This window comes from Eublepharis macularius, chromosome 4 (genome assembly GCF_028583425.1).
Source record: "Eublepharis macularius isolate TG4126 chromosome 4, MPM_Emac_v1.0, whole genome shotgun sequence".
In the NCBI taxonomy this organism is placed as follows: domain Eukaryota; kingdom Metazoa; phylum Chordata; class Lepidosauria; order Squamata; family Eublepharidae; genus Eublepharis; species Eublepharis macularius.
The window spans coordinates 101,532,951-102,109,666 of NC_072793.1; the positions used below are offsets into that span (position 1 = coordinate 101,532,951).

The 576,716-nt window shown below is 43.4% G+C and overlaps 3 protein-coding genes across 3 annotated transcripts; 2 read left to right on the plus strand and 1 right to left on the minus strand.

Moving 5' to 3' along the window:
• Positions 1 to 27,988: 27,988 nt before the first annotated feature.
• Positions 27,989 to 53,254, plus strand: BAP1 (BRCA1 associated protein 1). The gene is made up of 17 exons (XM_054978050.1): positions 27,989 to 28,143; positions 32,338 to 32,367; positions 32,437 to 32,491; positions 34,130 to 34,262; positions 35,574 to 35,693; positions 36,392 to 36,453; positions 36,542 to 36,684; positions 37,937 to 38,015; positions 38,240 to 38,363; positions 38,869 to 39,016; positions 39,351 to 39,535; positions 40,770 to 40,906; positions 43,413 to 43,885; positions 45,538 to 45,698; positions 48,470 to 48,562; positions 49,168 to 49,240; positions 51,103 to 53,254. The coding sequence occupies exons 1-17, from the start codon at positions 28,107 to 28,109 to the stop codon at positions 51,234 to 51,236; spliced, it is 2,187 nt and encodes a 728-aa protein (XP_054834025.1). The 5' UTR covers positions 27,989 to 28,106; the 3' UTR covers positions 51,237 to 53,254.
• A 516-nt stretch (positions 53,255 to 53,770) lies between these two features.
• On the minus strand, positions 53,771 to 349,163 carry DNAH1 (dynein axonemal heavy chain 1). Its single transcript, XM_054976957.1, has 80 exons — positions 349,110 to 349,163; positions 316,104 to 316,316; positions 315,222 to 315,294; positions 307,727 to 307,901; positions 306,657 to 306,813; positions 305,427 to 305,559; positions 304,497 to 304,658; positions 303,678 to 303,930; positions 301,218 to 301,375; positions 299,578 to 299,789; positions 297,001 to 297,299; positions 285,503 to 285,653; positions 283,843 to 284,036; positions 280,910 to 281,135; positions 279,773 to 279,892; positions 275,354 to 275,436; positions 255,258 to 255,399; positions 253,485 to 253,640; positions 248,793 to 248,991; positions 247,148 to 247,401; positions 244,892 to 245,104; positions 212,475 to 212,639; positions 211,459 to 211,580; positions 198,910 to 199,015; positions 197,927 to 198,106; positions 191,708 to 191,848; positions 191,000 to 191,163; positions 190,311 to 190,424; positions 187,778 to 187,966; positions 185,923 to 186,028; positions 183,936 to 184,049; positions 181,196 to 181,345; positions 179,602 to 179,688; positions 178,952 to 179,138; positions 178,058 to 178,149; positions 177,360 to 177,514; positions 174,011 to 174,188; positions 172,828 to 173,022; positions 171,500 to 171,619; positions 170,692 to 170,850; positions 169,884 to 169,980; positions 168,197 to 168,204; positions 161,232 to 161,372; positions 159,973 to 160,133; positions 156,657 to 156,814; positions 156,385 to 156,558; positions 151,984 to 152,022; positions 150,168 to 150,346; positions 132,917 to 133,147; positions 131,685 to 131,881; positions 130,565 to 130,700; positions 128,888 to 129,096; positions 127,234 to 127,405; positions 125,980 to 126,171; positions 119,457 to 119,567; positions 117,717 to 117,902; positions 106,293 to 106,484; positions 98,435 to 98,602; positions 98,092 to 98,283; positions 96,631 to 96,762; positions 95,375 to 95,500; positions 92,036 to 92,155; positions 90,208 to 90,357; positions 89,050 to 89,210; positions 88,430 to 88,655; positions 87,686 to 87,881; positions 85,975 to 86,126; positions 71,101 to 71,297; positions 70,178 to 70,322; positions 69,769 to 69,927; positions 68,392 to 68,523; positions 66,678 to 66,848; positions 66,108 to 66,287; positions 62,189 to 62,365; positions 60,721 to 60,891; positions 58,584 to 58,714; positions 56,698 to 56,842; positions 56,122 to 56,328; positions 55,621 to 55,855; positions 53,771 to 54,733 (listed from the first exon to the last, which is right to left on the minus strand). The coding sequence occupies exons 2-80, from the start codon at positions 316,308 to 316,310 to the stop codon at positions 54,612 to 54,614; spliced, it is 12,669 nt and encodes a 4,222-aa protein (XP_054832932.1). The 5' UTR covers positions 316,311 to 316,316; positions 349,110 to 349,163; the 3' UTR covers positions 53,771 to 54,611.
• A 23,397-nt stretch (positions 349,164 to 372,560) lies between these two features.
• On the plus strand, positions 372,561 to 381,605 carry LOC129327625 (kelch-like protein 6). The gene is made up of 4 exons (XM_054976378.1): positions 372,561 to 372,642; positions 373,215 to 373,293; positions 378,673 to 378,900; positions 380,165 to 381,605. The coding sequence occupies exons 1-4, from the start codon at positions 372,561 to 372,563 to the stop codon at positions 381,603 to 381,605; spliced, it is 1,830 nt and encodes a 609-aa protein (XP_054832353.1).
• Positions 381,606 to 576,716: the final 195,111 nt, after the last annotated feature.

Consider the following 576,716-nt stretch of genomic DNA (forward strand, 5'->3'; position numbering starts at 1 on the left):
ACTACATAGATCATTAAAGGAGAGCAATTACATGAGTCCAAGAAAGTATCTTACTCAGACATAAGCAGATCACAAGCAAGGAGCCCCTTCCAAGAAGAAGGTCCCAATCAATTCAGCTTTTCATGTTTATAGGGTATCAGAACCATTTCCTAACAATAACTCACTGTCTCTCTTGAGATGGGCTCACATTCTTGGTTAAATAATTACCTTATAACTTCAAACCACAAATAAGGTTATCTGTATTTGAAACATTCCTTAAAGCATTTAAAATTTTTAGTTCGTTCTTGCTCATTTTTATCTTAACAAACTATATAAAATTAATGATTACAAGTTTTTCATACATATGAATATGAATACACACGAATATCTTCTGGCCCTCAAATAATACACCCATCCTTGAGTTATATCTTCAATTTCTGTGGACATTCCTGTCATTCTCAGACACTCGTCTCAATATAGGTTGGACAATTATCCTAATCTACACAATTGTGTTAATCCTCTGTTTCATGCCTCTCCCCAGGGTTGTTCTATTCTAGGCCTCCAGACTCCCTTCTTGGCATATCTAGCTGAGGGGCCAGGCTAGCCCTGTTTCTGGGTGATCTTCTATGATCTTGGTCAAATCAGGCAACAGTTCCTCTATATTTATAGCTATATCTTCAACTCTCTGAAGAGGAAATCATATTCCAAATTTTTGTAGGGAAAATCAGAGAAGCTAGGGTTCGTTTCTTCTTTCATTTCCTCTTCAATGAGAAGAAGGTAACAGAAATCATCGTAGCTGATAGCTAGATACATTAAGTATTATATATTGTTTAAAGGATAGTTTTTATAACTTTCACATATTGTATTATTCAGTTTACTACCTAAGCTCTCCCAAACCTCTTAGGGGTTTAATTCATCCTAATTCCTATTTCTTTTATCCCTCAGGTCCTGTTTTGTTTCTCACTCCTGTATGATGAGTATTCTGAGAGAAGTGACTCAGGGAATGTAGGGTTTGCCTCGCCTGTGGCTGTTCAGGTCTGCTGCATGGCACAACCTGGAGAGAGAGAGAGAGAGAGAGAGAGAGAGAGAGAGAGAGAGAGAGAGAGAGAGAGCTTTGTAAAGCAAGGGTCTTTCTTGTACATAACTGAGGAGGGAGAAAAGCTCAGGTGTTCCCCCTTCATAAGTCAAAACCTTGGTTATGGCATCTAGGTTTATTATGTTTGGAGTAGGAAGGGGTGGCAAAGGGAGCGTATTAAAGGGTGCCAAGAAGGGCTCTTCCCCTCAACATTGGCAGCTGCTATGAGAGGCAGTGCTGTGGAGAATTCCGTAAGAAGGACTATTGGAGGCTAAAAGAGATACTGAACAGTGTTATACTAAACAGAATTACACCCTTTTAAATCCATTGGATTTAAAAAGATGTAATACTGCTCTGGATCGCAGTGGAAGATTCCTTTTCCAGCCTGGGTTCTCAGATGATGGACTCCTTTCGTCATTCTGTGTCATTCTTCATTTCACGCTTTAATTCACCTTATGTGTCAGAGAATCCCATCTATGGGCACTTCCAGATGGAGGATTTTTCAAGTGGCTGGCAACAGTGGAAGCCATATACTCATTGAGGTTATTCCAAAGAGAAGCTTAAATAAGTTTAGGTATTAAGAAGATAATTGGGAGAGAAAGGATGGCAGAATGGTGGGTCAATGGCTAATTTTTGATAATGACTTAGTACCTACTAGTTCTTGCTGGGTTGTTAGAAAAAAACACCGGACTAGATGGATCTTAAAACGAAGAAGCAAGGTACTTCTTCCATCCAGCCGTTGTGATCCCGAATATGTTCATCAGTTATTCCGTATTTTATTTTAGAAAATATATATCCTGTATTTCTGTTTTATTGAACACCCAAGGTTGCCTATGTGTTGAGTGAAGCTAAGTACACACAACTGCTTTATAAATTTCAAATATATTTGTGGACTATGGGGTTGCAGTGACAACTTGAGGGGTGAGGGAGGAGATCAGACAACTAGGAGACCAAGTTTGGAGATAAAAGGCCACAACTTTTATTCTTTACAGCTTACCAAAGCCTTGGCACTGCATAAGGAAAGGATCCCAGATCAGCTGACCTGCCTGCCAGCCAATGACTCCCTCACTCCCTCAGACCACCAGCTAAGGAGGGGCACCATGGGATGACAGTAAGCAGGTGCCCACCTGAGCGTACACCTTTGCATGGTTCCCCTTTCACCTGGGAGCAAGCATGTCCTGACAGCCCCTGAGCTGGGCTTGTCACTGCCCTGCATCGCACCCAAGATCCCATAAGGGGATCCCCTGCTATGGGGAAACAGCATACAGATCATGTTTCTCCCAAATGGATCCTTGCCCAATGCCAAACTGCCCAAAATTGTGAGAAGTAGTTGATGGACCGCGAAATAACCTGACAAAAGCCATGTGCAATAAAGTAAACAAAAGCACCCCAACCAAAGTAAAACAGGGCAGGCCGGATGAAATTGCTGACTGCAGTGAATCATGTGAGGGCCTGGACAGCTGTGACTTAAGAGTGTGCAGGGTGGACCTGAAGAGGAACCAGGCCGCCCAGTCTGCCTGTCCAGGCACGACCCCTCATCCAGCTGGCTAGGACTTTCCAAGCTATTGGCTCCCATGTGGTCACATAGGGCCAGAGAGAGCTGCCTAGGCACAGCCACCACAGCAGGAGCTTTCACTGCTCGCCCGCACCCTGTGGCCCCACAAACAGGCCTCTCAGTAAGTCGGGGGCTGTAGCTTTCCCATACAAGGGAAAGTAGGCAACGTAAGACAGAAGTCAGCCATGAGCTCATCTTTGTGGTAGAGGTTTTTAAAGTATTCTTTAACCATCATGTTCAAAGCAACTTTGAAAAATAGTATAGGTGGCTGGTTTCAGAAAATCAACATGTCATATCTGAAGATTTTAGCACATATGAAATATGTTCTGTAATCTCCAACAGCACAGATGCCATGCAGCAGAGTGGACCTGTTGGTAGGGTTGCCAGGCCCCCTCAACCTCCGGGCGGGGAATAGGGGCCTGGCAGGCGCAATTCGCAACAAAACTGGCCCATTTGGGGGCTCTGCGGTGCGCAGGAGCTCTCCTGCGCTCTACAGCGACCGAAAATGAGACCATTTTGCTGCGGATTGGGCCCGTTTTGAGGTGCTGCGGAGAGCAGGAGCACTCCTGTGCTCCACAGCAGCCCCGATCTGGGCCAAAACGGGCCCAATCCCGGTGGCTGCTGCGCACAGGAGCACGCAGTGCCACAGGGGAGCCCACAGAGAAGGTGCATGCCCCCCGTCGGTTAGGTAAGTGGGGGCAGGGGGGGCATTCCCCGCCCCCCACTGGGGGTCTGGGATCCCTACCTGTTGGACATCAAGGGCATGACCATGAATCAATTCAACTGTTGCTGATTCACAGTCTTTGAAGATGTATATGCATCCAGAAAAAGCTGTTACTCAGTGAAATTATTTACTATTTTGTGGTATTTTGGCTTTTCTAACAGGCAAGTTTGCCAACTAAAAGGGAGACCCTCCCTTGGAATAATTATAGCAATCAATAACAACTCGTGATATATGACAACAATCAAAGTGTGTTTAAAGTGCAAGTGCAATAAGTACACATACAATAATAAGTAGATCCATCCAAAATATCAAGAATCACAAATAGTCACAGATTGTGATTCTTGATATTTTGGATGGATCTATTTATTATTGTATGTATACTTATTGCACTTGCACTTTAAACGCACTTTGATTGTTGTCATATATAACAACAATAACATTCAATTTATATACCACCCTTCAGGGCAACTTAACACCCACTCAGAGTGGTTTACCAAGTATGTTATTACCCCCACAACAAACTGTTGGAAGAAGAGGATTCAGTGCTGTGCCTTTTCTCAGGTTTCAGAGGGGGACAAACCAAGGAGTTAGAAAGAGAGAGAGGTCAGGGCACTCTGTTTACTGCTCTGACTGTCCTTTGATATATAGATTGCTATTCTCAGGATTTCCTCCTAACTTCCTCCCTCTCAATTCTCTTTCAGGCATTGTTCCAGGCAACATCTCTCTCCTCTCCTCCCTCCATCTTGGCAGCATGGATGCAGGCCTTGTCCTACCATCCATGTCCATCCTTAGACTAGATAGGTAGTTAGAATCTATTTCTCCTCCTTTCCTATCAGAGTATGAAGTTCCTGCAATAAAGAACTCTTCTTTTCTAAATATAAAGCAAGTGTATGATTTATTATTTTCTCTCCTGCACACACACCAGCCAGCAGAGCAAGCTCACAACCACCTATAATCACACTTCCTATGCCAAACAATAGACTCTGCTAATGGCCCAAACATGGAATCCTTTAGGTTTCTGAGGCCTACATAACGATTTATTTATTGCAAACACCCTGTGAGGTGGGTGGGACTGAGAGAGCTCCTAGAAGCTGTGACTGACCCAAGGTCACCCAGCTGGCTTCAAGTGAAGGAGTGGGGAATCAAACCTGGCTCTCCAGATTAGAGTCCCACCGCTCTTAACCACTACACTGAACTGACTCTCATAGTAATTCCATGGGAAGGTTTCCCTTTTCCTTAGTGTCTAGTTCCCATGATAGCCTGCTTTTCTTCGGTTCAAGTTTGCCAACTATTCAGGATCTTTCTGAAGTTGCTGTGAACATTATAAAAAAGTAATTATAATAATGTATCAGAATGTTTATGTATTTTGATTTATAGCCTGCTCTACCCCAATATATAATTTTATCGATTCTTCCTTTTCCTAAGCATATGAAGTTATCATCTGCCTCTGCTTTGAATGGGGAACTGGCTATATTATTTTTTCAGTTATTTTCCTGATGACTTCATAGTGCAGTGACTGTACAAGTAATTCAGCGTTCTCCCTTGCAAGCAAACTTCCAGTTTCCTAGTAGGCACATCTGAATACTCCTCTCCATTTAAGCCTTTTCATTGAGATGCATTTGCAAATGTATTTGTTTGCAGCCATTGTTTTCAGATCGGCTGTTTCAGTGGAGGGGAGGGGACACAATATTGGTGCCCAGGAAACTATCCACCATTCCCTACTTTACTATGAGCTGCACTAGCGGTCTCCTTGCCTTCCGGCATTGTGTGGCAATACTTTCACCCATATCTCATTAAAAGCAGTTTATTATGGATCGAAGACATCCACTTTGAATAGCATATTCCCTGCTATGTTACTGTCAATGGGACATGTATTTGGATGTGCATCTACTTGGACATCCATATCTTAACTGCCCTAACTAGTTAACCTAACTGTATTTGGGCAAGGGAGTTTAAGCCTGCTTCCTTTGTTGATGTGGAATGTGAGAATCACCTTCATGATTTCTCTAGCCGGCCATACCACTGAAGACCGTCCACCACCCATGCAGGAGCTCATAAGTGTGATGCAGGGCATGATGTAAGAGCCAAGCCCTGCACCTAAAATGCTGTATTTTAATATTTATATCCACCAATCGGAGACATTTTTATTATATATGGAATAGTGTTTTAATGTTTATTTATAATGTTTTTATTGTTTTTAAATTGTATGTTGCAAATTGTATGTTGTTACACCGCCATGAGCCCATCTGACAGGGAGGGCAGTCTAGAAATGCAATAAATAACTAAATAATTTTGAGGAGGTTCACAGTCTTTCACAAGGAAGTGTAGAAACCATCGCAAAGAGGAGCACTTTGTTTCACAGGGGGGTAATTATATGCATAAAATTCATAAACCATTTTGGCTTTGACCTAGTTATGTCCGCCCTAAATTGGCAACAGTACTTGATAACATGGGATTTTTCAAAGGCAAGGATATACTGGATTATGTATACATTGGACAGGTACACAGAACTAAGGACAGCTATGAAGTCAATGCGGACTGGCTGAATAGAAGCCTGTTTGGAGAAGCAAGGGTGAAATAGGAGCAGCTGTCTGAAATTACTTTCTACAGCAAGACAGAGAAAGGGAAGCGAGTTCTATTATAGCCAGCAACAGCTCTGGTTAGGAATGCCAAATCTGTTTTTTTGGGGGAACAGCATGATCATTCTTGTTTAGTGAATTCCCTGGGGCTGATAAGGATCTTGCTTCTTCCTGTAGCCTATTCAACTATCACACAATAGTGTGAACCACAAGCCTTGTTGGGAAGAACATTGTTCCTGAGGGCAAAACATCCCCCCATACTCATGCCACAGCCCTAAATGGACTAAATTAACCAGCGAGTATTGTGCTTCCAACTGGACATGCAAACCATGCGAGTATTGTGCTTCCAACTGGACAGACAAAGTATGGCACAATGTGGAATTGTTTCATGTTTACTGGTGTCTTATGCCTTTCAGGATGTGGGACTTTATTGATTATATCAAACAATTCCACATTTTAAGATGATCTGAAGTGTGAGGGGACAGGGTGATATGCTGCTAGGCTATTGGTCATCCCCTCATGTGTGCAATGCAAGAAATGAGAGCTACTCAGAGACAACTTGGAAGTGCCCCAAATTAAATTTGATTTCAGGGACAAAGCCAAGGGGAAAATGTAATCAAGTAAATGGCTTAATGGCAATCTAGTTCGTATTGGTTTAAAAACTTAGATTGGTTTAAAAACAGGTAAGTTACATTTACATTCTTATAATGGAGATGTATAGTGAATGGCCTTTATGCCCTCCTTGCTGGATTCCCAGAGGCATATGACTGGCCACTGTGAGCAGGGCCGGATCTTCATATTTTTTGAGTGAAGGCAAAGTAAAAAATAGCGCCCCCTTATATTTTTCTTTATATATACGTATATGATCAATGTTTTTAATATAGATATATAATTCTTTTAAACAACAGAATAAATTGTGTTAACTCCCTTTGCAGAAAGTCACTGGGGCAAGGCTGCCATGGGTAGGCACACTCCCGAATGCAAGCAGAACTCATCCCAGAGAAAGCCCACACTGACAAAACTGAAGGACAGGAATACAATCCCCCCACAACCAAAGTGAAGGAAGGGGACAAACATCTAATCAGAGAATCACATCTATTCCTACCAAACCAAACGGAGGGAAGAGACACGGCTGGAACTTAGGCCAACAGAACCAGAGTCATTCACGGCAGCCAGGCACTGGCTTCAGCCAGTGGGGAAACACCACAGAACAGAACCAAACAGTATCCAACCAGAAGCACAAGGCATTCCCTAGCTTCAGTCTGCTTCTGTTGGGTTACGTTGCAGCTGTCTGCCTTGCTGCAGTTTGGTTTGGGAGGAAAGAATGTGCTTCTTTTATGTGGTGTTGGTCTCCTTCCTTCAGCTTGGTTGGTGGGGGGTGGGATTCCATTCCTGTGCTTCAGTTAGGTTCTGTTGGGCTTTCTCTGATAAGAGCTCAGCTTGCGTTTGGGAATTTTCCCTGGCCATGTCAGCCTTGTCCCAATGTGTTTCTGCAATGGGAGTCAGCTTTGACGGTTTACCCTTAGCTTTAGGAGAGCCCACATTCTCATTCACACATGCAGATCCTTGTTGTCCCTTCAAGAGAGGAACAGGCCTATGCAAAGCATCTTCTGGACTCACAGTATGCCCTTGGGCATATCAGCATATCTCAATATGGTGAGAGGAAGTAGAGACCTACCCTGCAGGGTTATTGTGCAAACAAGAACTATTTTAAAAATAAATCAGCCAGAATGCTCCAGCTGGACTCTCTATACCTGGCATTATTCCTCCTCCCAAAAGCTGCTTCGTGATAGGATGTATGTAGGATGGCTGCCCTACAACCCTGGTATTCCTTTCCACTGGAAGTCTGCCAAAACTCAAGAGCCTTCTAGCTGGGCGGATTGCCAATGATGAGGCAGAATACCAACCAGACTGAGAAACTTTTTAATCACAATTCAGAAAGGTGTGGGGGGCTTGAGGTCTAGAAACTTTCATAGACTTGCTTTCAAGGCTGTTTCAAAACATTTTTCCAGGCTGGCAATGTGGCAACTAAGCGAGTACCATTATTCTGATTTCTCCAACCCCACCTTTGACCCACTGAACATGTATTTCCTCCTCTGAACCTTTGGGACAGCAAAAGATGGAGATTTACACAAAAATCCAAAAAAGAGACCCTTTAAAGAGAGGCTTGCGAATCCTATCTTTTGAGATTGCCAAAGAAACAATCAGGAACCCCTTTCCCAAATGGGGGCTTTGAAGATGCAGCTAAGCTGGGGTCTACAAGGAGCTTAGCAATATGACAAAGAAAGCACTCTGCACATGCACAGAGGCATTCATGTGTTAGGATGTTCCAAAGCCAGTACTGAATACTGTTCTGAAAAACAGCCCTGGAGGTTAAAAAAAGTGCAAAGCCAGTTAAAGTGCCCTATAGCAGAAAATGGAGCTGCTCCTGACCTAGGCAGTGGGCTCTTATTTGTCTCCAGTACTCAAAAGAGAGGTGCTAGGAAATGTGCCAAGCTCCATCCTTGAATTTCCCAATTCCAGATTTAACCAGGCTGGTTGTGATTACTGTAGGACTAAATGCACTTTAAGGGCAAACTAAGGTGGGTGTTTGTTGTTTTGAAGGGAAATTACTTCGGGAGAGGAAGCTAAGAAGAAGAAGAGAAGGGAGAACCCGTGGAAAAGCTTAACTCTTTCCTTGCCTGCCATTCCTTCACTCCAGACAGCCTCTCCACCAAACCCGGCTAGCGAACAGAGCCTTCCAAAGTCAGAGCTGCTGTCCTCCAGAGAGCAAGGGGGAGCGCCGCTGCTGGCCTCTTTCCCTCCCTCCCTAAGAGCCTGACAACTTCTGCCAAGGCAGCTGACCCCCGAGAGAAGCCTGGCCCAGTACTTACATTGCCCGTCCTGCTCCCACAGCAAGTGCTCTGCGTGCATGCGCGCCCCAGCAGCCACCTCACTGCTGCTTGCTCTCGGCGCCTCCCCAAGATCCAGCTCAGGCTGTGAGAGAGAGGATGCTGGGCTAGATAGACCTTTGGCCTGATTCAGCTGGGCTCTTATGTTCTTAAGGTGCTCAGGATGAAAGACCCCTGCCAATGTGATTTTTGCATTTCTTCAGCTGGCAAGATTTCAGCTCATTTAAGAAGAATGCCTGCTGTTCCCTGCTGAGGGCTTATTTTCCTTTTCTCAGAAATCTGGTCTCAGTTGTCCAGTAACTGGGCTTCTAACAGGCCAAAGCAAAGCTGTACCTATTACACTTTCTCTGATTTTATTATAGCATCAGTTTGCTGGAAGAGAATATATAAATGAGTCTTATGAAGGAAATTGTGCATATCTGTATGTTGGGTTTGGATCATATGTTTTAAAAGTTATTAAGAGAGCAAAATTTTTATCTACCACTGTAAGAAACACCAAAGGAACGCTATTAAGATGGCAGTCAGTAGTGGTGAGAATATACCAGCTGAGACCTGTGATGCTCCTTGGCTGTGAATAAGCCTGCTGTAGCTCCTTTTTGCAAATAAGGAAAGACCCATACTCTATTTATACAATCATTAGGTAGAGACATAATATACCAGAATCTTGCCAAAGGCTTTGCTCCAGAAAAGGAGCAGGCCTGTCCTCAGACACATTTGGGCAAGTGTATATTATCAATGTTCATGAACATGCATGATCTCACATGCAAAAAATGAACCCAAGATACCCAGTGGGAGGTTGTGAAAAAGCAAGGTTATCATAGAAATCTATACAACTAACAAATTTATTCTATATATAAGTGCAGACTGAAAACATCATACAATACTTCTTTTAATAGTAGATGTGCCTTTAGATTAGATAGCACTTGTGATTCATGATCTGCATTCTTATTATAGCCACAAAGGGAGGGTGGCAATGGAAAATAGCTACTATCTCCTCACTACTTGACTGAGTGCACAGTCAAGTTCTGGGCTGCAGACCTTACTTCTGCCAGAGCTTTTTTTCTGGGGAAAGAGGTGGGGGAACTCTCACCTGGTGCAACTCCCGGGAGGAGGTGGCATGCTTCTCATTATATGTGCTCCTGGGACTGCATGATGACGACACTTCCGGGAAGCGACATCTTCACGCAGGCCGTGGCCACCCCAGGAGCACTCCCATGCTCCATGATGAGGCCTGATTCAGCACGGATAAGGCTAAAATCGGCCTGGAATGGGCCGCTCCACTGGGGGGGATAGGGTTGCCAGGCCCCCTCAACCTCACGGAGGGGGATAGGGGCCTGGCACTTACCTTGGGGGAGAGGGGGTGCATGCGTGCAAAGTGCACGTGCCCCCCCCCACAACCATGATGACATCACTTCAGGAGTTGATGACATCACTTCAGGCTGGAACCTGAAATGATAATATCACTTCAGGCTGGAACCTAGTCATTTAGGGCCCAATACGGGCCATTTGGGGCCAAAATAGGCCCCAAATGGCCCGAATTGGCCTGGAACAGGCTGCTGCCACACAGGAGATCACTCCCCCACTCAGCAGCAGCCCTAACCTGACCACTGAGGGCCCGATTCTGGCCATTTAGGGCCCAAATTGGGCCCAAAATGGCCAAAAGAGGCCCAAAATTGCCAAGATCGAGCCTGAAACGGCCAGGATCGAGCCGCTGCTGGGCAGGGGAAGTGTTCCCCCCGCCTGGCAGAGGTCCTATCCTGGCCATTTTGGCCTAATCCTGGCAGTTTTGGGCCTGATCCTGGACATTTTGGGCCCAAATGGCCAGGATTGGGCCGCTGCCGTGCGGGAGAGTGTTCCTTCATCCAGCAGAGGCCTGATCCCAGCTGTTTCGGGTTGGATTCTGTTCCCCCACCTGGCAGCGGCCCAATCCTGGCGGTTTCACCCCCGATCTAGGCCGTTTCGGGCCATAAATGGACCGCAAATGGCCAAAATGGCCCCGCAACAACCTGGATCGGGGCCAAAACAGCCTAGAATGGACTGCTGCCAGGCAGGGGAACCCTCCTCCTCTTGGCAGTAGCCCCTTCCTGGCTGTTTTGGCCCTGATCCAGGCCGTTTTGGGCCCTGCAACGGCCTGGATCAAGGCTCGAATGGCCTGGAACGGGCCACTGCCGGGCGGGGGAACCCTCCTTTGCCTGGCAGTGGCCAATTTGGGCCATTTGGGGGCTGATCTGGGCCCAAAATGGCCAAAATAAGCCATTTTAAAAATACCCATGTGACACCAGTCAGGTGGGTATTTTATAGAGGTGCCAAAACGCTGTTCCAGGGTGTTCTGGCTCAAAAAAGCCCTGACACAATGTTCAGTGATGTGGCCTCTTTACAGTGAGCAGAGTTACACAATTATTTAAATCTTCTTTAAACAATATCTTAACTAAAAGTTAAATATATGTGTACATCCCCACAACACTTTTATCTTTGTAGCCACCAATGTGAGCACCCCTTTCTTTTGCAGTGCACAATTCCTGTCTAAATTTTCCGGTCTGAATAATCTGAGGCTCAGCACACATCTGCAAACAGGCTGTGCACGTCCTCCCTTCTACAGATAGCTGGGATGAAGGATGTTGCCTAACAGATGACATGACCAATAGTGCACTGCCTCATCAGAACCATCCCCGTGAACTACAACTTAAGTTGGATGCCATCTGTTTGGAGATGACAGCCAGCTCTGCATCTTGCTATCCAAATCACCGCAGGATGCAGTAGGGATCTTGGGTTCCTCCCTGCTGGCTGTGGCCAAATGGCTGAAAGCAAACAAATTGAAACTGAGCAGAAGTGATGCTGGTTGGGAAGGCAGAGATCTTGAAGGACTCCACACTCCTCACTTTCAGTGGAGTTCATCTGACCCTTGCAGACTCAGTTAAGAGCCTAGGGGTTATACTGGATCCAGTGCTACTACTAGTAAAGCAAGTTAAGGAAGCTGCAAAAACCACTTTCTCCAAATTCAGACTAGCCTAGAAGATGGCCCCCCTCCTTGACATGGCCGATCTGGCCACCTGGATCCATGCCATGATAATATTGAAACTTGAGTACTGTAATTAACTGAACATAGGTCTCCCCTCTAAGTTAACTTGGAGATTTCAGTTAGTGGAGAAAGCTGCACTTTGGCTATTAACTGGAACTAGGAAGAGCATGAATATTACAGGTAAGGAACAGGGACTATAGACTAGGCTATTTGGTACCATCTGCTGATGTAGATATACTCCTGCTGGGTACTTCTACGTTGTTAATGTTAATTAACTATAATTCAGAAAGGTTTCATCTCTGCGTTCAGCTTTATGTTACCATACTCTATTGTATCTGTTTTCACTGAATGTCCTGTGGGCCATATTGTCTTTTTGCTCTGTGAATATCCTAGCTATTGATTATATTGTATGCACTTGCAGCATGTAATCTGCCTTGGATCTCAGTGAGAAAGGCGGACTATAAATAAACCACAATAACAATAATATAATAAAGCAACAGCACCATGAGCTACAGAAGGATGGATTAAATAAAATGAAGCTTTTCCTGATGGATGAAATGTAAAAACTTTTCACAGCTGTTAGAAATAGGATTCCAGCCAGAGAAACAAGTAAGCAACCTCATGAATGAGTATTCACAAGGCTTTCCAAGTCCAAATTTGAGAAGATGTAAGCATCTCTCAAAGATGCATCTAGTATCTAGTAGATAATCCTACTTGGTATGGCTACCTCATTCAGAACAACACGTGTGAAATTCTTCTGTCCTGATTAGAGGGGGAACCTTCCCAACTCCATTAGATCGGGCAGTTGTAGTACACATGCCTGTTTCCTGTGGCCTAATAACTTATGTGTGAAGCTGGAGAAATGAACAGTCCAGTCTTGTGCAGCCCAAGTTTCCATATTAGTTGCTCAATGGAACGTCCCAAAACTGGGAGCTTCCTGTCAAAATGGAAACTGTAAACAATGCTCAAGCTCTGTTGGCTTGGTACAAAGGAGACTACATGCTTTACAAGATAAGGATAAATAGCATAGGAAGTCAGTTCATGGCTAATTAACAGCTGTAATTACCTCAAAGAGACTGTAGTGTTCTTACTATCAAGGGCCTTGATCCATCTTCCCCATGACGTTAATGCCAGCTATGATCCCTCCACACCCAGCCCAGCTGTAATGGGAGCTAAACTGTGCCTTTCATCAGCACAATAAAATGCTTTGCCAGGAATTATCTCCACGGAGAAAACAAATGTAGCCAAGCAACTCCATGGAATCTTACAGCTTATTAGAGTGGGCAAACACAGTGAAAATGCTACCAGGAGGCCTGTTTATATACTATTTAATTAAATGGAGTTAAGCTAATGTTTGCTGCAGGAAGGACACCAGGGGAAAATACTATTTATAAATGTATTTGTTGCCTTCCATTATCTAAAAAAAATGCCAAGAGCGGGCACATAAAAGCAAAACAATCCCCTTTACAAAGTAAACAAAAAGAACAAACCAAAGTCCAATAAAAAACTTATCAGGCTTGCCATGATATCTTTACAAAAAGTAAAAAACAAAGATAAAGATACTAACTTGGCTGCAAAACAAAGAAATAAGTAAAATGGACCAATGGATTTATCATATGACTTTGGGGGAAAACTGCACTGAGTCAATGAGCCAGCTGTGAAAGTCTTGCTGTATGCCTTCATGGGTCTAACTCTGGTGAATAAGGGAGCACAGAGTATGTCCTCCCATACTGATCTATAGAAACAAAGAGTATGTAACACGTGTATCAGCCAGATTCAGAACTGGTCCACCCTAGAGATACCAACACTTGGAAGTCACAGATCTGGCAAGCGGCAGGGCTACCCACCATGTCCTCAATGCAAAGCTGAGGAAGAAGGAAGGGAAAAGAGCAGGAAGGCTGAGCTGGGACAAAGACTTTTAAAAAGTCAGCTCATGTCCTCACTCTGTTTGTCTCTGTCTTAATTGCAACATCTTGGATCAGAAGATCGCCAATCTCACCTGAAGTCGCCTGAGCCATTCTAGTCACGAGGCAAACGATAACAAACATTCAATTAATTAAACATCCTTTCTCCTACTTCCTCCACTATAAGAAAAAAAAATCTGGCACCTGAACATAAAGGGAACAACTAATCATCTCCATGGAAACCTTGTACCTCCCTCTGGTCAGTTCACAAATTTCATCCATGTTGCTTTCCAAGGGTCTCTTCTATAATGCTGAAACATTCTAAACCATAGGAGTGAAGCTGAGAGGAATGGAGTAGCAGATTGCCTGGCGCAACCCAAACCCTGCTAAAAACTCTGCTGAAACAGCCTATGAAATCCAAAGCACAAAACACAGAGCATACTTCAGGTAGAAAGCAAGCGCAATACAAAATATACTTTACAGAACAACAGGGTCTAAGTCCCAACACCATGAACCAAAAGTCTCTTTTATATATAACGGTTACTGACCCGTGTCATCTTTTGTATCTAGTCGCCCATAATTTGGTCACTCTCATGTTCTGTGGCTCTAGTTCAACAGGGATAGTCCTTTGTAAAAATGCCATTAATCAGTTGTTTGGCAGAAAGAAGGGAAGGAGTGAGAATTCAGACCTCTGCTTCCCCTTCTGAACAGTCAATCAGCAGGATTTCAACTTTGTTTTGAGAGCATTGCACAACCATTCCCCGCTGATGGATCAGGAAAGGGTAATACAATTACTGCTTATGTGTATTTTCCTACATTGTGTGGGGGTAATATAGTTACTCCTGCCCCATTTCTCTGAGCCATGGTAGGTTCTAAGGGCTAGTGCTTACAGGAGTTGGTTCCCTTTGAAGGAAAGAGCACTGGGGCCTTATGGTATCTTTGTATTGTTTGTGTTATTTACACCTGTGATTTACACAGGTAAATCACAGGTGAAGACGAAGAACCAACAATTCTGCAGAGGTTCCAATTTTAGAAACCTTGATGTTTTGTTTTTAGCTTCATCAATGGTGTGTTATATGGAAAGTTTTTCTTGGAAGAAGGAAATAAAGTGGTGAAGATGAAGAATAGGCTTTCTTTCAGAATTGCCTCCAGATCTTAAGACCGAGCAGTGGTAGTATTGAATAATGTGGCTCTGAAAAATGTCTCACCTTTTATTCATTGTAGGAAAAATGCTCTGAACTCTTGAGAAGAATGAGGGAATAAAAATACGACTGATTAAAATGCAGTGTGACTACAAAGCAGAAGTTGGTTCCTAGTTCTCGGTTGGTTCCTAGTTCTCGGTTCCTTATTCGCGGTTCCCAGTTCTTTATTCACAAATCCAAACACAAATATTGGGGAAAATTGAAATAAAGTTTGGAGGAGCATGTATCATATACTTCCATGTTCAGGGGACTTTGCCCTCTAAGTGGACCTATTCTGGGTCCCTCCCAAAAGCCCAGTTCTTGAGTTGACTGCTTCGAAATAGGGTGCTCATTGTACAAATACACAGTCAGAAGGGGGAGAGCTGCACCCCCAAACAATCTTTGGATTGCCCCAAATCACACAGCCCTGCACATAGCCTGTCCCCTACAAGAAGATATGTGTTGGTGCCGATCCAAACACTGGTTCTGATGCAAAGAGCTTCTATGTGAGCTGCCTCCAAAAGACTTGTATTGGAACAAGATGTGAATAAGGAACTGGAATAGCCATATGCTCTCTGCACCCCAGAATAAGGGGTATTGCACCACATGTAATACAACCCACACTCTGAGGACTCTGCCTTTCAAGTGGATCTATGTTGGATCCTGCTACATATATGTATACGTATATTCATAAAAACATATAGACAAATAAACAAACACAAAAAAACAAGGAGGAGGCCAATAAGAATTTACTGGAAGTATGCTGAAAGAAACAACAACAAATTAAGCCACAGGCAAAGGCAATAACACAAGGAGACAGGGGAATCATTCTGGGGAGGGAGTTCCAAAGTTTTAGTGCCACGTTCAAGTAGGCCTTTCTTGGTCTGCCACCAATTTAGTCTCAGATGGCAAAGGCACCTGAAGCAAGACCTCTGAAGATGACTGGAGTGGACGGGTAGGTTCATATGGGAGAAGGTAGTCCTCAAGGTATGCTGGTCCCAAGCTGTATGTAGCCTCTTAAACTGGAGTCAAACTCTAGCTTGCAGAGGACTATCTTATTTTCTTCTTTCCCACTATTTACTCTTTCTCTTCCCTGAAAATCCCCACAGCCTCTACCCTTTTCCTGCTTCCTTCTCTCCTTCCTATCCACCAACCTACCTTTATTGACCGCCCTGTCTCCAGCTTTTCCTCCTTCCCTGCCCCAGCAGTCTCTCTATGGGAAAACTATGGTCCAGTTCTTCTTCTTCTCCTTCCTTCCACCCCCTCCCTTTTATTTGCCGCTCTCCTTCAGCTATATTATTTATTTACTTCATTTATACCCCACCGTTCTCCATAATAGGGACCCAAAGTGACCCCCCACACACACACACAGAGGCCACTGCAGAGGGTATTAATTTCTTGAAGCTGCAGGTGCGGTTCTATCATGGGGACGGGGGGGATTACCACTTTTATAAAAACAATTTTAAGACTTTTTTTCCACACTGAAGGCTTAAACTAGGATAATACCGCTACGTTTTGATACCATGGTTACATGGACACAATATTTATATGCAAAATGTATGTCACTTAAACATATAGTGCTTCTCAAACAGTGGGTTGATCTTTACCATAGAGATTGGGGAAATTACTAGACTTTCATTTCTGGATACCTGGAAGTGACATCATGGCACCAGTGACTAGAGATGGGCACGATCCACATTACGATCGGAAAAAACTCATGGTAATGGCGATCACTCGATCATGACCTGGCGGATCGTGATCATCCACGGCCAATGATCCAGCGATCGGGAGAGGCCTGGATCATTGCGTTCGGGCTCGGATCGGGGATCCAGACACTCAGGTGCCAGCAATCTATTCCCCTGGCAATGGAGCCAGGGGAAAGCCTGAGCTCTGTTTGCCCTCCTTCTGTCGCCCTGGAAACCCGAATGGAAGCCCAGCTTTCCTTGATCAGCAGGGCTTCCTTCCAACCATGAAGCAGCAAAGCAGTCACAAGTTGGGAGAAGACACCCAGGGGAGGAAGGGGGAAGGGGGTGTTCTGTAGCCATGGGCACTCCAATCTCATCCCTGCAAACCCTGATAGGCAGCTCTGGCGGCCAAACACAGACCTCCTGTGTTGCTAAATGGGACCTGAGGGGAGGCGGATCGTCGCCACCTCCCCGTGCCCACCAGGTCTGGCGGCCGCCGCCACCACCCACCTTCCCACATAGCTGGGAATAGCAGCGCGGCCCGCTTTGGCCTCCATGATCCACGGCTCGGGAACGGGAGATGATCGGTGTGGATCGTTAATTCGGGATCGTCGCCGGCACCAATCCATGATCAGCTGGATCGTTAATTTTTTGGGGATCGTGCCCATCTCTACCAGTGACATTCCTCTTCCTTAGGCTCTGCCCCCAAGTGCTTCTGAGAGGTAACCAGTGTAAGCCTGGCAACCCTCATCTCAGGCTCAAATTTCTAAGCTGGGAAGACTCTCTGCCTCCATCCCAGAGATGAGAAAAGCAGGGCAACTGTAGTGCACTCTTTCCTTCCCCCTCCTTTGCCCTGCACCTATATTCATCCCCAGTCATCACTGGTGGCTGTCTTGCTCCCAGCCAGAGCCACCTGCTGCGTGTGAGGTGACAGGCATAGTCTGTGCCTATTGTCCACAGGACCTGCACTTATGAATCTGAACTGAGATGAGGTAATAGGTCCCAAAAGGTAGTGTAAATTTAAAAATGGGTCCCACTCCATAACATTTGAGAACCACTGTAATAATATAGGTAGAACATAGAATGCTGATGTATTGATGCAGCAATAATGTTGAAGCACTAATTTCATGAAGATAAAATACACTTTATTAGAACATTCCATACAAAGAAACAGAATTCACAAATCAGAGAAGTAAAATTGAGATTTGGATTTGGTGGCTGAACTGCAGGGATGACAAATTTGAAATCCTGCAGAAGCCTTTCAAGTAAGGTAGCACAATTCCTGGAGATCTGAGGGTAGAGCCTGGGAAGGGCAGAATTTGGAAAAGGAAGGAAGGTCAGTAGGGATATGATGCCATTTAGTCCATCCTCTGAAACTGCCATTTTCTCTAGTAAGACCGGTCTCTGTAGTCTGAAGATCAGGTGTAATTCATGGGCCTGGAGGTTGACAACCCTACCTTGGGGATAGATCGGATAGCAAAAACTATTGAGTTGCCATTTTTTCATCCAGCCATAACAAGCAACCTAGGTCTATTTTTTACATGGTCAGTTGGCAGCCCTCTGTAATAACAGAGTATTCAGAGGCTATGAAAACACAGGGTTATGTTCTATGTTGATGATTATGGCGTCCATGCTGAGGTAGGTAGACTTTGGGGAGAGGAGGGAAGGGAGATTAACTGGGATGTGATGCCATAACGTCCAGCCTCTGAATCTGTCCTTTCCTCTGGAAGAACTGATCTCCATAGGCTGAAGATCAGTTGAAATTCTGGGAGAACTCCAGGTCCCACCTGGAGGTTGGCAACCATGTTGCTATGAGCGAGTCCATCAAGCAAAATTTGAATGGATAGTACATAGACAGATCCTTTCTTCTAAACCACAACAGGACCGTGAAGCACTGGCAACCCTCCCCATGTGCCTATAAAATAAAATTAATCACTGTGACAGCTCTTGCCCTAATACTCTGCCCTGCTCCTTCTGAGATAAAAGACAGTCAGGAGTGAAGGGGAAATAGGATGGAGGAAATTATTCAAACAGTATAGAAAAAACGTTTGAAATTTTTTTCCGTGTGTCTCACTGGATTGGTCTAATAGTCCATCTAGCGGCCTGCTGTGGATATTGCAGGAACAAACATTCCGAAGGAATTAAAAGTGAGAACTTTTACTGATCAGTCTTCATTCTGCTTCTTCAAGTTCTTCCATTTGGATGTTAGATCCCAGCTAGTCTAGGGATCTAGTACTCTCTAGACCCCTGGGTAGGAGTTCCCACCAGGATGGACCCACCTTAAGGGTCAGATATAGTCTCTTCTATATGGACCTCAGTTCACATAGCACTTGCAGATCACTAGACATTAACTCTCAGTATGCTGTCTTGAAAAACACCTAGTAGCCTGTCTTAAAGCAGGTGCAGGAGAGCACAGAGTACTTTAATCTCTGTTGATCCATTCCGGCTACAAAAAGCCCGAGTGTATTCTGAAAGCTGACTGCTGGCTTTTCAAGGAAGCTAGAAACTTTGGAGCCCCTGAAACTTCATTCCATTTTCTCCTCCCACACTGAAAGTTTCGATAAGCATACTCAAGATAAATGTATATGAATGTGGTTACTCATTAAAACTCTTCTCCCTCAATTAACAGGGAATACAAGGTTATGATCTTGTGAAATTGATTTAGCTATCATATACTTATTTTCCTTTAATTTTTCTAGCCCTTTTTCTCTTTAAAGGCAATGTCATTTGGGAGGAGGTTGTATTTGTGGTGAAGAATTTACTCTTCCTGATTCCAAACAGTATGTTTCATGTACTAAGTCAACAGCAGTTTGAACAAATAATAAAAATGCAAATTAGACATATAAAATTAGTGTATTGTATCTTGTCTATATAATATTTTTACAATCTTGTGTGAACTAAAGATTTTTAACAAGATAGCTGAAAGAAATAGAAGGGAAATGGACAGTACTTCTCAGGAGAAATGGGAGAAGGGAAAGAAATCTAGCAGTTAATGAAACTGTAGATTTGTAATTGTAGTACAATTCAGATCTGGATTCTGCTTTAGGATCTGCTATTAAGAAGCATGGGATGCCCTTATCACCCTCCATTCTCTAATTTGGTTCTTGGTGAACTATTTCTAGAGCTCATGACTATTCGGAACTCAGATCTTTTGATCTATGAATCCTATGCTTAATCCCAGGGGACTGAGGGAACGCACACAAGAACAGGCACTCCAGCAGATGTAAACTCTCCTGACACGAGTCACGACAGGTTTCTGGTGCTAAAATTTCCCATCTATGCAACTCTTAAATATACAAGGACCACATAACCAGTAAACCTACCTATCAATCTTGAACTTACTTCATTAGGTGGACAAAAAGGTGATCTGTGCGAGCAAAAAGGTTTAAGAGTAACAAATCCACAATCTGTTGTGTACATGCTCCGTCTGGTAAGATTACACTACAAGAATGTTGTATAGTAGCTTCTGTTCTGGTCCGCCACACATCCTTGAGTATGTTGCTTATAAGGACCTCATAACATCTGGCTTTTCAGGCTCTTCAGATAATTCCTCTGGGACATCCTTTAGCAGCTGTTTCATTGAAAAGATTTGGTTCAGAACAGTCCTGGCAGCTGTTAGCCCCATGTGAGGTTTCCGCTCACTTGGATAGAAAGATCACTGCACATTACTAGTGCCAAGATGTGGAGACTAAGACTGGTCCCCCCTCCCAGCTAAGCAACTGCTTATTTGTGTCACAATAGAAATGTGTGTAATTCTTGGCACATTGTCCAAAACATCATGATTGCACAAATAATATATTTACTTATGTGGAAACATTCCAGTTGTGGTATTAGGGAGATTTAACGGATATCTGTAAAGAACACTGAGGAAAAACAGAACCTAAGTCAGATATTGAATTGCTCTTGCCAAGTCTTGTTGCAATGCTACATGACTCAATTGTGGTGCTATTCAGATAGATGGATTCTCCATGCTTAATGGTTAGCAAGGTTTTCTTCTTTGTTAAAGAGATAACCTGTATTTTGACTTGCAGTGGGAACTGGGAACAAATCACTTAAATAAAACATATTTCATAGCAGGTCCTGTTTGTGGTGAATGAAATGTTTACGGGGTGGAGCTGTGACTCAGTGGCAGAGCCCCTGCTTCACATGCACAAGGTCCCACATTCAGTCTCTGGTTGAAAGGATCAGAGAGTAGGTGTTGTGAAAGACCCAGAAAACTTGACTTTAAACTGGTATTTTTCAATAAGCATCTGCCTTATAACCAATTTTTGCCACAGATTTTTTCTTTACACCTCTTTTACCTCTAAGAATAGTAAATGAAGAGCTAGCTGACATTCTTTGCAGACCTGGTTTCTTTGCAGGCTTCGTTTCTGACCCATGTATTCTTGGCATCTTTGCTTTGAAGTGTACATATATATCAGAAACTGATGAAATAAATGGAACATTATTCTTTGGAAGAAAAAACCCAAACTCTAACAATAACAATTAAAAAAATACAAACCCTGATGATTTTAAGTCAATTAGGAACAGCGGTTGAACTAGGACCGAGGAGCTCTGATTACCCATCTCTGCTCAGCCATGTAGCTCATAGGAAGACTTTGGGCCAGTCATTCTCTCCTACCTTATGGGGATAGCGTGAGGATAAAATGGAGGGGAGATTCCCCCCATTAGACAACCTGAGCTCCATTAAGGATGGGTGGGATAAAAATGTGTGAGATAATTTTTTTTGAGTTCCCTGTATGTTTCTTCCAGTGGGGCAAATATTAGTATTGGAGATCCACTGAGAAAATAGCAGGGGGGAAAAGTAAAACCCTTTCTTCTATGTCACAGCTGAACTGAGGCCTTCAACAGCTGCTGTTTTATAATGCAAAAATAATGCTGGAAATCTGATCATGGATTTATTGTCTTTTTTTTTAATAAAATTTTTATTGGAATTAGAATAATATAATTTCACATTACAATCAATTCCCGTTTCCCAATTTCTAACCCCCTCCCTTTCCCCCCTTTTCTTTTGACTTCCAACAGTTTTCCAACCCTTTGTCCCTTTTCTCTTACTCATTTTAAATTCATCTATCTAACAAACATATACTTTCCCTTTAATCTAAGCAATAATTCTTTAACTATTTTTTATTACTCTAAACCTTATCTTGGAGTCCTTTCTTCCATATTAGACAAACAATTTGTCACTTTTTAACATAATTTCATAATTTCCTGGTTTCAAATATTTCTATAAGCCATATACCATATATACCCTATAACCCATGCATTTATATAAGTCAACCAATTTAACTTATATTCCGTATATTACTTTGTATAACTATCCTCAAAGGTTATCAATCAATTTGATCCATATATTTCTTCAGGTAGGCTCATTCAATTTAACATATTACACGCTTATACCAGAAACAATATTAATTAGTCGGTCCTTATAATTATTTTCTCTCCATTTTCTATATATGTATATTTTTCTGTATATAACACTCTAACAAAATAGCTGCTTAGACATTTTCATTTCTCTCTCTACCTTCCGGTAAAGTCACCCCCCTCTACATTTTGTCATATTTCAGTAGTTCTCAAACTGCCACAGTTCTCTTCCCACCTCCCATTTCTTCAACACATATTGCTTCAGCTTCTCCCAATCTGTGTTGAACTGTCCTGGGTCCAGATTTCTCAGTTTTCTTGTCATTTTGTCCATTTCGGCCATATACAGCAATTTGTAAGTCCAGTCCTCAATAGTTGGCACTTCTTGTACTTTCCATTTTTGCGCATACAAAAGTCTGGCCGCTGCTGTCATGTAAAATAGCAATGTTCTATGTTGGGCTGGAATGTTCTCCATTCCCAAGTTCAGTAGCAGGAGTTCTGGGTTCTTATTGATTTGAAATTGTAAAATCTCACTTATTACTTTTATTATTTCTCCCCAGTACTGCCTAGCTACCTCACACGTCCACCACATATGATACAGAGAGCCCTCATGTTTTTTACATTTCCAGCATTTATTAGAAGTGTTCAGATTCCCTAGCGCAATCTTCTTTGGTGTCATGTACCAACGATAGATCATTTTGTAAATGTTCTCTTTAATATTAGTACACGTTGTAATCTTCATTGTGTTTTTCCACAAGTGTTCCCATGCCTCCATTGTTATTTCTTTATTAAAGTTTATGGCCCACTTCACCATTTGTACTTTAACTATTTCATCTTCAGTATACCATTTCAACAGTACTTGGTATACCTTGGAAATTTCCTTCTTATCCTCTTTTAAAAGCGTCTGCTCTAGTTCCGAATTCTCTGTTCTTATGCCTCCCTTTGCACAGTCCGAGTTGTAAAGATCTCTGATCTGCCTATACTGGAACCAATCATAGTTGGGTGATAACTCGTCCTGTGTCTTTATTTTAAGTTTGAAAGATTCTATTTGGGTTATCTCCTTGTATGTTAAACACTGTTGCTCAGTATAGACAGCTCTCGGATCTATTACTTCATACGGAACTACCCACATGGGGGTTCCTTCTTGTAGGAAGTCTCTATACTTCTTCCAGGTTGCATATAGGCTTTTCCGTATGTAATGATGTAGGAACATAGAGTTCATGATCATGGATTTATTGTCGAAGGCTTTCACGGCCGGAGAACGATGGTTGTTGGGGGTTTTCCGGGCTGTATTGCCGTGGTCTTGGCATTGTAGTTCCTGACGTTTCGCCAGCAGCTGTGGCTGGCATCTTCAGAGGTGTAGCACCAAAAGACAGAGATCTCTCAGTGTCACAGTGTGGAAAAGATGTAGGTCATTTGTATCTACTCAGGAGGGGTGGGGTTGAGCTGAGTCATTCTGTAAGGGTTTCCCAGGGTGTGGAATGCTAATGGTGGGAGGCTTCACTGTATCCTGAGGAGGTTCTTTTGCATATGGATTGGTGCTTGATGTGCTAATCTTCTCTGCAGGGCTATTGTCGGGTGTGGAGTGTTTTGTTGGCCTGGTGTTTTTCAGAACTGGAGCCCATGCTCTGTTCATTCTTAAGGTTTCTTCTTTCCTGTTGAAGTTTTGCTTATGCTTGTGAATTTCAATGGCTTCCCTGTGCAGTCTGACAAAGTAGTTGGAAGTGTTGTCCAGTATTTTGGTGTCCTGGAATAAGATACTGTGCCCTGTTTGAGTTAGGCTATGTTCAGCCACTGCTGATTTTTCAGGCTGTCCAAGTCTGCAGTGTCTTTCATGTTCTTTTATTCTTGTCTGGATGCTACGCTTTGTGGTCCCGATGTAAACTTGTCCACAGCTGCAGGGTATACGGTATACTCCTGCAGAGGTGAGGGGGTCTCTGCTGTCTTTTGCTGATCGTAGCATCTGTTGTATTTTTCGGGTGGGTCTGAATACTGCTTGAAGGTTATGCTTTTCCATAAGCTTTCCCATCTGATCAGTAATTCCTTTGATATATGGCAAAAACACTTTTCCTGTAGGTGACTGTTTTTCCTTGGTTGTTTGATTCATCCTGGGTTTGATTGCTCTTCGGATTTCATTTCTGGAGTAGCCATTTGCCTGAAGTGCGTGGTTTAGATGATTAATTTCCTCATTGAGAAAGCGCGGCTCACATATCCGTCTTGCACGATCCACTAATGTTTTCATTATGCCTCTTTTCTGTCGGGGGTGGTGATTGGAGTTTTTGTGTAAGTACCGATCAGTGTGAGTTGGTTTCCTGTAGACCTTGTGACCTAACTGAAAGTTAGCTTTGCGGATGACCAAGGTATCCAGGAATGAGAGTTTTCCCTCACTTTCTTTCTCCATTGTGAATTGTATGTTCAGGTGGATGTTGTTGAGATGATTCAAAAACTCCCTCAATTCTTCCTCCCCATGGCTCCAAATGATGAATGTATCATCCACAAACCGGAACCATACACTGGGTTTGTGGGGTGCTGATTCTAGAGCTGTTTTTTCAAAATGTTCCATGTAGAAGTTTGCTATAACTGGGCTGAGTGGGCTCCCCATGGCCACCCCATCCATCTGTTCATAGAATTCGTTGTCCCATTGGAAGTAACTGGTTGTCAGACAATGATGGAATAAGGCTGTTACATCCTCTGGGAAAATCTGATTAATCAGTGCAATAGTGTCTTTTACTGGAACCTTGGTAAACAGGGATACAACATCAAAACTGACAAGTATGTCTTGTGGATTGAGTTTCAGAGAACCGATTTTGTTGATGAAATCTGCTGAATCTTTGATGTAAGACGAGGTTTTCCCGATGTGGTCCTGCAGGAGATCTGCCAGATGTCTAGCTAATTCATATGTCGGTGAACCAATGGCACTCACAATGGGTCGGAGTGGGACTGAATCTTTATGTATTTTGGGGAGTCCATATAGTCTAGGTGGCTGTGCTTCAGTCTTGCATAGTTTTCTGTGCGTGTTGGGATGTAGTGAGGAATTCTTGATCATCGCATTTGTTAGCCTGGTGATTTTGCAAGTGGGATCTCGTTTTAGTTTTTTGTAGGTGGAGGGGTCCAGGAGTTCCTTAATCTTCTTTTTGTATTCCTCCGTTTTCATGATCACTGTAGCATTGCCTTTATCAGCTGGTAGAATGATGATGTCTGGATCTGCATTGAGGGTCTTGATGGCATTTCTCTCCTTGCGTGTTATATTGCTGGTGGGAAGCTTTGCCTTTCGTAGAATCCTGGCTGTCTCTCCTCTTATTTCCTCAGCTTCCTCTTCAGGTAGATGATGGATGGCAGCTTCTACATTTGCAATGATGTCTTAAGAATGAACAGAGCATGGGCTCCAGTTCTGAAAAACACCAGGCCAACAAAACACTCCACACCCGACAATAGCCCTGCAGAGAAGATTAGCACATCAAGCACCAATCCATATGCAAAAGAACCTCCTCAGGATACAGTGAAGCCTCCCGCCATTAGCATTCCACACCCTGGGAAACCCTTACAGAATGACTCAGCTCAACCCCACCCCTCCTGAGTAGATACAAATGACCTACATCTTTTCCACACTGTGACACTGAGAGATCTCTGTCTTTTGGTGCTACACCTCTGAAGATGCCAGCCACAGCTGCTGGCGAAACGTCAGGAACTACAATGCCAAGACCACGGCAATACAGCCCGGAAAACCCCCAACAACCATTGATCATGGATTGCCCAGTGTCTTTTCTGGTTTGGTCCTGAATTTGGAACTTGTTTCATACTTTTGGACTCTGAAACTCACATGTATTTTACTTTTCTCTTACACGGTGAGTGAACCAAAATACACTATATTGTTTTCCGTAGAAACCAAGCAGATGATCCAAGAATATCTCACAACCTTTAACTCCCTTGGGAAGTCATAGGAGATGGCTTTTCCTCATGATTAGGTATAGTCAACAGGCCATGGAATACTAAACCCTGTATATGTTATTTACTTGCTTGAGCCATTTATACTATTGTAGTAGATTTGTTGAGTTTCGATTTTGGAGTTCTATGAAATATGATTTGACGCATAGCATTTCATATGATTAACAGGCAGGGGGATCACACTAGCCACTAGGTGGATTTTTTTATGCTTCCTGCTCTGATGCTATGATTTTTCCCTTTCCCTTTCCACAAGAAGCAGGTGCTATATTGCAAGGTATATGGATGGGTAATCTTGGAGTATAAGCAGGGTAAAATGCAGCAGTATTTAAAGCCTATGGAAGCCTATGAAACGTCAGGAACTACAATGCCAAGACCACGGCAATGCAGCCCGGAAAACCCACAACAACCTATGGAAGTCCTTGGATAAACTGGCTTAATTTCTCTATTTGGTGATGCTGCCATTACATTCTCAACCTGATATTCTGTTTCTTACAATATTTTCTTCCACTGCCTGTGTATCTTCCAGTCCTTTCTAGGAAAAATCCTCCTGATTACCCTGTTCTCAGATGGAGCAGAAAAGTATTTCGTTCACACAATTTTTTTCAAGATCCAGGACAGGGCAGAAGTTTAGGGCTGAGCCAGACGTTCAGGGCTAAATAATTATTTCAGTTTTTTAAAAACTTCTAATTTCAATGTAGGCACAGGAGTTTTCAGCTTCAACTTAAAGACACCAATGTGGATGAAATAACTGAACTATGGACTGGAAGAAGTGGAGAAATAGTTTATATCCACATGGTATGTTCTTTGACTTTGGGGATATGCTTATTAAATACTTCTGATTCTTAAAAAATTAAATGGCCGCAATGCATGCTCTGTGTGTGGATAGTACAATCCACAGAACGGAAGGAAGCTCCATATTGTGTTGTATTTTCCTGTCAGAAATCCTGGTTTTCACACATCGTTTGTTGTTGTTATTGTTAGAAGTACTGAATTTGGGGCCCTGGAAAGCATAAGCTTGTATAGACATACCCTTAAGAGAATCATTATGTGGTTTCTTTCTGATATTAAAAATAGACAGGAGGAGGATGGAATTATCACCATTTGTCTTATTATTATCCTTGTCTTGTACTGTCACCCATTAAGCACTATTGGGCAGGGCAGTCGGCTCAGTCCACTGGTTTCAGCAGAGACAGGTGCTTTTAATTAACACTCCCCTTCAGGTCCTCAATTGTACCTTTGTGTTTCCTTTTTACCATAATACCCTAATTGAATACTCTTCCTGGTAAAAAGGCACCTGACCTGACATCTCAATTGAAGCTTTTCAGAAAAATGGTAATTGCTCATTTAAATTGATTTTTATAAACCCAAAGGAGCAGACTCAGCTCTAATTTTAGTATAGTTTATATTCAAAATTGGAGTTTTAATTTTTTTTGTTCAATCCTTAACATTAGTTTATATACAGTGCATCACTGTTTTACAACACATTTTTAAAAGATTAAGTTAAACATAACATTAAACTCAATCTCCATTAATCAAAATAAAATGTATTACTTAGAAGGAATACAAAATATATCATCACTATTATTCCTTGCTAGCTTTTACCACCTCCAAAGAGAAGGAAAGCTGTAGCATTTTTCTTTCCCTGCCTTAAAGTGGGGCCCAAGCCAATTCATATTTACTCAGAAATAAAGCCCTCTTGTTTTAATGGGACTTACTCCCAAGTAAGTGTGGACAAGTTGCAAATTTACAGAGCAATGCTAAAGACACTTTTCCAGGATTACGACTTCAAGGGGACCTGTTTGAGAGTACACTGTTAATTCTTGAGATCGTAGATATTAATTAGGAACGCTAGAATGCCTTGGGGTTGGAGGCCGGAACACCCTTAAGACCAACCTGCAAGACAACGAATGAAAACTAGTCTCATACCATAGACTAGTGGCTAGACAAGCTATGCGCGAAGGACACGTTCCATCCGCCCTGTCACAGACCCGTCACCGCACTCTGCTTTCTGCGCAAGCGTCAGGTCTAATGGCTAATTCTAAGGGCCGTCGCGCTGATGTGACGTGATACAGTGGGCGGTGTTACGAAGCCCGAAGGGTTCTGTTGTTCAAATGGGATGGGGGGCCTGCTGGTGTTTTTAACGGAGGGCAGGTGGCGAAGGAGGTAAACCGAGGCCGGTCATGGCGCTGAGGCCTGACCCGGGGGAAGATGAATAAGGGCTGGCTGGAGTTGGAGAGCGACCCTGGTGAGTGAATGAGGGAGTCAGGCAGTCCCTTGCCCGGGAGCTGGGGGTGAAGGGGGCAAGGTTACAGGGGGGACGAAGTCTCAGATCTGATGGCAGAACAGTCGTTGCCGCCTATGTGATTGTGGGGCTGGTGGTGGCTTTTACAGCTCTGAGAGAATCCTTAGACAAATTGGTTAGGAGCTAGGTATGCCAGTCAATGACAGAAGTTGGTCAAGGGACTTGATAAGTCTCTTCTCCGTTCACTCTCACAGTGGGCAGCTAGGCGTGGAAGTTAGGCCTGTAATGCTGTGTGACAAATGATGTCGTATGTGGGAATGTTGCAATCAATTTGAAGCTGATCTGTGTACCTGTCTGTCACTTATCAGATCAAAGCCCTTTTTTAACACTGTGAAGGGTGCACTCTTGTGTGTTCTTCCTGCTACAGACTCCCTCATCTGCTTTTCAAAACCTGTCTGAGAGAGGCGCTCAGATATTTTATATCAAACAGAGAAAGTAGAGGTTCAGAAGTGTGCGTGAAAACAAATGATTTGGGAAAACACCACATAAGAGTGCAACGTTTAGAAATGTGAAAGGCTGTGATACGATAGGTCAGTGTTATAGTGGCATTGAAAAATGTTGAAACCCAATGCTCTTATAAATGCACAGCATCACCAAGGGGGGAGGAGTTTAAATATCAATATAAATAAAACAAGTCAACTTAAAAGTATTCTGATTGTGTAAATTTTTTGAGAGTTTTGGCTCTTATATCTGTCTTTTTAAGGCTGAATTAAAGTTATAGAAGCAGATAAACTGTATAAATGTTCTTGGAGGAAAGGCAAGAATCATTACAATAAAAATCCTTTTGTACCAACTGATGCTGTGAGTATCAGGATAGTTCTTGTTTGGGTTGGTTCAAGATATTTTATTATGTAGATCATGCTGCTACTTTTTGTGTGTTTGCTGTTGAAATGGCCATAGTCTTGTGGGGATACCATGTTCTTGGATTAATTTTTAAATCAATTAGCATTACAAGAACACTAATTTTACTGTAACAAAACAATACTTTTTAGCAGCATTGACATGATGTGAGTGCTTTGTTTCAAACTTACAATTTGAATACTGTTTTCAAAGATTCTAGTTCTTGTATGGCAATTATACACAAATATTTTAGTACATGAATATTTTAGAAAAAAATTAAGCATATGTTTTTAAGTGGTAAAGTGAGCGAGATGAGATTGTCTGAACAAGAAACTAGAAAAGTTCAAACATTTAATTTATTCATTAAATCATTTATACCTTGCTCAAGCTGGCTTACAATACATCATTAAAAACAATCATAATTTATTCAGTCCACTTTTGGTTCTTTGAAACATTTAAAATTCATAAAAGTAGTTGGCCCAGCTTGAAAAACCAAATGGTTTAGATTTGAAAAAAATATATTATTTTTGCTATGGGCAATGTTCTTCAGCCATCTACCTAAACACAGAGATTTGTACTATGACAGTTTAACAAAGTTATAGTGATTGACTAGAAGTATATCAAAATTAAACACTGTTTAGCAGAGCACAGTTTAAAAGCCCACATAACATGTACTGTTTCCAAATTAATACCAAAAAATCATTCTCTTAGTTATAATTAATTAAACCAGGCAAAGTATCCCTCACTTTCACAATCTTATTCTTTTAATCTATGTTAAATTAGGGGTAATAACTACTGTTACTTGATTTTCTACTTCAAACTAGTTATGTCAGTTTTCTTGGAAAATTTGAATTGGAAAACATTCTGATGATCTAAATCATCTGATTTAGCATGTTTTACTCATGTTTTATTCCCTGGTATCCATTCTTCCTCAACAGACACACAAAAGATCTCCTATTTAGTATACAGAACTAAAAATATAACCTGCGTCAATTTTATTTGCAGTGTAAATATATCAAAAAATTTACCAACAGCCACAAAGCATTTAACTGAAATATTTGATCTTGTGGAAATTAAGCACATATAGCTTATCTGAATACTTGTAAAAATGTGACGTAAATAGCATATACTTCCCTTGATGCTTGTTTACATTTCAGAAACAAATTAAAATGCTGAAAACTACAACTGAACACACTATTTATAGGATACCCAAAGAGCTGTGCTTCTGTTAATCTTATATTTCTATATAACTTTCTTTTGCTGAGATAATTGTGGCACCTCCACAATTCACTATCACTGTCTGTACCCCTTATCAGTTTCATTTTAATTTGAGTAAAATCTGATTCAGAAACTAGTTCAAACTGACCAAAAGCTCTAGAAAGCTAACAGATCTTATACAAACACTTTAGCCTTCCCCAGCCTGAGAGAAAAAAGGCACTGCTATGTGAATGAAACAATGAACACTCACAGTTTCAGTTTTGCTTCAGCTTGTTATTGAATGTTAGCAAAAGAAGGCAAATACTCTAGGCCTGGGTAAATGTGTGTTCCAGGACCTAGATCCAGGGGCCAGCTGCATTGAGCGCAGGGAGGGGTTGTCATTTTTCAGTTCCTTCCTGGGCAAATGAACTGAACACTGGGCAGGGAAGGGTTGTTGATCTTCATGTTCTCCATTTACCCTACCTTATCATGATTGATTTGCAGCACAACAGCCCTGACAACTGTAGGAAACCAGAGACTATATTTATGTATGTGGAGTGGAAATATTCCACGGAAAAATAGTAACATTGGAAAAATGTCTGTCTTGCAACACTGCTTACAACTGCTAAAGCATATCAGAATTACCACTTCATCTATAACAGGCATGCACTGAAGTGTATGAAAAAATTCCTTCTTTAAAATCCTGTGTGCGGTTATAAAAATGAATTTAGTAGAACTTACTAGTTAGTAAACTTGCATATGATCAGGCTAAACAGATGCTATGTTGTCCATAACTTGCTCATTCCAAAATCATATTTATGAAGAAAGTCTCCAACCCAACTCTGCATCTTTCAGTTCCCATAGGGAAAAAAGGTTGTATGGGAAAGCAATCTTGCCCTAATTATCTACTGAGATAGAATTCCCTCTCATGTTTATTTGAAAGGAAAATTTAGTGAAATCAGTGGGGCTTCTGAGCAAGTGTAGTTAGGAGTGGCTGTGAGGTAAAAGGAGAAAGGAGGATGGTGGATAAAGAAGCTCATTCTCCCTCCTGTTCCTTTAGGTAGGGAAGGTCTCTCTGCACGAGACATCTGACAAAAGAACACTCAAGTGTAGGGAGATGCAATGTTAGCCGGGAAGCGTAGTTTAAAAAGTTTCACCTTTTTACAAAAAGCCAGTGGAGATTGCTCCTCAGAGGGTTTGTTAACTTCATCTTTGCCTCCCTGAAGGCTCTGTCAATTTCACCTCCCCTTCTGGGGGGCAAAGATAAAATTAACAAACCCTCTGAGGAGCAGTCAGCGGGCTTTTTGTAGAGAGGTAAAATTGACAGCTATGCTTCGCAGCTAATATTGCATCTCCCTACATTTGCATTCTCATGTAAGATGTCTCCTGTAGAGAGACAGTTAGCACTTCAACATGCTCATCCTCTTTTGTGACATATGAGTTCCTTGGTCCTCTGGGAAATAGAACGCTGCTCTAGCTTTCATGGTTGAAAGTTGTTAAGTGAGATGTCTTACAGGGCCTTTCTGTCAGGGCCTCATTCTAAATTGCTATGTTGCTCTGCATGTAGTCCCAAACACAAATATATATTTTAATGCCTGAAGTGTGGGCCACGTGTTTGTCTTTGGTCCCAGCAGCTTCTTCTAGCTCACTGATATAAATCCATCCTTTCCCCTGTTTACCCTGTGATCAAAATTCAACCAGGATGATTGTCAGCTGAGCCATTGGGTGGCTCTGGTTGGTGCTGCAGAGTATCTAGTTATCTACTCCTGTAGCACTTCCTGCCCCTAAAGTATTGCTGCTATTGCTGTTCTTGATGGCTAAAAGTGGCAACAGCACAGTAGCAGTACACAGCTGTAAGAGCGAGGGGGGAAAAAAGATAATAGCAGCTAGCATAGGGCTATGAATAAAATAAAGGCAAGTTTGGTGATTCTTGAACCAATTCCTCCACCTATTATGCAATTGGAGTTGAAGGAGCATACGTGCTGATTTTGCACAGAGACCGAGATGAAAGGCAAAATTTCCGATGGCAACATTTCTGATTTTGATTGCATTCTGCAGAATCTGCATGTTGCTCAGTATTACTCTCTTGTTCCTTTGCAGGGCTCTTCACTCTTCTAGTAGAGGATTTTGGTGAGTAATCTGTAATCTGTCTGGCTTTTCGTACAGGACTTTCCATACACTCACTATACTTTTTCGCAGGTGTTAAAGGGGTGCAAGTTGAAGAAATCTATGATCTACAGAGCAAATGCCAAGGGTAAGTTGCTAACACTGATGTTGGTTAGAGAAAATAAAAGAAGTTTTGCAATTTATGACTGCTCCTATTATTTGTAAAGAATCATGTTGAATTCACATTTGTTTCAATTAAATATTGTTAAAATTTTATGTGGAAGTTGTTCCCAGGTCTGCCATGTATCTTCTTCCTAGGATGGATCTGAATTAAATGTACAAAGCCACCCATAATGCCACAGTGTGGCCACGGTGTGCAAGTGAACAGAGAAGCAGGGGGGGGGACCACGTGTAAATACGTTCACATGCAAATTGCATGTAATTCGTCTCGTGTAATTTGGCTTTAATAATGGCAGCACCAATAACAGCAAAAAAGGTTCAGATAATGATGTCGTTATCTTATTAGACCAGTATTTCCCAACCTTTTCCATGGAGGAACCCCTAAATTAATTTTTTAATCCTGAGGTACTCCAACCTATGAAAACTTTATAGGTCAGAAAAAGTTGATGACCAGGAGCACATGACTGCTAAATTATTGTCAAGAAAATGTATTTGTAAGGAGTGTGCTTGTACACACACAGAAAAAAACATTTTCCTGGTTTTTTTTGTATTACCTAATCTTTTTTCAAACATCAAAATATCAAATCTAAATAAAATTTATTTAAACATTAAAATAAAATTCACGAAGTCGATATGAAACTTACCTTCAGTGTGATGTTTGGGCTTTCATATTTGGAATTTTTTATGGTATTTCAATTTATTCCATGATTTCTCTCAGAACCCCTGATGATGTCTTATGGAACCCTGGTTGGGAAATGCTGTATTGGACATTCATAGTAAAGGGGGAGTGGGGCAGACCCTGATTTTGGCCATGGGTGCCTGGTGGGGGAGGGGGATTATGCCTATTTGGGCAGCTTCTGCCACAAGTGTCTCCTTTAAGAAGCTACGGTCAGACCTACAGCTACTTAACAGTGACTCAACTCAGGTCAAAAGGCAGGGCCCACCTGTGCCAGTAGGCATGTCAGCTCCCCACCTCTCTTGGGGAGTCTGATCTTCCATTCAAGAATCATGAATCCCACAACACGGCATGCAGGGTTTACAATATGATCTTTAAAAGGGAAAGGGTCCAGGAAAGGTTTGTCAGTGTCCTGCTCCAGGCTGCGCAGGAAGGGAGCTGGGTAGAGGAGGGCATGGGTGAGCCAGAGCCCTCTTCCCTCTGTCTGAGGCAACAGGGGCAGCGCACAGGTTGAGGCAATCTTGTGAATGGAGCAGTAGCGACGTCCATGAATAAAGGTGCAATAATATCAGTCCTGTTATTACCTATTGTATTCAGATCACAGTAATCTTTATACCAAGGAGTGCTGTAGGCCTAATGACTGACCGTGCCCCAACCTTCCATGCTGCAGTATATAGTAGTACAAAAATAATAATAGATGAGAGACATAATAAAATAAGAGGATTGATACAATGAAGAGAGTAATGTCTCCATATTAAATTGTAGAAAAAATATTTTGCAGTCACTGTCAGCATTGGGAATATTGCAGCGGCAATTTGGAAAGTAAACTGCTTGGTTTTGTCCATTTCTTGCCTTGTGGCTTAAATTAGCGTAATAATAACTTGAGAAATGTTGAAAGAATGTGATTGCTCTCTCCATTCTGTTCTCCAGGCCTGTCTATGGATTCATATTTCTCTTCAAATGGATTGAGGAGCGCAGGTCCCGACGGAAGGTCTCTACACTGGTAGATGAGACATCTGTGATTGATGATGACATTGTTAATAATATGTTCTTTGCTCATCAGGTAAGCCAATATGAGTGAAAAAAGAAATATCTTCCAAGTAAGAAGGAGCCCAAGCTTATTGTGAGCCAATTTAATTTCTCGCACTGAGGACACATTCCTAGAACCATTTCTCCAATATGTGTACTGATGATAAATTTTTGCTTTTGAATATACACAGAAGGCCTCCGTCCTTGCTGAATAGCTGTTCTCAGCACATCTGATATAAGCAGTAGGGCCTTCCAGACAGGGGATATGCTTTCAGACAGTTATGCACCAGTGCTTATTAGAAAATAGGGCCAGAGTAGACCTTCCTCATAATTGGAGTCAGGGCAGTTCTTCCCCCATCCCATGATTACTCACTGCCGTTTGCAACTGACTATGGATTACACATCCATTTTCATTTCTTGCCATAGCTTGTCTTTACCATTTCTTGCTTTAACTTCAGCTCCCCGAATTAAGCTGTCTGAAGTGGGTGGCTGTTTTTACCTCTGCTTTATTTCCTGCTTTTTTATGGGTTAATATTGATGACCTTATATGCCAGATTAGGTTCTAAAAACGGGGTTTTTTTAAGTAATGCCCTGCACTTTTCAGGAGTCATACCTCTGGGCAAGTTCTTTTAACCCCTTGTTATGGAACAAACTGCCACAGAAAGCTCAGAGGGCTCACTCATCAGCAATTTTCTTCAAGACAGTCCATTTTTGTTAGGAATGTTCAGTTTGTATTTTATTATCTTACTGCTGGGCAGTGGACATCTTAAATTCCGACTATGTAAGGTACCTTGAGCACAGGATAAGGTGGAAAGAAACTTTTAAGTCATTAGACTCCTTTGTGCACGAGGATATGTTCTATTTTTACCTTCCTGTCTGTCCTTCCCTCCTCATGTAGTGTTCAGAGGTGATTTGGGGTGTAAAGAGAGACAGCCGAGTAGGTGTCAAGTTGTCCTCCATTAACTCCTTGGCACTTAAGCTTTCTGTTGGAGAACAGGGCTGCTATAGTAAATAGCATAATGGAACAATCTTGGGGACTTTGTAGTTGAAAGTGTGGGTTACAGATATCTTCTGTAAATAAATTACTGTAGTCTGTAGGACTCCTGGGAGAATAGGTGGGGGGGAGCGCTTGTGGAACGTCATAGCATTTTGATTCCTTCAGTTCCTGTGATTGCTGTTTTTTAACTATTATTTTGTAATGGGAGGAGAAACTTAGCTTGTGGCATTGATTGCTTCAATTATAGATCTAAAATCATAGCTGTAGAGCAGCTTTGCCCATCCTGGCCTGCTCTTGGCTTGTGTTTCCACATTGAACATCAGTGTTCTCTGTCTCATTTTTGTATAGCTGATTCCCAATTCTTGTGCCACGCATGCCTTGTTGAGCGTCCTCCTGAACTGCAGCAATGTGGATCTGGGACCAACCCTGAGCCGAATGAAGGAGTTCACGAAAGGGTTTAGTCCAGAGGTATGGTGTGGCATTGTGCAGACTAGGGCGCACTGAGGTCACTGTGGGCTGTTGATCTCCCAGTGGTTTTGTAAAATCACCTTTCTTGGTGGCATTCCTTTTCTTCACAACTTGGTCCATTGCTTTGTTTCTTTGGTGAGGTAAGGAGGTGCTTTCCTCTGGCAGTTTAAAGAACCTTCTCTGAACTATGCATACCCATGTGTCAGTATCACCATAGAAAACAGGCATTAGATAAACAGGAGCTGGAATGCTGTGCTGAGCCAATTTAAGTGTTTTGACCCTCTGCTGTGTGTGTGTGGGGGGGGAGGGGGGTGGTTCCAGAGATTTGCTCCACTAGACTCCTTGCATGCACCCTTTTGGCAAATGCAATGGTCTATTATTGTTTTGGTTATTTGGCAAAAATGAACTACATCAGAGAAGATTTTTAGTGTGCCTGGTGGAACTATTGCCATAGATTCTGAACATAATCTTAAGCATGTTATTTTCCAGTAAGCTTACTGCTGCCTGACAGAGCAGTAGTGCCCCCGGTGTTCTGTTAAGCTTTCTTTTGGCCTCCTGTACAGCAAAGGGAAGTTATTTTTGTGCAACTAGATAGAGAATTTACCTTGGGGTGATTAAGGAGGGTGTATCTAGAAAAAATAAAATAAAACGATGATCCTGAAGGAATCTGGTGTAAATGTTTGGTCTTTGTTTCCCAGAGCAAAGGTTATGCCATTGGAAATGCCCCAGAACTGGCCAAGGCCCATAACAGCCATGCTAGGTAAGTGGGATAGTAACACATCATTGCCTACCAAAAGAAGGATAGCCTTTCATTATTCTTTAATTATGTGGATGTTTGCTCTTGACAGGCCAGAACCCCGGCATCTACCAGAAAAACAGAATGGAATCAGTGCTGTGCGGACCATGGAGGCATTTCACTTTGTCAGCTATGTTCCCATCAAGGGACGGCTCTTTGAATTGGATGGCCTGAAGGTTTATCCCATTGATCATGGTAAGGGACCCCTTCACCTGTGTGTTTGCTTAGCTGAAGCATGGAAAATGTTGACTTGCATCCATTTCTAATGGTCTGTCACTCAGAAGCTCTTAGAAAGATACAGCATGCTTTACAAATACAGTGTTTCGTATCAGGATTTACCAGAAAATGCTGTTTTGCATTTTCTATTAGTACTCTAATTTTGCTCAGATAATTGTAATTTGTCCATCCCTTAAAAATGCAATTCTAGCCATATGTCATTTTTATTCCAGCTTCCTTCCAAGTATATTTGGGAGGTATATATTTGGTTCCTTTTTGACATTTTATTTCACAGCAGTCCTATGGATAGATCTGGCTGAGAGAGAGTGACTTGGCCCAGTAACTTTCAAGTTTGAGAAGGGATTTGAACTTGGGCTTTCTGGTTATATTCCAGTATTTTAACCGCTACATCATATTGATTTCTTGAAATTATACACAGTTCATTTATGGATTAACATGGTTACTTCTTTCTTCTGATTGCCATATGGCTGATATCTATTTAGTAATAGGAAAACGTGTCTTACAGTGCTATCCTAAGCACACCCTTTGGGAATCCACCCTTTAATTCAACTGCATGTTCTGTCCTTTGTTTAGGTTTAGGATGGTGTTAATTGCGTATCAGGTGGAGTTAACTATCCTGTCATCCTTTTTATCTGCCTCTCTTGATAACAGAAGTCAGCCATCTCCCTGAAGGTTGATAAAGTATGAAGCAGTAGTTGAAGGGTTCCGGTTGTATTATATGTTATGACTTTGTGAATATGAATGAGGAGGAGTACTTCATGCTTTTCACTTCTGTTAGAAAGGACTGGGGTACCATGGTGGCGAGGTGTTTATGTATTTATGTCATTTACATTCAGATGGATAACCACCTGTTTGTGAGGCCAGGGGAAGGTGCCCTGAGTTAGCGATTGATTTACAATAGACCTCAGTGGCTCATGTATGTGTTTCTACTTGATTTTAACAGCCAAGATGGGCAAGGATCCAGTGCACAAGTTACCTTTGCAGATAGCATACATGCTTTACAATCCTCTTTTCATCCACATGAACTGCTCAGATTATTTTCTTCTTGGGATGATCCTTGTATTTTTTTCCTGCTTTTTACACTCCCTATTATATTTGCACAGAAGGAAACCCCTAAATTCAAGCCCTGGGTAGTAATAAAATCTAGGAACATTTCTCCATATGTATAGAAATGTAAGTATAAAAATATTTGCCTTTTCTTGCTGTTCAGGGCCATGGGCAGAAGATGAGGAATGGACAGACAAAGCCAGGAGAGTTATCATGGAGAGGATTGGACTCGCTACAGCAGGGTAAATGCCTAAATCAGTCTGAAGTAAGCATTGGCTAGGTTTGGGTGACAACTTCAGAGGTGTATGTAAGAAGAGACACAACTTTCCCCATGAGATCTCATGTTCTGTAACCCTTGCTTTTGGTACAATAGCGGCAATGAGGCTAAAATCTGATCCTAAGACTTGCTGCTCCTGTAAAATTATTTGCATGTACCTATTTAACTTCAGGTGTGGTCTTTATGCAGGGAACCATATCATGACATCCGTTTCAACTTGATGGCAGTGGTTCCTGACAGAAGGGTAAAATATGAATCCAAGCTGCAGATCTTGAAGATGAACAGACAAACTGTATTAGAGGCTTTGCAGCAGGTAAAGGGCAGGGTGGCAATTGGAGCCTAAAGGTGTAGGCCACTTCTTAAGAAAGAATAGTGAAAACTAGGAGATAAAGTGTGCACAAATATTTTGAGGAATGGGCGTCTATGAAATTGAGTTCACAAGAAAAAATACCAGCAGGCTTATGAACTTATTTCCCAGAGATGAATGATTAGATTTGGGGAGGCTCTCAAAAGCAAAATAACCAATTGCTAAATGTCAAAAGTGGACAAATACATCTTGGCTGTTTCAGAATCAGATCACATCTGAAGTAACTGCTTGTGCAAAAAGTCAATGTGTGATAACAATAGGACGAAATATGGCTCACGTACGACATGAGGTTAGAAGGTAACCTACAAGCCTTCTGTGAAGTCTTTTTCCACTTGTAGAGAAGTTTGTTAATAGAAGCTTCCTTTAAACTGTGAGGAATCTCATTGCTTTATCCCTGTTGCTTTTTCATTTTGTGAATGGGTTGGCTCCTTCTTTGTGTTTTTCATATCAGCTGATCCGAGTGACTCAACCAGAGCTGGTTCATACCCAGAAGTCCCAGGAATCCCAAGTTTCTGAGGAGTCCAAGTCAGCTATCAACAAGCCCCCTACTGCGCTGGAACTAGGGAGAGTGCAACTGGCCCCTGAGAGCTCTCAGGCAGGTATGGAACTCATTCTAGGGATGTATCAGTCAATGCAGGAGGTGTTGCTCTTAGAATGCAGTGGCAGACTGTGAAGTGAATAAAGAGCTCTACTCAAAACTTTGTATGAAAAGCATGGCCAGAGGAAGCTGTTAAAGCCACCTTTACTGTGCTAAACCTTACTGGTGAAATGGTTTAGTTTTTGATTTAATGCAAGCAGGGCTGCAAATTGTAAGCACCTATATCTTACCTTTAAATGGAGACTGTGGAAGCACACCCTTCTGGAGAAGTAAAGACCAGAGGAGTAGGAGATGTTTCCTCTTGAACATAAAAGGATTTTGTGTGTACTTTGCAGAGAGTGCTGAGGAATCTACAGGCCAAGATCAGCCCACCTCAACCCAGAACCCACCAAGCAAATCTAAGCTGGGCAATAAACCACCTGTGAGCAGTATAAATGGAGCACTGGCAAGCCCCAGTCCCATTGTGCAGAGGCTGCCAGCTTTCCTGGATAACCACAACTATGCCAAGTCACCCATGCAGGTAAGTCAGGTGTCATGTACGGTTGCTCTATTCCACCTGGCATAGCATACTTTTCTTAGACTGTTGTTTCCTGAGTCTTACTTATTGCCTCTACATTTCCAGAGGAAGTTGTGGCTTCTTTATGAGCCAGGCATACTTGAATAACTACTCTTAGGGTACTGCTTCATATGAAGTTTGAAATTCTGGAGTGGAAAGTTCCATTTTCTAGGAATAGAATACATTTTGGAAATTGGCATTTGTGTAACTAATACTAATATTTATCTGAAATGTTTCTAGGCTGCTTTGGTAGCATTTCAAAGTGGCGTTCAGGAAAAGAAAGTATTTAGTTTGAAGTCAAAAGCTTGAGTAGAAAGCAAAGAATTTTGACAAGATTGAGTTGAGGGGCACATCTGTTATAGAGAGCCACACTAAATTTGACATCTCATTGAAGCATTTTTTAGTTCTTGAAACTGCAGTTGGCATTACCTGCATGTTTTCTTACTTTCCTTGAGATGAGAGGTAACCTTTAGCAAATGAGATGATCATTGTTACTCTCTTTTAAGGATTGTCTTTAGAGTTTCACTCAACCTTTCATTAGTGTCTGGGTGGGTCCAGAGTACAGTATTCTTGTCTGTATTCTACCGTTTTAATGTTTCATCAATGCAATGTGAAGTTTGCCTCTTGGTCTGATAAAGCTTCTTGGGAGATCGCATAGAAACGGAGAAACTTGAAAATGTATCTACCACTGCAGAAGGAGAAAGGCCGTCAGGTAACAGTATGCTTATTGGAGGCTAATGTGTGCTTTTTTTCTTCTGAAATTTTAGCAAAAAGACTTGTAATGCCCATGGCCACTTATTGAAAAAGAAATTTGATAACTAGCAAAGTTTATGCATTTTATTTTTGTTTGGAAGTCTTTCCATCTAAAATATGAACAATTTCTCTTCTGGCTGTCAGGATGGGCCTGGAAAAGCCCAGTGCATGTCTTGGCAGTACAACTCCAAAAAGCATATTTCATGGGAATAAAGAAAGGAGGACCATCTCCACACACACCCCTTCTAGCTTGCATTTGTGTTTTGGTGAGTCATAGATTTGATCAGGGAAACTGAAATCCTGATACCTTAACAGGTTCATTCCACCCCAGGTTTAGATTATATTACAGTGACAAAGTTCTTTGTGCAGCACTTGAAAGACTGGTTCCTCCAGGATATAATTTCTAGGACATATTCTTCAGGTACTTCTTTGACTTGTGTTGCAGGAGGAGGAGGACCTTGCAGCAGGAGTGGGCCGTAACCGGGTTCCTGTACGTCAGCACCAGCAATATTCTGATGATGAGGATGACTATGATGATGATGATGATGAAGAGGAAGTTTGCAATGCCAATCCTGCCATGAGGTAACTGGCTGAGGACAATGGTGGCTCCATCCATCATTGTTTCTGTGAAGTTGAAGAATAGGCCAGAGTGTAGTTCTTATGATGTCCTGAGTAGAGAGAACAGGGATTTTGGGTTACCTTTCAGTGCCGTCTCTGACCTTTCAGGATGCAAGGCTAGAAACAAATAGGAGTAGTCAAGTCCAAAGAGTTTATTGTCTGTAGCCATAGGCCATCACAATTCACCAGACATTGACTAATAAACAATTAAATCCCTTATCACAGTTTGTATAGGTTACTAAAATTAACCTTAGATCTTATCTTTTTGGCTGCGAGTGCAAACTGAGAGACTCTATAGGACACATGATTATCAGTGTCAGATAACAAAGACACAATCTTCTCGATTTCAGAGTATGTGTTTGTCACTGATAGGATTCTAGCCAAAATTTTAGCTCTGGGTGCACTATATAATGGACAATAAAGTAGGTAGTGGGAAAGGTTCTCTCCTGTAGGTAATCCACAAATGCAGGTGCGATGTTCCATAGGGGTGTGAGAATAACGCCCTGCCAAAAGAGCTGTCTGCATCATCTGAAAGCGCAGAGCAGTGAAAGACACTCTGAGGTTGTAATGAGAAATACTGGCTAGGTAGGGAGATCTTAAATGGTCAAATTTGATTAGTTTATACCAAGGAGCTGCCTTAGATTTTAATATTGATAGCCGATCCATCACTGCATTTGACTTGTAGATCCACTCCTTAAGTGGGAGGTTGTTGGCTGAGACCCCTAACAGGTCATCCGGGATGGTATACCTTTGGCAAATAGTGGCTAGAAAGCCAGGGCATGTGGGGTCTTTGGATAGTAAGTAATTTACTGATTGGCAGCTTAAGAAGTCAGAACTGGAAAATCTGATCCTTTTCTAGTATTTTAAAGCTGCAAGGTGTACCCACGCCCTAAGGGAGGGGAGTCCTGTTTTGGCCCTTATCAGGGCGGCAGGAGCACCTTTGGGTAAAGCCAAAATCCGTCAAATAGGAGTACCTGTTAGCGTAAGCAGCTTTAAATGTATACAATAATATATATTACAAGTTGGGGGAACCATTGAGGACTTGTGGGGGGAGAATCTCATTTACCCATTCCCCCTCCCCCGCTTTTCCTATTTGCTTCTCTCAGGTAGTATCTGCAGCCTCTCCACTTTCTCTCACAACCATCTGCCTGTCTTTTTTTGTATTTCTCCCACTTTTATTTATTTATTTATTTAATTAAATGTATAGTTCGCCCTCCCCAACCAGGTGGGCTCAGGGTGGATCACAACAGTTTAAACACACTACACAATTCATCAGCAGTAGCCATTAAAAATATAAGTAATACATATCATTCATTTAAAACATATATTACCACCATATAGATACAGCTATAACAATAAAAAACATAGCAGCACGTTATACATTCACCTATTACTGTCCATAGAGCAGTTTACAGCAACCATATAAAGATGTGAGGTGTCATTGGGCGGGAGGGCACAAAATCTCACCCCCCACTAGGGGGGAGGGGCACCATCCAGCATCACCCATATGCCTGGCGGAACAGCTCCGTCTTGCAGGCCCGGCGAAATGCTAACAAGTCCTGCTGGGCCCTGGTCTCGCAAGACAGAGCATTCCACCAGGTTGGGGCCAGGGCTGAAAACACCCTGGCCCTGGTCGATGCTAGGCAGGCCTCCCTAGGGCCAGGGATCTTTAACAGATGTTTAACTTGCAGCCTCTATCCCTCAACTTATCCACCTCCCTTTTCCCTCCTCCCAAATCTTCAGATTTCCCTTAACTTTTTTACTCACCCCCTCTAGATTTATCTTCTCTTCCTCCTACCTTTTCTTTTTCAAAGCCTAACTGAGGTTTGAAATTCTTGACAGTATTGGTCACAAGTTACTTAGAAAAGCCCCCTCCCCCCCATGGCCACTGAGATTGACACCATGATCTCAGTGGCACATTTTCTTTTTTAAAAAGAGACACATTTTTCTTCTTTTTCTGATCCCCATTTTTGACGTTTCATACCTCTCTGAAAACCTGAAGGTTCCCCCAGCCTTCTAGCACCCCCTCCTCTGTCTGTCCTTGATTCCACTATGTGGAGTTTTTGATGCATACTCCATGGTCTATTTCAGAATTAGATATAATATTGTGATCCTACAAATAGAATAGTATTACATAAAGCTCTTCTTTATGAAATCAAGATCTCTGTCGTTAGTGGAATAGGTGCATAGGATCTAGTCCTGTGCAATACAGTTGTTTTAAAGTTATAGAATATAGAACATACATGCTGTTTTTGTTTGTGTTGCCACAGTATTTAATGCTTCTGCCCCACTTTTCCAACATAAAACAAAACACACAAGAATGCAGAAGCAATCAATATCTGTCATATAAAGGAGCCTTCCAGGTACTTGTGCATTTTTTAGTGTATCCTTGGAGTTCTGAGAGCTGTGACATGTTGAACCTGTTTTTCTGTCCTCTCAAGCTGATCTTTCTCTTTTCTGTTTTGGACAGATTCAAGAGGAAGGGACAGGTGAAGCAGGACAATCTGGTGGGGGGTGCAGAAAGCCAGCTGTCCATGCTCCAGCCCAACACTATCAACGTCCTGGCTGAGAAGCTCAAGGAAACACAAAAGGACCTCTCCATTCCTTTGTCTATCAAGACCAGCAGTGGAGGCACTGCAGTTGCTGTAGTAGCCCATTCTCAGCCATCTCCTACGCCTAGTAATGAGAGCACAGACACTGCCTCTGAGATTGGGAGTGCCTTCAATTCCCCACTCCGTTCCCCCATCCGGTCAGCCAATCCCACTCGTCCCTCCAGTCCTGTCACTTCTCACATTTCCAAGGTGCTATTTGGGGAGGAGGATAGCTTGCTGCGTGTGGACTGCATGCGCTACAACCGGGCTGTGAGGGATTTGGGTCCTATGATCAGCACAGGCTTGCTACATCTCACAGAGGATGGGGTATTCTGCCCACTTACAATCACAGGTAAAGTTCATGAATAAGGCCATGGCCACTGTACCCTCATAGTGAGATTTCTAGCCCTGTTCAGGCAGACCTATGTAAAGGCTTGTAGTCTAGGCTGCACAAGAGAGAAAGCCAGTTTGGTGCAGTGGTTAAGAGTGGTAGGACTCTAAACTGGAGAACCGGGTTTGATTCCCCACTCCACCACTTGAAGCCAGCCGGGTGACCTTGGGTCACAGTTTCTTGGAGCTTTCTCAGCCCCACCCACCTCACAGGGTGATTGTTGTTGTGGGGATAATAATGACCTACTTTGTAAACCACTCTGAGCAGGCATTAAGTTGTCCTGAAGGGTGGTATATAAATCAAATGATGTTATTATTACATGAAATTTAGAGGATGGCTAACAGTTCCCGCTTAGGTGCTGAAAATATGTGAGCTGAACTAACTTCTTACATAGAGCCTGTGTTAATAAGTACTAATATGCAACTGTAGCTAGCAATATTCAGACAAATTACTTGTTTAATATGTATTAAGTCCCTGTGTCCTTTAATAAGAGTTCGGGGTTGAAGAAATGTTATGGGTAAACAAACCTCTGCATAGTGCACATGTTACCAGCATAGAACATGCTCTTTCCCATCATAAGGTACTGAGGCTATGTGTGCATACACACAGCTTATCTTCGGTCCTATAGTCAAGATCCTTACATCTACACAGTCAATCAGATCTCCATTGATCAATCAGAAGCCCTGCTGAGCAAAAGCCCTTTGTGGCCCTGCCCACTTTCTAAAACACTTGGTGGGTGCCAGGAGACATATGCACTATGGTGCCCACAGGCACCACATTGGGCAACTCTGCATATGTAAACTCTGTGTGTTCCTATTCCTTGAAATATCTGTAGCGGAGCTTTGTCTCTCCATTTCATTGTTGTGTGAAAAGCCGCTAGGAGCTCAGGCTACCATACTTTCCCTTGATTGGAGGCTTTTGGCCCTTACTGTGACTCATAGAGTATGATCTATGTTATTTTTTTGGCATTATCCCTCCTTCTGCCATCCTATTTCAATCAGTCAACTGTGCCTAATTATTGGAGAGCTTTTCTCTTGGATAGATTAAATGTTTTTCCTTCTACTGCTCTGCTGGGTAGATTCCAAGGAGTAGCTTACTCAAGATTGTGTCCATGTGGATCCAGCACAATTGAAACTGTCTTACACCCTTTTTAACTCTGTGTGGGTGGCTCATTTGAGAGATCTTTAGATTTGGCTGGTGATAGCTCCTGATGCTTTTTTTTGCCTCTCCAGCTTTCCTGCTAGCTAATTCTGATTTTTTTTTTTTGGTATTACATTGGCTGTAGCATAAATTTTGACTGCATTGGCTACTATGCAAGGGTGAAATTAGAGTGGTTTGTGTTGTCCAAGACTGCTAGGTAATTAGATTGTAAACATAAAGAAAAGTTGCTAGAATTCGTGGCTACACAATGGGGGGCAGGTCTGGTGTTCGATTTATCATTTATACAACCAGTTCTGGGAATGTGAATGTGATCTTTGGGGGGTTAGAAATGACATTATGTTCACAAAAATGTGTGCGCAATACTGAAGAACTCAGTGCTGTTGGTGTCTGTTAATATGGATGCCTTTTCTGTGGTTAATATTTCTTCTTTTTTATGTCTTCGCTGATAACAGATGGTGGGAAAAACTCCCCTTCTTTGAGTAAATCATGTGAAGAGGTCCAAGCCATTGTCAAGTTAGAAGAGAGAGACTCCAGTGAACCAAATGACACCAAGGAGAAAGCAGGACATAGCCGGTCAAGCGATCCACCATGTGGGGAAAAGTATTCTCCAAAAGTGAGTATTTACCCCTCTTCCCCCTCCCTGCTCCCCAGCAGTCATGCTTTGGTAGAGAATGACAACTGATCTTTGTGGTAAGCAGTTTGCTCTGGTGCAGTAGTGTGGAAACTTCTGTTTTCTTGCAAAGTTATCCCTTTCCTGTAGCCCTGAAGTTTGGGTATGTGTACTTCACTGCAATATGTGAATTTTAGTGGCGAAAGGAGGAACACTGTATTAACACAAAATCTATTATTATAAAGAACTACATACTGTATATATCAAAGAGAGAAAATGCAAAATGCACAAGATATATTTAAACAGAACATATACATGTTGTAAAATGTGATGTGTATACATTCATTACAAAACTATAGCACAACAGAGCACATAAAAGAGATCGTATAGACTGTAAAACATGTGAACAACATGTAGCAGGAATCTGGTATTCTATTTCGAAATGCCTTCATCAGATGAGTACACAATTGAAGATGAAATATCTGTTGCTAGGTCACCAGTCTGATTATCATCAGCATAGCTACTCAGTATTCTGGCTCACTCTCTCAAAATGTAAACCCGAAACATTTGAAAACACTGCATCATACTTGGTGCAACAGAATGTTATTTGCTGCAATGCTCTGTTATGCTATTGTTTTGTAATGAATGTATGTGTATCGCATGATTTTACACGTGTATGTTCTAATGTTTAAATATATATCTCTAACAGCGTGCGTTTTCTCTTTGATATGTATGTAGTTCTTTATAATAGTGTATACAATGTGGTGCTCATTAGCATTTTGTAATTTATGATATAGCTGCTAGACATTTTCAAATGAAGTTTGGTGTGCTGAACCAGAAGTTACTGAATTTGGTGTCTGTAACTGGAGGTTCATTTTTCCAGCTGTAAGCGCTGCCTAATCCATGCAGGTCTTATGGTTTTGGTGGCGGGAGGAGGGGGGGCAGGGGTCAGCACAAATTGGAAACACCAGTGTCTACAGGCTGTGGATTCCTCCAATGTGCATTTAATGGAATCTGAATAGACTCCGATCTTGGGTGATGGTTCAACTTCTGTGAAATGGGAAAGTAGGCAATTGAGACTGCCTGACTTTAAAGAGTTGCAAAATCCATAAATTTAAAGCCTAAAAATATACAATTTTTTAAATTAAAGCTGATGCCCCAAAGAAGCTTCTGGCATAATTCTGGTTGGCACAGCTCTCTGTTTTTCTCTTGGACCTTCACACACCTCTTGACCTGGCATTTGTGGAGCATTAGGAAACATGTTGTCCAGTCACCATGAACTTTTGAACCAGTTAATAAACATAAAACGGTTAAACATTCTGTACCCATTTTAGTATTCGAATTAAGTAATTTTAATTGGCAAAAACTATTTCACATTTCCTACTTTTGGTTTTTGTTGGAGGTTTGTTCCTATGCAGAGTATTCTAGAACTCCTGCTAAACAACTCACTTTTGAAGTAGCTCATCAATTTGGAGAAGGGATTGTACTGTGGATTGTTGTTGGATACTAGGGGAAAGGAAATACAGTAAAAGCTTTGTTATCTAGCATTCATGTGGAATGGGGCTGCTGGGTTATTGAAATATGATGGATACTCAGGCCTATTGCTCTGCTCTACCTCTTGCCCAGGGGAATCCTCAACAACCTAACCCCACTCTGAGTGGTACCGCCCCCCCTCCCCCAGCCACAGATCTATCCAGTGCTGCAGGCAGGCAAATGGACCAGCTGCCCCGGAGCCATGCTAAAGGGGAAAGAGGTATCTAGATGTTGGTTGGCAGCATCGGGTATCAGAAGCCTAGGAGGGATCAAGCTGATTGGGCAGAAACATGGGAGTGGGGTGTACATGGGCCTGAAGACACAGAAGTATGGTGACTGAGGGTGCAAAGTTTCCCTCTGGGTGATACCAGTTAACGTAAGTATTCTGGATAATCAAGAACTAGATAACCAAGCTTTTAGTATAGGGTTGCCAGTTCCAGGTTGGGAAATTCCTGGGTATTGAGGAGTAGAACCTGGGGAGGGGAGGGTTTGGGGGACAACAGCAACAATATCATTCGATTTATATATCGCCCTTCCGGACAACTTAACACCCACTCAGAGCAGTTTACAAAGTATGTTGTTGTTATCCCCCCAACAATCATCTTGGGACATGGGTGGGGCTGAGAGAGCTCTGGAAGAACTGTGACTGACCCAGGGTCACTCAGCTGGCTACAGGTGAAGGAGCAGGGAGTCAGACATGGTTCTCCAGATTAGAGTCCCGCTGCTCTTAGCCACTACACCAAACTGGCAGGGTATAATGCCATATAGGTCACCCTCCCAAGCAGCCATTTTCTCCAAGGGAACTGATTTCTGTAGTCTGGGTTATCTTCAAGGCCCACCTGGAGGTCACTAGACTAGTAATTTTTGAAGATATTTAGGAGTGTTTCATTTCAAATAGAGTTTTATAAGTCAGATTTTATATGCTGTTTCATACTTAAGTAGTCCTGTATGTGTAAGCTTGGTGAAATACAACTTCTCCATCCTTCCCATTCTTGGTAATGTCACGTTCATCACCTTTGCTCCAATTTTGATAGAACTGCTTTGTTCCCTTGCAGCCTCTCCTAGTACTGTAATGTGAGGCTGTATTTTTGGTTTATTAAAATATGATCTGGGATGTTGCTGAAACTAGAATGGTTAATGAGATTCTGCCTTGTGGCTCATACTGTTTTTCTGTCTCTATTTGGAACTTTTGCTACTAGGGATTGGGAGGGCTCATACTGTGCCTGTTTTTACTCTGGCAGGAGCTGCTGGCATTGCTGAAATGTGTGGAGGCTGAAATTGCGAACTATGAAGCCTTTTTAAAAGAAGAGATAGAGAAAAGAAAGAAATTCAAGGTACACTGGTGGCCTGCATGCATGCCTTGGGGAATCCTTGCTGTCCCCCCACCCCAAAAAAAACCCTGGGGTGATTGTTATTCACAATCACCATAATTTCTGGTTTGAGCAGAATAGGAATTTCGCATTTTGCCACTATTGTCTATCTTCAGACTAGCAAAATAGAAGTAATGTATTTAGTAGACATCCTACTTCAAAGTCTCCCAAAGTCATACAGTAAAGTTGGTTAGTCTTAAAGGTGCTACTGGACTCTTTACTATTTTACTACTACAGACTAACACAGCTAACTCCTCTGGACCAAAGTCATACTAGGTTTCTGTCCTTAATTAACAGCTCTTGAGCAGTGACTTTTGCCTGAAACTGGAAATCTCACTGTCTTGTTGAACATATTATCAAAATGAACACTGGGAATTTATCATCTTGCTTGCTGAGCTGATCTTGGTGTACTATTGATTGCCTGAGCTTCCTTTGGCCTTATTATAGGGCATTGCAGATTTAGCTTTTGTCATACCAGCCAATCAAAGATTAATTAATAGTGGCCAAATTTTTCTTTAACCCGCTTGAACACAATTGCTGAACAGTTCTTTTCTGCTATATCTCTGTAGATCGATGACCAGAGAAGAACTCACAATTATGATGAATTCATTTGCACCTTTATCTCCATGCTGGCCCAAGAAGGTGAGGCTGGGCAAAGAAAGGGCAAAGGGGAGTTCCATCTATTCAATCTTCCCAAATGACGACATCTCTATATCACATTAAGATGTCAATGCTAAACATACTTTAATAAGTTACACTGATTTCAGTGAGCTTTACATTCAAGTTGAATTCTAACTAAAGGTTTTATTCTAAAGTGCTGCTAAAATAGCTTTTTCCTAGACAGAGAATAACAGGAACTCTTGCTGATCTAGTATGTAAAAATAGGTTTTGTGCATTTTTATCATGCAGCTGTTAAAAGCAAACATTCCACGTTCAATAGTAGAAGCTGTTCTGAGCATGAAGCTAGAATGTTCAGGATCTATGGCAAGAAGAAGATGACAATCATGCAAACAAAATTGTATCAAAAGTGCCTTGAAAATGGGGCACTAAAAATCTAGATCAGTGATCTTCAACCTTACTGGATTTGGGAACCATGTTTAACACCCAGGTGGCATTGAGCTGCAGCTGTGTGATGGCAAATCACATGACATTAGAATCATGTGACAGGAAAGGGGGAACCAAAGGTATGACCTCACCAGTGGGGAACTGGAAAACCCACCTCCAGGCCTTGAGCAATAGGTTAAGATTGTTGACTTAGATGACTCATGTAAGAGAGCCAGTTCAAGCAGCTCAGTAAATATCTACACACACTTCCATGTAAGAAAAACCAGTTCAGAAATGGAAAAGGTAGAAAAGGAGGATTAAAAAGGTGAGGGAGAATTCATCCATGTGCACCATTATGTCCTTTTAACTTTGCATTCAGTTTGGAATAACTATATTTTTAGAGAAGCATTTATCTTTGAAGAGCCTGAATTTCTTTAAAGAGAAAAGGCACTTTAGAACATCCCAACCTGGAATGTGCTTGAAGTATTACTACCATAACAGCTTAGACCTTCTCCACGTCCCTTCCCTGTTCTCTCAAGCTCATCCAGGATTTCTTTCTGTTTCTTGAATTAGAATGTACTAAGCACTATGAGGAAGTGGCTGATAAACCCGTTTGTACTTCTGCCTGAATCTTGGCATTGTCAAGAAGCCGTCTTGATTGGCTGGAATTGAGGCAGAATATATCAAGCAGTTTTGTCAGCAAACGGGGTGAGCAAATTGCTCATAATTTATTTCATACACGCTTCCTAGTTCCTCAGTTCCATCCAGTAACCAAGCATTGGTTGTGAATCACACAATTATGAGCATTGTAGTTGTGAATTACACATGCTCAGGGCTGGCAAGAGTGGATGTATTTGAACATGCATACTTAAAAGATAGGCAATGTGTTACTGTCTTAGGGGACACTCACTAACCCATGCTACCTATGTGATTAAGGGCAAGTAGAAAGAGTCTCTTTGGGCAGTTGGGGGTGCTAGGTTGGTAGTACCCGGTTTAAAGGATCCAATGTGGATCCTTTAAAGCCAGAAGTTTGCTAGAATAAAAGATTTTTTCCTTCTCTTTGTTGCAAACTTTGGATTGAGAATGGTGCTTTCCAAATGCTAATTAGTTATTGGTGGGACCATATCAAAGATTTTTGCTATCTCAGTGTGGGAGGGCCTGGGGCTATTGGGAACCCCACTAGGAGTTCTCTCATGGCCATACTTCTGAGTTTGGAAATAGCCCTAGTTCCGTAGTCCCCAGCGGATGGTGGGGTGTGTATCCCTGAAGGGGGAATATTTTTATGTCTTTGTGATCATGGATTTGAATTGTACACTGACACTTGATTTTAGACTACCAGTGCTCAAAACCTGAAGTCCCTGAGTTTATAGGGGTCAGTGTTTTCAAATGTCTGGATAGGGAGGAAAGGGTATCCTTAGCACTTGCTTCTCATTAGTCAACTTTGAACTCTCTTCATATAGGAATGCTGGCTAGCCTTGTAGAGCAAAACATCTCTGTCCGTAGACGTCAAGGAGTCAGCATTGGGCGTCTCCACAAGCAGCGGAAGCCAGATCGTCGGAAACGTTCCCGGCCGTATAAAGCCAAGCGTCAGTAGCATCAGTCTTTGGACAGTACTCTTATGTGTACTGCTTGCTGCTGTTGATCGTGTGGTGAAAATTCCAGGCCAGGCAGTTGGGCTGTGCTGAGGAGTGGGGGCTCTGCACTGGACTCCTCTGCTCAAACCATCAGTGTTAGTGTAATGTTACACATGAATCCATTGCATACAGTGGGGCTTTAGATGTCTCTCTCCCCCATGGTGGCTGCCACGTGGGAATCCCGCCTTTTCCCCAAAGAAGATGACTGCAGTGTAAGGACTGGCCTGTTTGAAGGATCTACTGACATAGCCCTTGAATTTGCTACTCAGTGTCCTCAACCCATCTGCAGTATATTTTGCCACAGCTAGTGGCACTCTTCAGCGGCTCTGTACCAGTTAAAGGGATAAGCCAATTTCTCTGGTTTCCTGGAAGGGCATTGTTGTTGGTGTTGATGCACTGGTAAGTTCAATCCCAGAAAGTTGGAATTAGCAAGGTACTGTTCACAGCCAGTGTTTTTTCTCTGTGCTCCATTGGGAAGCCGATACCTGTGTTCTGCATTAAATCGCATATTTTTGTTCTGAACTGTATGCTCACATCACTATTGCGGAATACAGGTAGTTGCTGATTTTTTTTGTGGCCCTGCCCCATTCCAGGATTCTCCTGTTTACTATTCATTTTAGTCATTCTGTTCTTGCATTTCTTCTCCAAGTGGCTTCTTCTGTTTGAGGTGAGCGTACGCTCTGTAATGAGTAAGTATGAAGTCTGTATGATAGGAGGTGGGGAGCCTTAGCAGCATAAGTGTTGCTAGATTCTGGACTTTTGTACATGTGGGATGTTCAGAGTGCTAAAAGGTCTTTAGGCTGGTAAATTTGAGCCTTTGCTTCCAATAATGCTGCATATAATCATATGTTTAACCCAACCACACTCCCTGCAATGCCCTAACTATGCTAGAAATATGAGAGAATAAGGAGCCATTTCTGTTTCCATCCTGTAATAAGAACGATCAGTCTGGAGGCATGTTAAATGGGTAGGAAACACGGTTCTGTGCATGCAATTTCTCAACTATACATTTCAGGTGTGTTGTGGCAAAAGCCATGTGAAAACAGCTTCTTCACTGCTGCTGTTAATAAGCCCCTACTTTTTGGTTTCTAAGGCCAAAGCACATTTTTGAGACTTTATTATGTTGTGAGTATTGAGGTCACCACTCAAGGGTGATCAGTTAATGCCCCAACCTTAGCTTGTTGGAAGCTGGCAGGTGGATTAATACAGTGTGGTATCCAGCTTGGAGTACTGACATCACCAGCTGTTGGCCAAGCAGCAGCTATACACTAGCCTCATGCTAACTTCACAGCTGTACTATCTTCTCCTACCTCACTGTCTGTTGTCTCTTGTTGCAACAAAGGACTTAAAGGTGAAATCAGTTCTTGCATCTGATACCCTTACTATCATTACAGCCCTCATGTTTTCCTTGTTACTCAGTTGCCTTATGCAGATTAGTTTTCTTTTTGTCTTGGGAAAAGGTACCTTGTGTTGAAAACAAATATATGCAGTGTGTGTCCATTACAGCAACATTTGTACCAGTGTGTTAAGACTAAAGAGAAATAGTGGGCTGTAATAAGAAGTCTGATTTTACCTTACCCAAATTGGTATTCAAAAAACAATGGTTTACTCCCCCCACCCCCCTTTGTAACTTTTATTCCTTGACTGAGAATAGTTGAATATTTTTTTATTCCTTGAACTGAGGAATATTTTTTTTATTCCTTGAACTGAGAATAGTCCTCTTGCACACCAAGGTAAAAAGAGGCATTACTCTAGCTGGAAAATACTAAGCAGTGGAATTCAAATGAGCACAAGATGCAGAGGCCAGTTTTTGAGAAGATGGTAATGCAGCCACAAGCAGAACTGCATTTGCTTTCCCTCGTGTACAGGTGCTGACAATAGAAGTTCTTTTTAATATGTTGACAGAATGATCTGTCCTTTGCTTTGCTGGTTTCAAGTGCTGTAAATACAAGTTCAAAAAATAAAATGTATACCTGTTGCACCTGTAGATGGATCTAACTGGAACTACCGAAGTGGTACCAAATAGCTACATTTTAGACTGGATCTTTGGAAAGTGCTTATCTCTAGACCTCAGCAAGGCCCAAATCAAGGTGTGATGCTTGAATTACAGAAAGAAAAAGGGTATCGAACACCACCTTGAGATTTATAACATGGTTAACATCAGGGCTTTTTTTCTGGGAAAAGAGGTGGTGGACCTCAGTGGGTTGCCAGCACAGGGGGCAACTCCTGGCAGGAGGTGGTGCCCCTGGTACCACATGCGCACACGCAAAGTGTGTGGATGCTTCTGGGACCACGCAATAATGTCACTTTGGGTCAGCTGGAACAAGGGTGGTCACATGGCCGATGGCCCTGCCCCCTGATCTCCAGACAGAGGGGAGTTTAGATTGCCTTCCGTGCCGCTCCAGCAGTGTGTAGGGCGATCTAAACTCCCCTCTGTCTGGAGATCAGGAGGCGGAGCCACTGGCCATGTGATCATTTACAAGAGGTGTTGGAACTCTGTTCCACCGCGTTCCAGCTGAAAAAAAGCCCTGGTTAACATATAGTAAATGCTTTTGGTTTCTCTAGAGAAATGCTTACACAGTTATTTATTGTTTTAAGCCTTGATATTCACTTTACACTCCCGCAGTAGACCTGGTACCCTTGAAGGCTCACCAGCATAGCATCTTAACAGCTGACATGGTTCAGACAATAGAAGCATAGTGAGGTAATACTAATTTTAATATTCATGTTACCTTAAATAAATTTGATTCACCCAGTCAGTCCACCATTATTCCCTGTGAAGGACTGGGAGTGGGGTGGCTGGAGTATTTTTTTTCAACCTAAGGTCACTAAAATTACAGTGGAGCTTATTTTGCAAGTCCAACCAAGAACCCATTGGGATTGGCTGGGAGTACTCTGTACTCCTTCCTTATAAGGATATGATTGGAAAGGAGATATACTATTGTCCAGGAAATCAGAAGAGTCAGAGGGAAGGCGGTTGTGATTCCCAAGCACCCAGACTAGCATTACCATTTCTGAGTATCACACAGTAACCTCAAAACATTTAATTTTGTGTTTTCTTTCCAGTTTAGGAATTTCATAATGCACACCTCTATTATATAGAGCTGAGAAACTGGATGTCACCTTGTAGCACAGTCCATAGGATCAGTCAAGAACACTCATTAACAGCACTTCACAGTCATCTGTGCAATTAAAATTGTTAGTGTAGTAAAAAGTCTGTTTCATAAAACAAAATAGTGTTATTCTAATCAACTGAGCTTCTTTTTGGGTAAAAATTCATCGGAGGTTTGCAGAGGTTCATAGCTGCAGGAACAAGTTCATGTCTGTTTTAGTACCTAGAAGTCCAAGGCACAGATCAAGGCAACACCTCGTTTGATCCAGTGCCTCTGAGGTTTGGAAGTAGGAATTTCAACAGCAATCACATAATTGGTAGAATGACCGGTTGTTGACAGCGTCCCTATGATGGAAACAAAACCACAGTAGAGGGTGCCACATTACAGGAAAAATAAATCTACCAGTCTTTCTCTTGCATCTCAAAACAAGCATTTTTATACTGCTTTTTTTTTTTTTTTGCAAATGTTAGTTACAGTGAAAACAAAACCTCTCGTAAGAAAGTCAGGCAGTGGCTCCTGGGGTGTAGAAAGTAACAGTAGTTGCAGCAGATTGGAGCTAAATAATGGCAAGCAGGAAGAGGCTGGTTTTGGAAGCATCTAAAGAATAACCAGAAAGTGGACATGGCCCAGTATGAGGCTTAATCATGTCATATCACAGCTGCTCAAGTAACAAAATAAAGGGGCTGCAAACAGGAGGTAGCTGGGTTTTTATCAAACGTACAATGTCTGAGATGCCATTCTTAGTCCTAAGTACACTACTGTTAAATGTGGCTCAGTCAAAGTGAGTATTCTATGCAAAGAAAATAGAGTGGGAGCGTAATAGTTTTCAATCCAGTGACATCAAGGCCAGAAAAGGCTTCTGCTGAATAGGGGTCCAGCTACAGTATCCTGTAATGCTCACTTTCCTTCGTCATATACAGTAAAGTAGTTAAGCAAAATGAAGAGAAATGTCACAGACTTGTGGCTTTTAGGAGTGCAGAATATGGGATGACGCTGAACCACAGCATACAAAATACTTGTATCATCTCCCTTGCAAGAAAGAGGTAGCCCCTAGTGGTTCTGGAACAAGGTTTGCTTTTTATCTTGTGCTTCATGCTAAAATTAGGTCAAAGATGCAAAGAAAAAATTCTAATAACCAAACCCACCTATGGAACAATGGGGAAAAGTTCTATGAGTGCCCTGGTCAAGTTTTGGGAGGTATAGTGAAGGTTTCAATTAAATAAATGTTTACCTGCACGAGTGAGTGTCTTATAGATGGGACACAGATAGATGCCCTTGCTTGGAGGCTTGCGGTTGGGTACAGGAACCAACCAAATGACTGCCATTTCTGTGTATAGCTCCTTAGGACGTGACTCTGTGAGCTGAAAGTACAAAGGGTCCCACCGAGCCCCCTCCAGAAATAAGCCATAGATGTAACATCCCTCAGCAGGGCGTGCGGTTATTTCATGCACAGACTCATTCATTACCTAAATTGAGAGGGGGAAAGAGTTGGCTTTCATGAAAAACAAACCATGGTTTGGAGCAATATTAAAAACTACAGGATTGTACTGTATTCATTAAGTTACACCTGTGTGAAATGCATGCTAGTGGTGGTGGGTAGCAACAGTTCAGGTTAACACAGGACCGGCATCCGGTAACCTCAAGACATGGTATATACATTCTTCTTTACAACGGTTAGAGCTTATAGAGAACATTAGTTGCTTTAGCTGTCAATATAAGCTGTCTCACTAACCTTAAAATCAAAAGAGATGGTATCTATGGATATGACAGACTTCCTGGCAAAATTCTGTAAGGTCCCTGTTAAAAAGGCCTGGGGGAAGAAAAAGCCACTGATCCAAAACACGGGAGGAATCCCTTTATCAATCCACTTCTTCAGGAAATCGATGCGTAGCAACAGGTCACTTACCCAAGAAGCCAAGGGCTTTAGGGAGGGGTATGCCTATGAGAGAGGACAAACACGACGGCACTCTTGAGAGACTGGCCTTAAAAAAGGTAAAAGTAATACAAAGGATGATTCTAATGCAAACTGAAACTAACTTTAGCTGCTAAGTGAGTGCATAGCTCAGAATTCACAACCACAGATTTCTAAAACACAGCCAAGAGCCAGTCATTCTAGGTTGACTGTACTGCCATTGTACCACTGAGGAGTTTCAGTATGACTTGATGCTATTCCAGAAAGGACTGATCAGCCACAATAGCCAGCTTAAGTATCTCTGTATGTAAAAACAGACCAAGCCTATATTATCCTTGCAATATAGCTTGATAAACACCTCAACTTTGAAATGAATTGCTCCTGAAACAGTAGTACCTTGCTATTCCACATCTCTGGGACAATGTTGTTGTACAAGCTATTGGCCATCAACTCCAGCTGTGATGACATCACCACTAGTCCTTTCAGCGCCTTCAGAAGATCTTTCAAGGACTCGGCAATTACTTCTAGCAAACGATTGTACCTATGCAAAAAGAATGCCAAAGTAGACTGACATTAATTTTGACAGCTTCCCATAAATTCCTTTTAAGTCTTCGTACACCGGAACAGCTGTTAAAACCTAGAGATATTTTACTCACTTTTGCTGAAGGCTGCTTGATAACAGCTCAAGTAATGTATGTGGTCTTAATATGGAAGTCACACTACGTCTGAATCTTTGGACTGCTATTCACCTGTAACTAAGTATGTATGTTGATAACTAAATATTAGATACCTTTGAAACAAAACTCCATACTGCAGATATGCATTATGGTTTTCAGAAAAGTTTTAAGTAATTCCATTGGATCACTTCATTTTTTTTTAGTACTGTCCAAACCAATTCAACCCTCTGCAGAGTTAATCGATGCGTTTAGACTGGAGTAACTGCAGACGATTGCACGGTTAGTGGAGCACTCCAAAAACAGGAGTTATAGGCAAGCCGAACTATCCACACTGTCTCATACATTCTGAAGTATATCTATCACTATACGGTTGTGAGAGCAAGATTCAGGTCCAGTGGCACCTTAAAGACCAACTAGATTACCAGGGTATGAGCTTTCATGAGTCAGCGTTCACTTTGTATGCTGTTAACCTTCAGACTGGATTGAAAGATTAAAATCTTCGTCATGTGTTGTTTTAGTACATGAGAGTGGTGGTGGAGAGTGCCCTCAAGTCAAAGCTGACTAATAGTGACCTTTGGTGGGGTTTTAATGGAAAGAGACTAACAGAAGTGGTTTGCCAGTGCCTCTCTCTGCAACCGTGGTCTTTGTTGGAGGTCTCCCATCCAATCACTAACCAAGGCTGACCCTGCTTAGCTTCTGAGATCTGATGAGATCAGGGTCACCTAACCTAATGTTAATACCAGGCCTTAACAAAGAATGTTGTCCTTTTTGCATCTTTGCATCTTCTTGAATTGCAGCCAAAGCTGTAAGTGTTGTGTGTGTGTCTGTGGGAGGGGGGGGTCCATTGCTGTAGGACAAATTTCTTCAGTTAAGAAAGGGTTTGATCTTCCAGAAAACTTGTGTTACCATAAAGGAGGGTGACTTGATTATTTCCTCTTCAGGCTGTTGGGAGGGGGGGTTTGACCCTCCCCAAGGGGGCAACATATATGTGTATGGAAATTTGGGGCTGCAGTAGAAGTGGGGGGAGTGAGGAATTTGCACTCTGTTAATGGGAATCCCTTCTGCCAGTGGAGATTTTCCATGGGACCCAAGCCCCTGGATTCTTATAAATAGCATACTCCTTTATGAAGGACTTGTTTCTAATATCTCATACAAACTGTATATTTGATAGAAACTAGGTGACTAACAAAATCAGAAGCTCCTAAGAGTATCCATGCACTGCAAGAGGCTCAGGGCCTTCTTGAATGGCAAAAGAGATGTGGATCAGCAGTGCCCTTCTTAGTCAACAAAAATACTGGCTTAACGGTTCATTGTGCCCAGTTCCTTTCCCTGGCAGTTGATGCTTTATTGGTATTAATGTACTAGTTTGGAGAATGTGACAGGCAGAGATATAACCGGTATTAAGAGCTGGGGCAAAGTAAAATAAAACGAGTCCAGTGGCACCTGATAGTCTTTAGCAAAATTTATTCCAGCAAAAATGATGTATGTCAGAGCTCACTTCATCAGATATGATGAAGTCATGTTAATCCATGTTTTATTTTGCTGCTGTGGATTAACATGGCTACCCATCTGGAATTATCATCCAAGTTAAAGTAACCACTATACCTGATCACCTCCTGTATTAAAACTGTATTCATGGACTCCTCATACAGCACAGGGTATTTCAGCATCACTTCCTGTAAGTTGATGGGTTGAGGTACCTTCTCCAATATGTCTTTTGAGGATTCCTCCACAAGCTACAAAATGGATGGAAAGGAGAAAAAAAAAGCTGTTTGGAGGTAGAGAGGTTCAGAGATGGCTTATTATTTAATTGGATGACAGAAGAGAGACCTTTGTCCAAGTGGAAGTTAATTACTTTCTAGTATAAGCTCCCTACTTACTTTTAGAATTTAATTACAATTGTGCTTTGGGGCTTACTTGAAGGCTATTTTGCCTTCCCCTCACTCTCCAGCAATAACACTTCAAGACATTTGGTATTTGAACTTGTTATAAGAAGCCTCATACAGTGGGAAAAATCTAGAGCCAGGGATATAAATACTCCACATTAAAAAAATAACACCATAAATTCTGCTCCAAAAAAGGATGGATTCTGTCCTATGTATAAATTACGCTATGGTCAAATTTGCACAATTATCTGCAATTTAGTCATGACAAAGAGCTGCGCAGAAAGCATTGGAAACGTTTTCCCGCTGGTATCTGAAATTTTTTAGCAGGCATTGACTATGTGTTTTTGAGCATATTTTTATAGCCATAAGGGCTAGAAACATGTTTGCTTTAAATGACAACTGAATTCTGTATCCTATATCATATTATGTGCTCCCCTCTCCCCCATGTCTACATTCTTGAGGAACTGTGGCATATACTAGGGGTGTGTGCCAAGAGAGATTTGGTTATTATTTCAGATCCATGACACAAGGGGAGAAACTTTATGGTGATTGCTGATTTTCAGGGAGGACAGTACCAGTTCAGGAATCAAATCCACGTTTTAGGGGGAGGGGTCTGGTATTTTGGGACCATTATTTCCAATGGGGAACTAATTCAAGGATTTGGAACAGGTTTTTAAAGATAATGGCACAAAATTTGCATAGAACACAGCTCTCAGTGTAATCTAAAGACCTCTAGATTTCAAACAGAATGGACAAAGAATATTCTCTACACTGCTTCCTATAGGAGAAAAACAGCACTGGCCACCACCACATTTAAAAAATTCTGTCGGCATCCATTTTTAGAAAGCAATCTTACAATAATAATTTAAACAAAAATAGAGCACATGTTTTGTGATTGCCTGTGATGAATCAATCATAGGATTGCTATGAGATACATGTCTTCATACTGGGCATTCACTGTAAGGGTAGTAATTAGTACTGCTCCTATTTAAGGAATCCCTGGAGAAGGAGGAGGACAAGGCAGTGAAGGGCTGGAGCATGAGAGTCTGAGGGCTAAGCCACATATCTTTATGAGTTGTCTCCAGATTTACTGCTTTGATCAGGGTCACATATCAGCTCCAAGAACTTTGTTTAAAAGCCTATCATAGAAGTTGATTTTGCTGACAGGTGGCATAGATGGAGGAGGGGGTTCTTCTTCCTGATCCTAGCCTTTTCCCTGATCTTAAAGAACTACCAGAAGAAAACGATTTGCATAAATTTGGAGCTGTACATGCAGTAGTCTCAGCACTCACAGCTTGGCACAGACTCTTTCACAGAAATTCCTTCTCTGAGGCTTGTGTCCAAAGGTGATTGATTGCCTGGGAGTACTCACTTCCCGATCCCTTGCAAGGATCTGATTGAAAGGGAGAAATGCCACTGCCTGGAAACTTCGGGAATCCAAGAAAAACAAGATGTTGATGGATTTTACGGGGTGTTTTACATAATTTCTAAGAATTCCAGATTTGTTTGGTGTTCTTGAAAATCATGGTAGCAAAACTGCAATTTTTGTATGTATTTTCAGCTTGGGAATTTCAGGCTGAACGTACATTGTTCCTGAATGTTTGACACTGAGAGATCTCTGTCTTTCGGTGCTACACCTCTGAAGATGCCCGTCACAGCTGCTGGCGAAACGTCAGGAACTACAATGCCAAGACCATGGCCATACAGCCCGGAAAATCCACAACAACCATTGAACGTACAGCCTTTTCAGCTTGGGAATTTCGAACCTAATATACACACAACCCTGTCTAAAATGGAATATCTAGATAAAGAGAGAACTGATGTGGAAAAGCCATTCAAGCAATGGGTTTACAAACCTCTTCCCTGCTTCGCCCTCCTGCAGTTGATGTTTTGGGCTGAAGTTGAATAATGGCCCCAAGCAACGCAAAGGTCTCATTCTGAGCAAAGGTGATGTTAGCATTGTCATGCAAACCAAATATCTCAGGCATGTCATTGAGGGGGAGGCTCTTGATGTATTGAATGTATCCCTGCAGAAAAATCAACATGCAGCACAATGAGGAGGAGTATCTTTTATAAAGACCCCAACTGTAGAGAAACGAGAAAGAAAAGGGAGAAAATCCAGTGACAGCACAGTACTCTTTCTAATTGGCTTCTTGACCTAACCTATCTCAGTAGTATTACCTGAGTTATATATTCACAAGCGGGGGACTTGTGGTGGGGAGCTCTCATCCTTTCTCCCCAGCATGGCAATATTGGCTCCCACTGTCCCAGTCCCTTGCCTGGCTGCTTACAGCACAGCTGCCTCTGCCTGCCCAGCACATGCAGTGGCTCCTGTGCCTCCTCTCCCACCCATCTTTTTCAAAATTGTGGCAGAGATCTCATGACTTGAGGTTACAAGGTCAGTCTTTCCTCCCAAACATTAAAAAAAAATTCTTTTGTTTTTTTCCTGCAAACCTAGGCTTTTCATTCCCTCCCCTCCCCCCAGGTCTATAGGAAAATACCTCTTTCAGAATTTTCTCCGAAATGGGGATGAAAAGTGTCTTACAACCAGGGCTTTTTTCTGGGAAAAGAGGTGGTGGAACTCAGTGGGTTGCCCTCGGAAAAAATGGTCACATGGCCAGTGGCCCCGCCCCCTCACCTCCAGACAGAGGGGAGTTTAGATTGGCGGTGCGGAGGGCAATCAAAACTCCCCTCTGTCTGGAGATCAGGGGGCAGGGCCACCGGCCATGTGATCATTTTCAAGAGGTTCTGGAACTCTGTTCCACCGCGTTCCTACTGAAAAAAAGCCCTGCTTACAACATTGTTCTCCCTTCCTTCCTTTTTTCCTTACAGCAACAACTTTGTAAGGTGAGTTAGGCTGAGAGTGATTTGCCCAGGATCACCCAGTGAACTTCCATGAAAGAGTGGGGATTTGAACCCTGATCTCCTACGTAGTTTGACATGCTAATTTTAAACCAAAATTAGTATTTTATAGTAGTTTATTGTCACAATCTGTCATAACTTTTTTTCAAGAAGAGCTTCACTTGAGAGAGAAATTAATAATTCAGACAGACTTCCAGAAACACAATTCACTTTTTGACCAGTTTGCTGAATGAGGCAGAGAAAAGGACATACAGGGGGCTTACTAAATGTTACGTTCTGTCAATCAGACATGGACAGTAAGTTCTTTGCTCACAACTCAGTTCCCAGGAGCACAGGGGCAGTGCATGTCTGATTGACATAACTTAGGGAGGTCACAAGAAAAATGTAGTATGGAGTAAAGTCCTAGGAGCCAAGGTTTTTCCTATGGGGCAGTATATTTGTCTTCTATTTTGTTCAACTTACATTAAGGTCATAAGTGGTATTAATCTGTTTATAGATACCAGATTCTGAATAACAAAACTCTGGAATTAGAACATTTGGATTGTAGAAATCTTCTAAAATATTCATAATGCAGCGTCTATCCCAATCGTCTGTAACTCGACCTCCATAGTTAATCTCACCAGCTGTGTATTTCAGAACCTGCAATAGACCAGAAAGTAGAAATGACAGCAAAGATTTTGATTTGGATCCAAATATTTCTGTACATCCACAGAAGATTTTCTAGTTCCCAATTTTTGTTTGCAGCCCTCTGCACTCCCCATCCCAAAAAATTATGCACAATATGGTGGTGTGTGTGTGTGAGTAAAATCCACCATCCTCATGCATGCAGAAGAACAAGGGTTTTGGGGTCCAAGCCCTTATCTCTATGTTGATCTCTACTTTCCACAACTCTTCCCTTTTTTTGGTCCAGATATGACAGAAAGGTGACAAACATAAACCCACATTGGTCCAACTCAGCTACTCCAAGATGCATTTCAAATGTTAGATCCTTTGACAGAGAATCAAGGGCAGATCTCATTGAACTCAAGAAAACAACCACTGCATTTAAACAATTACAACAACAGGAACTCTTCTGAGGACAAAACTGTAATCACAAACTCTCCAATTCAACCGTCACATATATTTAAAGTGCAAGTGCTCAAAGCAAAAATAGTACTCTAAATATCATTTCATCATAAATATCAGTATCACTTGCAATTTAAATATATGACTGTTGGATTGGAGAGTTTGTGATTAGTTTTGTCCTCCGAAGACTTCCTGCTGTTGTAATTTCCATTTTGGAATCCAGGACAGCCTTGTTTGTATACAGGATTTAAACAATTACAAGCAGGAAATCTACAAGGACTTGTCGGGGCATCTCATTTCCCCCTCCTCCACCATTTCTTCTTTCCCTTCCCTGAAAACCCTATTGCCTCTCCTTTTTTGCTTCTTTCTCTCCTTTCTGCCTACCAATCAATCTACTTTTTATTCTACTCTCACATCTGGGCTCCATCTTGATGGCAGCCATTACCACATGGAGCTAACAAAGGGCTGGAAGCCCAGACAAAGGCTCAGGTAATGGGTGACTGGAAGAATGCTACAATTTTATAACAGTAAAGAGCCTACCCTAGAATAACAATAGGGCATGTTTAGCCAAGGAACAGAGAATTGCGAGTAGGTACCTTTATTTTGTAACCTTGCTCGATCCATTGCTGTGATTATGTATGTGAACATTTTATTTAAATACAGTTCTTATTATTTTAAATGCTGGAAGTTTGTTCTACCTAATCACAAAAAGCCCCATATGAACATGTTACTGAAAGGGCACCATGGGAATAGAGGCAGTTGATCTCTAGATCCCTAGTAGTGCACAGGTGCAGTAAGCAATCCCTGGAAAGGCTAGTTGGAGGGAAAGCAGGAGATGGGGCTAGGTGGAGCAAGTTAATGGCAATGCAAATGCAGCGCTGGCCCCCTTAATGGAAAATGGTCTGATCAACCCCCTAAGGGCAATGAAAATACTCAGAAAAAAAGGACCCCTCCCCCAGGAGTTGGGTGGGATTGGGAATGCAGTGCGCTGCCAGACAGAGACCTAGGACAACCAGTGAGGATCTTGATCTCTCAGCAGATCCATTCAGTGGCATATACTGTAACAGTGTTTTAACCCCCAGAATATGTGTGCATTTAGATTTCCATTTTTTCCTGCAAACTGGAAAGGTTTGTCAAAAGATCTGTCTTCTCTGTACATGGCCCCTATCTCAGGATTTAAGTATCCACTAAAACGGTTATGTTGAGAATTAGAGCTCAAAAAATTCTCCCAAAAGTTTATGGCTAGATGAAGGCCCTTTATTTAGACCAGTCCTAATTAATCTGGTTCAAACATTTAACTAGTTTAAACTGAAGACACCTATAGTTCTTGTGGCCAGATGATCCTGAATCACAGAAGGAGAAAAGTGCAGTTGGTATGTATGTGTGTGTGTTATGTGCCATCAAGTCGTCTCCGACCTATGGCGACCCTATGAATGAAAGACCTCCAAAACATCCTATCATCAACAGACTTGCTCAGCTCTTGCAAACTGGAGGACGTGGCTTCTTTTATTGTCAAGCCATCTCATTTTAGGTCTTCCTCTCTTCTACTGCCTTCCACATTTCCTAGCTTTGTTGACTTTTCCAGAGAATCTCGTCTTATGATGTAACCAAAGTACAATATGTATTGTCGAAGGCTTTCACGGCCGGAGAACGATGGTTGTTGGGGGTTTTCCGGGCTGTATTGCCGTGGTCTTGGCATTGTAGTTCCTGACGTTTCGCCAGCAGCTGTGGCTGGCATCTTCAGAGGTGTAGCACCAAAAGACAGAGATCTCTCAGTGTCACAGTGTGGAAAAGATGTAGGTCATTTGTATCTACTCAGGAGGGGTGGGGTTGAGCTGAGTCATTCTGTAAGAGTTTCCCAGGGTGTGGAATGCTAATGGCGGGAGGCTTCACTGAGTCATTCTGTAAGAGTTTCCCAGGGTGTGGAATGCTAATGGTGGGAGGCTTCACTGTATCCTGAGGAGGTTCTTTTGCATATGGATTGGTGCTTGATGTGCTAATCTTCTCTGCAGGGCTATTGTCGGGTGTGGAGTGTTTTGTTGGCCTGGTGTTTTTCAGAACTGGAGCCCATGCTCTGTTCATTCTTAAGGTTTCTTCTTTCCTGTTGAAGTTTTGCTTATGCTTGTGAATTTCAATGGCTTCCCTGTGCAGTCTGACAAAGTAGTTGGAAGTGTTGTCCAGTATTTTGGTGTCCTGGAATAAGATACTGTGCCCTGTTTGAGTTAGGCTATGTTCAGCCACTGCTGATTTTTCAGGCTGTCCAAGTCTGCAGTGTCTTTCATGTTCTTTTATTCTTGTCTGGATGCTACGCTTTGTGGTCCCGATGTAAACTTGTCCACAGCTGCAGGGTATACGGTATACTCCTGCAGAGAACCTCCTCAGGATACAGTGAAGCCTCCCACCATTAGCATTCCACACCCTGGGAAACTCTTACAGAATGACTCAGTGAAGCCTCCCGCCATTAGCATTCCACACCCTGGGAAACTCTTACAGAATGACTCAGCTCAACCCCACCCCTCCTGAGTAGATACAAATGACCTACATCTTTTCCACACTGTGACACTGAGAGATCTCTGTCTTTTGGTGCTACACCTCTGAAGATGCCAGCCACAGCTGCTGGCGAAACGTCAGGAACTACAATGCCAAGACCACGGCAATACAGCCCGGAAAACCCCCAACAACCAAAGTACAATAGCCTCAGTTTTGTCATTTTAGCTTCTAGGGAAAATTTAGGCTTGATTTAATCTAGAACCCACTTATTTGTCTTCTTATTTGTCTTTACAGTAAATGATAATTGGTTAAGGCAGCATAATGTAAAGGTTGTATGTCTCGGTAGAAAGCCCAGCAGGAATTCAGTCAAGCTTTCATGAAACCTACTATACAAAATAATTTTTCAATAACTGAAGTAGAGAAATTCTCTGGTTTAGGGGACTTTTATTAGCAGGAGAATATGGATAGCAAAATAAAACAGATAAGATCCATGAACTGGGCAAATAGGTAGTTTCCCACAACATAAAGGAGACTTTTAAAATGGTTGTGTAAAATGTCATAATGTCCTATCCAAGCATATCAAGTATGGCCTGGTTATATTTTGTTGCATTACCTGGGTTACAAGCTTCCACTGCTTCTCTACAGAATACAGAAGAAATTAAGGCAAACGTTTTCATCCAAAGAGACTCAATTCCAAGCCATTTAAGAATGTACCAACTAAGATTGCAAGCATATTCTCACCACACCCCCAATATTAGGCCATTCCTTAGAGGCTCTATCTCTTTACACATATCTCCACAGTTCTCATTCCAACTATTCATCTTACTTTGTAGGGGATATCTTTATATTCATCCAGGAACATCTTCAGCTGGCTTATGCAAATGCGCAAATCTCCATCAGTGAACTCATAAGGAATATTGAAGCCCAATGGCCCAAACTTCCTCCTTTCCAGGGCATTCCCATGGAAAAGGCAAAGGGAGAAGAGCAATGACTTGAACTCAGAAATCTGTAAGGTACAGAATGTATTAATACATACAGCATGTCTACTCAGGTGTACCTGATCCCAAATATGTTCACGTTGGTTCTAAATATCACAAGCTAAAGTGTTAAAATAATGAGTTTAGGTTTAAATTTCATGCTTTCAGGACTGAAATGGTAAGTGAATCTTGCCTGCCTTCATCCCATGACTGAAAGCTGTTCATCAGGAAAAAGGAATATTTCTACTAACAATTACTTCTAAAAAGACTAAGGCACCCTCCCTACTTCTTGCATAAGTTAAAACCAGCAGATTTTCAATGATAATTGTGGTGATCCTGGTGAAGAAACACAGCTGGAGTCAAAGTCAAAGCAGGTGCAAGTTCGAGAAATCTGCTAAAGAGTTGGCTGACGCTCTTACCTTAGAGCAGGAGTTCAAGAAGTCATTGCTCAGACTAAGGTAAGACTTTAGCAGATTGGCCTTTACTCCGCGTGGGGGCTCAATAGTCATCTTGGATCCATTTTGGAGGATTGACACAGGAAACTTGTTACTAGGCAAACTGGTGAGCCAAAGGCGGAAGTCCCGGTGTACCTAGATAATTGACAGATAAAAACAAAATAATGCACCACTACAGGAAAAGAATTTCATTTATCCTTTGATGAATTCAATTTTCCATTGAAGAGTTCTTTTTGCCACCAGAAGAGAAGTGCTTTTCCATTAAAAGTAGACCAAATTAGTTTTTCCTAAAACAAATGTCTCTCAGAGGGAAAAATCTGGGAAAGGTTTTCTGCTTATCACTGTAGTCTTTCAAGAACCTCAAAACAGGGCTGGATTGAGGGGGGGCAGGGGGGGTAGCCTGCCCCCGGCACTGCCAAAGAGGGGGCGCCAGGCGCGGCTGCCAGCTGCCCAGGAGGCTGAACGCAGGGTTGGGAGACCCTCACCAGCCCCACCGATGGGGCGGCTGGCTGGCTTGCCGCGCGCACAGGACCTCGCAGCCCTGCACTCAGCCACCAGTGTGGCAAGCCAGCTGCCCCAGCACACGCCTTCGCCGCCGCCAGCTCTGCGGCTCACCATGGACTGGGGCAGCCAGCTTGCCGCGCGGGCGGCACAGGGCAGTGGGGCACACTAACTGCGCGGAGGGCCTCCTAGCCCTGCGCTCAGCTGGCCATGCGGCAAGCCGGCCACCCCAGCACCTGGTGAGCCGCAGAGCTGTCGGCAGCGAGAGCGTGTGCTGGGGCAGCTAGCTTGCCGTGCGGGTGGCTGAGCACAGGGTTGGGAGGTCCTGTGCACGCGGCAAGCCAGCCAGCCGCCCCAGTGCACACCCGCGCCGCCGCCAGTTCCATGGCTCACTGGGCGCTGGAGCGGCCGGCTTGCCGCACATGGCTCCTGCCCTGCGTGATGACGTCACAAAAGTGACATCATCACGCAGCGCCGGAAGCGAGCGCGCGCTGTGTGTGTGCAGAGCACCTGGGCAAGGTTTGCCCCGGGCGCCTGCACACCTGGATCCGGCACTGCCTCAAAAATGCTTTACTCAAGGGATCTTCAAACACAGGTTGTCCTAATTCAAGGACCACTACTATTGCTTTACTTTTGGAGTTTTTTAAAGGACCACTGTGACTACCTACAACTCCAGATAGCAATGAAACATTAACAATACACTATAAACTCCTAGAGATAGAACAGTCAAAGGAGTGTCTGTTTCATCTTGCAATCATACTTCATTGTGGAACCGTTGCATTCTACAGCCTACCCAGCTTTTTACAACCACTCCTAGGTTTCATTAAGGATCATATAAAACTTTGAAAAGGAAGTTGAGAACTCCAGAGACCGATTATGCCTATTACTCTCCAATCACACTGACTTTGTATACCCAAACATTTCCAAAGAGGGGGTTTGGTGATTCTTTAGAATTTCTGCTGAAGACTTAAACTATTCAGATTTCTAACGAGTAAAGGAATCATTGCTAGCTGTTGAAAAGCTCTTTCCCTTGAAAGTGGATAGCTTTGTGACTGAGTAGGCAAAACATGATTGGAGTTACTGTGACTAGGTAGAGGGCCTTTCCATTCAACATGTAAGACAGTCTTCAGATTTAAAAAGAAAATACCTACAGAAAGAAAGCACATGTGTAAGTCACCTTGTCTGGGTTAATACTTTCAATGAGTCTTTCCAAAGATGGCATCCAGCTTGGAGCCAAGTGGCAATTCTGGAAGAAGACCCACTTTCCACGTTCCATAGCACTGCGCATCATGGCTTCTGCACGGGGACCCTGAGAAGCAACATAGAATTGCTCAAAGCTGTGCCCATTCCTCAGCTGTATGATCACATTATGTAAGCATGCTATTAGTGGTGGAAGTAAAAATAAGTTCAGAATTTGTTTTCCTTTAAAACAAGCAACAGGACCTGAAAATGTGTGTGCAATATCTAATGAAAACCAAGGAGGTTAGACTGTTTAGGATGTAGAGCTCAGGCACCTGCTTAGCTCTCTAACCTTTTCAGTTTGCAGAAGTAGAATATGCAGATAAGCAAATAAATTTAATTTTCACTGATCTTCATGATTTATACAGGACATAGACTTTCTCCTGGGAATCTGAATGATCTTAGCATAGAATTTTTATTTTTGTATCTCAGGGTACATAGAAAAATGCTGGCTTGCATTAGAGACCCTGATTTCTGTCCCCATCTTAAAACACATTAGCTGCATCTATGCCTAAGAATTAAATGCCTACCCGATTATCCACAGGCACTGACTAGCTTATTCTATAAGCTACGCTGCACTTTTCCCTTCATCAGTATGAGTATTTGTGCTTTGCATTTTAGATCTTCATGAATTCATACTGAGTATTTATTCTAGTGATACTTGCAGGCCAAATTATTGGTTTTGTACCATCCCATTAGTGTGGAGCAGGTATAAACTGAATATGCAAAACCCCTGTATCTTATGAACATCGCTCTTGTTTGTACCTCCCCCACGTTATGACATATATCTTTCTTATGCCACCAATCGGACCAGACGCTCACCTTTAAAATAATATGAGCCCCCTCACAAATCTGCTCCTGATTGCACATTAAGGTGCATCATTATTCCCCCCCTTTCCACCCCGCATGCTTTCACTAGCACAAACAGACCGTAGGGGCAGGCTGTTTGTCTTACTGCTGGTTCCACATGTCTCCTGGGTTTTCCCCAACCCAACTTGCATTTAATTTATCATCTGATCATACTTTTGGATTACAGCCAGAAGGACCCAAGTTCAAATCACCAATCTGTCATGTAAGCTTGCTGGATGACCTAGGGCCAGTCATGCCCTGGGGTTTTTGTTGTGAGGATAAAATGGAGGAGGGGAGAATGATGTTTTAAGCCACCTTCAGTCCCCACTGGAGAGAAAAGCAATGTACAAATATCTAAGTAAATAAACTCTTGGCAAATCAGAAACAGTAGAAAGGGCTTTATAAAAATAAGATTTGATTTAAGAGCATTGGGATAATGGGAAAAGGAATAATGAATAATATTTACTTGTCCCTGGCCAAGAGAAATAGCAGAGAGCTTCTTGGAGAACTTCATTTCTTCAGCAAATTTGTAGAGATCAGCAGCAGGATCAGTGCCTGGGGAGAGGACGAATATCAAGGGGGTGGTAGAAGCAGACTCCTTAAATACCAGTGTGAGATTTGCTGTCTGAAATGCAAAAAAAAAAATCTTCTAATTAATAACTGATAGCCAGTACTGGAAGGATGTGTTTGCTTAGTCAATGGACTTCTACTGCTGCTTGATTTTGTGTGTACTACAGGAAATAAATCTGTGGGAGTAGATGTCCTGTGGCATTACTCAAATTGGGCAGGAATCAGAAAAGACCACGGTAAGACTATGATGGCTTTACCCTATCACACCTACATCCTCCTTCCCTTCTTCAACTGTAACTGGATACCTGTGGTTCAATAAAGTTCTGCCCCAAGTGTGCAGCCACAAAGTCCTGCATTGCATTCGTGACTTTGTCCCCCCGTAAACAGCGAAGGACCAGCAACTTCTGAAAGGTATCCAGTTTGCTGTTCCAAATGCCAGGAAGCGGCTCTCTGCAAGAGAGGAACAGGCCATATCAGGGTTGCACATTATATAAAGAAAAATATACACATGTAACATGACAGGATAGATAATGGTAGTTTCCAGAAGAGGATGGGCTCATACAGTTTTCCCTGTAGCTGGTGTGGCTGCCAATAAAGTGGAGCAGTAACAGGATTTTCACCTGGCAGATTTCCATGCCCCACTCCCTAGCAGTGACCAGTCCCTTGGGCCACTGGGCTTCTACAATTTATAACAACAACAACAACATTTGATTTATATACTGCTCTTCAGGACATCTTAATATCCACTCAGAGTGGTTTACAATGTATGTTATTATTATCTCCACAACAAACACCCTGTGAGGTAGGTGGGGCTGAGAGAGCTCCAGAGAGCTGTGACTAGCCCAAGGTCACCCAGCTGGCTTCAAGCGGAGGAGTGGGGAATCAAACCCTGCTCTCCAGATTAGAGTCCCACGCTCTTAACCACTACACCAAACTGGCTCCCTACAACTAGAATATCATTATATCAATATATCAATTATATCAATATCATTATATCAAAATCTGGTTCCCAACAGTGTAAAAACTGAAACAGATAATCCCTGAGGAAGTGGCCATTGTTGACCCTGAAAACATCTCTTGTAGCTTTTTTACAGAACTATTACTTACAAATAAATGTTACAGATAATATAATTTGAATACGTTGTAATGTACTATAATGGAGGGTACCATCAGTTAAGCAAAAGCAAACATCAATATTGGTATCCATCCATATGGTAAGAAGAATCACCTGTGAGGTTCAACACTGTCAAAAATTGCTCGGAAAGCATTCAGATTTGCCAAGAAGTCATCTGCAAATCTAGAAAAATGTTCCAGGTTATTTAAGGCCAAGATATCATTCCATGCCCTCTCATTTAACCATTCTGGAGCTGGATTCTCTCGCGAGGTCTTAACAGCACCACCAGACAGAAGGTATCGCCATTCCTCCTGCATATAGAATTCAGAGAGAGCATAGATTCAGCTACAAAACAGAAAGATTAGGTCTTACCCCTTAATTTTCCTTCTGTGAATCTGCTGTGCCAACTGTGACCATGTAGAGATGCTCATCTTTCTGGCCCATAGATGGCAGGCTTACACATTTTTTTCTAACTGCCGTTTTTTTAATAACATAAAATCCAACCTGAATAAGAGTTCTAGTGAACTCTAAAAGCTCACACACTGTTATGTGTCATTGGGTTGCTCCTAATAAAAGATATTACATGGTTTGCGTTCTTGTCAAGATTCTGACAAGTTCATAGTAGAACCAGCCAGTGGAGCAGCCCTGTTATCTGTTGCAGCAAAATACACAGGAATCCAGTGGCACTTTAAAAACTAGTCTAAGCTTTTCTGGAGTAGAACCCACTTTATCCGATGTATGTAAAAGGTACTCACATGAATTTAAATAAGTGGGCTCTAGTCCACAAAATCTTTGACTAGAGCAAAACCCTTTTAGCTTACTTTTATACTGGTAGCAGAGGGATTTTAAGGATATTTTTCTCTTACAGGAGGCTAACATTTAGAGCTCTTCTTAGTTCTGCAGTGCAAAAAACAGTACTGGGAATCTTGGAAGATGGAACAAACTTTACTCCAAAAGTTCATACAAGCAAACAGTACATAATTAGGGATTCATATTACCTTTTAAAGAGTTCATATTGCTGTTTATTCCTCTATTTTATAAAGTATTAAATAAGTAACTGTTCTTTCATATGTTCTTTACAATGATGGACACTAGTGTAAACTAAAAAAAAATGGAACTTTTTGGATTCAGGTATCATAAATCCGATAAATATCAGTATTCCTGATATTCTAGTCCAAGAATACTGGTTTAGTATTCAAATTTGGCTTTTGGGGGGAATCTGAATATGCTCAACTCCGTTATTTCCTGTGGGGGAATCTTTTCAGGGGCCTGGAGGGACTATTTTTCATGCGGGCTACATAAAAAATTGCAGCATACTGAAGGCTACTTGTCCTATAAAGACCCCCCTTAAGTTTCAAGTGAATCAGGCCAAGAGGTCTCTAGGATAAAGAAGGCTCACTCAAGCACTGAAGAGCAAACACTGACTCACAGCCTTGCCAAAAGAACTAACAAAGCCCAACAGAAAAAGAGAATCCTAGCAGAACCTACCTGGCAAAACTCCTTGCTCTGAAAGTGCAGCTTGGGTTCCCCCCCCCCCGCCTTTTCTTTCCTTTCCAACAAAGGAGAAGGGGAAAGGGAGGGGGAGGGGGAGGGGCCTGGAGGGAGAGGGAGAGGTTCTCCCTCCTCCTGGCTGGGAAAGCAATGAAAAGGAAAGAAAAAGGAAGAAAAACCCAAGCTGCACTTTCAGGGTGAGGAGTTCTGCCAGGTGGATTCTGCTGGAATTCTCCAGTTCTGTTGGGAATTGTAAGTTCTTTTGGGGAGGCTTTGGATCAGTGGTTGCTCTTCTGTGTTTGAGTAAGCCTTCTTTATCCTGGAGAAAGCATGTGATCATCTCCATTGACTACAATGGAGACTGGCTAGGGGAGGGAGGGACCTTGTTCAGGGGCCTGCAGAGCTGGACTCCTTGGTCCAATTCATCTGAAACTTGGGGGTGGGTGGAAATTAAAAGAATAGGAAGCCCTCACTATGCTGCAATTTTGGGGTAGCTTACATGAAAAATAGACCCTCCAGCACCCCACAGAAATATTCCTCCATAAGGAATAATGAAGCTGGTTAATGTGGAATATATTCAGAATATATTTGAAATTAACTGGGAAGCCTAAATTCTTTGCTTCCAGAAAGAAAACTTCCACTGATCTTATATCTTTTTAATTGTGTTTATTCAATATTTAAGTTGTTTACACAGGGTTTCCTGCTCTTGCTATTATATATCCTGATTTTTATATGTATTTGATATCTTTAGTAGATAAGACCAGTCTATAAGAAGATTTTAAGTGATGATTTAATCAAAGATTGAAGGGTTCAGCATCTCACTTTTCAACTGGTGGATTGGTGGTTGGTGGGATTGTAGACATATACTGTTATTGCTGTATGGAAAGATTGTTAGTAGCTGTCAGAACATGAAGGAGGTTGGCAAAAGAGAATGGCTAAAGGTATGAGGAAAGGTAAACTTGAACTCTGTTCTGAAGATGAAATAGAACTAATAGAAGAAAAGGTGTTATCCTCTGTTTCACAGTAACTTAAGGCCCTAGTGACGGAGCTGGTACAAAAGACCAAGCAGTAGGAGAGGTCCAGAAAGAGATTCAGTGTATGTCAGCACAGCTACAGAAAACAGATGAAAAAACACAAGAAATATTTTCAGAAATTAAAAAGGAAATACAAAAGTTTAAGAACTGAGGTCTCAACTGGATTGCAAGAAATAACAAAAAAATCAAGGAAAACAAGCAAAGTATTCAAGAAATTAAAGAACATCAGAAAGAACTGAAGGAGACACAAGATCAAATTGAAGCATCACAACTACAACAGTCATTGTCCCTGATAGATGCTGATCAAAAACTAGAGACTTTTGAAATCCAATTTAGGAGTACAAGTTTGAGATTTTGTAGTATTTCAGAAACAATTGGGGACTAGGATTTAAAGAACGGATTTCAAAAGTTGATTCAGAATTATCTGAAAGTTCAAAGAGATTTTCCAGAAATTGAACAAATTTTCAGGATTAATTCTAAATATGCAACTTGACATAAGCTCCGAGAGATATATTAGTTACCTTCTCACATCAGAAAACAAAGGATACCATTTTCCAACAACACAGAAAAAAACTGCAGAAAGTAGAAGGAAAAGAAATATAAATATTCCAAGACCTACCAGCAAAAACAATTAAAAAACAAAAAGAATTTGAGACCCTGATGAAAGTTTTGCAACAGAAAGAAATAAGATGTTGTTGGAAAATCCCCTGAGGACTGAAAATAATCCTGGGTCAAGGCAAGAAAACAGTAACATCAGCTACAGAAGCAGAGGCTTTTTTTACAAGACTTAGAATTGGACTCTAGTGACCAAACACTGAGCTCGGATGACGTCAATTCTTCAACTAGAGAGCAAGAAAGAACAATAAGTAAATGAAAGCAGAAAAAGACAAAAAAGGAAGAAAAATTAATGCATTTAGGATAATTTCAGTAAATGTGAATGGATTAAATTCCCCTTCTAAAGATCAAGAAGCTTTAATCAATTGAAGAAACTAAAAGCAGACATTATATGCATTCAGGAAACTCACATTAAAAAAAAGAACAAGAACACTTACTAAACTGTAAGGTTTATATATTGTCTTCACAACTGAAAAAAAAGGTTTTGGTTATATATGTCAATAAGCAAAGCCTGGAAATCCTCCAAGAACTAAAAGATGACGAGGGAAGATATTTGATCTTAAAAATTAGACTTTCTGATGGACAAATATGGACGCTGGTGTCATTATATGCACCAAACAATGGCCAAAAGAAATTTTATGAGATACTTCCAGAAATTATCAGATTTCCAAGAAGAAGATACCTTAATTTTCGGAGATATGAATGGTGTCCTTGATTAAAAAATCAATAGATCTACAAGGTTGGGACAGAACCTTCCAAAGTGTGTATTTTAACTGTATGTCAACCTGGGAATTGGAGGATGCTTAGAGATGGTTACACAAAAAAAGAAAGAGATTATATATTTTTCTGAGACAGGCATCAAACATATTCCAGAATAGACATCTCTTGGAAATCCAAGAGCCTTCTGACAAAGGTGGATAAAGTAGAAATTCATCCAAGGACCATAGCAGATCATAATCTGATAGAGGTATCCTGTCAAACTGGAGATAAAAAAGAAAGAAGATGGAAATTGAATGATACTCTATTGCTACAAGATGATGTATTGCAAAATGTAGAGAAGAACTGACTGACTATTTCAGAATAAATATACTACAAGGGATGTTAATCCAATAACAATCTGGGATGCCAGTAAAGCCTATGTAAGAGGAACATTGTTACCAACAGTGTCCAAAAAGAAAAAACTAAGTTGGAAGTAAAGGACAACCTAACCTAAATATTAAAAAATTGGAACAAGAACGTTAACAAGGGATAAAGGAAAATGGAAAGAAAATGGAAAGAAATGGAAAGAACCAATTAGATTTATTGGAGGCAGAAAAAACTCAGAAAAAATTGAAATAGCTAAAACAAAGACATTTTGAAGCTGCAAATAAACCTGGAAGATATTTGGCATATTGTCTGAGAAAAGAGAGGCTGAATCCACATTACCTCCGCGCGTTACAGTGTTGCACTAAATGTTCAGTAAACACCTGGAAGTATAGCGTCTTTCTAGCACGATTCAGAAATCGCGCTTGAAAGATGCTATACTTCTGGGTGTTTAGCGAACATTTAGTGCAACACTGGGACGTGCGGAGGTAATGTGGATTCAGCCAGAGAGAGAAAATAAAAATACCGGGAATTAGGGAAGGCAGTCAAGTTATCTATAAAGAACAAGAAATGAAAGATCAAATCAGAGTTTTCTTTTCCAATTTTTATAAAGAAGAAGCAATAAAAGAAGAGATGGAGAATTATTTGCAAGAGACACTAATTAAAGAAATCAAAAAGAGTCCAGTAGCACCTTTAAGACTAACCAACTTTATTGTAGCATAAGCTTTTGAGAATCACAGTTCTCTTCGTCAGATGCATGGAGGGCAAGAAGAAACTGGTCAGATATAGAGGAGGGGAGGGAAGAGTAGATGCAAACAGCTCCTTCTGATATGGAGATCAGTTTGCTTCTGTAAAGGAAATCAGTTACTTTTGATAATGAGATAACCATTCATAGTCCCTATTCAGTCCCAGCTTGACAGAGTCAAATTTACATATGAATTCCAATTCAGCAGCTTCCCGTTGGATTTTGTTTTTGAAAAGTTTCTGTTGAACTACAATGACCTTTAAGTCTTTGATGGTATGTCCTGGTAGATTGAAGTGTTCTCCCACAAGTTTCTGGATGTTGCCATTTCTAATGTCAGATTTGTGTCCATTTATTCTTTTGCATAGAGGTTGGCTGGTTTGTCCAATGTACAGAGCAGGTGGACATTGTTGGCACATGAGGGCATATATCACATTGGAGGATGAGCAGCTGTAAGAGCCAGAGACAGTGTAGTTGATGCCATTGGGTCCTGTAATTGTATTCCCTGGGTAGATATAAGGGCAGAGCTGGCATCTGGGTCTGTTGCAGGGCCTGGTACCTGTGCTGGTGACTCTGCTAGCCGATTCATGATTGTAAGTGAGAAGTCGTTTAAAAAAGAGTTTGTGACCGAGCACGAACCGATCCTAAATCAAGCAATAACAATACAAGAGATAAATTTTGCAATAAAAAAACTGAAGGCCACAAAGGCTTCAGGCCTGGATGGATTCACAGCTGCTTATTACAAATGTTTTGAGGATATATTAGCTATACCTTTGCAAAAAGTGATGAAGGAGATATAAGACACGAAGATCCTACCATGGGCGTGGCAAGAGGGAAATGATCCATTTATACCACAATCATATAGACTCATCTCTTTATTGAATGCAGACTACACAATATTTACAACAATGTCTGAAAGATTAAGAAGATGCATCTGTAAAGAAAAATGCTTTTCTACCTAACTTTTGCAAAGGCCATGTCTTCTGAAACTTGGGTCAAGAAGCCTTACTGTTTTGCTAAGAAATTCCTTAAGCCCAACTCCCCCCCTTTTCTTTTGTCAGCAGTTTCCATGGTTTTGGCTCGCACTGACCTTGGAGATAAGATAATGTGTTCCGCTGTGAGCAACGGAGCTTCCATGGACAGTCAGATGAACCAATTAACATTCTTGATTTTGAGAACCAATTTGCACCTGCAACATAGAGGGTTGGTGCCAGGGACTGCAGCCTTTGCACCCATCCCCTTTTGCACATACTCTCCTGTTGCCCATGACATCAGCATTTTGCTGCCTCATTGGATGAGGGCCCGCTCTGCTGAGGTACCAAAATGGCATATAAACCAACTACCCAACATGGAGATTCAGACATTAGGTGGGTTTCAGTGAGCTTCCATTGTAACTTGCCCATCGTCTCAAATCCGGTTCCGATTGGATACAAACTCAGATGACCACCCGTTTTGCTTTGCTGTGAAGCCTAGCCATTCTTTGCTTCTTGACCAGAGACTTTGCCTCCTGCACCTTTGACAACCCTGTGCTTTACCTTCTGTGCATACCTTCTGGTATGTAAAGTTAGAGCTTATAAAGCTATAGGCTGTTTTTGTTTTATCCTTACATTGTCTTGTGCATTTATTATGATCTTGCGCACCTTAAATAAAATAATTATATTATATTTCTGTGTGGGTTTGTTGACTTTAAAGTCTCAAAGCTTTAAATCATTCTGCTGAACACATTTTTGCAAACACTCGTGAACCACCTACCATAAAATCATTTTGCTGTGGACTCTACCTGCAGAACCATCCCTGCAAGATAGACTCTGTTTTGCTTAGTTCCCTTACAGGCTTGGAGTGGTGTCCCTACACTCCTAGGCTTTTGGGAGACGCTGAGGGACTGGTGACAGATTTGCAGGGCATTTGAGAGACTTTCCCTTGTTTGCCAGTTTTGTAACTTGTGAGAACTGGCTTATAGGGCCTTGTTGGCTCCTCCCCTTAGCTGGGTTGAGGCGCCAGGGCCCCATAGCTGTGACAGCATCTCAGAAGTAATTCATTAAGATCAAACAGGCTTCATCCTGAAGAGGTATATGAAAGATAATATTAGATATTTCTTCAATGCAATCGAATATTCAAGAAGAAAAAGCGGAAAAACTGTATTTATGTTTCTGGATGCTGAAAAAACATTTGATAATGTGTCTTGGAAGTTTCTTATGATAGCATTGCAAAGAATGAATTGTGGGACTGAGTTTTTGAATTGGATCCAAAGTATCTACACCAATCAGCAAACGGCAATCTTAGTAAATGGTTCATTCAAAGAAAATTGAGATAACAAAAGGAACACGTCAGGGATGTCCAATATCACCATTATTGTTTATTATTGCATTGGAAATCTTGGTAGTGAGAATCAGACAAGACAGAACAATTGCCAGAATAAAGGAGGGGAAAGAGACATATAAAATGAAAAGTGATGCAGATGATGTGGTCATATCAGTGACAAATCCATTCATTTCCCTGACTTATGTAATGGAACAAATATCAAGATTTGGACAGTACTCTGGATACAAGCTGAATAAAAAGAAAACAGATAATGCTACTTTGGACAATGACAGAGGAACAAGAAGATAATGGAAAAATAATGGATTGTGCCATTACTACAAAGCCAATAAAATATTTAGGGACAAATGTATCAGCACGAAATGAGAATCTTTATAAAGATAATCAAAAGGTTTGGACAAAAATTACCAAAGATTTGCAGAGATGGGAAAAAATGAATATTTAATGGCCAAGAAGAATCTCTGCTTTCAAAATGAGCATATTACCAACTCATTGTCGCGGTATATTATGCTACACAGGCGTCAGTGGCAAGGTTCAAGAGAAGACTTGACACACCAAGATTCAGTACAAATGGTGTATTATACAATTTACAGGTGGATACATTACAGATATGTTACGTTGGCTGACAAAGTGCTTCGCCAGCAACCCACAGAGCTGGAGCTCTCTACAATACAAGACTCTGCATCCTTATATATTACTCAGTAGCCTATCCCTACACAGTGCTGACTCACTGTGCCAGCCCAGGTGTCCTTGACATTTACAGAGAAGTACATCACCTGGCTGGTATCACATGATAGCTACCTGTCATCACTCTGTTACTACTGATGACACAGATCAGTCACTGCTAGCTGCCTCATCTGTTAGTTTATTTTATTATCGTGACACTGGAAAACTGGGCCAGGAGGTCAAATTTACGGTTGAAAAATATTCCAGAAACAGAGGTCATGGAGAAGGTGGTTGAATGGATGGCTAAAATGCTCCCGGAGTTAGGAATTTCAAAGGATGTTTTTGATCGTATTCATCATGTGGGGAAGCAGACAGCTGAGTGGAGGAGGCCTAGAGATGTGGTAATGTGCTTTGGACAATATGCATTAAAGGAGCAAGTGCTTAAAGATATGAAAGCCTTGGATAGGCTTGATAAATTGTTGTATGAGGACAAGAAAGTGATGGTGTTTGAGGATTTATCACAGGAAACAATTATAAGGAAGAAGAACTTAAGAATGTTTACCAGGGTGCTGCAGGAGAAGGAATTGAAATACAGTTGGAGAATAGCACCTTTTGCCTTAAGGTTGCTATATAAAGGAGAAACTTTGGTTGCAGAAGATCAGAAGCAAATGGTGGCTCTATTCAAGCAGGTGGGTCTGCAGCTGCCTAAGGATTATAAGCAAACTCCTGATGGGGAGTCTGAAGAAGAAGAAAGTGATTTGGAAGAGGAGATGGAGAGCACACAGAAGCACCAGAAGAAGAAAAAAAAGAGGAAAAAAAGACTTGAGACTTTAGAGAAAGGGCCAAGATTAAGAAATGAATAAGGAATGAAGGATTAATGAAGAAGGAAGGAAGATTAAAGAACCGGAATAGCTCAGCATAGACAGCTTTCTGTCTATATCTAGTGAGGCTGGTGCCTTGGTTCCCCCCCCCCATATGGATGCAAGGGGTTGTTGGATGGTTGGTGTGAGAAGGGGATGTATGGGAAGGGGAGGGGTGAATGGATTGTGGTTGTGACGATATTGGTATGGTTGGAGTGTGTGACTGTGGAATGGCTGGTAGTCTGGGGTATATGGGGTGGATGGGTGGTGTATGGCTGGAGCAAGGAAGGGTATGAATGCATATTGGGAAGAATTACATATACAAGAGATATGCCAAGGAATTTGGCATATACACTTTCTCTTGGTTGGGTAGAGTGGGATTGGGTGTTTAGGTGCGGGGTAGATAGGCACTGTCAGGGGGGGTTGGATTGGGTTGTTGGGGGCATTTATTCCAGGCTGGTAGAGAACAGAAGAGGAATGGGGAAGTGCAATGGCCAGTAGTAAGATGGTAAAGGATGTAAATATTATATGTACAACTCATAACGTGAGAGGGCTGGGGAATTTGGTGAAACGTGCAAGAATTGGAAGATATATCTTGGACTTAAAATCTGATGTGGTGTTTCTGCAAGAGTTACATAAAGGCGGGGAGAGAGAGGTGAACTTTCCTGGTTTTGGGAATGGAAAGAAATTTATTGCTCCAGGTTCCTCAAAAAGTAGAGGGGTGGGAATAGTAATAAATTCCAAGGTTGATTTTGTTGAGGATAAAGTATTGAGAGATAAGAATGGAAGGTTTATTTTTGTTCAAGGTTACCTGGAAGGAGAGCCAGTGGTCTTAGCCTCTATTTACCTCCCTAATGTGCACCAGCTGAATGTATTGTATAAGTACTTGCAGAAGCTTGACAATTTCTCGCCTCATATTAAGATAGTAGGGGGTGACTTTAATATTAATTTGCAAGGGAAAAGTAGTTTTAAAAAAGGAAAGGTAGCGAAATTCAAAAGAATGTGTGGGAAATTTGGATTATTGGAACTCTGGATGGAAATGTATCCTAATGATGATTCATACTCATTCTATTCTGGGGCACATGGAACTTATTCCAGATTGGATGGTATTCTAATTTCTCAGAATGTAAGAAATTGGGTAAAAGATATGGATATTGGAATGATTAAGATTACAGACCATGCCCCGGTCTCAGCGTTTTTGCAAGTAGGTCATTTTAATAGGCCCTATCTTTGGAAGTTTAACCCATGGTTAGTGGCAGATGAAGTAAGCAAGAGTAATATTAAAAAAAGCAATAGAATGCTATTTTGTGGAGAATAAAAAATCAGATATATCCCTGACAATAAGATGGGAAGCAATGAAAGCTACTATTAGAGGAGTATGTATGCAGAATTTGGTGAGATTGAAGAAAGGTAAAGATAGGAGATTAAAGAAGCAGAAGAAGTCAGAGTATTGGAGGAGAAATTTAGGAAATCTAAGAAGAAGAAGGATAGGGAACAAGTAAATAGGAAAAGAGAAGAGTTGAATGTATTAGATATTAATAGAACTACCTTAAAACTATGGTATAGTAAACAGAAGTATTATGAGTTTGAAGGGAAAGGAGGGAAAATATTAGCAAATAAAGTTAGGAATCTCCAGGTAAGAAAAAACATAAGGGCGATTAGGTATGATAATGGCGTGTTGGAAACGGAACCTAAAAAGATTTTGGAGAATTTTTTAGATTTTTATAATAAATTGTATGCAAACAAAGGAATTAAAAGTTGTGATATAGAACAATTCTGCGAGGGAGTGGAATTCCCAGAATTGAGTGAGGAAAGTAGAGGGGAGCTAGATAAGAATATAATGGAAGAAGAAGTTAAGTTGGCTATAGTGCAATCTGAATGTGCAATCTGCACCTGGATTAGATGGGTTTAATGCAGTGTTCTATAAGCATTTTAAGGACATATTAGTGCCACATGTGACTGAATTGTTTCAGGGAATTTTGGACGGATCTGCTACCCCATCTTCATGGTTAGAGTCGAGGTTGGTGTTAATCCCTAAATCGGGGAAGGATCAGACTCTAAGGGATTCATATAGGCCAATCTCTATCACCAATATGGATTATCGAATATTTGCAAAGGGTATGGCAATGAGACTGAAAAAGTGTATAACACAATTGGTAGGGAAAGATCAATTTGGGTTCATGCCTCAGAAGTATTTGGTAGAAGCGGTTAGGAAGGTGATGGGTATGGTCTATTTAGCTAAAAATAAGGAATTGCCTCTTACGCTTTTGGCGTTGGATATTTATAAAGCGTTTGATTCGGTGGATTGGACGTATATGAAAAATATATTTCAAAAGTATAAATTTGGGGAGAAATTTCAAAATATGATTAAGGCTATATATACCAAGTCTAAGGCGATGGTAGGAATTAGTGGAACAGTAGAGGGGTATGTTCAAGTTTTGGGTGGTACGAAACAGGGATGCCCTCTATCTCCTATGTTATTTATTTTAGCACTGGAGCCGTTGGTGCTTAAATTAAAAAGGAATAAAGGAATAGTTGGTTTTGAAGTCCCAGGAAAAGGGAAAGTAGATGGGAATTTGTTAACATTGTATGCAGATGATATGATGGTGACAATTAAGGATTTGGAGTCTGCAATGGCCCCGTTAAAAAAGGTATTACAAGAATTTGAAGAGGTGTCAGGGTTGAAAGTGAATTTTTCAAAATCTTCAATGATGTGTTTTAACGTTAAACTGAAAATACAATTAGCAGCTTCTAAAACTTTGGGGATTCCCATAGCAAATAAAATGGTGAAGTATTTAGGGGTTAATATTCCTAGGAATGATAAAAAAGTATTTGAGTATAATTTTAAAAGAATTTGGAGTGCAATTCAAGATAAAATGAGAACTTGGGGAAGGAGGAAAGAATCAATTAGTACAAGGAATGCGATGGTTAAAACGTTTTTAGTTCCTAGGTTGACTTACCTCTTCTATGTACTACCTTGGCATATACCAGGATATATATTGAAGAAGTGGCAAGGAGCTATAGATAGATTTGTGTTTGCATCCAAGAAACCAAGGACGGCTGGTAGGTATAGATATCATGGAATAAAAGATGGGGGATGGGGGATTCCCAATATTAGTCTTTATTACGATGCATATCAATTAAGGCATTTAATTATTTGGTTGGAGGGAGAGTTGGGAGAAGATCTTGGTTAGATAGAACGGGAAAATTTTGAGGTAGTAGGGGGAAAGGAAAGTCTGTTTGATAGGAGGAAAAGGAGGAAGAAGTTAGGTGATAAATTATCAACCTTTCATGGACCTTGTTGGGTATGGGAGAAGTGGAAAAAAGAGCTTGCCCCGGGGATATCACCTATTACCAAAATATGGTATTATGATAAATTTGCCCCATTGAGGGGATCAATGTCAAAGGAGGTAGGAGATAAATTAAAGAAGATGACGATTATAGAGCTGAAAAAGGTGTGGGGAACAGAAGGGAGGGTGGACGAGGAGAAGAATATTTTGAACAGGATTAATTGGCTGCAAAAAAATCAAATTTCCTCATTGTTGAAGGAGGAAGAAATTAACAATATTGGTAAAAGATTAGCCACTCCCTTTGAAAAATTGGTGAAAGAGTATGGAGAAGTTAAGGCAAAAATAGTTTCAAAACTGTATAAGGTCTTATTAGGTATAGGGGAATCACCGAGAGAGTTTTTGAAGGAGTATTGGGAAACAGATATTCCAAGTAATATTAGGGATGAAGAGTGGGAAAAGATCTTTAGGCTACCTCCGTTTGTTACTACTTCTAGGTTAATGCAGGAGCAAGGTTTGAAGATGATACAGAAATGGTACTATACACTGGTCAAGTTATATTATATTTCAAAATCGGGGAGTAAAAATTGTTGGAGGAAGTGTGGAGAATTGGGAACGTTCAGTCACATGTGGTGGGATTGTCCCTTAGTAAAGAAATTCTGGGATCAGATTGGGTTGGAAATGTCGAGGATAGTGGGAGGAAGGGTAATAATATCTAAAGCAATGGCACTTATTAATTTGGATGGAATAGGGTTAAGGTCAAGAGAGGAATCTAAGTGGATAAATTTGATGTTAGTAGCAGCAAGACAGGTGATAGCAAGGAATTGGAAAGAAGCTGAGGAATTGACGATTAATCACTGGAGGGATAAAATGAATAATATAATAGTTTTAGAGTACCTTACGAGGAAGATACATAGAATGAATGGGTTAAAGGTTAGTGAACAAGAGGAGAATTGGTTTAGAAGGATAGTGAGGTATTTAGAATCGTTTCAACAATTTGGGGTGATTAGTCAGTTAATAGGAAATTGAGAAGTATATTTGATTGTAAGGTTATGTGGAATGATGTATAGGGCAATAGAGTTGTATTGGGAGTAATTGTGAATATGATACAATATGGTATGGAATAATATTTATGTAGCTACCGCCTGGCTGTCCCTACACGGGTGTTGTGGTGACAGGTTTTTTTTCTTGGAATATAACAATAAAGATTTTACAAAAAATAAAAAAATAAAAAAAAGAAAGAGGTGATTTGCAAATGCCAAATTTGAGATTATATCATGAAGTGATTTGTTTGACATGGCTAAGAGATTGGGTAAACCTAACTAATCATAAGTTGTTAACTTTGGAAGGGCATAACAACATTTTTGGTTGGCATGCTTATTTATGGTATGATAAATAAAAAATGGATGGTATGTTCTTACATCATTGTATAAGAAAAAGTATTTTCTCTGTATGGCTGAAGTACAAAAAATTTTTGGAAGAAAGAAGACCTTTATGGATTGTTCCTGCAGAAGTTATAAAACCGCATTCAGAACATCAAAATGTTTTTGGATGGTACACTACTCCCAAAGACATTGCGAGACGTTAGGGTTATAGTGGACAGTGTTGTGAACGTCAATGCATGGATGCAACATTTTACCATATGTGGTGCACTTGTAAGAACGCGCGAAAATATTCAATAAAGATTCATGAAGAGATGCAGAAGATTTTCAAACTCAGATTTGAGCTAAATCCAGAAAACATGCTGTTAAACATCCTACCAATTAATGTTAGAAAAGAACAGGGAAACCATTTCTGTTACATGGTGACAGCAGCAAGAGTGCTATACACAGCAAAATGGAAAACAGATATATGCCCTGATGTGTCAGAGTGGATAGATAAGATTTATGAATACGCATCAAAGACCAAATTAACTACTTATGTACATAATAGACCAACCACTGAATTTTGGGGGAAATGGAAGGATTTCTTTGACTACTTAGGCAAAATTAACATTAACTAAGGTAACTTAGTATAAAAATTAGAAGTTAAAAGACAGGGAAATGATTAACTAAAAATTGATATTATAGTTTGTATAAGTAACCAAGGAGAAGGAAGAACAGCCACTGCACAATTAAGTTTAGTAATGACAAACTCTGAATGTATTTTTCTAATAGTTCAACTTAATTTTAAATGCAGTGCTTGTATAAGTTTTAAACTAATTTCAAATGCAGTGTTTATAAAAATTTGTATAATTCTCAATTTAATCTCAAATGTAGTGAGTAATAAGTTTACTTTTACACACTTTCTATTGTCATATCTTTTCTTTGTAAATAAAATTTCTGTACTTAAAAAAAAGAAGAAGAAATTAACTGGGAAGCCAATATTGGTATATCTGAGAATCCTGAATTTGATTGCGATGCCCAGATATATGTGAAAAATACTGATAAGGATTTATTTGGGTATATTTTCAGACCAGATATACTGAATTGCACACCCTTAATGGACACCTATTGTGCTTCCTTCTCATATTGGCAATTCATACCTTTCATTAATTGTAGACGTGAAGGGGACATGGATGTTCCTCATAATGAGGATATCTGCATGCCTGGAAGCACAGTGAGAGAGCAACTCCACACATTAAAACTGTTGCAGGAGACACCAGTGTTACAATGTGTGGGTGACCATACAACTGGAAACTCTGACCCAATCAGGTTTCCCTGATGAGAGTGGGATATCCATGCATTAAGCATTTGCTACAGAAAACAGCTGTGCAATATTGACCATTTTAATGTGTGGAGCTGTCTGAAACCATCCAGATCTTCTATAGACATCTTTGTAAAACAGAAAGCTGCAAACTTTGAAAAACAACCTTACTGCCGTTTACTATTGCACAGCTCCAGTTTACTCACCATGTTGATCTTTCCTTCATTCATCAAAATCCGAATCCCAACTAGAAATGCAAACATAAGTTTGTGCTTTTCAAAGAGGCTGCGGCATACATTGCTATAGAGGCTGAAGGTAAGGTACTTATTGATATTTGCTATCCGCTTCTTCAGTGTGTCTGAAAATAACCAATAATAAATTGAAAAGAAATTACTTACAATTACTACACAATTCCTACACAGTTCAGGCTCACTGCTCCTTCCCCTCTCATATGCTCCAGTCCCTATTTATCTCAAATTATACTGGCCATTGCATCTGAACAGGCAAACTACGGGTTATGCTTGCCCTCCAAACCCAGACTCTAAACTACAATTTAGAGCGGGTTTGTGATTCTGGTCTGGACAATGAGCACAAACTAGTCTTCCAGTTAGAAGGCAATGACAAACTATGACTTGCAATAAGCAAGAAACAATTAATTGATGGTGCAGAAAGGAACACGCAAATGCATGGCTTGGTGAACTGACTCTCCATTGCTGGTCCAGAGAAAGTTCTTTCTTCAAAAGGGAACTAGGCCACTTGGACTGTTCTCTGAAAGCCTGCCTCACCTCTCATGGCTTCCCTTTGATGGGTGCACTTTGAATACTGCCTGAAGACATGGGGAGTGCCAGAACGCCCGTGGAACATAACTACATTCCTTTTAATGGAAAAAGAATGTTCATTGGTAAGGAATGGTTCTTTTCATATCAACTGCGGCCAGTGCTTTAAAAAGGCATCTCCTACCCAATTTGTGCCTTGGTCTGGATAGCCCAAGTGAGCCTGAGCTTGTCAGATCTCAGAAGCTAAGCAGGGTTGTCCTTGGTTAGTAATTGGATGGGATACCTCCAACAAAGACCATGGTTGCAGAGACAGGCACTGGCAAACCACTTCTGTTAGTCTCTTTCCATTAAAACCCCACCAGGGGTTGCCATAAGTCAGCTATGACTTGAGGGCACTCTCTACCACCACACCCAATTTGTATGGATTAAAGGGGGCAAACTGCATGTGATCATGCTTCATTAATGCCTCTCTGGCCTACATATTAGTTCTTAGGAATGGTGTCACCACTGTCTCCACAGAAACAGTACCCCCACTTTATTAGAAAGAGCAAATGATATCTGATTTTAAGACAATAACACACTGAGACCACAAAGATTTTGTATCTCTGGCAAGTCATTAACGCCTAATTAAAGTCTGGAATGGGTAGGTACAGCTGCAGTTTTTTAAAAAAATCAAACCTGTTTTGTTTCAGTCAAGGAAGTTACCACTGGATCTTTGAAATTCAGGGCTTTATAAACAAGATCCTCTATAGTCAAATTAAAAGCCTGCGCATCTTTCAGAAAAACCTCAAGACCATTTTATTTTAGTGGCTAGTGGTTAGGCTGCCACAGGAGACAGTATGGACTTTAATCTATTTTGTAGTGAATTGATTTTGTGTATATTTATTTTAATATTTTACTTTCATATTTTGTTTAAATAGGTTTGAATCTAGCCAGATAAATAGTTCTGTAAAGACTTGCATTCAACTACTATTGGCTTTACTATACATATCTAATCTCCATGAATATTTAATTTCCCATGAACTATGAACATTAGATTACGGCTGAATTTGTCCTTCTGATGTTGAAGAAAGTTTGTGAGGTACTAAGAGATTCTGGTGGTGAATGGATTCTCACCCACACTCTAAGCTACTAGAGATACCTGCTCGCTCAGAATTTGAAATTCCTGTCAGAAATATGTTGAGGAACCATTCCAATGAATACTGGTACATGGGATCAACGTTAGACAGGTCTGAGACACAGAAGAAAAGAATCTGGGTGCGGACAGCCACAGGCACATACTCCAGCCGGGTAATATCAATGTCCTTTTCTGTCTGCTCAGCTACTTTCACTTTGGCCTGAAGGATATTCAAGAGCATAGCAAAATTACAATTTTCATATTAAGTTAAAAGGAACAGTGAACTGAGACATAAATCAGTCAAGATGCTAACAGATCAATGAACAAATCTCTAGCATAGGTTCTATTGTTTAGTAGCTTCCCTTACCTGGAACCTGGGACTGTAATATGGGGTGGGGGGGAAGGGAGGTATTAATACCCTGTGCCATTTTCCCAACTCAAACTATCCCACTGAGATAAAACTCAAGGCAACTTGTAGATTTCAAGTGAAAAAAGGAGCAGTGGTTACACCAATGGAGGAGTCAAAGCTGAGAAGAAAAAACAGTGGTGCTGTGGGATAAGTTTTTTTATATCATATTCTAAACAAAGATACGTGTCACATGCTGCTTCATCAGGGGATGAACCACCCCATCCTGTGCTATGGCCTTGAGCCAAATCAATGACTCCCACAGCCACTATTTTACAAATACATGCTAGCGATCCACTCATGGATGTTCCAGCATCTTGTCTGATCTAATCCCAAAGTGGGAGTACAGAGCATTTACCAACCTGAATTTCCCCTGCTTTCAGTTTGGATGCCTCCAACACTTTGATGAGCTCTAAATCATCAACAGGATTTCCCTCAGAGGAGCTCAGACGATACAGGATCTGATCCTCTATCTCCTTCAGCTCCTGCCGCATTTTAGCATTACTGACAATTAGCTGATTCTTCGCCTCTTCTAAGTCAGGGCGCTCTTCTGCCACCACTTGGCCCAATAACTGGTCCTCTAAGCCACTATTACAAAACCCAAAAAATTCACATATTATAGCTCAGGCTTCAGATTTTCTCATTTTCAGACTGCAAGTTCAGTATAAAGATCCTGCCTATAGGGCTCGTGCAAAGTCATACTTCAACCTAAATTCAACAAGATGTAACTGTGGTGCCAACTTAGAATGATAGGCAAAAGATAACATCAGTGCTAATAAGAGAAAAAGAGAAGAATTTACTTGAAACCTTCAGAGATTATCAGAACACTAACAAAAGAGAAGAGGAAGAACAACAATCTTTAATTATTGGTCAATGTTGTTGAATTAATATCTTTATTATTTTGAACAATTCCACAGTTTGATAATAGAGCAGTGGATGTCAATGTATACAATGGGACAAGTGATAAAAGATGACTGCTTACCTGGGGGAAAGAGTAAAGTTAATCAGTGTAAGCTTGGTGGATAGCTCTGGTGTGTAATGGGGATTGGGTAGGTTGGTGGTGATGTACATCTTGAAATCTTCATGATACGGAATCACCGTATCTCCCAGTTTCAGGACTGTGCTGCCTTGTTGTTTGTAAGTCTTTATATCAATCAAACAAGTAAACAAAAAAAAACCCTTAAAGTCTTTCCAACAAGAAAAGATAAAATTCTGTATTGGACAGACATAAGCTATCTGCATTAATTAGTAAAGATATTTAGACTATGATTTTCTTAGCCAACTCTGCCCAAGATATTATTTTATTACTTTTTGGCAACTGTTACATACTTTTCTCCATGATGGGGAACTGTGATGTGGCTTGCAAACATTCCCAAGTATAATTTAAAAAAGCAATCAAATAAAATACAGCTGTGATAAACAAAAAATAAAAATGTACAAAGCTGCACCATGGGCAGGTCCTGGTCATGGACTAGTTCATTCAGGGGCCATGGGATGTGTGTCAAGGGGCAAGATATGCCAAAATGCTTGTGCCTCTAGCCATGCCAGGCTTTATACCATATGCATTTGCTACTCCAAGAATCCACTTCAACAATCCCATGCTGGTTTCCTATGATCTCTTTTGACTCTGGCAACATGAATGTAGCAAATCTGGTGAGCCAATTCAAAATTCATATTGAATGGAGTATATATCTGATGAGATGGGTAGCAAGGAATTCCATCGCTAGATTTCTGAAGAATTTCTGGTTCCCTTGGCTAAGCCCACCCTTAACTGGATGACTTGGATCATATGCCTCAGTGTCACTCTCAACTCCTAATCCCACTCAAGAGTAGCCAGTTCATAGACAACTTGGCTCAGCAGCAAAATCAATGCAAACCAATTAATGGGCATCATCCCCTTCTCATAGGCTAGGAGAAAAGCAATTTCTGGAAGGAGAGGTGTAGCTGGGCAAGAGCTAAGAATCATCTTCCCATCCAAAGCTTTCTGCAGACTGTACTCTCTGAGCCCTGTTTAGATAAGCTTGAAAGGCAGCACAGAGGCAGAAGGTATATTTTCACCCTAATTTCAACATTAAAAGAACTGCTTTCATTCCAATGCTTGCTTGATAAAATACATACATACACACAGCCAACAATGTACCTGTTTCAGCAAGACTGGCTCAAGAGCTGGATCTAGTTCTTCCCCTACATTCTCCAAAAGGAAAGGCTTTCCAAAACGAATGGCATTCTCCAAGCTGCGCAGAAAATCCCGATCACTGAGCTTGGATGTATCTAGTCCATTATCTTTCTCCTGAAATATAGGGTAAGAAGAAAATTGGCATGTGACAGAAGAGACCCCTGCTTTGAGTGAATGAAGAAAGGAAGCAAAGAAAGCAAGCAGATTCACATGTACATGGAAAGAAAAAATAATTATGCATAAACATATACATTGCTCGTAACTGAACACAGCAGATACCAAATGGTGAAGTTCACCCAAAATGGGGTCAGCACGAATTTCCGAGCAGCCAGTTCAGCAAAACAACAAAGACAACGATGACATTCTTGCATGGCAAGCAAAGTGATCACAAATCTCTAGCATGATTATTAACATTCCGTTATGCCTCCTCCCTCATATATTTACTGCTTTTCACATCACAAAACCAATAGTTTTGTGACTAAGAATATATGGACCTTTCAATGGAAGAAGGGGAGCAGCAGGGTCCCAAAAGGATCACTATTAGGATCAGTGTTATTTAATGTGTTCATAAATTATTTGGAATTGGGGGTGAGCAGTGCAGTGGTAAAGTTTGCAGATTATACCAAATTATTAAGGATGATGAAGACCAAAGTAGAATGTAAAGACTTGCAAAAGGTCTCTCTAAATTGGGTAAGTGGCAACAAAGTGGCAAATGAAGTTCAGTGTTGGTAAAGTGTAAGGTGATGCACACTAGGGGGGGAAATCCTAACTGTAAATATATGCTGATGGGTTCTTAAGTGGCTGAGACCAACTGAAAGAAATCTTGGGGCTATAGCTTGATGAAAATGTCAACTCAGTGGGAGGCAGGAATGAAAAAGGCAAATTCCATGCTGGGGATTATTAGGAAAGAGACTGAAAATAAAACATCCAACATTGTAATGCCCATGTACAGAACAATAGTGTGCCTACATTTGAAATACTGTGTACAGTTCTGGTTGCTGCATCTCAAAAAGAGCTGGGAAATGGTACAGAAGAGGGCAACCAAGATGATTAAGGAGGTAGAACACCTTTCCTATGAGGAAAGGCTGAAGAGTCTGGGACTTTTCAGTTTAGAAAAGAGATGACATGATAGAGGTTTACAAAATTATGCATGGAGTAGAGAGAGTAGGCAGAGGGAGCTTTTTCTCTCCCCCCCCCCCTGTAATATCAGAATTTGGAGGCACCCAATGAAATTGATGTGCAATAGATTCAGGGCAGACTTCTTTACTCTGATTAAACTGTGGAATTCACCGTCAGTGGATGTAATGATTGCCACAAGCATAGATGGCTTTAAAAGGAGTTAGACAGTTTCATGGAGGATAGGTTAATCAATGGCTACTAGCCATTGTGAGAAGAAGGAACTTTCAAGTTCAAAGGCAGTAAGCCTCTGAAAACCAGTTCTACGAAACCACATCAGGGAAGATCTTGACCTCTGTGCCCTGTTTGTCAGTTCTCCAGGGCACCTAGCTGGCTGCTGTGTGAAACAGGATGCTGGCTGGCCTAGATGGACCACTGGTTTGATCCAGCCAGGCTCTTCTTTTATTCTTAATACTCAGGACAAGAGAACTACCTAAGGGAGATGGACTCCTAAAGAATACTGTCTACTTTTCTGCTTTACAACTTTAAAACAAAAACATTTTGCACAGGAGATGTAGATAATAGGTCTATGTAGGGACTCTCATATCATAGACAGAAACATTTTCTGGGTACCAGTGAATTTGATTAATGATCTGTCAAAAGCAGAAATCCTTACTAAGTTTTTTATCCACTTGTTGGCTTGTCCCTGGGGGTCTATGAACAGAGTCCAGCGCTGGGAGAACTGTGTTATCATTCCATTCTCTATTGACAAGGTATCATTGGGTAGACCAGCAATCTGTAGAAGTGGAGGGAAAGGTTGTAACAGTAAATGCAGAGTTCAGTGAACCAAGATAATCCATATTCTTTTGTCAAGAACAGCAAAATTCTGTACCCCACATACATTATGAAATTCAAGAAACCTTTGGACGTTTTTAAAGCAGAGACTAGATGGCTGTAAGCAATGCTGATTCTATAATTCCATATGAAGTTAGGCAGATCATAAGAGGAAGGGCAGGGATCCTGGAGGCTTTTTGCCGTCCTCTGGTCATTGAACAGGGGTCAGGTAGCTGTGAATTTCTGGCATTGTGTAGTGGGTTGTGTCAGGGCTTGCTGCGGCTGCCACTGGGCAGGGCACAGAGCGGTCTGCTCCTGACATCAGAGGGGTGCCAGGGATGCTGCAGGACCCTGTTCTGTGAAAGGAGGGGCGATATACATCACCCAGAGTCCCTCTCAATCCACTCGCTGGTCTGCTCAACCTGTGCCACTCACCCCCTCTAGCCTCTCCTCCTCCATCCACTCTCTTCCTGGTCTTTGCTCTCACTCTGCTCCAGTCCATCACTCCTACTCAAACCCAGCCATCCTTTATAGGGCTTCCTTTCTCTGCTCCGCCCTCCTTCCAGCCTGGTCTTGGGCTGCCCCAAGTAGTTGCAGCTGGGGTAGCTGATCTGGCTCCACTGACCAGCACCAGCTGTGCCTTGTTCTCTGGCTGCCAAGCCTCCCTGCCTCTGCTGATTGCCAAAGGCAAGTCCAGCTGCAGCCCCCTGGCTGGCTGCCAGGCCTCCCTGGCTGAGCTGATTGCTGAAGGCAGGCCCAGCTGTGGCCCCGTGGCTGGCTGCCCAGCTCCTCCAGCAGAGTGCCTCCAGCAGCTCCACCTGGAGGGGCTTGGCTCTTGGCATCTCCTGGGCCAGGCTACTATCCTCTAGCTGGGGCGTGGCTCTGGGCTGTTGGGGCTGCTGCTCCTTCTCTTCAGGTAAGGGCTCTGTGTGGGCGACTCCTGGGTCCCCAAACCCGCTGTCCTGACCCCCTTCCTCTGTTCTGCTTAGCCCCCTTTCCTCCCCCAGGGGGGTGGGACTAGCTGGGCTCCCTTTGTCTCTTCTTGCCTTCTGAGGCCTTGGGGCCTTGCCCCTTCCCCCTGGCACAGGCAGGTTCTGGCTCTGTTTGCCATTCAGAGTGGTTGAACTGCTGCCTCCCGGCAAGTCCGGGGGCTGGGCTGCTGACCCCAGACAGGTTGGACTAGATGAGTTTTGAAGTCCCTTACAGCTCTATGTATCTATTTCCTTACTTTGTATACTTTATACTGCTTCAGAAAGTCATTGGAAAGACAAGTTGCTAGAGAGGGTGTCAAAATACTATCCCTTGACCTACTGACAGAAATCATATTAAGCTCCACTTGCATCTTCTCCAGGAATTGCCTAAAAGCCAACATTAAGACTGAAGGGAAAGAAATTTAATTTTAAAATAAACAGATTCTAGGGATGTCGAGTCCTGTGCTTCAGTCAGTCCAAAATGCAGCAGGAAGTCTATTAGATACAAAAATCTGCCCTGGTTGCCAATTTGTTTCCATTAGAGATGGGCACGAAACGAAGCACGGAACAAAATTTCGTACAGAATGTTTGTTTGCAGAACAAATGAACTTTTCCAGCTGTTCCGTGGCCGGTTTGGAGTTTCACAGATCCTGTGCCAATTCCAGCCCATCGGATGAACCCAGTATGGGGTCTGTGAAACTGACAGTCTCTTTTCCTGCTGCCCGGGCTGTCAGTTTCGCAGACCCTGTGCTGGAACTGGCGAGGGATCTGTAAAACTGACAGCTTCTTTTCCTGCTGCCCAGGCTGTCAGTTTCATAGACCCGGGATTCCAGCACAGGGTCTATGAAATGACAGCCTCACAAACCACGAACCATGAACTGGGGAAAGGTCGGAAGTTCGTGGTTCGTGGGATGCTACGAACCACGAATCACGTGTTTCGGGGTTTTTTTGGTTCGTGCCCATGTCTAGTTTCCAGGCACAATTCAAAGTGCTGGCTCCTTACCTTTAAAGCATTAAAAATGGTTTGCGACCAGGCCAGACACCTCAAGGACCACCTTCTCCCATTCTGTCCATTCTGTCCAGCTAGCTAATATACTGGTGATTTTTATAATTGTGGTTTTTAAGTATTTTGTTGTATTTTTTATATTAGCTGCCTCAAGCAAGTCTCTGGAAAAGTAGCAATATATTTTCTAGATAAAGAAACAGGGCTTTTTTTCAGCCGGAACGTGGTGGAACAGAGTTCTGGCTCCTCTTAAAAATGGTCACATGGCCAGTGGCCCTGCTCCCTGATCTCCAGACAGAGGGGAGTTTAGATTGCCCTCCGTGCTTCCGCAGAGGGCAATCTAAACTCCCCTCTGTCTGGAGATCTGGCCCCACTGGCCATGTGACCATTTTTGCCGAGGGCAATTTGAACGTTAAAAAACTCCCTCCTTGTTCCAGCTGACCCAAAGTGATGTCATTGCGCGGTCTTGAGTTCCACCACTGAGTTCCACCACCTCTTTTCCCAGAAAAAAAAGCCCTGTAAAGAAATATTGCATGCATAAGTGACTACCTGAATTTCAACACACAGATAGGATGAGGTGCACTCTTTTTCCAGAAATATTTTGTAAACAGCTAGTTACTTGGGAACATTGACACCTCACCAGTTCTCTGAGCTGTTTAAAATTAAACCAAGGATTTGAGTTCAAAGTTTTAATTCTAAAACATGATAAAATCTGTAGAGGCAGCATTGTTAGTTACTTTAGGGATGTTCCAAGTGACCTTTATAAGGGATTTTTCTCTACAACATAAATTTCCTTTGACTATTTCTGTTGAAACAAAATTTGGGAAGTCCCCAAAGTTTTTTTATAAGTTCTACTGTATCTCTCACAAAGATACAGTGGAGCTTTGCATATTCTTTTTAGAATCAGTTTTTTAGAACACATAATATCCTCATGCCCTGATGTGGATAGCTTAGGCAAGCCCGATATCATCAGATTTTGGAGGCTAAGCAGGGTCGGCCTTGCTTAGTAATTGCTTAGGAGACCTCCAAGGAAGACCAGGGTCACTATGCAGAGGCAGGCAATGGCAACCCACCTCTGCTAATCACATGCCTTGAAAACTCAGCAAGGGCCGTCGTAAGTCAGCTATGACTTGATAGCACTCTCCACCCCTAATAGCATCATAAAAAATCATTTATACACCATTCACAACCCCTCCTCTCAACATACCTGCCATGATCGGATTTTCACTGGATCTCCAAGTGTGGCTATCAGGTTTGGTTCCTTGGTGTGTGGAACATGATGCAACTTTAACTTACTTATCCATTCCTCAAAAAGTGATATTCGATATTGACCCTACCAAGGGAAACAATGCATTATTAATATGAAATTGGTATTTCCAAAATGTTGGCTCAGTTAAACTCAAATCAACCACTGTCATGTCTTGACAAGATTTCTTCAAAAAACCTTGAGACCCCTATGTTTAGCAGTTCCTAATGAACTATGTAACAACATTGGTTTGATTCAAACTTTGTATTTTCCGATCTCCATATCATGACTTTGAGATGGCTTGTATGTTCCCTCCTCCCTTATCCCTTCTATTGTTTTCTATAACCATTATATGCAAATCAGAGTGAACTATGGTTGATGCTGTTCTGGAATCCCTACAAATAATGATTTGAAACCATGGTTAAAGTGGATTTGCCAACCACAATTGGATTCAATCCTGAAAAGCGTTAATCATGTTTAGCTCCAATATAACATAACAGAAGGCCACCTGGGGGTAGGGGATTTACATGAATAGGGCTAGAGTAAGCACATGGTAAAAACCTGTGGTAATTATTGCAAAAAACAACTCATGCTGGGACAAGAGGCTGTCAAAAGGACACAACAGATACTCCTTTGAAGGCTTTGTTCAATTACTAACAGTTACATAAATAACTATACTATGGCTGCAATCCTAAGCACAAATACTAGGGAGTAAGACACATTGAAATCAATGGGACTTCTCCTTATACATGCCTAGAATTACTCTGTGCCTAAGATAATTCTTATTTATTCAGTGTAAAGCCTATTATGTTCAAAAAGGCTCAGGGTAAATGGCTGCCACCTAAAATGAAATTGCAGCAGAAAATAATTACAAAACATTTCAATTTTTTAAAACTAGCAGTGCCATTCTAAGCAGAGTTAGGTCTTTCTCTGTGTCTTTGGATGTGAGCCTTAAGAAGGAGAAAACTCGTTCTTAAGGAGTGGCATTTCTCTGCAGCTCCCACTCATTTTCACTTGTTAAGGAGAATGGGATACTAAGCAGGCTCTCTCAGAGTCACACTATATATTAGATGAAAGATCCACTATGGACGCTGAAGGATTTGATTCAGTTATGACTCCCCCCACCCCCGCCCGCCCAGACAAATTGATTCTGAAACAGACCCAAGTCAAGGGGAAAATTCAGATATTTCAGCGGGGGGGGGGGGATTCTTCCTCACCGTGAAAGGTCCCAGGTATGCAATAAAGCCAGCCGAAACCAGCACATCTCCTGAAATGTTGTTGATCATATAATCCAGATTCTGGACTGTTTCCTGCCAGCGCACCCTTTCGTCAGCCAGGCCATTAATTAGCTGGAGAAAAGACATGCCTAAATTGCCATTTAGTTTCTTCCTTAGGCAGCCTCACCCCATCCCCTCAAACATCTGCACAAAACATCACAGAGCAAGAGTGACTGGGACCTCAGTCCTTAAAACGATGGAAATCTGCAACAGCAGGTCTCCTTTCCAGCTGAGGTTAATATTATAAGACTGTTTTAAGGCAAGTGTTTGCTGGAAGGAGATATATTTGCATGAAACTCGTAGTTTTTTTCAGGCAAGGTTGCCACAAATTGTACCTATTCCTTTTATAACTGTGCAGCTGAGACAGGAGCATGTGGCCATGGTTTTTCCTACCTGGCCTACTGCTGTTTTTTCAACCACCCTCTGCTCCTATTTGCTAAGGTAAAAACTCTTATTTTGCTCCACAACTTGTACAAGGAGAGAGTGAATGAAGGGACTGGAGAAGGGCAAGAAAAGGCATGGCTGCATTCCAGTCCCTTACAGCTTTTAGATCTGTTATATAGACTCTAGGTTATTGAATTCCATTTTCAACTGGACACTGAATTCTAATTAAATAAAAACTTACTCACCAGAAGGGGAAAAGGGGGATGTTTATTTTTGTCCATGAATTATAAAATTTGTTATTCACAGGCAGAACCACACTTGTACCAGTGAGGTTAGGGATTTGGGTGGGGGAAGGGTTGTCTTGCCTAGCTGCCTGGAGACATGTGTCTTCTTCACTAACTTTGTATTCTGCTGCAGTACTTCAATGTGGTATACTTGTTTGTGACACACAGCATAGATATATACTCCTGCCTCAAGGGGTTGGACTCATCAAAATGTGAAATGCGTAGCTTGCAAGTGCTGCAAATGCCCTGATGGAACAGACATACTAGAAGAGTGCAGAAGTATAGCTTGTCAGTATCCCATATTTGATGACAATGGCTGATACAAAAGTTATTCATAACTAGCTTTAACATTATACAGAACATGTAAGAAGTCAGACCCTGCCCAAATAGGCTTAGAATTTATCATGGCACCTGGTAATGAAAGATGAAAGCAACCAAATGCCATTATTACTTTCGTATTCATAAGTATTTACACACATACTTGTTTCACTCAGGGATGAGCTCCTGTCCCTGGAGGCTCCCATTGCAAGCAATAGTACTTACTTTCAAGCAAACAAGTTTAGGATCAGGCCATGAATTAGCTTTCTATCTTTTGATTAAAAGGATGGACTTAGCTCATTGTCTTTACAGTGTGGAAAGCTTATTCTTAGTCCTCATGAGTCCAGAAGCTGCCTCAGTTTTACAAGGTCAAGGAATGCCTATTGCAATGGGGAAACGTGGCTCTATCCCTTACCTTGTCAGCCCGGCCTAACCTCTGCTCACACTGTTCACACTTCATCTCTAGCTCCTCCTTTGTGGCTAAGGTGCCCCTGTATTTGGCTTGCAGATGGGCAATGCCCTCCTCTACTTCTCTTAAACGTTCCTTGGCCTCATCCAGGGCCCTCTGTGTAGCCTGCAGGTCTTCTTCTGCCTCTCGAAGGGCTTGCTATGAAAAAAAGCAACATTTGTGATCCTTAAATGGTGCATACTGATACTGCTGCTTTTTCTTAGGAGACCCCTTCAGAGGCAAGGGGGGGCTCCTTTTATTACAAGGGGTACACAGGATAACTTATAAGAAGCTCTGCTGCAGTTCTTACTCGCTTTGGCTCTACAGCTTTGGCCACGAAGTGGTACTTATGCATGGCTCGAACCCACTGGCAGATAGATGTGCAGGCTTTGGACACTTTGGCTATGGCTGCTGGCAGAAATTCTTCACTGTCGATATAAGGCTGAATTGCTTTAATTACTGTATCTGCAATATTATCCTGAAAAGAATAAAATAAGAGATGATGAATTACCGTGAGCCTGAACACTTGAAAGTTCAGGGGAGTCAGTCCTGAGGTATCTAAGGCCCATGGCAAAAAGTATGCAGAAAGTGGACCTCTACAGCTCCATAGTCCTGTGCTTGAAGTTAAGCTCAAATATTATTGAGACAGGGCCAGGGCCAGACCTAGGGTTACCAGCTCCTTGTTGTGAAATTCCTGGAGATTTGGGGGATGCCGCCTGAAGAGGGCAGGGTTTGGGGAGGGGAGGGACCTTAGCAGGTTATAATACCATAGAGATCACACCCCAAATCAGCCATTTTCTCCAGGGGAACTGATTTCTGTTGCCTGGACATCAGTTGTAATTCCAGGAAGTCTCCAGCCACCACCTCGAGGCTAGCAACCTTAGCCAGGCCTCACGTCAAAGAAAGCATTCTGAACTTTCAAAAAGCTGGATTTTAATTTGCTGGAAACATTGGGGTATGTGTACAGGGAGAAAAGCTGCAGATAAGCTGGGAAAATGATTCAGTTTCTCTGTGCAGAACGCAAAAAAATATGGGAAGCAGTTTGGAGACTGAATTGTGGTATTTTGGCCATGTGTGGAGAACTCTGGAGAGAATTTGATGCAGTAATGGGTCAGAAACAATGAAAAAGCCCCATGCAGAAAAGACCCAAGTCTAATCACAGTATCACGGGAAATAAGAAGGTACCTCACGCCCATTGCAACAGGTTGTAGCACCACTTACTTTTTTTTGTGTCACAGCCCATTTGGGGCTTAAAACAGAGGGAAACAGTGGTAGAACTGCCCCTCCCCTGCAAAAATAATGTATTTTATTACAACAAATGTTGCAGTATACAATTGCTGATTATATCTTTGTGTAGATTGGATTTTTACACTTGATAATGGGAACATTGCCTCAAAATACATAAGTGAATTTCTATAATAAAATGTTTTTCCACACTCCTTTGAATATTCTCCTTCTATTTCTTTTTTCATGTGTATTGATGCAGCCCCCTTGCTTCTTATTCTCTAGAGAGCTCCAGCCAAGGAGCAGCATATTGGGTGTATTATTTCTCTGCAATACAAAAACATGAGCAAACAAAGAATGAAACCACTTAACTATGGGACTTATGATTGACATCTGGTGAAATATACCCATCACTCTGGTCTTTAGGAAAAGGGCAAAATTGTCCCCTAGGAACATCTGTGGTAACCTTATCAATCAATGCAATTCTTTTAAATATCTTGGTGTTACTTTTAGAGAGACCTTAAACTGAAACACGCATTTGGAAACAGTAAAATCTTCAGTGTTAAGAATGGTAGGATCTGTCCTGTATTTCTATTACTCAAAGGGCAGATGTCTTATTGATCCAGTTTTGAAACTATTTCAGAGCAAGGTCATTCCTCATCTCCTTTATGGAGCTGAAGTTTGGGAATGGAAAGAGGGAAACTTATCTAGTATAGAACTAATTCAGAACCACTTTTTATCCTAGCTTTCACTATGGGGTTTCCAACTGCTCACAGGGCTTTTTTCAGGAGGAACGCTCCGGCCAGTTTCCCTTTCCTCTAGGGATGCCAGACCCCTGCCCCCACCCTCACCCCCACTTACCTGGCCATGTGCATTCCCCTGAGGCACTGCATACTCCTGTGTGCTGCAGCCGCCTGGATTGGGCCCGTTTTGTCTCAGATCAGGCCCGGATTAAGGCTGCTGCAGAGCACAGGAGTGCTCCTGCCCTCCACAGTGGCCCAAAACGTGCCCATTTCAGCCCAGATCAGGCTTGTTTTGGACCCATTTTGGCACATATTTGGCCCGTTTTGAGCCGCTGCAGAGCGCGGGAGCACTCCAGCGCTCTGTAGCGGCCCTAAACGAGCCCATTTTTGCCCAGATCAGGCCCATTTCAGGCTGCTGCGGAGCATGGAAGCACTCCCGTGCTCTGCAGCAGCGCAAAACGGGCCCGATCTGTGCCGAAACGGGCCCAAAACGAGCCCGATCTGGGACGAAATGGGCATGTTTTGGGCTGCTGTGGAGGGCAGGAGCACTTCTGTGCTCTGCAGTGTCCCCAATCTGGGCCTCTGTGGAGCATGAGCGCGCTCCCAGGGGGCACGTGATGATGTCACTTCCCAGAACACTCCATTGTTCTGTGAGTTTGAGAGAGAGAGAGAGAGAGCTGGGGCCCAGCACACGCTCTGCAGAGAAGGTTTAGCTACTTTGAGTTCATTCTGCTTTTTTTTCATTCCTCAGTGAGTGAGAGAAAAAGCACGCAATCAGAGCTGCTGGGGCTGGCTCTTCAGAGGAGGCTAAGCTGCTTTGAGTTCATTCTGTTTTATTTTCATTGGGGGAGTGGGTAGGTGGGGCTGTGTGTGTATGTGTGCTGCTTTGAGTTCATTTTGCTTTCATTTCATTCAGGGGTTTCTGTGTATGTGTGTGCTGCTTTGAGTTTATTCTGTTTTCATTTGGGGGGGTTGGGGGGCTGTGTGTATGTGTGCTGCTTTGAGTTCATTCTGCTTTTCATGGGGCTCTGGGGGCTGTGTGGGGCTGTGTGTGTGTGTGCTGCTTTGAATTCATTCTGCTTTCTTTTCATGGGGGTGGGTGGGGCTGTGTGTGTGTGTGTGTTGCTTTTATTCTTTTGTTGACTGAAGTTGACATTGTTATGGTTCCCATAGCTTCTGAATGCAGATTGGTTCTGTGTTAGTTAAATATATCAGTTATGGTTATTTGTATTAGTTAAAATATCAGTTATGGTTATTCCAGTTTTATGGTAGGAATGGATAGCTGTGTCCAAGTCACAGAAGGCTTTCATCAATATATTCATCAGCATATAGGTGTTCTTATATCTTAATAGCTGTAACTCAAATGGTTCCCCCCACCCTCAGCTGATTAACATCACTGAAACTGCAGTGGACATATGGGTGTTAAGGAATTTTGAATTGTTCCAGTAAAGCAAACCCTCCCTGAAAATCTGAAAATTCAATATTCATTAGATTAGGAATTTCAGACTGTGGAATTCTAAGAATGAATTTTGGAATTTTCTTTTCTATGCTGGCAGAGGGAGTCTATTAGAATTTAGATTTGTGAGATGGGTTTGGGATTTTTAGAGGCCCCCTCCTTCTTGCATATTTTAAAATATGATTCCAAAGAAATGAAATGTTTGGGAAAGGGAATGGAAGATTTCACTTTTTGTAGAGGATACAGAAAGGAAAGAAACTCTTTCTCATAATAGTGTAATTTCCCAAGCTTACTAACATTTATCTCACTATAATGCATTGTGCTGCATTCTGGGAAGTGGCATCACTTCCAGGAAGCGGTGATGTCATCATGCATTTCTGGGAGCACATGTGATAATAGAGAGTTCCACCACATCTTTTCCCAGAAAAAAAGCCCTGCTGCTCAGGTATTCTAGAACCAAGGTGTTTTTCTGGTTGCTTATAAATTGTGGTTTGAGATGTATTGAAGGGTCAACAGTTGCTTGGTTTTTTTATCTTTATAAAAAACAAACAAATCTGTGGCTAAAAAATTGTCCTGCTTTAAAAGAGTTGCTCTGTTGCCTCTTGTTAGAGACTGACATGCACAATCATTTTTGTATGCCTTATGGGAAACTTGTGAGACAGAACCTATGGGTGGGTGGATAGGGCTGTTCTCTGGTAATGTCTTCAGTCTTTGTAGGTGATGGCTTCTATAAGTGACACTGTGCATAATCCTTTCTGAAATGAGATTGGAGTCGGTAGGTGCATGAATGCATGGATTTGTGACAGGTGTGCTGTTTTTGACGCTTAACTACACCAAAATCAGTGCTCATAAAACAATGTTTCAAGTAGCGCCTTTAAAAAAATTTTTTTACCCACCCAAACATTCTGTCGGGCTGCTTATACAAATTATACTCTTGCTTTAATTCTCAAGCCTCTCTGCAAGAGGCATCCTTATAAATCGTTATAAGGTTGCCCCTTGCAGAGGCATCCTTATAAGGGATGCTTATCCTTAGATCCTTATTTGATATCCTTATTTGATATTGTTGGAGGGATTATTTATAAGGCATCCTTATAAATAATCCCTCCAACAATATCAAATAAGAGTATTAGTAAACTCCTAATTAGGCTGGGAGCTAGGTGAATAAATAGAAGAAAAATAGGCTGTGGAGGGATGGCAGGCAGGCTGGGCATTCCTGCCCTGGCACCAGCCCCATTGGAGGGGCTCGAGAGGGCTTGCAGGTGGGGGGATGGGGAGGGCGGCTTGTCTTTCCTGCCCCTTCCTCAGCTCAGTTGGGGGTGCAGTGGGCTGCTTGCGGCGGAAGAACGGTCAAGCTCGGTTGGCCATCCCACCACAGTGGCGAACTCTGCAGGCCATATTGACCACCATGCACTTTTTATCCTGTTGCTCCTGTGCAGGTGCACCAGGATAAAATGTGCGTCATCTCCAACATGCTTAGACTTTTATGTAGTAAGATGTGGGGAAACTAAATCTGGTTGTAGCCTGCATCCTGTCAGCATTGTAAAACACTCCAAGTACGCACCTGCGTGGAGGGAGGGGTTATTGATCTGTTGCCTTGTTCTTCAACTTGTGGGTGGTGACTTCAAGTGGGTTTTTGAGTCTGTATACACCTGTACTTTTTGTTCCTCCTGCTGCTGCTTTTTGCAAGGCCCAGGCAATAGTGCGATTTAAACTTTAACCCCCCCCCCCTTCAGCTGGCCTGCAGGGACTTAAAGTTTAAATCACCCTCCAGCGCCATTCGCAAGCAGCACAGAGGGCAATTTAACCTTTAACCTCCCCCTTTCAGCTGGCCTGAGTTATGCCACTCTTATGTTTGGGGTCATGGTGAGAGATTTAAAGCATTTTAAAGCCATTGGTGTTTCTTAGCACTGAAGGGCATTCAGTGCTACATTCATAAAAGGGCAGTTATCCACACTTTCAAAATGCAAACTAAGACTTATCCAAAGAAACCCAACAGGTGGCATGTTTCAAGTGGATCACAATCTGCAGTTGAACTTTGGAACTCATTGCTGCATAATAATAATTTTTTTTTACTACAGACAGTATATTTATTGATAGTTGCTGCTAAAATAAACCCTTCCTTCTAAGAGATGTTCTAACAGCTGGATGCTGGAGTTGGATGTGGGCATGGACAGAGGCATTGATCTCAAAACCACCTGTGCCAGTCAACAGAACACTAAGCTAGGTGGTCCATTGATCTAAGCCAAGTGCTTATTATGAGACATGACTCTTTCATGAGCCAGACTCTTTCCTGTTCCAGTGTCTGAATAAGAGCAATTGCAAAGTGGTACAATCAGGCTGACATTCAGATCTCTTCGGTCACTTCCATCTTCATGGTGGAACCTGGGTCTGCACTTTATTGGCAAGTAAATATTATGAAATGGGACAGGATACTGCTAAATTCATTGATTTTACTGCCACTTTATATATAAATGGACCAAAGATGCTTACCTTCATGCCATGTTCCCCCTCCTTTGTTCCTGTGTCAGTTCAAGCAGGGCCACATGTACTGGTTCTTATTTGGAGGGGGGTGGTTTAAAGTTAAAATCCCCCCCCCCAAATAATTTATGCAAAACCTTCCCTGTGGTGAAAACAACTAGAATCCAGGTAATAGTCTCTGTTCTGTATTGGTAGAATATTTTGAGTGGACTGTGAGTTTGGGGAATACTTAAAAATGAATCAAACAATTCTCTCTAGTCCCACTGCCCCTAACATTTAATTTAATATGCACCAGCAGGACACAGTACAGAATTTTAGTCATTGTAATTTTTAGTAATTGGTTGTGAATAAAATATGATTGGAAGTATTTAATTGTATATGTGATCATGTCTGGAGAGGGAGAGAGCAAAAGTCATCTAAAAGAAACGCAATACGCACAGAGGAAATGAAATACAAAGACATTGCTTAGACCTAAAACCCCTTTCTTTTCCACTTCTTTGTTTTTATAAATTGGTTTTCATTTTATTGTATATTGATACACAGTCAGATTTCTCTGTACACCTTCAAAATAGATTTCTGCTCACAACGTAGATTTCTGGCTCACAACATTGCACAGTTTAAAGGGAACACTGCTGCCAGGTAAGGGGCAGGGAGATGAGCAGGCCTGAATCGTGGGAGCTCTCCTGGGGGATGGCCATGCCCTGCGCGTTGATGTCACTTCCAGGAAGTGACATCACTTCCGGAAGTGCTGTCACTTCCGGGAAGTGAGACCATCACGCATTTTTGGGAGCGCGCATGCGCATACGGTGCCCCTGAGTTCCACCACCTCTTTTCACAGAAAAAAAGCCCTGGAGAGTGGAATCAGGTATTCCCGCCCTTATAGCTTGAGCACATCGGGCCATTATAACATACTGGGTAAAGAATAAAAATCTGAGACACGATTCACTTAGTCAACAATCTTTTCATTTTTTGGATGGCCAATAATTTGCAGCTCTCTGTTTACCTTAATGAGATATTCTTATTGTACTCTATCCCCGTCAATCTTATAGGTTCTGTGGCAACCTGTCTCCAACTTAGAGATTGCATTTTCAACTCTAACACTCTATCGATCACTCCCAGATTCTAAATTCAAAAGCAGTACCGTGTTTCAAATTTATTAAATTTATTTGACCATGTTGGCACTCCTTACCTTGTTAACATCTCTAATCATTCATAACCTTGGTGCACCTTTTACCCTATTCTGATTTCAATCCATGCTCTGGGCAATATTGTCTGGACATTATTCTCAAACTCCTATAGCACAAAGGCTCTGTATTTGTGGATTTCATTCGCTAGAGGATTTACTTCATTTTATCCTTTTTTGCTCTTTATATTTTGACCCCAGATCTAAGTTTCTGGCAGAAATTTTATTTGGTCTAAGTTTACACAGACATGGAGAAAATCTCATTTTTGTTTCTGATGTTGATGCATACATTTCATATAGAGATTCACTTTTTGCCTTTGCTGCTATGAAGATAAGGTCCAATGCATCAGAGAAAGAGGGTGTTACCTGAACTTGCTGTTAACCTATTGATTTCTGGTTTTAATTGATGTCTGGTTTAGTGGAATTCTCCCCATGTTTCAGTAAATCTGTATTGTATATATAATTGTATTTTATCTAAATTTTATCTTATTTAATGGGGTCTCTGTAATCTTGTGACAGTCTATAGCTATACACAATAAACTCTGAACTGAACTACCCATTACTCTGGTGCTTAAGACTGTCAACTTTCCCCTCAGCTCCTGCTGTTGCATCTTTAACAGCAGTTTGGTTTACATATATTAGCAGGAGATAATATTTATCTTCATGTGGTCAGAAGCTTTCCCTCAGAGTTCTGCATATCTGTTGACTGAAACACAGGAGCAGGTGAGACTAGGTTTTTTAATCAGTTGGCAACTCTACTGATCCTGCTTGTCTTCTTGAAAACAGTTGTGTGCATGAGAGAGTAAGCATGAACACAACCACCATATTGTCGAAGGCTTTCACGGCCGGAGAACGATGGTTGTTGGGGGTTTTCCGGGCTGTATTGCCGTGGTCTTGGCATTGTAGTTCCTGACGTTTCGCCAGCAGCTGTGGCTGGCATCTTCAGAGGTGTAGCACCAAAAGTGCTACACCTCTGAAGATGCCAGCCACAGCTGCTGGCGAAACGTCAGGAACTACAATGCCAAGACCACGGCAATACAGCCCGGAAAACCCCCAACAACCAACAACCACCATAATTACATACCTTGTCATATTTAAACAGACTTTCAAGAAATTTCCCTGGATCCTGAAGAAGACCTTTGCCAGGCTCCCAGAAGTCATCTATCTTAGAGCCTGGCTTCTCTCCTGCCACTTTCTTGGGCTTGACTCCCTTCATAATGCAGACAGCTTCAATCACCAGTTTCACTCCCAGTGGAGGACGTTGCATTGCTCGCACCTAGTTGAGAAAATAAGGAAGAAATGGATCAGTAGTACAGAATACTGTACTATCTGCTGCAGAGCATTCCCAACCATGGTTTGGGAATTAAATAAAACCAGAGTTTATCTGATCTTTAATACAATACCATACTGTAGGCATGCATGTCCTTGCTCTATCCCTCTCTCTGGTTATTTGTTCTGATGTGCTACAGATATTTTTCACATGAAAGATGAAATACTTACAAGATCCCCCCATAAAACACAAATTTCAGAACAAGTTCATAACAAATATGTAATCCTTGCAATACAACTACAATGGCTGCAATCTTAAACCTGCAGTTACATCTTTCTAAATCCAGTAAAGTCAGTGGGCTTAGAGTGTAACTAAACTTAGAATGGCACTGATGGCCCCCCAGAAATAAGTCCAATGAAACTGCAATACATTATAATTGTATATCATATGCTACTTTCAACAAAAGTTTGTTATAAAATATTTAACAATGAAAGATATTCTCTCTCTGAAACAACACTGCATACCCTGATGCTGAATGTGGCTGATACATCAAGTTTGAAATAATGTCCGCTTGGGACTGATTTAAACTTACACATGAAGAATGTGGCCAGGAGCAAAAGAGGATGAAGTGTCTGTACCTTTAACAGTTATACAGGAAAGGGAATTTTACCACTTTTCTTCACTGCCAAAATTCCCCTTTCTACATAACAATGAAAGGAGCAGAAACTCTGTCATCCTTTGTCTTTCACTCACTGCTTGAAAACTCCATGGCGATGGGCCCAACTAGACTCCAATGACAGCACAGGCCGTTATTAGTCTATAAAGGCACATTACTATCCCAGGTGACCATGATATAGACTGGGGCTGTGCAGGGAATGGAGATGAGATTTAACCATTCCATCTCCTCAAGAGTTCACTAATCTTATACCTGCAATTAGAGTTTTAAAGGAAAAAATATGGGTACTTGTCTTTTATTTATTTCAGGGGTTATAACTGTTTAGGTGCCACAGTTTTGAGTAGTGAGATTGCTGGGATGAAAGGGTTAAACTCTCTCTCTTCTCCATGCATGGAACGAATCCAAATTAGGAACCTATGCATTTGTAATGAGTTTAAAAGATACTGACAAGATTTAATCCTATATCTTGCAGGATCTCGTCTGTTGTAAGCAAAGCCTGCATGTATGAATGAGGCAGTGGCTGCTACTAGCCCTGTCTTTACTGTTTGAGCTTTGAAAGTTGTTTTCAGTTTGCAAGTTATCACTCCAAGTCAGTCACTGACTGAGCAACATTCTTATGGGATTTTTCCAGTAACTATTGTACTTTTTTTTTTGTACAGGCCTATTCTGTACATATTTATTTGGAAGCCCCACTGTGTTCAGTGAAGTTTAATTACAGGTAAGTGTACACAGAAGTATAGCCTTAAATCAGTAAAATCATCCAATGGTAAGAAAAGTTGATGTGCTCCTGTATTTACCATGAATAGGTGACTATGCAGGGGAAGAATATGGGGAGGGATACTGACTCTTTACTTCTTCTTCAGAGATCCATTACACAATAATCAGACTTAGTGAAATCCTAAGCAGAGTTACTCCAGTCTAAGCCCGATGAAATCAATGGGCTTAAACGGGAGTGACTCTGTATAGGATTTTACTGTAAGAGTCCTAAAAGACTAGTAGTATGTACTGTATTCTTGCTTTATATTTATTCTCTGTGAACATCTAGCTAGATCAGAAGTAGGTTTATTGATAAAAAGTGGATATAAAGTGGAACTAGTCAGGGCAGATGGAAGATTTGTAGTAATAGAGAACAGGTGTTTGTATATATGTATTTAATGTACCTTCTACCTTCTCTCTCCATGTGAATATAAGAGACAGCTGAATAGCACTTTTATATCAACATCTGATGTCATAGAAAATAAGAGATGAGTCTTAGTTTTAGGACAGTAAAATTCGACAGACCAAACACACATCTGTGATATTATCATCTTGTAACTGAAGCATTGGGTCTTTGCCTAAGACATATCACCTCCTAACACAGCAACTGGGTTGTATATAGTGTATGTATGAAAAATTTATCGCTCAGTCATAAAAAATGTTTGTCAGGTGTTCAATAGGATTTATTTTTCTAAGTTAGTTTTGGATTGCATTATTGGGGAAACACTGAGCATTCTACAGCTGACACCAATACCTTCATTTTGTCACTGCCTGTCCTCTCTAGATAATTTCAGCCCATCATAAAATACAAGTCAGTTCCTGTAGTGCATTGTAGTAGTTGGAAGCAATGGGATAGAGAGTAGTTTGCTCCTGACCTGATATAAATAGATAGTGTTGGATAGCAACAGAGGTTGCCAATTTTTCATATGGCTTTTGTAACTGTGGCTTTAACAGCAAGTTGAAGTAAGAAATTAGTAGGTGATAACCTTAATCATATTATAAGGTTAACTTTTGCTTTTTGCAGATCAAACTGTTGTTAAAGGGACAAGATTTGCTACAGGCCAGTATCTTTTCTCATTAATTAGCAAACCTGTTAGAAACCTAAGCATACAGGCAGGAAACACATGGTTCACTTGCTTTCCACCTGTCTGAAACAAGCTGGGTGTGTGTTTCTACAAATCCATATAAAGTTCTGAGAATATCAGCATCTTCTAAAGCAATAATCTGAATCTCACAGTTGCAGAGGTAAGTTTCAAAGCAGGGTGGCCAATGAATGTAACAACTACTGTTTCTTGTGACTCAGCACTATATTCAAGATATATGGCTCGCTAATAACATTCAGTTAAAATGCAAATAGAGTCCTGTGGCTGATATCATTGTTCTAGAGTGTCTAGTGGTGGCAAAGACGCTTCCTGCTACTGAGGATACATTTAAAAACACTGGAGGAAATTGAATTATTTTATTTTAGAAGATTATGCCCTGCCTTTCTGCCTTCATAAAGGCCACCAAAGCAGCTAACAAATTAAAACATATATAATATAGACATATAATATAGACAATAGACATTGTTTTCAATATTTCCCAATTATATGTGCAAAGTATTCCAAATACTGATTACAAGAAACCACGGGAAGTTTTCAAACATACATGTTTTGAACAACATATTCTGATTCTACAGTCTAGATTCTGTAATAACTATGAAACATAAGACAAGTGTTGGGGGGAATGGAAGGGGAGAGAAAATCGGGATGTGACATAGAGACAAGAATAGTGACAATCGGTTGGAATAAGGAGCTGCATAGGGCCCTGAAATCCTGCCCAGTCCTTCTTACTAGGGATGCCAGCCCCGCCTCCAGTGGAGGCAAGGGATCCCCCACCTTCACCTTTTGCCTCCCTGGCCATGCTCACCCAGCTGGCAATGGGGAGAGGAGGAAGGGGGAGGCAGGCCAGGAGCCACTGAAACATAAGGCGAAATGGCCCACATGCATTTTGGGGCTAATTTTGGCCCTGCTGAAATCCCATAGCTTCTAGTTTTCAACAGGAAGTGACATCATTGGAACTTCCAAAGTATGTGTGAGGAGCTTGGATCAGTGCCCCATGCCTGCCGTACATTACCATCCCCCACTTCTGATGTAAGCGAGGTTGGCAATCCTGTTTCTTACTCACGTGCCTTTAAGACCTACAAACTGTTTCCAAAGCTTAGAAAATTAAGTTTTTAAAAAGTGAAAGCTTGGATTTCCTAGAGACTGAATCCTTAGACAAGAAATCCATGGCTTGCATATGAGTGCCATAGATGATCAGAAAGCACACATCTCTGAATTTAATAAACAAAACTTGTCTGTTTTTCCTCAGTGTAAGAATAACCAAAATATGTACACCCGAAGACGCTCGAGGGCTTTCTTACTGGATACAGTTAACAGAGGAGCAGAGTTTGTGGAGACCCTGAAAATGATCTCCCCCATGGCAGAGGATCTCCACGAGAAGGACTTTGATTGGCTATTTGATTGTTCTCAGGCAGAGCAGTTTCTAGAGTGGTTCTGCAACACTGTGGGGGAGGAGAATGTTTTGAACCCTGCAGAAGTGGAGGCTTATGAACAACTGTTAATTTCTGAGAAGTCTGTTCTGGAGGACGAAGCATTGGCTCAAGTATTGAAAACTTGCCACCAGCCCTCTCAGCTAAAGGATTTTACACAGGGGAATGAAGTTCTACCCCTTGAGACAATGGAAGATGAGATGAGGATGTTAAAGAGCCAACACTCCTGTCAGACAAAGCGACATGGCAAGCTCCAGATTCGCACAGCAAGTTTGAAGCAAGAGCTGTGCCATCTGGCAGAGAAGAAAGAGAAAGTAAACAGGGAGCTGAAGAAGGTACACCTACAGCTGCAGCTTGCAAACTTTCAAAGCAATGATATTCTCACCCAGACTGGAAAGGCAGCAAAAGAGCTGGTGCAATGGTATAGAGAACCTGGACATGAGCCCCTGAAAGCATCACTGGCAAAGGCAGATCTAGGACATTTCTTGGAGGTAGAAGAAAAGGTCACAAAGACTTCCTTGGGATTTGTCCCAAAGTTCCTGCCAGACATTATCAGTGAGATGGAGGGTGATAAAACCATGCTGCTGAAGGAGGAGCAGAAGGGCTACCATGAACAGTTGAGAAAAGAAACTATAGCCAGAGTTGTTCAGAAAGTGCTGTCAGAAAACCAAGGTGTGCCTCACAGCAAAGATTCTGAAAACCATGAAATGACCACTGGGGTACTGAAGGGCCAAGCTATCTACCAGGGGAAGCTGATCAGTAAGGATAAGTCAGTAGTTGATCTGAAAGCTCTGCTAGAAGAAATGGACTATCTGAAAATGGAGAACTTCAGAAATGAGGCACCTGCTATTAAGTACAGTTGTCAGAGAGAGTTATCAGAAACAGTAACTGACCAAATGGAGAGTCTGAATGACAACCACCTGGGCAGCTACCGGGAAGAACTGGAGCGCATGGAGTTAGCTTATATGTGTAGCCAGAGAGCATTAGTCATTGCCTCTGCAGAAATTAAGGGAATTTGGACTTGCTTGCAATGGGCAAATAAGACCTTGAAGGCCAATAAAGAAAAAAAGGTAAGTAATTTGCTTTCAGGTGCTGGTATACAGCAGTGGCATGGAATAAGAGTAGGGTTTCCAACAAGGCTGGAGAAGAATATCCTGTCCCTTTAACAGAGGCTTGATTTTGCAAGTAATGTTAGTTACCTCCATGCCATGAAAAGCTTCAATTGCTCATTTCCTCACATTAAGCCTCTATTAAAGGGACAGAACATTTCTCTTCTGGCCTGTTGACAATTCTAAATATGAGTCTCCCACAGACAAAGCTATCTTCTGTGATTTTCAATACAACAATGAGCTTGAGCAAGATCTAAGTGGATGTAAAACAGAGTGCCATTTAGTTGCTCTCCTATGGTGACTTAGCAATTGCTGCTAAGTTAGGAGGAGATCTGACATACTTTTCCCACCTGCACTGAACAATAGGATTCAGCAACAGATATTCTTCTTGCCATAGAAACACCTGCTTGGCTCTGCTTCTAGTAGATCTATGTAAGATAAAGCAGCAATAAAAAGGCATGGTTTTGGAAATGAGTGAATGCATGGTGATCATGAAAGAAGGACCTATAATTGGTTTGGCTGCTTCCATGTTAGCCATTTGATTTGGAATAAACATATTTTACTCTGTTTTTATGGAGAATTAGAAGATGCCATAGACAACCTGTTGCATTCCAGCATTGTTTTGTTCTCTTAAAATAGTTTCAAAGCCAGCTGTCCATATATGAGTGGTTGATAAAGCTCTACAGAGGTTTTCCAGGTCTGCTGCCTCTTTAAATCTCCTCCTTCCCTCTGCTGTTTTCCATCTCAGTTTAATTACTTAATGGATTCATAATCAGTTGTTCAATTCTCTTCTCATTGAAGCCAAATTGTTTGTTACTTTTATTCTTATCACTACAATAATATATGCAATACAAATATAATGAGCAGTAGTTTGGGCTGCAAAGGAGGAAAATGATGGGTTTGATCTAGTGATTTGTCTATAGACAGCGCTGGAAGGTGAAGATCTTTGCCATGTTTCCTTTATCCCAGCAGTTGATTCCTGGAGATATAGGACCCACATGAGCTAATGGCCACATGGCTCTAAGAACTGCAGAGAGGATGGGGTATGAGGCAAAACTGCTCTCTCTTCTACAAGCTGACAGACGAGTGAGGAAGCCTTTGCCCCCTCTTCACTTGTCAGTGTAGCCTCCTAAGCCATATGGCTACTATTTATATTTATTTAGGAATGTGTATGCTGCCTCTCTGGAGTACTTGTTTAAGGTGGCTATTAATGCACCCTGAGAATCAAATTTGCTGGGGTTGGGTGGAACTACTAGTGAGAGGGTGATGTTGAAAAGATCTCTGTTCTATGTGATGGATCTTTGGATCCTACTCAGTAATTAAAACCTATATTCCCCCCTGAACTGATGTAGGATCCATTGAGGAATGTTGCAGCCATCATGAGTTAATAGGAAATAATCAAGCATGGGGAAACAAAAGTACAATCACACTGTGAAGCAAAAGAGAAGTAACAACATTTATTGCAGAAAGAAGTGGAGTCTTTACTAAATAGAGCTCACTTTGAAGTAAATAACAGTAGGACTTTGCCTATAGGGATAGGTACTGGGTTTTTAAAGGAAATCTGCTGTGCAGGACTCACTGCTTCCATTCTACCTGCAACTAAATGTGGAAAAGGGAATCCATGACTTTAACTATGGTTTTATTTGTAAAACCATAATGTTTCTTGTAGAGTATCACAAACCCTGTTTATCTTGAAAAATGCTGGTTTTATCACCTTTTCTTTGGCAAGGTGTCCCACTAATATGAGGACAGAACTGGTGAAAAAGACAGAATTATGCCAGGATGTCAGTATTCACCTTGTTCATATGGTTTATGGTTTCAGATCCTGGTCTGACAGACCCTAACTAAGCATACTTAGTGGAGTGCCCCACACTGGGACCGCCCCACTAAAAATAGTTTAATTAAACAATGGTTTCACGTTACGTCTGAACTGAGCAAATGTATGCCTTTTCTTGCAAAGTTCAGACAGACTTTCAACGATTGAAGTGGTTTATGGAATTTTATGTCCCGTCCCCTACAGACAGAAGAAAAGCAGCATGAACTTCACCTTCACATAGCTGCCTGCCAGGAACAGCTGTGCATCCTCCAAAGTGAGGTAGGCCGGATGCAGACCCAACACCTTGTGTCTTTGCTCCAGGGCAGTGTCCACCTCCTTCGCTTGCCTGTTTTATGTGGGGAACTTGACCTGGAAACTATCAGACTTCAACATATTGAATCAATTCAGGAGGAAGCTGCAGGACAGATCATGGAGCAATTAACACATTTGGAGCTGCTGAGGCTCTTGCTGATGGTGGAAAAGAAGAATCTACACCTGATGGGGACAAAGCTAGAGGAGATGGTGACTATCCTAAATGAATCCCAGGCTAAATTACAGGAAAGGATATCCTGCTTTGAGGATTCACAGTTCTCCATTAAGCAGTGTCCACGAACTCTGATAGACCCCAGTGACCTTACCACCTTAAGGTAAACATTGGAGGGCTGGGGAGAGGAAAAAGGAGCTGAAGTGTGGCAATCATTGGAAACAACAAAAATTTTCCTCAGGAGAAAATACAAGGAAAATAAAATGGCTAACCATTCAAATAAACCTGATCCTAAAGGAAGGCCAATGCTTTTCCTCCCATGTTCCTTGTGCAGCTTAATAGAACCTGTCAGGGCAAAAGAGTCATTATGTATATGATACATTTAAATTTTTAGACGTAGCCAATTTGATAGCTTTAACTATTTTTAAATAATGTGAACATTGAGCCATACTTGGATTTTAGCTAGAAAATCTTTTAATGGGCCTCAAGTTCTCTCTCCATGATAAGGCCACAAGAAGTAACAAGTTCCTGCTTCAGCCATTCCAGCTATAATTAATAGATATTTTAAAGTATATCTATGAAACAGCTTAGTTGCCCTCTTTCATAAATATGACAGAAACATACACAGATTTGTCTCTCAGATCTTCTGATCGCTGGATGCATCTCACTATTTTCCTTTCCCTCTCAGGCTATGGGAGATGCTGGACAAGCATGGTCAAGAGAAGCAACTCTTTCATGCTTATGAAACCTTGGCAGGCCGGAGCTCACGACTGTGCCAGGAACTGAGGATGCTCCAAGTACAGCTGGCTACACCACTCTCTTATCTTTCCAAATTAGAATCTGATAATGAAGTACTACACTGCATGATGTATGGTGATTCCAACCAGCTAATGCTTCATGCTCAGGTATGTAATGGCTCTGGCCTATCCTATGCTTAAACTCCATTCTTCCACTAGGCTATTTGTGTATGCGTGCATGCAGCGTAAGGGCAGGCCAGCAGTCATACTGCACAAGAATCCTGAATCTGACAGTATAACAGTAACAACATTCAATTTATATACCGCCCTTCAGGACAACTTAATGCCCACTCAGAGCGGTTTACAAAGTATGCCATTATTATATCCACAACAAAACACCCTGTGAGGTGGGTGGGGCTGCGAGAGCTCCAAAGAACTGTGACTAGCCCAAGGTCACCCAGCTGGCTTCAAGTGGAGGAGTGGGGAATCAAACCCGGCTCTCTAGATTAGAGTCCCACGCTCTTAACCACTACACCAAACTGGCTACCTAGAACTAGAATATCATTATATCAATATACTGCTGTAACAACAAGTGTAACAGGTTTTATGATTTCTAAGTTTTAATTTTTTTAAAGAAGTAAGTCTCTAGCCACTGTTATGATGAAAATATGCCTTTTTATTTATATTTCTGCAAGGGAGAGGCTATGAAGGATTTAATCCTTGGGTCTTTTGACTAGCCGCTCATACCTCCCAGCCCCCCCCCCCGCCCGCCCCCACCGTCAGGGGAAATGTAGTTCAATACCCTGTCCTATTTTAAGCACCTTTAGCTCTGATTTCTGTTTTTATAGGAAATAGTTGAACCTCTGGAGAAGCTTAGCAGCACACAAGCCAAACTCTATCAAATGCTAATGGAGACTTTGAGTGACTTGAAAGCCAAACGCAAATCCTTGGAGACCCACTTTCAGCAGACTGAGCGTAGACTCTATGTGCTCTTCTTCAACAACCCTGACCAGCTGAAGGAGCTGGTAGAGCATCTTGAGAAGCAGGCCCTGGCCTTCTCAGAAGCACAGATATGATCATCCCTGGATAAGCATATAAGAAGTAAAGTCAGAATGTGCATGCTTGTGCCAGACTGCTGTCTTCATTGGACTGACAGCCTTCTTGAGGAAAACCCATTTGATAGATGGTAGGCCCACATCTATGGAAGAATCACTTATGATGCAGAAAAAATCCTGAAAGCACTTAGGGTTTTTGTCAGATAGGCCAGGTCATTAAAAAGAAGAACTTCAGCAATTCTGTGATGTGCAGTAAGAAATGTGCAAAAGGATTCCACAAATGGTCTTATTTCTTCTCTGGGGTTGGAAACTCTGATACAGTGCTGGGTAGTAGATGGGTTGGTCTGAGAAAACCTGGGCAGTTTAAACACCATAGTCATATTTCTGTTGACTATTTGTCTGTCTAAATTCTTTCTTTTCACTTATTTTCAATTTCAACTACTTGTGCATCTCAAATCTGTAATGAAAAAGGTATATAGATACAAAGCTGAGCTTATTTTGTTGGAGGTCAATGAGGTACTATTCCTTTGAAAAAAACTTTTGTCCATATCTTCCTGAAAGTAACTTGAATGTTAATGTTTTAAAACTGCTGGCTTAAGTTAAAAAACAAAACAAAATCTATTAATAAAGATAATATATTCACTTTTAGCTATTGCTTAGACCATCGGGTTAAGACTATGGGGAAAAGCTTACAAACATGCTGGAAAAAATACCATTATTGCAGTAGTATCTTATCCCTCATCTATCAATTGATTTATATAACAGCTGGAGTTACAGAATCCTTTTGAATAGGGGCACAGTACATTTTTGTAGTAACAGTATTTTAAAAATTATTTTAAAAGTAGTCTTATACATATAAACAGACATGAAAATTTTACAGGAGATTTGGCTAGACTCAGTTTGTATGTAATTTTAGATCTCTGAAATGTGTTACTGCCAAAGGACCAAGTTGAGCTAAACTGACTCACTGTTTAGTGCATGTGAAGAACAGACATTTTTTTGTCACAGTGTAGCTGCACTATAAGTGTGGACTTCATGTAAATCCACACATCTGAACCCCGCCCCCATCAGTACATGCCTTCTGGTGTTTTTGCCACCTGACACCACTGATGAGGCTACTGTCCAGTGACATGTTACTGGAACCTGACAGCAGATTCTGAGGCATGTGGATAGGTGCTTCAATGTGCGGCATGTCTTCACGTGCCTAGCAAAAATATAACGATGTTTTCTAGGTACTATAAAATCATCCCAAAGTAGCTGTACCTTGTTAAATACAGACCTATGCCTTGTTCCCCAGTAAACATGGACTACTGCTCAATCAGCACTTGCTAAATGCCATATGTTAGAAGTAGCAGCTCAGTATCATTCTTAAGGTGCAGGGCACAGGAATACAACACTCCCTCTGGTCTCCTAATATTATTTGGTCGGGTTTAGTAACTATCAAAATATTTTTACTTGGATGCAAGAGTTTTTGAAGACCAGTCTAGGAGTGACTGGTTCCAATCCATGTGCACTTAAACAGGGAGCAAGCCTATGTCCCACTGCACAATGCAAATCCTGCTTTGAAACTCCCTTCTAAGTGAAATGGTGTAACATGTAAGGGTGGCTATAATGCCATTTGCTGAGCCATATAATAATAAATAACATTCGATTTATATACCGCCCTTCAGGACAACTTAATGCCCACTCAGAGCAATTTACAAAGCGTTATTATTACCCCACAACAATCACCCTGTGAGGTGGGTGGGGCTGAGAGAGCTCCAGAGAACTGTGACTCGCCCAAGGTCACCCAGCTGGTTTCGTGGAGGAGTGGGGAATCAAACCCGGCTCTCCAGATTAGAATCCCGTGCTCTTAACCACTACACCAAACTGGCTCAGTATAACAGTGTGATGCATCAGAAGAATCTGTCAAAAGGAATAAGGCTGTTAGATTCCAGAAACTTCTTCTAAAAGAAATGGAACACTTGTGCTGTCTTACTGATGTCTTGCATAGTGGGTCTCACAGCTGACACTGATGCCTCTGTTGCAAAGTGCAGAGTTAGCCAAAAGGGATCTGCTCTCCCTTTCATTACCTCAGTAACATCATTTTTGTTGAGATTCCTTAAGCTTGCCAGGGCAGCATCCAGAGCTGGGAGGGCTTCTGCCAGGTCCTTTTGGGCATCATCTGCAATCGCTTGAGCTGTCTGAGCTTTCACTTTAGCTTTCATTTCCTCTGCCTGCACAGCATTCCGTGTCTCCTCTGCCACAGCTGTATCTACCTGTAGTCCCACAAGCAATGGTCATAATCATGAGAGAGTCTGGATAGAAGCTTGTTATCTATATCACAGCCTGCCTTTGATTCAATGAGAGAATCTGTACCTACTGATTCCTAATTGAATATTGATGAATAGTCTTCCAGCTTTGTACATAGCTTTCCCCCTTAAACTTTTGTAGTGGGAAACTTTCTACACAGGCATGCATAAGTCTGTTCATATAATACACAGCTGGGAGGAAGGGACACCAGGCAGCAGATTTTTAAGCTTACATCAACTAAATTGGGCAGAACAGCTAAACAGATACAGGTTTTTCCTCAGTAAATTCCACTCCTCTTTATAGCAGTATACAGGGGAAGGCAGAAAAAAATTGTATGCTTTGGATTCAATTCAGTGTGAGAAGTAGACTATACAGCATTCTTTCCCGCATCATTCACTGAACAGGTTAGTTCATTAGTGCCCATCAGCAGTAGTGCCTAGGGGGTGTGAGCAAGTACTGAATTAAATTCTGACTCAACAAGGTTCAAGCAGATAGTTTTAAAAAACCTATAAACATCCATCTCCTTGACTCTTGATACTTATTCCTTGACAGGAGGAAGAGAGATGTTGTTAATAAAAGTTGGGGAAGTTGGTAGAGTTCATCTAACCTGAGTTCAAACTTCTCTTCCTCACAGCTGGGAAAATTATAGACTTACATTGACTCCACATGGAGGTTTTGCTCCATTCCCCCTCTGACTGCAGCAGGTTTTCCCTCCTGAAAATTTACTCAAAGCAGGTCCCCATGTAGATGGGAAGGTTTAGATTTTCAGACCTCCTTCCCCCCTTCTTCCCCTCCCCCCTCCCCCCTCCATCCCTGTTTCATCCCTGGTATTTCCCCTCTGCCACCACTGATTGCCTTTTTGCCAGCTTAAAAAAATGGTAGTAGCAGGTATATTGATAGTCTCATAGCAGTGTTACAACACTATATCAGTATACTACTGATATATAACCAGGAGCAAGTCCAATGAGAACAGGACTGTATGTCCTCTTTTGTCCAGGACTGTATATATTCACAGTTTCTCTATCTATTGCATTTTTCCCCACTCTTACCCTGGTGCTGTATGAAATTCTTACCTCCATTACCCCCTTGTACTACCATGTGAAGTAACTTAAGCTGAGAGACAGTGTGACTGTCCCAAGGTATCCAGTAAGCTTTAGGCCAGAGTCAAGATTTTAAATTGAGCCTCCTCATTCCTAGCCCATTACCCTTTGTTGACTCTCAGTATGTTGGCAGAGGTGAATGTGTGGCTGTGGAAGCAAGATCACCTTGACACCTGAGTGAGAAAATCCAAATGACATCCTCTTCCCTTGCAATAAAAATATAGTAACAAATGATGAACTCTTATCTGTTTTACACAATTCAGAATTGGCTGTTCCAGTCTCTTCTCTTCATGGGTGAAAAAAATGTGCCACGTACATATAACGTAAGGTTAACCAAATGAAACAGCAGCATTGACACTAATTAACTGGTTCTGCACCTTCACTTCTTTTTGCAGCAATTTCTGAAGACGGGCTGCATACCTGTATTTGCTCCATGGTCACCAGGGTGTCCTTGGCAGCCTCTGCCAGCAAGGGGCGTGCTAATTCTAGCTCTTCCTGCATTTTTGCAACATCTTCTGCTGTTCTCAAAAGCTAGAGGTGTGGGGGGAGTAAAATTCATTCCATTATGACCATCTTTAGGAAAGAGCAAAATGAATAGTTGCCATAACATTTGCAACAGTTGTTCATGGACAAAATTTTGCTAAAACTGGCTGTATGTTTCTAGAAAACAAGTGCCTGTTTGCTTGTCAAAAGCCTTGTATTGGGACCCGGAATTAGAAAAAAATCAAAGGACAACTCAGGTGGAGCTAAGAATTTTTAAGAATGAGACTATTAAGCTGGTATTTCATGCTTTTATTGAAATTACTGGTATGTATGTGCATAGCATGGGTAGTTGTACCCCTCCCCTTTCAAAATTATTTCACAATTTAGAGTGAACTATTTTTCTGTACTCAGATATTTGTTTTTTTCTTTAGCATCCCTATGTGTTTCATCCAGTGTGAACACTGTGCAAGGTATTTATTTCCTGCAGCACTCCTACAGAACAACACTTGCCTGAACTTTTAAGTTTTTTAAAAAAATATGCAGGATAACAATGCACCTCTCAGTTTCATATCTGTACTGTGAAATATTATTTTCATTCAATAAATAGGGAAAGACCAGGAGCCACAGCATTTTGTAGCTGGAAAGACAATACCAATATTTAGCTTTGTCTTATACACAGACCTGGGTGTATAATGGAAACCATTGTAGGTGGTTGCTGGCGAGGCTTGCTTGGGTGGAATACTCAGGATAATGATACAATGACATCACATTTACACTAAGGGATGTAGCTGATTAAGCAGGAGTTGACTAAGCAGTAGCTGACCAACTCCAGACCTTCTTGGATAACTCTATCGCTCTGGACGCTTTCCAGTCAGGTTTCAGACCAGGGCATGGGACAGAGGCAGCGCTAGTAGCATTAGTGGATGATCTCTGTCTGAATATAGACAAAGGCCATGCCTCCTTATTGCTTCTATTGGATCTATCTGCAGCCTTTGACTCAGTAGACCATGCCATCCTGTTGAGACGTTTAGAAACAGAAGTGGGCATCAAAGGATGTGCCCTGGACTGGTTTAAATTGTTTCTCTTGGAGCAGACTCAAAAAGTGGCCATTGGAGATCAACTATCTCCAGAATGGGAACTATCTTGCGGAGTTCCGCAGGGCGCAATCTTATCTCCCATGTTATTCAACCTCTACGTAAAACCTTTAGGAGAACTCATTCGCAGCTATGGAGTTGGATGTCATCAATACGGCGATGTCACCCAACTCTGTATCTCACTATCCAGGTCCCTGCAGGATGCAGTAGAAATCTTAGATCGCTACCTGACAGCCGTGGTGAAATGGCTAAAAAACAACAAACTGAAATTAAACCCAGACAAGACCGAAGTGATGCTTGTTGGGAAAGCAGAGATCTTGAAGAATATTGTACTCCCCACTTTCGATGGAGTTTGTCTGATCCTTGCAGACTCAGTTAAGAGCCTAGGGGTTATACTGGATACAGCATTATTATTAGAAAAACAAGTTAAGGCATCTGTAAAAAATGCTTACTACAACCTCACTCTAGCCAGGAAGATGGCTTCTTATCTTGACACGGCTGACCTGGCCACTTGGATCCATGCTATGATAACATCAAGGCTTGACTGTGGTAATGCTCAATACATAGATCTCCCATCTAAGTTAACTAGGAGGCTCCAATCAGTGCAAAATGCTGCAGCTCAACTGTTATCAGGAGCGAGCAGGAGCATGAACATCACTCCCATCCTACAGTCACTCCATTGGCTACCCATCAGTTACCATGCTCAGTTCAAGGTATTGGTTATTACATACAAAGTTCTTCATGGCTTTGGTCCGGCATACCTATGGGACCACCTCCCTCCCTATGTTTCTTCATGGCAGCTTCGCTCATCTGAATAGGGTCTCCTGCAGGTGCCAGGCTGCACACAGTTGAAATCAGCAGCAGCCCGATTCGGTTTCGCTTTCTCAGCCATGCCGGACGCTCCTCTCGGCAGGTCCGGGAGGAAACGACCGGGCACCCTGACCGGGCGGCTGATCTGCAAGGATTAGCCCCCAGGACTCCCAGTTAGGGAGGCAGGGTCCGGGACGCTGCGGGAAGAACCTCCCGGAATCAATGCGGGGGGGGGGGAATTGCCCGTTTGTCCCTATGGAGGCCGGCAGACGTGCGCGGCGCCTTGAGTGCCGCCGGGCAACGAGAAACGGCAAATAAAAGAAACAGGCGGAAGCCTGTAAACAAGCGAATCCCTTCTGTTCTACAAGCGTTTGTGAAGGAGAGGTTGATCTGTAGAAGACTCGCTCTTCCCCTTCGGTGAGTTCCAGGATCTGGCTGGCGCCCCCCCCCCAAAATGGCAGCAAAGAAGCAAAGTCCCGCTCTCAGTAAGTCAATCTCGGCTACCTTACAGAAGGGAGAGTCGCTCGAAGAGTTGGTGCGCAGGGCGGTGGTGGAAGCCATAAAACCCTTTGTTGACAAGCTGAACGAAACTGATCAAAGGGTGGGCTCAATTGAAAGCGAAGTGAAAACCATTAAGGAAGTAGCGGGGGGGGGCAGAGAAGTCTGCTCTGGAAAGTGCGTCACTTGTGAAGGCTACGAAAAAAGAGCTGAAGTTGGTGGAGAACCAGCTGATCGGGCTACAGGTGGAACGAATGCAGACAACTTTGCGTCTCCAAAATGTGAAAGAGGAGGAAAATGAGGATCTGTGGGATTTGGTCTCGGAACTACTGGCGATACCCGCGAGGACAACTAAAGAAGAGGTTAAAAGCGCCATTTTGGAGGTCCGTCGGGCTTCTTCAAAATATGCAACAAAGCGACAGTTGCCTCGCGAGATCATTATTGACTTTTCATTTAAAAAGATTCGGGACACTATCCTATATAACTCATACAATGCGGATTTGGACTTTATGGGTCTTAAAGTCAAGATTTTAAAGGACGTTCCATTTCTAGTCCGGAAAAGACGTTTTAAGTATAAAAAGTTCGCAGCTCTTCTGAGGGACCATGGAATAAAGTATAAATGGTTACTTCCGGAAGGAATATGGTTTAGACATAAAGATCAAGCCTATAAGATACTATCAGAAGATCAACTAAAGGATTTTGAGGATAAAAACCCGGAATTCCAGTGTACCAAGAACGAAGAAAAGGAGAAGCCTGAGGGGGGGGGGGAGGAGGAGAGCACCGCAGCTGCGGTTGCACAGAGAGAATTGCGTCCGGGACCCAGAAGGGGGAGGAAAGTTTAATTAGAATTTAAAATGTGTAATCTGTATGATTAACCACCCCATCATTATTTTATTGAGCTATTTTTTTCTATTATGGCAGTATGAAGGGAAAACATTGAAGTGTAGTGTTGAATGTAGTTTATCCTTCCCTTTATGTCCCCTTTTCCCCGCCCCTTCCCTTTCTCTTCATCCTTTTCCTTTCCTTGTGATAGTCTTGTGTAGTGTTATTGTAGTGTTGTGTAGTATACTGAAAAATAAAAAATTTATAAAAAAAAAAAGAAATCAGCAGCAGCCCATACACGGGCTTTCTCTGTGGTGGCCCCTATCCTGTGGAATGACCTGCCTGAGGAAGTCAGAAAAGCCCCCACTCTCCTGGCTTTTCATAAATGATGCAAAACTGTACTATTCAAAAAGTCTTTTTACTCAAATGGGAGGGCTGTATTGTAGGGAAGGGGTCTCAGATGCTTCACTAATGAGTTAGAGACCATAAACTTCATCACTATATTGCCTTACATATTATCTGCTGCCTTAAATATGTACTCCTATGTACCACCTGTGCTCCATGTTGTCTAATGTTAGTCCTAGAACTGATTATGTTCTGCTTCAGTATTTTTTCTACTTTGTATTGGATTCTTGCTAATACTATGTCTTTTAAACTTGTATCTATTTACCCTATGGTTTTGTTTATGAAATGTCCTTGATTGAAATGTACTTGATACTGATTTTACTAATCTCATACTGTGTAATCCGCCTTGAGTCTCAGTGAGAAAGGTGGGCTATAAATGGCATAAATAAATAAATAAAATAAAATAAGGAAATAACCCAGTTAACTTTACTCCATCTATGGACAGAGTAGAATTTTCATATTTAAAAAGATTTGCCCATTTCATTTAGCTGCCACAAATGGTTATAGTTCTGAAATATCCACAAAACAGCATATTTGTTGAGATACTGCCATGTTGATTTTAAACTGGTACTTTAAAAATGAGAGAGTTAAGTGACTAGAACAACTTTAATGGGTTTAAAGGTCAAATGCTAGCCTTAGGGTAGGAGTCTCCAACATTTTTGAGCCTATGAGCACCTCTGGAATTCAGATACAGGAGAGGTGGGTGCAGCCACAAAATGGCCGTCACAGCAGGAGGAGTCAACAGGGACTGAGAGCATACATAACTCTAATAAGAACTCTTCAACATTTTGGGTACAAGCTCTCTTTAATAGAATGTATTTTTAATTATCATATTGTTTAAAAAGATTTTATTGCATACACACAGCTTCCCTTCAGTCAAATTGTTACCTAGATGGGTTTCCTTGCAAGTTGGGGGAATGAGCAAACAAGGAGAAGCTGAGAGAGGTTGATAAGCGAGATTCTCCACCAATTTTTAGCAGGTTCCTTCCCCGAGGACACTGACTACATGGGTGTTTTCCAAAGCAAAGAATCTTTATTTAAAGGGGAAATTCAGACCCCAGCAAAAGGCAATGTAAATCACCAGCATACAAGAGTCCTAGGAAAAGCAGTGAGGAGGCTAGGATTTGGGTGATAAGTCATGGTCAGAGGATTAGAGAGGTCCATGGAGGAAGAGGGCTTGAATGACCAGCATCCATTGTCAGGAGGCTCAGAGGGATCTGAGGGTACAGTGCTTGGATCTGAGTAAGGGTATACAATTTGGCTGGGGCAAGACCTGACCAATTATAGGGCAGAATGGGCCCTGGGGCAAGAAGGTGACTTTAGCCTGAAAAACAATGACTATAATGGTTGTCTCCAGGGATAAACAAAGGGGTTGAGAAACTTTGATTGCCATTCCAGAGTGTGACAACAGGAACTAGAGAGGCTTAGATTAATTGTTCCCGGTACTTAATTAAGCATCTCCAGGGTTGGACAATGAACTTAAAGTTTAGATTAAGTTTTCTCAGGAAGAGTCTAAACTCATCAGAGATTATTGATGGCCCTTGATTGCTGGATAGGATTTTTAGTTGGGGTTTCTTGAATAGGGAAGGGAAGAGGGAGTGTCCAAGGGATTTGTTAAGGAAAATCCCCCAAGCACGTTTTTTGTCAGCAGTGCTGCATGGCCCGAGGCCAGGAGGGCAGGAACCAATCACATGTAATCACTCTACATTCAATCAACATTCCATTCACATTCCAGATTCCCATTTGGGAGCTGGCAACATTTTGCCCAGCTGGGCGGCTTGCTACTGCGACTTGAAGTGCATTAGTGAGAAGGCTTATGATTTTGCTAATCATAAGTACATATAATATCACAGAGAGCTATGCAGACTGCTCAAACAATAGCCAGTCAGATGCTTTGCTGGACAAAAGCCCCACCTGGCCCTGCTTATTTTCTAAAAACACTTGGTGGGTACCAGAAAAGGTGCGGGCAGGAGCTGTGGCATCCACAAAAACCACGTTGGGGACCCCTGCCTTAGGGATTACTATAAATGTGAGAAATCAGCCATTTATATTATGGGGAAACAAAATCTGAGAAACTTCCCAAATTGGAACAAGAACCTGATGACTACATTAACAAGATTTACATACAACACTCTCTCTTTTGCAATACTATGGTGGTCATGAGTTTAGGAAGCTTTCATACAGTAGCTCTCACCAGCAATTTCAGTGATTTTGCAGCTGACCAACTGGATGCTGCCAGTCCAGTTGTATTGGGGGGTGGGAGGAAGGGAAACAATAACTGTAATGTACAACCAGCATCAGTAGCTCCAAGCCTCATGATAAAAGATATCTTTCACATGGGGTACCACCTAAGTCATGTCTCAGTTTACAGCTACCTTCTGTGGCTGAAGGTCCCTTAGAACACTGTTTCCCAACCTTTTTTCCTATGAAGGAACTCCTAAATTAATTTTTCAAATAATTTAGAGGCCATAAAAATTAATGGCGGGGAGAGCAACTGAATTATTGCTAAATTATTGTCAAGAATATTTCTTTGTAAAGAGCTGCTCTGTGTGTGTGTGTGTGAGAGAGAGAGAGAGAGAGAGAGCTTGCATAACCTTAATAACAGCAATATTTTGAGGGATTTGGGGAATTTTTCATGGTATTTCAAAATTTTTATTTATTTATTACACAATTTCTCATAGAACCCTGATGATGTCCAAAGGAACCCCAGGGTTCCATGTAACCCTGGTTAGGAAACATTGCCTTGGTAAAGAGGATCAACATATCTATGGCTCTGAAGAATATATTGTTCAACATAAGTTAGAGAAACACTTTGCTTTGAAGAAACTTACTTTGTCTAAGCCACTCTTCATTCTGGTCTTAGCAACTTTGAGCTCTTGTTTCTTTTTCCCTATCAAGGTGGTTAAGATGCCGAGCAGCTCCAAGTAGCTCTTTGGAGTGACATAATTATGTCGTGCTAGTTCTGCCAGATATGCTTTGCACTTCTGTGCTACACTCTGATGGATTTCTACACACATCTGAATCTGTTAGGAGCAGGAAGCAGAAATTGTTAGTTTCTTAACACTAAGGAAGGTGGTGGGGCACGATGACAAAATGCACTCAACACGAGATGGACTGCAGAAGTTAAAATATGACCAGAAGTGATTCAGAAGTGATATGACCAGAAGTGATTGGAAACTGAGCAGTTTCCAGCAGGATAAGAATTAAACAGAGAACAAACAACTATTTCAATTGCTAGCAGAATGAATCAATTTCTAATTGTAATAATTTGAATTCTAAATTCAAATTCTAGTAATCTAAATGCTGAATTATAATAATGAGCTATATTTGGCAGCCTCCTATCTTGTTGTTGCACTGTGCAACATGATTGTATGTGAAAACATTGTAGGAGTCCCAGCCCCAGCTGTCATGAAATCAGGCCTAAATTGGTTGAAGTGCATTCCTTTGGCCTCAGACAGAGTGGGATGGGGAGTTAGTATTATTTTCATTTATTCAGCTTTTAGCCCGCTCTCCCCATAAACAGGCTCAGAACAGATAACCATATATTAAAAGGTACATTAAAATTTATATTAAAATAATAAATAACATACAGTTAAATCATAAAAACCACCTTGAACCATCTTCTTTCCCCTAGCTCTGCTTCTGAGCTGGGGGCCAGAGCTGATCTGTCCCCCTTGGCCTCCTCTCTCAAGACTTCTGAAGGCCTTATTCAGACCTGGGTATGCCCAATGGTCTCCCTTGACCTAGAAGCCTTATGGTGGTGTGGCATATCTTGTGAGGGATTACTAGTGCGCCTTTTGAGCAATTCCTGCCTCATTACTCCCCTTCCCCTTCTACAGGGTGGAGCTTCCCAACAGTTGATTGTCAAAGAGCTGGTTGTCAAAGGGCCAGCTATCAGGGGGTGCCTGACTCTTAAATCAGCCATTGATCAGCTGGCTGGTGTATGACTCTTTATAAGGTGCTTCAGTCACCCCACTGGGCTTGCTCAAGGCCAGGCTTGACCCTGTGGAAGACTGAGAAGAAGGGGGCATGGTGTTGTCTCCACCACTCCTGACACTCATGTTTATTGTAAGAGAGTCACCTACCATTCCTTCTATAACTTCAGGGGTGGCTTCAGGGTCTGGAATATCTTGAAAGAATGAATAGGCCACAGACTCCAGGGCTTCTGCAGGCCACTGGTCAAACCAGTCAATAGTACAGCAGTTCACTAGAGATGGGAATTGTCTGAGTCGAGCTCGGAATACTTCTCCAATAGGGCTAGGGAAATTGGAAGCAGAGAATACTATTACAGCAACAGAGGGTAATTCATTAGCTGCAAAGGTCTCAACAAAATCATATAGAAGGCACACTTAAAATCTGCTTCAGTATTGTGTGTCATGCTACTGGGGATGGGGACAATTGCCTCTAATGTAGTTAAGGCCCCTCATAATGACCTCTCAATAAGTTTGCTGATCATAGTCTTGAAACAGTATAGTAAATATCTCCTACACAAGTTGGAGCATTGGGAGGTTTCCAACCATACTATCCACCCTGAGCAAGCGGGCTTTAGAAAAGGAGAAAGCACAACCAATCATTGCCTAACTCTTTATCACCTTGCCCTACGAAGCACCAAGGGTCCCACCAAGGGTCCCACCAAATCTCTGTACCTGACTTTTGTAGACCTTTTTGTGGGGTGGGCAGTTCAGGCTCATTAATTGAGGAGATCCCAGTCACCAGAGGAGTAAAATGGGTGTGTTTTGGCCCTACTGCTTTTCAATTTATACTTATACTGAATTTGTTCCATCATCTTTATGCCCCTATAAAATATCAATTCTTTTATATGCTGAAGATGTGATTCTAGTGTCTCTAACATACATTGGCCTTAAAAGGTTGCTACAATAGCCAGGGGTCTTCTGTAGAGGAGAGGCCTTAAATATTAACGATGTTAAGACCAAAGTGATGGCCTTTAGGAAAAGACTTCATACATTTAAGTGGACTATAGATGGCATCCCAACAGAACAATGCAGCAACTTTAGATATCTTGAGGTTACCTTTAGCAAAACTCTATTTTGGCTGTTTCACTTGGTAGTCACAAGATCCACAGTTTTAAAAACCATAGGTGCTATTCTGAAATATTATAGTACTAAAGGTGGCTACTGGATTGATCTAACTCTGGAAATATACCAGAGTAAGTCTTCCTACAACTTTTATATGGTGCAGAGGTTTGGGGCTGGAATGATTACCTGAGCACAAAATTAGAATCCATTTAAAATCTCTTTAAAAGAGAATTTTAGTCTTACCCAGAGGCCCCCCCCCAGTGACCCTGATGTGGCAGAACTTGGCTTGCCTTCAATCAGAGCATGTGTACATGTCACCATGCTCAGATTCTGGAAAAAAAATCAAGAAATAACACTGCCAGTCTACCGTGCAGGCAATGTCTCATGACAATGTAGAAAGATGCTGCCTAGGTAGCTTGTTATAACAGTATTTTCCATCAGCACCCCATCTTGGGTGATTCCCATAGTCTTCCTATGGCCAGCACCTCGTGACTGGGTTTTCAAGCATGATGGCCCCTCAGATAGACAATCTCCAGCTCAAAATTTTCACCCTGGTATAAGCTATTTAAAAGGGACCATGTTGGAGCCTTCTATCTGATCAGCATCACTCTTCTTAATCTCAGAATAGCATTTACATCTGTTTGGCATTAGACCAAACAGCTTCCCTTCCCAATCAGGCATCTCTTGGTATGGCAACTCATACCTCATGCATAGGACTGTATGGATATTACTGCGCACTCTTCCTGTATATGCAGCCATCAGGTTGGCTTTAGTAGGCTGAAGCCCTTGGTCCTGGACAATGGGCTTCATAGTTGTCATAATCTGGTCCTGTTCATCTGGGGCATACAGATTGGGAATGTCCCCTGAATTCAACAGGTTGTTGATATCTTCAAGAAAGGACTCACTTTTAATCTAAAGAGGAAAGTAAAAAAAACAGTTCAATTGGCAATAAGATTGCTGTGGCTATTTCATCATTTCTTTTAACTGCCAACTTGCTGGTTGAAAGCTGACCACTAGACAGCCAAACACAGCTCCCTACAGCCAAGGTATGAGTTTCTGTGGACTGTGGGAAACCTTGCCAAGTATGCAAAATATTACTTTGTATATTAAAATAAGAAGGATTCCACCACCACAACCCCCATATGAAATACCAAAGGTGATAGAATGGTGAAGAAGAAAAAAGGAAACACAGGTGAATAGGGATATCAACCTGCTCAAGCCCCTCAGTGTAGCATAGGTCTGCAAGTGGAGGTCTGGTTTATTCCCTCCCTTGTAGGTCCCCAGTGTGTTAACCTCATAACATATACACTACTGGTCTCATCTTTTTTGGGTAGGTATTCAACAGAAAAATCACACAAAGGAAGCACTGGTATGTAAACAGTGACCAAGTCTATTGTAGTTTATGGGATGAGGTTTGCCTAGGACAGTTAACAGTGTGAAATCTCTAATTTGCTACTGTAAAGACTGGACAAATTCTAATTGCCCTAAATTCTAATTGTCTTCCAAACTGTTCCATTTTTTAGGCATAAGTGTGTAGTTGTCCCTTATACCATATTTTCCCAACCCAAATACATTATATATTTTGAACTTGGGCAAATACTGTTCTTCCCTGGCTAGCATAGCTATTGCTATTGGGAAACGTATGCTCATTAGAGAGTTTTTGCAATATGAATGCTGAAGAATGATACAAATTCTTCCTTGTCCCTCCCTCTAACATTTGTACCATTCTGTGGCTTCTGAAGTATTATTTTTACTTATGATCAGCAGCATTTCTAATGCTTTAGATGTTAAACAGTCTCCTGCTGCAATGCCTGCCCACCACAACAGCCCCCCCTCCTTTTCATTTATTCAATACCAGTATCTAGGATATCCAGAATTATATCAATATTGGGAAGCATAACTTCAGATCCCCATTCAATTGTGAAATTTACTATGTGGCCATGAATAAGTCACAAGGTCTCAACTAACACAAGGTTGTTGGGAGGCTGCTAAAACATTGCTCTGAGTGTCTTTTAAAAAGTGTATGATGCACCTTCATGAATAATAATAAATTTAGTTCCTTGCAGTCTGTACACACAGCTACCCAGCATTATTATTATCTTTCTACAACAAGGCTATCAGCCTTCACTGTAAACTATTATGTATGGGATGAATACTGAGCTATATGAATGTGGCTTTTGAAACCAACACATAAAACCTAAAACTAAGCAGAGGGCATCCCTTTCTGGCTCATAGGGATAAGCTCTATATGCAAAGGTGCCATGCCATCTTGCTTTTCAGTATGTGCATAAATACATACATTTACAAAGCTCCTAGAATTCAGGATTGCGAAATCTGGCCAATGTGTAACAGAATAGATCTCTTTAATAGCTGTGATTACCTGTGTGTCTGTGAACAGAAATGTAATGGACAGACTCTGCAGACCAGCCTTCAGCATGATCTTTTTGATATCTTCTCGCCACTCAGACATGCCATAGTTTTTAGAAAGTTCAATCTGGAAACATTCATAATCAGCTCTAGAAAGGAAAGGGTCAGAATCAGGGCACATTCTGCAATCTACAGATGTACTGTGTACACAGAAAGAAATTTATGCACAGTAGTGGTTTTCTTTCTGTGTCTTTGTCAAGGCAGTTCTGGCTGCTAACATCACCATTTAAACTAAACAATGGCTTGTTTCCCTGGCAGCAAAAACTGTGGTGGTGAGACCACCAATAGAACATGTTGGAAAATGTTCCAGGTGTACATGTATTTCTCCATTGTGTACACTTCTTTGGATCATGGCCAAGGTTTTGTCTCTTTCATTAGATCTTTAATAAACAAAACAAATATCATTAGTAAAACTGGAAAGTCAGTCCCCTGTTCTTCCATCAAGAAAAAAAATGTACAACACACTGATGCCTTTCAAAGAGAGAAGCACAAACCATGTTGCAAACAGAGTAGAAAAGACAAGTATGAATTAAACATGATAATATCATTTATATTTCAGCAGAATGAAGGAATGAGCTAGTACACAAATGGCATGCAGTACTTTGTATGTGGTGGGAGAATGTGCCTGCATTTTTCTGCCCTGTCTTGCCCACTGGTTCTCTCTCTGAGGCTGTCTTATGTTCATGTGTCACACATAATGTTGAAATAAGATTTGTGTACAGAGTGTAATGCAGATGTTTAATATGCATGATCTCCCTCGCCCCGCTTTGGAGGGATAATAATTGGGCTGTTGCACATTAGACTTTATGAACATGGGCCCTGTGATCCAACATGATATCTAGTATATGGATATCAGCTGACCTGAGAGATGTGGAATCCCACACTCCTTATTACATGTAGATTCTGCATAACTGGAGCCTGATACAAACAGGCTCAATGATTCCTCATGATAAGCAAACTAAACACAGACACTGGAATGAGCAACAAAGAATAAAGTTGCTTATATGCCCTGGTTTTCCAAACAACCCTATCACAGCTTGCTGGTTCAAAAATGTGTGGTACCCATATCTTACATGTGAGATGCCAACTTGGTGAGAGACTGCCTTCCGCTGCCACCGACACCCAAGAGAAGAGCATTGCCCAGAGCCTGGCGTAGAATACGAGTGATACGGCAAATATGCTCCATAGCATCCATGAAGAGCACAAGCTTCATCTTGGTGGTATTGATTTGATTGTACTCCTCCATATACTCCTCAATGACATGCAAGAGCTACAGCCAGAAAGAAAGGAAAGCAGAAGAATAAGAGCAGTAGCTAAGAATCTGATTCCCAGGAAGCTATCCATAGAAAAGCCCCTCCATCCATTCCCAATAGATTGCAAATGCAAGGAAAGCTAATGTAAAAAGAATGTTCATGTTTGGTTATGGATCTGCTCCATTTAGAAAAAAGTAAGGGACAAACAGTCTGGTTAAAATCATCACTGTGTAGATTTTAGCCAAGCCTTATAGAGCAACATCAACAAATTACTTCAGGAAATTTGGTTGGTCATAGTGTCACATTATGGACTTCGTTAAATCATTTAATTTTCCAACCAAAATTTATCCATCAGAACAATGGGTATGACAAACATCTGCCTTCCCAAAGGATGGGTTAATTAATGGCTGTAATTCACTTAGTGATCATGAAAGAGAGAGCCTGCTGTTATCATTATTATCCTTGACTATGTGGTAGCAAATGCAAAGTGCAGTGTTTCTTATTAAAATCTTTATATTTTGACCCTTTCTTAATTAACATTTCCTCAGAACGCACAATATCCTAGCAGTTGGGAGTTATGCACGAAGGGTAATTACTTGCAAAGGTCAGCTGTAAAGATTTTAATGGCATCCACTGCAGCACTATAAACTAGTTTCCTTTCCTAGTTTATTGCATTTTCCATGCTAAGTGTTAGGCTCGAGACAGAAACTTGCATAGCAGATTCCCAACTGTTCTTTATTACTTGCCTAGACACCAAAGGAAGCAGGGGACCTTCAGAGAAAATAGCATCATCTGAGTCTGCCCTGTCTTCTGCTATCCAGGTTCATCTCTCATTCTCAGCATGCTTCTAGAGTTCAGTCTATCCTTCACCTTTTTGCACTGGAAATCTTAACTGCATCTCATGTTGACCTGGAATATTAACCCCATGTAGCAAAGATACCCTAGAAACTCACTGAAGGAAATGTTGTCCTTATAATAATGGTACCCACATTAAGATGAACAACAGGGATGATTAGAGACAACAGGGTCACAAACATGAAGAAATGTCATACCTTTTCTTTGTCTTCAATCAGTTCATATAACTTCATATCAGCACCTGGCATCATGAAATCCCCATAGAGAAGAGGTTGGAAAGGAACAACTTCATCAAAGGTGGTTTCCCATTCCAACATCATGGTCTTCATCAAGTCATCAAACCAAGTTCGGTCCTCCTCATTAACCAGCCGGTCACGGAACACACGGCAAGACTCATGGTACCACAGTCTCAGCAGGGGCAATTTATCCTGGCAAAGAGTTCCAAGGATAGCCTTAAACAGTGTCGATAGCCAAATGGCCCCAAACAATTTTGAAATCTGTCATTTCTGGAGGTAGTAAGAAGGAAAAATGGGATTCTACAGCTTGTTTCCTATATACTCAGCATTTAAAACTAAAGTCTCTATAGAGGAGTTTAATATCACAGTAGAAATACAGACAACAAGGGTTGCCCTGCGCCACTAAAAAGAGATCTGAAAACAACTTTGTAATTTTAATGTTACCTCTTATTATATAATGGTGTAGAGCCTATGGAAGATTTCCATGTGTGCTGTAGCCCATGCACAAGAAGAAGTGCTAACATTAGTCCTCTCTGCTTGCACTAAGTGAAAACAGTTGAATCCACATGTGCAGAAGATACAACACAAAATATTTCTTCTGATACAATTTAAATCACAAATTAAAGAAAATCATGTGATCCATTTTTTGTATATTCCATTGCTCCATGTGCACATGATTATTCCTATGTTTTACACTAACTCTTGCTCTATTTCTGTCACAAGTAGAACTATATAAAGTATATTTTCCCTTCTACTCATACATCACTGAATCCAACCCACTGTTTCTTCCTCCATGGTACTCACCTAATCCTGATACTCTAGAAAAACATGGTTGCACTAACCTGTAACTGATGTTCAGCAAGTGGTCAGCAGTATGAACTGATGTTCAGCAAGTGGTCAGCAGTATGTTCCCACAAGGGTACTGTATTGAGAAAGCCTACCATGGGAGAAGGTTCCAGAGCTCTGAAGAATACTTTTGGGTGTTCTCCCCTCCCATCTGCATGCCAGTCTTCCTACCTTTTCTGGCATGTTGAGGGAAGCAGGGAGCACCTTCCCTCAGTTCTTTTTCTGCCACCGTGGAGAGCATTTTTTTCTCCAAAGAGAGAGCTCACAGTGGGGCAGAAGGGAGGGCTGTATGACGGCACTGGTGATCACCTGATGAACATCAGTTACAGATAAGTGCAACCATGTTTTCATTGTTGCAGTCACAGTGCAGTCCCACGAGGGCGATTAGCGAGTTGATTTACTGTAAGGATGGTGACTGTGAGGCTCTCAATGAAAAGCCTTTGGAATACTGCTTTGCCCACTGCTGTGTCTTTTGCGTATCAACATTGACAACATAATGGGAAATGAAGATGGAGGCTGACAACTAGGTCACAGCTTGACAGATAGATTTGATGGAAAGCCCTGGTTGCAAGAGAGCTAACATAGCTTGAGATCTTGTAGAGTGTGCTCAGATCTGAATTGCACAGTCCACATGTGATAACTTGTAGCAGAGTTTGATGGTGGAGACTATCCATCTGGATATGTACTTTTAAGAAACTCTAAGGCCCCTTTTGGGACCAGAATAGGCTATAAATAGATAGACATCTTTTCTAAGTTTCTTAGTCATGTCTAAATAAAATAAAATAGCTCTATGAACATCTAAGGAGTGCAAAGCTCCTCCTCACTTATCTATTGGTAATGGAAGTCTGGTGTACAAGAAGGAAGGAAGAAGGGAAGAAGAGCCTTCCATACAAGGGGCAGCAAGGATCACTTAGTTAGGACAGTGAAGGCAGAATCTCTTGTGTATCCTGGGGGTCATTACCTTGTCTAGTCTCCTATTGGGCTAAACAGGGCAATATCCTGCTTTTTCTCTCTCCTGCCTCTCTCTTCTAAGATGTAGTCAGATAGTAAGGACCTATTTCTATCTCTCCCCTTTACTCTCAAGTATGTAGTTCCTAAATAAACTTTTAAACCTCTTTAACCAACACAGTGTGACTCCACTGCACCTTATTTACCTACTCTGCCTAACAGAGTTATGGGCCCAGGCACACACTTGCTGCAATTAAAGAGGCAACTAGGCACCGGAGAGCTCAGATAGCCGCAGGCAAGTGAAGCAGAGAACAAAGGAAAGATGGCGGACACCTGTAGAGCACAGCAGGGGTTCTGCAGTGAAAGACTGAATCATGAAAACTACCAGATCTGGTTTGAAAGGATCAAGGCACAACTTGTGGAACTGGAGGTCTGGGACTTAGTGGAAAATCCCAAGCCGATGGACGATGCACAGAAGGAAGCAGCCTGGGTGAAGTCAAATAACAAGGCCAGATCTATTCTTATTAATGCTTTAAGTGACAAACAGCTGTTAAGAATAATTAACATGCAAACAGCTGGCAAGCTATTGGTGGAACTGGCAAAAATGCATGTGAAGGGATCACTCAAAACAAAAATGCTCTTAATGAAGCAACTTTTCAGAATAAAAATGTTACCCGGTCTGGATCTGAGACAGCATATTCATGCCATCACGGAGTTGGCACAGAAACTGAGAGGTCTAGGTAAGGAGCTGGCTGAGGAGGACCTAGCTGTACTGTTGTTAACTAGCCTGCCAGAAAGCTATGCAAATGTAGTACATGCGATTGAGATGCAGGAGAATCTAAGCTTGGCTCATATCCGCTCTAAACTGGAAGAGGAAAGAATAAATAAGCAATTTCATAAAGATGAATTTAATGAACATGTCCTAAAAGTTAGCTCAAGAAATGACTTTTCCTGTAATTTCTGTGGGAAGAAGGGGCACATTAAGTGAAATTGCAGACTGTTTGAATCACAAAGGGCCAGCAGCTCAGAGCCACGAGGCAGGCAGACAAAGGAATTCAAAAATGCAGACAGAGCCAAGAGCTCACTTAATGCAAATGGCCGAGCTAATGACGGCAGATCAAACAAGAGGTGTTTAACCGTTGCCTCAAGAGATGGGAGTGAACTAGAATCGCTCTTGGATTCAGCTGCATCCTGCCATCTATGCAAAGATAAAGAACTGTTTGATGAACTGAATCCACATCATGAAACGTTTCCAGTTGCTAATGGAGAAGGCCTTACAGCACAAGCTAAAGGAAATGTAACTGTATACTGTGCGCTACCCAGTGGCCAAGTCAAATAAGTGCAGATTACTGACTGCCTTTATGTTCCCAGTCTGAAAAGCAACCCCATATCTGTCCCAGCCATGGCGCAGAAGGGGACAGAGACTGTGTTCAAAGGAGATAAATGTTTTATTAAAGATGAAAGTGAAATGAAATGATTGCTCACGCTGCATTAAAGGATGGCTTGTATGTACTTGATTGCTTTGAAAGGGAAGTGAGACTAGTTAAAGGATGCAACCATAAGAACTGTTCTAGGCTTCTGCATAGACGCTTGGGGCATGCAAATGTGGATTACATATGCCAACTTGAAAAGCAGAATCTGACTGATTTGCAAATGAGAAAATACACTGATACAGAGAGATGTGCTTGTTGTATTCAAGACAAAGGTAGCAGACCCTCTTTCAACAAGCAGAGTGAGAAGCAAACCACAAGACCACTGGAGCTGATCCACAGTGATGTCTGTGGACCAATGAGAACAGTGACACCTGGTGGAAGTAAGTACATACTGACCTTTACTGACGATTTTTCAAGATTTACTGTGACTTATCTGCTCAGAGAGAAAAGTCAAGTGCTGGAGAAGTTCAAGCTGTACCTAGCAATGGTACAGAACAGATTCCAGAGAAAACCAATGGCTATCCTCACGGATAATGGAGGTGAATAAATGGGAAAGGAGATGACAAGCTTCGTAGCAGCGGAAAGAATAGAGCATCATCTCACTGTACCCTATACACCCGAGCTCAATGGAATAGCGGAAAGAAAGAATTGCTATCTTACAGAAATGTGCAGAAGTATGCTCCATGAAGCAGAGATACCTGAGAAATACTGGGAAGAAGCTATCAACACCACTACCTACCTGCAGAACATACTGCCTACAAAGAGTGCAAGCAGCACACTATTTGAACTGTGGTACAACCGCAAGCCCAATGTACAGCATCTAAGAGTATTTTGATCAAAAGTTTACACCTAAATTCCAAAAGAGAAAAGGTCCAAAATGGATCTCAGAACAGAAGAAGGCATATTTGTTGGATATGCACTGGGATGCAAAGGATACCAGATCTTCAACCCAGAGACAGACATGGTGAAGATTCACAACATGGTATACATTGACAAGATAGAGAAAGCAAGCAAGCAAGAGAAAGTAAACACCATGGAATCTACACCAAGAGAAGCTGATGAAGCACAGCAGCCAGAAATGGTGCAACTGTGTGATCTGACTGAGACACAAGAAACACCTGCAGAACTCACAGAAAGAGAAGGGGAAGCAGAACCGAGTGTCAGACGCTCAGCCACACCAAACAAAGGAATCCTACCAAGGAAATTTTCCTACCTGGCAAAAACAGAAGCTGTATCAGAACCTTCTAGCTGGGAAGACATAGAAGGAATGCCAGCAAGAGAAGCAGAGAAATGGAGAAAAGCTGCAAAAGAAGAAATTGACTCCCTGATCCAGAACAAGACATGGATTCTCACAAAACTACCATCTGGAAAGAGGATGGTAGGATGCAAATGGATCTTCAAAACCAAACTTGATGCAGATGGAGAAGTGCAGAAGTACAAAGCAAGACTAGTTGCAAAGGGATACTCTCAAAAGTATGGAGAAGACTATGATGAAACCTTTGCACCAGTGGTGAAAGACACTTCAGTAAGAAAACAACTGAGTATAGCAGCTGCAAGGAAGATGCATGTGGAGCATCTGGATGTGAAGACTGCTTTTCTACAAGGAGAGCTGAAAGAAGATGTGTACACGACACAGCCTCCTGGATTTGAACAGTCCAAAGACAGAGGACTTGTATGTAAACTGCAGAAGAGCATTTATGGACTGAAACAGGCTGCAAGGGCCTGGAACCAGAAACTAAACCAAATGCTCGTCAAGGAAGGATTCAAGCAAGATGGGGCAGAACGTTGCCTGTACTCAAGAAAGAAAGACAACAAATGGACTTATATTCTGATTTATGTTGATGATCTTCTTCTTTGTTATGAAGATCAACAAGATTGTGATGAAATAATACAGCATCTTGGAAATGTCAGCTTTTACCTCGGCATCCAGATAGAGTGAGAGGAAGATGGAAGCTATTAGAGATGTGCACTTCGGGTTTCAGAAACCCGAAACAGCCCCGAACCTGTGATTCCCGAATCGGCCCCAGCAGAGCTGACCTGATTTGGGAAACCTGCAGAGCAACCTGAAGCAATTTGAGTTGCTTCAGGAAGCTCTGTGAAGCCTTTTTTACCTTTCCTCGGCAAAAGAAAAAAGGCTTCAAAGAGCTCTTCCCTCTTCCCTCTCCTGTGTCAGAAGAGGGAGGGAGGAGAGGGTGGTGACATCAGGGAAGGGTGTGATTGGCTGAGATAAAGAGCCAGTCGCTGCAGCAGCACACAGCTCTTCCCTTCCCAATTGGGTGATTCTCTGGGAGGACATTATTTTTTGAATTTTTGTTTAAATGCTGCTGCAGTGACTGGCTGGTTTGAATTTGGGGCTTGTCCAACTTAAGCCATAAATTCGCAAGCTTGCCCTGCTTAAGCCATGTGCTTGCCTCTCTCTGGGCTAGCTGTGCTGCTGTTGAGTGACCTGCTGCTGCTTGACCAACTGGACCTTACTGGGCTACCCTGATGGATCTGGACTGGACTGTCTGCAACAGTTTTGAGAGTCACTAGACTCAAACTGGTTTTTTTCAATTTGGGGGGAGAGGGTGGTAGTTGACTCTCTAGTCTTGGTGGCTTGAGGAAACAGGAAATTGTGGGTAGTTTTTAAATCTTCTGTTTGATTATTGCTTCTTATTGCTTCTTAATTATTGCTTCTGCTTAATCATTGCTGTGTGTGGGCTGGAGAAGGGAGGTGTCTGAATTTTGGCCTTGTTCTGTGGAACTCTGCTCCAGGGTGTGTGTGTGCTTTGATTCTCTGTTGCTGCATTTAAATCCAGCTTTGCTGAGCAACTGGGAGGGAAGCACACTTTTTTCTGCTGCTGTGCTGATTTTGGTGCTGCCTTTGCTGTGTGTGGGCTGAATTTTGGCCTTGTTCTCTGCCTTGATTCTCTGTTGCTGCATTTAAATCCAGCTTTGCTGAGCAACTGGGAGGGAAGCACACTTTTTTTCTGCTGCTGTGCTGATTTTGGTGCTGCCTTTGCTGTGTGTGGGCTTCTTTGGTGCAGTTTTGCTTCTGGGTTTCCACTGATTCATTTGCTTCCTGTTTACTGAATTGCTTTGCTGGTTGACTGGAGAGAGGGGGTTGCATATTTGGGAGGTTTCTGAAAGTGTTCTTAAAAAGAGGCTTTTAAAAGGTTTTTTTTTTTAGTTGTAGGTCTCTTTATACTTTTCCCCTCTGAATTAAATTGTTAGCTAGGGACCCAAGGCCTCTTCTTCCTGATTAATAGGCTTGTGTAGGGATTATCAAGTTGTGTTGACAAATAGGATGTCCATTTGTGCATTTAACTAGGGTATTTCTGCCCATCTTTGGCTCCCTTGGAACCAGAGATGGCACATTTAGAAGAAGGCTTCCCATTATAGGCTTCCCTATAGATCTTTGGGGGTCAGGGCCAGCTTGATTCCTGAAGAGGAATTCAGCTATTTGCTAGTGTAGTGCCACAAAACTAAATAGGGCCTTGAAAAGACATTTCTGTGTCCATCTCCAGGAACAGGGCCACAAAAAAGCAAGTTTTCAGAGTAGGCAGGCAGTTAGTTCTTAAGACTAAACTCCGTTTGTGGATAGGTGCTTCAGTCAGTGGACCTGCTTAATAAGGTTAGTAGATAGTGGGAAGAAACATGAGTGATGGGTTGTGGGGGGGAAAGGTGAGGGAGAAGAGAACATAGGCAGAGGGGAGGGGGGGAGGGGAGATGCGGCTCTCCCTCCACCTGAGCGGAGGAGGAGGACATCCACATTGCCGTTCACCAGCCTGGCTTCTGGTGGTGACAGCAAGAGGGTTCAGAAGGCTCTCTTTGCTGAGGCGGGTGCTGGAGACCCACCCCAAACTCAGGTGCTTGAGGCAGAAGCTGGCACTGGGCAGGGGCCTGCTGCTGAGGCTCCCACTCCTCCAGCTGTTGAGACCCAGCAGTGGGAGGAGAGGCAGCATGGAGAGTCCCTTGAGGTGGACGTGGGGAACATGACTTTTCTGTATATGTTCACCCCAGGGACTCAGAGAATGTTGGAGGGCCTGGGGGAGAGGCCCACCATCGGTGAGACTTCCCCGGTGTTCTGAGGCCAGCAACAGACTTCTCATGGCTATGCAGGAGGAGAGGATGTTGGAGGAAGAGGAAGAGAATGTGGAGGTCACATCTCTTCCCCTTCAGCCTCAGCCATCTTCGTCTGCAAAGCCAGGGCACAGTGTGTCCTCCCTGAGCACCAAACACGCAGCCTCAGTGTGGCATGGGCCCTTCATTTCCTCCAACATTTGGGAACATTTCCAGAGGTTGGAGGACCCCTAGTTTGCTCAGTGCAAGCATTGCAGAGCACAGATCAGTCAAGGGAGGGATGTGAATAATCTTTCCACGTCTGGTATGAGGAACCACGTGAAGAGGCAACACCAGGCAGTGCTTCTTCAGGGTGAGAGTTCAAGTGGTACCACATGGCTGCTAGCTAGACAGAAGGAGGCAGGCTCCTCTTGTGCTCCTCCCCATGGTTTCCTGCAGGGCAGGGACGCCAAGTCTCTCTGACGGAGATGTTTGGTGTGCAGGGTACTAGTGTGCCTAAAAGGGGGGGGGGAGGATCCAGAAGGTGTGCAGGTGCGTCACATGCCAAATTGTCAACAAGATAGCACTAGATGGTCAGCCGTTCTCCATAGCTGATGACTTCGGCTTCCAGGGGCTGCTCCAGGATGCCTATCCCTGGTACACGATCCCTGCTTGTACGATGTTGAGCAGGACCGTGGTGCCCTCATTTTACAGGGCTGCCAGGGACCACATGAAGGCACAGTTGTCCCACGCTGCCGGAAGGACTGTGCACATCCAACATCTGGACCTGCTCTAGTGTGCAGCATGCATACCTCTTGCTCACTGCTGGCAATCCAAGGACCTTCAGGGTGGAGATGGGGTGCCCAGTGTTAGGCAGGGGCAGATGGGAGACCACCGGGCTGGCTACTGCAAGGCTCTGCTCCACACCAAGGTTTTTGATGTGGTACATATGGCAGAGAACATCGCAGCCACCTTGAGGAGGGAGTTGGACAACTGGATAGGACAGAGCAGCATTACCATGGGATGTATGGTGATGGACGGTGGTGCAAGTATGAGGGCAGTGATGGCGCTGGTGGGCCAGGAGTGCATTTACTGTGTGGCCCACAAACTTCACCTTGTGGTGAAAGATGCGCTTGGTTTGGGCTCCCCTAGGGAACCCCAGGACCCTGCAACCTGTGAGCTTCAGTGTCTCCTGCAGACATGTCAGAGACTCATGGATCACTTCTTGCACAGCATGAGGTCCACTCACGAACTGTGCCAGAAGCAGGCCAGGACAGGCATGCCAGAACATCACATGATCACCAATGAGGCAACTCGCTGGAACTCCATCTGCGCCATGCTTGAGCGATTGGTGGAGCAGCAGGCCGCCCTCCAGGTTTGGCTCTTGGAGAGTGACACTTGGAGGCAGGTGAGTGAGTTCAGCCGAGGACTGGCTCACCATAGGTGGAGGTTCTGAAGCCCTTCAAGGACTTCACTGTGGCGGTCTCATCTGACATGGTGACCCTGGGTCTGGTCATTCCTCTGGTGCACACGCTCCAGAGTTCAAAAGCCTCCTTTGTGGACCCAGACACACCACATGCAGACTTGGTTCCAGGAGTGCATGCACTCATGAGAAGGCTGCAGCAGGGCATAGATGCCAGGCTAAAGCCTGTCACAGAGAAGGAGTCATACATGTTGGCAACCATGTGCGATCCGCACATCAAGGGCACTTTTGCCAAGCGGGATGGGAACCTCACGCACACCAGAGATGCCCTCTGTGTGTGGTTGAGGTGTAGGCAGGCCAAGAGGGGCTCCTGCCTGTCCCCGTCAGTGGGGATGGGTGGGGGGCCCAGCTCTGCGGGTCCCCCTCGCACCTCTTCTGAGTAGGCTTCCCCCACGGCCACTGCCAGGATGTCCATGGAGATGGAGATGCTCCGGCGACTCATGATCCCCTCTGGGATTGTGAGTTGCATGAGACTGGATTTGGCAGAGACAACGGCACCAGTAGGAGGAGGGTGGAACTTAGTGGCAGAAGGGATGCACCCTGCAATTTGGCCAGCCCCCCAACCACGCACATGCACAGAAGAATCCAACAGCACTGGCCCAGTCCCTGCTGGTGCAAATTTGTTCTGTTAAATGTGAATAGAGGCCCCAGAAATGTTGATTGGCATTGCCACTGGAATGGGAAAGCAGAGAGAGAGACAGGCTAGGTTGGGTAAACTCTAAACCAACTGGAAACCCAGAGAAGCAGACAAACTAAGCTATGCATTGTTGTTGTTGTTTACTGTTGTTAAATGTTTCAAAATGCGGTTAGATGCTGTTAACTGTCATTTGATTCTCTTAAATGCTGTTAAATTTTGTTAAATGCTGTTAAATGTTGCTGCTGTTAGATGTTCTCGTTGAAGGGGTGTGAGGACTGGGGAGGAATGGTGAGGGCGGGTGCCAGCTGATGATGAAGGTTAGATCCCAACACTGCTTCATAGGCAGTTTTCAGCCTGAAGCTAACAGTGGGGGATCCTCTGCAACTGTGCTCCACAAATGCCACTGTGTTGTGCTTGCTTGTGTCTTGGTATTTTCTCGTTCTGCTCTGTGGTGTTTCCCCACTGGCTGAACTCAGGGCCTGGCTGCAGGAAATGACAATGGTTCTGCTGGACTAAGTTGCAAGAGTGTCCCCTGGTTCAGTTTGGTTTGGGTGGAATGGATGTGATACTATTGTGCAGTTCCTGTTGAGCCACTTTAGTTCTCTTGGGTGAGGGTGTAATAAATGTTGTACTGATGTTGTTGTTGTATGCTGTTACCCACCCTCAGCCTGCTTGTGGGGAGGATGGGCCAGAAATCCAAGAAATAAAAAAAATTAAAATTATTTTTGGTGTGTGATTCTCTGGTGTGATGTTAGATTTTGTTTCAGTGTGGGACTGTAGTGTGGTTTGAATGTGCTATTAATGCTGTAACCCTCCCTCAGCCTGCTTGTGGGGAGGGCAGGCCAGAAATCCAAGAAATAATTTTTTAAAAAATTGCCCCCCTAGTCCAATCTCCCTGAAACGTGGGTGGCCATGAGAGGAGGATTGGGAGAGGGTCCCCTGCAAATTTGGTTAATTAGGAAAGAAAATGCCCCCCAGGCCCCCAGACAGCTGACAGCAGTGTTTCCGATTGGAAACAATGGCTGAATCTTCCCTAATAAACCTAAATTGGCTTAAATACCCGAACCTAAAGCGGCTTGCTGCTTCAGATTTCGGATTTACCTGATTTTTTTTTCCTGCTCTGGGTAAACCAGAAGACTACATTAAAGATGGAAGACCAACACACATTCCAATAGAAACAGATTTCCTGAAACAAGAAGGAAACAATGAACCTCTGAGAAACATCAAAATGTACAGAGAAGCAATTGGAAAACTGCTCTACATAAGTACAGTGACCAGACCTGACATAGCAGCAGCAGCTGGAATACTATGCAGGAAAAGTGCATCACCAAGTGTGAATGACTGGAATGCAGTCAAAAGACTAGCAAGATACCTAAGAGGCACTGCACAACTGAAGCTTAAGCTACCAGCAAGCGACAATCCCAGACTAGTGGGATTCATGGATGTTGACTGGGCAGAAGACACCACAGACAGAAAGTCTACTAGTGGACGAGTATTCTTCTATGGTGGAGGAGCAATCAGTTGGACAAGCAGAAAACAAGAACTTGTAGCAGCATCGACTACAGAAGCTGATAATATATCAGTAGCGGAAGCATGCCAAGAACTCAAGTGGATTCTACAACTGTTAGAAGACTTTGGGATAGATGAACCCAAACCCATACAACTCGTTGAAGATAATCAATCATGCATAAAACTTGCAAAGACAGAAAGAATTGGATCATGAACAAAGCATATCGACATAAAGAGTCACATCATAAGAAACATGCAAGAAGGGCTTGTTGAACTACAGTACTGTCCTACAGAAGAAATTATTGCAGAAGTTCTTACCAAGCCACTTACCAAAGACAAGTTTCAAAGTCTATGAGAAAGGTTGAGGTTTGTGGACTTTGTACACTAGACATTGAGAAGGGGTGTTGGAAATGGCAATGTCTGGTATACAAGAAGGAAGGAAGAAGGGAAGAAGAGCCTTTCATACAGGGGGCAGCAAGGATCACTTAGTTAGGACAGTGAGGGCAGCATCTCTCATTTCCTGGGGGTCATTTCCTTGTCTTGTCTCCTATTGGGCTAAACAGCAATATCCTGCTTATTCTCTCTCCTGCCTCTCTCTTCTCTAAAATGTAGTCAGATAGTGAGGACCTATTTCACAGAATCAGAGTTGGAAGGGGCCATACAGACCTTCTAGTCCAACCCCCTGCCCAATGCAGGATGAGCCTAAAGCATCCCTGACAAATATTCATCCAGTGTCTTCTTGACGCTTCTTGCAGTGAAGGGGAGCTCACCACTTCCCTAGGCAGCTGATTCCACCTTGGAACTACTCTGACTGTGGAAAAGTTGTTCCTAATATCCAGCTGGTACCTTTCTGCATGTAATTTAAGCTCATTGCTTCAAGTCCTATCCTCTGCTGCCAACTGGAACAGCTCCTTGCCCTCCTCCAAATCACAGCCTTTCAAATATTTAGAGAGTAATCATGTCCCCCCCCCCTCAATCTCCTCTTCTCCAAACCAAACATTCCCAAGGCCCTCAGCCTTTCCTCATAGGGCTCAGTCTCCAGACCCCTGATCATTCTTGTCGCTCTCTTCTGCACCCTTTCAATTTTGTCCACATCCTTTTTGTAGCGAGGCCTCCAGAACTGCACACAGTACTCCAGGTGCGGCCTGACCAAGGCAGTATAGAGAGGGACTATGACCTCCTACGATTTCGATGCAATGGCCCTTTTGATACAACCCAAGACTAAGTTTGCATTTTTTGCCACCACATCACACTGACTGCTCATATTTAGTTTACAGTCCACTCTTACTCCAAGATCTTTTCACCTACACTACTACTCAGAAGTGTATCCCCCATTATGTATTTGTGCTTCACATTTTTGTGACTCAGATGCAATATTGTGCACTTATCTATGTTGAATTGCATCCTGTTCACAATCCACCCACTTCTCCAGAAAATTCAGGTCTTGTTGAATTTTAACTCTATCTTCTTGGGTGTTTGCCACTCCTCCCAATTTGGTATCATCAGCAAATTTAATGAGTGGCCTGTTTACCCCTTCATCCAGATCATTGATAAAAATATTGAAAAGTACCGGGCCCCGAACTGAGCCCTGTGGCACCCCACTGGACACCTCCCTCCAATCTGATGAGACGCCATTGACCACCACTTTTTGGGTGCAGTCCTCTAACCAGTTCCCTGTCCACCGAACTGTCCTATAGTCCAGTCTGCAGTCTTCCAGTTTACCCGTTAGAATGTCATGGGGAACCTTATCAAGAGCTTTACTGAAATCCAGGTAAATCACATTGACAGAGTTCCCATGATCCAGTAAGCTCGTCACTCGATCAAAGAAAGAAACCAGGTTGATCTGACAAGATCTGTTGGGGACAAAACCATGTTGACTTCCCCAGATCACTAAGTGGTCCTTCAGATGCTTACAGATCGATCCCTTTAAAATCTGCTCTAACATCTTCCCAGCAACAGAAGTCAGACTGACCGGCCTGTAGTTTCTCAGGTCATCCAGGAAAACTCTCTCTCCCCTTTACTCTCAAGTATGTAGTTCCTAAATAAACTTGTTAACCTCTTTAACCAGCACAGTGTGACTCCACGGCACTTTATTTACCTACTCTGTCTAAGATTATCTTGTGGCAAGGAGTGTGTGTGTTTGTAAGGTAATATTTTGAACCAAATGAAATTTTGAAACAACTTGAGAGGCATAAACGTTAGGCAAGAGTGAAGAAAAATCTTAAAGAGTCGTACTCCTTAAGAAAAGGAGGATCACATCTACAGGCACCTAGCTCCTGGCTGAAGTGATAGCAAGGATCTCAAGTATAATTTTGCTAACAGGACTACCAATGTGATGGAGGCCATGAGACCCTACAACCTCTAAACATGTATGAACTTCTGAAAATGGCTGACAGAGAAAAGAATGCACTAAATGCTGAATGTGTGACACACTGTCTCTGGTGGAAACATTTTTACCTGGATAGAGTCCAGAACCGTTTTTGTAAAATTGTGTTTATTTACCCTATAGCATTGTTTATGGAAATGTCCTTGAAATTGACTGTACTAATCTCATACTGTGTAATCTGCCTTGAGTCTCAGTGAAAAAGATGGTCTATAAATGACATGAATGAATGAATGAATGAATGAATGAATGAATGAATGAATGAATGAATGAATGAATGAATGAATGAATGAATGAATGAATGAATGAATGAATGGATATAAAGAAAGTTTTCTGGGCTGGCTGTAAAATGAACTTTTCCCAGTTGATGTACAGGTGAAGGTTAAGTAGAACAGATTTGATGGTCTGGGAAAAAGTAACACGTCTCTTGGGTCTGCTACTATCAGCCAATTGCCCATATTTGGATAAATCTCACAGCCACACCTCCTGAGTTACTCAGTACTGCCATCTGTACTGCCATAACCTTTGTAAATATGTGAAGGGCTGGAGTCAAATGAAAAGGCAGGGCTAGGTATTAAGTTCTCCACACTGGAAATGGAAATATTGCCTGTGGCTGACATGTATGGCAACATGGAAATATACATCCATTAGGTCTATAGTGGCAAACAAGCTGTCTTTTCTTAGTAGAGGTGCAATATCTGCAATGGAAATCATGCAAAAAATTTTAACATTTAAGTATTTATTTAACTCTCCGAGGTCTAAGATAGACCTCCCCCCATTCTTTTTGGTCACCAAAAATAATGAGAATAAAACCCTCCAAACTTATCATGAACAGGAGCTTCTTCCACAGAACCTGCCATAAGAACCCAGTTTTCTTTCCTCCCTGTCCACTGTGCAGTGTGCTGGGAGCCTGTTTGCCCTGCAGAGCCTCCACAACGATGGAGTTACAGGTGAGGTAAGTGAAGAGAAACAGACAAGAGTGTGACAGAAATTCTCTATTTTCTTTAGAGAAGCAGGGACGGAAACAAGATTGTTCCATGGTTTCGCAGTAACATCCAGAAGGACCTTCATAATGGAGAAAGCAGTAGGTCCCATACAAGTAGAACTCAAGGCCCTACATATCAGATCCTTAGATTATGGCGCTGCAGTAGTGATTTCTGTATCTGAAGATCTAGCCATTCTGAATAATTGTTCACTGTAAAGATACAGGTCTTTACTGGGAGATTGTCAGGCGGGTCATTGAATGGATCCTTTAGGTGATGGTTCTGAAGCAACATCAGAATCAGAATTATACTTTATTACATTATACAGTATAATATATTTTAACATAAATAAGTGGGGAGATGGAGAGGAGAAACATTATGTAGTTTTAATATTCTGTTATATGTCTAGTGTCCAATGTTACTTTTGGTAATGTTATTATGAAGTTTTAATATTTTTACATATTGTTATTGATATTATGTTTATTGTCTAATGTCACTTTCTGTTATATATTCTGCTTTTGATATTCTCTCTACAGTTTAATATTATTTTCTGTTTTAATAAAATAATCTTTAAAAAATCAGAATCAGAATGACTGGATGGAACTGAAGACTCAACCTGAGGTGGAACTAGCTGGCCTGGAGTGGATCAAGCATCTGTGTCACCCTTAAAATGCAGAGTGAGGTCTGGTAAGTCTCTAGAGTAGCTTTGACCTCTGTAAATGTCCATATCACATCTGTAAAGACATGGAAGGGATAAGGTCCTTCCATCCATAGTATGTATAGCCAAGGGCCTCTATATGACAGGGAACCATATTTAGAACTGCAGGATCTTGGAATCCATCTACAGGTAGATGGAGAACAACTGTGGTGCTGCCTAGGAGAAGGCAGAAGCAGAGAGTCAGCCCTCTGAGACCTTTGCAATGGACTCAGAGAGTGCACAATCTCCTCTTCCAATATGGATGCTGGGAAATGATGAGAGAGCTTGGAATGCCAATGTGGAGATGATGTTTTAGGAACCCGAGAGGCCACCTACAGCTTCTTCTTGCATGGGGACTTAGAAGCATGCTTCAGTTTCAAAGTGATAGCTGAACTGTTTCATTCCAAATGCCTGATTTATGTTTAGCTTCTTTCATAGCTGGTTTATTTATTTATTTTTATTTATTTATGCCATTTATAGCCCGCCTTTCTCACTGAGACTACACAGTGTGAGATTAATACAGTCAATTTCAAGGACATTTCCATAAACAATGTCATAGGGTAAACAAACACAATTTTACAAAGACATAGCATTAATAAGAATCCAATACAGAGTTGAAGAAATGTTGAAACAGAGCATAAGCAATTCTAGGGCTGACATTAGACCACATGAAACACAAGTAGCTCACAGGAGCACATATTTAAGACAACATATAGTACGTAAGGCAACCGTGGTGAAGTCTATGGTCCCTAACTCATTAGTGAAGCATCTGAGAGCCCCTTCCTACAATAAAAAAGCCTTTTTGAATAATTTGGTTTTGCATTGTTTGCAGAAAGTGGAGGCTATCCTGATCTCCTCAGGCAGACTGTTCCACAGGGTAGGGGCCACCACAGAGAAAGCCCGTGTATGAGCTACTGTTGATTTCACGCATGTGCAGGGTGGTACCTGCAGGAGACCCTGTTCAGATGAGTGAAGTTGCTATGGAGGAACATAGGGAGGGAGGCAGTCCCGTAGGTATGCCAAGCCAAGGCCATGGATGTGAAGAGCATTGTATATGATACTTGAACTAAGCATGGTTTAGAACTGCTGCAGTAGACAGGATCATGCTCAACCTTTACTGATGGAACCAATGGAGCTGATGGAACCAATAGAGCCCTTGGAACTGATGGCAGAGTTAGATCTGAGGTGGTGCCAAGTGGAACTGACAATGTCCAAGGTCTGTCAGACACAACTTGTGCCAAAGAGCAGATTTCTCCTTTGAAGCGTTCTCCAGGGCCTTTTTCCATCTGGCAGCCTTGAGTCTAGAGGCTCTATTGTGTTTGGTACATCTAGCCACATCATGTTTCTCCCCAAGACACATCAGGCAAAAGGCATGATCATAAAATTGTGGCATCCTCACCCCACACTGAGAACACTTTTTAAGAAGTGCTCTATGAGCCATTTCATCTTGAGCAAAACTCAAGAGGCCTGATGGTGCAAAGAATGAAATGCAGGAGTTAAGACATGGCCTTGAAGTGTTAAGAAGAAAGACTTATAGGCTTGTCCTACTCAGTTGGCTTTGTTTGTTTGTCTCCTTTTAAAAAAAATTCTTGCATCTTTTGTGTCTTTTCAGGAAAATATGAAGGAAGAGAGTCCTTTCAACAAATGATGTGATGATGTAAATTTTGTTGAAGAGATCTCTAAAGGACTTACTTTCCATGGCAGCAGAGAAAGAACAGAGGGAAGGTGCTCCCTGCTGTCCTCAGCATGAGGAAAAGGTAGGAAAACCAGTACATGGAGGGGACCACCGAAAAGTGCTCCTTTCCTTTTTCAAATCCACTCTTTATCTTTTGAAAATAATGTTTATAAAACAAAAACAAGGTACCAAAAGGGGAGACAAGAGGTGGAATTCTTGTAGATAAATCTGTTGAGTAAAATGCAGTTGGATTGTGTCTGGATTATGATCATGCTGTGAACTGTAATAATGCAAGAGAAAGGATATAACTGTATTTATAGAGAAGTATTACCACTGCTGGTGCCATCAAAGGCAGAAAAAACAATTCACATATACCTGAGAACTATGGAGAGAATTCACTGGCAATCTGTAGGTAAAAATGAAAGGCTTGTATGGCAGGCATCAAATGCAAAAAAAAGAGAGAGGACAACTTCCTGGAAAATTCTACACAATTCCTATTCATTTTGAACCTAAACTAGCAAAGCAATATCATCTGCAATTTGCACTGTATAGCAGATATTGTGAGGGGTGCACTCACCACAATTTTGGCAGGTTCTGCCATAAGCATTCCCTGGAAAACTTTGGAGAGATCCCTCAAATTAAATGTATAATGAGACTTTGCTGGCGTGGGTAACAGTTGAGACGTAATGGTTGAATATACTCGTATGGTAGCATCAACAAGTAATTCATTCAGGTCCTCTACAGCAGGGCACCCAGCTTAAGAAAAAACGAAACGAGGCTGATCAGCATTGTAGTAATGACTTTTCAAGGAAGACAGATTGCATCATAATGGGCAGGTTGGTTCAAGGCATAATACAACAATTGTGGCCAATATGGATTTATCAATAACTTAATCTTACTTAAGACATTACTGACTGCTAGACTTGCTGAATCTGCGGCTGATATGTGATTCTGCCTACTCCATATTTTGTTTTTACTTTATCATAGCTCTGTATCCTAAATAAAGAATTTAAACAACTGACACATGCTGTACAGCAAAGTTGCCAGGTGAGGTGAAAAATAACGAAGCAGAATAGGAGACGAGTACATACAAAGGCCTAGTCTTTATGACTATATCATTCAAATAATTTAATTACCTTGTAACACACTTTAATTCCATATTCCAGAGGAATATGCAGAATTTTGTGGAACTTTAAATACTAAAGAATTTGTTGTGGCTTAAGCTTTTGAAAGCCCAAGCCCACTTCATACATATGACAAAGAAGATTTTGCCTCTTAAAACATAATGCCACAATAAATTTGTTAATCTTTAAAATGGCAGAAGAGTTTTTGTTATCTGATCATATATTAGCCCACCCAATTATAGCTGCTAAAGAATGAGAAAAGAGTGTGATTTTTTCAACCCTTCCAAAGTGCCACTGAAGGATGGCAATCCTAGCATTATATTTATTGTGAGAAAATGACAAAGGCATGATGTTAATTTTACACAAATTACAGTAAATCCTAAAAAGGCATTCCAATCTAAGCCCATTTAGTAACTGGAGTAACACTGCTTAGGATTCCACTGTTTGTCTAGTAAACTAGTTAGGAAAAGTAAATTAGCTGACAAAATGTGAAACCTTAAATGAATTTTAATTGGTGAGGTAAACAAGTTATCAAGTACAGGATAGTATCACTGACTGGCTTCAATAAGAAATACATTTTAGCCTACTGTGCACATAATCGAGTCTAAAAAGAAGGTGCCAGAAGAAGTAATCTAAATAATTAGCTTCAGGCAGCTAAGAATAATGTTCCTTACAACGAGGAGGAGGGAACCCTTTGACTTGATCCTACTTAAACTGCTTTTAAGCCAACATGTTTTATAGTTTTTGTAATTACAGGCCCATTGACACAATTTTTTCAGGGCAGTTTCATACTTTATATGAGGCAAATGTGTGTGTTTTTGGTGTATATAGATATCACACTTTTCCCCCACAACACACTTCAAGCGGGGATGACATATATCCATGTATATATATCTGGGGACAATAGCCCAGTTAGGGTTTCTCAGATGTGGGGACATGGATGTTTAAACATATATGTACACACATGTATATTGTCCGTATGGTACGTATTTCCTCCATGAAATATAAATGTAACATTTGCGCAAACACAGCAAATATAAAGTGTGGAGTTGAGATAAGTAAGCCAGATGTAGCACTCTTAACTTTATCCTTTACTATATCATGATTTGGAAAATGGACATGTTAATAATAGTGGCCCATGATGCTGAAGTAAAGACCACTTTTCTGTAGTATTTTGTCCAAATGTTATAGCACCTTCAAAAAACCCCCAAATCTTTACTTCCATCTTTGCTTTACATAGACAATTAACTTCAAGGTTTTTTTACTTACGAACTGGATCTCTGTAACATATTTCTCCTAGTTTTCCAGCTTGAGAAACAAAAAAGAAATACAATGAATGCTGGCAAAACATTAGTTCATTTATCATTTAAATATACACACAGGAATTGAAGATTTTTTTCTCCAAAAGGCTATTTATTTATTTTATTTTATTAAACTTATATTCTGCCCTTCCCACAAGCAGGCTCAGGGTGGATCACATCATTTAGACACACAATATCCATAAAATTTCATTAAAAACATTTTAAAATTCACATTGAATTTACAACTGTGATAAATACGTTTCCAAGATGACAGCAAGCATTGTTTAGCTATATTTATGAGCAATTGAACAATAAAACAGGGTGGTAGACAGGCCTGATTGGGAAATTAAAACAATAATTCACCTCCCCCTCCCTACAAGGCCAGTGGAGGCCTAGCCCAGCCTCAGCCATATGCCTGGCAGAACATCTCTGTCTTACAAGCCTGGTAGAAGGATAGCAAATCCTGTTGGGCTTTGGTTTCAATAGACAGAGTGTTCCATCAGACCGGGGCCAGGACCAAAAAGGCCCAGGCTCTAGTTGAGGCCAGGCGGACCTCCCTGGGGCCAGGGACCACCAATAGTTGTTTTTCTGCTGATCGCAGAGACCTCCAAGGGGTATATGGGGAGAGGTGGTCCCGCAGGTATGTTGGTCCCAGTCTGCTTAGGGCTTTATAGGTTAACACCAAAACCTTGAATCTGATCCGGTACTCCACTAGTAACCAATACAGCTGACGCAGTATAGGTGTTATGTGCGCCCCACTTGGCACTCCTGCAATAACACACGGAGCTGCATTTTGAACCAGCTGTAATCTCCGGACCTGACCCAAGGGAAGCCTTGCATAGAGCGAGTTACAATAATCTAATCTAGAGGTATCCATTGCCTGGATCACTGTAGTTAAGTTGTAGGTCGAGAGGTAAGGGACAAGCTGCCTGGCCTGTCATAGGTGAAAAAAAGAGAACCTGGCAACCACTGCGACCTGCACCCCCATTGCCAGGGAGGTGTCCAGGATCATTCTCAGGCTCCTAACCCTCGGAACAGGCACAAGTAGTGCTTCATTGAGAGTCGGGAGCTGGAGACCTGAGCCTAATCGCCTACAACTCAAGTGCAAGACCTCCATCTTCGTAAGGATTAATTTCAGTCGACTCTGTTTCAACCATCCAGTCACGGTCTCAAAAGCTTGCTCCAGGACATCCAGGGCCAAGTCAGGTTGGCCATCCGTTAATAGATACAACTGGGTGTCATCTGCATATTGATGGTACCCAAGTCCAAACCTTCACACCAACTGGGCAATGGGGCACATATAGATATTAAACAGTAGCAGGGAGAGTATTGCCCCCTGTGGGACTCTGCAAACCAAAGGGCAGTGGGATGACAATTTCTCCCCTAATGCCACCCTCTGTCTCTGGCTATAGAGAAAGGAGACTAGCCACTGCAGGGTGGTCCCTTGTATCCCCACATTGGTGAAGCAGTGGGTCAAAAGATCATAATCAACCGTATTGAATGCTGCTGAAAGATCCAGTAATATCAGCAGCACCAATCCACCTCACTCCAGATGTCTGCTAAGATCATCTGTAAGGATGACCAGCAATGTTTGTGTCCCATGTCCTGGGTGGAAATCGGACTGGAAAGGGTCTAGGGCTGAGGAATCCCCCAGGAAACCCTGCAGCTGTTCTGCCACTGCTCGCTCAATCACCTTACCCAGAAATGGGAGGTTCGAGACTGGGCGGTAATTGGCTGGGTTGGTGGGGTCCAAAGCTGGCTTCTTCAAAATAGGACTCACCACAGCTTCTTTTAATGCTCCCGGAAAAACTCCCAGTGACAAGTTGAGAATGGCCTCCAGGGAAGTCCATAACCCATCAGCACTGACTTTTACCAGCTATGATGGGCATGGATCCAAAGGACATGTGGTGAGCCTCACTGCTCACAGGGTCCTGTTAACCTTATCCCCAAGGAGTGGACTGAAATGATCTAACATTAGCCCTGGAGACGGCCAAGGGGTCTCTAGTTCATGTACAGTATCAACCATGCCTGGCAAGTCACTGTGGAGAGACAAGATTTTATCAGCAAAAAAGCTCCCTAAAGCCTCACAGCTAATGTTTGAATTCAAAATTTGGTGGTCTCCCTGTGATAGGGAGACCAAGGACCAGACCACATTAAACAATTTTGCTGGGCAGGAGCTTGCTGACGCAATGGAGGCTACATAAAATTCCTTCTTTGCAGCCTTCACCGCAATCTCATAGGCTTTCATAAGTGTCCTATAAAATGTTCTGGCCACTTCTTCTTGAGATCATCGCCACACTTGCTCAAGCCGTCTTAGCTCCTGCTTCTTCTGTCGTAGCTCCTCTGTATACCAGGGAGCCAGCCTGGTGCGAGGGTGAAAAGGGCAATGGGGTGTGTGTGTTCCTCAACAGCTTCAGAGAGTAGGGCACGCCAGTCCTCTACCAGCTCATCTAACAAACCGCCGGGGAGCATTAGATCCCACAGAGCATTCTGGAATCCAATTGGATCCATAAATCTGTGTGGGCAAGCATAAATCAGCTCGCCACCCATGTGGGGAGGGGGATACATCCAACTGAGCCTTCAGGACCGAATGGTCTGACCATGGCACCAACTCAGCTACGTCCAGATCCATATAAATCCTCATCCTGAAGATCACATTTAGTGTGTGGCCCGCTTGATGTGTAGGGGTCAACACAAATTAAGAGAGTTCCAGTGTTGCCATGGATATCACCAGGTCCATAGCCCGTGCCGTGAGAAGGCATCATCATCAACATGGACACTGAAGTCCCCCAGCACTAACAGTCTGGGGTACTCCAAGGCCCACCCCACCACCACCTCCAACAGGCGCGACAGGGTATCTGTTGGTGCGCTAGACGGCCAGTATACCAGAGAGATGGTCAAATGCTCCTCGACACCCCACACTAGGCCTACACAAACAGTTCATTTATCATTTAAATATACACACAGGAACTGGAGATTATTTTTTCTCCAAAAGGCTAATTAAGGGTAGATCTCTTTTTTCACTTTAAGGATCAAATGATTGACTGGTAGAGATTGAGCAAGATTCAAATCCAGTTGCACCTTAGAGATGAACTGGATTGCCATGCTATGAGCTTTCAAGAGTTAAAGCTCCCTTCATCAGATAAAAAGAGTGGAATATGGTAGGAATCTTTATAATCTAGGAAGAGGGTGGGGGGGGTATTGCAAATTAGAGTGTCAGGAAGCTAGCTATAATACATGTTGTAATGAGCTTCATATAGCAGGGGATTGAAGTGCAGAAAATCAGCGTCTCTAAGGTGCAACTGGACTTGAATCTTGCTCTTCTGTTGCAGACCAGCATGTCTACCCACCTGAAACTATCTTCATGGTAGAAACTGCTGTGCCTCAGGTCAATCCCAGTGAAATTATAGTATAATATTCAGCAGAGAAACTGGAATAGTATTATGATGACCTAAATATATTTGGATCCAAAATATATTTGGATCTCAGTCTCCTAAACTAAACCGCAAATTTCATGTTTTAAGTATGACTCAAGATAGCTTCTTGTTTCAATATAATTCTTTTGGATTTACTCTGATAACTGAGCAGAACCAAAGCAATAATTTACATGTTGTTTGTGAACTGGGGTCCTTTTCATTGTATTTATTTATTAGATTTATGTCCTCCTTTTAACCAAAAGGTCCCCACAGAGACATACAACATTTCTAAAATTCAAAATGAATCCCCCCACTTCCTATTTCACTATATTAGCTCCCTGTTAGACGGTTCAGAATGGCAGGTGCTTGGATGCCATGGACTAGATCCTTCCTTGTAGTACCTGATAACTTGTAATATCCCAAGAGCCAAGTAGGAAAGATCCAGGTTTTGCTCTTGCTCTGACATAACTCTATAGATGGGTAACCTGTTATTCTGCAATATACATCTAAAAGTGTAAGAATATATTCTGTCCCTAAAATGTGCTTTTTATTTGTGATGGACAGTGTCAGCCTAACTAGAGTTACACCCTTCTACATCCATTGCAAGCACTGGGCTTAAAAGAGGGCACCTCTGCTTAAGATGGCACAGAGACTGTCCTTTCACTTATACTGATATGACTTTGCTAGCATCACTTTCATTAGAAATAATAAGTGAATGGTGCAAAATATCGAGGGAGATACTTGAAAGCTTCATGCATTTCAACTGAAAAAAGAAAAATAAATGATGCTGTTGCTTTGGAAAAGGCCATACAGTACATTCCATCCAGCAATAAACATCTCTGTCACACTGCAGTAGCATTCTCTGACATTTACACTTCCATATCAAACATTTCTTAATGACATAGTGCATTTAGTTCACACAACAAAAAGAGTCCTGTAATCTTATAACTCACCCATCCAGCTGCCTAAAATGGTGGAGAAGATTTTCTTCTTGCTGCTGTCCTCCATCTCAGTGAATGAGAGATAGTTGAAATGACGGGTTAGACGTGGGGTGATGGCATTTCGTCCTCCACCAGGTGGTCCCATGGCACAGACAAAGTTAATATCCACCAATTTTTTAAAAGTACCTGAAAAAACATTTCAGAGAACAATGATACAACGTATGAATGCCATGTCTGGAAAGAAAATTGTTAATAATAAATTAGGCAAAGAACTTATATCATACCAATTTGTTTTCTGTCATACCAGCCTTTGTGATCCATCCATTGCCGAAGAAGCTCAATGGGAGGCTGGGCACCATAGGTTTCTAGAGCTGGCATGTTCAAGTCATCTATGAAAAATATGAAGTACCTGCCAAGTGGAGGGCCAAAGACTCCTTTGCGCCTGTAAACAGCAAGACAAGAATAAAAATGGTTGGGTAGGACACCAGTGGTAATAGTGCTTTTACTCAAGATACAAAAGTGTAATTTAAAATGAATAAATGTGCATGGAGCAACAAGCCTTAGTAAAGTTCTGTATCTTTCCTATCCACTTCTTTATAAAGCAGAGAGACATGCTGAGGAAGCCCTTGGGTACATTCAGTGTTCCAAGGAGCAAACTCTGTCTCCTCAAATACCGATGTCCTGTGGCTGTGATAATTATGATAATGTTTTGTGTGATATGCACAAAATACATTTTACCTGGGCTTCCCATGAGGGCTAGTAGATAAAACAATCAACACAGAATGATAAGAGAAAAATAACAGCACTAAAACAGATTAGGGAGAAAGAAAGCAGCCAAACGCTTGAGATAATTTAACAACAAAGGTGCATAAAGGTTCAATTTCTAGGTTATGTGAATGTTTATGACTAGGTCCAAATATGCAAGGATTTAGGAACCAGGCATTCACAAGAGTGCATCTTTCACAGATCATTTGTAGTGGAGTAAAAGTGTTTATTGGTCAGGTGCTTCTATTTCTGCCAACCCAGTCAAGACAAGCCAAGACTTTTCTTTGGTTCTATATAGCTTTGCCAGCCCCAGAAAACCACAGCAACAATTTGTCACAGCACTAGAGTTATAGTGTTTAGAGCAGTGACACTCACTCACTAAATGGTTCAGAAGCCACATGTGGCTCTTTGAGATGCCACCTGTGGTTCTTTTGACCACTGTTCCTTACCGTGGCAACTGCTGCATGTTCCAGGAAAATAAGCAAAGCTATTGCCGTTTATGGCTTATTGTAAGCAGTCAGCCCTGGCCTCCACCATGTTTAATAGCTGTTTGATAGCTGCCTGTGATATGAAAATCACAGGACCCCTGGATTAATGCAGCTTGATCTGCAGCAGGGGGAATTCCAGCCAGAGTTGCTGAGTCCCACCCGGGAAATTAAGGCATGAAAGGAATGTTTATGCTAATGCAGAGGACTGAGGTGATTTGATTTACTGCCTCTCCAGCTGCAGGCATGAGCTGTGATAAGAAAGGGTCTTAGCACATCCCAATATCCTCCTTCTGTGATGAAATCCCCACCCCAAGATCAAGGAGCAATAAATTAGCACTGATAAGTTTAATTTATCTCTGTGAATATGCATTTTCATATCTAAATTCATTAACCCAGCTCCGGGGAGATTCATTAGCAAACTGCTCCTTTGTGAGGCAGCAGGAGAGACTTTACATTTTCTTTCACACACCCCAGAAACAAGTAATTAAGGTAATAAAACCTTTGTAATTCCTAGAGACTGACCTTTTACGGTCTTTGTTCCAATGGCTGAGGGGGCTCCCCAGCCTCAGGACATGTTTTGCCCTATAAGACCCAGAGCTCTTGCCCCATTCAAACTGTTCACGCTTACTGGATCCAAGCGCTGCTCCCTTGGGGCCACTGCCCTAAGTCTCTCTCTGGCCAAGAACGCTGGGCGTTTGAAGCTTTCTTCCTCCATGGACTGCTCTACTCTCCAAGACTGGTAAATATACTTCCTCACTCACTCTATTCCAATTTCTGGCTAGCTTCCTAGGACTCTGTGTGTGTGTGCACCAACCATTTTTAATAGCCTCTTGTGTGTATGTTGGTTCTTCCTCTTTAAATAAAAATACTCTTTGATCTTAAATGCACCAAGCCCTGTCTGCTACCTTGGGGAAGGGACCCCATAAATACTGGTGGAGTTATCCCATAGTTATCCCTCTTGCATAGCCTTGGTTCTTGCTGCTAATTCCCCCACTTACTTGCAAGGAGCCCTATTCTAGGTAACATGGTTTGCAGGTACTTCCCACCTTGAAATAATCACTGAAGGATGAGTAACCTACAAGCCTCCTTGAGTTGCAGGCTTGTGCCAGAGATGGAAGAGCCCAACATCTTCAATACACACACATACCCTTCTCTGTAGCCTCTGCACTCTCATCCCAGCACCTGAGCAGCAGCCAGTACTGGTTGCAGAGAAAAGAGAGTACTACCACCATCACTGCTGCTGCCACCACTCAGCAAAAGAGCAAACTGGCTGGCAAGCTGGCTACTTCCCTGTCTCCCATCACCAGCTTGCTCTCCTCCAGGTGCCTTGTCAATCTTACTCTCTTGCTTGAGGCACTGTGCCTCATGTTGAGGAGAGAGCAGGAAGGCAGAGGGAGCCCTTTCCTTCACTCCAGGCACACTAGCATTCGCTAAAGTTCAACAGTGGTAATGCTCAAAAGTAATCTGGTGATTTAAAAGGTTATAGTTAGACATTTAATATTAATATCTTACTATATGTGTATTTGATGGGGTAGTACACAGGTCATATAATAGTAATGCAGCTCTTTTGCTTGATGGTAATTACAAATGTGGCTCTCTGCAAGTTGTGGAGTGAATACCGCTGGGTTAGAATATTGGACTAGGGCTGAGAAGACCCAGGTACAAATCTTGACCCAACCATGAAACTGGGTGACCTATCACACTCCCACACAGCACTGTTGTGAGGATAAATTGTTGGGGTGGGGAGGGAGATCACGTATGCCATTCTGAGCACTTGGATGCAAGTATAGGACAAAATATAAATCCTGTCACTATCTGTAGGATTTTCCAAAATGCCTTTTATGTTTCCCACTCTTGCACTGAAATATGGGTGCAAGAGCATGGAGACAGGCATTCCTGATGGGTGTCCCTCAACCACAGAATTTCCTTCTTTTGGGGTCTCCCCAAGGCCCTGCATCCAAAAATCTTCCAGAAGACTTTTTAATTTGGGCTTGATTTTGTCAGCCCTAAACAAGTAATAAGGTATGATGGTAAATGTGAATGTTAAGTAGGTTTTCAAATGTTATTTCAACTGGTTACTTTACACACGTTTTTACATATTTTTACCAACCCTGAGCCTTGAGAGGGGACAGGCTACAAATCCAATCTTAACAACCAATAAAATTTAAGGGACAGGTTAAAAAAAACCTTAGCTGTTCCTTAATCATTTGAGTCTTATTTTGAATTGTTAACATTGTTATGCTTAACTTACTTGGAAAATTTGGCAGATGACTAATCAATGCTAAAAATAATGAATATGAACCAGGTCAACATTATCAAAAGTAGAAATATTACAACAGAATTTTGCCTTTTATCCAACTTGCTGTCAATGAGGTCTTGGGTTTGGTTGGCTGAGGTTCGAGCAGAAAACACTAGAAAGTGGCTGATAAATTCTAGTGGCAGGTTCTTCAGTAGCTTGTCTGCAATAGTGAGTGTCTTCCCAGTACCAGTGGGACCAACGCAAAGAACCTACATGTGGAAAAGAAAGTTGTCACCACAGGGAGGATTTACTGTATAATCTCATTTTTTCTCATTCCCATTTGCCAACCACTATGCTTTTTGACAGTTCACTAGGACTGTGCCAACTTGACTCTACCAACTAAGTTGTTGAGATCTCCTTGTTAATGTGACGGACCTGACCAAGAAATTCTTTCAAGTAGAAAAAGTTAACCAAGAAGAATTCCAGATCAGTAGCCAGCTTTGTTTGATGTAAGAAAAATAAACAGCAGTCTTATGACACTAATTACTTTTTCTAGCATAATCTTCCAGGGACTAAAGCCCACTTCATCAGATTACTGGGATCACATGAAGTTGCCTTAGCCCACTGCTATATATCAAAGTCAGCAGTGTCTGCTCTGACGACAACAGCTCTCCAGGGTCTCAGGTCACAGTAACCTACTACCTGACCCTTCTAGCAGGTGACACTTAGGATTGAAGCTATATATATATATATATTTAAAAATGTTGTAAACTGCAGGGTTCCCATTACTGCTGAGGCAATACTATTACATCAGCTACACTGTCCCAGTTTGTTTTAACTGTTTGGATGTCTTAATATTAGCTGCCTTGAACACCCTGAGTTGGGTGGGAAGGAAGCATAGAAATGTTTTAAATAAATAAATACTATTATTTATTATCAATTGCTGCTATTGTGAACAGCCAATGTAGTTTTCTTTGTTAACATGTAAAATCCAAATGTGACATCTCACCCTGTAGTACCTGCATTTTATGACCTGCTGACCTTGCTCTTTTTTATAACAATTTTTTTTCTGTGTGTGTGTGTGTGTGTGTGTGTGTGTGTGTGTGTGAGAGAGAGAGAGAGAGAGAGAGAGAGAGAGAGAGAGAGGGGGGGGGGACATCTGACAGTGGGCTCTGGTCCACAAAAACTTATGCTAAAAAACAAAAATTAGTCTTCAAGGTGTCATTGACTTCTATTTATTTTTAACAAGAAAAGACATAAATTCCTACTCCGGATATTTGAGCAAAGTACTGAAGGCTAGCTTGATGGAGCAGCAAACAATCTGAATTGCTATCAGATTTACCCTACAAGAGATTCAGTTCACATACTGGTTTATGGTTAGAGAGTAACATTTCCAACAGGTACGCCATCTGGATAGTGTTCATTGTAGGAACAATTATGTCACAAAAGCTGCTATCAGGCACCATGGTAAATTCTGTACAGAAGTCCATCCAGCTCACCCATCCCACCTAAGAGACAGAGAGATACTTATGAAAGTAGCAAATAAAAACTCTTTTAGAGCAATAAGCATAGAATTTTACACAACTTATAATTCATATCCTAAAAGTACACAACGCATACAAGGTTTACAAAAAAAAAAAGGTCTCTAGCCCATTTCACTGCAGAGATACATCTTTTTCCTTTTATCTCTGCAAGGGAAGGTACTAAAGACTTACTTTTTTAAGAAAGTGAAAGCTGGGAATTCAGAGAATCTGCTGCAGGTATTGATACAATGGCAGACTGACACAATGCTATGAAAATGATAATTTAAAAAACTGCAAAAGTCCTGGGGGCCCAGGGGAGAACGAGTGGCCACTTCTGGCACCAGAAAAAGCAGCATGGTTTGAAAAGCACACAGCTGTTGCTGCTGCTCCAGGCTCCATCCCAAACCACCGGTACTAGGCTCTGCCTCCTAGTTACAGGTTTTAGCAGGGCTTTCTGGTTTGAACTGCAGCATTTGTGGGGGGTTCTTAGGTATGGATGGCAGAGAGGCTCCCTTTTTACGCTTCCCCATGCAAAGATTTCCCCATATAGTCTTTCATCTTTTTAAAATCAACCCTTATATTAATATAATGTTATTATAAGCACACACACTCTTTCCTATACTATATCTTCACGTGTGAGATGTTCCCCGCCCCCCCCCCCGCTCTAAGGCCTGCAATGAACTGTAGCAGTTTCCTGCATTGCTGTTTTATAACTACACCAGAGACTGCCTTGCACGTGTGCACTTTAATACACGTGTCTGTTTCCTGCCTGTTTATTACCTACCATGGACTGTGCCTGTCTCCTATCTCTGCTATGGACTATGTTGTACCTGCTGTTCCCTGCCTCCATGGGAGCCTGCCTCACCTGGGCCCAAGCCGCGCTGTTAGCAGCCAGGTGGCAGCCAGGGAGACCTCCAGCAAGCCTGACCAGGCACCCCCTGGTCAGTCCCCACCTGGAGTCTCCCGCGGGCCGGTCACCCAGCTTGCCCTCGCTACCGGGCAGCCTGCTAGCAAGCCCCAGCCATGCCCAGCCGGCAACCATGTTCCCAGGCAGCCAGAAGACCAGCCTGAGCAGCCTGCTGAGAGAAGCCATTTCGGAGAAGCGAGCAGACCACGTATGCAGCGGCGAGCCTCGCCTTGCTCTGCATATCTTAATAGCCGCCCCGGAGAAGAAGCTAAGTGCCGACCATCCCAAGCACTTAGGGAATACATCTTAAAGCAGCCTCCGCATTCCAGAGATGATGACGACAGGACAAGCCCTGTCCGCTGGAACATCCGTTCAACACGCCCGGATCTCCCCCTCCCTCCTTTGTCCCCTCTTCCCAAGGTGTCACAATAATACAATCAGATTCTAAGATGGCCCATCCAGGGTAGTTGTAAAGCCATTAGAACCTTTGTTTCACCCATGAGAACCACTGGGAACAGCACCAGCACCAGGGTACGTTTTGGGGTATTTAAGCTGGCCTCCCAGGCCACATGGTGCACGTGCCATTCCTATCCAGACTCCTTGCTGTCACTCTATACTGGATCTAGTGCAGGCATTAGACCATCTCATCTCACTGCTATGTCTGTGCTCCATGTCGGGATTGTGAGTATACCCAACTTCATCGCTCTCAAGTGGGCTATCCCGCTAATGCAACCGTCTCTATTTTCATACTCTGTTTTCCTAGCTCTTGTGTGTAATCTTGTATGCGTGTGCTAGTTCAGGCATACGCCACATTTAGTAAAACACGTTTTATTGTTATTTAGTCTTCCTCTTTATTGCATGAGCGTCTGGAGAGGGACCCTGGTATATTTTTTTTTTTTGAAAAAATTTTTATTGGGTTAGAATCCGTTATTTTTACATTTACATTCAATTTTCCCCAAATTTTTCATTTCTAACCCCCTCCCTTTCCCCCCCTTTTGTTGACTTCCAACAGTTTTCCAACCCTTTGTCCCTTTTCCCTTACTTCTATTAAATTTCTCTATCTAAAACAAATACATATTCTCCATTATACTAAGCAGTACATCCTTAACTACTTTTCTTATTGTATACCCAAACTGTAAGTCTTTGTTTCCATCTTGGATAAACAATTTATCCCATTTTCCAGTTTTGAATATTTCTATATATCATAAACATATATATCATAAACCATAAAAATCTTACACATTTAAATCAAACAATTTGACTTATTCTCTATGTATTACTCATTCTATCTTTTTATGGTAATTCTATATAACTCTCGTCACATAGTCAATCAATTTGACTTGTCTATACATTCAGTTTGGTGCATTATACAAATCTTATCAAAGAAAGAAAATATTGTTGATTACTCAATCCGTATATTTAATCCTTATCCTTAATTATTTTCTATCAATATTCTATTTATTAACCAATATATATCTATATATATATCAATCTGTTAATCTAACTGCTTATAAATTCACATTTATCTCTCCCCCCCCCCGGTAAAGTCACCCCCCTCTACATTTTATTATACTTCAGTAGTTCTCAAACTGCCACAGTTTTCCTCCCACCTCCCATTTCTTCTCCAGATATTGTTTCAGCTTCTCCCAATCTGTGTTAAACTGCCCTGAGTCCAGATTTCTCAGTTTTCTTGTCATCTTGTCCATTTCTGCCATGTACAGCAATTTGTAGGTCCAATCTTCAATAGTTGGCACTTCTTGTACTTTCCATTTTTGCGCATACAAAAGTCTAGCTGCTGCTGTCATATAAAATATCAACGTCCTATGATGGGCTGGAATTCCCTCCATTCCCAAGTTTAGTAGCAGGAGTTCTGGGTTCTTATTTATTCGAAATTGTAAAATTTCACTCATTTCTCTTATTATTTCCCCCCAGTACTGCCTAGCTACCTCACACGACCACCACATATGATAGAGGGAGCCCTCATGCTTCTTACATTTCCAGCATTTATTAGAAGTGTTCAAATTCCCTAGCGCAATCTTTGGTGTCATGTACCAACGATAAATCATTTTATAGATATTCTCTTTAATATTTGTACATGTCGTTGTCTTCATTGTAGTCTTCCACAAGTATTCCCATGCCTCCATTGTTATCTCTTTGTTAAAATTTATAGCCCATTTCACCATTTGTGTTTTAACTGTCTCATCCTCAGTATACCATTTCAACAGTACTTGGTATACCTTGGATATTCTTTTCTTGTCCTCTTTAAGAAGGGTCTGCTCTAGTTCCGAATTCTCTATTCGTATACCTCCCTTTACAGAGTCCGAGTTATACAAATCTCTGATCTGTCTATACTGGAACCAGTCGTAATTCGGTGATAGTTCCTCTTGCGTCTTTATTCTAAGTTTAGATGCTTCTGTTTTAGTTATTTCTTTATAAGTCAAACATTGTCTTTCGTTATCAACAGCTCTCGGGTCTATCACCTCATATGGAACCACCCACCAAGGAGTTCCTTCTTGTAGATAAATTCTGTACTTCTTCCAGATTGTGTATAGACTTCTCCGTACAAAATGGTGCAGGAACATCGAGTTGACCTTTACTTTGTCATGCCATAGGTATGCATGCCATCCAAATATTTTTTTATATCCCTCTAGGGCTAATAGTTTCTTGTTCTTTAATGTCATCCACTCTTTCAACCAAACTAGGCAGATTGCATCGTGGTAAAGTCTCAGGTTGGGCAGTTGCATTCCGCCTCTTTCCTTTGCCTCTTGTAAAACTTTCATTTTCACTCGAGGCTTCTTGCCTGCCCATACAAAATCTGATATTTTCCTCTGCCATTTTTCAAATTGTTTAGAGTCTCTGATGATTGGTATTGTCTGTAGCAAAAACATCACTCTTGGTAACACATTCATTTTAACCGCTGCAATCCTACCCAACCATGACAGATTGAGCCTATTCCATTTAATCAAGTCTCTCTCAATCTGAATCCACAATTTTTCATAATTATTCTTGAACAAATCTATATTCTTTGCAGTCAGTTCAATTCCCAAATATTTCACCTTACTTGTTACTTCACAATCCGTTGTTTCCATTAACAATTGTTGTTTCTGCTTAGTCATGTTTTTGCATAGTATCTTTGACTTCTTTTTGTTAATGAAGAAACCTGCCAAGTCTCCAAACTCCTTGATCTTATCTATCACTTTTGGCATGTTCTCCAGTGGGTCCTCTACAATTAACATTATGTCATCCGCAAATGCTCTGACCTTGTATGAATAGTCCTTTATTTTTATTCCTCGAATTTCCTCGTCTTGTCGTATTTGTATCATCAGAATCTCCAATACTAAAATGAACAACAGTGGAGACAACGGGCAACCTTGTCTTGTTCCTTTGCTTATAGTCAATTTCTTGGTCAATTCATCATTCACCACAATTGCTGCAGTCTGGTCTCTGTAAATTTCCTTAATTGCTCTGATGAATCTTTCTCCTAATTGTAGCTTTTCCATAGTGGCAAACATAAAGTCCCAGTTTAAGTTGTCAAATGCCTTTTCAGCGTCAACAAAGAAGAAACCAACCTCTTTATCACAACGCTTATCATAATATTCAATAGCATCAATCACTGTCCTTAAATTATCTCTTATTTGTCTGTCTGGCAGAAAGCCTGCTTGCTCCTCCTCTATAACTTCCGAAAGCCACCCCTTCAGTCTCTCCGCCAGTATCTTCGCAAAGATTTTATAATCATTGTTGAGTAACGATATAGGTCTGTAATTTTTCACACTAGTCAAGTCTTGGCCCTCTTTTGGGATCAATGATATGTTCGCTTCAGACCAAGTGTCTGGAATCCTTTGATCCCTTAAAACTCCATTGATCACCTCCTTTAGGAATGGTGCCAGCTCATTGGCCATAGTCTTATAAAATTTAGCTGTAAGTCCGTCTGGCCCTGGCGCCTTTCCTAAATTTGCAGATTGTATTGCCTTACTTATTTCCTCATCCGTTACTTCACTGTTCAGTTTATTTCTCCAAGCGTCCGAGATTTCTGGAAGTGTCATTTTCTCCAGATATGACGCTATTGAATCTTTATTTACTTCTTTCTTATTATACAGTTTAGCGTAGAATTTATAAAAGGCTCTACTAATGGTATTCTGTTCCAAATACGTTTTATCATCTTCACAAATTTTATTTATTGTTTTCTTTTCCCTTCTCTTCTTCAGTTGCCATGCCAGGTACTTCCCAGGTTTATTTGCACCCTCAAATGCTTTCTGATTCAGCCTTTTGAGATTCCACTCCAATTCTTTATTACTCATTGCTGTTAGCTGTTCTTGCAATATTTTAATTTCCTGGTATAATTTCTTTTTCCCTGGTCTCTTTTTTAACTGTATTTCCTTAGCTTTTATTTTCTCCTCAATCTCTTGTCTCTTCTCCTCTTTCTTCTTTCTTGCTCTACCATTTAAGTCCATTAGTATACCCCTTATAACCGCCTTATAAGCATCCCAAACTTTATCAGTTGGTACTTCTTTATTCACGTTATATTGTATGAAAAACTTTGTCTCTCTTCATATTTCCATATTCTCTTTTTCCTGTAACAAATCCTCATTTATTCTCCATGCTTTCCTTTTCCTCCTTTTCCCCAGCTTCCACATAATTGGGTTGTGATCTGAGCCTACCATCGGCATTATTTCTACATCTTTAGTCCATAACGCCAAATCTTTTGAGGCCCAGATCATGTCAATTCTTGATAATGTGGAGTGCCTTGCAGAATAAAAAGTAAACTGTCTGCTTTTAGGATACTCTCTCCTCCATACATCTTCAAGAGTCTCTTGTTGAATCAGCTCAAAAAAAAGCTTTGGTAATAGTCCTCTTTTCTTTTGTGCCATTGTAGTCTTTTTATCCAGTTCCAAATCTGTCACTCCATTGAAGTCTCCAGCAAGAATTATCTGGTCATATGAAAGATCATCTAAATGCTTCCTCAAATCCTCAAAGAAGCTCTCTTTTGCACCGTTGGGTGCATAGATTCCGACTACCAACACTCTCTTTAAATTCCAAGTACATTCCACTGCTACAAATCTGGCTTCCACATCTTTCATTATGAATTTTGGTTGCAGCTCCTCTTTTACATACAACACCACTCCTCTTTTTTTCTTACTTGAGGCCGCTACAAAGTCTTTGCCCAATTTTCCCAGTTTTAGATATTTTACATCCTGTTTTCGAATATGAGTCTCTTGCAAACAAACAATATCACATTTTTGTTTTAGTAGCCAGTGAAAAATATTTTTTCTCTTATTCGGTGAATTTAGTCCATTTACATTCCAAGATAACACTTTACACTCCATATTCATAATCTTGTTGGTAAGTCTTTTTCATTGTCCCTTATAAATCGCTCCATCTCCCGCTCAGATCTGATACGCTTTTTGGCGCCTCCAAATTCGAAGGACAAACCCTCTGGGAGCTCCCATCTGTACCTGATTTTCATGTCCTTCAGCATCTGGATTAGCGCTTTATATTTTTTCCGATCTAGTAACACTGATCTGGGTAGTTCCTTCATTATAATGATTGTCTTGCCATCGATCTCCAATGGATCTTGAAACTGTTTAGTCACAATCTTCTCTTTCATATTTCTTGTTGTAAATTGTACAATCACGTCTCTTGGTACTTTTCTCTGGGTTGCAATTCTCGAGTTCACACGATATGCCACATCTAGGATAGCCACAACATCCTCCTCCTCCTTCCCCAGGTATTCAGCTAACACCTCCGTCATCTGCTCTTGCGCTGTCTTTCCTTCCATTTCCGGCAGGCCGCGAAATCTGAGCTGCTTCTCCATATGTCTACTTTCCGCAACCGCCATCCTTCCCCTCATCAACCTCATCTCTGTTTGTTGCGTATCTGCTAAGTTCTCCATCGCTCCTTCTACTGTTTTAACTCTCTGCTGCGTCCCTTGTAATTCACTTTGTATTGTTTCCATACCTTTCTTCACTTCTGACATCTCCGATTTTACTTCTGACAGCTCCGATTTTACTGTCTGTTTAACCTCTTTGATCAGCTCCAATTTCATGTCTTTAAATTCTTTAATCACCTCCAAAAGTTTTTTATCCAGGTTTTCTATTGCCGATTGCCACTCTTTCTTCGACATCGTGGGGCTTGCTTTAGCTCGCTCCCACGAATCCGCTCTCTTCCTTAGCTCCGTGGCGTTAAATTTAGTACCTTTTTTTATTTCAAATGTCCCGGTCTTCTTGCATAAATTAATTTTAAAGGGTCCAAAATGTCGGGCGTCTTTTCTCTATGGTCTCTCTATGATTTTATAATCCAATATGGCCTACTTCCTTTTCCGCTGAAGCCGCGACCCTTCCCCTCTCAAAGATGGCGATTCCCTTCTTCCTGCCCTCCAGCAAGGACCGCTTCTCTCCAGCCGCTCTATTGTTGTTACGCACTTCCTGCCTCCCGTCTTCCCACAGCAGGTCTCGCGATGGTGTCTTTTTCTCACAGCTCCAAAGCCACAGGTATTCAAAACAATAATCCGATTTCTTTAATAACTTCTTTAAACTTAGTCTCTTTTCTAATACAACTCCTGCCGGAGCTTCCCCTCCTTTTCGCTAGTCTGTTGCAGTTTAAAAGTCTACTTTTTTTCCTCTCTGTTTTTATCAATCTGTCCCGTATCGGAAGATAGTGATCTTTACCTTCCCTTCACTTTCCTCGGGTTGTAATCGCTGTTTCGATTTCAAGTTCTCCTTTCCACTTCTTCCCCCAATCGAAGCTTGGGTATGTAGGTCTTATGCCAGCCGAATTGGCCCCAAAACTGCCGCAGAGATTGTAGCCGACCCGTCGCAAGGTGGGACCTCAAGGATCGGGAGGGGACCCGTTATGTAGAGCCCCCCCTCGTCCGAGATCTAACTCACCCTAGGGTCTTGAGCGTTCTTTGCCTGCTCTCCGCCTGAGAGCAGTCGGCCGCGGGCTATTTTTCACCCCGCCGGCCGCTTAAAACGGCAGTCCGGTCAGCTCCACAAATGGAGCTGCGTTAGACCTCCATGAATCCCCAAGCCGGAAGTTGAGAGGGACCCTGGTATATATTGGTTAAGAGACCCGCACTAAAACCCAGACTGCGCGCTAATTTCCCCATTAAAATAGAGCAGTTCTGGTAACACAGGTATGCCTGATCTTGAAGCTAAGCAGGGTCAGCCTTGGTTAGTAATTGGATGGGAGACCTCCAGTGAAGACCAGGGTTGCAGACGCAGGCAATGGCAAACCACCTCTTTTAGTCTCTTGCCATGAAAACCCCACCAGGGGTTGCCATAAGTCAGCTATGACTTGAGAGCACTCTCCACTCCACTCTAACTATAAAAGCTTTCAAACTACAGCTCTGTGAAGGTGTGATGCATAGAGATCACAAAGAATACTTTCCCATATCAAAAGGGTATTATTCATTCGCACAGAGATGAGAACTATTACAAAAATAAATAGAAATACTTAAGTCAGGTATATAAGAGCATATACACTCCTTTGATGGGTAGAAATATGAAGCACTAAGCAGTGCTGATCTTGCTTCAGAAAGGAATCCAGTCAAAGTCCAGAGTTAAAAGACTGAAAAATCTCCTTTACCTCACCAACATCTTCATCCTCTTCTTCCTCAATGCTGCTAATTCCAGCATCATCCAGTTGGTAGTCATAGACTAACCCCTCATCTGGGAACAGTAAACCAATCTGTGGGAGGGAAAAACAAGCTGCGAGCACCACAGTTTTCCTGAGGCTAACACAAAGAATATAATGTAGTGTAAGGATCGGTCAAGTAACCTTGAAAAGACTCCACTGTTAGTAAGAACTTTATTGAAAAGTTGCTAGTATGATCTTATTGGGTTGTTTGCCAGCAATGAGGGTACAAGCAAATATCAGGCATATATATCACTCAAAAGCTAACACTCCCCTTTGGCTAATCCCCCCCCTTTTCCTAAAGGCTGGCTAATTCCACTGGGAAACATCTGTGCAGGGGATGAGACACAGGGAGAGCTGATACACAGTGTTTCAAGGTTATGTAGGTTTCCTTTCCCATAGCCCAGATGCGAGAGCACAGTCTAGCAGAGATAACTTCAGGAACAAACAGTCTTATACCCTGTAAGAGTGGAAGAGACAGTTTACATTTCAGACACAGCATAACTTTCGCAGATAATCCTAACATCCAGCCCCAGCCCTCAGGCATGAGCATGGCAGATGCTGCAAGCCTTTGACATGCAAAGATGAAGCATGAGTGATGGAATTCCATCTGGATTCTGTTCCCCAAATCTCCCAGAATCAAGAAGTGTAGTAATTGCTTTGCCAAATAATACCCTTAAGAACAATGCAGTCACACACATTCTAGAAATGCAGGAGCCATATTGTTTCTATTGGGAAGAGATCAGTCTCATTTCCATAGCTTACCTGTTTGACTGACATTGTTGTCTTTAACCAAACACTGAAAGACACTCGGCTTTGGGCATCTCCGGTTGCACCAATACTCCAGATCAAAGCAAATATGAACCAAGGTTCAATAAGTTCACCAATACGAGCTATCTTCTCTGGGGGTATTCTTTTTATTCCCTGAAAATTCATTTTAAGCTTAAAGTTTTTCTAAAACCAATCATATCTTTGTTAATGATAACACAGAGAACATAAAATCAAAGCTTGTCGGCCACCTAAACCTCTCTCTTTGTTATTTCAGTATCTTCTTCTGCTAACAAAAACTGCTAAATTTAATTATCCCAATGTTTTGGAATTGCCATTGCACTCAGGGGTATGAACTATCCTGAGTGAAATAGCAACTGCTAAGTATAATCCTTTTGTACTGGTTAGGGTGTCAGACTAGGATCTGGAAGGCTCAGATTCAAATCCCTACTCTGTTATAAAGGTTGCTGGGTGACAATCATTCTCTCTCAGACTATTTTAACTCACAGGGATGTTTTGAAGATAAAATGTAGGAGGGGAGAATGGTGCACACTGCCCTGAGCTCTTTAGAGGAAAATCAGGATTAAAATGTACAAAATCAGTAAATAAATACATTGTACACACAGAATCATAGTAAACTGTAGTAACTGATTAAGGATGATGAATCCCAGTGTAATTGCCCACAACTTCTCTTAAATTGCAAAAGGTACTGAATTTTCTATCATGCATCTGTTCTACTGGGATCTCTGCCCAATTCAGTCAACCTCTCCAGGATGTTGGACAGCAGTACCTACAAAAATCCTACCTCAATTGGAATGAAGGGTTGAAAGAAACAGTCCAATAACTTGAGAAGACTCATTGTTAAGTTAAAGTCTGTGGAGGCAATTGTCTCCTTTACTGATTTCCGAACAAACATGATGGATTCCTGCATGGATTGATAAGATCCAGAGTTAACTTTTCAGATTTACTTGCAGCTTATACTTAGCTACTGGAATCCCTATGATGTCGAGTGTGCTCTAAACACTGTTCACCGCAAACAGAGAATGTACACTGTGATACAGAGAGAAACATAGCCATTGGCAGAGTTGCTACATGAACCTATTCCTGTCTTTTATATTAATGGTGATCTTCAACCTTTCCAGACCAAAGGTCTACCTTTGACACCCAGGGAGAAGTATAGGCCCCTCGGGAGATACAAGCCATGGTGAAAGGTCCCTGCAGCAATACAGGCTCATACTATAGGGGCTACCCATCTCAGACCTGCCCATCCACTTCTATTTCCTCCTCCTGCACTTCTGCAATGGACAAATCATTACCCATCTTTGGCACCATTGGCCAGGTCTGAACTGAATAGTCCCTGCAGCACTGGTAGAATTGCTGGGGCTTAGATCTGGCTATTCTACAGTGGCCTACAAGATAGTTCTCTCCCTGTTAATGTAATAACCAGTGATGTGGGTGGTTGTTTTCAGAGAATATCTGCTGATTTCACTATATTCAAGCATTAAAATGACCGATGAAGGGTATTCTTGATATAAACAAGGCTCAACATCATGTTTTGGAGCCATAGGCACCCCTGAGAACACATCACAGAGAAAAAACAACTTGCTGAGGACTAAGTCTAGTCTGATAATAAGGTAAAGACTAACTATTTTCATGAGAACTTGAAATCATTATTGAGGCTCTTTCCTATTACTTATATTAAAGGCTGATTTTTGTTAATGCAATAGAGATATACATAATTTGGAAGAGAAAGTCAATGACAGGTATTTATAATGCCATTTATCATTCTGGCCAAGAGTAGGATTTACAGTTTTATCTGTGAAAATACCTAAGTCTGAGTTGACCTCCATGGATATACAATTGTCAGAGTTTCATAACGTTCTGTATGGAACACAAAATACACAGAGCTCAAGAACTTTCCCATTGGAATCCCAATGAAAATGAATCAGAATTGTGCAAAAGTTTATCCTTTGCACAGGAAAAGTTCCTGATGAGTTGTATCTACTGGCCACTCAAAAACAACTGAAAGCAAATTTTATCGGTTTGCATTTGTTGGTAGGCTAAACCAAGGGCTGACTGACTGATTTCTTTACTGAATCAAAACACAGTACTAAAACTGCTATAGTAGCTCACCTCTAAGAATCTATCAAAAAGAGACTCCAGTTCCTCTGAGAATGGCTTTATAACATCTGGAATCTTCTTTAGCCAGCATTCTACAAACGGCTTCAGTCCCAAAATACTTGGCTCCAGGTATACCATGCCACACCGGGAGACAGTGGCAGGAGAGGCAACAGCTAAATCCTGTACTTCAAACATCATGGTCATTGCCTGGAAATCACAGGAAAGAAGCCAGTTTTCACCACAGCACAAAAAGTGCAAATTTGAATTGTGCAGCTTGTATTGTGAATGTGTGAAACCTAATCCCCAGGCCACACAGGTAATGTATTGATGAAAAATACAGTGAGTTAGATCTAGACTAAATTTGTCAATGACAGAGTTGAACTCTCCTTCCTCCCCCTTCCACAGCAGCCCACTGATCTCCACGAAATGCTGCTCTTTGGAGATGACATCCTGAGGAATGACATGAGGAGGTCATGCAGAAGTAAGAGGGAATCAGTAGAAATTACCAATTTAGGATCCAACCCAGTGTCAGCCAGCTGCATCTGGCATACATACCACATTTATGATGTTAAACATGCTACCTTGGGCACAAACTCCACTAAAATAAAATTATTTTCATTTTAATAAAATATTCTGTGTATGTCAGAAAAAAGGAAACTCCTCATTTATTTTTTTAAAAAGAAGAATCTTCAGGCTTGTTTTATATCTTTCTAAAAATTCATTTTGATTCAGCACTCTTTTCAGCTGTGAGACAAAAATGTTTCAAGAAAGGTTTAATAATAGTAACAGATGGGGCCAGATTATGCTTAACAGACAGTAATTTCTTTTGGGAAAAGGTTTGTTAACAAACATCAGGGTGACATGAAAGTCAGGGCAATTTGTGTGTCTGTGTATTTTATGACATTAGTGGTACAGTTAGGTAGTTTTAGACTTTGTCCATAATGGACTTATCTCTTACTTCTCTTTAGAGGCAATGTGAAAATGCAAAGCTACATCCTATGTTTTGGCCCCCCGCTGAGCCAGAAACTCTGCCCCGAAGTCTGGCCCTGATGATAATCACTGTGTGACATCCTAGGAACCCTGTCTACACTGCCTTGTGTTCTCTAATAGAAGAAAGTTAGGATATAAAAATAATAAATAAAATATGCATGTTAATACAAGTTAACAAAGAGAAATGTAAAAAAGATAAAGATACCTCAGTAAGCTTAATAATTTCACCAGAGCTAAGACACAACTTCTTGTTGTCATCCAGCACAGTGTTCATATTTTCTATCCAAACTGCATCAACTGGACCATCAAACATGTACCATTTCTTGTTGGTATCCCTGGCAATAGCTCCTACTCGGATGAGTGAGGAAAGAATACCATCTGTCCTGTGATGTAGGAAGGAGATAGGTAGGAGTCAAACTGACGGTTTTACAGTCTAACAATACTTTGTATAACATCTGAGACTCCACCTCCTCCACACCTTTTGATGCTATTCTAAATATATCTGTGGCCAGATTATAAAGTAGAATCTACTATCCCTAGGAGTAAAAATTCCCATTTAATAACTTGGTAGGAAAAAAAGTGAAGAATGAATACATACAGTCATTCATTTCCAGAAATGCAAAGACCAGTGGGAAAAGGGGTCCTGCATGCAGTCCAATAGTTTATCACCATCAATAAACTATCATTGCCATCCATTTAAATTGCTATAATTACTATTCATTTTTGTTTATCTGATATTGAGAAGGATATGTATTTTTATAAGATCAAAAGAAAATAGCATCCTTTGAAGCCCAGCTGGAGAGAACAGATGGTTTTATGCCTGTGAATGAGTTTTTTTAGATATTGTATTTTTTTGTCACTCTTCTATATTGGTATGCTGCCCTTTGGGCAAAAATTGCACTATAAATAAGCTGTCACATTTAAGCAGAATATGCTATAGAAAAATCTTCCATAAATATGCACTCTGGCCCAAGATTAGCAAGCTTCAGGGTAAATCGCAGGAAGTGTTTACATGGCATAGTTTCTTCTGAGTTCCTTTTGTAGGTTTAATATCTTTGTGCACTTCAGCTTTTTAACTAGCAAATGATGTCACTAGACAAGATGCTGAATACACATAATTGGATCTCCCATTATATATACTAATAGCCAAGTGGCCCTGATCTTTGGATACTTAAATCTTGGGACTGGAGTCATAAACAGACAAGATAGATCTTCCTACACACCTGAAAAATGCCCCAGGTTTGCAGAAAAATCTGAATTCTATAAAAAATGCACTGGGGGAGGGGTTAAAACCCAAAAATGATAAAAGGAGCACTTATAGCTTTAACCAGATGCCATCAGAGGCTGTTGTTAAACAACCATAACAGTTCAGCCAGTATTCCAGGTTTGGTTTCTGTCAGGAGAAGGCAGGGGAAGGGCCCTATCCTGGGTTTTTTTGGCCTTCGAGGGAGAACTCATTGGGACCAAGTCCATAATCAACCACCAGGCAACTTGATACCACATGACATTCATGACTCACCCAGACATGGCTGCTTGCTACTGTTCAACAGCAGCCCACCCCCACCCCCCACCCCACCACCAGGGTAGTGGTTAGCGTTTCCAGTCAAACACTCTCAGCCTAACCTTCCTATCAGGGTTGTTCTAATGATAATATGGAAGCAAGGAGAATGATGTAAGCTGCTTTAGGTCCCCATTGTGGAGAAAGGCAATATATAAATGAAGTAAATTAATAAATATAGATGAAGATGAGGGCAGATATAAGGTAAGTCATTTAGTGGGGTTGAAGAAGAGATGGAAGCAGGAAAAGGTGAGCAGATGGAGGCTGCCAGAAGGAAGGAAAGAGGAAATATTGTGGGGAAGGGATGCAGGGGAAAGTGAAGTACCCCCAGCAAGTCCTTGCAGGTTCCCCACCATGCAACTGGAGATGGCTCAGCCAGCACCATACAACTGGGCAGTAGGGAAGAGGCTGAAAAGGAGGAGGGGAAAAGTGAAGATGGGTAGATAAAGGTGGGTGGGAAGGAAGCAGCAAAAGGGGGAGAGGCTATGGGGGCCAGGGATGGGAAAGAGGACATGGTGGGGGACGGGAACTTAAGAAGTCCCCAGCAAGTTCTTGTGGGGCTCCTAATTGTTTCTATAAATGGCTAAATAGCAGCCTTAATAGTAGCCTATCAGGACCATGGTGCTGGGGGAAGGTCATTTTTAATACTTTCCCCATTCTATTTTCACAATATAAATGCCAACCCCCATTTGGAAGCTTCTTTTTGTCCTGATAAGAAAACTGTATGAATACACATATAATTTCTATCTTGGAGAAATATCAACAGGGTTTGGGGGCTATATGGTGGAAAAGTCCCCCTTCCTACCATGAACCTAGGATTGCCAACTGCAGGCTGAGAAATTCCTAGAGATTTAGGGCAATGTCTGGGGGCGGGGTAGAATTTGGGGAAGGATTTCATCTACTATCTATGGTATGCACAGAGCTTACCCTCTGTTGGGACTGAGCCTGACAATTCCTCATCAGAGGATGAGGACATCATGGTGGTAGATCTCATGGAGTACAAAACCATGACAGTCCCTGAGGTGCCTGGGCCCTTGGAACTGCCAGGGAAATTGTGGCCAGCTGTGGCTACTGGACCAGATGTCTTAGGAGCAGGAGCCACCACTAGACTCTGAGATGGCTGAGGGACCAAGTGGCCGACTGCTAAGGACCCTGCAGTCACCCCCAGAACCCCGAAAGAAGACAGAAAGCTTAGGAAGAGGCACAGCTCAGATGGCAGTGCATGCCTAGCTACCTGAGGCCTCTTTGCTGAACATAAGGCATCTGAAGACTTAGAGCCACCATAAGGCTTTGCAGGATGCTGGACAAGGTTTAGCTATAAGTACTTAAAGACTCCAGGTCACTGCTATGGATGCAGGTACTCACTCCTATAAATAGCCTCACTTCAGCTCTGGCTGTTGTGCAATCAATAGCTGTGATAGCACTATCTCTGTCCTCACACCTAGTCTGCCCTTGATGCCTGCTCACCCTGAGTCCCTGGCTGTGAACAGGACACTTTCTGAAGTTGCCATTTTCTCCAGGGGAACTGATCTCTATAGTCTGGAAAAACCCTGTAATTCCTAGAGAACTCCAGGACTCACCTGGAGGTTGGCAGTCCTACATGAACTCCAACCTTTCCTGGTTCCCATTTTAAGCTGGGATGATGATCCAACTCCATTTTGTGTAGAGGCTCAATAAAATAATGTGGAAATATTTGCAAATGCAAATAGATGTTAGGTACCCAGTTATTAGATTGTAGTGACCAGAACATCGATTTCACTTTTTGAGCAAAGCACAAAGAAGGACCAGTTAATAAGCATTCCAAGTCCCTGTGACTTCAATTGGTGAAAACTAAGTACATTGCTTAATGTTGGTAAGATTCTGCCCATCTGTTTCATCTTGCTATTGAGAAAGGCTTCCCAAAATTTCAATTTATATTGACATTTGTATTCCTAGAAAGGGGACAAGAACAGACGCACAAGCCTTCTAGAAAGGGAGACAGATGTTTGCCTTTTACCATTCATGAGTTAACAAATCAAACTCTCCATACAGCTGGCCCATTGTAATAGATTTGGGATTCAGTATATAATAATTGACGGCTTCATAGTTTCCACCACTGACGGATGGCCGGCCTTTCAAAGATGTCATTGCAGCTGCCAAAACTTTATAACACTGAAGGGGGAAAAAAACAGTGCAACAATATGAAATGCTGTGGTATCTATTACAAGACTGAACACAAAGGCAATGCAAACTCACCATGCATCTATAATAATAAAGAATGCAAAGTGGCAATAATTCAAAGGAGTTTGCCCAGGTATTTGACAAGGTTGAGGAAACATGGTTGATTGATCACAAAGGTGGAAACTGGCTACTTTCTTCTTGAAACATCATACTATAGAAATCTCACTAAACAAGAGAAGGCTAAAAGTCACCTGTACCTGCCTTAATGAGGCTCTTCCATGGTAGAGGTAAGTTCAGCATATCAGTTTTAATATCCAATGCTTGTATTTTAAAGGTCTCCAATGTATGCTGCTACTGAACTTAGCAAGAAACTTTGTCTTTTGGTCACCATAATCTCTCTTACCCCATTAGCTTAAGCATAAAAGGAGACAGGAAATTCTTATGCCACACGGATGTTAGTGCTGGGGGGAAATGTCGAAGACTATCTTCCTATCCTTTGCTGGGACATTACACTGAATGTCCTGCAGACCTTACCTTTGTTTTCCCAGAGCCTGCAGGTCCCACGAGCATGAGACCATGCCGCACCACAGTTGTTTCATACAGCTGGATGCACTTTGTCACAAAACCTGGAGCAAGCAAGATTCAGAACAAGAATAACCATAACAGTTTCATTAAGTGACCTGCAGGTGTGTGAATAACAGCACCAATTGACTAAAATAGCCATGGATCCTACCTCAGCCAGTTCTGTATATGGCACCAAAGCACCAATGAAGAAGCATATTAGTTTTTTTCATTAGATACAGAGGAAATTTTTGACATGGCATACAGTGGAACTACTCACTTTACAACATATATTTCATAATCCAAGTGGTATATATGAAATGTGTGTATGTGTATATTTATGCATAGTCACATAATGAATGACATCATTCCATGTGTATTCTCTAACTTTCATTGCCTACAACTTTAGTCGTGTGTCACAGGTACTTGTATCTGAACAAGGGAGCTTTGACTCTTGAAAGCTTATACCCTGAAAATCCTGTTGGTCTCTAAAGTGCCAGTGGACTCAAATCTTGCTGTTTTACTTAAACTTTATGATACATAAAGGTTTCCTGACTGCTGTGGCTCTTATTTTGCTCAGTAAGCTATCTGATAATATACCTATTTTCTAATGGAAGCATTTTGAAAATCTAGTTTATTTATTTAAAATATTTATGTTCATTTTTCTCCCAGGCAACTGGACTGAAGGCAGATAAAAACAAAGTCCTGGGGCACATGGTCAGAGCCGAAGATTAAAAGGAGAGTCCACGGATAGAAGGGCTGGTATTACTCCTTCAGCATGATTTGATGTCTTCCCCTCCAATCTTTTAAAATGCTAGAGCTGCAGAACATAGTACAACAAAAAGAGTTAATTTTGTTTCCACTCACCATCAACATCCTTCAAGTTGTCTTTACGACATGCTCTGTGAATTGCTTCCTCCAGGATGCCATAGTCAATAGTCTCTTCTTTGATCATGGGAAACAAGTCAGAAATTATACCATTGAAAAGTTTGAGGTCATCCTGTAGGAACTTAGGGACATTGACATCCTTGATGGCCCTTAGACAAATAAGTTCCTGCAAACAGTTAAGAACTGTACATTAAAATAAACACAGCAAAACAAAATGTTTCCTTTACTACTCAAACTACACATTATGATTTTTAACATGCTGGATGCAGGTTCCTCAGACCCAACTAGCTTTCCCACAGGCATAAAGCACCTGCAGGGAACTACTTTTCAAAGAACTGCAGAGGCTGCAACATGGGGGTGGGAATGGGCTCCTGGTCTCCCCACGGTGTTGTTTTCCTGAGACAAAAGTTATTTGCCCCGTTTTGGAGCTGCATGTGCAGTATTCTGTTCTGCAGAATGTAGTGGTAACAACTGTACATGTAAATCTTGATTATCTGGAAAGGCTCTGCAAGTAAAAAGGGTATATGGCATTTCAAAATTGTTTCCTTGGTCATTGCCATACAGTGCACAAACACATGTTATTGACAATGCATGTGGAGTCATTTCTAGTGAGACAATCATGCACTTGCCTCATCCATTGTTGGATTTTCTCTTTTAAGGTTGCCAGCAGCTGAAATCACAGTCTTTACAGCTCTCATTCCAAAGTCATAGTGATCCTGTAGCAGATATATGATAAATGGCAATAATGGAAATTAGAATGTCAATAGAACAGCAAGAATTCAATCAGTCATGCAAAAGGAAGGAAAATCTGTCCATTTCCTCCACTATCTGTAGCCCAGTTCTTTTCTTAGATAAGGAGTGAAATATTTTAAATAGTTATAAAATATAAAATAGTTATACTTTAAAATTTTAAATTCAACTAAGGACTTCTATATGAGATAGTATTGTAGTCTGTCTCGCAATGCCTCCCTTTTTTACTGCAATGCCCTCTACCTTTGTAACCCCCCCCCCCTTTTCATTACGGTATGCCATGTCTTAGGTCTTCATTTGCATTGTTTTCCAGTTCTGTAATCCTAGTCCTATTGCATTGTTTATTGGAGGTCTTTGCTGTGTGAATTAATTTTCATATTTAGTGACCTGCAGTCTCAGTGAGAAAGGCAGTCGATAAATGAAGTTGACATTAATAAAAACAATAATTGGTAATAAGATCATTAGAAGTTCCTGCAATTGTTCTTGAGCCCATCTGTCCCTGCAGAGTAATTCTTGGCACCAACAAAGGCTACGTTCAGATATTGTGGTGGTGGAATGTGTCCTCAAGTCAGAGTTGACTTATGGCAACTCCTGCTGAGGTTTTCATGGCAAGAGACTATTGTCTGCCTCTGCAACCCTGGTCTTTGTTGGAGGTCTCCCAGTAAAATTACTAACCAAGGCTGACCCTGCTTAGCTTCTGAGATCTGATGAGATCAGGCTCACCTGGGCTATCCCAGATATTTAGATATTACTTTTAAACCATATTAAGAGAATACATGCATGAATCCAGATTGTTCTGGGGCTCACACATATACTTCATTCGTCTATCCTTTTCTTCTCTCTTCTTACATGGAGAACTTTGGTTAGAAACAAAGTTTGGTTGCCCATGATTTATGAATGCAGGTATATAGGCTAACCTGAAGTGCCAGCTACCCACTGCAAAAAACCAGGATTGTAAACTTGGATTCAATACTGTCTTAGAATCTCAGTTTGTAGGGGGGAAGCTGGGACTGAATAGGGACTATGAATGGTTATCACATTACCACAGGTAACAGATTTCCTTTACAGAGGTGGGGTCTGGGGGAGCTCAGTGGTACCTGGCGTGGGCTTTCGGGAACCACAGATCTCTTTGTCAGATGCATCTGGCAGGGAGAGCTGTGATTATCGAAGGCCCATACTGCATTGGAATTGGATGGTCTAGCTGTTTGGCTTCTACAAACTAACAGGGCAAACTCCTTTGAAGCCAACTGATACACACACCAAAAGGAGATGTTTACATATACTAGCAAAGGAATGTTTTGATTGCTCCCTCCCCTCCCCCCCTAATTGCCTCTTCCCTCTGCTCTTCTGTGTTTGACCAGTCTCTGTATCAGGCATCTGACGAAGAGAACTTGATTCTCGAAAGCTTATGCTAAAATAAAATTGGTTAGTCTTAAAGGTGCTACTGGACTCTAAATGGCTAAAGATACTGACCTGAGAACTAAGCTGTTCTGAAGACAGTTTGAATGTGGTAGTGATCTTTTTTGCCAGGACTTTGGCTTCATTGAACCCAAAAGAATACAGAGAAATCTCAGCTATCATAGAGTAATCTGGAACCATCATAGCCACAGGACGAAAAAGAGCCTGAAACACAAGATGCCATGTACATCTATGTTTAGCAAGTCTTAGGTATAGATATGAGGAAATTTAAAAACAATTTGGATGAAAGAAGTAATCAACATTATTAGCAGCCCTAAATCTGCATCTTGTAGACAGGGGCTTGGATCCGTCTGAGTCTTTCTGCAGACTTTCCACCCACAGAGCATGACTTTCTCATCTTCCACTCCCACCAAAGCCCAAAATGTAGCCCAAAATGCTGTACTTGGCAGAGCACCATTTGGGGGAGCATGTGGTACTGCAGCAGCAGAAGAGAGGCGAGAAAGTCATGCATTGCAGGCAGAAATAATTCAATCCACAACAATGCTCCAGTGGATCCAAACCAGAATCTGTGTAAATAGCAGTATCTAGAAAGATATCTCTTATTTAACTGTGGTGAAATAGGAAGGCCAGCAATATGTGGGCATCCTCCCTCACTGAGGCCTTCTGCCATTGTTTCATCTGTTGCTGGGGGCTCCCCTTGGCCTCAGATATAGGAAATACAAATGGGTTGCCTCACCCAGAACTTTCTCTTGCCTTGGTGGAGGGTGATTCTTAGCAGCAGAGCCTCCTTTCTTCTCCTCCCTGGCTGGGTGCTGGAAACCTCTTTGATATCCCTCCCTCATTAGGTGCTTCCCAGCCCTGTCCCTTAGCACTCGTATAAGTTGATTATACCTGACCAGGGGAAGCTAACATGATTGTTAGAATTTGGGTATCTCTTCTAGCAGTGTGTGATCCAGGTCCAGGATTTGGAAAAAAAGCTCAATTTTAGCCAATGCAGCTAAATCTGGCTTTCCTAGATCAAATGAGAGAATTTTAGACCTAATCTGGGATAAATCTGGAACTCGCAGCTTAAGCCTCTTGGCTGACTGTTTCCCCTGGCATCTCCCACATTTTTTCCAAGAGGGTGGAGGAGGAAGGGGGAGTGAGGCAGAGGCAGAGGCAGGACAAATGAGGGGCCAATTCATGCAGGAGCTCTGCTTGTCTGTCTGACTTCTAGGAGTACTTTGGTTTGATGTTGGTCCCCTTGCTTCACTTTGGTTCTGCAGGAATTCCATTCCCTTACTTCAGTCGGTTGTGGTAGAACTGATGATTCTCTGATGTGATGTGATGTGCTGGTCCTCTTGCTTCACTTTGGTTTTTGAGGGATTCACTTCCCATGCTTCAATTTGGCTCTGTTGGGCTTTCTCAGGGTTGACCTTGCATTTGGGAGTGTGTCTCTGGCCCATGGCAGCACTGCCCCTGTTGGTTTGGCCTGAGACCATGCTTGGAAATGTTTCCTCCATAGGAAACGATGGAGAGTGGATGGATCACCTTATTCAGGGGCCAGAGAATTGAAGCCTGGGGTCCAATTTTCCTGAAAGTTGGGTGGTCTTTAGAGGGCAGTGTTGGCCCCAGCTGTGGCTGCCCTCCTGGGTTGCTGCTTCATTGTGTTGTTCCCACCCCCTTTGGGGATAAGCCTTCTTCCTCGGCCTCAGAGTTAGGGGAGGGGAGGGGGTTGCTTCACCTTATTCCTCCTCATACCCAGTTGCATGTGCCTCTCCTCCTCCCTGGTCACATCAACACTGCTCATCCTCGGCTTCCCGGGAGACTTGCCTTTATTACCCCCAGGTGCCCCTGCCCTTCCATTCCCTCCACCCACCAGACCCCGTAGGCGTGTGCTCTTTCCCTCCACCAATTACCCTCCTCTGTGGGTGTGCGCTTCCCTTCCCGCCACCAGTCGTCAGTAGGCTCTGTTGAGCGGTGGACCGGCCCTTCAATGGAGGCTGGCTCCTCCCCTTCCCACCTCCGGCCTCAGCATCTCCCTGCTATGCCTTGTGCCCTCTGGCTCTGTAGCTGCCCTCTGCCACCCTGGTAGAGCCCACCTTTCCCTGGCTACCCTAGAACCCATGCCCTGTGGGAGTCCCAGGCATGGGGCTCCTGCTGCCCAGTTGGCATCTCCAGTGTTGTCCTAGCTTCATCTGGCAGGAGGCAGGCCTCCTCCATTGGCTCCGGTCTCTTCGTCCACGCTAGTGCGTTCCTGCTTCATCCCAGCTGATCAGTGGCCAGGCTGCTCTTGGCGACCAGGCCGCTCTCGGTGGCCAGAGGCTCCGCTGTCACCTCCTGCAGCATCTCCTGCACTCCACCGGTTGCTATCTCCCTCATAGACCAAGGTAAGGCAGGCACTGGAGCCATTGGAGCCAAGGGGTGCGGCAGCAACCCCTGCTAATCTGGCATGGGCTTCCCGACTGGACAAGCAGTTAGAAGTAGGTTCCCGGCAAATCTGATGGGATAGGCCTCCCCGATAAGTTTACCCATAGAGAATAAGGCCAGATAAATCCAGAATTCTCTAATCTGTCCAAACTGGATCAGAAATTTTTCCCCCTGGATTTCAGGAATCCTGGATGTTTTTTGGATCCCTGAAACCCAGATCCAGATTTCTTGGAATTTTTTTTGGTTCACACCCCTAATCCTTTCTTATACTATTGTCCATTGTTAAATTTCCCAATTTTTCTCCCAAGTGGACTGATCATGGATTGTACATGAAATATGCAGCTTGTTCCTGACTGCAATATCTCACCATGTTCAGCATCATTACCTTTAAGTTATCGGGTAATTCAGTACGTCCTGCATAGCCAGGGTTCATTGTGATGAAGACTGCACAAGATGGGACCAGTGGAATCTCAGCTCCTTCAAAAATGAAGCGATCCACCTAGTAAGTAAAAACATGATTGCTACTTCTCACTAAGTAAGTTGAAAGCATCTTTGGTTCCAGTGAAAAAAGCTATCCCAATGAATCCCCAGATAGTTGGTCTGACTGCACGGATTCAAATGAGCAGTTCGCATCTGTGAATAGAATCCCTTGCAACCCAGTTTAGATGCAGCAATGTTTCTTCTCTCATCCTAACCATATCATCATAATCATAAATATATTTATTCCTTCACTTGAGCAAATCTGTGGATATTTATTATTGTTGTTGTTTATTTATAGTCCACCTTTCTCACTGAGATCCAAGGTGGATTATATACTGCAAGTGAATACACTATAATCAATAGGCAGGACAAACACAACCTGACCAGCAGTTAGGACATTCAATGAAAACAGAAACAACAGGATATGGCAGCCACACATTTGAAAACTATCATAAAGCCATAGATGAAACTTTTCTGAAGTAAAGTATAAGTGATTTACATGTCCTCTTTAGCAAATTCAATCTACCCAATAGGAGCGTATCTACATCAGCAAACAGTACCCAATAGCCATGAACAAACCAGTCAGATTTTTGTGCAATTCCAAGAAATCCCCAGGTTTGCCAAAAAATCTGAAACACACACACACATACTCATACACACATTGGGGGATTAACCCCTCCCCCCCAAAAAAACGACAGATGCAGTGCCTATAGTTTTTTTAAAAAAGAATGCCCTCAGCAGCCATTTGTAGGCAACCAAACAGTACTGCCAGCCTTCAAATCTTGATTTCTGTCAGCAACGGCAGATGGCAGGACTCTTTCCAGGTCTGTTTTGGACTTGTCACATAACTTGCACGACTCATCCAGGACTGGCTGCTTGCTACTCTTCAACAACAGCCACCCCACAAAAGTCAGGATGGTGTAGTGGTTCAAGTTTCGGACTAGGATCTGAGAGAGTCCCAGTTTCAAATCTCCACTATGCCATGGAAGCTCACAGGGTGACCTTGGGCTAGTCACCCACTCTCAGCCTAAGCTACCTCACAGGGTTGTTGTGAGGATAAAATGGAGAAAGGAAAATGATGTAAGCTGAAGACAGGGGAGCCAATAAAGGTAGGTTGGCTGGAGGGAGGGAAGGAGAGAAGGAAGTAGGAAAAGGGGGCTATCAGGGTAGAGAAAGAGGAAATAGTGGGGGAAGGGAAAATGATATTCCCCCCAAAGAAATCCTTGGTGGCTATTTTATTATTATGAGGAGACTATTTCTTCAGCTACAAACATCTTCCCAGTATTTCCATGTTTTTAGCAAATTGGCAACAAAAAGACCATGTGATATAGGTCAAGTATTTTTAAAAGTTTGATTTTTATAAATAAGTACCAGTTTCAGATAATGAAGAAATACAGAGGAAATCTGATGATAAAACAAACTTAAACAATCAAAAGTTGTTACCAGTTCTTGAGAAAAATTGAACAGGGGACTCTGCCAAATGTTACTGGACTTCTCATAAGGGTTTATAAAAACCTGGCCCTTCTTGCATATATTATGGTTTTGGTCATACCTACCACTGATGCCAACACAGAAACATTTCTTGCCCTGGAATGCAACCTCTTTAGCAATAATTAAGCAGTGACAATATCCATTTGTTAGTTTTATTTACTTCAGCCTTGTTTATTTTGAATTTTGTACAATCATGGAAACAGAACTACAAAATTGCATTGTTTTCAGCATTTGGACAGCTGTTTGTGGTTTGCTATTGAAACTAGATTTCCAAATAAAGGTACTGTAAAAAGGCCATAGTCTCACATGAATCGGTGAGCATCCATTTGATGATGAGTCAAAGGAGCAAGAAGCCCCTTCCTTCCAACTGTTACCACCACACCCTGAAAACAGAAACTTACCCTCTGCTGCTGTGCCTTCTGAATGGTTGTGATCTGTTGTGCTACTACGGACAACACTTCAATGTCAATGCGGTTGAACTCATCAAAGCAAGCCCAGGCTCCTGAGCTGAGCATATAAAATAAAGGCAATGTCAAGAATGTACATAGGTAGAATTTTCTATTTATAAAGCAATTACATCAGTCTTAAAAGTTATAGGGTATGAGAGAAGAAAGAGAGAAAATGAGTATTGCAATAATATCTTCTGGTCTGATGGGTATGTGAGTGTATAGGAGCCATATGTAAGAAAGCATCTGTATCACCGGGGTCATATTAAACACAGTAGGCTGCATACTTTTTAAAAAATTGTTTGTCCATAGTTCCGTAGGTGTGAGTTGTGAAACTGAGAGTGTTGTCCCCAAATCTGATGCATGAAGATAAATACTTGAAATGAGATCTTCTTATAACTAAACAAGTGGTGGTGGAAGGTGCTATCAAGTCACAGCTTACTTATGGCGGCCACTGCTATGGTTTTCAAGGCAAGAGAGTAACGGAAGTGGTTTGCCATTGCCTGCCTCTGCAAATCTGGTCTTTATTGGAGGTTCTCTCATCCAATTACTGATCAAGGTAGACCATGCATAGCTTCTGGCTTGCCTGGGCTATCCAGGTCAAGGCAGCTACATAAGAACACTACTGTAAAACATCTAAGCCTTACTCCAGCATACAAGCAAATTATCCTACTAATTATACCACCTATGTGATGCCAATTGATAAGTGAACATCCAATGAACAATGCATTAGGACTAGGATAACAAAACTAGAAAACATGGAAAACAAACAACAACCCTCCTGCCAAAGGCATGACAAATCATAACACAGAAAGTCGGTTATAAAGATAGAAGAAAACACAGTAAACAGACTGCAATCTTATCTGTTAGAGCAGCAACTTGGTTGGGGTTCTGCAAACTGCAAAGCAGAATTATTTAGGAGCACCTTTGACACTGCCAACTAATTTTTAGTTACATATGTTTGTTAGTTATTTACAGAATTTTAATGCTACTTTCTGCAATCTTGAGTTTAGTTTCCGAGAAAGATGAGTTCAAAATATTATAATTTAATGAATAATAAAAATTTATCTTGAGCAGGCCTGTCATATCTCTCTAAGATTGGGGTGCAGAGCTCCAACATGCCTCTATATAGTAGTTGACAATATCACAGCCTACATCTGTGATATCTGAATACATATATCTCAGAGAAGAAAGACATTCCTCAGGATATCTAGTAAATGTACCATTAAAACAAACTGGCATGTACCATTAAAACAAACTGGCAACCAATGAAGAACATGACAAATGTTGCAACTGAAGTTTGGCTACTGTCTCCAAATAGTGGCTGAGTTATCACATTATGGACCAACTGAAGTCCAAAACTTCAAGAACAGGCACATACAAAACACCTTAGAATAGTGTAATCAAGACGCTTTCAGTGCATACAGGACAGCAACCTGATCTTTTGCACTAAGTAATTTAATGAGCTGAAAAAACATACTCCCTGGATGTGTACCAGCAGTGTTGGATCCAGGATAGAGTACTCCTAATCCTAAACCATAAATTTGATCCCTAAAGAGAAGGAAAGATTATCAAGAATAGTTATATATCTGAATCGGCAGATGCACCCAGCATAAGATACTCCATTTTGCTTGGACTGGGATTCAGTTTATTCACTCTCAACCTGTCTGTAATTGACATTCATGGAGAAATGTGTTCCTCCTGATGAAGGAAAGAAGAAACGAAACTGGGTATCATCAACACCCTGATGATCCCACATGCCAAACCGTCACACTCTACCATGTTAATAAGTAGCATGATATTTTTATACCTGGCTAGTCCTTTGAAAAATTTTCCCATCGCCATAAAGTCAAGTTGATCAGAGCAATTGAAGACTACAGTCTGGATAGCTAAAGCTTTGCCCAGGTCCTTAGTTGTTTCTGTTTTGCCTGTTCCAGCTGGTCCTGCAGGGGCACCTCCAAATTTCAAGTGCAAAGCTCCAGTAAGCGTCAGGTAGCATCTGTTACAAAGAATACAAGAATCAACACATTTTTAAGGCTGGAAGGGATCCTAAAGCCATCTTAATAACATCTTAATAACATAATAACATTTGATTTATATACTGCCCTTCAGTATAACTTAACGCCCATTCAGAGTGGTTTACAAAGTGTGTTATTATTATCTTGTCAAATCACCCACACTATGAAATTTATGATTTATATATAAGCATGACAAAGTGTGCCACAAAATAAGAAGCTTGCAATGATTCCATTTAAAGAGCACCATGGATCATACCAGCAGAAAAGAACAGCATTTATTAAGACAAATTCAGCTCAAACACATGAAAATTATATCTAAACATTCTTTCGAATCCCCAGCTGGTGATCAGTTAGATTTAAAACATGCAAGCAAGGTCCATCTGATAAACCCCCTGAGAACAATTATTTTAGCATTTCAGAAACCCATTTTAAATCCCTTTTGCTCTCTTATGCAAAAGCACCAATAATCAATACTGATACTCATCACCAGGTGTAAGCATTTTATATACAAAAGTAAACCCTATGGAATTGTTCCAGGTGATGAAGATCCATCATTCAATATTAGTCACAGAGGATCACTTGCTTAAATTGCTCCTGCAGAATACTGCAAATTGTAAGGCCATATCTTTATTCAATTTGCAGAAGATTCATTCCATATTCAATATATATAATTGACTAATGCATTGTCTTAATAAAGACAAATATACAAGCATTGGCTTACATATCTTTACTAAAGAGAAATACTTTTCAAAAGGAAGCTGATGTTTCTTCAAGACGCGTGATATTGGATCCCAAAACAGTGAGCAGAGCAGAGCCTGCAAAATGGAACTTTCCTGTCTCTTCCTTGCTGCTGAAGCCCCCTGTACTCCTACCAAGTCACTTGAGAGTTAGAGTGGAAATACAAATTACTAAGTACCTGGGAACACTACAGTGCAAGATTTTATGTGTGGTCCTCAATTCATGTGCAGGCTATGTCTTGCTTGGCGCACATGCATGCTGCTTTCATGGGAGCTCCCTTTGTGTGATTGCATCTGCAAGTGATTCTGAAGGACAAAGCGCCAATTCAGCTCTGTATTTGCTGCAAGAACCAGTATTGTAGGCTCCTTTGACTTTCAAATTTGCATTTATTTAAGGTGTGGGAAAGTGTCAAGATCTGCACTTCAATTAATGGACTTGGGAGGTGGGGGAAACTGGGATTTTGGCAGTTGTAAACAAGAGAATTTCCTTGTCAAAGGTTACCTACAGGGGTAGCAAAGAAAGGTATAGCCAGAGCTATTTCTTTATAGAAATGCAATGCAACAGTTTGCATCAATTTCAAATCATATTGTTATCAGAAGGGGAAAATGGAAAACACTGGTGCCTCACAATAAATGGAATACTTTTAGCAGTCAAGGAAGATCTGATATCAAACCCGTGAATGTACTCACGCAGACCAAATGGAAGTGTGACTGTGTAAGTGAGTGTATGGGAAGTGGGAGGGAGAAAACATGAAATGAGGCTCAATTGAGCGTCACTAGGTACTTGCAATGGCAAACCAGCTCTGATAGTCTCTTGCCATAAAAACTGCACTGGGGTTGCCATAAGTCAGCTATGACTTGAGGGCAATCTCCACACCAGGTACTTAGTATTGTGTATTTCCACTCTTAGAGGGCCCTCAGAAATGATGACACATGCTACGAACACCATACTGCTATGGATCAAGCAGAGTCCAGCTGAATAATTCTCACTCCACAAACAGTTTCAGAATTGCACATGTATGGTTGTGCTGTCCTATCCAGACTCGGTACTTGACTCCATCCCTCTCTTCCTATGGGTTTATTACAAACCAGCCTGGTCTATCAGAGCTTCCAGGTCTGCTCTTACACCTTGCCTCATAGCAAGGTCTCATGGTCTTGCTATCTGACTGCCTATGTTCCTGCTTCCCAGTAAAATATTCTCTCCAGCTGCACCTCCCTTTCAGCCCCCTGCTCTGTCTCCTTTCTTCCTAAACTTTGATCTCCATCTAGAGTGGACAAAGTATCATTGACCTGGTTTATCTACTTACATGGTTGAACTAAACTTACAATACAACCAAATGATCTGACAACTTCCTCAAGAAGACACAGAATATTCAAGATACTGCTACTAGTATACTCCAAAATCACTTTCTTGGATTGTGTCAAAACTTTCCACATCCTGCAACCTGTTCAGGAGAAGCTTAACCATGGCGTAGCTGCTTATAGATGTAGCAAATATGGTAGAGTTTGTCCTTTAGTTCAGTTTTCAAAGAAAAATCCATTTACCCAGGACTACACAGATACATGTAATACCTCTGTATTATTATACCTATCAGTGAGAGGTGTGATCACCAGGCGCCCAGTGTTGCCTAAGTATTCATAGCCATAGATAAATTCTGCATTCACTGCCCGGATGTACAAATCGTCTCTTGTCCAATAGTATCTATCAATAAATAAAAAGTCAAACACAAAACGTACACAGGAGAAACAGCTAACAAAAACATCAACGTCTATAATATTTTACAGTGCTACAGTCCAACTCATCTGGGTTAAGCAATGCTTATTCTACTTTAAAGTTGCATATATCATTGGTACATGCGAACATGTCACGATTAGATACACATTTTATTTATGAAGAGCATAACAGTGGTACAAAATGGACTTTACAGATCTCTGCCATAGCCAGGGGAAAAAATGACATCTGAGCAACTGACATATAACTCTGAGGAAGGAAGAACATGAATTTCTCTAGTGAAGATAGTAGAGTTAGCCTGGAAAAATGACTTTTCTAAATAAAATTATATAATCAGAAGCAGTTAAAAGTGCATAACAGCAATGATGATGTCTGAACATCCTTTGTGGACCCTAGTAATTATTATGTCTGAGGCTGTGCTTCATGTGGTCCCATTTGACCTATATAACTGATGCTTGAAAATAGCTAAAAACACTCAGCTTCTCTCCACGTTACTAGTATTGTCTAATAAAAATATTAGTAACAGATAAAAGGAAATCTCTCACCTGAGCTGGGAAATCCATTCAAAATCATTTTCACTCATGACGTTCTCTTCAATTAGTTTAGCTGCCACATCCTTGGCATGGACTTCAATCACAATGAGAGCAGATAAAACTCCCCGCTGCATCCGAGACAGCTTCCCTCGCACAAGTGCTACTAGATCACTCAGCTGTACCAGGAAAGCAAAACAAGTCAGACCTGGAGAAAAGATTGTGAGTCTCTTTGCAATGCTTCAGCTAGCAATGTATTGAAGTATGGAAGGAAACTGGTGCTCCTTAGGAGAGAAAAACCGACCATACACTTTGTTTAAGTTTATTGCCGCAGGAAACCACAAGAAGCATCACTGAACATTATGAATACCATTATGAATATTTCTAACTTTCATTTCCTTCACTGGGTGAACAGAACACATGGAACCATAGTTCTGGGTAAGTTTTCCTGTACAGATAACACCCAGACCATGTTAACTCCATTAAGCACTACAGATAATAGCAAACCAAAATCTATTGTATACTAGATGGGACAAAGGTTTGGTAGGATGGCAAAAGAACAAACATTAGATTGGTTATACCTATATTTTCCACTTTTGATACAAGTTGGCCAAATTTGAAACTTTCAGAACTAATTTTTTTACCTCTTGTGGGCAATACTGAAAACAGGTTTTCCATATATAAATAATTTAATCTTAGCATGCAGTTAAACAATATTTTTACCTGTAGACTTAGCTGTGCAAACAGCCTGGAGGACAAGTCTCCAGCTTCCAGGGCCTCTGACACTTCTTTTGTCCAGAATGTTTGACATCCAGCAATGGTTACCTGGCCTGGCCAGTCTAAGACCCATGTAGTCCGTGGTGTCTTTATTAAAAAGAAATTAATTTTAATAGTAAATACAGTGGTGGGGTTTTCATGGCAAGAGACTAACAGAGGTGGTTTGCCATTGTCTGTCTCTGCAACCCTGGCCATTAGAGGCCTCCCACCCAATTACTAACCAAAGCAGACCCTGCTTAGCTTCTGAGATCTGATGAGATCAGGCTCACCTGGGCTATCCATGTCAGGGTCCTAAGCTGAGTTACACCCTCCTAAATTAGTGGGTTTATGATGGTAAAGCTATGCTTAGGACTTCACATTGTAACTCTATCAGTTCACTATAATATATATTGAATCGATGCATCTTTCAAAGGGTTTGCTGCTTGGCTGGATAAAAGCAACAGCCTTCACTATGCACAGTGCTTTTTATTATTTGTCTTCTTTTTTAAACAGTAATTCTGCTTCATATCAAAGATATCTGAAAGATTTCCTAGTAATCCAGGCACACCTCCATTACCACTGATATTGTCTCATGGTTAAAAAAAAAAATGTTGGTCTGAAGGAAGATAGTTGTGAGCTGTCCTTATAAGGCAGTTTTATTATGGAAAGGAAAACCCACTCTATAGAGATCCACCCCTGAATTAATTGATAGCCTAGTCCATCCACTTCTACAGAACTGTCCACAGGTTGACATCATGACTTTATTAGCCTAACTATCCTCTCCATTGAAAGCAGCAGTAAACACATAGGCTGATTCCAGTGTGGGAGAAGAGGGTTTAAGCCAGTTTAGATTTTTACCTTCCTCTTGCAGAGCCTCTGACTCTGAGGCTGAAGCACCTCCGCCTTAAGCATACATATAATTCAGTTTTGTGATTAAACAGGAAAAAATAAGGAGATAAGGGGGGAGAACTCAAATAATAAATATACAATAAAAAGCTAACCAGCATTTTTTAAAGGTAAGAGTGCTCTTACATACTGGAACACAGTAAAGAGATAGGATGTGAGTAGGTTGAAGTTTTAGAAGTGGTGTTTGAGCCCTAAGATTCAGGAGTGTTGGAAAGAGGGAGGGAAAGAAAGAGTAGCCTTAGACAGAGGACAGGAATCCTAGCTGGCGAACTCCCAAGATCCAGAAAGAGCAAAAATGAGGGGAAATGGTCTCTCTCTTCCCTACCTCCTGCCTTGCCTCGCCCTCAGTTTAGCTATGCTCAGTCCTGCTTTAAAAAAAGAAATAAAAAAGACTCTGGCTAGTAGAAACTATTACACAGTGATTGTGATTACTTCAGCAATAGCAAAACTGTGCCACCCACCTCACCCTCAGCTTGGCATTATAGAACCTGTTGCTGCACAGTCACCAGCTACCCACTTGCTAACCTACCCAGACAATGACTCTTTCCATCTCCAAGGTTGAGCCATGAGGAGTGAAGCGCATACATTGCTGCATGAGCTCAGCTTCTGTCTGCACTCACATGCTTACTGTGCAGCAGGAAGCAGAGCAGCAGACTGGCTGCTGAGCTTGGGTGAAAGCACAGGGGAGAGGGGGAAGAGGCAGGGAGACAGAGACAGAGCTCCACACTCTTCAACAAGGGCCTGATAGCACTGCTGCAGCCCCCCTGAAGTTCTTTCATGCTCAGGAAAAGCAGGATCTGGCCAGCACCACTCTTGAACATTTAAGATTGCTTGACTCCACTGAACACTCCTCCCTACGGGCAAAAATACCAGACTTTTATATATATGGTATTTTCTCTGAGTTTTTCCTGGACAGTCCAAGAAAATACTGGACTGTCCAGGTGAAAACCAAACACCTGGCAACCCTAGGGGCAGTTGGTGACTACATGCCTCAAATGCTGGGGAGTTGCATCATGGTGGTAAATATGCCTGGTTTCTTTAAACAGCTGCAGACTGTGGCCTAGACAGCCAGAACCAATCAAGACAAGTAGAAAGATGGCAGAGGAGATAATTCAGCTGGAGCTATTATCCAATTCCCTCTTGAGTTCCCATGAGGTCTCCCTCCCATGAACTTAGGGGGGCTCATTGGGGAGGCATACTCATGGGACAACCCTTTAAAAGGATCCCTCAGTCAAGCCAAGGAGTCATACCAAAAGGCTCTCCCACATGCAATGGAGAGGACTGGGAAGGAAGGCAACAACAAACAGGTGATTAGCAACCCCCTCCCCTTCCTGATATGAGGCTATGGGGACTTGTAGGCCAGGATACAGGAAGGCATGTCAGCTCAGGATCCTGATCCTTTGGTCTTGAAGTTTAGAGCCTAGGAAGTTTAGAGCCTAGGGAGCAAAAGGTTACAGAGAATGGGCAGTTAGTAATGTTACTCCTATATTACCAACTGCAAGAGCCTTGCCCCCTCAATCAGTCTGGCCTGCAGCATATGAGAGAAGTTGGCTTCCCATCTCCCTATACCCTCCTAGCAGAAGACAGTGGTTGGTACTTATCTGGACTGTATTCTTCTGGAATGGGCAGTTAGTGAGATTGCTCCTGTATTATCAATTGCAAGAGCCTTGCCCCCTCAGTCAGTCTGGCCTACAGCAGACAGAGAAGTCAGGATCCCAGATCCCTATACCCCCTCCCAGCGGGGGGTGGGGGGGCAGTACTTACCAGGAATGTGTTCTTCCAGAAGTGACATCATCATGCTGCCCACAGGAGCAGCCAATTATTTGAGAATCAGCTTGTTTGAGGCCAAAATTGGTCCCAAATGAAGCAGGCACTATTCCCACAGCCAGCGCAATGATGTCACTTCCAGAAGAAACGTCGTCACACCCGCTAGGGACGCACATGTCTCACATGTTCCCGGGATGCCTGCCAGTGGCAGGTGATTTCAGGGCTGCCCAAACCCTCCCACTGGTCAAGGAGATAAACTGCTGGGAGATTGCCCAACAGGCACCTGGGATCCATGGAGAGAAGGCCTATGATTGATTAAGGGAACTGCTGATTTCTTTGTAGATAAGTGATGGGCCTGGCCCTGGAGAAAGTAAATTTTAAAATTTACCTTTCAGGAGATATTATAAAGGAAGGGTTTGTCAAAGTGTTAGGTATTGTTTAAAACTCTTTCACCTAACTCCGTCTGGTCTGCAGCCAGAAAAGGCCCAGAGCTTGACTGAGTGAACTGCTGGTTTCTTTGCAGGCCCGGAGATAGAGAGCTTCAAGAGCAGCAGGAGCCGTGGAAGAGCTCACAGAGAAAGAAGCAGCCCACACTTCTTCTTTAAGTGAACATGTTTGATTTGTTGGTCTCTGTGTATCACTGGAAACCATATGCTAGAGCTTGCCTTTGTTCAGAGTGCCCTTTCTGAAGGGCACTGAAGCTTCTGTCTCTGCAAATGTTGCTATGTTCATAGCAATTATGATTCAGTTATACCTGTAGCTGTAAAGTTGTTGGGTTTATGACAAAAGTTTGTTACCACGAAAACTACCATATTTTGAGAGTTTTCTTTGAGAAGCAATTTTATATTACTTACTAAGCCACAAAGGTGCTGTTATTTATTGAGTTGAATCCCCAACCTCCAGCAACTCTCCAACTGGAAAAAATAATTTAGGAGAGGGATCTATGTAGCCAGGGTTCTGCTGAGTTATGCATGTATAGCTGAACATGTGGTTGAAAAACCATATATATCCATCTACTGGTTCCCAGTTTCATTCGTAAAGTGAACACACTTTAGCTTTTTCTTACAAACAGATGTACAGACAGAATGATGGTTGTTGTGGGTTTTCCGGGCTGTATAGCCGTGGTCTTGGCATTGTAGTTCCTGACGTTTCGCCTGCAGCTGTGGCTGGCATCTTCAGAGGTGTAGCACCAAAAGACAGAGATCTCTCAGTGTCACAGTGTGGAAAAGGTGTTGGCAGGCCATTTATATCTACTCAGGAGGGGTGGGGTTGAGCTGAGTCATCCTGTAAGAGTTTCCCAGGGTGTGGAATGCTAATGGCGGGAGGCTTCACTGTGTCCTGAGGAGGTTCTTTTGCATATGGATTGGTATTTGATGTGCTAATCTTCTCTGCAGGGCTATTGTCGGGTGTTGATTCATCCTGGGTTTGATTGCTCTTTGGATTTCATTTCTGGAGTAGCCATTTGCCTGAAGTGCGTGGTTTAGATGATTAATTTCCTCATTGAGATAGTGCGGCTCACATATCCGTCTTGCGCGATCCACTAATGTTTTCATTATGCCTCTTTTCTGTCGGGGGTGGTGATTGGAGTTTTTGTGTAAGTACCGATCAGTGTGAGTTGGTTTCCTGTAGACCTTGTGACCTAACTGAAAGTTTGCTTTGCGGATGACCAAGGTATCCAGAAATGGGAGTTTTCCCTCGATTTCTTTCTCCATTGTGAATTGTATGTTCAGGTGGATGTTGTTGAGATGATTCAAAAACCCCATCAATTCTTCCTCCCCATGGCTCCAAATGATAAATGTATCATCCACAAACTGGAACCATACACTGGGTTTGTGGGGTGCTGATCCTAGAGCTGTTTTTTCAAAATGTTCCATGTAGAAGTTTGCTATAACTGGGCTGAGTGGGCTCTCCATGGCCACCCCATCCATCTGTTCATAGAATTCGTTATCCCATTGGAAGTAATTGGTTGTCAGACAATGATGGAATAAGGCTGTTACATCCTCTGGGAAAATCTGATTAATAAGTGCAATAGTGTCTTTTACTGGAACCTTGGTAAACAGGGATACAACATCAAAACTGACAAGTATGTCTTGTGGATTGAGTTTCAGAGAACTGATTTTGTTGATGAAATCCGCTGAATCTTTGATGTATGATGAGGTTTTCCCGATGTGGTCCTGCAGGAGATCTGCCAGATGTCTAGCTAATTCATATGTCGGTGAACCAATGGCACTCACAATGGGTCGGAGTGGGACTGAATCCTTATGTATTTTAGGGAGTCCATATAGTCTAGGTGGCTGTGCTTCTGTCTTGCATAGTTTTCTGTGCGTGTTGGGATGTAGTGAGGAATTCTTGATCAGCGCATTTGTTAGCCTGGTGATTTTGCAGGTGGGATCTCGTTTTAGTTTTTTGTAGGTGGAGGGGTCCAGGAGTTCCTTAATCTTCTTTTTGTATTCCTCTGTTTTCATGATCACTGTAGCATTGCCTTTATCAGCTGGTAGAATGATGATGTCTGGATCTGCATTGAGGGTCTTGATGGCATTTCTCTCCTTGCGTGTTATATTGCTGGTGGGAACCCAGGATGAATCAAACAACCAAGGAAAAACAGTCTCCTACAGGAAAAGTGTTTTTGCCATATATCAAAGGAATTACTGATCAGATGGGAAAGTTTATGAAAAAGCATAACCTTCAAGCAGTATTCAGACCCACCTGAAAAATACAACAGATGCTACGATCAGCAAAAGACAGTAGAAACCCCCTCACCTCTGCAGGAGTATACCGTATACCCTGCAGCTGTGGACAAGTTTACATCGGGACCACAAAGCGTAGCATCTAGACAAGAATAAAAGAACATGAAAGACACTGCAGACTTGGACAACCTGAAAAATCAGCAGTGGCTGAACATAGCCTAACTCAAACAGGGCACAGTATCTAATTCCAGGACACCAAAATACTGGACAACACTTCCAACTACTTTGTCAGACTGCACAGGGAAGCCATTGAAATTCACAAGCATAAGCAAAACTTCAACAGGAAAGAAGAAACCTTAAAAATGAACAGAGCATGGTTTCCAGTTCTGAAAAACACCAGGCTAACAAAACACTCTACACCCGACAATAGCCCTGCAGAGAAGATTAGCACATCAAGTACCAATCCATATGCAAAAGAACCTCCTCAGGATACAGTGAAGCCTCCCGCCATTAGCATTCCACACCCTGGAAAACTCTTACAGGATGACTCAGCTCAACCCCACCCCTCCTGAGTAGATATAAATGACCTGCCAACATCTTTTCCACACTGTGACACTGAGAGATCTCTGTCTTTTGGTGCTACGCCTCTGAAGATGCCAGCCACAGCTGCAGGCGAAACGTCAGGAACTACAATGCCAAGACCACGGCAATACAGCCCGGAAAACCCACAACAACCATCGTTCTCCAGCCGTGAAAGCCTTCGACAATACATCGTACAGACAGAATGTACATGCATTCACTGTAATGTGTGAACAGGGCTACTTACATCTGGATAAACCTTGAGTGCTCTTTCAATGTTGTCCCGAACGCTGGCCTTCATGATCTTCTCAACTTCCAGCAGCCAGTCCTCTACATTGCCCGTGGGATAAATGGGAGAGAAAAGCTTCACTTCTTCCCCCTCTGCAGAATACATATGTGTAATCTCGAGATCTTCTTGAAAGAGTAGCTAATGAGAAGAGTGGAGAGTTATCGCTCCTTTTCTGAATTGGACAAGGCAGTCATTTTTCTTTATTAGTGATCAAAAATTATATAGCTTCCGTAAACAGATGATCAATATTTTAATCCTTTACAATTACAATCATATGATACAAACTGATTACAAATAGACTATGTTGACTTGTATCATTGTAGAGTCTTACCAAGCCTACTTACTAGAAATAAAAAGTGCAAAATTAACAATTCTATACACTGAAATATTACATGATAATGTAGAACTAAATGATCGCTACGTGCAACTTGATGAAAATTATTCAAAACATAGGCTCTAATGTCTGTCTACGTAGGCAGAGGTATAGTCAATCTACTATTCAATTCATTTTATGAAATCAACTTACTGTCCACCTTACTGGTGCAGGTTTAAGATGACACAGAAGAAAAAAATGCTACATCAATTCAAATCAGCTGATGTTGACTCGCATATGTCTGCTAATATATTCTCTAGATGGTTATGCATATATGAAGGCCATGAAATGTAACCCTGTGCCAATGAAAGGTGCTAGAATAATAGTCCTAAAGATTAAATGTACTAGGAAGAGGTGAAGCAGAATTGTAATTACCTTTAGATTAATCTGCCAGTAACTTACAACCTGATAAAATATGCACTGGCCTAAAGCCACAGTTTAGCTTGCTATTATAATCATACTACCACAGCCAAACTTAAATGCTCTCACTATCTGCAGCTATACCTCAAGACAAGCATTTCAACAAGAGGATCTGCCTCCTACCCCAGAGCAAAGAAGCTTTATTTACCCGCGCAATATTCTCAAAACACTTGCGGAGATGAGGCTGCACGGCTGTGGGGTCCTTGGTCTGAGAGAGTATCTCTAACAATTCATCATCAGAAAGGAAGTAAAATCTGGAAGGAAAGAAGGCTTATGCTTTTTTCTCTGGTCTAGTAAGAGCACTACCAATGAAATGCTAAAAAGTTAATTTGGGGGGTTTCAATACTAAAAGCACTTACTCCAGTGCAGAATCCATTTAGATGTGGATACTAATGGGAGGCTGAGGTGATTTTCTTCTTTTAAACGTCTGAGCACACAGTATCCCTACCTACCTTGCTGCAGGATCCCCTGACTAGGGGAACATAGCCTCTTTCCCCCGCTTTAGTATCTTGGGTATTTTTAAACATGCACCTTAGGTATCAAAATTAAAGAATCAAACTCCTCCCTCCCTCCAATCTGCATCCAACCAGTTGGGTTGTGAGAGGGGAAGAGGAGAAATGGTATTGAAAAAGACCACAAGTTTGAAAGAGCTACAAGCATCCTTCTTACTCATGGAGTCAAGACAAAAACTGAGAAGCATCTTCTTCTACTAGGTGTTCTAGACACGTTGGGAAGTCCAGCCTCCAGTTGATGAGAGGACTCTCCCATCAGGCCATCACGGGAAGTTTTCTTCCTTTGCACAAGAAAGCACTCACTCCAGAGGAGAATCCATTTATGAAGTGGTTTCATCAATTTTTTCATATGTTGTAAACAAACAATCTCAATGCTGTCATTTTGGTTTTCATGATGCATTTATAACTACTGCTCAGAGCAGAATAATGAGTGGAAGCCCCACCCCACAATCCCACATACAAAATGTTCCATTTCCATAAATACCTTTTATTTGCATTCTACCCATTGGGACTAGAGGTGGGCGTGAATCACAATATGAACAACAACAACAACAACAACAAACGCATGAATCTGGCTGATTTGTGGTTCGTTAACACGTGGTTCATGCGACTGTGTGTTAACAAACCCCACGACTTTTTAGGCCTGATTTGTGTGTTTCGTGAGCAGTTCATGAGCCCAGACAGGCTGGCACCGCTCCATTGATTTCCTAGGCAACGGAGGCCTGGAATGCCGGCAGACCTTTAGTTGCTGTGGAAACCCCAATCTTAGCCCACCTAACTTTTTTTTAAAATAATTTTTATTGGATTTTATAGTGGGGAAAGGGGTTACAACGAGACAAAAAGATTTCAATAGCAGATTTGTGTACAAGACAAATATCCCTCCATCCATAATTACAGCAAGATATTACATACCCAGTTAACGCCCCTTCTACCTTCAAGCTTCCCTTTTAATCTCTGCAATCATTATTTATATTCTATGCTTTCTTATCCACTTTACTCTATTTCTTAATTCATTTCTAATAATTCTTTCCTTTATATATGTTATGCATAAATCACATTTCCAATCCCTTACATTTTAACCAAAATTGTTAATCTCTTAATTATTCCAGGAGTAGAAGATAAAAATACAAAAGTAGAGAATATAAGCAGAAAGATAAATGATTCTTACTATATTTCAAGATAGGAAAAAGGAACATTTTTATACCAGTTTTCCCCCATTCTCTCCTCTATTTTAACCCAGCCCTCTTCACTTATAAATTGGAATTTTCATAATTGTGAGGTTGGGAAGACCAAATAAGTATTTGGCTTAAACACTAATTTATATTCTAGAGAGGGTAGGTCTTTCATCTATTTTATTCAAGCCATCTACATTTATCTATTTGAATTTTCATAGTAGTAAAACTGGGAAGAACAGGTAAATATTTGGCTTAAACACTAGATTATATTCTAAAGAAATAGCTAAAGTCTAGGAAGGATTAAAGAATTCCAAAGACCCAATTATCACATTATCACTAATCCATTAGCTATGAATATACATAATCTAACATGTTACAGAACATCTAAGCTTTCAATAAGTCTGCATTACATATCATTAAGCACAGAGAGGGAGCCTAAATCATAATCTATATTTCTCCCTTTCAAACAAGAAATAAAAAAAGAAAACAAAAAGCTCCTCGGCCCCCCTCTCTTATCCATTAACAGTATAACAGGTTAGAGCGACAGATAGATATAAAAGGTTAAGCCTAAATTATTGGATCACAATCTGGATTTCATTCTCGTTTTTTCTTCTTCCTCCCTGTAAAATGGTACATCAAGTCTTTTTCCCATCTGCACCCCCAAAGACGACTTCTTATCTTCTAACCAGTTCTGGAAGGGGTTGGTAAAAATAGTGTTAAGTCTCTGTTTATTCTTCTTGTTTAAAATACGTTGCATTCTTTTCTCCTCATTCAGAAACAATACACTGGGCTTCTTCTTCATAGGTTTGCTTCGCTGCCCCTCCTCTTCCTTGTTTATGTCTTGTCTTTTTGCAGAGACGTATTGATATGTTCCTCCATTTTGCAGGCTAAACTTTTCCTCCTTCCGTTCTAGTTTTCTTTCAGCTAGGTCTGCCCCTTTAGAGATTTCTTCTGCCTTATCATCTTTTATAGTGTTTTTATCCATTTCCACTCCAGATATCATATCTGCTTTAATTATTAATTCATTCTTCAATTTAGCAATTTTTTGCAAGTTGGAAAATACTCCTTCTAGGAAAGCAATTTCAAAGTTACTTATAAGTCCAAACTCTCATTGAAGTGGTAGAAAGCTTCGCTTTTATTTATATTTTCAAAGGATTTATTGCTTCCAACTCCAGCCTGCTGCTGAGAGAGTTTTCTTTGCAATCAATCTTCCGTGCCTTCCTCTCTCCTCCCAGCCTTCACCCAGCAAATAACTGCCTTGCAATCAAGCTAATTAGCCCTCGTGTAGTCATAAATCAGTCTTCTTTCTTAATGGGAACTCTTGTAGGGTCGCAATGCTCTGTCTTCCAGTTGCCTTTATTTGTCTTATCAGGAATCCACTTTGTTTTTGCTTCAATTCATTTTTGCTTGACGGACCTTGGGCTTTTGTAGCTTCGTAGCCATATTGGCTACTCCCATGGTCCTTGCTTTTGGAACTGGCGTGGGGGCTTCCCGAGGGTTGCCAGTCCCCTTGAGCTCCTCCACCTTGTTCCAGCCTGTCCCCCTCTCCGTGGGGGGGACTTGGAGGCCTGAATTCTTGAGTCCCAAGGAACCAGGAAGCTCATGGCAGAGAGCTCATAACTCAGCTGCTGTGCTTTTCACTACTCCATCCCGGAAGTCAGCCCACCTAACCTTGATAGGCAGGTCTCCCTTCCAACCGTGGAGCTCCCAGTCTGTTACATGGGAGCCAAGAGCAGGGGGGGAGATGGGCCTTCTGTAGCCATGGGAACTCCAATTTTATCCCCTCAAACCCTGTTAGGCAGCTCTGACTGCCAACCAGAGAGCTCCTGTTATGCTCTATGGGACCTTTTCGCTATATAAGGCACAGCTTTTAGCCTCCTGCTTTCAGTTTCAGCAGACAATGGGAGAGAGAGGAGTGAACTGTTGCTGGCATTGGAGGGAGGGAGGGTGGAAATGAGCTTGGTTGCTGCTGGCTGGAGAGGCTGAAAAGCCTCTTCTGCCTCAGTCTTGGCTTTGCTGGGAAGGATGCCTTCTTTCCTCCACCCCACCCATCCCACCCAGGGCCTGGGCCATTTGGCTCTGGCCTGGGACCTAGCTTGACTGAGGCCTACCTTTTTTCTGGGATTTTCTTTCTTTCTCTTTATTCCTTCTGGGTTTTGTATTTTGAGCACCAGTTCTGCCTGCTCAGGTCCGGTGTCTGTGTGGGGTGGTAGGGCTCTACCCCATCCCACCCCGGTCTCAGGGCCACTGCCAGGCTCTGGAGTCAAGCTAAGTGGGCACCTCGGCTGGGGATTCACCTTGTTCCTTTCTTTTTGAGTATTATTCTGCTCTTTTTTATTTTGTGCACCTGTACTGCCTGCTCTGGTCAGGTCTCTCTCTGTGTGGGGAGGTAGGGCTCTAACCCACCTGGCCTTGGGGCCAAGCAAAGCGGGCACATCTTGAAGAGGGCTGACACTCACTCTTCTTTTGTTTCCCTGTTATTCATGCTTAGCAGCACTATGAGGCTTAGAGCAGCAGCCAAGGGTGGTTAGGGGGGACTGCAAAAGTTGTCCTGGTTGCCCATCAACCAGCACTACAGAAGGAGAAGACTCGATGGCACCAGAGACTCCTACTAAAGAAGATCTGCCTGTGGGGGCTGTGGAGGAGACAGAAGCGGTCTTACAGTTGGGAGGAAGAGGATCTCCGAAAACTGTTGGAGGAGGAGGAGAAGAAGGAAGAGGGATCTCAGGAGGAATGTCGGGGCTTTACCTCCACCTCCCACATCCCAAACTCTTGGGGCTGTCCCTGACTGCAGTACACCCATCACTCCGTCTTCCTGGCCTAGGTCCACACCACGGTTAGTAATCCTCAGTTATCCTCGTGACCCACCTCCTGGTCCTTGTTTCAATCTCTCTATCTGGAAACACTTTCAGACTGTTCCCAATGATCCCTGTGTGGTACAGTGCCACTCCTGCGATGGCCTGGTGCATGCGGGCTGCAACTCTAAGCACCTATTGTCCATGACCCTGTGCAAGCACATGCAGAGGCACCACCCGAGCCTGTTCCCTCCGGCCTCGCCCTGCAAAACATCTGTTGGGGGGAGAAAGAGGGCGGCTTCAAGTTCAGCTCAGGGAGAAGTGGGAGAGGAATGGGAGTCCACCCCGATCAAGAAGCCTTGCCCCAAGGGTGCGGCAGGTGGGAGTGGGACGCCCTGGCAGGCCATGCTTGCGGAGGTTGTTCCCTTGGGGTCGGGGACAGCGCCCTTGAAAAGGGTGAGGTTGAAGGCTCAGGAGGTGGGCGTTCACATAGTGGTGGATACAATTGCCCTGGAAGGACTCCCTTTGTCCATCGTGGAGGGAGTGGGCTTTTGCAGGCTGCTTCGTTATTTTGCCTCGTGGTTCCAGATGCCTTCGCAGCTCACCATTGGCCAGTGAGTTGTGCCCGCTCTCTACTAGTGTGTGCAGAACATGGTGTCTAAGGAGCTGTTGGGTGCTAAAGGCCGGCAGATATGTGGAGCAGCTGCCATCATGGCTACCTCGGCCTCACAGCCTACCGGTGGCAACTGGAGGACCTCTGCTGCCCCAGGCAAGGATCAGGGCCACCGAACAAGGTGCCACCCTTGGGGCCGGGCTACAGGGTGGTTCTGCTTCAGGCACGGGAGATGGATGATGTTCACATGGGGAAAAACATTGCCTCCTCAATCAGGTCAGGTCTGAGGGAGTGGGCGCCCGGGGTGGTGGTGGTTTGTGCGTAGCTTCATCTTCACCGACATGGGAAGCAACATGCTGGCGGCCCTGAAAGAGGCCTCCCGGGCCTCGTTTGCTTAGCGCATAAGCTGCCCGGGTCATGAGGGATGCTCTTGGGCTAGGTAGCAAGCCCAGGCAAGCCTGGGATGAGGGAACATTGTCCATGTGCCAATTGTTGGACAGCTGCCGGTGTGCGGCTGCCCAATTCTCCTGCAGTGTGAACTCTTCAGGTGAGCTGCTCCAGAGGCAGGGGGAGGGGGTGATCCTGAGCAGTACCTCTTCCAGGACATGCTCACCCGCTGGAAATCCACCTATGACATGATCACTCATCTGTTGGAGCAAAAAAGCCCGGTGTCAGACATAATGTCATGGTGGCCATTCTGCAGAAGAGAGAGGAGCTCAGTCTCAGCTCGGTGGACTGGCTTGTCCTGTGTCAGATGCTGCGTATCCTGAAACCATTTAAGGACACCACCGAGGTGCTCTGCTCTTACCAGGCCACCCTGGGTCAGGTCATCCCCCTGATCCACAGGCTGGACCAGGTGCTGAACAAAGAGCTGGAGCATGAGGAAAGCTCTTCTCCCCAGGGTCAGGGACCTGATCAGGAGGTTGCAGGAGGGCATAGCCGCCCACTTGCATCCTCTCTGTCAGGAGGCACCATATAGACTGTCCTGCCTCTGTGACCCCCATATCAAGGGCAGCATTGCCATGTGGCAGGGCAAGCTGCATCAGTGGAAGAAGGAGCTCCGCAGAGAGGTGCACAGGTTCCAGGCCAAAAAGGCAGGATGGAGGAAATAGGGCAGGGGAAAGGAGGAGGCAAACGAGCCAGGCCATGGGAGCACCTCCCAAATGGATCCACTCGAAATCTGGTCATTGGTCAGCTGGGCGGTTGGCAGCAGCAGAGCAGGTGCATCTGTCACGGTGGAGAGCTCTGCGGGGGCCATGGTGCATGAGTACCTTGCCGAGCCCACCAAGCCCCCCCCACTCAACCCCCCTGGAGTATTGGGCCTGAAAATCTGCCGTCTGGCCAGACCTCTCCGTCGTGGCCACTAACATCCTTTCCTGCCCTCCCACCAGTGTCCAGAGCGAGCGGGTGCTTTCCCACCTGGGAGACCACCTCTGACCCCACTGCGCATGCCTGCACCCGGACCTGGTGGACATGTTTTCCTTCATCAAGGTTGTGGAGAAACACCATTCTGTTGGTGGAGTTAATTTCTATGGGCTGCAGAGGGGAGGGGCCAGTTCTGGAGTAGAATTTGATTGGAGGGAGAGCAAGTCAGTTGGTGGAGGAGAGTTGGAAGTTGACAGTTGGTGGCTGGAGTTGAGGGAGAGATGGCTCTGAGGGGAGATGTAGATCTAACGTAACCCCAGGGACCAAAGTATCGGGCCTGCCCTACACAACATTGAATTAGGGCATGAGGGAGACAGAGTAGGGGTTTCTTTTCAGGTTGTATCCTTTTCAGGTTATTCCTTCCATTCACTGTGTATTTGCCTGTGTATAATTAGAAGTTAAATAAATGATTTTTTGGAATTTATGAAAAAAGAAAGATCTTCTGTTCCACATAGTCCCCCAACCGCTTGGGCCCACTAGCAGAGGAGGGAGGTTAGGAGGCTGTCCCGCCTAACCAGGACCCCATACAGGCGTGGTGGTGGCAGCAACTACCCGGAGACAGGAAAGTGAGATGGCTCCTCCAGGTGCTAAGTTAGGCAAGGGAGGAGTAGGCAGAACGGTTCTACCAGTTAAGACAAAAAAGAGGAGAGAGGCCCCGTTTCACCACAAAGGTCAACCTCCACCTGCTTGGCTATCCCTCCCTGGACCTGGACTGCTCTGGGCTCTGAGCCACCCCAGTCTATCGGGGTCTTAATTTTGAGGTCCAAGCTCCTCTGCTGTGGGCTCAAAGTCTCAGGGCCACTGCCTGGCTTTGGGGCCAAGCCAAGTGGGCACCTCGACTGAGGGCTCACCTGGTTCCTTTTTTTTTTGAGTTTATTATTCTTCTCATTTTATTTTGTGCACCTGTCCTGCTTACTCAGGACAGACCCTGACATCACCCACCTGCCCCTCTTATGATACCTGGTGTATCCCTCCCCCCGACCTATGGGGAAGGGGTTCCATCATTGCCGCCACAGCCAGCAGGTGGGTGATGTCCATGACCACCGCTTCTCCTCAACACGAGGGACGGCTTTGCACATAAAACTGTAGAACACGGTGAGAGGGACACTGATCCATGGGACCTGCAGTCTCCTCTGTGTCAGGGGGGAAGGGGTTCCATATTTGCCGCAACGGCCAGTAGGTGGGTGATGTATGTGGCTGCATCCTTCTACAGTCCCTACTAGGACCTACCGTCTCCTCTGCACCAGGGGGGAAGGGGTTCCATCCATCACCGGCAGGTGGGTGATGTCTCTGGCCGCATCCTTCTATGGTCCCAAATGGGACCTACTGTCTCCTCTGTGGGGGGGTGGGGCGGGGGAGAAAGGGATTCCATCCTTGCCGCTATGGCCACCCTATGGGTTATGGGGGAGGCATCCATCGATCTGTCCATCTGTCCTTCCCTTCTCTGGATGGTGGGTTTTGTCTGTCCCTGTCGGTCTCTTGCGGTGTGGGGGGAGGGCCTGGTTCAGCTGCGTTGCTCCTTGTTCTCCCTGCGGAGGCCTTATTTTGTTGATCTGTCCTGACCGCCACACCCGGAAGGTGGGTTCTGTAGGTCCCTGTTGGTCTCGGGGGGGGGGCTTTTTTGTGCACCTGCCCTGCCTGGCTCCAGGTCTGTCACTCACTCCCCCTAATGGGGGGGAAGAGTTTGCATTGGTGCCAGCTGCCCACCGCAGCAGTGGGTTTTGTTGGTGGTTGCATCCTTCACAGCCCCCATTCGTAAGTGAGCCATGATCTCCCGGCATGGGACATTGTCCTCCACTCACTCAAGTGGCCTGCCATGGCAGGACCATGGGTTTTGTCGGCAGCTGCATCCTTCACGGACCCCATGCGTGGGACTAAGTTCATTATTTAGTCCCTGATGGGGGGTTTTAGCAGCTGCTCTTCCTCTGGCAAGAGAAAAGGCTCCTAACCTACAACCTACACACCTTCCCGAGGGGAACAGGTGCTCAGAGAAAGAAGAATTAGGAAACAAAATAAAAAGGACTGCTGTGAGCCTTCAGTCGAGGAACACATTAAGCTTGGCCAAAGAGTCTAGCAGTAGGCACGGGGCCCATGGGTTATGTTGGTGGCAACCGGCTCCTCAGCATGAGGGGCGGTTTGCACATGAAGCTGTCCAGGATGGTGGGAGGGCCCCCTATCCATGGGACTTAGAATGGCCCTCCCCTACTGCCATGGCAAGCCCATAGGTTCTGCTGCTGCATGCAACATTTAGGATTCCCCCTGTCCTGTTGCTGAATCCTGTTCCTCCTGGTTGTTTGGGGAGGACATCCATCACTGCTGCCATGGCAGGACCATGGGTTTTGTTGGAGGCCAGGTCTTCTAGGGTGGTGGGGGGCCTGACGCTGTTTTGATCATGTTCAGTGATGTGCTGGTTGCTCCTGCCGCCCGCCATGGCTGGACCATGAGTTTTGTCGGCGGTCACTCCTCTGGGGTGTTTCAGCAGCTTCTCTTGCTCAGGCCACAGAAGAGTCTGCCACAGCCAGACCATGAATTATGGGGGAAGTGTCCATCAATCCATTCTTCCTTCCGTCCCTTCCATGCACATCCCAGGGTGAGGGAGATGCCCCCCCCCGGCATTTAGAATATCCTTCCCCAAATGGGGAGGCATCCATCGATCCATCCATCCATTCTCTTCCCTGGAAGGCGGGTTCAGTAGGTCCCTGTTCCTGCTGCCATGTCTGGAGGTGGGTTCTGGTCCCTTTTGATCCCTCTCTGGCAGGGGCCGTAAACATAGTTCAGCTTTGCTGCCCTGCAGTCTCCATGTGGAGGAAACGGGAACCGTCTTTCGCCTCCCCAACCTAAGGCAGGGGCTCCATCGATGCCGCCACGTCCGGAAGGTGGGTTTTGGTGGTCCCTGTTGGTCTCTGTATGGGGCCCTTATTTTGTGAACCTGTCCCGCTGGCCCCAGGTCCGTTACTCACTCTCCGCAACAGCAGGGGTGGGGGTGGGGAAGGGTTTGCGTTGGTGCCAGCTGCCCGCCATGGCCGGATCATGGGTTTTGTTGGCGGCCGCATCCTTCACGGGGTGTTTTGACAGCTGCTCTTTCTCTGCCCACAGAGAAGTCCACCATGGCCGGATCATGGGTTTTGTCAGTGGCTGCATCCTTCACGGCCCCCATGCATGAGATAAGAGGGCCATGATCTCCTAGTCTTCATGAGGGGCCCTTATTTTGTGAACCTGTCCTGCCTGGCCCCGGGTCCATCACTCACTGTCCACAATGGTGGCGGGGGGGGGGGAAGAGTTTGCATCAGTGCCAGCTGCCCGCCACAGCTGGACCATGGGTTTTGTCGGCAGCCGCATCCTTCATGGGGTGTTTTGACAGGCAGCTTCTCTTTTCTGCCCACAGAGAAGTCCACCACAGCCAGACCATGGGTTATGGGGGAGGCATCCATCTATCTGCCAGTAAAGGTGTGGAGGGCTTCCATCGGTTCTGCAACTGGCGGACATGATTCTGTTGCGTTACTCCACTGTCCTGGGGCAGGGGAGGTGCCCCCGCCCTGTGAGCGGGACTAACACTTCCCTCTGTCCAAACAGGGAAAGGCTTCTATCGATGCCCCCACATCCGGGAGATGGGTACTGTTCTTCCCTGGCATGGGGACAGGTATAGTTCTGTGCTGGCAGAATTGCAGTGGGGTCTAAAAGCATCTTACATCATTCTCTCCTTCATTTCCTCACAGGAAACCCATGGAAGATTGCCCTCCATAGGCCCACAGGGAGGGGGCGGCCACTGACAAAACCTATTTTCCTGACGCGGTGGCTGCCCGTAGGGGCATGCAGGTGGGCATATGGGGGGGTTCCGCCAGCTGGCAGCCAAACCCCCTGCCCCTGAGAAGGGAGGTAGCCGGCTGACCGCCTCCCCGAGCCTGCATGGAGAGGGCGGCCACCAACATCACTCACATTCCGTACGCGGTGACCACTGACATTACCCACATCTGGGGGTTCCTCACTTGAAATGGAGCCATATGTCAATTGGCATTGATGGCTCCAATTGTATTGAATGGGACTTTCCTGGGGGCACCGGCTTTGGGGGTCTATAACTTGGAGATAAGTATTGTAATCTTGTCTAAACTTGGAGGGTGGCTGGAGGAGAGCCTGCTGAAAACACGCTGTGAATTTGGGCTCTCTGAGCATGAGGGGGGCCATTCTGGGCTCCCACAAACCACGGACCGGTTCATGAACTGGCTGAAGTTCGTCAAAGTTCATGGTTCATGGTTTGTGAAACTGAATGAACCTCCAACCCTGTGGTTCTTTTTTTTTTTGGTTCATGCCCACGTCTAATTGGGACTCATTATAAAATGTCTTTGGGCCTCTACCCCTACCCAGGCTCTTGCCTCAGCAAGGTTTTGTTCATGCTGTTTGAATAAGATTGCCACAATGAGTCTCTCTACATGAGACATCTTACACGAGAATGCTCAAGTGAAGGGAGATGCAATGGTAGCCAGGAAGTGTAGTTTAAAAAGAGCCAAAGGCTCCGTTAATTTCACCTCTCTACAGGAGGGTAGTTTAAAAAGACAGAGCCAGCAGAGATGGTTCCTCAGAGGGTTTGTTAATTTCATCTTTGCCTCCCCCAAAGGCTCTGTCGATTTCAGCTCCCCTAGGAGTGGCGAAAATGAAATTAACAAACCCTCTGAGGAGCCATCTCTACTGTCTCTGTCTTTTAAAACTATGCTTCCCAACTAACATTGCATCTCCCTTCACTTGAGCATCCTCGTGTAAGATGAATCATGTAGATAGACTCTCAGATTCTGTTTTGACCTGTTTCCTGTGTGCACTGCCGGTCTGATCTCAGACACTGGTGTGCAAAGCATGCATCTATGTTTTATTTAAAATAACCTTGTGTTGTAAAAAAAGGGGAGGGAATACAATGGTTTGTGTTGTCCTGATAGCACAGGTGCAATCATATCACATCCATTTCAAAACTGCCTCCGTAGTTACCTGTACAGTAAAACCTTGCAGTGGGGGATCCATTCCTAGGATCATTATGAATGACAAAATTTGCAAATACTGGGAGACAGGGTTCTGCTGTTCAATAGTAAAAAATAAATTTCCCCACATAATTTAATGATGATGGCACATTGGGTGTCAAAATAGACTGGAGGCCATGCCATGGTCACATAAAGGACCCAAACTAAGCAAAACTCCAACTTAGGAATCCACAAATGGGTCTACTATATGTATGTAGGTTTAATTCAAGTTGTTGATTCTTATCATTAAAGTACTTCATAACCAACACTGACATAATTAATCTGATCATCTTTCAACCTTTCTAGTAATCTCTCCTGGTTGGTTCCCCCTGCCCAACCGATTATTTATCAGCTGCTGCCCATTAACAGGCTTTCACAGTGGAAGCACCCTCCTTGTGGAATAGTATCCTGAAGGATATTAGGAGGGTTTTTAAAAAATACTGCAAAGCAGAATCGGTCAGTAGAATTGAAGAAAACTGATGTTGCTGCCATATGTTAAAAGGTTGAGAAAAAACAAAATAGCTATATAAAAACACACAGATGACTTTAATGAATCAAAAGAACACCTCCACACAAATCCAAAACAGTCTGATGTGTCTGATACCTAATGCAGTGCCTGTAGAGTACATATTAGACTTCTTTGGATGCTGTGTGTTCTTTTGATTCATTTAAGATATATCTGCTCTTTTCATATAGATTCTTTTCTCTTTTTCTCAACCTTTTGGATTACCTAATCAGCCTGTCTTTTCTGGTTGGGTTTTTAATTCCCTTTTTCCTTTTTTTTGTTGCTGAAGTATGTGTCATTAGGGGGTTCAGAACACAGGCTGGGGGAGGGGGGGTTGCATTATTATCTGAGTTTATTGATTTTTGCCTATTGATTTAGATTCATGGTAGCTATGAGCTGCTTTGAGCCTTCTAGATGGAGGGACAGGGCAGGATATAAAATATTTTACCAAATAGTTTGTGTTGCCATGATTTTAACTTTTGCATAGTTTTCCTACTCCAAAACAATGAGACTGAATGGAACAGCTTCAGAGCTGTAAATATTCTCAAGTAAGAATTTTCTATGCAGAGGAAAAGAAAAAAAAACTTTTCAAGGGGTCTACTCAAAGAGACTGTCCACTTCTTCACTATTGCCCCAGGAAGTGCTTTTAAACTTGAATCTTGACGTTACCTTGGGAAGGCTCCTCTCTTGGTCTCCAAGTATTCACTTAGGCCTTTCTGTACTAGGTCCAGTAGTTTATTACATTCCCGTAATTTTTCCAGTAGCCTGGGATCAGGGCATACATTAATAACCTGGGAATGGCATGAACAACAGTTCTGTGAGTACCTCAAGAGCCACAGGAGCAGATATGAAGCAAAGAATGAGTAACATTTTAAAATGTGGTGAAGTTTTGCTTTTTGGAGTACCGGTGACAGTTAAGAATGCTGGCATTTCTTCAGTGAAAGAAAGGGCTTAGTAGTACTATGGAGTATACTGGTATTTTTAATACAAGGGACTGTGATGCAGAGAGCAGTAGGGGGAGGCATGGGAAGGATGTGATCACACTTCAAGCCACTTCTCTGTTATATACACAAGGATCACAATGAAGGTGGCAGGCCTGCCTCACTGAAGTGAAAAAGAGCAGGGGAAGAAGTAGCTGATGATATGACAATCTCTTGGGGTAAGAAGGCAAAAATGCTGCAGCAGTACCAGAATTTTAGCCAATGGTTCAGTTCAGAGATTCATCCCAGTTTGCAAAATCAATGAACTATGGTTTAGCACTAAACTCCAAACCCACTTAAATTATGGTTTCAAATCATGGGTTGGAACTAAATAAAGTGTCCATTTTGAATTATATGACACAATATAGTTAGAAGAAACAGAGAAATGGAAGGGAAGGAGGAAGTGTGTGACCAAACACATCTCCAGTTTGCCAGATCAGTCAAATGACAGTCCTGAATAACTCTTGTGCAAAAACTATGCATAGAGATTGACCAGAAAACTTACAATGGATTCACAGTGATCTCTGGTATATGGAGATGGAATTATTATCAGGGCTGAATTTGTCCAATTGTCTTAATGAGTTTATGACCTAAATCGATGGGAAATTATTCTAACAGAAAAAAATCTCAATTATAATAATAAAATATAGATGTGCTTTTAAAAAGTAAAATATTAATAGAATCAAGACATGTCTGTAGGCTCACCTCTCTGTTTTCCTCAGCATTCTTCATGATCTTTCTCCACATCCTCTCCATGGTTTGGTAACGTTTGCTTTCCACTGGCAGTTGCCTATTGATATCTTCTGAGCTGAAAATGGGCTCCAAATACAGCCAAGAGCGCTGGCACGTCAGCCACTCCTCCAAAACATCCTAGCAGGAATGAACGCACATCATGAAAAGCACTGGAAGAATTCGCTCAAGTATTTATGTACAAATTACAAAGAAGACAGAAGGGAAAATCTATACACTTTCCACTTGAAATAGTTATATTCATGCATATTCAATGATCATTCAAATGCTTGTCCATTGTTTCATAGTATATATTCTAGTCCTCCATGTCTTCCAGTTTGCAGGATCTGAGCAAGTCTGTTAATGATAGGATGTTTTGGAGGCCTTTCATTCATAGGGTCACCATAGGTCAGAGGCGACTTGACGGCACATAACACATTCTAGTCAGATAAAAGGGCAGTACATTCTGGAAGAAGGCTATCCATGTATTGGGTGGTGGACACTTTCATTTGATACCATGCAATAAGAGTTCTTGGTTACAAATCCCGCTTACAATATAGAATAGAATAGAATAGAATAGAATAGAATAGAATAGAATAGAATAGAATAGAATAGAATAGAATAGAATAGAATAGAATGTGTGTGTGTGTGTGTTAGGTGCCGTCAAGTCATTTCCGACTTTCTCATATCCTGCAAACTGGACGACGTGGCTTCTTTCATTGAGTCAAGCCACCTCGTTTTAGGTCTTCCTTTTTTCCTACTGCCTTCCACTTTTATTTTTTTTTTAATTTTCTTTGGATTTCTATTCCACCCTCCCCACAAAGGGCTAGCATTATTGACTTTTCCAGAGAATCTTGTCTTCTCATGATGTAACCAAAGTATGATAGCCTCAGTTTCGTCATTTTAGCTTCTATTATTGATTGATTGATTTGATTTGATTTATACCCCGCCCTCCCCACAGATGGGCTCAGGGCGGCTAACAACATTAAAAAACACATTAAAAGTCAAAAACCATAAAATCAATAATAATGTTTAAAAAGTCATTAAAATAGTCTAGGAGCAGGCTATTTAAACAAATGTTGGGAGTCCGTATATGGGCATAGCAGATGGCCGAGGGCAGCCCTAGAAAAAGCGGTGGTCTTAGATGGAAGAAGGAGGACACCCACTGGTTCTCAGCCAAAGGCCCGGTGGAACATCTCCATTATACAGGCCCTGCGGAACTGTAACAGGTCCTGCAGGGCCTGGATCTCCAGCAGGAGAGCGTTCCACCAGGCCGGGGCCAGGGCAGAAAAAGCCCTGGCCCTGGTTGAGGCTAGACGGATGTCCTTCGGGCCAGGGACCACCAGAAGTTGCTTGTCTGCAGAGCGCAACACCCTGCAGGGGTCCCAGTCCATGAAGGGCTTTAAACACCAAAGTTAACACCTTGCATCGGATATGGAACTCCACTGGAAGCCAGTGCAGCTGGCACAGCACAGGATGAATGTGTGCTCGGATTGGCGTTCCAGTAAGGATGTGTGCCGCTGCATTCTATGGAGAATTCAGGCTTGATTTGATCTAATACCCACTTAATACAATATAATATACAATAAACAAGATGACAAAAACTACTAGGAAAAGATAAAGTTGAGCTTCATTTAACATAATACTCCCAAAGCCCTTGAACAAATATTGGAACATCCCCTCTTTCAATAAATTCAGAAAATTCAATAATTGACAACACAAATCCAGCTAAAAGTTTCTGGCTGTAATGTTATATTCACATATATGCTTTATTATTTAAAATAAGCACAGTGGTTAAGTTGTTTGGCTGTGAATCAGCACTTTACTGGTTCAAATCTCACTACTGCTATGAGCTTAACAGGTGGCCTTGGGTAAGCCACTCCTCTCAGCCCCAGCTCCTCAGCTGGATTGTGGAGATAACAACACTAACTTGTTCACCGCTCTGGGTGGGGTACTAATCTGTTTAGAAGAGCGGTATATAAATGCTATCATCATCATCATCCTGCATCTGCCCCAAAGGACCTGAGGTGGATTACAATTAAAAACAAAAAAATAGACATCAAATGTAAAACAAATCAGAAAGAAAAAACAAGTAGAAAAATTCAGGTGGCAATCTTAAACTAATTACATTTCAAAAGCTCTTTAAAATAATTCAGCTTTGCAGCAGCACCAGAAATCCATCAAACAGAGGCTTTCCAGACATCCTCAGGAAAACGATGTTTAAATCTCACTGTAATCAAACCTTTGCTAAATTATTCTTCAACACCTTAGTACTAGTGAGAAGTAGCGTACTAGTTAGAAGGGTGTGAAATTTGGGTTCAGTATTTGGTAAAAATACTGAATTTTATCTGATTTGGTAAAATTTGGTATTACCAAATTTAATTCTGTAAAACTTAATTTAAGTTTATTGAATTTATTCGGTAAAATTCAGTAAACTTCAGACATCACAGCTAGGCTGTTCCTTGCTGTTCCTTTGCTCGGCTAAGAGCACCTTCCATTTTGCTCTGGCCTAGAGATTGAGAGAGATGCTGCTAGCTGTTGGTTGGCTCTCTGTGATCTGGGCTGGGAGCGCTCTGGTTGGCCTGCTTTGGACTCAGACTGCGACTGCCTGAATTCTGTGATTCCTGATGCTGAAACTTGCACTTGGTGGAGACTTATTGCACCCAAGGACTGCACTGCACCTTGAGGATTGGTTTGAAAGTCGTTAGACTCATTTCTCTCTCTCTCTCTCTCTCTCTCTCTCTCTCTCTCTCTCTGTGGGGAGGGGGTTGGCCTGGTGTCTGGAAGGGATGGGGGGGAGGGAAAAGTTTCCTTTAGTTTGCATTTTAAAAAGTGCTTTTTTGCTGTGTAGGTGGGAAGGCTTTGGTTGGACTTTTGTGTAGGGGGGGGGGGACTTTGGTTTCTGGCTTTTATATTTACTGTTAATTTTGCTGTTTGTTCTCCTGGGGGAGTCTTTTGTTTTATCCTGTTCTGGGTCCTTTCTTTATTTTCTTGACATGGCTAGTTGGCATTTAGTTGCTGTTAATTTTTGTAGGTTCAGTTGGGGCTCCGTTTGTTGGTGCAGAAGTCTGGTTTGACGTTTAATTTTTGCAGCTTGTTCTTTGGAGGGAGAGGTCTCTTCCATTTTATCCTGTTGTTGGGGCACTTTGTTTGCTATTTTACAGTTGCTTATTAGATTCATTTGTTCTTCTCTCTGTGTGTATGTTTTCCCCTGTTGTGGGTGTTTTGTGCTGTAAATTTTTCCTAGTTCTTGGGGGGGGGGGGGAGCTGTTTTCACATTTCTATTTCTTTATATAGAAATATATTCTATTTCTTTATAGAAGTTTGGTTGGTGTTTTTGTTTTTCTGTTGGCATAGAGGTTTGGCATATTCCCATAGGGAATAATGGAAATTGAAGGTGGCTGGGGTCACCTTCTTCAGAGGGCCATAAAGTGTCCCCCCCGGGGTCCAATCTTCGTGAAACATGAGGAGTCTTTAGAGGACAGTGAGGAGTAGGGCCCCTGTAAATTTGGTGAAAGTTGGTCAAAATGACCCCCCCCCCCCCCGGCCACCAGAAATTTCCAAATTGAGTTTCCCATAGGAAACAATGGCAAAATTTCACTCAATTTGCTCTGTATTACCAAAATGGAGAATGAATTTGGTATTCAGGGGTGCCGATTTTTTTTCCAGTTTAGATTTCTGAAACCAAATTTACCAATTTTTTTTTTCTGGGCACACCCCAGCTAGTTAGTACTCTTATTTTCTTTAGTAGAAGATATAGTTTCTTGGATGGATTTGTATTTGAATAGCAATATCTTTATGGCAGTTTGGGATCTACTTGTATATCATGGAAGATTTGAAAAGCATTGTTTGGCTACTATCAGTGCAGTAGAAGAATTTAAGTGGTGATACATGATTTTCTAAAACATGTTAGGTAATATGCACCCAGTCATTCCTGATAGCAGATGCAGTTGTAGTTTATATTAGAACTTAGAGAGGAAGGTATTGCTTGAGACAAAGATTATAGATATTAAAAACTGGAAGAATAGGTCTCATAGTTCAAGAATGGATGCTTTAATGATTTGTGAGTTATTATGAGGAATAAATTACTGCTTCTGTAGTCATAGCCTTAGGTTGTACATTCAGAACTCTCCTGTGCAGAGCATTGCCACAACTGTATGGGGAAAGTACTGGTCAAGTGAAAGTCCTCCCTATGCAACTTTTCTTCTGCATCTGGGTGACACAAATTTATTTATTTATTTATTTTATTCGATTTATACCCCGCCCTCCCCATAGATGGGCTCAAGGCGGCTAACAACATTAAAAAATACATTAAAATCACAAAAACATAAAATCAATAATAGTTTTTAAAAAATCATTAAAATAGTCCAGGAGCAGGCTATTTAAACAAATATTGGGAGTCCTTATACAAGCATGGCAGATGGCTGAGGGCAGCTCCGGAAGAAATGGTGGTCTTAGATGGAAGGAGGACACTCGCTGGCACTCAGCCAAAGGCCCAGCAGAACATCTCCGTTTTACAAGCCCTGCAAAACTGTAACAGGTCCCACAGGGCCCAGATCTCCAGCGGGAGAGCATTCCACCAGGCCAGGGCCAGGGCAGAAAAAGCCCTCGCCCTGGTTGAGGCCAGATGGATGTCCTTTGGGCCAGGGACCACCAGGAGTTGCTTGTATGCAGAGCACTACACCCTGCAGGGGACGTAATGGAGGAGGCGGTCCCGCAGGTATGGAGGTCCCAGTCCATGAAGGGCTTTAAACACCAAGGTTAACACCTTGAACCGGATCCAGAACTCCACTGGAAGCCAGTGCAGCTGGCACAGCACAGGATGAATGTGTGTTCAGATTGGCGTTCCAGTAGTCTAAACTGGAGGTGACTGTTGCATGGATTACTGTGGCCAAGTCCCGGGGCGAAAGATAGCGTGCCAGTTGCCTGGCCTGTCGAAGATGAAAAAAGGCAGACCTGGCAACGGTCGTGACCTGGGCCTTCATTGAAAGTGTGACATCCAAGGTCACACCCAGGCTCCTCACCGTCAGCGAAGGTTTCAATTGTACCCCATCGAGGGCTGGGAGCCAGGTCCCCAGCTCGATCGCCCCACGACCCAGACACAGAACCTCCGTCTTCAGGGGATTCAATTTCAGGCGACTCTGATGTAACCATACTGTCACAGCCTCAAGACCCTTGACCAAGGAATCCAGAGCGAGATCAGACTGGCCATCCATCAGCAGACAGAGCGGAGTGTCATCCACATACTGGTGACCACCCGGCCCAAAGCTGTGGGCTAACCGGGCGAGGGGACGCATATAGATGTTAAATAGCTTCAGGGAAAGAATCTCCCCCTGAGGGACGCCACATACCAAAGAATGGCAAGTGGACATCTGTTACCCAAGTGCCACCCTCTGTCCCCGATTGTGAAGGAAGGAGTTCAGCCATTGCAGGGCTGTTCCACAAATCCCCACATCGTCAAGGCAGTGGGTCAGAAGGTTATGATCGACCGTGTCGAATGCTGCTGTAAGATCTAAAAGTATCAGCAGTGCCAACCCGCCCCGGTCCAGGTGTTGCCGCAGATCTTCTGTGAGGGCGACTAGAGCTGTCTCTGTACCACAAGCCCGGATCTTGGGGAGGCAGGGGGGGTTGCCTGCCCCCGGCGCCGTCAAAGAGGGGGTGGCAAAGAGGGGGATCCGAGTTCGCCTCTCCAGCAAATAGCTGCTCATGCCCAGTTCTCCCACTTGTTTTTTTTTCTGCCTCAGCTCTCAAGAGCAAAGCACGCCAAATGGTGGAACAGCCAGCAGAAGGCATATGTGCGTGGAGGGGGAGAGGGAGGGCTCCTCTGCCGCTCCCCCAGGCCCCGGCAGCCGGCAGGCACCTCTATTTGCTCCATCAAAGAGAGGGCAGTCCCACGTGCTGGAAAGGACAGGGATCCGCGTTTGCCTCTCTTCCCAGCAAATAGGCGCTCGTGCCTGGCTCACTCACTTTTTCCCCCATCTCTGCATCTGCGCGCTGCTGCCTGGGATGAGAAGAGCTTGACGCGCCACCACACCAAAAGGTGGGACAGCACAGAGTGCATGTGCACATGGAGGGGGAGGGCTCTTCCATTGCCCCAACAGCAGGCAGGCGCGGGCTCTATTTGCTCCGAGATCAGCATGGAGGGAGATGATCAAACCAAGGCAGGAAGGTAGGGGCGTGGGATACTAGTATACTTTATACTTTTAAATTTCATTATTCCACATAGCACACTTTTTTTTTTTTTTGTAAAATTTTTATTGGGTTAGAACATTAATATTTTTACATTACATTGCATTCAATTATCCCCTAATTTTTCGTTTCTAACCCCCTCCCTTTCCCCCCCTTTTTTGACTTCCAACAGCTTTCCCACCCTCTGTCCCTTTTCCCTTACTTCTATTAATTTCCTCTATCTAAAACAAATATATATTCTCCATTATATTAAGCAGTACATCTTTAACTCTTTTACTTACTATACATCCAAACTATACTTCTTTAGATAAACAATTTATCCCATTTTCCAGTTTTGAATATTTTTGTATGTCATAAACCATAAAAATTTCCCACATTTAAATCAAACAATTTGATTTGTTCTCTATATATTAATCATTTCTACATTCAGTTTGGTGCATATAAGTCTTATCAAGTAAAAAAAAATATTGTTAATTACTCAATCCTCATGTTTAAACCGTTAATTATTCTCTATCAATATTCTATCAATTAACCTTTACATATCTATATATATCTCAATCAATTAATTAAACTAACTGCTTATAAATTCACATTTCTCTTCCCCCCCCCGGTAAAGTCACCCCTCTCTTTTATACTTTTATTATACTTCAGTAGTTCTCAAACTGCCACAGTTTTCCTCCCACCTCCCACTTCTTCTCCAGATATTGTTTCAGCTTCTCCCAGTCTGTGTTAAACTGCCCTGAGTCCAGATCTCTCAGTTTTCTTGTCATCTTGTCCATTTCAGCCATATACAGCAATTTGTAGATCCAATCTTCAATAGTTGGCATTTCTTGTACTTTCCATTTCTGCGCATACAAAAGTCTAGCTGCTGCAGTCATATAAAATATCAACGTCCTATAGTGGGCTGGGATTCCCTCCATTCCCAAGTTTAGCAGCAGGAGTTCTGGGTTCTTATTTATTTGAAACTGTAAAATTTCACTCATTTCTCTTATTATTTCCCCCCAGAACTGCCTAGCTACCTCACACGACCACCACATATGATAGAGGGAGCCCTCATGTTTTCTACATTTCCAGCATTTATTAGAAGTGTTCAAGTTTCCTAGCGCAATCTTCTTTGGTGTCATGTACCAACGATAGATCATTTTAAAAATGTTCTCTTTAATATTAATACATGTCGTTGTCTTCATTGTAGTTTTCCACAAGTATTCCCACGCCTCCATTGTTATTTCTTTATTAAAATTTATAGCCCATTTCACCATTTGTGTTTTAACTGTCTCATCCTCGGTATACCATTTCAACAGTACTTGGTATACCTTGGATATTCTTTTCTTGTCCTCTTTAAAAAGGGTCTGCTCTAGTTCCGAATTCTCTGTTCGTATACCTCCCTTTACAGAGTCCGAGTTATACAAGTCTCTGATCTGTCTATACTGGAACCAATCGTAGTTCGGTGATAGTTCCTCTTGCGTCTTTATTCTAAGTTTAGACACTTCAGTTTTAGTTATTTCTTTGTACGTTAAACATTGTTGTTCATTATCAACAGCTCTCGGATCTATCACCTCGTATGGAACCACCCACAAAGGGGTTCCTTCTTGTAGGTAAATTCTGTACTTCTTCCAGATTGTATATAAACTTCTCCTTACAAAATGATGCAGGAACATCGAGTTGACCTTTACTTTGTCATGCCATAGATATGCGTGCCATCCAAATATTTTTTTATATCCCTCTAGGGCTAATAGTTTCTTATTCTTTAATGTCATCCACTCTTTTAACCAAACTAGGCAGATTGCATCATGGTAAAGTCTCAGGTTGGGCAGTTGCATTCCGCCTCTTTCCTTTGCATCTTGTAGAACTTTTACTTTCACTCGAGGCTTCTTGCCTGCCCAAACAAAATCTGATATTTTCCTCTGCCATTTTTCAAATTGTTTAGAGTCTCTGATGATTGGTATTGTCTGTAGCAAAAACATTACTCTTGGTAACACATTCATCTTAACTGCTGCAATCCTGCCCAACCATGACAAATTCAGTCTATTCCATTTGATCAAGTCTCTCTCTATCTGAGTCCATAATTTTTCATAATTATTCTTGAACAAATCTATATTTTTTGCAGTCAGCTCAACTCCCAAATATTTCACCTTACTAGTTACTTCACAGTCCGTTGTTTCCATTAACAATTGTTGTTTCTGCTTAGTCATGTTTTTACATAATATCTTTGACTTCTTTTTGTTAATGAAGAAACCTGCCAAGTCACCAAACTCCTTGATCTTATCTATCACTTTTGGCATGTTCTCCAATGGATCTTCTACAATTAACATTATGTCATCTGCAAATGCTCTAACCTTGTATGAATAGTCCTTTATTTTTATTCCTCGTATTTCCTCGTCTTGTCGTATTTGTATCATCAGAATCTCCAATACTAAAATGAACAACAATGGAGATAACGGGCAACCTTGTCTTGTTCCTTTACTAATCGTCAATTTCTTGGTCAGTTCATCATTCACTACAATTGCTGCAGTCTGGTCTCTATAAATTTCTTTAATTGCTCTGATGAATCTTTCTCCCAATTGTAGCTTTTCCATAGTGGCAAACAAAAAATCCCAGTTTAAATTGTCAAACGCTTTTTCAGCGTCTACAAAGAAGAAGCCAACCTCTTTGTCACAACGCTTGTCATAATATTCAATAGCATTGATCACTGTCCTTAAATTGTCTCTTATTTGTCTGTCTGGCAAAAAGCCTGCTTGTTCCTCCTCTATGACTTCCGAGAGCCACCCCTTCAGTCTCTCCGCCAATATCTTCGTAAAAATTTTATAATCATTGTTAAGTAGTGATATAGGTCTGTAATTTTTCACATTAGTCAGATCTTGGCCCTCTTTTGGGATCAATGATATATTCGCTTCGCTCCAAGTCTCTGGAATTCTTTGATCCCTAAAAACTCCGTTCATCACCTCTTTTAGGAATGGTGCCAGTTCGTTGGCCATTGTCTTATAAAATTTAGCCGTAAGTCCATCTGGCCCTGGCGCCTTTCCTAGATTTGCGGATTGTATTGCCTTACTTATTTCCTCATCAGTTACTTCACTATTCAACTTATTTCTCCAAGCTTCCGAGATCTCTGGAAGTTTAGTTTTCTCCAAATATGATGCTATTGATTCTTTGGTTACTTCTTTTTTATTATACAGCTTAGCATAAAATTTATAAAAGGCTCTACTAATGGTAGTCTGCTCCAGGTACGTTTTATTTTCTTCACAGATTTTATTTATTATTTTCTTTTCCCTTTTCTTCTTCCATTGCCATGCCAAATATTTCCCAGGTTTATTAGCACCCTCAAAAGCTTTTTGATTCAGTCTTTTAAGGTTCCACTCCAATTCTTTATTACTCATTGCTGTTAACTGTTCTTGAAGAATTTTAATTTCCTGATGTATTTTCTTTTTCCCTGGTCTCTTTTTTAACTGTATTTCTTTGGCCTTTATTTTCTCCTCAATCTCTTGTCTTTTCTCCTCTTTCTTTTTCCTTGCTCTGCCATTTAAGTCCATTAGTATGCCCCTTACAACCGCCTTATACGCGTCCCAAACTTTACTGGTTGGTACTTCTTTATTCACGTTATATTGTATAAAAAACTTTGTCTCTCTTCTCAATATTTCCATATTTTCACTTTCCTGTAGCAAGTCCTCATTTATTCTCCAGGCTTTCCTTTTTCTCCTTTTTCCAAATTTCCACATAATTGGATTGTGATCTGAGCCTACCATCGGCATTATTTCTACCTCCTTAGTCCATAACGCTAAGTCCTTTGAGGCCCAGATCATATCAATTCTTGATAATGTAAGATGCCTTGCAGAATAAAAAGTAAACTGTTTGGTTTTAGGATATTCTCTCCTCCATACATCTTCGAGAGTCTCTTGTTGAATCAACTCAAAGAAAAGCTTTGGCAATAGTCCTCTTTTCTTTTGTGCTGTTGTAGTCTTTTTGTCTAGTTCCAAATCTGTCACTCCATTAAAATCTCCAGCAAGAATTATCTGGTCATATACAAGATCGTCTAAATGCTTCCTTAAATCCTCAAAGAAGCTTTCCTTTGCACCATTAGGTGCATAAAGTCCGACTACCAACACTCTCTTTAAATTCCAATTACATTCCACCGCTACAAATCTAGCTTCCACATCTCTCATAACAAATTTTGGCTGCAGCTCCTCTTTTATATACAACACCACTCCTCTTTTTTTTTTGTTAGAGGCCGCTACAAATTCTTTGCCCAATTTTCCAGATTTTAAATATTTTGCGTCCTGTTTTCTAATATGGGTCTCCTGCAAACAAACAATATCACATTTTTGTTTTAGTAGCCAATGAAAAATAATTTTCCTCTTATTCGGTGAGTTTAGTCCATTTACATTCCAAGATAATACATTACACTCCATATTCATGGTTTTGTTGGTAAGTCTTTTTCATTGTCCTTGATAAATCTCTCCATCTCCCGCTCAGATCTGATGCGTTTTTTTGCCCCTCCAAACTCAAAGGACACTCCTTCCGGTAACTCCCATCTGTATCTGATATTCATGTCCTTCAAAGTTTGAATTAGCACTCTATATTTTTTCCTGTCCAGTAACACTGATCTGGGCAGTTCCTTCATTATGATAATCGTCTTACCATCAATCTCCAATGGATCTTGAAATTGTTTTGTCACAATCCTCACATAGCACACTTTTATATGCTAAGTTGTTAAATCAATAAAATGAGACGTGGTTTGACAGGAAAGTAAGTTAAGTATTGCATACATATCAATTTCCCCTAAATTTTCCCAGTTTATTTTTCTGTAGCAAAAAAAAGGAAGAGGAATCTTTTTCCTATGGCATCAAAATGTGTGGACATTTTACACCTCCAGTAAGAACAGTCCTTAGCATCCAGCCTTATGGGTATGGTTGCCAGCTTCCAGGCTGGAGATTTCCCAGAATTAGATCTGATCTCCAGCCAAAAGAGATTCCACATAGCACACTTCTATATGCTAATACATTTTAAGTTGTAAAATCAATAAAATAAGTGGTTTGACAGGAAATTAAGTTGTATTGCATACGTATCAATTTCCCCCCAAATTTCCCAGTTTATTTTTCTGTAGTAAAAAAAAGGAAGAGGGACCTTTTTCCTATGGCGTCAAAATGTGCGGACATTTTACACCTCTACTAAGAACAGTCCTTAGCATCCAGCCTTATGGGTATGGTTGCTAGCTTCCAGGCTGGAGATCTCCCAGAATTAGATCTGATCTCCAGCCAGCAGTGGCGCCAGGGTTTTCGGTGCGTGTGGCTGGCCAGCCGGCTGAGCACCCACACACCCGCCCGCGCGCACACACACCATCCTGCGTGATGATGTTACGTGTGATGTCATCACGGGTGTGCGCACGCTGCCAGCCCGATTGATGTGGCGGGTGGCTGGGATGGCGTGCAGGTGGCCTCTGAGCTCTCCCGCTCGGTTTCCCTGCGCCGCCGCAGACGCCTGCCTGCCACTGCTGAGCCCGGCCGGGGGAGTGTTCTGGTGGCGGCGGAGGCTCGGGGCGGGAGGGTAGGAGGCTGCAGGTCCGTGGCACGCGCTCCCACTCCCCGCCCTCCTCCGGCGCCCCCTCCGGCACCCCGCGCCCTGAGGCCACCACCTACCTGGCCTCAATGGGCGCGCCGGCCCTGTCTCCAGCCAAAAGAGATTCCACATAGCACACTTCTATATGTTAATACATTTTAAGTTGTAAAATCAATAAAATAAGTGGTTTGACAGGAAAGTAAGTTAAGTATTGCATACATATCAATTTTCCCCCAAATTTCCCAGCTGCAAGCGATGAGGCCTGTACATTTTCAACAGAAGAATGATTCAAGCATGAGATTAACATGGTTTTTGACAGAATACTAACAGAGTTGCATACAAGACTTGAAAACACCAAAAGAGTAAACACAGATTTTTTTTTTCTTGGTGGTGAAAAATTGATGAAAATGAGTAGCTCAAACTTAATGGTGGCTGCAGAACATTTGGCAAAAAAAAATCAGAGGACTTAAATATTGATTAATTTAAATGTGAACTTGAAACATTCAGAGATCAAACTCATAATTTTTCTAAAAATACAGAACAAATGAGCTGCCTAGTTCTATTATCTGTGATTTGCACAAATGATTTACAGGATTCATTTCCTAATTTGTGTATAGCGTTAAGAACGTATGCCACTCTACCAACAACATCAGCATCCTGTGAGAGAAGTTTTAGCAAAATGAAGCGTATAAAAACCTATCTCAGGTCAGCAATGTACCAGGAGCGTTTATCAAGCCTGGCTATACTGTCTATTGAAAGTGATGTGGCAAATACCATCAATTATGATGATGCAGTGAGAAGTTTTGCAGGAAAAAAAGCCAGAAAAGTTCACTTTTAGTTGAAGTTAAGTAGTTATCTGCATTTTCTCCTAAGGACATGATGCCCTAGCAAGAGAGTTTACTTTTCATATATCTCTACTTTGCATCTGCTGTGGATTCTTTTGAGTGTCAGAAACTTGCCTTGGCTAACCAATAAATGTTATTTTTCTAGAATAAAGAATTTGAATCTATTTTCTTTATTTGGGTAGTGAGCTTCCATTGTTGGAGTTTAAATTTCCCCCGTCATTGTGAATTCCCTACCACGTTTGTCTTACTGGAATATTGACAGCTTGAGCTCGCAATAGCTCTTGTTTTAGGAGAGCCCACCCTTTGCTTGCTCCTCTCCCTTCCAGTATTTTTTGCCATTAAATGACTCTCATCATGCCTCTGAGTTCCTTAAACTCTGTCTTCCTAATATCTAACATGCATGTCTGCCTATGAACTCCCTTAGCTCCCTACAACAAAAGGAATTCTAGGAGGAATGCTTAGCTAATGATGGATAAGATAAAGTTGTTATTATTAACAATTCATAGAAGTCAGCACAATTTATTCTGTTTAAGAGTTGTTTATTATCTATCTATATTAAAAACATTGATCATATATGTATATATAACGAAAAAATATAAGGGGGTGCCATTTTTCACTTTTGCCCCCCCTCAAAAAATATGTAGATCCGGCCCTGCTGTACCATGGCCAGGCCTGAAGCTGGACTGGAATGGATCCAGGATAGAGGCATCATCCAGGTATACCTGCAGCTGTTCCACTACCGCCCTCTCAATTACCTTACCCAGGAACGGAAGATTTGAAACTGGGCAGTAATTGGCTGGATCAACAGGATCCAGTGATGGTTTCTTTAATAAGGGCCACACCACTGCCTCCTTCAGTGAGTCTGGGAAAATCCCAGAACTCAGAGAAAGATTAATGATGTCAACTAATGGTGCCTGAATCCCATCACTGCCAGTTTTCACCAGCCATGATAGGCACGGGTCCAGTGGGCATGTGGTAGGATTCACAGCATGCAAGACCCTGCCTACCTCCTCCTGGGAGAGTGGCTTGAATTGATCTAATATCAACCCTGAGGACGACCAAGGGGCCTCCAGTACACATACTGCATCAACCATGGTGGACAGATCCCGGTGGAGTGACAAAATCTTATCCGCAAAATAGTCTCCAAAAGCCTCACAGCTTATTATTGAATTTACATTTTTATTTGTCCCATGTGTGAGAGACGTTAGAGAACAAATCACTCTGGAAAGTTGTGCTGGGCAAGAACTAGCGGACGCAATGGAAGCTGCATAGTAGTCTCTCTTTGCAGCTTTCACTGCCATCTCATAGGCCTTCATAAATGTCCTAAAAGATGTTATTGTCCCTGCATCACGGAGTTGCCGCCACACTTGCTCTAGCCATCTCAGCTCCCATTTCATTTGTCGTAGTTCATCAGTATACCAAGGAGCTACTCTAATTCGGGGGCGGAGAGGGTGACGGGGAGCGATCTCATCAATAGCTTCAGAGAGACGGGTATTCCAGCCCTCTATCAGCTCATCCAATGAGCCACCAGGGGGCATCAAATCCTGTAGAGCGTTCTGGAATTCAATTGGATCCATTTGACTCCACGGGCAAGCATAAATCAGCTTGTCGCCCTAGCAGGAGGGTGTCATGGTGCCCAGACAAGCTCTCAGGATGAGGTGGTCTGACCATGGCACTGCTATAGGTTCATCCAGATCCACCTGTATCCCCACCCCAAAGATGAAATCCAGCGTATGTCCTGCTCAATGTGTGGGCATCGATACAAACTGGGAGACACCTAATACCGCCATGGAGGCTATCAGGTCCATGGCCTGTGAGGAGGTAGCATCATCGGCATGGACATTGAAGTCCCTCAACACCAGAAGCCTGGGGTACTCCAAGGCCCAGCCATCCACCACCTCCAACAGGCCAGGGACAGTACCTGCTTGTGCGCTGGGTGATTGGTACTCCAGACAGATGGCTATACTCCCCTCAGCATCCCACACCAGGCCCACACAATCAATGCCGGTAATCTTTGGCATGTGGAGCGGCCTGATGGAGAAAGACTCTCAAATGAGCACCACCATCCCACCCACCCTGGCCACTGTCCCATGACTGGTGAAGAACTGAGAAACCTGGGTGTGGGGGACAGCTCTTTCAGGCTGACAGTTTTACCTTCCCGTACCCAGGTCTCGGTCATGCATACCAGGTCTACCTCTTCCATCGCAAAACATTGCTGAAGGGTTGCGGTTATTAATGGACCTGGCATTGCACAGCAGCAATGATGGGAGAGGGCATTGAGTCCTAGCCCCACTACCAGCATCCCTTGGGATGGGGCAAAGGTTGGAAGGAACCCGAGCATAGCCATATCTCTGGCTTCTTCCCTTATAATACCTAGCCCCACCACCATACCTCCCTTGTCCCATAACCACTGGGATCCCTGACCTCATATCGACCACCAATTCAAATGACTGCCACCCTCAGCCACTAATCCCACAACACCTATTGCACAGTAACCCGAGTCTATATAGACAATAGTTTTATCCCTAATAAGATTAATGCTATCAGTAATGTTAAGAATTCAGTTCTAAATTTCCCACCCCCTTTAAATTATTAATTTCCCAGCTTCTCTGCTAACTTTCTATCAGAGTAGGTTTAGTTTAAACAGTCTAGCAAAGGGATATACCTAGTGCAGTCTGCCATTCAGACATGCAGTACAAACGGAATTCCCACTACCCAAGAATGCAAAGCATGCATACTTGATGGAGGATACTCTTCTGGGTAGCAGTGTACATGAACAAGATCTTGGTGGATGGGTGGATGGGAAGCTAAATATGAGCAATCAGAGTGATATAGCAGCAAAAAAGGTGAATGCAATCTTGGGGTATATCAACAAAGGCATAACATTGAGCTTCCGGAATGAGACAGTGAAAGCACGAGAGGGGAGTTTTATGAGCTCCCTGCCGTGACCTTCCTGGTTTCTTGGGAGCCGAGAGATCAGACCCCCAAGCCCTCCCCCTGGAGAGGGGAGGCAGGCTGGAACAAGGTGGAAGAGCTTAGGGGGACTGGCGAACCTCCAGAAGCCCAGATACCGGTTCTGAAGTGAGGACCAAAGAAGGAGCCAACATGGCTACTTAACTGTGAACGCGGGAGTCCAAAAGGCCAAAAAAAACTACAGCAAATCAAGCAGATTCTTAACAAGACAGATTGAAAAAATAATTTGAAGAGAGCTTAACTGACCCCACAGCCTTCCATCAAGTAAGTGGACAGATTTATGGTTTTACGGGGCAATTCAGCTTAACTACGCGTGGCTGCCCAAGCGAGCTAGGAGGGGCAGAGACAGGGGAGGAATGACTCTCTCAGCAATTTCTGGAATGCTATAAATCTTTGAATATAATTAACCAAAACAAAGCTTTTTACCACTTTCTGAAATGGCTTCTTGGCAAGAAGAGGTACTTGTTTGTTTGCAAGAAATGTCTAAAATAATGATGGAGTTACTAATTAAAGCTGATGCGATATTTGGAGTGGAAAAGGATAAAGGGATTACAAGAAATCACAATCCAGAAAAAATGTCTGGAGGGGCAGACTTAACTGAAATGAAAACTGAGCCAAATGAGGGGGAAATCAGTCTGCGACACACTTTCCAAAATGGACTATCTTATCAGGACGTCCCCTTCAAGACACAAAACTTTAGTAAAGAAAAGGTGGGGCCACGAATCAGACCTGCACAGAGAAAAACAGGCATCCCAACACAGAAAGGGGAGAAAAGAATGCAGCGGATCTTAAAACAGGAAAACAAACAGAGGAGTAACTACATCCATACTGATCTCCTTCAGAAATGGCTGGAAGACAAGGGAATCTACCTTTGGTGGCCCAGATCGATTAGGGATTGGATGTACTACGTCTCACAAAGAAAGAAGAAGAAAAAAGCAGATCTGCATGGAAAGAATTAAGCATGCCAATACTGAAAGGGGAAAGAGGGATTAAGGACTGGATGTACCACTTTTCATGAAGAGAGAAGAAAAAACAACAATCAGAATCTTGGGGCATATCAGGACTAGGGATGTGCGTTTCGGCTTTCTGAATGCCGAAAGAAAGCCGAAACAAAAGTGTTTCGGCTTCTTTCGGGTTAGCTGAAACGTTTCGGAGAAAGCCGAAACGTTTCGGCTAGCCGAAAGAAAAAAAGCCGAAACGTTTCGGCTTCTTTAGGCTTTCTTTCGGCTTTTCAATGGGAAAATGCCTCCGTCTTCCCGGATGTCTGGGGGAGGCATTTTCCCACCGAATCAGCCCAAAATTGGTGGGGACCTTCCTCTAACCCCTCTCTAAAATCCCCCCAAGGTTCAGACCGATTGGACTTTGGGGGGCCATGTTATGGCCCCCCAAAGCAGGTCCCCCTATCCTCCCATAAGAAAGCGAAGGAGCAGCATATTGTTAGCATGCTGCTGCTCATCTACTTCATTATTTCCTATGGGGAAAAATGAAGAAGCAGGCTTCCTTTGCCAGGGGTGGCATTTTGCATGCAAAATGCCCCCTTACCCTCAGGGGCCCTTCTCCCACCCTTCCTCCCACCCCCCACCAAGGCTCAGCCTGCTCCCACTTGGGGGGGCATTTCATGGCCTCCCCAAGTAGGTGCTCTGCTCTCATCTCTACCACTGACACCTGGGGGGGGGGCTTGTCTTGCCAGGGGTGGCATTTTGCATGCAAATGCCCCCCAACCCTCTGGGGCCCTTTTCCCACCCCTCCTCCCACCCCCCACCAAGGCTCAGCCTGCTCCCACTTGGGGGGGCCATTTCATGGTCTCCCCAAGTAGGTCCTCTCAGCCCCTAAAGTCCACCCCTTACAGCCCCACACAAACCCAATTCCCCCCCAGCTGCCACACACAGACCCAAATCCCCACATTAGCCCCTCACAGACCCAAATCCACCCCCACCTGCCCCACACCCATAACCCCAGGAACAGGCTGGCAAAGGCCAGCCCTCTCCCTTTGTTCCCTATGCTGGGAACTTCTAAACTCTCTTTCCCTGGGCAATTCTGCACAGCCCAGGGGTGCCACAATGGTGGGCACACTTCTGAGTGCCAGCTGGTCCCTGTGAAAGAGCACCTGAACCACAGACACCCTCCCTCAAATTCCCCCACCACCTACAGAGATGGCTGGCCAGCCAGCCCCATTGTTCCCTATGATGGGAACCAACTGCACAACAAAGAATAAAACATGAACAACACAAAATAAAGTTTTTTAAAAATTATTTTCTCCCTTTCAAAGTACAAGTAGGCAAAGCATTATGACACATTACACCAGCAGTCCCCCACACAGAAAAATTAACACAACTCACTTAACATCAGAGAATCACAAAACACGATTCCTGTCAAAAACACTTTATTTCTTGAACAGCTTTAGGTTACACAGCAGGGGGGCACACCAAAGGGCATGGCAGCAGTATCTTACACAAAAATAACACAACTCACTTAACATCAGAGAATCACCCCAAAATATTGCTGTCAAAAGCACTTTATTTCCTTAACTGCTTTAGGTTACACAGTAGGAAGGCAGAACAGGGCATGAAAGCAGTGTACTACATAAAAATAACACAACTCACTTCACATCAGAGAATCACACAAACACAACTGCTGTCAAAAACGGTGAAGTGGGACTTCCGGTTTGGGATCCATGGAGGTCTAACGCAGCTCTAAGTGCAGAGCTGACCGGGCTGCCGTTTCAGCGGCCGGAGGGGCACAAATAGCCCCCGGCCACCTGCTCTCAGGCGGAGAACAGGCAAAGAACACTCAAAGACCTCAGGGTGCGTTGATCTCGGGCGAGGGGGGGTTCTGCGCTAAGGATTCTCTCTCGACCCTTGAGGTCCCACCCTTTGACAGGTCGGCATAGATCTCTGCGGCAGACCCAGGGCCAGTGCGGCTGGCATAAGACCTTCGTGCCCAAGCTTCAACAGGGGGAAAACAAACGGAAAGAGAACTTAAGATTGAAGCAGTGATTACAACCCAGAAAGATGTTTGAAAAGGTAAAGATCACTATCTCCTGAATTGGGATGGATTGTTAAAAGTAACGAAGTTTTAAAAGGACTTTTTAAACTGCAACAGACTTACTATAAGGAGGGGGAAACCCGGCAAGAAATAGATTCCAAAAAGGACTAAGTAAAAAGAAGTAATTTCAGAAAAGAGACATTTGTTTATCATACCTGTGGTTGAGAATCGATAGCAGGCTGTGGGAAAACTTCTACCATCGCGAGAGCTGCAGCGGAGAGTCAGGAAACAGGAAGTACGTAATAGTGATAGAGTCGCCAGAAGGAGACGGCCCCTACTGGAAGACAGGAAGAAGGGCATCGCCATTTTTGAACAGGGAAGGGCTTTGGCTTCAGCAAGGGCGGAAGTAGGACATCTTGGATTACAAAAGGGTACAGAGAAACCATAGAGAAAAGACGCCCGACATTTTGGATTTTTGAAGCGATTTTTGTTCATTTAAAGGACCGAGACTTTTAAATTAATTAAAAGGACTACCAATTTGGACGCCACGGAGCTAAGAAAACGTGCAGACTCGTGGGAGCAAGGTAAATCAAGCCCCACGATGTCGAAGAAAGAGTGGCAAGCAGCCATAGAGAACTTGGACAAAAAAATTTGTGAAATGTTAAAGGAGCTTAAAGAAACAAAATTGGAATTGGTGAAAGAAGTCAAAGATGTCAAAGAGACAGTTAAAAATGAGCTGGCAGAAGTAAAAAAGGGAATGGAGACGATACAAACCGACCTGCAGGCAGCGCAGCAAAAAGTTAACTGTCAGGGCTTGCCGCGGCTGCTGCTGGGCGTGGCACTGGGCGGTCTGCTCCTGACGTCACAGGGGGGCCAGGGACTCTGCAGGACCCTGCTCTGTGGAAGGAGGGGCGGTATACCTCACCCAGACTCCCTCTCAGTCCACTCGCTGGCCTGCTCAACCTGGCCTGCTTACCCTCTGTGTCCTCCTTCATCTCCTCCTTCCAGAACTCTCCTCCAAGCCTCCACCCTTGCATTCTACTGCTCTCACTCCACATCATCACTCCTCACTCACACCCACCACCCCAGAGCTCTTCCCAGCCACCCTTTATAGGGTTTCCTCTCTCTGCCCCGCCCTCCTTCTAGGCTTGTTCCTTCTCCTGACCGGGCCCAGCTGTGCGTCCCTCCAGGTGTTTCCCTCCAACCACTAATCCCTCCTGGGCTCCTTTGCTTTGCTGGTAGGGTGGGGTTGAGTGCAAGCCATCCCCAGCTGAGGGCTCCTTGGCCTTGCTCACGAGGAGCTGCCCCAGCCAGCCTCTGTGCTATTGAGCTTGCCTGGCCTTGCTCACGAGGAGCTGCCCCAGCCAGCCTCCGTGCTATTGGGCTTGCCTGGCCTTGCTCATGAGGTGCTGCCTTAGCCAGCTTCTGCGCTGCCAGCTCAGCAATGCTGGGCGGGGCTACCCATCTCCTCCCCCAGAATGCCTGTGGCAGCCCCCCCTGGAGAGGCTTGGCTTCTAGCAACTCCTGAGCCAGGCTGCTGTCTTCTAGCCATGGTGTGGCTCTGGGCTGTAGAGGCTGCTTCCTCTCCCTGCCAGGTAAGGGCTCTGCTTGGGTTGCTGCTGCTGCTGCTGCTGCTGCTGCTGGTCCCACATTCCCCCTGCTGTGGCCCTTTCCCTCTGGCCTGCTTAGCCCCCTTTCTTCCCCCTGGAAGGTGGGACTGGCTGGTCTCTCCTTGCCCCCTCCACCCCTCTGAGGTTCTGGCCTTTTACCCCTTCCCCCTGGAGTAGGTAGGTTCTGGCCCTGGTTGCCGGCTTGGGGGGTGGGGTTGCTGCCACCCTTTTGTCCCCTGCTGTTCCCTCTTGTCAAGTCTGGGGGCTGGGGCTCAGACCCCGGACATTAACGATGTGGAGAAGGCGATGGATAACCTTACAGAGACGCAGCGAACGGACATGAGAGTAATGAGGGGAAGAATGGCAGTTGTGGAGAGTAAATATATGGAAAAGCAGCTGAGGTTTCGAGGTTTGTTGGAAGTAGAAGGAAAGACAGCACAAGAACAGGTGACTGAAGTGTTAGCTGAATACCTGGAAAAGGAGGAGGAGGAGGTTGTGGCTTTCCTAGATGTGGTGTACCGAATAAATTCCAGATTTGCGACCCAGAGAAAGGTACCAAGGGATGTGATAGTGCAATTTACGACAAGGAATGTAAGGGAAATGATAGTGACTAAGCAATTTCAAGATCCATTGATAGTTGATGGCAAGACAATTATCATCATGAAGGAGTTACCCAGATCGGTGCTCTTGGACCGGAAAAAATACAAAGTGTTAGTCCAGACTTTGAAAGACATGAAAGTAAGATACAGATGGGAATTACCGGAAGGGATATCTTTTGAATTTGGAGGGGTAAGAAAGCGCATCAGATCTGAATCGGAAATTTGCCACCATGGAACAGCTACAAATGGGGGAAAGGTTCATAAGAGCAGTGAGAGAAATTTATAGAGACCAGAGTGCAGCAATTGTGGTGAATGACGAGCTGACTAAAAAACTGATTATTGGAAAGGGTACAAGACAAGGTTGCCCGCTATCCCCATTGTTGTTTATTTTGGTTCTTGAAATTTTGATGATGCAGATTAGAGAAGATAATGCAATCCGTGGTATAAAGATAAAAGACTTTTCCTATAAGGTCAGAGCGTTTGCAGATGATATAATGTTAATTGTGGAAGATCCAATTGAAAACATGCCTAAGGTAATAGAAAAAATAAAAGAGTTTGGAGACTTGGCAGGTTTCTATGTAAACAAAAAGAAATCAAAGATTTTATGTAAGAATATGATTAAACAAAAGCAACAGTTATTAACGGAAATAACAGACTGTGAGGTAACAAGTAAGGTGAAGTACTTGGGAATTGAATTGACTGCAAAAAATATAGATCTATTTAAGAATAACTATGAGAAATTATGGACTCAAATAGAGCATGATTTGATCAAATGGAATAGGCTGAACTTGTCATGGTTGGGAAGAATTGCAGTAATCAAGATGAACGTGTTACCAAGAGTTATGTTTCTGTTACAGACGATACCAATCATTAGGGACTCCAAGCAATTTGATAAATGGCAGAGGAAAATATCAGAGTTTGTGTGGGCAGGCAGGAAGCCTCGAGTGAAAATGAAAGTGTTACAGGATGCAAAAGAAAGAGGGGGAATGCAACTGCCCAACTTGAGACTTTACTATGATGCAATCTGTCTGGTATGGTTGAAGGATTGGATCACGTTGAAAAATCGCAAACTGCTGGCCTTAGAGGGATACAAAAAATTATTTGGATGGCATGCATACCTATGGTATGATAAAGTAAAAGCAGATTCTATGTTTCTGCATCACTATATTCGGAGAAGCCTCTTCACAATCTGGAAGAAGTACAAAGAATACCTACAAGAAGGAATTCCCTCCTGGGTGGTTCCATACGAAGTAATAGATCCAAGAACGGTCGATAATGAACAACAGTGTTTAACGTATAAGGAGATAACTCAAATAGAATCCTTTAAAATAAGAATAAGAACGCAACAAGAGATGTCTCCAAACTACGACTGGTTTCAATATAGACAAGTTAGAGATCTTTATTACTCAGACTGTGCGAAGGGAGGGATAAGGATGGAAGACTCAGAATTAGAGAAAGTAATTTTACAAGAAGACCAAAAGGAAATTTCTAAGGTCTACAAAGTGTTGTTAAAATGGTATACTGAAGATGAGACAGTCAAAGTGCAAATGGTGAAGTGGGCTATAAACTTTAACAAAGAAATAACAATGGAGGCGTGGGAATACTTGTGGAAACATACATTGAAAATCACGACATGTACCAATATTAAAGAGAATATTTACAAAATGATTTACCGTTGGTATCTGACGCCAAAGAAGATTGCGCTAGGGAACTCGAATATGTCTAATAAATGCTGGAAATGTAAAAAACATGAGGGATCAATGTATCATATGTGGTGGACTTGCGAGGTAGCTAGGCAGTACTGGGGGGAAATAATAAGAGTAATGAGTGAGATTTTACAATTTCAAGTTAACAAGAACCCAGAACTCCTGCTACTGAACTTGGGAATGGAAGACATCCCAGCACAACATAGGACATTGATATTCTATATGACGGCAGCAGCCAGACTTTTGTATGCGCAGAAGTGGAAAGTACAAGAAGTGCCAACTACTGAGGACTGGATTTACAAATTGCTGTACATGGCGGAGATGGACAAAATGACAAGAAAACTGAGAGACCTTGATCCAGGGCAGTTTAACACGGACTGGGGAAAGCTGAAACAATATTTGGTGAAAAAATGGGAGGTGGGAGGAGAACTGTGGCAGTTTGAAAATTATTGAGGTACACAGGAGGAGAGAAGTGACTATACCGAGGGGGTGGAGAGTTAATGGAAAAATTCTAAGCAACTTTATATGATTTTTAAGTATTATATTAAGTAGCAATAGCGTTGATACTATGAGAATTAATGGGATAGAAATTAACTAATCTGTATTTTTTGGAAAGATAACCGTATAACATAGAGTGAATATATACATACATATGTAAATTCAAAGATAGGTCTAATTGTTAGACTTATGGTATATGTATAGATAAAGAACAATATATAGAACAGAAGCCTAAGTAAATGACAATAAGTGTGTATAATAAGTATGTGTATAGAAGTATTGGAATTGATGTATAAAGGGGGGCAAATTGTTTGTCCCATATTGAAGAGAATAGAAGGAGTAAGATAAAACACAGGTTATCAAAATGAATATTATTAGTAGTTTTAATGAAGAAGATAGATTAAGAGGATTTTATTTATATGACAATTTATATGACAATTTATATGTGAAAGGAAGTGGAAATAGTGCTTAGAAGAATCTGAAAGTATATTATAATAAACAAATAAAATAAATATGAAGGAGTAGAGGGAAAGTGGATAGGGGGTTGGAAAACTGTTGGAAGTCAATAAAAAGGGGGGGAAAGGGAGGGGGTTAGAATTAGAAAAAATTAAAGAATGTGATTATAATTGTTATTATATGTTTCTAATCCAATAAAAATTCTTTAAAAAAAAAAACGGTGAAGTGGGTTGTATTATTTTGTGTAGTACACTTCTATCATGCCCTTTGGTGCGCCCCCCCTGCTGTGTATCCTAAAGCTGTTCAAGAAATAAAGTGTTTTTGACAGGAATTGTGCTTTTGTGATTCTCTGATGTTAAGTGAGTTGTGTTATTTTTGTGTAAGATACTGCTGCCATGCCCTTTGGTGTGCCCCCCTGCTGTGTAACCTAAAGCTGTTCAAGAAATAAAGTGTTTTTGACAGGAATCATGTTTTGTGATTCTCTGATGTTAAGTGAGTTGTGTTAATTTTTCTGTGTGGGGGACTGCTGGTGTAATGTGTCATAATGCTTTGCCTACTTGTACTTTGAAAGGGAGAAAATAATTTTTTAAAAACTTTGTGTTGTTCGTGTTTTATTCTTTGTTGTGCAGTTGGTTCCCATCATAGGGAACAATGGGGCTGGCTGGCCAGCCATCTCTGTAGGTGGTGGGGGAATTTGAGGGAGGGTGTCTGTGGTTCAGGTGCTCTTTCACAGGGACCAGCTGGCACTCAGAAGTGTGCCCACCATTGTGGCACCCCTGGGCTGTGCAGAATTGCCCAGGGAAAGAGAGTTTAGAAGTTCCCAGCATAGGGAACAAAGGGAGAGGGCTGGCCTTTGCCAGCCTGTTCCTGGGGTTATGGGTGTGGGGCAGGTGGGGGTGGATTTGGGTCTGTGAGGGGCTAATGTGGGGATTTGGGTCTGTGTGTGGCAGCTGGGGGGGAATTGGGTTTGTGTGGGGCTGTAAGGGGTGGACTTTAGGGGCTGAGAGGACCTACTTGGGGAGGAGCAGGCTGAGCCCAAGTGGGAGCAGGCTGAGCCTTGGTGGGGGGTGGGAGGAGGGGTGGGAGAAGGGCCCCTGAGGGCTGGGGGGCATTTTGCATGCAAAATGCCACCCCTGGCAAGACAAGCCTCCCCCAGCTGTCAGTGGTAGAGATGAGAGCAGAGCACCTACTTGGGGAGGCCATGAAATGGCCCCCCCAAGTGGGAGCAGGCTGAGCCTTGGTGGGGGGGTGGGAGGAAGGGTGGGAGAAGGGCCCCTGAGGGTAAGGGGGCATTTTGCATGCAAAATACCACCCCTGGCAAAGGAAGCCTGCTTCTTCATTTTTCCCCATAGGAAATAATGAAGAAGATGAGCAGCAGCATGCTAACAATATGCTGCTCCTTCGCTTTCTTATGGGAGGATAGGGGGACCTGCTTTGGGGGGGCCATAACATGGCCCCCCAAAGTCCAATCGGTCTGAAACTTGGAGGTGTTTTAGAGAGCGGTTAGAGGAAGGTCCCCACCAATTTTGGGCTGATTCGGTGGGAAAATGCCTCCCCCAGACGTCCGGGAAGACGGAGGCATTTTCCCATTGAAAAAGCCGAAAGCCGAAACAAAGCCGAAACAAAGCCGAAAGCCGAAACGGCTGGCCGTTTCGGCTTTCGGCTTATTCGAAAGAGATTCTTCTTTCGGCTTTCGGCTTTAGCCGAAATTTTTTGGCTTGCACACCCCTAATCAGGACCTATTAATGCAGACTCAACCTCTTACTTAAATAGCTTTTCCCTTCTTTCCTTATTTTCTCTTTTTTATATAACACCATACAGTCTATGTTAATGGGTCTTTGGAGTTTATTAAATGTATTTAGACTGTTCTCCTTCTCAAAATATAAAATACTGGCTAAGCTAAATGACCACCTGCTCTTCTTGACCTTACAAGTATGAAAACCCAAGTAAATAAGTCCAGATGGTCAAAATAAAATAGATGAAGGAGTTACTATCTTTAAAAGGTAAAATTGTGTTTTAACTATATAGTTATGTGACCACCCTAGTCTTATCAATATGAAAACCCAAGTAAATAGTTTTGGCTAGAACAAAATAGATGAAAGATATATATATATATATATATATATATATATATATATATATATATATATACACACACACACACACACACACACACATACTTTTTTAAAAATAGAATATAAAATTGTTTTCAAACTAAATATTGAATTGGCCTCTATACCCTTACTATTATGAAAATACAAGCAGACAAGTTTGGAAGGCATGGCCAGAACAGATATAAGAAAGAGAGGAAATTAATATAAAAATTGCTCTTATCTTTATGTTGATGTATATTACTGTCCTGCTGATATTGTATGGTTTTCTACATCCACTTTCCACTCCTAGAACGATTATGGATCTAAGATCCTTGATTAAAAGGTAAAAGAGGTGAAATGTGATCTATCTGTAATATGCACAAAAGAAAAAAAATTACTAGAAATATAAGCTACAGAGTAAGTGGATTAAAAAATATAGAAATTAATAAAAGGGAATCCTGAAGGTATATGGGGCACTAATTACATATATAATGGCTTTTTATATCTAGATGGATGATTATGTGTCTTGTATGTGAATCGCATAAATGCTTATGGCCTGTTATAACCCCTCTCTATATATTATAAAAACCCAATAATTTTTTTTAAAAATAACAAAACAAAGGCATAACATCTAAATCACAGGATGTCATTGTTCTACTATATACTGCATTGCTCAGGCCCCACCGGGAGTATTAACTAGGATGATCAGGGGCCTGGAGACCCAGCCCTATGAGGCAAAATTGTGGGACTTGAGAATGTTCAGTTTGAAGAAGAGGAGGTTGAGGGGACATTATTGTTCTCTTTAAGTATTTAAAAGACTGTCACTTAGGGGAGGGAATAGGACTTGACATAATGGGTTTCAACTACAGGAGGGAAGGTACTGGCTGAACATTAGGAAAAACGTCTTCACATTAAGAGTAATTCAGGCATGGAATTGGCTGCCTAGGGATATGGTGGGTCCCCCCTCATTGGCAGTCTTCAAGGAGCAGCTGGATGAATACTTGGATGAATGCAGTTCCTGCATTGGGTAGGGGGTTGGACTAGATGGTCTGTAAGGCTCCTTCTAACTCTTATGATTCTATGAAAATGGAGGAAGGGTAACCATAACTGGGCTACAGAGCTCCCAGTTCATCTGCTACTTTCCTTCATAGGGCTACAAATAAGAGGATGCTTTGTGCAGGGGAATTGTGAACATATGAGTGGGGGCACAGTGTTGCTTTGCCCTGATACATACATGTAGCAAAGCCGTCACCAAAAGTGGGGGACAACCAAACCCCCATACTGTTATCCTTTTAGAATTCTTCTTCGCTTAGATCATGGTGGTTGTTCCTTCAACAAAGAGCAATGAAGTTTCCTTTGAATCAACAGTGGTTAATCTAGGGATAATATACCTTTAATTTGGGAGAAAAAAAACCTGTGAACCAATTCCAGTGAAATTAAACTTCCTTATTTATGGAGAGTAACATAGTTCAGTTCAGGCTGTGGAATAACTAGGTTCTACAAATGATTTAGCTCATGTTCAGTCACTTAATAGTCAACTCATATAACCACCTGGAGATTGCAATGAAGAGTTAAAGAAAGTAATTACTTGTAGAATGGCCCTGATATTTGTTTGTTTGTTTGTTTAAATCACTGTTGAAAGTATTGTGGCTTAGCCAGGTTCAAAACACCATTTTCTTGGCACCTGATTAAAGCTGCTCTGAGCTCCTCCATCCTCGTTGGTACTGGCAGGTATACAATATCTCTCAGAGTCAGGCTGGAGGTTAAGAAATTGCTTTGCTCTCTCTGCTCTTCAAACTTTGTGGGCAGACAGGTGTGTAATTAAGTGTCTTCTTAAAAACAGGCAGCACTGAGACTTGTGTGGATGGTCAGAAAACCATACAGAAAAATAAATGTGTGTTAAGACTTTCTGAGACTAAGATGAAGATGAAAAGTACCTCAGTCCTCAACATTCAGACTAAGATTGTGCCTGCAATGCTGCTCTAAGACACAATTGAATCCCTTTGCCTCATTTGTTGCTTGTGACAGTAGATAACAATTCCTTGTAGCAATGTTTCAGCAAATTGTGGATTATTATATAGCCTGCTTCCTAAGGCCTTTGTAAATTTTATCACTGTCTTCCTACTGTTCCTCCCCTTCCCCCACTATACTATAACTACGAAGAGAGAGAAATCATGTTACAATATCTGGTGAGGCATTTCTTCTCTGATAAAAATCACAATGCAGTCACCATGTGGAAATTCAGTGTATTCAATTGAAAAAAAGGGAAGGAAAAGCCAAGCGCAACTGCACATTCAATTCACAGCACAAATTATCACACAACTGCAAATCAGACTCTCATGTCACCTTATTCTTTAGATGATAATGGTAGGAGACTTTAATGCTGTTGTGGTCTTACAGATGGACAGGAAGATCAAAGGAGGCAACAAGAAATCTGGAAAGTTGCCAAAAGTATTTTTTGACATGGTCCAGCAAGAACAACTTGAGGATGTATGGAGAAAAGAAAATCCTAAAGCCAAAGACTTTACTTAGTACTCCGCAAGGCACTTATCATTTTCAAGAATTGATATGATCTGGACATCAAAAGAGCTGGCTTTAAATACAAAAAAAGTGGAAATTCTGCCAAGGGTGAGTTCAGATCATAATCCAATATTATGGAAAGCAACAATGGGTCGGAAAAGGTTAAGATGGAGAATAAATGAGGATCTACTACAAAATCAGGACAATTTGAATTATTTGAAAGTGGAAAAAAGCAATTTTTTCAAATAAACAACAGTGATGAAGTTTCAATCCAGATGGTATGGGATACATATAAGGCAGTAATAAGAGGAAATTTAATTTTTTTAAATAATAAGGACAAGAAAAGAAAGCAACAGAAATGGCAAGAAATTCAAGAGGAATTGTATCAAAAAGAACAGGAGTTAAAGAAAAAACCTGGGAAAAAATCAATAAGACAGGAAATCAAAATACTGCAAGAGCAAGTAAGAGCCATCAGCAACAAGGAATTGGAATGGAAGTTAAAGGTATTAAAACAGAAGTCATTTGAAGGTGCAAATAAACCAGGAAAGTACCTAGCCTGGCAACTGAAGAAGAAAAAAGAGCAGAAAATTATTAGCAAGATAATTGAGGAAGGAAAGGAATTGAAGGATCATTAAGCAATTAAACGGGCCTTCTATAAATATTATGCGAAACTATTCCAAAGTAAGGCAGTGAATTTGGAAGAAATAGATCGATATTTCCAAAAAATAGACCTACCAAAAATATCAGAAGAAATGAAACAGAGACTGAATGCTCCAGTAACAGAGGAAGAAATTTTACAAGCAATAGAAGTAGCAAAGATTGGGAAAGCACCAGGTCCGGACGGGATCACAGCTAAATTTTACAAAGTAATGAAGGAAGACCCTGTACCGATATTAAAAAATATAATGAATGATACACTTCAAGGAAAAGGACTTCCAGATACATGGAATTAAACGAGCATTGCTTTGATCCCGAAAGAATTACTAGACTTGACAGATGTGAAAAATTACAGACCAATTTCGCTTATAAATAATGACTATAAAATAATGGCAAGAATACTAGCAGACAGACTTAAAATATGGCTAATGGACTTTATAGGAGAGGACCAGGCTGGATTCCTACCAAACAGACAACTAAAAGACAACCTGAGAGTGGTTATAAATGCCATTGAATATTTTGACAAGCGACCAGACAAAGAAGTTGGCCTTTTCTTTGCAGATGCAGAGAAGGCCTTTGACAACTTGAACTGGGACTTTATGTTCGCATTAATGGAAAAGATGGACCTAGGTAAAGAATTTATAGAAGCAGTAAAAACAATATATAAGGAACAAAGAGCGACAATCTGTGTCAACGACGACCTGACAGAGAAGTTTGAAATAAGAAAAGGTACAAGACAAGGATGTCCACTATCACCGTTGTTATTTGTGATGGTCCTAGAAATATTACTAAGGCAGATCAGAGAAGATGATAATATAAAAGGAATAAAAATAAAGGGATCTTCTTATAAGTTAAGAGCGTTTGCAGATGATGTGATGTTTATAGCAGAAGATCCACTACAAACTTTGCCAAGATTACTTGATAAAATTAAGGAATTTGGAGATTTGGCAGGCTTTTATATAAACAAAAAGAAGTCAAAAATAATAACCAAGAATATGACCAAGAAGAAGCAACAGGAACTGAGTGAATTAAACTGTGAAGTGGTAAACAAGACTAAATATTTGGGAATAGAGCTGCCAGCTAAAAATATTGATTTATTTAAGAACAATTATGAAAAGCTCTGGACACAAATTGAAAGAGATATGATAAAATGGAATAAATTAAACTTATTGTGGTTCGGTCGGATTGCCACAGTCAAAATGAATGTGTTGCCTAGGATCATGTTCCTAATGCAAACAATACCAATTATAAAAGACAAAAAACAAATTGAAAAATGGCAGAAGAAGATATCGGAATTTGTGTGGGCAGAAAAGAAACCAAGAGTAAAGATGAAAGTACTTTGTGATGCTAAGGAAAGAGGTGGAATGCAGTTACCTGATCTTCGACTTTACCACGAAGCGATATGTCTAGTCTGGTTAAAAGAATGGGTGTCGTTAACCAATCATAAATTACTAACTTTGGAAGGTTATAATAAACTATTTGGATGGCATGCATATATGTGGTACGATAAGTATAAAATGGATGCAATGTTTCAGCACTACTATTTGAGAAGAAATTTACTGTTAACTTGGCTAAAGTACAAAAAATTTATAGATCAGAAGAAACCACTGTGGATTATACCAGCTGAGGTGATCAACCCAAACCTAGAATACAAAGGAAGAGAATGGCTTACCCTCAAGGACCTAACAGAAGTAGCAGATAAGAAGGTGAAACTCAAACCAAATGAGGAGTTGCCATTCAAATATGGTTGGTTACAATATAGACAAATTAAAGACTTATTTGACTCAGTCCAAAGAAAGACAGGTTTTAGAACCAAGAATTCAGAATTTGAAGAACTATTGTTGGGAGATAATAGTAAAGCAATTTCTAAAATGTACAAATTGTTATTGAAGTGGTTTACAGAAGATGAAACAGTCAAGGTACAAATGGTAAAGTGGGCTATAAATTGTAATAATGAAATAACGATGGAAGCATGGAAACAACTATGGAAAAATACCTTAAAAATATCAACATGTACCAGTATTAGAGAGATTGGCTATAAAATGTTATACAAATGGTATTTAACACCGAAAAAATTAGCCATAGCTAATAAACAGCTATCTAATAAGTGTTGGAAATGTAAGGAGCATGCAGGTTCTCTATTTCATATGTGGTAGACTTGTCGTAAGGCTAGAGACTTTTGGACCAAAATATGTGCTGAGATGTCTTTGATACCTTGCTATAATCTTGCTAGAAATCCAGAAATGTTGTTACTATCTTTGCATTTGGAAGATGTTAACAGAAATGATAAGATATTGTTATATTACATGATAACAGCAGCTAGAATAATATATGCTCAGTACTGGAAGAGAGAAGAGATACCTGAAATTGAAGAATGGACAAGGAAATTGTTGTACATGGCTGAAATGGACAAACTAACAAGAAACTTGAAGGATCAAGAACCAAAAACATTTTTGGAAGATTGGAAAAAGTTGAAAAAATATATGGAAAAGAAATGGGATGTTAAGGGACAATTATGGTCTTTTGAGGGGTTTTAATGATACTAAGTAAGATAAGATATAGTTAAGATCTTTACTAATAACAAGATAAGAACAATTTTAGTATAGAAATAATGTGTTACTAATAATGGGGGGTTGGAGTGCTGCTGGAAGTCAACATTGAAAAGGGGGGGAAGGGAAGGGGGGGGGAAATATATTCATGGGAATGGAAACGGATTATATTTGTATCTTAATTTGACTATATATATTTACCCATCCAATAAAAATTTATTATAAGCAGAACCTCAGGTTCCATCTCCTTGTTGTGCTGAGACAATCAGAAAAACTTGGCAGAAACTTGTTCAAACACATAAAGATGGCCAGTTCCCATAAAGTGCACGAATATAAAATGAAAGACTAATTGTTTGCTTTGTCAAAGTACTTTACTAACTGCACAATAAGTAATATCAACTCACTGTAAAATATGTGCTTCTATGGGCTACTAAAATCATTCCTTAAAGTATGGAGTACTGTACTAGCTGGTAACGTGCAAAAAAAGCCTGCCCGCTAAGAACTAAACCTGAGCAACGCAGTGACTGAGATATAAACTGCTACAAAAGAATTTTACTTTTGTAAGGGGACCTGCAAAGACTCAGGGAGAGTGGAAATTCCATTACCTCCCAATTGGCTCCAGTTCCCCCTCCTCACCACCAACTCTCCTTCAGCTTTCTCCCACCAGCTGTGGTTCACTTCTGACTCTTTCCCAGATCCAACCTAGCTCTCCTTTTTGTGTTCTCCTCCTGGTAGCTGCCTCCTGCTGGCTGTCATGTTTTCATGTGCCATTTTAGGATGTTTGCACACACCAACTATTAGCTTATAGGGATGTTTAACCCCCAAATTATTTTTTTCAAAAAACAGATTTTCCTGCAAACCTGGCAGTTACATGGATTTATCTATCAGATAAGGACTGGCTTTTGGGTATTAAAATACATTGATTAAATAGAAAAGGTTTTACAGGATAGAAACCTGTGTTTAAATTGCTAAAGGAAATCAACCCTGACAGTTCTAATTATATAATGTGTACAGAGAACTCCCAATAAGCAAGGGCAGATTACTGTATATGCCAAGAGGAATATATAGGGAGGTGTCACCACCATACTGTCATCCTCACAGGTACTTCTTGGTATTTATCAGGTTCCTACTTGAGAAAACAAAGATAGGTTGGAAGGATGTACCTGTGTCATCTTCAGCTTATTTTCCCATGTGTTAATCCTTTCTTCAAATGGCTTCTTGAATGGTGAGAAGGACATACTTTGGGTCATGACAATGTGATCATCCAAAAGTTGAGAAGCTTCATCGGGGCTCTTCATAATAAATGTTCCTGTTTCTTTGTAGGGAAGAATGTTGAAGAGGATAGATTCCCATTCACGTTCCATCTTATCCAAGGCCTAGGAAATGAGAAGCTATCAGTCTTTAGACCTACAGCGCAAAACACTTGCTACTTCAAGATTTGCAAATAGTGGAAGTAATAACAATGGTAAACTGATAGCAGAGAAACATAAATCTAAGAAATGAGAATTACTTTCTTCCAGCTCTTGGGGTAGGAGACAGTCACTTCAGGGTTTGACAAATCCTAAGCACCGTAGTGCTTAGAAATTTCATTATGGTGTCTAGAAATTTCACCATGGTTTCTGTTGGGGGTGATGATGTCAAACTGTGGTGGAAAACTGCCCGACTCAGCACAGCATAGGCTGCTGCCCAGCAGGCTTACTGACAGTTATTACATATCAGGTTTGCCTGCTTCTTGCACTTACCTCTAGGGACATCTACCATGACCCTCTTGCTTGTTTCTAAATGTTCTAGTTACAGCCTCCTTTGTTACCTTCCTTCATTGCTCTGTCTCTCTCTCATGCCCCACCTGGACCTGATTTATGGCATTGTGTGATGTGGGGTTTTCCCCCTCCATTTTTTTATCACCACTTTCCTGCATTTAGTCATCAGCCATTGAAACTTTTTTGCCAGGGGAGATGGCTATGTGGCAGAGCATTTGAACTGGCAAGAGGGGAAAAATTTCTGCGTTTGGCATCTGTAGGCAGTGCGGTGGTGGGGTGGGGGAAGAAGCACTCGCATGTTATTGATTATGGAGGGAGGTTACCTTTATGAGGGTGCCCAAGGAGAGGAGGACAAAGTGACTGAGCGAATGAATGAATGAATATTTCTCAGATATACAGAGCTGTGTGAGTGCATGTTTGCACAAGGCAACAGTTAATATATAGTCAGGAACACATCAGTCTGTAGGCAGATGAGTGGGACAATTCACTATGAAGCCATGGCCAGGACTATTAAAACTTCCTCTTTCCCACCAAAAAAGTGAGGTGGAAGACCTGGAGTTTCTTTGGGAAATGAAATGGGAGGAATGAACAACTCTAAGAATGTACAGAGGATTCTTCGCAGAATACAGATATAAATAATAGTTGTTCATTGTACTTGTTGGGTAGGTGGGGAATAAAGTTTTAGAAAATTAAAGCTTGTAAAGGTTAGCATCACTTCAGTGATAGCAAAACAATGATATATGATATAACATTCTTCTCTGAATTAGGAGGGCTGGGGGGCGGGGTTGGTCTGATGCAGCAGCGCTCTTTCTGCAGTCCTATTTCTCCACAAGGGCTAGCCTGATGATTCTAGGGAGTCCGCAAGCGGGACAGAAAGACATTAGAGCTCCCCTGCTGTTGTCCTGCAGCAACTTTATGGCCATAGGCCTAATGTCACTGAATATGGAGGTTCCGTATGTCTGTAGACAGCTAATAGCCATTGACACACTAGTGTTGGGCTTGATGGGCAGAAGATGCCGTTTTATTTTTTACCAAAAATAATTTAGGATTGCCAACTAACAGCATCAGCAGATACTGAGAAATAACTACATTTTATACATCTGAAATCAAATATCCTGTGAAGATTGTCCTTGGCCTACCTTTTATTGTATCATGGTGATGTCTGATGACAAATGGAGCTAGGACTGCTTTGCATGTAGTACATTCTATGTGGAGTTATTTCAGTCAGAGCTAACTGAAATGAACAGCAGTAGACTGGAGTAACTCTGCACAGGATTGCACTGTTAGAAAAAGATATTCTCAGCCCAGCAGAGGGGCATCCACCCCACCAATTTAAACCATAAGGATAGGAACCAGAGCCAGCAATGTAGAATACTCTCATACATTTAGTTGTGGTATAAATTCATTAAAATTGTTCAATATGAAAAATAAATTTTAAATCTGTACTTTTGTAGATTAGCATTATTTATTCAGAATATGTCTATCCTGCCTTATTAGTATTACAGTTCTAATAATTTGTCTTCCTCCTATATGTTTGGGGTGGCTCCTAGATAGAAAGAAAATTTGTCAAGGCTGGGGTTAGGTAATCACACACACACACTTATTGAAAAGCTTAAACAATGAAACTGCAAGAACAATCTGATGGAATGTTCTCCTCACATTCTCAATGGAGTATTCTTTCCCTGCAATTTCAGCTATTTTGGCTATGACTTCAATGTGATCCTGAAGCTTCATATCAAGGCAGCGGGCAAATGTCAAATTGGCCTTGGGCTTCACGTTGATTTTGATCTCCTCCGAAAGCATCTCCCAATGACGGTTGCGCATACCAGGATTACGCAGGCCTTGAATAAGGGGTATGTATGGTTTGAATTCTTCAATCTTGCCACGGATTTCCACAGCCACATCTTGGCATGCTTTATAACATATGAAAAGTTCCATTAAGTAGGAGTTCTAAGGATATCACACTGCATAATACACAATACAGTGCAAATCAGGTCTATTGTGCACAAAAATATAGGTCTGAATACTGTAAACAGGAAAAGAACATTGAGGAATGCAATATTACATTATGTAGTGAGAAGTGGTGATCTTTGACCATGGTTAAGTTCTTTATTTGGATGTCTGAATCAAAATTAAGTTCATGCCATCTTCTACACACTGTTGGATCCAGTGATCCTTCAATGTAAGATCTTTGTGAAGTCCTGCTCCCGGCAGTAATCCTTCCCAACCATGGGAAAATGTATTCCTGGGGTTGCAGAATCCATGTGAACCAATAGTCATGTGGCTCAGGAGACAGCAGAGACAGAGAGGAGGGGGAATGGAATGAACTTGACCTTCCTGCTTCTTCTGTCACCAGAAGAGGGGGAGGGGCGATTTTGCCTTTTACCTCCTCTCCACTTTTCTGGGGTCAGAAAAGACTGCTGCGGAAAGGGGAATCAGGGAAAGACCTGCAATCTTTGCCTCTGTGGATCACTGGATCTGACCTATCTATTTTATACTTCAGATTTGCTCCCTTTCAAACTGCATTCAACAGATGGCTATGCTTTTAAATGCTTTAATATACCACACTATAACGTATGCCTATGTAATGTTTGAGTGCTCTTGCAAACAGAGGAATAATACCCTACCGCTGCCTTTGACAAGATCAGAACATTATGATATCAAAATAGCCAGGTTTTTGAAGAACGATTCCATTATATAAGCAAGAATTTTTCTAATCTTCCGTTTTGAATGAATCAACCTTACTCATATGTTCATTCCTTCATTTCATCCTCTGTTAAGGCTGATTCACTGCAGCATTTAGACTAGTTCATTGTTTGGAACAAATCAAAGCTTTAAAAAAAAGAATCAAGAACCCTCACTACTAAATATATTACAATGTAAACATAAATTCAATGCTGAAGACAATTTTAGAAAGAGCTTGCAATTCTGATACACAGGAGTCTTACACTGTGAAGACCAAGTGTTTTTATTTTAGCACAAACATTCATGGACTACAGCTCATTACACAAGGCAGATTTTAGTTCACAAAAGCTTATGTAGCGTAGAAACTTGTTAGTCATTAAGATGCTAGACTCCTGTTTAACTTTGCTGCACCAGACTAACGCAGCTACTTCTCTGCAACACTGATGAAATACTAAGATTTCTACTTTTCTTGAAAAGTAAGAAAACTTCCAATTCCATGAAACTCGTTTCACACTTTGTAGAGCTGTTACATCATCACAGCACACCAATTCATTTTACATGCCAAATGAGAGAATTAAAGCTACAAAAAGAAGTAATCAGTTCAAGTTCCTGCAGTTACCTGGAATATCCTTGAACTGCTTCACACACTTGTGCATTGTCTTAAAAGACTCGTTGACATTCTTCTCCAACTGCTCTGCATCAATTGCAGACAGAGGATCATTCATCCAGCTGTCAGACCAGCGAAGCCAATCTGATGCGGTAGTCCAGAGATCATAGAAGGGCTGAAAGTCTTTAACCATCTTGGACAATTTATCATACTGTGGAAAGCAAAAGAGCATTGTTAATTTATGGGTGTATGTGCCTCAACCAAAACCCCGTTATCATTGTGTACTAAGCTGATAGGCTTACCATCATGCTAGTTTATTACAACCGTTTCTCTTTGCTGAGACCAGTAGATAGGTATAGAGCCCTTGCCCTACTTCAAGACAGTTCTCTTAAGGTACTAAGCAAGGGGAAAACTTTCCTCCTGTTTCTTACCAAGCCCAGATGGATACAGTGATGCAAGCATTTTCATAGCCTGTAATGTGTGTGGTCAGAATTTTGGGATTGGGCCAGAACCAGGCCTATGATTGTAATATGGACCCAGCTTCAGCATGGCATAGAGATCTTCCAAAGGGCTCTCTCTCTCTGTTCAATAAAGAGCCAAGCTACAAGTGACGCCTTACACAGGTTGGACACTTGTCAGCTTCCCTCAAGTTTTGATGGGAAATGTAGGCATCCTGGTCTTGCAGCTGTAATGGAGAGCCAAGCTGTAAAACCAGGATACCTACACTTCCCATCAAAACTTGAGGGAAGCTGGCAAGTGTCCAACCTGTGTAAGGTGTCACTTTTAGTTTGGCTAGGTTTCACTTTGTGTGACTGAAACCAGATAAAGCCACAAAAGTTGCTCATTGTTAAATGCCTTCAGAGGGTCTTTTGGTCTTCACATGTAAATCATTGTGAGCAAGGTGATAAGGACCGAAGCAAACAGCTTATCACCGGAAAGGACAGACCATCCCAAGTTATGGCTAGTTAAAAAGTGAACATTCCTTTGTAATTTACAATGTAACTAATTGCATATCAAAGAAGAAGTCTATCTTAAATGTAGAGGATGTCCTGGTTAATGTTTTTGGAAAATTCTTCATTAGATTTGTGTCATCAGAACAAAGTTTGTGTAATTGATGATGGTGTCAAACTATGCATTCCTTTGATTTTCCATCTATAAAAGGTGAACACACAAGATGCTTGGGACCCTTCTCTTGTTAGAGGACAGAGACCTCACAGGTCTCTGCTCTCTGCAATGGGGGGGGGGGGGTCTCAAGAGCTCTTGATTGGGAGGGGGAAGATATCTTAGTTGTTTTGTATCATTGTTATGTCTAGCTAATGATTTTGTACTCTGTATCTATCTCTGTAGTGTTCTAGTGTTCAGCAGAGATGAGGCCCTGAACTGGTGCCTTGTTTCTCTGCTTGTATTCTCTTTTGTCTTTTTAAATAAAACTTCCAGGCTTGCTTAAGACTTTTTTGCTGCTGGCACATTATTCTTAGCAGAGACATCAGTTTAGTACTAGGGAAAGATCAAGTGAGGTTGCACTCTTTACATGTCTACAGTAAGAGGCAAACTCAAGCAACGAACCGACAGCAACCACAGCAACCGGTGGACTGATCCCCAGTTGCAGAGCAAGGAATTTCTACCACAATGTGGACTAGCAGGAACCAGCTGGGAGGATATGAACTGTAAGGGCAATACATATATATTGACTGCACATCCATTGCCTTTCAAAATCACTGTGTGAATGTACACCTAATATTTAGCTCCAAAATTATTCCAAATGAGACAACCACCACCACAATATAATGTTAGCAATAACAGGCATAATTGCAAGATGGGCACGGGTTCAATATATCTTTATACAGTACTCAGAGTCCCATCTTAAGATCTGCTGCATCTGCAAATAAAAATGAGATGAGCATTCAAGCTGCAGGCAGATACTCCAAAGCAAGTGGCTAGGATCAGGATACCAGTGCAAAACTTCAGCTTTGAGTAGACTGGGATAAATGCATACTGTGCCTACTGCAGTGGAAGATTGGCCATTAAGCCTACAGAAAAAGCCCTAGTGGCAATGGCTTGGGGGCTGCTCCGCAGGGAGGGCCACCACAAACAAGGTTGATGGAAGCCATCACTACCGTAAGTTGGCAGCCCCTGCCTGACATGGGACAGGCAGGAGTTGCTACTGCTGCTGCCGCCACCACCACAAGCCAGCAATTCTGGCCTCATGCATGATGGGCAGAAGCTGCCACCATACAAGTCAGCAGTCCCCCCTTGTATAAGGTAGTTGTGAGCTGCTGCACCAGGTTGGTAGGCAAGAAATGGCAGCCCACACTCCAAATGAGATGGGCAGGAGCTGCTGCAAACCTGCTTCTTCCCAACCCATCTCCATGGGGCAGGGGCAGGACTAGGGACAGTCCTTCTTTGGGGTGGGTCAGGGCCCTTTCCTAGTGCTATTTTGTCCTCCTAGCTCACCCCTGGCATACAGGCTTTCATGTCACTGCATGCAAACTGTCTGAAGGGCAATTACTTGACAAGCATTTACAAATACTAGTACTTAGTATTTAAATATTACACATCTTATGTGTATTTAGTCAGTAATCCTTATAATGGTTTTGTGGAACAAGACAACATCATGGGCCCCATATTGCAGAATGAAGGGCTGACAGAACATTGACCTAAAGTTCACTAGTGAGTTTGTAAGTCAGGAGATCTGAACCTAGTTCACAGCCTTACGCTTGTAGCTAATAGGCTACACCAGCTCTCTATTGCCAGCTCTATCAGTAACATGAATTGCTTGTAGATATAATGGGCTTTATCTATGCCCATTTGACTGATACATATTACACATAAAAGTAGAGTCACTGAAAGGGAAATAAAGACAAACCAAACTAAAGCAGTGACTGCTATTATATACACATGTAGAGAAGAAAAATTATTCTTGGTCTTGGTTGTTGGGGGTTTTCCGGGCTGTATTGCCGTGGTCTTGGCATTGTAGTTCCTGACGTTTCGCCAGCAGCTGTGGCTGGCATCTTCAGAGGTGTAGCACCAAAAGACAGAGATCTCTCAGTGTCACAGTGTGGAAAAGATGTAGGTCATTTGTATCTACTCAGGAGGGGTGGGGTTGAGCTGAGTCGTTCTGTAAGAGTTTCCCAGGGTGTGGAATGCTAATGGCGGGAGGCTTCACTGTATCCTGAGGGGGTTCTTTTGCATATGGATTGGTGCTTGATGTGCTAATCTTCTCTGCAGGGCTATTGTCGGGTGTGGAGTGTTTTGTTGGCCTGGTGTTTTTCAGAACTGGAGCCCATGCTCTGTTCATTCTTAAGGTTTCTTCTTTCCTGTTGAAGTTTTGCTTATGCTTGTGAATTTCAATGGCTTCCCTGTGCAGTCTGACAAAGTAGTTGGAAGTGTTGTCCAGTATTTTGGTGTCCTGGAATAAGATACTGTGCCCTGTTTGAGTTAGGCTATGTTCAGCCACTGCTGATTTTTCAGGCTGTCCAAGTCTGCAGTGTCTTTCATGTTCTTTTATTCTTGTCTGGATGCTACGCTTTGTGGTCCCGATGTAAACTTGTCCACAGCTGCAGGGTATACGGTATACTCCTGCAGAGGTGAGGGGGTCTCTGCTGTCTTTTGCTGATCGTAGCATCTGTTGTATTTTTCGGGTGGGTCTGAATACTGCTTGAAGGTTATGCTTTTTCATAAGCTTTCCCATCTGATCAGTAATTCCTTTGATATATGGCAAAAACACTTTTCCTGTGGGAGACTGTTTTTCTTTGGTTGTTTGATTCATCCTGGGTTTGATTGCTCTTCGGATTTCATTTCTGGAGTAGCCATTTGCCTGAAGTGCGTGGTTTAGATGATTAATTTCCTCATTGAGAAAGCGCGGCTCACATATCCGTCTTGCACGATCCACTAATGTTTTCATTATGCCTCTTTTCTGTCGGGGGTGGTGATTGGAGTTTTTGTGTAAGTACCGATCAGTGTGAGTTGGTTTCCTGTAGACCTTGTGACCTAACTGAAAGTTTGCTTTGCGGATGACCAAGGTATCCAGGAATGAGAGTTTTCCCTCACTTTCTTTCTCCATTGTGAATTGTATGTTCAGGTGGATGTTGTTGAGATGATTCAAAAACTCCATCAATTCTTCCTCCCCATGGCTCCAAATGATGAATGTATCATCCACAAACCGGAACCATACACTGGGTTTGTGGGGTGCTGATTCTAGAGCTGTTTTTTCAAAATGTTCCATGTAGAAGTTTGCTATAACTGGGCTGAGTGGGCTCTCCATGGCCACCCCATCCATCTGTTCATAGAATTCGTTGTCCCATTGGAAGTAACTGGTTGTCAGACAATGATGGAATAAGGCTGTTACATCCTCTGGGAAAATCTGATTAATCAGTGCAATAGTGTCTTTTACTGGAACCTTGGTAAACAGGGATACAACATCAAAACTGACAAGTATGTCTTGTGGATTGAGTTTCAGAGAACTGATTTTGTTGATGAAATCTGCTGAAGATTCAGTCCCACTCCGACCCATTGTGAGTGCCATTGGTTCACCGACATATGAATTAGCTAGACATCTGGCAGATCTCCTGCAGGACCACATCGGGAAAACCTCGTCTTACATCAAAGATTCAGCAGATTTCATCAACAAAATCAGTTCTCTGAAACTCAATTTTTCTTGGATATGCACAGCCCCATGAACGAGCAAAGGAACAGGATACTTACAATAGTCACTGGTGTGCCAAAGATTCGCTCCCTATTATTGTAGAGTAATGCCATTTGTTGGGAATCCTTCAATTGCTTCTTTATTCTTCTTGCTTCATTGGCTATTTCATGGGCCCGGTTAATATCCATATGTGCAGAAAACCCAGCCACAGCAAGCTATGAAACAAAAACAAGTGTGACATGGTACGTACCCTAACTAGGATGTAGACTAAAAGGATCAGGGGCAGATCTGACAAATTCACAATAATACAGTGTAGGTATCTTTTGTTGGAGGACCCAAACTCATACCACCTGAAACTAGCAATGGATCATCACAAAGGCACCATAAGACTCCCATACGGTCTCTTCTGAACAAAATGTCAGAAAGCCATTTAACGCCCTGAACAAATTGTCACCAAGCCATTTAACGCCCTACAGCCCAGGGTGAAAAGTATGCAAATCAGTATAATTTTAATGAAGTTTCATCTTCATGACTGTGGAAATAAATCTGAAAGCAAGTTAATTGAATGTTCTAATTCACAGAACTTAGAAGATGATTCAAAGTCTTAATTGAAGAAGATATTGCATAGCTTACTCTGCTTGGAACTACAGACTAAAAGTTTGCAAACATTTCAAATAGCAAATCGTAAGGACTTTGGCCAGTGTAGATGGCTCTTGTAAACTGGCACTTTTCACTCGACAGTATACTAGGATTAATTTAGTGGAAATGAAATGTAGTGCATGATATCCATATGCCAAAAGGCATATGGCTCATACATGGCAAGTGTGCATGTATTTGAAGTATAACTTTCAAACAAGAGAAAAACTATTTCCTATATTTAATTCATTTTAGAGTCCAAAACCAAGGGCATAGTCCATGTAATACCTTTTATTAGGCCAACCAAACAACACCTAACAGCAAGTGAGCTTTTAAGCTCTGCAGAAGTTTTCATCAGGCTGGATGAAGGACTTTGGAGAACTTGAAACCTCACCTACTGTTAGTTGTCATTTGTTCTTGTCCTAATAAAAGGTTCTATGTGGACTGTGTTCTTAACTTTCCTTTCATACCAGCACCACTGTCAGCAACATATTTCACTTTAGAGTATATGCTTTATGTTTATTTGGTTGGATCCAGAGGTAGATTTCAAGGGGGGATTGCCAATTCCCCCTTTCCACTGCAGATCTTCCATTTGCCTCTTATGCTGCTCTCCAGGGTCTCCTGTTCTCTAGGAGCAGCATTCCAGGGAGCATTTGGGATTGCAGTGGAACAGAGGAGGGGGAAAGTCCCATTCTACTGTCAGAAATTCCTTATATCAATGGAAATTACTGCTGGATTTATCCCATTTTGTTTTTAATTTTTGTAAGTTTCTTTGAATATTGTTTTCCTGTAGAGTGGCAATATAAAAGTTAACAGTAATTGTTGTAGACAAAGAAGAGAAATAATCAGACAGGCCGTGACTTTCATTAAACCGATGCAAAGCTTTTATGCAGCAAGAGCAAGATTAAGTCTGGGCCCTGTGTATGGTAATGTGTAAACACAGCCCTCAGATGAACCATGATCTCCATGAGCATAAGAAAGGGGGAATTCAGTCAGACCATGGAAAGAGGGAAGGAAACAGTGAGAGAAATATTCCATCTCAGTAATAAGTCAGTTAAATATGAAACACTATTGTGACTCTAGTATATCACACAATTCCATGTGTTGACATGGTTTTCTTCTGCCTTAGCTTATCCTTTGGTAGCTGATGACTATTGGTTCTACTAAAGGCTAGTAGAGGGCTAAGCTATCAGTACCTGAAGGCCATCTAGCCGTTCCTGGAAATTGGTTTGATCCATGAATTGAATTTTTCGAAACCTCTCCTCATCTTCCACGTGCTGCTGCCGTATCAGTTCAATTTGTGTGGTGATCTTGGAAGGCCAGCTGCTTGCAGCCCACCTGAGAATACCAAGTCACAATAAATAACTCATGGTGATATGGGCAGAATAATGCTAATAAAGACATTACAAAATGAATGCAGGCAAAACTCCTGGAACTAAAACAGGAACACAGATGGACCAAACTTACACAATCCTATTCAGTCCTTTTTTTTTAAATAATATTTTTATTGGTGGGTATCACCTCTTATACAATTTCACATCATTTTACAATATCATTAATTATCCATTACATACCTATTTTCCCATTATCCCCAATTCTGTCTATTTCTTATACCCCCCCCTAATCTCCCTTTCCATAATTGACTTCCAACAGCTTTGTGTCCCCCCCAATTACTCTTTGTTTACATATATCCCCTACTACCTTTATCTTTATCGTCCCATTTGTCCACCAGTAAAGATATTTTTAACTTCCCATTTTAATAGTTCTCCAACAACCATAACTTTCCCCTTAGGTCCCATTTTTTCTCTAGGTAATTTTTAACTTTCCCCCAAGTCTTCACAAATTCTTCAGTGTCTTCCCCTTTCAATTTGCGTGTCATTTTGTCCATTTCTGCCACATTCATGATCTTCTGAATCCACTCTTCCACTTCTGGGATTTTTTCCTTTTTCCAATACTGCACATATAATATCCTTGCTGCTGTCGTCATATAAAAAATCAGCACTCTGTCATTACAATCATATTTTTCTAGGTTCAAACATAATAATAACACCTCTGGGTTTAAATTAATTTTCTTCTGTAAAATTTCTGACATTAACTCTACTATTTTTGACCAAAAAGCCTTAGCTTTATCGCATGTCCACCACATGTGGTAAAAAGAACCTTCATGCAGCTTACATTTCCAACATTTGTCCGACATTCAACTATTATTAATCGCTAGTTTCTTGGGAGTCAAATACCACCTATACAACATTTTAAACAAATTTTCTCTTATTGTAATACAAGTTGATATTTTCATAGTATGTTTCCACAAATACTCCCATGCCTCAATCCCAATATCTCGATTACAGTTTATTGCCCACTTGACCATCTGAACCTTCACTGTTTCCTCTTCTGTAAACCATTTTAAACAAAGTTTATAAATTCTTGCAATCATTTTCCCCCCTCCTTCTAACAATATTTCTTCAATTTCAGAGTTCTTGTTTCTAAATCCTGTCTTTCTACGGTCCATCTCATATAAACCTTTAATTTGCATATATTGAAACCAACCATATCGAAAGGGCAATTCTTCGTTCAGTTTAATCCAATGTCTTCCAGCCTGGTCTGTTTTTAAAATGTCTTTGTAGGCAACCCACTCCTCCCCTTTATATACCAGCTCTGGATTTACAACTTCTGCTGGTATAATCCACATTGGTGTTTCTTCACTCAAGTATTTCTTATATTTTGTCCATGACTTGAAGAGGCTTTGTCTCACAAAGTGATGTTGAAACATTGCATCGGCTTTAATTTTGTCATACCATAGATAGGCATGCCATCCAAACAAGTTATTATGTCCCTCTAATGTTAACAGTTTATGGTTTTTTAATGTCATCCAATCTATTAACCACGTAAGACACACTGCATCATGATATAATTGTAGATTTGGCAACTGCATACCTCCTCTTTCTTTCGCATCGAACAGCACTTTCATCTTGACCCTGGGCTTCTTGCCCGCCCATACAAACTCCGATATCTTCCGCTGCCATTTCTGAAATTGCTTTTGGTCTTTAACTATTGGAATTGTTTGTAGTAAAAATATCATTCTTGCCAACATGTTCATTTTAATTACTGTAATCCTCCCTAGCCATGACAAATTTAACTTATTCCATTTTATCATGTCTTTCTCTATTTCTGTCCACAATTTTTCATAGTTGTTCTTAAATAGATCAATGTTCTTTGCTGTTATTTCTATTTCCAAATATCTCGTTTTTTGAACTACTTCACATTCTATTATTTCAGACAGCTGCTGTTGTTTCTTCTTTATCATATTTTTATATATTACTTTAGATTTCTTTTTGTTTAAATAGAAACCTGCTAAATCTCCAAATTGTTTAATTTTATACAGTAACTTTGGCATTATTTGAACTGGATCTTCTGCTATAAACATCACATCATCCGCAAATGCTCTTAATTTATATGAAAATCCTTTCACTTTTAGTCCTCTAATATCCTTTTTTTTTAAATATCTAACATAAAAAACTATAAAGAACTACAAAAATATAAAGGGGAAGAGAGGAGGGAAAAAGGGAAGGGGGGACTGGGAAAAGGGAAAGGGCAACACATAAACAACAAACGCTACGCTACATGTCTTGTATTCCCTTCATGCTGTAATTTTTCTTAAAAGTTAACTTTCTAATATGCTATCAGATTGGTAGATTTTATACAATACAAACTATATTCAGGATCAGACTTTCCCCCCCCCCCCCAACGTCTCGGTCTCAGCTCTCTCTGCGCGGCTGGAGCAGCTGCGCCCGCTCTCTCCTCCCCCCCACTTTCCCCTTCAGATTTTGAACTTTTTTCCTGCTGAAACTCCTGATGGTTGAGCAAAAAGTCTGTCAGCTGTGCTTCTGATGTAATCTTGTAAGTTTGATCCTTATATCTAAACCAAACGCCTTCTGGAAACAACCATTTATATTTTACATCACATTTCCTCAAGGAAGCCGCAAGTCCTTTATACTTGAATCTTCTTTTACGAGCCAAAAATGGAACATCTTTCAATATTTTAACCGTGTTGCCCAAATAGTCCAAGTCCATATTATACGAATTATATAAAATGGTGTCCCGAGTCTTCTTAAATGAAAAGTCAATAATAATCTCACGAGGCAGCTGACGCTTCATTACATACTTTGAAGATGTCCGCCGGACTTCCAAAATATCGCTTTTTAACTCTTCTTTAGTTGCCTTTGCGAATGGCGCCAAAAGTCCAGACACCAGATCTTTCAGATTTTCACCTTGCTCCTCTTTTACATTCTGAAGACGCAGTACCGTTTGGGCATGGTCCACTTGCAATCCTATTATTTGATTCTCCAAAAGCTTCACTTCCTTACTTGCTGCTTTCATGAGTACTGCGTTCTCGTGCGCAGACTGCTCTGCTCCGGTCGCTGTTTCTTTAATGGTTTTCACTTCGCTTTCCACTGAATCAACCTTTTGCCCCATTTCATTTAGTTTTGCCACAAAGGGCTGCACAGCATCAAAGACTGCTCTCCTCACCATCTCTTCCAAGGTTTCCCCCTTCCCCTGTAATGTCGCCATCACCGATTTACTTATTGCTGGGCTCTGCTTTCTCGTCGCCATCTTAGGGGGGGCGCCAACTAAGTTCCGAAACTCCGTGAAGGGGAAGAAATCCGCTCCTTCTTAGCTTCAACTCCCACCAATCCTTTGCATACGCTTAGAAGTCAGAAGGGATTCGCTTACTTACAGGTTTTCACCTTAAATCTGCTTATTGCCGTTCTCCATGGCCCGGCAGCACGCGAGGCGCTGCGCAAGTCTGCCGGCCTCCGTTGGAGCAAATGGGCAATTTACCCCCTGCATTGCTTTCAGGGGGTTCTTCCCGCCGCGCTCTGGACCCCGTCTCCCTCACTGGGAGTCCTGGGGGTTAACCCTCGCGGGTCAACCGCCCGGTCAGGCTGCTCGGACGTTTCCTCCCAGACCTGCGGAGAGGAGCGTCCGACATGGCCGGGAAAACGAAACCGAATCTAGTCCTCTAATATCCTGATCATACCTTACTTGCCTTAATAGCACTTCCAGGACCATTACAAACAATAGTGGTGAAAGTGGACATCCTTGTCTTGTGCCTTTCCTTATTTTAAATCTTTCCGTTGTTCCATCGTTGATGCATATCATTGCCCTTTGGTCCTTATATATTGCCTCTACAGCTTGTATAATATCTTGTCCCATGTCCATTTTCTCCATTACCGCAAACATAAATTGCCAGTTCAAGTTGTCAAAGGCCTTCTCCGCATCCGCAAAGAAGAGGGCCACTTCCTTCTCTGGATGTTTGTCATAGTATTCTATTGCGTTCAAGACTGTTCTTAAATTATCTTTCATTTGTCTCCCTGGTAAAAATCCTGCTTGTTCCTCATCTATAAATTCCATCAACCATATTTTAAGTCTCTCTGCCAAGATCTTAGCAAAAATCTTATAGTCGTTGTTCAAAAGAGAGATTGGTCTGTAACTTTTTACATCTGTCAAATCTTTTTTTTAAAAAATATTTTTTATTAAAGGTTATCAAGCACATAGTCCAATTCAAGTCTTACTTTTACATTCACATAACAATAACTTATTTACAATTTACTATTAACATTTAAAGTTTCTTTTTCTTTAAATGATTTTCCTCATATAGATCCATGAAAGTTTTGTTGTTCTTCAATTGCTTATATTTCTATTAATGACTGGTAGATTGTGTTCATAGATTGTATGTTGCTTGTTGTAATGTAGTCAAGAAATGGCTTCCACTTACTGCAAAATTCTGTTGTCTTTTCTTTTTCTGAGGATTGTTGAATTCTTTCTGTAATTTTTTCCATAATCATTTGGTCCCACACCTTACTAAGCCATTTGGTGCTGCCTTAGCATTCCATTTTATTGTGATTATTGTTTTTGCTGCTACAAATAGACTACTTATGAGTTCTTTTCTAATTTGTGGAACTTTATTGTCTTGCCATAAGTCTAGAAATATTATTGTTGGTTGCAGTTGTATTGAATAGGTAGTTATTTTATGTATGATCTCTATTACTTCTTCCCAAAAGGCCATTATTTTTCGGACATGTCCACCAACAATGGCTATAGGTTCCTGTACCCCCACATTCCCTCCAACACAATGGCGAGTACTTTGCTGTTAGCTGTGCTAATTTCTTTGGTGTGTAGTACCAATAGGATATTATTTTAAATGTTTGTAATTTAGTAGATATTATCGACGAATTGAATAATTTCGATGACCAGACTTTCCCCCATTGCTCTGATGAGATTGTTAATTCCCATTCTTGTTCCCACTTTTTTTGATACATATGTCTTTTTACATTTCCTGATTCTAATAAAATGTTATAAATCTTAGATAACAGTCCTTTCTGTTTATAATCTTTTTGTTCTAGTAATATCTCAAAATCAGTTTTTTGTTCTTTAAGGATCTCTACAAGACGTATTTGAGATGCCATATGATTAATTTGAAAATATGTAAACCATGGGATTTGTTGGTTTGTTTTTTCTTCAAGTTCTGCCCTTGTCAAAATTCTCTTATTTGTTGTTATATCTATCAATCTTGTTAGTTTAAGTTGTTTCCAGAATTTGTTTATCTGCTGCTTTTTACCTGGGGGAAACCAATCCTGCATTGTAAATGAAGCATATCGAGAGATATTAGGGAGAAGTCTTCCCTTTTGGGTATCCCATGTTTTGAGGATGTCTACTAAGAATTTATTTTGCTTTATATTTGTCCATTGATTTCTTTTTTTATTCCATATTATTTCCTGAGTCGTGTAGGGATAGTACATTGGGATCAATATTTGTATCCAATCAAGTTCTTTTTTTATCTTGCAGCAACTGTAGAGCATTAACTAATCTAGATGCAACTGCATATATCTTTAAGTCAGGGTAACTAAAACCCCTTTGGTGTACTTTTTGTCTTAAAGTGGCAAACGAGATTCTTGATTTCTTTTTATTCCATAAGAACTTGTTTAATATTGTTTGCCATTGTTTAATAATTGCTTGTGGTGGCATTATAGGAATTGCTCTTAAAAGAAAAAGTAGTTTGGGGAGAATAAAAGATTTTATAATATGGAATCTATCTATCCAAGTGTACTGTTGTCTATTTCTTTGCTCCAGTTCTTGTTTAATTTCTTTGATCTTTTGATAATGATTGTATTGCATTAGCTGATCTAGGTCAGCTGGAATATTTATGCCCAAATATGATAATGACTTGTCTGCCCATCGATAACTAAATTTAGAGGATAAGAAATTCTTCATTTGTGATGAAAAGTTTAAAGGCAGTATAGTGGATTTGGACGTATTTATTTTTAAGCCAGACACTTGTGCAAATTCCTTTAATACCTCATGTAGGTAAGTCAGTGAACTCTCAGGGTTAATAAGGAAAACTAACATATCATCTGCAAACATATTAAGTTTATATGTTTTAGATGCTATTTCTATTCCTTGTATTTTCTCCTGTTGCCGAATTGAAATTGCCAGAGGTTCCAGAGCAAGCGCAAACAGGGTTGGAGATAAAGGACATCCCTGTCTTGTCCCTCTTGAAAGTATGAATGTCTCTGAGGTAATTTCATTTATTTTAATTTGTGCTTTAGCTTGGGTGTAGATTGTTCTGATTGAATTTATAAATTTTGTTCCAAATTCCATAATTTTCAGTAATTCAATTAAATATGTTATTTCTAAGGAATCAAACGCTTTCTCTACATCTAATGATACCAATAATGTTGCTGAATGTTGTTGTTTGCTGGCTGATATAATGTTAAGTGTTTTGTATATGTTTTCTGTTAGGTCCCTTCCCGGGATAAAGCCTGTTTGGTCTTGGTGTTCTGTAATAAATGTGTTTACCCTTTTTGCCATTATTGCTGTATAAATTTTATAGTCTTGATTAAGCAATGATATTGGACGGTAGGAAGCTGGATCCTTTGGGTCTCTTCCTTGCTTATGAATTACTATAATCGATGCTTCTTTCCAAGACGGAGGTTGCTGTCCCAAGTTTAATAGTGCATTGCATGCCTCTGTTAAAGAATTTAGAATGTTATTAAGAAATTTCTTGTAAAATTCCGGAGGGTAACCATCCGGACCTGCTGCCTTGTTGTTTTTTAGTCTTTGTATTGTTTCTCTAACTTCCTGTGTTGTAATTGGGTTTTCTAATATCTGTCTGTGCGTTTCTGCAAGTTTTTTAAAATGTTTATGATTTTGAAAATACTGTTTAATCAGGTCTTCAGTTGGATTCTTTGATGTGTAGAGTTTTTTATAGTATTCTTTAAAGGTATGTGTTATGTCTTTGGGCTTGTATTCTATTTTTCCGTTTGTGTTCTTTATTGCTATTATTTGTTTTGACATTTGTTTTTCTTTTACCTTCCATGATTAAATCTTTAAATTTTGGGGTGTATTATACCAGTATTTTTGCTTTAAATATAAAAGGTTTCTTTTTATTTGATCGGATTCTATGATTTCTAATAATTTATGTTCATGAAGTAGTGCCTGATAAGTTTTTTTACTCCCTGTTTTTTTATGTTGCGCTTCCAATTGTTCTATCCTATCCATAATTGCTGTTTTTTGTTCCTGCCAAAGAGATAATTTAGCCCCTTAAAACTACTTTGAGTGCATCCCATCTCATATGAGCCAATGTATCCTTTTCATTGTTATCTTTTAATTATTGGGCTATAAATTGCTCTATCTTTTTGCTAGTTTGGTCTTTATTGAGTAAGACTTTATTAAGTGTCCAATGTTTTGTAGTTAAAGTGTCACTTCTAATGGAAAACGTGCAGCTCATCCAAGCATGATCTGACCACACAATATTTCCTATTTCTGGATTTACTGCCTTTTTAACTAGTCCATGTAATATTAATATGTAATCTATTCTAGTATGTACTTTATGTCGTGGTGAATAGTAAGTGTAATCTCTTTCTTGGTCATGTAACTGTCTCCAAATGTCTACTAGCTGAAATTTATTTATAAGTTTTTCCATATGAGTTTTATTTTTATTTCTTTTGCAATGTTTATTGTTAAGATGTGATCTATCTAGTGCATGGTTAATTATGTAGTTAAAATCTCCCCCGATTATCAGATCCCCTTCCTGAAATTTATTGAGACTATGAAATGTTGCCTCCAAGAATGCCAAATGATTTGTTTTTGGAGCATATAATGAAACTATTGTGTACATCTTCTCTTCTATAAGCTCTTTAATAAAGAGATATCTCCCTAGTTGGTCTCAATATATTGCTTTTATTGTAAACTTTGTATTTTTTTATATAAGTATCGAGACTCCTCTTGCCTTTGATGTACCATTTGCATGCATTTGCTGTTGTATCCATTTTGCTTTAAATTCTTGTCTGTCATTATATCTAAAGTGTGTCTCTTGAAAAAGAACTATATTTGGTTTTAATTTTGTTAGATTTGCCATGATACGTTTTTTCTTAATTGGATTGTTTAGTCCTCGTGTATTATAAGATATAACTTTAATGTTATGACTCATTTTTGCGTTTAATTAAGTATGTTTTCACCACTACTTTTTCTATTTTGTAACTATTAAGTACCACTTATAGCGCAAAAACAATATTTGTATTAAACCACTTTATAACACCAACTGAGTTTTCCAAACTATACTTATAACTCAAAAACAGTATCTATATTTAAACACTTGTTTATCACCTAGTATATTATCCAAACTTTCCTTTACAGTTATAGACTAGTACTTATAGTTCTGTATATATATTTAGTTTTCTCTTTTTTATTAACAATTTACCCTTCCCTCCTATTCTATCTCCCTCCTCCCTCTCCCCTTTTCTTTGTTCCCCTCCCCTCCCCCCTCTATTCCCTCTTCCCTTCTTCTCCTCCCCCTCCCTCCCCTCTTATTTAACATACACACAATCCTGTTCTCTCTAACCTGTGATTACTCACCTCACAGGTTATTGGTATTTTACCAACCCGAGAACAGAAAATAACTATAAGAGCTGGATGCTATACCTTCCTATTCCTTCCCCTCCCAAATGTTAGAAATTCTTTTTGTTGTTCCATTTTCTCACAACCTGCGTTTCATTTCTTCCATACAAAGTTCCATCAGTTAGTTCCAGCGGACTGGAATTTTACTGTTCTTATCCGGTGATAAATCTATTGGCATTCTTCTTTTTTTGTGAATTCTTCTCTACGTCCATTGAGGTTTCAATTCCCACTTCGTTTAAAAATGCTGTTCCTGATTCTTGGTCTGATATTCTGTAGATTTTGTCTTTATGTTTGACCTGTAGTGTAGTTAAGTTGCTCCAGTTGTAGTTGATTTTAGCATTTCTTAAAGCTTCAGTAATGCCTTTTAAGTCTCTTCTTTTGTTCAATACTTCTGGGGATAAGTCTGTAAGGGCTAATATTTGAGTACCTTTGAAGTCCAGCCCTCCCCTGGCTCTGGCTGTTTCAAAAATCTTTTTTCTGATATTCCCATTCGGGATTGTAGCTATTATGTTCCTAGGAAATTTTCTCTTTGCATTATTTCTTATCCCCACTCTGTATGCATTTTCTATTTTCATATCTTCCTCCTCCTCCATCTGAAGCTGTGTCTGTAGCCATGAAGCTAAAAAATCAGACAGGTCTTCATTGACATTTATATTCTCTTGGAATCCCCTAAATTTGATATTCCTCTTTCTCGCTGCCATTTCCAGCCTTATTCTTTCCTGAAAATTTACATTTGTTTTTTGTATTTCTTTAACTTCACTCTGTACAGTATTGCTGATATCAATAGCAGATTTAGCATCCTGCACTGTTTTACTCAGTTCGGTTTTCATTTCGGCAAATTGGTCTTTGAATTGCTGTGATAGCACTGACATTCTCTCGAGGAGGTTTTGCTCCATCTGCTGGATTAAGCTTGTAACAACATTCTGCTGTTGGGAGAGTTGATTATTTTCTGTGCATTTAGTTGTGGCAGCCATTTTGTCTCCCTCTTCCTGCTTCTTAACCAGCTTTGCTGCTGCCTCCTGACTCGAAAAAAACTCCTGTAAGTTTTTAACAGCTTTTACCTTTTGCTTCTTCTTTTCATTCGACTGTTTTTTCATACTCTGAGTGATTTTCGTTTAGTTGTGATGTTTTAAAGCAGGGATTTGTGCTGGGGAGGAATGGAGCTTGAGCAACAAGCGTCCATTCTCCTCTGCGCTGATGCCACGCCCCCCACATCTGTCAAATCTTGATGTTCTTTAGGTATCAATGAAATACAAGCCTCTTTCCACATATCCGGCATTTCTTCTCCTTTTAATATTCCATTCATCAATTTCTGTAAAGTTTTCACCAGGTCAAACTTAAGCACTTTATAGAACTTGGCCGTTATCCCATCTGGACCTGGACAATCCTATTCAGTCCTGAGATGTAGACAGTACCCTAAATGAGCTCTACCTATGCCACTATTCTTCATGCTTCAGAGAAAACAGAGTTCTGGCAAAATGGAGAAATGAATTACAATGTTAGTTTCAAATCTGTTGCAGCAGTCTGCTTCACTGGTAGAACTTCATCCCCATAGCTACTCCCCTCGTGTTTATATTGGCAGGTTTTAGGTGTCAGTGAAGACAATTCTGTTTTCCCAATTTTTAAAATGTTTTTCTATTATTATGCATTTTAAAATATTTTATAAGCTATATTGAAAGTCTATGGCTGAAAGATGAGAGACAAATTGTTTTTAAATAAACATTTTAAATATTTTTTCACTCACATAAATTAAAATGTATGGGTACTAATTAGGGGTGTGCAATTCGGTTATCAGATAACCGAAAAAATACTGAAACAAACCTGTTTCGGTTTGTTTTGGTATTACCGAAACGGCGATTACCGAAATGTTTTGGTATGTTTCGTAATCATTTCGGTAAACCGAGGATCGCCATTTTGCTAGCCGTTTGCATTTGCAAGCGGCTAGCAAAATCCTGCAGGAAGCTACAGCTTCCTGCAGGCTCTTTGAAGAGGGGAGGGGGGGAGAAGGAGTGAGTGACTCACTATCTCCTCTTCACCCCTCACCCCTCTTGCTAGGAAAGGAGGGAATCCTTGCTTTGCAAGGTGCTTGCTTGCTAGCATTGCACTTTGCAATGCAATGCAAAGCAAGCAGCAAAAGATTCCTGCCAAAATTCCCAGGTAGGGGAGGGGGGGAGCAGGAAGGAGTGATAGAGTAGGACTCCAAGGGGGGATGTGGGGGGGGTAAGGCAAGGGAGGGGGCACTTAGGAGTGTCCAATCCCACTGCTGCATCCTTCTTCCAGCCAATAGATTCAAATCTTTGGCAGAAGCTGCAGCAGGGGATTTAAATTAGAGGCTGGACTGGGACAGCCTCTGTTGCTGCTGCTGAGGAGAGAGTGAGAGAGACTGCTTCTCTGCTGCCTTGGACTTCTGGACTGCACCGGGTGGACTTCTGCCTGTGGAGTGGACTTCTACCTTTGGAGGATCAACTCAGGGCTGGACATTCATCAGGAGAGGACTGGTAGGATATATTCTTTTTTTTTTTGGAGAGAGATGGGAGGAAGGGAAGGCACAGAGTTTGTTTAAACTGATGCTGGGCCAATTTGCTGGCCTCTGCTAAAAATGTTTTTCACTGTGACACTGGCTTTGCATTGCAGGGTGGGCCTTGGTTTTCTTATGGCTTGGATTACTGTTTCAGGTTGAGACAGAGGATTATTTTTACTGGGGCGGGGGGGTCACCACTGCTTGCTTGCATGTTTCCTGTGTTTTAACTCTCTGGCCTGGCTCTGCACTGTGGCTGTGGCCTGTGGGCCTGCACTGCAGGGTGGGCCTTGGTTTTCTTATGGCTTGGATTATTGTTTCAGGTTGAGACAGAGGATTATTTTTACTGGGGGGTGGTGGTGGTTCAACACTGCTTGCTTGCATGTTTCCTGCGTTTTAACTCTCTGGCCTGGCTCTGCACTGTGGCTGTGGCCTGTGGGCCTTCACTGCAGGGTGGGCCTTGGTTTTCTTATGACTTGGATTATTGTTCCATGTTTCATCTTTCTGGGACAGCAGTGGAACCAAACTGGGAGCATGTTTACTGGTGGGGGGGGGGGGGGTTGCACAACTGTTTGCATGTTTCCTGCCTTTTAACTCTCTGGCCTGGCTCTGCACTGTGGCTGTGGCCTGTGGGCCTGGCTAGGCTACTAGAACCAGGCCTGGCTCTGCACTGCGGAGTAGGCCTTGCTTTTCTTATGGCTTGGATTACTGTTCCCTGTTTCATCTTTCTGGGCCAGCAGTGGAACCAAATTGGGAGCGTGTTTACGGGGGGGGGGGGGGGGTTGCACCACTGCTTGCATGTTTCCTGCCTTTTAACTCTCTGGCCTGGCTATGCACTGTGGCTGTGGCCTGTGGACCTGGCTAGGCCGGAACCAGGCCTGGCTCTGCACTGCAGGGTAGGCCTTGCCTTTCTCATGGTTTGGATCATTGTTCCCTGGGTCATCTTTTAGGGCCAGCCATGGAACCAAGCTGGGAGCATGTTTACTGGGGGGAGGGGGTTGCACAACTGCTTGCGTGTCTCCTGCCTTTTAACTCTCTGGCCTGGTTCTCCACTGTGGATGTGGGCCTCGCCAGTCCCAAAACAGACCTGGACCTTGACTTTTGGGGGTTGTGCAGTTTATGAATCTCTGTTAACATCCCACCTTTCAGTTCCCAGCCTCAAGGAGGAGAGGACTTGCTGCACACCTGTCTGCCTGAACATCGCTGGACTGCAGGACTGGTGAGTCTGTGGGTTTACATTTGGGTGGGCATAGGAGTGGGTTTTTGCTTGCCTGGGAGGGGGGAGGTACATTTTCAGAACACCGCAACCACACCTCACATAGACACATCACAGAAAAGTTTTTCCTGTTAAATAGTGTCTTAGGAAGGTAGGCCAGTTTGTAGGAAGGTAGGCCAGTTTGTAGGCGTTCAGTGGCTAATTGCCCTCAACTTAATCGATAGGGAATCAAGCGTAGCTTGTTTAAAACAGTAAATAGGGATCAGTAGGACAAGCAGTAGTTAGAGTTAGGTTATATTTGATTTCTATTCATATATATATATACATATTGGTATAGCTGTTAATAGGCTTCCCGTTAGTGCCCCCATAACTAGGGTTCCACTGCCCATCTCTGGCACCCGTGGTGAAGCCAGGCTGGCCTGGGCATACTAGTCTTGTAAGTGTCTAAGGCTTTCACTTGTTATTGGGGTTTAGGGCCAGCTCAATTCCAGAGGAATTCAGCTGTTTGGCAGGCTCAGGTCCCCCAACATAAATAGGGTTGTTTAAAAAGACATTAAAATGACCATCTCCAAGACAAGTTACAGAGCCACAAGAAGAACAGATTTAGAAGTAGGTAGATAGGTCTTGAAAACAAAGTTCACCTTTGTTTTCCCTTGATTACGGAATAGCCAGAGTAGCTTCCGCGAGGGGAAAGCATGGCAGAAAGGAAAGCAGAGGGGGGCCCTGGGGGAAAGGCCAGAGATAAATCTAGACGGGAGGAGGGGAGGGAGAGGGGGACTGCTGCGGCAGCCCCCCCCCCATCTGAGCGGAGGAGGCCCTCCCCTGCGCTGCTGCCATTCACCAGCCTGGCTTCTGGTGACAGGAAGAGGGTTCGCAAGGCTCTCTTTCCTGAGGCAGATGCTGGAGGGCCAGCCCCAACCCAGGTGTCTCAGGCAGGGGCTGGCACTGGGCAGGGGCCTGCTGCTGAGGCTCCTCCTCCTCCAGTGGTTGTGAGCCAGCTGCTGGAGGAGGGGCAGCATGTGGTGTCTCCTGGGATGGACGTGGGGCATGTGACTTTTCCATCCCTCACGATCACCCCAGGAACCCGGAGGATGTTGGAGGAACTGCCCGTGAGACCCCCTGTGGGGCGGTCCACCCCAGTTTCCTCTGAGGCCAGCAGCAGGCCTCTCGCGGCTGTGCAGGAGGAAGAGGAAGAGACTGTGGTGGAAGAGCCCCTATCTCTACCCCTTCAGCCTCGTCCATCCCCAACTGCCCAGCAGAGAGTGGGACACGGTGTGTCCGGCCAGAGCACCTCACAGGAGGTGTCTCAGGGTGGGCTCGTGAGCACTTCTCCTGTGAAGCGTGGGCAACCCTTCAGCTCCGAACTCTGGAAACACATCCAGAGAACGGGGGACCCCCGAGTTGCCCAGTGCCTGCATTGTAGGCAGCGCGTCAGCCGTGGCAGATATGTGAACCATCTCTCCACGTCTGGGATGAGGACCCACATGAAGAGGCACCACCAGGCGGTGCTTCTTCGGGGGGAGAGTTCGAGTGGCACCACATGGCTGCCAGCTAGCCAGAAGGAGGCAGGCTCCTCTGGTGCTCTCCCCCCAAGGGTTCCTGTAGGGCAGGGACGCCAAGCCTCTCTGCCTGAGACGCTTGATAAGCAGGGCCCTAGTGTGCCCAGAAAGGGGATCCAGACGGCGAGCCGGTGCCTCACGCGCCACATCATCAATATGGTAGCTGTAGATGGAAGACCGTTCTCCATAATTGAAGACTTCAGCTTCTCAGGGCTGCTCCATGATTTCTTTCCCTGGTACGCCATCCCTGCTCACACGATGTTGAGCAGATCGGTGGTGCCCTCGTGTTACAGGGCTGCCAGGGACCATGTGAAGGCACAGCTGTCCCGGGTTGCCGGGAGAACTGTGCACTTCACATCCGACATCTGGACCTGCCCAAGTGTGCAGCAAGTGTACCTGTCGCTTACTGCTCACTGGTGGGAACCCGAGGTGGTTGGGGGGGGAGGTGCCTACAGCTAGCCAGGGAAGGATGGGAGACCGCCGGGCCGGCTACTGCAAGGTCTTGCTTCACGCCGAGGTTCTCGACGTGTCACACACGGTGGAGAACATCGCTGCCACCCTGAGGAGACAGTTGGAGGAGTGGATAGGCCAGGGACCCGCCACCGTGGGATGCATGGTGACGGACGGTGGCAGCAACATGAGGGCAGCAGCGGATCTAGTGAGCCAAGAGCGCATTTACTGTGTGGCCCACAAGCTTCACCTTGTGGTGAGAGATGCGCTTGGGGTGGGCTCCTTGAAGGAACCCCGTGATCCCCGGACTCGTGACGTCCAGTTACTGCTCCAGAAATGTCGGAGGTTCACGAGTCACTTCTCGCGCAGCGTGACAGCCACTCACGAACTGCGCCAGAAGCAGGTCAGGACAGGCGTGCCAGAGCATGCACTGTTCGCTGACATCAGCACTCACTGGAACTCCACCTGTGCCATGCTTGAGTGCTTGGTGGAGCAGCAGGCCGCACTCCACGCATGGCTCTCCGAGAGCCACAGTGCGAGTCAAGTGGGTGAGTTCAGCTGGGAGGATTGGCTCACCATCACCCAGACAGTGGAGGTCTTGAAGCCCTTCAAGGACTTCATGTGGCAGTCTCGTCAGACACGGCGACCCTGGGTCTGGTCATTCCCCTGGTGCGCACGCTCCAGAGGAATCTGGCCACCCTTGTAGACCCAGACGCACCTCGCGCTGACCTCGTTCCAGCAGTGCGTGCACTGGTGAGAAGGCTGCAGCGTGGCATAGTTGCCAGGCTAACTCCTCTCACTCAGAACGAGTCATACATGTTGGCGACCATGTGTGACCTGCGCATTAAGGGCACTTTTGCCGAGCGGTACAGGAACCTCACCCAAGCCAGAGACACCCTCTGTACTTGGGTGAGGTGCAGGCAGGCCGCAAGGGGATGCCTGTCACCAGAGGGGACGAGAGAGGGGCCCTGCCGTGCGGGTCCCTCTCACGCCCCCTCTGAGCGGGCTCCCCCCGCGGCCACCACCGGTGTGCCGATGGAGATGGAGATGCTCCGGTGAGCCCTTGGCCCCTCTGGGATCGTGAGGAACGTGAGAGAGGATTCAGCGGAGGCAGTGGTCAGGGACTACCTTGCGGAACCCTGAGAGTTGCTCTCCACCAATCCGCTCAGCTACTGGGCTAAGAAGGAGTCGGTCTGGCCGGACCTCTCCCTCGAGGCGCAGAGGCTGCTCTCATGCCCTCCGATGAGAGTGGAGAACGAGCGCGTCTTTTCTCATGCGGGCGACATTGTCAGCCCACATTGCTCTGGCCTTCTCCCATGGAGAGTCGAGCAGTTGACCTTCCTGAAGGTCAACTCTCGCCTCTTCAATTTCTCAGAACTGGACTTCCAGAGTGACTGAGGTGAGCCCAACTTGTGGCCTACATCCTCTGCGAGTCCAGTCCTTTGGAATCGCGCTCTCCCCTGCATAAAACTCTGTAGACACAGTTAAAACCAGCCAGCAGAAGGAGGGTGGTTAGGTACCAGTGGCAAAGGGAATCCACCCAGCAATTTGAACACCCCCCACAAAGGGAATTTAAAACATCTCCCAGCACTGAGACAGACCCTGTGGGACCAAATTTATTCTGAAAAATAATGACATGCCCCAGAAATGTTGATTGCTGCTGGAGGAAGAAATAGTTTAAGATAGGGACTGCTTAGGTAGGGATGCTGATGTGCAGTGTTAAAATATTAAATGGTTTTTGAATGTTTTAAATGTTTTTTCAAAGTTGAAATGTTAAAAAATCAAAAAAACAAAAAAAAAAGTTGAAATGTTAATGTTGGGTGTGCTTGGTGGGGTTGGGGGACAGTTGGGGGAGAGTTGGGGATGGGCACCAGCTGATGATGATGTCTCACAGATGTTTCCAGATAGATGCTGAGGCTGGTGGAGGGGGGGGGGAAACCTCTGCAACAGTGCTCCAGAAATGCCACTGTGTAGTGCCCGTGGCAGTGCCCAGTCCAGCTTTGTGTGGCTGAACTGAAAGAATAGCTGCAGGAAATGACAATGGTTCTGCTGGACCTTGTTGTAATGGTTTCCCCCTATTGAGTTTGGTTTGGGAGGGATGGGAGATGGCCTCACGCGCCAAGAAATAAAGAGATTTTGAAAAAACAATGTTTGTGGTTTTTGTTATTCTGTCCTTGTTTTCTGAAATGGAGGATGTGTTATCTAGAGAGGGTAAGCAAATAAGTTATTTTTTTCAGGAATTGTGTTGTGCTTACTTGATGTGAAGTGAGTTGTGTTACTTTTTGGCTAGGATAATGCTGGCATGCCCTTTGGTGTGCCCTACTACTGTGTAACCTAAATCTGCTCAAGAAATAAAGTGCTTTTGACAGGAATTGTGTTTTTGGTGATTCTCTGAAGTGAGTTGTGTTACTTTTGTGTGGTGAACTGCTTTCGTGCCCTATTATGCCCTCCCGCTGTGTAACCCACATCTTTTCCAGAAATAAAGTGTTTATAACGGTTATTGTGTTTTTGGTGATTCTCTGATATGAATCGAGTTGTGTTATTTTTGTGTAATGAGCTGCTATCATGCCCTATTGTGCCCTACTGCTGTGTAAATTAAAGCTGTTCAAGAAATAAAGTGTTTTTGAAAGGTCTTGTGTTTTTGGTGATTCTCTGATTTGAAGTTAGTTGTGTTAATTTTGTCTAGTAGACTGCTTTTTTCATGCCCTCTTGTGCCCTCCTACTGTGTAACCTAAAGCTGTTCAAAAAATTAAGTGTTTACAAAAGGTTTTTTTTTTTTTTTGGAGATTCTTTGATGTGAAGTGAATTGTGTTATTCTTTTGTATTGGGGACTGCTAGTGTGATGTGCCATGATGCTTTGCCCAATTGTACTTTGAAAGTGAGAAAATAATTTTTTTAAAACTTAATTCAGTGTGTGTTTGCAGTTCGTTCTTTGTTGTGAGGTTGGTTCCCATCATAGGGAACAATGGGGCAGGCTGGCCATTCATCTCTGAGGGTGGTGGAGGTATCAAGGGGAGGGTGTCTGTGTATCAGGTGCTCTTTCACAGGGACAAGCTGGCACTCAGGAGTGTGCCCACCATTGTGGCACCCCTGGGCTGTGCAGAATTGCCCTGGGAAAGAGAGTTTAAAAGTTCCCAGCATAGGGAACAATGGGGAACGGCTGGCCAGCCTGCTCCTGGGGTACTGGCTGCTGGAGGTGGATTTGGGTCTGTGAGGGGCTGCTGGGGGGATTTGGGTCTGTGTGTGGCTGCTGGGGGGATTTGGGTCTGTGTGGGGCTGTAGGGGGTGGATTTGGGGGGCTGAGAGCACCTACTTGGAGAGGCCATAAAATGGCACCCCAAAGTGGGAGCAGGCAGAGCCTTGGTGGAGGGTGGGAGGACAGGTGGGAGAAGGGCCCCTGAGGGTTGGGGGCATTTTGCATGCAAAATGCCACCCCTAGCCAGACAAGCCTCTCCCTTCTTTCCCCATAGGATATAATGGAGAAAAGGAGGGGGGTTAAAGGGCACCTACTTGGGAAGGCCATAAAATGCCCCCCCAAAGTGGGAGCAGGCTGAGCCTTGGTGGAGGGTGGGAGGACAGGTGGAAGAAGGGCCCCTGAGGGTTGGAGGCATTTTGCATGCAAAATGCCACCCCAGGCCACCTAGCAAGATGAGGACTTGTTTTTCCCCATAGAGAACAATGGGAAGTGTAGGAGGATGGGAGCACCTTGTTTGGGGGGGCATAACTTGGCCCCCCAAAGTCCAATTGTTCTAAAACTTGGGGGTAGTTAGAGAGGAGTTAGGCGAAGGTCCTCACCAAGTTTGGCATGATTCGGTGGGAAAATGCCTCCCCCAGGCTTCCGGAAACCCGGGAGAGGGTTTCCCCATTGAAATCAATGGCCGAAACAAGCTGAAATACCGAAACGATTACCGAATTGCGAATACCGAAATGGCTTGCTGTTTTGGTATTCGTGATTACCGAAACAGTTTGCTGTTTCGGTTATAACCGAAACAGGAATACCGAATCTCTCTGGCCTTGGGTACTCATGAGCCTCATCACTGTAAAAATAGATTAACTTTGCATGCTGAAGGTGTTACAGAAATGATTCACAAGAAAAATGACATATTTTTGCTACAGATTAAGCTAGATTCAGGATCTAATTCTAACTACATTTAAAATGTGTTGTATATTCTGTGGCAGATGGTTTTCCTGGCTAAAATCAGCATGCAGAGACATTGTACTGCCATTAAAATAGGAAAAAGTGCACGAGTAGTGTTACCTACATGTGCCTTTCACTCTCCTCCCTGTACTGCACATGGATACAGCTCCCTGTTCTCCTTTTCTTTCAGTTTACAAAGGTGCCTCCTTCCTATCCCACAACATGCATAACCCCCACCTCTCTCTCTCATTCACACACACACACACACATTCTATTTCAGAATTCCCCACTTTCCCCTCACAATAACTACATTGAGGAAGGCATATGTACAGTGGCACAGGAGACCATTTTCTCCTTGGCTCCCAGGGCCAGTTCCCTACCCAAGCAACCAAAGCACAGGCAATACTGCTAGGGCCAGTGAGGAAAGAAAAGGCAACAGGTATGGCTTATGCCTGTCATTTAATCTCAGAGCCGCACATCTACCAGCTGAGTTCAACACAAATCTCTAAAACTATGGTAGTGGTGCTGGGGCTTTGCTTGCTTCAAACATGTTTCTAAGTACAACCTTCAGCTTCCACCACTTAATTTTGTTTGCCGGCACAACAACATTTTCACATCTAAAGTTGCATATTTTTTTGGCACTGGGTTCAAAAAGCTTGCCTATCCTGCCCTAAACTAGAACTTTCCCTAAGGGCGCAGAAAACCAGCGTATAACATAACTGTCTGGGGTGCTTAATGGTGAGTGACTACCACTCAGGTTTGGGCTCTGTACCAAATTACCACTTGACCTATAGTCACATCTTGTACAAGTCATTGCCCCTCTCTACAGGCCTTCTTGCTTAGTTTATTCATTGTGCAGCAAGGACTCTGGGCCAAGCTACACATTATGGCAGCCATGGTTTCAACCCAAGGGGGCTCTTGCAGTATTTTTTAAATGATTAATGTTTTGTCTGTAAAGTTTCATCAGCAGTCATGGATTTAACCTGCAGACACTGTAACGTGTAGTTTGGCCCTCAGTCTGAAGGTCCTGCACCTCGACTTCCTATATTTCAAATCAATGATCAAACTATAGGAGCAACCTGGCAGGCTACTGACAGCCCCTGACAGTTCTCAAATCCCTGAGAGTACTTTACATCTACACAGGAATATGCATCTTAACAATCTCAGTGAGCAGCCACTGAATGCACAGCTTTTTTCATAAGAAACTAGGCAAAATAAAGGCTTCCAGTTTGCTATAAAGGTCAGAAACTACAAAATTGCCTCAGTTTCTGGCCTGAAGGCTTGTACCATCACATCTTCTGCATCTGAATCAGGTAGTTCAGTGGTATCTATTCTGGATGCCTGAAGAGATTTGCTGAAGTCTTTTGATGTGTAAATAATGCCCTGAGGCAGGAAAGATGGTAACTGGAGCCAAAGGTCTTGCTCTCACTGCAGGGAAAATGCCTTGTGCTTACTTGTCATTGAAGTCATCTTGAGTCAAGTTGTAGAGGAATTCTTCCATGACTTCGTATTCTTCCATTACCTTACTTATCAACTCCTACACAGTGACAGAGAGAGAGGGACAGGCAGGCAGGCTTTAAGTATAGGATCAAAATTACATTCCGTCTGTGATGCATTATTATTACATAAAAAATACTGCAAATGTATGAAATGGTGGGAGTGGTGTGTGGTAAGATTCTGCTACAGTGAAAGATGGAAACACACTTCTACAATATTATCATCCCAGTTTGGGGGGTACAAAAGCACATGGAACCCACAAGGCCTTGGGAGTTTCAAGAAGCACTGACTCAGGCCTAAGAGTGCACAGGGATCTCAAGAAACACCAGGTCCCATTAACTACTGTATCCTTACAATGGTGCACTAGTGTAGAAATGTACACTTTCAAGAAATTTTAAAGCCCTGGGGGGAAATATTGGGCTGAGAGGGAGGACTGAAATACAGGCAGTACTTATTACTTTGCTATTGTAAGAACATAAAATACATTATGCAATCCTATTGACAAATAAGATCATATTAGGTATATTAGCGAACTGTAAAAAATATTGTTTTTATTCAAACAATAAGTACAAATATACCCAGGATCAGAGATGAAGCAGCAAGCTGCCACCCAAGGTGTACCCTAAGCACATCTTTGCGCCCACTGAGAAAAATAGAGGAAAAGTTGAAGTTGGGGAAAGAAAACATCAACATAACAAAGAAAGAAAATTATCTGGGTTTTTAAAATGTCTCTCCATACAGCCATCCTCATTCAGAAGCAATAGAAATACCAACAACACTTGTTTACCAGAAGCAACAGTAGGGCTCATGTATATACCACAAGCAATAATCCCTCTGCCAAACTATTTCCAGCTCTATAAATAACTTGTGTCTGCCTTCAGCCTAACAGACCATAGTATTAAGAGCTATCAGTTAATCTAGATATTAATTTTAACTTTATAACAACATGGATCTCTTCTAATGGTATAACTTCATCCTACTCTGCTCTAGTTAATACCATACTAGTATGATTAGGGAATTGAGATAAATACCATTCTTGTTAGTAGACAATTTATTAATATGTCAATATGTAAAAAAAATTAAAACGTTGAATAGGAAACTTTGAAGAAGGGATAGGCACTTTAAATACAGGTAGCATTTTCACTGGCTTTTCCTGCTGCTGTTCTCCACCCCAGATAGTTGAACTTGAATCCATGAATGGAAATGATAAAGATATGATGGCATGGTACACATATGCTTAAAAAATTGCGACATTTCAGATCTTGGCTTAAAATTTGTTTTTCAGAGATTTGTTAATGGGCATGAACTGGAAAAAAAAAACTGTGTGGTTTGTGGTTTGTCGCATTTCACGAACCACGAACTTTCACGAACCTGCCCTGGTTCACAAAGCAGTTTTCTTGGTTCGTGAAAACATCACATCCAGGTCAGCAAATCATCACTTCCGGGTCAGCAGAAGGTCTACAGGAAGTCCATCCCCTGTTGCCTAGGAAACTGATTGATCAGCACCAGGCTGTCTGCAGTGACAAACCAAAAAACAAACCAAACAAACCAGCCTAAAGTACGTGGAGGTTTGTCAGAAATGGGCTCTGATGAACTGCCGGTTTGCAAACCATGAACCGGCCTGGTTCGTCACGAATGTTGGTTCATATTTCGGTTTGTGCTCATCTCAACATAAGATGTTTAATTAATGCACACCTGTTAGATTACCTCAACAGTATATTTTTTTTGAATTTTTTTTATTTTTTATTACCTACATTAACTAACAATACAGAGGGAAAGAAGGGGGGCAGGGGAAGGAAAGAAAAAAAACAGCAACATATAACAACACTACACTACAAATAATGCTTTCCCTTCATACTGCCATTATTAAGAAATTAAAACTTTGTAAGATATTGATGGAGTGGTTGACCTTTCAAAATACAGATTACAATCCAAATTAAGTCTTCCTCCCCCCCCCCCGGGCCTCGGACGCAGTTCTCTCTGAGCAGCTACAACCGCAGTGCTCGTTCCCTCCCCCCCCTTCAGACTTCAAATCCTTTTCTTCTTGCTTGGTGTCTTGCTGAAATTCTTGGTTTTTGTCCTCAAAATCCCTTAGTTGATCTTCTGATATTATCTTGTAAGCTTGATCTTTGTAACTAAACCAGATACCTTCCGGAAATAGCCATTTATACTTTATTCCACGTTCCCTCAAAAAAGCTGCGCACCTTTTATACTTAAATCTCCTTTTCCGAACTAAAAATGGAACGTCCTTCAGTATCTTAACTTTATTACCCAGAAAGTCCAGATCTGCATTATATGAGTTGTATAGGATAGTGTCTCGGATCCTCTTAGATGAAAAATCGATGATGATCTCGCGAGGCAGCTGACGCCTCGTTGCATATTTTGAAGAAGCCCGACGGACTTCCAAAATGGCGCTTTTTACCTCTTCTTTAGTTGCCCTCGCGGGTGTCACCAATAGTTCCGAGGCCAGATCCCATAAATCCTCATTTTCCTCCTCTTTCACGTTCTGGAGGCGCAAAATTGTCTGCGTTCGTTCCACTTGTAGCCCGATCAGCTGGTTCTCCACCAGCTTTAACACTTTATTCGTTGCCCTCATGAGTGATGCATTTTCCTGAGCAGACTTCTCTGCCCCCCCCCGCTACTTCCTTAATGGTTTTCACTTCGCTCTCAATTAAGCCCACCCTTTGATCTGTTTCATTCAGCTTGTCAACAAAGGGCTTTATGGCTTCGATAACCGACCTCTTCACCAAGTCCTCGAGTGACTCTCCTTTCCCCTGCAGGGCTGCCGAGATTGACTTGCCCAAAGCGGGACTCTGCTTTTTCGCTGCCATTTTAGGGGGGGGGGACCGCCGACCAAATTCTGAAACTCAGCGAGGGGGAAGAACGAGCCTTCTTAGCTTCAGATCTCACCACTCCTTCGCGTGCGCTTGTAATAACAGAAGGGATTCGCTTACTTACAGGCTTCCGCCTAGTTCTGCTCTTTGCCGTTTTCCATGGCCCGGCAGCACTCGAGGTGCCGCGCATGTCTGCCGGCCTCCATAGGGACAAACGGGCAATTTACCCCCTGCATCGATTTCAGGGGGCTCTTCCCGCCGCGTCCCGGACCCTGCCTCCCTCACTGGGAGTCCTGGGGGATAACCTTCGCAGATCAGCCGCCTGGTCAGGCTGCTCGGGCGCTTCCTCCCGGACCTGCGGAGAGGAGTGTCCGACATGGCCGAGAAAACGAAACTGAATCAATTACCTCAACAGTATAGATGCGCTCACTTAAAAAAATAAAACAGGGTACATCAGTAGAGTTTTTCATTTAAATAATATATTCCTATTTTGCTTAAGAAAATGTTCTGCGCAACATGAAGGCTTGTACACTCTTCCACTGATTCTCTTCCACTTGCGTAAGTATGTGCTGTCAAATCGCAACCAACTTATGGCAAACCCAGCAAGAAGCTTTCAACACAAGTGAGAAGCAGAGGTGGTTTTGCCTTTGCCTTCCTCTGCAGAGTCTTCCTTGGTGGTTTCCTATGCAAGCACTGACCCTGCTTAGCTTCCAAGATTGGGCTATACCATGCTGCCTTCCCTCTCTCTCTTTTGCTCACTGATCTAGATAATGTGCATTATCTGAATGAAATGAAACTCAGACTGCATTCACATAATGATGACTCTGCTTTATGTTTATATTTACTTTTACATTCACTGACACTGCAAATGCAGACAGTAGAGCTTTCACAAGAAAGATGTCTGTGCACTTTCCTCTGTCAGCTGTAATTTTCTCAACATATATTTCACATTGTGTCTCTGGAGGGCTTTTAGGAGGACTTTGCCAAAAAATAGTGATTACTATAGCGTTACAGTGTTATAGCATTATAGCAAATACCACTTTTTTTAGTCTTCCAGTAGTAAAGAGGAAAAAATGGTGGCAGTGAAGGCCTGATGGAAGGAAAATGGTGTAGATGTGTACAGGACCTTGGAAACTCTGACTCTTCCCATCCAGACACTGTGATAACGTGCTTGGACAGCCCAATTTCCAAAACTCTGTAGCAAAGCAGGTTTGGGAAAGTCCATACGAAGGATGGTGAAAGACAACTACAGCCTAACATCATGTGGATGTTCTTCCCAAAGAGTGTTCTAGTTTGGAAGCAAAACTAGAGGAAAAACCCCATGTGAAAGCAACTTCAGATACAATTCTACAATCCACCTATTGTCCACTGCATTCCATTAATTTGTTAACCACCTCCCTGGCCACATCTTACAACCTTACCTACCTTCTTCCCAAAGAGTGTTCTAGTTTGGAAGCTAAACTACAGAAAAAAACCCATGTGAAAGTAACTTCAGATACAATTCTACAATCTACCTATTGTCCACTGCATTCCACATCTTACCTCCTGCACTTTCAGCTTTTCAGGGATCCCTTTCATCCATTCTCGCAGATCAGCTAGCTCCTCAATGCTATTTGGTTTTTCATAAATCTTTCGACTGATTGCTTTGAAGGCTTCGCAGATCTATAGAAAGAAGTGTTGAATCTATAAGGGTCAAGATTTAAACAAACAGGCACAACTGGGTAAAAAATAAATGGGTTGTATTCCTTCCTGAAAGGCCACAGGTTTCCTCCAAAAACTTAAGCAACAGTTTAAAGCCTAATTTTCAGGTGTCAGGAGGACACAAAGGGAATTAAAAGTCCTCCAAATTCCAGAAATTCAAATCCAAATGACATATTATAAGGAATATATGGATGCCACCCAGAATAGCAGCATCTAGTCTTCCCCAGGATTTTTCAAGTAATTCTTAATTAAAGAAAATGCATGCCATTATATCACCATGCTCAACGGTTTCCTGCTCAAGCCCTCAGAGGCTTAGAAAATCCTGGAAAAAGAGATCGGGGGGGGGGGAATGGGGATTTCCAAATTGTTGCCCCTCCCCATGAATTTTTCACAGCCTCCAAGCTTATAAAATGCTATAGAGAATGTTTTTGTACATGAATATGCTTAGGAAACAGCAACAAAAGAACTATTTTTATCTAATGCTTGCTGTGCACAGGACTCTGTTGTAATTGTACTACAGCACTGGAAAGACAAAAATCCACTTCCCATTATTCATTAGATTGAGGATTTTATAAACTTATCAATGTTGCAATGTATTGCATATAGACAACAATTGCATATGGACTTATTCTTAGATATTTGAAGACCTTTTATAGAAGCCTGTATATAGATTTGCCACCATTGCTTTTTGTTGTTTCTGGTTTTTGTTTATTTCTTTTGTTGTTTTGCACAAATACACTTTTTTTACATGTTAAAAAATGCACACGGTCCTATTATGCAGAAACAGAATTTAATGGGCTACAAAGAAAATCCCTGAAAACTTACATGCCCAAAGTATTTTTTTAAAAATGCTGTTATGATTGTAATCAATCAGCAATATCTTTTTGTAACCCCTTGCAGTTGTAAATTTCCAGAAGTGACTACAAAATCTGCCCTTTTGCTACTCCTCCAGTTGACAAGCGCCATGTATAAACTCACATCTTCTACTTGACGATGTAGATCCTTAGCCAGTATGTCCAGCATAGAAGTGGCCAAGGCTTTGCATTTCTTGGAGAGGTTTTGCCTTACACCTTCAACACTAAGATGGAAGGGGCCAATTACTATAGAGCCTGGCAAACTGTTGTCCAGCATCTCCTTTTCTTCCAAATGCATGTTTACTATCTCTCTCATTTCTTGAGCAGGAGGGCACTGGGCTTCATAAGGTCTAAAGACATACAGAAACACAGGTATAGATCTGCACACTGCCCCAGATTATACCCCCATATTCATATTTACAGATGAAAGCAGCGTGAACAATGGTAATGTTTAGTTCTTTTTCAAGAAAAATGCCCCAACATCATTCAACAGATCTACACTTGCAACTCCATACCTGCAAGGTATCATTCAAAAGAGCATGGTGTAAGAAGGTGAACAACCAGACTCTCTGTATGCTTACACAGAGGTAAATCCCAATTAAATCAATGGGACAGTCCCAGGTAATAAATATGCATAGGTCTGTAGTTATGAAATCTGACTGCAGGTTCTCCAACAACTATCTAAAAACTTGCTCAAGGTTATTCAACTCCTCCATGATTTCAGAGCAGCTAAGCAAAAGGGGATATCAGAGAACATCAGTGAATAGCGTTAAGTGCTGTAGGGAAAAAGCAGGCAGAAATAGAAGAGGAAAAATTGAAAGCAAATTAAGACAAATTAGTTACCAGGAAATTGGAGAAGAAATGTTATGAGATATGCAATTATGTTAGATTTTCACAACTGGGCTGTAGAATTTGTAGCATTACAAGACAGGACAATTCTGACTGAAAGAGCAGTGGGTTGAAGAAACATACTAAGTACCCCTAGAAGACGCTGGTAATCAAAGCAAAAGGTTATTAAGGGCAGCTGTTGCTTTAAGCATATTCTGACCAAGTTTTAAATGCATATCTAAAAATGTACAGTGTGAATTCAACAAATAAACTTCTGAAAACGTGTATCACAATTGAGGTTGCCTACTGAAAGCACACTCAATAGCAAACCCTAGTTTCTTGCTGCCTAATGTGTGAAATAGCCCTTTCTGTGCCTAGCTTTAAGGAAATGTCAAAATATTCCTTTGAACATGTCATGTGTGTGTGTTATATGCTGTCAAGTCACTTCTGACTTGGGGAGACCCTGTGAATTGACATCTTCCAAAACATCCAATAATTAACAGTCTTGCTCAGGTCTTGCAAATTGGAAGCTGTGGCTTCCTTTACTGAGTTAAATAAGTTTGTGTGTATTCAGGGCTCATTTCGAGGGACAACACGCAGGATCGCAGTTCCGGCAGTTCCCCAAAGAGGTCATATGTCAGGTGGACCTGCCCACCTGACTCGGCCATTTTGGGCCCGTTTCAGCCTCGACTGGGGCTGAAACAGCCCGAATCGGGCCTCTGATGGGTGGTGGATCACTCTCCCACTCAGCAGCAGCCCGCTCCTGACCATTTTGGGCCCTTTTTTGGCCATTTTCAGCCCCCTTTTGCCATTTTGGGCCCAATTTTGGTCCTGAATGGCCAGGATTGGGTCCAAAACAGCCAGGATAGATGATGTCAGGGGGTGTGGCATGTGCTAATGAGTTATGCTAATGAACTATGCTAATGAGTTCCTCCAGCTCTTTTTCTATGAAATGACCCCTGTGTGTATTTATGTAGGGTTTTTAATATTTGTTACTGTGCGTTTAAATGCAGGCCTCTAAAGAAGGAGGGGGGTGGGTGGGTGAATGGAGTGTGCTGTGATTGGATGGTGGCTAAAACCTAGGTGGGCCAAGTGATCTGCAGTTTTTAGTCAGAGTGCTGAGAGAAAACTGCTCATTCTATGTCTGTGTGGATAAGAGGAAGGTTTATTCTGATAGTGAATAGTCGATAGTGTGGAAAATCAGTCTTTGTGACTGGGTATATATACCTTTAAGTATATATAACTATTAAGTATATATAACTATTTTGAAACCACCAAGCTTAAGAACTATTTTGAATTGATACACTTATCAAAACTCTGTAGCCATCATACTAATCTAATATACTAACAGTCAAGTGGCCCCAATCTAACGATACTTAAATCCAAAGATTGAAGCCATGAATGAACAAGGCAGATCTTCCTACATACCTGAAAAATGCCCCAGGTTTCAAAAAAAAAATCAATCTGAAATCCAACAAAAATACATAGGGGGAATTTTAAAAATCAAAATTATAGGAGTTTCTGCAGTCTTAATCAGATGCCCCCCCATGGCTGTTGCTAGCCAACTATAACAGTTTAGTCAGTATTCCAGGCTGAGGGAGAGGGCAGAGACCATTCCAGTAATGTTTTGGCCTTTGAGGGAGGGACTCCATGGGGTTAGGCCCAGAAGCAACCACCTGGCAACTTGACACCATATGGTTTTCAAGAGTCACCCAGGCCTGGCTGCTTGCTATTGTTCAACACCTCCTCCAAGCCAGTGTTGTATAATAGTTAGAGCTGCAGAGTAAAATTTGGGAGACCTTTGTTTTGAATCATCACTCTGTTGTCAAATCTCACAGGGTGACTTTGATCCAATCACACACACTCAGCCTAACCTACCTCTCTCGGTTGTTGTGAGGATAATATAGAGGCAAAAGGACAGTTACACAAAATTGAGCAAATTACTGAATGTGTTACAGACCCCAGTTAACATTACAGAAAGCCAGGGACTCTAACAACCTTAACAGTCGTTTAAGGAAGTAACCACATTGTTGGAGCGCTCATCTTTTTCTAATTTTTTTTGCTACTGATAGTGAAATCAGCAAAGTATGCTTAGCTTCATTAATGTAAAATACACATCCACTGGGATGTGCCATTCCCCTGTGAGCAGTAAATACATTAATCTTCCCATCCAGTTTTTAGAAGACCCGCTTCTATTATTCCTTGTCTTTCCATTTAAACAATACTTACTTTAGGAGAGAATTGATATCACGATTATTCAGTTCCAAGTACTTTTCATAATTCTTGGCATATGCTTGGAGAGGGATCAGTGCCTTGTGAATGCATGTGCAGATAGTGTTGCGCAGTTCTTCTACAGCTGGCTCATGCAGGCCCACAGACTCCAACAATGGTGTGCCACAGATGAACATGTTTTCAAGCACATACTAAAAGAATGCCAGAATAATGGTCATTAGACACAAGGAAGATTGTAGTCTGTTCCATTTTCTCCACTGAAGTAGTACACAGGATGAAAACCCATTTACTACTATACAGACTAACTATACTTTCCCAAAGTCCCATTTGTGAGATGTTGTTTGAACCATGTGTGGTCTCACTGCTGCTGCAGCTTATCTCTATGAGTCCATGATGGCAAGCTTCCTACCCCCAATCTTAGGCAATCTGGCACTTTGGCTATTCTATCCTATGTCTTCCTGAGCTGCTAACAAAACCAAGTAAAGCTATTTTCATAAGATAATAATGTGGTCTCCACTGCAGTTTCACCAAACAATGCCTGTAGAGGGAACTTCAAGGAGGCAGGAGGTATGTTATAAAAGGTAATTCTTGATGGGAAAAAGAACACCTCTACACACACAGGGTTTTTGAAATGTTATCTGCTGAACTATCTGAACTTGAATATAAAAATAAAGTCTCTCTTTAAAATATATAACAAAGCTCTTTGTGAAGAACTAATAAGATAAATGCACCAAACATATGATTTCATGCCCTTCCCCTAAATCAATGGCAGTACGATCTATTTGGGAATTTAAAAGTATAGCATCATTGTAGCTACTTCTCATTAAAACCTAGCATGTTTTTCTCAGTACAAAAATGTTAGCTAAATCCCCCTTCTGCACCATCTTTCCTCATCTTTCACCTTATTAAAATGGTTGAGCATTTTTTATCTGTGCATAAGCTGCTGTATGAAGTGTGCAGCTTCACCTGACATTTTCCTAACTAGAAAATATCAAGACGTGTAACCAAACCAAATCCCTTCCTGAAGCTCAGGATACATTAATTGGAGAATGGCATGACCTTTCCCCATATGAAGAAAGAAATCAGTTCTCTGCATCACTAGGCTGCTTTCCTATACACTTTCCATTTCCACAAATTTCACATGATAGTAACAGATGAACTTGCAGTCCATTCCTTATTAATTGTGCTGATGAATCTTCCTACAACAGTGCTGTAATATCACAGTAACATAGACATAAAGTTATGATACAGAAATTGCCAAATTACAAGTTATTTACTGGTACAAAAGTACAAATCCATTGTGTTGTAGCAGTTCAAGAGCTGGACTGGGACTTGGAAGACCTAGGTCCAAATCTTCTCTCAGCCAGGAAGCTCACTGGGAAACCTTGGGCCAGTCACCTTCTCTCGGCCTAATATATCACACAGAGTTATTATGAGGCTATAACGGGCGATAGGAGAGCCACAGATGCTATCTGGAGTTTCTGAGAGGAAGGGTGGGATAAAAATATGATAGACAGATAGATTTGGATAAGAAAGGCTACTTTTGTAGTGTCCCTAGTATAAGCATGTATCTTCAGGATGCATGCAATAGTATAACAGTGCCCCTTTTAAAAAACAGATCATATCCAGGTGACAAGGTTTTAAATTCCCCACTCACTTTCTCCAGCTGTGGTATGGTATGGGTGGCCAAAATCCCTTTATTAAACAGAGAAACAACTGCAATCTCAAAATTCTCCAAGGATGTGCTGAAACGAACACCAGTACTGTCCAGAATCAAGTCAACTATAAACACAGGATTTTTTCGTGGCCTGCAAAAGGGAGAATATGGGTATTTCTGTTAGGATTGAATCCCTTCCAGCACACATTTTGCTTTGACAGAAAAGGTGTTTTTTAAAAAAAAAAATGGTTGAACTGCTTCATCTAATAAAAACATAAAGGCCCTCTTTCTATCTGGGCTCCTTATATACAACTAGAGGCCCTTGATGGAAATATGCATCTCCATCTCCAGCAACAGGCCCATCTATCAAGTTCAATGGGACCAGGATGATCATTGTAATGTAAATGCACACCAGCATTAGCCATGCTTCAGGATCTTCCTTCATGGAATGGGCAAAACAGCCTAAAGGGATGCCGAAGGTCATTTCCTTTATCTCTCTGCAATGAGATGGTAGTAGTCACTAAGCCACCTCATATATTTTAATACAGCCTGCCCTTGGAAATATGTTTGGAATGCAGCAGAATAGCTTTCATACTGCACTCTTGGTTTTACTCCAAAATGTACACACACACATATTCTGCTAAACTAAAATTTATGCAGCTGCTTGTAAGTGAAAACCATTCGCTACATTTAGATATATCAAACAAGCCACAATTTATTTGTGATGAGCTAGAAATCCTTGGGCTCACATATCCTCATCTCACCACAGGGCTCATGGAGACTGCTTAGATTAGTGGTTTTGCTGTGATTGTATTTTCATTATAACCATAATATATTGCATAATGGGTATCACCCTGCCAATGCAGATCAAAATATCTTCACAACAGGACCACACAGGGTTTCCTTTGAAAACCTAAGAAAACCCCCAGGTTTCCAGAAAAATATAAAAGATTTCAAAAATAAAATGGGTTGGGCAAGCTAAAAAAATCACAATAGTAACAGCAATGTGGTCTGTAAATGGGGGGTGGGTGGGGTGACTTGGGGTGGCAGTATGAATTGCTGCAGCAAATCAAAATGGTACCTGGCAATAGATAGTGGTGAATATGGGTTGGGAAAGCAGAAGGAAGTCTGTAAGGGAAGCAAGGAGAGGAGAACAGGGGCTGGCAAGGGTGGAGAAAAACTGAAGAAGTTGATGGGGAAAGTGAGGAGGAGACAGCAGGCACAAGGGAACATGGGTGGGACAGACAACAAGACAGAGAGATGGGGGAGCAAAAAGTATAGATAGGGCGGAGCCAATATGAGATGGAGAAAGGGGGAGTGGAATGCCTCTGTCACTTAAGTCCTCACTGATCCCCTTCTTCTACTATGTGTTTTAGGGGCATGTAAAATGAAACAAACAAGTCAAGAATACACTTGGAAATCACTGGTTCAGTTTGTTAAAATGGCTTCCAGAATGATGCAACAAATTCAGGAAATGAAGCTGTAACTACTCCCCCCCCCCCCCCACCAAAAAAAAGTTTGCATGTTTCAGTTCAGTTTTTACTACACAGCAGCAACTCAGACAGGCAGTCAGGCACTGGGTCAGCAGTAGCTGGCAGCAGTCTCTGTTAACTGTTTTCTTTAATGACAACCAACCAATTGGATTCCAAGGGAGAGACTGAGCCCTAGTGTAGCATAACTCTGTTGATGGGAAGAATGTGTATGTTGCACATGAGTGTATTTTTACTTCCTGGAGAAGGGTATTGGCAGCACTGAGCGGCTCTGATTTACAAAAGGCTTGCTTTGCCCTAGGGAGGAGAGCAGCAGACATGGCACCATCAGTGTCACTTTGCCAATCCTTTTGAGTGCTTTTATGCACAATGCAAGGAAAGGCTGGCAAACAAAACAGGCACACATTCCTCCTTTCTTCCTCTCTATGAGCTCTTATTCTTACTTTTCTTCTGCATTGGTAGCTTAGAGAACTGAGGGAGGGAGCTGCTTGCCCTGCCTTTTATAGTTGTGCCTGTATGAAAAGCGTGAAAAAAGTCTAATCTAGTGTCTTGTGCTCTAGGAGCTTTGGAATATCCGTGGCTGGCCTGTGCATGTGCAGATCCCATGTATGCCTGCACAGAAGACCACTCATTGAACAACAGTTACTGGTAAGTGCAACCCTGTTTTCATCATTGTGTCTTCTGTGCAGTCCCACGTGGGAGATTAGTGAGCTGACTTATTCAGGAGGAGGGTGTGAAGCTCTTAAAGGAGCTTTGCCTACAGCTGAGTCCATGTGGAGTCCACATCAATGGTATAATGTTTGATGAATGTAGACAACGTTGACCAAGTGACTGCCATACACGAGTTGACTAGTGGGATGCCCAGTTTGAAGGCTGGCAAAGAGGATTATGCCCTCGAGGAATGTACCCTTATGTGAAGTGGACATGGTTGGTTACACTCTTTGTAACAAGTCTTAATGAGCCACACCAACCATTTGGAAATAGTATGCAGAGACTTTCTGACCCATTTTGTTCCCTTTAAATGATTTTAAAAGGTTAGGGTCCTTTTGAAAGGCAGCTGTCCTACTAAATAAAAGCACAAATCATGTTTAACATCCAGGGTGTACAAAAGTCTTTCTGTGTCATCCTGATATGTTGCAAAGAGTGGAATGCGGAGACAACCTTCAGCAAAAAAGGAAGTCTTGGATAGAGAACCACCTTGTCTGAGAACATCTTAATAAATGGAGAGTCGGCTTTAAGGGCTTGCAGTTCACTCACCCTCCTAGTCAAAGTTATGGCCACCTGAAAGGCTGTTTTAGCTGACAGCATTTTAGCGAACAAGTCGTGAGGGGCTCGAAAGGCTTCTACATAACAGAGGTGAGAACTAAGGAGAGGCTCCACTGAGAGATGGACATGGACACTGGGGGATATAGGTTAGCTAAGGAAAGACTTGCATTCTGACAGGGCAAAGAGAGATTTGCCATTGAAACAGCCACCAGTCAGACCTTAATGGCGGAATAAGCTAAACCTTGGTCTTTTAGCTGAACCAAATAAAATGAAAGGCAAGAACAAAAGATGAAAATCAACCCATTAGCTCTGGGCCAGTTCATGATGGAGAATCACATCATCCTGAAACAGGTCTGAGTTATCCTGTCTGGAGTGGGGAAGGCAAGGCCTTGGGAGGAGTCTAGAACTGCCCCCACAAAAATCACTCTCTTGGTAAACCAGGGATGACTTTTCCAAAAATGACTCTGAGGCCCAGCATGTTCAGATGTAGAGATATGTGTTGAGACAATGATTCCTTTATCTCGCCCACTAGAAGTCAATCATCAAGATTGGGGCTTTTCTCTGAGGTGGCTTATCACGAATGCCATGGCCTTTGTAAAGATATGAGGGGCAGAGGAAAGACCAAAAGGAAGAACCTTGTATTGATATTTTTGGACCCACACCGGAAGGGAAGGAACTTTCAGAACTGAACATTTATTGGAACATGAAAATATGCATCTTCTTCAAGGAGAAATAGTATGAGGGCGGATACATACCCAGTGAGCCTCATATCCATAGGCATAATAATGATGATATGAGCCATACAGTGAGTAACGGAACCAATGGCATCTTTGGTGATAAGCCAGTTCCAGTTGGTTGTTATTATCAGACAGAAGTGAGAAATTTCTACATTTTCCCAACGGATGCACAGAAAATGGTGGCAGCAGGGAAATAGCCGTGGATGGTTCAATGATTTCAGGAATCTCCCCCTCAGAGAGAGACAGAACCAATGCAGAAGGGCATCTCGGAGTTTGGGAAGGAGTTTTTGGAACCCTGGGAGGACTTGAAGGATCCAAGGTAGCCAGGGCCAAAGGTGAAAATTTCTTTCTCTTATGACCCTTTGATAGAGGGCTTTTCAACATGCTTGGACTTGAACTTTGCCTTTCCAGTAGGCAGCTCTGATTGGCACCGTGGAACCGACAAAGACACAGTAGGAACCAATTGATCCTTAGAAGCCAAGTCAGGTGCTGAAGAGCCAGAAATCTGATGCTGAGACTAAGGCCTTTATGGAAACACTTCTCTCTTAATTTTGAAGTGGAATAAATTGAATTTGTCACTGCTGGGGCGTATTTCAGTCATTAAAATGAATGTGTTACCTAGAGTGATGTTCTTGTTATACAAACTATCCCAATTGTAAAAGACAGAAAACATTTTGATAAATGGCAAAGGAAAATATCAGAATTTGTGTGGGCGGAGAAAAAGCCGAGAGTCAAGATGAAGGTGTTGTGTGATGCAAAAGAAAGGGGTGGGTTGCAATTACTAAATTTGAGATTGTACCATGAGGCGATATGTTTAACATGGTTGAGAGACTGGGCAAAATTATCTAACCATAAACTGTTAACTCTGGAGGGTCATAACAATTTGTTTGGCTGGCATGCATATTTATGGTATGATAAGCATAAAATGGACGGTATGTTTCAGCATCATTTTGTGAGAAGAAACGTTTTTATGTTTTGGCAAAAGTACAAGAAGTTTACAGGGGAGAAAAGGCCCATGTGGATTGTTCCGGCTGAAGTTGTAAATCCACATTCTGAGTACAAGGGAGAAGATTGGATAACATACAAAGAACTATTGTGGATGGACAGAGATTCTTTTAAAATAAAGGGCCATGAGGACTTACCGTTTAGGTATGGTTGGCTGCTATAACAACAAATTAAAGACTTATTTGAATTTGATAAAAGAAAAGTAGGTTTTAGAAGTAAAAGGTTTTAGAAGTAGAATTGGAAGAGCTTTTATTTGGAGGGGGAATAAAAATGATTTCTAAGATGTACAAACTCCTATTGAAATGGTATACAGAGGATGAGATGGTTAAAACTCAAATGGTGAAATGGGCAGTTAACTTTAATAAAGAAATTACAATGGAGGCATGGGAATATTTGTGGAAAAATACACTGAAAATATCTACATATGTAAATCTAAGAGAGAATGGGTATAAGATGATGTATAGGTGGTATTTAACACCAAAAAGATTAGCAAATGTAAGTAATGCCATATCAAATGCTGGAAATGTAAAAAACATGAAGGTTCTTTTTACCATATGTGGTGGACGTGTGAAAAAGCCAAACTTTTTTGGTCTAGGATTTATGCAGAAATGTCATTAATTATGAAAAGTAAATTGTTGAAGAGCAATATGGACTGAATATGGGAAAGGTCAATGTAAAGGACAGGAAACTGCTATTTTATATGACGGTGGCAGCAAGATTATTATATGCACAATATTGGAAGCAAGAAGAGATACCAGAAATTGAAGATTGGATTCAAAAACTGTTGTACATGGCGGAGATGGATAAAATGACAAGAAAGTTGAAAGAGCAAAATCCAAGTGAATTTTTAAATGACTGGGGAAAGTTTAAGGACTATTTGGAAAATAACTGGGACGCGAGAGGACAACTGTGGTCTTTGGATAACTACTAAAATTTATAGAGATATGTATGAACTTTACCTTTAATAATAGGTACAAATATTAGAATAGAGATAATGATAAGAAATAAAGAGGTTATAGTGCTGTTGGGGGGTCTAAAAAGAAAAGGGGGAGGGGGAAGGGGTGGGGACATATATATATTTAAAGGGGTAATTACAGTTATATTATGTAGTATGGAATATGTATGTCAACCTATCCAATAAAATTTTTTATTACAAATTGACTCTGAGGCCCAGCATGTTCAGATGTAGAGATATGTGTTGAGAGTAGACAATGATTCCTTTATCTGGCCTACTAGAAGTCAATCATCAAGATTGGGGCTTTTCTCTAAGGTGGCTTATCACGAATGCCATGGCCTTTGTAAAGATATGACGGGCGGAGGAAAGACCAAAAGGAAGAACCTTGTATTGATATTTTTGGATCCACACCGGAAGGGAAGGAACTTTCAGAACTGAACATTTATTGGAACATGAAAATATGCATCTTCTTCAAGGAGAAATAGTATGAGAGCAGATACATACCCAGTAAGCCTCATATCCATAGGCATAATAATGATGATATGAGCCATACAGTGAGTAACGGAACCAATGGTATCTTTGGTGATAAGCCAGTTCCAGTTGGTTGTTATTATCAGACAGAAGTGAGAAATTTCTACATTTTCCCAACGGATGCACAGAAAATGGTGGCAGCAGGGAAATAGCCGTGGATGGTTCAATGATTTCAGGAATCTCCCCCTCAGAGAGAGACAGAACCAATGCAGAAGGGCATCTCGGAGTTTGGGAAGGAGTTTTTGGAACCCTGGGAGGACTTGAAGGATCCAAGGTAGCCAGGGCCAAAGGTGAAAATTTCTTTCTCTTATGACCCTTTGATAGAGGGCTTTTCAACATGCTTGGACTTGAACTTTGCCTTTCCAGTAGGCAGCTCTGATTGGCACCGTGGAACCGACAAAGACACAGTAGGAACCAATTGATCCTTAGAAGCCAAGTCAGGTGCTGAAGAGCCAGAAATCTGATGCTGAGACTAAGGCCTTTATGGAAACACTTCTCTCTTAATTTTGAAGCCTGGACTTTTCAGTTCTGGAGCTAAGATTAAAACTGAGGATGGAGATTGATCAGATCCACTTGCATCGACTCTGGTATGCAGCTCCTCCTGAGCACTGAAAGGAATGATTCACCCCTCATAATGGGAACAAAACTACAAAGTACAGGGAGATATGGCGTTAACAGGCAAAAGCAGGATGGCAAGGTAATTTCTTGGCACTATTGTAAAGAAGGATTAAAATTTTTTTTTGCTGCAGTGCACTGGTTGGCAGTAACATTAATAATAACATTCAGTTTATATACCGCCCTTCAGGACAACTTAATGCCCACTCAGAGTGGTTTACAAGTACGTCATTATTATCCCCACAACAAAAGATGCTGTGAGATGGGTGGGGCTGAGAGAGCTCCAAAGAACTGTGACTAGCCCAAAGTCACCCAGCTGGCTTCAAGTGGAGGAGTGGGGAATCAAATCCGGCTCTCCAGAGCAGAGTCCTGCGCTCTTAACCACTACATCAAACTGGCAACTCTTCTACTTGGGCACTGGCCAGCCACTGCTGCTTTGTCAACCAGTTTCCCTCCACTGTGTATGCCCATCAACACTCACATTCTTCAAAGTCTATTGTTGTGCATGTATGTTTTGTGTCTGAGGAGCAACTCATTGGATCGGTTGGTTTTTCGACTAGGAGGGGGGAATAATGGTTGGTAATGCAGCTTTTGGTTAAGCGCAAATACAGCTTCGGTTTCCCAAAACCTCCCCCTCTTGAAAAGAACAGTGTGTGCACGTGCAGCCACCCATCATTTGCCTTTATGTCTTTCCCCAAGCATTCTTCAGGGTCTGTAAACACTGGACTCCATTGTACTGTGTGTACTAAAGCTCAATGGGTCAATTATTTGGTGGGAGGACTGTGTTCTGTGTGATTTTGGTGCTGTTATGTGCAAAACACCTGCCCCAAAGCCTCATTTCCTCAACCTCCTTTGAAAAGAACAGTGTGCGTGTGCACACACACAGCCAACTCCCACCTTGCATACTTGCAGTGCACTGAAATTCATGATAACAAAACCCCCAAATGGATTAGATCCAAAACAGCCCACCTGGAATAAAGCAATAATAGAATGAAGTTCATTCAGAAACCCCAGATTCAACACTGAAATCAATTTTTTTCAGTGTACACCTCTAATATGTTTTCAATATAAACGGATCAAGTGAGAATGCCCTCACACACAAAAAGATGCATAAATGCTACCATTAAAAAAAAAATGCAACAAGCAGGATAGTGCTATGCTTGTCTAAATTCACATAGTTATATGTGCTGAAAAACACACAAGTAAAAGAACTAAATTCTCCAAAATGCTATCCACATAGATTAATGGGCCTACCAGTCCTGTAGAATCTTATTCATGAGCATATAACGGTTATATATGTCAATAATACTTTTCATTTTTTCCCTCTACTTGAGCATTGACCAGATTATCAATGGCTTAATGTAGATGTGCATCTGCACTTGCACATTCCTACATGAGACATGATAATAAGGGTGGAACTCCATGTTGTTGTTGTTTTATGGAAAAGAAAACATCTTACCATACCCCAAAACTTAATCTTAATTAGCAATGTTAGAGATCATTAGTAACATTGTGGATAAGATTCAAATGCTTTTAGCATTCTTAAAAGCACGTTGTCAATTTATAAAAACTTCTCAGAGATAATCTTTCAGTATAAGGATTTTACACATTAAAAGAGCAAAAACTTAAAACATTAAAACACAAAGAATTAATGTATTGGTAAAGAATTCAATTATTGGTATTAAAGGTTAAGAATAAGACATAGATTAGTACAGCAATAGCAAGATTATTTAAGATAAAATGTTATATAAAAGCGCCATGCAGAACTCCCACCTGTCAACTGTCTCTTACTATAAATTGCTAAGGGATTCCGTTTTACAGCACACAAAAAGGTATAGTAAACAGTAAAAATGAAGATGTAAATAGTAGTTCTGTGAGACTATTTCAGCTGAGAACACAAATGTTCTGACCTGAAACATGCCCTTTTTGCATTCTCACCTTACTTCTGATCTTTTCAGAAGTGAAATCTCATTCATTTGGCCCATCTTTGTTTGGTGCATTATGTACTCGATGTCCGCACAGCCCAACCCTGCCCCCCCCTGGAAAAAGTGTTCTGATTGGAAGAAAGATCCTCTGAAAATGCTTACCTCATTGCACGTCATTTGTTTTGCACAACTGTTAAACTGCTACAGTGACCAATTGCCAATATCCTGCCTGAGAATCTCTCCTCCTCTCTTGCCTCCCACATGCTGGTGTTGCATCATTTTTTTTTAATTTCACGTTATGGTTCTGTACACTCAGGTGCCATGCAACCCTCTCACATGGTTTTGGATATCCAGCCTTGCCAAGAGCCAAAGCACCCTGCCCTTCAGTGCCGTGCCGCCCAGGACTCAGCCCTTGGGAACCCTGCCTGCTTCAATAATCTCTTTGCATTTCTAAGAATTAGAAACCTTTTAAAAAATTGGCTGAACTGTGTAGTGGATATGACTTTGGTTTCTAATCATCCAGAAACCTTTAGATTACATGTGTCTAGGTAGAATGTAGGTGCTAAATGGAGAGACACTTCTCAAGATGGCCAAACAAGGCAAGAGAACTGTGGGGTGTGACAGACAGACTGAGAGCCTCGCTACAAGTGACATCTTTCACGCGAAGGGCACTTGATCATTTTCGCAAGTCTTTCTGGGTACTGAAGTTCCTCTCCCACACCCCTTTTCCTTCTGTTCCTTCCCCTCTCTGTTAGCACGGCTGCCTGAAGAGACGGAGAAAGCCTACGACAGCAGCTTTTGCAAATCGTCTTGCTGGGGGGGTGGGGAATGCTCTAGAGAAAGCTGACATGTCGGTGAAGTCCTCCCCTCTCTGTTAGAACTGTTAGGATCGCTGCCTTAAAAGTCAGAGAAAGCCTGCGTTTGCAAATCGTTTCTCCAGTCGCAAGCCTGCTCTCAATGATCTTTGGGGGCGGGCAGCTGCAACTTTCTTAGCTTTCTCCAGAGCATCCCCCCCTCCCCGAGCAAGACGATTTGCAAAGTTGCAGCTGCTCGCCCCCAAAGATCATTGAGAGCAGGCTTGCGACTGGAGAAATGATTTGCAAACGCAGGCTTTCTCTGACTTTTAAGACAGCGATCCTAACAGTTCTAACAGAGAGGGGAGGACTTCACCGACATGTCAGCTTTCTCTAGAGCATTCCCCACCCCCCAGCAAGACGATTTGCAAAAGCTGCTGTCGTAGGCTTTCTCCGTCTCTTCAGGCAGCCGTGCTAACAGAGAGGGGAAGGAACAGAAGGAAAATGGGTGTGGGAGAGGGACTTCAGTACCCAGAAAGACTTGCGAAAATGATCAAGTGCCCTTCGCGTGAAAGATGTCACTTGTAGCGAGGCTCTGAGTGTACATAGGAGCGATTATTGTTACTTGTTATGAGCCCCTTTCATTCTCTCAGTTAGATTTTGCCTTTAACCTTTTTCTTCTTGCTCCCTCTGGGGAGATTGCTGCCACCAGGAATCATATTCCAAAATAATTTAAATTTCCCCTTTAAATAATGTGCCCAAGGGTCAGGTTCCTTTGTGGTACTATGTGGCCCTGAGGAAAGGAATGGGATATAGAATAACTCTGGGATAAAAAAACAAAATAAACTTTTATTTTTACAAGAAATGTATTGGTTTCATATTATTTCTTAAACTTGATGGTTTCAAAAAGTGTTATCTGTTCTCAAAGTTTCTTTTCATAAACACAATCACTCAAATACATTTAGAATTTCTCTCAGGCTGTACACAGCTTGCCTGCTTTCCCCAGACTCAATATTTCTCTCAGAAATTCTTAGACTTGCTCCGGCTGCACACAGCTTGCCTGCTAAAACCAGACTCAATATTTCTCTCAGAAATGCTTTAGATTACATGTGTCTAGGTAGAATGTAGGTGCTAAATGGGGAGACACTCCTCAGGATGGCCAAAACAAGGCAAGAGAACTGTGGCATGACGGACAGACTGAATATACACAAGAAGCTGGGGCCATTTTTTAAAAAAAAACCCTGGAAGCTGAAAGAAGAGAGGGCAGGAAAGGGGAAGGAAAGGAGAGGAGGAAAGGGGTGGGGGAAGAAGAGTCAAATAGACCAATTATTGTGCAGGGGTGGGTGAATTGAGGAAAGGTGAATGTAAATATCTGCACGGGAGTCAGATCTGGCATGTTATCACATTGAGGAAAAAGTTGTGGGGAAACAGCATAAATTAAAATGGTGCAAACTCTAGGGATACTGTCTGGGTCACCAGTGAAGGTACTGAGTGCATAAATCAGAAAAATATCCATCACAGTATAGGGCCAGGGGGGTGGGGGGAGGGCAAACAGCCTGTGCATAAAAAGTCACAGTCTCAAAGAACTACTATTTACCTCTTTAGGGGAAACATACAGGTTGTCAAGTGTTTTTTGTATGTTTCTCCTAAGGAGACAAATAGCAACCCTATGGAGCCATTTCAGATTGTAATGATTGGATGGTGGCAGTAATCATCCTCTCTCTGTATCATGGTGTGGAGCTGAATTGAACTCATAGCTATTATTTACAATGGAGAAAAAAACACTTGTAAGATCCACTCATGGAACACCCAGCGCCACATATAGGAGGTGCATTAACCTAATGGGGGTTTTAAATGCAGGATAGCTATCATGTAAACAAGACACGTCACATTAACAAACCAACTAAAATTCCCTTTTTTGCATTGCTGAGACATGTATAGAGGGAGAATGGGGGAAATGCCCTATTAGAAAAATAAGTCCAGGTTATTTGCTGACCAGCTCAGTTCAAAGGGGAAGGCTGAAGTATGCAAAAGGAAGAATCAGTTCTGAATACCATCTTGAAGCCTCATAAACCACAGACTGCCAAAATTTTCATTTCAGAACATAAAGAATCCTTGGGTTATACAATTAGAATACAATCATCAACGTGCTCTTTCATTTCCTTCATTTCTCTCCTTACTTGTATGGGCTGTTAACAAGATCATCTCCCCAAATCATATCCTCAGGGCAATTCAGAACACTATAGGAAGCATCCAAAAAGAGCTGGACAAAGTTAACCAGTGAATCCTGGACCAGGTAACGTACAGAATCCTGCAACATGAACTTGATAAGCTCCATGAGCTGGTGAAGCTTGGACATCTCGTACACCTCCCACTTGGTCTCATACAGATTGTACCAGCCTTTGCCTATATCCCTTAGACTGCTTCTCACGGCTATCTTTAGAGTATTGATCCATGTGTCCTTGAGGAACATTGAAATCTAAAGAAAAACAGAACAAAGAATGTCAACCACAGGGCTAAACATGCAAACAAATGTTAAGCAACCTTGACAGCTGCTTCCCCAAGGCAAATCAGCTTTGGGATGATTTCAAGGAAGTGGGAATGTAACCCTTTCCCACCTGCTGCTTTTCTACTGTAAGGCCTTTTCTGTTTGGGTGATTTTCACCAGCTTCCTATACCACTTCAGGTTTTCTTCTGAATTCCACATGCTTATCTCCTCCTTCAGATTTCAAAGAGGTGCTTTCAGGGTTTCCTTTAGAATTTTTGCACTGCACTTATTCCCTGATATTTTTCTCAATGCAGTTTTGAGTCAGCTTTTTCAATTGTGCAGAATTTTCCATTTGATTTCTCCCCCTTCTGTTCTGCCCTCCCCTTGGTCTCTCCAACCTCCTCTCAGCTCTTCCCTCCCCTTCCCCCTCATTCCCTTTGTCCCCCTCCTTTCCCAAGATGCATTTTTTTCTGAAGAAAACTTAATGCTGTTATTGCATTGTGTTGGTTTGCTCTCCTGGTGCCAGCCTCTGTCTCCCAGTTCTCAGCCCATGCAGGGCTCTCTGGTTTGGATAATCGGGGGAGGGGTCATAAACTGTAAACAAAATGTCTACTCGGAGAATGGATGTCACGTATCAGGGATTTTTTTTAAAAAAATAAGCATAACGATATTTACGGCTTATTACTCCCTCCCCCCCAGGCCAAACCAGAGAGTCCTGTCCAGGCTGACCCAGAACTGGGAAACAGAGGCCAGCACTGGGTGTGTGTGTGCAATCTGAAACAATGCAATAGCAATGACATTATGACATTATACTGTCATTAAGTTTTCTTCACACAAAAAGGCGCATCATCATAATATAATGACAGGCATAATTTGTGTTGTGGTTTCATGGATCTCTTTTAGGTTTTCAAAGATTAACTATCTATGCTTTTTGAGTAAAAAGTTCTGTTTGGGGTTACTCTGTGGCAACACTGCATATGTGCTATGTTAGCCTTCCTTTCACTTTTGTTTCTCTTTCATTTTTCCCCACTGCTAATGCCTTAGTACTGGGCGCCTTCTGCCATCGTAAGGTCACAATATAATAACACAATTGGGCACTCAAATTTTTTTAAAAGGGGTGGTGATGATGTAACAGCACCTTTGACACTCACAGTGATACCAATAATGACATCCATACCTCACCACATAACTCTCTTTATTTCATGGCAGTGCTGACAAGAAAAGATGGCACCCACACCGGGATTAAAAGTGGTGTGCAGAACGGTAGGTGGCCAAAATGAATCTGATCTTTTGAGGAGCAAACACTCAAAAAGAGAGGAGTAAATTGTCTGTGCAGAAAAGGCCTAACTCTCTCTCACCCTAGACACTCTCTTCTATGGATATCCAGATCTATATTTGTAAGGGTAAACGTGTGTCCAGAATTCAAGGAGAGGGAGAGCACTGGGAAGGTTGCAGTGGAAACAGGGCAACCTGTTTAAGCACACCACCCTTCTGTTTCTCCACTACAAATCATCTTCTGAAGAAGTTTTGTCTACAAAAAGCAGTCTTCAAAGAATTATTACATGCATTTCTGCTCACAAAATATCATCTAGAAAGCAGGCACAACACTGCTGTCTACTGCAATAAACATTCAAGTAATGGTAACAATGGTCCCCGTAGCAATCTTCTTTGAAAGAAATCTTACTCTGTAAGATTTGTTTCAGTTCAGCATTCTGAATGGGATAACATTAATGCAACATCTTACTCTTAACAAGCTCAGAAAAACCTCTATTTTACTAATACAGGACAGCTGTAATTCTTCCTTCTAATTTTCATCTTCATTTTTGAAATTTTTGCAGGAAATGGCTTTAGGATTAAGAGAAATCAGCATGCACAGTGCCATTGTTTCGCTTTCAATTGCTTTAGTTCCTAACAGCCAAATTGTGTTTTGGCATTTGAGGAAATTAAAGATTGTTGAGGAATATCAGGGGTTACTTTCTGAAAAGGAAATACTGGAAACAGTTGGGCACCATGCAAAATGTGTTCATATGGCCATCTGGATTCTGCCCAAATTGGTTTTGAGAAAGTATAAGCCCTTTGATCACAGTCAAGAGAATAGGACATCATTCTGAAAAACTCCGGTCCTCTTTAATACTACAGATTACAGATTATTCTTAAGGAGCTTCTTACATTTCTCCTTCTACAGCATTCAGTCCAATAACTCTAGTTAAAGGCTCCTTACATTTTGCATAAGCCCTTCTCTGCAAAACATCTCTCCCTTCTGCCTTACCTGAGAAAAAGTCTGTGTCTGGATTTGTTCAAACTCCTCTAGACGGCCATACTTAGTCAGGGTTGAATGGAACAGTGACATTGCAGCAGTTTTATTGCATTCATCTCGCACCTGGCACAAAGCCATGATGACTTCTGGCCGTGTCAGGAGGGAGACAAAGCTAAAAGCTTCTCTTTGCTCATTAAACGGGTACTCTGGGACTTCAATGAGACCTGGTGGCAAAAATGTGATCTTCAGTAAGTGGCAAAAGTAATGTCACAACATTTATGCTAAGCTTGTGTCCTTACTTCCATATTAAGTATAGGGGCACTGCTCCTTAAGCATGTTAAGCAGATAAGTCAACTACAGCAATATTGTTCCCCCTAGAGCACTTTGAAAGAGGCCTACTTTGGTTATTAATCCACCTTCAGATTCTGTTGCCTCCAGCTTGTTTCCTTGAAAGCGAGGCTACTCCATCATTGCTTCTATTCCTTACCATCTCCCCCCTTTGCTCTTTAAAACAGTGGCCCAACTTTTCTTGCCAAAACTGACTTCTAATCAGTTCTTTGGATTTGTAGCCTCCAAGCAGGCATGCAGGCTCCAGTGCTACTACCCAGTCACGCTCTCCCACACCTTACCTTTTCTTAATAGGCCTTATTGAAAAGATTATAGATAGTGAATAGGTACAGGAAGAGGTACCCATGGGCCAGGAACAATAGCAGGAAATGCTGGCTGTGACATGCATGGAAAGGATTAAATAACTATAGGGAACAATCTTAAACAAGTCTCCTGAGAACCCCCATTCTGTTTAATGAGGCTTACTCCCAGGAAAGTGTTCTTAGGATTGCAGCCATAATCAAGCACTAAAGGAACTATGTTCAAGGCTTTTTCCTGACTGGGGAAATCCTGTTATTTTCTGATCTGACCAGCAATCAAACCTTCTACTCAAAACATTCAAATCTAGCTTGCAAACATCAGCACTAGAAGCTTCCTTTTTCATAACACTGAGACTCTCAAGTGCTAAATTTTATAGATAATATCAAATTCTATATTTACACAGATTTGCAAAATAGACACAACCTTGCTTGTTGGGCATTATTATTATTGTTCTAAATGTGGGTGGAGCAAAAGAATGGCAGTTGTCATGCCTGGCACTGCCGTGACCCTTTGCCCATCTAGCTCCATCCCTCAGAACCTTCATAGCAAGGACTTGCGGCATCACTCATATGAGTACAATGTAACTGCCTTCATCCAAAAAGCCTTGTAGAGATTTTAAAAAATGCATTTGTTATCTAGTTTGCTTAAAAGGGAGTACACAGTACAAGTTAAAAACTGACTTGGACCTACATAATTAACAAAGTGAATTCAGGCAGAGTATTCACACTGTAGGTGTTTCAATGGATTCAAGGATATCTTATTGACAAAGGATGCAATCCTAAGAACACATTCCTGGGAGTAAGCCCCATTGAATAACATGGGACTTACTTCCATGTAGGCCTGCTTAGATTTTCTCCCCAAAAGATACAAATCTGTGACATAATAAATCTCTTCTTAATATTATCTCCTGCCTCATATATAGTATAGTTTCAAGTTAATCACGACAAACAAGAGAGATTTTTGCAGCCTGGAAAGAACTTGTTCATCTCTGCTGTGCCACCTACCCTTCTCTGGTACCTTCTCTTCCTCCTTCTCAGGCAGAGTGATATAAAAGAATGTTTGAGGCTTCGAAGTGACAATTCTGTCAAAGTTAATTTTGTTCATGGTACGTTCATAGTCTAGGGATGCTTCCTTCCCCAGGTGATACAGCTGATTTAAAACGCTAAGTATAATTAAAAAACTAATTAACAGAATGAACAATGACCGCTCAGAATTATATGCCTGCATCACTCAAACATCTGAAATCCCATATTCAACTCCCCTATGGTCACTTATGCTTTGTATTGTATTTTCATTAAAAGGGTCTGAAGCACACTAGACCTGGAATGGGAAAGCAGGTTATGGAGAAAGATCAGGAGCCGGTGGGGTACAGTTTTATGGCACCTAGGACTGTATGGGTTAATGACTGAGGGAAGAAAATTAGAAATTATATTTCCATTTTTGTTTTTTGTTTCTCTCCAGGTCTCTATAATTGGGAAGCTGGCTACAACTTTGCTCTGCATGCATTGAGAATTTTCTTTCTCCACTTTTCAGTCTGCACGAAGAGGTTTCTATGGCCCTTGGAAAGGACATGTGACTGTGCTGTGCCCATCAGGGCCATTGCACATTGCAGATAGGGTGTCTGAGCATATTTAAGCCATAGGAATGCTCTATTCCTCCCTTCATCCTTTGCCAGGCACAGTTTACCCAGTCATATTTCCCTTGAAGGGTCAGTGCAGGCATGAGCTGGTTGCTTCAGGGCCAAGTAGGATTTTTTTTACCTCCAAGTGAGATGTTTTGTATCTGCTGTTCCAGACTGGCCAGAAGTGAAGGTTTTTTTCACCCATTCTACACCACCCTCCACCCAGAATCATGGTTTTTCTTGTATGATCAATACATTTTGTAATTGGGAATTGCCGTCACAATTATTAGCTGACAGAATGCAAAGCTAGGAGGAGGCTGATTGGAACACTCAAATCAGGTTAAAGGGCTGCCTTAAGGCATATATTATGAGAACTGGGGTGGGGCAGGGCTTGCTCTGTAAGGCTGACATGGCATAGAGCAGACTGTCCCAGATCTCTAGGATTTAAGGTAAACAATGTGGTAGCTAATGGGGGCAGAGCTACTTGTTTCGTTAGTTACAAACTGCATTTGTGCTCTATTGGCCAGGTAGTTACATACATTCTAACAATTTTAGGACAACCTGAACAAGGCAGCTTTCTGCAATGGGTTAAGTATTGAATTAAGCTATGCTGCAGTTCTTTCAATAAAACTGTGGCCTCGTTAAATACAAATTCATGTGCCACATGTTCCTTCTGGGGTTGAAGGCCAATATAAAGTTTATAAGTGTAGAAAAAATCATTCCTGAATCCTATGCTCCAATCCAACAAAAGACATTGGAGCACATCTGGAATAGCCTCCTTATTCACATCACTGTGTTCATTTGGGCCCAAGTAATGTTATCTGTCTTTGGGTGCACATGGAGATGTGCTTCCCCATCCAGACTCTGAGTTATTCTGTATAACTAGCAGCCTGCAACTTGTGCTGGATTAGTGTTGTTATAATTGCATGCAGAAGCCTAAATTAGATTAGGATAACCCTATATTTGAATGCTAAAATTAAATGGGGAGGTCCTCAAAACCTCCTCCATATATTTTCTGAATGTATAAAATGCCTGAAATATTGATGCAGACCCAGATTTCAGTCCAGCCGTAGAACTGTTCATAGATAGTTTCTAGGTTTGCGCAAAAACTCTATTGCTTTTCACACCTCTGTATCAGAATGTGGGAAAAGCTGTCACAACTCAGTGAAGTGGACTGTATATCAATGACACTACTGGCTGATGACTCATCTAGCTTAGGACAGCTCAAATGTTCCAAACCATGGAGTCTGCAGAATGGCAACTGGAGGGACTCTCCTCACTTCCATATTGAGATTTCCTCTCCTTCTGTACAGTTATACATCATTCCTGATCTAATATTAAAATATGCATTAGCAATTGCTAATAAGTAGAAGAGCAGCCTAACTTTGATTAGGAAACAACTCTGGTTCCTGTAAGAAGAGGCACTAACCACCACAAAGGATTCTTGAAAACCATCTAAATTCTGCTTAAATTATGGATGGATTACAATTCTTTTATCACTTCCCAATAACACAAATTATATAGGTGCTCCTTAAACTTTTCAAATATTTGTGTGTGTCTCGTCTGGGATGGCATCAAAGTTTCATTCAACTAAATGCACTTTCTGTTCCTGTTTGCAGCTACTATTTTTCTCCTTTAATTTTTTTGTTTGCTTCTGTAGGCTGGGTGCCCAACAGAAGGAGCAAATAGAAAAAAAAAGAATAGAAAAGGAGATAGGGATGGGACTATAAAACTGCCCTGTTGAGTGTTCCTTAGATCAAACATGATACAAAATGCATAGCCATGGTTGGAATATTTCAGTGAATTAATTTCACTGCCCATGAAGAATCATCATGATACTTACAAACTTCCCTTCCTCAGATGTGGAGTGTCCACTGCCAACTGCTTCATTCGCAGAAGACTCTTCTCTTCAATGCTTTGCAAACCATCCATAGGCATACAGTCCACATACAGATTGTACAATAACAGTGCCTGTGTTTTCTTCCGCAAGTAATTAGCAGAGATTACTCGCTGGGCAAACACACAAGGATCCTCTGCGAGAAAAAGCAAACGGACCCGGGGCAGCCAGTACTGACATGGCATCAGGGGGGCTCGCCCTGGACAGAAATCAGAAAGGGATTAAGTGGCCATAAGATAAATAACAGAAGCTAGAAACCTTAGGTCCCAAAGATGGCCCATGTGCCTACAAGTCTACTATTATCAAGCGGGCATCCTTGGTACCGTAAAACTAATGAAGAATCGAAACTGAGATTCAGATGAGGGCGAGCAGAAGTGTAAACATGTAACTGGGTTTGATTCCCTGCTCCTCTGCTTGAAGCCAGCTGGAGCTCTCTCAGCCCAACCCACCACACAGGATGATTGTTGTGGGGATAATAACATACTTTGTAAACTGCTCTGAGTGGGTGTTAAGTTGCCCTGAAAGGCGGTATATAAATCGTATGCTATTATTAGTATTATAAATCAGTCCCCAATGACATGTGTGAGAGGGCACAGGATATTACCTCTTCAAGGAAGAGGAGGAAGCAGCCTCCTCTTATAATATATCCAGCCACCTCTTATTAAAGAGCCAGGAGGCTCATCACAATGCAGGGCTTTGAGGAATAGAAGGCAGCTCATTGGGGAGCTGTTGTTCTTGCTCTTAAATAATGGAACCAAAGCTTACCTTTTTCAGTCATTCCTCCATTGAGTACTGGTCTTCCATCCTTGTCACGAACAAGGCCCCTCTGGTTTGTCTTCTGTACCAAGTACAGTTTTGTCTCCTCATCGTAATCCAAAATTCCAACACTTATCCACTTATAGATCAATTTGCAGCTTTTGGGATCCTCTGAGATATTAATCACAGACAAGGTTTTACGTTTTCATAATTGCTCATGTTAAAATGGTCATCCTCACTCTTATATACCCCTGATATTCCCCTCTCTGATCCAGGCTCCAAATTTTCCTTCCTCCTTTAATTTTCAGCTTATTTATTTAGAAAAAAATTATGCCATTTCTCCAGAGAACCTGCCTGAGGAGGCTATGTTGAAGCAATGATATCCCAATATACAAATTTATCTTAGGAAGACACTGTCATGGAGAAATATCTATTAGCAAATGTTTCTAAGTTGTGTGTTCAGCCTCATGGATGGATGTTCAAGATTGCTGAGCACTTGCAATAAGTGTTACATTATGGAAAACTGCAAACAGCTCATAAGTTCGCCAGACTCTCTCATTATAGAATTTGAGGCAGTACAATTAAAAATCAGAAGCTCCTTTTAAAAATATGATTTATGTGGTATTTTATGAAAAGTATACACTTACATGGCATCTTGAGTGGGATTTTCCATGCTGAAGGACTCATTTTGTGATTAATAAAGCAACAACTTCTAAGTGTCATTGGTCAGGACCAAAGAGATACTTCAGGTAACAGTTCCAGGGAGGGGAGAATTAAAAAATAGCTAACACATATCAAACACTAAAAACATTTCCTCCTGAAGGCTTCAAAAGAAAAACCTTTAGAAGGGGGAAAAGCTGTTCTGCTGTATTTAATTATTATTACTATGCAATCCTTGTCACAGTAGGCAGTAAGCTAGTTCCACTATCTATGCTTTACCATGCCCCAGTATATCATCTGTAGGTAGAAGAGCTTTTCCTGGAATTGGCTTCCTGTCTTGGGATCCAGCCTCCACCCCCAACATGAGCCACTCTTGTGGAGTCCGGCAATCATACTCTTCATCATCAAACACCTAAGGAACAAGAAGTGGGCTATTAATCCTCCAGAAATACTGGTAGAGCTAGTAGTCATATACCTGTATTTTCAGCTATCAGTGAAATACTGTATATTTTGTAACATTTGCTTATGTATTATTTATTTATTTAAGCAAAAGATTTTATCCCTTTTCTTGATCCAAAGTTTTCCAAGGTGGCTAAAGCTAGATTTTATTATAATGTAACCCAATTTGGAGCTATTTTGAACCAAAAAGTGAGATAAAATATTTTGTGCGTGCACATCAAGACTCTTTGATTCTTCTCTCCTGAGTCCACTTCAGCCCCACATGCTGCATCAGAAGTATATCAGGGAGGCCCACAACAATGTCTGTGTTAGAGGCAGAGGGATGCATGATGGCCATGGTAAAAGGAGGGCCAGACTTTGCATGTGAAAAATCCATTCTCTGGATCCTTTCCAATATCTTGTAGGAAGTGTTCTGTACATGGTCACATATTTTGATGGATCAAAACTTCTCTCAAACATCAAATTATGCAACCTCTACTAAACACTACAACAATGATCACAATAACTACGCTCTCTTCAGTCCAATGTCTGTATTTTCAATAACTTGGTCATTCTGGGGGGCCACGTGACTTGTTTTCACATGATGTTTCAGTTGTGTCTAGGTAGTATTGGGGGGAGAGATCAGCAGGAATGTTTTCTGGGGGTTGTGGTGACAGCCACGTTCTCCCGAGTGCCAAGACACAATATATAGCAGCAATATGCAAATGGTAATTTGTTCATCAGAGCGACACACAGATCTGGTGGTAGGCTACCAGCTTGTTAACAAAAACAGTTGGTGGCTTGGGAATAGTGGTTGGCTTGGTGTAGAGCCAGTATGGTGTAGAGTATCAGATTAGGATCTGGGAGGCCCAAGTTTGAATCCCCACTCTAGTGTGGTAGCTCACTGGGTGATGTTGGGCCAGTCACTTTCTCTTGGCCTAATCTACCTCACAGGTTTGCTGTGGGATAAAATGGAGGAGAGTGTGTTGTTTTATGTGGGTTATAAATATCTAAAATAAATTAATTATTTAATAAGTCTTCAGAATCTCTGAAGATACCACTCTGACTTACCTCTAATGGAAGAAAGATAGGGAAAAGGGGGTCTTTCTTCTGCTCAATGGTTGGCATATTTGCAGGGTCCTGGTGTCTTGGCATCAACTCATTGGAATCTATGCCTGCATTGGCTAATAGCTCAGTGATATCTAAACTGAGATATAATCGCCTTCTCCTAGTTAAACAGTGAGATTAAATGGTTTGAATTTACAGGAAATCCATTTTGGATTCAACAGCCTTTATCTGTTTCAGTGAGTGATAAATATGCTAAAATGAATGAGACAATGTATCAACAGCAGGACATTATCTAGAACACAGAAACATAAATGGAATTGCAATTAGATTAGACAAAGCACAGAGAGACATTTTGCAATGTTAAGATCTTCATTCACAAGGGTTCCATCAAGTCAGTCTCGTGTTGAAAACAGTACATCTAATCAGATATCACTATTTTAAGTGGCTTCTGGTACTCTCTGCATACCTATTTCTCACTTATTATATTCAAGATATTCCTACATTATTATTTTGATCATCAGAGTTTTGTTCTGTATGCAAATGCCAAAATCATCATAATAGTAGCCTTTATAAAAGCATTCTTTGCATTAAAATCCTTTCCTATACATCAGAATTCCTTTTGTTGATTGCAACAGCAGAGACAGGTCACTATAGCCTTTTGAACAATTCAATAAACAAATTGAATAGTTATGCTAAAAGCTTTACTCTGGGGAACATTCCATGTCAATTGGTCAGTGTGTAATCCTCTCTTTTTGAGAACCCCAGGCTAGAGCACAGTGAGAAACACTAGGTTAAAGGCCAGATATTTTTCAGCTCAATCGTGCACAGTTAGATATGCCCATGCTCAACAATATAATTGGCCTTAAATGTATCTTTCTGCATATGATTCTTGCCTTAAAGCCTAATCCTATACAGAGCTATATGTACTTAAACCTATTCATTTCAGCAGGCTTTGGCATGCCTATTCCTGAATAGGATCTGGCAGTTTAGCAACTACACAGCCAAATGTAAAACACAAATCTTACTTACCTGTATTGTAAACAATTCCTTTGTGTCCCCTTTCCCCAAATTACCTCTCAATCTCTATCTTCCGAGGGCATTGGCCTGGAAGCACTTCAAAGGGAATTTGTACTTTGGGTTTATATGCTTGCAGAGGAAAGTCAGACTCTTTGATAATTTCTGTAGTTGGTCCAATCTGTTGACTGTCCAAGATAAGCCCAATATTCTCTGGCGTAGCAAATGTTGTGACTAACAAGAAATAAAATTAAGAAAAATCAGAATAATTGTTTATCTTATCTATAATTGTTTGTTTTATAATCTATCCTCCCCTGGAACCTCAGAGCAGCAAAACCTTTTGATATGCATAATGCTAAATTTCTGCTGACAAATTATATTACCTCCTAGACACCATGTCAGCATTTTAAAAAGGAGGGTAAAGTTAATAAAATCAACAAGCCACAGCCAATAAATCCCATCCATTTGGCTCCAGCTGAAGTTTTCTAGAAACAGCAGCTAAGGGGCTGTCACAAAAGTTAGACATTTCTCCTGTAACTCAAGTACTGAGGCATGCTACTGCTATTCAATATTTCTTTAACACTAGCAAGAAGCATTGGTAGGCGTAAGCAAATGTGGATTCTCCATGCTGGGTGGGTTCTAGCTAATGTGTTTCCCAAATTCTGATATTTGAAGAAAAAATTTTGTGAACTAAAATTTCAGCCTCACTGCACTCTTTTAACTTAGGAAGAGTTACGTTTATAGTGATTGCAGGAAGGCCAACCCAGAACTCATCTACACCTTCCATTATTTACTTGTTTATTTAAAATACTTCTGTCTCACAGCAAGGACAAACATAGTCAAAAATGAAAATCAATAGCACTAATATTTCATAAAACTATAGTAAGAGCCCTGCTGGATTAGACCAGTTGTCGATTTAGACCAGTATCTTATCTCTCACAGAGGACAACCAGTTGCTATGGAAGGCCAACAACAGGGGATAGTACCTGCGGCCTCCTGGAAGTGGTATTCAGAGGTTTACTGCATCTAAATGTGGAGGTTCCCTTTAGTCACTATGGCTAGTAGCCACTGATAGAACTATCATCCATGAATATGTTCAATCCCCTTTTAAAGCTGTCTATACCTGGCCATCACCACTTCCTCTAGCAGTGAATTCCACATCTTTATCACTTGTGTCAAGAAGTGTTTTCTTTTGTCTGTCCCGAATCTACAGCCCAGCAGTTTCATTTGATGCCCTCTAGCATTTTGGAAAATGAAGAAAAAGTACTCTTTGTCTGTACTCTCTCTACCCCATGCATAATACACCCCATCCCCGCCGCCCCATCTCTTTTAATAACTGAAAAGTCCCAGACTCTTCAGCCTTTCCTCATTGGAAAGGTGCACCAAAACTCCTAATCACCAAACTCTTCTGACTTTTTCCAGCTCTACAATGTCCTTTTTGAGACACTGTGACTAGAACTATACACAGTATTCCAAGTGAGGCTGCACTATAAATATATACAGTGGCATTACAATATTGGCCATTTTATTTTCATTCCCTTTCCTAATAATCCCCAGCACTGAGTTAATGTTTTTCACTGCTGCAGCACACTGAGTCGACATTTTCATTGAGCTGCCTACTATGACCCCAGGGTCTCTGCTCCTCTCAGTCTCAGCAAGTTTAGACCCTTTTGGCATATACTAGATGTTGGGATTTTTAGATGCAATGTGTATCACCTTACACTTGCCTACAGTGAAATTCATTTGCATATTCCTGCCCACTCATTCCATTTGTGGAGATCCTCCTGGAACTCTTCACAGTCACACTTGGGCCGTTTCCAGATGGCTTACCTGCACCTGGGATGTCGCGCCACGTTTCGGATCGTGCCAGGGAAAACGTGAAATATCGCGTTTTCTCGCGCGAGTTTTGCGCGACGTCGTGCAAAACTCGCGTGAGAAAACGCGATATTTCGCGTTTTCCCCGGCACGATCCGAAATGTGGCGCGACGTCCCGGGTGCAGATAAGCCGTCTGGAAACGGCCTTGGTCTTCAATATTTTGAATAGTTTTATGTCATCTGTAAACCGAGCCATTACCCTGCCCAACCCTAGTTACAGATCATTTATGAACAAATTAAATAGCACTGGCTCGAATACCGATTTTTGTAGGACACCACTAGCTTCTTCCATTGCAATAACTGTCCATTTATTCCTACTCTTTGCTTGCTGTCATTTAACCAATTTTAATCCATAAAAGAACCCACCCTCTTATCTCATGAGCATATTCAGAAATCTGGTGAGGAACCTTGTCCAAAGCCTTTTGAAAGCCCAAGTAAATAATACTGGGTCACTTGTTCATTTTCTCAAAGAACTCCAAAAGATTGGTGAGGAAGGATTTCCCTATTCAGAAGCCATGCTGATTTTCCCTAAGCAGGCTTTGTTCTTCTATGTGGCTAATTATTCTACTAATTTGTCAGAGACTGTAATTTCCTGATCTCCCTCTGGAACCCTTTTTAAAAATGTGTAACATTTGCTACTCTCCAACAGTAGCCGATTTTAGTGACAAGTTACATATATGGGTTAGTAGAGCAACAATCTCACATGTTGATATACTAGTCCATATATGTAACAGTTTCAACACTTAATGTAAACCAAAAAGCAAGCAGAAAGCAGAAAATGAGGGCAGCAGCAGAAAATGAGGGCATCAGAAGCAACAAAAATAATCATCCATTACTAAAAGCCTGAGGAGAAAAACTGAGTTCACCCGATGGTTTAAATTCAAATCAGTAGGCACAGGGCAAATGGATACAGGGAGCTAATGCCATAAATGAGGCCTCACAATGATAGCCATTAACAGACAAGCAAGCAGATATTAATCAACAGCCAAACATACACCACATTGTTCAATATAGTTATTATACATAATAGAAATTGGAAAATATCAATAATATTCAAATCATTTGAATTGGACCAATATTCTGGCACCTGGTTCAACATTCAAGACAATCAGAGGAAGCAGAGTCAGGTGACTTAGCAGATATGTACATGACCGCAATGTTCAGTAGTCAACAGTTACAAAGAGATATTATCAAAGACTAGTATGGTGATAGCTCAATCTTTCCAAAGAGTTGTGTCCACCAGTCTCATTGCTATCTGGCATGCTTGGTTGCGGTGGAGGGAGGGTTTGATCTGTTAGACTGTCAGTGCATTAACTCCCATTTGCTTGCAATTATTTTCTCTTTGCAGTTGTGATTTCCAACAAGGACTGCCAACAGGTCTGTATATAGGATTGTCAGAATGTTTCACAAAAAATACTGGACACAGGAGGATCCCAGAATCTACTGCAGTCATGTGCATGTGCTCCCAACACAATGATGTCACTTTTGGAAGTGATATCATCACACCAGGCCATGCAGGCCCCAGCTTCTGAGTATCTCTGTTCTGTGACAGCAAGTGGGTCAGCTTCATGCTTGCCACACTGCTCCCTTCCATTCCTGGCCAACCCAGACCTCCAGGCGGCACCCCTCAACGAGGAGCAAAGAGGCAGGGGTGCTGTGGGCCCAGCTTATGAGCAGGCTGGCTTCCTGTGTGCCACACCACTCCCTCCTCTTCCTCACCTTTCCTTTCCGCCTCTTCTCCTCTCTCCCCTCCAGGTGTCTGGTCTTTTGAGTCTATTTTTGCCAAACAGTCCAACAAAACATCAGACTGTCTGGGTGAAAACCAGACACATGGAAACTCTACCTGTAGAAAGACATCCTGCCCCTCTATTTACATAGAGGTAAGCCACTTCCCAATAAAGGAACCAGACATTTTTCTCCAGGACTGTTGGCAATCCTACTCTTATTCACAGAGGCAAATGTTTTCTTTATATACATTGGCATATAGACAGGCAGGACTGAAGAGGCAATACCACACCCCCACAACCGCTGTGGCAGTAGACAGCACTTGCTACTAGTCAGACAGAGGCAAATGCTTCGTCCTCATATACTGGAACAAAATAGGGTTGCCAAGGTAGGCCTGGAGATCTCCCAGGATTACAGCTGATCTCCAGACTACACAGATCTATTGCCCTTGAGAAAATGACTCCTTTGGAGATGGATTCTATGGCATTATACCTCCTCAAGATTCCTCCCCTCCCCAAACCCCACCCTCCACAGGCTCCGCCCTCAAATCTCCAGGAATGTTTAAACCTAGAGTTGGCAAACTTAGCACAGAGGCAGGAATCAAGATATGAAGCATCAAGTGGGGAGGGGAGAAAAAAATCAGGAGTGTTGCTCGCTGCAGCTCAGAGCAGCAGCAGGATATTTTTTTTTTAATGCCAGCATAGCATGCAGCATGACATCACTCCTGGGGAAAACCTGGGCTTTCCCAGAATGGATGTCATGGTATACATAATGTCATGCACTTCCCATGTCCCCACCCCCCACGTTCCCACCGTTTGCCAGACACACTCCTACAGTTATTTTGGACAGGTGACAGTAAATGAGTAGTTCGTTTAATGTGAATACCAATATGGAGTGCATTAAGTTCAGTGTCAGGGCCGGCGCCAGCGTTTCTGGCATCTGAGGCAGCTTCAGAGGTGTTGGTGCACGCATGCCCTGGCCACCTGCTGCGCCTGGCCTGCAGCTGTGTGCTGGCAGCAGCGGCAACAGCACAGAGCAACTGAGCGGGAGGGCTGGGAGGCTGCTTGCTTAGCTGCCCCACGCTGCCACCACCAGCACGCGCTCCTGGCCAGGTGCAGCTGCGGGCCAGGCACGGCAGGCTGCCAGGGTGGCGCGCGTCCATCCTCCCTCCAGCTCAGTTGCTCCACGCGCCGCCCCAGCCGCCTGCCACGCTTGGCCCACAGCTGTGTGCCGGTGGCAGTGGCAGCAGCAGCAGCACAGAGCTCCTGGCCAGGTGCAGCAGCACAGGGCAATTGAGCTCTATGATGTGCGCCCCCACCCCTGGCACCCCATCTGGCACCTTAGTGCTGGAGGCAGCTGTTGGCACGGCCTCAATGGGTGCGCTGGCCCTGCTCAGTGTGGCCGCTATGGTAATCATGGTGCCTGCTGACACCTTTCCTGGAGCCTGCCAAGTGTTTTTAGAAAGTGACCAGGTGGGGCTTTTGCTCAGCAGGGCTTCGGATTGTCTGCGCAGAGTAAAAAAAAATTGCTTTGGCAGCAGATTCCACCATAGCACAAGGATCTTCACTGTGTTACTCTAAGCAAGTTGTGTGTAAGCAAGAAAATATTTTTTAACCATTATGTTAACCTCCCATTAAGCCGAGTTTCTGCCTAAAATATTGAAGAGTTACCATTAGAGAGTTATACATCACCTCACTCCCTGACATTCTGTGGTTGGCTCGGTCTCTTGAAGCTGGAGGTCTGGAACCTCCGGGTGGTGGCTAAGGTTCTCCCAGAGTTACAAATGGTCTCCGGGCAACAGAGAACACGGGTACTTTGGAATGTGTGCGCTACAGCATTATGCCCTGCTGAGTTCCCCCCTACCCAGGCTCCCTCTCAAAAAAAAGTCTCCAGGAATTTCCCCGTCCTAACCTGGTAACCCTACTTGTGGCAGCCATTCTGTAGTTGCACCCACCACCATTTCACAATTCCAAAAGTGCCCTGAGGCTCAAAAAGGTTGGGGATCCCTGTTCTAGGAGGAGCTACAGCATATTCTCTTTGCTGTTCAGGGTGTGCTGACTGCTTCTCTTTTTCTTCCACTGCCTCTTGGGCTGCTTCCCTGCCTGTAAGTTAGCTGACCTATCCTGAAGGTTTTTCTGCTGCAGACAGGCCTGTAACTAGTTAGTACTTTCTGCAAATTCTGTAGTAAACGACAATAAAAGCACCTCTGCATCTGTGGAACTGGATTATTTCACCAACTATGCTAACTATAGTGAGCCTAAAACTCACTATTTTAAGCTATACTATGAGCCTAAAACTGGTGCTAGTCATACAAGCCTGTGTAATTCCTTTCATCTACATGCAAATCCTGAATCCTGTCCTAAATTCCCAGTCTGCTCTTGACCCAGTGTAAAGATCTCTATTCAGAAATGGTTCTTAACTAAACCATGGCTAACTCCATTTCAGCTTTGCATTCAGCCTTGTGTTCAAATTGTTTAGCGCTGACCTTCACAAAATCAATTGTAACAAAAAAGGGGTACAACTAGCTGAGATTGTGCCATTATTTAGAGAGAGATGGATAAAAAAGAGGGGAAGGAGAAAAATGGAGGATGTGGTGAAGTCTCAGTGTACATAGTAAAAGTAAAAATAATATGTAAGTTTTTTTAACAAAAATAGTCCCTGGTTGAAGGTGTACCATAGATCTGAAAAGACCACTGCTCTGAAGTCAGCCTTAGTCAATGGTCCTGGACCTGGAGCTTTTACAAAGCGTCTAAACGTGGGGTCTTAGTCACAATGTATATTAGTTTACCATTGCCACCAGCTACAGCTGTCCCTCAAAAAGTGTGATCTGGCCACAGTGATCCATACTCCAATCACATCCAAGTTAGATTACTGTAATGTGCTCTACTTGGGGCTGTCTTTGAAAACATTTCAGAAACTTCAATTTGTCCAAAATGCAGTAGCCAGGCTACCAGGGACTGTATATCCACTGGTTACAGGGACTGTATCATCCGTGGGCTGAAAGAGCTGCACAGGTTACCCATCTGTTTCCAGGCACAATTCAAAGTGTTAGTTCTTACCTTTAAGCTCCTGAACAGCTTGGTGTACCTGTAGGAACATCTCCTTCCATATGCTCCAGCCTGCCAGTTAAGATCTGCCTCTCAACCTGTGCTCTCTATGCCCCTGCCTTCAGAAGTGAAGTGGATGGCAAATAGAGACATGGCATTTTCTGTGGTAGCACCTTGTCTTTGGAACACTATCCCCCTTGATGCTTGCCTGGCACCTACTTTTACTTTCTTTTAGACACTAGGCTAAAACACATCTTTTTACTCAGGCTTTTAATTAGGGATATTATCTTGTCAGCTTCTTAATGGTTAGCTTTCATTCTGTTTATGTCTAATCGCTCATTTTTAATGGCTTTTTAATACTGTGGTTTTTAACTGTAAGCTGCCTTAAGCAGGACTCTGAAGAGGCAGCATAGAATCATACTAAATAAATAAATACTACACAAAACTCTTTTGATCGCACACCATTTATGCAAAACACACATAATACAAAGCAAGGTGTTTCAGGCTCATAATTCTTTTAAGTATTGAATTGATATTATCTCTCAAGCCCTCAAGAACAAAAGCAATGCCTCACTTCCCATTCATTTTCAAGCTCCCCGAACAAGCCAACTCTCTTACCATCTCAATTTTCTTTTCTCTCTCTCCAGTTGTGATCGCTTCAGTATGGCTCTCAAGCACTTTACTGAGACTATGCTTACTTAGGTTTGCTACAGTCTCCTTGTCTCTAAACCCAAGGCTGTTTATTCTGCCCTTATTCTACTTGACTGCTCTGGTGCTTTTGATGCTGTCAAGGATCAATCATGCTCTTCAGTATTTTCATTTTTTTGGTTCCAGGACCACAGTTCTCAACTTTCTTTCTATTGCTTAGTGAGAAATGTGATGAGAGTATCTTTCTCTATGTACGTACCTTTTGGTGTGTGCTCTTCTAGCTCTGACTGTTTCAACAAGTCCTTGTACACATTAGGGCCAGCACACACATCCTGCAGTTTGAACAACAAGAATGAAAAACCTCAAAAGCACATAAAGAACTATATGTGCAAAGTAAAATTTATCATACAAGGAGAAGAAACACAATGTTTACTTATGCTATAAACAATTAAGCTATAAACAGGCGATCAAGACACTTGTTTCCCAGTAACCCATTTGTACAGAATGAGGTATGAAATGTAAAGTAACATGTAGTTTGTGCAATTCTCTAAAGAATCTCTCAAATTCCAAAAATCAAAACAAAATTTCCAGCCCCCATAGAAAAGAAAAATGTCTTAAAGCTTTAGAATTATAGAGGATTATGGGATGAAATGGTTTCCCATTTCTTTTCTTTTTTGGATAATATAAACTGGTATCCACCCATTTTCCCATGAGCCTGAACTCTCTCCATTCAGGAACCTATTTTAATAACCCCTTAAAGTCTCATATTCCACACAAACTAATGAACTGAACATTAAAACATATAGAGTGCCATTGCTTGCGCCAAGTGAAGGCACTTATCAAATCATATAAGATGTTACAGAATAGGAACTGCTACTTCATGAACATCATTCAGATTTTTGCCCTCAAAGCTCCAAATTGTATTTAAGGCACTGAGTTCATAGGATGCAGTATCCAACAAAATAACATTTACTTCTTGCCTAGGATATGAAGAACAGACTTTGGTAGCAGGCAGATGGATTAGGCAAAAAGCAAAGTAAGAGAGTTTTTCCAAGTATGTTTCTCCATTTCTAATGCCTGTTTACATGGGGCTTGTTTGTAGCCTAATGGAAGGCAGAAAAATGAGTCTCTATATACTTACCCCCAAGAGATCTGAGGCTCCAGGCGTAAGGACATCAGAGTAAAATCCTCGTTCTTTAATTACTGGGTATTTTTTAGATACTGTTCTTTGGAGACTGTCTGTCGGAGTTGAGCTAGGTCCTGGAGAGTCTGAAATCTGGCTGCTGGGATAAGGAGGATAGGGACTCCTCCCCAATGTGTTTTTCAATTCCTTCTTGGCTTTATCCATTCTGCTCTGTGTATCACAGACAGGAGAAAGGCACTGTGAGACACTCCTTCATATCAAATGAAGAAAATGAACTACCATTAGTATTTCTGTATTGCCAGAACCTCCTGTTTTAGGACAGTTTGTTAGTCAAGTTAAGGGATTAAAATGCATACCTAGAAGACATGTTTAAGCTTACTCTGTGCAATGAGAAATGTTGGGGGTACAAACCTGCTGAAAAATCACTGCTCTGACATCAAATATCTCTGCCTTGAGAAATTCCAGATGGCTAAGGCTACTACTTGCAGTTATTCAGCAAGTGTAAATGGCTACAAGCACAGATGGCTTTAAAAGTGATTAGGCAGATTCATGGAGGATAGAGCCATCAGTGAGTATTAGCCATGGTGACTAAAGGGAACTTCCATATTTAAAGGCAGTAAACTTCTGAGTAGCAGTTCTAGGAGACAACATCAGGGAAAGGACTTGGCTTCTATGCCCTGTTTGTTGGCACTCTAGAGCACTGGGTTGGCCTCTGTGTGAAACAGGATGCTGGACTACAAGGACCAATGGTCTGATCCGGCAGTGCACTTACGTTTCTATGTGTATGTTTTAAAAAAGATTCTCTTCAGAACATGATTCCAACTCCTGAAAATGATTTCTGAAACAAGATACTGAAACCTCAGGTACTGGTAAACTGCAATTACACAAAATATGGATATGACTGGCCACGTTAAACTGGAACACAGGCTTGCTCATAGTGGACTGTTGATACAGTAATGCAGCTCTCTCAAGCCTCAGCCTCCATAGGCTGGGGAGAGATCTAGGTCAGCTGCATTTGCTGGCAAGTGTTGGGGCTCAGGAAGCTATGTTTTGCTCTGGCCATGATCCTACAAGGAAGTATCCCACTCAGTGTTCTGTTCTGAGTTTGCAGGACACTGCACACTGCCAGCCTTGCACTTTGCCTCCTTTGTGCCACCTGTCCTTGGGCCCTTCACTACCATCATTCTTGTGGCATGGGAGGCAATCTGGAGGGGCTTTTGGGCCCTGGTTTGCTTCCTGCCTAGCAGGGGCCCCGTGGTGATCTTTGAGGCAGGTGGCAAAGACTCGCTTGCAGGCTCTGATAAGGTATCTCTGGTGTTGTTGGGGCATGGTCAGCTGGTACCTTGCTCGCAGGCTGGCAGAATGGTCTCTGGTGCTGCTGGTGTTCTGGTCAGCCAGTGCCTCTGCAGCATCAGGCCCATCCTGACCCTGCTGGTCCTCAGGCTCTTCCTGTGAGCCCTCTAGATCTGAGTCATTGGTCCAATGAGACGTTGGGAAATTCATGGTTGGATTTTCCCAGCTTTTAAAAATTCGGTTAGTAGGTGTGCAGGACCCCAACATGGACTGGAAGAAGGAGTTCACCTCTTCCACCCTGTATGGTTTCACTAGCTAAAACAAAAACCAACACATCCAAAGGATACTTTCCTTTCCTGACTTAACAAAAGAGTGGGAGGAGAGGGACAATTCTGAATGATGAAACTGTATGGGGCATGCTTCAGTCCCAGTCTGAATCAAGTCTTCACACAATATCTATTTGCCTTTTAAAAAGTGGAAAGATCTAATGATGGCTTTTCCAGCATGTTTTCTAGTTTGGCCCTCTGTTTGTATGACAGAATAGCCATCTGCCATTTCTGACTGGATATATCAGTGGAAGCATATATATAAAGCAGAGGAAAGGAATACAGTAGTCAATATAAAGGTAGGTAGGATAAATATTATACCTGAAGTAGCAGGTATAATACTAAAATGGAATAAGATTCAAAAATACATACCACTGCAACTTAAACCAAAACTAATAATTTTTCAGATAAGAACTGGTTATCATCATGCGAACCATAAAAGCCACTGCAATGTTTTGCCATATAAATAGTTGTGTTTTAGTTCTTCTGGTTAATGTGGGTGTTTTAAATATTTGTTACTGTGGTTTGAAATGCAGGTCTCTAAAGCAGGGCCGGATCGAGGGGGGGCAGGGGGGTAGCCTGCCCCCGGCACCGCCAAAGAGGGGGCGCCGGGCATGGCTGCCAGCTGCCCGGGAGGCTGAGCGCAGGGTTGGGAGACCCTCGCCAGCCCCGCCGATGGGGCGGCTGGCTGGTTTGCCGCGCAGGACCTCCCAGCCCTGCGCTCAGCCACCAGTGCGACAAGCCAGCTGCCCCAGAGCACGCCCTCGCCACCGCCAGCTCCGCGGCTCACCATGCGCTGGGGTGGCCGGCTTGCAGCACGGGTGGCACAGGGCAGCGGGGCACGCTAACTGCGCAGAGGGCCTCCTAGCCCTGCGCTCAGCTGGCCGTGCGGCAAGCTGACCACCCCAGCACCTGGTGAGCCACAGAGCTGTTGCCAGTGAGAGCGTGTGTTGGGGCAGCTGGCTTGCTACGCGGGGTGGCTGAGCACAGGGCTGGGAGGTCCTGTGCGGCAAGCCAGCCAGCCGCCCCAGCGCACACCCGCGCCGCTGCCAGTTCCATGGCTCACTGGGCGCTGGGGCAGCCGGCTTGCCACGCATGGGTCCCACCCTGCATGACGACGTCACAAAAGTGACGTCATCACGCAGCGCCCGGAGCGCCCAGGCAAGGTTTGCCCCGGGTGTCCGCGCGCCTGGATCCGGCGCTGCTCTAAAGTAAGAAGAAGGGGAGCTGGATGGGTGAGTGAAGCGTGATGTAATTGGATGGCAGCTGTACTCTAGGGAGCAGAGTGAACTGCAGGCTTAGTCAGAGTGCTGAGGGAAAGGGTTCATTCTGTCTAGCTCAATGAGTCTGTGTGGAAATCTACTTTGGATGAATATGGATAAATGCAGCCTAAGTGGCAACAAAGGGACATAAGTCTTTGTGACTGAGAGCCGAAACACACGTTAAGAATTACACGTGGTTGCGCGAGTGTCAGCGCTCCTGTCTGTTTCGGCCCGCCCGTGCCCGTTTCAGGAGTTCAGCGCGTGCCTGCCCCCACCGAACCTGTGATTGTGTGTCTGCGTCTGCACGTGCCCCTCTTCACGACCAGCGAGTTCCCAGCACTGAGCGGCTCTTTATCCATTCCAGGGCTTGTGGACATCTCGCTGACTGCTAGATGGCGCTATTGCCTGCACCTTGCGAGCAACCAGGTGACGCAGGCCGCAGCCTCACAGGGCGCAATGCCCTAGTCCGCGGGCCTGCAACGATTGGCTGAATGTTTTGGTTCGTGTCAGAGGCGGCCCCCCCGGGGGTCCCCCCCACTCCGGGATCTCGCCCAGCTGCGGCCCTACTGAGGTCTGCAAAGTAGGGGGGGTTGCTGTCCCTCGCCGTCTTAGCGGCGTTCTGGCCGCCAGGTCACGGTGTCACTGTGACACTGAGACATCTCTGTCCTTTGGTACTGCACCCGCCACAGCTGCTGGCGAACCGTCAGGCACTGCAATGCAAACACCATGGCAATACAGCCCGGAAAACCCACAACATCCATCTGTTCATGTTCATCACGTGTCTGCGCAACCATGCCCTCATGCCCCCGTGCCTCTGTCGGTTTTTATTTTTGGCTTTCCAGTTTTTGTTGGTCATGGCTTGTACACGGGGAGGCCTAAAACCTGGGTGTGAAAACACAATTGTTGCCCGAAATCCTGGGGCGTGCTGCCCCTGGTGCTTCCGGCTGGTCTCCCGTCACAGTTGCATCTACTTTTGCAGTAATGGGCCCGGGATATTTGGGGAGGCATCCTCGGCTCTCGGCGGTTCGCCTTGACCTGATCGATGTCTCCGATCTCCGCTGTCTCAGAAGCTGCGACCAACCAGCTTTCAGCCTCCGCGTGGCGCCACGCGACTGGCTGTTAAGTTGGTTTGCCCGTGCACAATGCGCGAGGCTTCCCTTGTCGACCGCACGGGCCTGTGGCATCGCTGCAAAGCATGGCGGAGTGGGTGCCGAGCAACTGGTGGGAGGAGTGGGCAGAGCAGGCAGCCACGGCCATGGAGGAAAAGGGGCTGACGGAGCACGAGCGGGACGCGGCAGAGGATACCATGGTGCCGTTCCGCCTGGAGTCGTTCTTCCCTGACCGTGTTGATCTCGCTCACATGGTCCGCAAGAACATGACCGCTGTGGTGGAGGAGATCGAGGTCGACATGTTGGAAAAGGAGTTCCTGGGCGAGAGACCGCGAAGTAAGTGCGCTCGCAACACCTGCCTCGGGATGCCGCCTTGCGGCCCCCGGCGATTGTGCCTCGATGGCTGTTGGCTGGAACGCGCATATGGGGGGGGCGGCCCTCTCTGCCGGTTCCCGCAAAAGCTTCCTCGGCTAATGGCAAATGCTCGTTGCACCGTGATACCTGGGCGCACTAGGCCGTGCATGGTTGTGTGTGTGTGGGGGGGGGTTGCAAGCACACCCTCCCCGCCGAACCCGACGCACAGGTTGGTTTGGAGGACAGGGTTGAAGAGAAGGAGCATGACTTGAGCTTGTTTGGGTCCCCTTGGGGAAAGACACAAGGGTATAGACGGATGACAATTAACCTGCCAGCCAATCCTTGGGCATGCCATTTATTTTCCCACCCGGCAAGGTCAGGGTTCGGGGTGGCGGTGAGCCACGCAATACTTCGCTTTCAAAGCTCCGCGCCACCATGAGGCTTCATGGCCCCTTCGCGGTCCACGGAGACTCCTTGCATGGGAAGTCCACGAAGTGTGGACTGTTAAAGACACCCCCATCTCCGCAGAGCGGAACTTTCCTGCGGTGGGAATTGATCTTTGTCGGCGGGTGTCTGAATCAATAACTTATCTAACGCTTGAAACCGCTTTTATTCCAGCCTCTGACACTGAGCAATGCATCGAGGCTGTGGGGTTGGCCCATGAGAGGATCCAGGCACGCCGGGATCAGTTCTGGAGTAAGTGGCTGCTAGTCGTTTCGCCACGGGCATCACGACTTGTGGGAGCTTGATTGGGGAATGGGGGCGTGTGCAGGGCAGTGGGTGGTGGGGTCGAGGGCTTTCGGGTGGCGAGCGGGGAGCCTTGCCTGATGGCACACCTGCCCGTGCAGTTCTCTCTCACCATGCCACCCCATCCTTAGGGGTGCATCTATGGGCACTGCAAGGCCACAGGTTGAGCTAGAAAGGGTGGCTCAATGTGGAGTGTGGTCGGTGCGTGGGTTTCGAGAACGCTCAGTGACATGGTTCATCTGGGCAAAGAATGCTTATTGCTGTCCAATGGCTTTCCCTCCAGCAGGCCCTGCCGCGGGGAGGGAGGAGGAGGAGGAGGAGGAGATCGAGCTGATGGATGGTGGGATGTCTCCTGCTGCCTTTCTCGAGGCGAGCCAGCGAGGAAGACCGAATGCACCCGAGCCACATCCAGAAGACCCTGGGACATCGAGCCCGCGTCCCCCCTCGCCGAAACGAGTCAGGGCTTTCTCGGGTGTTCCGAGCTTTGCACAGATTCTGGGCCGTGGAAGAGGGGGCACGTCTGACTCCATGGACAGTTGAGCGGAATGCGGTGTGATAGACGAGTGTGCGTGTGCATCTGTCTATCCTTTTCCATCTCCCTAATGTGTCTATCCCGACTTTTTCCCCTGGTGTCCACGTCTGCTGTTGTGTTCCCTGTCTGATGTCAGGTTACGGATAGGCCCCTTAATAAATCTTTGTTAAATCTCGACCGGCTCTGTGTCCGCAAATCAACCTGACCGTAATATGTCTCCACAGCTTCTATCTAAATTTGGTTTGGGAGGGGCACCAGAATGGTCAGAGGCCATTGGGGGGGGGGAAACTTATGTGTCTCCACTGCTGCTATCCATCGTGGTTGCGGGGGGGGGGGGGCAGAATGGATGGGACCCATGGGGGGGGGGCCCTCCAAGAGCATGCCCAAACAAGGCAGCGGCAAAATCAGGGTCCGGGTCTGGTGACAATGTGAAAAGATAACGTTCCAGGGTTCGACTGACGCAGTGAGAGAAGAGAATTCCAAAGAAGTTCCCATTATGCGTGTGCGCGAGGTTGTATATAAAAAGGAGTTAAGCAGAGAGGACGGAAACTCCAGGCTGCAGTGATATGATTTTCGTTGAAACGGGGCCAGAAGTCTGGTCTTGTTCTTAACCAGCACTGGGACACACTGCAAGCATGTTTGCTCTGTTTTGCTCGGAGGCCTATCTTTGCACACCGCTGCCTGGGCCTGTTCTGTTTTTAAATTTAGGTGCTGGGGGTGGTGGGGGCAGCCTGAAGAGAGCTCTTATCTGGGAGATGGAACACACTGCTTCCATGTTTGCTCTTTTTTGCTCTGAGGCCCACCTGAGCACAGCGGTGCAGGGCCCTGCAGGATCACACCGCTTTCCTGGGCCTGTTCTAATTTTAAAATTGAGGTGGTGGGGCAGCCTGGGGAGAGCTCTTATCTGGGAGATGGAACACACTGCTTACATGTTTGCTCTTTTTTGCTCTGAGGCCTACCTGGGCACAGCGGTGCAGGGCCCTGCAGGATCACACCGCTGCCCGGGCGTGTTCTAATTTTAAAATTGAGATGGGACACACTGCCTACATGTTTGCTCTTTTTTGCTCTGAGGCCTACCTGAGCACAGCGGTGCACGGCCCTGCAGGATCACACCGCTTTCCTGGGCCTGTTCTAATTTTAAAATTGAGGTGGTGGGGCAGCCTGGGGAGAGCTCTTATCTGGGAGATGGAACACACTGCTTACATGTTTGCTCTTTTTTGCTCTGAGGCCTACCTGGGCACAGCGGTGCAGGGCCCTGCAGGATCACACCGCTGCCCAGGCCTGTTCTAATTTTAAAATTGAGGTGCTGGGGCAGCCTGGGGAGAGCTCTTATCTGGGAGATGGAACACACTGCTTACATGTTTGCTCTTTTTTGCTCTGAGGCCTACCTGAGCACAGCGGTGCAGGGCCCTTCATCAGGTCTGCCTCTCGCATGCTACTGGAGATGAGTGTGGGGGGGCAGCGGGGCCAGAAAGGGGCCAACGGCGGGTATGCATCATGTCCACCCCAGCACGGGAGCTGCTTGTCGGGGGGGGAGCGGGGGGCCTCCATGAAGAGTCAACCTGGAGGTGCCCTCACAGGGTGGACGGGTGCTATGCAACACGATGTACTGAAACGGATGAGCTGAATGCCCATTGAAAATGTCGAGATCGGCCTGCGTCCACGGGGGGTGGGGATGCCGGCCGGAGTTGATGTGCTGCCGCCAGCAGGCGCGAGCGGGGAGGGGCTCCAGAGTGCCCGGGGAGGATCGAGTGCCGCCGCTGCTGCCCGAGGGCGCTCGTGCTTTTCCGCTGAACCGAGGGCCTTCGGCAGAAGGCTTCTCGCATGCAAATTTTAACAGCGGAGCGGACAGACGTGAACGCTTGGGCGGCAGCCGGGCAAAAGCGGGCGCGCGATGCACATTCTTTCGCCGTCGGCCGCTCGCTAATGTTTTGAGTAGGGGGCTGGATGAGTGGATTGGGGGGGTCGACTTGACGCCCACCATGACTGTGGCGGTAGGCTCGCAAGCAAGGGCATGGGCGGCGATGCCGCAACATCTCCATGGGCGCCTCCGAAATCCCACATAGCCCTGCTGCTAGATATTTGGTGGCGGGGCGGGAGAGGGACCCTGTTCCACGTGGGAACGGGACTCTCACCATTGCACTCCTTTGTGGTTGAATTTTGTGAGGTAATGCCCTGGCCGGGCCGGATCATACTAAAGATCCAACAGCCTGGCGTTCGAACTTGGCTCTGACAACGGTGGGGGAGCACTCACGAACCCCCCCCCCCACCTCTTGGTGAAGGTCAGTCATGGCGCACACCCCGTTCTGAAACCCAAATCCTGAGGCGGCGCCCCTTTGGGGTTCCCCACCCCCCTCAGCCTTTTCTGAGTGGAGAGGAACCCTTTCTGTTTAATGATTGCCGCCCTGTTTAGCACACGGGGTAAACAGAGAGGGGCCGAAAAGGGGCAAAAGGTGTGCCCTTGCCTCCTTGAGGGCCTGCATTTACATGCTTGACTTGACCGCTGAGGCCGGGTCGAGTCACTCGGGCGTCAACTACCCTGGGTGGATGGGCGCTGTGCAATGGGCCCTGCGTTTCCATGGTGACCGCATTGACCATCGCCGGAGTAATCAGAAGGACAAAGGACTGGCACTCAGGGCGCGGCGAGTCAGGTTAGTCCACACCTTTCGCGCTAACATGTGCAAATATGGCTCCCTGAATACCAACTTGGGGCCGAGAGTGGAGCCAAAAGAAAACAGGCCCGGAGGGGTCGCCAAGGATCGAACGAGGATCCCCATGGACACAAAGCCGTTCGTCTAGCACTATGCCCATGGGATCCCCCGCCTGAAACTTGCTCAGGTAGAATAGTTGATGGGAATATCCTCCCCCGCCCCACAAAATGGCACCGACCAGCAGTCCTTCCACCCACCCCACCGCCCACCCTCCCCCGTTCTTGCCCAAAAGCACACAAGGGGTGCTCACCAAGGATCGAACGAGGGTCCCCATGGACAGAAGGCTGTTCTTCGAGCGCTCTGCCCATGGGATCCCCCGCCTGAAACTAGCTCTGTTTGAACTGTTGAGGGCGAGATCCTCCCCCGCCCGCCAAAATGGCGCCGACCAACAGTCCCGCAACCCGTCCCACCATCCAACCCCCCCCATTCCCCCCCCCACACACAGTGTGTCATGATGGTTGCCTCCCCGCTTTTCATAGTTTTTTTTACAAGTGTCTCAAGAAACCTGAGGAGATATCATGCGGGTGGTGATCAGCTCGCTATCCACCCACCTCGACCTAAAAACCAGCCCTGACACCCCATCGCACCTAGGATACAGTCTTGGGCCCGAAGGATGAGTAACAAGAAAGTTATGATCCCCCGCCTGGAAGCCCTTCTGGTCGTATCCATGAGTGTAAAAGGCCCCCACACCGCATGAAATGGCGCCGCAAAACAGTCCCGCCAACCACCCCAACATCTAACCCCAACCCCTCCCCCTGCCCCCCGAAATGGCGCCTACCAAAAGTGCCGTCTACCACGCCACCGTCCGCTCCCCACACCCAACCCCAGAAATACACACAGTGGAGACCGGCTTGCCCGCACAAAGCTTTATTGGATTATGCTGGGCCAAACATGGACGAAACCTAGCGCTGGAAGTGCACACAGTAGGCGGCACGTATTGAGACAGCACGCGCAGTGAGAGCTGCCTCGGACCACGGTATCTGCGGCCTCTCCTCCGCGGGCTCCAGCAGCGGCTCGCGTGGGAACGGCCCGTAAACAATGTCCCCGCGGGCGAGGCAAATGTTGTGCAGGATGCAGCAGGTGGTTATAACCGCGGTCATGAGGCGCTCACTCACAGGTAGGGGGCACTGCAAATAAAGCCAGCGATTTTTTAGAATTCCGAACGACCGTTCCACACTCATGCGTGCCTTACTTAGTCTGTAGTTGAACCGCTCCTGGGCGCGCGTGGACGGCGCAGGATACGGCTTCATTAGCCAGGGCCGAAGAGGATAAGCGGGGTCCCCAATGATGACCAGGTCAAACGTGACCCCCTCAAGAGTGATCGGTCGCTTTTGTCGACTGGCGCCGTCCTCCAGTCTCTTGAACAGGGGCGAGTTGCGCAGCACACGCGCGTCGTGCGCCCTTCCCGGGAAACCCACAAAAATGTCCAGGAAACGTGCCTCGCTATCCACGACCGCCTGCAGAATCATGGAGCAGTATCCCTTGCGATTTATGTACTTGTCCCTGGAGAAAGGCGGAGAACGGATCTCGATGTGTGTTCCGTCCACAGCGCCCCAGGCATTGGGGAAACCCCTTTCCTCGAAGCCGGAAATTATGTCCTCTAGATAGTCGCTGCCGATCCACTTCTCCGTTAGCTTTGCGGTGATGAGCTCGCAGACCTCGTCGAAGATGCCGCAGACGGTCGAGAACCCACGGTCAAAGGCTGGCAAGGTCGCGGAGTTTGTGGTTCCCGTGGCAAGCTTCCAAATGGTGATGGCGATCATCTCTTCGGGTGGGACTGGGTCGCGCATATGGGTCGTCTCGCGGACAAGGAATTCACGAAGCTCCCCCACGATGTACTCGAACGTCGCACGTCGCATCCAGAACTGCTGCAGCCACTGTCCGTCGCTGAACTCGTAGCGCTCCCACCACGGCCACCAGTGTGGGCATGCCCGGGGAAGCACCCAGGCCTTCCGCGGTGGGAAAGCAACAATGAAGCACTGCGCCATCTCTTCCACAGATGCAAGCGTTGCCACCAACCTCCGCAGTCGTCTCCTTTGTCGCGCGCTGCGGCGGTGGCCATTGCCATCATCTCCCAACTGTCTCCCAAGCAGGGCCACGGTGGCAGCGGTGGCAGCCATCGCGCGCATGACCGACCGCACAAACATGGTAAGGACGAGGCCGAACGCGCGGAGTGTCTCTCTCGGCGGCGTTCTGGGCTGGCCTGGACTGCCCCTGTTCCCGGAAGTGGGCGCCATGGCGTCACGTCGTTCGGTCTGGTACCCGTCCCGCAGAAGACCGGTCCTGTCCACGCGCCACCGGCACCGGACGAAGTGCTCCTGCCCCTGGTGGGCGTGGAAACCACCCCCCATTCTGCCCCTTCGTGACGCGGCCAAGCCTGTCCAGTGCCGTGTAAGTCCCACGCCCACACGCTCCCAAGCAGCCCTCTCGTGCGGCGAGTGGACAGGCGTTTGTGCCCCTGCCCACCGTGGTGGCATCAAGCCCCCCCCCACGCACACAAATACCTGACCCAAACTGACCACAGTGAGTACCACTGACGATCTTCGTCTTGCCGCCACAGCATGCCAACGTTTGTGAGAACCCCCCTTCACGCGATGGACCCCCCCGCCGCTCCCGAATCCGCCAGCAGTCTGCCTCTCGTGATCACCCTCACCACCAGCCCGACATCCAGCGGCGGAGCAGGACTCTCGGTTGTGCCCACGGCCCGAGGCAAGAAGGGAAAGGGCGCCCCCTGGTCTGACGAGGAAACGAGAGCCTTCATCCAGATATGGGGGGTTCAGAGCAGGCTCTCCGCAAGCTACAGTAACCTGAGCCAGTTCCAGTGGATCGCGAACGAGATGGCGTCCAGGGGTTTCTCCAGGGACTGGGATCAGTGTTGGGAGAGGGCTAAGTCGCTGCGAAGGGGTTACAAGATGTGTGTGGATGGCAATAGCCGGTCGGGACACGGGCGGAGGGTCTGGCCCTTCTTTGAGGAGCTGAACCGTTTCCTGCGTCTCGAGCAGGACCTTGTGGTCCCACAGGTGATGGGCACTGGTGTCCCCCCAACAATCGTGGACCTCCGTCGGCGTTCAGCAAGAGGCCAGGAGGGGGAGCCGGAGGGGGACACCGGGGGCATGGCCGGCGGTGGAGCGGAAGACACCGAGGAGACCTTTGAGGAGCCCGCCGGCGATTCCCTCCCAGAGAGGTCTGCAGAAGGTGCTGCGGGTGAGCAATCCGTGCCAGAGCCCATCGGTAAGTCGTGCCCCTTGTTCCCTGGGAAGTCGCGCGGTCAGGCATGCGGGGGGTGGGCGGGCGGAAAGCTCTCATCTAACACCTTTTCCCCGCTTCCCCCCCCAACCCAGCCAACACCACGGGCGCAGGAACGTGGCGTTTGTCTCCGGCGGAGCGGATGTCGAACCTCCGACTACGGCGCAGGGAGCGGCCGCGCAACGAGGCGATCGTGTGCGTGGAGGCGACTCGGCGCGCGGTGGAGAAAATATCGGTGGAGCTGACCGACTCCTGCGCAGTGGAGAGGGAGGCGCGGCAGAGTGAAGCTGCCGACAGAGGGGAGCAAAAGGAACTGTTCAGCAGGGCGGTGGAGGCGGCAGAGCGTCAGGCAGCCACAGCCGAAAGCTGCATGCGCAACATGGTGCGCCTCTGTAGAGTTCAGTCTGTAAGAAACTCTAGTTTGGAGAGTTTGTCAGGTTATAATAAATTCAATTTATATACTGCCCTTCAGGACAACTTAACACCCTTGCAGAATGGTTTCTCAGCCCCATCAATCCTGTGAGGTGAGTGGGGCTGAGAAATCTCTGGAAGAGCTGTGACTGACTCAGGGTGATCGAGCTGGCTTCAAGTGGAGGAGTGGGGAATCAAACCCAGTTCTCCAGATTAGAGTCCTGCCATTCTTAACCTCTACATCAAACTGGCTCTAACGATTACACCAAACAGGTTTAGTGAATCTGTATGGAAAAGCCTGAGTGAATCTCTGTCTCTGTGTGTGAAGGGAGTGTTTATTCTGTTAGTGAAGAACTGAGGGAAGTAAATTGTTGTGAGTGAGTCTATTATTTTTAACCTAAGTGGCAGCAGCAAAGAAAATTAGTCCATGAGACTGGGTCTATGAAATTACCTTTAAGAATGTTTAGCTATTTTGAAACCACCAAGCTTATGAACCTATTCTGAAACTAATACACTTATCAATACTCTGCAACCATTAAGCAGATGTACTTATATAAATCCAGAGGAGTTAGCCGTGTTAGTCTGTAGTAGCAAAATAGAAAAGAGTCCAGTAGCACCTTTAAGACTAACCAACTTTACTGTAGCATAGGCTTTCGAAAACCAGTTCTCTTTGTCAGATGCATGACTTATAAAGAAATTCTATTAAGCAAAACATCTGTTTCATCTGGAATACAGAATCCCTTTTTTACCTCATAGCCACCCTCCCCCCATGCACTCACAATTCTGTCATACTACCATTTATATCTAAGCCTTCCAATAATCCAAAACAAATTGAGGACTAAGCCCTTTGCTGGCAGTGAAAACCATTGTAAAATACAAAGCAAGAGGCAGGGAGGCAGCATATTATAGGCCGTTTCAGAGCCTTGTAGCAAGGTGCCATTCAGGAGTTACAATTAGAGGTGGGCATGAACCAAAAAAAATTACGGATCAAGCTGATCGTGGATCCGTGCCGGCGACGACCCCAAATCACCGATCCACACCGATCATCTCCCGTTTCCGATATGTGGATTGGATCGGGGAGTGGGAAGGTGGGTGGTGGTGGCGACCGCCAGGCCCAGCGGGCACGGGGAGGCAGCGATGAGCTGCCTCCCCTCAGGGAGGGGACGTTCACACACACACACACACACACTTAGAGCAGGGGGGGAGTTTTTAACCCGGCGACGAGCCGCCTCCCCTCAGGGAGGGGACGTTCACACACACACACACACACACACACACACACACACACACACACACACTTAGAGCAGGGGGAAGTTTTTAACCCGTCCCTGCCTCTCCAAATAGAGACACCCCATCAATATGTTTCAGCCAGCTTTTAAAATAAAGCAGGGACAGAATCCTCCAATCCTCCCCACCCAATTTTAAAAGCAAGCAGCCAGTCTTCCAAAAGCATATTTTAAACACACACACAGAGCCATGAATGAGGTTTTCCCACAAAATACAGTGTTTTAAAAGCAGGTTAAAACCGGAGTCACAGACAGAAAAACAGCCATTCCTCCTACAAAGCCCCGTTTTTTTAAAAAGCAAAAAACGTTTGGAGTGCCCATGGCTACAGAACACCCCCTTCCCCCTCCCTCCCCTGGGTCTCTTCTCCCAACTGGTGGTGAGTGTCTTGCTGCTCCGTGGTTGGAAGGAAGCCCTGCTGATCAAGGAAAGCTGGGCTTCCATTCGGGTTTCCAGGGCGACAGAAGGAGGGCAAACACAGCTCAGGCATTCCCCTGGCTCCATTGCCCCGGGAATAGATTACTGGCGCCTGATTGTCTGCATCCCCAATCAGATCCCGATGGCCCGAATCAAGCCCCGATGAAGGTCCCCCCACCGAACGCTGGATCGGTCGCCGTGGACAGCACCAATCCGCTGGGTCCCGATCACGCGAACGCTGTTATCGTGGGTATTTTTCTATCGTAATGCTGATCGTGCCCATCTCTAGTTACAATATACAGGTTACATAAAGACAGCAAAACACCACAGATGGCGTTAGTGGTGGGATTCAAATCCCCAAAGGGAAGGTGTTCTCGAAGTTAAAATCCTGGCTAAAGTAGGGAACACCTGTAGCTGTGTGTGTGTGTGTGGAAGGAAAAGGAGTATTGGTTGTAACCAAAGCCCTCCTGATGAGGTAAAAAGTTTAAGGTAGCATAAGGAGAAACTGTAATAAAGATCCTAAAATTTTAAAACAATCCTCACAATACAATAAATGCTAAAGTGTTTGCTTTCAATCTTTTTTAGTATTTAAAATAAACTCGGAAACTGGCTACAGGAGTCTTTGTTTACTTGTCTAGTTTTGCCTTTTTCTTACGGTGAGTGCATCTCACACATTCTATTCAGCTGTCAGGTTAAATGCAAGTACAAGTAATTATTATGAGCTTGGGTATCCAAGCTAGATAAAAATACTTATGTAAATGATGGTGTTAATTATGTGCCGCCCTCAGCATTCTGGCAAGAGGCTAATACAGCTTTTTGTTGTGCAAAATTTAGCCCCCAAAGCTATTCTTTATGTGCCCAACTTAACCTCTCACAGCAAGCTCTTTCCTGATTGGCTTCAGTTACCACTCATGGATGGCTGTTATCATAGTGGGATGGCATTAGCGAATGAGGCTTGGTGATCAGTGACTGAGCAGATGCTATATTGTAATTATGAAGGTGAAATGGCAATAAAAACCAAGACATGAGCAAAATCTACATACCTTAGGGGTCAACCTAATCTGTTTTTGCGCTGGCTCAGCCTTACGAGTTTCTCCAAGTAGCTACCACATGACTATCTATTTTCTCAGGGATTTTCTAGACAATTAAAAAGTTTTTTCCCCCTTAAGTGATATGAAAGTAGTTTTGATCCAGCAGAGAGCTGTGCTTTACCCTGTCCCAATGTTAAGAGTTTCAGTAAGTCTTTTGCACAGAAGGGTAACAGCCTGCCCTTTAGCCATTTCTTTTTAACACAAAAGACAAGGTGTTAGAACAGAGAAGGGCACACTGTCTTCCCAGGGTTAAAAATGAGAAGAAACAGTGAACCTTTTGGATCTTTGTTGCTTTGTTCGTTTGATAAAGGACTGAATGTGCTTCTACAACAATATTGAACTAAATAAATACAGAAATAATATCAGCAAGTTATAAAAATTAAGATTTTTTTTTTTTAAATGTGATCGGGGGCTCTCCTGAACACAAAATAGTATAAAAATGGAAGAAAGAAGTGTGTCACTTGATTATGATCGAAGCACTCCCAAGAAGTTCCTGTGTTTCTCACAATGCCAGACTGCAAGTGAAGTACAATGCTGTGATAACTGCAAGCCCCCAATAATGAAATATAGAGAGTTGAATGCTGGGAAGTTATTATTTATTTGCTTCATTTATACTCTGTCTACACTTTTCCTCAGTTTAATCTTTTGCACTACAAAACCCAGAAAGTGCTTAATTTTTTAATATTGTAAATCAGTTTCTCGAGTCCTTTTTGTTCATTTATTTGTTTATTTACTTATTTTATGTCATTTATAGTCCGCCTTTCTCATTGAGACTCAAGGCGGATTACACAGTGTGAGATTAGTACAGTCCAATTTCAAGGACATTTCCATAAACAATGTCATAGGGTAAATAAACACAAGTTTACAAAGAACTTTAGTAAGAAACCAGTACAGAGTTGAAGAAATGCTAAAACAAACACGAGCAATTCTAGGGCAGACATTAGACAACATGAAGCACAGGTAGCTTATAGGAGCGCATATTTAAAACAATAGATAGTACATAAGGCAACCTAGTGGTGAAGTCTATGGTTCTTAACTCTTTAGCAAAGCATCTGAGACTCCCACCCGCCTCTACAATAAAAAAGCCTTTCTGAATAATTCAGTTTTGCATTGTTTGTGGAAAGTTAGGAGAGTGGGGGCTCTCCTGACCACCTCAGGCATGTCATTCCACAGAGAGGAACATTTTCTGAACATTAGAGCCATACAACACTTTTTCTACTTGCAAAAAAAAATACTGTTAGCATGTTAAAGAGTAAGATTTTCCTACCCTCCAATGATCCAATCTTCCCTGTTTTTACATGTTGCTATTTTTAGCATTTTTAGTGTGTCTACACATTAAGAGGCAAAGCCAGAGCATTGTTTCTTACACAGACAGATGCAGTGGGTAGCCTCCTCTGATAATTCTGATGCGTGTCTGCATCAGGAGTGATTTGTTGACTGACACCCAGAGGAAATTACTATTATAACTGATTCAGCCTAATACAAACCTCACTGCAAGTATAAACTTCAAAATATAAAGAAAATATACATTGATGCAATGATGTCTGACTGAATAGTGCTGCTGACTTCCTGAAGAGGTAGCCCTGCATGAGGTTTGAATTACTGCTTTTGATCTCCATGGGAAGTCCACTCTGTAGCCAAAAAACAGCATTACCAATAGCACTACCATTTGCTACTTCGCTCATGAGCTGATCATACGTGAAAGAAATAGAGCAATCCTACTTCTAGATTTCTGCAGTACCTACTTAAAGCAGAATTTTGAGTTTGGAACTTGCACTATTTACAGGTCAATTTCAACCTTTCCTAGTATTATCTTAATGTGCTGCTCTTATACAAAAGCACATAGACCAAAAATTTCTATGTGATGACTTACCTACATACAGAACTGAAAAAGAAGATAATATTGTTGCATTCTGATGAGAGTACAGAAAAATTTGACTCTGAACCATGAAGGAAGAACTACACACACCCTAATGATCAATAATTCCCAATCCATGTTAGTGTGCAAGAGAATTTGTAACATGCCATACAAAATAAATAATAGGCTTGTGTCCTGTCCCTTGTTTCCGCTTGCACTCTTCTTTGTTCATTGCAAAGATGGTCCTTGGTTGAGGAACATGTTCCGCTTGCACTAGGCATATTTCAGCTCCTTGAAAGGCACTGGTCTTGCATAAGCAGAATTGCTTAGCACCAGAAGAACACATGCTCTGCAGCAGAGAACTATCTTTACAACAGACAATGAGCAGCACAAGCAGAAACAAGATATAGGATCCAAGCCCTAAAGCTTATCAGAACATTGGCCAAATTGTCAAGGTCCTGATTTTCAAACAGAAGAACAAGCTGACACACCAAGCAAATCTGGAAACAAACACTCCTGGTCACAACTACTATGTCAGCATCATGTAGCAAGGCTGCAACAGGAGCACCCAAGGTAAATATGATCCCATCCCACTTACTTCCCTGATCAGGTGACCCACATATCATTGACAGTGCAGTTTTATCCATATTGATCTTCAGTTTATTGGTTTTCATCTAGCCCATTACTAACTCCAAGCCATAGTCTAGCTAGAATTTAAGAAGAGATAGTGTCATTAGCATACTGATGACAATAAACCCCAAATGCTTGCATAACCTCTGTCAGGTTTGTTTTGTTGTAAATATTAAATAGTATGAGAAACAGAATACCAGGGTACCTCACAGGATAGTTCCCATGGGATAAACCAGGAGACTCCTAGCACCACCTTCTGTAACTAACTTAATAGGTAGGACACAAAGCACTGCAAAGAAATGGCTGCAACTCCCAACAGTAACAGGCTGAGGCAATGTAGAACGATATCACAATTAAGTGCTATTAAAAGCCACAGAAAAGTCCAAGAGAATTCAACAGAGACAATGCTGGCTCAACACTGGTTACTGCCTGAGGCCAATGGTCACTGCTACTGCTGCTGCTGCCCCTCCTCGTCTACTGCCCATGCCCAGGAGCCACAGCAGTTAATGCTCTTTGCCTCCTCCCACAACCTCAGCTTTAAGAACAGTTCAGCAAGCTACATTGTTTTGCGTATCCTGGAAACCCTGCCATTTATTTTGGCTGCTTAGACAAGAGCCAAATGATAGCTAAACTCTTGTAAAGAGGGTTGGTGGAAAAAAGGAAAGGAGAGCTAGTCTGGTTCCCAGGTAGATGTGAGAGGGCAAACAAGGCAGCAGAGAGAGCAGTGGAGGAGATCCGCCCCGCCCCCCAAATATGCTGCCTGAGCCAACTGCTGCAATTGCCCTCATTGTAGAGCCACCCCTGATTAGGAACACACATCCCGGTCTGTCTCACAGCCAGGCTTGAAGATAGATTGAAATGATCTAGGTAATTGGTTTCATTGTATTTTTTTTAGAACTGCCTCTGCTATGAAAAGTCTGGAAAACTTATAGCATAGGGAAGATCATAAAATAGCATAAGCAGTGGGAAAAGCACTACAAATTGTTTCAAGGCTCCTTCAATTGTTGCAAACTTTCTAAAAATTCATTTCTAGTCAGGGATTTTCAGTATATCTGAATTCCCTGAAAAAGGCACAGGAGAAATCATCATACATGGGATTTGCATGCTATTTCCCATATGGAAAATGTTTAAAGGTAACCTGTCCATTGACATGTTACCTGGCATAAACAGAAAGTAGCCAACAACAATAAAGAAATATTAAATGCTACAGTATTATGAAAAAGAATTACTAAATGGCAGGCCCATGGAATGGTCCTGGCATGCCTGAGACTACAGGATTTCTAGAGCTGTGAGTGTGGAATTGATCAGTCACTTGAATGAAAGACCATCATTGTCAACTTCATGTAAGACCGTGATATAAATATAAAGCGTGTTTTTTTTAAAAGACAATTACGAATGGAATGAGGACTCCTCCAGATTTTATAGCACACCCTCCCCTCATCTTTACTTGCTCATCTCCCCCAACCTCTGTTTTTCTTAGGTACTGAAATCTCATGCCCTGAAGAATGAATTTTCCACAGAGGATTCTGTTTTATTAACTATTTTATATTTTGGCTATATCTGTTTTAGCAGCACAGCATAAACGATTGCTATCAGCTGTGATCCAAGGCCACATCATGAATCACGGCTGGACCCTTTTATGCCTGCTGAACTGCAACAGTAGAACAACAATAATGCAAAATGATCCTGCTGTGCCATTCTTGATGTATTTGCTCTATGTTCTATAGAGGGGGTGGGTAGGAATGGAAAACAGTAACTGTGCTAACTTTTCACTTTTGAAGAGCTGACCTGATGAAGCCTGCTCTGTAGAAGAAATCCAGAAGAAGCATGCCAGTTCCATTCTATGCCTTCTTTATAAACATAACAAAACATTCTTGAAATTTAGAGTAGGACTGGTAGTAGAACTTTATAAACATTCATAGACTTTTTTTTGGACTGGTTTCTTCTAAATTCAGCCCTCCTTATCTATCCACACCTTTCTCATCAGCATTTGTTATGTTGAAGCATTCTTTCAAATTGAAGGAGAACTTTGTTGCTTTCCCCCCTTGTGACCAGCCCCGAGGAAGTGGTTCAAACACCTCTGTGAAAGCAAAGGGCACATCAGAAAGTCAGCCTTCCTTGCCTTACAGCACACTTTTCTCACTCCAGACCCTTTATACTCACAGATTACTCCTGGGAATGTTTGTGAACCTTCTATAACATCAAATCACTTAAATCAGTGGCTGAGTGCAGAGAGAAGCTTGTTTCAATACACTGATATGAGAGCTCTGGAAGCCATGTCCTCCACCTTCTGTGACATCATAACAAGGGCAATTAGTTTGTTTTACCTCAGATTTTGTCATTTTTTAAAGTTCATGTGATTTTCATGCAATCTGAAAAAAACTTTTTTTGGACCAATCTGTTTTATGCTTTAAATTAACACCTCATTCATATTTTTACATCTACAGTAAGTGCTAAAATGACATCCACAGGGTAAGCGGGCTGAATATGGTATATAGATTACTGGCAAGCTCTGTTTAGAATTGTAACAGCATATGCTGCGGCAGAGCAGGAATGAATTCCACTGACAGCTGTGTGGGGGAAGAGAGCAATATATCTACCCACCGTGGACCTGAATCTTTACAGCTGCACACCTGGTACAGTCACTGGCACTTCCCTGAAGTTCTGAGCAATCACTGAAATCTATTCACCAATTAAAACAAACTCCTGCTTAGTATCTTGATCAAAAGAGTGCCCATCTGTCAGATGCACAGGAGGACGCTCTATGCTTGTTCTTGACTGTTTTGAAATTGGCACAGACTGTCCAAAATATAGGAAAATAAAGCAGGACTTGAAAAGAATTTAGTAAACAACTATTGATTCAACTCTATAGTAATTGACAATGGGCTCACTAGGAATTCTGCACTGCAGTCCTGTATCACTCCCAGGATGCTCTCTATACCTTCATTTCCAACATCTGACATCACCCCCATCCTCTTTCTTAGGGATGTCAACAAGTTAAGTTGAGAACCCCTCAGGCCCAGGTGCTTCTTCACCAAGAACTCTGCTGTCTCTAACCTCTCTGTTGTGGAATACCCTAATTAGGCCATCATTTTATTTGCTCCGATACTGTACACAGTACCCCTTTTCCACACTCCAACTCTTGCTCCTTCCATGACCTGCAGTTCACTGATGTAGCGGTTTTCTCAAAAACTTTATCCCTTCTTTTCTCACTCGGGTGACTCTGCATATTCTGTCTTCATCCCATTCCTTCTTTAACTCATTTAACAAATCTCCCAATAGACTATTATGCCTCTCATCCTCAGCTCTTGTTCAGTCATTCCAATACCATGCAGCATTGTGCAGTTGAACACCTCTGGAGGAGAAAAGATTAGCTGATTTTGTCCATTATGAATTTATCCTCTCCCCCTTGGATCTTGGATCTCCTTGTCTAAACAACACTACTATACTCTCTGATCCTAATGATTGCATCAACTTGAGGAAGCCTCAGTGCCTCTTCTTTTCCTTTGATGACCTACGAAGGTCTGCCTTACCCCCTCTCATTTCCCTAGGAAGCTGGCAAAGTGTTGAGTGAAACATGAGGAAAGAAGAGGGCAGGTCTTAACAGGGTATCAAAGGTCTCAAAACTATCTGTTCTAATCTCCCTGCTTCTCCCATCATTTCCTTCTTTTTCCAGCTCTCCTTTATCCTACTTCCTTTAATTCTTTTCCTTATGAGTACTAGTCTATTGACCACTCCCTTTACATGGCCCTGGGTCATATTCCCTCTTGTTCTTTGTTGCCATCTCCCGTTTCATTCTCCATCCTCTCAACCATATAGTCAACTTATCCTTCTCCTCTGATTCCTTTCCTACTACATTCGAGTATGCTAATGATTTTCCTATTCTCAAAAAGACATCCCTGGACCCATCTTCCTATTCCAACTGCCACCTGTCTTCCCTCCTATGCCTCCAAGCTCCTACAGAATGCTGCTTACTCTCTTTGTCTTAACTCTGTCTTTTCCAACTCTTTCTCAATCCCATGCAGTCCAGTTTACACACACTTCACTACATGGAAACTGCCCTCACTAAAATTGCTGGTAACATCTTTATTCCCAAATCCACAATTCTTGTCATTTTTGACATCTCTGTTATCTCTCCTGCTTGACTACTTAACCTTGTAAATTTCTATGACTTTGTCCCCAGCTGGATCGCCCACTTCCTGTCCAAGCACTCATTCAATGTTTCCACGAGAGAGAGAGCTATTACTCTGCTTTTATTCTGTCTGTTGGAGTCCTGGATCTATCCTTGGTGCTCTTCTGTACATTGGGCCTAGAGGATTTAATTAAATCCCATGATTTTCAATACCACTTATAGATATTTGACCCTCAGACCTCTCTCTGAATTTTCTCTTTTCATCCAATTCCACATCTCCAGCTGCCTGTGGAATATTTCTGCTTGAATGTCTCATTCTTGTATTGAACTCCGTATGCCCTAATCTAAATTTCTCATCTTTCTCCCATGTTTTCCTCTCCCTATATACTCTCCTTATATACTGGCAATGCCACCACTGTAGTACAAAGTTTAGTCTTTTTATTTTTACTATTCTGTCTTTTGCTCCTCATATTCTTCCACTTGTTTCAACACAGCAGAAATACAGATGTCCCTTTCTGGTTCACACTCTAACAATCTCTCACCTGTCTACAGCAACATCTTCCTAGCTGGTTTTTGTCGCACCTTGCCCCCCTTACTGATACCCAGCTGCAAAAATAATTTAACTTTCATGTTATGCTGAGCATGTGAGAACCCTGTTAGAAAACCTACTCTAGGTTCCTTGCATTCCAAGATCCAGCACAAATTCCTCCTTACCCTCAAATTGTCATGCTTCCCTTTATCTCTTCACACTCATATCCTGATACATCCCTCCTTGTGACATTCATTTCTTCAGCACTATCACCTTCAGCCATCTGAAGGTCTCCTGCCCAGTCAAAGACATCTATCCTTTCCCCATTTCTTATGCCTGGAACTCCCTCCCAGAACACCTGTAGGTTGCCATGACTCTTAATTCCTTCTAATCACTGTGCAAAACTGACGTTCTTTCTTTGAAGCCTTGGTACAGCCTTTTACTCCTCATTCCTTACTGAAACTACCATGTGTCACTTAAATGACACATGGTAAGGGCCAGTCTTCTTGTACACTGTAAGTGCACAATGACAGTGTATACAAAAAACTAACTGAATAATAAATAAAATACCTAGAATGTGATATTTAAAAAGACACACAGAAAGGATGTTAGCAGAAGTGTCCTAGTCCCATTCAGATTGTCATTTAGTCATTAAAAATGTATTATTCAGCCAGTGAAGTTATTACAATACTTTAACCACACTGCAGCACCAGCCTCCTATTCAGAATCCTATCACACTGCAAATAGCCTTCTAAAACTCAGGCAGGAAGGGGCCAAACACATCCCAGGAAAGAAACTTCCAGATTCTTGATATCCCAGCTGTGATAGCATTGGCACATCATGAACTCACCAGCTATAACACTGAAGGCAATGGGATGCCATAAAGCACAGCCTCTTCAACAGATCTGAACTCAGTCATTAGCACATTCATACTGGAGAAGGTAGACCTTGAGTTACCCCAATTCCAAAATATTTAGGTATCAACCAGCACTTTAAACTTAGTCTAGAAACAAACGGCAAGCAAGTGACTATGAAACAAATCTGACATGAAATGTTCATAGTGGATGAACGCTGTTAACTAAACGGCAGTTGCATTTTGGACCAACTAACGTCTCTGAGAACTTTTCAAAGTCAGCCCATGTATAAATGTTACAACAGAGCAGTCTGGAGCTCACATGAGCATATGTTAACAGTAATAAGATAAGTTTTTCCCTGGAGGGATCCCAGCAGTCCTGGCTAGACATGGACGCAAACCAAAAAAATTTAACGAACCAGTGGTTCGCGGTTTGGTGCCAACGATGAACCCGAGATTGCGAACCAAAACAAACATTTTCTGTTGCCGAACCGGTTCGCGGTTCGTGGGGCACGGAACAGCCCTTGTGGCACTTACAGAGCCCATATTCCTGGGGAGTCTTTTGCAGGCTCTCCCCTACAGCCATCACCCAAGTTTGGACAAGATAGCAAAAGGGAGCTTGGAGTTATACCCTCTCCAATCCAAGGCCCCCAGGAAACTCCCACTCGACACAATTAGAGCCACTGGTTGACGTTGGCCCAGTGTACAGAAGGTGGGTGTTGACGGCGGCCGCCGGGCATGGCGGGCATGGGGAGGCAGTGACGAGCCACCTCCCTTTTAGGGAGTGGGGGGTCTGGCCAAAGAGGAGCGCACTGGCAGGAGAGGACATGTCATTCGGACGGGGGGCCTGATCCCCCAGCAAGTGAGGGTCCTCACCCGAGGGTCCCACTGAGGAACAGTGCAGCAGCAGCCGACAGCACACACCTTCCTGCCTTGCCGGAAAGGACGGGAGGGAGAGGAGATATCATTTGGAGGGGAAGTGGGAAGATCCAGCAACAGCCATGAGGCCTCCTCCGAAGCTCCCACTGAGCTACTCTGTGGCGGCAGCCGACAGTACCCACCTTCCTACCTTGCCAGAAAGGATGAAAGGGAGAGGAGATGTCATTTGGAGGGGTCGGAGGGCTCCAGAGAGGGACAGGTCGTAAGAGGGTCTGTGAAGTCGGAAGATCCCAACAGCTGCAAGGCCTCCTCCGAGGATCCCACTGAGGAACTCTGCAGCAGCAGCCAGCATCAACCACCTTCTTGCCTTTGCAGAAAGGATGGAATAGGACAGGACCGGAGAGGTCGTTGGGAGGGGACTGAGTGTTCCAGAGAGGGCGAGGTGAGAAGAGGAACCGTATACTTGTGTGGGAGAGGAGGGCTGAGCCCAAGGCTTCCTGGCCGCATTGCGCAGCAGGACCGGAATGGAGGGACCCCACATCCACCCTGAAGGAGTGCACAGACTGCTGTGGCAGAGGCTTGTCCGCTCCCCCTGTGTCACAGTGGAGGCTGTCAGCAGCATCACTCACCTTCCTGCCTTCGCAGAAAGGACGTGACTAGTCGTGGTGGCATTACCCATTCAGCCCTGCCCAGAGGGGACCGCCGTTGCTGTTGGCAGAGGCCACCGTAACGTGCGATTTTATGTGCAACAGTAGTTGATTTGTCCCTCGTGGCCAAAAGCCGAAGCATCATACAGCACCCACCGTCCGGCCTTCATGGAAAGGGTGTGAGGGCGAGGGACCCATTTCCCCCTGCTCAGAGGGGGCAGCAGGTGCCCATGGAAAGGGGGGGTACCATGTGGTGCCACACTAACACCAGCAACAGCTCCTGAGCTGCCCCTCGTGCCCAAAAGCAGCAGCGGCAGACCTCAACCACCTTCCTGCCTTTGCGGAAAGGACACGTGACTGGTCGTGGGTCCCATTCCCCCCATGCACGGAGAGGACAGCAGGTACACATGGATAGGGGTGCACCATGCAGTTCAAACATGTCAAGCTCAGCAAAACCTTCTGAGCTGCCCCTTGGGGTCCAAAGCGGCGGCAGCAGGCAGCACCCAACTTCCTGCCTTCGTGGAAAGGGTGGGAGGGACTCATTCCCCCCTGCTCAGAGGGGACACCAGGTGCCCTGGAAGGGCGGGGGGAACGTATGGTGCCATTCTCACATCGGCAACAGCAGCAGAGCTGTTCCTCGTGCCCAAAAGCAGCATCAGCTGGCAGCACCACACCTTCCTGCCTTCGCGGAAAGGACGGGAAGGGAAAGACAGGAGAGGTTGGGAGGCATCTGAGCAGATTCAGAGAGGGAAAGGTATAAAGAGGGAACAGGAACTTGTCTGGGAGAGGAGGGCAAAGGGTCACCAGCCATGGAAGCAGCCCCAAGAACTGAGGGAGGCTTGAGCCCGCTGTGGACGAGCTGGGCTGGCTACAACCCCAGGGTGGCTCAGAGCCCTGGTAGGTCCAGGTCCATGGAAGGGTGCCCCAGTAGGTTGAGGTTCACCTTGATGAACGTCAACATGTCCACCAGGTCTGGGTGCAGACGTGCACGGCGGGGACGGAGGAGGTCTCCCAGGTGGGAGAACACCCGCTCGCTCTGCACGCTGGAGGGAGGGCAGGACAGGATGTTGGTGACGATGATGGACAGGTCTGGCCATCGGTCAGATTTCCTCACCCAGTACAGCAACGAGTTGGCATGGGGGGGGCTCGGTGGGCTCAGAAAGGTACTTGCGCACCATGGCCCCTGCCGAGTACTCCACTGAGAGGGACACGCCCGCCGTGCAGCGGCCAACCACACAGCCCACCAACGAGGCCCAGAGATCGAATGTGTCCGTTGGGGTGGGTCTTCCCTCACGCGGTTCTCTTCCCATCTCCTGCCCCTTCTCCTCCTCCTCCTCCACTGCCTGCCCCTCGCCGCTGCCCGGTTCCTTGTCTCCTGCCCTCTGTCTCTGGAAATGGAGCACAGCTCTGCGGAGCTCCTTTTTCCAGTGCTGCATCTGACCCGCCTGCGTTGCGATGCTGCCCTTGATAAGGCGGTCACAGAGGGAGGCCTGTTGGTATAGCGCCTCGCAGCATACAGGATGCAGGCATTCAGTGACACAGGCCAGGATCATTCGGAGAAAGTCCCGGACCCTGGGGAGCAGCTCTTGCCCTTGCTGGAGCTCCTGGACCAGAAACTGGTCTAGGCTGTGGATCAGAGGGAGGACCTGACCCAGACTGGCCTGGTAGGAGCACAAGAGCTCAGTGGCATCCTTGAAGTTTTTCAGGATCCAGGACATCTGGGTAAGGACTCTCTAGTCCATGGAGCTGAGGCTCAACTCCTCTCCCCTCCTCAGCACATCCGAAGAGGACAGGATGGAATGCGCCCTTCTGCTCCACCAGACAACATATCATGTCATAGGTGGAGTTCCAGCGGGTGGGCAGGTCCTGGAAGAGTTGGTGCTCAGGGTCCCCTGCCTCCCCCTGCCTCTGGAACAGCTCGCAGGAAGAGTTTATGCTGCGGGAGAAGTGGGAAGCAATGCGACGGCAGCTGTCCTACAGATTGCACGTCCGCAAGGTTCCCTCATCCCAGCTGTCCCTTGGCTTGCTCCCCAGCCCAAGCACATCCCGCATCACAAGGTGCAGCTTGTGCGCCATGCACACCAGGCCTGGGTGGGATGCCTCTTTCAGGGCTGCCAACATGTTGGCTCCCACGTCCGTGACCATGAAGCCACAAACAAACCCTTCCACCTCGGACGTCCACTCCCTCAGAGTCGCCTTGACAGTAGCGGCGATGTTCTTCCCGGTGTGGACCTCATCCATCCCCCGGGCCTGAAGAAGAACCGCCCTGTAGCCCGGTGTCAAGCTGGGCACCTTTTTACGGCTGACAGATCTTGGCCTGGGGAGGCGGAGGTCCTCTAGTTGCCACCAGTGGGTGGTGATGGCAAGGTACCTGTGATGGCAGCCACTCCACAGGTCGACCGTGAAGTGCACTGTTCTGCCTTGAGCAGCTGACAGGTCTCTGTGCACCATGTCTCGCATTGCCTCGTACAGGGTGGGCACGACTCGACGCCCAATGGTGCACTGTGAAGGCATGGAGAACCATGGGGCAAAGTGCTGGAGCAGCAGTTGGAAGCCCACGCCCTCCATGACCGATGGGGGAAGCCTTGCAGGGCAATCATCTGAGCCACCACACGAACACCCGCCTCCTGAGCCCTTGACCTCACCCTTTTCAGCGAAGCCACCCCCGACCCCGATGGAACAACTTCCCCCAGGGTGGCCTGCCTGACCCTTCCGCTCCCACCAGCCGCACCCTCGAGGCAAGGCTTCTTGCTCGGGGTGCATTCTGGAGACCCTCCCATCAATCCCAGATCAGACGAGCTGGTGGCCCTCCATCTCCCCATGATGGATGTTATGCTGGTCGAGGACGGAGACCACAGGCTCGGGTGGTGCCTCTTCAGATGCCGAGTCAGGGCTGTCGATGACAGGTGCTTCGGGTCATTGCCCCTGCACACTAGGCCCTCACACACACAGCACCACACCACGCAGGGGTCAGTAGGAAGGGACCAAAAGTGCCACCAAACATTGAGGTTGAACCGTGGCCCACTAACAGTTCCAGGGAAGGGAGGACCTAGGGTTGCTGCTGGATATGCCACGGAGCTGGCAATGGAAGACGGAGTGATGGGTGGACCTCCACAGCCGCAACTGGTGATTTTGGGGGAGTGAGGGTCTCTGCTGCTCCAGAGTCCTGCACAGCACTGCTTCCCATGCTGCAACCGGGACAATCTCTGCACTTCCCCCCACGACCACTCTTTTCTCCCACCTGAAGCCTCATTGTGCCAGCAAACAACAATTGAGAAGAACGGAGATGATACTGTGAACCCTCAGCCAAGGTGCCCACCAAGCTTGGCCCCAGGGCCTGGCAGCAGCCCTGGCACCAGAGGGAAGGAGGGACTAGAGCCCTAGCCCACCACTCCCACAGATCTGAACAGATCAGGCAGTAATGTGAGCCCTCAGCCATGGTATCCACTGAGCTTGGTCCCAGGGCCTGGCAGCAGCCCTGGCACCAGAGGGAAGGAGGGACTACAGCCCTAGCCCACCACTCCCACAGACCTGAACAGATCAGGCACTGATGAATAATCAGGGTGAGCTCTCAGCCGAGGTGCCCACTGAGCTTGGCCCCAGAGCCAGCCAGCAGCCCTGGAACCAGAGGAGATAGATCCCTGTCCCCCAAATCCAATCTCAATTATACTCTCAGTCTCTCTCCCCAAAGGCTAGCAAGTGGCAAGCAAGAGCTCTGTCCCACTCCACTGCTCGCTGAAAGTGAAACACAGCCTGAAAGCCCATGGCTATTTATAAGCACAGGTCCCATTGAGCAATGCAGGAGGTCTGTGTTTGGCCATCAGAGCTGCCTATCAGGGTTTGTAGGGATGAGATTGGAGTGCTCGTGGCTACAGGACACGCCCTTCCCCCTCCCTCCCCTGGGTGTCTTCTCCCAACTTGTAACCGCTTTGCAGCTCCATGGTTGGAAAGAAGACCTACCGATCAAGGTAAGCTGGGCTTCCATTCGGGTTTCCAGGGCGACAGAAGGAGCGCAGACAGAGTTCAGGCATTCCCCCGGCTCCACTGCCAGGGGAATTGATTGCTGGCGCCTGAGTGTCTGGCTTCCCGAACTGTGGCCGAACGCACCGAACCAGGCTTCTTCCAACCGCTGGTTCATTGGCCGTGGCCGATCACGAACCGCCAGATCGTGATCACGCGATTGCCATTTTCGTGGGTTTTTGAAGTTCGTAATGCAGTTCGTGCCCATCTCTAGTCCTGGCCACAGCAGGAACAAAACCAGGCTATAAAACATACCCAAACTGTGAACCTAGTGTTTCAGAGGGAGTAACACATATCCAACACTGACTGAACTAACCTCCCCTATAAATACAATCTCCAACCTACACTAATTTTGCATGGATTAAGCACCCTCATCCACCCTGTCATTGATTCTAGACAATTAAGCAAGCTCAAGGCTTCCTTGGGAGCCCTTGAAAACAAGAGATAAAGCTAGGTGTCATTTGCATACTACTGCCCCTCCCAAGGCTCCTGTTGGCCTTCCTCAGTAGTTTCATGTTGATGTTAAAATGCATATGGGAGATAAAAAAACCCTGCAGAATCCAATAGGTCAGAGGCCATGGGGAAGTACAGCAGTCTCCTAGTATCACCTTGCCCATAGTTGATCATAAAGATTTCATGTAGCTGGGGTTTGATGCAGATATTCTGACAGCTTCTCTATACTTCCAAGGAGTTGGGAACACAAGCTAAATACGCAAAAGGGCACAGATGTTTATATTCACATGTCATTTCAAAAGATATTTTTCTTCCAGAAAGATAATTTGGGGGAGGGGGGGAGAGAGAAACTGGTTCCAAAGGCACTGACTATGTTGAATTTCAATCATGACTGGCTGCAAAATTATATTTTGTAGCATTGAAAATGTTTTTCCAAAATCTTAAATATTTCTTATCTCTGAGAAATGTCTTACACAAAGAAATAAGTTAATAAAGCCTTCTTCTATATTAAATGAATTGTAATCATAACCAGAATAAACAAGTAAAACCCATTTCACTGATGCTGACACCACATATTTGTTAATATGTACCTCATCCACAGATCACATAACTGAAAGCATTCTTCAGATATACCACAAGTTCTTTAACACCTCAAAAAAAAATTTCAGGGTAAGACTTAAGCATTATTCTTTACAAAGCTGTTTAATATTAAGCAAATGGAGATCATGCCATAATAGAATGCTGATACAACATAAACCACAATGTGTGTAACATGATGGCAAAACTACAATTTCAATTTCTTAGTCAAAGCCAGGATTACATATCCAAGATGTTGAACACCCACACATTTTTCTTACCGTCTGGCATGAGCTTTTGATCTAGCGCTTCAGCTTTATCTCTTTGATCCAACATTTCAACCAAACAGGCTAAAAAACCATTGCTTTTTAATGAAGTTCAAAATGACTCAATGGTTTTAACGGGCAAAGTGAAAATTACTTTTAAAAAATCAATCCTAGTAACAATAAAAGGCGAAAAAGGGCAGCCTCAGATTAGCGGACTGATAAATCTAGGAGAGAAATATATTCATTCACTCTATTAGACTGCTTATGCATTCCTAATGTCACATTCATTCTAGGGACTAAGCACAATGTACTAGATTTTAAAAAGAACTTAAACGTACGCAATCCATATATTAATACAAATACTGAACAGTATAGTACATTGGTTGTTGTGGATTTTCCGGGCTGTATTGCCGTGGTCTTGGCATTGTAGTTCCTGACGTTTCGCCAGCAGCTGTGACTGGCATCTTCAGAGGTGTCACACTGAAAGATAGGGATCTCTCTTTGAGTTTGACACTGAGAGATCCCCGTCTTTCGGTGTGACACCTCTGAAGATGTCAGTCACAGCTGCTGGCGAAACGTCAGGAACTTCAATGCCAAGACCACGGCAATACAGCCCGGAAAATCCACAACAACCATCGTTCTCCGGCCGTGAAAGCCTTCGACAAAGTATAGTACATTGTCTTGAGACTCTTGCAGTCTCTTAAGACAGTGATTCCCCATCCCACAAAATCTGACCTCAGATGTACATATGAAAATGACATTGAGACTTCTCCTGAATACCAAACCAATAGCGTAGTTATCAAAAACACCAACCCTCAATATCTTCCAGTGACTACAAGCAGGGCAATGAATGCCTATTGGGTGCTAACTATATAGTTTTTCCTAAATGAAGTATTCATGGCTTAATTTGAGCCTAATATATGAAGGATAAACTCCAGAAACTGTTTTAATGTCAGGAGGACACAGATCAAGGACATATGAAGCAATCATTAACCAATTATAAGCACAGCCAATTTCAGTCACTTCTGAGTAACCACAACCACCAGCATCCCATCCCCAAATTTAGAATTTGAGAAAAAGATCTTCCAATTAAATTTTAGATATTTCATAGTAAAGGTATGGATTATGAGTTCACATGTTATGATAAAGACAGCACAAATGTTCATAGTGTGCAGGACAGCTTCCCAAACTTCACTGCTGGTGCTTACTGCCATGAGCTCAGTGGGTGACTCTGGGTAAGCCATTCCTCTCAGCCCCAGCCCCCTAGCTATATTGTGGTAATAATAATAATACTGACTTTGTTTACCTCCCTGAGCGGGGCATTAATCTGTCTAGAAGAGTAGTGTATAAGCACAGTTATTAAGTGTTCCAGGAATGAATGCTGTTTCCAGCGCAGATGAGGAGACCAGGATGGGCTCAGGAAAGGCAGCTAAAATACTCAAGTATGAGAAACTATTGTACCAAAAGCCTTTCTGTTCCATAGTGAATCTAGCCTGACTCAAAACAACGCTATAAGCCAGTGTAAAAAATTGCCAAGCTCTGGTCTTGTTTATGATCCATTTTCCTATCATGTTTTTAAATGCTGTTTTTCCTCTATAGAAAGCAATAATAAAAATCAGTTAAATAAGAGTTACCCAATTTTATTGATAACAGACCAAAATAAAGACAAGAGAGAACACTATATATCTTTTTAGTAAGAGCAGTTTTAGATGTTACTTTTAAAAAAGATACATTTATTATTTTAAATTGTATAATAATAACAATGACATAACAATAATAGAGCAACCTATCCACGTTGAAGGGTTATAAAAGATGCAAAAATGCATGTAAAACCCAAGTTGACAAATAATTACTCTGAAGTAAGTCCTGCTGAGTTTAATGGGGTTTACTCCTACATAAGTGGATATATAATTTTCAGCCTTGTAAGAAGCATTAAAAGCACAATTAATGCACTTTGAAATCAGTGAATATATAATTCTGATTTTGGATCCATTTGTGGCTTCAATAAGCCTCAAACTGAAACATCTTAGTCAGATTGCCAAGACTAATAGAAGCTCAAGATGAAGATCTTGAGCTTTTTTAAAGCTTGCCCGCATATTGTTTAACATTTCCACTGACTGTGAAGAGGAATCTTTCCCACATCCTCAGGTCTACAGCTGCAGTGCTTTGACCACCTCTCTGCCCAATAAGATCAGGAGGACTGGTCCAACCAGTCTATCCAAAAAGCTAGCAAAGATCACACTGACTACCTAGCACAAATATCTGCCCTACAATTGGATACATTTTGCCAACTAGATTTCTGGCAGGTGCCACTCTTAAATTGTGTTAGCAAAAAACATGTAAACACTCCCAGCACCTTAGCCTAATGCCCTAATAACTGGTGTTTCTGACCCCTATTATTGCTTGAAATGGGCAACTATGGCATTTAACAGAAAAGGGACAGGATCCTACTACTGAGGCAATTTGACAAAACAACTGATATATGAATGGAAATATTTCACACTGAGTCTAATGTAAACACCAGCCAGCTATGTCCTCAAGAGAGCACAACATATTCTAACTGCAAACAATATGATGGGATTAGCTGATGGCCTCCAAAGCAACTACTGGAAAACATTTTAATGGTCAGTGCCTTTCCTCTTTGGCTTGGTCAAGTTGGATAAATCAGTATCACTAACTTATGAGGTTACTGTCTAAGTACCACATGATAAATATCCTGAGGGCCACTTTATGCATTGTATCGTTATTCCATAGAAATCATTTCCAAATAGGAAAATGCATGAAATCCACATGAAATCATTGTGCAACGTGATGAATCCCACATATGTGTGGCATATGTGTTTTCACACTACTTGTGCACACCAGTTGGCTGTGGATTTCCAGCAGGTGCTGTCACTATCTGTCACCGCCCGCCCCCATTAAAAAGATCAGATAGCAGGTGATGTGAAACACCTTAACCTTTGACCCTGGAGAACTGCTGCCAGTGTTACCTCGGTAGATCAAAGGTATCATTCAGTATATGGCAGTGCCATGTATTTAACTACACTTGTGTAGAGGGCAACTTATACCTAGCCTGCAAGTATAAATAGTACAGAATGTGAGGCGACCTTCAATAGGGGATGAAAACTTACAGAGCACAGGATGGTTTGCTGGGAAGGACGCTTTCAGAAGCCAGAAAAACAAACCTATGCAGTTACTTGACTGATTTCACTGAGCTTAGCATGGAGAAACTTCACAGGATTGCTCGGCAAGGGTCTGTTTCCCGCCCGCCTCCCAACTCCAGGCAGAAGAAATCCGGGACTCGTCGCACTGCTCAGGCTTTACCAGACAGGACATATCGGTTTCCCACCACAGCGCCATTAGGGTTAATTTCCCACCTTCCTGCCGCGACAAGTAGTATCTTTTCTACGCACCCACGGCCAGTCTTGCCTTTTGCGAGGGACAACTGTTTCGTCTCCAAGCCTCAGACGCCGAAGACAGTTGCTAGGCGGTTAAACCACTCCAACGGGAGTGGGGGAGCTTAACTGCGCCCTCCCTAAAAGCAAGCTTTTTCGAAGAAAATTTCTTCTTTGCAACTTTCAGAAGTTTCTTCTATTCCTGCCTGTCTTTAGTGCAGTTTGTCTCTGTTGCTTCATTTTGTTACTTCCCCCCTCCTCTCCGTACGAGAAGTTGGTTGCGTCCAAGTAAAGGGCAAGGAGACTGTTGAAGACGAAGGAGTGGCCAGCTGGAATGACTCAATGGGGAAGTTTGCTTTTCCTGCCACTGAAGTGAGGGGGTTCAGTGGAAATAACGAAGGACCTCGCAAGCTGGGACTTGAGAGAAAGAAAGAAAAGGTTTTACGTTTGGCTTTTAGCTTTGTTAGGAAAGGAGCAAGGGGTTACTCAGAAACAAAGGCCAACATCTTTTATTTGGATCAACCAACCATAAGAACACACGACAATATGCCGGCAAGCTTTTGAGTTCCCCAAAACCCATCAGCCGGAGGAACTCAAAAACTTTAATATTGTTTGCAGTCTTTGCTTGGTCCTAATAAAAGGCTTTTTATTTTGGATTTTGTTTTGGACCAGCACAGTCACTTGCATCCTCCACTGCTTATTAGCTACTGTGCATTCTGCATTTGAATGCCTATTCACCAAATTACATAATTTCAGTGAATCATGAAATGAGACAATGCCCACAGGAGTTCATTGGCCAACGTCTCAGTGTGCAGATGTCTAGACAAAACTGATTTGGAGACTTTTTTTGCTTGAAATTAACGGGTAAACTTGCACAGCAGATTTCCTGCAGTACTGCGGCATTGTCTATCATCATTAATTTGGGGTGTATGGAAAGGCACAGTCAATTTTTGCTTGAGTGCGTTTGTGTTTGTTTTGTCAATACTGAGCAGTCGGTTTCAGCATCCCATCCTAACTGCGTAGGCTTGTGATGACCTTGGGCTGCATAGAATTCTTGTGCTGCAATATAACCAGCTGTAATCCTGGCAGTGGGGTCAGTAGCAGCATCCATTCATTAGGATATCGATTAAACTCTTAATAATGATATAGCATGGAACAGCTTTCAGGTGTTGACTTGAGCCCTGAGGATAGTGTTCTTGGTTTATAAATTACCTATAATTAAATTCACATTTAGAATACGCCTCCAAAATTCTGTATTAAAAGGCTTCCTTTATGTTGCATATTTCAAAGTTTTTATATTGTACCAATACAGCAGTCTCTGCAAAGAATGGTGTAATAAGAAGATCACTTGCATTGGTTCATAAAGGTGACAACAGGGTTGCCAGTTGTTTGCAAATAAGGCTTCAAGAAAAATTGAAATTAAGCCATTCTGTTTTGCACCCTTTAAAGTCTAACATACTATTATGGCACTGTAAGAAACTGCCAACTGCAGCAGCATAAAGTAGAGTGAAAGGGGTAGGGATATCATCTGTGATTTGAGATATGGTGAAAGCAACGTTTATTTTATTTCGTTCATGTTATTTATTTATAGTCTGCCTTTCTCACTGGGACTCAAGGCAGATTACACAGACTAAGTCAATACAGTTAATAGGATGGGACAGCCAATAAGCAATGCTTTAAATAGAACATGAAAGCTATAGAATATGGAAATTAAAAGAACGATTATATAAAAGGTAGTTTATATAGCAAAGTAGCAAGGGTCAGATATGTCACTGATGCAGAATTGAAGACAAATGTGCATTATTTTTATTTGGCTGTTGAATATAGATTGCAGGAAGTGACAGTGCTTTCAGCTTCAGCCTACACCTCCATACATTACAAACATTTTTTAAAAAGATGTAATCTGATACTGTTATGATTTTACCTATGTATCACAATTTTGTGTAATGAGTAATCTTTAAAATCACAAGCCCCATTGTGAAACAATGAACGCTGGAAAGTTCATATTCAAGACACGGTTCTGGTTACCACATTGATATTCAAGCATTAAAGCAAGGGGCCAGCAGAATTACCACAAGAGGGCAGTGAAGATCACCCGATGGATCACAGGCATGTCCACTTTCTCGTTGGGTGAGGATTAGTAAATCACTTATATACAGCGATCAAGAATAAGAGTGAAGTACTTGTCTTAACAAAATTTGTAAAGAAAATGTCTAGGTTTGCTACACTGAAAGAGAAGATGCAGCTCCCTGCACTGGAAATCAAGAGTCTGCAAGCTTCAGTGCAAGAAAACATCCCTCCGACAGCTACTGCTTGATATTTTGATTAGTTTCCCAACATCAGACCAGTCCCAGCGTATGAGATACTCATGTGAACGTTACCTGTGAGTCCTACTTGCATCCTAACGAGAACACAGTGAAAGAGAGAATGCATATTCCTTTATTTTCTCCAGTTTTAACTTTCACAGCAGTATAGGATGTATTCCCTTCTTGAAAAATAGTAATGAATGGTTAGATGAACCCCAACTGAGTATATTCTTTGTGGAAAAGCTAGGTCATTTATCTGAGGCCCTTCAAAGCCTGAATTCACAGCAAGCCTCCTCTGTTGTTTATGTGGTTCATCTCATCTAATTTTTACTGTGTGTTTCAAGGTTTGAGACAAAATGCTTGAGTGAATCAAAAGATTAAAGCACAGAAGTTTAACTAGCAGGGCCTTCAAGAAGCTACTGGGCCATAACAGATCAGACAGCTGTGTGATGGACAGGTAGAGAATGTGTCTGTACCTATGATGATTTGGTCTTCTTGCTCAGTGGCCTTTACAAAGAGCCAAACTTTAATGTCCTACAAGAGATGGACCTCAAGGGGATGCTATGGAGATCTGGCATATTCCCTCGTAACTTGTTTCTGCTGATCACATCTTCAAAAGGGACTGATGTTTTCTTTTATGATGATGACATATTATCCATATGAGAGCAAATATAGTATAGCAGCCAAAGTGTCAAATTAGGACTGGGTTTAGAGCCCCATTCTGCTATTAAGCTCACTGAGTGAGTGACCTTGGACCACCCACTCTCTCTCAGCCCAGTCTGCCTACCTCACAAAGTTTGTGTGAGGTTATTGCAGAGCGAAGAGAGTCATCTATGCTACACTTAGCTTTTTGTCAGAAGGGTAGGATAAAATTATGATGAACAGGTACAAAACTATGGTCTTCAAAATCAGTTCTTCTGAAATACATTGTGCCTCATCAGTAGACTATAAACTTGATTTATAGAGTAAGATGTGAGTCTGCAATCATTCCTTGCCTGTTGCAGTGGCAGCATTATCCACACATCTCAAGGCTGGCTACTCTTGGCTACTCTTGCCCATTGTGGAACAGACTGTTGCTCTTATAGGCAGAGCAGCCTCTTAGGGTCTCGACCTCTCCTCTCATCCACAGTTCCTGAGCAGGGCAGGGCAGCTCAGCCCAGAGACTGCCTCCTACTGCAGATTTGGCTAATTGTAGGAAAAACTGATTGAAGAAGCAGAAAATCTTTTTACAATAAGCCTTACCTTTAATTGACAACCTATGGAATGTGAATCTTAAGGAAATGCTGCTATACCTTCAAATGCTGGTTTTTAAAAATAGTGTGGAGGAGTTGAATGTGTCATTTTAAGACTTTTGATGAGTTTGGTCTTATGTTATTAAGTAATGTAATCCTGGATATTTCCGGACAGTAACTATGCCAGGGGCCTCCAGTGTGGTTCCTCTGGACACCATGGCACCCACCAATGCCTTTCTTAGTATCTGCCAAATGATTTCTAAACTAGGAGGGACCATTATTTGTTTGACTGTTGTGGGTTTTCCAGGCTGTATTGCCGTGGTCTTGGCATTGTAGTTCCTGACGTTTTGCCAGCAGCTGTGGCTGGCATCTTCAGAGGTGTAGCACCAAAAGACAGAGATCTCTGTCTTTTGGTGCTACACCTCTGAAGATGCCAGCCACAGCTGCTGGCGAAACATCAGGAACTACAATGCCAAGACCACGGCAATACAGCCCGGAAAACCCACAACAGCCATCGTTCTCCGGCCGTGAAAGCCTTCGACAATACATTATTTGTTTGTTTGTTTGTTTATAGTCTGCCTTTCTCACTGAGGCTCAAGGTGGATTACGTAGTGTGAGATTAGTACAATCAGTATCAGGAACATTTCCATATAGCAATAAGGACATTTCTATAGTGTTAAGGACATTTCCACAACAATGTCATAGGATTTTACAAGGACGTAGCATTAGCCAGGATCCAGTACAGAGTTGAACTGCTGAAACAGAACATAATTCTAGGACTGACATTAGATAAACATGAAGTATAGGTAGTATAAGAGTCCATATTTGAGCAACAGATAATATGCAAGGCAATGTAGTGGTGAAGTCTGTGGTCCCTAACTCATTAGCGAAGCATTTTAGACCCCCTCCCTATAATGCTTCCCTCTGATCTGAGTAAAAAGCCTTTTAAAATAATTCGGTTTTGCATTGTTTGTGGAAAGCCAGGAGAGTGGGGGCTCTCCTGACCTCCTCAGGCAGGCTGTTCCACAGGGTAGGGGCCACCGCAGAGAAAGCTCATGTGTGGGCTGCTGTTGATTTTGTCCATGTGCAGGCTGGCACCCTGTGAGACGATTTCGTAGGTGTGCTGGGCCAAGGCCATGAAGAGCTTTGTATGTAATAACCAATACCTTGAATTGAGCACGGTAACTGATAGGTAGCCAATGGAGTGACAGTAGGATGGGAGTGATGTTCATGCTCCTGCTTGCTCCTGCTAACAGTCGAGGTGCAGCATTTTGCACCAATTGGAGCCTCCTAGTTAACTTAAGTAAGTTTTGATGTAACCATAGCATGGATCCAGGTGGCCAGGTCAGCTGTGTCGAGGTAAGAAGCCTAAAGTCAGGCTAAAGTCAGATGATCCCTTTTGATCTTGTCATGTCTCAAAAATCACTGTTCAAAAAATGTTTACAATGTGAAACAAAAATGTCTCATATTGATGAGCACAATCTTTGTCTGCTTTCTCTTGGTGAAGCACACAATATATTGGCATTCAGGCACTGTCAGAGGTTCATGCTGAAAGCCAGGAGTAACAGAGGTTCTCAGCTAAAAGTGATGCTATAGGAGAAAGTTCTCTTTGACTCAGAGCGGGACCACAAGTGACGCCTGACACAGGTTGGACACTTGCCAGCTTCCCTCAAGTTTTGATGGGAAATGTAGGCAGCTTGGCAGAATGTTGGACAAGTGACAGTTGAAAAGTCCATTGGACAGCAGCCGGAGAGCCAAGCTGCAAGACCAGGACGCCTACATTTCCCATCAAAACTTGAGGGAAGCTGACTAGTGTCCAACCTGTGTCAGGCGTCACTTGTGGTCCCACTCTCAGATAAAGCAGAAGTAAAGGCATCTGCTGCTATAGGGCCACCAGCCCAATCCGAACTGTCACCATCAGTTCTGAGGGCCAGATCATCAGAAATGAGCAAGCATTGACCATCGGTTCTGACTACTGGATTCCTATTCAATGAGTGATCCCCTTCTTGGTCACTCACTCAGATGCAGGAAACATCACTCCCTGGATCTGACTCATCTGAAACGTGCCCCCTCTGAACCACCTGCTAAAAAGGTGAAAAGTAAGCCTAAATATCAGAAGCAGTTGGCATCCGCTTCTCAGAGTAAGCATAGTCACTCCCTGACTCCATCCAGTGTCACAGAGGAGGAGGTCATTAATCCTCTTTGGACTCCTTCTACACCTCACACTTCATCCCTCCAGTGGGATGATGAGGACTATGCTCCATTTGATGACTTTACTGCTCCAAGCTTACCTACAGAACTGACGTTGGTTCCTGCAACTTCTCAGGGGCCTTCCCAATACTTGAACCACCAACAATTGTCCTCCGCCTTGTGGCCCCCCACAGGCTGTGACCTCCTCACTGTAAGTCAGTCTAAACATCAGAAGTGGTTGGCATCCGCTACTCAGAGTAAGTGTAGCCACTTCCATTACCCTCCACCTTGTAGCCCCCCACAGGCTACAGCCTCCTCACTATCCCCACAATTATTTGATCATTGGTCTGCAATGCCAACAGAGGTGCCTGTAAATAACTGGCAGAACTTTATGAACTTGCTGCAGTCTGCTCCTCCCTTCCCACAGTTGCAGAGTTCCAGTTGATGCTGATTCCAGTGGTTTTGGGCCCTTCATAGGTCCCCGTGCCAACTGTTCCAATGCTACCTCCGGTTCTAACCTTTTTAGTTCCAGCGGCCTCCCTTCCTGGAGCTCCATCTGCTCTGACCCATTGGTTCCGACCTCAATCACCTGTCTTCTCAGATTCTGATTACAATGAGGAGGTTGTTTCTCGCTCCAGTGTTACATCTGAACTAGTGTTGGATCCATCACCAGAGGAGGCTGTATGTGATACCATGTCATCTTTCCCCAATGAGGACTATTGCTTGTTCTTGGAGCAGATTGTGTGCATGGCCAGGGCACTGGAGTTGAACATCTTGACATCCCCTCCAAAATTCAAAAGTAAAGTGTTGCAGCCCTTGCATTCCAGCTCTTCTGCTTCCATATCCTTTCCACCAGTGGAAGACTTGTTGGACATTGCTCACAACATGTACGAAAACCCATCCTCCATCCCTACAACCTCTCAAAAGATTGAGAAGTATTAAAAGCTTAAGCAGCAGGATTGCCCCTTTTTATTTAACCACCCTTGCCCATTTTTCCTGGCAACCCAGGAAGTGCATGCCCACTACCATCAGGGTTCTTTATCACCTCTGGCTCACAGAGGAGGGCTATGCTAGCTTGCCATTACCAGGGGCTTAGTGCTTGTATAGGGTTAGTAGTGATTCTGCTGCTGTGTGGTTGAGTGATGTGTTGGTACTTGGTTCTTTTCTGTAGTGTCATTGGCCCTGAGTTCTGCTTTGCTTCTGTGAGTGACACTGGTTCTGTTGGGCCTGCAACAGTGTTCCATGATTCACTTTGGTTCTGCTGGGATTCTCTGATTTGATATTGGTTCTGTTGGGCTTTCTTGGTTCAGCTTACATTGGGACTGGGCCTTTGGCCAGTGCTGCCTTGCCCCTACGCGATTTTGTCTGAAAGCCAGCTTGGAATCCCCCCCCATAGAAAACAATGGAGAGTGGCTGGGGCGGGGGCATCTTCTTCTATTGCAGATACCCACATCTGAATAATAATGAATTTCTTTTGCTGCATACCCCTACATTAGACATTGCAGATATGATATCAAAACAACTATGGTGATGATATTGCTTATGAAGACATAAAATTGCTGAAAATGCAGGAGAATTTTTAAAGACTTTGTAAAGAAAGTCTTGAAATACATCTGACAAATAACTTAATCATATTTCAAAAGGTGGTATTATAAAAATAACCTTGTATAAAGAGAGAGGAAAAGCCACTTATGAAATTCAGTTTAATCTCGTAATAAAAAGAAAACAGTCATATTTCTCTAACCAAAATCATCCTTGTCTGACACCTTTGCCAGTTGAAAACCATTCTGTTTCCCCATATTCTGTCATAACAGTAGCCTCTTATCCAGAGTACAGGTTGTGCAGCAAAACAATTAGATGTTGTGAAACCCCCATTTCTTTTAACACTATCCATAGATTTTCATAATCCACACAATCAAAAGCTTTGCTGTAATCTATAAAACATATGCTGATTTTCTTCTGAAATTCCCTGGTGTGTTCCATTAGCCACCGTAAATTTGCGATGTGATCTCTAGTGCCTCTTCCTTTCCTGGATCCAGCTTGAACACCTGGCATTTCTTGTTCCATAAATGGTAAGAGTCTTTGCTGTAGAATCTTAAGCATCACTTTGCTTGCATAGGAAATTAATGCAATAGTCCAATAGTTGCTGCACTCTTTGGCATCCCCTTTTTTGGAATTGGAATGTAGACGGAGTGTTTCCAGTCTGTAGGCCATTGTTTTGTTTTCCATATCTGTTGACAGATTCTTGTTAAGATTTTGATGGACTCCTGTAGCTTGAAATAGCTCTATTGGTATTCCATCTACTCCAGGGGCTTTGTTTCTCCTAATTGCTTTGAGTGAAGCTTTTACTTCACTTTCTAAGACTTCTGGTTCTTCATTATTTATTTATTATTTATTTATTTTATTTATTTTATCATATTTATATTCCTCCCTCCCCGCAAGCAGGCTCAGGGCGATTAACAGCATTAAAAACATTTAAAACATTTCATTAAACATTATCAAAAAACATTAAAAGCATTATATAAAGATATTAAAAATAGCAGCACTCTTTTTTTTTTTTAGTGGCGATTACAGAAAGTGCAGCAGTGCAATAGAAACATGGCAGCAGCTTCAGAACAGTGGTGGACAGCTCTCATAGGGAGGGGAGTAGATGTTATATCCTCCAGCCAGTGGAGGCCCAGCCTCAGCCATAAGCCTGGTGGAACAACTCTGTCTTACAGGCCCGGCGGAAAGATAGTAAATCCTGCCGGGCCCTGGTCTTGGTAGACAGAGTGTTCCACCAGGTAGGAGCCAAGACTGAGAAAGCTCTTGCTCTAGTCGAGGCCAGGCGGGCCTCCTTGGAGCCAAGGACTGATAGTAATTTCTTTTCTTCTGATCGGAGGGTCCTCTGGGGAATATACGGGGAGAGACGGTCCCTCAGATACGCTGGCCCCAGTCCGCACAGGGCCTTATAGGTCAATACCAAAACCTTGAACCTGATCCGATACTCCACTGGCAACCAATGCAGCTTGCGCAATATTGGTGTAATATGCACCCTATTCGGTGCTTTCATAATGATGCGCGCCGATGCATTTTGCACCAGCTGTAATCTTCGGGTCAGGCACAAGGGTAGGCCCGCGTAGAGCGCGTTACAGTAATCCAACCTAGAGATGACCGTTGCCTGGATCACTGTAGTTAAGTCACAGGTAGACAGGTAAGGGACAAGTTGTCTGGTCTGCCGCAGATGGAAAAAAGAAGACCTGACAACCGCTGTGACCTGTGCCTTCATCAAAGGACTCTTCTTCAAAAATATCTGTCATCCTTCCATCACTTCTGTATAGTTCCTCAGTGTATTGTTTCCATCTTTCCTTTATTTTGTCCTGATCAGATACTGTATTTCTGTGTTGATCTTTCAGCATCCCAAGCCATGGCTTGAATTTCCCTTTGATTTCTTGGATCTTGTGGAACAGATCTCTTGTTCCTCCTTTTTTGTTGTTCTCTTCAGTTTCATCGCACTGGTTATTATAATAAATTTCTTTGCCTCTGCATGTAGATCGCTGAAAAGCTGCATTTAGAATTCTGATTCTATTTGTCACCTTTTGCTTTTGCTTCCCGTCTGTCTTTAGAAATTTTAAGAGTTTCCTGAGTCATCCATTTAGGCTTCTCCTTTCTCTTGTCTACAGGAATAGTCTTTGCATATTCTTCCTTGATAATATTTCCGTTTTCAACCTATAGTTCTTTTAGTTCACGATCAATTAAACTTAGTATTGCAAATCTATTCCTTACCTGGACTTTAAATTCCTCAGGAATATCCTTTACATTGTATTTTGGCACTATGGTTCTTTTAATGTTTCTCTTCAGCTTTATTCTAATTTTTATTATTAGCAACTCATGATCTGTACCACACTCAGTTCCTGGACTTGATTTAGCAGACAGAACAGAGCTTCTCCATCTTCTGTTTCCAATTATGTAATCTAATTGGTTCCTGTATTGGTTACCCAGTGATTTCCATGTGTACAATTGTCTTTTCGGTTGCCTGAAGCATGTGTTAGCAACGAACAGGTTGTTGGCTTCACAAAATTCTATGAGTCGCTCTCCTGTTTCGTTTTGTGATCCTAGTCCAAATTTTCCCACAATGTTTGATTCCGCTTTTGTCTCCTACTTTTGTATTCCAGTCACCTATGATTATCAGCATATGTTGTTTAGGTGTATGATCAATTTCATTTTGGACACTTGCGTAAAAGTTTTCAATTTCTTCCTCCTCTGCATCTGTAGTTGGGCATAAACTTAAATGATGGGTATGTTAACAGACCTTCCCTGAAATCTGATTGATATTACTCAGTCAGACTTTGCATTGTAGCTCTCGACTGCTTGTGCTATGTCTCACCTCAGTGTTAGGGTAACACCATTTCTTTTGAGTTTGTCATTTCCACAGTAAAACTCTTTGTGGTTTTCTGACTGAAAATGTCCTCCTAAGTCAGTCCACATTAGTTCACTCACACTCAGGATCGCAATGTTTAAACATTTCATTTCTTGTTTTACTATTTCTAGCTTACCTGGCTGCATACTTCTCACATTCCATGTTCCTATTGTGTGTGTCACACAGCTTTGGATGTTCCTTTTCCATCTATTCATGTCAGCAACTGGATGTCCTTTCAGCTTTAATCCAGTCCCATCATTAAGAATAGTGCTATTCATACTTGTCCTTGGCTCTTCCCCAGGAGTCAATTGAGTGCCATCTAACCTGGAGGTCCTGTCTTCCAGCACTGTATCTTTTTCATTCTGGATTGTCTCATCATAGGGTTTTCAAGGTAAGAGATTAGCATAAGTGATTTACCATTGCTGCCTTCTGCTTTGCAGTACTCACCAGGGTTAGTTGAAGTGACACTGCCGTTGTCTGTGAAAGATCCTCCTCCAGTGTCACCTTCCACTACTGCTACTGCCCAGTAGCTAACCTTCAAGAATTCCTCTGCTCCCATCACCCGTGTTGATTCTTGAAGGAGGTGGATACATCTTAGTCTGGTGTCTCAGCTTTGACCATTCCACCTTGAGTGATTCTTCCAGGAGTTTAGACTCTTGACCAAGCCTGTACTCCTGATGGTGTTGCTCTCAAACCCCCTCACCACATTAAGGTATGTATCCAGGAGGGGGATATTATATCTTAGGGCACTAATTACTAAAGCTTGTCCTCCAAAACAACTCTAATGTTGGCTGGTAGAATATGAGTCTTTCTTTCTTGTTTGGATGCAATAACTTTGTTGCTGATTTTGGAAACTGTTATGACAGTTACTGCTCTTGGAAATTATATATTTGTGATGCATTGAAAAATATACAAATCTGCCCTATTGGTATATTGTCGAAGGCTTTCACAGCCAGAGAACGATGGTTGTTGTGGATTTTTCGGGCTGTATAGCTGTGGTCTTGGCATTGTAGTTCCTGACGTTTCGCCAGCAGCTGTGGCTGGCATCTTCAGTGGTGTAGCACCAAAAGACAGAGATCTCTGTGTCACGAGACAACCACTGCCCTATTGGGATGCAGATATACAGTAGAGAAAAATCCCACTCTGAAGAATGTAATCAAGGAAATAATTTTGTTTATCATGCCAGCTATCATGTAATTTATTTGTTCACGCCAATTGCTCTCTCCCCCACTATGAGGAGCTACAGTCCCATATAATGTAAAACAATCATACTTATTTTCACTTGGCAAAAGTTTGTGGGTGTGCTATTAGAACTCTCCCCATCAGCCATGGCTAAGGAGAGCACATGAGAGAACCACAACTGGTAGTAAAGACCATGCTAGGATGGGAAACTAATTGATCAATGCCCACCAAGCCATTGTCTTACATTTACCAAAAGGAAGCAGACCACCTCAAGGCAGACACTTCATATCATGGGCTTCTAATTTTGGAAGATGATGTGTAACAAGTGTGATCCCTTTTACCTACTGGGCACAATAAATCTTACACCCTCAAACCCAAAAACCCAGGTATACCAACCACTTAACATAACAATAGAACTATTGCTAACCCATCCCAGCCAGATGTTGAATCATCCATTAACTGCAGCGGAAACTTCTGAACAAAGCATTAGGAAATCCACAAGAACCAATGAATGAGGATTACATATTAATTCAGACAACTAACTTACTATGTCATCTCTTAAATGTATGTTAAAGTGCTGCAGTACATGGCTGTTTTTTAATATTTAGTAGTTTTGTTTTTTAGGTAGGTAAGGTTTAATTGTATATGGCCAAAGGCCGTCACAATACAGAGTTAAGTACAGTAAAAATAGGAATTTATCATACAAGCATAAAATACAGTTGTTGAAATTACAAAAATAAAAATAAGGCTAGAGCTAAATTTCTTGCTAATTTGTTAGTGGGGCGCAATTTTACCTCTGATATTGACAAACTAGGTTTTTTGTTACTGATACTGATTCATTTGTCACTAGCAGAGTATCCTTGTTTGCCTTAGCTGCAAAAAAGATTAGGGCCAAGACTATTTCCTCAGAAAACTAACTTTCCTCATAATTATCTGGTTTCATTTTAGATGCTTATAATTGTACTGCATTTTAATACTGGTCTGTTCAATATTTAGTAGTTGCTGTTGCTTGTTCTGTTATGCTGAAGGTGTTAATTCTACCTGTCCCTCCACGCACAGCTGCAGTAATTTGTCACTACATCCTGGTTCTTTGTTTACAGAAATAGATGGTTATATGGGAAATTAAAACAAGCCATGTTGTGTATCTTTTTTAAAAAATACCCATGCTCATTCTCCACATGCATTATTTACTGAATGGATTTTACTTTCTCTTTTGCTAATCCATTGTGTGTGTGTGTGTATGCATATACACACCACTTCTGCACAAAAAAATTCCCCCAAAAGTTCACTTCACAAATTAAAAGCAAATTAAACATATACACACATGTCACCCAACACCCTTATTGCATGACATAAAAATATAATTTAACACCAGAGTATGGTTTCTTGTGTATTTGTGAGACAGACAGACCTTAAACACTCAAAGCATAACTGAAAATTAACTAAAACCAAAAATATCTTATGATGTTCAAATATCTTTGAAAGCCAATAATTATTTTGTAGTCTAAGGAAGCCCTGGTATGAAAGAAATTAATTCTTTAAAATAGGACATTTATAAAATAGATGGAGAACAAAATTTGAAATGTACAAATGGCAGACAGGAGCTTCCCCCTTTCTTCTTTTAACTCTTCTCTGTTTGCTTCTCCCCTGGATTTCTCTTCCCCTTGCCCTTTTTTCCTCAGATGTAACAGGATCTACAGCTGGGGGAGGACAGGTGCAGAATTAGGAGGTGGTGGAATGGTTAAGTATTCCTCCTCCTATCCATCCCTTTTGCACTTCATATTGCCTTCCTCTGGTATGTAGTCAACAGAATAAAACATAGTTTGTGCTTTCATCTGATTCACATAAAATAACAGACTATGGTTTGTTGGGAGTGTGGAAGTCTTCCATTCCTGAGCCATGTGTGAGGGGAGAAGGGGGGAGAGCTTGCAAGCCTCTCTGACACATAACATCTTTTATAAGTTTGGGTTAGTGTGCTAGCTGTGGCCATTCCTTGAAAAATGTGATCTGGCCACACACAGGTTAGTGTCATGTAGCACTGCCTTTGAAAACTGTTGGTTTCAAATATGGCATCCATGCTATTGTGGAGAACTGGATACAGGGATCTGCCCTGGCTGCCCATCTGTTTCCAGGCACAATTCAAAGTGCTGGTTCTTACCATTAAAGCCCTAAACAATTTGGGTATGGGGTGCCTGAAGAATCACCTCCTCCTATAATTTACCCTTGCCAGTTAAGATCCTCTTGGCAAGCCCTCCAGTCTGTGCCTCCACCTGCAGAAGTGAGGTGGATGTAGGGTTGCCAGCCCTGAAGCTACAATCCCCAGAAGCTTTGGGGGGCAGAGCCTGGGAGAGTGGAGCATCGCAAATGCTGTGATGTACCTTTTGGATTATTACTTGGGTACTATTTACAAACCTCTGTGTGTGTTCCCTGAAGGGATATATTCAGTTTTGATTAGCAGAGTTTAGCAGAAATGCACATTGGTCATAATGAGAGCACATATGCTCCAGTGTTTAGCTCTATAAAATAGTTTACTACATAAAGGATAAAAAGTTTCATTGAAATAAAAATAAGAAATGCCTTACTAGTTACATCTTGCTAGCTTCTAGACTAGAGACTGGAAAAAGACTGACTGAGACTTAGAGTGAGACTGAACAAAGAGCAATAAAACTTCAGTATATCTTTCTACTTAATTGCCCCTCCCCCATAATAAACTGGTTGTCCAATAGAGAATCCTAATTCTCCTTCATTAAGAATAGAGACTCCCTTTACTTTGGCAGGAATCTTCACTTGAAGCCTAAGTGGTTACATGCAAACAGGTTTACTAACTAAGTAACACAAACAGTTTAACACTTTCATGACTGAACATAAACACTTGCTAATTCCCAACATTCCCCCATCCCCTGCCAGCACTCAATGGAGTAGTGGGCAGAAACAGTATCATGCTGTGCTGCAACATGACTTGTGGCTAGAACCTGGAAATGACATCATTGCAGTACTCTAGGAGTTTTCCTTATCTCAATCATTTTTACCATACAAATGGGGGGAAGTCCTAGAGTGTCATGGTGACATCCCTTTTGAGTTCCTAGCTGGAAGCAATGTCATGGTGTTTCTGCCTTTCAAATGCTACCTGTGCTATGTCGGGCTGGGCTGGCAACCCTATCCAAAAATGACATTACAACAATGCTCTGGGAATTTTCCCTATCTCTGTGGTAAAGACCATAGAGATTTGAGAAATTTCTAGGGTGCATAGATGTCACTTCCAGGTGATAAACCTGAAGTAACATCACAGCATTTGTGATATAGTGCCCCCCTACATTTTCCTCCTACATCTCAATAGATCAAGGGAAGGGTGATTGGGGAAGGATTAGGTGGTTGTCTGTCATGGGCAGACAGCAAGCATGTCCATGTAGATGGCAACCAAAGGTGGGGCTTTTTCAGTAGTGGCACTTCACCTTTGCAAAGTCCTCAGCCTTGGCCCTCATCTAGTATCTACCTTACTGACTGTTAGGTACCAAGCCAAAGCATATCTCTTTAATCAGAGTTTTAACTGATAGGTACAGACTTTTGTTGTTGTTTTATGGTCTGCTTCTAGTTGGGTGATTGTTTATTTATTACCATTTTAGGCTACTAAATGTTTTTATGCTCCTGGCTTATTTTAATGGATTGTTTTATTATTGATAATTCTTATATTGTTGTTTTAATGGTTTCATTGTATGATTTTGACTTTGTGAACTGCCTCAAGTAGGTCTGTGAAGAGATGACATAAATAATACATAAATGGGGACTGCTCTGACCTGTTCTATACCATTTGCTGTTATGTTTGAATTCGACCCTTGTTTCCTTATATAAGTGCAACCACAATGAGGATCCTGGGAGGATTCTTCCCTTTTCAAAATTCTACTGAGAGCTCATTCTAGGCCAATCCTGATGATTGCTTTCAAGGCTCAGTGCTGTCTGACCTAGGACTGAGCATATTAATCCTTTGAAAAAAATGGTATTTGGCTATTGTCACATCCTATAATAGAGCAGCCTCCAGCCCAGGCTTGGTTAGCATTGCTTATTTCAGAGGGAAAATGGAGCCTACCTTCACAGGTCAATTGTCTCCAATCACAGTTATTGTGCAGTATATTGTGCCAAATTATGCCTCGATCTTTCCTCTCCCAGTATAGGGCTGAGGTTCCGCTCCATACTTCTGTACCTGCCAGGTTCTCTTAAAGAGCTGACATTTCCAGTCCTGACATTTTCCATGGCTCCATCTGGGAATTAATGGCCGGATATTAACAGCAATGGGGCTGTTTATCATAATTAGTCTCATGAAGCTATTGAGCATTCAACTCTTCCTCTTTTTTTATCAGCTCTAAGGAAACAACTATAGAATCTACCAGAAGAGATGGCTGGTTTATTGATTGACTAGCTGACTGTTTCTTTTGTCTATCAGGCTTCATCTTCAAAAAAGGACAGCCCTTCCGTTCTCTGTGGCTGTTGGTGAGTTCATCAAATGTAGAAATACTATATGTTTGGTAAGATATCGGCATGCTACCACAGATACTATGTAACATTTGTTCATACAATACCCTATTTCTGCAGTCATGTGAAAGGATTTTGGGAACTGGCCGTATCATGCATATAATCATACTAGATTCACATGGTACATTGGAACATGTAATGGAAGACAAGCATGCAAACATATTAAATGTACAGGATTACTTTATTTGGCAAATGTACAAAACAACTCTAAGAGGCAACTCTTTAAAAGGCAGATGTGGTAGTTCTATTTGAGATACCACTTCTCATGCTTAATATGATTTAGTGTTCGTTCAGTATTATCTCTGCAGAGTGTTGACCAAAATGTTGCAGAACCAAATGTTTGTAGCAAAATATATAACTATCCAATTCAACTGATACTTACTTAACATTAAAATTTCTATCTGATTTAGCATGCTTCACTAGCAGAATAGCAGCAAATATGACTCAATGACTCAGAGTGATACCCTCTTCCTAAATGTTTCTGCCTGCATATCTCCCCACAGTTCCAGAATAACAATGCAACATTACGATAACTCTCAGACACAGCAGTTATTAGATTGTATGTTATGCGTGTTGGGAATTAGCATGTTCCAATCTGGCAATTTTTTTCTGCTATAGAAAATCATATGAAGTGACACCACCTGTGCCGTACTTAGTGATCAGAACTTGACTTCCAGCTTGTCATGTGTAAAAGACTGTACTTCCTATATCTGGTCTAGGTAGAAATCCTATGCTTTCTTTTCTCCTACCCATTGTCACCACCACCCCTCAATTATTAGACTCTTTCTGTGATGAATTTGTGTCAAGATTGTGGTGTAGTCATTCATAATTTCCCTCCATTCATAATTTTAGCAGAAACTAAACCTGCCTACTTTTCTACCCTAGAACCTGGTAGGGTGTACAACCCCACCCTTCAATATTCAGGTCATTTGATGTTTTAAAAAACCTGAGTCAGATTCTTTAATATCAGAATTAATGGTAGTCATATTAGGAAATCAATTTAATAGGGGTTTTTTGCCCATGGGCTTCCATAATCTTCCCACCCAATGAAGATGAAGGGATGTGAAATTTCAGGATTTGTACCCCTTACCCAAAGGATTCCCTCTGCTAAATTTCAAGAAGAGAAGAGAAAGTGTCCTCATTCGCTGCATATTCTTTTTTTTCATGAAATTACTGGTGTTAAGAGATACCTGCTCTAAATCCTATTTCCTCATTGACCTGTTTTATCTTGCATATGGTTATAGTTTGGAGAGGGGGGAGGCCTTTGCCTATCATCTGAGCTTGCCTTGTCTTGTTTGCAGGAGATACAAGCAAAGTCTTTTCTCTACTTGCCTAGCAAGGAAGACAACAGAATAGCTCAGGCAAACCGAATACATAAATCAGCAAGCTCTCTCAAAAACAGGGAGATGATAGAATGATTGGCAAAAAATGGAAATGCTGTGCGGAAAAACAACCAGTAGGACAACCCTGTTTGGCAGGAAGATGGACTTATTGTTCTGGCTGGATGATATCCCTATCACACACATATCTTCTGAGTAATTATATCCCCTTGCTGCCCCTCATGCACTGGCTAGAAAAAAGAAGTTGAATAATGAGGTGTAGCATAATTGCCTGATCAAAAGTTTTCTTCCTGTTCTTAATGTTTTAAAAATATTCTGTACAGATTTGGACCATTTACAATTCAAATTAGATCACACTTAGTAAATTTCTAACTGTACGTCCCTGGAACTGGGCACTTCATGATCTCACCTCAAGCTTCCAATACTTATTTTTCAACATACTGTATCAGATTTGTATTTAGTATTTATAGATGCAAATGCACAGATCTCTCAATTGCTGAGGTAAGAATCATGTGACGAGAAAGATAGTCAGAGCAACACTGATATGCACACATTTAACAGTGCGTTCCTAAACAACACCACATAAGTTCATGAAGTCCATAAACACATGGACTTAGATGGATATAACTTTGTTTAGGATTGCATTGTTAATTTCCCAATTAGACATCAAAAACCACTTCAATTAAATTTCCAAAACCATTTCTGAAAGATGTACAGGCTTGAATTTTGACAAGTCTCTAGGGCAAAATAATGCTAAAGTTGAGTAGCAGCCACCAAAAATGCATCTGTGAGCATCTTTGCAGGCCTGAAGTGTTACTAGGGTTGCCAGCCTCCAGGTAGTGGCTGGAGATCTCCCGGAATTACAACTTGTCTCCAGGCCACAGAGATCAGTTCACCTGGAGAAAATGGCTACTTTTGGGGGTGGACTCTATGGAATTTTGCCATGCCAAGGTCCTTTCCCTCCCCAAACTGCACTTTCTCCAGGTTTCTCCAGGTTTCACTCCCCAGATCTCCAGGAATTTCCCAACTTGGAGCTGGCAACCCTAAGTGTTACATAGATTGTGTCCCGTTAGACATTATTCTTTGTCAGTTTTAAAACACTAGGAGATCCATGAAATGATTCCCTGGCAGTATGAAAAGGGAAATGGCAATTGTGCAGGGTCCTAATCTGGAATGGAGCCATTGAGAGGCAGAGGGTTTGAACCAAGTACATGGTTCATTGCTCGCAATAAAATGCCCTTTCTTAGGCTAATTATTAGTCCTAGAAAGTCTAACACTCTCCAGGGATAATAATATCAGGGGCAGACAGATTTTGATCGGCAAAGCTATGCTGGAGGTGCAGGGACTAACACCCTCCTCTCAAAATGTGGCTCTAAACTGAAATGAGGCCTTAAACGGCTTCTATACCGCTTTTTAAAATGTTGGAAAGATCTGTTCATGGATCTTGCAGCAGCATATCTAGTTTGTCCCCTAGATGTTCTAGCCATTGAAATCACTGGAACTAAAAAAGTAAACTAATAAATTGTAGCGACAACAAAAAGGTACTAATCAGAATGGTAAAGGACTTCAAAGTTGAGATGTGGCACATTCTATGTATATGAACTCTGTCTTATATGAATATTTGTGCATATATTATCCACACATACACATTTAAATATTCTAGTTATATAGCTGTTCAGAGTGATGTCTCTTTATTTATTTTATCAAAACATTCTCTATCCCATCTTTAAAAAAAGGATTACAAGGTGGCTGACTATCAGTAAGGTACACATACAAAATTAAGATTATCTTATTAGAGGAATGTACAGTTCACATTAATGATTTTCAACAATATTCACCACTGTGCTAAAGAACCAGACTTCACAAAACTAAAGCCAACTACCAAATGCTTACTGGAATAAAACTGCTTTCTGTTGGTGAACAAAGAACAAAGAAGGTAGAGTGAGCTTGCTTTAAGAAGGAAGCATCCTAACCTCGGTGCCATTGCTGAGAAGGCACTGTTCCATGTAAGCACCCATGTAAGCATCTCAGATAAAGGAGGGGAGCATACAGCAAGCTTGCTGTTCCCTGGTTATTTTCACTTTTATCCCCTTGGGAAGCTCTGCTGGTGTCCAACTGGTTTAGCTCTCGACTACTCTACCACTGTGTTTTTAGTCCAGATGTTTGCTAGGTAAACAAAAAGATTTTGTGTTTACATTTTACCCATTAACATTCTTCTGCTGATGTGAAGCTAATAATTATACAGCCAGATGGGGTCGTGTGTGCAGTCTTTGACACCAAGCCCACACTCTGCTGCGTGGCATTTTTTTTAAAACGAGAGACCAACTACCAGCAGAAAGATCAGCAAAGCTGACTGCAATTAAAAACTGAATCTCTAAATGACTTATTCCAGGTGAAAACTAAGTGCTTCTGGCTGCAGCGTCTGGCCAAATGAATGCAGTACATGGGATGCTTTTCAGGCTCATGTGTTTGAATCTGAGATTTCTCTTGTTAGGACACAATAACGGTAGTACAATGATTATATGTCATCACCCACAAGAATAATACAAAGATATTGTGCCCATTCTTGAAATCTTAATTTGTGTGATACTGCTCTACATAGGGAATGTAATGTCAGAAATCCAGTATATGGATAGCTTTTGAAGAGTCTCCATGTCAGTTCTGTACTGTATCAGATCAGTATAAAGCAAGTCCTGGAGAATTATTCACAAGAGATTTTAATTCAGACATCACATGGAACCATGTCTTAATTAAAGTTACTATAATTGATGCGATCATGTAAATGCCAGCCATTGAAATAACAATTACTATTTAGGCTACAAGAAACCAAGATCTGAAACGATGGTTTGAAGATGGCTGATTAACCACAGTTATTCTTAGTTGTGGTTTCATATGATGCAAAAACACTATAATTCTGGTTTAATCCTGTCACATTCCCTAATAATGCCCCCCCACATTCCCTGCCAACAGAGATATTTGGCTAGAGTAGCTCAAATCTGAAAACTCTCACCCTTTACCACCTTTTGCTTGCAGTCCCCCTGACCAATGAAACCACCATTTGTCAAGCCAAATGAAGACAGTTTTGTTAATTAATAGTTACTTATTTGATGTGTGTGTTATAAGTATGCCTTAGCTGCCTTGAGAGTTCTTTTGAATAGAAAGGTGGAATATAAACAAACACATACATAAATATGAACATCCACAAGCTGAATCCTGGTTTCACAAACTAACCATACTTAAAATAGACCATGGTTAGTTTAATTAAACCATGGTTTCCCATGATGTCTGAAAGCCAAGCCAATATTAGCCAATTGAATTAAAAGCTTCAAACATCTCAGAGAACTATATAAAATGGCCTCCTTAAGTCCACATTTTTACTCTTCATTTTCGATAGGAATTTTACTTCTCTTTGACTAGGCTTGCATGTGGATAGGGCTGGAAAAACATAAGTGATGAGGATGAGGCAAAGAAATTTGGCTTGAGGAGTCAGAAAAGAACCCTCTGCCCAGTCAATAAGGGCAAAGCAGGAAGGATACAACAAGAGGGGAAAAAAAGAAGTGAAAGAAGCACAATCGTAATAGTACTCGCAATTTACATGTATATTTCACAATATTACAATTACAAACTCCACGATCGCTACACCATAAGCGTCCAGAATCCCAGTCAAGGTCAATCTTTCACTACAATAGGTGAATATAATTCAAGGAGATTCAAGCCGTGGTATAGTACATATTAAGCACTCGAAGCAATTGGCTGTGTGGAGGCACCAGCCAAGATTCCAATTGAAAACCAGTCCTGGTCACAATAAGTAATGGTGTAAATGCGTTTCCAAAAAGACAGTGCTTAAAGCAGATAAGTGGTGAGGTAGGTAGATGGCAACGAGTACGAGCCGGCAGTTTTTCTTCGCTCGTTTCAGACTAAAATGTCTTTCTTCAGGCCACCATATATCAAAGTTAAATAAATTCAATGAATTCAATTCCACCAGTATACCGCATCCATAGCTCCATAAGTTATCCAGTGTCAAAGCAGGAAGGAGGCAAGAGAAGACAAAGTTCAGGAATTAGATATTCAGAATCAAACAAGACCATAGAAAACCTGCAAACTAAAGTGTAAGACCGGCATGGGATAGCGAGGTCATGCTTAAGACTCTCTACTAATGTCATTTACTCAACAGAAGTTTACCCCATTCATTAGCTCCATTTGTCTCAATGTTTCTAACACATCCATAGTCAGGAGCCCAGCAACTCACCTTCAAGGTCCTTCAATAACTCGGTGTTGGGAGACTGACCCAATCATGTGGATATTTCTACCTTAGCTTTGAACACAACAGCTGCAGAAAATACATGATTTCCCTGATTACAGAACAGAGCAGATTCAGATTTGTCTTCTTTTGTAAAACTTTCAGAATGTGCTACTTGAATGAACAGATGATTCTATACCTGCTCCTTGATGGTGAGATCACCAGCCCAGTAAATATCCTTTAAAATGTGTCTTCTCAGTCTCCTAATATGCAAATAAGAAAGGGGGTATTGCAACACTAACAGCTCATTGGCTGCTACCAGTCTGTTTCAAAGCTGATAGTCATAATGCAGGCAGGTGGGTGGGGGCGTGTCCTAGCTTTCCTTAAGGATTTTGAGTTGTTCTTATATTTTGCTTTTCAGACTCTTTCCCAATGGCCTAAATACAGTGGTTTCACCAACTACCAGCAACCAAATAATGGAGAATGTCAGCTGCCTTCCATAAAACCATTTCATACTATGTGTTAATTATTTTCACAGCTTGGATGATCCCTGTGCCTGCTGCCTTTTGTATTTCATTCATTGGTTTTTGAGATTGCTTCTGCACCAAGATTTGTTCCAGGCCCTGTAATGATTCAAGGTGGTTATCAGGCAACAAATCCTTCTTTCAGGTACAGACACCATTTTGAAGTTAGATCCTCATAGCAGAGTAGATTGATGCATCTGGGAATGTTTTGAATTTCAGTTGGAATTGAAAGGATATAGAGAAAGATATTTTTGAAGAGTGTAATAGATACCAGTCTTAGCATCTTTCATGATCTACCACCCGTAAGTCCAAATTTACTTGGTACAGTGACCTATCCAGGGTTGGCCCCAAATTTTCTGGCGCCTTAGGCGAAGTATGACCTTGGCATTCTTCTAGCCCAGTGTTCTTTTTCTACAGTGGCCAACTATATGTTTTTGAGAAACCAACAAACATCGCATCCTATTATGAACCCCAGGCAAGTGGCATTCCCGAGTACACAGCCTTTGCATATGAGGCCTACACTCCAGCCTTTGACCATCCTCCTCCATTACTCCCTCTAATCCCCTTTAAAATTCTAAGAAACTCACTCTAGTAACCATCAGGACACATTTTACTTGATTCTTTATCAATCAACGTGCATATGCAGTGAAGGAAAACCTAATGTATGAGATGAAAGATACTGTTTCCAGGGTCAGTTTCCAATATACAGATCAAAGCCTGCCTCAAATTAAACAATAATGTTGATTCTTATAGGAGCCATTTCACTCATGATGATCTTCCTACAGAAACATTATTCTACATAGGAAAATGTGTATACTGGTAAAGTTACTAGTTGCTGGATCTCTCCCCCCCCCCCCCCCGCCACTCTGTTATTGTTGCAAAGGGTGAGGGAAGTAAGAATGTGAAAAGCTGCTATGGAGGAAAGAAAGAGAGCAATGCAAAAGGCAGGGGCAGCCGTTAGGGAGGGTTGGCCTGCAACCCATTTTCAGAGGCTTCATGATGTCCCGCTTTTGGATCCCAACCCAGAGGTTGGGGAACACTAATCTACAAGGCCCAGGAATGCTGGCTATTGAAAGGAAAGTAAATATTTCCTGCCAATGAATACAGGGGCAGGAAATACTGTTTCTGTACCCACGAGAAGAAGAAACATGATCAAGAGTGTTTTGAAGAAGAGGGGAAGGATTAAGTCAGATATCAGAGTTATCAAAATGAGTTGTCATTATGCATGTTGTTCAGAATTGCAAGACCAGGCTTCAGGCAAAATGCTCTTATATAGCAATGGGCCTCAGGACAGCAGAGCATCTGTGATGTAGACTGCTGCTGGTACGTTGCGAGACTATGCATCAGTGTTTTAGAGCAAATTAAAATGTTAAAACTGAATTGCTATTTCCCATTTTAGGCACTCTCTTCTTCCCTAGAAATGACTGGTTGATGAGTCTCAAAGGAGGAATACTTTTTATGGATATTCCTGGACCCATTTCAGTGGATGGATTATGAATACCAAAAAAGACCAGGATGGTGAAGAGGATGACATAAGTGTGAGGTCTAATTCTTTGGGATTCTACATTACTCAGGGTAAATATATTGGAACATGAAAAAAATAGTTATGCAGTCTTTATTTTGTTTAATATCCTGCTTCTGTGGCACCCAATGTCTCACTGAAGCTACAGGGCCCCTATATCGGCCCATAGAAACTTCATCTTAATTAAACACTCTGAAGGGTGACCTCAGCTCTGAAGTATGAGGTTTCCAACACTGTTTTCTGCAATGATTACAGCTCCTTATTTGTTTCTGTGTCCAGAAAAATGTCTATTCTCTCCATGGAGCTCACTAATTTTTTATAGTTTTAGGTGGATAACTGTGTTGGTCTGCAGTAGAACAGCAGGATTTGTGTCCAGTGGCACCTTATAGACCAACAAGATTTTTAGGGTGTAAGCTTTCGAGAGTTAGAGCTTTCTTCATGCCTGATAGAATGGAGCTCCCAATAGAAATGATGCTGGAAATAGATGGAAATAGATGGTCCAGCTTAAATCTTATACTCTCCATGTTTTCCTTTCATGGTCACTCGGGTAGAGCTATGTCACCACTGTCTGTCTTATTTCTTGTCAGGATTTAACATACTTAGCTTTGTTTCCTCATCCATACAGGTTTAAGAAAGCTTTATAAGAACCAGCAGCTTTGTGATGCCATCTTAGTGGCTGAAGGAAAGAATTTTCCCTGTCACAGGTGGGTTTCTGACCTTTGTTCATCTCCAGATCCATTGATGGATGTTGCCTTGGTGAGTTAGATGTCATGTCATTAAAAAGCAAGAAGCAGATGTTTTACTTGGGGAGAATTAGTTGCCTAACCAAATACAGATTGCACACAGAAGCACTGAAAATCTCCAGCTCTAGGAGTAGCATGACCTTTGACATAGAGTGTCACAATCTTCATCACAATGGATCCGGTCAAGATCATTTCTCTTAACAAACAAATGACACCAATTCTCGTGTTAGTTATATGCCTGCTAAGGCTTTAAAATATAATTCTTGTCTGAAACATTCAAAATACTTTTGTGAGAGTGGAACAAATAGTGGAACTAGTGGTGATGGTAGCAGTAACAGTAATTAATATTGTCAGACTCCTTTACAGTTTTCATATTTTTCCTCCTCTTAATGTTACAAATTAGGATCACAGATTATTTACATTTTATAGATGGGAAGCTAGTAGTGACATATAGTGACTTTTCCAAGGTCCCACAGTGAATCCATAGTAAAGACTGGACTTGAACACATATCTAAGTCAACTCCCTATCCAAGGTCCCACATGCCCTGCCCCCCTGTCTGTGTATGTATATATGGAAGGGGGTTAATTTTTCAAATTATTGTGCAAAAATGGGAATATTTGCTGACAAATAGGAGGTGGTCATGTTAAATGTGGAAAACGTTGTTTTGGCAGCCATAAAATGCTACAATTCTCTAACTATGCAGTAGAGTCCAGGCCATTTTCACATGTCTCAGCATAGTGCTAAATTCACAGAAGGAGGGCATCATCATGGCGTGATTTCTAATGTGATTGTGCCACGAAAATGGAATCGTGGCATGATGATGTCAGAAATCGTGCCATGAAGATGCCCTTGTTCCATGAGTTTAGCACTATGCTGAGACATGTGAAAGCGGCCCAGGTAACTGAGGTTAATTTCTGTCATGAAGTTCTGATAAATTGTTTTATTATTCTGTATTTCTTCTGTGAACTTGTAGTGTTGTACATATTGTAGCAAATGTGTTTTAATGTACTTTATAGTGCTGAGTTATGTTGTGGATTATGGTAAAAACAAGTAACTGAAGCTGATACACACACACAGTCTTTAATCTCATTATTTTACACCACATTTATACTGCATAACAGGTGTTTGAAAAATATAAAAAACACCTCACACTATATGCTAGTACAATAGCTTGTATTTATGAACTACCATTACGGCATAGTACACTAAAGGAGAACCATCTAGGGTGGGGCTTTATCATATATTAGAGAACCGAGGGACCAAGATGGTATTTACAGCATATCCATCCATTGACAAGGAGAATGATATTATACATCCATAAAAACCTAATCCAATTTAACCAGAGGTTGAGCTCAGATATATACCCCTACAGAAGCTAGTGTGGGATTCTCTGTAGGGTGAATCCCACACTGGATCTAAGTATGGAAGTTTGCTCCATAGCCAGGCTTCAAGTAGGATTTTAGCTTATTTTTTATATTATTTTTTTCATAACCCTGACGTTTTATCTGTGAAAAGTTTAGTTGGTACCTTTAACATTTCATTTCATTTCATCTTTCTTTCTTTCTTTCTTTCTTTCTTTCTTTCTTTCTTTCTTTCTTTCTTTCTTTCTTTCTTTCTTTCTTTCTTTCTTTCTTTCTTTCTCATTGAGTATGTTTAGTTTGCCTTTCTCCCAGATAAATGGGATCCAAAATAAAACCATCTAAAAAAGAAAGAAAGAAAGAAAGAAAGAAAGAAAGAAAGAAAGAAAGAAAGAAAGAAAGCTAGCTAGCTAGCTAGCTAGCTAGCTAGCTAGCTAGTCTGGTAGGGTTTTGCCTGGGAAAGGGTTGACTTGAAACATTACTTTGGAGAGATGGCTTCATAATTGCTGCAAGGGCCACCAATCAGCACTTGGGGCTTCAAGTGGCATCAGGAAGGACTCTTCACTAGACATGGGCATGATCCAAAAAAAAAATACCGATTAAGCCGTTCGTGGATCCGGGCTGCTGCTGAACCGAGGCCACCGATTCTAACCGATCAAGTCCCATTTCCGATCCGGAATCGGGAAGGCCAAAGTGGGAGGGCGCCCCGCTGTTTCCAGCGATATAGGAATGGTTGTTGGTGGCAGCGGCCGCCAGGCCCGGCGGGCAGGGGGAGGGAGGGGGCATTCGCACACACACACACACACACACACACACACACACACACACACACACACACTTAGAGTAAAGGGGGGAGTTTTTAACCCAGCAACGAGCCGCCTCCCCTCAGGGAGGGGACATTCCCAGGGCTGGATCTATGGTTGCCAGTGCCCAGGGCAACCATAGTCAGGCTCTTGCACGTGTGCGCGCGTGCTCCTGGGTCGCCCCCCCCCGCCCACGCAGCAAGCTGGCTGTCCCGGTGCACTGCGGAGCTGGCGGCAGCGCGAGTGGCTCGGCGGCTGCCCACGCCGTTCACCTGCCCCGCAAGACAAGGGACGGCCAGCTTGCCCGCACGCCCCTTGTCCTGGGGAAAGGCGAACGGCACAGGCGGCCTCCCAGCCTCCCGCGCTGCCTTTTGCCTTTCCCCAGGACAAGGGGCGGCCGGCTTGCCCATGCGCCCCTTGTCCTGGGGAAAGATGAATGGCGCAGGCAGCCTCCCAGCTACCCACACTGCCTTTTGCTTTTCCCCAGGACAAGGGGCGGCTGGCTTGCCCGCACGCCCCTTGTCCTGGGGAAAGACGAACGGCGCAGGCGGCCTCCCAGCCACCCGCACTGCCTTTTGCCTTTCCCCAGGACAAGGGGCGGCTGGCTTGCCCACATGCCCCTTGTCCTGGAGAAAGATGAACGGCGCAGGTGGCCTCCCAGCCTCCCGCGCTACCTTTTGCCTTTCCTTTGTGCCCATGGCTTCAGAACACCCCCTTCCCCCTCCCTCCCCTGGGTTGCTGCTCTGTGGTTGGAAGGAAGCCTGCTAATCAAGGAAAGCTGGGCTTCCATTCGTGTTTCGAGGGCGACAGAAGGAGAGCAAACACAGCTCGTTCCCCTGGCTCCGTTGCCCCGGGAATAAATTACTGGCGCAAGAGTGTCTGCAATTCCGAACAGAAACCGATAAATCCAATCAAGTCCTGAACAAGCAAACCCCTGACTGCTGGATCAGTTGCCATGGACAGAACCGATTAGCTGAGTCACGGTGCAAACGCCAAAATGGTTTTTTTTTTAAATCATAATTCAGATCGTGCCCATGTCTACTCTTTACTCCACCCCAATAAACTCCATTCTTTCAAGAAGATCATATTTCTGTCCAAAATGGGATGAGAACAGATCCACAGCAGTGTCACTGCTCAAGATATTTACATCTGCAGCCTCTTAATGGCCACCAAATAGCTTGATATTGACCCAGCTACTGGGCATGAAGTTACTGCCTTCTTTATGGATCAATGGTTTGTGTATTTACCAGTTGGATTAGAGAGAGAAAATTAATATAAAAAGAAAAGCACTGTCTTCTTTAATCAGAACAAAATTAAACAAAATGTAGCATTCTGTTTTCAAGAACAAACCCCTTTGGGTTTACACAAAAGTCTCCTATTTGTTTGTCTGTACAGTGGAAGGATTTCCTCTTGCACTTTATAATCTGCCTCATGCATAAATTACTCAGAACCTCTGTCCATGAAAATGTGATATTCCTGGATTTTTTCTGCCAGACCTGATTCAACTTGCAAAGAAATGTAGTGCATATGAGCATATATTAGCAGTACATGAGAGAAAATAATTCCCATCTTTCAAAAGCTGGCAAACTGGGGTAACTGGAGATGGTACATGGTAACCATTCTTGTTTAGGGAGATTGGATTATTGTAGGAGTTAGATCCAGGGGAGTTAGCCGTGTTAGTCTGTAGTAGCAAAATCAAAAAGAGTCCAGTAGCACCTTTAAGACTAACCAATTTTATTGTAGCATAAGCTTTCGAGAATCGCAGTTCTCTTTGTCAGATGCATGGAGGGCAAAAAGAAACTGGTCAGATATAGAGGAGGAGAGGGGAGGGTGGAGTGGATGCAAACATCTCCTTCTGATATGGAGATGCAAACAGCTCCTTCTGATATGGAGATCAGTTTGCTTCTGTTAAGGAAATCAGTTACCTCTGATAATGAGATAACCATTCACAGACCCTATTCAGTCCCAGCTTGACAGAGTCAAATTTATATATGATTTCCAATTCAGCAGCTTCCCGTTGGATTTTGTTTTTGAAAGGTTTCTGTTGAACTACAGTGACCTTTAAGTCTTTGATGGAATGTCCTGGTAGATTGAAGTGTTCTCCCACTGGTTTCTGGACGTTGTTGTTAGTTCCTTTAGGTTTGTCCTGGAGCAGGCTGTTTCTGGGTACTAGTCTGGCCCTGTTGATTTGTTTCCTCACTTCATTTGGTGGGTACTGTAGCCTAAAGGAACCTAACAACAGAACACCACTGGTTGTCACCTATAGTTCCCAGCTCAAACCCATCCAACGTATCATCAGTGAGCTACAACCCATCCTGGAAAATGATACCTCTCTCTCAGAAGCCCTGGGTGGAAGACCTCTCCTTGCCTACAGACAGCCCCCCAACCTTAAACAACTTCTCACTTACAATCATGAATCGGCTAGCAGAGTCACCAGCACAGGTACCAGGCCCTGCAACAGACCCAGATGCCAGCTCTGCCCTTATATCTACCCAGGGAATACAATTACAGGACCCAATGGCATCAACTACACTGTCTCTGGCTCTTACAGCTGCTCATCCTCCAATGTGATATATGCCCTCATGTGCTAACAATGTCCATCTGCTCTGTACATTGGACAAACCAGCCAACCTCTACACAAAAGAATAAATGGACACAAATCTGACATTAGAAATTGCAACGTCTAGAAACCAGTGGGAGAACACTTCAATCTACCAGGACATTCCATCAAAGACTTAAAGGTCACTGTAGTTCAACAGAAACCTTTCAAAAACAAAATCCAACGGGAAGCTGCTGAATTGGAATTCATATGTAAATTTGACTCTGTCAAGCTGGGACTGAATAGGGACTATGAATGGTTATCTCATTATCAGAGGTAACTGATTTCCTTAACAGAAGCAAACTGATCTCCATATCAGAAGGAGCTGTTTGCATCTCCATATCAGAAGGAGTTGTTTGCATCTACTCCGCCCTCCCCTCTCCGCCTCTATATCTGACCAGTTTCTTTTTGCCCTCCATGCATCTGATGGAAGAGAACTGTGATTCTTGAAAGCTTATGCTACAATAAAATTGGTTAGTCTTAAAGGTGCTGCTGGACTCTTTTTGATTTTGTAGGAGTTAAAACTCTTATATTAAAAATTAGCTCAAGTTAATATAGTTTTGCTGCCTCTCTTTGCAGGGCCCTGTTAGCCTCGTTCAGTCCTTATTTCCGTGCTATGTTCACCCGACCCTTCAGAGAATCCTGGGAAAGGCAGGTTGTGCTAGAAGAGATGACCTCTTCTATCCTTCAGAGGATTCTAGATTATCTCTACACTGGGAAAGTGTTGGTTACTCTGGATACTTCACAAGATCTCTTCACAGCAGCTAGCAGGCTTGTGATCCTCCCACTGCAGGATATAGTTGGCAGGTAACACAGACTGGATCCTGTTTGGGGCCCATCACCGGGGTTCTTTAGAATGCAGATGCCTTAAGATTAGAGATGGGCATGAACCTAAATACAAACCAAAGTTTGGCATGAACCGGGCCGGTTTGTGGTTTGCAAACCAGAGGTTCATCAGAGCCCATTTCTGACAAACTGCCATGAACTTTAGGCTGGTTTGTTTGGTTCGTTTTTGGTTTGTCACTGCAGACAGCCTGGCGCTGATCAATCAGTTTCCTAGGCAATAGGGGATGGACTTCCTGGAGACCTTCTGCTGACCCAGAAGTGACCTTCTGCTGACCCGGAAGTGATGATTTGCTGACCTGGATGTGATGTTTTCACAAACCAAACGAACCAGTTTGCAAACCGGGGCAGGTTCGTGAAAGTTTGTGGTTCATGAAATGTGATGAACCACGAACCACATGGTTTGTTTTTTCCCAGTTTGTGCCCATGTCTATATGGAAATGTAAACTCCATATTTCTGCTGCAGAAACAATGTTCGTGTAACACATCATTTAGCATTCAACAACTCTGACCTTGACAAGACAGAGAACAAAAGTGGCAAGATCTGTGCTATGGAAAATTCAAAACTTGTTCAAATGTTACACCAGTGCCTGATATATGAAGGTTATCCTTGCCTATTTCTCTTGCATGTATAAAATGAGTTTGATCTTCAGTGTGAAAGACTTTTGCCCTGCACTTTTCCTGTTTTATCAGAGGTCAATGACTAGGTTTCACTTGGACTGCCAGCAGTAAAAAGGGTTAACTTTACATTGGGGATTATTAGGAAATTGAAATAAAACATCCAATATTATAATGCTGCTGTATAGATCTATGATGCAGCCTACTTTGGAATACCATGGCGTACAGTTCTGGTCTCTATCTAAACAATTACATTGGAGAGCTAGAAAAATACAGAAGAGGGCAACCAAGATGATTAAGGGGTTGGAGTACCTTTCCCATGAAGAAAGGCTGAAGAGTCTGGGATTTTTCAGTTGAGAAAAGAGATGACTAAGGGAGGGGGAACATGATAGAGATTTATAAAATTATGTATGGGGTGGGAAAAGTGGACTGAGAGAGATTTTTATCCCTCTCCCATAATATTAGAACTTAGTGCAGGGCACCCAGTGAAGCTGTAGGCAATTTATTCAGGAGGGACAAAAGGAAATGCAGCCATGGAATGTATTGCCACAGGATGTAGTGATGACTTTAACTCCCTACTGACTCTTATTTCCTTTCTTGTTCTTATCAGATTCCTCGCTGACAGCATTTCTATGGACAGCTGCTTAGGGCTTTATGCACTGGCATATGCTCACAACCACCAAGCTTTGCTTCATGTGGCTACACGCCACATCACAATGAACTTTGAGCCACTTGCTGAACATGAGTCGTTCCCTGGTTTGGATCTCAGTACAGTGATGAGTATTGTCTCCTCAGATAAACTTCTGGTATCTACTGAGCTGACTGTCTACCAAGCTGTGCAACGCTGGGTGAAGTTTCAGCCGGCTGAGCACCTCTCACTGCTCAAGAAGCTGATGGGACAGATCCGTCTTCCTCTTCTTACTTCTGAGGAGGTCTCTACTGTTCAGGCAGATATCATCGCACAATATGGAAATGCTCACCTTCAGTGGGAACAGTTAGATGGGGAAGGGCGGTTGCTGAAGAGTGGAGGTCTCAGGCGTGGTATGTATGATGACTGGATTGTGAGCTTGGGCCTCTTTGTAAGCAACATGCAAGGAGGAGTGGTTGAGCGTTTGAAAACTCACTTCCTGGGTTTCAACCTTCAGACAGAAAGTTGGGAGGAGATACCACCCTTGATGTATCTTGATTCTTCAGGCTTCTTGTCTGTAGGGCATAAGCTTTATGTCTCTGGAGGGCAAAGACTTAATGGCTCTATCTTGGGCAATCTGCATGAGTTTAATGCTCTGACTGGCCAATGGATACAGCTGCCTTCCATGTCTGTACCCCGGCGAGAACATGGCTTTCTAGCCTGTAAACAGAAGCTGTATGCTTTGGGGGGGCGGAGTGGCCGAAATGTGCTTGATTCTGCAGAAAGTTTTGATCTGGCACAGAAAACCTGGTCTCCCATTGCTAGCCTGCCATTTCCAGTGAGTCATTTTGCCTCTGCCACACTTAAGGACAAGCTTTACCTAATTGGGGGATTCTCTCACACAAGGGCAAGTGGCCTTGCTCATAGGGGCATTCTGATTTATGACACAAGCTTAAATGTGTGGAATCAAGTGCCTCTGGCTTTTCAATGTTACAAATCAACAGCTGTAACTATGGACAACGGGATCTTTGTCATTGGTGGACTTGTAGAAGAGAGCAGCCGGCGTGAGACACCTGGCACTGTAATCAGAGCTCTGATCTCTGGCACCCACAAGTGTTTTTTTCTTAGCAAGGATGGCACAGTGAGCCAGGATGTTGCAATTCCAGAACTTCCCATACTTGTCTTACCACCTTGTGCAGTTCAGTGGCAGAGCAGAATTCATGTGCTGGTAGGGAATACAATTTACCAGTGGAGGCCTGGGGAGCTGAGTTGGACTCGTAGTCGAAAAAGTGCTCCCAACACAAGAGTGACATTCCTAACAGTAGTTAACGGTGTGACCCTGAGGGTGCCAAAGAAAACTATTCAGCCCCTTTTGCGAGACTCCTCAGCAGCCCTGACAGCTGTTTGGGTGGCAGATAATTAACAGCCTTGCCAACACTTTTCAAAGCTGGTCACCTCCTCAGTTCCTTGGTGCCTGCTTCTGCCCTGATTGTAAGAAACTTCAGTGTCTGTCTGCTCCTTTTAAATACCATCAGTGCTGATTTCTTTTAGAAGCAGAATTGGTTTCCCAATTTTTGTCACTTAAGATGGTGAATCTATGGCTCAGACAAGAGGACTGATTGCTGAATAAACTCCATTTCTACCTCCAGCTTGTTTTATTTATGATGGAATCATTCCAACATCATTTTTATGAAAGATAAGAGGCTCATGTGATCAGGGAAACTTCCTCCCAGTAAAGAAGATTTCATGTCCTTCACTTAAAGTAAACGTTCTCCTCTCCAGTAGGTTCACAATTTCAAGGCTGGGCTGCTTTGACAGAAGAGAGGAACAGGATCACACTTGACAAGCATAACTTGTTACTTGATGAAGATTGGTAGCCATTTACAGATAGCAGTAACTAAGCTTACTCTTTCTTGTACCGTTTACCTCTTTTACAGAAGAAAATGGGTGTACAGGGATCAATGCATTTGGGTATAAAATGAGTATTTACACTTTGAATACATCCATTTGGGGAGATGTACATAGATGGTGGGTTAAGTAAGCCCAGGTGTTAGATCCTATTTTATCTAGTGTGAGCAATTTTAAGAACAATTAGTTCCCTGACAAAAGAACTCATACTGGTTAAAATGAGATCTAGCACCTGGGCTTATATAACCCACCATTTGCATACATCTCCACAAACAGATGTTCCATATAAATACTCATTTTGTACTTAGATGTATTGACCCCTGCACACCCATTTTATTTAGCAAAAGAGGTAAATAGTACAAGTTAATAAAATTAACTTTCTGTTACTTTTCTTTACTCTGTTTGTCACATCCTGACCATCAGGTTTAGGCAAGTGAATAGATAGAACTGTAGTGGGTTGCTTGAATTTGTTTATTATTGCCTCTTATTACATAAATGAGCATACATAAGAGTATCTGGTGTTGTGGCCTCCAGTCCTCCTTTCTCCCTATTCCTGGAACTCACTTGCTCTGGTGTAGGAGATGAGGTCCTCTTTCTTCAGGTTCAGCAAAGGTAGTTCAGTCTCTGGGCCTGTACTTTCTGTGAAGTCATGGCTACCAGTACTTAAATACTTGGGCTTGACCAAAATCCCATATTTATGTTTTAAAAGGTATTTCTTCACCCCTTGTCTATTTACCTTCTCCTCCTAGGGAAGCTAGGATGTGTTTCCACAGTGCCAGTCCTAGCTGCTATCTCCTAATAGCTGATGTTGTTGCTCAAACACGGGTCAGATCAGGTCGCAGCCAGGTGAGACTCTTCTGTGGCATTGTCAGTGAGTGTTGCTGGATATTGACAAGTTGTTTGAGCTCCTCTGCTGGGGATGTCTTAAAGACAGCTGCTGTTGTCCCACAATGACACCATCCACATCAGTGGGGACTCCTAGGACTTCCTTTTAAGGCTATTTACTTCTGTGCCCTAAATGAATCTTTTTTTTGTTTCCCTTGTTATCTTTCTTGCTTATCTGTTGTTAGCCCCATTCCCTTTGATTCATTCTCCCACTCTTAACCTCTGTTTCTTGTTCCACCATGCTTCACTCTATACCTGAAAAAATCAACAAGAAGCCACATTGCTGCTTTCTTCAAAACCTACATCTTTAACAAAACCTATCCAGTCCCTCCCTGGTCTCACTTTTCCTGTGTAGGTCTGGGCCAAGCAAGGTGTGCAGTATTTGTGAAGTTTATTTCTTCTGCAGTTAATCACATCTCCTGATTAATGCTTCGCTTCCAAGTTTCTTATTTAGCAGTAAAGTCTTGTAAACCAGATGCTAATGATAATTTGATCACAATAGTTAACTTTTAATGTTATAAAGGGCAAACATTTTGCAGTACCATTTGTCCTGGACATTGGAGCGGGGGGAGGGGGGGGCTTTCTTCTCAACCACTGTGATTAAGACTTCCCTTAAAACAGTTGTGATCCCACTGTTTCCACACAGATAGCCTTTTAAATTTCCAACTCATCAATTTTACCCTTGTTTGTTATCATGCAGGGCAACAAACAGAGAATGAAAAGCAGAGAAAGGATTAAGAAGGGGAGGGGACAGTATTGGGCCAAAGATGTCAGTGTGACTCTTTTCATTCTTTCTACTCTTTGTGTCTGTTGCGCAACTTCATCTGCCTCTGGTACATTTTATACCTTCATTTAAGAAACTTAGAGCAGCATACATTGTTCTTCCATCCTCATTATTCTCTCAGCAATCCAATGAGATAGGTTAGGTTGAGAGAGAGAGACTGGCCATTGGTTACCCATAAGTTTCACTGCTGAGTGGAAATTTGAACTCAAATCTCTTTAGTCTTCGTCAACTCTTCACCGACTATAAGACGCTGGCTGTCAATTCCAAGTACCTCTTTACTTGGAAGGCTTCATAAAGTACTTGGCAGTGACCAGACTATTTGCAATCTAGAACTGATGGCTCAGAAATATTTTATCTACTACTTTGTGCTCCTTCCCACTGTCTTGGCTGAAGCCACCTGCCACCCCGTGCATTTTAAAAACTGTTTGTTCTTTGAGATCGCACCATCCATTTCATTATATGTGTGTACACTGTCTCACACAATGGAGCACCTACCATGCTCTCCAGGCATCTCTACAGTAAAAATATGTAATAAACCTGCCAGTTTGAAAACTAGAGCAGAAGTTAATTACACTCAATAAATTATGCCCAACAGAGCAGCCGGATCCAATGGAGAGGTGATTGCAGGTAGGCAGGTGAGATCTACGAATTGTTCTGCCCTGTCTGTTTGATTCCAAGCTGCTGCTCTGGATCGGATCTGACATTTAATTCCTCTCCTCCCAACCACTCTCCTCAACATCTTTTACAAAGAAAACTGCAAAACAGCTATAGTAGTAGCCCTTGACAATATATGCTGAAATCTTGGCTAATAACCATAACCCTGGTTGCCTGCCCTAGTCACTGGAAACCTGATTCCCCAAGGGAGTTACTACAATCCATCTCCAAATGCTATATTGCTTGGCTTTATGTAGCCACCTGCATAGCATAGTAATGGCCACCTGCTCACCCCCTCAGCTATATAAAACACCCGTATATGAAGCTGCTGAGCAGAGGCCTCTGCCTTCATGACACAAGAAATAGACAACAGAGGACACCTTCAGCTTGGGGAGGGAATTAAAGTTACTCCTCACCCCCCACCCACCCCACTCAATCAATTTCAAAGCTCCATGGGGTGTCTGTGATGACATTTTGAAAAAAATTGAACACTGAATTCTAACAAAAATATCCCTCTCCCCTCATATTTTGCATATAAAGCAAAGAATGCAAATTAATTGCATAATCTATTCAGAACATGGAATATCAGCTTCCTCATTGCAAAACTTGACACGTTTCCAAATTCTAGACCTCTTGCCTCAGTGGAGTATCTGAACCTGTAGAAATTGATATCAACATATAGAAGTTTTGAACAAGGGATAGAGGTGGAATTCTCCTGATTTGGCCTTGATGACAGAGCATATATGCTGTGTTCTCATTCAATTTGCATTGAGATGGTTCTCTGACTAAACCACCAAGGCACCAAGGGGTTTGCATGGATGCGCTGCTGGTGAAACAATTGGACAGCTTCTTCCTTAGGCATCCAACAATCTGTATAACAACAGAGCAGTACAGTTTGCACCTAGATGAATGGTTATATGGATTGGATCTATAGTGGACTGGTTGGGCATAAAAGAAAAATACAGAGAAAACTGAGCACAATCAGGCAAACAAACAAATGGAAAAATAAAGATAGAGAAACCATTCAGATACTCAAATTGCTGATTGGAAAGAGAATGAAATAGTCTCCCTGCCTTCACTAGTACTTGCTGCATAGTTGTTATTTGTGCCCTTATGCCTAGAGGATGTAAAATTTCCTGAGCCCCCAAGATGGTCCCTTTAAATCTATTGTTGTTGTTATAATATGTAGCAGAAATAATTTTTGTTTACAGTAACATAGCTTATACAACAACAAACTTATACTACATCCCTTAATACCCTAACTGTGCCATCCTAAGGAGAGATACTCCTTAGGACAATTAACTTAAATGAACTTAGAAGAGTATAGCTCTGCTTAAGATGGTACTGTAAAATACCTAAAGAAATACTTTGTCCATATCACAAATTACACACATTTAAGAACTGAACCCATTTTCATCTCTTATTTCTTTGCATTTAATTATGTTGATGTCATCATAGAAAGCATATTCCATACACTTTCAGGCAGTCTTCTGAAATTGATAAAATTGTAACTCATTTCCTATCCTTTTTTAAAAATCCTTTTTGATGCCCCCCCAAAGAACGTTGACAATTTCACAACCAATTATGTCCTCAATGATCACTTATTTTCAATTAGGTGGAATATGTAGATACTTGGAAATCAATCAACACAGTCCACTCTTGCTTTTGTTTTTAAAAAACCCAAGAACTACCAGCCATGTATCTCCCATGCTTGCTATATAATAACCAGTGGAGTCCTCAACAGAGTTACATCCTCTTAAATCCATTAGAGTCAATTGGCTTAGAATGGTGTGACTGCTTAGGACTGTACTGTAAATCTATCTTATACTCTTGATCTGTCTGAACAACTATTCCTGATGAATGCCTGGACTGAAAACCTGTGCCATTTTAAACAACTGGTTGTTTTTGCAGAAGGTATATTCCGTTCACTTTGTGTCTTTTATTGTTTCCAGCAGTAGCAGGAATGTACCACAAATGAATTATCTGCTGTCAATGACTTTTCTCTTTACTCTGCACACACAAAGAAGGAAAAAGAGACCTTTGTCATGCTGGTTTACAGAGTGTCCCTAAACTCTTGGGATCAGCTGAGAGTCAGACCCAGCACTATTTATTCTGGATGCTCAGATACCATGGCAACCAAAGAGGTCAGGAGTGTGGAAATTAATCCCATTTTCATCCAATAAATGGGAACTGGAAGCCAAAATACATCCACGTATATACATACAAATGCATAAAAATATGTGGAATATGTGTGTATACATTTTTTTATACAACTGTGGAAAAACAGACACACAGAGCAGTTGTATATATGCGCACAAATATGTAAACATCTGCACATGAATGCACAGGAGATTAAAATAAGCAGAGTGCGTTTAAAACCCACATATCTAAAGTGAGTATTAATTTTCTTTGACAAACCCTCAAATACAAACTTATATCCCTTGAGTACCTTAGTGAACTCTGACTTGGAATAATTTGCTTCATTTACATTTTAATGTAGGCAACATTTTGACTTTGATTAGTTCAATTACATTGTTCAAAATTGAACTAATGGGAATCAAAATGTGATTCTGAACCAAGCAAAGGTTATGAAGCCAATGCCACATTCCCACTAGTTTGAAGGTATTCAGAGTTTCAAGTGTCTGATATCCATTGAAACATCTAAAGCAAACTCTTTCCTCAAAGGACACGGTGGAGTGTATGTTGAATATGATCAACTCAGCACAGCTTTCCCAACCTATCATTCTCATGATTACATCATAAAGCCTTGTAAAAGTATAATTTGATAATAGTGTTAGAGCCAATTCTCACATTATACATTTCATGAGGGAAGGAACACATGTAATCAAGCTTGCTGCAGCATGAGACTGTGTTGGAACCTGGAAGAAAGAAGCAGAGTTTTTTCTGCCTATAAAAAGTTCAAGTAGTGAGAGAATTGTCTGTATCTGAATTCCCCTTGTTCTGCCCTGCATGCTGTAAAAGGGAAGGGGTCTGTGTCATCAATGCAAAGCCACAATGAACTTATCCATCTCTGGCAGCAACAGCAACTTGTTCCTTCTGGTTGTGTGGCTTTTCTCACCTAAGCAGAACAATGGGTGGACTCCTACCTCCTGTCCTGACTGATTCACCTGACAAGTTATTAGGAGCAAGGAAGTCAATCCATTGCGTTTCTCAAGTAAAAAGCAAGTAAAGGGCATTGTGCTGCCAAAGAGAGCTAGCTTCACAGTATGTGTACAGCATTGGTGCCCAAGAATCTCTCCTTCCTGGGAGTGAGAGACAAAATGAGAAGCAAGCAAAATAGGGGAGTCTCTTTGTTCACTGCCGCCTCAACTGCCTGTGAGAAGAAGAGAACCTGCTTCCTTTTTCTGCATGTGAATTCAAACTGCAGAGGGCTTGATTACCCTCATTAATTTTTATTTATGTAGTTATTTTTATTTATTTGTAGCCTGCCTTTCTAACTGAGACCCAAGGCATATTATACAGTACAAGTGAAATACAATATAATCAACAGCTAGGACATTCCCTGAGCAAAATACAATAATGAACAACAGGACATTCAGTGAGAAGATACAATAGGTGTGGTACAGATAGGGTATGGTAGTGGAAAATTTGAAAACAAGAATAAAACTGAGCACAGATGAAATCTTCCTGAAACACAGCATAACTAATTCACATGGCATGTTTAGCAGTGTGGAAATTCCCTAGCAGGAGCATATCTACATCCTCAGATAGTACCCAATTGCATAGTTTATAGTCCCTGTTCCTAGCAAAGCATCTCTGAGATATTTCTTACGATACAGTACTATAATCTGGTAGAAAGCTGCCTTGAATAATTCAGTTTTGTATAGCTTGCAGAAAACCAGGAAAGTGGGAGCTTTCAGGCAGACCATTCCATAAGGTGAGGGCCACCACAGAGAAAGCACATATATGGGCAGCTGTTGATTTTGCCCAGCTGCAGGGTGGTATCTGCAGAAGGCCCTGTTCAGATGAGTGAAGCTGCCATGGCAGAATATAGGGGGAGAGGCAATCACACAGATTCAAGTGGCCAAGGCCATGAGGGCTTGGATATGATAGTCATGACCTTGAATTGAGCCTGGTAACTGATGGGAAGCCGATGGAGGGACTGCAGAATGGAACTGATAATGCATGCTCCATCTAGCTCCTGAGAGTAAAAACGCTGCAGCATTCTGCACCAGCTGGAGTCTTTGAGTCAGCTTTGAAGGAAGATCTATGTAGAATGCATTACAGTACTCTAGATTCGATGTTACTGTGGCCTGAATCCAGGTGGCCAGATCTGCCATGTTAAGGTACGGGGCCATCTTCCAGCCTAGTCTGAGTTGTGAGAAGGCCTTTTTTGCAGCTGCATTTACTTGGTTTTCTAGCAGCAGTGCCGGGTCTAGTATAAACCTTAGGCCCTTAACTGAGTCAGTCAGGGTCAACTGAACCCCATCAAAGATCAGAAGCACAATGTCCTTCAAGATCTCTGTTTTTCCAACCAGCATCACTTCCATCTTGTCTGGGGTCAGTTTCAATTTGCTTGTTTTCAGGAATTTGACAACAGCTGTCAAGCAGCAACTCAGTACTTTACAGCATCACCAGGGTATTTGGATAATGACATATAGAGCTGGCTATCATCTGCATATTGGTAGCATCCAATTCCACTATTATGAATGAGTTCTCCTAAAGACTTTACATAGAGGTTGAATAACATGGGAGATAGGACTGCACCTTGTGGATCCCCACAAGATCATTCCCACACTAAAGATAGCTGGTCTCCAATAGCAAACCTGTGAGTCCATTCCATGAGGAATGATTTAAAGCTCTCAAAGACACATTTCCTGATACTTACCTCTGCCTCCAAAGACCTCACTTGGATGGTGTGGTCTACTCTGCTGAAGGCTGCAGATAAATCCAGGAGGAGCAACAATGAAGCATGGCCTTTGTCTACATTTAGGCGGAGGTTATCATCTAGAGCCACCAGAGCAGTCTCCGCCCCATAGCCTGGCCTAAAACCAGACTGGAAAAGGTCAAAAGAACCAGAGTTGTCCAAGATGACCTGGAGTTTGTCAGCTACTGCTCTCTCAACCACTTTGCCCAGAAAGGGCAGAGACTGGGCGATAATTGGGTATATAATTTTTGTCTAAAGATGGTTTTTTAAGTAGTGGGTGGATGACCACCTCTTTGAAAGGCTGAGGGAAGATGCCTTGAGTTAATGATTGATTTATGATAAACATTAAGGATTCCTTTATGTGGTCTTTAAAAGATTTTAGCTGCCAGGATAAGCAAGAATCTAGCATACAAGCAGTGGCTTTTAAAGGCATTAGAAATGTCAATATGTTAAGCATTACTCCTGCCTCACCTATATTACAGGTGGCATCCAGACTGGAGTGTATTTCATCTATTTTATCAGCAAAATACTTTGCAAAACTATCATAGCTAATTGTTTGGTCTTGAACTAGTAAAGGTTCAAATTTAGGAGTCAAAAGATACTGAGATACCTTAAATAGCTGTAATGGATGTGAACTAGCTATGGTCTTTTATATTTTTCCTTTTATTGTTCTGTGAGAACATAAAAATGGATGAGAGCCAGTTTGGTATAGTGGTTAAGAGAAGCGGGACTCTAATCTGGAGAAATGGGTTTGATTCCCCACTCCTCCACTTGAAGCCAGCTGGGTGACCTTGGGTCAGTCACAGCTTCTAGGAGCTCTCTCAGCTCCACCCACTTCACATGGTGATTGTTGTGGGGATAATAATAAAACACTTTGTAAAACGCTCTGAGTGGGTGTTAAGTTGTCCTGAAAGGCGGTATATAAATCAAATATTATTGTTAGTATTTATATGTTTCTGTGCGTAACTATAATCTAATATATGTATTAATCAACCTACAAGACCTATGCAGTACAGACTACATATTATTTTTATTATTATTGTAACCCACCTTGAGTCTGAGTCCAGCGAAACTTGAGTTTAAAAGTGCTCCAGACAAAGAAATAAAAATACATTTATCTGTTCCCAGGATGATGTGTGGCCTGCCACACACATGAGCACTGCAAAGAGTTTATAACATTGAATGAAGCTGAAAGCAAACTCTCTCTGCTGACTCTCAGTTCTGAAAACTGCTGCAAAGATGCCAGAAAACAACTGCTGAAAGTTCAGTAAGACACAGCACCATTGCCATCCTAAACAGAACATCATAGGCTGATTCCGCACATGTAGGATAATGCATTTTCAATGCACTTTATCAAATGTTTGAGGTGGATTTTTTGTTCCGCGCACAAAAAAATCCATTCCAAATGATTTATAAAGAGGATTGGAAGTGCATTATCCAATGTGTGCGGAATCAGCCTTTTATGAGGAGGAAGCATGGCTCAGTGATACAGCACTGCTTGTTATACAGAAGGTCACAGATTCAGTCCCTGACATCTCCATTTAAAAGGATCAGGTAGTAGATATTAAAAAATCTCCCCTTGAGACTTTGATGTACCAATGGTGTGATGTACCAATGGTGTGATTCATACTTCATGCATCCATGAGCCAATTTTACTTCCACTGTCAAGTGACAGGACTTGACTCATCAGGTAGCTCAGGCAGCTGATTACATCAGCTGACCTTCTGATCACTTAACATTCACAGTATTATCATCCTCTGGAGATGCAGAAGATGTGTGAGCTGGTGGGACAAGAAGTGATGTTGTTGTGCCCTGCTGGGACCGTGCCCACTGCATGCTTGTCTGGGTTGCTTGCTGGTGGTGGGCAATCACTGGGCGGTTTGCCACCTCCCGCCAATATCCAAGGATCAGTGGGCAATGGAGCAAACCACTAGGAAATTGCCCAGCACTGGCAGGCAACTTGGAACCCTATGAGACAGCGATAGATAAGATTCATTCAAGCTGGATTCCATCATAAAGTAAATAGCAACAAGTTCAGCAAACAGGAAACATGCCGGCCAATCTCCTACAGCCATCCAATGCTATTGTTATCTTTAACATTTGCTCAGCTTTCATGCTAAATTGGGCCTTGTGAGGCATGATGGTAATAGTTTGAATAAGGTTGTGTCTGGCACAGTCTTGGACTTCTCCCAATATGAGTACACCACCATTATCTGAAATGATAGCGTCTAGCACTTGGCGAGTTACAAACAATTAATGAAGAGCTGTTATGACAGCAGCTGATGTGAGGGCTGGGACAATGGTTCCTTCAAGCCATTTTGAGTATAAGTTCACAACAATTTAAAAGTTCTTATCCAGAAAAGGTCCAGCAAAGTCACTGTAGATTTGTTACCATGACATCAGGGTCATCTCCTGGAGGAATACTGATTCCTGAAAATTATGATGGGTAAGTTGACAGGTGTTGTACACCCTTTGTCATTGTCTGTCCACAGCGCACACAGCTTTTGTCCACATCTCACACAGCTTTTGCCCAATGCTTTCATCTGCATGATGCCTGTGTGTGTCGCATATAGTGTTCATAGTATAATCTTACATCCTGCTGCCAGAATGCCAACCTAATTTCCCTGTAGGAGACAGCCTTTATGAGGAGACTGGTCTTGCAAATGTGATCACAGTAATCTAAATTCTTCCATCAGTTTCTCATAGGGCTATCTCCTCTATGCTAATTAGAGAAAGTATGTCAGGGTTAGGTCTTTTGTAGTCACTCCTTCCAATCAGTTCATCACAAAGAGGAGCTTGTGGTGTGGATTCCTGTTGAGAGAAGACTGGGGCACTGGGCACCCAAAGGTGGCCTAAACATTGGCATGGGAAGCAAGGCAGACCTAATACTGAACTGCTAGATTTCCCATTCTCTGGGGCCCAAAGGTACAATGCTACTGCCATGCGACTAGGCAGTACCTCACCCTCTAGTCTGTTTCATGAGTGGCAATTTATTTATTTCGTTTATATCCTGTTTTCACCCCAATGGGGACCCAAATTGGCTTATACTGTCTCCTGTCCTTTATTTTATCCTCAAAACAACCCTGTGAAGTAGGTAAGGCTGCAGGTATGTGGGTGGCCAAGGTCACCCAGCAAGCATTCCTGGCTGAGTGCGGATTTGAACCTGGGATCTCAAATCCTAGTCCAGGACTCTAACCACTACACAATACTGGTTCTCATCATGCTCATTTGGATAGGAGAATGTTTGCTATAGTATCTTTGCTTTCCAGAACTAATCCTTGACTAACATACTCTGATCATTTGGAAAGGTATGGGCACTGGTGGGATATATATGATGAATTTCTCTCAAATTATGGGATTCTACTTCAGCTACCTAAGGCTTCTCTCGTGCAGTGACAACATCTGGCTCAGAGAAGAAGTGGTGCTGCATTGCATTATCATGAATTCCTCAGATGAGATGCTTACAAAGTAAGCTGTCCAGGAGATCACCAGATTTCCAAAACTGAGCAAAGCAATATAGTATGTGATACTTTCTCTGGATTTCTAATCTCACTTGAAAAAAAAATGAAACCTCTGTAGATGGGCTTGAGCAAAAATTTGCCTTCAGCGGGGCAACCAGTTCAACAGATGTTTTAGAGCCTGGTGAAGCAGGTCATGTTAAGAAATGAACAACAGGTGTTGTCAGGCTATGGAAAACAGGATACGTTGAAGCCGATTCCCCCCTTGCAGCAAGAAATCCAAGCTCTCTTGAATCAAGGTTTTTTATTGGGAAACCATAACTAAAGCGTATATATGTCCATAGATTACACAGAAGCAAAATAAAGCATCTGGCTGTACACAGAACTCTTGCTGAGAATGACGTATGGAATGCTTGCTACAAAGTTCCAGTCCCTCCCTGTGAGCCCCCCACCCTCAGTGCCCAACCAGCTGGGCACAGTCAGTGGGAGAGTAGGCAGGAACCGTGTCAAAGCCTCTGTGGCGAGCCATCCAAGATAAGCATGCTGTCTTCCCAGGAGCTGGACGGCCTGTTTGAAAAACTACACACACACACATACAGGGGATGATTGCAAATCAAGTGAAGATGGAGGGACTGTAGGCAACAGACCTGACAGGTGTAAGCAGTCAACCTGGCCGCCACCATCTTTAATAGCCATTTTATATGGCTACCTGTGATATAAAATCACAAGGCTCCTGGATTTAAAATGGCAGTTTGGATTGCAGGCAGGGGAATTCCAGCTAACAGTTACTGAGTCCCACCCGGGAGACCCAGGCATGAACGGAATGCCACATGTAAATGAAGAGAGACTAGCAGTGATTAGTTTTGCAGTCTCCCCAGCTTCTAAAGAAATCCGGCCAACAAAAGTCTCGCAGTCACCCCCACTTCACACATTCCTTCCCCTCCTTCTGTGATGAGATCTCCTGTCCATGATTGAGGAGAGAATCAATTAGCATTCTTAAATATTTATAATTCATTCCTAGGGAGGTACATTCCCCAACTAAATTCATCAGCTTAGCTCCCGTAGACTTCATTAACAAACTGCCATATTGTGCAGAGCCAGGACAAGTTTTGCATTCTCTTTCACATGCCCCAGCAGCTACCAATCAAGGTAATTAAACCTTCTGTTACTCCCAGGAACTGATTGTTGGAGTCTTTGTTCTAGCAGCTAAATGGGCTATCCCACCTCAGGGCACGTTTTACCTTATAAGAATAGTGCCCAGGCCTCATTCAAATCGTGCACGCTTCCAGGGCCCCTGCTTCCAGGACGCTGCTTCCTTAGGGCCTCTTCCCTAAGACTCTCTCTCTGTGCACACTTATTGGATACAAAGTGCTGCTCCCTTGAGGTTGTTCCAAGCCTCTTGCTCTGCGGTGTGAAACCAGATGAGGTACTGGAAATTCTATTGGTAGAGCTCCCAAGCTTTTTTTTTTTTAAATGGCAAGCATGCAGGACTTCACCTTGCCCTGAACAGTCCAGGCAAACCCAGTCTCATCAGATCTTGGAAGCTAAGCAGGGCTGGTCTTGGTTAGTTATTGGATGGGAAACCTCCAATGAAGACCAGGATTGCAGAGGCAGGCAGCGGCAAACCATCTCTGTTAGTCTCTTGCCATGAAAATCCCACCAAGGGTCACTATAAGTCAGCTATGACTTAGTGGCACACTCCACCACCATGCAGGACTCTAGTTTGTATTGGGAGAACAGCAGAGGAGTGAGAGTTAAGTCTTTCTCTCTGTGCCATCATCCTGACTCAAAATGGCCCCAAACACCTTTATCAAGACCTGTTTGTTTGTTTCCCCTCCATTCTCCACAATGGGACGAATCTGGCTTACACTCTCCTCCTCTCCTCCATTTTATTCTCACAACAACACTGTTAGATAGGTTAGGCTGATAGTGTGTGACTTACCCATGGTCACCCAGCAAGCTTCCATGGCACAGTGGGAATTCTCCCAGATCTACTCTAACACCCTAACCACTACACCTTGCTGAGCAGTGGGGCAAATAGCAGCTCTGTGAGGCTATTTCAGATCAGGAAAACAGTGCTAGGGAGAAAATTTAACCCCATGACATCAATCCAAATCAGGGTCCTAGACATCTGCTTTTTTAACCCTTGGAAGTTCTATACACTAAGGTCTGCAAGCATCTCATCTGTTTTGGCCCTAGGTCCTCCTTCATTTGAGGCCCACTCTGCTCATGATTATGAGCAGGAGAACACGATTATGGCAGGAGAACATAGCAAGCTGGCTAAAAATTAAAGCAGTTTGTCTCTGCTGACCCACATTTATAAAGTGTTGCAAAACTTCCATAAAGTGATTACTAATGCAGAAAGACAGAACAGTTTTCAAGTACTGTAATTTTGAAATGGCACCTAAAACTCTATTTCTTTCTGTCTTTTCATGAATACCTTAGATTTAACAGAATTTCCCTTCTAGAAGGATTCACGAATGATACAGTTTATTCAGCTATACAATGTGGAAAACAAGCTGAGAAGTTCCACTGAAATATTTCTCAAAAGTAATTGACAGCACAATTTCACCATTTTTTTAATAATCATACTGTCACTGTAGAAATGGACTCTGGCATACTCTTCAGAGTCCTGTTGAGGTTGAGTTCAGCTGCCATCCATGACTTGCCAAGACCCTGCAACTCTTAAGGAGTGCTTGAAAAAAGAGGGAAAATGTATCCACTTGAAACCTCTGTGGAATGTATGGAATCTTGGGTCAGGGCTTTGCTTGTATGGGACTGCTATTCCTTAACTAATTGGCTTAAATTCAACACTGTGTGAGGAGCTCAACAGAAATGTGGAGACAGAGTCCCTGACCTGAGGAACTAATAGTCTGACATGTAAACAACTGAACAACAAAAGCCTTAAGAATGAGCCATGAAGGTAATCGTGTCTTGCTAGGTTCACAAATGTACATAAATATTAGTGCTTAGATATATGTAAATGTCAGTCTAATATTCAGTAGACACTTTGGAAGCAGCACAGTCCAGTTCACATTAGATTGAGTAGAGTGGGTTTTTTTTAAATTCTGAGGGGAAATTATTTCTTCCAGTCTTCCAAGGTCACTGGTCCATCAGCAGTAGCTCTGTGCTTCAGGGTTCAACTGCAGAATGAATATTTCTCTAGATACAGTTTTAGGTGGATAGCCATGTTAGTCTGCAGTAGAACAGCAGGATATGAGTCAATTAGCACCTTAGAGACCAGCAAGATTTTCAGAGTGTAAGCTTTTGAGTCAGAGTAGGAATATTCCTACTTGTGTCTGAAGAAAGGAGCTCTGACTCTCGAAAGCTTGCACTCTTAAAATCTTATTGGTCTCTGTTCTTCTTTTTATTAGTATCAAAAACCAATACGATTTTTTTTGTGGGGAGAGGAGTTGTTCAAGAAAGTTGTAGACAGGCAGGAGCAATTGAGAGGTGTTTCCTCAGCCAGAGAATGATGAGAGAGCTAACCCACCTCCTCTACTTTTCTCTGTGTTCCAGCATTTTGCCTGTCACTAAGCATATCACACTTTACATAGAAACATAATTCACTCAGTCCACATTTCTTTAAAAAGGTGGAAGAGGTACTGTTTACGATTATTTTTATGATTATATGTATGAATCCTTTTACTGTCTTGGCTTGAACAACTGAGTTGGGATGTGCTGGGGCAGCTAACGGAAAAGACAGGAGATGAAAGAAATGGAAATATGAATCCAAAATGGCAGACTGGGGAAGAATCTGGATTCACTTTGGAAGAAGAACCTTTATTGCAGTTTGCAAGCCATGTTGTCTTCATCCCCTCAAGCACTATGCTCCTTTGTTCACACCTCTCTTGAAGATAGCAGCAAGTTATTTAAGATTCATGGCTGTAGGGAAGCAGCATCTTCTAGTTTTACATGTTTGAAAGGCCCCTGAACATGCTTAATTTATAAAAATGGACAGCCATTCTAATAATTTTGTCATGGAGATCCATATCCCCATTCCAAGTTTTCAACCCAGTGGCCATAAATACTTCTCAAGTGGACCTTGATTTTCATCCCTGCTCACAACTCATGTCATTGGTGGCTGTTGCTAAGTTTGAAATAAATTCACAATGTGACAGGCTGGATTCACACAGAAGAGTTCTGTTAAATACTATAGATGGGGGTGAGAATTAGATATGTGCTCCAAAGTTTCCATCAACTGGCTTTCAATAGCCTTGTATTTTAATATTTTTGTTTGTATTCTTTATTGTAACTATTACACGTTAGGATTTTTTCCTGTTCTTTATTTCTATTGGGATGGATCTTACTCCTATCCTACCACTCTACTGAGCAAAGTTTATTTATTAAAATATTTATACCCATTGCGTTTTTTTATGAAACTGCAGGTATGTAACACTTGTAAGGGCACCTCTCTATAAGACTTTGAAATGGTCTGTATTATGTTGCCTCTCAGAGTCTCTCTACACAAGACATCTGACAAGTGAAGAACGTGTCAGGAAATGCAATGTTAGCCGGGAACTTTTAGGAGAAGACTGAGGTGCATTTTACACCAGGACATATTCAACAACTCCTAGTAGCAACTGCATACTGTTTAGAATGTGGGGAGTGAGGACGAATCAAGCTGCATATGCAAATTACCTCTGTGTTCCAGCTGTCAGGGGGGGGATGAGGTGTGGAATGTTGTGAGCCCCAATCAGCCCACATATGCAAATGACCTTGAAAGGCTGGCCCAATCAGGGAAGAGTGTCCGAGCTGGCAATGGGCCTGCCAGCCACACAGAGACGTTGTATCCCTTTGGGAAAACACATTTTACCCCTTTTTACCCCCTTAGGGGGAGAATTTCTTAAAATCCCTTCTTAATGGGTGTTTACATCATGAAAGGAATGTTCTCTCCAGAGGTTTGGGCTGGGCGTTGATGAGTCAGTCAGGACACTTGTCTTTATATATATATAGATAATAGTAGCTCTTTACAAATAAGCTTTCTTGACAATAATTTGGCAATAAGTGAATTACACTCCCCCCCAACTTTTTTTGGCGTATAACATTTTCATAGATGGGGCGGGGGTCCTTGGGATTTGAAAAACAATTTTAGTGGTTCTTCCATGGACAAAAAGTTTGGAAACACTACCATAGACCCTCAGACACATATCTATTACAACACTCCCTTGTCTCATGTCCCCCAGTTTAGGAAACTTAAACCATTTCAGGAATTATATAGGTAGATTAACTATATTATTCTAGAGGTGGCAATTCAGGTGGCAGGTATAGCATCAAGACTGGCCTCAGACACAAAAGCTCTGCCAGAGAACTGTAGAGTGATAGTTGTGAAAAAGGGTGTTCTATACCTAAATCGGGGCACTCTGTTTCCTAGCTATTTACAGATTTATCTTTGGTATATATTCTGCAGAACTATAGTATGTAGCCTGTGATGCATTTAACAGGTTTTTTTAAAAAAAATCAAATAAACTGTTAAAGCACAGACCATGCAGAGATTGTATGATGTGGGGATTGCAGATAGATTGGGCAGCAGCAGGATGTGGGCTGAAAAACCTACATAATTTCTGAAGTAGCAGTGCCCATTCTATATAATGCACCAGGCTCAACAGCGCATGGTACCCATGGACAATTATGCCTCAACCCACAATGCTTTCTGATTTATATATGACAAAACCAAAAATGGTATACACATGGCTTTCTTCCATCTCTTGTCTGGCTGAATCAGGCTTTCCTGGTATAAATATCAATAGACAGCACAAGCAGGCAAAAGCCCTTTTGCCTCTCCCTTTGCTCTTCTCCAATCTCTCTGTCTTGTGGTGCAAATAAATTGCTTCAGATTCCTGTAACTCAGGCAGAAAGCAGGGCCCCTTGCTGATAAAACCGGCAGGCCTGGATTGGGTTGCTATGGTAACTTGCGCTTTCTTTCCTCGTCCCTTTGTTTGGCGGTGGACCCAGACTTTTGTGCACAGTCATAATGGAGCCAGACTCTTGGGATATTTCAGGGGTGAGGAGAGAGTAATTTCAAGCAGTGGCATGTCACTTGGCCCATCTCCTTCGGTGACTAGATCATGGAATGTTATTGACCAAGAAGACCCCATGCAGGGATGGAGGCCGGTATGAGAAAGCGTTTCAGGCTTCAGGTGGGAAGAAATAATTCTTTTCTCCCTTTCTACCTTTGCCTTCCTACCAACCCTTTATCCACATAAGAGGCACATAAAAACACCTTTTGTTTTGTTATCTCATATAGCTCTCTCACCTTTTACTGAGCTCAAGAGGCTGTCTTACCAGACATAAAATTCAAATGAAAGAGAGAAAGAAAAAGAAAATCTTCTTTATCATCCATCTTCTGCAGCCAACCTGAGATGTGTTAAGTGACCAGAGAACTTTGCCTTTAGTGATCCTCATCAATTGCAGAGAGGTAACTGTGTAAACCTGCTATAGCCCTCCTTCCCATTGCAGAATCTCTAAGAAACCGGCAGAGACCCAGATGGCTCTTGTAATTCCCAGTGACACAAAGGGAAAGTACTCTTTGAAATCATATTGGCATTAGGGATGCTTCTCAAAATAGCCAGATTCTAGTATGAACTATATGGGACAGCACATTTTGGAACTGCCAGCACATTTGCCAAAATCTACAGGAAAACATTTGGTCACATTGCCAGATTTGTATCAGACAACTCACAATCATGTCCTGTTACTTGTGCCAAGACAACCACCCAGAACACCCTGCACTATTCCACATTGGTGCCAAAGGAAGGCACAGGTGCATTCACAAGAAAACAATCTCTCAAATATTCTCTTTTTAAATCTGACAAATCTCATGAGAAGAACAGTTTGCCGGTGTGAATTAACGATTTTTTGCCTTTCCCTTTCACCTTTTGCACCCTGGCCTAATTTATTTCTGTTCTATATTTTAGAACCCGTGTCATGCTGACTATATTTCCCCCCTAAAAGTCCCTATTTTCTTGAACCAAGGCTGTAAACAATAGGTCACATCTGGTGAACTCTTCACACTTAACTAGTGTGATTTCATTGAAGTAATGCCTATTGGCTTTCAGAATGCTTTGCACTATGAAAAAGGAAGCAATCTTTTCCCACAAAAGAGAGAAATATTTTCCGAAATGGAGAACAGCCATCTCACTGCATATCTTATGAATTTGTGTTTTAAATTGGGCTTTCAACTGTATTCCTTCATATTTGCCATTTTTTAACTCCATTGCCTGGGAGTAGATGCTTTTCCAACCATAATTAGGGATCCTAGAGGAATCGATGCACAACTGGATTCTTATGAGCAGCAGAGATGTAGGTGATTTCCCATTTTCACTCTGTAGTCAAGCAGAATTTATCATACAGCAGAAATATTAATTGAGCAACCAAATGTATATTCATCTTGGTCTTCCTGGCTCCACAGGAATGCTAAAATTGTGAAAAAGGCGAGGAAGCTTCAGAGAATATGGGAGGAGGCAATTAAAACTGGATAATGTAACAGAAGTAACATTCACAAGCTCCTGCCCAGCTGCAGAGTTCATTACACAGGCTACCTAATCCAAGCAAAAATTCCAGGATGCGAGAAGGCAGAGGGAGGTGCCAAGGAACCTGCTACCAGGCTGCTACCAGGCTACTTCCACCTCCATCTTCTCCAATGATTTCACTAAATAAGATCAAATGGATCTTCACATCTAATGATCTTTATAATGTATGCAGTGCTTTCAGATATCCAAAGTGTTAAACTTATGGTTGTTGTGGGTTTTCCGGGCTGTATTGCCGTGGTCTTGGCATTGTAGTTCCTGACGTTTCGCCAGCAGCTGTGGCTGGCATCTTCAGAGGTGTAGCACCAAAAGACAGAGATCTCTCAGTGTTAAACTTATGTTACCCTGTTAAACCCTTAAAACCCTTAAAACAACCCTGTGAAATAGATCACAGCTATACACATTGCAGATGGGGCTAAGGCTTAAAGAGTGAGGATAACTTGCCTAGGCTGATAAGTATGTTCATGATAGAGGTGAAATTCACACTGGGGACTTCCTATTTTTTTAGCTCTGTCACTTAGCCTTTCTGCTACACTAGCTCTCAGTAGCTAATCAGATACTCTAGATGAGGGTTAGGTAGCTTTTACAGCTCAAGTGGCAACCCCCCAATAATCTATGAAGTTTATGTTGCTGGCAAAAAGACAGGAGAGAGACATGGATTGTACATGACCAGACACACTGGTGGGGAGCAGTACCACTGCCTTGGTCCCTTGGATGGACAACTGGTCCTGTGTGCTTAGCATAATGATTCAGCTTCCCGCTGTTTGGCATATATACCAGAAGTTGCTTATGCTCACTATAGACTACAATCTAAAGGGGACAATATGGACATGAAAGACAAGCATGCATGGGATCCCTTTGGCCACCAGTGTGATGGACAGGACTGGCTCCAGCTCTGCCTCTCCTGAGCAACAGCCATTGGGAGCAGGTGGAATGCTGGGCCAATGAAAGTTACTGTCCGTTAGAGGGTAAGAAGGCTCTTAGGAGCTGCTGAGGGAGAACAGTTTGAGATGCTGCTAAAGGACACAGCGGAAAGATAACTGGTTGTTAATCTGTTCCATTACACTGAAACATTCTCTGTTTATCCCCACTTTGTTTATTAGTTTAAAATCCATTCACTTATACGTTCCATCTTGTAAATAAAGTTTATTTTTGTTTTGTTTAACCCTGGCTGGCTGAAGAAAAATATCTCGTACACAGGTCTCAAACATTCTGGTCACATTAAATGGACCAAGTCTAACAACAATAACAACATTTGATTTATATACTGCTCTTCAGGACAACTTAATGCAACAGATTGGTTTACAAAGTATATTATTATTATCCTCATGACAATCACCCTGTGAAGTGGGTAGGGCTGAGAGAATTCTGTTCACCAGCTGTCTTCAAGTGGAGGAATGGGGAATCAAACCTGGTTCTCCAGTTAGAGTCCTGCCGCTCTTAGCCACTACACCAAACTGTCTCCTAAACTGTTTAAACTGTGACAGCATATATATAGGGGAAATAACCTCTAAATTCCCTTTCCCCCCTATAGCCCTGGGCTGGGGTTGCGTGAGGGGAGGTACATATAGGGAATTGGCTGCTTGTCTGGTGGAGTCTCTGGAAGAGGAGAAAGGGGATCCTGTGAGGACTTGGGTCAGGGCTCTCTGCCTGCTATAGTGGAGGCTAGACAGGTGGTTTGTGGTGGACCCAGCCTTTACCTGCCTGGGAGGCACCAAACCTGTGGAGGGAGGTTAGGGGTGGGGAGTTTTACTGGCCATTCCTTACTTGCAATTATCAGAACAATACAGGACAGACTTACATTGTTTTCTGTCTCTTAGTAAATGATGACACATTGGTTAAATGATGAATACGAGAGATACGATGGTCATTTGCTGAAGGAACTGATTGTGTCATGAGCCTTGTTTACTGAAGGATATATTGGACTAATTGAATAAGGTATCCTCTCTTGGCAAGAAGTCTACAGCACAAGCCTGGATTATTATGAGCACAGGCATAACAATGAAGCATGCTACTTTTAAAGACAATCAACAGAATTACAAAAGGAGGACGTGACTGTCTGATTGCTGCAGGACCCTGGATAGTTCTGAGGTTGACAACTTGTTCAACAAAGGCCAGGGCCAGAGTTTTAACAAGTAGGAGAGCTGTGAGGACTTATGGGTAAGGGAAACGCTCATTCCCTCTCTTGGCCTTCCTCCACTTTACAGACCAAATCCCACTTCCCCCACCTTTGTCCCCACATTCCCTCCATTTGCTCTGGCATGTATCCCTCTCCCCTCTTTCTCTTGGCTGCTGTCCTGGTTTGTGTTCCCTTCCCCCTCCCCTTTTGCTGATGGCCATGTCCCCTTGCTTCTACTCCCTGCTCTCTTTCTCTACTAGCAGGCCCTCAGCCTCTTCCCCTCCCCTTAACTCTTCTCGTTTCCTGCTTCTGTCCCCTCTTGCTTCCAAAAGAGTTAAATAAAACAAAATAGCTTAAAAGCATGAAGATTGCACAAGAGTTGAGTTTCCTTGGCTATATTGTTTGGATTGCCCGGGCAATCCAATATGGTGATTGAGATCTCAGTGCTTTTAAAACTATTTAATGTTTTATTTCATCCCTCAAATGTGCTCAGCTTTCACAACAGAACTACATTACCTGCCTGCAGATCTAAGTTTTATAACAGACTAGCTGCAACGCAGGCTGTACATAAGTACATAGTCCCTTTCTTTGTACAAGTCATAAGAAAGGGGATTATTAAGTCCCATATGCCAGTGCAGTGTACCTGAAAGCATCACTGTGCTGGCTTGGGCTATGCTGTAATGTATACATCTTTTAATTTTTCCATAGGAATGAACTGCCCATTTGTTTGATGTATAACTAGAGACAGGACCACAGCCTGAAATCTTCAATTAAAAAGATTTCCAGTATCTATAGTATAAAGATTTCAGGCAGTATGTAGGGTTGGGAAACACCATGAAGGGGACTATACTGGGTGAAATGGACCAATTTTCTGGCTCAGTATAAGGCATCTTCATAAGATCAAAGACATGCCTAAGTTTGTAATTCACAAGAGAAGGCAACTAACGGCTGGCTGTAAGAACTGTTACAGAATAAATAGTTTGAAGGACAAGTATAAACAGGATCTAAATTATAAAACTTATCATCTTGCCCTTTTTTATTTATTGTTTCATTAATTTTTCAACATTTTTTTCTTTGACCAAGATTTGTTGGAGTAAAAGCTTGAAAAAACTCGTCTTAAAAATAATTTGCACCTTGCTAATTCCATCAAGTTTTCATGGCATTTATATGCCTTTCCCCCCCAATCTTGAAAATATGATAGGGATTTGTTATTCAAAAACATGATTTTAAAACCAGGAGGTTTCAGAGTAGTAGCCAGTTTGCAAGAATTGCAGCTACTGTGTAAGGCTTCTGTGTAAATTTCCCTAAAGCCTGCAGGTGAGCGCAAACCTCCAAAACAATGTAATGCTGAACCTTCTATGATTTATCGGACAACTACCACATTCTTGTTTATTCATGAGGGAATCGAGCGGCCTGTGAGTGTTTGCAGTTGGTGTACTGGGAATATATTGGATATATTTAAGGATGTGTGCTGATTCACTTTGATGTTATGTATTTCTGTTTTTGTCAGCACTCCAAGGCAAAGGGTCAGGAAATGGCAGTTTTAAATTGAGCTTTATTTGTGTGCGATTTGTCTCATACGTCCTCCTAATTAGTAGAACATTTGTGTGGGAAACATACAAATTATGACCGACAAACAGACTGTGCTTTCAGATGGATACTCCAAGCATCTTTATATTTTGCACCGAGTGGTTGTTTTAAGATTACCAATTGCAGTTAGAGAGCCCCTGCCTTACTCTCCTGCCCTCCCTGAAAAGGTATTTGCACTTCAGTTGTGGATGGAATGGTTTATCTTTCTGCTTTCTATAAATGTAAGATCATTATCATTATTAATGCAGTTAATTGCCATACTGCAGCAAAAGAGCCTCATCAGTTTCTCCATTTGCTCTTCAGCCTGACAACAGCCAGATAAAAATGTAACAAACACGTCGCACAAATGAAAAATCCAATACGTAATCAACATCACATTTCCAACAAATGGCATATTTTGCATTTTGTAGGTATAATTTTGGCTCCTTAAGCCTGCTGGGAATGTTTAGAAAATATGCACAATGTTAGGTACAAATGAAGCTGGATTTCTTTTTACTAGGTTTCATTGATTCACAACAATTTTGCCCCTATGTTTTCTAATATCACCAGATTCTCCTAATTTTAAATAAAAGGGCTATGTATTTTGGCCTTGGGCTGTATCTGACCCAACATTAATATCCCCATATAGTTTCATAACCACCTCTGATAAATCCCATTATTTTGACTGTGTATTTCCTTTGCATCAAAATCAGCAGCTGATGATAACATGGTGTTGCCATAAACATTTATTGAAACCCTCTGTGCGCCCCCTCAGCTTTAATTTCCATCATTTTCTTTTGATCAGTGTGTTGAATGGCAGCCCGATTTTGTCATTACTGTTGTATATAAACAACATGTGCAAGGGAGCAGCTGAGCCTCCAGCAAGGGCACCGGTCCTTGCTTGTTAGAGGTGGTTTATGATGTGATCTTGTAACTCATGAAGATAAATGGCCTATCCAAAACTAAGCAGCAATGTACCCTACAGAAAAAGGAGGGTTTGGATGTGGGAATTTGACTGAATTGTGATCTCTGTGTGGCTCTGCACTTAATGCATTTCTGTTACGTTTCTGGTTTTGCTTACTCCAGGGGCTCTAAACAAATTCACATCATGTAGGAGATGTGTGCTAGCACCCAGCACAAGTAATTAGGCACTGTCCCAAAGCATGAGCCCACTAACCACATTTTTAACGCCCACCTGTCCTCAGGGAAAGACTGGAATACACAGATGAGCCCAGCATCCTGCCATCAAAGCCAGGAGATGCAATTATAAAGAAGAGTTAATTATTAACAGTGATACCAAAGCAGCCAGCCAGGTTAAGAGCTCAAGATGCACTCTGCCAGGTCTTATGTTCCCTAAGATATATTATCATCAATGGAAATAATCAAGCCATGCTGTGATTATTTCCTTCTTGTAGACAGATTGTCTCACCAATCTGTTAGAGTTCTTTGAGGGAGTGAACAAACAAGTGGACAAGGGAGACCCGATAGATATTGTTTATCTTGACTTCCAGAAAGCTTTTGACAAAGTTCCTCATCAAAGGCTCCTAAGTAAGCTCAGTAGCTATGGGATAAAGGGCCAAGTCCTCTTGTGGATCGAAAACTGGCTAATTAATAGGAAACAGAGAGTGAGCATAAACGGGCACTTCTCACAGTGGAGGGTGGTGAGCAGTGGGGTGCCACAGGGGTCGGTATTGGGTCCAATGCTTTTTAACTTGTTTATTAATGATTTGGAATTGGGATTAAGCAGTGAAGTGGCTAAATTTGCAGATGACACGAAATTGTTCAGGGTGGTGAAAGCCAGAGAGGATTGTGAGGCACTCCAAAGGGATCTGTCAAGGCTAGAAGAGTGGGCATCCATGTGGCAAATGAGGTTCAATGTAGCCAAGTGCAAAGTAATGCACATTGGAACCAAAAATCCAAAATATAAATACAAGTTGATGGGGTCTGAACTGGCGGAGACTGACCAAGAGAGAGATCTTGGAGTCATGATAGATAACTCACTAAAAACGTCAGCACAGTGTGCGACTGCCATAAAAAAAGCTAATGCTATGCTAGGGGTTATTAGGAAAGGGATTGAAAACAAATCAGCCGGTATCATAATGCCTCTGTATAAATCGATGGTGAGGCCTCATTTGGAGTACTGTGTACAGTTCTGGTCGCCACACCTTAAAAAAGATATCATAGCACTGGAAAAAGTACAGAGAAGGGCAACTAAAATGATTAAAGGGTTGGAACACTTTCCCTATGAGGAAAGATTGAGGCGCTTGGGGCTCTTTAGCCTGGAGAAAAGACGACTGAGGGGAGACATGATAGAGGTTTACAAGATAATGCACGGGTTAGAGAAGGTCGAGAAAGATGTGTTTTTCTCCCTTTCTCACAATACAAGAACTCGTGGGCACTCTATGAAATTATTGAGCAGTCGGGTTAGAACAGATAGAAGAAAATACTACTTTACACAAAGGGTGATAAACACATGGAATTCGTTGCCACAGGAGGTGGTGGCAGCTACAAGCATTGCCAGCTTCAAGAGGGGACTGGACAAATATATGGAGCAGAGGTCCATCAGTGGCTATTAGCCACAGGAGATAGATGGTATTCTCTTTGTGGGGAGGTGGTGCTCTGTTGTCTTGGTGCTGGAAGGAAGGCAGTGGGAGGGCTTCTGGTGTCCTGGCCTCACTGACAGTCCTTTAGATGGCACTGGATTTCTAGCCACTGTGTGTGACAGAATGTTGGACTGGATGGGCCACTGGCCTGATCCAACATGGCTTTGCTTATGTTCTTATGTTCTTAAATAGAGGGGGCAAGCCCTAGCAAGTCTAGTGCAAAGTAAGTCCCATATGATTCAATAGAGTTTACTCCGAGGAAAGAATCCTTAGGAATGCAGTGAAAAGCACTAATTGCTCCTCCATTGTTCAAACATCCCATCCATGTGCTATATTTCATGAAGGGGTCAAAAGTAGTGACTATCATGCCTCAGGTAGGGTGAGCCACCTTATGCAGCCACCACTCTGGGAGTACCCTCTAGGGAGTACCCAGAGTACCCTCCCAACCCTTCTGACTCCATAGCTTGGCCAATAAACAGGCGTGAGGACCCAGCAGAGTAACAACAAACAAAATAGATTATTTACAAGGAGGTCAGTTAATATCAAACAAGCAAACAAGGTGCATTAGCAACAATAGATGGGTGAAAGCAAAACAAACAAAAGGCCCTAGTGCGACTGAACTCACTGTTCCTGTCTGCCAGGCCTGCCATGTCACCCTACCTGGATGAGCCCCCCCCCCTTGCAGAAACCTGCTCCTTGGGAGAAAGAACACAGGCTTTTTCCCTCCCAGACTTATATAGCACCAGCCCCCTGTGTTCTGATTGGCCAAAAAGGGCACCAAAACGGCCCATGGGCTCCTGGGAATTGTAGGCAGGCCTACTCCCACTGCTAACAGGCTTCTGAGGCCTTGCTAGGCCCTCCTGGTACAGCCAGATCATGACAGTGACAATGGGTATTAAGGTCTGGAACCTGGTGCCTACAACCTCCCTCCCCCCCACACACACTTTATGCTGCCAAGGGAGCTGCTTCCATCAAGGGCTGGGCTTTCCATCTGCCCGGCCCCGCCCCTTGTTGCTCCAGCCTACAAAGGTTGTTGTAGCCTGCACTGCTGCTGCTGCTGCCGCCAAGGGAGCTGCTTCCATCAAGGGCTGGGCTTTCCATCTGCCCGGCCCCGCCCCTTGCTGCTCCAGCCTACAAAAGTTGTTGTAGCCTGCACTGCTGCTGCTGCTGCTGCCAAGGGAGCTGCTTCCATCAAGGGCTGGGCTTTCCATCTGCCTGGCCCCGCCCCTTGTTGCTCCAGCCTACAAAGGTTGTTGTAGCCTGCACTGCTGCTGCTGCCGCCGCCAAGGGAGCTGCTTCCATCAAGGGCTGGGCTTTCCATCTGCCCGGCCCCGCCCCTTGTTGCTCCAGCCTACAAAGGTTGTTGTAGCCTGCACTGCTGCTGCTGCTGCCGCCGCCAAGGGAGCTGCTTCCATCAAGGGCTGGGCTTTCCATCTGCCCGGCCCCGCCCCTTGTTGCTCCAGCCTATAAGACTGCTGCTAGGGGATTGCTCGCCATGTTACTGTTTATTGTTTTTATACTATGTGTGTTAGTTATTGTAGTCTATGTTGTTAATTTGGTAGGGTATTGGGGTTTTGTGTATGTTTGATAGCTTAGTCTGTGATAGTTGGTGGGCTGTTGATTTTGTGAGGGTGGTGGGTTAGCACTATGATCATTGGTGAGGAGGCCGGCTTGGGGTCGGGGATCCCAGTGATCTGGGGACGCGGGAGGTATGGTGGTGGGAGCAGATTATGGAAGGGAAGGGCATTGAGACATGGTAGGGCTTGGTGCCCTTCCAATCTGCGTCCGATCCCAAGATATACCTGTTGTGGGGCTAGGATATTAAACCACTCTCCGACACTGGCGCTGTGCAATGCCAGGTCCATAAATAATAAAACCAAAACGCTGCAAGATTATCTTGCAGCATTGAATGTGGACCTGGCTTGCGTGACCGAGACATGGGTGAGGGAGGGCGAGACGGTCGCTTTGAAAGAACTAGCCCCCCCAGGTTATACGGTCCTCCACCAGTCCCGGACAAGTGGTCGGGAGGGGGAGGCGTGGCTTTGCTCATTCGGGAGTCTTCCTCCTTCAGACCACTCCCCACCCCAAAAATTACTGGCATTGATTGTGTGGGCCTAGCGTTGGACGCCGAGGAGAGGTTGGCAATATGCGTGTTGTACCGACCGCCTACTGCACCTGCATCTTCCCTGTCTGGTCTCTTGGAGGCGGTGGCCAGCTGGGCCTTGGAATTCCCGAAACTTTTGGTTCTCGGGGATTTCAACGTCCATGCTGACGACGATGCCTCCATGCAGGCCATTGACCTGGTGTCCTCCATGGCGGCCCTAGGACTCTCCCAGTTTGTTTCGGCTCCCACGCATCAAGCAGGTCACACGCTGGATTTGATTTTTGGGGCAGGGATGATGGTGGTCCTGGATGCCTATGATGCAGTACCACGGTCAGATCACTTTGTTTTGAAGGCTCGTCTGAGCATGCCGCTCCTTTCCCGGGTGGGCGGTGAGCGGATTTACGCTCGCCCGCAGAGGCTTATGGATCCAATTGGTTTCCAGGCGGCTCTGCAGGATCTGATGCCCCCTGGCAGTATGTTAGATGAGCTGGTGGATGATTGGCATGACCATCTTTCCGAAGCCATCGACGCTATTGCCCCCCGCCGTCCTCTCCGAGCCCGCAAACGGGTAGCTCCTTGGTTTACCGAGGAGCTTCGCCAGATGAAGCGGTCTCTGAGACGACTAGAGCGAGTGTGGAGGCGGGGGCACGACGAAGAGGCAAGAACATCTTATAGGACGTTTATGAAAGCCTATGAGGTGGCAGTGAAAGCAGCAAAGAGGGATTTCTTTGCTGCTTCCATTGCGTCCGCTAGCTCACGCCTGGCTCAATTATTTCGAACAGTTCGGTCCTTGGTCTCCCTCTCTCAGGGAGACCACCAAATTCTTAATTCAACGATTGGCTGCGAAGCTTTTGTGAGCTATTTTGCGGGTAAAATCTTGTCCCTTCGCCGTGGCCTGCCACCCACTGTTGATACAGTAAGGGAACTGGAGACCCCTTGGCCGTCTTCTGGGTCCGTATTAGACCATTTCAGGCTGCTCTCTCAAGACGATGTTGACAGGATCCTGCAGGGGATGAGGCCAACCACCTGTCCTCTGGACCCCTGCCCATCCTGGATGGTGAAGGCCAGCTCAGAGGGGCTACGGGACCATTTGGAGGCCATTGTTAACATCTCCCTGAGCTCTGGGGGTTTTCCAGGAGTGTTAAAGGAGGCGGGTAGTGTGGCCCCTCCTGAAAAAAACATCTTTGGACCCCACCAACCCGTCCAGTTACCGCCCAGTGTCGAACCTCCCGTTCCTGGGCAAGGTGATTGAGCGGGCGGTGGCGGTACAACTGCAGGAATTCCTGAATGATGCTCTAGTCCTGGACCCATTCCAGTCTGGCTTCCGTCCTGGCCATGGGACGGAGACAGCCTTGGTTGCCCTCACAGACGACCTTCGCAGGCATCTGGATCGAGGCGGGTCAACGCTGCTTGTGTTACTTGATCTCACAGCAGCGTTTGACACGGTTGACTATGATTTGTTGGCCAGCCGCCTTGCCGACGTGGGGATTAGGGGGACAGTCTTACAGTGGCTGGTCTCCTTTCTCCAGGGTCGGGGACAGAGGGTGGCGCTCGGGGGAGATCTATCGCCCCATCACCCTTTGGTGTGCGGGGTTCCCCAAGGGGCGATACTCTCCCCAATGTTATTTAACATCTATATGCGCCCCCTCGCCCAGTTGGTGCGGAGGTTTGGGCTGGGTTGTCATCAATACGCGGATGACACCCAACTTTTTCTGTTGATGGACGGCCGGCCAGACACGGCCCCAGACAATCTCGCCAGAGCTTTGGAGGCTGTGACGGCATGGTTGAAACAGAGCAGGCTGAAATTGAACCCAGTGAAGACGGAGGTCCTGCAGCTGGGACAGGGGCTGCCAGATGTTGGGATCCAGCTCCCTGCCCTGGATGGGACACCACTGGAAACTTTGCCAGTGGTAAAGAGTCTGGGTGTGCTCCTGGATGCCTCCCTATAGATGGAGGCCCAGGTCACAGCGGTTGCCAAGTCTGCATTTTTCCATCTTCGTCAGATCAGGCAACTTGCCCCCTACCTGATGCCCCAGGACCTGGCTACAGTGATCCATGCAACGGTCACCTCCAGGCTAGATTACTGTAACTCACTCTACGCTGGGCTACCCCTGGGCCTGATCCGGAAACTACAACTGGTCCAGAATGCGGCAGCACGGGTCCTGACTGGTATACCTTACCAGTCACACATCACACCTGTCCTGCGCCAGCTGCACTGGCTTCCGGTTGAATTCCGAATCAGGTTCAAAGTGTTGGTTCTTACCTTTAAAGCCCTGAGTGGGTTGGGACCGGCATATCTTCGGGACCGCCTCTCCCTGTACGATCAGCGAATAAATATTTACTTGTGGTCCCCGGCCCTGAAGCCCGCCTCGCTTCAACCAGGGCCAGGGCCTTTTCAGTCCTGGCCCCAGCCTGGTGGAACGCTCTGTCAATGGAAACCTGGGCCCAGCGGGACATATTATCGTTCCGCCGGGCCTGTAAGACAGAGCTGTTCCGCCAGGCGTTTGGTGATTGAAGGGGGCGGTGCCATGTTGGCCTCCCACCTTTGGGGTGGGGAAGGTTCTCCCCACCACTGCACCTTGTTAATTTGTTTTATTATTTGTGTATTGATTTTAGTTTTTGTTTTTATCAATTTTAACTGTTCACCGCCCAGAGCCCCTGGGGATGGGCGGTATATAAATTGAATAAATAAATAAATAAATGATAAATGAAGAACAAGTGGAGATCTGAATTAGGACCTAGGACTATCAGTTACCTACCCCCAAGAAACCTTTTTCCCTTGCTGTGGCTGACTTATTCTGTTAGAATTAAAAGGGTAAAGTTACTACAGTGTGGGAATATGATCAAAATAGAAGGATTTTGGATGATTAAGGTTAAGGAAATACATATGTAAACATGGCCCTTAATAGTCAGTTTATGTGAACTGAAATGGTGCTATACACTAGGCAGAGTGTAGAAGATGTGTAATCCTCTGGAAGAGCTGGAGATGCAATGGGAAGATGTGAGTATAACTAATGGAAATGAACTTGAAATCACCAAATACCAGAAAACAGCTTATATTTGTACTGTAGTACCATTTTACATTGACCACAGTGAAGTCTATTTTTCTACGCCTTTGTTAGAGCAATTCTGGCAACAATCAACACATTTTCCATTAAAGTTCAATCCTGACTGAACTTTTATAGGAAATTTGTTGATTATTGCCAGAATTGCTCTGACAAAGGCATAGAAAAATAGGAATTATCCTGATCTGTGAAAATGGTTATGAAATGCATTTTAGATGACACAGATATGTGTAAACTGACTTACTGTCTTCAAGCAAGGGAAGATGTTGAAAAACAAATCCTTTGAAGAGTTGTGGGGAGACCCTTTTGGCAACATTTTTTCAGACAGATGGTGCAAGAATACTTCTTGTCAATTATATGCATGAAATGTGCCTATTGAGATTTTGAAAATACAATGTCAATATTTTTGAAAACGGCATAATTAATAAGGGCCTCTTATTTATACTTTCTGGCCTTCACATACTGTAGCCTCCTTGTTTCACAAAGCAGCCAAGCAAAAATACAATATACATGGGCCAGAATTTTACTTTAAAAATTAAAAGTTGACATTCTCAAGAGTCTGACGAGTGCATCTGGCACTCGAGTAATATGCAGCTTACCGCTATGGAACTGCTTTATGATGTGCTCCCAAGCCCCAATTATTCATTTGATTCTGATAGTAGAAAGGCTGCTACAAATGGGTAACTGCATATTGAATCACTCAGGACACCTCCCTTCATTGTATACCTAAACTCAGCCCAGTTTAACTGAGGCCTGATCTACATATTCACCAAAATGTGGCCATGGAATTCTGAAAAGGCAGAATAGACTGTACCACTTCAGATGGCAAGTGGCGGGTCATACTTTTCATGTATAACTTCCTGCAAATAGCATGTCAAGGAGAAAGGTTCAAGCCTAGTCCTTTACATGCTAAACTAGTTTGCCACTTACTGGAACATATTCATGCAGGGAAGCTTCAAAAATATAATCTCTCCCCTGGATTCTGAAGTAGAACTGTCCATTGTTTCACCTCAGCACACCATCAATTTGTTCATCACTTAACTCTGCTGAATGTGTAGAACTCAACTCATATTTTAGTGTGCTTTCATGAGAACTGGCAGCAGCCATCTGCCACAGTCCTTGGTGCCCCTCCCTTTAAGATTTGCAAAACAAGAGACAAGCTTGTGAGAAGTGACAAAGAGAGAATTACAGATCAAAATGAAAGAGTGGTATGGGGCAGCATTCAGTCCTGGAACCAACTAGGCTCTTTTAAAGTCTTATATCCTATTTTGAATCCACTAATGGATATTGGGGAGGAAAAGCCAAAATGGTTTTTCTCTCATTTCTTTTTTAAAATTCAACTTAGGCCTAAGTTACTTTGTTTGCAACCCCAAGTGACTTATTACACTCCCCCACTATTTCCTCTTTCTCTTCCCTGAAAGCCCACATAGCCTCTCCTCTTTTCCTGCTTCCTTGTCTCCTTGTCATCACCCCCATTGTACCTTAATCTGCCCACCCCCATCCTCAGCTTCTTTCCCTCTTCTGGGAGGCTCTACCTTGGAAAACTATGGTCAAGTTGCACGGTTCCAGCCGCTGGGCCCAATTGCATGGTAGAGAACTCACAAGGACTTGCAGGCGGCACTTCACTTTTCTCTGTATACCCCTCCCCATACTATTGCCTCATTTCTTCCTCCTGGCAGCCTCCATATCTTCTCTCCTTCCCTGCTCCCTTCTCTCCTTCCCACATATCAGCCAACCTATCTTTTCTCTGTCCCCCATCTTCAGGTATATTTATTATTTATTTATATTTATTTTATATTTATGTTATTTATGCCCTAACCTGGATAGTCTAGGAGAGCCTGATCTCATCAGACCTCAGAAGTGAAGCTGGGTTAGCCTTGATTAGTAATTAGATGGGAGCCCTCCAATGAAGACCAGGGATGCAGAGGCAGACAATGGCAACTCTCTATTTTATCCTCACAACAAGACTGTGAGGTGTGTTAGGCTGGCCCCAGGTCTCCCAGTGAACTTTCATGGTAGACTGGGGGTTCAAAGGTGGGTCTCCCAGAGCCTAGTCTGAAACTCTAATCACAGATCACTCTAGCTTTCATGTGATGGCTGCTGTTGATTAATCGCAAGAAGCTGGGCCTGCCAGTGATTGCTGCTTTTAAATTTTTTGGCAAACTTGAGGCTTTTCTCAAGATTGTAAAAGGATCTAGGGGTCTTAGTAAACCATACACTGAACATGAGTCAGCAGTTTGGTGTGGTAGCTAAAAAGGCAAATGCGACTTTGGGCTTTATCAACAGAAGCATAGTGTCCAGATCACGCGAAGTGATGGCATCGCTCTACTCTGCTCTGGTTAGACCTCACCTAGAGTATTGTGTTCAGTTTTGGGCACCACAATATAAGAAGGATATAGACAGGCTGGAGCATGTCCAGAGGAGGGCAATGAAGATGGTGAGTGGTCTGGAGATCAAGTCCTATGTGGAAAGATTAAAGGAGCTTGGTATGTTTAGCCTGGAGGGGAGACGACTGAGAGGTGATATGATAACCATCTTCAAGTACTTGAAGGGCTGTCCTATACAGGACATCACAGAGTTGTTTTCTGTTGCCCCAGAAGGTTGCCATCAGAACCAATGGGTTGAAATTAAATCAAAAGAGTTTTCAGCTAAACATTAGGAAGAACTTCCTGACAGAGCAGTCCCTCAGTGGAACAGGCTTCCTCGGGAGGTGGTGGGCTCGCCTTCTTTGGAGGTTTTTAAGCAGAGGCTAGATGGTCGTCTGACAGCAATGCTGATTCTGTGAACCTAGACAGATCATGAGAGGGTGGGCAGGAAGGGTTACATCAGTGCTTAGTTCTTGTGGCCCCTTCTTACATGCTCAGGGTAGTGCCAATCACCACTTTCGGGTCAGGTAGCGGTTTTTCCCAGGACAGTTCAGCTAGGGATCCTGACAGTGTTTTGGCATCATCTGGGCATGGAACAGGGGTCACTAGGTGTGTATGTGGGGGTGGGAGGTAGTTGTGAATTTTCTGCATTGTGCAGGGGGTTGGACTAGATGAACCTAGAGGTCCCTTCTAACCCTATGATTTTATGATTCAATGATTTGTCTTGTCTAGCCATGGGTCCAGTCTCTGGATTTAAATATCCACAGATGGGGCCATGTTGAGTGTTAGATATATTTGCCTTGTGGGGGACATCTCATTCCCCTCTTCCCCATAATTTCTCTTTCCCTTCCTTAAAACCCCCCTAGCCCTTCCACTTTTCCTGTTTCCTTCAGTCCTTCCCACACATCAGCCAATCTACCTTTATCTGCCCCCTCTCCAATTTTCCCTCCTTCTCTCCCCTTGCAGCCTCTACCTGGGAAATCTATGGCCCAGTTATGCATAGTCATCTGCCAGTCCAAGCCCAATTGGACAGAGCTGGCCTGTGCAGAGAGGAACCCACACAGATTTGTGAGAGGACACCTTATTTTCTCCTGTACCCCCTTCCTCATGATTAGGAGTGTGTGATTCAGGATTCCAGTATGGGGGAAAAACCCGAATCGGGGATGATTAGGAACAATTCGGGATTCCTGAATAGGGCCCAGCCTTGCTGGCCTGATTCAGAAATACTGAATCAAAGTTTTCCAAAGCAATTAAATGAAGGTACAAGAGGGCTAATATTTTTCCAGGACCCTGCAGTGGATCTCAGGAGACCAGGACATCTCTGTCACTCACATAAGACTTACTTTGTTCTCTCCTCCCCTCCTACTGCCCCCATGAAGCTGAAACAGTTTCAGCAAAGCATCAAAATAACGAGTATTAATGACCTTTCACAGTTATCACCACATTAATTTTAAAATCAGATTCATTATAATAATGAGACTAAAGAACGGAGTAGTTTCGGTTTGTTTCTTTATTTAGCTGGTATCTTGCTTTACATTCCTAAGACCGCTTTGGAAGATGATACCATTCTGGCTAAACTAATCCTTTCTCCCAATACCAGTAACCTAAGAAGAGTCAGTTTCCAAAGTGGCTAGCAAGATACCCCCAGGAAGCTTAAAGAAGGGATGAAGGCAACATCCTCCTATTTTGGCTGTTCAGTCATTCTTCCTCCACCACACCCTAAGGAATTCCATCTATCGTAAAAAAAATAGTTTCAACTTAAGCAGAAGACCTGCTGGGTAAAAAGACAGGGTTGTACTGTGAGATCCTTCTGAAAAAAAATCCTGCTAAATTAAATCCCAGACTTGCTACCCTCATTTTAACATTTAATAAATATATAATTGCATCATAATGCTGATGTGAATGCTTATTGCATCAAAGTACTGCCTGTGATACAAGCTGCATAAGCAGATTTTTGCCAACAGCTGTCTTTGGATCAGGTATGCTGAGGACCAGAACAACTACTGCTCTGGAATCTGTACAATATCTACAATAGTGCTTACGCTGGGTCATTCTGCTGCAGTCCTGGTTTATTGTGGTACCTACAAAATATCTTGTAACTCTTTCTTTTGCTTCTTGACACTTAATAAAGTGCAGGCACAGCCGCTTTGACAGAAGGCAGCATATAAATGAATACAACACCAAGAAGTATGATCCAAATTAAAGGGGAGAGAGTGAATAGAATACCAGGAAAAGCTGAGAACGTGTCTGGGAGGTTCTGACTTGTGGAAATCTCATGGCTGGTGTTCACATTATCTTTCCTGGAATAACTATAAAGACATGTGTTGGAAAAGGAATTATGATGATGACCCTCTCTCAGCATTTCACACGCTCTGCCACCTTCCCCAAACCTCTCTTCACAGGTTTAGGGCCTCCCAGGCAAGTAAAGGCTGGGTCCACCACATGCTATCTGTCTAGCCTCCACTATAGCAGACAGAGAGCCCTGACCCAAATCCTCACAGGGTCCCCTTTCTCCTCTTTCAGAGGCTCCACCAGACAGGCAGCCCTTTTCTTCTATTTACCTCTCCTTAGCCAGCTACAGCCCAAGGCTATAGGTGGAAAGGGAACTTTGAGATTACTTTCCCTACATATATCCTGCCACCATTTAAACTTGGCCCATTTAATGTGACCAGAGTGTTTGCCCCCTGTGTGTGGGATATTTTCCCTCAGTCAACAATTTCAAGACAGCCAGGGTTAAACAAAACAAAAATAAACTTTATTTACAAGATGGAACATAGGAGTGAATGGATTTTAAACTAATAAACAAACTGGAGTTAAACAGAGAATGTTCAATATAACAGGACAGGTTTGGAATTAGACAGTGATATATCTGCTGCCTCTCCTCAGTAGAGTCAAAACCCTTCTCCCTCAGCAGCTCCACAAAAAACTTCACTCTCTCCAACAGACAATAACTCTAATTGTCCCAGCATTCTGCCCATTCTCATTGGCTGTTTCTCAAGAAAGGTGGAGCTGAAGCTAGTCCTGTCTGTCACAGGCATGTGCACATGACTTGAGACGGCCAAGGATAGTTTGCTTCCCTTCTGATACATGTGCCCGGAAATGTTAGAAAAGGCATGAGAAGCAGCCATCAGCTGCTCTAGAGAAAGAGGTCCCCTGAAAGGACAGCAGGCATATCCAACCTGCCCTGATTGCTGAAGAACTTGCAGAAGGGAAGGATACACTTGCTCCAGAAATGAAGTTCCCATCTCTGTTGTCAACACAAAAGGAAGCAGCATCCCAAGAAAGGGACTGAGAAGAGATGCACATGTCTTTAGCCTTCTGCTCACATTGGTTGGGAGGGAAAACAGTTTCATTTGCTGGCCTGATTGGACTGATGAGATTTCCATATTCTTCATTAAGGGCCTGCCAGCCATTTCGGCTGCCCTGCCATTTCCCATTACTCACAGCTGATCCATAATGCAAAAGAAGGAGAGAGGGAGGGGGCAGATATATTGGAGACCCCAGCTAGTGACTGTAACAATCTTGTCAGCATCCATGCTCCGGGAACAGTAGAATGGAAGGAGCCATAATATTCAGGGAGGCATGGCTGTTGTATATAGATATCTACTTGAGCCATCTGCTCAGCATCTCTGCTGCAGCCCACTCTTTTCCTCTCTCACTCAGCCTCATCTAGAAGAAACATTCTCACTGTGGATATGCTGCACATGGGCAACTGTCTTCAGTGTGAAAGGGGCCAACTACCAGACACAACAGTCTGATAAGAAGGAAATGGCATCTAAGAAAGTGCCTCAAATTTCCTATGTGAAATAGTTCACATGATTTTTAATGTGTCTGCAGAGTAGATAGCACTGGGGTTGTTGCAGTTAAATTCAGATTTTCAAATTATTTCTGTGTTTGGCAAACCCAAATGCAACTATATCACTTCATGCCTTTTATTAGAGCTCACACAACCCAACATTCACCTGAGGTAAATTGAAACAATTTTGTCAGTATTGTGACTCAGCCCCTAGGCCCGATAGTATCCTCAAGCCATCTTTCCAGAAGATCTCACAGTTCCTGAAAAACTCCCTATAGACTTTTTTGAGGAGAAGGAGGAGTTACCATACTCTGAATTTGAGAAGACTAGCCCAAGCAGTTGGATTAAAGCTGTGCATCAAGCCACCAACAACCCTCAAGGGTGTCAGACTGTGGCTTATTAAAAGTAGCAATCCAGACTATCTCTTGCAATTAGACATGAGTCCATTGGTTTCAAAAGATTTTACTGAATATAAACAACCATTATAGTCCACTGGCCAAGATGCAATATCTTAGCTGGTACACGTGTATTGTTACGAATGAAGGGAAAGGTTAAAGTACAGAGTAGCATAGCCCATCAAATCCCATCCTCCCCCCACAGTTCTCAAAACAAACGGCTTGAAGCTGAGAGAGTGAAACTTTCCCAAGGCTGGAAAGACTGTAGTCAAAACATTCCTCTTCTTTGAGATAACTGTTACTGGATTGCTTGTCACCTGCAAAAGAAGAGCTTAAAACACTGACAGGATTAAAATGGAGTCTCTCTGGTTAGATCACAAAAGGAACTTATGTCAGACCTGACATTTCTGCCCCCTCTAAAATGTCCTTCCCCCTGGTTTGAGAGGGTAGAGATTGTGAAAAGATTTAACCAATCTAGGAGCATGAACATGAATATCCTCCACCCACTCATCAAACCCAGAATCAAAGTCCTTCCACCTGATGAGGTAAAACAACTTATTACGTTTGATTTTAGAGTCCAAATTTTGTTGTACTTCATAATGGACTTGATCATCAATCAGAGTTGGTCTGGGAGGAGCATGGGTATGCCACTGATTTGCTGGAGGGACTCTTTTCAGCAAGCTAATGTGGAAAGTCGGATGGACGTGACGGAGGTTCTTTGGCAAATCGAGTGCTACAGTCACTTTGTTGATGGCTTTTCGAACTGGAAATGGTCCCAAATATTTTAGCGCCAACTTACGGCTGGTTTGGGCGACTTTCAAATTTTTTGTAGATAAATACACAAGGTCTCCTGGATGCAATTCCCAGTCAGCTGCACGATGGCGATCAGCGTATTTTTTATAGTCTTGCTTAGCTTTGGTAAGATGTTGTTGAATAAGAGTCCATTGCTGAGCTGCCTCTCCCCACCATTCTGAAACATCATTGGAGGCTGTTGCGGGGGGAAGAGCTTCAAAAGGAAACAGTTTAAAATGGTAGCCATAAACTACTTTGAACGGGGTTTCTCCTGTAGACGCATGTACACTATTGTTGTAAGAAAATTCTGCTAAGGGCAATAAATCAATCCAATTGTCTTGTTGGAAGTTAATGTAACAATGGAGAAACTGTTCTAATGATTAGTTTTTTCGGATTGTCCGTCAGTTTGCGGATGATGTGCGGAACTTACCTTGCTCAATTCCCATTAGTTGCATAAGCTCCCGCCAGAAGTTGGCAACGAATTGTCCGCCATGGTCGGATATTACCTTTGATGGAAAAGAATGGAGTTTTACAATGTATTTCAGAAAAATATCCGACAATCTTTTTGCCGAGGGCATAGTAGTGCAAGGAATGAAGTGGGCTTGCTTGGAAAACAGATCCACCACTACTAAAATACAGGTGTGGTTTTTTGAGGGGGGAAAATCTGTGATGAAATCCATAGAAATAACTTCCCACGGTCTACTTGGAGTTTCAAGGGGCTGCAAAAGTCCAGGAGGTTTACCCTTTCGCGTTTTGGCGCTGAGGCAAATGGGACACGAAGCTACATATTGTGAAATGTCTTTGCGCATGCCCAGCCACCAAAATTGTCTCTGGACCAGATGAAGTGTTTTTAAATATCCGTAATGGCCGGCTGTTGGGGCATCATGACAGCATTGCAGCACTTCTTTCCTTAGACTCTTTGGTACATAAAATCGATTACCCCAAAGCCATTCCCCTTGTTCGGATTGAAATAATTTCTCTTTGGGCATACTGTCCCCCTCCTTTTCAATTTCGCTTTTCAGTTTTTGTCTCCACCCATTGTCTGTCTGAGAAGGTTGTGCTGCGCGACTGCACGTAGTAACCACACACCCCAGTTGGGTGGGCGAAAATACTGTGTCTATTGTCTCCTCCCACTTGCTTTTGTGTTGGGGCATGTGCGAAAGGGCATCCGCCAGGAAGTTAGTTTTACCAGGCAAGAATTGGAGAGTGAAATTGAATTTGGAAAAGTATTCCGCCCATCTTAGCTGTTTGGCGTTGAGTCTCCAAGGACTGCGTAACGCTTCCAAATTTTTGTGATCTGTCCAAACTTCAAATGGATGGCGCGCCCCTTCTAGCCAATGTCTCCAAGTGGAGAGCGCCGCTTTTACAGCAAATGCCTCCTTCTCCCAAACATTCCAATTTCTTTCTGCTTCAGAAAATTTACATGAAAGGTATGCACAAGGCTTGAGGATATTGTCTGTCCCCCGCTGGAGAAGGACTCCCCCAATCGCTGTATCGCTGGCGTCTACCTGCACTATGAATGGGTGATTTTCATCGGGGTGTTGCAGCACTGGTTCGGATATGAATTGCTGCTTTAATTGATTAAAGGCTGATTGGCATTGTGGTGTCCAATTCAATTTAGCTTTTGGTTTTTTAGCTTGCTCTCCTTTGTCTTTAGTCTTTAGGAGTTCAGTGAGGGGATTCAGTTTCATTTTCTCTGCCATGTCGGACGCTCCTCTCCGCAGGTCCGAGAGGAAGCGCCCGAGCAGCCTGACCGGGCGGCTGATCTGCGAAGATTAGCCCCCAGAACTCCCAGTGAGGGAGGTAGGGTCCGGAACGCGGCGGGAAGAGCCCCCTGAAATTGATGCAGGGGGTAAATTGCCCGTTTGTTCCTATGGAGGCCAGCAGACGTGCGCGGCACCTCGAGTGCTGCCGGGCCATGGAAAACGGCAAAGAGCAGAACTAGGTGGAAGCCTGTAAGTAAGCAAATCCCTTCTGTTATTACAAGCGCACGCAAAGGAGTGGTGGGATCTGAAGCTAAGAAGGCTCGTTCTTCCCCCTTGCTGAGTTTCAGAATTTGGTCGGCGGTCCCCCCCCCTAAAATGGCAGCGAAAAAGCAGAGTCCCGCTTTGGGCAAGTCAATCTTGGCTGCCCTGCAGGGGAAAGGAGAGTCGCTCGAGGACTTGGTGAAGAGGTCGGTTATCGAAGCCATAAAGCCCTTTGTTGACAAGCTGAATGAAACAGATCAAAGGGTGGGCTTAATTGAGAGCGAAGTGAAAACCATTAAGGAAGTAGCAGAGGGGCAGAGAAGTCTGCTCGGGAAAATGCATCACTCGTGAGGGCAATGAATAAAGAGTTAAAGCTGGTGGAGAACCAGCTGATCGGGCTACAAGTGGAACGAACACAGACAATTTTACGCCTCCAGAATGTGAAAGAGGAGGAAAATGAGGATTTATGGGGTCTGGCCTCGGAACTATTGGCGACACCCGTGAGGGCAACTAAAGAAGAGGTAAAAAGCGCCATTTTGGAAGTCCGTCGGGCTTCTTCAAAATATGCAACGAAGCGTCAGCTGCCTCGCGAGATCATCATCGATTTTTCATCTAAGAGGATCCGAGACACTATCCTATACAACTCATACAATGCGGATCTGGACTTTCTGGGTAATAAAGTTAAGATACTGAAGGACGTTCCATTTTTAGTTCGGAAAAGAAGATTTAAGTATAAAAAGTTTGCAGCCCTTCTGAGGGAACGTGGAATAAAGTATAAATGGCTATTTCCGGAAGGTATCTGGTTTAGTTACAAAGGTCAAGCTTACAAGATAACATCAGAAGATCAACTAAGGGATTTTGAGGACAAAAATCAAGAATTTCAGCAAGACACCAAGCAAGAAGAAAAGGATTTGAAGTCTGAAGGGGGGGGGGGAACGAGCACTGCGGTTGCAGTTGCTCAGAGAGAACTGCGTCCGAGGCCCAGGGGGGGGAGGAAGACTTAATTTGGATTGTAATCTGTATTTTGCAAGGTCAACCACTCCATCAATACCTTACAAAGTTTTAATTTTTTAATAATGGCAGTATGAAGGGAAAGCATTATTTGTAGTGTACTGTTGTTATATGTTGCTGTTTTTTTTTCTTTCCTCCCCCTGCCCCCTCTGTATTGTTAGTTGATGTAGGTAATAAAAAAATAAAAAAAACTTTTTTTAAAAAAAGGAGTTCAGTGAGGGGGAGAGTTATTTGGGCAAAGTTTTGTATAAATTCTCTATAGAAGTTGGCAAACCCCAGGAATGATTGTAGTTCTTTACGATTTGTGGGGGTTTGCCAGTCTTGAACGGCTTTCACTTTGCCTGGATCCATTCTTAATCCATCTTTTGAGATGCAATATCCCAAGTAAGTAAATTCAGTTTTGAGAAACTCGCATTTAGATAATTTGATGGGCAAATTATTACACATGAGAGTAGTTAATACTTGTTGCACTAGGCGAACATGTTCTTCTTCAGATTCAGAGTAAATTAACACATCATCTAGGTAAACAACTACTCCCTTATACAAAAACTTGTGTAGTACTTCATTGATCATGGACATAAAAACCGAAGGGGCCCCAGCCAAGCCAAAAGGCATGACTAAATATTCATATTGTCCCAATGGCATATTGAACGCGGTTTTCCATTCATCCCCCTCTCGTATACGAACGTGGAAATAAGCATCTTTTAAGTCCAATTTTGTGAAGATCTTACCTTGGGCCACGACGTTGAGTAGATCCCTGATGAGAGGTATGGGATAGGCATTTGTGGAGGAGACTGCATTAAGTCCTCTGAAGTCAGTGCACAGTCGCAATCCTCCATCTTTCTTTTTTACAAACAATACTGGTGCAGCGTGGGGGCTGTTTGCTGGTCGGATGAATCCCCTTTGAAGATTAGTGTCAATGAATTTTCGGAGCTCCTCTCTTTCATTTGGGCTCATGGGATAAAGTCTACCTTTGGGTAATGTGGCTCCCGGGATGAGTTCCACTGCACAATCGATTCTCCTATGGGGAGGTAAGGTGTTGGCCTCCTCTTCAGTGAAAGCTTGTAAATAGGCTCTGTACTGTTTAGGTATTTGGTTAATTTCCTCCTGGGTCAGGAGTGCTTGTTCTATGAGGGTAGGATTATTACCCCAATTCTGGTCCCAACGATGGGTTTTGCAGCTATCTATCTTGAAGGTGACGCTTCCAGCTGCCCAATTAATGTCTGGGTTGTGGTCCCACAACCATCTGCTTCCCAAAATTAACGGGTATTTTGCTGTAGAGCTAATTACAAATGATCTTGTCTCCCAATGTTGACCCATGCCTGTAATGACAGGTGCTGTTTCGGCAGTGACTGGATTTATATTAGTGCCATCCATCTGTTCAAAAATGACTGGATTTTCAAGTTCTTTTATTGGGAGCACTAATCCGTTCACTAGAGCTGGTGCAATTATATCTCTGGAGCACCCAGAGTCAATGAGCGCTTGCACCCGAATATGAGTCTTTCGTTCAGGATTAACTAATGTAACAGGCATGAATAGTATGGACCCTTGAGGTCTATCCACTATGGGAACCGACTGAGTTTTGATCTGCCGTGTGGGTACGTTTACGACAGATCCATCTCGTTTCCTGAATTAGGACTTTCGGGTGCTTCTTCACCGATTAGAGCGGTTAGGTCAAAGTCCATAACTTCCTCTAGCTCTAATCCCTTTTCGGGAGGATTTCTTCTGAACGTACCTCTCCCTCGCAAAGTTCGCGGAGTGGGCGTTGGGCGGGACGGTTGAGGAAGGGTGGCAGGGGTTGGACGCCTTGATGGGAACAGAGTTCTCTGCACAGGCTGGAGTGGACATTGCGCTGCGAAGTGACAGCTTTGGCCACAATGTAGACACAGTCCTTGTTGCCATCTAGCATCTCTCGCTCCTCTAGCTGCATATCCTGCCCCTCTGCCCCCTCTGACAATTATGGAGGTTCGCCGGTGGCCGGCCGATTGCTGTTGCTCAATCAGACGCACTTCTTGCATTCGGTTCTCTACTTCACAAGCTAATTGAATCCAACCCAAGAGCGTGGGGGGATTATCTTGCATAAGGGCTCGATCCAAAAGTCTGGGATTCATGCCTTGCTTGAACATAATTATTTTGGTGGATTCCTCACACCTTGGGCATTTGGCAGCTAGCTGTCGGAATTTTGTAACATAGTCTCTAGCCGACATGCTACCTTGCCTAATCGATTGTAATTCCGTTTGGGCTCTGCTCTCTTCTAGTGGGTCTTCGTTTTGCGCTCGGAGTGCATCTACCAAACCCTGTAGGGAATCTAATTCTGGAGCCCCCAAATCGTACAAGGCTACATACCATTCCGCTGCTTTTCCTTGCAGACGTGATGCCAAATGCTCGATTTGACTAGCTTCATCTTCGAACAAGTGTCCCCAACGATTGAAAAATTGTAGTGCTTGTACTAGAAAAAATCCCAACTTCGAGGGATCTCCATCGAAAGTAGCTTCCAATTTTACCCATCCCATTGGTAACTCTTGAGGTCTGGCAACCGGTGCTGGGAGTGGGTAATATGGTACAGGTACCAGTTCTTGCCTTGGCTGCCAGTCAGGTTGGCGTGGTTGTGGTTGCATCGGAGGATACTGGGGCCTTGGTTGCGGGATCCCTTGGGGTCTCGGTATTGGAGGACCTTGCAGCCTCGGCTGTGGTCTCTGCGGTCACGGAGCTGGAGGGCCTTGTGGAGGTGGACCTCTCGGTCTTAGCAGCAGAGGAAGCCTAGGCGCTGGAAGCCGTGGGAGAAGCGGCTGTCCCCGCGGTGGCGGTGGGAGTACTGGAGCCTCATCTTGCGGCTGTAACGGTAATCCTCCTGGGAGGATCGGAAGCTCTTGCGGCTGTTCTTGTGGCTGCCCCGGTGGCTGTTCTTGGGGCTGCTCTTGCGGCTGATCCTGCGGTTGTTCTTGAGGCTGCTCTAACGGTGCCTCTTCCTCTCCTTCCAGAGGTCCTCCCGGTTCATCAAGGGGAAGTTCCTCCGGTCTCTCATCTGCTGGCCCCTGAGGTTGTTCCGGTGGTTGTACCGGTTGTTGCTGATCGTCAACGGGTATTAGCGGTTGCTCCCTCAGGATCATAGCCTGCAGGACAGCCAGACTTTGCCCGACAACTCGGCTGGAGACATCCTCTCCTTGTGAGGGGCCTTACTCTGATCCTCCTACAACAAGTACGGAGAGTAGGTGAACAGCATGTGCTAAGCTCTCCTCCATACTACAAAGTCTCTCTTCTAATATTTGTACACGTCCTGGGGCTGCCGTGGCCCCCGCCGATTCAGCATACTCTTGAGGAGTCTCTTTGGGAAGTTGTGTAGTTTCCATATATTCCGTATAGGACGCTGTCGCCCGAGGCCAAGGCCGAATTTCTCCCATGCCCTGAGCCCCGTTACCTTGTTCTGTTTCCGTTCTCCCCGCCAATATTCCTTTGGCCAATCCGGTCACCGCCGAAATTCCAGCATCGACCGCCAAAGTTCGGCTCTGTAGTTGTATCCAACTCTGTTTGGTCAGCTCGCATTGCCCCATCCACGGGGTACTTTCCGCGTAGTCCCAACTCATCACATCACGACGGGAGGTTTCCCACATCTGGGTACTTTCCGAAGCTCTTAGGTTCCACTCAATTTGATCGGCCTCTCGATTCCAGTGATACCACGGTTGGCTATTTGGATGCTCTGGTATCGAGCCAACACTTCATTTCCCGTCCATTTGCGACTTAGTAAACACCGCACTCGTTCTCCTTTCCCTCGTCTCTCGCGGTCTCGAGCCCCACTGCCTCGGAGTAGGCAGGGATATCAGAGGTTCTGCCGTCGCCCTGGGCCTAGCTTCAGCTCTATCAGGTGCCAGGGTAATCAACGCAGGACGTCTGGACTCCGTTCCTCCCTGAACGGGTCTTGGAGGTTCCAGTCCTTCCGAACCAGGGGAGGTATAGGGATCAAACAAAGGGTCCCTGTTGGGAGCGGCCTTGGTATCCGTCTGCCCCGGTTTAGGCATTGGAACAGATGTGATTCGTAACAAAATGTCAGACTGTGGCTTATTAAAAGTAGCAATCCAGACTATCTCTTGCAATTAGACATGAGTCCATTGGTTTAAAAAGATTTTACTGAATATAAACAACCATTATAGTCCACTGGCCAAGATGCAATATCTTAGCTGGTACACGTGTATTGTTACGAATGAAGGGAAAGGTTAAGGTACAGAGTAGCATAGCCCATCAAATCCCATCCTCCCCCCACAGTTCTCAAAACAAACGGCTTGAAGCTGAGAGAGTGAAACTTTCCCAAGGCTGAAAAGACTGTAGTCAAAACATTCCTCTTGAGTTTGAGATAACTGTTACTGGATTGCTTGTCACCTGCAAAAGAAGAGCTTAAAACACTGATAGGATTAAAATGGAGTCTCTCTGGTTAGATCACACAAGGAACTTATGTCAGACCTGACAAAGGGAAGGATTGTAGCTCAGTGGTAAAGCATCTGCTTGGCCATGCATATATAATTCCTGGCATTTCTATTTAAGAGGATTTGGTAGCAGGTGATGTGAACAATTTCTGCCAAAGATCTCAAAAAGGCTGCTGCCATTATGAGTAGACGATATTGGCTTTGATGGATCAATGGTCTAACTTCATAAAAGGCATGTTCATATGTTCAAGACAGATTCCCATCAGCAAAGGCAACAGGCACAGTTCAAGGCTTCTAAACTGCATCACTGCATATGGCCCCAAGTCCCGCCCCCTGCAATTTTTTGCACTTAACTTGAAGGCTATGCTCCGGCAGTTATCAATTCCTAGTTGAAGATTATAAGAACTCTGTAGCACATTGAGCTTTTTTGGGTCAGCTCCTGAGGTCCCTGGGAGCTCTCCTAGGTCCTGCATTACCTCAGTTGAAGATCTGGTTCTAACTGAGCCTCTGTTATTTGAGATCTGTTCCTTATTCTTTGAGGTTGCATCCTCCTGCATGCTACTGGTTGTCCACAGCTCCAGACTGATTCCTCTCAGGCCTTGCCCAATATCCCACAGGTCTCAGCTAGGCTATAACAAGATAGATATATATTTGCTTGTTTGCTTTTTAAAGTTAAATTGTCACATATGCTGAGACTTCATCCTCATGAGCTGAAAAATGAGGGCGTTCATGTGCATGAGCAGAGAACAGGAAGAGCAGAAAGGAGGTTGTGTGGACCATAAATAGGACACCCTGAACCCAGATTTTCTGCTTCATTCTATGGATCATCAAGCAGCCCAGCCCCTTAGACAGAGTTTCGTTTAGTTTCCGGGAAACTGGAAAGGTGGATGGATCATTAGATACTCTCTGGGTAGGAATAGAAAGCTGGTATATCATTGTTCCCCAGTCACAACAAAGCATTGTAGGTGTTTGCTGTGGGAAGAACAGCATAATGCACATTAGACTGGAGTCTAGCCAAGGAAACATCAAAACAAGAGAAATCCTATAACAAATTTTTAAAAACCATTCATCTGCATGCTCTCATTGGAGTTCCAGTGTTATATAGTGCTAGATTGATGGACTAGGATCTGGGTGACCCAGGTTCAATCCCCTGATCTGCCATGGAAGCTCACTGGGTGACCTTGGGCCAGTCACACACACTCAGCCTAACCTAACTCACAGGATTGTTGTGAGGATAAAATGGAGGCAAACAATGTAAGACGCTTTGAGTGCCTATTGGAGAGAAAAGCAGGGTATAAACAAAATAAAATAAATAAAATATTTTTTTGCTTTTGCTATAAAAAAAATGCTTCCAGTTTATCGATGCCCTGACCAGGATAGTCCAGGTAAGCCTTATCTCATCAGATTTCAGAAACTAAACAGGATAGGCCTTGGTTTGTAATTGGTTCCTATGCAGAGGCAGGCAATGGCAAACTGCCTTTATTAGTCTCTTGACTTGAAAACCCCAGTAGGGGTTGCCCTAAGTCAGCTATGCCTTGATGGCACTTTCTACCACCACATCTTCATATTATTAAATAAAATATTCAAAATGTATTTATTATTTTATTTAAACTTATCTCAAAACATAATATTTTAAGATAACATTTTATTAATAGTGCAAACTTGGGCCCATTTATCTATTGACTCCATAGCTAAACCTATTCCTTCTAAAAAACATATTAAAGTTATAAAACAATATAACGAAACCCAGAAAAATTGCCATATTTTAATCAAGGAATTTGGTTACCAATGCAAAAAGGATGGATGGGTCATAGTTCTGGGGTTAAGCACATTATAAAAACAGCAAAAAATGAAAACAGAACAAAACAATTGTTCCTAATGGCTGTCCTTTTTTCTTACAGCAATTTCTAAAATCAACCAAGACCATGATATCTGAAGGCCAAGGGAAGAGGAGAGGCCTTCCACACGTCCGGTTGAGAAACTTTGGTCTCCACATGGGTCTCACCTCACCATCCTTAAGTTTTCAGTGGCAACCCCTTGCCTGGCACTGATTCATTATTTCCTGAAGTCTGTAGCTCTCTGCCAGCTGTGCTCAGAAACACACTGGCTCAGCATATTTGCACAGGTTTTCAGAAATTCACATGTCCTCAGTGACTGTGATAAAAGGAAGGGAACATCATCCCAGTCCAACCCCATGCAATTATATTGGCTGTTCATTTTGCCCATCCCAGGCAATGTGAGCACCCAGTATCCCCTAATTTACAACACCCACTGAGGCAACATAAAGCTGGGAGCTGTTACTGACAGATGCTTCCTTGGTACCAGTTTGGTCCTGGGACAGGACAGCTTCCTTCCTCCTTAACATTATATCACAGCAGAAAGCCAAGGAATGTAGCCTGGATCCTTTTATTGCAGCCAAATCTCATTACCTGTGTCTAGTAGAAGAATGAAGAGCAGGAAAGCCTTGCCTTTGATCAGTGAAGAATGATGGTGGATAATAGTGGCCCAATCAGCTGCTGAACTCTCCTGCTGGTCTGAAGTAATTAATTGGCAGCTGAATGCTATTTAATGGTGGGCCCTCTGTAAATCCATCCCACAGTGCCTTCTTTATGATGCTTTCTTAGAAGAGATTCTCATAATGCTAAGGCAGGGAGGAAAGGGGCTGTTTAAAGAGAATCTGGACAAGAAGTTCCCTGTATTCCTGTTCTGATGGTGTAATACTAAATAGAAGCACCAGAAATGTGCCCCCGTCCCAAGCACGGACAATTGCCTAGATGTCAAGAACAAACTATAGATTATTCATGATGAGTTCTAATCCAATTTATTCTTGTGTTTATGTGTTCCCTTCTGCCTTGTAGATTTTAAACAGATTAAATCATAATTTAGAGTACTGGTTTGTTGATAAGTAACTAACCGTGAAATCCTAAACAGAGATATTCCAGTCTAAGCTCATTGAAATCAATAGCCTTAGAAAGGAGTAACTCTGCCTAGGATTTCACTGTACATGTAGCAAATGTCATATGAGAAGACTTTATGCTAAAAGCATTTTTCTGTGCTTGAAATCCCATTTATTAATTATTCACACACTCCTCTTCAGCCCTTGGTTTATTTCTTTATTTCATTTATACCTTGTCTTTCTCAACAGTGGAGACCCAAAGCAGCTTACGTCATTCTTCTGTCTGCCATTTTATCCTCACAGCAACCTTATAAGGTAGGTGAGGCTTAGTGTGTGGCTGGCTCAGGGTCACCCAGTGAGCTTCCATGACAGAGTGGAGAATCAAATCTGGGTCTCTCAGATACTATACCAGCAATCTAACCACTACACTGGTTTAAGTGGTGGCTTTAGTCATGTTACAAGTCAAGGACTTCAACTACTGTGCCACCAAAACATACCAGGATGTGAAGCAAACAAATTTTGAGTCTGTCAGGTTCTTGTCAAGGCAGCATAAAAAGACTTTGAAACACACTGAAAAGATGCATTCACCAGCAATGACTTCTCGTGTTCTACTATCTCTTTTTATAAATGGAGGTGTGTGTCATGCTTGAGCTCAGTGTCATCTTAGGGAACAGAGGCACCTCTCAGACAGTGTTTCCCCTTTTCTGGCCCTCAGTGTCAGCTGTTGTGAGTCCTTTATTTATTCACCTTTTGTCATAGAGTAACAAATAAAAATAAAAGCATTCCCTCCCAGAGGTCCTTTAGCCCCTCCCCTTTCCCCCCTGCCCCCTTCATCCCTGTAGCAGGCAAGTGCCTTATACTGACTGCCACCATTCTGGTTTGAAAGTTCAACTAGGGAGGGTCCAGAGCTCCCCCCTCCCTCCCAAGAGGTCCCCTCTATTGAGAGAGCATTGTGAGATGACTGGTCAAGGTGTAGAGATGTGAGAACCCAGGCAAAGTAAAACAAACTGTTTTATTACAAGATGGGCAATCATCAAAGGAGGGGGCACGCTTATGAGCAACAGATTTAATAGGGGACACTTTTCAACAAGCAGGGCAAAATGAACACACGAAGGAGCATGCAAGAAAACAAGCTTCCTAATGCAGCTACTTGACCGGTCACTACAATACCTGGCCCTTCTTGAGTCTAACCCACCCTCCCTGGGTGAGGGATCCTCCCCTGCCAGTAGCTGCTTCTCTGTCTTGCAGCTTCTAGGAGAAGAATGCCTTCCTCCTTCAGGGGGGCCTTATATTACTTTTCTTATCAGAGATTATTGGCCTTCCCTCCTCCTCCATTTTTCCTTTGTCCGATACTAAAGCTGGGAAGAATCTTGGAAATGTAAGCCTGCAGGGGAATTGGCAATCAGGCCTATTGGAAATTTACCCCAAGGCCTCAGCCTTCCTTGAGCCTACAGGACCACGATAACGTCATAAACAGCCAAGGAATACTGTCCCTTTAAGTCCTCGGTAGGCTTGCCAGCCTCCAGGTGATAGCTGGAGATCTCCTGGAATTACAACTGATCTCCAGGCAGCAGAGATTAGTTCCCTTGGAGAAAATGGCTGCTTTGAAGGGTGGACTCTATGGAATTATACCCCACTGAGGCCACTCCCCTCCCCAAACCCCACCCTCTCCAAGCTCCACCGCCCAAATCTCCAGGAATTTCACAGCCTGGAGCTGGCAACCCTAGTCCTCAGTCACTTCCCTAGGTTTAGGGCCTGTCTGTTGGTTCTACCTCACCTAGGACGGACTCTAGCTGGAGCAGCACTCTGCCTGAAACTGCTCTCTGCAGCCTGGTCCTCTTTGCCTTCAGACCCAAAACTTTCTTCCTTGGGAGCTGTCTCTGCTCCTTCCTCAGGTGAGTCACCTGCTGGTAAATCTTCCCCTGGCCCACCCTCAAGCTTTGCATCAGCTAGTTCATGACCATCCCACTTGTTCAAGGTATCTGAACATATTCTAACTCTTAAATCTGAACCTTTACAGTTTCATGAACAGACAATTGGCTGTGATGCCTTTGCAAAGTTTTTTGTCTATAAAATAACACGAATACATTCTGATCTGGATGTCAGCTATGATATAGGCATGGTGGAAGAAATGCTTCATAAACCAAGTGGCTCATGTATAGATCACTTTGACCCAATTACAATGACAGATGCTGATAGGATACTGGCATCTGTGAAGGTGATTACTTGTACGCTGAATCCTTGCCCATCTTAACTATTAAAATGTAAGGACCATATAAAAGAACCCTTGAGGTCTATCATAAATCAGTCACTAACCCAGGGCAGCTTCCCTTGGCCACTCAAACAGGTAATTATCCTCCAGCTAATTAAAAAAATCCCTAGACAAAAATGATGTGGCCAGTAATCAGCCAATCTCTGTTCTGTCCTTTCTGGTCAAAGTGACTGAGAAAGCCGTGGCTGACCAACCCCAGGTATTATTTGGTGCTTTGGACCATTGTCAGTCTGGATTCAGGCCAGGCTATGAGGCATAGATGGCTCTGGTGGCTTTAGTTCATGATCTCCGCTTGAATGAAGACAAAGGTCATGTTTCTTTTTTGCTCCTCCTGGATCAATCTGCAGCCTTCAATACAGTAGACTATGACATCTTGGAAGCATCAGTGGGTGTCAAGAGATTTCCCTTGGACTGGTTTAAATTATTTCTCGTGGAATGGACTCAAAGGGTTGCTGTTGGAGACCAGCTATCTCTAGAGTGGGAATTATTTTGTGGGGTTCCACAGGGTGCAATCTTTCCCCCCATATTATTCAACCTCTATGTAAAGTCTTTAGAAGAACTTATTTGTAGTTAAAGAATTGGATGCCATCAATATGCCAACACCACCCAGCTCTATATCTCACTATCCAAATCACCAAATCTTGGAGCCAAGCCACAAGTGACGCCTGACACAGGTTGGACACTTGTCAGCTTCCCTCAAGTTTTGATGGGAAATGTAGGCGTCCTGGTCTTGCAGCTGTAATGGAGAGCCAAGCTGTAAAACCAGGACGCCTACATTTCCCATCAAAGCTTGAGGGAAGCTGACAAGTGTCCAACCTGTGTCAGGCATCACTTGTAGCTTGGCTCTTAGGTCACTGCATGACAGCTGTGGTCAAATGGCTGAAAGCAAACCAACTGAAACTGAACCCAGACAAGATGGAAATGATTGGCAGAGATCTTGAAGGACATTGTACTCCCCACTTTTGATGGTGTTTGTCTGACCCTTGCAGACTCTGTTAAGAGCCTAGGGATTATACTGGATCCAGCACAACTGCTAGAAAAGCAAGTTAAGGCAGCTGCAAAAAACCCCAAACAAACGCTTTTTACAAACTCAGTCTACCTTGGAAGAAGGCCCCCTACCTCGACATGGCTGATCTGGCTACTTGGATCAAGAAGACTTGACTACTGTAACGTACTGTACATAAGTCTCCCCTCTAAATTAACTTGGAGATTCCAGTTGGTACAGAATGCTACCGCTGGGTTTTGGATTAGTCTTCCTGCCAGTCTCCTGTTGGAGTGGGGGGAGGGGGAGGTAGTATAACCTCCTCCCCAGTTTCTATCAGTGAGACCGCTGCTGGTTTCTCTGCCTCCCACCATAAAAATGTTTATTGGGACTGGGTAAATTGGGATCGTCATCCAGAGTTATTTTATGATTGAACTGTATGTTATTTTTGATTTTAACGTAAATTTTAATGTAACTTTTAATACTGTTTTATATGCTCTGAGCCCATTCATGGGGAGATGGGACTACAAGTCAAATAAATCAAATCAAATCAAGCTCGTTTATTATGAGGAGCTAGAAGGAGCATGAATATTACTCCCATTCCGCAGTCACTCCATTGGCTACCTATCAGCTACCAGGTTCAATTCAACATATTGGCTATCACATACAAAACTCTTCATGGCATTGGTCCATCTTATCTATGGGACCACCTCTCTCCCTATGTTCCACCATGACAGCTTTGCTCATTGGAACCGGGCCTTCTGCAGGTGCCACCTTGCACAAGGGCAAAATCAACAGCTGCCCAAGCATGTTCATTCTGTGTGGTGGCTCCCACCTTATGGAACTCCTGAAGAGTTCGGGAAAGCTCCCACTTTCCTGGCTTTCTGCAAACTATGCAAAACTGAATTTTTCAAGAGGGTGTTTTACTCAGATAGGAGGGCTAAGGAAGTGATCTCAAAGAGTTGCATAAATAAATGTGCAGTCTGCTGCTATATGATCCTACAGTAATATGTCAGTCTCAGAATTGCTTATGCTCTGTTTTAGCATTTCTTCAACTCTTTATTAGATTTTTGCTAATTTTAAATCTGTGCAAATTTGCCTTTATATACCTGATTACACTGTTTATTGAAATATCTTTGAAATGGATTGTACTAACTCACACTGTGTAATCCACCTTGAGTCTCAGTGAGAAAGGCGAACTATAAATAATGTAAATAAAATGAAAATAAATTGTATATACATGAAATTCCCTTATGTTGAGTCACTAATGTGCTATCAAGGTCACTGTTGTTTACTCAGACTGGCAGTTGCTCTTCGGGGTCTTAGGAAAAGGTCTTTCACATCACCTGCTACCTTATCCTTTAACTGGAGATGCCAAGAATTGATCCTTGGACCCTTGACATTCCAAGCAGATGCTTTACCACTGAACCACAGCCCTACAACATGTATTGTAGCTCCAATAAATGCCAGGGAATTTTCAGAACTAATCATTATGCCAAAAGTCTGGTTTCAATGATCTGCTGCCTAACCTCCTCAAAACAAGGAATTCTCTTGTTGATCAGCTCACATTTACCTTTAGCAGTCACAAAAAGTGCATAATTTTATTACCATAGAAGGAGGTATAAGACCATCTGTTCAAAGATGGATGAATTTTTTAGTTCAGTTATTATAATGAAAGAAGCAGAGGCCATTCAGCTGCTGTGTCAGTCAGCCTGCAGAGCTGTATCATTTCCCAGTGGAATCCTTTAGTTATCTGGGGCTGTGGGACAATGGATGACAACTGGATCATAATCCAAGGTGAGTGAAAAGTCGAGTCAAGGTCAGATAGAAATAGAGCTGTTCAGGAGAGGAGAGTTTCAGAGATCACAGAAAGTTGATTTGTGCTGTACTATTTTGTGACATCCTCTATAAAAAGTTCTGTGCCAGGACTGTGAAAGAGAGAGGAAAGTTAGAAGGATCCACTTTGGTAAGCAAGTCAAGTATATGGGAATTCTGAATCTGCAACCAATGTCAGGCCTTGACACTGGAGACTGTGGGTCATGCTATAAAGTGGCAATTACTGCCTTATGCCATAAGGCTATTTACTCAGTACTCTTCAGAAACCTGCATCTTTGTGTCCATTGGCATATATAGGACAGGTATTTTTCCTGGGATAAACTCCCTTTAATTCCACCTCACATCTGAACAGCCTCTTTATATACCTAGAGGTGTCTAATCCTCGTCATGAATAACGAAGGTTTCTAACTATTCAATTGGCTATTGCAGATGTCTTTCAAAGAGCAGTTTAATTTGCAGCCATTGTCAAGTGATTGTCAGGTGGTGGGCGAAGCCTCCTGCTGGTTGCCAGTGACCAGTGGGCAATTAGGCAAACTGCTGGGGTATTGCACGCCACTAGTGGACCCCTGGGATCCCTATTCTGGATACAAATGAAAAATGATGTTGCCTCCCCTCAAAGCTCCCATAGCTGCCAGCATTTAGCTGGCAACCCTACTCCTTTCTTCTGCTCCATCACGGCCATAACAACACAGTTCCTGCCTGAGACCTGACACAAATACTAACCTTGTTCCATCTTCCCTTATACATCTTTTCCGTCCTTCCCTCTTCTTTCTCCCTCCTCCTTTTCGCTTCCACACACACACCAAAGGTTTTGCAGTGATCACAAACAAGAGAAAGCATTGATTTCACCTGAGCTCTGGACTAGCTCTACCCAGGGAGAAAAGAAGATGGCCTTATGAGGTCAGATACAGTAATAGGGTAAGCACTGCTGGTTTCAGATTTGATGCACAACTATTCTGCAATGGGGACAGAAGTAGTTCTGTAATCAAGGATGATCTATTGATTGCAATGGAGCTATGAAGCTCACCTCAGAGACAAAGGGGAAGATTGCTGGGGATGGGAATGTAGTTCTTGGATTTTAAAATTCAGTAGGCAATTCCTGCAATCTAGTACAGTGTTTAATACATTCTAGTCTTAGAAACAGGCTTCCCAGATGCCCACTGGTGGCAGGCAATCTCTTGGGGGTTTGCCCTGTTACCCACCAATTGCTGGCATTGGTAGGAGGCAAGCAACCTGGGAAAGCATGCACTGGGCCCCATGCAAAGCATGGGAGCACACCTGTAGCCAGCGTGATGATGTCACTTCCCTGAAGTGACATCACTGCACTTCACCAGGAGTGTACACACAAGGAGACTACTCTAGGTAATTCTCGCCCCCCCCCCATTGGAAAAATGGCTAAATCTTCCTGAATATAACCTGAGTTTTTGTATTTCCTGGGACATTATACTGGAGCTGATGCAATTGCTGTCCATATATTCTAGCTGTGCTTCACTGGCTGTCAGAGTGCAAAGCTGAGACTTGTTCCTATACAGTATATTTTTTTATCTCACCCTTCCTTCAAGGAGCTCAGAGCAGCATACGTGGTTCTCCTGTTGTGTACTGCTTCTTTAAGAGGCTATCCCAGTAGGCCTCAGTGCAAGCAGGAGTGTAGGAGGGACATAGTTTCACTTCCCTGCTAGAAGCCTGCAAGAGTGCAGGGTTACCAAGAACTCTTCAGAACCAGGCCAGGACAACTTTGAGACTCATTAGGAGAAGGCCTCACTGGTGACATAATGATGTTACCAGAAACAAACCAATATCACAACCAGAAGTGGCATCATGTCATCAGTAACTCTCTAACATTCATCCAAAAAACTCAGTGGTTTAACCAAAGAGTTTTGACTGAATGCTTAAGTGTCACCATGACATCATTTCTGATTGCACCAAAAGTGATGCCAGTATGTTGAGATACTGGCTATCACCCCCTCATTTTTCTTCCACTGCCTAGCTGAGTGATGCAGAAAGGTTCCACTGGGAGTAGAGGATCTCCTCCTGCCTCCAGTGGGAACATGGCAATGCTACTACCGGGCCACAAGCCGCTTGCTGTCTGCTGTGTATGATGACTCCGTGGTTTGGGGAGAAGGGGAAGGGTCATTTCAGGCGTGGGGGCTGTTGCCATGGCGTTCCCAATGAGGTGGGTTACTTCACTGAGGATTTCTCTGGGTATGGGGTGGGGGAGAATATTCAACTTGAGTATCTGGTATATTTGATTAACTAGCAACCCTCATTCCCCTAAGTGTGGAGAACAAAGATTTTACTGGGCTTCATAAGGCATATTGCCGGAAACTGCTTATGGGATTGAGCTTTGACACAAAGGAAGCCTTGAGAAGGAAGTGCAAAAGAGAAAAAGGAAGAAAACAGGTAAAAGAGCACAGAGAAGATTCCAGTTTTTGAAAAAGCACTGTGGCTCCTCCCCCTGAGCTCCCCCCTCCCCAGAGAGTCAATGCCTCAGTATTTGAGAACTAAACATATCCCTGGTGCAACATTACAAGTAGCTTTATCTTCATGTGGGGCCTTAATAAAAGAACTCGCATAACTCCAAATTTTGGGGTTGTTTTCAATCAGATATAAAGCAGTGGCTTTGTGGGAATTCTCCCCCCTCCCCCAATTGTTGTAGCTGTAAAACAGAGCAATAACAGAAAGGGCTGTCAGAGTCTCAGAGCTGAGAGATACTCCCTGAGATGCCAGTCACGCTTGACCTCAGTTGTCACTGGAAGGCAATTATCTTGCTGCTGAGAGATAGCGGTCTGTAAGTGTAAAAATCCAATGAGCTTCCCTTCGCTCCCCGCCCCCTTCCCCCCTCCATCTTAAAGGACTGTCACAACCATGCCTGTAAAAGAAGCAGGAAGTTTCCATTGGCCAAGATGTAGAGACTGGTTGTTCCTTTGGGATGCCATTGCGTTTGCCAGCACTAGAGTACCGGTTATGGATGAAGCTCTCTACTAGATTCATCCTGTTTCATCTCACTCTGATTCATTGCAGGAGTAATGGGGAAAGAGCTGCAGAATGCTGATGAATAAGTGGCATCCTTACCTGCCTCTTCTGCAGATCGCCTCAGTATTTCAAGGGATAATGTCTGATTTTCTTCATTTAGTGGAAGGGTTGGTGGGTAGCAACAACAAGGTCTGTTTTTTGCCAATCTGTGGCCTAGATGCATGCGGAATTAGGAATGATCTCCAGAGGATCATAAAAGCTGAAAGCGGCAGTTTGTATAAATTACAAGGACAAAGCCCACATTTATTGTTTGATTTTTCAGATAGGTCAGCCAGACTCTCTAGTACAGGAAGCAGCATGAAATATTGGGCAGCATCTTGATGTGTTTTTAAAGGGGCCACAATACATTGGCCCGAACAGATGAGAAGTGAACTCTTTGGCACTGCAGAGATGACCAATGTTAAGTTTTAGGTCATCATGGCTAGATGTTAATCTTCAGATCTCGGGTTGCCAGGTCCCCTTACCCTCCCAGTGGGAGGGGGGAACCCAGCACTCACCTTTTTGTCACTCTTTCATTGCTTCTTGCACACACATGCTTCACAGCAGTTAGATTTAGACCCCAAATGGGCCTGCTTTGGCCCATTTGGGGCCCAAATCAGCCCATTGTGAAGCATGCGTGCTCTTGGGGCGGTGCCTGGGAGGCCTGTTGCCCCGCCTCTCCCTCCCTGCCAGTCAGGTGAATGGTAGTGGGGGGGAAGAGTGGGAGTGGGAGATTCCCCCATCCCCACAAGGGATCTCTCTCTCTCTCTCTCTCTCTCTCTCTCTCTCTCTCTCTCTCTCTCTCTCTCTCTACACCCCACTCTCTAGCAGCTGGCATGGGCGAGAACAGACAGGCATAAAGTGCCAGCAAAAGCATTTTGTAGTTTCAGAAAAACATTTCATCAACATTATCATCATGTGAGTACTATTTAATTATTATTTTAATTACTGCACACTTATGTGAAATATGGCTGCCTCCTCATTTCTTAGAATGAGCAGGATGGTACATCAGCAGAGTGGTTAGTTGGTGGTATCTATGAGTTGCAACAGGAACTGACATTGGCCTACTCAACACCCACACAAGATCAGTGTTTGCCTTATGAGTGGGCAGGCCTAGCATGACAAAACCCAGTCTCTGTGCCATTTTAATTTAGCTATATATCTATGACTGAAGAAATAAAACTGTTTAGACTTTTATTTTTCAGGTCTCCCCATCTGGAAAAATTCCAGAGGCAAAACTATAGGGTTTCGTTTCTTTTGGAATTGTACAGTCACCAGAGATATGTGGAATATTGATGATATCTACTTATTTAGAAATGCATATAATGAATTTGCGCAAGCAGATAGACTCACAGTCAGACCACACTAGTACTATAAGCAGTGTTAGATCACCCAAATGCAGCCAGCAAACATTTGGAGTTCCTCTTGACTCCTCCTTCCACCATATTGCAAGATAAATATTTCATCTACCTCAAATTTTTCACCGCTGCAGATGAAGCTACATATTGTGTCGGATCCCTTGGAAAATAGAAGGGGTATGCGTGATTCTTCCCTGGTTCTTTCTGCTGCAAACCTACAATCCTCATGCTGTTTTCTAGGGGTAACCTATGATGCAGAAGTGCCTTTTGGTGATCATTTTGTGCTCTGTTGGGAGGGTGTGGTGAAGAAGTCCGTTTTGAGTGCTGGAAAGGCCTTACATCATCAGAAATTTCCTGCGAGATCCAATCATTGCTTGTAGTGCCATGATTTCCTGATGTTTCAGCACCTTTTTTCATGTTATCCCAAGGGTGTATGTGGGGGTTGCCAACCGTATCTTGGTAAATTCTTGGAGTTTGGGGGTGTCAGGCTTGAAGAGAGAACTCAGTGGAGATACGATACCATAGTGTCCTCTTCTGGACTAGCCATTTCCTCCATGGGAACTGATCTATGTAGTCTGGAGATAGGCTTGCCAGCCTCCAGATGGTGGCTGGAGATCTCCCGGAATTAGAAATGATCTCCAGGTGACAGAGATTAGTTCCCCTGGAAAAAATGGCTGATTTGGAGGGAGGACTCTATGGCATTATACCCCACTTAGGCCCCTCCCCCTCCACAAATCCTGCTTCTTCCAGGATCCACCCCCCCCCCCATCTCCAGAAATTTCCCAACTTGGACCTGGCAACCCTATCTGGAGATCAGTTGTAATTACAGGAGAATTCCAAGCCCCATCTGGAGATTGACAACCCATACCTAAGGCTGAGGAATGGAGCCTCAAATGCAACCCTTGGGATGTGCTGCATTTTTTTCTGTAGGCCTATATTTACCCAGGGACCCTCCAAGGTTCAGGAGAGGGCATGGGAAATTGTAGGACAAAATAGAAGCTAATCACAGTTGAGGAGAAAGCCTTGAGGAGAAGCTGCCAACACTGTTGGGTAATTCCTGGAGATTTAGGGGTGGGACTAGGGTTGCCCTGTCCCTGGAATCTCCCAGTGGGAGCCTGGGAGCCTGGCACTTACCCTGCGGAGGCTGTAGCATCTTTCCCAGCATCTTCTGGGAAGTGACATCATCACACGGGTCAGAGGGTGGCCCAAGAGCACTCCTGCACTTGCCAAAGAGCCCCCCCTGAATTGCCCCCCCACGGGCCCGATTCGGCCTGAAACAAGCCTGTTTCGGGGTGGGGGAGCGTCCCACGGTGGGGCGCAAGGTGCACTGCGCTGTCCAGGGGTGCACCGTGCTGCCAGGGGGAGCCCCGGGGAGCACACCCCCACTGGCCAGGTAAGTGGGGGCAGGGGGAGGAGGGAGCAAGGGATCCCCTGCCCCAGGCGGGGGAATGACAAGCCTAGGTGGAACCTGGGGAGGGTGGGTCTGAGGAGAAGAGAGCCCTCAGAATGGTATAATGCCATACAATCACCTCCAAAACAGCTATTTCCTCCATGGGAACTGACCCCTGTTATCTGGAGATCAGGTGCAATTCTGGGGGATTTCTAGACCTCACCTGATGGTTAGAAACCCTGACCCAAGGGGATCAAGTACTGATGTAGGCCATTTCCACACGTACCAGCATAGCGCTAATCTCTCGCAATGATGGCATCTTCCTGGTGTGATTTCTGATGTCATTGCGCCACAAAAACGGGATCGTGGCGCGGTGACATCAGAAATGCACCAGGAAGACGACTTCATTGCGAGAGATTAGCACTATGCCAGTACATGTGGAAATGGCCGTAGAGTTAGTAGTCTAGTAAACAGAGACACATTAGGGAACTTAATTTTTTTCTATCCAGCTCCTTTCTCTGGAAGTTTTGCCCCGTCTGTTATGTAGGTATAACAGCCCATCAAGGAAGTAACACTGAGCTCTAGGAACAATCAACTATACAAATGATAGTCACTTGCCAGATCTGGCTTCACAATCACAGCAGTATAGATCCAAGGTGACATTGTGGCCTTAAACAGGTATTTCAGAAGGACTTTCAGACAGGAAGGAAAATTAAATCTGTGAACCACATTTTATCCATTATATTCCTATGTGAAGGAATGCTTGCTATTTGTGAATATTCATTGTTTATGCGTCATATCTCTTTCGAAATAGCATATGTTATGTTTTCCTCTTTTCATTCAGCTGCTTGTCAGGTGTGGCAAAAACCTAGACCCTTTTTATGAGTAGTAATCTTTCAACTGTATTCTGGTACATTCAGGGTCATAATTTAATTTAATTTATTAGATTTATATTTCGCCCTCCCCACACCAGCAGGCTCAGGGTGGATTACAATTTGCATAAAAATTTAAAATACATCTAACGGTTCATACAGTTTAGTTGTGTCAGTCTCCTGCCTGAGACTGACACAACTACTAACCTTGTGCTCCCTAGCAGTTAGGTAACTTGTTGGGAAGGCACATTTTCCAAATGGACAAAACAGCATGCATCCAGTAATATAGAAGGAGATATTCTTTTTGCACATAGCTGATCTGTGGGCTTCACTACCCTGACAACATTCCACAAAAGATCAAAGACATTCATGAAAGAGAATTATTGGCAGCTATTCACTTGGCTAGCCTAGTGCTTTAATCCATTTTTGTACTGTGAATCACATACATCTGTTTAAGAGTGCAATTGTCGCTGGTCTTTGCCTTCTTTCCCCACAAGCCACCTTCTCCCGCACATCTGCTTCAGATAAGGCCCTTCTCCAGCTGTCCTTCAGAAGTTAGGTGGGTTGCAACTACAGGTAGAGAATTTTCTGTGATGGCCTCAAACTGTGGAAAGCCCTCCCTAGAGATACTTGCCTGGCTCTTCCTTTATTAACTTTTAGGTGCAATGTCAAGAGACTATCTCATTCAATAAACTTTTAGTAATTTATATGTATTGGGTCCATGTTTTTTCATTTATTTTATCAGGCAGATCTTGTTGTTAACTTTGATGTTATAGACGATGCCTTATTAGTGCATCTTTACTTATTAAGCTGCCTTGAAAATTTTCAGAATTAAAAGTTGGACTACAAAAGTTTAAAATAAGTCAAGCAGAGACTGTAGGGGCTAGTTCACACATGACTTTACATCGCTTGGGGACTCATAACTGAATGTATTATGTGCATTTGATGAAAATTCATCTTTTGGAAATAGTCTATGGGCCAAACTAGATGTGATGGCATCCACAGGTCTAACCTGTGGATACTACCACCATTTAAAAATCTTGATCAGGCCTGCAATGCAATGGGCTAGACACTCTTGTTCCTCCCCACATGCCATTTGAAATGCTGAAATGGCTGCAACCCACCCCCACGGATCTGTGGACACTATCATGTCTAGTTTGGCCCTAAAACTTCTCTCTGTAGTGTTTCATCTGTTGGTTCTTTCAGACAGGGAATTCTCCCTTGATGTGAATCATGACTTATGACTTCTGCTTGTCTGCTTACAGCTACAAGCTGCATTCTAACATTGCTTCTTTAACAGAAGCCCCTGAAAGTTTCCAGTCTAGGTTTCTTTCACTGTCTTCTTCTTGCAACTTCTCTGAACTTTCCCAGTTATTGTACTAATGCAGAGGCTCACAGTCATCATTTGATGGGTGACATTTGCTGGATGTTTTCTGGCAGATAAAGGAAGGCGTCAGATGTGACATTTTAAGCAGTGCCGTGATGGCCCCTCGGATGGAAGATTGTATCTCTGTTCTGAAGTGAGATGAACAGATTCCATCCATCCAGTCTGGCAACGCTTATCCTCATGTGGTTTTATGTCGAAACCACAAAGTTAACTGAGAGTCATTGAGATCATGCCAGCTAGGCACAGATTTTTCTTCAATTTCTGTAGGTCTTAAGAGTGCACTATGCACCCATACAGCTGGACACAGAGCTTCAGTTCAGTCTTAGCTGAATGAGCACTAAGCCAGTATGATGGATTAGTACAGCCCACCAGCTAGCCATTTTCTAGGGGAATCTAAAGAAAGAGACCTGCTGTAACTAACATCTGGTGTTCCCCTGAACTAGTGTAAAAAAATGGCAAGGCTATAAGTGTGGGCAAAAATATCTAAGTATATGGAAGTGTGTTGATTCCATGTTATCCCATCAGTATTTGGTGGTCCTGCTGTCTCAAAATGGTCTACTGGAATCTTAATTTTCCCCATTATCTATTGTCTAGGGAGTGGGAAGAACAACAGGTTGGCTTCTCTTCTTGTTGCCATCCTCCTCCACATAAACACATAACACTTGTCAAACTCCTGGGATGGCAACTATGTGGGCAGCCAGCATGTTTCAAGGGAATTGGCAGCTTCCAGGTTACACTAGACCTGAATCTCTCTACATGAGACACCTTGGTGCGTGTTCGTCAAGGGAAACACAATGTTAGCCAGGAAGCATAGTTTAAAAAGAGAGCTGACAGAGACTACTCCTTAGAAGGTTTGTTAATTTCATCTTCACCTCCCAGAAGGCTCTGTCAGTTTCACCTCTCCAGTCTAAAACTGTGTGGGATCACAACCAGAGGGCAGCAAGGAATGGAAATGGGCTGGAGCTGCCTTCCAGAGCAGAGCTTGGACTTGGAGAGGTTATAATGGGCGGAAGTTTCCCTTCTGGCATTTCACAGCCCCTTCACACAGCTCCAGTGTATAGCAAAGCCTTTGCCCTGCCACCTGCTCTGTTTTTTTAAACTACTCTTCCCGGCTAACATTGCATCTCCTGACATGTGTTCTTCATGTGTCAGATGTCTCATGTAGAGAGATATGCTGATCCATAATCTAAAAGTTACAAAGAACAGGATCAAAAGCTGTGAAATGGACAAACACACACAGGATGAAATGGGCAACAAAAATGGTCTATAAAAGCTGATGTGTCAGCTTCCACCATGCTGACACATGCATGCTTGACGATTCTGGGAAGCCATCAGGGACAGTGCAGGTTCTTGCTTTGTGGAAGGAGGGGGTATACATCACCCTCGCTCCCTCTCAGTCCACTCGCAGGCCTGCTCAACCTGACAGAGTCCTGCCTGCCTCCCCTTTCTCCTCACCTTTTAAAGCCTCTGCCCTCCTCACCTCCTCTGGGCTTGCTCTTCCTCCTGTTCTTCATCTCTCTCACTCCTACTTCTTCCAGCTGCTCACTCTTTCCAGACTCCACCATGCTCCTACACAACCCACCCTGCCCTGTGGGTGGACTTCCCTTTTATCCCTTCATCTCTTCCCTGCTCCACCTGTCAACCACACCCCCCTCCTGCATTCTATCCACGGCCCTGGCCAATTCAGGCAGTTGCACTTGGGCTTGCTCTGCTGGCTGATTGGGGCAGGTACACCTGTGCCTCCTTGGCTGGCTGCCAAGCTTTTCCTGCAGATTGCTTCCGGTGGCTTCACCTGGGATTGTTTTGCTCCTGGCTTCACCTGGACCAGGCTACTGCCTTCTAGCTGGCCTGCAGGCTAGGGCGTGGCTCTGTGCTGCTTTGGCTGCCTCTTCTCCCTGTCTGGTAAGACTGCTGGCTGACTACCTTTGCTTCCTGTGCCTCCTCCCTCAGATCTCCTCCCTTCCTGGGGGTCCTCACTCTCCCTGCTTTCCCACCAGAGGGTGGGGCTAGCTGGCTTCCACCTGCCTCACCTGACTCTCTGAGGCCTGGGTGCTTCTTTGCCCTCCTGTGATGGGAATACCTCCTTCCCTCCTTCTGTTGTTGGTCTGCTCTGATCCTGGGTGCCCGTTGGGGTGGCTGGGTGGCTGTCCCCCAACTGCTTTCCGTCCCCTTCTCCTGGTAAGTCCGGGGGCTGAGCTGTAGACCCTGGACATGATGCTAGAATAAAAATGTGCTAGTCTCTGAGATGACATAAGACTCCTGTGTTGCTGAAACACATCTTCTCCCCTCCAGAATTGTTACTTTAGGGTAGTCTCATTGAAGGCACCGAGATGAAGTGACCTACTGCCACTTTGCCTTGTGATGGAAGTGGATAGAAATAACTAGCACATCCGTGTCCACAGGATTGCCAACCTTCAGGTGAGGCCTGAAGACCTGTAATTACAAATGATCTCCAGATGACGAAGATCTATTCCTCTGGAGCAGGGGTGGGCAATTGTTTTGGCTCGGGGGGCCACTTTGTGGGAGTGGAGGTTACCGGAGGGCCACACCTTTTAAAATGATTACATTCATTAGTTAACTTTGCATTTCAGAAAAGGTATAAATTGTATCATAAAAATCAATAAATATAAATTAAATAAAATAGTGGTAGTTTTATTCAATTTATTTATTGTGCTAATTTCAAATCATCTATAGCTCGGTTCAAGGCGGATTTTTCTGACTGTCTTGGCGGGCCACAAAAAACTCTGTAGCGGGCCGCATGTGGCCCGCGGGCCGCAATTTGCCCACCCCTGCTCTGGAGGAAATGACTGCTTTGGAGGGTAGACTCTATGGCAGTATATGCCACAGAAATACCTTATCTCTCCTAACCCTGTTCCTCCCAGATTCCACCCCCAAACCCCAAGGAATTTACCAGCCTGGAGTCTGCAACCCTATAACAGTTGCTAATTTAAAGGGGCAGATCAGCATTTTTCTCTGGCAGCAGCTGATTTCCCCTGTCTAGAGAAATGGAACTGCTTTTGGAGCAATTGAGGAATTGTATGGAAAATAGCCATGTTGTCGTAACAGCTCCTCCTCCTTTCTCTTCTGCATGCGGCAAGGCAGGAGAGAAGCCAATCCGTATCCTGCTCTTAATGACTGTGCTGATTGCTGCCGGAAGGGATTCACCCGCCCTTACTCAGAATTCCAGACAGGCAAGAGACTATTGTCTATATTAAAAGGGCAATTCTGATTTTTTTTAAAAAAACCATTGTAAGAGAAGAGGTAAGACACTTACAAACATGGAAATGGTAGGAATCTTTCACTTTTAATTTCTGCACCATATGAGCTGTACAGGCATCGTACAGTCTGACATTTCAAGCTAGCTCACAGTTTAGGCTAAGTACAGCTATACTTTTCATTGCTCCTTTAGATCCCCCCCCCCTAGGCTGGCATTGCTGATACATTCTTCCAAGGTGCATTCTCTGTCATTAATTTTGACATGTGACAAAACACTTACTAATACAGCAATGTTCCCTAGTTCAGTGTTGCACACCCAATCTGCTGTACAAGGGACCTGGGTCTAAAAGGACAAGGGCAACAGAGAGTGTCAGTGCCTGGTTCCAAAATTTTGAATGAACACAAAATGCTTCTCCCCTCCCCAAATATTTTTTCTTTCTTTTCTCTGGATGGCAGTAAATTGCCTTCCTATCAACAGAGGAAATGGCATTTTCATTTTCTCCTTCAGCTGATATGTATAAACTTACACCCACTAAAACAACAGCACAAGAACTAACAACTGTTGTTGTTTTTTAAATCCACCTAATACCAGGAGGATTGTGGACAGAGGTTGCATGTGCATGTGTGAGAGAGCGTAATGCCTTTTACAGGAAAGAGATCAGCCAAAGAAAAGAGTATGCATATTATGGTAAGGATAAGCCCTCTTTCTTATGCCTTAGCATGGAAAACAAATTTCATTAATCATATCCTTTTCATAAACTCATGACAGCTCCCGTAATGCTCCCATGCAGCAATTGTGTTCCTCAAGTAACCCCCCTTGTATTTATTATTTTTATTTATTCATTTGTCATTTATAGTCCGCCTTTCTCACTGAGTCTCAAGGCAGATTACACAGTTTGAGATACAGTCGATATCAAGAACATTTCCATAAACAATGCCACAGAGCAAATAGATACAAAATTACAAGGACATAGCATTAGTAGGAACAATGTGGTGAAGTTTATGGTTCCTGATTAGTGAAGCATCTGAGACCCCCTCCCTACAATACAGCCCTCCTTTCTGAGTAAAAAGCCTTTTTGAATAATTCGATTTTGCATTGTTTGCAGAAAGCCAGGAGAGTGGGGGCTCTCATGACCTCCTCAGGCAGGCCGTTCCACAGGGTAGGGGCCACCGCAGAGAAAGCCCGTGTACGGGCTGCTGTTGATTTCACTTGTGTAGGGTGGCACCTGCAAGAGCCCCTGTTTGGCTGAACAAAGCTGCTGTGGGGGAGCATCGGGAGGGAGGCAATCCCACAGGTATGCTGGACCAAGGCTGTGATAACCTTGAACTGAGCATGGTAACTAATAGGTACCTTCTATTTGATCCATCTCCTTTGCATTTTAAGTTGTGGAGCCAGTGCCATGGAATGGTTTGCCTAAAGAGCTATGAACACCCTCCCTTGAAACTTTCTTTAGGGTTTATAAAGCTATGTTATTTAAGAGAGTATTTCTTGGACAGCAGTGGAACATCAGATGTTGAGGGTTGCAGCAGGTTGCCTTACTTACATTGTTTGATTGTATACGTGTAATAATAACAAACCCTTTTTTCTGAAGGGAGCTGTTGCTATCATTTCAAAACTATCATTTCCATTTATTCCATTACATTGCTTCATGCAATGAAAAATCTGATAGTTGGAATTGTGAGCCACAATTCCAACTATCCCTACAGTCACAGTTTGAAATGTCCAAGTTGTATAAAAGGCATATGAGTACGAAAGCTTGGGTTGGACCCAGGGCTTTGGCTCAAGCTCTGGGTCTCTGTCTCTCTGTGTGGTAGATCATACAAAGGAAAGGGTTAAAAGTCTCTGTTTCCCATGCGGCCATCATTAGGTGGCCATTAGCCAGTCACTGTTGCATCAACATAGTGAGGCTGAATACCTTTCATTTTGGCAGCATTCCAGCTGAAGGGAGGAAGCTTCTGAGAAAATGCAATTACAGCAAACAACAGCCAAGCGAGAGAGCCGCAATCCACACCTGGCACTAATTAACTTAATTAGCCCTTAATGAGCTACACTGGTCGGAAGGCCTATTTTTACTTAATTATCCCCTAATGTGCTTGGCAGAAAGCGGGAGCCCTGATGGATGGAGCTACTGTGCTTGGCTCTTTCCACCCAGTCAGGCAGTTTGAACTGCTCTGCAGCCCTAATAAGTGAGTTTGGCTAGCTGACAACAGCGAGGGTCCAGCTTGGGGAATGCTGGAATGCTCACCACATTCTCACTGCAGTGCCATTTGGGACAGGACTAAGCTCTCTGTGGGTTTCTTTCTTTGAATGCCGAATATGGGCATTTTCATAAGAGACAGAATTAGACTTCTGAATTTCACAAATTCCCTGATGACAGCATAAACTTGTCCATTATCATGAACACTACCACACTTTCATATCCCTATATCTCTTGCTACCTTTATAAAAATCAAGAGATAAACTGAGTATGTTCCCTGCACCAGCACTAACTGATGCAAGATCAGATACCATAGGAAATTTTGCAATGAAAAGGCCTGTGTTAGAAGACATCTTAAAAGTAGACGGGTTAATAGCTGGCTCTTTTTGCTACTACATCATATCTTTGCCATCAAAGACAGCCTAGCAATGCAGCCCTGTCTTGACTATCTTGTATAATATTCCCCAACCCCCGCAGCTGCCAACTATTGTTCCTCTTGGTATATCTGGTCATATTAGCCCTGTTCACAAGTGACACTGAACATGCACACACCTTTTTGTAAGAAACAATCAACATACTATCACTTTACAAATGAAACCAGTGACTAGTATCTGAAACCGGAAGTTTCAGTTACACATTCAGTTGTGTAAATATGTAGTTGTTGTTTATTTACAGTCCACATTTCTTACTGAGATCCAAGGTGGATTACATACTGCAAGTAAATATAATATAATCAATAACTAGGACATTCACAGAGCATAAATACAATATGATTTACAGTTGGGACATTCAAAGATGACACCTCTCTGAAATAAAGGAAGTAAGTAATTAACATGACATCTTTAGCAATGTTGAGCTACCCAGTAGGAGAGTATCTGCATCAGCAGGCAGTATGCAGTAGCCTAGCCTACAGTCTTTGTCCCTTAACAAGGTGTCTTTTCAAGGTATTTCTTATGTCACAGCCCTATAATCTGAGTAGGAAGCGCTCCTGAATAATTCAGTCTTGCATGGTTTGTGGAAAACCTGGAGAGTAGGAGCTTTCCTGACCTCCTCAGGCAGGCCATTCCATAAGGAGGCTTCCACAGCAAAGGCACGTGTATGGGCAGCTATTGATTTTGCCCAACTGGAGGGTGGTATCTGCAGAAGGCCCTGTTCAGATGAGTGAAGCTGCTGTGGCAGAATATAGGGGGAGAGGCAGTCTCATATGAGGGGCTGAGGCCATGAAGGGCTTTGAATATGATAGTCATGACCTTGAATTGAGCCTGGTAACTGATGGGAAGCCAGTGGAGGGACTGCAGAATGGAACTGATAATGCATGCTCCATCTAGCTCCCGAGAGTAAAAAAGCTGCAGCATTCTGCACCAGCTGGAGTCTCCAGACTGATTTGAGGAGAGACCTATATAGAATACATTACATAAGTCTAATCTTGATGTGACTGTGGTGTGAATCCAGGTGCCATCTTCCAGGCTAGTCTGAGTTGTGAGAAGGCCTTTTTTTGCTTCTGCTTTTACTTGCTTTTCTAGCAACAGTGCTGGGTCTAGTATAAACCCTAGGCTCTTAACTGAGACAGTCTGGGTCAACTAAACCTCATCAAACATCGGAAGCCCAATGTCCTTCAAGATCTCTGTTTTTCCAACCAGCATCACTTCCATCTTGTCTGGGTTCAATTTTAGTTTTTTTGCTTTCAGTTATTTGACAACAGCTGTCAAACAGCAACTCAGTACCTCTACAGCATCACCAGGGTATTTGGATAATGAGATATAGAGCTGGCTATCATCTGTACATTGATAGCATTGAATCCCATTACTATGAATGAGTTCTAAAGGCTTTACATACAGGTTGAATAAAATGGGTGTCATGCCCCCTGGCGCCCCCTAGCGGCTGTGGCGGGTCTGGGTCCGGAGGCGGTGTCTGCGGTGGGTACATCCTGGGCCTCTAGGTGGGCTGCCTGGTCGGCCAGAGCCGGGATGTGGTCCGGCGCCCGAGAGGGTTTCCCCTTAGGCCTCAGATTGGGGGTGCTCTGGAGCTGGCTTGGCTCTCTGGCACGGAGCTTCCCCCGAGCCAGCTGTCCCTTTAGCGTCAGGGACAGGCAGTACTCCTCCTTCCTGGCCAGGGGTTGGAACCTTCCTTAAATACCCTCCCCTCTTAGGGCCAGTTCCACCCTCTCTCCCATGAACCCGCCCCAAAGGCTACTCCCACCACCTGGTCCAGGTGTGGCCACACCCACCTGCCCCACCTGCCCTCAGAGGGTTGGCCGCCCCAGCTAGGGCACTTCCCCCCTCTCTCTTCTGCCCTCCCCCGGCCTGACAGACAGCTGGGCCCGCCTCTCCCTGCCGAGGCTGGTCTGGTCTGCCGCTGGGTGCTGGGTGAGCCGGGCCGCCCCACCCCCACAGCAGGCCCCCTGGTGGGCGGAGCCTTCCTGGCCCCAGGGCGCCTGCACCGGCATTGAACCGGGCCGCAGTGCTTCCTGCCGCTCCCTCCTGACTTCCTCCTGGGCCCGGCCTCCTGGCCGAGGGCTGCCTCGCCGCCGGGACCGGCCGCCGGGCCATTGGTGCGGCTGCCGCCTTGCTGCACCACCACTCTCTCCAACCCCGGCTGCTTGTTGTGAGGCCACGGTGGCTGCGGTGGTGGTTGTGGCAGTGAGCGCCCGCAGCGCCGTTGCGCTTGCCGGCAGGTTGCCTGGTGCGGTGGTGGCTCCGTCCCGTCCCCCGTTGCCCGCTGCCGGAGGGGGGGTAAGTGCCGCTGAGCAGGGCCGTGCGGGAGGCTGGGGGGGAGGGCCAACCATTCCGAGGGCTGCTGGGGCTGGCCCTCAGACACACCTCCCCCCTCGGAGTTGCGCTGGAGCTGGGGTCTCCAGTGAACATCCTGGACAGAAAGTCAGCATTGGTGTGTAGTCATCCTGGCCGGTGGTGTATCGAAAAGTTGAAAGGCAAAAAGGACAGGTACCACCTCAGCACTCGGGCATTATGGTCTTTCAACCGGGACATCCAGAGGAGGGGGGCATGGTCGGTCATGAGGGTGAAGGGGTATTGACAAGGTAATATTGGAGGGCCCCGACAGCCCACTTCACAGCTAGGGCTTCCTTTTTGATGACAGCGTACTTCCGTTCAGCTGGTTGTAACTTGAGGCTGATAAAGAGGACCGGGTGCTCAGTGCCCTCGTAGTCCTGGGAGAGTACAGCCCTGAGGCTGGTGTTGGAGGCTTCCATCTGCAGCACGAAGGGCCAGTCGAAGTCGGGGTTGCAGAGGACGGGGGCTTTTGACAGGGCAGCCTTGAGGTCCAGAAAGGCGTGCTGCCGTTGGGTTGGCCCTTCCCCTCTCTCTCTCTCCTGCCCTCCCCCGGCCTGACAGACAGCTGGGCCCGCCTCTCCCTGCTGAGGCTGGGCTGGACTGCCACTGGGCGCTGGGTGAGCCGGGCCACCCCGCCCCCACGGTGGGTCCCCTGGTGGGCGGAGCCTTCCTGGACCCAGGGTGCCTGCGCTGGTGTTAGGCCGGGCTGTGGCGCTTCCTGCCGCTCCCTCCCAATTTCCTCCTGGGCCCGACCTCCCGGCCGAGGGCCGCCTCGCTGCCGGGACTGGACGCCAGGCCGTTGGTGCAGCTACTGCCTCGCCGCACCGCTACTCTCTCCGACCCCGGCTGTTTGTTGCGGGGCCACGGTGGCTGCGGCGGTGGCTGTGTCGGCGAGTGCCCATGGCACCGGTGCGCTTGCTGGCGGGTCACCTGGTGCGGTGGTGGCTCCGCCCCGTCCCCCATCCCCCACTGCCGGAGGGGGGTAAGTGCCACCGAGCCAGGCCATGGGGGAGGCTGGGGGGGAGGGCCGCCCAGTCTGAGGGCTGCCGGGGCCCGCCCTCGGACAATGGGAGATAAGACTGTACCTTGTGGATCCCCACAAGATAATTCCCACACTGAAGGTAGCTGGTCTCTGATTGCAACCCTTTGAGTCTGTCCCTTGAGGAACAGTTTAAACCCGTTCAAAGCACAACCCGTGATACCTGCTTCTGCCTTCAAACACCTCAGTAGGATGGCATGGTCTACTGTATTGAAGGCTGCAGATAGATCTGGGAGGAGCATCAATGAATCATAGTCTTTGTTTACATTCAGGCAGAGATCATCAACTAGAGCCACTAGAGTAGTTTCTGTCCTGAAACAAGAATGAAAAAGGTCCAGAGAACAAGAATTGTCCAAGAAGGCCGGGAGTTGGTCAGCTATTGCTCTATCAACCACGTTGCCCAGAAAGGGCAGATTAGAGACTGGGCAATAATCGGCCACATCATTTTTGTCTAAGGATGTTGAATGTAACATGAGAATTATTCAGTGCATGTAGTGTATGCTGTACATAGATTGATTGTGAATTCACAGTAGGGCTTCTGTGACTCTTGCTTGGAAAGTGGACTTACAACGTACTTATGGCTTTTTCTCCTTTACTTCCATGGGGAATTCTACTCTTTTTATTTTCTTGGCCGCTGGGGCCTTGCATTATTCTTAATTCTAGTCTTGTTGGTTTTTGCTCTTGTTCTGCCGTTCCCTTATATCCTACATAGATTGACAGTGCAATCCTAAACACAGGGATATACATGTGTAGCTTACAATGCAATGGAGAGTCTTATGCAACTGATCTCTGTACCTCAGCCTTCCCTCTGAGATGCTCACTTCCCTTTCCTGCCTATTTATTTATTTATTTATTTATTTATTTGATGTCATTTATAGTCCGCCTTTCTCACTGAGACTCAAGGTGGATTACATAGCATGAGATTAGTACAATCAGTATTGGGAACATTTCCATACAGTATCAAGGACATTTCCATACAGTGTTAAGGACATTTCCACAACAATGTCATAGGCTTTTACAAAGACGTAGCATTAGCAAGGATCCAGTACAGAGTTGAAGAATTGCTGAAACAGAACATAATCAATTCTAGGACTGACATCAGATAAACATGAAGTACAGGTAGTATAAGAGTACATATTCGAGCAACAGATAATATGCAATCAGAGGAATCAGAGAGAAGGTAAGGAATCCCTGTTTCACTCAGATAGGCTTGCCATCCTCCAGGTGGGTTTGGGATATCTCTCAGTGTTACAGCTGATCTCCAGACAACAGAGATCAGTTCCCCTGGAGAAAATGGCTGCTTGGGCTCTTTGGCATTATGCTCAATTGACCTCCATCCCCAAATTCTGCCCTCTCCAGGCTCCATCTTCAAATCTCCAGGAATTTCACAACCAAGAGTTGGTAACCCTACCCTCAGAACATCCTCAAACAGAACATTCTCAACAGAACTTTGGGGGGTGGGGAGGGGCGAGGAATAAAAACTAGAGATCTAATTGCAGAATTCTCATGAATTATAATTTAGGAGGCTGTATGTAAGTATCACTCTTTGGCCTATGGGCACCTCTGGTGTGCTGTTTGTGGGACCTTGGTCTTCTCTGCTTGGATAGTCTACTATGGTCTGGATAACACACGGAAAATACTGAACATAGAATGGTGCTGCAGTAGATGTGGTTGGCCTAGATAACCAAAGGCCTGGAATTATGTGAAAGCCAGCACATGCCCTATATGTCCTGGAAGGTAATATGGTACGTTAGCGTATCTAGTAAAAGGGTCTTGTGAATTTCTACTACTGTTGTTTATATGCTGTGCTTGGGGATTTAGAAACATCTAGGAAAGTTGGAGAGGCAAGAGATTGGCTTTGATTTGCATTCCCCTCTTATTTCTATTCATTCTCCAATTTAGCACAACCTTGAAATGAGCAGCAGCTCTGTTCCTCCCACAATCATTGCAGACTGAACAGTTGCCAACTCGCATGAGATTTCCAAAGGCATTAAAAGTTGATACAATCTCAATTGGGATTCCACCCCCAAGTAGCCTGTTTCACCCACTTCTATCAGGCATCAGTATGTGCTGATAATATCTTTTCTGGATGAGACAGCACCACCTCTGTACTGAGGAGGAGTTTCTAACAATACAATTTGCAATGAAGTGGAGGAGAAGGAGGGGGAACATTAGGTGACAATGACCTTTTAAGGTGGAAAAAATAAGCTGTTGCTTCATTAAATACTTTGATTTCTCTTACTGACTAAGGACGACTACAAATCTTTGGTTCCTATGTTTTTATCAGTAACCTGCTAAAGGACTTTCTAATCATTTCATAAATTCTCAACATCTAGACAGAAAATTCAGTTTGCTTCTTATAAAAGTCTTTCTTTTCCTTTGGAGTAGTAAATACTGAACAACAATGACATCTCTGTGAACATCTGTTTTCAAATGGTTGTGGAGGTATGAAGGAAATATAAACTGTACTGGCACCTCCCATATCAATAGTGCCTGTTGATCCAAGCTCCCATCTGAAGCAAGCTAGTGCAGTGTAGTGGTTAGAGCATTACTTGAAGATCTGGGAAACCCAGTTTCCAGTACCCAGTCTGCCAGTCACACTCAGTCTAACCTGCCTCACAGTTTTCTAATGATATAATGTAAGGTAGAACAACACATGCTATTCTGAGCTTTTTGGAAGAATGCAGAGTAAAAATGTATTAAATAAATAAAGTCAAAGCATCCCAAACCCTTAGCAGCCAGAATAGTGTAAGAATTAGAGAGTCGGACTAGAATCTGGGAGGCCAAGATTTGAATCCCCCAGCTCTGCCACGGAAGCTTGCTTGGGACCTTGGCCCAGTCACTCTCTTTCAGCTTATCCTACCTCAGTTGAGATAAAACAGAGGAGGGGAGATAAATCTGTAAGCATCTTTGGATCCTAGGGAGTCCGGCTGAACTGAGGGACCTCCCAGCCTCCCACTCATGCCCACTGTGGACCAGCAGGGGGAAAATGTTTTAAAAAGCAGTGTTGCACCAATGGTATAACATCACTTTTGGTGAATACCCGGAAGTGATATCACATCACTGTCACACTAATGCAATGCACTGGGGTTTTACCATAGAGTTTTGTATGATCCTAGAGTGTCACATCAATGTCATGCTGGTGACACAATGTCACTTCCAAGTGAGGCTGCATCAATGGCACACCATCATTCCCCATATGTCTCCTCCCTCAACTCTATTGGATCTCTGTTGGGGGTGGGGGAGTGATATATAAGTATCTAAATTAAACCTTTAAAAAACATCTTCTGCTTTTAAGCTTTGTGGGTATGTGTCCTGTATCGAGAGATGTAACACATTCTACTCACAGTTTAGGAAGCTTCTCTGATTGCTGATTAATTTGCGTTGATTTTCTCCATCAGCTCCCAGGCTAAATAACACCTCAGAGAAAAAGGTAATCTTTCTATGTTACATTGCAGAAAAGTTTGGCTTCAACAGTAATGCTCATTTAAAAAGGAATTGCTTTCATTTTAAAAAGTACATTTTGTTATAAATATAAGGCAGATTTTTCAAACATTCAGGATCTATTCAGCTTCCTGAATAAAGGATAGCTTTTCAATTGCTGAGCTTTCAGTTGTAGGCAGGACCCAGTTTTTCAGTCTCTCTCCCCACATGCTCATCTACCCTTGCAACTATACTGTGTTTTGCTCCTCTTCCTCATGGAGTGGTGGAAAGTTCAGTCTTTGTCCTTTGAAGGAGAGAGTGCTGCAGACTGACATAATCTTTTTGGCATATACAAAACCCCATTATTTACAAACGTAAAGCCTGAGAAGCATTGCACACGTGCTGTTCCAAAGCAACAGGAGTCAAAAGAGGAAATCTTCCAGCTCTGAAGAGAAAAATAGCCAGCCTGCACCTGCAAAGCCATCTCAACAATAACAGAGCCAGAACAAGAGAAGGCTCCTCACGACCTGGTAATTTGTGCCTCATCCACCTCTTTAGGTTCCCACCAGTATAGTGTAAACAGGTGGCATCAATACAGTCCACCAGTGGCTATTTAATCACTTTGACTGTTCTTGCCCTGGTAGTCAGAACTCTGGGAAGAAAGCATTGCCCCAAGGGTGTGCGTTTTGCCACTATGATAAGATCTCTATTACCATTCACTCCCAAGATTCTTGTAACTTAAGTGTACAAACAAACTGACTTGCTTCCCATTGTTAGTGTAACACTTGTCTTGACTTCTATATGCCTCTCCTTGTTGCCTTTCTATTCTCCGCGAATTTTATGATCTGAAGCTGCAGAGGTGTGCTCTCATTATAGCTCTATAAATTGCCATGTACTTGGGTGCTGTAGCAATAAATCATTTCGGCGTAGCCCCACACGCTGTAATAAGCACTACCATCTCTTCCTGTTTGACAAATGGAAGCTGATTGAGTTGTTTGGAAGTCTGGGTTCTGTGTGCTGTTTGTATGCCGTGCCTAACAGGAAGGCAGCTTTGCAGATAAGAAATCCACACTCCCCCTGCAGCAACACAAGACCACAAATTTGAGATAGCCAGGGTTTTTTTCCCCAGAGAAGGCTTATGTGCCTTTTAAAAACTGTGTGGAAGGCACATAGACCTGCTGAATTTTTCACTGGCAATGGTTAAAAGCAGAATAGCCCTGCCAGACTGCCAATAGGCATTCAAGTCACTTGAGTGGTCAGATATAAAGAAAACTAGGCTCCTTTATCACTCATATTTGTGTAGAGAGAGAATTTCAGCAAGCACAACTTATCATGGAGGGATGAGAAAGCTGCCTTACATGTGAATTCCTGCTTCTACCATACTCTTTTCTATTTGATCACACACATCCTCCTGATGAAAGACTTTGTAAGAACATTCATTTATGTATGCTGCTCTGAGCTCTGTGAAGCTACTCTTGAATACAAACTTGATACAGGTATATATTTTATTGCCAGCACTACTGAGAAGGAGGTACAAAATTCCAAGAGCCCAGGTCACCTTGGGGACCAAGGAAGTCAGGCATGATGTTGCTAGAGGATAGTAGCAGCATACCTATTCTAAATAAAGCATCTTGTGCATGTTCTTTTGACTCTGAAAGGAACACAGATGTGGTGTGAAGGCCACAGGAGGATTTTTTTATCTTGGTGACCCTTGGTGATACCCTACTTGCTGTGGAAGAATTCAGTCTCTTGATTCCTCCCCTCCTTGACAATGTTAAATGTATTTAGACTTCTGGTAAAGCTAAGCATCTGTCCTACTTGACTTTCCAGTATCTTCTGACTGGCCCGGAAATGACTTGCTTCAGATGTATCAGCTGATTGACAGCATCTTTTGCCAGACAATGGTGGCAAGTAAATTTCTCCTGCTTAAAGTTTCCTGGCACATCCCTCCTCCCACCCCCCATAGGTCTGCATCTTGAGTCAGCTTGACCTGGGATGCTGCCTGTGGCTTTTACAGAAAAATGTCTCTAAGTGTTCTTTACTGAGACCACTAAGGCACTTTACAGCAACTAGAACCTGGCCTGCAGGGACACACAAGTTCACTCAAAGCCCAGCAGCAGATCTCCTTTCCACTGACTGTAAAAAGCTAGCAGAGCCCAGCACGGAAGAGTCACTGAGACCTTAACTGATCTTTCATTACGGGATCCTTCCTGGATCCTTCATGCAGGGAAAAAATAGCCACTTGAGCTCTGGATAACAAGCAGGTGGTGGCGATGGTGGATGAATGATTAGCCTAGGCAGGCGGGATATGGGGACAGAGAAGGGTGTGAGAAGGACTGAGTTTATGCTAATAATCACTCCCTTTCCTAGCCAGCAGCTATGTGGAGGGGCGGTGGGGGGGAAACCAACCTGAAGTTAATTTGTGACAAACTTATTGCATTAGGCTGCTCAAAAGACTCTAGCTGTGATATTGCACCAGCCCAGCTGCACACAGAACGCCCCTCTGCCCCAGGGCTGCCTCTCACATCATGCCAGCTGGTGCCAGTTGAAAGAGGAGGAGGGCAGGGTGTGCCCTGCATTCAGAGCTGAAAGGCGTCGACTCTCATTCATGGGGTCAAGGGAAGGAAAGGCCGATGAGAGCAAAGACAGGTGTGTGCAGAAAGAAACAAAAAAAAAGCCAGAGACCTTATGACGATTGAGAAGACAAGGGAGGAATAAAACACTTTTGGGGGGTCCTAAAATGGCTAACTCTGCCTTTTGCTGTAACTTGTAGATACAGGTGATGAAACTCTCCAGTGGGGTGGTTCACACATATGTGCTTTTCCATTAATCAATGACTGCAGCATTATTTGATAACTAGCCTGTGTGATAGTTTCAGGTGAGTAGCCGTGTTGCTCTGTAGTAGAAGAGCAAGATTTGGGTCCAGTAGCACCTCATAGAACAACTAGATCTCCGGGATATGAGCTTTCAAGAGTCTGAGCTCTCACCTTTGACATCCAGTTAGTCTCTAAGGTGCTACTGGATCCTAATCTTGCCTGAGTGAATAGTCGTCATCATCACCACCTGTAAAACACCACAGATGGAATTTTCAGGACCCCTCAAAGACAGAATGGTTCCACGCATTAAGCTGTAAGTGTTGCGCAATCCAGCAATATGTATACTTTTATTTTATTTACTTAGGTTATTTATAGTCGGCCTTTCTCATTGAGACTCAAGGAAGATTACACAATGTAAATCGATATGATCACCAGAATGGGACATCCAGTAAACAAGGCAATAGGACTTGGATTTCAGAAATCCGAAGACAAGCAGAAACCTGAATTTAGAGTTGAAAACAAAGCAGAAACAGCATAAGAATTAACAGGATACATTAAATGATGCAGAAATTGCATAGAAGGAACATACTAAAGCAACAGACAATATGTATTATGTACATACTATAGTCTATAACCTCTCTCTTTACCAAAACACCTTTCTAAACCATTTATTTACAGTATAGCTGCAAATGTTCCTGATATTGACTGTACTAATCTCACACTGTGTAATCTGCCTTGAGTCTCAGTAGCATACATACATACGCATGCACGGACGCATGCAAGCTCCCTCTGAATAATTCAGTTTTGCATAGGTGCAGAAAGCCAGGAGAGAGGAAGCCTTCTTAACTTCATCAGGCAGGCCATTCCGTAAGGTGGGGGCCACAGCAGAAAATGCATGTGTATGGGCAGTTGTTGATTTTGCCCATTTTTAAGGTGGCACCTGCAGAAGATCCTGCTTTGATGAATGAAGTTGCCATAACAGCACATAGGGAGAAAGACAGTCCTGCAGATATGAGAGGCCATGGCCATGAAGTGTTTTGTATGTGGTGGCCTGAGCCCAGTAACTGATGGGCAGCCAATACCTGTGTGAACTACCCTTGCTGAGTCTCCTGAATGGCTATGATGCCCTCTGAAGGCAGGGGAACATCATACCTAGGGTCCATGGGTCTCGAAAGCACCACCAGTCACTGCTTTCTTGTATAAGTCATTTTATTGGAAGTTGACCAATCTACCTAAAGATATAGTTAGCTTCACTCACCTCAGGAGAACAGACACAATGCTGTAACATGCCTCTTTGCCTGAGAACCATCCCTTTCTCTCTCTCTGGCTTCTTCTTGACCCTTCACCTTTCAGTTCCTGTACCTCTTCCCTTCAACCAGCTTCCTCCCCTTCCCCCTTCCTTCCTTTTCCTAGCTCCAGCTCCACATGTGGCCCTTGTGCTAAGCTTCACTTTCTTCTGTTCCCTGCTCCTTAGCCCGATCCTATTCCTTATAGCCACACCTGGACTGAGAGCACCTGGGCCCAGATAGCCCTTGCTCCCTCATCCAGGCCTACCTGCTACCTCCATGCCTTCTGAGCTGCCATGTGGCAAACTGCCAACGCTGCTGTGCTGCTGAAGCTACCCTAGCTGTAGCCCCCTGCCTCTGGTCCCACCCTGTTCCATCCAGGTAAGTCTCACTGCTTGGCCCAGGGGTGTGTCCTGCCCCACCAGGTGGGTCATGGTCAGGTAGCCCACCACAGTCATGCAGATCCATTTTGGTTCATGGACATTCATGGGTGTGAGCCATTTCCAAAGGGATATTGTATGAGGAGGAAGGTACATAAGCAGTTACTAATGTTACCAAGAGGATAAAGCATCTTCTGATTAAGAAGGCTTATACAGGCCATTTCCCTACATCTTAAAAATAGCACCCCATTCACTGAATACTGGCGGCTTTTCGACACAATTTCTGACATCACCTTTTCCAAAATGGATGCAGGCAGGTATGATTCCATTTTCGTGGCACTATGAAAATGGAATAATAAATGCCTGCATCCAGTTTGGAAACAGTGAAGTTAGAAATTTCATGGGAAAGCTGCCAGTGTTCAGTGAAATCAAAAAGAGTCCAGTAGCACCTTTAAGACTAACCAATTTTATTGTAGCATAAGCTTTCGAGAATCAAGTTCTCTTCGTCAGATGCATGGTACAGAGACTGGTCAAATACAGAAGAGGAGGGAGAGAAGGGGAGGAGAGAGAAGAGGCAATAGGGGGGGGAAGGGGGAGGGTGCAATCAAAACATTCCTTTGCTAGTATATGTAAACATCTCCTTTTAGTGTGTGTATCAGTTGGCTTCAAAGGAGTTTGCCCTGTTAGTTTGTAGCAGCCAAACAGCTAGACCATCCAATTCCAATGCAGTATGAGCCTTCGATAACCACAGCAACCATGGATGTGGAGGCTTTATACACCAATATCCCACATGCAGATGGACTACTAGCCATTGGGAATACTATCCCGGACAAAACCACAGCACACCTCGCCACTGAAGTTTGTCACTTCGTACTCACTCACAATTACTTCGAATTTGGTGACAACTTATATCTACAGGTTAATGGCACAGCCATGGGCACACGCATGGCACCACAATATGCTAACATATTCATGGCGGACTTGGAACAACGCTTCCTCAGCTCCCATCCACTGGAACCACTACTATACTTAAGATTCCTGGATGACATCTTCATCATTTGGACCCATGGGAAGGAAGCTCTTGAGAGATTTCATCAGGACTTCAATAACTTCCACCCTACTATCAACCTAAGCCTGGACCACTCTACACAACAGGTACACTTCCTGGACACCACTGTACAACTACATAATGGACGAATAAATACCACCTTATACCGGAAACCAACAGACCGATACTCATATCTACATGCCTCCAGCTACCACTCTAAACATACCACTTGGTCTATTGTCTACAGCCAAGCCTTACGTTACAACCGTATCTGCTCCAATGCTCTCGACCGAGACTCACACTTAAGAGATTTACAACAAGCATTTTTGGGACTACAGTACCCACCAAATGAAGTGAAGAAACAAATCAACAGGGCCAGACTAGTACCCAGAAACAGTCTACTCCAGGACAAACCTAAAGGAACTAACAACAGAACACCACTGGTTGTCACCTATAGCTCCCAGCTCAAACCCATCCAACGTATCATCAGTGAGCTACAGCCCATCCTGGAAAATGATACCTCTCTCTCAGAAGCCCTGGGTGGAAGACCTTTCCTTGCCTACAGACAGCCCCCCAACCTTAAACGACTTCTCACTCACAACCATGAATCAGCCAGCAGAGTCACATCACATCAACCAATGTCCTTCTGCTCTGTACATTGGACAAACCAGCCAACCTCTACGCAAAAGAATAAATGGACACAAATCTGGCATTAGAAATGGAAACGTCCATAAACCAGTGGGAGAACACTTCAATCTACCAGGACATTAAATCAAAGACTTAAAGGTCGCTGTAGTTCAACAGAAACCTTTCAAAAACAAAATCCAACGGGAGGCTGTTGAACTGGAATTCATATGCAAATTTGACTCTGTCAAGCTGGGACTGAATAGGGACTATGAATGGTTATCACATTATCACAGGTAACATATTTCCTTTACAGAGGTGGGGTCTGGGGGAGCTCAGTGGCACCTGGCGTGGGCTTTCGGGAACCACAGATCTCTTTGTCAGATGCATCTGGCAGGGAGAGCTGTGGTTATCGAAGGCTCATACTGCATTGGAATTGGATGGTCTAGCTGTTTGGCTGCTACAAACTAACAGGGCAAACTCCTTTGAAGCCAACTGATACACACACTAAAAGGAGATGTTTACATATACTAGCAAAGGAATGTTTTGATTGCACCCTCCCCCTTCCCCCCCCCAATTGCCTCTTCTCTCTCCTCCCCTTCTCTCCCTCCTCTTCTGTATTTGACCAGTCTCTGTACCATGCATCTGACGAAGAGAACTTGATTCTCGAAAGCTTATGCTACAATAAAATTGGTTAGTCTTAAAGGTGCTACTGGACTCTTTTTGATTTTGCTACCACAGACTAACATGGCTAACTCCTCTGCATCAGTGTTCAGTGAGTGGGCCCCTATTTTTAAGATGTGGGTAAACAGCCACAGTTGAGTTGGAGTGAGAGGAAGTCAACTAAGATAGCGTGTGTGCTGAAGACCCCAGATTCATCTAAGGAAGTCAGGGTTTGGTCAGTGCCCAGATGAGAAACCTACAAACCCCATAAATGCCACTGTGAATTCCATGATGGACAAAAGGTAGCATGTAAGTGTCATAAGCTTATAAAATTGTGAATATGAAGAGAACAAATCTATTGGTCTTATAACATTAGAATCTAAGAAATATCCTATGAAACTCATTAGCAATCAGCTCCCGAGGAAATACTGCTTCATGCAGCACTTAACAAATGGAGTGTTTCAGCAACAGAATCAATTTGGAATGGGAGGACCCTCACTGTGTTAGCTATGGTCGTCTTTTTTCTCTCCAAGGTCAGGTTCTGAAGAACATGTTTCTCAAATTTTTTAGCAGAAGCTAACTCTGCACGGGAATGTTTAGATGATACCTGTGATGTTGCTGTCTCCCAGTCCCTGGAGAATGTTGACACTATTATTAAGTTTCTTGTTTAGATGAGGGACAAATAGGCAAGCATACATGGTGAGCTTTTTAGTAAAAAAAAAAAAAAAAAGGCAGACAGTCCACCTGAAGCATGGAGGGTGGTAAAATTGATAGCTGAGCCAGTGTTTGGTATGCATGTAATTTCACATGAAAAACTGAGAGAAGCCATTGAGTTTTATTTACTATTTAATTAAAACATATGTATGCTCTTTTCCACCCAATTATGGCCCACAAAGTGGCAAACAATTAAAAAGACATTTTAAAAATTCTTAAAAACTGTACCTTACACATACACCAACAATTAAGAACAAACAGGAGTTTTCTTTTTATCTCTCTCAGCTGTCTTTTTTAAAGGATTAGAGCATTACGGGGAAAAGTTTATCAATGGCTGTTAACCAAGATAGCAACGTGGAACACCCATATTCAGAAGCAGCAAACCTCAGTCTGAATACCAGAAGTTGGGGAGTCAAGCAATAGATGATGGCTATTTGCTTCACATCATGTTTGCAAACATCTCAATGACATCCGACAGGCCACTGCTGAAGAAATGGTACTCAGCTAGATGAACCTGAGGTCTGATCAGACAAGGCAATAACTGTGACTTACAGCCAGTATAAACTGAGAACAAGAATAACATTTCTAAATAAGCTTAGCTCTGTTGCAGCAGCTAATGATTAGCTGCAACAGAATCCCTCTATTCAAGGGCTATTATTGTTCAAGTTGCCAGGTCCAGTGGAGGAAAACATTTTATACTAGTGGTAAGAATATGTTTTAAGATACATTTCTGTCCCTCCATAATTAAAACTCAATGAACTATCCTCAATAGATTCATCCTGTCCTGGAAAAAAAAACTGAGATGCTTCTGGCAGGAGCCAGGGTCTCAAGGGAAAGACAAGCTTTGTTTCCAACAACACACAGAAAGGAAGCCCTACGAGTACGACAAGAGCATCATCCATGGGGGATTTTATGCGGGCTTTCTCCGGCTAGGATATGAAATGTAGCAGTTCTCATTTTGCAAGCAGCAGATCTGTCCAGAGGCCTTCACAGTTCAATGTTCTGTTGATAAATATCCCCAAGCAAGTATCTGACAGAGCTAAGCAAAGATTGGGAGCTTATTAGCTGAATGAATGCTATTATATTGCTTTTTGCTGTGCCAAAGCATTTCTAGCTAAACTAAGTTAATCTTTTGCTACTTTTGTGTGTTTCTTGCTAAGCTCTTTTGAATATTGGGAGGGGGGGGTGGCGGTGGTGGATGACATCATATCTTTCTTGCAGGGTCTTAAGACAGCAGGATCCCTGTTCTGAGGCTTGCCAACTTTGGCATCATTGCTTGCCCGTTGGTGCTTAACAAGGAGACAGAGAGAGTAGCCAGCCGCCTGTTTGTCTGTCCCACTGTATTCTTTAGAAGTGCTCACATTGCTTGTCATCTTGTCAAACCTGACACTGTGGGATGCAGTGTTTGGGCAAATTAACACAGGCACAGACACACAAAATGAAAGCAAACTGCTCTAGTCTCTTGGGCATTAGCTGCTGTCAGATTCAGCAAGCAAATACCCAGCAGCCAGACTTTCATATGCAGACAGAGTTGAGCGGGTGCAGTGAGAGTAGGAGGATTTGCTCTTGTTTCTGATGCCTTGAAAGCTACTTTGGGTGCCCCCCTTAAGATTCTAGTCTTGCTGCTCTAAGGCCTGATTCTTACTGAGGAGGTAAACCAGTATCTGGACTATACAACTTCAGATAGCAAGTGGAGGCACCCATGACAGCATTCCTCCATTTTTAAAAAATGTCCTGCTTATGGGAGAAAACCAGAGGGATTTTAGCCTGGCTTTTTCCCTGACATGCTAAATTTCTACATTTTATGGAGAAGCAGTCAATCATGTGATGTGCTGCAGCAGTATGAAATGTAAAATGCAGACTTGTGCAGCCTCAATTTGTCTCAGAGCTTGTCTACAAGAAGGAAGAGGGGGTTTAACTCTTCAACATCCTCTCAGTTTTGGTATCTGAAACCAGATCCCTCATGCTGCTGTTAGCATTTTAAAGTAGTTGTATTCCACTTGCATCTGCATTGTATTTATTTATTAAATTTATATCGCTCTTCTGTGAAAATTAAGACAGCATACATGGGGTTCCCCATCCAGGCACTTACCACCAGGCTCATAACTGCTTAACTTTAACTTTGGTAGAGTTAGTGCATGGTGTGCTTTCAGACCATACACTGCTCTGCATTTCACCCTACATATGCAAATAGAATATACACATTTAATTGTCATATTAATGTTGCAATTAAGAGGGAGTTGGACCCCTGCTTCTATGTATTGTAATAAGTTTTACTGTCTCTGTTATTATTGAGACAAATTTTATGAACAGTCAGGAACTTTAAAAAAGAGCGTTCATGTTCCTTAATGTTCAGGCATCTCTCTTCAGCCTTGGGAATGTGACCCTCATGAGAAAGATAAACAGAGACAGACAGCTTTGAGTTTTCGAGCTAGAGTGTAACTGTACTGGGAATGGTTGACATAATGCTATATGTATAGATCCACATATTTCCTCCCTGGGAATTATTAATTCAGGATCAATGGTTTTGCTACATGGTATATGAATACTTGCTTCTACAATGCTCTAATCATATATTTGTAAATTAAACGTTTAAATTAACCCTTAGAATATTTATATGCAACCTTTCCCCCAAAATAGCCCAGGCCAGCTCATAGCAACAAAATATACAAATATAACTTCAGGGGGATAGCCGTATTAATCTGTAATTGTAGAGCAAATCCAGTAGCACTTTAAAGACCAATAACATTTTCCAGAGTATAAGCTTTTCTGAGTCAAAGTTCACTTTGTCAGATACTGGCTGTTTCCACGCGCCCTTAAAGGTATGGCCCGCTCACAGAATGCTGGTGATGTCTCTGCTTGCAAAACAGTTGCTGGCTGTTGGGCTTCTGTTTTTTCTGCAACTTTTCAATGACCGCAGAAAGTGCATTCCCAGAAAAGGCACTGAAAAAATGGGAGCCAAACAGCCCATAACCATTTTGCAAATGGAGATGTCTGGGTTCCTAGGGAAAAGCTGCCAGCATTCCATGAGTTGGCCATCCCTATAAGAGTGTGTGGAAACAGCCACTGTCTGCTGAAGTGAACTTTGACTCATGAAAGCTTATATCCTGGAAAACTTGGTTGGCCTTTAAAGTGCTACTGGGCTCAAATAAATATGACTACAATTGTTATAATATAAGTTAAAATATTTTTAAAAATCCATATTATCCCCAAAAGATGACTTGTCTAAAAAAGGTTATACAATGAATGTGTTTTATTATTGTGCACAGTTGTAACTTGTACAGCAGTGTAAGATGGCCCCCTCTTTTTCTTGAAAGTGAACATGGCAAAGATTTCCTTCCAGTTAAATATGTTAATCATACATCTACAGTGCACTCTATCATTCATAAGAAACTAAGCCATATAGTACAGCCCCTGGACTTCTTTTCTTTTGGGTAAGTAAGGAGTACTTTTGCATTTTGCCAAGAAAAACAGCATTTGATGCATATCTCCCCCACTGGCAACTGACAGGCTGTACAAAATTATACACAGTTGCAGACACCTGTTCTCAAATATAAGATATAAAGTAAGAGGCACCCCCCTTGAGCTGAATATGTCTGGTCTATATACAATTCTATTCGGGCAATGGCTAAGAAAGCAGCATTGTTTGCACCCACAGAAATCCTAGGTTTGCTAGCCCCCAGTTGTGGCTTGGAGTTCTTCCAGAATTACAGCTGATCTCCAACTACAGAGGTCACTTCCTCTGTAGAAAATAGCTGCTTTGGAGGGCAGAGTCTATGGCATCACATCCCCACTGTGCAACCTCCCCTCTTCAAGTGCCACTCTCCCCAGGCACTGCCTCAAATCTCCAGGAATTTCCAAGCTGGTATTGGCAACCATAACCACTGTTGAGCTTTGCCCTTAGTATGTAGATTGTTCAGCAGGTCTTCCTCTCCTGAAAAAGCCAGTTGAGTGCTTAATACTCCACACAGCAACAACTTTAACAGTTTGGGTGGATCTCCTGAACTCATCTTCTCAGTCTGGAGAAACAGCCATTGGAAATGGTTTCCACTTATTTGAGTAGCTATACTGGTGGGCTTATGCCAGCAAGATAATTCGCACTAATTGGCACCCTTGTAGCAGGCTCAGTGGGGAAGCTGAGGACAGAATGGGCTATGGAGCCTGAACCAGCACTCCTACAAAAGGAGAAGGAAAAGAAATGAAAGGAGTCTAAGAGACAGATGGAAGGAAATGAGCAAAGAATAGGGCGTGAAATAAGGTGCAGCAGATGGGAACCACAGGGAGGGGATGATCAAGGCAGTAGGTTTGGGTGGGAAAGGGAAGGGGGGCAATGGGCTAAGGGACAGGAGAAAGATGGCCATTGGGGGAGAGGAGAAAATTAGTGGGAAGAGGGTAGGGAAAAGGGATTAACATGAGCAGGAAGTTGCAAGTACCTGGTCTTCTAGTGGTTCTTTCTCCATTGAGCATTCTACACACACAGCCTTTTGTACTGCACCTGGTGATCAAGAAAAACCAAAATTTGGGCCACACTTCAGTTAACATCCCCCTCCCCCCAGTTCCTGCCCTCTGAACATTTCTTAAGCCGCAGCCCCTGAGCAAGAGTGGTTTTGATCCTGCCGCTGCCTCCACCCATAACTGGTGTGTGAGCTGAAGGTATTATTATTAGGATGCTTTAGTTCATGGGTTCTGGCTCTCTGCTGTTTCCATGGCAACCAATCCAATTCAGCCCCCGTTCTGTTTAGCTACAGCAACTCTCCGGAGGTTTCTTGAGAAAATGTGTTTGTCAAAACAATTTTATTTCTCCCCCTTTGGGCCCTGCTTAGCGACAGCCCCAGTTAAAGATGCAGGAGGTGGTTTTGTGTCGCTGCCTTGTAAAATGTGCATTGCATTGGGATCCATTTTGCTGGTGTCACAAGAGACAATAAAATCTCTGCTTTCGTTGGCAGAAAAATCCAACAGGCCAGCCCAGTGCTATTGCAACTGCATTACAGTAAAGTGGACTGAAGACTGAGCCCCCACCCCACCCCAAATCCTTAAATATGATAGATACATCTGTGTGTAAATGACTGTGGCACCTCGATGTGTGTGAGTGGAGGCTTATTCACAGGAGGCAAACCAATTCTTGACTGAAGAGGCAGAGCTGCTGAGGTGCTTTCCCCTACCTACTCCTTAGCTATGCATGTGCTAACAGGACTAGACAAGAGTTACCTAATGACTGTTCATAAAGACAAAATATTTCATCATATTCCATTCTCTACAGTCCCCTTCTAAAACCCATCTCCTGCCCTCTCCCTATATCCATTATTTCTTGTTTTCCTTTACTGTTTTTTCTATTGTTCCCCTGCCTTTCTTGTTCTATTCTTCTTCTTGCTTCCCCCCCCCCCTCCTCATCTGTATTTAATTTCTTTCATCACATTTTCATCTTCTAGTGTTTAGGATCTTCTTCCCTCATTTATATATACGGCAGAATTCACCTTGCGCTCTCCTATTGACTATCTTTTAACAAAAAGAAAAGATTATTGTTTTTCTCAGAACAAAATACATGATTTCCCCCCTCTTCAAGTTAAATTACAAGTTTACTGGAACCACCCAAGAAGATACTGCTATGTTTTATTTGTTGTACAAGAGCAGGACCTGCTAAACAGTTAACTCTGTACTTGGCCTTTTGATCCTATGCACCCTTACTAAAGTAAGACCCATTAAAATCAGTGGGACTGCCTTCCAAGTTAACATACATCCACTCCCAAAAGTTTCCTCATTCAACTGACCTAGAATTTCTCTCAGATATTCTCCCAAAGGTAGAGCACCGTGTAGGTACAACTGATGTGCTGGTTGCTGAGCTATCAAATGCCTATCTTTCTTGAGTGCTAAGCACTTTCAGAGATTAACTACTGATTTAAGATTATTTCTGTTTGAGGTGTGTGTATACAGAAAAAAATCCTGTCATTTAACTACAAATATTATTGCAGCCCACACATAAGCAACCACAAAAATGAAATCTACATTGTGACAGCCATAAATAACTCATTCGTTTACCTTTTTGTTCTGGGCTGGCCATGCTAGCTTTTTCATATTTTAGTTTAAACCATTTTTATGAGGTGCATGATTTAGTTGATTAGTCATTTTGTTTAAAAATACTTCAAACATTTAAAAGGGTACTCTTGATAATTTGGGCAGCAGATTTTTTACAGATTGGAAATCATTTTAAATACCAGTACTTACCAAAACGATGGGTGGCAGATGTCATATTAGAGAAGGAATTCTTCCTCCTCTCACATGTAGAAGGGAATGCCTCTTCTATAGCCTGTTTTAACAAGGTTCTGGAGAGGCAAAAGCACTTGCTCATGGGACTTTGTGCTTACATGGCATCTTGTTTAAGCTGGGCTGCTACCCATGCAAACCAGCTTTGTGTGCTTAGAATACCAGAAGTCCATACCTCAGGTGAGTGAGGTATCAGTGTGCAAACGAAACAAGGGCAAGGATTATAGACTAGGCTATTAGGTACTTTATGCTGATGTAGAAACTTTCTTAGTGGGTAGTTTGACATTGCTTGATGTCATGTTAATTTCTTGCACTTTAAATTCAGAAAGGTTTAATCTGTGTGTTTGGCTTTCTGCCAGTTTTTTTTTTTCAAATTTGTGGCCACCATACCCTATTGTATCTGTTTTCATTGAATGTCCTAACTGTTGACCATGTTGTATTTTGCTCTGTGAATATCCTAGCTATTGATTATATCGTATTCATTTCCAGTATGTAATCCACCTTGGATCTCAGCAAGAAAGGCAGACTATAAATAAAAAGGTGTCACTTATTGCACAGGTATCAGTCAAGTTGAAATGAGATTGTATAAATGCAAAATCCCATAGGAAAGGATTTATGCCTCACCTGCATCATGTTTAAATCAGGGCTTAGACAATGCATATTATAGGATATTTGTACATCATCTAGAGACAAAACTTGTTTTCTTCAGGATAATTGAAACTATTGCAAGTTAATGCAGATGTAATCAATTGATTAATCAATCCCAAATCATATAACTAATTAAGATTTATTTAACTGGGTGACAATTCTCTTTTTTAAAAAATCAGTAAATAATAAATTCAAACAGAAAAATCTACCATGTAACAAAACTCTAAAATATAACCTCACACATGAAGGAAGCTCTTACACTTAACAGTATATTCCTAAACTTTGTTATACATGCATATATACCTATATATATTCTCTTCAATGGATTTAGAAGGATATAACTCTACTTAGGATAGCATGAAGGGTGGTGCATGCAGCTTAATCTTTAGGCAACACCATGCCTGCAAAGAGCCTCTACATTTCTACATACAATTAAGGTCTTTGTGGGAGGTTGCTGGATCACACAAGGGCATAATCTTAGTAAGGATAAGTAGTACAACTGTAATAACAATGATACAAGTGATTGCATTTCCCTTCTAAATGTCTGCTGCTGTAAGATTATAGGTTTCCCTTTGGCACCCAATATGCTACGAGACATAGAAGGTTTAGAGGGCCCTGTAATTCAGAGATACTATGTACAACCAAAGTTAGGTGTCGCAACAGGTGTTTTGTGCAACTGTGAAATAAGCAGCTACTTTTTTTAAAAGTCCCACACTAACCGTTCTCTGAGTCCCAGTTTGGATTCATGCTTTTTAAAAAACATTCAGTTGTTCTGACTTGGCTGAAAACATTTGGAAATTTGTGTAAGCACATGCTAAAGTAACCTATTGTTATAAAAATTCTGCAGATTGGACACAGCCATTGTCAGTCACCTCTTGGAAGAGCACACCATGTCCTTCTCTTACATATTTGGTCTGTTGTTCTTTTTTGCTTTGCTTTCATAAGGTTGCACTGCATCAACATCGGTGAGATGTACAGTGGTGTAATTAAGAGCTCCTCTTTGTAAAATGGAGGAAAGTAAGCCAGTTTTACAAATTCACTCTGTGTGTCAGTCATAGCCCAATATGCAGGCACTGAAGAATAAAATGTACATAAAGTGTAGATTGTAGAGACATATGACACAAGGAAAGTAGGCTAGGATCCACATGAACTAAAGCTTGATTGACATAGCCTATTCTGGATCCAGGTATGGGTGGCATTTTCTACAAACCACAACTTTGAGATTTCAAGGCTCTTATGGTCCCTGTTTTGCAACTGTCACCTCAAATCTAGTGCTGCACTTGGTTCATTGCTCCTTTGTGGTTTTACAACATAACCAAACTGACCAGAAATGATATGGTGCTACAAGAAAAGGAGGAATCCAAACACTGGATTAGCTTGGATAGCAGCAGTGCAAAATCTAGCATGGGGTACCCCCATCTGTCTGTCTGAAGAGACAGGCACAAGTCTGTAGAGACACAAATGGATGTGAGACAGGAAAAGAATGAAACCACTGATGAGGAGGTGAGTTTCTGGCACTTCCCTGAAGAAAGGAGCAGGTAGCAACGTGGATACCTGAGCCTTCTGATGTGGTAGGGCAGGCCAGGGCTCCTGTAATAGTGAAGCAGAGGCAGTTTGTCTGCAAGAAGAGAGCTCCTATTTGAACAGCAAGCAAGTTTAACCTAAAGTCTTAATATGGAACAGGAAGCGTCACCTGACCCACTCTGATCCATTGATGCAAAGGGCTTCCATGGTCGGTATGCCTGCTCAGTGTGAAACTCCTTCTTTGGCCAGAACTGGGTGATGATGCATAGACTGACTTCCTCATATCTTGGCTCATGAATTCAAGAGTTGCTACAGACCTGATATATGACAATCACAGGGAATCTCTTCATTAATCTTCCATCTAGGACAGTGATTGACTCTCCAGTCCCCACCTTGGAGTTTTCTGAGAGGTCTGATTCCTTGTGTGCCCTGGGGGTTCCAAACATAGGTTCTAAATCAAGCTCTGTTTTCTAGGTCTATAGTGGACAATCTATGGCAATTATTGTCTTCCATGCATGGATGTTAGATATCTTGTGAGACACATCTTTCCTCTTGACATCCAAACTCAGAAAACTTACAAGGTCATAAAAAAGAGGCCTGCTGGATCAGATAAATGATCCACCTAGTCTTGCATTCTCTTTCTAACAGAAGCAAACTAGTATGGTATCAAAGTATGGTATCTTTCCCTTGTTTTCTGCCCTCCCCACCTGAAATGTAATTTTTTAAAAAATTATTATTTACATCTCACCTTTCTCAAAGAAGAGTTCAAGGCAGCCTACATCATGGCAATAAACAATGTCAATAATAAAAATCAGCTCAAAAGCAGAGTGGAAAAGAACACCACCTGGGATTAAAGAAACAGTAATATAATCTATTTAAAGTGCTAGCGCTCCCAAATTCATATACATTTACAACGTGCAATTCATACAACATAATCATATATTAAATACAAAATACAAAGTTTTAAGAACAAGGATCACATATTCACCTCTCATACATTCCAAGGAAGCAGGATGCCAACTCCAAGTCCAATAACAGGCAAGTACTGTGCTTTTTAGAGAGTACAAGTCTCATTTAGTTCTTCTTTCTTGCTTATAGGTTTTCTTCACTGTATCTGCGTCACTCTCCAGGTTCTATGAGGGAATGGACATTTGAAATAATCTCCATACGATGATCCTCTGCCTGCCCCTGAGGAAGTCGGAAGACGAAATCTGGCATTGCAGCCGGCCCCCAGTTTGGGCTACTACCCTTCAGGATCTCTCATATGGAATATTGAAGAAACACTTTGCTTTTGAGCTGTTGCTCCGGGATTTGCCGTTTGTTTGCAATAATAAAAATCAAGCAACAATAAAATTACACACCAACCAAAACATCCCATGATATCACTCAAAAACACAATTGAAGTCCATAGAACATATCTGCACTTCCTGAAAATCTTTACCTCCTCCCACAGACTGTTCCACAGGGGCACAGGTTCTGGCAGAAGAGGAATGCCAAGCACTAGCTTCATTCCTCAACTTGAGGAGTGAAGCTGGTGCTTGGGTACATATATCGACAGGATCATTTTTGGACACAACCTGAAAGCTCTGGACAATCTCATTCAATAGCCATAAATGTTAAAAAACATTGGTGACAACACCGATTTCTGTTGCATTCTGCTGGGGCTTCCAATGGAAGTTCATTGCTTCCATCTGGAAAAAAAAATCAAAACCCTTAAAGGGCTCTCCCCTCAATATTCACTCCATTTTTTGTGATAAACTGGTGTGATCAATTGTGTCAAAGACTGCCAACAGGTCCAATAGAATCAACAAAAATAGACTGCATTTATCAAGCTGTAAAATGGAGAACACTCATCATAGCATCTGAGGCTATTTCGGTCTCATAACCAGGCCTGAAGCCAGACTGAAATGGATCAAGGGCAGACGTGTCATACTGACATTCCTGCAGTTGCCCTACAACCACACGTTCCAGAACCATACTTTAAAAACTAGACTGGAAATAGCCTATACAATGAGCCCCATCATCTCTATATAATAAAGGCTTTTAAATCAGCCTAATTATTGCCTCTTTGAAAGATTTCAAGAAGCCCCCCTCCCAATGAGATATTAATCACTTTTGTGAAGAGTTCCCAACGCTTTCCCCAAACAAGATTTTATAAGCCAGAAATGGCAAAGAGCCCAGAGACAGATGGCGGCTTTCACAACACCAAGAATACTTTCAGCATCTATTGGCAAGATCAGTCTGAATCTATCCAAACAACACTGACAAGAAGACATTTCTGACATCTCAGGTACTGGATCCATCTTCAGTCTGATATCCAGGTCAGATGATCAGTAAAGAATTTAGCACACAAAAAAATTACAGCTAACAGCCAAATTACTATCAATAGAGAGGTCAGATCTAGGTGTTACCAAGTCACAAATCACCTTAAACAACTAACAATGCCCATCCTAAGCAGAGTTACACTGACTTAGAAGGGTGTAACTCAGCTTAGAATTGCATTGTGAATTGGGTGGGATTCAGCTGGTGCATTGGTAACAGGGGGGAATAGTCCTCCTTTGCTGCTATTACTGCTACCTTAGAAACCTGCGGAATGGCTCTGTTTGTGCTCTATCTGATCCAGCATGAGTCTTTCACTGATATTACTCAAGATGGGAGTCCCAGCTCTCTTCATTTCCCCTAACTCCCCAGCATACAAAAAAACTGGGGTTTTACTCTAGGAGGACAGGAGACTGGTGAGCAACCATGTTCTTAATAATATGTCGAGGCATCTTCAGAGCCAACTCTGAGAGCCTCAAAATGTCCCAGAGCATTCTGGAAACCAGTTGAAATCATTAGTCTTGAATGGCAGACCATCCTAATAGGACTCCTGTCCCTGCAAGGAGGAGTCCCCAAACCCTGGCCAAATCCACACACACTCACCATCCACTTATCTTGTGCAGTCATGGCAGTTGGGTTCATTCCGCTACCATACTGTGCATCATCACATTCACCCTCCCAGTGCGTCTTCATGGTGCAATCAGTTCTCCACAGGCCACTGAGTAAAGCGTTATAGTGGGCGGTTCTCTCCTCTGTCATCAGCGTTGACGGCGCACGCCACTTCCCTTTAAAAAAAAGAAGAAGTTAATTTTGCGCTATACTGATATTCCAACTCTTATGTAGGCAGAGCCAGGGAAAAGCCAGAGTATTTATAGGGGGGAACCAGGTTCCGTTCAAAGCCGAGAGCGGAAAGTAACTGATGGTAAAATAAAGGACCATCATCTGTTTCTTTTCCCGCGCAAACCGCTGTTCACTGAAGTAGGTTTTGCGGGCAAAAACAGATTTCCGCCATTATCACGTGGTATGGAAAAAAGGTGCAATTGTGGCGTGGTGATGGTGGGGAACACATGGAATGGGAAAGCATGTGAGTATTTGCTTGAACAGCACCACGGTTGCAAAAAAGGCACAAAAAGGAAGTGTGGATTTGGCCTCTGCCTCCAGCAAAGAGCAAACCAACCACAAAAGCTAAATCTCTGACCCTTCTATTAATTCACAAGCTACCAACTCAGCACAAAAAAGAAGGTGCAGTTGATGTCCTTTTTAAAAGGTATACTGTTTCAGAATAGTTAGCAGCTGTTAAATATCAATGCTCAATTTGGATTTCTTCATATACAAGGCAAATAACACTCCTAGGTCCCAACAAACATGTTTCTTTCCAGCCTCAGCCTTCTACTGTTTCTGGGCAGTATTAGGCAGCCACAATAAATCCTCGCATATATAAAAGATGTCCTGCAGTGCAGACATCAGCTCAAAGCTCTGTGGGCTTTTTTGCTCAGAAGGTTGGCTTGGCCAAAGAAAACTGTTGAGAACAATTTACTGGAGCCCAGGTGAAAATGAACGAGGCACTCGAAAATGAGGTATTTGAGCCCATGATACTTTCTGCCTTGACTCCTTGATTAAATAAAGGATCACAGGATTTTCTCTGGAGGAGACAGGAAGGAGGTGGTGGTGGCTAGCCTGGGGGAGGCCAATCAAGTGTCATATATTATCAGCACTGTTCCTTGATGCAAAGACTTTCAAAATTAAAAGAAGAAACAGAGGCAGACTGGTAGCATCTATATTTCCTATCACATCAAACCTCTCCCCAGACGAATATCTCTGTAAATTATAGATCAAACTCTTCACTCATCAGATGTGGAGCAGCAAAGACCCGTGATCTGGTTGTGAATGGAGCATGTATGTGACCCCAGAGTTTAGGAAGGAGATATGGGGGGCGAGCCCCAGTCACAATGGAAATACATCTCTACTATCTGACAAATATTAATTCAAAGAAAAAATGAGAAAGGTATAAAGAAACATTGCAATACCACAGATAACTCTGATGCTCATTCTGTACACTTGTGACAAATTTAATTTCACTAAATATGTCCAGAAAATATGTAATTAATTAAGCAGACCCAAATGTCTCAGTCCAGAATTAAATGGGTTGTAGATAAAACTCACAGTAAATTATTCTAAGACCAGTCCTCCAACTTCCTGGTAGGGAGCAAGGAATTGTTTTTTCACTAAACAGCCAAGATACAGAAGGTGGCTCAAACAGGGATTCCATTCTCCCGGTGGGGGCAGGGGATTTCCCGTTGTCACCTTCTGTCCCCTGCCACCATTCTCCTGGGGTGCATAGCCAGCTACTGCTAAAAATTTCTGGTTTGCCCTGCCAAGTTGGCTGCAGAGGTATGGGGATGCTGTGTCTGGAGTAGCTATGTCCCCTTCCTTCTGTGCGTGCATGTGTGCATGTATATGTGTGTGCATGTGCCTAGCAAAAGGAGGCATGATTGCAGGATGGGGCTCAAACCTGCTTCTTCAGGTGTGCATAGAATCATGAAACCAGAATAGAGCTGGAAGGGACCCTGGGAGTCATCTAGTCCAACCTCCTGCAGAAGATAGGAAATTCACCACCGCTGCCACCACCTCACTGCCCCAGCAATCACTGCTCAATGCCCAGAGGAAGGCAAAAAGCTTCTAGGATCCCTGGCCAATCTGGCCTGGAAGAAAATTCCTTCCTGACCCTAAACTGGTGATTGGCATTCCTCAGGGCATATAAAAAAGGGGACATAGGAGCCAAACACTGGCTCCTCCCTTCCCTCCTTTTCTCTCATGGTCTACCTAAGTTCATACTGTGTCATTCATAAAATCAGCATTGCTGACAGATGGCCATCTAGTCTCTGCTTAAAAACCCAAAGAAGAAGAACGCACCTCCTCCTGAGGAAGCCTGTTCCTCAGTCTTACAGGATCACCTAAATGATACAAGATCATGGCGGACCTGAGTGTCCTCAGACAGAGTTTCACCAGGTTGGGGCCAGGACTGAAAAGACCCTGGCCCTCGTAGAGGACAGCCGAGCCTCCCTAGGGCCAGGGACCACCAGTAGATGTTTTCAGGTTGAACGAAGTGCTCTCTGGGGCACATACGGGGAGAGACTGTCCCTTAGGTATGCTGGTCCCAGTCCATTTAGGGCTTTATAGGTCAGAACCAACACCTTGAACCGGATCCGGAATTCTACTGAGAGCCAGTGAAGCTGCTGCAAGATAGACGTAATGTGTGTCCTACATGAAGCTCCGGTTAGGACACATGCAGCAGCATTCTGGACCCATTGAAGTCTCCAGATCAAGCCCAAGGGCAGCCCTGTGTAGAGCGAGTTACAGTAGTCCGACCTGGAGGTGACCATTGAATGGATCACTGTCATTAGGTCCTGGGCTGAGAGGTAGGGCACCAGTTGCTGGGGCGCCGAAGATGGAAAAAGGCCGCCTGATCCACAGCCACAATCTGGCCCTCCATAGACAAGGAGAAGTCCAGAATCATGCCCAAACTCCTAACTGATGGTATGGGCACAAGTGGTGCCCCCAAAAAAAGTTGGGAGAAGGATCCCCGCCTCCGACAGCCCATGGCCCAAGTACAGGATCTCTGTCTTCATGGGATTCAACTTCAGCCTGCTCTGTTCTACCCACCCAGACATGTGTGAGTAGAACAGAGCAGTGTGTCAACAGTGTGTCAGGGGCAGAGTCAGGTTGGCCACCTATCAACAGATACAACTGGGTGTCATCTGCATTTTGATGACAACCCAATCCAAAACTTCGCACCAACTGGGCAAAGGGGCACAGATAAAGTTTGAACAACGGGGGAGAGAGTATCGCCCCCTGTGGGATGCTGCACTCCAAAGGATGGCATGTGGACAGTCTTTCCTCGAGCACCACCCTCTGTCCCCGGCTGTGGAGAAAAGAGACAAGCCACTGCAAGGCCGTCCCACGAATCCCCACTTCGGCGAGGCAGTAGGCCAACAACTAATGGTTGACCATGTTGAACGCTGCTGAAAGATCTAACAAGATGAGCAGTGCCGACCCACCCCATTCCAGGTGCCTATGGAATCGTCTGCAAGCGTGACCAACACTGTCTCCGTCCCATGACCCGAACGGAACCCGGACTGGCATGGATCCAGGACAGAGGTCTCTTCCAGGAACACCTGTAGCTGATTCACCACCGCCTGCTCAATCACCTTTCCCAGGAACGGGAGGTTTGATACTGGGCGGTAACTGGACGGGGTCCAAAGATGGTTTTTTTGAAAGAGGCCTCACTATGGCTTCCTTTAGCACCCCAGGAAAACCCCTGGAGCTCAATGATGTATTAATAATGATCTCCAATTGGGACCCCAACCCATCAGCACTGGCTTTCACCAGCCACGACGGGCAGGGGTCCAGGGAGCACATAGTGGGCCTCACCAGCTGCTGTTTCCTGTCCACCTCCTCCTGGGACACCAGGCTGAAGTGATCCAGAAATGGGCCAGAAGACGGCCGAGGGGCCTCCAGTTCCCTTTGACACAGTAGACCATGTCATCCTGTTGAGGCATTTAGAAACAGAAGTGGGCATCAAAGGATGTACCCGAACTGGTTTAAATTGTTTCTTTTTTTTTTTTTTTTTTTTTTTTTTTCAATATCTAACATACAACTGCTACATACATACATACCCTACAAAACAGTAACTACAAAAGACTACAATAACACAAGGGATAGGAAAGAGGAAAGAAAAGAGAGAGAGGGAGGGAGGGGTGGAAAAAAAGGGGAAGGTACCCTACAAACACTAAACACTAAACACTACATTTCTGTTTTCCCTTCATACTGCCATTATTCAAAAGTTAAACCACTTGATGGAGTGGTTGACCTTACTAAATGCAAATTACAATTTAATTTCAAGTTAAATTTTTCTTCCCCTCCTGGGTCCCGGACGGAGTTCTCTCTGCGCAACTGCAGCCGCATTGCTCGTTTCCTCCCCCTCCCCCTCAGACTTCTCCTTTTCGTCTTGCTTGGTGCACTGGAATTCTGGGTTCCTGTCCTCAAAATCCCTTAGTTGATCTTCTGATAATATCTTAAAGGCTTGATCTTTATGGGTGAACCAGATTCCTTCCGGAAATAACCATTTGTACTTTATTCCACGTTCTCTCAGAAGAGCTGCGAACTTTTTATACTTAAAACGTCTTTTCCGGACTAGAAATGGGACGTCTTTCAATATCTTAATTTTGTTGCCCAAGAAGTCCAAATCCGCATTGTATGAATTGTATAGGATAGTGTCCCGGATCCTCTTAGATGAAAAATCGATGATGATCTCGCGCGGCAACTGACGCTTCATTGCATACTTTGAAGTAGCCCGACGGGCTTCCAAAATGGCGCTTTTAACTTCTTCTTTAGTTGCCCTCGCGGGTGTCGCCAATAGTTCCGAGACAAGACCCCGTAAGTCCTCGTTTTCCTCCTCTTTCACATTCTGGAGGCGCAAAATTGTCTGTGTTCGTTCCACTTGTAGCCCGATCAACTGATTCTCCACCAGTTTAAGCTCTTTACTCGTAGCCTTCACGAGTGACGCACTTTCCCGAGCAGACTTCTCTGCCCCCCCCGCTGCTTCCTTGATGGTTTTCACTTCGCTCTCAATTAAGCCGACCCTTTGATCTGTTTCATTCAGCTTGTCAACAAAGGGTTTTATAGCTTCACCAACCGCCCTCCGTACAATTTCCTCCAACGATTCTCCCTTTAAGGCAGCCGAAACTGACTTGCCAAGGGCAGGACTTTGTTTCTTTGTTGCCATTTTGGGGGGGGGGGCGCCAACCAAATTTTGAGACTCAGCAAAGGGGAAGAGTGAGCCTTCTCGGCTTCAGATCTCACCTCTCCTTCACGTACGCTTGTAATAACAGAAGGAATTCGCTTACTTGTAGGCTCTCGCCTAATTCTGCTCTTTGCCGTTTCTCATGGCCCGGCAGCACTCGAGGCGCCGCGCACGTCCGCCGGCCTCCGTAGGGACAAACGGGCAATTAACCCCCCGCATTGATTCCAGGGGGCTCTTCCCGCAGCGTCCCGGACCCAGCCTCCCTCACTGGGAGTTTTGGGGGCTAATCTTCGCAGATCAGCCGCCCGGACAGGGTGCTCGGCCGCTTCCTCTCGAGCCAGCGAAGAGGAGCGTCCGACATGGCGGAGAAAACGAAACCGAATCTGGTTTAAATTGTTTCTCATGGAACGGACCCAAAGGGTTGCTGTCAGAGATTAGCTATTTCCAGAATGGGAACTATCTTGTGGGGTTCCACAGGGTGCAATCTTATCTCCCATGTTATTCAACCTCTACGTAAAACCTGTAGGAGAACTCATTTGCAGCTATAGTGAGATGTCATCAATATGCAGATGACACCTAATTCTATATCTCGCTATCTAGGTCCCCACAGGATGCAGTAGAAATCTTAGATCACTGCCTGACAGCCATGGTGAAATGGCTGAAAAATAACAAATTGAAATGGAACCCAGACAAAACTGAAGTGATGCTTGTTGGGAAGTCAGAGATCTTGAAAGACATTGTACTCTCCACTTTTGATGGAGTTTGTCTGGCCCTTGCAGATTCAGTTAACAGCCTAGGGGTTATACTGGATCCAGCACTACTACTAGAAAACAAGTTAAAACAGCTGCAAAAAATGCTTACTACAATCTCAGTCTAGCCTGGAAGATGGCTTCTTATCTCAACATGGCCAACCTGGCCACCTGGATCCATGCTATGGTAACATCAAAACTTGACTACTGTAATGCACTATACATTGGCCTCCCTTCTAAGTTAACTAGGAGGCTCCAATTGGTGCAAAGTGCTGCAGCTTGACTGTTAGCAGGAGTGAGCAGGAGCATGAACATCACTCCCATCCTACTGTCACTCCATTGGCTCCCTATCAGTTACCATGCTCAGTTCAAGGTATTGGTTATTACATACAAAGCTCTTCATTGCCTTGGTCCAGCATACCTGCAGTGCAGGATCACCTCCCTCCCTATGCTCCTCCATGGCAGCTTTGTTCAGCTGAACAGGGTTTCCTACAGGTGCCACCCTATACTTGGGTGAAATCAACAGCAGCCTGTACATGGGCTTTCTCTGCGGTGGCCCCTACCCTGTGGAACGGCCTGCCTGAGGAGGTCATGAGAGCCCCCACTCTCCTGGCTTTCTGCAAACAATGCAACACCAAATTATTCAAAAAGGCTTTTTACTCAGCTAGGAGGGCTGTATTGTAGGGAGGGGGGTCTCAGATGCTTCACTACTGAGTTAGGGACCATAGACTTCACCACTATGTTGCCTTACATACTATCTGTTGCTTTAAATTTGTACTCCTATATACTACCTGTACTTCATGTTGTCTAATGTCAGTCCTAGAATTGATTATGTTCTGTTTCAGCAATTCTTTAACTCTGGCCATTTTCACACAGCCATAAATTTAGCGCTAAACTTGCGCTTCCTCCCGCAGTTCAGTTTGAAGAGATTTTCCTGCCCAAGACTCCTGCAATAACCTGTGCACTCCACCAGGCAGCCGAATAATTTTTTTTAAACGGGAAGCTTTATTGCACAATTGCGATGTACTGTTAAGAACCAACCACTCCACTGCAGAATGCTCCCATATATACAGATATGTTTCTCATGTGAAAACTATCTTCTCGTGTTGCCAATAATTCTGTGCTGTGCAGCCCTACCTGATATTTTAAAAAAAATTATTTAGCAGTTCAGGGGCGGGCAAACTCAACTGCCTATCACAAGGAGCATTGGGGGTGGGCGAGCATAAATTTGGTATTCCAAAAGTGCGATATAGCGCAAAAGTGCACAAAAATATGGAAAAAATTAAAATGGGCGGGAATGTGCTTTTGTGCACCGTGACACAAGCACTTTGACCGCCCCCTCTTGCGCTTCTGTCTATGAAATGTGAACTTATGGAAGCGTGACAGGTCATTACAAGTTGGGAGAATGCATTTTGATTGCGAGATCACAGGAAATGAATCATGTTGCAAAACTGGTGGAATAAATGGCTGTGTGAAAACGGCCTCTGTATTAGATCCTTGCTAATGCTATGTCTTTGGAAACTTGTATTTATTTATCCTATGACATTGTTTATGGAAATATCCTTGACACTGTATGGAAATGTCTTCCTTGATACTGATTGTACTAATCTCACACTATGTAATCCTCTTTGAGTCTCAGTGAGAAAGGTGGACTATAAATTAAATAAATAAATACATATCCTTCTGTTGATGCAGCCTAAAATCACATTTGCCTTTTTAGCTACCACATCACAATGCTGACTCATGATCTGTTTATGATCTGTTAAGTACCTGAAATCCTTTTATGTATGAGTGCCAAGGCAAGTCTCACCAATCTTATAATTGTGCACTTATTTTTTTCTACTTAAATGCAGAACTACATTTATATTGAAATTTATTTTGTTAATTTTCCAGCTTGTCAAGATCATCCTGATTCTTGATTCTATCTTCTACTGTATTAGCTACCCCTCTCAATTTAGTATCATCTAAAAATTTAATGAGCATCCCCTCTATTACTTCATCCAAGTTCATTTCAGGGCTTTTTCTCATCATGTGAATCCTCTTTATGGGGTATAGTGGGGTGGCTGTGCTCCCTTTGTTCTCCCCTCCTCATGCTTTGTGTGTATGGGCAGTGGCCTGACATAAGGGAGGCCGGAACGTATCAACATTGGCCAATGAATTGGTTCTCCATCTACCTGTTACTGGAGCATCCTTGCCGTGACTAGTAGGCTGCAGTGGGGTTGCTATGGATTCTGGTGCAACTGCTACACAATCTGCACCTTGGCACATGGCCTTGTATTTACTTATATCTCCTATGTTGAATGGCTTGCCAACTTTAGCTTGGGAATTTCCTGTAGGTTTGGGGGGCAGACTCTAAGGAAAATAGGGTTTGGGGAGAAGCTCAGTGGGGATATGATATCCACTTTCCAGTGCTGCTGTTTCATTCAGGAGAACTGATCTCTGTAGTCTGGAGATCAGTCATAATTTAGGAGAACTCCAGGCCCCACCCTGTGGTTGGTAATCCTATCTGCAGAGCAGGGAAAGGGCAGCTAGTAGTGCCCATGTCAGTATTGGGGTCTTAGGATGGGACAAAGACAAGTGCACAGTATTACATCTGGGCCACAAAAATGAGAAGCACAAATACTGGATGGGGGATACACTTCTGGACAGTAGTATATGTGAAAGGGATCTTGGGGTAAGAGTGGACTGTAAACTGAATATGAGCAGTCAGTGTGATGCGGTGGCAAAAAAGGCTAATTCAATCCTGGGTTGTACCAAAGGGGCCATAGCATCGAAATCGCAGGAGGTCATAGCCCCTCTCTATACTGCCTTAGTCAGGCCACACCTGGAGTATTGTGTGCAGTTCTGGAGGCCTCATTTCAAAAAGGATGTGGACAAAATCGAGAGGGTGCAGAGGAGAGCGACAGGAATGATCAGGGGTCTGGAGACTGAGCCCTACGAGGAAAGGCTGAGGGCCTTGGGAATGTTTAGTTTGGAGAAGAGGAGGTTGAGGGGGGACATGATTGCTCTCTTTAAATATTTGAAAGGCTGTCATTTGGAGGAGGGCAGGGAGCTGTTCCAGTTGGCAGCAGAGGGTAGGATGCGAAGCAATGGGCTAAAACTACATGCACAAAGGTACCGACTGGATATTAGGAAAAACTTTTTCACGGTCAGAGTAGTTCAAAAGTGGAATCAGCTGCCTAGGGAGGTGGTGAGCTCCCCTTCACTGGCAGTTTTCAAGAAGTGGCTGGATGAATACTTGTCAGAGATGCTTCAGGCTGATCCTGCACTGGGCAGGGGGTTGGACTAGATGGTCTGTATGGCCCCTTCCAACTCTATGATTCGATGATTCTATGATAATCCACCTGCAAGACATCCTGTATTCTATTTTTAAGACTACAAGCAGCAGATTCAGGGAGCTTTTCCATCATGCTATTAAACCACTTATTTTTCTCTTCTTTTTTTGTGCTGAACCTCTGATAAGGCTACTCGAGAATCGGGATATTTATTAGTTAATGCAGCAAAGTTGCACAGTCAGAAAAATGTGGAATCATGAGACACTCTCCAAGTGGTATGTTGCAACAGATAAAACTTACTTTTTATTGAAGCTGATTCACTTGCATTCTTGTAGTAGAATAAGAAAACATAGAAAGCTAATCTAAATAACACTTTTCCTTGTTACAAGTGGCCAGCTAATCTGGTTGCATGTGAGGAGTAGTATGGGTAAGCCTCTTGCAAGCTTGCACAGGAGAGCTCTACAGAAAGTTTCTTGCAAGAACAGGAGGAGAGAGGAGAACAAAAGAGCACAGAAAGAGGATGAAAATTCAGATAGAAGCTTCTCGCTAAGGGACAAAGAGAGAGACACATCACACAAATACAGTCTGCTTCTAGTGTAAAGGGAAAAGTAATGTTTCCCCAGTGTCGAGGCATACTGAGTTGCTTCTATTCCAACAGAAACGTTCTTGGGATCTCAAAAGCTTGCATGGTGGGTTTTTTTTTGATATTTTGGTTGCGCCTAATAAAAGGCATTAAATTACTTTGAGTTTTGGCTCTTGTCTTGGATTGAATCCAGTGCTACCAGAAAGCCACGATCTGGTGATTGCATCATGGTTTCAAAGAATTCCTGAGCTTTAAAGTCTGAGCAGCGCAATGATGCTGCATTAACCTCCACTTTCAGTTTTTAAAAAAGGAATATTCTTTGAAATGTGGCAAGTGGAAAAGTCCGAAAGTATAACTGCGGAATATATCCTCAGGGCACAACTCTTGGTAAGCACTTAAAAAGAACATTTTGTCAGTACCAAGAACTTCTATAATCTCATGACAAACTCATGATTTTGCAAAGAATCTTCATTATTATTTTTTAAATTTCTTCAGCCTCAATACACATATCTTCAGTGACAAACTAGGCTTACCAAATTTTTGTGAAATAAAAAGGAGTCCACTGGTACCTTAGAGCTTAAAAAAAATCCAGTATAAGTTTTTGTTAGTTTTTAAAGTATCACTGCACTCTTGTTTTATTTTGCTGCTACAAACACAGCTATTCACTTTGAATTATCAAATGCTTGTGAATATCTTATTAGAGCAATCTGGCTGGAACTCACAACCTTGCAATTCTGACCAGTACTTTATCCATATTTTTATTGGTTCTGCAAAATGAGCAGGATTCCTTGGCAGGTTCTTGGTTTTTCCCTTTTCTTTCTGAAGTTCACAATTCACACAGCCACCTCTGGGATTGATTTTTCTTCTGTGTGTTATGTGATCCCAAAGTTCTGAAAGGATTAGATTAACCCAAACTGAATGTAAAAGGGATGAAGAAGTTGTTTGATGGCTCCACTTTGTGTGCCACGGCACGAATGGAAAATAATCTGTAAATAACATTATGGATCAGTCTCAAATCCAAGTACTCCAGCTGTGTTAATTTATGAATGAGACTGAAAAGTTGGTAAACTCCAGCTTTTACTGGCATGAGTTTGCAACCATTTAATTTCCTAGAGCTTTGAAAGTGGATTTCAGGTAGAACAAAGCATGGAGGTGAACAAATTAGAGTAGAACTGAAAAGAGACTTGGGGATTTTTAAGTCTGGTAAGACTCCCTGGACCTAGTAAATACAGACTTACGGAATCTAATACTGGCAGGATTTCCTGGAGCCAATACATACAGACTTATAGCTCTAGTACTGGCAGGGTTCCCTGGAGCTAGTACACACACAAACAGCAGATGAAGTTGTAAAACAGTTCCACTTCAACATGCATGCGGATAATGGCATGTCTAAAAAAATCCCTGTAGCAAACTAAAAAAATCCCTTAGCAAACAAGAGTCCAGTGGCACCTTAAAGACTAACAAAATGCCTAAGCTTTTGTGAATCAGAACTCACTTTATCAGATGCATGAAGTGTCCATCCATTAAGCAGAAGTCTTCTGCATAGGGACAGGCTTGTGTAGTTTACCTGTTGCTGCTGTGGCTGCTAATACAGTACAGGGGCAGCAGAGCATCCACACAACAAGTTTCCCTGGTAGGTTTTTTAAAAAATCATCAACAGAAAATAGTTATATATATACTGCTGCACCAATGTATGTAAAAGGTTCTCTGAATTATCAGCTTCCATTTTTAAAAAATTATTTTCTAGCACTTTTCCTTGAGGAGATAAGCCTTTTTCTTTATATCTCTATAATAAAAGGAGGTAGAGGCTTACTTTTTTTAAAAAAAAATGAAAGCTGAGAATTTAGGGAACCTGGTATTAGTGCTATTCAATATCAAATGTTAAAAAACCTACCAGGGAAACCTGCTGTATGGAAGCCCTGTTGCCATTGTGCTATATTAGCAGCTGCAGCACAAATGGGGAACCAAAACAAGCCTGTCCCCATTTAGGACAGAGGTGGCCTGCCCACCTGATAGCCCTGATTGATTGTCTAGTGCACTAGAGGGCAAGGGGTGCCCAAAGCAGCTTGCCAGTAGCAAGCTGCGGTCATGTGGCATCCCCATCCCCAGTGCTCAAGTGGCCTTGCCTTCCCCCACTGCTCTGCTCCTTACTCCCATGAAGGAGGAAGCTACTTGCTTCCTCCCTTAAGCTTTGTGGTGGGGAGCACGGTGGTCTGCCAAGCCTGCCTTACCCTGCCCCCCCACACACACGAAGGAGGAAGGAAGAGCAGAGCAGAGCAGGAGGCAACCGCTCCACTGCCACTGAACTCCACTCTCTTCATTCCATGGAGCACAGAGCATACCCAGGTCAGCTGTAGCTCTGGGCTCACCCATGCAGCTGGCAGGCCACCCAGGGCTCACCTGTGCAGCTGGCAGGCTGGCTGCTTGGACTGTGCCTGAGGTGGCTGAGGAGGGGTTGCACCCAGTCTAGTCAGTGGCTCAAAGCACATTCAGGATGATTGGCCTAGATCTCAAAAAAGTCTTGGGCCAGCCCAGGTGTGGAAAACACCAGACTCAAAGCTGAAAAAAACAGAAAGGTTGTGTTTGGCACAAAATGGCCTGTGCGCCTAGGGGTTGGTGGGTGGGATGTTTATGATTTCAAAGTCTAAACTTTGTGACCTGAGCCTGCCCACTTGCCTACCTACCTAGCTTGTCCAGGTTTATGGAAGAGTGTTTCAAATGAGCTTATTGTAAGGCTGCCAACATCCAGGTGGGGGCTAACAATCTCCCAGTATTACAACTGATCTTCTGACCATAAACAACAGTTCCCCTAGAGAGCATGGCTTGTTTGGAGGATGAACTCTGTGGCCTTATACCCCACTGAGGCCCCTCTACTCCCCAAACCCCACTCTTCCCAGGGTCCACTCCCAGATCTCCAGGAACTTCCCAAACTAGAACTGACCACTCTAGCTTATCACAATGTGATAAAGGGATCTAAAACATAACACTGAGTCATTAACTCTATGCACAGAATTCTGATTCTCTACACGAAGCCATCTTGCTTTAATTTTGGTTTGTTATAAAAAAACCTAAGGTTTACTCCCCAGTGGGTTATAGTCTCTGAGTCTCTCTCTCTCAACTTCCTGTTATTGGCATGCCCCTCACAAGCCTACAAGCTTGTTTTTGCCAATGCCCCTTGGGTCCTTCTTCTGTTCATTATTTCCTTGAGTAGATTTATTAAACTGTACAGTGCAGTATATTACCTTGTCTTGGTTTTTTCTTCCCCTAGTCTTATTACCTTCAATTGCTTCTCATTTCATTGCTTTTGTAGCATTATATCCTTGACTTAATGCTATTTTAATAGAGTTTTTGTATCTAATTTCCTTGTCATTAAGTTATTGCTGTCTAACTCATTGAAGCTGTTGTCTGATGTTTCCCGTTGGGACTATCACTAAAATCTCTCTGGAATGACTGTGCATAGCAGCAGGAGAAAGAGGCAGAACTGTCCAGCCTATGATGTTTTTGTCTACTAGAATGGTACCTACACTAATGTTTCTCATGCATTTCAAGTGTGTGTGCATACAGGAAGTCTTTCCAAACTATCTTCTTCCCTCTCCCCAATCCAGTCCCAGTAATCTGTCCCACAGTCAATCATATAGAAATCTTTGCTAACAGCCCTATGAATACAGCCTGCCTCTGCAACTGCACACCAAATACTAATCCTAATGCTGGCATTAAAAAGGCACTTGGATAGGAGTTCTCTGACCTGCTTCCTAAAACCAGGTGAAAGGAAACATCATGGGAAGAAAGCTGCAGTTCTTCCAGAACATCCTTCTTCCCAAATCATTTAGGAATGATGGGGCCATAAGGATGCAGTCACCCCCACAAATTCTTTGTGGATTAATGAAGGCTTTCTTCAGTCTACTTATCTAACAGAGGACAGATTCCCCCTCTCTTGAAATCCTACCTTGACCTGAAATTTCATGTTCCTTAAAGGTATGGTTGCCAACTACCCTGTCCCTTTAATAGAGGCTTAATTATGTGCTATTTGACAGATGATTTAGCTACATACCAGGAAAATCTTCAGCTGCCTATTTCTCTATTAAAGAGACAGGACACTTTTCTCCAGGCCTGTCAGCAAGCTCAGTTGAAAGACTAGCAGCACAATCCTAAGAAAACTTCTTAGTATGGCACTGTATCTTTCCAGGAGGGGGGTGGGTCTAAGATCGTTTTCTGATCAGTAGGATTTGAGTTCAGTGGCACCAACAAGAATTTCAGAATGTAAACTTTCAAGAGTCAAAGCTCCATTCTTCAGACACAAGATCCCCGAGCCTTTATATAACAGTCAAAGAGTGGGCAGGGTATTATATCAGGATGAAAAGGTTACAAGGAAGAGCATCAAGATGTAAAGCTGCATAAATCTATTTCAGTATGCATTAGAAGATGACACCACTGAAGTTTGTGTGTCTGTGAAGAAACAGCAGTTTTGGAAGAGACGGATGCAGGAAGAAACAGACTACTGAGTTTGCTGAAGCAGTCAGGGGATGTGGGTAGAGAAAGTATCATGCCCGTTTTATAGGGGCTGTAGAACTAGGTAGCTTTTCATGGCATGTAGGCACATAGCATCCCCTGGGAAATACCATCTCATTAAGCCTCTGTCAAAGGAGTAGGGCATTTTTTCTCTAGGTTGTAGCAACCCTATACCAAAATAAAGGTTTATCTCACCATTTGATTCACTGATAGAACTTCCACTAGAAACCAACTCCAAGATACTAGTTCACTTCAAAGTTCCCCAATATACTTTTATGGTTGTAAAACAGGTACCAGTTTATTATGTACCTTCTGTGTGGCCTTCTCTTCATGATACTGAACAAAATGGATTCAGTCCAAGATGATGGTTTGCAGCATTCTCTCATCTGAAACCCTGTAGCACTGTCTCTGCTTATTGCTTAGAAGTGAGAAGCACAACATGTCCATGTCCGGTAACATACCAAGAAAGAAAACCATCCATCCATTCCTGACTGCAGCCTTTGAGGGCTGCCCCCATCACAAGTAAATTGGGCTGTAAGCCAGTGGCCACAGTTGCATCTGATAGTAAGTTATGTGTTGTGTGAAGTATTTTCTTTTAAATTCCTCCTTGAAAGGGTTAACACTGAGACTATACCCTATCCTTCTCTTTACAGGTGGTGCTAGTAATAAACTACTTTGATTAAATATTATAACCCCACTGATTTATCTCAGTTTCCTAATAAGCTGTAATTGCCTGTATTGACTAGTAAAACAGACTCACTTGATTGAAACTACAGAGAAGACCAGTCTGCCTACAGTTCTTCTAATGGAAAAACTCCCTGCATGGCTGAAGGCACCTCAAAGGGTCATCTGTTATTCCTCCCCCTTACACTGAGCCCTGCAAGCAGTTCAATTAACTTAAAGTTCAGAACATTCCCTCCCCCTGCAATCTCAATAGTCTTCATGGTCCTAATGAAAGTCATTAGCTTCATTGACTTCTTGTTAAGGCTAACTTGCCTCTGAACTATATTTTTCAGCTACCCCAATTAACCCAATTCCTACTTCAAAAATTACTAAGAGACAGTGAAGGAATACCAGTGTAGTACAGCAGAAAGAGGGTTGGGGAGGTCCAAACCAAAATCCCCAGTCATTCAGGAAACTCAGTGGGTGAGAGTCAGTATCTATCTTTCTCTTCCTCAACCCATCAAACACAGGGTTGTTGTGAAAATAAAACAAGAGACTCCTACATAGACCATGCTGAATTCCTTGGAGAGAACAATAGAGTATAAATGTGAGTCCTAGCATGAAGAATAGAAACCAAGAGACAACAGACTATAAAGAAAGAGTCTGAAAGTCATATTGTTAATGGATACCATTTTATAAATGCAGAGAACTGGGGCAGGGGATATTCATTCTCCCCTAATTTATAACCCATCTCAGTGCTTTGCTTGAACATTAATTTTTTAAAAATAGTATGTTGACTTTTCTTAATTCCCAGTTGTCAGCAGCATTCTACATGATGCCCTACTAAAACTTTTAAGAGTGTATTTGCATTTCTCTCCCTAACATCCATCCCTGAAAGTTCTTTCAATCGCCTCACAATCATGTGCCCAGCAAGACTTCATAATTATGCTTCTTGGGAACCCAGCACTTACAATGTAAGCTGCTGCTCTCTCTTTGTTCAAATTCATCCTCAAAACCCACTTATTTTGTGAAGTCTATTGCATAAACCTTTAGTCTACATATTCTACAGATATCCTGTAACTAGTGAGCTGCTGTCCCTAGAGCTCATCCCACTCAGATGACCTCCAGTCCTGTTCCCCCTCCCTTTGGGAGGGGAGGTACTTGGCAACAATCTGACACCACCTCAGCCTTGCTGCACCCTCCCACCAGGTGTCAGAGTGAAGCAGCTTTCAGCTTTGTTGCTCCACCCCTTGCTCTAGGTGGTTGCTCCTAGAGCAAGGGGTGGCTGGGGTTGCTGGCTCTGTAGGTCTCCTCCAGACGTTGTGCACTGCCTTGCCACCCAATGGAACCAAGACAGAAGGAGCTCCCAGGTGACCATGGAAGGGAAAGGTTGATAACTCTATTGGGCAATTCCTGTGTGGGATGGAGCCTGAAGAGGGTGCCGTTTGGAGATAGGAAAGAGCAGGGTATAATACCATACAGTCCACCCACCAAAGCAGGCGTTTTCTCCAGAACTGATCTCTGTGGTTTTGAAAGGAGTTGGAATTCTGGGACATCTCCAGGCCCCACTTGGAAGTTGGCAACCCTAGGACACATCTCCACCCAATGCAGCCAACCACCTGGGGGGAGGGGAGGAAGCCCTACTCTCTAACCATTTCACGCCAGCAATTGCATGGGATGTGCTGGATCAAAGGAGACACAGGTGTTTCTGCAGGTTTTCCCAGATAGCTTTTGGGTAGCATCAGGCAGGGATTAGGCTTACTGACTGCCTAGAGAAAAAGTCCTATGCCTTTAACAGAGGCTAGATGGGATGTTATTTATAAAGAGATGTCATTTATCTCCAACCATGAAAACTTTCAGGTGCCCATCTCCACACATTAAAGGAGTGGCCCTTCCCCAGCTGATCATAAGCCTTGGTACCTTCAGATACACTTTCAAGGGAGGGGACATTATGACAATGACCTTTTCCGGGGCTCTTTTTACCTCCCAGTCTGCCCCCAAGACTGTTGCCATGTGTGCTTTTATTCTCAACCAAGCTAACAACTTTCCCCTTCTCTTATAGAATCTAGACTGCAAAGTGCTTTGTTCCCTGAGCAACTTATCATTCCACGTTGCCACATAAACTTAGCCAATCAGAGCTTCTGTGCCAGAAATGCAATAACATAAAGATGTTGTTAGCATAAAGTGGAAAAGCAGGTAGCTTTTTAAATCAGTGTGCATTCGCCCTGTTGTACAATGTGCACAGTTTACATCAAAGTTTCAGAAATGAGAAATGCAGTTTCCTTGTGATTTAAATGTTCTCTGGCTCTGTTGATAAAAGATGTAGGAATTGAGCTGACAACAACCCAGTCACAACTTATAAATTGTTGCAATTACCCAAATGGCAACACTAGTAGTAGCATCAGAAGTAGAGATGCCAACTTTCTTCTGGTAGGATTCTTTTTCTCATAACTGCGTTTGCATGCTAGGAATAGTTTTACCTGCTGAGCATAGTACTCCAAATGAGGTCTAACTAGAGCCAAGTGATACAATCACTTCATGTGATCTAGACAGTAGGTATTGCAAGTGAGATCTAAGCAGAGCAGAGTAAAGCAATACCATCAGTTCACATGATCCAGGCACTATCCTTCTGTTGATACAGCCTAAAATCACATTTGCCTTTTTGACTTGTAGCAGATATCAGGGTAATTGAAATCTTCCATGATGACTGTGTTCTATCTCTTCAAAAATTTTGTAATCTCATCAAGATGTGTATCATCCAAGTCCTCTCCCTGGCCTGGTTGTCTGTAGCAAACCTCTACCATAATATCACTATTATTTCTTTCTCTTTTTATTTTTACCCAGAGGCTCTCAACTGACTTTCCATGGTCAGATCCAGGTATTTCCCCACAAGTATATACATCCTTGACATATAGTGCTACTCCTCCACCCTTCTTAATTGATCTATTCTTTTTAAACAAGTTGTATCTCTCAATCCTAATATCCCAATTATTTGTCTCATCTCACCTAGTTTCAGTAATGCCAGTTAGGTGTTATGTATTGAGCTAGCTTCGAGGAGAACTAGGCTCCTAAGGTAACCAATCCTATTAGGAATTGGGATGTCAGCAACCAATCGTTATTCCTTGGACAGGAGCCAATTGCAATCAAGTAAACAGGATGTCTTTTGTTTTGTGCATGTAAATGAAGGATCTTAAAGCCCACGTTCTTATTGGGTTGTTATGGATATGGGGTGGAGTTGGGAGTGTATATATTGTGGCCCCTTCGGGGCCAGTTGCTTTTCTCTTGTACAATAAACCATACTATGAGCTGAAGTCACTGCCTGGCTGAATCACTGGCTGAATAATACTGGCGACGAAAGTGGGATGCAGCATGGGTATGCAGCCCCGCAAGAGGAGTGCCAAGAGCGAAATCACTACATGCGGGTAGGCAGCCCCGCGCTGAGCAAAATCACGACATGCGGGTAAGCAGCCCCGCGCCACAGAGCTGAATCACGCCCGACAAGGAATTGTCGCCTTGTCCAGCCCGCACTCGCTCGCCCCTCCGCCAGCACAAGGGGACAATGGCTACCGTGGGCCACTTTGGGCCTTTTGACTCAGCCTCCGAGGACTGGGAGTCCTATATTGCGAGGTTTGAATTCTACCTCGAAGCAAATAAGCTGAAAGACGCTGAGCTGCAAAGGGCCACGTTCTTCAGCATCTGTGGGAAAACCACGTTCGAGATTGCCCGGGCGCTGGTAGCGCCGGCACAGCTCCAGGCGTTGGCGTTCAGCGAGATCAAAGACAAGCTCCGAGACCACTTCTCACCGCAGCCATCGGAAGTTGCCAGCCATCACGTCTTCCACAAGCGAGACCAAGCACATGGCGAGTCCGTTAGCAATTTTGTTACCGCCTTGCAGAAAGCAGCGAGGAAATGCAACTTCCCAGACCTCGAGAACACTCTGCGAGACAGACTGCTGTGCGGTCTGCGGGACGAGAAGCTGCAGCGGCGCCTGTTTGCAAAGAAGACGCTCACGTTTAAAGAGGCCCTGGAGGAAGCCCTCGCAGCGGAGACGGCTGAGCGGTCCACCAAGGAGGTGCGGCAGTCTCGCAGCCCGACCTTGGCCAAACGAGCAGAACCTGTTCACCACGAGGGCCTCGCGAGCGACACCGAGGAGGATGACGAAGTCAACCAGACGCAAGCCACCAGATCCCGGCGCTCCGAGCAGCAGCAGTACAGGGGGCCCCCATGTGCCAGTTGTGGGGGGACCCACGAGAGGCGGTACTGCGCATTCAGAGATGCAGAATGCCGAGCATGCAGGAGGAAGGGCCACATCGCGCGCGCCTGCAGGACAGCCAGGAAGGGAAGCTCCCCGCCGCCGAGGTGGCCAGCAGAGAAGGGGCTGCGCCGGTCCAATGAGTGCAATTCCATAGAGGAGCACGCAGTCAGGACTCTCGTCCTGAGCACGAAGGTGACAGTACAGCCAAAGATCCGCGTCACAGTGCAGATCGAGGGAACACCATGCGAGATGGAAGTGGACTCCGGGTCAGCACTCTCCATCATCTCGAAGGACCTATTTGACCGAGTGTGCACCGGCGGGAGAAGCAAGCACCTAGAGCCAAGCGACCTGATCCTGACGGACTTCCAGGGACGACGGGTTCCAGTGGCAGGAGTTGGCCTAGTCAAGGTCAGCTACAAGCAGTTCCAGGGCTCCCTCCGTGTGGTTGTAGTCAAGGGGCGCCTCACCAGTTTGCTGGGGCTTGATTGGTTCGAGGCGTTGGGCATCCACGTCACCGGGGTCCAACAAGTCAGCCAATCAGGCATCCGTGCAGTCTGCAAAGAATTTCCCGGCGTGTTCGATGGGTCCCTCGGCTGCTACAAGGGTCCGCCCGTCTCATTCAACCTGAATCCAGCTGCAGCGCCAGTCCGCCTCAAGGCACGCCGGATCCCCTTTGCCCTCAAGCCGCGCATAGATGAGGAGTTGGACCGCCTGATCGCACAGGGAGTTCTCGAGCCCGTGTCGCATGCCTGCTGGGAGACACCAATCGTCACGCCCATCAAGGCCAACGGGGACGTGCGAATCTGCGCGGACTACAAGTGCACTATCAACAAAGCACTGCAACAACACGCGTACCCCGTGCCGGTGGTCAGCCACCTTCTGGCATCCTTAGTGGGGGGACGCATATTTGCAAAAATCGACCTGGCACAAGCATACCAGTCCAGGTATTTCCCCACAAGTATATACATCCTTGACATATAGTGCTACTCCTCCACCCTTCTTAATTGATCTATTCTTTTTAAACAAGTTGTATCTCTCAATCCTAATATCCCAATTATTTGTCTCATCTCACCTAGTTTCAGTAATGCCAGTTAGGTAATAGTTCCCTTCCTGTATTAAGATTTCAAGTTCCCCTTGTTTGTTTCCCATTCTTTGTGCATTAGTGTAGAGACATTGGAATCTGTGGTTTATGTGCCTAGGATGTTTCATATTTTTCCTTACCCACTGATCATTAGTGCTCTTATTACCAGTAATTGTTTTCATACTAGTTTTGGGTGTGTTTTTTCCCTCCCTCCCTCACAGGATTTACTTTAAAGCCCTCCTTATCAGATTTGCAAGTCTCCTGCCAAACACATTTTCCCCACCCTCAAGAAGAGCCAACTATCTCCCGACACTTTCATCCTGAAAGCAACTGAATTTTTAAATGTTTCAACGGTCTTCAGTTTCCTTTACCTGATTTTTACCACAGAACTCAGAATTCCACAGCTGACCCATCAGTCTCCCAGCCACACAGGAAAGCCAGACCCCACTGAGAGATTGGCAACTCTAGAGGGGAAGACTGGGAGGTGTATTTTTACCTCAGTATGCAGGTACTGCATGCGTCCTGCATACTGTTCAGAATGTTGGGATGATGATCAATCAGGCCACATATGCAAATGACCTCAGGGAAGAGTGGCTGAGTTGGCAGTTGATGCGGGGGGAGGAGCACCCTGCTAGCCACATAGGGAAGCTGTATCCCTATGGGAAATCACATTTTACCCCTTTTTACCCCTTTAGGGGGCAAATTTCTTAAAATCCCTTCTTAGTGAGCCTCTACATCACAAAAGGAATGTTCTCCCCAAATTTTATGTTTCTAGGTCCATGGATTTGGACTGGGCATTGATGAGTCAGTCAGGACACTTGTCTTTTTATATACAGATGAACAATGAAATGTGCCGTTCCTCAATGCCTCCCCTTAAAATGGAACCTTCAGCTACTGTAGCCTGCTTTGGGCTCTCTCTCTCTCTCTCTTTCTATGAGCTAAGGTCTCAACACAGAGTTGCCACCCTCTGATTTCTTATTCTTTGAAAAAAACAAACTATTAATTCCCTTGAAGACTCAGACTTCAGAAGACAAGTGGATGTGCATGTTCAGGACAAAATTCTATTCCTTGCATGAAACCCAGCTTCAGCACACCCTTTCCCATGGAAATAGTACAGCTAGCGATTGTACACTTGATTTGCAGCAGCACCTCTCACATGAACCTGCCCACCACACCACCCCTCCCTCAGTCCAACTCCACCTCACACCTCTTGCAGCCATCACCACTTACTGTCCTCAAGAAGCCTTCTGGCAGATGTTGTGCAAGATATACTGATGCTAAAAGGAGGAAGCAAATTAGAGATGCGGCAAAGAAATATGCACATCATACTCCTGCAGTGCACTGAGCAGCAGTGGCCAAGTACCAGCAAGTCCCGAGTCCAAGGGAAAGGTGACCATCCCTGCAGGCCTGGGCACAGTATTGACAACTCTAGCTGACCTAACAGCCAAGATATACCCTGATATCGCCACTATCACGGAGAAGTCCATGGACTGGCTGTGCAAGCATGCCATTCTGACCCCCAAGAACGACAAGGCTGCCATCATTAATGAAACACAACTTAACTCCCTCAAAGTGGCAGAAATTTATTTATTTATTTACGTCATTTATAGTCTGCCTTTCTCACTGAGACTCAAGGCGGATTATACAGTATGAGGTTAATACAATCAGTATCAAGTAAGTACATTTCAATACAATACCATAAGGTAAACATATACAAGTTTAAAGACATAGCATTAGCAAGGATCCAAGACTAGGGCCGTTTCCACACGGCTCCCCGCTGCTTGTAACAACCCAGAATATCGCGAAAAAACCGCGGAAGATCGTGTTTTCTCACGCGAGATTTCCGTGATGTCACGTGACATCATGCAAATCCCGCACGAGAAAATGTGATCTTCCGCATTTTTTCGTGATATTCCGGGTTGTTACGAGCAGCGGGGAGCCGTGTGGAAATGGCCATAGTAGAGATACTGAAGAAAAACATAATCAGTTCTAGGACTAACATTAGACAGCATGGAGCGATGGTTGTACATAGGAGTACATATTTAAAGCAGTAGATAATATATGAGGCAAAAATGGTGATGAAGTCTATGATCCCCAACTTGTTAGTTAAGCACCTGAGACCCCATCCCTACAATGCAGCCCTCCCATTTGAGTAAAAAGCCTTTTTGAATAGTTCGGTTTTGCATCGTTTACAGAAAGCCAGGAGAGTGGAGGCTCCTCTGACTTCCTCAGGCAGGTCATTCCACAGGATAGGGGCCACCACAAAGAAAGCCCATGTACAGGCTACTGCTGACTTCACCTGTGTGCAGCCTGGTACTTGCAGGAGACCCTTTTCAGAGAGTGAAGCTGCCATGGAGGAACATAGGGAGGGAGGTGGTCCTGTAGGTATGCCGGACTAAAGCCATGAAGAACTTTGTATTTAATAACTAATGCTTTGAACTGAGCACGGTAAACGATGGGTAGCCAGTGGAGCGACTGTAGGATGGGAGTGATGTTCATGCTCCTGCTCACTCCTGCTAACAGTCAAGCTGCAGCATTTTGCACTAATTGGACCTTCCTAGTTAACTTAGAAGGGAGGCCAATGTGTAGAGCATTACAATAGTCAAGCCTTGATGTTTCCATAGCATGGATCCAAGTGGCCAGATCAGCCATGTCAAGATAAGAAGCCATCTTCCAGGCTAGAGAGTAGAAAGCATTTTTTGCTGCTGCCTTAACTTGTTTTTCTAGTAATAACGCTGGATCCAGGTTAGGCTTTTAACTGAGTCCCTAGGTGGTTGTTGTGGGTTTTCCGGGCTGTATTGCTGTGGTCTTGGCATTGTAGTTCCTGACGTTTCACCAGCAGCTGTGGCTGGCATCTTCAGAGGTGTAGCACCAAGAGACAGAGATCTCTCAGTGTCACAGTGTGGAAAAGATGTAGGTCATTTGTATCTACTCAGGAGGGGTGGGGTTGAGCTATCCTGTAAGAGTTTCCCAGGGTGGATTCGTTTTCATTTTCGCAGCCATGTCGGACGCTCCTCTCGGCAGGTCCGAGAAGAAGCGGCCGAGCCGCCTGGCCAGGCGGCTGATCTGCAAAGGTTAGCCCCCAGACTCTCAGGCAGGGAGTCTGAGTCCGGGGCGCGGCGGGAAGAGCCCTCTGACAGATCGAGGCAGGGGGTAAATTGCCCGTTTGTCCCTATGGAGGCCGGCAGACGAGTGCGGCACCTAGTGTGCTGCTGGGCTATGGAAAACGGCAAGGAACAGGATTAGGCGAAAGCCTGCAAGTAAGCGAATCCCTTCTGTTACTACAAGCGTATGTGAGGAGTGGGGGGGTCTGAAGGTTAGAAGACTCGGATTTCTCCCCCCTCATAGAGTCTCGGAAGATTGGCGGTCCCCCCCCCTAAAATGGCAGCGAAAAAGCAGAGTCCTGCTCTTGGCAAGTCAGTTACGGCAGCCTTGCAGAGGGGCGAGACGCTTGAGGAACTGGTTAAAAGAGTGGTTATGGAAGCCATAAAACCCTTTGTTGACAAGCTGAATGAAACAGATCAAAGGGTGGGCTTAATTGAAAGCGATGTGAAAGCCATTAAAGAAGCAGCGGGGGGGGGGGCAGAGAAGTCTGCCCGGGAAAGTGCGTCACTTACGAGAGCAACGAACAGGGAATTAAAGTTGGTGGAAAACCAGCTGATCGGACTGCAAGTGGAGCGAACACAAACCATTTTGCGTCTCCAGAATGTTAAAGAGGAGGAAAACGAGGATTTGTGGGATCTCGCCTCGGAACTTTTAGCGACACCTGCGAGGGCAACTAAAGAAGAAGTGAAAAGCGCCATTTTGGGAGTCCGTCGGGCATCTTCAAAATATGCAATGAAGCGGCAGCTGCCTCGCGAGATTGTTATCGAGTTTTCATCTAAGAGGGTCCGGGACAGTATCCTATATAATTCATACAATGCGGAATTGGACTTTCTGGGAAATAAAGTCAAGATATTGAAGGACGTTCCATTTTTAGTTCGGAAGAGAAGATTTAAGTACAAGAAGTTGGCAGCTCTTTTGAGGGAACGTGACATGAAGTACAAATGGCTACTCCCGGAAGGAATCGGGTTTAGTTATAAAGATCAAGCTCACAAGATTAATTTGGAAGAAGGGATTTTGTGGATAAAAATCCAGAATTTAGACCAGACACCAAGCAAAAAGAAGAGGATCCGAAGCCTGAAGGGAGGGGGGAGGCAATGAGCGCTCCGGCGGTAGCTGCGCAGAGGGAATTGCGTCCAAGGCCCAGGGGAGGGGAAAAGATTTAATTTGAACTGTAATTTGTAATTTGTATGATCAACCACTCCGTCACTACTTTATTAAGCTATTTTTTTACTATGGCAGTATGAAGGGAAAGCATTGAAATGTAGCGTTTAGTGTTTGTAGGTTACCTTCCCCTTTTTTTTCCACCCCCCCTTCCCTTTCTCTTTTTTCTCCCTTCTTTCCCTTCCCTTGTGCTATTGTAGTCTTTTGTAGTTACTGTCATTGTAGGTTTGTATGTTAGATATTGAAAAATAAAAAATTATTAAAAAAAAAAAAGAGTTTCCCAGGGTGTGGAATGCTAATGGCGGGAGGCTTCACTGTATCCTGAGGAGGTTCTTTTGCATATGGATTGGTACTTGATGTGCTAATCTTCTCTGCAGGGCTATTGTTGGGGATAGAGTGTTTTGTTAGCCTGGTGTTTTTCAGAACTGGAAACCATGCTCTGTTCATTCTTAAGGTTTCTTCTTTCCTGTTGAAGTTTTGCTTATGCTTGTGAATTTCAATGGCTTCCCTGTGCAGTCTGACAAAGTAGTTGGAAGTGTTGTCCAGTATTTTGGTGTCCTGGAATAAGATACTGTGTCCTGTTTGAGTTAGGCTATGTTCAGCCACTGCTGATTTTTCAGGTTGTCCAAGTCTGCAGTGTCTTTCATGTTCTTTTATTCTGGTCTGGATGCTACGCTTTGTGGTCCCGATGTAAACTTGTCCACAGCTGCAGAGTATACGGTATACTCCTGCAGAGGTGAGGGGGTCTCTACTGTCTTTTGCTGATCGTAGCATCTGTTGTATTTTTCGGGTGGGTCTGAATACTGCTTGAAGGTTATGCTTTTTCATGAGTCCCTAGGCTTTTAACTGAGTCTGCAAGGGTCAGATAAACTCCATCAAAAATGGGGAGTACAATGTCCTTCAAGATCTCTGCCTTCCCAACAAGCATCACTTCAGTCTTGTCTGGGTTTAATTTCTATTTGTTGTTTTTCAACTATTTCACAATGGCTGTCAGGCAGCGATCTAAGATTTCTGCTGCATCCTGTGGGGACCTAGATAGCGAGATATAGAGTTGGGTGTCATCTGCATATTGATGACATCCAACTCCATAGCTGAGAATGAGTTCTCCTAAAGGCTTTAAGTAGAGGTTGAATAACATGGGAGATAAGATAGTGCCCTGCGGAACCCCACAAGATAGTTCCCATTCTGGAGATAGCTGATCTCCGACAGCAACCTGTTGAGTCCGTTTCATGAGAAACAATTTAAACCAGTCCAGGGCACATCCTTTGATGCCCACTTCTGTTTCTAAATGCCTCAACAGGATGGCATGGTCTACTGTATCAAAGGCTGCAGACTGATCCAATAGAAGCAGTAAGGAGGCATGTCCCTTGTCCATATTCAGATGGAGATCATCCACTAATGCTACTAGTGCTGTCTCTGTCCCATGCCCTGGTCTGAAGCCTGATTGGAAAGGGTCCAGAGCGTTAGAGTGTTATCCAAGAAGGTCTGGAGTTGGTTAGCTACTGCTCTCTCAATCACTTTGCCCAGAAAGGGCAGATTAGAGACTGAGCGATAATTGGCCACATCATTTTTGTCTAGGGATGGTTTTTTAAGTAGCAGACAGATAACCACCTGTTTGAGCTGTTGGGAAAAGCTGCCCTGAGTTAGTGATTGACAATAGACCTTAGTGGCTCACTTATGTGGTCCTTACTTGAGGTTAACAGCCAGGATGGGCAAGGATCAAGTGCACAAGTAGTGGTTTTCATAGACATCAAGATCTTGTTAAGATATGTCATTGTGATTGGTTCAAAGCAGTCCAAATATAAGCTGCATGAGGTATTTGGCATTTCTTCTATCTCGCTTGCATTGCAGCCAGCATCTATATCAGAGCATATTTGTGTTATTTTATCAGTAAAAAACTTAGCAAAGGCCTCGCAGTTAATTGTCTGTTCTTGGGACTGTGAAGGTTCAGATTTAGTGGTTAGGAGGTGTCTGGATATCTTAAACAATTGGGATAGTTGTGAACTAGCCAGCGCACTAGTTGCCAAAAAATAACTTTTCTTTGCTGCTTTCATTTCCGCTTCATAGGTCCTCCATTGGGTTCTGTAGAATATTCTGTCTGCTTCTGCGTGAGTTTTTCTTCAGTGCCTTTCTAAACATCTTCCAACCCTCTTTAAGTCAGCCAGCTTCATGGTGAACTATGGGGCTGGTGTCCATCCCAAGGGCTGGAGCGGTCGATAAGGAGCAACGGTGTCAATGGCTTCAAGGAGCTTTGCACTCCACATTCCTACAGCAGCCACCACAGGGCATGTGTGTAGGATTTTAAAATCCCCCAAGGCATTTTGGAATCTAAAAGGGTCCATGAGTCTTAGTAGGTGAATCATTTTAACTGGACCCCCAATTTTGTGGGGAGTTGGGGCTATATTAACTTTTGCCTTCAATAAATGGTGGTCTGACCATGGTTCTGGCCAAATCTCCAATGTTGAAACAAGGTTTTCTCTTAAAGGCTCAGTGCAAAATATTAAGTCTAAGGTGTGACCTCTTTCATGAGTAGGGCCTCTCACAATTTGTGAGAGACCAAGAGTTGCCAGGGAAGCTATAAATTCCTGATCCGGGCCTGACTTTGAACACTCAGCATGGATGCTGAAGTCCCTGAATAGTAAATTTGCCTGACATTTTCTACCAAGCAAATAAGTAGTATGTAAGAAGCTCAGGATTGTACCCTACAACCGCATATTACAATGTTAAACGTACTGCTGGCCTCAATTCAGTCTACCGTCAAGGGCTACAGTCTTCAGATATTTACACATGTAGTGTTGATTGGTTGTTGCAATCGTCTCAAGCAATTTCTTCTTATCCTCTCTCGTCCTCCAACTCATTTAGCTGATGGCTGCTCCCAGGCTGTGTTCCCCGGGCTAAGAGCCACAGTCCAAGAGCCCTTGTGCTCTCACCCTTTGGCTCGCGCCTCCTGCATGGAGCCCCAGTTAAATAGCCAGCAGTACCTGTGAGAGAGAAGGCGAGGTGGGCAATAAGGCCTGCATCACCAAATGGCCCCCAGCTGCAGATCAAAGGGAAGCTCCAATGGAGTACAGATTTGTGGACTCAGTGGTGCAAATGGATGACGCGGTCCACTACCCTATGGAGTTCTTCAACACGCTCAACCCTCCTGGCTTCCCAGCCCACAAGCTTCTCCTCAAAGTAGGGGCTCCAGTGATGCTGCTCTAGAACCTCAACCCACCCAAACTCGGTAATGGCACCAGACTGCGAGTGAAAGCCCTTCACAGGAACATCATCGAGGTCACATTGTTCACCAGCAGTGCTTGGGGGTGAGAGTGAAATTTGGGGAGAACATTCCTTTCCTGAGGTAAACACCCACTAAGAAGGGATTTGCCTCCTAAGGGGGTAAAAAGGGGTAAAATGTGTTTTCCCAAAGGGATACAGCTTCCTTGTGTGGCTGGCAGGCTACTGCCTGCTTGTGCTCCCACCCACTGCCAGCTTGGCCACTCTTCCCTGATTAGGACAGCCTTTCAAGGTCATTTGCATATGCGGGCTGATTGGGGCTCACAACATTCCACACCTCATTCCCCCCCACACCCCCAGACAGTTGGAAACCAAAAAATGTTATTTATTATTTATTATTTGCTATTTACTGTTTGATATTTATTATTTGATATTTTAGATTTTTATTCCACCCTCCCCGCAAGTAGGCTCAGGGTGGATCACGTCATTTAAAAGTCACAATAAATATTACATTTCCATAAAAACAATTTAAAACATTTAAATTCAACCAATGTGGAAACAGGATGATGGACAACCTAATTGGGAGGGCTCAGATCATTCTCTTCCCTCCCTACCAGGCCGGCGGATAATACCCATAAGTATTGTAACTGGATTTAAAGTAGTTAAATACCGTAGCAAAGTACGGGTATCAAGGTAGTTGTTCAATAGATGGTAATGGGACAATTTAATCATTCTGGAAGGTTTGTCATCCAGGATGGAATTGGTCAGAAGAACTTTTCTACTTGGACCCAGTTCATTTGATCTTTCCGACTCTATTAGAGTAGAAAGCAAAAAGGTTTATGAGACTGCAGGAATGGAGTATCAAACCTAACCGCCCCCCCCCCCCCCAGTGGCCTGTCATCATCCATCCTCTTTTCACAAATTATCCAGCATGCTTAGAGAACATGCCAAGCTTTACTGTATCAGCCAAGTTCATGTGCTGAAGGTAAGACAGAAAGGTGCATTCAAATACAGCTTGGATGGGGTACTGGCCTTGGCATGAGCTTCCTATTTATTTTTAATCTCTTGGAGCCTTTGTTTGAAATGGATACGTAAGAGGGAAATAGAGATAAATTATCCCCATTCTTCTAGGGAGAATGCAATGACCCTGAACAGAGGCAAGCAGAGGAGGCTAGCTATTGTTGCAGAAGCACAATGCCTGCCTGAATCAAAACAGAAAGAGATGAACAAATGCTAATTTCTCTTTTCCGCCATGAGACTCAAGTAAAAATGCTAATGGCATCTGCAGAGGGCCAGAGATAAAAGTCTGTGTGTTTGTGTGTGCATACGTGGTTGGTTTTGAACTGTGAGATAAGCCGGCAAACAAGGTAATTAAAATAATTAAAATGCTAATCAAAGGGGGGCATCGAGCTGAATGATATACAGACAGTGAGGGGGTGGGGAAGGTGAAGCATTGGAAGATGAGGGCAAGCACACATTAGCTTTATTTCTGCAAAATGTCAGAGATGAAAAACAAAACAAAACTCTTTATCCTCACTGCTAGGGAACTCAGAATTAGTGAGAGTGAGCAACATTGGAAGTTAAAGAGAAGCTGAGAAACATGGAGCCTTTTCATATATGAGGTGGCCTCTACACCACCCAGTCATCTTGGGAGCTTATAGGAAGAGTACCCAGGCTTCTAGACTCATGTGGATTTGCCACTTGTGTCAATGGGCACTTCTACTGGAGTGGTGCATATGCAGATGCCTTACTTTCTAGGATGCCAAAAGGCATTTGACAGTTCACACACAGCAATGCTTCTGCATGGGTAGGTATTTCTGCACGTGAACCAGCTGTATGCATCTTGAGTGAACTGATACAGAGATACATGGAAGATTATCAGCACCCAGGACTGCTGGGATCAGTGTCTTGTCCAGGGTTCATGTAGCCCTAAGATACAATCTTCGACAAACTCAACCGGTAACCCACATTTGACGTACTTCGAGGTCACATGACTGAGCCCATGGCTTATTTGCATGTTTGCTACTGTGCATGCTATTCTGCTCTGTTCTCATAATCATCTTTAACATGTGTATCTTATGTGCTATCAAGTTGCTTCCAACTTATTGAGATCCTATAAATTAAGAACTGCCAAAACATCATATCATTGACAGCCTTGCTCAAGTCTTGCAAACTGAAGGCCATTGCTTCCTTTGTTAAATTAATCTGTCTCATGTTGGAACTTCCTCTTTTCCTATTGCCTTCAACTTTTCCTAGCATTATTGTCTTTAACATACACAAGATGAAAGTACATGTTATGTGTAGTTCAGTTACTCTTTTTATTAAATTTCAGCTTACTAACTTTCTGACATAGGGAGTTTTGACTCTTGAAAGCTCGTAACCTCGAAAATCTCATTAGTCATTAAGGTGCTACTGGACTCAAACTTTGCTCTTTTTATTTTTATTATTTTTAGCAGAATGCAGCCTTTGGAGATGCTGCTTACAGGGAAAACCTGGGTAGCTGGAAAATGGCTATTGAACACTTCCAACTGCATTGTTTTTCCTCTGTAAATCACCCCCTGCTTAACAATTGCATGCTTCACAATATTATTGCTCTGAAATAAGCAACCAGCAAGAAGTATGAATTGACTCTCAAGTCTAAATTAAATCTCCTCTGTGGAATCTGAGTTGACTCTGTTTTTAAAATGGTAGGTCTGGATCATGTTGAAAAGTAGACATGGGCACGATCGGAATTATGGACTGAAAATTGCCCCGATTTTGGCGTTTGTGCCATCGGGACCGGGCTGATCGGTTCCATCCACGGCTCCCGGTTCAGCGGTCGGGTGGGGCACTCTATTGGGTCTTGATCGGATCGATTGGTTTACGTTCGGGATTGCAGTCTGTAGACAGTCTGGCGCCAGCCACCTATTCCCGAGGGAACTGAGCCCCGTGGAAACGAAGCCTGAGGAATGCCGGAGCTGTTTGCCCTCCTTCTGTCACCCTGGAAACGCGAATGGAAGCCCAGCTTTCCTTGATCAGCAGGGCTTCCTTCCAACCACGGAGCAGCCAGAAAAGCGCGCGTCCGTCTCGTCCATTTGGGAGAAGAGAGGGGAGGGCGGGGGAAGGGGGTGTTCTTCTGTAGCCATGGGCACTCAAATTTCATCCCTGCAAAGCCTGAGAGGCAGCTCTTATGGCCAAACACAGCCCTCCTGCGTACCAGACCCAGGCTTTATAAATAGCCATGTGCTGAGCAACAAAGTTTCACTTTCCGCTCGCGGGTGGAGTGGGACAGAGGCGAGCTCTCACTTGCTACTTTTGGAGAGAGAAAGCGCAAGAGAGAGAGGTGGGGGGAGCTTTAGCTTTGGGCTTCAGCGGATAGGGAATTAGGGAATAGGGAGCTATCTCCTCTGGTTCCAGGGCTGCCGCCTAGCTCTGGGGCCAAGCTCGGTGGGCACCTCGGCTGAGGGCTCAGGTCTGGGGGGGAGTGTTGCAGCTGGGGTTGGGCTCTATTCCTATTCTCTCTCTCTGCTTCCAGGGCTGCCGTCTAGCTCTGGGGCCAAGCTCAGTGGGCACCTCCTTGGCTGAGGGCTCACACAGTATTACACACTCTAGTGCCTGGTCACTCTGGTCTGGGGGAGTGGTGGTGGTGGTGGTGGGTGGGCCAAGGCTCTAGTCTCTTCCCTCCCTCTTTCTCTCTCTGCTTCCAGGGCTGCCATCTAGCTCTGGGGCCAAGCTCAGTGGGCACCTCCTTGGCAGAGGGCTCACACAGTATTACACACTTTCATAGTGCCTGGTCAGTGGTCACTCTGGTCTGGGGGAGTGTTGTTGTTGGTGGGTGGGCCAAGGCTCTAGTCTCTTCCCTCCCTCTTTCTCTCTCTGCTTCCAGGGCTGCCGTCTAGCTCTGGGCCCAAGCTCAGTGGGCACCTCTGTGGCTGAGGGCTCACACAGTATTACACACTCTGGTGCCTGGTCACTCTGGTCTGCGGGAGTGGTGGTGGTGGTGGTGGGTGGGCCAAGGCTCTAGTCTATTCCCTCTCTCTCTCTCAACCAACTGGGCCACCCTACTGTCGACCTGGACCTCCTCGGGCTCGCCTCTGGCTCTGAGCCACCCTAGATTTGTGGTGGTATGAGACACTGCTGCTGTTTTAGGACAGCAACAATGATACCTCAGTAGTCTTCAGGTTTCTCTTTCTTCTTCCTGTTTTGGGGTCATCATCAGCGAAGCAGCAATATGACTGGAAAAAACAGCAATTTAAAATCTGATATAAGAATATCTCATGCAGTATTTCCTTTGCCAATTGTCAAAGTGACCTGTTTCCGGGTATTATTTCCTAGACATACATTTGCAGAAGCCTTCTGCTCAGTATTCCTTCTGCATTCATCACTGGCTGATTTCTGGTCAATGAGTTCCAGTAGTGGCCGGCCCAGCTCGTCCACAGCGGGATCGAGCCTGCCTCGGTTCTTGTGGCGGCTTCCATGGATGTTGTTTTGTCCTCCTCTCCCAGACTAGTTCCTGTTCCCTCCTCTCTATCTCTCTGGATCTGCACAGATGGCTCCAACGTGGTCCCCCAAGCCGCAACCTCTCATGTCCTTCCGTACCCATCCTTTCTGCCAAGGATGGTTGGTGCCGTGCTGCCCACTGATGCAGCTGCTGGCCATGAGGAGCAGCCATGCAGCTGCTGCTGGTGTGTGTATGGCAGGGAACCCCTCCCCCTTTGCATGGTCCCCTGCTGCCTCCTCTGGGCAGGGGGGCATGGGACGCAGCAAAAAGTCACGTGATGCCCTGTCCGCGAAGGCAGGAAGGTGTTTGCTGGTGGCTGCTGCTGCAGAATTCTTCGGTGGGAGGGATCCATCGAGCAGGCCTGGCAGCCTCCCCATGCCTGGCATAACTGCGTCCCTCTTCCCCCTCCTCAGGATGACACGTCCCGTCCCTCACATGCTCCCAATGGTGACACGTCCTGTCCCATTCTGGTGAGGCAGGAAGGTGGTTGACGTCTGATAGTGGTGGTTTTGGCCATGAGGGGGGCAGCTCAGGAGCTGTTGTGTGTATGGTTGTGCGGCAAGGAAACCCCCCTTTCCATGGGCACCTGGTGTCCGCGAGGGAAGGAAGGTCATTGAGGTCTGCCGCTGCTGCTTTGGGGCAAGAGAGATGTCTCCGGAGAGGTTGCCGATGTGAGAGTGGGACTGCACATTGTCTCCCCCTTTGCATGGGCATCTGCTGTCCCCTCTGGACAGGGGGGAATGGGTCCCCTGACTCATCATGTCCACCCCGCGAAGGCAGGAAGGGAGCTGAGTTCTGTTGCTGATGCTGCTGTCATGTTCCGCCCCCCCCCTCAGGAAACACGCTGATCCATCCAGCCGATGTCTCCTGTCCTGCCCATCACACACATTCCGCACAGGCAGGATGGCAGATCCAGTCTGCCCCTCGCTTCATGAGGGACTCTCCTGTGACTGCTCCCTCCTTGGTCACATACACAGCTTGGTTGTGCGATCGAGAAGCCGATTGTACCATATAGGGGTGGAGTTGGTTGTCGACATGGCGGCTCCCCTGTCAACGGGGCTGACGGGACCTCTTTCAGCTGGGTGGGAATGTGTCGTGCTGCAACTGTGAGCGGACCTTTCCGGTGAGGCAGGAAGGTGTGTGGGTGCAGTCAGCTGCTTTCGGATATTGTGCTGCTCTCTCTTTGGTTTTACAGCGGCTGACTGCATTGTGTGAGGATACATTTGGTTGACCATTTGGAGGCTCCCCAATGGGACCTCTTTCAATTGGGTGGGGATTTGTCCTGCAACTCTGGTCCTTTCTGCCGAGGCAGGAAGGTGTGTGCTGTCGGCAGCCGTCGACCAGCTCCTAAGCTGGAGCCTGAGGACACCCGGTAGCTGGGGGATCGGGCTGCCGTGGGGCCAATGTCGCCTCCCCCCCCAAAAAACAGGGCTTAACTTCGTGCTGGACTTTGGCCCATCTGTTTTGGGGGACCTTCCCGCCCCTGCCCCCCCCCCCCGATGACACGTCATGTCCCAACAATCCTTTTCTGGCAAGGCAGGAAGGTGGGTGCTGCCGGTGAACATCACAGACTGGTTCTCGGTGGGATCCTCAGCCGAGAACACACAGTTGCTGGGGGACCTTCCCCCTCCCCCTGCCCCCCCCCCCCCATGATGACACATCATGTCTCTCCCATCATTTCTGGCAAGGAAGGAAGGTGGGTGCTGTTGGCCATCACGATGGTTCTCGGTGGGAGCCTCAGACCAGGACACGCAGTTGCTGGGGGACCTTCCCCCTCCCCCTGCCCCTCCTCATGATGACACGTCATGTCCCTACAATCCTTTTGGGCAAGGCAGGAAGGTGTGAGCTGCTGGCTGCTGCCGTCGCACTGTTCCACGGTGGGACCCCCGCCTAAGGAAAGGAGGACACTCAGTAGCTGTGGGACTTCCCCCTCCTCCCCCTCCTCATGATGACACGTAGTGTCCCTCGTATCCTCCTCATGCTGACATGTCCCATCCCTTCCATCCTTTTCTGGCGAGGCAGGAAGGTGGGTGAGGACAGCTGCCGTTGTGTGTCGCCTAAAGAGGCTTCCTTAGCCGTGGACACTCAGAAGATGTGGGACTTCCCCCTCCTCCCCCTCCTCATGATGACACGTAGTGTCCCTCGTATCCTCCTCATGCTGACATGTCCCGTCCCTGGCATGCTCCTCCTGACGACAAGCCCCATCCCTCGAACCTTCAAAGTACCTCCTCTTATTCTTTATAAAGTCAACTACTTCCATTATAATTTGTATGTTGAAAAAACAGTCTAAGGCACAATTGTTGTCCATGCCATCCTTTCTGGCGAGGCAGGAAGGTGGGTGAGGTTGGCAGCCGCCGCCGAAATGTTCCTCGGTGGTGGGACCCTCAGTTGAGGACACTAAGCAGCTGTGGGACTTCTACCATCCTCCCCCTCCTCCTGACAACACGTCGAGTTCCTCGTGTCCTCCCAATGATGACACGCCCTGTCCCTTTCTGGCGAGGCAGAAAGGTGGGTGAGGTCAGCTGCCGCTGTAAGCATGCTAAGCTGGAACTTCAGGTGCGGTCACCCGGTAGCTGGGGGAGCAGGCCGCCCACAGGGTAATGTGCCCCCCCCCGCGCAAGAATACCAGCACGTTCTAATTTGGCCTGTCGGGAATGGGGGAAACCTCCCCCCCAACCCTCATGACAACAAGGCCTGTCCCCAGTACCCTCCTCCCGACGACACATCCAGTCCCTCGTATCCTCCCAATGCCATGGTGACATGACCTGCCCCTTTCTGGTGAGGCAGGAAGGTGAGTGAGGTCAGCTGCCGCTGAGTTCACACAAAGTAAGCTGGAGGTAATGTTGCTGTCACCCAAGAGCGGGGGAATCAGGCCGCCCCCCGGGCAAATGTCAACTCCCCCCCAGCAACAGTACCAGCCCACTCCCGCAAGGCAAGACCCCCTGCCCCCTGAGGGGAGACGGCTCGTCACCACCGCTCCACTTCAGCCCAGTGGCCGGGCACATGGGGGGTGCCGCCGGCGAGCAGCCAGACCCCCCCCCGCCCCCACAGGGGAGGTGGCTCGCCGCCACCTCCCCGGGCCTGCCAGGCCCGGCGGCCTCCGTCATCACCCACCTCCCTTCCTTGGCGGGGAATATGCCCCGCTCCACTTCGGCCTGGTGGCCGGGCACATGGGGGGAGCTGCTGGTGAGTGGCCAGATCCCCCACCCCCACAGGGGAGGCAGCTTGCCACCGCCTCCCCGGGCCTGCTGGGCCCGGCGGCTGCCATCCTCACCCACCTCCCTTCCTTGGCGGGGAATACGCCCCGCTCCCCTTTGGCCCGGCAGCCGGGCACAGGGGGAATGCCGCCGGTGAGTGGCCAGACCCCCTGCCCCCGCAGGGGAGGTGGCTCGCCGCTGCCTCCCCAAGCCTGCCGGGCCTGGCGGCCGCCGTCCTCACCCACCTCCCTTCCTTGGCGGGGAATACGCCCCGCTCCACTTCGGCCTGGTGGCCGGGCACATGGGGGGTGCTGCTGGTGAGTGGCCAGACCCCCCACCCCCACAGGGGAGGCAGCTTGCCACCGCCTCCCCGGGCCTGCTGGGCCCGTCGGCTGCCATCCTCACCCACCTCCCTTCCTTGGCGGGGAATACGCCCCGCTCCCCTTCGGCCCGGCGGCCGGGCACAGGGGGAATGCCGCCGGTGAGTGGCCAGACCCCCTGCCCCCGCAGGGGAGGTGACTCGCCGCTGCCTCCCCACGCCTGCCGGGCCTGGCGGCCGCTGTACTCACCCACCTCCCTTCCTTGGCGGGGAATACGCCCCGCTCCCCTTCGGCCCGGCGGCCGGGCACAGGGGGAATGCCGCCGGCGAGCGGCCAGACCCCCCGCCCCCGCAGGGGAGGTGGCTCGCCGCCGCCTCCCCAGGCCTGCTTTGATCTGAAGTGGCTGCTAGTAAGAGCCAAACTGAACTGGAAAGTGAAACTGCTCTTCGTGAAAGGCACTTTGTAGTATGGCAAGCTGGGAAGGCCAACACACTGTACAGCCTGTTTCCTGAAATTCATCTGCTAAGAGGTGTTCATTTTTTCTTGAGGTAAGTTATTCTTACAGACTATGAAGATTGCTACAAAATAATCCTAATACTATACCTTCTTTTCACTTGATGAACATGTTCTTTATGGCTTCCTAAACTCTCACATGATTACATCCCGTTGTGAGAGTTCAGCTACCATTTTAGTTGTCTTGGCAACAAGCAATCAGAAATGGTGGTGGAATTCTTGCAAGAAGGAGGAATCTTACTAGAGTTTGGGAACTAGCATGTGTAGCTTGCCAGGCTGTTTTAAAGAGGTTTGAAGGAGTAAGGAGGAGCATTTCCTCTAGGTCCCAGATGGAGGCAGCAATCAGGAAGGCAATAGATGGTAAGTGGCAAGCAGGATGGGAGGTTGCCTGTCCTTAAAATCTCCTGGCTGAGGTGACCACATCAGGTTGCCTCTTTATGGAGTCCCAAGATGATGCAATTTTGAGAGAGTTTGGGTAGGCATGACATTTTCTTCTTGCTGAGCTGTTTTTAAAGAGAGCGGGGGCATTGAAGAAGTAAAGAGAGTCATCTCCTCCAGCTGCAGGATGGGGTGGTGGCAGCCATATTGAAGCCACCTAGTAAACTCCCCACATTTGCAATGGTGGAAGTGCCATCAAGTTGTAGCCTACTTATGGTGACCCCCTGCTGTTATTTTCAAGGAAGGAGATGTGGTTTGCTATTGTTTGCCTCTGTATTGTATCCCTGGTTTTCCTTGGAGGTCTCTCATCCAATTATTAACCAACATTGCTTAGCTTCTGAGACCTGTAAAGATTAGACTTGCCTCTACTATTCAGATCAGAGTGTCAGACTGAGGCTTGAATAAAAGTTGCAATCCAGACTACCCCTTGCAATGAGACAAGAGTTCATTGATTCCAAAAGGCTTTTACTGAAAACAACTAATTGCTTGTTGTCCACATTCCCAGATCCAAGGATCAGGGCTGAGCTTAGAAATTGTTACGAATGACAGGCAAAAGCAAAGGTACAGAATAGCAGTTCCCTGTGGGCCCCATCCTCCCCCTTAGTTCTCAAAACAATCGGCCCGAGGGTGAGAAAGCGAAAGTTTCCCAAGGGCGTCGGAAAGGCAGATATCTGTAGACATAACATTCCTCTTCTCCCTGTGAGCTTCCAGTGGAAGGCTTGCCACCTGCAAAGAAAACACTTCATATACAGACAGGATCAAAATGGAGTTTCTTTGGTTTGAACACAGTCAGAACCTGACATTCTGCTCCCTCTAAAATGTTCCTCCCCCAGGTTTAAGAGGGTACAGAGTGTGAAATGCTTTTAACAATCTAGGGGCTTGGATATGAATAGACTCCACCCACTCATCATGCCCAGAGTCAAAGTCCTTCCACCTGATGAGGTAAAACAATTTATTGTGTCTAACTTTAGAGTCCAAAATTTCTTGTACTTCATAGTGAATTTGATCATCAATTAAAGTAGGTATTGGTGGAGAGGTGGTATGCCATTGGTTTGCAGGGGGGACCTTTTTCAGCAAACTGATGTGAAATGTAGGATGGACTTGATGTAAATTCTTTGGTAAGTCAAGTGCTACAGTAACTTTATTGATCACCTTGCGAACAGGAAAAAGTCCCAGAAACTTTAGGGCCAATTTACGGCTTGTTTGATCTACTCGCAAGTTCTTTGTTGAAAGGTAAACAAGATCTCCTGGATGTAATTCCCATTCGGCCACACGATGGCGATTGGCGTATTTTTTGTAATCCTGTTGCATCCGGAATCGACGAGAGCTTGAACACGGATGTGAGTCTTTCTTTCAGGATTAACTAGTGTAACAGGCATGAATAATATGGACCCTCGTGGTCTTTCCACTATGGGAGCGGACCGTTTGGTGATCTGCCGTTTGGGTCCTATTACGACAGATCCATCTCGTTTCCTGAACTTGGGATCTCGGGTCCTTCTTCTCCAATTAGAGCGGTGGAATCGAATTCCATAAGTTCTTCCAGCTCTAATCCCCTTTCTGGAGGATTTCTCCGAGTGGCTCCGCGCCCTCTAGTAGTCCTAGGGGCTGGCGTTGGGTGGTACGGCGGGGGAAGGGTGGTCGAGGTTGGACGTGCTGGCTGGAGCGGAGTTCATTGCACAGGCCTGAGTGGACATTGTGCTGCATAATGACCGCTTTGGCCACAATGTAAGCATAGTCCTTGACGCCATCTAGCTTCTCGCGCTCCCCTAGCTGCGTATCCGGCTCCTCTTCCCCCCCTGACAATGATCAAAGTTCTTCTATGTCCTGTTGCTTGTTGTTGCTCTACGAGCCGTACCTCCTGCAACTGGTTTTCTACTTCACACGCCAATTGGATCCAAGCCAGTAGTGTTGGGGGGTTGTCTTGCATAAGAGCCCGATCCAGTAATTTAGGATTCATGCCTTGTTTGAACAAAATTATTTTTGTTGACTCCTCACTCCTCACTTGGGCATTTAGCAGCTAGCTGTCGGAATTTAGTTACATAGTCCCTAGCCGACAGATTGCCTTGCCGGATGGTTTGTAATTCTGTTCGGGCTCTCTTCTTCTAACGGATCTTCGTATTGGGCACAGAGAGCGGCTACCAAGCCTTGTAAGGTACCTAGCTCCGGTGCCCACAATTCATATAAAGTTACATACCATTCTGCTGCTTTCCCTTGCAATCGGGATCCTAGATGTTCGATTTGACTGGCTTCGTCCTCAAACAAATGTCCCCAACTATTGAAAAACTGAAGCGCTTGCACTAGGAAAAACCCTAGCTTCGCGGGATCTCCGTCGAACGTGGCTTCCAGTTTCACCCATCCCATCGGTAATTCTTGGGGTCTAGCCACTGGAGACAGCAACAGATAGTATTGTATAGGCGCTGGCCTCTGCCTAGGCCTTGCATCTGGAGGTCGCAGACCCTGCGGTATCGGGGGTTGTTGAGGTCGTGGTTGCAGGTAACCCTGCTGTCTTGGAGGTGGAGGGCCCTGTGGTCTCGGTAGTGGGGGGCCCTGCAGTCTCGGAGCTGGAGGAGCCTGCGGAGGTGGTGAGAGACCCGGGCGTCGCGGAGGCGGAGGACCCTGCAGTACTTGCCTTGGTACTTGGCCCCGTGGAAGAGGTTGATGAGGCGGTTGCTCTTGCAGCGGGAGTCCCGGAGGAAGTTCCTGGGGCTGGAGCGGTTGCTCTCCAGGGGGAGGCGGCTGCTCCTGCAGCTGGAGAGGAGGTTGCTCTGCCGGTCGTTCCTCTCCATCATCTCCCGGGAGCACTGGTGGGGCAAGACCATCATCTAGTGGGAGCTCCTGAGGGCGCTCATCTGGTATCCCGTCCGGTGGATCTTGAGGTTGGTCAAGCGGTGGTATCAGCGGTTCATGCTGATCATCCCCAGGCAAGGGCTGTAGTTGCTCGCCCTGAGGGGGCACCTGGCCTTGTGCTGGCCGTGATCCGAGCGGGCCTCTCTGGAGAGCTGCCACCCCTCGACCGATTGAGATCCTTGGACGTTCCCCAACTTCACGCGGGGGATCTTCTCCGGGTCCTTCCACAACCAGTACGGATAGCAAGTGCACTGCATGTGCCAGGCTCTCCTCCATACTGCCAAGCCTATCTTCCAATCTTTGTACATGTCGCGGTACGGAATTATCGACCTCCTCATACGGCGGTTCCTGGGGCATGTCCATTGGGAATTGTGTACTGTCTATATATTCTTCAGAGGAGATGGTTGTTCGGGGCCAAGGCTGAATCTCTCCCATTCCAATGGCCCCGGTAGCCTCCTCTTCCTCCGATATGCCAGCCAGGATACCTTTCGCTAGTCCCGTTATCGCCGAGATTCCGGCATCCACAGCTAACGTGTGGCTTTGTAATTGCTGCCGACTATGATCGCTGGACTCGCGTTGCCCCGTCCACGGGGTGACTTCAGTGTAGTCCCAACTCATCAGATCGTGACGGGTAGTTTCCCAAACCTGGGTACTTTCGGTACCTCTTGGGTCCCACTCCAATTGGTCGGATTCTCTATTCCAGTAATACCACGGCTGGCTACTGGTCTAATCCATTGAAGAACCGGCAGTCCTTTTCCCATCCATCTGCGATCTGGTAAACACTGTGCTTGCTCTCCTCTCCCTCGTTTCTCTTGGCCTCGAACCCCACTGCCTCGGTGTAGGCAAGGATATCAGAGGTTCCACCGCCGCCCTTGGTTGAGCTCCCCAGTCCGTCCGGACACCCTGGGTGCCAGCTCTGTCAGGTACGAGGGTATACACTGTTGCAAGCCTTGACTCCGTTTCCCCCTGAACGGGTTGCCTTGTATTAGTAGGTTCCAGTCCTTCCGTATTAGAGACATAAGGATCAAACAAAGGGTCCCTGTTGGGCACGGCCTTGGTATCCGTCTCCTCCGGCTTAGGCATTGGAACAGGTGTGATTTGTAACAAAATGTCAGACTGAGGCTTGAATAAAAGTTGCAATCCAGACTACCCCTTGTAATGAGACAAGAGTTCATTGATTCCAAAAGGCTTTTACTGAAAATAACAACTAATATAAGTCCACATTCCCAGATCCAAGGATCAGGGCTGAGCTTAGAAATTGTTACGAATGACAGGCAAAAGCAAAGGTACAGAATAGCAGTTCCCTGTGGGCCCCATCCTCCCCCTTAGTTCTCAAAACAATCGGCCCAAGGGTGAGAAAGCGAAAGTTTCCCAAGGGCGTCGGAAAGGCAGATATCTGTAGACATAACATTCCTCTTCTCCCTGTGAGCTTCCAGTGGAAGGCTTGCCACCTGCAAAGAAAACACTTCATATACAGACAGGATCAAAATGGAGTTTCTTTGGTTTGAACACAGTCAGAACCTGACACAGAGTACAATAAAGTAGCTTCTGCTAATGTTGCTTCTTCTCTGTTCCTCTTTCCCTACCTGTCTTTTCATTTCTCCATTTCCACAGGGAGGCCATAAATGTGTGCATGTGAGCTTAATATTTTGTAATAAACTGAGAACTCATTAAGTGCTTTTCCATGTTAAGATGATAATGAAAAAATTGCACATTCATAGTAAGATCTGGTTTTATGGGCAAGTACTATGAATTTCTATATTATTATATCAGTTTTTAAGAACAAAAACCATTATTAAGTTTTTAAGGCATGCTTGTATTCTAGCCAAATTAATTGTTCCTATGCATATTATTTATTTACTTTACTTTATTTCAGTCTGCCTGTCTCACTGAGACTCAAGGCAGAGGATGCAAGGCAATGGATTACAAAAGTTTGAAACAGAGCAAAAATTCTTAGACATGATATGTTAAACAGTACAGAAAATTGTATTACAAAGTAAAAAGCAATACAGAAAGAGTAGGACAATACATACCACAAATAGATAACACATAACATACAATTATATAGTCTACAGTCACGTTCCTCTTATAAAAGCACCTTTTTGAACCATAGTACAGCACTATTACTTTTATAGATATGCTTTCCTGAACAATTCCATTTTATGTAGTTTGCAGAACAACAGAAGCATGGGAGCCTTTCTGAACTCCTCAGGCAGACCATTCTACAATGTAGAAGCCACAACAGAAAATGCATCTGTTTCTATAACTCTGACTTGCATATTTGGTGTGTCAATTGCCATCAATTTAATAACTTCTGTAGTGTTCAAAAATTTCAGGAACTCCTGGAGAAGGAGAGCTACAATCTAGTAGAAAGTGCCTAGGTGAATATAAGGACGGTAAGGATGAGTAGATTGTGATTGGAGTCTGTTACAGATTGCCTGACCAAGGAGATGAAGTGGATTCTGCCCTCCGTGAGCAGCTTAATGAGGTATCAAGAAACATGACTTTCTAGTTATGGGAGACTTCAAATTCCCTGATGTGTGATGAGAGACCAACTCTGCTACATGTCTAGGTCATGCAACTGCCTGATCTGCCTGGCCCATAACTTCCTTTCTCAAATGGTGGAGGAAGCGACAAGGGGCTCAGCCATATTGGACTTGGTATTAATCAACATGAAAGAGTTGGTTGACAGGGTAAAGGTGGTGGGAACCTTAGGGAGAAGTGATCACGTCCTCCTAGAATTCCTTTTGCTGTAGGGTACCAAGGGAGTTTGTAGCCAAATGTGCAGGTTGTATTTAATAGGGCAAACTTTAATAAACTTAGAGATATAATGAGAGTTATTCCATGGACAAGAATACTAGAATGGAAAGAAGCGAGTGAAGGGTGTGCTCTCCTAAAAGAAGAGCTCTTGCAAACTCAAGTTATCACCATTCCAGCAAGACGGAAATGCGGTAGGGGATCTAAGAAGCCAATGTGGATTAACAAAGAGTTATTTGATTAGCTAAGAAGGGAAAAGGAGCTGTTCATGAAATGGAGTGAAGGAAATGAATCCAAAGAAGAGTATCTAGGCGTAGTTAGGCACTGTAGAGAGGCAAAAGCTCAGAATAAGCTGAGACTGGCCATGGGGGCTCACCACAAGAAAAAGACATTCTTCAGTTACAGGAGGAGCAAACAGAAGGTGAAGGGGGTGATACCCCCATTGCTCGGTGAAAATGGAGAAACTCTGACAGAGAAAAGGGAGAAAGGCCCAATGCCTACTTTGCCTTAGTTTTCTCCTTGAAGTAGAGAACAGGCCCACTTAGAGATGGTAGTAGGCAAAGCACAGCTTCAGGGCTGCTGGTTGACATGGGCAGAGAAGTTATGGAGAAGCACCTAGCTGCACTGTATGTATACAAATCCCCTGGGCCAGATTGGGTGCACCCTTTGTCAATCATCTTCCAGGCCTCTTGGAGGACAGGTGATGTGCTGGAAGACTGGAGAAGGGCAAATGTCATCCCAGTCTTCAAGAAAGGAAAAATGGATGATCCTGGGAACTACAGGCCAGTCGGCTTGACCTCTGTCTCAGGGAAGAGACTGGAACAGATATTAAAGGCATCAATCTGCAAGCATCTGATGGTGATACAAGGAAGTCAGCATGGATTTGTTCCCAACAGGTCCTGCCAGATCCACCTTATTTCCTTCTATGACCAAGTGACAGGCTTAATGAATTGTGGAAATGCTGTCGATGTACTTTTTCTGGATTTCAGTAAAGCTTTTGATAAGGTTCCTTATGGTGTTCTGTTGGATAAACTGGTGGACTGTGGACTGGACTCTAGAATGGTTAGATGGATAGGAAACTGGCTGGATAACCATACCCAAAAAGTAGTTGTTAATGGCATCACATCTGACCAGAGGGAGGTGTCCAGTGAAGTGCCACAGGGCTCGATTCTGAGCCAACTACTTTTCAATATTTTATAAATGATCTGGATCAGGGTGTGAATGAATTGCTCATTAAATAAGCAGATGACACCAGACTGAGAGGAGTAGCAAACATCCTTGAAGATAGAGATAGAATTCAACAACATCTGGACACACTGGAAATGCGGGCAGATTTGAATAAGATGTGATTTAACATGGATAAGTGCCAGGTTCTCCACCTGGGTAACAAAAATGCACAGCATGCATACTGGGTAAGGGATACACTTCTGGGTAGCAGTGTGTGAACTAGATCTTGTGGTATGGGTAGATGGGAAGCTAAATATCAGCAGCAAAAAAGGCAAATACAGTCTTGGGGTGTATCAACAAAGGCATAACATCCAAATCACAGGATATCATTATCCCACTATATACTTTGCTAGTCAGGCCCCACCTTCATGACCTTCATGGTTTCCGAATCACCTCCAAACAAACTGTGGATGCAACAACTAGAGTTCTAGCTACAGCTGGTATGATGGGCATTCTTGGTTGTAATACTCTGTTTCAAGTGACAGAGCTTTCTGTTTCCCTTGCAGAAAATTTACAAACAGAGAAAAGGAGGTTGTAATTACAATTTCTGGTTCCAATAACTGGAATAAAGGCTCCCACGCTTCAGTAATTCTGCAAACCATGTAAAACAGAGTTGTTCAGGAGGGGATTTTTATAAGGGTAATGGGGCAATAGAGAACTGACTGTATGCTACTATGTATTCTATGTATTATCAATCTGTTTTATTTACTATCATGCTCTTACTGCATTGTTTTCTACTTTTGTCATTTTATTTTCTGCATAGCTTATTTTATTTACTTTATAGTCTGCTTTTCTCACTGAGACTGAAAGTGGATTATGTAGTGTGTCAATATGATCAATGGCTGAGACATTCAATAAAAATCCAATATGTTAATGATTGCAGAAAAATGAAAAGTAGCAGAAATTCAATACAGAGCTGATAACAATGCTGAAACAAAACATAAGCAAATTGCCATGATATATTAAGCAATGCAGAAACTATCTAGTAGGTGCATACTTACAGCAATAGTACATAGTAGTATAATTTGCAGTCCCTATCCCTTTACCAATACATCTTCCTGAACCATATCCTTACAGCACAGTCCTGTTAACTATAACAAAGGCCCTCTTGGATGATTCAGTTTTGCACAGTTTGCAGACAGCCAGGAGAGAAGGAGCTTTCATGACCTCTTCAGGCAGACTATCCCATATGTGAAATCTGATACTTTTTTATTTTTCTAATTTTTATGATTCTACTGCATTGTTGTATGCAAGGTAGTAGACGTATGCAAGTTAATAGATCTCTCAGGCTATTTGATTACATTTTACACTATATAATCTGCCTTGAGTCTCAGTGAGAAAGGCAGACTATATATTATGTAAATAAATAATGATGGGCAGCCCACCACTGTACTCATTTACCCCCCTAAAATACTTTATGGGTGAGTGGTACACCACTTAATGATTTCAAAAAATAAGCTTGACAGTTCTATACAGACACACAATAGGCTGCCCTCCCACAGTGCTCATTTGCCCCCTGAACAAAAATTTTCTGGCTGTGGGCCTGGCATGCACCACAGTGGCCCAGGGTATTTTTTTAAAAAAAACCTCAAGGTTGGATTGGCTTCGATTCTCTGGTTTGATATTGGTTCTGTTGAGATTGTTGTTCTGTTTGCATTGTAGGCTTTTGGGCAGTGATTGCTCTTGTGTGTTTGACTATTTGATTCCTTGCATATCCCCCCATAGGAGACAACAGAAACAAGTAGGGTGACTAGGGGCACCTTGTTCAGGAGCCTGTAGAATTGGACCCCTTGATCTATAAACTAAAGGGAACCCACAGCCTGCAGTTCTATAAACTGTGCAAATGCATTGTGGTTGGCCTGGGTTTTTCATTTGTTGCCACTTTATCCTTAAGCCAAAAAATTCCGTTACCACTATGTCTGTGAGGCGTGCAGTGAGAGGGAGGAAATAAGTGATTTGGCCCAAGACCACCCAGCAAGCTTTATGGCTAAGCAACGACATGAAGCCAGATTTCCTCAGTTCAAGCCTATCCTTCTAGCCATGCACCACATATCTAATATAATCATATAGAGAAAAATATTTGAAATACAAAACCAATATAATATACCTTATATTTCAGCTCAGTCTCTTTTGTTTATTTGTGACTGGGCTTCTTTTTTTTTTTTGAATTGCTGTAGGGTACAGCATCCAGAGACATCTAATGGCTGATGAATATATTACAAGTAACTGTGTCACACACCTGCTAGCATCTACCTAGATATGTGTGCTGACTTTAAAAGGCATGATGAGGCATGGGTACAGGTTATGTCCGTGTACTCGTGTGCTTGTACTTGCAATGCCCTTGACTGAGGAATGGAAATGGCTTGCTGCTTGCCTTGACCAGCAATAAAAACCAGCATTGATGTTCTTCCCTGCTGTTCTGGGGAGAGAGCATAATCACACTGGAAAGATTTGAAAGTGCCATGTGCAGAATTCTGCAGAGAACTCCCTGCTAGGAACTCTGCATCGCTAGCAGTGTGTTGCACAATGTCTGTGGGAAATGCTTTTCAAGCCAATTGTATGACAATAGGGTTTGGACTTTAAGCCTCTCCATGGTCTTTTCAGAGGCCACTGTTATCAGACTTGTCCTCAGTTCAAGGTAAAGAAAAGCAACAAATAAATCCAGCTTTGTTAACTTAGTTCCTGTCACTTCATTTTGCTGCTTGGATGGGGGGGTAGGGTGCCTCTAAATATATCTCTTCTCTGTTCAGCATCACAGTTAAATCTCAGTTCACTCCCTATTCCCATTCTAATTCCTTTTTTAAAAAATGCATTTGTCCCATGGTGGTCAACTGAGCTATTCACCATAATTTATGAGTCTACTACTGAACTCTATGCTAAACAATATCTACTAGGCAGTCAATTGGTTAAAGGACTTTTAGCTGTAAAATCAACTATAGCTTGTATCCTATAGTCATCCAGTGACTGGGGTAGAGGATTCAACACATTTCTACAGATTTACAAGTGGAGTGTTTAAGTTTTTGGAAAGATTGGACCTCCCCTTGAACACCGTACTGTTGCAATGGCTTCTAAGGGATTGTATAAATACATATGAAACCAGAGTGAAGGTTAAATTGCAGATAGAGGAACCACAGTGCAGACAAGGTCACAGAGATGTAAATCAGGAGCAATTATATTTGAATGGAATTGCACGTGAGCCGAACAGGAGCAAAACTGTCAGCGGCAATGTTACCACTGGAGGAGACTCCAAAACACTTACTTGTGCTTTAAATGTGAACCACGCAGCTTGAATATACTTTATACTTTATACTGTCCCTTGGCAGTCTGTTCAACGGTCCTGGAGACATCTGTTACAGATTTGGGAGTAAAGAGGGTTGTTCGGGGATTATAAAGTGAAGGAGATAAATTGGACTCCGGTAAAATCATTACAGATTAACCAGTACACCTTCTTTTGGCATGTTTATTTATTTTTATTAGTACTGTCCCAAATGGCTGCCTTCTTATCTATACTGAGGCTAATGGACAATTCTTTTCCTCCTCACCCAATGACATTTGTGTGCTTCTAAACTAGCATGACTGATGCTGATGGTGTTTTTTTTTAATAACCATCTGTACAACTGTTTTTAGAGAAAAGGTCAATGTTTAAACTAGTTACACCACACCATCTCTTTTGGAATTTTATTTTAGTATGTGGATGTATATTAAAAGAGAATTCCAAGAATACTAATATGGTGTAGAATATCAGACTAGGACTGAAGAGACCTGAGTTCTAATTCAGCCATGAATTTCACTGAGGGCCAAGCTACACATGACGAATAACACTTGAACAGCAAGTGTATTTCTCCCTGTTCACTTGCCCTCCACTCAATCCACTTGCTGTTCAAGTGTCATTCGTCATGTGTAGCTTGGCCCTGAGTGATTTTGAGCCAGCTGTTATCTCTCAGCTTAGCCTACCTCACAGGATTGTTTTGATGATAAAAAGCACTTCATATGCTGTTTTGAATTCTTTGGAGGAAAGGTGAGACAAAAATGTAATAAATAATAAGAGAGAGTTGTCAGCAGCATTGTTCTCTGTGAGTGGGCTGGGACATTCTTTTTTGGCAAATGGCTAAATAGGGGCTGTCAAGTTGCTTCTGACTAATGGTGACCCTATAAATTAACATTCTCCCAAATATCCTGTTGTTTCCACATATGGTGTAAAATTAAAGTTAGTTTAGATGGTACTTTTATTCCGTGATGAAAGGGGTAGAGCTGCTCAAATATAATGTGCAGTCTATACAACCTCTATTTTCTTTGTATAGCTTTTGTGATTAAACACTACAGTTGAGATGTATCCCCTCTTGACTAGTACCTTGCTAAATAGTGGACCTGAAAAAGACAGATACAAATGCAGATTCCTATGAGAAGGAAATACTGTTCTGCTCAAAGTGACAGAAGATCCTCCCCCCATGTATGACGAAGGGCGGATTGTGTGTGGGGGAGGTGGTATTTTTGCTTTTGCTGTGCCTCAGACTAAAACTGTGCCCAGTTTTTTCTACACATCTAGTCTGTTCACTTCACTTTACATCTGCTGGGCAAGGAAAATGTTGTTGTCTTTGTGACTCCACCTGCTTTCAGGTGGAGTCACAAAGAAACAAAGGGACCCCGAAGAATCCCCCCCCCCCCGTCCTACAAGCGGCCGGCAAACAATTTACTATGACCGTTTGTAGTGTGCTGAATTGTATGCACATGAGATGTCTTCTTTTGATTGTTGGAATTTATTGTTCTAGTGGACTGTTTACCTGCCCCTGAGGAAGTGGACACCTTATGAAACAAGCAGTAAATTGTTTGCCAGTCACTTGAAGGGCGGGGGAGACTCTTCAGGGTCCCTTTGTTTCTTTGTGACTCCACCTGAAAGAGACAAGAAAGAGAGAAGTTATAACAAACAAGAATTTACATTCGGGATTACGCACCAGACTCACCTGCTCTTTGCTCCGTGCGAGTAAGGAAGGGAGAGGGACGGCGTTTCCCGGCAGTTTGTTTTGCCTTCCATTTGGATGAGAATTCTTAGGACTTCGCAGGGTCTACAGTTGCTTGGACAGCGTTGACATTTTAAGAATCCACATGACCATTTAACTGGGACTTTGTTTATGGTTACACTGAGAGACTGTTCAAATGTATACATTCTGTGGTCATAATTGCATACTGATAGCTGACTTGTTTAAATAAGTTTGTTGATAAATTGATACCTTTGTATTGAAGAGATTGGAATTGTATGAGCTATTCTTGAAGTTTGTTACATTGAATATTTCAGTAGTAATTCCTCGGAATTTTGTGGATAGTGTTATAGACCAGATCCCTTGGGAACGTCTCTATTTTTGTTGCCCATATGGAGGTTGGCAACCCTAGTCTCTTTTCTGTTCCTGTGGCTGCTCATCAGCAAGATACACCATGCTGGAGATTGCAAAGAACTCTTCATTCTCATCCCTGCTGCCCTGCCCCTATTTCCTGCTAGGGACCATTGGAGGAGAAGTAGATAAAAGATACCATGCAATCTCACAAAAGGCCAAGTTTCAGATTGCATGGGGAGGTTGCATAAATGCCCTTACTAGAATATATTTATCACACTTGTGATGCATGCCACTCAATATGTAATCCCAACAAAATTCAAATTCAGTCACAGGATCCCCAGCGAACAGGCTAATTGTGACAATAATTGCCAAATCTATACTGTGTCCAGCCCAATTTTTGAAGTATGTTTGTAGACCTTTTCATGTTGCTCCTTTAGCGGAAAGCAGTTAAGTGATGGTAAACAGTGTGTGCTCAGCCCTCCATGTTTCTGTCAGTTCAAGCAACCTTTGGCAGTTTGGTCATTTATTTGTTGTTACAACTCTGACATCATCCAGAAAGGATCCCAGTGCAATAGCAGTAAATATTCCCTCCCCTCTTTCCTTTACACTATGGGGGAGAAGGACTCTAGGTCTGGGTTCCCCTAGTGATGACCAGAAGCCGAGAGTTTGCCACTGGTGATCTGCTATAAATAATAATATAAAAGCTGAGAGCGGGGTGGGGGGGCAGAAAGGAAGGTTTGGGCCATGCAGCTGTGCGGGGGTGCATTCTCTGCCATCCATTTGTGTCCTTATGCCAGAGGAACAAAGATGCTACAGGCTCCAAGACAGCAAGGAAGCATCCTGAGAGGCCACCCTACATGCCCCTCTTTCAGAGGAGATTATGTTCTGCTTCTCCATCATGATGCATTAGTTTCATGTACAAGTGCATTAAAAGCACCCACCTAGAGTGGATGCACCCAGGATTGTTCACGGAACGTTAGCTTGTTAAAATATCTGATCCAAATTCCACCTGCCCCTGAGCTAATTCCAGCAGTCCTTTGCAGCCAGCCAGTCAGCCTTCCCACGCATTAGACCAGAAATCAGACCTCATTCTGAAGCCTTGGCTTGGATACAAAGCTTTGTTTGGGAAGCATGTGCTCACAGAGCATGTCCTCATTTAGCCACAGAACAGGAAGCCGGATGATCCATTTTATCTGATGCTGTTGAAAAATCCATGTGGCGCACCACATCTCCCAGTCAGAGTTTCTTGCTATAAATGAGATGTAGCTGCAGCCAGGTCTGTGGGTTTGGCAGCCTGCCCAGGAGTGGTCTAAATCTCATTCTGCAGTTTGAGGCTTGCAGACAGCTATTTAACACAAAGAGCCAAGCTGTTATCTTTTCCCTTAGGGCTACCATCCCTTTCACTTCTCAAATGCCAAATTATAGTCTACATTTAATTTCAATGCCATGGGGAGATTCATGTCAGGGGAGGGCAGCTTCATTTAAAATTGGCTACATTAGATTAACAGTGATAAAGTTTGGGGTGGGGAGGGTTATGGAAGAGAAATAAAGACAGAAACAACTTCCTGTGTAACCTCTCTAATTCCCAGACCCATCAGAGGTCTTCTCTCACTTTTACCTTTCTCTTCAACACAAAAGGTGAGGATGGGGAGACAGTTTTCTTGGTGTGAGGTTGTGACCTGGCTTCCAGATCACAGTTTCAAAAAGAATAATGTCTTGACCAAGGGAAGTTGTTAATAGAAGAACCGCACATCAGGGATTATGGCCAATGCTACGCTAAATTCTGTCCTGGGCATAAGTGTAATTTCTTCTGGTCTGCTCATTGGTCTTCCTTTATGCTCTGTTTAATTTTTAACTAATACCACCAACATCCTTGTAAACAGAACCTGTAGAAATACTTGAATGCAAGAAAAACATAGCGTGTTTCTTTCTAATTTTTTATTGTTATTGAGATTTTACTTATAATAAATAAAATGATTTAAAACAGCAGGTGCAAACCATTCAAGCTAAGCACCTTGAAGTTCCATAGATTTCAGAAGGGTAGCAAAACACATACTCTTTATCCTACTAAAATCAATAAAACATTCCCTAGATTCTATCCATGTCCTTAAGTAACTATTTATCAAACTTGTTTTGGCTGCATTGCAGCTAATGACATTCTGGAGCTGTGTGTATGTCTCTAGAATGGTGGTATGTGTTGAAAGATGGGATATCTAAGAATTATTGGAGGCTCCTGTGCTTCAAGTTCAGTACTGCAGAGAACAACCAGTTTGGGAAGCCACCTGTGCTCCTGGAGCACCGAATAATAGCAGGAATTCTGCTGAATCTACAAGCTGTACCTATTTGGCAATGATCTCTGTTAGCTATGTAGACTGGCAGGAGAAGCAGTATAGGCTACAGTCCTTGTATGTATGTACTGAAAGAGCTGTCTGATGTGCTACAAATGAACAACTTTTAGAATAAAGGATTTCCTCTTAACAAGTAATCAGACAACTCTAGTTGAATTGGATGCTCTGTGCAGAAGTCCTTGGCCAGTCCAGTGCTTCCCATCTAGTATACAACTGGGTTTCTGCCTTTCCTATATGCTCACAGATGTTAATGCCAAGCAATTTCAGACCAAATTCACATATACTACTTTAAGAGCTTTTCAACTTCTCTCTCACTGTTGGTGTGCACATGTGAAAAACCTCTTTTTTCCCCTTCATAGAAAAACTTACAGAAACCATATGAGAGTATCTGTAAGTATTTTCCCATAAGACAATTAACAGCTGTGGATAGCTATTTATGTATGTATTTATGTTATTTATAGTCCACCTTTCTCACTGATACTTACACTGGGTAAGTCAATTCAAGCAATAGGAGGGGACAGAAATCCAACACAAAGCTGAAACAAAGCATAAGCATTAATATAGGCCCCCCCGGAGTGGTGGCTATGGGTGCCATGATACATGCTGATGCCTTTTTTGGCACCCGCCAAGTGTTTTTAGAAGGTGGATAGGCCCAAATGGGCCTTTTTGAGTTTCTGATGTTCGTAGGGTTGCCAGCCTCCAGGTGATGGCTGGAGATCTCCTGGAATTAGAACTGATCTCCAGGCCATAGATTTCAGTTCCCCTGGAGAAAACAGCTGCTTTAGAGTGTGATATCTATGGCATGATACCTGCCGGGGTCCCTGCCCTTCCAAAACCCTGCCTTCCCCAGGCTCCACCCCCCAAATCTCCAGGAATTTCCCAGCCTGGCGCTGGCAATCCTAGATGTTCATGGTATAACAATGGCTTTATGTAAAGTACTTGACTTGTGCAAATATCAGAGTGATATTCTAAAAACACAATGGGACTTCTGACTAAACACAATAGGTTACCAAGGCTAAAATGCTGAATGCATCTAACTGGAACTTCTACTGAGGTCATTAGATCTTTCCAATTTGAATATATTTTTACAATTCATGAGAAAGTTGATAATATCACAACATCACATTTTGGTAACTTTTCAAAAACCATTACTATCAAAATCTGACAGAATCTTTCTCTTACTGTACATAACACATGTGCAGTGAGCTCTGACCATCCCTTCAGCACTAACTGTTATTGTTACAAGTAGAGTGAACTGAAAATGTCTGGGGTCATCATGAGAGAAGGGCTCATTTAAAGGGGAACAGAAGCCAGAAGCATTTTTCTCTTTTGCTTTTGCATAAGTATGCTAGAAGCCTGCAAAATGAAGACAGCTACTGCTACATGAGCGTTTCTTAGCTAGCTTATCATGTATACTTGTTTTATGTGCATGCAACAAAATACTTTTAAACAATATGTTAATTTTAAAAAGCAAACCCATTACACAGAACTTCTGTCTCAACTGCTGCTCTTATTAGAGTTATGCATAACCTCTCTCTGTGACATTTTGTTGTTGGTACCTCCTCCTACAGTAGCCATTTTAGGGTTGGTTTTGTCTCCCATGACAGCCATTTGGTGGTTGCATCCAACATGCTCTGTCAAAATTCTAAATGTACCTTCAGGATGAAAATGTTTGGGTACCCCTGCATTAACATGACACAATAAACATCCTATGGATGTGGCCTAAAGAAGTATGTCTGGGGTAACCAAAGCCTATGACAAAAGAAATGATAGCGTTTAATAACAACTATTCTCAACCATTGTTAATGTGATGTTTTCTCAGTGGCCCTTAATTGTTTCAAAATGGCTATATCCAAACACCCATCAGGGCTTGGAGAAGATAATTCTCTCTTTCTAGCTGAAGAGTGGTAGAAATGAAGAAAGAACAATTTAGAATCTGGAAGAGACAAAGGAAAGCAGACAACCACAGTGTGAGCTGGCTAAAGCACTTCTAGGTGCATGATCTCCTTTTCTGGTGATCTCATGTGGGTAGCAGATGTGTTGCTCTATAGGAGTGCCTCTTTGTCTCTACTTCTTTTTTTCCTACCATTAAAAAAATGGCCACTAGGCCAATGGCGTGAGATCATTTCTGGAGAAAAGCTAGTGTTTCAGAGTATCCCTTACTCCTGGAAATTCACATTGAGGTAGGGTTGCAAGCTCCAGGTTGGGAAATTTCTGGAGATTTGGGAGGTGGAGCCTGGAGAGGATGGGGTTTGGGGAGGGGAGGGACCTCAGCAGAGTATAATGCCTTAAGGTTCACCCTCCAAAGCAGCCATTTTCTCAAGGCTATTTGAACCTTGCTGGTATTTTTATATGATGTTTTAATGTTCTAATATGGAACGTTTTAAAATTATTTTAAGGTTGTTATCCACCCTGAGCCCACTTGTGGGGAGGGCGGGATACAAATATGATAAACAAACAAACAAACAAACAAACAAATAAGGGAAACTGATCTATATGGCCTGGAAATCAGTCATAATGTTGGGAGATCTCCAGCCACTACATGAAACTGGCAATCCTACACTGAAGAAATGCAGAAAACAAAACCTAAAATATATAATATTTGATGTTGATTAATAAATATGATATTTAATGTCTTGGAAATGAATGGAATAAAGAGATAGACTGCCCAGTTTTGCTAAAGCAATGGGATATAGCCTTAAACTGTATACCTGTTGTTTCTACAGATCTCAAACTGTGACTTATTCAGCAAAAAATTATTGGATACCACTGTGCCTTTTTAGTAAAGGACTAAGTGACTAATTGCTGGCATTGTAACTTAAAGGACATGTCACTTAAATATATGCCTTGGGGATGTTCAGTTATTTGGTCTTTTGGGGAATAAGTCATTACTCGTATTAACTTTGTGTTAATTCTTTGATTTTTGAGGTTGCTTATGTACTTTTAAATGATTTGCCTGTTTCTTGGAAGCTAACCAGTGGTCAACAAAAATGGACCCTCCGTGTCCTTACTGTAGCCAAAAGACTTATATTACAACAGCGGAGAGATAAATGCCCAGTTTCTATAATTCAATGGACTGAGGACCTTACAACCTTATCAGTATTTAAATGTATGGCATATAGATGACAATAGCGTGTGGACTTATTTTTAGGTATTTGGAAAACTTTTATACAAGCTTATATATAGGCCTGTCATATTTTTATCTTTATTTTGTATGAGGCTTGATTTAATTTTTTAAAATAATTTTTAAAAAACTTCTGGGGAAAACCCCCAAGTGATACCAATCCTTTCCAAAAACTGCTGGAAACAATATGGTTTTTCCAGAGAGTTTCTGCTAATTCCTAGAGATGCATAACGTCCTGAAGATTCCATTGTGCTGAGGTTCTAGTAAGGCATGAAGATATTGATTCAGCAAAGAGGGGAGAAGTTCTAGGAGAAAAGCCAACAGCAAAATTAGGAAAAAATTAGAAAAAGAGTCAGATGCAGAACCGACTACAAAGTTGGAGGGTCTCTCAAGATCCCATATATATAGATTTGGACAGATGAGGTGCAGGAAGATGCACATATAGGTGGAATGATTGGGTTACTGGGGTGAAAAGGGCTAAGCAGTAGCTTGATGACATTTCCTTGGGCTTGGGATTCAATTACCAGGGCAAGCTGTACAGGGAAGAGGGTTCTATAGCCAGCAAACTTGACTGAATCATTTGTGGATGTGAGGGAGCTTCTGAAAGCTGAGTAGACATTTAATCAATGTGCTTTTTGGAGCATTCCAGCAGGTGGGTTATTCCCATATGAGAGTATCCAGGGGAATTCCTACTAGTTTAGGGCTCACACTTTAATATGCAAAAATATAGGTGTCCCAGGGAGAGGTCTTGTTTGTAACAGTACTGCATTCATTTCAGTTCATGAGACGAGTGTCCTACCGGCTACCACTAAGAGCTAGAAAGTCCCTAATTCAAATGTTACCTAAGGTGCAAACCCCACTTGATGGCATTGCGCAAGCCACTGTTCTCTCATGTCTCCATCTGTTATATGGAGGAGAATACTAGCACATTTCAGTGATGTTGTAAGGATTACTCCAATAAGAAGAGCTAAAGTGTTGTTGTTGTTGTTGTTGTTGTTGTTGTTGTCGTCAACAACAATGCCGCCTGTGCAGAATGCTCTACTGCACATAATTGGTGTACTTAATAAGTTTTGACATTTCACAAGATGACTAATTGTAGATCCATAAGGGACCAGAAAACAATCAAGTCTCACCAACTGCTCGTGGCAGAGTTAGTAAAACACCCGTCCTCCACAGATTAATGCACCTGTGAGGGTGTCTATGCTCTGAGATCAGCCCCTGATGCCTTGTTCCTCACTATCAGAAGCAAGGTGGGTGGGTACATGGGACCTGGCTCCCAGTCTCTGACTGTGAATTCCCTCCCCAAGAATAGTTTTAATCTGGATTACTGTACTTTTTACAGCTGATTTAATTATTGATTACTGCTTTTAAAAGTTTTTAATATTTAAAAAATTACTGCTGTTATTACTACTGCTTTTACCCATTTCACCTGAGGCTGTTGCTGGTTGTTCTTTTAAATTGTTACTTTATTGTTTCAGATTTATTGACATTTCTTTATTGGTTTTGCTCTTTTAAATCCTTAATTATTTTTATGTTGTAACCTACTTTGGGTACTATTCTAGTAATAGAAAGGCTGACTTAGAGGGGAACAACATGAGACGAGTTATGCAAGTTTGTGCAGGTGAATAAATTTGTGTGGTCTTACATTCATGTGCTGGCTTTCCCCTGAGTAGAGTGCTAATATGTGAATAAATAACAAGGTAATAAATATTAAATATTACAATGTACCCACAATAAATATTAAATATTACAATGTGCCCAATAAATATTCACAAAATGTACCAATAAATATGTTTGGCTTCCAGGCCGAGCCTTGCTCTAGACCCTGCAATTCTTGGTGGCCAGCACTCGGGATCTCTGCCTTCTTAAGCCCCACACCAGTCTCCATCGCTCCTGCACAGAAGCAGTATCTTCAAGACTGGAAAAACCTAAGTCTGATCATTCCAAAGCCAAACATTCCCCAGCCACTGAGATGCCTGTTGCTTCTACCAACTCTGAGACAGGAAATTGTTTGTATATATCCATGACGTCAAAGAAGATACTTTGAAACAAGAGTAGAGCTAGCATCCTGTTGGACATTATGGACATCTAATCCTGGACTTGATATAGCAGCGGCTTGGAACGCAGTTTGTAGAGATCAGGCATTGCAGATCAGTTGGTTGGCCTGGTGATTGATGAGAACTTAGGTGATGAATCTGGAAGGACTGAATACATGTACAAGGGAAGTTATGAACTGAACACTTACCTGTACTGATCTCTGTATCTGGAGCAAGATATTGATTTAACCCTGCTATTTATTTCCAGCCGCCTGCACTTAAGCACGTTTATGTAAAGAGTCAAAGGATTTTTCATGGTCCTTGGAAATAGTGATTTGTGACTTTAAAAGTTGATAGGATGTGAACATATTTATTGGTACATTTTGTGAATATTGGGTACATTATAATATTTAATATTTATTGTGGGTACATGGTAATATTTAATATTTATTACCTTGTTATTTATTCACATTAGCACTGTGCACTTTATTAAATTAGTTTGCTCTCCATGGAAGATCCTGTATCTTCACCCTTTAGCCCGTTGTCCATGGGGCCCTTTAATTGTGTGTAGTTTCCCCTGAGCAGAGCATGTGTCTGTTAATTTCATGGGATCTCTGGTTGTGTGGCTGCATTTGCAAGTGTTCAGACTTGGCATCTATAGTCACTAGTGTAGAGTGTCAGTTTTGTTCTGTTTCCACTCCTGTCTCCCGTGGTCTTTGTGTCATTCTTGTTGGGAAGGGGGTGGTACAGTTGCTCTGACTCACTTGTTTTATCATCACTTTTCTATTGTATTCCCCCTGCTCTGTTAAAAACAGTAGCAGCCACAAACCACTTTCATTTTGTTTTCTAACATGATTTTTAAAATCCCTGCTATTTCATGGGGTAGCCTGCTTATCACCTCCCCCATTTTCATCTGTTACACTTCACTTCTGCCCTTTTCCTCTTCAGAGAGTTAAACAGTTCCCGATAAAGCATTTTACTAATGTTTTTCTAGAAGACATGAACACATTCAAATTATGTTTTACAGCCGTCCTTTCCCTGTTTGTTTTATATCACTCCCCACCCCACCCATAATTGTTACAAATGCTCATAAATTTCTGGCTGTATGAAAAGACACCTCCACTCCTCATAAACCTATATATATATGTTCCTTTGTCATGTCACCAGCTGTGGGTTGTGTTAGTGGGGAAACTAACAAGTGAGAGCCAAGCTACAAATGACGCCTTACACAGGTTGGATACTTGTCAGCTTCCCTCAAGTTTTGATGGGAAATGTAGCATCCTGGTTTTACAGCTTGGCTCTCCATTACAGCTGCAAGACCAGGATGCCTACATTTCCCATCAAAACTTGAGGGAAGCTGACAAGTGTCCAACCTGGGTCAGGCGTCACTTGTAGCTTGGCTCTGAGTGAGCAGGCAGGAAGCTGAGAGTCCTGGTGCCTGGCCAGTCTGTCTGCTGTGCTGTCCTTTCACAAAGCAGCCCCAGCATGGCTGTGCCTGGAGGAGTGAGCACAGGCAGCAGCTAGCAAAAAGCAAACAAGATGCTCTCCACTTCCTATCCACATGTACAAAGTTGAGGTGCAACATGGGATGCAATCCCCCAGTTTCGGAGGGCCTGGGATGAAACTCATGCCCATCTGTCCACAGGATTGACAGTCTTCTTGTAACTGCATGAGCAAGTGCACAGACAACTAATGAGAAAACATATATAAGTTTGTTCAGTTGCACGAACTCACAAAATTTGTATCATGTAGTTCCCCTCCTTGATATACCAAAAAGAAGCACAAAATGCAACCATGACATGCCACAAATGAAGGATGAGGTTCAGTTCCCTCAGGTATCAATAGAGGCAGATGCAGATAAATTCCTATCTTCGTTTGTGGGCAGCAGCTGAACATTTGCCAAGATTTTTGAAAAAAAGAAAAAGAAGGTAACAGAAGCATCATTGGCGGGAGGAGGGGGACTACCCTGGACTTGAATAGTTTTGTTAGAAAGAATAATCAGATCAGATGTCACAGTGTTTGCCTTCCATTTTTATGACCTTGTAAATCCTTTTGTGGGTTCACCTGAACATAGCAGTAAACAGAAATGCTCCAAATGTTGCTTCTCCTTTGCCCAGCTCGTGCCTCCTCTTTCTACTAGGGCAATGAAGTTAAGTGATTTATGAGCACATGATCCTAAAGACTCTTCTGTGCAGGAGGTGCAGAGATTAACAGCCTCAGACAGACACAGTACATTAAACATGTTTTTTAGCAATCAGAGACTATTTATTTAGGCAAACAATAACTCATTATGACTAAATAATATTTTATCTTTGGGAACCTTCATTGCAAATGGATCCTTTTCCTGTCATCAAAAGGCTTGTCAAAATTGATTGCTTAGAAGCCAGAATGAAATACTGGGCCATATGTGCCATTGCCATATATGAGGCTAACTCATATCCAGCATGTAAATCACTTCCTTTTAGGACATAGGGTGAAGGAATCAAGAAAGCTTCCATGGGGTCAAGAAATACCACCTGATTCACTTTGGCCAGTGAGTGCAAGGAAACTGCTGCTGTTCTGCACACATTTTCACCTGTGGCCAGAGCTGGATGGTGGCATGCATGCTGCATTGCCATCAAGTCCCCATTTTTGTTGGATTTTCTCTTTCCTTCTCCATCTTGAGAGCATAAGATCAGCTTCTGTCAACTTGAGGCCAAGAAGCAGAATCTCTGGTCACTGGCACCTCAAAGGACCAAGAGCTAGTGAAGGAGTAGATTGTGCCTAATCAAATCTCAGTTGTTGAGAAAGAGTAGTTCCAGAGACCCTCTCCTGGTACTGGACAATCTGAGTGCTAATTGAGCTCTCAGACTATTGATCAAGGTACATTTAGGCACAAGGAGTCCTGCCACCTTGACAGTAATGCCAATTTAAAAAAACTATGCCAACATTCACATTCTCTGCTGGAAGATTCTTAGTTCAAACAGATCCAATTTAGACTGGTTTGAATTTCCCCTCCAAAACCCCATTGCTGACATAGGTTCCTCCAACATACCTCCTTCCCAACCCATAGTCGTCCCCAATCTTCATTTATTTGGAAATATTCCCAGGTCCCTGGACCTCCTTCCCTCCTCATCTATCCCATGACACACCTATTAACTCACTTTGCACTCTCCCTGTATTCCAAGCTAGGAAAGGAAAATAATTGAATTGGCCCTCTAACTGAAGCCAGAATCTGCTCCCAAATCTTACCTCATTTGTCTGTGCTCCTGCTCTACCCTTGCTACGTGCTTTGAAGTCTAGTGCTCAGCCATACCCACTTCTGCTGTGCTTTTACTTTCCACAATGAGCCCCCGCCCCTAGACTACCACTGTCTCATAAGAGGGAAAGCCCTGTTTCTGGCACTTGTTACAGGCCTTTGCCTCTTTACTGCTCTTCCACTTGTACTTACTGTCAGGATTCTTTGCTGTCTGAAATGCTAGATCCTCTTTTGATTTTGACTTTTGCCTTTGACCTGCACAGATAGGTAGGTAAGTATAAGCTCCCACTCTGCCCAGTTTCTCTACCTCTTTGGCCTCTTCTTGAGAGATAATGCTGCATACTATCTGTCTAGAATATTTGTATATGTATGTAGGCATTCTAGTATGGAACGCTGTAATTGAACACTGGGAGACCTGCGAGATTTGCAGGGGGGATCCCATTCTCCCTCCTTCACTCATCCATCTATCTGCCCTCAGGCTCCTGCTCTCACTACAGACCCACTACACTCATGCAGGAGGAGGAATCTTGCTCACTTTCTCCCCCTCTCCCACACTGCTTACCTGTCTACCCGTCTGCCCACGTACCTGTCCTCTCTCTGCCACTTTGCCCACATGTCCATGGCCTTCTTCACCATTCTGTCAACATGCATACCCCCATCTGCCCCACTACTGTTCTGCTTGAACATCCACTTCTTTACCACCACTTGGCAGAGGGCAGCAGCAAAGAGGGGGGCTGTTCCCACTCTCCTTCCCCCAGCACCTCCACTGCAGTGCTGCCAGCTCTGCCAGTCTGGTTCATGCAGCAGCAACAGCTACCTCTCCTCCTCACATGGAAGGTCTATGGAGATGTGTTGTCTACACAAGCTCAGACAACATGCCTCAGTCTAGGGGGATTTAAATCCTTCTCCATTTTGTTAATTTGGGGGATTTTTCTGCAAATCTGGTGGCTCCTACAGGCCTGCTGAAAAATGTCTATTGCGTGTACCTGGCCCTGTTATATTAGTCTATTGATCTGCATGGGGCTCATCTTCACTATTAAATATATGATGTTTGATATTATCGTGGCTGCTTGAGTATGCTGATTAGTCCCCTATGTGAGCTCCCATAGTCCTCTATGTGGTGTGAACTCCCAGCATCCCTGCATGATGAGGACACTTATGGAATGATTTGGAAGCAACAGCATCATGATGGGGCAGTTTCTTTAACAACTGGCAAAAAAAATAGCAAAAACAATATTTTAAGCTAATTGTTAAATAATCAGCTCCAGTGCAACACTGTCACTTCTGGGTCACACCAAAAGTAATGCCATCATGTGGGAAAAGAGGTGCACATGTGCACCCTGGTAAGTTCCTGCCACTCCCCCTCACCCCAACCTCTTGCCAGTTCCTGGGGAGACTTTGCAACCCTACCAGTTCTAGAGCTGCTCTAGGCTCAGGTTCTGACAGTCATGGAGCTGCATCAGCAAAGCTGAGGATCTTGCCCAGGAGAACAGTTTTTCTAATTCAGATGCTAGTCTGGGAATTGTATGTTCACAGTGGTTGTTTCCCACAGGTTGCTTGTATGTCCAGAGTCTATTGGACTTGCAGTATCTGCAACTGTTCAAAACTGAATTTATTGTAGTGTTGAATTGGTAGTAGGCATACATATCTCCTCCCATTTTGGGAGGAGACCTCTGGGTCCCTGTTACTCCTCCGTGGAGCCTTGATGTCACTTCTAACACTAACCTGAAAGTGATGTCACCACATCAGGGTGATGCTCTAGGAACTTGTAACTCTATGAAAAAACCCAGTTGGCATCCCTACCTGGTGGGAGCCTGCAGAAATGATGTTGGTGTGGGTTTATTCCATGTTCCCTTGTTCCTGTTTAAAAAGTGAACCAAGCTCTTTCCACATCCAGCACTTGGAAGTATTACTATGGCCTGAGTTAAGATAAAGAGGGCTGAAAAAAGAAACTGATGCAAGGAGATACATCACTGTCTCTGGCAGTGGAAATAAACAGAATCACTCTAGTGCATTTGTACACAAAGGCAGGTTTTGCCTGCTAGATACCTGTGTGCTGTACTGCAAGACATAAAAATGTTCCCACCACACCTGGTTCTAGTTCCAATTTTCTTGTTCAGCCTAATTTAAATCCTAATTTAAATCCCTTGGCACTGAACCCTGCTGCATCTGGCTCAGTCATGGAAAACTGTGAGTTATTAAATGCATCATAATGTGCTGAGATCTGCTAAATATAGAATAAACAGTTTGTAAAACAAAACAACCCCCCTCACCACTTTGCAATTAAAAACACATTAAAGGTATGAAACAGGAATCTGGATGCAGGGATTATTACTCTTAAGATCTTGGAACACCACTGTGTGGCTCCTTTGCGATCCCCCACCAGCACTCAGCCAGAAAGTTATTATCTGGATTAAATTGGCTAGTAAAAAAGAAAGGGGGGAGGGGAAAGCCAGCTCAAGTCTTCACTTTAAGACAGAACAAGTTAATTTACTGCTGCAGTCTGAGGCATGGAAGGGAGTCGGGTCTTTTGTTCTTATTAATATTCATCTTGCGCCCCATCAAGATTGAAACCCCACTATGCTAGATGCTGTACAAATAGGTATATAGTTAAAGATAGATGCTGTCCAAGAAAAAAAGGATGCATGCAATCCACTGAACACTATAGCTGTACGACATCCTTTCGTAGCAGTGGGTATAGCACAACCCTATTAAGGTGAATGGAAGTTATCAAGTGACAGTGCTGCTGAGTCCCCGGGGCAGGAGAGATGCTGTATTTTACAGGTATATAAGACAAATTTAGTAACCAGGAAGCCACTTTCTCAATAGTAGCTTCTAACTTCTACTAAACTACTCAGATACAAGTCGTTTCTGTGGCAGAAAATTCAGGCTTGACTTCTTTAGATCAATGGGCCATACTTCCAGAAAAAATGCCTAGAATAGGGCTGTAAGTGCTTTATATGAGGCAATATAGGGAGACTGTGGCACATCCTGGAAGAAGTAAAATTTCATCAGTCCAAGAAAAGTCATATTTATAGCTCAGTGGAATAAGGTTGCCAAGACTGGAGAGCATTGCCCCTTTCATGTGACCAGTGAGTTGTGGAGCCTGAAGTAATATTTGACTGCTCCCACAGAACAGAACGGTGTAGAAGATTCTTCCATAAGGGAAAAGAAGAGGCAGCTCTCTCAGTACCATGCAGATGGGCAGCTGCTGAATGACCAGCTCTGCCTTGTGGGAGCACAGAGCACTAACATCAGTGGGCGGTGCAGGGCATAGCCAGCCAGTCTGTTATGCCCCTGTCTTGGCTGCTGCCACACAGATTCCTCAAGGAGAATGTAAAGCTTTCCTCCACAGCAGCTGCTGCTCAGTGGCAGCAATTAAATTAGGTTGCCAGTCCCATAGAGGGGGCAGGAGGAGCGGTAGGAATATAGTGGGGGGTGAAGCACACTCCCGCACACTACAGAGAACCCCACAGAAGTAATAGGTTGCTCTGAGGGCTGACTGAGGGCCAGACTACAAGTGACGAATGACACTTGAACGGCAAGTGTATTCCTCCCTGTTCACTTGCCCTCCACTTGCTCTCCATTTGATCCACTTGCTGTTCGAGTGTCATTTGTCACTTGTAGCTTGGCCCTGAGTAAAAAATTGATCCTTGATTTAGTGTTTGGGGCCAATTTTTACTCAGTTGGCCCCAGATATCCAGGCCCACCTGGAAGTTAGCAACCCTATAAGATATATAAAGTTTGGAAGTGAAACTACAGCAGAACCTGTCAGGGCATGATGAGTGGATTTGGGACGAAATTTGGCATTCCACAAACAAAACCAGGATGCGCTCTGTAATGTCCAAATAGTAGGTGCTTGACAGGGCAAGTTTTTAGCATTAGCCTCTAGTGGAGGCAGAAAGGAAGAAGCCCCTTCAAGATAATTTCAGGCATAGCATGCAGCTCTCTACCTGGAGAATATGTGCAGTGCATTCAGCTTGAACCATCCTGGAGGTAATTCAGCATTACCCAACACCAGAGGGAAGAGCACAAGCACATCGTATTTTGGACAACTTTTTTCTAAATGTTGTCAGCAACTGAGCCTCAGATTCAGTGTTTCCCTCAGGCCTTCCCCCTCACCAGGCATGGGGAGGACAAAGGCCAGAAGGTCAGGGGGTTAAGAACTGTAGTAGATGAACACAGATTCAAAGATGGACTTTCCCCCCTTTGCTCTGTCAAAAGGCAGCTCTTCAGGAGGACATCTACAATATTTCTGTACTTGCACAGCACTGCACAACCCAAGAGTGTTAAATAAACAGTAACACTATAGTGTTGTTATCTATTATTAATACTAACAATTAATATTGTTTTGAAGGACACCACAGTTCCACTGCATCCTTTGCTTTCAACATGAGCAAACACTGGTGTAGTTGAGCAGGCATGAGAGGAGTGAGACTTGCATAATAAAAACCCTGGAGAGAGACAAACTGCTTGCTGAATGTCTGATTACTAAACTGCCCTGCAGACATTTCTCCCAACCGGCATTACTGTGCCATCTCCCTGCACAGGCACTAACTACAGCTCTCCAACAGTGCTATGCTGGCACCGATGAGAATGTAGGCCCAGCTCAGGGAATCTGTAAACACAGCTGTGAGGTTTCAGTAAGATTTTAATTTGGATAGTAGTTCCAATTAGACTGGCAGGGCCAGATCCTCAGGTGGTGCAAACCAACACATTTCAGCCAGCTTTCAGTGAAGCAAAACCAATTTACTCCATTTGGCATTCTGGCCCAGTAGCCTCCCTCCCTCCACCTATTTCTGAGATGCTGCAGAACCATTTTGTACAAAAAAAGGAAAAAGAGTGACATTAATTGGAAGAAAAAGGGAATAAAACACAGAGATGGCCAGCTCCTTAGCTGGTACAAATGATGTAGTCCATGCAAATGTACACCAGCTGGGGATCCAAGCCATGGTTTGAGTGGAGAACTAATGTGACTGGCATATGCGATTTACTTTTGAAAGGGTTTTTCTTTCCTTCCCTCCCTCAGCTGCCTGCAGAGGCTGCTGGGAGTGCCTGGAATTTCCAGGCAAAAGGAAGAGAGAAGTATGAATAAAATATCAGCTCCCCCAACCCCACCTCTCTCTCTCTCTCTCTCTCTCTCTCTCTCTCTCTCTCTCACACACACACACACACACACACACACACACACACACACACACACAGAGCGAGAGAGAGAGAGAGAGGAGAGAGAGAGAGAGAGAGCGTCTCTGCTATGCTGCAAGGTTCATTTTTAAATAAGAAGCTCAAGTCAGTTCCCTTGGAGGGAACATGAATGCATCAGGTTTTTTTTTTTTACTTTTCAGAAAGAGGGACCAAATCTGAAGTGCGTTTCTTTGCCATCAAATCAAGCTGGAATTAGGTTAATTATGCACCTCTATCCTGAATTAAATAAGGAAGTTTTATTCAGTACTACTATTCCCTTATTAATGAATCTCAATCCAATTTTAATAGACTAGAGGAGGAAAGGTGGAAAGCCCCCTTTTCCAAGCAAATCTGTTGGCCAGTACATTTTTTTAAAATGTACCTTCATAAGTGAGGCATTTTTCAACCATTCTGCTCCCCACCCCCACTCCCACCCCCACCCCCACCAGCTGGTCTTTTGAAAAATTTGTCTTGGACATTCTGTAGTCAATCTAGAAGCTCATTTCTCTATATATAAATTCCAGGAGAGATAGTAACAATAATGGAACAGGTAGCTCTGGATGGCCCAGGCTAGTCTCTAGGAAGCTAAATAACATCAGCTGTGGTTTGTACTTGGAGGGGAGTCCACTAAGGAAGAACAGAGACAAAGGGAGTGTTGACTCTCAAAATCTAATTGTTCTCTAAGTTGCTACTGGACCCAAATCTTGCTCCTCCAATACAGACCAGCATGGCTACCCACCAGAAACTATGCAGAGGTAGGCAATGGCAAACCACCTTTGAATGTCTCTTGCCTTGAAAACCTTATGAGGTTGCCATAAGTCACCAGTGACTTGATGGCAAAAAAAGGTAGAACCAAAGGTAGAATGTTTGCAACTGGGGGGTTAGCAACGATGCAGCTGCAGAGTTGAGCACAAAACTTAGCAAGTATCTCTTGTCAGCTATCAATCAGTATCTGTCAAGGGCTTTAAAAGATCTCATGCATACAGTTTCTGTCTGTCACACAAGCAAAGAGGTGATTTGCAGCCATTTGAGGCCATTTTTCATGCTAACATTTAAAGGCAAGCCTATATCTCTTGTTGCAGTTTCTACATCAGTGTGGAAGGAGCGGGCGACAAACTTGTAAACCAGGGTGCCCTAAGACAACATGGGCTGAATGGCAGCTGCAGATGGTCACACCTAGTTACTATTTCAGTCATTTGCAATGGCTTAAATTTCCACAGTCTCTCTAACAGGGCTATCCTTTACAGTAACTGTGCAGGATTTGGCACTGCCCTCTAAACTTACCTGAAAAAAGCATTCTTATCACAACAGAGTGATAAGAAGCACCCTAATCACAGTGGTGTTTCCAAAGGACACTTACATGTATAAAATGGGAAAGGTTTGAATATGTATCTAGTTGCATCAGATTGTGCCAATTTATAGGTCCTTCAAAATCCACAGATGTCCAGAATGTGTGCAGATGAGCTGTCTACTTTGATGCCCTCTCCACTCAATTGTGTGCCATGTAACAGCTTTCTATTATGTTACTGCTCCATATTTGGCAACAGGAGCTGTCACTGGCATAATATAGCAATTGTTCTCTATTGCTGAGCCACCACTACAAAACCCCATGCCAGCTTTTCTTGTGATGCCAGTACATCACCGCCAATACTTCCATGTTTTGCTGGAGCTTTACTCGTTGTGCTCCATCTTAAGTATTTATTTACTGAAATGGTGAGCTGTAGGTTTTGCACACCTCCACCCCAAGTCTATTTTAGTTGCATTGTAGTTGGATGGTATACTAGTTTTGTGAAGGGATTTATAGAATTCCACATTCTATAAATATCATATCCCAGTAATTTAGGTGTTATTCTAGCTGTTATTCTAGCTTTCATCTCAGTTTCAGTATTTTTGGACCTTGACTGTTTGCTTTGCTGGGGCAAGGGGTCACTGAGTTCAGACATCAGTGATATCCAAGAGGACTATTTTTATTTGGTTCTTTCTTGATTGTCTAATGCTTTGTAGAGCAGTGAGCTCCTGTTAAGATGCCACCAGAAATCAGAATCTGTCGGCAACGGGTTGCATATAAATTCAGCTGTTTGCAACTTTATTGTCATTGTTACAGAGTTGATGTGCCCATTAATGATTTGTTTGCAGAACTGCAGGTGTCAAAACTTTCTAACATAGATGAAGATCCAAATATGATAGGTCAATACAGAACTTCCTATAACAACAACAACAACATTCGATTTATACACTGCCCTTCAGGACAACTTAATGCCCACTCAGAGTGGTTTACAAAGTATGTCACTATTATCCCCACAACATACACCCTGTGAGGTGGGTGGGGCTGAGAGAGCTCCAGAGAACTGTGACTAGCCCAAGGTCACCCTGCTGGCTTCAAGTGGAGGAGTGGGGAATCAAACCTGGCTCTCCAGATTAGAGTCCCACGCTCTTAACCACTACACCAAACTTTGTTGGTAACATTCTATGTATTCACATGGACAGCCCATCCATTGCAAAGATGGCTTTTGTCCTGGGCACTTGTCTTGTGGAAGGTGCCAAGAAACCATCAACTGAGTCTCTCTAGCCCTATGATCATTCCTTGTTACATCATTATAGCATGTGATGACATGGAATGATTGGCAGCAGGATTTGGGGGGGGGGAGGTGCAATGAGAGATGATAGGTAGTGGTGGTAAATTAGATGCCCAGATCAGATAGTGAAGAGAAAGGAGTGCAAGCTTTAGCTTGTGAATAGAACTATTCTGCACACAAGTTGCTCTGTTCATTCATTTAAAGGCATAGCTTATAAATGATACAGATATGGATTAAATGGTGGTGGTGGTGTTCTTTAGATGTTATAGCAATAGTGTGGGACTTGTTTTTGTGAAGCTTTGTTCCATGTAATTAATGCCTTGCACTATGTCAGTGGGGCCGGTTGCTGAGGTCCTTCTCCCAGGTTGCTCCCAATCCTAGCTAAGTTGTGATTGTGTCAGGAGAACCTGCATGCCAGCCCTTAAATGTTATTGCAGCAGCATGGGTTAAAGCCATGAGGAGGCAGCTCCCAAGTCACTCTTGTATATCAACAGCACCATTCAGTGTGTGTAAGTTTCATTTTCAGAGGTTCACATCTAAAAGAGCTATTTTCTGGTGTTCATTGGTTTGTTCTCAGGTGCCCCAGGAGCAGTGTTTACTTTGTCCCCCTACCCTTGCTCACTGGATTCAGCATCAATAACAGATATGATTAGCTAATCCAAATGCTTTGCTTAGAGTTATCTTTCCAAGAGGCTCTGCCACTAGACACCAAGTTGTGGAGGAAGTCCTCCTCCCCAGTTCACTCAGCTCATGAGCACTGACAGCAAGGTACAGTTACATTGTTGTCCTGTCCTTTTTCCCAAGGAGCGCAAGGTGACATATACATGTTCTCTGCCCTCATTTTCTCCTCACAACAAGCCTGAGAGACAGGGACTTGCCCAAGGTCACTCAGCAACCTTTATAGTTGGTTAGGGATTTGAACCCAGGTGTCTTCAGCCACAGTCTAGCAGTCTAGCCATTACGCCATTCTTGACGGGCACAGAAATTAGCAATGAATGTGTGGGCGGTAATCTTTTAAAGTAGGGTTGCAGTTGACAGACGTCTCAGGTACACAGATTTATCCTAGCTGCCATGCATATGATGTTTCTGTAGCACCACTGATATCAGATGCTCTATACAGTGTAACAGATTCCCATTTCTACAGGACTGGGGTGCTTGATAGATGGTTGCCAACTACAGACCTCAGTATCACAATGAAGTAATTACATTTTTAGAGGCTATTTTTATATACCCTTTCATATTTACATATATTGAAAATGTTGGATTTACCAAGGATTTTACAAAAATTTGATTCGTGCCATTTTCAGTTCATTTTGTTCTTTAATGTTCTTATTTGGTTTTTTTAGTTTAGTCATTATACCCATTGAGATTTTTTTCCTATTTTTATTCATGTTTCAGTTGGAGACAAAAAGCAAAGACAGAAGTCCAAACTACAGTGACAGTGGCCACGAGTCCATCCTGTGGCTGCCAATGCCATTTTAGAAGCAGTTGTGGTTCTTTAAAACAGTGGCCCCAGGAGCTCTCCCTCACCCCACTTGCCTTTTTAGGCACCAATTCACTTTTAGTTTGGCCCTTACTCTGCCTCTATTCGCTCCTGGAGAATCTGCATAATTCTGCCTGCAGTGCATGTGCTGAAATAAACTAAAAGATACAGCCCTTCAGTTTAATAACCAGCAGCAAATATGGGTTCATTTGAGGTTGTAATTTTTTTAGACTGTCATCTGCTATAATACTAACAATTGGGTAAAAGGTTTTAAATATATCAATAGAGCCCCCACTCTCCTGGCTTTTTGTAAACAATACAAAACCAAACTATTCAAAAAGGCTTTTTACTCAAATGGGAGGGCTGTATTGTAGGGATGGGGTCTCAGATGCTTCACTAATGAGTTAGGGACCATAGAATTCATCACTATATGAAGCCAGTTCGGTGTAGTGGTTAAGAGCGCAGGACTCTAATCTGGAGAGCCGGGTTTGATTCCCCACTCCTCCACTTGAAGCCAGCTGGGTGACCTTGGGCTAGTCAGAGTTCTCTGGAGCTCTCTCAGCCCCACCCACCTCACAGGGTGTTTTGTTGTGAAGATAATAATTACATACTTTGTAAACCGCTCTGAGTGGGCATTAAGTTGTCCTGAAGGGCGTTATATAAATCACATGTTGTTGTTATTATATTGCCTTACAGATTATCTGCTGCTTTAAATATGTACTCCTATGTACTGCCAGCGCTCCATGTTGTCTAACGTTAGTCCTAGAATTGATTATGTTCTGCTTCAGTATTTTTTCTACTCTATATTGGATTCTTGCTAATACAATGTCTTTTAAACTTGTATTTATTTACCCTAAGGTATTGTTTATGAAATGTCCTTGATACTGTATTGAAATGTACTTGATACTGATTGTACTAATCTCATACTGTGTAATCCGCCTTGAGTCTCAGTGAGAAAGGTGGACTATAAATAAATAAATAAATAAATAAATAGCAAGATCTCTGATCCTGAATCAGTACTTCTCTTTTCTATCAGATGGGGGGAAGGGAATGGTGCAATGATTGGTGCAAGTGGAAATGTTGTGCACTGAAAGACCAATCAGGACAATACTGTTTGGAGTGAACACTGGCAAACTGTTCTGGCTAGATGATGTCTCTGTCAGGCACATTGCTCCTGAATTATTCTTTCACCAAGATGCTTTTCTCAGGGAGGCAAAACCAGACAAGGATGCCACAGAGCAATGGTCGGGTCTGAATGTTTCCTGTTGTTTCTGACCAATGGAACTTATTGAAGTTAACTGTACTAAAGAATGGACATGATTCAGTTTGGAACTTGATATTATCCAACTACACATCCTTAATATATACTTTTAAAAGTGCTAAGGAAGTGGGAGATAACGCAGGCATGGCTTCCCCTAAACTATTTGTATGATGGAACCTCCAATTGCTCTTCTTCAACATCAAGGAAAATTTCCACTAACTGTATGAGGCAATTTTCACCAGTTCTCCCCTCCCACTGCATATCTCATTACGCTGCCTCATGCTGTTTCTTGGAGGTGCCTTTTGTTCCAGGAGAAACATTTAGGGATCCTTTTATGGTGCCGCAAGGAAAACAGAAATCTCTTCCTTCAATGAAGATTTGCCACTAGGATCTATGCCTTGACTTTACTAAATACTTCTAACATGAGAGGACCCAAAAGAACCAGACGCAGCAGATGGCAAGGTGTAACCATGCCAAAGTAATACATCCCAACACTGGCCAAATTACAATGGTGATAAGTGGCAGTGAAGACATAGCCCTTCATGCCATAGCCCTTCATGCCATGTCTTTTCTTCCTCTCATGCACTTCTCTGTATTTCAGACATGCATGCTTCCCTCCTGACTTCCAGACTTGCATAACTGCCAGCTACTCTTTTCGAGACATGCACTGATTCCCACAGTCACTTAGATTCATAAATTCTGCACTCTTGCTGTGTCTCAAGCTACAGATAAATGAGTAACATATGGCCTGATGTGATTAAAAACAAGTTAATTGCTCTGGCTTCCAGCATCCAATTCTTTTCTCTCTCAAAAAGGAGAGTGTGAGACTGCCTTCCTTGCTATTGATTGGCTTGAGCAGCCATCAGTCTGAAAGAAGCTGCAGCTATGTCCAGCTGAGGCAATTTGCTGTTCTCTTGACAAGTGTGTGACAGGAAGACACAGAGCAGGGAGAGGTGATTGTCGGGCTTGCACTTCAGTGACCCAACACTGTCTTAATGGCTGCTGTGGAGGAGAATATAAATGGATCCAGTTCCTAGCGCCTTTCTTAACAGGTTCTTAGGAAGAGGAAAGTTGCAGGCTGAGATACTCAGTGTGAGCATGATGTCCCGAAGTCTTCATTATGGTGATGTTTCTTCCCTTCCCTTGCTTTCCTCCTGTGGCTCTCTGATTTGCCTTTATTAATGAGTCCAGATTGTGGCTAGGAGGGGTTTTACAGAAGCCAAAGCTGTTGCTGTGACTCCCTCCCAGGCTTCTGCCTATGTCAGCATGGGCCGGGGAGCTGTGGATGGCTTTCTCCTATAAAGGCATTCACCGCATTTCCTGAGTCCTTATGTTTTGCACACCCAGAATGTCCTTTTTTGCTCTCTGGCTGGCTCAGGTTTTGATTTGATGGTGCTGTTTGTCTCATCCCCCAGCAGAGCACAAGATTTGTCTCTTCCGCAAGGCCATTGTCCTAAGAATCACAGCACCTGATCTTCAGTTACTTACAATCAAACTCATATGGTCTCTGTGCATACCGCTTGTCCCCTATCTGATACAAAGAGACTACTTTGTGCTACAGGTTACTTTGCGCTAGTTTCTCTCTGTGTGAGAGTTCTCAGCAGTTGATGGTGAATACTACATTTGCACATAATTTAAGTGCACCAGTTCCTAAGCAGGTGATGCTGTATTCTTACATTCCTCTAGCAAAGGTGCAGATTCCTCATGATCCTTACAGATGAAACAACCTAAAAATGTGTCCTGGTCTTTTTCCTAATCTGGGAATGTTCAATTGATGAATCTCCAACCCAAATGCAGCACAGCAGCCAAACTGAGGGGCCAACCACAAACCTTCCCTTTTTGCTGCTTACCTGCAACTGCAAAATGGGGGTGGGTGGGGAGATAGCAACTTCCAAGCATCAGCTGATGGGATGCATTCAGCTGGGTTGATGCATTAAACAGTCCCATCCTCATTATATCTAGGAAATCATCAACTTGCAGTCCTGGGTCCAAATGATTTCATGTTTATTAAATGTAAACATTATATTTTCATACATATTTTGAAATTGGCATTTCCTCCCCACCCCAGCATAGTGACATGCTGCTTAAATCAACTGGAAGCGATTTGCCTTTTTGTTAGAATACTGCAAGCCTTTTCTCTGCTTAAGGTAACGTGTTCCTATTTTCAGCTTGTCAGATATTGGAGGACGTGTGGCATGGAGGAGTACGGAGGAGGAGGAAGCCCCCCTCCCTCTCCCTCTCTCCTCTGCCTTGATTGGCAAGAGAGCTGCTGCTGGCCAGTCACATAATCAGCTCTGAGACAATGAGCTGAAGTGGGGAAAAGAGACTGAAAGGACGAGGCAAGAAAGACGGCTTATTTTTTGAGCAGGACAGAGGGGCTGACTGCAGAGACGCTGGACGTAGTGGCAGCAGGGCATTGCTCTGGGAATGTGCTGCCCCTGCCGCTGCTACTGCTGCTGGAAGAAACTGGGCTGCTTTAACCCATTTCAGACAATGAATGAAAATGGTCCAATAAGTGTGTGGAGATGGGGCGGGGGAAGAAGAATCATGAAAGCAGGTCCCGGCCCAAACTTCATAGATTCATTTGAAGGTCAGATGGAGCTGGATTTTTGCTCAAGTAAACTGCCGATTAGGGCCTCAGATTATGAGGGGATTTGAAATATAAAAATTTACCATTCTTTGGTAATACCATGGGGCCTCTTAATCTTGACATGGTTTAGGGCCTCAGCTGTAATGCAGCCCTGAAGTTAACCAAAATTATGCCCGCACAACAGTATGCAGCAGTCTTACTCCTACCTTCAACTGAGTGCATATCATTCAGGATTGAGGATAGTGCAAATCGTCTTGCTCCCCCACCTCGTTCAGTGAAGTAGGAAAGGGGGCTTTTGTGTGAGAGGTTTTACACAGCGTAAAAGGCATGTGAAATCTCTCCTAGTTATATTTGACAGTTGATATATCTTTCACGTTCTACCTCACATTAACATGTGGCACAAATAGCATGTATAGATTCAGATGTGCCTGTATATGGCAACACATATGGCAAATGAGATTTCTTCTCAACCACAACATCACCAGTAGATTTGCCTTACTCTTTATTAGTGCTAGGGTATGTTTGCCACAGAACAAGACCAGATCCTGCAGTATACTCTTTATTGTTTTCCCAGCACACCGTATTACTGTTCAGAGCACATCTTAGGTATAGATCATACAGAATATTCTTACAGCGTACTGAATCCTTATCCAAGATAACTAGACTAATACAGATGCAATTAATCTTACCAACTATTGGGCTTGGTTGGCCAGACATAAGACAGAGCCTATGACCATTCACGTTGGTGTAAGTGTACCGTATTTCTTCAATGATTTCATAGAGCTTTGCCATGGATCTTCCCTTTCTTTTCCCAGTTCTCTGGACCTTCTATACCTTTTATTAGCCACACTTTGGTTGTGATTGGCTCATACCCAGTGGTCTGCTTTCTTTCCTAACCTATGCCAGTCTAAGAATTATATAACTTATTTACTTTTTCTGTATTCTTTCTCTTATCAATGAGTCCCAGACTTTCTATCTCGTATCACTTCAAACACATTGGCAACATAGTTGGCACAGCATACTCTTTGCATAGAAGAATACAGCTGAACACATTCTTAATATAAATGAACAGGTGATGTTTTCTGGAACTTCCCCCACACTCAATATACTCTCTGGGATGTGCTGTACATCATATGCATTTGTGACTTTCTTTGCTGGCTTAGTCTTGGTTTATTCTTACCCCACGCTCTTCCAACCTCTTCTCATGATGCTTGATAGCAAAATTACTCTCTTTACAGTTTTTATCAATCCAAATGCTACATATGCCTGTTGTTTGTGTATATGATGAATTTGTATTTTTTAAAATCCACAAGAATTAAATATCTACCTCTAAATGATTTCTCTGTGCCCCCTGTCCCATCCTTATTATTCCATTATTAGGGTCTTCCCTCTGATCCATGACTATTCTATTTGTCTAATGTGGTTTATCATTCCTGGGGACAGGGAGAGACTGGGACTGCTCTGTATTACATCTAGTTCCCTGTTAGTGCTAATGCCAATAGAGATGCTTCCACCTCTAGTTGGATACATTGGATGTCTGCATGTCTAGAAATAGATATATAGATGAATGTGGATGTCTAGAAATAGTGATAGAGATAAATAGCACTTCCAAATAGCTCTAACAGTAGGATTGGAAGAAGTGTTCCAGTGCTTATGATCTCTGCAGTTCAGAGCAACAGTGTGTTTCAGAATGAGCCAATTCACCATGCCAAAATAGCAGCAGAAAGTAAATAATAAGTACCACTAAGTAATGTGTGAGTAAATACTAACTACTAGTATTAAATAACAGGTAGCAGGCCTTGGCATCCTTCTCCTAAATCTCCCCAAATATGTGAGAGATGATTGGTCAGTTATATGAAGTACGGTACTTCCTAATCCTATCACAGTAAAAATGGAATAAAGCCTTCAAACTTGTCTTGTGCCACTGAGTGATCTGGAGATTAAAAAAAAAATCTGTGCAAGTTCTCTCACGACATGGGATCCAAGATAGCTTATAACAATCTATAAAATGATACAATAAACTCTATACAAAACTTAAGACACTAATATCACTATAAAGTAGCGTAAAGTCAAGCCAGCAGAAGCATTACAGCCAAAGAGCAGCAACAGGGGTGAGACTGTGGCTCAGTGGTAGGGCATCTGCTTTGTGTGCAAAGGCCCCAGGTTCAGTCCCCAGCATCACCAGTTTAAATGCTCAAGCAGTAGATGACATGGAGGACCTCTACATAAGACCCTGGACAGCTGTTATCAAAGGATATGGTACTGTCTCGACTCAATATAAGGCATCTTTGTGCATAGGAAAGGAAGAAAATAAATTGCCAGGCAAACAAGTCAGACTTTGCTTGCCATCCCAAAGACAACAGAGAAGGTGCCAAGTGGATCTCCTTTAGGAGAAATCTCCATAAATGGGGTACAACTGTGGAGTAAGTCCTTTCCCTGATTATCAGAGAAGAGCTTCTGATAATTATTTCAGCAGGCCAGCAGGCTTATATGGGAAAAGGCTCTCTTTCAGCTTTCCTGGCTATTTAGAGCTTTATTTCAGGAATGTGACTAGAATATACTATATTATGGGTAGTCTCCATATGTGAGATCTACTCTGTGCCATATTTCTCAGTAAGCTCTGGATTTTATTGAGCAAATAGAGATGTTTTCCTTAATTCAGAGTGGGCAAAAACCTCTGTATTTATTTCCTCTGTACTCCAGCTCCCTGGTAAGCATGTACTGATATGATAAATGCAGCCAGTAACACTTATTTGCCATATGTGTGTTACAGCTTTATGAGCACATATAAAGTATTTTTCATGGACTTATTGAAAAATGGCCATTAGAAGTTTCAGAATCAGAAACTGGCTTAACTCTTCCTTTCCCTCCTGAAGACTACAGATAATCTGAGGTTCTGAAATGTTTTGGAACATCTTGTAGCCTTTATCTATTCCTGATATCCTTTTCTTTCCATGAAGCTGACAGTAGGAACATATTCTGCTTAGAAAACTGTGATTTCCTCTCCAGTGAGACAATAGCTTGGTCTCATATTGTGAGAAATTATCTCAAACCACCAAACAGCTTAGCTCAATAAATATTCTGGATGGTTACTTTCTCTGAATACAAACACATCATAGCAGTTTGTTCAATGATCCATTATAAGGAGTTGCTGCTCTTTAATTTTGGAATTTGACCTCGCCTCGAATAATCGAAGCAAAGATTTTTCTTCCTGTTGCACATCCAGACTCGATCTGGGAGTGAAAAGCGTGTTAAGTGGGCTGAATCCAAAGCTTCTGTACATCTCAGCTCAGTCTATGCTACCTCAGTATTGTGAGGGCTCACTTTGATGATTTATCACCATGTCTATTTGTGTGACATGCTCATTAGCTTTTCCTTGGTTCTGTTTCACCTCGCGCTGAGGTGCCACTCTCTCTTCATGGCACTGTGGGTGGCAGGTGCCTCCTCTTCTGCCACCATCACAGATTCATTTTCCTCTCTGTTAGCCTTCCTCTGTCTTTGCCTCTTCCTGTCATGACTTCTAACCATCTGTCACCTCAATTTGGTTGTCTTAAAAAAAAGCTTCTGTTCTTGATGTTTGGTTTCCTGCCTTTTGGACTATTTCTTATCTGAAAAGAATTTCTAAAACACTTTACTTTTTACCTTGATAGCAGACATTAAAATTAACCATAATATCTAGGATGTCCAGATAGGTAGAATTGACCTAACCAGCAGTTCAAGAATTTAGACTCCAAGGTCCAGCATAAGATCTATATAGGATGTGCAACAAACTGGAATAAAATATTATATGACATTGAAACAAATTCTCTGCTTCTGTTGCATCCAGTCTTCGTTCATCATGGAAGTGATCCTCTGCCATGCAAGACTTTCCTCTGTTGCTACGTGCTTTTCAGCTCATTGAAACACAATAGTCTTGCATGAGCAAAAGTTTCTAGTGCTAGAGGGATGTGTTGTACAGTAGAAGACAATCCCTTCAGTGCAGTGCAAGCAAAGTTTAGGGTCCAAACCATGCTCTGGAGCCCATCTGAAGCCTGTTTGATTCTTCATTTTCCTGAAGGTTGTACCTTTTCTTCCTGCTCAGTTGACTACCATTCCAATTCACTACTCATTCACTACAGAGAAATTAAGCCTGCTATATGCAGTGCTACTGAATTCATTTAATGGTCATCTCACAGGTAGCAAAATTCATACCTAGTGAACCCAAAGTGGTTTCACTCTTCTTTGTCTCTAGGCTAAGCCATCTCATAGTAGTTTGCTCGGGTGAGTAAATGGGGCTTATGTTGTTGAAAAAAATCCTAAGTACTTACTTTTAAGAACATCAGTACCATACATAAGAAGGCCTGGCAGACCTGACCAAAGGTTTATTTATACTAGCATCCTGTTTCCCATGATGGCCAACTAGATATTCCCAGATGCACAGTGTCCCAGTAGTCAGAGGTACAGTGCCTCTGTTTCTAAACTGTGTACATTGTCTGTTTCAAGCAGGCCTGAGGAAACCACAGTAAGTTACCACTGGATTATTATTTCTAGTTAAGTACAAAATGCATAGAAGGAGGAGCACATATAGCAGTAAGCCACCTGTAAAGTGCCCATGCAAGCACAGCAATTATCACCTGACTACCTGTGGTGCTTAAGCCTGTTTATGAACCACGAAGACTGGAGTTGCTGTGCTTCCCTGGAGCTGTTTAAGACAAACAAGCCCTGTTCAAGCACACCTGTAGTGGTATGGAAGTTGCTTTTCTCTAGTGCAATTCCATACCATTGCAATATGCAGAGAGCCAGTGTGGTGCAATGGTGTGGTGTGCTGTGTTGAACTTGCACTAAAGAAACTTGGGATCAAATCCCTGCTCAACCATAAAGCTCACTGGGTAAACTTCAGTACTCACTGTAGTCCCTTTCAGGACCTTAATTATATGAGTAAAATCAATCCATTGAACAGGAGAATCATGCTGTCACTATCCCTGAACGTGCATAGATCTGCTCTGTATATAGAGAGCCCAACCATGCTTTCCATCTTGCTTCTTACACAAGGAAATGGGTGGAGACTATCCTGAATGTATCATTCACAATTAACAAATCTTGTATAGCTCAACTAATACCTCTAATTATTTATCTAACGAATACATTAGCAAACCATAGCATGTGATTCCAGTTACATAGCCAGGGATATAATCCAATTACATTTAAGCATACCAGCTAACTATATGCAGCTTCACACTTATTGTGTGTTTAAGTTTCTGTCCAATTAGCATTTTTTTACAACATGATTGTGCATCAACCTTATCTCAACAGCTGAATGAAGGAAAGCATCTGTGTTACTGAGGGGCAATGGTTCTTTTGGATTTGAGGACAATAAACACAGAAGTGTTGGAGGAAAATGGATTTATTAAATACATCTGACAATTTACAGAAATAAACAAGTACTGAACAGAGAATATGCTTACATCCTATACTGCTGTCAGGAACCCAAGAAATAACAATGGACAGAATCCTGGTTCTGGCTTGTTGGACAGTACTGCTCTACAGTTCAGCCTGAGTTGAGATTCTTCTGTAGAGGGTTCTCTGTGACTTACATAGAAGTGACATGGCTACACCTGTGCACTTGTCTTCCTCTAACTGGCCTTGGAGAGGAGGGGTGGATTCAAGCCAACTGATAAGCAATACCTGGCAAGCATCCAATATAAAAAGTGCTAATATCCTCCCTAAAAGACACCCCTACCAGATGCATAGTTTAACTCGTAAATATCCCCTCCCCAATGCAATGACAGGACAATATCCATCAGATAAGATGGATATTATGATGGAAAACATGTTTTTAAGAAAGAAAAAACATCTTTCATTGCCAAAACAGAATATTTAGGCCTGGCTTGCAAAGTATTCTGGACACAAGAGGGAGGAACTATGGCAAATCAAACCTGAATCCTCAGGTTCACAATAGTCTTCCACATGTACCACTACAGCATCTTTAGTGCATTCGAATAGGTGAGCCAGTGTGCTTCCCCGTGTTCTGTAGCACAGTGGTTAAGCAGTTCAGCTGCGAATCAGCACTCTACTGGTTCGAATCCCACTACTACCATGAATTCAGTAGGTGGCCTTGGGTAAGCCGCTCGGCTCAGCCTTGGCTCCCCAGCTGCATTGTGGGGATAATAATAAAACTAACTTGTTCAACGCACTGTCTAGAAGAATGGTATATAAGCGCAGTTGTTGTTGTTGCTGCTGTTGTTGCTGCTGCTGCTGCTGCTGTTGTTAGTGAGACTATATGAACAATAGGGTCTTAGATATGGAGTGTAACAGTGTTAGAGATAGGACAACCTTGAGTAAAACCATGACAAGTCAAATCCATGGAGAAGGATTTGGCCTTCAAACCAAAGCAGTGTGGAGCTGAGAAGATTTGAAAACTAAAGTGAGCAAAGTGAATCCCTGGGCAAACTAATATTCCACTCTTTCTTGAGAACATTTCTACCACCCACCTCTTAATTTTTTTGAGAGAGACAACAATGCATGTGACTATGCGTGCCTGGATCCTTGCATTCTACCTGAATCCTACTCTAGCTATGAGTCCCTTCTGTTTGTTACCATCTCTGAGATCAGAAGAAGAAACCGGAGCAGCCTGGCATCCCTTCTATTGTACTTGGACTGCAAATTCACTCCCTGCGTACCTTTTGTCCTTATAGTGTATGATTTTGTATATGGATAGTACTGCTGCATGCCACTTTGGGAGTCATTTATTGACTGAAAAGTAGGATAGGAATACAATAAGTAAAAAAAATAGGCACAAGAACATACAAAAGTATACATGGATTGTGCAGAGGTGTGCACATACATACTCGCATTCCTAAATTCTAATATATGTCTGTGAGTCCCTGTACTTTATTGTATCCCATTCCTTGAGTGTAAGGGAGAAAGCCAAACTTCTGTCCATTTGTACAGATTGTCAGTACATGTCTGTAGTTGTGAGATATAATGACCCCTTGAAATTGCCCATCAAGGCATGTTTATGGCATGCGCACTGAAGTATATAGAAAAGAAGTGCCCTCCGCCCTCATTTACCATTGTATTCACTGAGGTTGGCTGGAGAGGCTTCCCCCCCCCCTGTGCTTGTCCTTTTACAGTAGGTAGAACTGGTGCAGAGCAAGACTGCTCTGTCATAGTACCAACTCTTTTGCTCCCTTGGGAGACAGACCAATTCCTTATACAATTTTTGCTGTCAGTAGAAAACTTCACTGTTTGCAAAGAGTTTTGCTGTGCTTGTTGGTTTTTGGCTCTGTTTGATTCATTGCAGTACTTGGTTCTTTAATATCCCTTTTCAGTGCCATCCTAACCAGAGTTACACCCTTCTAAATCCAATGAAGTCAATGAACTTAGAATAGTGTGACTCTGTTTAGGATTGCATTGTTTGTGTACTTATTTTAGCTTGTCTTCAATGTGCTGAGTTTTAAAATGTGTTGTACATAATTTCATACACTTTACTGTTGGGAAATGTACTGAACAAACAAACGCCTCTTCCTGTATTCCCTCTATCTCAAATATTTGGTGAACAGAGAGACACAGTGCATGAAATTGTGACTTAGTTGTGGTTAGTTTATGAATCCAGGTTCAGGCCTATACACGATCAGTTAATCCTGGCTTGTCTCAGCAAATCCTGGCTGCAGTGCTATTGCTCTTTCACCCACCTTCCCACCAGAGATCCAGCTGCTCTCCCAGTCTGCCTCAAGACACTCAGCTGATGGAAAGGCTTATGGTATCAGGAACAACCTTACCATTGACTGCTGGCATGGTGAAGGTAGGAGGCTTCTCTTGGGAGGTTCTGACAGCCTTGGGATGCCAATCCTTCCCCACACCTGAGCTCAAATTCCAGCAAAAGAAGTTCCCAGGCTTTCACATGAACTTTTTCTTTACAAAAAAAGAGGAAAACAACCTTCTCCTTCTGATTTCAGTGTACAACCACACAAACACAACCAAATATGCTCATCCTATCTCTGCTTCATGGCATATGTGACATTTGTAGCAGATAGTCTGCTTCCCTTTTCACTGACGTGCGTTCATCGGTTTTTGATTCCTTGCCAAGCGCACAGAGTCCAAAACACCAACAAAGCCTCAGAAGAGCCTGCATCCTTCACCAGTTCCCACTCACTCTGCAAACACACAGATGAAACATTTTATATGCGCTTTTCTAAACAGAGAAAACAAGTATTAAGCAGCAACTATTGCAAGTGCTAATTTAAGTAAGTTGGGTATAAAAGAGGGGAACACTTTGCTGTGGGGAGTACTGGGCAGGGAATTTGTTTTTCCTCCAGAGAACACTGCAAAGTCCATTGTCTCTGCATAATCAGCACTTTGAGGACGGAGTCTAGGCAATGGGCTTCACTAGTGTTGCTTTTCCCCACCTAGAGATGAATGTAAGTAACTTACCATGTTGCATCTTTTAAGAGAACGGAGAATAGGTTGGAGAGAGGAGCCACCCCTCTTCACACATTATCCTCAGGTTACGTCTAGGGCCCCTTGCTCGGTGTCAGTTGCAACACAATCATATGTGAACTGTGAGTTATCCTCAGTTCCTATGTATGCCATGCCAGATTAGGCCAAGGACCATGGTGCACATGTAGAAGAGGCTACAACCTCCCACTTTTCCTCCTCTGAAACAGTCCCAGGGAGCTCTCTTCAGGGAAACACACGTGTTCCCTGAGAAATACATGGGTTTCCCGAGCAGGGCCAAAAGCACCCCCTGGGACAGTTTCAGACTGGGGAAATGGTGTGAGTGGAAGGCTGAATCCCCTTCGTCATGTACATCATTGTCCTGATCCTAACTGGGCACCACATGTGCAAGAACTGAGGAAACTCCACAATAGCGATGTGATTTGACACAGGAGGGGGACCCCAGTCCCAACCTGCATACTCCACGAGGCATCAAGAGGACAGTGTGAGGACAGGTGAGCAATACTGCAGAGTAGTGGGTGGTGAGAGAGAGGGTCAGAGAGGATGGGCATCAGAATACTCTTTATCTGCTCTTGCATTACCAGTGGTTGCACTTCTTCTTTTCCAGGTAGAATGAGAGACTCGTCAGGTATACATTACAATTCCTTGGTATCAGCTGCTGTGTGTTTACCCTTTCATTGGATGTGTCATGAGCCAGCCTCAGCCTGCCATGCCCACCACCTTACTACCCACCGTCACGTCCTCTTTGGAGGACAAGGATCTGGAGGACCTGGCCTCTGTGCCAGAGGAGCCCTTGGCAGAACAGCAATCAGAGTGGCAAGAAACACAACCAAGGCCTCTGGGGAAAGCCTCCAGAGGTGAGGGCTCACACAGGGTAGAGGAGAACTAGAAAGGCCTGGGCCACAGGCACCTCCCAAGTCAACCAAGAGAAGGAAACACTGGGAGCAGATAACAGTCTGGGAGTGTTGAAGGAGCGCCTACCTATGTGCACAGTGCTGGGCTGTGCTGGGCCTCGAGGCTGAAGCGCTGGAATCAGAGGAAGAGGCAACACCTGCATCCCAGCTTCTTAACTGATCAAGGGGATAAAAGGAGCACAAGCAACCTTGTTCACCACTCCCTGCCACCTGCATTCCCATGCCTGGAAGCTCTTAACTTCAACCTATGTCCTGTGCCCACAAATGGAACTTTCGGCTTTTGACTCTGGCCTGGCTCTTGGATTTGTACCTACCTGACTTGCTTTTGGACTTCCTTGCTTGGATACCAACTTGGACTGTCTGACTTGCTTTTAGACTATCTTGTTCAGATACTAACTAGGACTACCTGACTTGCTCTTGAACTACCTTGCTTGTGAGTACAGACCTGGACCGTGCTATAGACCTTACCTACCTGCCACTGCTGCCAAGCCTTCGGCTCCACAACCTGGCTTCTGAGCACGACAGGATGTTTTCCTTGTTTCAGCAGGGTGTGAATTACACCAGACCACATCTCTTTATCTGCATAGACTTATCAGGACAGACAGATGTTTTCAAGGGCTTAGTAAGGGTTGTGTATTAAGATATCTTTAAATGAATGCGAAAGGATTCCAAAGGCAACAACAGCTTAGCCCAGAAACTGATGCCAAGATCATAACACTATTACATAATTCCTTAAGGTTCCTTCTATAATTCACTGATAAAGTATACATAAATGATTTAAAATGTTTTAGTAAATGGGCAATCAATGACTGAATTGCTTTGGATACCAAAAATGCGTTTCTAATCACCCATAATACTTTATGAAGACAGTTTAGTTATATACAAATCCAATACTACACAATATATATCTCATGCTTACTGGAATCTAATAAGTTTAGCTGATACCATTTTTTCTTCTCCTGATAGAGTCTCCAGACCATTAACAGCAGTGTCACTTTCTGTGATTCAGTGTTCAGAGAAGGTGAGGCAGAGGGACAAATTTCACCTACTGAATGTTTCAGCCTCTCATGACAACAAAGCTTTAACCATCACAAGGCTAAGGTATTAACCTGTACAAACATGTTCATTAATAGTAAAGTGGCACTGAACTTGTTCATTTTAGGTTAACGTAGGAGCTAGTCAAGAAAAGCCACCTTCCCATCGATAAGGCAAATCAAGAGAATCCGGCTATTTTTCTCCAGGTGGCAACTGTGTAAAAATGAAGAAGAAATACATATTTTATTTTCTGATTCATTTGAGACTGCTTCACACATTAGATTTTAATATGTAAACACCAAATGCTGTCTCTCTGTGTAAAGGTAATTTATTGGATCCAACCAATTTTTCTTCTGATGAAAAAGGGAGGGATCTCCTTTGACCACCCAAAATACTATGTTGGGAACCACAGGACCTGCACGGACAAAACCCCTGTGGGGTAGGGAGGGGAATAAGGAGGAGAATTGGCCAAGATTGAACAAAAACCCTGTCTAGATCCAACCCATGTACGGATGCAAAAAACTTATGTTTATCAATACTGGCAGTACAGAGGCCAAGGATGGCAGAGCTGGGACTAGATAGTATTCATGGTGGGTAAACACGTTTCTACCCCATAATGCATGGAAGAGTCCTAAACCAGGCTATATTCTACTGCATACAGAATCTGTATTACAGATTGAGTGGTAGCATCTGTGCTCCTTCCCAGACTTAGCCTTTCTGAATAAATGTCAGTCTTTGAGGGTCACATTTCTGTGTTATACTTCCATCCACATTCCCTGGGCATCCAAGAGCTAATGTTTTCCTCTTTCTGGTACAGCTCATAGCTATGGGGTATTTCTCACTGCCAAATAAGCTCGATAACTATCCTCTGGTAGCAAATACCTCCTTTAGGAGTGAGTGGTTACCAAGCAACGCCAGGCTTTCTTAGATCCACCTACAGGCCTAGATTGGTGATATAAATTGCCTTATGGACAGCCTGTGCCAAGAGAAAGCCAGAAGAGTACAACCTTGCTGTTATGATCTTGTGCCTCTTGCGTGTGGTGTCAGTGGGGGAAGCTAGGTAGCTTGACAAACAGAGCAGGGCATTTTTAGTGATGGCTCCCAGTCCCAGTTTATAAATTCCCTACCCAGAAAATGCATCATGGCTGTTTGCTTCTGGTCTTCTAGAAGCTATTACAATTTGTTCTGTTCCAGAAGGCCTTTGAAGTTTACTTTGTACCATGTTGGTTTATCATGTTTTGGGCTCTTACTATTTTACTCATTAGGTTAGTTGCAGTTTTAATTGTGGATTCTGTACTTAAGTCATTGATGTTGACTGTTGTTTTAGGATTTAATTATTTAAATTACTGCTGGTGGTGTTATGTCTCTATGCTGCTCTATTCTCTAGTGTTCTTGTTCAATGTTTTTGTTTAATCAATGAATTTTATTGTTTTCTTGATTTATATTTAAGTGGAAAGTGAGGTATTAATGTTCTTAAGTTTAAAAAATGAGATATTTTTGAACCTCAGCACCATTGGTTGAGATGGATATTGAGGGTTTCTTTCCTGTTTGTTTATTTATTTAGAGCATTTTTGGCTGACTGATACTATAAGATAATACTAGAGGACAGCTTGGCTCCATGTCACATAATATTGAGGCGCATGAGAATCCATGTTGTCCTTCATGGTGTTTTACATTGCATGAAACTGCAGTGCTAAGGGAAGGCATTGAGGAATTTGGAGGAAGTTGTCATAAATATGCTGATTATATGACTGCCTACCTCTATTTTTCCTTTTCAGCAATGTGGATGTTCTGACCAAATATCTGGAGGTAGGATTGCCAATCTCCACATGGGGCAAAGAGATCTCCCAGAATTACAGATGATCTCCAGATAACAGTGATCTGTTCCCCTGGAGTAAATGGCTGCTTTGGAGGGTGTTCCTTCCCTCCCCAAATTTTGTCCTCCCCAGGCTTTACCTTCAAATCTTCACGCATTTCCCAAGCTGAAGTTGGCAATCCTACCTGGAGGAGATAATGGGCTGCATGAGGGGCTGTTTGTCAATAGTGCAGCCAAAAAGTAAGGCTGTGTTGGACTGGCTACATCCCCACTAAGAGCCTTGCTACAAGTGACATTTTACACGTGAAGGATAAAGGATCATTTTCACAAGTCTTTCTGGGAACTGAAGTTCCTCTCCTCCACCCCTTTTCCTTTTGTTCCTTCCCCTCGCTGCCTGAAGAGACAGAGAAAGCCTGTGGCAACAGCAACTTTTGCAAATCGTTTCTCCAGTCACAAGCCTGCTCTCAATGATCTTTGCGGCAGGCAGCTGCAACTTTCTCAGCTTTCTCCAGAGCATTCCCCCCCACCCCCAGCAAGACGATTTGCAAAAGCTGATGTTGCCGTAGGCTCTCTCTGTCTCTTCAGGCAGCGAGGGGAAGGAACAGAAGGAAAAGGGGTAGGGGAGAGGAACTTCAGTTCCCAGAAAGACTTGCGAAAATGATCCTTTATCCTTCACGTGTAAAATGTCACTTGTAGCAAGGCTCTAACAGAGCATGTTTGCTGCAGCTGCATCTACGAATGGGTCTCCTCTTGAACACTGTAGTGCCTTTTTTTCAACTTCAGCTGATACGCCAGGCTACAGTTATGCATGAGCTGATCACATCCAGGTTAGATTACTGTAATGCACTCTGCGTGGAGCTGCCTTTGAATATGGCTTGAAAGTTTCGAGTTGTATAAAATATAGCATTAAGACTGCTTCCTGGTACACGCTACAGAGAACATATTTTATCAGTTTTAAAAGACACTGGCTGCTGGTTCACTTCTGGGTCCTATTCAAAGTGTTCGCCAATCGCCATTCCCTCCTTTTTAAAGTCCTAGGTGGTCTGGGATCAGGGTAGTTAAAGGACTAGCCCTTCCCATATGAACCTGCTCTCTAAATCAGAACTTCTTCAGAAGCCTGCTCTGTGTGCCACCGCCTTCTGAAATAACTACAAGAAAAAAATTGTGGTACCTCTCCTTTGAAACTCTCTCACTATCGGTTCAACTGGCACGAAGTCTTTTTTGCCCCTGACATTAGGTAAAGGTGCTTCTTTTCACCTAGGCTTGTTGCTGAGGGTTTAAAAAAAAAAAAACTTTAAAAACTTTTATTAAATAATCAACTTGCCTTCTATTTTTAACATCAGTCCTTGCTGCTCATTGCCTTTTAATGATTTTTATGCTGTTTTTTTTAAAAATCACTGTTTTATTATATGTTGATTGGTATAATATAGCTGACTGTTGGGCTGATCATTTAATTGTTTAAAATAACTCAGATTACTGTGATAGTGACTAATTAATACCTATTTATCTGGTTTGGGAGAATTTATAAGCTGCCTTGAGAACCATTTTGGCAGACAGCATGTGATATATATCAGTTGAAAGAAATCACAACATTCAGAAATGCATGTTATATATGATTGTGTGAGGTATCAGCCACCAGGCTGTAGCAGGTGCTAGAAAAGGGAGAAAGGTATACTGGAACAAAGTTGTTAATAAGGATGGTGCCACTGAGGGACAAAGCTTGCCGACTGCTGAAATGATGGATAGCCCACGTGTTAATTTGGGAGTTCTAAGCTGGGTGCTGAGAGAGGGTTGGAGGGCAAAGGAAGTAATTTTAGAGGGAGCCTGCAGCTACATCCAGTCCAGCAGGTGTCAGAGAGAAGCTGGCTGTAGGAGGACTGATTGCTTGTGTGGGAGGGGCTGGGTGTGCAGCTGAATAAACACACACAACACAATTGAGTGAAGTAAAGATTCTTTGATTAAAAGGGGAATCCAGGCTCATCTGTTTGTGTTTGAGCTGCCTAATCTCCTTTCCCCATTGTGCGTAGAATTAAACGTCTGGGTTTTCTGTTTCTAAACAGTGGGCTGTGAGTGGCAGGGTCACAGAACAATCCCAAACAGCTCTAGCCAACCCGGTGGAATAATGCCTCATTCAAATGGAAATGGAGCACTGGGCATTGCTGCTGAATCCCCTGGGACACCGCAGCCATGTCTGGGTAAGGCTGACCCTCTGGTGCAGGTGCCCTGGACCCCTGCCCAAGCAACCCAAGGCACAGATCCCACTGCACTCTCTGAAAGAAAACAAGGCAAGAGGAATTGTTGTCCTTTTGGATGCTTGGCAGGGGGGAAGCAGATGTGTGATCTGGCATCCAGCAGACAGGTGAACACTCAGCTCATGGGTGACAGGGTCTGTCTAACATGGTATGTTTGTCTATCAAAGGTGTTCACTATGAATTTTGCAGCACCACTAGTTATAAGACTGCATAGAAAATTACCTTAGTCCTTCCTGTTTTCTGAACATGTATATGTAGGTGGGATCATGAATTTAGGAACAGGGATAGCAGACACAACTCTGATCTCCTCTTCTGCATTCACTGATCATGCAAATAGGGCTGTTGTAATTTGGTAAATTTCCCCTGTGTTTATCCCAAATACTTGCATGGGGGACCACCAAGGAAGACTGCAGAGGAAGGCAATGGCAAACCACCTCTGCCTCTCACTTGCCTTGCAAGTCCCTTGCTGGGATTGCTATAAATTGGTTGTGATTTGATGACATGTGCATACATTACCTCAGATGCATGTGGAGAAGCTGCAGTTGTTTAGTAATAAAAGTTTTGTTTATTATAAAGTATGACTAAACCAATGCATTATTTTGAGGCACATACACAGAAGTGGAACATTCATTATTACAAGGAAAAGGCCTAATATTACAAATCCTGAGCTGTAGTCCAAGTTAACCTTAACTGCACCTGCAATATTATCCCTTCCAGCTATTTTAGCTCCTTATCAATATATAAAATTCTCAACATGGCCAAATCTGTGGATCCTTAAATCCAGAGATTGGAGCCAAGAACAGACAATACAGATCTTTCTACAAACCCGAGAAAGGCTCCAGGTTTGCAGAAAAATCTGAAATTGGTGGTGCTGGGGGTTTAATTCCCAAAATAAAAAGAGGAGTACCTGTAGCTTTAAAAGTAAGTGCCCTTTGAGGCCATTGCTAAGCAACCATAATGGTATCACCAGCTCAAGCCTTGTTTTCTGTCACTAAAAGGAAGGGGTAGGGCCCTTTCCAGGGCTGTTTTGGCCTTTGAGGAGGATTCATCACAGTCAGGCCAAGCATTGCCACCAGGCAGTTACATACCATATGACTTGCATGACTCACCCAGGATGGGCTGTTTGCTACTGTTCAAGAGCAGCCACCACCCCCCAACCCGATAGCCAGTATAGTATAGCAGTTAGAGTTTTAGATTAGGATCTCAGAGATCCGGGTTTGAATCCCCACTTTGCCAACTGGACCACACCACTGGACTTGGACTTGTGGCTGGCACTGGACAACTTCACCAGACTTTTCCCAGGGGTAGGGAAGGAGGGAAAATTGAAGATGGGGGGAGGGGTGAAGGTAGGTTGGCTAGTGGGTGGGAAGAAGTCAGAAAAATGGGAGAGGCTATAGGGGCTTTCAGGGAAGGGAAAGAGGAAATAGTGGGCGAGAGGAAAATGAGATGCTCCTGCAAGTCCTTGCAGGCCCACTGCTTGTAAAAAAACATAATTAACAAATCTATGGCTGTTTTCACATGTTGTTAACGTCGCACAACATCGCGCAACACTCACGGAACAGTGGCATCTTCATGGTGCGATTTCTGACGTCACCGCACCATGATTCCGTTTTCATGGTGCAATGATGTCATAAATCGTGCCATAAAGACGCTAGTGTTCTGTGAGTGTTGCGCGATGTTGCACGACGTTAACATGTGAAAATGGCCTATAGTAGCAATAGATTCAAAGAAAAAAATACACAGCTCCCCAGAAGTTCATAGAAAAATCTAGACTGCATTGGAACATCATGATAGGCTGCTATTAAACTCCTCTAGGACACGAACACAAGCCATTGTTACTCTCACTTATGCTCCTTGATCCTCCCACCTCTCTTTGAGCATGGAACTTGATGCAGAACTTTCTAATCTGGTCAAGTTCCAAGACAGCATGATGCTTGAATGCAGGCACCTTGGTGAAGTGGAGTTTGTTTATTCCCCAGAAACTTGTGTAGTTTAGACTTCAGCTTGTGTGGAGTAAACAAACTCCAGTTAATCAAGGTACTGGGGTCTTGGTGAACTGAAGGGCTTGGCTGTACTGGTAAGTTTTGTAACAAGTGCCATTCACAAGGAGAGGAGGGAGATAGGAGGAGCCAGGGGTTAAGAAAAGCACAGCAACAAGCAGTGTTGGTGCCTGATTGGTGTTTAATTGCAGTTTGTCATGATATATGAATGCAAACATCTTTTTTTAACTTAAGAATTTTATATAAAAGAAATGACAACCTAACAAAACAGACAGCTACACAGAAAATAACAAAATAAGGAATAACTAAAAACCAAAAAAATAAAACAGACAAAAAAGAGACTATATAAGCTAAAAGAAGGCTTCCAATTTTCTCTGCAACAAATACAAGTATAATTATCAAATTTTCTCTTGCTCTATGTTACAAAGAAAAGCTCTCTTTTTTCTAATATCCAAGTTCCTTATTCCACAAACCCATAGATCATCAAATCATTATTATCTATTTCATGCAAAAACACTATGGCTGCTTCCACACACATTGGATAATGCACTTTCAATGCTCTTTAGTGATCAATTGGAACTGGATTTTCGACTGTGAAACAAAAAATCCACTTCCAAAGGATTACTAAAGTGTATTGAAAGTGCATTATTCAATGTGTGTGGAAACAGCCTTTAAGGAGTTTCCAGTTAACAGTAAACAAAATTATTGTTTTTTCTCTAATTAAAGAAGTAAGCTTTGCCATTGTTGCAAATTCTAACACCTTCAGCAACCATTCCTCTGTTGTAGGCAATGTTGGACTCTTCCAGTTTTGCGCATATAATAATCTTGCTGCCATTGTCATATATAAAAGCAAAGTTCTGTGACTTCTTTCCAGCTGAGCGTCCATCAATCCCAAATAAAAAGACTCTGATTTCAATTACATATTAGTCTTTAAAATCTTCTGGATTAATAGTCGAATGCAAACATCTTAAGGTTGATCTCACTAACAATTAAGAAGCAATCACAGATCCTCTGTCATGTATTTTCCTTGCAAAAAGCAATTCCTGGGGGAAAGTATGGATTGGGACACGCTGATGAAGAAGGAAACTTAACTTTTTCTCTCCATGCTGTTTCCTTACCACCCAGTCGTCTTTAACCCCCAGGAGGGAAAGAAGGCAGGCATAATATGGAAACCTGTCTTTTCCCCTCTCTGTGCTTAATGCAGCATAAGAGGGCTATTCCAGCGAAGGAAAAAGTGAGAGGGGGGAGTTAAATCCTCCTTCCTCGGAGCCACAGCCCTAATGTATATTCTCCTCCCATGTGGCTACTTTTTGCATCTAAAATTTATGTCTGCTCTGGTGTCCAACCACAGGTCTCCAGTTAGTGGACCTTAATCAACCAAAGTTGAATGGGCCTGTACATGTTCTGTGTTTGCTCTTCAGATGGGTATTAGGATCTGGCCACCTGGATCCATGCCATGGTAACATCAAGACTGGACTACTGTAATGCACTCTACATAGGTCTCCCTTTAAAGTCAACTTTAGTTGGTACAAAATGCCACATCTTGGTTACTATTGGGAGTCAGATGGAGCATGCCTATTACTCCCATTCTGCAATCACTCCATTGGCTATCTATCAATTATTGGGGTCAGGGCCGGATCGACGGGGGGGGGGGGCAGGGGGGTAGTCTGCCCCCAGCACCATCAAAGAGGGGGCGCCGGGCGCAGCTGCCAGCCTCTGGGAGCGTGCGGGCAGCTGAGCAGAGGGCTGAGAGCCTTCCTTACCCCAATGTGACAATCAGCATTACCCTGGGAACATAAGAAAGGACCACAAGACCCGAGCAGTGGTTCATCCCTTCCTGCCCTCCTTCTCACAATCTGCCTGAGTCATTGTCTGAAAATTGGGGAGTACTCTTGCTTCTTCATCTTCTACCCTTCCCTTATAGGTATTGTTAGTGGTCAGACTTGCCCTCACAATATTAAGAAGGCTTATGAATATGGCCATGCCATAAGCCCCTTCTCTGAATGTGTTTCAAACACAAAACACTGCCCAAGCAGCCAGAAATATGGAAGCCAGATCCCAGCCAGGGGACAGAACATGCTATCATGTGAGATGTCAGGCAAGGCCAGCTACTGGACTCTTTTTGATTTAGTTAGCTTTGAGTGTGTGTTGTGTGTGTTTTGCATGCTATTAATCTTAGTTATTTTCAATAAAAAATCCCCTTTTTGATTGAAACATTTGTCTGATCATTGAAAGAGTTAGCTAGCCAAGACAATCCTCAGGCGGGATCCTGAAGTTACCCATCTTTCACAGCCTCTCCTTGCACACTAATTCCCCCATCTCTCAAGGAGACTTCTTCATTGGATAACAGCATAGTGGCTTAGAATTGCATGAACACAGATGGTATCTATGGTAAATCCATTGTAAATCTGCACCAAGCACTGGTTTCAAAGTCTGGTTTACAAGGGAACTGTGGTTAATATTAATTGTGGTTAACAGAGCACTTGTTGCTCTGAGCCATGATTAATGCTGTCAAGGGTTGGCTACTCTGGAGAAAGGATCAGGAAGGGGGGAGGAGGCACATGTCCCTGAGGCTGGCTCCCAATTTATAATCTACAGGAAAACAGTATTATATCTGCATTAGAACAAAGAGCACAAGGTGACACAGTTATCAGAGTGATACTCAGATAATTATAGAGCATAAAGAATGGCACACAAAGCAAGACTAATCATGGCTGAAACAGCACAACTCACAGTTCCAAACCTCATAAAAATGCTTGCAAAATATTTAGCTCAATAAAAAATAACTGAGGAAGCTGCCATCTGTTTTTTGTTATTACATGAATGGAGAAAATTGCAAATGACTTGTTCCATCCAAGCCACCACTTAAACCACTTTTGGCACTTCTGTGGCACGGGGGAGCAGGCCGATGACCAAACTCTGCACTGATCAGCTCAACCCACATTCTCAATATGGCAGTTGTATTTGTGTGGATTAACCCTGTTCTGGCTGCATTGGAATTGTTCACTATAGGAGCCGTTCTCTTCTGCACTTTGATAAGAAGTATGGCCAAAGAAGGCAGCAGCAGGAAAGCACAGAAGGAAAATCTCTCTTGATGATATCTCTGAAGATTTTTCATTTTTTCTCAGGCCTCAGCCTGGTCTACAAAAGCAACACAATGAGGTGGCAGAGTGCTAAAGTTGTAGAATGGACTACACCACTTCAGATGAGTTCCCCTTCGTTAATAATTCTCTGTAAATGGGAAACTAGAACAGCATGCAAAGACCTAGACTGGAGCCTATCTCCCTAATCTGCTAATATTTTATGCTGGAAGTTGTTACATAAGCTTTACAAAGCGCCCCACCACCACTGTGATCTTAAGTGGTACAGTCCATCTTGCTACCCTAGAATTGTGCTACCTCATTAAGCAGGCAGGTAAGAGTAAAATGCAGTGGATGGGTGGGATTCTATGCACTATTATCCAGGCAGATCTGTCAGTATCAGAAAGTGGGGGTATATGTTATGCAAAGGACATCATGAAACAAGAGGACACAAGAGTCAAAAAGTGACTTTCTGCTGAGCATTGGCCTCCTCTGCTTTTGTATATGTGGAAAGCCCTACGTTTACAAAAAGAGTCCCTAACCATGTTGAACCTGCAGGCACTTCTAAACAAGTACTGACTGCCATAACAAAATGCCTGCTATGAAGAGAAGCATGGGCCCAATCAGAAAATAATTGTCACTTTGTTTTAAGGAAGAGATGCTATGGGAAAGAAGCAAATGGGATCAGAAAATACACTGGGAGGTGTCATGCTGTACATTGCCACCATGCTGGGGACTACTGATTTATAAGGAGGGATTCCAATCAGCCTGGGGAAAAATGGCCTTGCTTTTCTATTGATGGTTTTTGGTTTGCCTTAAGAAAGTCAATAGAGAAAAGCTATAGACACAAAGCTGTTTCCTTCCTATTTTTGAAAGCTGCTCATCACCAGGCCCACCACCAGAAACTTCTGGACTCTGGGTCACTCTAAATATTACTTCCTTCATGAGTTCTCCATGAAGCCAACCTGGGCTAGCACAGAAACACAGCTGCTTTGAGGAATGGCTTGCATAAAAATAGGAGAGCACAAATGGGCTTGGAAAGCTGCAACAACAGTGAGGAGGATAGTTTTCCCATTTATGCTGCCTCACATCCCCAAAATACCTCCACATAGCCGAGAAGAAAGGGGGAACCCCCCCCCCTTCTTTTTGCACAGGGGAAAAAGGTTTGGGAGAATCGCACGAGCTCTCCCTCCCCCAGCAACAGCTTTCTGAGCCCATTTGGGGTCTCCTATTTTTATGCAAGCCATTACTCAAAGTTGCTGTGTGTCTGCACAAGCCTGGGTTGGCTCTGGAGAACTTGTAAAGGAAGTAATGTTTAGAGTGACCCTCTGACTAGGGATCCCAGGTCCCCTGGTGGAGGCAGGAATCGCCCGCTCCCGCTGTTAGCAATCAGGCACATTCCCCACACTGCAAAGACAGTTTGTGGATATGAAATATCATACAACCCTTGCCATCAGTCCTAGACACTGCCTAGCCCCAGGAAGGGTAGATGCTAGCTGGTTTGGAGACTGGAAAGTTACCAAGCCATGAGTCATAAGGGAAAATGACTGACTGACGGCCCTCACACCCCAGAGAGCAGCAGAGATAATGAGGCTTCCTGAGACACCTCCCCGCCTAATTTCATCAACACCTTCCTCCACCCTTCCTCTCCCATTTACCTAATCAGGCTATTCCCGTCCAATACTTACCTGGTCATCAATCTATATTTTTACCTGTAGTCTACCCCAAGATAGTCATATCAATCGTTTCCCAACTTATTATCCTACCTCAAGACAAGCCATTAAGGTATTGGTTTTGGAAGCAAGTCATCAGTTTTGCTTCAGAACATTTTTCGCCCTATAACTGGGCTGTCCAGCCATGTGCTCAGTGTGTATGTGTCTTGGTATGTACTTACACCACAAAACTCCATTGGGTGGCTTCTCTTTATGAAGCATTGGTCATTTTGCTGCTTCTCCGTGGACATTTTCCTCCCCTCTGAGACTGATAATTATCACCCTTCTCCTGAAACTTCTTTCCCATTTCCTCCCCGTTTTCTTAGTAAGCTCTGTGTGTATGCTGTGTGTGCATTTTCTGTGTGTTTGCCCTTTAATTGTTCTGCTAATAAAGAAGTGAGGTGGCCAAACTACAGTGCAGGAGCCTCTTGCGGCTCTTCTAGACATATCGTGTGGCTCCTGGAGGTCTCTAAGCATTGCCCTGGCTGTACAGTTTATTTTAGCAGGGAAGGAGGTGGAAATAGGCAAGCTTGCAAGCTTCTCCCCTCCACCAGAGTTCACCAGGGAAAAAGAGAGAGCAGGAAAGAAGAGCATGCAGCCACATAGCTCAGCGAGGGATCTCATGTCTGGAGGATCCACATCCCCAGCGGCAACAGCAGCAACAGGTGAGCTGGGGAAACAGACAGACAGCCAAGGCGCACACACACATCCCTTCCTCTTCACTTGGTCAAGTGACTGGGCCAGTAACAGGTGGGCATGGTGCAGGGATGGGGTGATCAAGCTGGACTGGAGATGTGGCCATGTCACCAAGCCAGGAGGTTGCTGGTGGATGGACAGGCAAGGCAAGCAATCCCAATGCTTCCTTCCCGGGCTGTTAAACCAAAGTTTGCAGTGTAAATGCTTTACACAGTGGTTTACACAGGAGGAAGCCCATCTCTCCTTCACCCATGTGTGTGAATGAGTGAGGGGTGGAGGAGAGTCCAATCTGTTTTCAGAGTAAGCAGCGGGGAGAGAGAGAAATGCCTGTGGTGTGTTTTGGTGGGTGTTCCTTTTCTTTTCTTTGAGGAAATGCTGGGAGGGGGTCGAGTTGGTGGCCGGGCTGCCTTTGCAGAAGCCTGGAGTGGGGAACCCATCTGTGGATTTTGTGTTGCTCTCCCCAACTTTTATATCCCCACCAACTATGCCTTTTGAACTTCTTTTCTCTCTCATTTCCAAGCTTTTTCTATTCTCTTTTCTTCTCCCACCACACATGAATTTTAATATTCTCCTATTTTCTGATTGCTTTTCATGTTCAGCCCTTCCTTTTCTCTTACCTCCAAAGAACCTCTCACTGTGTATTTCATTTAAGAGTTGCAAGGCAAGTGATCCCAATGCTTCCCTCCCTGGCTTCCCTTCCAAGCCTTTTTTATTCTCTTTTCTTCCCCAGTCACTCACCGCCCATGAATTTTAATATCCACCCCTTTTCAGATTTCTTTCTTTCTTTCCCTCCCTCCCTTTCCTTCTTTCCTTCCATGCCTTTCCTTCCTTCCTTCCTTCCTTCCTTCCTTCCTTCCTTCCTTCCTTTTTCTGTCTTTCCTTCCCTCCCTTCCCCTCCCCCTCTTTCCTTCCTAGCAAGTACGTGACATCAGTTTTGTGACTAACATAGAATAAGTGTGATTCTAGAAATGATGTATACTTGTTGCAGAGAAAATTGGTACTCAACCTGTAGTGTAATTTAGGGTTTTTTTTCTTTTTAATTATATAGATATATGTATTATTAGTGTGTCTTATGTTTAGAATGTTGTGTTTTTTCTTATTCTCTATGTTTATTGTTTATAGTTTATAGCTATTATGTTATGGTTTGTAGTTTATAGTTTAAATAAAGAAAATTCTACCTGAAAAAAGTTTTGTGGTGTCATGTCCTGTGATGTCACTTCCAGGTCAAAGGTCAGGTGATGGCACTTTCCAAGCTCCACCCCCTTCCAACAATGTCACTTCCAGGATACTGCACCAAAACCACACTCCTTCCTGTGATGTCACTTTCAGGGAACTCCCCCAAACCCACCTATTCCGCTGAGGTCAATTCAATGCATCATGTCTTGTGGCTCTTGTGGCTCTCAAACATCTGACTTTTATTTTATGTGGCTCTTACATTAAGTAAGTTTGGCCACCCCTGCTTTAGAACATCTGTCTGTTTATTTGACAGTTCTCTAAGGGAGCAATCCCAGTATACATAGGTGGAGATTTCCCAGTTACCCTCCTCACTAAGTCTCCTTTAATTCTAAGTCCCCCAACTCACAAGGAGACCCGCCCATTAAGGTAAAACCACCCTCACCCCCACCCCCACTCACTTGGCCAGCAGGGGGAAAAGGCACAGGAATGCGCCTCCTAGGTGCACTCCCGGGCTGGCATGATGAAATCACTTCCTGGAGTGACATCATCATGCTGCCCCAAGAGCACTGCTGCACTTCACAGCAGACCGATTGGGCCCCAAATGGGCAGGCGTGGAAATGCACGCATGAGGAGTGAATACAAGGTGAGTACCAGGGGCCCCTTCTCCCACTGGGACGGTAATGATACCTGGGAACCCTACCTCTGACTCAACCTGACCTCTACCAGATGCTTGCCACTGGCTGGCTACAGTGGTCCACCACCAGGCTACACCCATGGACTAGCATTTTTTTTTAATTTCAAGAGTTGGTAACCCTATTTAGAATAGACATTAGCCAGCTATCATTCTTTTCTTGTTTGAGACAGCTTGTGGCTCTTTGTGCTAATCGCTCCAGAGTGCAAAAGACAATCATAGCTACCTATTCACATATGAACTTACCAAATCATTCTAATAATCCTAAGAGGCCCTGCTTAGTGTGCCCTTCCTATCTGAGCATTTGGCATTCCCTCACTAACTCTTATTAGCCCTCCTCCATGTTTGTGTGTTTATACAGGTGAATGAGTGTATATGTTTTGTTTGTTTTAAATGTTATATTAAATATTGTGTGTTTTAAACAGTGTTTTAGTGCTTGAAATGTTTTAAGGTTTGCCACCACGGGAAACCTGAGTTGGGTGGAAATGTTTAAATAAATAATCACTAGGCAGAGTCTTGGCTAACTCACAAGGAACAGGCCCATCTTTTTCTGTCAGCTGCCCCCCAGAATAGTAGGAAGGCCTAGATAAACTCTACTACTGCAAGAAGATGGCAGCGTAGTAGAGAAAAAAAAAGCATTTGGAAGATTCCATATGAATCAGCACTATAAGGGGGAAAAGTCACTTTATGATGAAAAAACTGTAATACCATTTGACTTCCAGTATGTGAAATCATGACAAAAACTAGTGGAAAAAGCAACGGCTGTGGACAGGCAATTGTTTTTAAGAGAGCTGAAAGCCGTTTGAGAGAAGAACTCCCTCTATAACTTGCACGCAAACACAAGCACGCATACACATAATTCTTTTATCTCACTGTTGCCTTTCATAAAGCAGGTTTTGCAGATTTTTGATACAGTACAAACATCTGCACCACCTCTTGTCTACAGGTGACAGTAGGATAAGCATGTGTATCATGTGCCACAATCTCGCTTTCTAACTGCCTTCAACTCTGGAAGAAAAAGAATTGTCTACAACCTGAGAGATCCTGTAGAGAAGGATGGAAACAGCTTTTTGTTTTATCTGCATAAGAACAGTCTGATTTTAGATGAAAAAAGATGGAAATTTCCCTCTCACCCAAAGATCTGTTTTTCTGAAATAGATCAAAGCCAATAGTCCACTGAATGCAACAGTAACCAGCACAGCATGAAACAGTGACTATCCTGTGTATTTATCCTGGGTTAGAGGTATAGCTGCTTCTAGACAGGAAAGTTCTGTTAGCCACTGACACATCCATTCTTCATGTCTTTGACTAACCCTATTTTAAAACCATGGTGGTGGATTCCAAAATGTAATTAGGAGTTGTGTAAAGAAGCATTTCATCTGTCCAGAACCTAGTGGCAAGCAATTTCATTGGGTATTGAACAAGAATGATTTCCCTCTATTCATTCTGTCAATGAAATTCACAATTTTGCAAAATTATATTCTCTTCTTGTTCCCCACATCCACATGCAGCCCTGACTCTTGCTTTGCCTCTCACTCAGCTGCATCTACAAACCATAGATTAAAGTAGGAACAGGCAACCAAGCTGTAGTAATGCACACACATAGGAAGGAGGCATTAACAAATGGCAGAGGGTCAACTGAAGATGTGACCTAGTGTTGTTTATAGCAATAGTACACTTCTCTTTGACTCCCTGTAGCTGTGTAAGCTGAGATTTCATAAACTGACACGTCGTACCAGGCAAGTTATCTGCCTCCTAGCATTGCTTCCCATGCTGTGGAAACTTGAGACATATGCTGCTTTTTCACACTGTGGAAACAACAAATGTTCCATTTTCTGTTCAGTAGCTGCGTCCTTGAGATCGACATAAGGGGATTTGATTTTCTAGGCCCCCTTGCAGACTGAGTAGTCCATAGGAGAAGAGGAACATGAGGCTCCGTATCCTCCTACTTTTTTCAGTGGGGATGTTGTGAAGGCAGTTCTGACTGACCCATAATTCTTTACCAACTGCTGAAATTAACCCTGCATTGAGAAGATGTTACACTACTTACCTTGAAGTGAGGTATTAGGGACTGAATATTTGCAAGTTATATTTCCACAAACCACACATGATCTAAAAATCTGATTTTGAAATTATTATTTCTCTTCAAAAACAATTATTACATTCTGAGAACTTTTCATTTGCAGTTTAATACCTGCATGTCAACTGTTTTGTAATATGGCAAGAACTACTCATCCAAACAACAGGCTCTTCTCTTATAAGAATCAGGGTCATCCTAGCAAAGGTCTCTCAAGGTCTATGCAACGTAATTTGCAACCGGAGTTGAAGTAGGTTCACTAAGCATTGTCTCAATGGAACCATGGTTCCTGTTAACTAAAGCTAGCATTGCTGCAAGTGTTTGCAAAGTATGCAAATTAAGCATATTAATTTGTGCATTTTCTACCAGTTTCTTTGTCTGTTGCTGGCAGGCAACATATACAGTTGGAGAAGGAATGATGGAACAAATATGACAGTTTCTTTGGGAAAAGAGTGGTCTTTGTCATCTGTCCTGCTTGCCTTTTTCTGAGAGAGAAGCAAGCTCTGCTGTTATTCCTCTAACAGGACTTGACTTTGCATCTGCTCTTCAGTGAATATGAAAGTAGAAGTTCAGGGACTGAGGGGGGTTCCTTGTTTGTCTCCCAGTCTTGAATCATTGGCAGTTCGGTACTAAAAACAAAGCATTCCTTCTTAGCCTGAGGAGTTAAAAGACTCTGTTTTAAAAAAAGGTCACCCCCTTCAGCAGAAGTAAGTTTTAAATGAAATCCTATATGTTCCATTGATTTCAGCAGGAAAAAAGGAGGCTTGCAACACTTTATAGATGAATAGATTTATTGAAACATAAATTTTTGTGCAATAGAGCACACTTTGCCAGAGGAGAGATAAGGTTTCATTGGTTTCAGCAAGGCTGACTCTTGTGTAGATGTGGACAGAATTGCAGCCTTAGAAGCCAATCATAACCCAGTTTATTTACTAGTAAATCCCACTGAGGTTTATTTCCAGGTAAGAATGGCTAGTGTTGCAGCCTTAAGCACATAAACTCTAGCTCCATCCAGCACCATGGACTCTTGTAACTGAGAGGTAAAACTGAACTCAGAACTGCAATGCTAATAACATCCACATTTCTATCAGGTCCATGCAAAATGTTACCTACAGAGCTGCACAAAAAGCAATGCTATATAAAATCTTCTACTGTCCTCTCCAACCTCAGATTGCAGTAACTGAATATATTGTACATGGGTACTGAGAGTCAATGCATATAATAAAGAAAATCCTAAGTAGACGTAATGAATCCAGCACATAATTCAAAAGTTATGCCTCCCCACCCCACCCCGCTAACTGAAATTCAATTCTTAGTCTTAAAATGGGAATAATAGAGATTTCCTTACAGGACAGTGGTGAAACTATTAAAGATGGTAAAGCCAGAAAAACGCTTTGCAAAATGTACATCTACAATTCCAAACTGAATAGCATGTCACAGAACAGACTAGAATTTCTAAATCCTCTGATGATACATCAGGGAGAGTCACACAGCACATAAATCAAGGGTAAGTTGAACATTGGCAGGCCCCAGCTAGTTAATATGGCAGGATCTCAGATATGGCTTTATCTATGTACAGCAACAATACAACAACCATTACCTGCTTCTGTGTACCAGTCCTCCAAGGAAAACAGGATGGCATAATTGGTTCTCCTTGTCTCTAGTTTGCCTCAATGACAACTGCAAGAAATAGGTTAGCTAAACAGAATACTTAGCTTCATGGCTGACTGAGACTCCAAACTGGGTCTTCCAGGTCATACACTACTATGCTGGGAGATGCATCCCTGGGTGAAGCCTATTTCCATACAGTGAGGCACACCCATACACACCACTCTAATATTAGCTGTCACTGCATTACACTGGGAGATGCATCCCTGGGAGAAGCCTTTTTCCATACTGTGGATACAGTCCCATACACCTCTCTGCTATTGGCTGCCCTTGACATTGGACGGGTTGCTGTGCGGCTAACTATTCTTAAGTGAGCTGTCCTGCCCTGACCAATCTCATCAGATCTCAGAAGCTAAACAGGGTTGGATCTGTTCAGTATTTGGATGGAAGACCACCAAGGAAGGCCAGGGTTGCTACACAAAGGAAAGCAATGGCAAACCATGTCCGAACATCTCTTGCCTTGAAAACTCCATGAAAGGTCCACATAAATAGGCTGCAATTTGACAGCACGTACGCACGCATGCACACACATGCACACACATTTTCTCCACTGTTTGGTCCTGTTTTTCCTTTAAAGTCTTTATTGGACAACTAAAAAGAATGGATAGAATTTCCCCAGAAATTCAGTGAATTTATGATCATGCTACATGTTAGAGAAAGATGTGCGTGTGTACGTTATGTGCTTTCAAATCACTTCTGACTTACAGTGATCTTATGCAATAATAACCTCCAAAACATCCTATCATTAACAGCCTTGCTCAGATCTAATAACTGGGTTGGGTAAAAAAAATGTTTAAAAATTATTTTAATCCAGATTTTTAAATGAGGCATACCTTTCCTTTCTTCACTCCTTTCAAAAATGAATTACAGACTATGAAATAGGCGAAGTAATAATAAAAAAATCCTTTGAGTATGCAGAGATTGTATTTTCATAACCTAGTTAATAATACTTTTGACATGATGATGATCTAAAATGAAGTTAACTCATGCCACATACTTGATTTCCCCTCTGCTTAAGATTCTGGGCAATGTCAGGGTTGGGCCTGATGAGAAGACAAGTGGGCTGTGGCAGCAAATCCTGCAGCGATCAAGATCCCAGGCCATTTCTGGGCCCTCAAACACCCAGGACTCAGACCCCCCCCCCAATGAGACCACAGGAACAGAAAACCAAAGGGCTCATGAACCAGAGGTGGACATGGAGGCCACAGAAGAGCCCATCAGTAAAACATGCCATTTGCTGGGGATCCAGGGGGCATCCCCAGAGCCCCTGGAGTGGAGGAGATGGAGACCCTGGGTAGAGGCTCAGCTCTGGTAGTGGAGTGCCTTGTTGGCTGCTGGAGGGCTATGACATCAAGATCCTCAGTACATTTTCATTGTCAAGGCCAACACCTCCAATCTAGCATTGGGCATCATACTTCTGCAACAGCATAGCACCCGCAATTCTTTGCCGCCTTGTGCTTATTACTCCAGACAATTCACTCCCTCTGAGAAAATCTATACAATCTGGGAGGAGTTACTCCCCATAAAAGCAGCATTCAAGGTGTAGTGGCATCATCTTGAGGGAGCACAGCACCATACAGACCACTGGAATATCTGCAGACTGCCTGAAATCTTAATCAGTGACAGATCTGCTGTTCCTTGTTCTTCTCCTACTTCCATTTCTAGGTAACCTACATCTCTAGTTCTGGCTCCACGGACAGCCCCAGTTCTCAGAACTGTTATGCTGATGCACTGTTCTGGAAACCAAGTTACACTCACCATGCACTAGTAGAGAAACCTCCTACCACCTCCCTGCACTCTGAAATTGTTACAGGTACCCAAAAGGAAGTGCCACTGGAGGAACAGCTGCTAAAGAGTCAACAGAATGGCATTGCCCATACCCACTTAAAGGCACTTCAGGATCTAACCAGGACCCCCGACTTCCCCTTTACGGACTCCCAGGGGGTCCTCTTCCATGTTTATTGAAGCTATTTACCCCCCACCCAGGACCCTCCACTATGAACCTGTGCCATGATACAAAAATTGCGGAGCATTTTGACTGGTGAAAGATCCTGAACCTTTTCATCCGGGAGTTCTTGTGACCTTGGGTCTGAAATGATATATTCTGGTTTGTGGCATCCTGTGTGAGGTGCTGCCAAGCCAAGGACCAGACTGGAAAAACCTGCAGGATTCCTCTTATACTTGCCCACACCCCCAGGTCCCTAGAGGACTTCATTGTAGAGCTTCCTTAAAGGCTATAACAGCACCCTGGGCATAGTCAACTTATTCAGTAAGATGGCTCATTTCATCCCACATGGGGGCCTTTCATCTGTGAAAGAAACAGTGTGGTTGTTTCTCCAGCAGGTCTTCTCTCTCCAGACTACCG

Bases quoted from the DNA above. Each gene is read 5' to 3' on its own strand.
- BAP1 (XM_054978050.1), top strand. From the start codon at position 28,107: ATGAATAAGGGCTGGCTGGAGTTGGAGAGCGACCCTG. The intron at 28,144-32,337 runs GTGAGTGAATGA...GTTCCTTTGCAG, and splicing joins GGAGTTGGAGAGCGACCCTG to GGCTCTTCACTCTTCTAGTA. The intron at 40,907-43,412 runs GTAACTGGCTGA...TGTTTTGGACAG, and splicing joins AATGCCAATCCTGCCATGAG to ATTCAAGAGGAAGGGACAGG.
- DNAH1 (XM_054976957.1), bottom strand. From the start codon at position 316,310: ATGGATAAAGCCAAGAAGGAATTGAAAAACACATTGGGGAGGAGTCCC. The intron at 306,814-307,726 runs GTAATTTGGGGA...CTGTTTAACTAG, and splicing joins CGGAAGATAGAGATTGAGAG to GAGAAGGCGATTATATCTCA. The intron at 299,790-301,217 runs GTAGGTGGCACA...TTTTGCCACCAG, and splicing joins AGAGAAGGTACCAGAGAAGG to GTCTCATTGAAGTCCCAGAG.
- LOC129327625 (XM_054976378.1), top strand. From the start codon at position 372,561: ATGAATACCAAAAAAGACCAGGATGGTGAAGAGGATGACATAAGTGTG. The intron at 373,294-378,672 runs GTGGGTTTCTGA...CTCTCTTTGCAG, and splicing joins AAGAATTTTCCCTGTCACAG to GGCCCTGTTAGCCTCGTTCA. The intron at 378,901-380,164 runs GTAACACAGACT...TGTTCTTATCAG, and splicing joins CTGCAGGATATAGTTGGCAG to ATTCCTCGCTGACAGCATTT.